At 47.5% G+C, this 523,647-nt stretch overlaps 1 protein-coding gene across 6 annotated transcripts; it reads left to right on the top strand.

Annotated features, from left to right (window-relative positions):
• The first annotated feature begins 130,560 nt into the window (after positions 1-130,560).
• GRB2 (growth factor receptor bound protein 2) lies at positions 130,561-486,940 on the top strand. 6 transcript variants are annotated; one of them, XM_085617014.1, is made up of 6 exons: positions 130,561-130,836; positions 148,370-148,667; positions 287,671-287,768; positions 354,899-355,021; positions 434,532-434,700; positions 484,150-486,940. In XM_085617014.1, the coding sequence occupies exons 2-6, from the start codon at positions 148,590-148,592 to the stop codon at positions 484,333-484,335; spliced, it is 654 nt and encodes a 217-aa protein (XP_085473140.1). In that variant the 5' UTR covers positions 130,561-130,836; positions 148,370-148,589; the 3' UTR covers positions 484,336-486,940. The 6 variants fall into 6 exon arrangements, with proteins under 6 accessions (XP_085473140.1, XP_085473143.1, XP_085473144.1 ...); XM_085617017.1 differs by having other exon boundaries at positions 130,699-130,836; positions 484,153-486,940; XM_085617018.1 differs by having other exon boundaries at positions 130,756-130,840; positions 484,153-486,940.
• Positions 486,941-523,647: the final 36,707 nt, after the last annotated feature.

Consider the following 523,647-nt stretch of genomic DNA (forward strand, 5'->3'; position numbering starts at 1 on the left):
GTCTGCACTAAGTAACTCAGTGTTGATACATCATATGTTTAAACACCCGTGAGTGGGTCCTCTTTTGTGTTGTTTCACTGCAGGGGAACGTGCATACAAGTCAGCCCAGCACCCCTGTTAAGCCAAGCTCTGCACATCTTGGGGTAGGTGTTGTCATCGGCAATACAGTGCGAGGGCAATGTGGTGGTATGCTCTTGATAATAACATGTGGTTTTGTTCATAGATGTGAGTGAAGCCTGATAAACACTGACTGCTGACAAAACAAGTAGAAGTCCTTTTTAGGTCTCGCCTTGCTATCGCGTAAGCGATCGCAAAGCGAGACTATTGTAAGGGGCTCCCAAAAATGCTCCGAAAAGCGGATTGCATGGCGAGCACGCGCACAATCACGCGCATCGTGCCGCCAGGCAATCCGTTTGGCATCGCACTTCAAAGGGTCCGCTCCCCCGCCTGGAATGCGCTCCCCCGCCCCCGCCAAGCACGCGCGCCACGCTCCGCAGGGCTTGTCTTGTTTTCTTGTTTTACTCGTGCATGGCATCTCTTCCGCCTTGTTGTGTTTGTACTTCAGGGCCACCACCGCTGCCTCAGAGCCACGCCAGCACCGCAAAAGCATGGGCATAGTATGCCATGCACACTAGACCTGCCATACTGTTTGTTGTGTTTGTATGCGCTGCTCCCCGCTCTACTTCTGGATAAGCCGCTGCAAGCTCAGAGCCCTGCCAGTACCACAGCGGCGTGGGCACAGTGTGCCATGCACACTCAACCTGATGAATCAGGGACAGACCCTGCTAACATGCTGCGCCATGACTGTGGGTGAATAAAAGCCTCTGCCGACCCTGCTAACGCGGCGCACCCCCAACTTCCTGTGCACCTCATGGGCCGCGGCGCACATAGGTTCTATTTACATAGTTGCCGCGCTTTGTTTGATCACGGCGCACGCTTGTTCTTTACTGCCTCCTAATTAATTAATGCAGGCAAGGCGTTAATTCCGGCTTCTTCTCCAGCACATGGACCAAGCACAGATTCATTGAACTTCGTTGGTGTATCTCCTCTGCATACGCTGTGTTTCAGGTACTTTTTTTTTGTTTAACCATGTTCCTTCTTTCACCTCCCTCTCACTACTTCCCCGTGCTACTGACAACCCTTTCCCCACTTTCCCCGTCATCCGCGCTTGTTTACCATCGTTTTGCAGTGTTTACAACGTCTATCTCCGTGGCAGGGAGACAAATGCAAGTCCCTTCACTGTACACCTTCTGTAAATGTACTGTACTTTTCAACCATAATTTTCCTTCTATGGCTGGCTCCTTCATGTTTCTTCTCAGTTTATTTGCTTGACGTTTTATAAGCCTTGGAACCACATCCCCCCCAGTATTTCTTATCACACTCCAAGCTCATCTCTCAACTCCGTCCGAAAATAAACAATCTCGCCCCCAAATACACATGAACCATCTCTTTTCCGTCACGATGCGCAATCTGTGCAGTTTTTGTTTTCCATAATACTGCAAACATCATGTTTTGTCAAAATAACGTGGCTTGTGAGCATCTACCCCAGGTTTTATCTGTTGGTGCGTTCTGTTTACTTTGGTCTTTTCCTCCCTTTCACTATTCCTATCCCACACCTCTTCCTCTACCTCTCCCTATATTCTTCTTCCATTCTCTCCCATCATCTTGCTCCCTCCCTTTTTATCTGTCCATTCTATAAATAGGAAATTAACATTCCGGTTAAAAACAAGCATTTGCAATGCAATAGGTCTCGCATTACTGAAAATTAGAGCTGTTGGTGTTGCATTATTATTTGCTACGCCAAAAGCTCAAACTTTTTCTAATGCGAGACCTATTGCATTGCAAATGCTTGTTTTCTTTTGCAGGTACATTTACAGAGTACAAGGGGTCTGTTGTATATATATTTTTGTTACCTCTGTCTAAGTGCGTTCACTGTAACTTATTTGGTGTTATCCTTTACAGGTCTCCTTCCCCGCTGTTCCCATCCTTCCCTTCCCCCGCTTGATCCCTCCATTGAGTCTGTAAATCCAACCAGACCGTGGTGGTATCGAGAGGTGGACCATAAAGAGCAACTTACGACCCTGAGGATCCGAGGCCGCGACAAACATATTGCATTATGATGAACTAAGTAAACTTTATCTTTATTTAGATGTTCTAAAATATCAACCGAACATAACAAAAGCTGTCACCCTCGTCTGGTTTTATAGTAAAATAAAAACGTAAATAATAAAAGCTGTCATTGTTGTCTTTTTGTTTGATTCCAAGTTGAGTGAAAATGTATTGTGAAGCAGGTTGCTGTGCTTATAACTTATCACAGAAAGAGATACAGGAGCTAATGAGAATAGAGAAGCTTTGACCTACAGAAATGAATGATAGAAAGTCCATTCATTAGTTTTTGCTCTTCACTCGGGAATGGATGGGTTGACAAATGCAATGAGTTTTGATTATCTTCCTTTACACTTTTTCTTCTTTCCATGTTTTATGAAAAAGGTTTGATTGACTAAGTAATCCAGATGTTAGAAAACATGTTTAGATAATCTCCATACAGAAATGTGCAGTCACTGTAATGCCACGTGTGTGTGAAATCAGTGTAACACATGCAATTCCACATTAGGTGTCATGCATGCAGGGGCCTTCCATGTGTTAATTCTAATCAGATCCTTGTAAAGAAGCATGCCTGCATTTTAAACACATGCTTCTGCATGTTTAAGTTTCCAAGGATTTCAAGCTTGCTCTGAGACATGTGCTACAGTGTGTTCCTGTTTTTTTGTATTTTTTTATTGAGAGGTACATGTCAGTATATAAACAATATGTCAAAAAAGAGAATTAAACACTAAATCAAATTATGGCCACACAGTAAAATACTATGAAATGTTGACTTCTCAGATTTGTTAAACACAAAAAACATAATAGATACAATATTAGAGAGAGTCATAATGCATTTGGCTGTGAATTCGATCTTAGAAAGAAGACCAGATTAGAAACCTAGAAAGAAAGAAATAGGGAAGGTGGACGAAGGAGGAGATGATGTAGATATTATGTAATATGTTTTAAACCATATATTATGAGTAGTTAGAAGATTGTAGAACAGTGGTGGCTCGCCAAAGGAGTGCTGCGGGCAGTGCGGCGGGGGAGGGGCAGGGTGGGGGGGTTGTAGAGTCTGACATACGACGGACAGGAGTAAAGTAAGTACTTAAATAAATAAAACAATTTACCTTGCGCGTGCTGCATCGCCAACTCAGCGATGCAGCACGCGCAAGGTAAATTGTTTTATTTATTTAATTACTTACCCTATTCCTGTCTGTTGTATGTTGGACTCTACTACCCACCACCCTGCCCTTCCTCCACCCCGCCCCACCGCCCCGCACCACTCCCTCGGCGAGGTGCATCTGTAGTAGAGATAATATCACACAAATCCACAAGTATAACATTTAAAAAGGAGATATTCCTGCTAATTCAACAATGTCCAATAGGTGAACAGTAAGTCCTAATTAAAATAACAGTATTAATGGCTAAAGTATCAAGAGTCCAAGTAATAGCATAAATATAAATAATGATGATAATGAGTTAATAAGGCGAGAAGGAGACGAAAAAGGAAGGGACTCCCTTATTGTACCGCCGTGCTGCCCAAACAAGACCGTCCAAGTGAGCGGCTGAGACCTGATGTGAATGTGTGTTCTGCTGGGGAGCTGCAGGAGACGACATGCAAACCATCAAGGGTGTAATAAAGGAACCACAAGAAGCTGCCTAAGGTACCGCTCCCATCGGCGCGAAGCACAGCACGCTCGCGGCAGTTGGAATCCTCCAGGCGTTTTGGGGCGGTCTCACCTCTTTGTAGCAGCTTGATCTATGCTGCTCCCTCGGCTTGCCCCCTTGGTGGTCTGTGCCGTGGGACGCACCTGAGGCGCAACACGCACACCCTCGCAATCTGCAGTGGCCCACTTGTGTGTGTTGCGTTTCTAATGCTCTAATCTGCATGCTTGCGCGGTCGCGCTAAAGGATTACAGGAGCCGGTAGTTTATACTTTACACGCGGCTCCCGACTGCCGCGCCGAGGCGACGCCTCTTTATTTATACAGGCTAGCGTCTGACGTCACGTGTCAGCGCTAGCGCACCCCGGCAGCGCGGAAGGCTAGAACGCCTCGCGCGCGCCGGACATTACACTCCTTCCAACCCTTATAAAACATTAAATCAAAACACAAAATCAAAACCAATGATGAGTCTGTTACCAGTCTGCCAGTCTTTTCAGGTTACACCATATAGTCCGCCAACTGGGACGACGGTGCCAGGTTCTTCCGCAGGCTGTAGCGGGATTGGCCGCCTCTGGGTAGGGCCACCTCGGGGGTTCTGCGCCTTGGGGTGTTATGCTCCTCCCGGGACGGGGAGCAGCCGGGCAGGTTACCCCCAGGTGTGGCTGGTATAGACTGGGAGTCACAATCTTCACCCAGACCGTCCTCCCCCTCCTGGTCTCCGCTCAGCTGGTCGGGGCCAGGTCCCTCTGGTTCGGCCCCGGGACGTGAAGGTGTCCCTGGATGGACTTTTTTGAAGAAGGACACATCTCGGGTGACCGTTTCAGCTCCTCTTTGGGCGGTCACCATCGTGCCTGTCCGGCGGGTAACGATCCACGGTTGTGGTTCGAAAGGAAGTCTGAACTTGCTGCCCGGGTAGCGGTCCTTCACATACACTTGATCCTGCCATTGTATCGTGGACTCCTTAGCTCCCCTTTGTCGGCTGGCTTGGTCATTCGAGCGCGTCCGATTGGCTAGAGTCTTTTCATTAGTGGCTTGTGCCGGAATCCAAGTCGGGTGGTGAGGGATCGTGTCACTCACTATTCTTCCCATAGTGGCTGTTCCTGGCACTGCCTCTGTTGTGACATGGGGGGTCATTCGGTATTCCCTCAGGAAACTGTAGATCGCCCTCTCCAGTGGAGATCCGTCAGCCATGGCTATGCGTATGGTTTTGTTGAGTGTCCTCATAAACCACTCCACCTCTCCATTGGCTTGGGGCCATCGTGGTGTCACCTTGCGATGATGGATACCCCAGCTCTTGAGATATTCTGCCCCTGGAAGGGGGGTCCATTGTCAGTCTTGACCACCCCGAATATGCCATGAGTGGCGATGGTTTTCTCAAACTTCGCTATTACTTCGGTGGCTGTCTGGCTCCCCGCGATTTCGACCTCTGGGTATTTGATGAAGTCATCGATGATGACTAACGCGTACCGTCCATCCGGGAGGTGTCCGAAGTCGGCGCTCACGCACTCCCACGGCCTCAGGGGGTTTTCTTCGGTCGCCACCGGGTGAGGGCGATCCGGCTGTCCTGCCGCTTGGCACCACGTGCAGGTTCTCGCCGCCTGTTCAACCATCGCATCCATGCCAGGGAACAACACTTTGGCTCGGAGCCTGCCCTTCGTTTTCACCATTCCTTGATGCCCCCTGTGGGGGAGGTTTTCCGCCTGTTGGGCAAGGCTGGTCGGCATGACCAGTCTCGGGCCACGTAGAAGACATCCTTGGGCGTCAACGGACAGTTCACCCTTCACTCTCAAAATGGATTCCAGTGTCAGCTTGGCTTGGGGAGTCCTCCGACTTAGCGACTCTTGGATTATTCTCCAATCTCCCGACCTGATGGCCTCCGCCGCTGCTCTCAAGCATTCATTGCCTCTCGACGCTTCTATGATTGCAGCTAGGCTCATCGGGAGGGGTCGTGACCGCTCTGTCACATACCGGACGTACTCCTCTGTGTCCTCTGCCTCTTCCTTTTCTTCCGTTGTGGCTTTCCGCGGGTGCCTTGACAGATAATCCGCTGGGTTTGTGGCCCCCGGTTTGTACTCCACCCTGTAGTCGTACCCTTGTAGTTGGAGTATCCACTTTTCGATACGGGGTGGCGGCTTCGAGGCTGACCCTTGGAAGAGAGGTACGAGGGGCTTGTGATCGGTTGCCACCGTGAAGTGGTGGCCGTACACATATACATGAAAGTGCCTGCAGGCCCAGTGGATGGCAATGGCTTCTCGCTCGATTTGCGAGTAGCGCTGCTCTGTCTCGGTCAGAGACCTGCTTGCGTAGGCGATGGGGGCCCACTCTCCGTTGCTCTGGAGTTGAGTCAACACCGCTCCCAGACCAAAAGGGCTTGCGTCCCCCGCCACATTGGTGGGCTTCGCAGGGTCGAAGTACGAGAGGGTAGTGTCCGCTGAGAGGGCTGCCTTCGTTGCTTGGAACGCTTGCTCTTGTTCCGGGCCCCACTGCCACGTGGTCGACGACTTGGTCAACTCCCTGAGGGGTTTGGTGAGGTTGGAGAGATCCGGAATGAAGCGGCCGCAGAAGTTGACCATGCCCAGGAAACTCCTGGCCTCCAAGATGTTTGTCGGGGCTGGGGCTTCTTGGACATCCTTCACCTTGTCCGGGTCTGGGGCCACTCCTTGATCCGAGAAGGTGTATCCGAAAAAGCTAATCTTGTTCTGTAGGAATTGACACTTCTCTCGGTGCAGGGTCAGGCCTGACTCCTGAATCCTTTTGAGGACCCCTCTCAACCGCGGGTGGTGTTCCTCTATGGTTGACGCGTATATCAGCAGGTCGTCGCTCACATTGAGCACGCCGGGGAGCCCGCTGAGGACTTCTCTGATGGTATTTTGGAATACCTCGGCGGCACTCGAGATGCCGAAGTTGAGACGCCGATACCGTCTGAGGCCCACATGTGTGGAGAACGTGGTTATGTACCTCGAGTCCGGATGAAGTGGCAGCTGGTGATAGCCTGATCATAGGTCCATCTTCGAAAACCACCTGGCCCCGTTTAGATCTCCCAAGATGTCATCAATGGTGGGCGTCAGGTGTCGTTCCCTCTTTACTGCGGAATTGGGGAGGCGCATGTCCACACAGATGCGGACTTGTCCTGGCTGTTTCGGATTCCTGGCGATGACGATCGGGGATACCCAGGGGGTTGGCCCGCTGACCTTTTCAATGATGCCTTGACTCTCCAGGGTCTCCAGCTCCTCCTCGACCTTTTGCCTCAGATGGAACGCGATTCGCCTGTGCCTCAGCGCCACTGGTTGGACCGACGGATCGATGTGTAAGGACATTTCCTTCCCTTTCAGGCATCCGATGCCTTTGAAAACTTATCCGAACTCTTCCATGATGGTATCCAGTTCTTCCTCTAGGACTGCCATGGCAAAAGAGATCAGTCTCAGTTCTTCGGCCGATTGCCCGCTCAGCAGCATCCCACTGCCCTCTTCTGTGACATTGATTGGGGTGCTGATCCTCCTCTCTCCATGTTGCAGCTCTGTCTTGAAGCACCCGATGAGAGGGATGGGTATCTTCTGGCCGTACGCAAACACTCGGATCTTCGCCTCTCGCAGCGGAGGCTTGGTGCGCAGTTGGTGGTAGACATTGGCGGCTATCAGCTCAATGGATGCCCCTGTATCAATTGTCGCCTTTACCTCCTGTTGTTGGACCAAGATGGGACATTTTGGAAGTCTGCGCTACTTCTTTTGTGGCTGGTTGATCGCAAACACATAATGGACTGGGTACTCTTCGGTGTCATCGTCCATGTCTTCGCTATCCGCCCCTTCCTGCACCGCATGGGCCGCCTCTTTCTTGACTCTGGTGGACCGGCACACCGCCGCAAAGTGGTTCATCCACCCGCAGGCGCTGCACTTTTTCCCTCTGGCGGGACAGTCTTGCATGCGGTGGGGCTGGCCGCCACAATATCCGCATTCTTTCTTCTTCGTCTCCGGTTGTCTTTTCCCTCCGGCCGGTCTCCCTTTGGGCCGTACCACGTTCACCGCTTCCGCCACCTGCACTTGTTCCGTCTTCACGGGGCGATGTAGGGCTGCTTCCATGTGCGAGGCCCTCGCCTGCGAGAGCTCCTTCGACCGTCCGAGGGTGAGGATGTCCGCGAGGGGCTTTCCTTCTTCCTGGAGGACCGTGACCCGGAGCTTGGACGAGTAGCACCCTTGTATGATCTGCCCTCGGAACTCCTCTTGCTCATCGCGGAACCCACACGTGCTGGCTAACTCCTTCAGTCTGCCGTGGAACGCATCAAGGGACTCTTCTGCCTCCTGTTTGGCTTGACGAAAGATGAATCTTTCATAGTCTCTATTCGCCAAGGGTTCGAAATGGGCGTTGAGAGCGTTCAGCAGCGTGTGGTAAGTCTTCGGCGTTGCCTCCACCAGGGTTTTGTAGATGCGGTGGATGTCTTTGCCTCCTAGGTGGAGTAGCAGTGCTCTGCGCCTTTCCCTCGAGATGCCTGCCCCTTCGAAATAAATTTGTAGGCGGTCTGTCCAATCCCTTCAGCGCAGGGCGAGGGACGACGGGGCACCGTCAACGACAAACGGCTCAATGGCGGGAATCAACGCCATCTTAGCACGTGCGCAGCACGCGGTGGAAGAAGGCTACCTCTCCTCTTCGACGAAACCGACAGGTGGGCACCCCCTTGTGGGCGTCGCGCATGGTCCCCCACCGTGCCTCTACACCATCCAGCGGGCGCGCATACCTCCAGGAGTCATCATCGGGACCCTCAGGGTGTTCAGGGGCTTGGGCGATTCCACCAGGCTTGGGCCTGCTCTGGGGTAGGGTGCGGCCGTCGTCGGGCTCCTCGTGGCATCAGGCCAGGCTAGACATACCCCTCACAGGCTGCAGGATGGGGCTCCAAGGCTCTCTCAGTGTCTCCACAGGCTGCAGGATGGGCCTCCAGGGCTCTCTCAGTGTCTCCCACAGGACCCACCAGCATGCTCAGCCGGGTTACCACTAGGATGGGACACCCACGACAGGCCCAGGATACATGTGTGGCCGATGTACCACACAGTGGGGCATATAGACATCAATGCAGGGCTCAATACACCCCTCGTTGCCAGTGTAGCGTTTCTAATGCTCTAATCTGCATGCTTACGCGGTCGCGCTAAAGGATTACAGGAGCCGGTAGTTTATACTTTACACGCGGCTCCCGACTGCCGCGCCGCGGCCACGCCTCTTTATTTATACAGGCTAGCGTCTGACGTCACGCGTCAGCGCTAGCGCACCCCGGCAGCGCGGAAGGCTAGAACGCCTCGCGCGCGCCGGACAATACAGTGTGGTACAGGTGGGGCTTAATAGCGTATCACACCCGGCTGGGGAGCTCCGGGATGACGTCCTCCCTGTGGCGTGGTGCCTCGGACCTGCTCAGGGGAATCTCCACGATCCATAATAGCATGGATGTTAAACTACAGGGACCAAGAACGCTGCCCTAGAAAGGCGCGAGAATTAGGGACGCTACGACATGGAGGCGCAGACATATACCTATTTCCGGACTTCACTTTGTAGGTCCAAGAGGCAAGACGTCTTTTCATACCTGCCAAGATACGACTTAGAGAAATTAACCTGGAGTACAGCATGCAATACCCAGCTAAGTTGAAAGTTACAACGGATGGTAAGGTGCATTTCTTTACTGACCCTAAAGCAGTCATGTGCTTCCTGAAAGAAAAGGAACAAGCTTCAAGGCAGCGGGGGTCATCAAGCAGCCCTCGTCCAAATACAGATGCCACGCAGGACCCAGATGACAAGCGAAGAGAGTGAGAGGAGCTGCTGGCGGATCTGAACGCAGGCGTGTTCCATCTTGATGGGACGGGGTGGCCCTTACAGGGAAAGGAACTCTAGTCTCGCAGGAACTGTCAAACAATGCCGCAACACTGATAAGTAGTATACCCCTTATTTGTTAGTTGGCTGAAAAGTATTGTAATGGACTCATGTGGAATGCTGCCTGGGGAAAAAGCATTGCAGATACCAGCTCCCCAGTGTATGCCTTTAATTTATCAGCTAGGGGAAAACAGTAGTGAGGGGGAGGGGTGCAGTTACTTGGAACTAAGTCTTTGTGTGAATATTAGTGCACCACAGTAAAGGTAAGCGACAAAAGGGTGGCGTTAAGACCTAGGAGTGATGGTAACGTCTGCCCCAAGTGTATTACACTGTCTAGCATGTTTTGTTATGGGTTATTAAGAAAGGAAGTAATGAAGGGAGGGGGGGGATATTTGCAGCTATGGAAGTTGAGGGTACCCATAGCCTGGGCGGGATGTTTTTGGAGGTATGCACTGTTTTGTTCAGATTAGGGGGAAAGATGCATCATAACCACACCAGGCTTTCCATACATGTAGTGATACGATCTCTTCCATTGATATGCAAATCTAATGGCACATGATGGCTCCAAGGCGCAATCCTTGCAACTTATGACCTGGAATGCTCAGGGACTGAATGACAGCAGTTTTTGTAATGTATCTAATGACTGCACTTTTTTATTTTCAAAACCTTTATTGACTTATTAAGCATTTTCACAATACACTGTTGCGTCAAATCAGAGCATCTTACACATCAGGCAATCCTCAAAATACATTAGACATATGAAAAGTCTAACCCCACAGTTGCATTGTCCTGTACAGCATGACAGAGGCACCATAAATAACAGAAAGCCAGAAGAGATGATATTGACCCTTCACGGGGAGAGACAGGCCCGGCCAGGGGGGGAACATGATCCAGGAGGTAGGCAACTACTGTCCTACACCGGCGGCCGCCGCTGGCAGAGTGCCGGTGGGGAGCGCGGGAGAGGCAGTTCTGCTCGAGTGTGAACGTGAATGGAGATATGTTACTAGGGGGCCCCATATGTCATGTGGGTGTGACCTCGCAGGCAACAGGTCCCAGAACTCAGATAATAGGGATTGGCATCTCAAAGTGTCTTCAAGCCAGTGGGCGAACCTGGGCGCCGGTCTACGACCCCAACACATGGCCACCCTACGCCTCGCGAGGATGAGCAGCATTGCCGTCAATCGGAGAGTGGCGTCCGGACAGAACTTGACAAAGCCCAGCAGGCACAGCGGTGGGTCGGGGATTAACCCGGGTGGAGGTAATTTCAAAGATGGCGGCACAGACCTCCAGCCAGAAATCCAACACCCTGGGGCACAACCAAGCAAGATGAGTGAAGTCCGCAGCAGGGGAAGAGCAGCGCATACAATTATCGTTAGGTATGAGTCCCAGTTTGGGTAGCTGAACGGGTGTGCGATATAGCCTGTGCAGATATTTAAAATGTATGAGACAAAGGCGATAGTTGGGAGACAGTTTCTTGGTCTGGTTACAGCAATAGAGCCAATCAGCTTGGGAAATGTCCACACCTAACTCCGCGCCCCATGCGGGCGCCCGTGCACGCTCGGTGGAGATGGAGGTGGTCGACAGCCTGAGGGCATATAATTTTGTTACCAGCTTACTGGGAGTGGGGGAGGTGTATATAAATCAAGAGCAAGCATCGAGGGTGGAGGTTGAGGAAACGTTGGGTGAAGCTCCCTACAAATAGCCCGAAGCTGATAAAAAAGCAGAGTGTCCATCGGACCAGAAGAAGCTGGAAGAGAATAAAACGTGTTCCCGGGGTAGAGATCCGCCAATGTCGTCAGCCCCAGGTGGGTGGCATGTTTAGACATGCCAGTTGGTTGCAGAGGAGTGAAGGCAGGATGATGTACAATCGGCATGCTATTAGCTGAAAGTGTCGGAGTGTTGGAGAAATGGCACAGTCCCAACCAAGCCCAGTGCAGGGTCTCGACCGTGTCGACCTCTTCCGTGGGCAGCTACCCGGCGCAAACAAGGCAGTATTAAGCGGCCAGGGGGTCGCAAGATCGGTTTCAACCGCGACGTGCGGCGGATAAGGGGTGGGGTGAACCCAGAAGTGTAGAAAACTGGCCTGGGCGCTCAAGGCATAAAGTTTGAAATTAGGAGCGACCATGTCTCCAACAGACATGGGAGGGTGAGGATATCATTTGCAATCCTAGGCTGCTTGCCGGCCCAAACGAGTGAAATGATCAAAGAGCGAATTTTACTAAATAAATGAGCAGTCAGAGGTATGGGAATATTCAAGAACAGATAAAGGAATTTCGGGAGAACCACCATTTTGGCGATGGCTATGCGGCCCGACAGAGACAAGGGGAGCCGGTTCCAGTGGGGTATTTTGGATTCGAGCCAGTCTACCGCACTTCCGAAATTGAACCTCCAAAGGTCATCTAAGTCCCTGCTATGCCAAATTCCTAGGTAACGAGTGGGTCCGGAGGCCCATGCAAAGGGGAAATCAGGTACGAATGGCTTGGTGGCATCTGTGAGAGGGAACGCACTGAAATTTACTGCACAAATATTGATGCACTTTAACAGACATTGTGTATTTTAACCACAGTCAGGTACATTCTGTACAGCATTTTAGTATGTAAATTATAGGTTTTACTGGGGTACAACAACAGTTTTATTGGCTATTTTAAAATGTTGCAATGGTTTTCAGTAACTATGCAAATAAGAAATAAACTTGAAACTTAAATGACAGCAGGAAAGTTGGGAAGGTAGTGGCATATTTAAAGAGAAACTCGATAGATGTCGCAGTCTCACAGGACACACATCTTAAGACAGACAGCAGCGGAGCTGCACAACGCAAAATGCAGTCCCAGTGCTACACAGCCGACTACACCTCTCATGCAAGAGGGGTACTGTTATGGGCAGACATGAGGGCTGGGGTAAACATACCGGTACCGGGACTTCTCAGGGACCCAAATGGCAGATTTGCGGCAGCACTCAGCAGCAAGGGAGACCTCAAATTCATATTGGTGGGTGTACACGGACCGATCCATGATGATCCTCATTTCTATAACTCGCTAGAAGCGAAACTGGCTCAATGGACTGGGATCCCACATATATGGGGGGGCTTCAATTGCATCCTTAATCCGGACATATATAGATCCAAGGGTCAGGCCAGGTGCCCAGCTGCAGAGGCATTAGCCATAATAGACATAATGCGCGGGGGCCTACTAGACATATGGAGACACAGATCCCCTAACGAGGGTGGCTACACACACTACTCCTCAACCTATGACACGCACACTCCCATTGACTACTGGTTACTGTCTAGGGGCATGAGCACGAGGGTGGTAGCTTGCACCCACCTCCCCAGAACATACTCCGACCACTCCTGGGTCCAGCTAACACTTGAATACAGATTGCCCAGGGTCCACGCATTCATCTGGCGATTTCCGCCATATTAATTACTATATGCTGTCTTCAAAGCAGAACTGACGAGAGCGATAGAAGAGTTTTTTACGAATAACTTAGGCTCAGTCAAAACATTCGCCACGGTGTGGGAAGCCTTCAAGGTGTACAGTAGGGGGGTAGTTATTTCCTTACATACAGGAGTCCTCCGTTCGATACAAAACAGGATAGTGACCCTAGAAAAGGAAATTGGCAGTATAGAAAGGGCACTATCGGAAGGCGAGGGACTCCGCACCGCTGTGGAACTTAAGCAAAAATTAGCAGAATTTCAAGAAACAGCCAATGAACAAATTAAGCACATGGGAAAGTATGCTACCACATGCTTTTATGGGGAGCGGAAGAGACCAGGAGCTACACTAGCGGGGATCCTGAGATCTCAGAGGGATTTAGACAAAATGACAGAAATGATAGATGACGAAGGGCACATCTTACATGCTCCAGAAGAAATCGCAGAACACTTCAGATCCTATTACTAGATGCTGTACACCTCACAAATACCGACTGATAACGAAACACTCGCTAAAATACCTGTCACATATCAAAATGCCGTGGTTAGTGACGGAACATAGGGAACATTTGATGGCTCCTCTGAAATTGGCAGAAATCAGGGATGCGTTGCGAAGCATGGCTGCCGGAAAATCTTCAGGAGCAGACGGATTGACGTGGCTTTTTACAAAGAATTACAGTAGCTGCTGATCCCACACCTCAAACCGCTATACGAGGAAATGGCGCAGGCAGGGGTAATGCCCCCCTCCCTACGGGAGGCAGAGATCATAACATTGTTGAAGGCGGCAAGCAACCCACTCATTGCTCCTCGTATAGGCCATTGTCCTTGCTCAATGTAAATGCTAAAATCTACACGAAAATCTTGGCAAACAGGCTTGCGCCACTGTTGCCGGGCATTATTCTGCCAGAACAAGCGGTATTCGTCCCTGGCCGGAATCTAACACAAAACCTGAGAACACTATTCGCCGTAGTACAGAGATTGAATCCAGAGGTCAGGGCTGCTACGGTATTCCTCGATGCCTAGAAGGCTTTTGACTCTGTGGAGTGGGGGTTCATGTTAGCAGTCCTACACAAGAAAGGGGTGGGAGAGGTATTCCTATGCTTGATCTCGGTTTTATACACATCACTTACCGCCAGGGTAAGAATCAGGAACGCAGTCTCTAATACCTTTAATATTACTTGAGGCACAAGACAGGGATGCCCTCTGTCTCCCCTACTGTACGCGCTTGTAGCTGAACCGTTAGCACGCGCAATTCGCAAATGTGATGGTCACAGGGGGCTGGGGTTACCAGGGTATACTCTGAAAATGTCTGCGTACGCCGACGATACCCTGCTATATGTTCGCAATCCAGATGAAAACCTCTCCCCTATATTGCAAGAGGTGGTCCAATTTGGTGGGCACTCAGGGCTAAGCATTAATTGGGACAAGTCTATCATATTCCCTCTCACCTCTGTCACCGTGAAGCCGGCCCTGGAGTTCCCTTTGCGCTGGACCACAGCCTCAGTGAGATACTTGGGCATTAGAGTCCACACAGACCCAGCCTTAGTAATGCACGAAAATTACGGAACGGCTGCGCAGAAATTGACAGAGGATGTGGACAGGTGTATCAGGCTCCCACTTTCGTTGATGGTACGAGTGGCCCTAACGGAAATGGTGGTTCTGCCAAGGTTTATATTTTTATTCCAAAACATACCAATTTCATTGCCGCACACGTTATTCAAGCAGCAACGCACACAGCTAATCAGGTTAGCATGGGCAGGGAAGCAGCCCCACATATGGTGGGACTCACTTACCTTACCTTACGAATTGGGCGGGTTGAGACCCTAGACTTAGAGAAATACTATAGAGCAGCGCATAGTACGTTTGCACATCATTGGGTGCATGGCCCACATGACACTCCCTACCTATTTTTAGAGAGAAATGCCGCCGACCCGGTCACAATGGCCTAGAATTATTCCAACCACCATCTAGACGATAACAAATATTTGACTCGTTAGCCACTACGACACAGGCGTGGCAGGTGTTACATATGCAGGCGGGGGCACTGATGTACTCACCAGAGATCCCTTTACGCTGGTGTTTTTGGTTACCTCTGGGACAGGACGGAGGGGCGAGGCAGGCCCTATGCATGGTGGGTATCCAAAAGATGGGGGACTTCTTTAAAGACGGGTAGGCATGTAGCTGGAAAACACTGCAGAGGCAGGAGTCACAGCCGTCAGGAACAGCAGTGTTCCACTTCATCAGGGCTCGACATACCTGGCAAGTCCTTTTGGGGGACGACATGATAGAACCGCAGGTCATATATGCCCTACCCACACTCCTCAAAGCGAGCGCGCCCTCCAAGTTGATCTTTAGGTTTTGTTCCAGTATGCAAGAAACCCGTTGGGGGAAGTACTGAAAGTTAGACGGGAGTGGCAACAAGACTTAGGTACTCCACTGAACGACAAAGAATGGCAATACTGTTGTGCTGGCACTAAAACTGTCTCTCTGGATGGGAGACATAGGCTTATCCATTACAAATTTCTACACAGAACCTACTACACTCAGAAAAGACTGTAGGGATATGGGTTGACAGAGAATTCCAAGTGCAAGAGATGCGGGAGGGAAGAAGCAGGCTTTTGGCATCAGGCTTGGCATTCTGGTGTACAGTATTTCAGGAGCCAGACCCTAAAATGGCATTGTTGGAATGGGATCTTAGTGTGGAAAAAGCTGCGTGCCCTTTAATAGCCAGTGGCCTCCTCTTGGCCAAGCGACGAGTGGCCAATAAAAGAGTGGCATAAAGTCATGCTTTATTGCAATACACAAACAGATGCCTATAATGAATTACTCCCCCCCACCAGTAGATCCAAGAGCTGTTGGGTTCCCTATCAAACATACCTTCTCAGTAAAGACACACGTATAGGATCCGACTGTGCTGAATGTAATGCCATTGATGGGGTGAAGGGGACGAGTGGTATGGATTGATTTACAGCATGAGAGATGAGGGAGTACCGAGGAAATAGGTATTGAGCATGTTGATGCGGGAATACGAAAAGCCAAAATGGAACTGTTGTCATCCAAAAGTCGATTCTTAGACATCATGATGGAAATGCATATGTTCCAGGAGGGAATCAATTATCTGTGTTGCCTTGCCAACCAGTAGATTGAAAGATGTCTCATGTATTGTCATGCCTGGTCACGATGTATCTGTCTTTATTTATTTTTTTTAATCAAATTTTATTTGTCAAGTTGCACATGTATTGCAGAGCTCTGCACCCCAGAGGCAACTGCACATTCAAACCATACAAATATAATGACTTTGACTTTTTCCAATGGAATCCAAACATATATAAGCAACAAAGAGAAGAATACCCCAACTCCCTCGCCGGTCTTGAAAGGATTTGAGCGTCCGGCCCCTCATGACATCGCCCAGAACTGAAATGCCTATGTTGTCCCACCCCCGGAACCCCTGCAAAGCCGTAAGCTGAGGTAAGCGCTCATTATCCCAGAGGGGGGTTTCCCGAGTCAGAGTGTTCCACCACCCCATTCATCGCAACGCCTGTCTCCAAATCAGAAACACCACCCGTGTGACCGACGGCAGTGAACCCGCAAAGGCGCTGAATAAAGAATTGTATGTAGTGAGTGGTGCCCCATGAGATGCCACTCGACAGCATACGTCGGGTCTCCCCTATCGACGTTCCACCACTCGTTAAGAACCAGCAGATGTGAGGCTTGGTAGTACGAGAGAACATCGGAGGACGCTAGCCCCCCACAGTAGGTGGACAAGAAGCATGTGCGTAGAGCTACACGCACCTTTCCCCCCTCCCACAGAAACTGCCCAAGTGTTGCATTCACCTATCGGAACCATCGGGGCGGGATCTGATATGGGTGATTTTGTAGCTGATAGAGGAGCCGTGGAAGTGCCACCTTCTTGAATATCGCCGATCTGCCATATAATGACAGAGGCATACGGGACCAGGACTTGCGGTCTTCACGGATCCGTTCCCACACTGGAACTAAGTTACGCTCCCAAGAGACTGCAGGTACATCTGACAAAAACACGACTAGGTATTTCAGTCCCCCCACCGCCAACTGAACCGAGGAAATCAACGCGCCCATTTCCGTCTGATCCCCCAGAGTCCATAATGTTGACTTACGGGGATTCATATAGAGTTCCGAAGTCTCCCCAAAAATTTGCATAATGCGCAGTAGCCACGGCCCCGTCCTGTCTACAGCTGTAAGAAAGAAGAGGACATCGTCCGCATATAATGCGATCCTATCGGACAGACCCAGAGCCCACTCAAATCCCCGGACCTGCGCATCAATGCGCACCCATGCAGCCAAAGGCTCCATAGCTAGCGCAAATAAATACGGGGACAGGGGGACATCCCTGCCGCATGCCCCGCCTGATAGAAAAAGTGGATGAGATCGCCCCAGCCACCTGCACCGATGCCGTCAGATCTGTGTATAAGAGTGTTAAATAGGAGAGAAAGCGCGGTCCAAAATTAAGTCTTCGCAACAAAGCAAATAGGTACACCCAACTCAGGGAGTCAAACGCCCTGTCCATATCGGCCAAGAAGAGCACCGCTGGTTCCCCCAACTGCCGGACAGCCACCATTGCTACGTGCGCACGCCTAATGTTGTGCCTGGTCGCCCTCTGGGGCATGAACCCAGCCTGGTCAGGGTGTACTAGGGTGGAGATGTGAGGCAAAAGGCGATTGGCCAAGGCCACATTTAAGAGGGAAATGGGACGATACGAAGCATGTTGCTCCGGGGGCCTGCCCAGCTTATGGAGCACCACCACTTCCGCATGCCACCAGTCCAGGGGAAGTGATCCCCGTTCCTGAGCCTCCTCCACCACAGGTCGAAAGTGAGGGGCCACCTGCACAAAATTCACTGGGGAACCCCTTGAGTCCCGGCGCCTTCCCGGGGTTGAGATCTCCCAAGACCGTGCCCAATTCTTCGTCTGTCAGTGGTAGCTCCAACTGCTCCCGCACCTCATCTGATACGGTTTTGGGTGGTAGGTCGGTTATGAATTTATCTATGACGGCGGCCGATAAGCATTCTTTGGGAAGCGTATTGGTCTGCGTAATAGGCGGCGAAGCTTTCCGTAATGGCCGGGGGTTCCGTAATTGGTTCTCCCACCGGGCCCAAGACGCCTGGCAGGGCCTGAGAATGGAAGGTACCCTGACAGAGTCGATGCAGCATCTTGCTGGACTTGTCTCCCCATTGATACACTGTGCTACGCGTCGCCAGCCAGGCTTGACGGGCCTTGTCCATCAGAATGGCCACATAGTTCTGTTGAGCCATCAGTAATTGCCTCCTAAACTGGCCTCCCCCTGCCTCCCGGCTCCTACATTCAAGTGCTTCCATTCCTGCTTCCGCTCGCAGCAGCTCCTCCCTATGCTCCCTACTCGCTGCCACGCACCAGGAAATGTCAACCCCCCTCAATGTGGGTTTCAGTGCCTCCCACAACATCTTGGCGCTAGAGACAGACCCCACATTAGCTGTCAGATAGTGATCAATGGCTTCGCTCATATGTTCTTTGTAATCGACGTTCTGTAGATGCCATACAGAGAGGCGCCACCTGAACGGTTGTTGCCCTCAACCTATCTGGAGCATGAGAGCCACCAGGGAATGATCCGAAAGGCCCCGGGGCAGAATCTCCACCGACACCACACTGCCTACCACCACCCTGGGAACAAAGAGATAGTCAATTCTGGAGTATGAACCATGGACCAGAGATAGGTATGTGAATTTCTGGCTATCGCCGTGAAGGCGCCGACATACATCAACCCAATCGAGTCCCATCAATAAGGAGTGCAATCTCGTGGGGCGACCACTCTCTGGACCACCCCAGCCCACCATCGATCCCTGGCCAGCTCCATGACGTCGTTCCAGTCCCCACCAACCACAGATAGCGCATCTGGCATGTCCGCCCATAGGGTCATAAGCCGCTCCACCAGATTCCAGTGCAAGGGAGGGGGAGCATAGACACTACCACTGGGATCCTCCCCAATCTTGCCCCGTAGAAACAAATAGCACCCGGTGTGTCTGTCCACTGTTTATCATGAGTATAAGGGACCCTGCGGTGTATCAGGAACGCTCTTCCCCGTGAACCCCTCGTAAAGCTGGAGTGGAAGTCCTGCTGAAACCCATATCACGGAAAGCAGAGGGACCTCGTACCCATCAGGTGTGTTTCCTGTAACATAAGTATATCGGCCCCGGCCCGTTTGACCTGGTGAAGTATGGCCCGCGTTTGATTTTGTCCAGGGCACCGCAAACATTCTAGCTAATGATGCAGAGGGTACCTGGGGTCACCTGCCCCCTACTGGGTGTGCTGGCCATCTCGGCGGGTATCTACCAATATAGCAGGCATGGGGACTTTTCGGTACATATGTGAAGAGCAGCGGACCATCAGCGAAAGTGCGATCAGTGAACGTAAACAACCCCCACCCAACAAACCCCCCACCCTATACCTCAAAAACACTGAAGCATCTGTTGCAGCGAGGCTAGCCCCGATCCCCAATGGGGGGACGGGAGCTGCCCCGACCAATGGATCCCCATCTTACAGCCCATGTCCCCTGGGCATGTCCCCCGCCAGCAAGGGCCTGGCAGAGAAACTGGCCCATGCCAGAGTCTCTCCGATTAACATTAAACTGTCTAGGACTCTGCAGTTCCTCGCAGACCCAAAAATCAGTCTGCCAATATCTGCCACCCAGAGGTGGAACCTCCCCGAGAGGAAGCGCCACAGGACTGGGAGCAACGCAGAGATCGTGATCATCTCTTACCCTTCAGCTGACCCCAGGGACCTCTCCGGGCCAACTCGCTCGATGAGGAGTCGGATTTTCTTCCAGGTGGCGTGTGCACTCTCACCCACACCATCTCATCCGTCCATTTGAAGACCTCTTCCGGAGTGTCAAAAAAGTGCGTGTGGGAGCGGTACACAACCCAAAGGCAGGCAGGAAACAGGAGAGCATAGGGAAGCTTGAGGTCTCTCAGGTGAGCCTTCGCTGCCATGAACGACTGTCGCTGTTGCTACACCAGTCGCGTATAGTCAGGAAAGATAAGGATGCGTGCATTGCCATAGAGCAGGGGCTCTTTGACCCGAGCCTGCTTCAATATGGCGTCACAATCAAGGTAGTTCAAAAGTTTTGCTATAACTGGCCGTGGGCGAGCCCCCGGTGGGGGCTTCTGCATGAGCGCCCTGTGGGTCCGCTCCACAACAAAGCAACGGGGGGAGCCAGCTATCCAGACACTGCATGAGGAAGCGTTCCATGTTGCCCTCCTTGCAGTCCTCTGGAAACCCAACGAAGCAGAGGTTATTGCATTGGGCCCGTCCCTCAGCATCCTCCACTCGCAATGCATTCCCCTTCTGAGCGTTCTCCATGGCAGGTAGGCCCAGGGACCCTCCAGTGATCACCGTAGCCTTCCACCACCAGGTCGGCTACCCCTCCCGCGGCTCGACAACGCCGCCGAGCTCCCACTGTAGTGCAGACCAAGGGGGGAGGGGTCCAGGAAAGCAGGCCCCACTACAGCAGTCCCGCAGGCCGCACGCACCTCGGGCCCCCACCACAGCCGAGGGGGTCCCCGAAGAGGTCACACAGGGCGTGAGCGCCACCAAGGGCCAGGAGATCACCAGCCCACACACAGTGACCCCCGCTCCCCGGTGCCGCACCTTACCTCCGCGGCCTGATCCAGCCGCCGAGCCGCTCAGCCAATCTTTGCCTCAGGCTGCGCCACGGAGTGGTGGTTGATTCTCCGCCTGCTGCCTCTGCCCGTCAGCCGATCTCGGGGGCACACCTCTCCGCTCCCTTGCAGAAATACGGCGCTCACTCCCCAGCTACGGATTCCGGCTATCTTCAGCGCGGTGCCCCAATCAGTTAGGCCTCGCCCCCATACGGCCCCGTCCCGGCCGAGGCTCTATCACGCCACCACGGGCCCCCGCAGGTGTCCCAAAACTACTCAGGGCGATGCTGCAGATGCCACGGGACTACAGAGTCGTTGTTGCGGTCAGTGAAGCATCGGAGGATCAGGATAGTTAAAGGATTTATGGCTGGCTGGACGGAGCTCGCTCAGCACACGTCCACCATGCTGGCTTGCCAAGCCACGCCCCGTATCTGTCTTTATGTTATTTGTTCAATAAGCTTTAATAAAATAAAAAAAGTCAAGCAGGATGAACCACCTCAATATCGACCCCAGTTTCAGAAGAAAAAAGTTGCCGCTTTGACTGCAAAGTATGCCTCAGACAGTGAGAACCCTGCTCCTCGACAGGAGTTGGGCGGTAACCCTCCTTGACAACGCAAAGGAGGTTACCATAGTGCGACAGACACTCCACCAGCGTCTGGAGGCGAAAGGAACTGACACTATTATTACAGTAGAGACAGCTGATACTCGAGTTGCCCCTCCTGATAGGCTTTATGAAGTAATCCTCCAAATGTAAGGTGCTATTAAACGCCTGATTAAAGGAGTCTTTTTGGAAAATCTCACTTCTTCCTATGATATTTTGTTGGCGGAGGTTGATTGCCCCACCCCCCCTTTTGTCCTAGCTTCCTTTAGAGGGGAAGATGTTATTCTACCCATCTTTTTACAATATGTTCCTGATGACGATAAAATGGCTTATGCCTCCAAGTGTGCTTTCTCCTTTGCCGGGGCATTATACCATAGTCAGGCAGGTTGGGAGGAGGGTTCCCTGGTTCATGTGATTCCTTTGCGTTCTACACCTCAACCCCAACCACAGTATCCAATCAAACGAGATGCTAAAGCGTCTGTAAGTGACGTCTTGACTCAATTCAAATATCAGGGTGTGATTGAACCCTGTGTTTCATCCATGTATAGTCCTCTTTTTCCGATATTGGAACCCGGACAGTTCATATCATATCATTTTGGATTACAGAGGTTTGAACAGTCATGTTTGTACCTTTGCGGTTCAGAACACACATAGCTCTGTGTTAGTGAACAACGTAGTTTAACAAAAGTAAAAAACCACTTTGGATATTTCCAACGTTTTTTCCAGTCACTCTCCTGAGAGCCGCTATTTGACAGCATTCAGTGTGTTGGGAAATCAGAGCCGATATGTGCGATTGCCTATGGGGTAAAGAATAGCCCTGGTGTGTTTGCGGCACGCATAGTGTCCCTTTTGCAGGAGAGTGACCCTGATGCCTTCTCTTACGTTGATGGCATATACTTGATGGACTACAGCCGTGCTTAAAAAGTTGCAATCTTTTCTGGGTTTTTTAAATTTCTGGAGTACATACATTCCATTATGCCAGCATATCAAACCTCTGTACTCATTAAAACAACCTTCTTTTTCGTCCAATTGGCTTCCGGAACATCCCGCAATTCTTTGGTCTCTGCAGTCTGAACTGCTTGCGACCAAATTCTTCTTAACACAAGACAATTCTACAAATTTGGTCATAAGGATAGTACCAGGCACGTTAGGGTTTACTTATTTGACGTTCAATGAAGGGGACACGGTCTCCATTGCTTAAAAATTGCATCTGTATACTCCGGCTGAGATGCGTTTTTCTTCCACAGAAAAGATTTTGACAGCTTTGCAGCTGGTGATTCTGAAGGAACAATCTCTGACTCAGAGAAAACACATTTTCATGGTTTCGCCAGTACCTGCTTTAGAAGCAGTTACAAAGGCTAGTGTCCTGAATGCCGAAGCCTTGCATCCACGTTGGATACAATGGGCTAGTTCTTTGATGTCGGCTGATGTCAACTTTGTCTTTGACCCTTCTTTGCAAACAAAGGAGTTTTTACAATATGAACATATTAATCCTCCTCCTTTATCGTTACTCCCTCTTGATCAGTACAAATCATAATTTACACTGATGGGTCTGTGCAGCGGCCATTGGTTCTAAACATGCTTATTCTGCAGCCTGCGCGTTTGTGGCAGGAAAGATTGTTGATGGAGATTTTAAATCCACCTCAGTGCACACACACTCTCTTGGAGATTGCACGGCTCAGTTGGCGGAGCTACGTGTTCTGGTTTTGGCTCTTGAATTTGCTGATCCCAACCCTTATAGTGTGCAATTCCTTTTACTGTATACAATCCTTCAAAGGCAATTTATTCTTATGGACACTAAATGATTTTTGTGATTCTAACGGTATCGCAATTAAGCATTAAACACTTTGGTTCCGAGTGGCCATAAACGTGTGGGAGCACACACTGTTGGTAATTCTCTAGCTGATGAGGCAGCCAAATCTGCAGTAGCCACTTCTTCAGTAGCAGCATTCACTTGGTCTATGACTAAAATTGATGATGATATTCTGGTGGCTATAGCTCCGACGAAGGAGGGAACAGAGTTTCCCCAAGGTTTCCCTTCACGTTACACATACCGCTTGTCGTCTGATCAGATTCCATTTGTTACTTTTCCATTGGGGATCGGCTGATTCCCAACGAGGACCACAGACTTTCTTTGATTATTGCCACTCATGAAGGCGGGGCTTCTACCCATGCTGGAGTAACTGCGACAATTTCACTTTTGGAGCAACGTTTTTGGTGGCATGGTTTATACCAGCAGGCACGTAAATATGTTTTTTCCTGAGACATTTTTCAACAGATTAAGCCTTCAACTGTTTCACTCCACCCCACACTCAACTGTACATTTCAAATCAACCGTTTGGCTGTATTTATTTTGATCCCTGTGGTCTGTTGACATCTGATAATGCTTTTAAGTATATAATGGTTGCAGTGGATTTGTGCACTAGATTCCTTTGGGTTTGGCCGCAAAATAGTGCTGACGCTCGAACTGTTGTAAAAGATTTGCATGTCTTTGTCCGGACATTTGCCTGGGACACCTTTCATTCTGACCAAGTTCCTGCGTTTGCCTCTAAGGGTTACTGGGATGGGATGAAGCCTCTGAGGGTTCAGGTGCAATCCTCGTCTCCATATCGGCCTGAGGGCAATTCTGTTGTGGAGTGGAGTGGATGAACAGTGACTTAAAGCAATCTTTAACAGCAAGGGTTTTAGGTACTGGCAGGGGATGACTGACTCATCTTTATGGAGTACAGCGTGAACTTAATAATCTCCCAAAAAGATCTCTGGGTGGACGGACCCCATACGAAATGCTCTTTGACATTAAAATATTTGTCCCAGACCTTGATGGTCTAGACGTTGTGGCGGCTGCCACAACTTTTGATGTAGAGAATCATTGTGCTATGTCACAGGATCTACAAAAAGCTTGTGAATCACCAGCGAAAGCCCATTTGCCCTCTTCAACGGATGCAGCGGTGCTGATTACGGGTTCTGGCTGGCTTCCTAAAGTTGGAGATCTGGTTCAAGAGAAGGTGGAGAACAAAAAAGAATTTGGTCCATCATACTGTGCACAGGTCATAGTCCTTGGCTTAAAGGGTACCCGTACTGTGATCCTGCCTCCACCACCTGGGCGCAAGGAGAATCGTTACATTTCAATCGAGCATGTCAAGCTACACCATATGGCCGATACTGAATAGTATGCCTCCAAGCAGTCCAAGCCGGGACCTCTCACTGAAACCGATGACTCCTGTTTCTTCAAATAATCCCCAACAAATGGAGGGGGAGATGGAGTCTTCAATTGATTTGTTGACTGTTTTACCTTCTACTGTGGATAATTGTCGCGATTTCTGCAGTGGAAGGCCAGGGCGAGGCGCGCACCATGCATCTTACCCCCGGCGCTTCTAGATTACGACGCGCGGTCCGATATGCAGGGCGCGTAAGGGGAGGCAGTAGTATGTACAAGCACCGGGCACTACAACTCTCAGCATGCCCACAGACGACGAACCGGAAGTAGTTCCCGGCGGTACTGCCGGAATACGATAAAGCCCATCCCTCTTCCCGGGAACAGTGCTTGCCAATGCTTTTTCCGGACACACTTGTAGCGGATGGTATTCCCCGCTGGATACTTCCAACCAACTAAACCTAGCGCCGGATGACCTGCAGCGGCTCGACCCGCAAAAGAGACCTCGCCATTGTGACAGATACATCACAGTTTCGAGACCAGGGAGCCATCAACCGCCGATGAGTCCAAGTCGAGACTTCCCGTCTGATGCAGTTCTGTGAGTAGCGCACTACCAAGTAACATCTTGATTCCCCCTGTGTGCTTGGCCATGTGTAGAACTCTGGTTGTTGCCCTGTTGCTAGCTGCCTTGCTACACCCCGTTCATTTCTCTCCTTCAAGTCTACCTGCATGTGAAACACTCACCTATGGAGAAGTGTGGCTCACTGGTTAGAGTAGGCAGACCTGGAAGCAGAGGTCAGCCCGGGACCAGGGTTCAATTCCTGGCTCGGCTGGGTATTGAGTCCATAAATTGTCCATGGACTCGATAATTCTCGCTCCAGTGCATACTTGATTCAGGGGTTCACACTCTGCGACTCTGGGCAATAGCTTGCTTAATCTCCACAATGGCCCCTCGCGGCGGGATGCCTGGCTTTCACCTTGTGGATGCCCTGCTGGGTTATCTCACAGGGGAATACCAGGACGGGTTCCCTAAGCAAGCGCTTAGAGACCGGTTGGTGATTTGCGCTATATAAATATCTGCACATTTACATTGACATTTACCTATACCTAGAAGCCTGCTGGCCCAGGGATTACCCAGTTTTTGTAACCGTGAACAGTTAAGTGAACTCTGAAGCGATTATTCAAACCCCAAACTGTGACGTAACAGTGTGGGGGAGATTGACTGTATCTACTACTGCCAAGTTCTGAGATTCATGCTCGCGCTCAACCCTTGCGCAATCATTGAAGTAACCTGTTGTTGACTTTACGGAAGTGCTGTACAGTTGCTGTTACTGTCTCTAGTAAGTCTCGCTTGCTGTTGGGGTAACTTAGAGAACTTGAGGAGGCAGGGGGTGGGAAGCGCGTATTTACCTTTCTGTCGCTTGTCTTCCCTCTGTAGTTATTTCCTGGGAGGTTCCTCTGCTGAGTCACAGATCCCCTCGTAGACGCAGGATCACAGAGACCTCACCGCCCGCAGCATTTTCTTATTTTATCCACTTCCCTTTTCCCCGGGGGGCTTTCCCGCGCAGCAGTGTGGTTATTGCTCTGTGAGGGTCTGCGCCTCAGGGTCGAGGGGGGATAAACCACGCTCCATCGCTCCCGAAGGCTTCATTCCGAGGTTAGTGGCAATTTTGTGTTCTTTAACCACTGACTCCACGACAGATTGGCAAGCCCAAGGAACGAGCCTGCCTGAGCGATGGACACTGCAACGGTCATGGCCTCACTGTTGGAAAGCATAAATGCTCTCCAGCAAGAAGTACAGACCTCCCGTAGAGAGACTCAAGAGCTTAGGAATGAAATGGGAACCCTACGTAGAGAAGTAGCAGGGCTCTCCAGAACCAGTACCCCCGTAACCACAGGGAGAGGCTCCTATATTAGAGACTGGACATTACCACCACCCATTTCCTCCCAAGGTGAAGGGCCCAAAGGAACAGGTATATTTTCAACACCAGCAGCCTCTTCGTCGAGTACCAGCCCCATCCCAACAGTCCATGTGATACAGAACCCCAGAATTCCCCTAGCCGCCCCAGAACGTTTCTATGGGGATCCAAAAAAGTTTGAAACCTTCTTACACCAATGTAGTCTCCATTTTCTGTGTAAACCAGTGGTGTTCCAAGAGGACGCATCCAAAACGTCGTTTATGATATCCTATATGGGAGGTAACGCATCAAACTGGACAATACCCTTAATGGAACGAAACGACCCTGTGCTTCACAATTTCCAAGACTTCTGTGGGGAACTGAGAAAACTTTTCGATAGAAAAACCCATATGCTTTCCTTGGATCAAGAACTTATGACACTACGACAAGGGTCACAGGACCTCCTTACATATATAACGGCCTTTAACCAGCTCCTGGTGGAAACAACTTGGCCCCAAGAAAAGCGTACCTCGTTATTCTATCAGGGACTTCGGGGAGAATTAAAGGACGTCCTGTCTCAAGTGGTCCAGCTGACGCCAACTTGTGAAGAACTAATCGAGCTGACAGTCCAACTGGACCATAGGTTACAAGAGAGAAAAGGGGATAAAGGTAGAGGAGAACCTTGTTTAGTTTTACCTCGACTCCGCCCGTCTGTTGACAAACGCCCCAAGGGAACAGACGGGTCAGAACCCATGCAAATCGGAGGACTCCGAGGTCCGTTGACCCCAGAAGAAAGAGAAAAACGGAGACAACAGAATCTATGCTTATACTGTGGAAAAGGAGGACACTTTATAAGACAGTGTCGGGCCAGAACCAAAGGTTCAGAGAGGGGGTCCATTTTCAAGTCACAAGCAGCCACTCACCAGGATGCGGAAAACTCCTAAACCCTAGTCAGGACGGGATCTCCGTCTTGGGTTCTGAAGAGCTTACGATCCCTTTTTTCTTGGCTAACACCATCCAGCCCTCTGTTGCCCACCTGAACGTGGACGTCACGCTGTGGGTAACATCAGACTCGCCCATAAGAGTACCCGCTCTGCTCGATTCAGGAGCCACGGGAAATTTCATGGATCAGCAATACGCAAAGAATATAGGAGTCCCCTATGTCCAGAAAACGACTCCTACCCTGGTAAGGGCGGTAGATGGGAAAGCGTTGACTTCGGGGCCCGTCCGATACCAGACCATTCCCTTGGAGATGAAGATTACCGAAGAGCATTACGAAACCATAAGCTTCGATCTCATTGACGCCCCTCATTTTCGTCTGATCTTGGGAATGCCATGGCTGACGCTGCACGATCCAGTTATACGATGGGCTCATCGTACTATTTCCTTGTCCTCTGAGTTCTGTAGAGCTCATTGCACGAAACATACCACGTCCCACGAGACTACTCTCCATACTCAAGCCGAGTACCTAGCGTCTGGGGTGGAAGCCATTGCTCTTTGTTGCTCTACACAACTTCCAGAGGAATACCTGTCGTTTCAGACAGTCTTTGATAAACAAAAGGCCACCCAACTGCCACCCCATCGGCCGTACGATTGCCGCATAGATTTATTACCAGGAGCAGACATCCCCTGTAGCCGTGTCTATGCCCTTACCGAACCCGAAAACCTGTATCTCAAAACTTACCTGGACGAAAACCTAGCGTCAGGATTCATACGACACTCGTCATCCCCCGCCTCGTCCCCACTCTTTTTTATAACTAAAAAGGATTGCGACGAGTTGAGAACGTGTATCGATTATAGAGCCCTCAACAAAATCACCGTAAAAAACAGGTATCCGTTACCTTTGATACCAGTGTTACTTGATCAATTGAAGGGGGCTCAAGTCTACACCAAACTGGACCTCCGAGGGGCATATCACTTGGTACGAGTCAGAACAGGAGATGAATGGAAAACCGCTTTTCGAACGAAGTACGAGTTGTTCGAGTACCAAGTGATGCCCTTCGGACTGTGCAATGCACCAGCAGCGTTCCAGTTCTTTATGGACGAGGTATTGCGTGGATTACTGGACTCCATATGCATCGTCTATATCGATGATATTCTCATCTATTCCTCAAACCTCTCGGAGCACATCATTCATGTGAGAACCGTGCTGGCACACCTTCAACAACACTCTCTCTACGCCAAGCTGGAGAAATGTCTTTTTCATGTGCAAGAAGTCGCCTTCTTGGGATACGTCATTAACGCCCGAGGCTTCCAGATGGATATGGCAAAGGTCTCAGCAATAACCCAATGGAAGGCACCTCTCAATGTGAAATCAGTGCAGAGTTTCCTTGGTTTTGCCAACTATTATAGAAGGTTCATTAAAGATTTCTCCAAAGTTATCCACCACATAACCCGTCTTTTACGAAAGAATACTCCCTTCTTCTGGAACGAAGAAGCAGACCAAGCATTTGAGGAATTGAAGCAGAGGTTCACCCATGCTCCCATCCTGCGTCATCCAGATTCCCGATTGCCCTTCATCCTGGAAACAGACGCCTCACAACATGCCTTGGGAGGGGTACTGTCGCAACGGCATCCTACTACAGGACAAATCCACCCAGTCGCTTTCTATTCTAAGAAACTCACCCCCAGTGAGGTAAACTACTCGATCTCGGAAATGGAACTCCTAGCCATCAAAAGGGCCTGCGAGGAGTGGAGGCATTATCTCCTGGGAGCTCACCACACCGTAGAAATCTATACGTTTCACAGAAACCTGTTATTCCTCAAAACAGCCAAAGCCTTGACGCCACAACAACTCCGATGGTCTCTTTTCTTTTCAGACTATGACTTTGTTATAAAATTCAAGCCCGGTCTTCAGAACGGTAAGGCGGACGCCTTGTCACGACAAGACGAAACCGCGGAAGGGCAGGCAGAAGAAACGACGGAACCCCCTTCCATATTACCCAGCCAGGCCTTCTCAGAGACACTCGGTGCCACCCTCATGTCTCAGACCTTTCTTGAGGAAGTCAAGACAGCCCTGACCGACGTGAATATCCAACAGTGGATCGACGAAGACCCCGAAAATCGGCTAACCCACGAACATCTAGCATATCACAAACATGCCTTGTATGTCCCCTTGGTCGCCCTCCAAAAACAAGCGCTGGCTTGGGTTCATGATTCCACCCTCGGAGGTCACCTGGGAGAACAGAAAACGGTGGCAGCATTAGAAAGATCCTTTTGGTGGCCCTCACTGCGTAAAGACACGCAAGACTACCTACGTACTTGTTCAGTGTGTGCTCAAAGCAAGGCATGTCATTCTAAACCCGCGGGCCTCTTACGACCCATTCCCATTCCTCCTCTACCTTGGCATACAGTCTCTATGGATTTTATTGTGGAAATGCCTCTCTGCGAAGGTTATACCACCATCCTTGTAATCATAGACCACCTGACAAAAATGGGCCACTTCATTCCATTGAAGAGACTTCCAACGTCCTCTGAACTAGCTGTCACATTCCTGCAACATGTTGTTCGAGCCCATGGAATTCCCAGAGTTATCATCACTGACCGGGGTACTCAGTTCACTTCGCGTTTCTGGAAGGCGCTTTGCTCCACCATGAAGGTAGATGCCCGTTTATCCACCAGTTACCACCCTCAAACGGATGGCAAAACGGAACGATTAAACCAATCCTTGGAGCAATACCTTCGGTGTTTTACCCTGCAAAACTCATCCGACTGGTACCCTCTAATTTGGACAGCGGAATTCACATACAACAACGCTGAACACGCCACTTTGGGTTGTTCACCTTTCTTCTGTCTTTCAGGGTTTCATCCAAACATGCTTCCATTCGACTGGCCTGTGGTTTCCAAACATCCCACGATTCAAGAACATCATGCTCATCTTCGAATCGTGCTGAAAGAAGCAAAGAAACAACTACAGAAAGCTCAAGACGCCCACAAGCGCTTCGCAGACAAGAAAAGAAGTCCTGAACCACTTTATCAAGTAGGAGACTGGGTATGGCTGTCCACAAAAAACCTACATCTGAAGGGAGGGGGAAAGCTGTCACCCAAATACATAGGGCCGTATAAAGTGAATGAAGTCATTAACCCAGTCGCTCTAAAACTGGTACTTCCCCAAACCTGGCATATACACCCTGTATTTCATGTCTCCTTACTTAAAATGTGTCCTAGTTCTATGAGACTTCCCTCAAGACCTGCCCCTATTGAAATAGACGGACAGGAAGAATACGAAGTGAGAGCCATACTGGACTCCCGCTTAGTCAGAGGACGAGTGCAATACCTGGTAAATTGGGTAGGATACGGGGTGGAAGACCGAACCTGGGAACCCCCTAGTAACCTACACTGCCCTCTTTTAGTTACACGATTTAATGCTCAAAATCCTGGGAAGCCAGGTCGACCGCCGAGACGGCAGTCCTTAAGAGGGGGCTCTGTCGCGATTTCTGCAGTGGAAGGCCAGGGCGAGGCGCGCACCATGCATCTTACCCCCGGCGCTTCTAGATTACAGCGTGCGGTCCGATATGCAGGGCGCGTAAGGGGAGGCAGTGGTATGTGCAAGCACCGGGCACTACAACTCTCAGCATGCCCACAGACGACGAACCGGAAGTAGTTCCCGGCGGTACTGCCGGAATACGATAAAGCCCTTCCCTCTTCCCGGGAACAGTGCTTGCCAATGCTTTTTCCGGACACACTTGTAGCGGATGGTATTCCCCGCTGGATACTTCCAACCAACTAAACCTAGCGCCGGATGACCTGCAGCGGCTCGACCCGCAAAAGAGACCGCGCCATTGTGACAGAGACATCACCGTTTCGAGACCAGGGAGCCATCAACCGCCGATGAGTCCAAGTCGAGACTTCCAGTCTGATGCAGTTCTGTGAGTAGCGCACTACCAAGTAACATCTTGATTCCCCCTGTGTGCTTGGCCATGCGTAGAACTCTGGTTGTTGCCCTGTTGCTAGCTGCCTTGCTACACCCCGTTCGTTTCTCTCCTTCAAGTCTACCTGCACGTGAAACACTCACCTATACCTAGAAGCCTGCTGGCCCAGGGATTACCCAGTTTTTGTAACCGTGAACAGTTAAGTGAACTCTGAAGCGATTATTCAAACCCCAAACTGTGACGTAACAGTGTGGGGGAGATTGACTGTATCTACTACTGCCAAGTTCTGAGATGCATGCTCGCGCTCAACCCTTGCGCAATCATTGAAGTAACCTGTTGTTGACTTTACTGAAGTGCTGTACAGTTGCTGCTACTGTCTCTAGTAAGTCTCGCTTGCTGTTGGGGTAACTTAGAGAACTTGAGGAGGCAGGGGGTGGGAAGCGCGTATTTACCTTTCTGTCGCTTGTCTTCCCTCTGTAGTTATTTCCTGGGAGGTTCCTCTGCTGAGTCACAGATCCCCTCGTAGACGCAGGATCACAGAGACCTCACCGCCCGCAGCATTTTCTTATTTTATCCACTTCCCTTTTCCCCGGGGGGCTTTCCCGCGCAGCAGTGTGGTTATTGCTCTGTGAGGGTCTGCGCCTCAGGGTCGAGGGGGGATAAACCACGCTCCATCGCTCCCGAAGGCTTCCTTCCGAGGTTAGTGGCAATTTTGTGTTCTTTAACCACTGACTCCACGTCAATAATGAGTATGCTTCTCCTCCAGTTGAAGTTATAATTGACATTCCAAAAAATACAATTCGTTCACCTTCAAATGAAGAACAGCTCCCGATGGAAGCTGCGGTGCACCTGTGACAAATTGACCAAGCTAATTTCGTAAAAGTTCTTGCAGTTGTCGATAACAGCATTAATACACTGTCTTCCCGTATATACACTTTAGATAAAGTTGAATCATCAGGCATTGACATTATTCAAAATGAAGTGTCTGTTTTGTACCATGGTCAAAATAAGTTACGTTCTGTAATGCAATTTGCTTGGACCTTGCAAAGTGGAAAAGTACCCTGAGATTATCAGAATGCTTGAGCACTGTTTTTGCCCTTTAATTTGACTGATAAACAGAAATTAATGTCAATGAAAGACGCTACATACAAATTGTTACATATTGAACAATTAGAACAGTTACCATTTTCTGTGGCAGGGACTGATTCAGCTGTGTGCTTAATACATGGGGTTATTTCACTGCCTATCTCACTCTTTCAGTTTATGGCCTGCATGAAACACTATCCCGTGGGCAGATATGAGCCCCTGGGCAGTAGCTATATTCATGAATTATGGTCGTTGCCTTTCACATTTAGATGTCAACGAGCAAATGTTTGCAATTCCACTGTAGGACATTCCCTAGTCTGTAAACAAGTTAAACTCCACTGCGCCCGTAACGTTTCGGCCCCTAATCTGGCCTGTTTTTTAAAAGGTACCCCTGTCCCAAGTATTATTTCCGCATTAACGTTGCTTTCTAATGGCAGTTAACTAATTATGAACAACCAAAACTCCTGTGGTTTGCGGGCAGGCATCCCGTATATAGTAACAGTTTCCCGACGTGATACATGTGGGAGCAATGTCCACTTTTAACCCCGCATGGGATTGTAGATAGTTCGCTGTGGCCTTCCATTCCAACTTTGAAAACAGATTTCAATAAGCTAAGCAGACTCAAAGAGCTATTGTTTCAACAAGAAGTGGCTCTCACGTCAGCTCAAGAGACCTTCGAATTGCAGGTGGCGAGAACCGCAAGTGAGATTCACTCATTGCTAAACACAAATCTCCCACTCCATTGTGAAGAATTAATACACCAAATATTTAATGCGTCTGATACAGACGTCTTGCCCACTTTTTTTAACTTGTAGGTTCCGGCCTTGTCACCACCTTTCCGACTATTTTTGGAGTCATTCCAGAATTTATCCATTCTTTTTTTCCGGCGTCTTCGGAGGGTTTCCCTCGCTGCTTCGGCTAATTTGTGGCGTGCTTGTATTGCTATTGCTACTCTGCAATGGCTGCTCGATTTGTGAAGCTGCAAAACCGGTCCAGTTGTAGCTGTACCATGACATCGACTACTGGCTGACCTTCCGTTATGCCTACTTCACCTGCGTGCAACCTGTGTTCCACTGCCTCCTGGGCCCTTTTCAATGGGCCCTGGATGTCTGCCTCTCCAATACAACCCACGCTGCCCTGGATTATGAACTGTTAATGGGTCTGTTAAAGGCCCATGACCAGGAATGTTCCATGGGTAGGAGCCTGGTGTGTGACCAACGGCAGACCTGAGTACCTGTGCCATACTCGAGTTTATGGAATTCCGCTTTTCCCGCAACATTTCAGAATCTGAATATTACCTATGAATGAATATGTTTTTAGGTACCCTATTGACTATGTTTAAATCTTGCAACAAAATTATTATTATTTTATTGTGTGCACACAAATTTCCTAATTGGAATGAAACTGGGACGCTTTGCCTCTGCTTACCTCTGATTTTTGTTTTGGCATAGTGCTATCGACCTGGCCAAGGGGAGGGTGTCACGTGGCCCATAGGGATATTGTCGTTTTCACTAAGCATAAGCATGCTGCAGCTTGCCTAGTGCTTTGCACACGTTACTACATGTCTTTACGCGTCTTTATTTTTGCAATAATTTCTATGGCTGCTTTTAAATGAGAACTCATCGCTGTGTTCATTCTCTGCAAGTTACTGGGATTTTGACTGAACATTGTGAACAAGGTCGAACAACAATGCCCCTTGTTATTTTGTTTTGGCCAGGCCTTAGCCCTTAGACAAAACATACTGATGCAGCTGTTGGTTGGACAAATGCACTTTGGTCTTATTAAAATGCACTAATAGGTAGCACACACTTGGAGAGGGACCTTTCCATGGAGAAGAGCGAGACATCACCTATGATGTAGATCTACCATTTACAGGCTAAGGTATGGTGTCTGCTGACAAAGCCCAGAGATCTTCTAATATATAATAATATTGCTACTTAGCAAGGGGAGAGAGGTTAGGCTATATTGTCTTTTCATTATGACATCCACCTTCATGATATATGGACTAGCTGCTATGCTGACTGTATTTGTACTATGCATTCTCTGCTTGTTGTGGCACGTATACTGCATGTTAGAGTACGTTAGTTGAAATAAATATTTTAAACTATTTGGTGTCTCTGTCAGATCTTATTGTGGACAAATACAAGGGTACGAGCGAAAGGGTGTGTCTGGTTACCACAATTCCTGAGAGATCTGGGAGTGTTGCGTTCTGGGGTGTCTAATCATTTGTTTCTCTGTGAGGGAGTAGGAGAGCAAGTGATATACTGTAGCTAGTCGATCCTGGGCTCATGGGTATAAAGGTGGTAGGATGACTCAGTCCCTATACACCAAGGTACTATAATGCTGCACATAGTTCTGTGTTTGTGCAGAATCTCTGCACAAGGCTATATGTTACTTTGGGTGTAATGGTTAAAAAGAACCCTAAAACGGGGGTGCCGGTAGTGCCCAAGGAAGATGGCGGTGGTTTCGCGATTCTCTCAGAGGCGGCACGGAGACGGAGGGACATTGCAGCACTCTTCTTGCATACAAGGCGCTGAAAATGGATGTACGGCCGTCGGTGGAGGACAGGAATTTAAGTTTCCTGATGTGCGGAGCTATTTTCAGCTCATGCTTCTTTATCGCTGATACGAGCGGCTCCGTCAATATGACACCCGCCATCTTAATTACATATGCGCTTTAGGAAGAGCTGTTCTCCCACGCTCTTTTTCCTCACGGACCTTCATATCCTGTAATGTGGGTACAGGCTGTTTGACTTGGAATATTGTGCTCTTTGGTCATTTCATTGTTCTTGAAATGTAAAATATTTACTTCAGTGCTCCTTATCACCTGAAGCCTCTCAAGACTCTGCTGTTTGGGTAACAGAGGCCTGTTCTCTATACAATTCTACATGAACTTTGCCTGAGCCTTCTACCTTTTATACTATACTGGAGTGTGTTTTGTCATTTCAATGATTTTGAATGTAAAATATTTACCTCAGTGCTCCTCATCGCCTGAAGCTGCTCATTTAGGTAACAGTAGCCTGCTCTCTATATTAATCTGTTTGAACTTTGCCTGAGCTCTCTACCTTTTGCATTATATTGGAGTATGTAATATACTATATAGTGCTTTCTTTCCTGCACATTCTTAAATGAAATTAAGAAGCTGCGCAATAACCAGTCTTCACAGGACTGGTCACTCGTTGTTTGCTTTTAAGAGTCTCAAGGACCTCCCCTGCTTTACCTTCCAGTGTCCTACGCTAGGCTGCATCTCGTATGGGCAGACTGAAAAGGACGAAATCTCTGTTGGCACCTACAACTCGGAAATGTATAGTTCGTTCGAATTCCAGCGTTCTTCGTGCCTCAATGGAGGGCTCTTTAAACTCGCCACTCAAAGATGCTTCTTTATCCAGCCTCCACGTTCCTTCTACAGTAAACAAAGCGGCAACCAAAGCGGTTGAAAAAAGACCCTCCCTCTCCACCAAAGCAGACTCCGACTGTATCTATGGACCTTCTCTTAGAAGAGATTTGCGCGCTTCGTCCTTTGGTAGAAGAGACAAATTCCAAACTACAAGTCCTAACAGATGGTTGGACAAAGATGGAGGAAAGAATCACCAAGGTTTAACACAGCGTGGAATCTCTAAATTCATCCTGCTTTGCAGTGGAAGCTCTTCAAACCCAGGTAATGTCTTTACAGAATCAGATTTCAAATCTTGAAAACAAGAGCAGGCGAAATAATCTTCGAATTTTGTAGTTTACCTGAAGGATCAGAAGGTTCTGATCCTATCAATTTCTTCAAATCATTTCTGTCGACAATTTTGAATCTACTAGAGTTCACTATCCTAAACATTCAGCGCGCTCATAGAGTGGGCCCTACACATGCAGCGTTTCCCAGCAGAGAAAAATGAGAGGAGTTATTCTGTGTGCTCTTGAATATACTGATCTACTTAAGGTATTGAAAGCAGTTAAATCCGCAAAACAAATTTCATCTTCCGGAAACCATCTCTTCTTTTCACTAGACTATGCAAAATCCACAGCGGACAGACGCAGAGAGTTTCTCGCTATGAGACCGGCTCTTCGCTCTATTGGAGCATGTTTTGGAATTTTTCAACCCTGCTTATTCAAAGTAACTTTTAATAACAATACTACTACATATGAGGGATGTATGACGTTACAACGCATACATTTACATCGCGGTACACTACATCGCGGTTTTGACAACGCAAGTCGTTACAACGACTTGCGCTAGATGGCGATCTAGGACAAGGAATAGGATTTAGGAGTAGTATAATTTACTATTCCAACTCCAGTCTACGTTCAGTAAGGAAGGTGTTGGATAGTAAATGATACTATTCCTTGTCCTAGAGCGCCATCTAGCGCCAGTCGTTGTAACGACTTGCGTTGTAAAAACCGCGATGTAATGGCATCGCGATGTAATCTCTGCGTTGTAAACGATGTTTCCCCATATGAGGATCCAGCCAGACTTAAAAGTTTCCTTAATTCATGCAGTCCAGAAACTATGGATACTTCAAGTCCACGTTCTAAATAATATGTATTGTCATTTTTGAGTCTTCAATTTCTCCACTGTATATGGCGACTTTTAGTTGAAATAATAGAAAGTGTTCTAACTTAGCAAAAACACTTAGATGGCTCTAACCAATTGTTCTCTTTTCAGGTTCCATCTCCGTATTGTCTGATATTTTCATCTTGCATGTCATCTGTCCTGAAGTTTTCCCTGCCTCACCTTTTGGAGTCTGGATGTGTCATCGTTCCATGTGGCCTCCCACCCACCCTTTATATGTTTTGGACGTTATGTAGGTACAGTCTCTTTTCTTCTAGTGTCTCTAATAGCAAGCCTTCTCTTTTATGTTCCTATCTTGTTTTTTGTCCTTAAAATAATTACCTATAATAGTTATTTTTATCAATTTTCCTCCTCTTGATCTTTTTTCTCTTCTTCTTTGTATCTATTGGTTTTCATTTATATCACTTTTGTACTTATCGCAAGGTTTATATTTGACATTATGCATGTTATTGCTGGTTCAGTTAACTATTCACTTTGTATGATTAGTATATGTTTTATTAACATTCTTACATGGAATGTCAGAGGCTTAAATTCCCCCATTAATCCCTTCGCTGCTAGGCCTTTTTTTGGCTATTTGGGGTAGTGTGCGCTCAGGCCCCTGTAACTTTTTGACCACATAAGGTATCCACATCAAATTTGTGTCCTTTTCTTCCAACATCATGGCGATTCTAAAGGTACCTGGGATTTGTGGATTCCCCTTGAGGGGTCCCAGAAATTTGCCAAAATACAGCTACATTTTGTTTTTGGGGGGAAAAATGAGAAAAAAGGCTGCAAATGAAAGCGTCTGGGTTTTTCCCTGCAAATGGTATTAAAAAAGGGTGTGTGGGGCCAAAATCACCATTTTCCCAGCTTTTAGGGAATGACAGACGTTTGTCAGAAAACCAACAGTTTTCACACAATTTTGGCATTTTTCTGGGACATAGCCTATTTTTGCTATTGTTTGTGCTTTCAACCTCCTTCCAGTTAATGGTAGAAATGGGTATGAAAGCAATAATGGATCCTAGAAAGCTATACATTTTAGAACAGTAGACCAAATTCTGAATTCAGCAAGGGGTCAATTGTGTAGATCCATCAAGGTTTCTTTATAGGACGTAACAGTTAAATATAGGAAAAATTGAAAATTAGCTGGAAAAAACAGCCTTTTGTGACAACGTTTTCACCTGTAACTTCTTCTAATTATAACAGCTCTTTGAAAGCAATATACCGTTACATCCGCTGGACCTTACTGGTTGTGGGGATATATAGGACTATATATAGGACTTGTAGGTTCACCAAGAGCCCGATGAACCCTGAGTCAAAAACTGAGCAGCAATTTGCAATGGCTTTTTATTATGTACCGGGTATATAGCAATTATTGTGGGAAAATGTATACATGGAAAAATCGGTATAAAAGACACCTATGTATTTATGAAATGGGAACAAAATATAGAGTTTAGAAACAGTAGATATTTGCACAATTCCGAAAATGGGAATACTCATACTGGCATGAGAATTATCGGTCATTTATTTAAATGACTTCTTTTTTACACAATGTCTTTCATTTGGAAGGCAGAAATGCATTGAAAGTCAATAGGTAATAACAGTTGCTTTACAAATCTGAATTACCCTAAGTCTCCAGATAAAAATGGTACCTCACTTGTGTGGGTAGGCATAGTGCCCGCGACAGGAAATGGCTCAAAACCCAACGTGAACACACCACATTTTCACAATGAAAAATTACCCTTTTTTTGCAACGTGCCTAGCTGTAGTTTTTTAACCCTAGCTCTGCCGGCAACTAGGGAAACCTAGCAATCCTATGCATTTTTGAAAACTAGACACCCAGGGAAATCCAGGATGGGGTGACTTCACTGCCTCTCACCAGGTTATGTTACCCAGAATCCCTTGCAAACCTAACTTTTTGTCAAACAAACCACATTTTCCTCATATTTCTGTGGTGTAAAGTCCTGGAATTTGCGTGTACCCACAAATTTCCACCCACCCTGCGTCCCCCAAAGTCTTCCGAGAAAAATGGTACCTCACTTGCATGGGTAGGACTAGTGCCAGCGACAGGAAACGGCCCAAAACGCAACGTGGACACACCTCAATTTCACAGTGAAAAATGACCCTTTTTTGGCAAAGTGCCTAGCTGTAGTTTTTTAACCATAGCTCTGCCGGCACCTAGGGAAACCTAGCACACCTATACATTTTTTTAAACTAGACACACAGGGGAATGCTGGATGGGGTGACTTGACTGCCTCCCACCAGGTTCTGTTACCCAGAATCCCTTGCAAACCTACAATTTTGTCAAAAGAAACACATTTTCCTCACATTTCTGTTGTGTAAAGTTTTGGAATTTGGGTGGATCCACAAATTTCCACCAACCCTGCGTTCCCCAATGTCTTCCAAGAAAAATGGTACCTCACTTGTGTGGGTAGGCCTAGGGCCCGCGACAGGAAACGGCCCAAAACGCAACATGGACACACCACAATTTCACAGTGAAAAATGACTCTTTTTTGGCAAAGTGCCTAGCTGTAGTTTTTGAACCATAGCTCTGCCGGCACCTAGGAAAACATAGCAAATCTATACATTTTTTAAAACTAGACACCCAGGGGAATACAGGATGGGGTGACTTGACTTCCTCCCACCAGTTTCTGTTACCGAGAATCCCTTGCAAACCTAAATAATTGTTACAAAAAAACAAATTTCCCCCACATTTCTGTAGTGGAAAGTTCTGGACCAGCGTGGATCCACAAATTTCCACCCACCCCGCATTCCTCAAAGTCCTCCGGGAAAAATGGTACCTCACTTGTGTGGATCGGCCTAGTGCCCGCGACAGGAAACGGCACAAAACGCAACGTGGACACACCTCAATTTTGCAGTGAAAAATGAACCTTTTTTGGCAAAGTGCCTAGCTGTAGTTTTTGAACCATAGCTCTGCCAGCACCTAGGGAAAACTAGCGAACATATACATTTTTTAAATCTAGACACCCAGGGGAATCCAGGATGGGGTGACTTGACTGCCTCTCACCAGGTTATGTTACCCAGAATCCCTTGCAACCCGAAAAAATTGGCAAAAAAAACACATTTTCCCCACATTTCTGTGGTGGAAAGTTCTGGAATCTGTGTGGATCCACAAATTTCCACCCACCCCGCGTTCCTCAAAGTCCTCCGAGAAAAATGGTACCTCACTTGTGTGGATCGGCCTAGTTCCCGCAACAGGAAACGGCGCAAAATGCAACGTGGACACACCTCAATTTTGCAGTAAAAAAATAACCCTTTTTGGCAAAGTTTCTAGCTGTAGTTTTTCAACCATAGCTCTGCCAGCACCTAGGGAAACCTAGCAAACCTATACATTTTTAAAATCTAGACACCCAGGGGAATACAGGATGGGGTGACTTGACTGCCTCCCACCAGGTTCTGTTACCCAGAATCCCTTGCAAACCTAAAACATTGACAAACAAAACACATTTACCCCACGTTTCTGTGGTGGAAAGTTCTGGAATCTGCGTGGATCCACAAATGTACACCCACCCCGCGTTCCCCAAAGTCTTCCAAGAAAAATGGTACCTCATTTGTGTGGGTCGGCCAAATGCCTGCGAGAGGAAACGGCGCAAAATGCAACGTGGACACACCTCAATTTTGCTGTGAAAAATTACCCTTTTTTGGCAAAGTGCCTAGCTGTAGTTTTTGAACCATAGCTCTGCCGGCACCTAGGGAAACCTAGCAAACCCATACATCTTTTAACACTAGACACCCAGGGGAATCCAGGATAGGGTGACTTGACTGCCTCTCACCAGGTTCTGTTACCCAGAATCCCTTGCAAACCTAAACAATTTGCAAAACAAACACATTTTCCCCACATTTCTGTGGTGGAAAGTTCTGGAATCTGAGTGGATCCACAAATTTCCACCCACCACGCGTTCCCTAAACTCTTCCGAGGAAAATGGTACCTCACTTGTGTGGGTCGGCCTAGTGCCCGCGACAGGAAACGGCGCAAAACGCAACGTGGACACACCTCAATTTTGCAGTGAATAATGAACCTTTTTTGGCAAAGTGCCTAGCTGTAGTTTTTGAACCATAGCTCTGCCGGCACCTAGGGAAACCTAGCAAACCCATACATCTTTTAACACTAGACACCCTGGGGAATCCAGGATAGGGTGACTTGACTGCCTCTCACCAGGTTCTGTTACCCAGAATCCCTTGCAAACCTAAACAATTTGCAAAACAAACACATTTTCCCCACATTTCTGTGGTGGAAAGTTCTGGAATCTGAGTGGATCCACAAATTTCCACCCACCACACGTTCCCTAAAGTCTTCTGAGGAAAATGGTACCTCACTTGTGTGGGTCGGCCCAGTGCCCGCGACAGGAAACGGCACAAAACGCAACGTGGACACACCTCAATTTTGCAGTGAATAATGACCATTTTTTGGTAAAGTGCCTAGCTGTAGTTTGTGAACCATAGCAATGCCGGCACCTAGGGAAACCTACCCAACCCACACATTTCTGAAAACTAGACACCCGTGGGCTTCCAGGGAGGTATGGCTTGCGTGGATCCCCCAACGTTTCCTTACCCAGAATCCCCTGCAAACCGCAATTTTAGCTGAAAAGATCACTTTTTTCACACATTTTTGTGTTGGAAAGTTGTGGCATCACCGGGCCTCACACAAATTTCACACCACCCAGCATTCCGCCAGGTCTCCCGATAAAAATGTGCCTCACTTGTGTGGGAGGCCCAAGTACCTGTGACAGGCAAGGGCCCAAAACGTAGTGAGGCGACATCAAAATTGCCTATCTCAAAACCTCCTGGTTTTGCAAGGGGGACACCTGGGTTTTTGGCCTCGTGCTCGGCGGCCATCTAGGGAAACCTACCAAACCCGCACATTTCTGAAAGCTAGACGCCCGTGGGCTTCCAGGGAGGTATGGCTTGCGTGGATCCCCCAACGTTTCCTTACCCAGAATCCCCTGCAAACCGCAATTTTAGCCGAAAAAAATCGCTTTTTTCACACATTTTTATGGCTTGCGTGGATCCCCCAACGTTTCCTTACCCAGAATCCCCTGCAAACCGCAATTTTAGACGAAAAAATCACTTTTTTCACACATATTTTAGTGTGGGAAAGTTGTGGCAACACCGGTCTCACACAAATTTCGCACCATCCAGCGTTCCCCCAGGTCTCCCGATAAAAATGGTGCCTCACTTGTGTGGGAGGCCCAAGTAGCCATGACAGACAAGCACCAACCTCTTTACAGGCCATTCACACACCTTTCAAATGTGATACACACAAGACCATTCACACCACCAGGCACGAAACCAACACATCACAACATTCACAACAAGCATTTGCAATGCAATAGGTCTCGCATTTATAAGAGTTTGAAGTATTGGTATTGTAAAATTACAATGCCTTTTATTTATGTTTTGGTTTTAAAACAAATAAAAGGCATTGTCATTTACAATGTCAGTAGCATAAACTCGCATAAAAGCAGTGTGTGGAGTGCAGCAGTGTGCCGCGTGCAGCAGTGTGCGGCGTGCAGCAGTGTGAGGCGTGCAGCAGTGTGCGGCATGCAGCACTGTGCGGCGTACAGCAGTGTGCGGCGTGCAGCAGTGTTTCGTGTAGCAGTGTGAGGCATGCAGCACTGTGACTTAGGCCCAGATCTCTGTACTGGGGTGAATGTATGACATTGTTCTGCATTCTGTCCATCAATTGTTGTTTTTGCATTTGTCAACCCGAGTGGGAAGGGTATGCTCAGACGTGAGTCCCTTGCTCTCCATGCCACTGGAATCAAGCTATCCTGGCTGACGAGGGCTGAAAGCCCGAAACCGGTCCTAGGATGCTTGTTTCCAGTCCAGGGAGTACCTGGCTTGGCAGTTCAGGCTGGACTGTTCCCATGGGGCACAGGGTCAAGACTGATTTGCATATGGCTGGGTTCAAACTGGAATGGCATGGTGAGCAAAAAAACGATGGATTTAGGCCCAGATCTCTGTACTGGGGTGAATGTATGACATTGTTCTGCATTCTGTCCATCAATTGTTGTTTTTGCATTTGTCACCCCGAGTGGGAAGGGTATGCTCAGACGTGAGTCCCTTGCTCTCCATGCCACTGGAATCAAGCTATCCTGGCTGACGAGGGCTGAAAGCCCGAAACTGGTCCTAGGATGCTTGTTTCCAGTCCAGGGAGGACCTGGCTTGGCAGTTCGGGCTGGACTGTTCCCATGGGGCACAGGGTCAAGACTGATTTGCATATGGCTGGGTTTAAACTGGAATGGCATGGTGAGCAAAAAAACGATGGATTTAGGCCCAGATCTCTGTACTGGGGTAAATGTATGACATTGTTCTGCATTCTGTCCATCAATTGTTGTTTTTGCACTGTGACATGCAGCGGCGTGCAGCAGTGTGCGGCGTGCAGCAGTGTGCTGCGTGCAGCAGTGTGCGGCAGGCAGCAGTGTTTCGTGTAGCAGTGTGAGGCATGCAGCACTGTGGTGTGCAGCGGCGTGCAGCAGTGTGCGGCGTGCAGCAGTGTGCTGCGTGCAGCAGTGTGCTGCATGCAGCAGTGTCGTGCAGCATGCAGCAGTGAGTAATGCAGCAGTGTGTGGCATGCAGCAGTGTGCCGGTTGCATCAGTGTGTGCCGTGCAGCAGTGAGTGGCGTGCAGCAATGTTTCGTGTAGCAGTGTGTGGCGTGCAGCAGTGTGTGGCGTGCAGCAGTGTGCGGCATGCAGCAGTGTGCGGCGTGCAGTGGTGTGAGGTGTGCAGCAGTGTGTGGCGTGCAGCGGCATGCAGCAGAGTGAGGCGTGCAGCAGTGTGAGGCGTGCAGCAGTGTGAGGCGTGCAGCAGTGTGAGGCGTGCAGCAGTGTGAGGCGTGCAGCAGTGTGTGGCGTGCAGCAGTGTGAGGCGTGCAGCAGAGACACGTGGAGGGTGAGGACAGACACGTGGAGGGTGGGGAGAGACACGTGGAGGGTGAGGAGAGACACGTGTAGGGTGAGGAGAGACACGTGTGGAGGGTGAGGAGAGACACGTGTGGAGGGTGAGGAGAGACACATGTGGAGCGTGAGGAGGAGACACCTGTGGAGGGTGAGGAGGAGACACATGTGGAGGGTGAGGAGGAGACACATGTGGAGGGTGAGGAGGAGACATGTGGAGGGTGAGGAGACACGTGTGGAGGGTGCGGAGAGACACGTGTGAAGGGAGAGGAGAGACACGTGTGGAGGGTGAGGAGAGACGTGGAAGGTGAGGAGAGACACGTGTGGAGGGTGAGGAGAGACATGTGTGGAGGGTGAGGAGAGACACGTGTGGAGGGTGAGGAGAGATGTGTGGAGGGTGAGGAGAGGCACGTGGAGGGTGAGGAGAGACACGTGGAGGGTGAGGAGAGACATGGAGGGGGAGGAGAGACATGGAGGGTGAGGAGAGACACGTGGAGGGTGAGGATAGACACGTGGAGGGTGAGGAGAGACGTGAAGGGTGAGGAGAGACGTGGAGGGTGAGGAGAGACCCGGAGGGTGAGGAGAGACACGTGTGGAGGGTGAGGTGGAGGGTGAGGAGAGAGACGTGTGGAGGGTGAGGAGAGACGTGTGGAGGGTGAGGAGAGACGTGTGGAGGGTGAGGAGAGACGTGTGGAGGGTGAGGAGAGACGTGTGGAGGGTGAGCAGAGACACGTGTGGAGGGTGAGCAGAGACATGTGTGTAGGGTGAGGAGAGACACGTGTGGAGGGTGAGGAGAGACACATGTGGAGGGTGAGCAGAGACACGTGTGTAGGGTGAGGAGAGACACGTGTGGAGGGTGAGGAGAGACACGTGTGGAGGGTGAGGAGAGACACGTGTGGAGGGTGAGGAGAGGATGTGTGGAGGGTGAGGAGAGACACGTGGAGGGTGAGGAGAGACATGGAGGGTGAGGAGAGACATGGAGGGTGAGGAGAGACACGTGGAGGGTGAGGATAGACACGTGGAGGGTGAGGAGAGACGTGAAGGGTGAGGAGAGATGTGGAGGGTGAGGAGAGACCCGGAGGTTGAGGAGAGATACGTGTGGAGGGTGAGGTGGAGGGTGAGGAGAGAGACGTGTGGAGGGTGAGGAGAGACGTGTGGAGGGTGAGGAGAGACGTGTGGAGGGTGAGGAGAGACGTGTGGAGGGTGAGCAGAGACACGTGTGGAGGGTGAGCAGAGACACATGTGTAGGGTGAGGAGAGACACATGTGGAGGCTGAGGAGAGACACATGTGGAGGGTGAGCAGAGACACGTGTGTAGGGTGAGGAGAGACACGTGTGGAGGGTGAGGAGAGACACGTGTGTAGGGTGAGGAGAGACACGTGTGGAGGGTGAGGAGGGGACGTGTGGAGGGTGAGGAGAGACACGTGGAGGGTGAGGAGAGACACGTGTGGAGGGTGAGGAGAGACACGTGGAGGGTGAGGAGAGACGTGGAGAGTGAGGAGAGTCACGTGGAGGGTGAGGAGGGTGAGGTGGAGGGTGAGGGGAGTCACGTGGAGGGTGAGGTGGAGGGTGAGGAGAAACAGAGTTGGAGGGTGAGGAGAGATGGAGGTGGAGGGTGAGGAGAGACGGAGGTGGAGGGTGAGGAGAGACCGAGGTGGAGGGTGAGGAGAGACGGAGGTGGAGGGTGAGGAGAGACCAAGGTGGAGAGTGAGGTGAGACCGAGGTGGAGGGTGAGGAGAGACCGAGGTGGAGGGTAAGGAGAGACCGAGGTGGAGGGTAAGGAGAGACCGAGATGGAGGGTAAGGAGAGACCGAGTTGGAAGGGAATCAGAAGTGGAGGAGAGAGAGAGGTGGAGGGTTAGGAGAGACAGTGGTGGAGTGGGGGGGAGGGGAGGATATCACTTTTACTTCCTCTCCTAGTGTAAGGTAACGCCCCCACCCCACAGGCCCTGTTGGGGCCGAGAGCAGATCACTGTTCGCATCAGCCGTCACCCGAGACCGCTCCGTACTTGTTGGTAAATAGAGGTTCACTATCTGTTGATAATGGGATTCACTTGGGGGGCTGACTTACCTCCTCCACCCCCAGGGCCAACACGGAGTAGGCATCAGAGACCTGGTGCTGCCTATGCTGCAGTACCGCGAGAGAGAGGGATGGGGGGGCGGGCAGAGGAAGAGGAGTGGGGTTAGAGAAGGGACAGGTGGGGAGAGAAAGAGGAGAGAAGGGACAGAGACAGAAAAGGAGCAAAAAAAGAATTATAGAGAGTAAAGAGGAGAGTTGGGGAAAATGAAAACATTATGAGAGAACATGTAGCAAAGAGGTGGAGAGAGAAGATGGGAGAGAGTAAGGACGCAGCCAATAGATAGGGCAGAGACAAAAAGAATCGAAACAATACAAAAGTATTTTCCAAACTCGTAAATAACCATGGGCCAAACAACTGATCTGCAATGAAGCATCCGAGTCCGGTATATCATGACGTTAACCATGCAATAAAAACATAAATGAAAAAAAAAAAAAGACACCCAAAAACACGTATACACCATGTTGACCCTTTTCCATGCAACGTATTCTAAAACGCCATTCTCATTCATACATTCACAGCAAACCTGTTCACAAGAGTGACAGAAAATGTGGTATTAGTGTTACATTTTTGTTTACATCCATACCCGCTCACTTATGCAATTAAAGGATTCATGACCACACGGTTAAACAAAACGTACTGATTGGCCTTGCCGTGAAGGAGAAACACGTGTTGACACACACTCCCGATCTGTGAAACGTTCACCCCACTTTCTCGAAATTGAAACCAGTGCATGTGTCCGACGAACTTCTTGCCGCTTATCTGAATGCACCAGTGGCAGAAGATAGTCCCCATCTTGCAACAACACAATTAAAGGGAGGCGTGTCTGTCTCTCCCCACCGCCACATGTCTCTGAGTCTTACTGTCTCATGCGAGATCTTCCTCTAGGAGACAGCTGACACCGACTCTTCCCCTGAGACAGTACGGGAGATGCGTGTGTGTGCATAGTGTGTGTGTCTATATGTATATATCTGTGTGTGTATGCATGTGTGTGTGTGTTTGTATGTGTATATGTTTGTGTATGCATGTGTGTGTTGGTGTGCAAGTATGGGTGTGTCTTCATGGATGTGTACACATATGTTTGTGTGTATACCTATGTCTGTGTATGCATGTTTGTGTGTATGTATATGTGTTTGAGTATGTTGGTGTGCGTGCTTGTTTATATGTGTATGTGGGGTTGGTGTGTTGGTGTGCATGTATATGCATATGTTTATGCATGTCTGTGTGTGTTTGTATCTGTTCATATGTGTGTGTAAATGCATGTGTGTGTTTGTATGTGTGCATAGTTGTGTATGCATGTGATCAGAGGGAAGAGTGCACTTGAGGGCAAAGAGGAAAACATACAGGGAAGAGTATGTGAGGGCAGAGAGAAAAATACAGAGGGAAAAGCACGTGAGGGCAGAGAGAAAAATACAGAGGGAAGAGTCCATGTGAGGGAGGAGAGAAAAATAGAGAGGGAAGAGCTCATGTGAGAGCAAAGTGAAAAAAATACAGAGGGTAGGGCGCATGTTAGACCGGAGATAAAAACATAGAGGCAAGAGAGCATGTGAGAGCAGAGAGAAAAATATAGAGAGAAGAACACATGCGAGGGCAGAGAAAAAAATACAGAGCGAAGAGCACATGTGAGAGCATAGAGGAAAAATGCAGAGGGAAGAGTACATGTGAGGGAAGAGAGACAAATACAGAGGGAATAGCATGTGTGAGGAAAGAGAGAAAAATAGAGAGGGAAAAGCACATGTGAGGGCAGAGTGAAAATACAGAGGGAATAGCACATGTGAGACCAGAGAGAAAAACATAGAGGGAAGAGCATATGTGAGGTCTAGACGCCTTACACAATTGGCGCCCTGAGCAGCATTTCCTTTTCATGCCCTGGCACAATCAATCTTACATTCTATGTCACGTCACTCAGGAGTACAACCTCGAATGCTAAACACTGACCAATGAAATTACGTGGCGAAACACCAGCCTATTCAGTGTCATGGACCCCAGGGCAAGTAAGTAAATGACCCCCAAACCTCCTCAATATGCTACAGTTATATTAAATACACGAATTATCAGCGTTCGTGGGCCCTGGTGCCACTGCACCTGCTGCACCAATTGAAGAAATGCCCCTGGGCAAAGGTACACAAACAAGGAATCAATGACTGCCGACCTACCGGAACCACTGCAAAATGATAAAATAAAAATACTTTCCACAGAACATTTACCATGGAATGCATAGAAGCGCTGCCATTATAGCATTATTAAAAGAAGATCGTTGCTACACGTTTGTTTTTGAAGTGTCGAATTCTAACCTGGAGAGTGAGGATGGTATATTTTAGGAGGGCTGAAGAGGCGCGTGGCGTGGGATCGCGCTAGCATGCATCACAGCTCACAAACCTCGGACACATTAGGGGCAGCGGAATGTACAACATACAGAAAGTATGTGCATCACCACGTCGTTACAAAATTGCACAAACCTGATGCTTTGGTTAAAACATGGCTACAATGTTATCAACTACTGCAGAAGAAAAGATGGCCGAATGGGAAACGTGTGCAAGGAGAGGAGTTTTCTTGTTTGAGAACAAGGCTGTAAGATTACGACGACATTTAAAAGTCAATTGCTTCACTTAAGGCGAGAGTTTATTATTAAAGTAAATTAAAGGGAGTGGACAAAAATAACCGGTTCCTAGTCGGGAAAGATGGGTCTAATGAAGCAAAGGTGACCCAAACAAGATGGACTTACAAAGGGATTTAAGGACAGTGAAAAGGAATCGAGCAGAGCATCAAAGGGCTGGGTGAGAAGGGAGGGGGGAATGCAAGGGTCAAAGCGGCGAAAGTGAAAGTAATCGAGCAGAGCATCAAAGGGCTGGGTGAGAAGGGAGGGGGGAATGCAAGGTTCAAAGCGGCGAAAGTGAAAGTAATCGAGCAGAGCATCAAAGGGCTGGGTGAGAAGGGAGGGGGGAATGCAAGGAGCAGCTGTGCACGTGCACGCCATCGTGCACTCAAGCCCTTGGCCAGCAAAACCATGTGGGTAGCTCTTTTGAAAGCCCACTTACAAAATGTCTCAAAGAGACAGCTTTCGCTGTCTCAGCGAGACCTAAAAAGGGACAAGGTACACCCTGCTTCAGAAAGACAAAAAAGGCAAATATTACTGCACAGCCATCTAATCCTCAAGCACACACACATTCTGGTTGGATTTGGCACGAGGGTGAGTGATAGTTCAGTATATACAATTGTATTAACAAGTGATTTCACAAAAATGAAATGCACTGTTAATAATTGAAAGGACGAGAAACTGAACCATTGACTCAAAGCTCGTGAGCTGTAAAGCCACGACAAGGCACCAACCTCTTTACAGGCCATTTATACACCTTTCATACGTGTGACACATACAAAACCATTCACACCGCCAGCCGCGGGCCCATCACATTACATCACTCACACCAGCAGACAGCGCCATTCAAGGGCCCATCACTTTCACACGCCCACATTCCTGACACAGCAACCACACAAGCTGATGGATTGCGTGGAGTGGCGCTCAGCTAGCAGTGTGTGTAGTGACCAGCAGCAAGTCACTACTCACACACCGCCAGCCGAGCACCAGTCCATGCACACTGCCAGCCAAGCACCAGTCCACGCACACCACCAGCCAAGCGCCAGTCCACGCACACCGTCAGCCAAGCGCCAGTCCATGCACACCACCAATCAAGCGCCAGTCCACGCCCACCACCAGTCAAACGTCAGTCCACGCACAACTCCAGTCAAGCGCCAATCCACGCACACCGCCAGACAAGCACCAAGCCACGCCCACCGCCATCACATTTAGGATTTTTTTATACAAAAAAAGAAAACATAAACAAATTGCAAATAGATAAAAATCTACTAACACAAAATCTGAAACTAAATACATTGCACTAATGCCAACCTTGAAACAGAATACATGTTTTTAAACAATACAGACCAGGCAGTTCACTTTACCACTCATGGATGCTCCCAAAAATTATTTTGCGTGTGGTATGCTCCAAAACAAGCAGGCACACACAGCCCAGAGTTATAAGGACACTCTGGACAGAAAAGACCAGTCTCCTTCGCAAACCTCTTCGCCAACAGACTCCACATCTCCTAGTGGGAAAGTCTTTTGAAGATGTGGGAGGAATGTAATCAGGAAAGTGGTGATCTTTCAATCGAGCCACATCCTCCACCACTCCAACTCTAGGAACACTTGCCAGTTCCACATCAACAAGGCTGCCTATTACAGAGTGCTGAAACTGAACAAATGTCAACTTTGACGCAGGAGAACACTCCTTGAACACAACAAAAGCATTGAAAGTTGCTAAGTTGCTAAGTTGAAGAGATGGATGGCCAACTTCTTATACCAAATGTAAGCCTTACGAATAGCAGTGTAAGGTTCCAACCTCTGATCTACACTGTCAACATCACCCATGTGCTTATTGTAGTCTAAAATGTACAGAGGTTTGCGCACGTCAGCAATCTGACCCCAAAGAGGCACAGTTGAAGTACCTTCATCATGGATGGTAGTCAGCTTGTACACATCCCTCCTGCCCACAAATTTCACAGCAGGGAAACCTAGCGAACCTATACATTTTTTAAATCTAGACACCCAGGGGAATCCAGGATGGGGTGACTTGACTGCCTCTCACCAGGTTCTGTTACCCAGAATCCCTTGCAACCCGAAAAAATTGGCAAAAAAAACACATTTTCTTCACATTTCTGTGGTGGAAAGTTCTGGAATCTGTGTGGATCCACAAATTTCCACCCACCCCGCGTTCCTCAAAGTCCTCCGAGAAAAATGGTACCTCACTTGTGTGGATCGGCCTAGTTCCCGCAACAGGAAACGGCGCAAAATGCAACGTGGACACACCTCAATTTTGCAGTAAAAAAATGACCCTTTTTGGCAAAGTTTCTAGCTATAGTTTTTGAACCATAGCTCTGCCAGCACCTAGGGAAACCTAGCAAACCTATACATTTTTTAAATCTAGACACCCAGGGGAATACAGGATGGGGTGACTTGACTGCCTCCCACCAGGTTCTGTTACCCAGAATCCCTTGCAAACGTAAAACATTGACAAACAAAACACATTTTCCCCACGTTTCTGTGGTGGAAAGTTCTGGAATCTGCGTGGATCCACAAATGTACACCCACCCCGAGTTCCCCAAAGTCTTCCAAGAAAAATGGTACCTCATTTGTGTGGGTCGGCCTAATGCCTGCGAGAGGAAACGGCGCAAAATGCAACGTGGACACACCTCAATTTCGCTGTGAAAAATTACCCTTTTTTGGCAAAGTGCCTAGCTGTAGTTTTTGAACCATAGCTCTGCCGGCACCTGGGAAACCTAGCAAACCTATACATTTTTTAACACTAGACACCCAGGGGAATCCAGGATGGGGTGACTTGACTGCCTCTCACCAGGTTCTGTTACCCAGAATCCCTTGCAAACCTAAACAATTTGCAAAACAAACACATTTTCCCCACATTTCTGTGGTGGAAAGTTCTGGAATCCGAGTGGATCCGCAAAACGCAACGTGGACACACCTCAATTTTGCAGTGAATAATGACCATTTTTTGGTAAAGTGCCTAGCTGTAGTTTGTGAACCATAGCAATGCCGGCACCTAGGGAAACCTACCCAACCCACACATTTCTGAAAAATAGACACCCGTGGGCTTCCAGGGAGGTATAGCTTGCGTGGATCCCCCAACGTTTCCTTACCCAGAATCCCCTGCAAACCGCAATTTTAGCTGAAAAGATCACTTTTTTCACACATTTTTGTGTGGGAAAGTTGTGGCATCACCAGGCCTCACACAAATTTCACACCACCCAGCATTCCGCCAGGTCTCCCGATAAAAATGTGCCTCACTTGTGTGGGAGGCCCAAGTACCTGTGACAGGCAAGGGCCCAAAACGTAGTGAGGCGACATCAAAATTGCCTATCTCAAAACCACCTGGTTTTGCAAGGGGGGTCACCTGGGTTTTTGGCCTCGTGCTCGGCGGCCATCTAGGGAAACCTACCAAACCCACACATTTCTGAAAACTAGACACCCGTGGGCTTCCAGGGAGGTATGGCTTGCGTGGATCCCCCAACGTTTCCTTACCCAGAATCCCCTGCAAACCACAATTTTAGACGAAAAAATCACTTTTTTCACACATATTTTAGTGTGGGAAAGTTGTGGCAACACCGGTCTCACACAAATTTCGCACCATCCAGCGTTCCCCCAGGTCTCCCGATAAAAATGGTGCCTCACTTGTGTGGGAGGCCCAAGTTACCATTACAGACAAGCACCAACCTCTTTACAGGCCATTCACACACCTTTCAAACGTGATACACACAAGACCATTCACACCACCAGGCACGAAACCAACACATCACAACATTCACAAAAAGGGACAAGGTACACCCTGCTTCAGAAAGACAAAAAAGGCAAATATTACTGCTCAGCCATCTAATCCTCAAGCACACACACATTCTGGTTGGATTTGGCACGAGGGTGAGTGATAGTTCAGTATATACAATTGTATTAACAAGTGATTTCACAAAAATGAAATGCACTGTTAATAATTGAAAGGACGAGAAACTAAACCATTGACTCAAAGCTCGTGAGCTGTAAAGCCACGACAAAGCACCAACCTCTTTACAGGCCATTTATACACCTTTCATACGTGTGACACATACAAAACCATTCACACCGCCAGCCGCGGGCCCATCACATTACATCACTCACACCAGCAGACAGCGCCATTCAAGGGCCCATCACTTTCACACGCCCACATTCCTGACACAGCAACCACACAAGCTGATGGATTGCGTGGAGTGGCGCTCAGCTAGCAGTGTGTGTAGTGACCAGCAGCAAGTCACTACTCACACACTGCCAGCCGAGCACCAGTCCACGCACACTGCCAGCCAAGCACCAGTCCACGCACAACGCCAGTCAAGCGCCAATCCACGCACACCGCCAGCCAAGCACCAAGCCACGCCCACCGCCAGCCAAGCACCAGTCCACGCACACCGCCAGCCAAGCGCCAGTACACGCACACCGCCAGCCAAGCGCCAGCCTCCACACACCGCCATCACATTTAGGATTTTTTTATACAAAAAAAGAAAACATAAACAAATTGCAAATAGATAAAAATCTACTAACACAAAATCTGAAACTAAATACATTGCACTAATGCCAACCTTGAAACAGAATACATGTTTTTAAACAATACAGACCAGGCAGTTCGCTTTACCACTCATGGATGCTCCCAAAAATTATTTTGCGTGTGGTATGCTCTAAAACAAGCAGGCACACACAGCCCAGAGTTATAAGGACACTCTGGACAGAAAAGACGAGTCTCCTTCCGCAAACCTCTTCGCCAACAGACTTCACATCTCCTAGTGGGAAAGTCTTTTGAAGATGTGGGAGGAATGTAATCAGGAAAGTGGTGATCTTTCAATCGAGCCACATCCTCCACCACTCCAACTCTAGAAACACTTGCCAGTTCCACATCAACAAGGCTGCCTATCACAGAGTGCTGAAACTGAACAAATGTCAACTTTGACGCAGGAGAACACTCCTTGAACACAACAAAAGCATTGAAAGTTGCTAAGTTGAAGAGATGGATGGCCAACTTCTTATACCAAATGTAAGCCTTACGAATAGCAGTGTAAGGTTCCAACCTCTGATCTACACTGTCAACATCACCCATGTGCTTATTGTAGTCTAAAATGTACAGAGGTTTGCGCACGTCAGCAATCTGACCCCAAAGAGGCACAGTTGAAGTACCTTCATCATGGATGGTAGTCAGCTTGTACACATCCCTCCTGCCCACAAATTTCACAGCTAGTAGTTCATCACTACGCACTGTCCCCTCTGAAGTTTTTTGTAAACAAGCTCTTTTGGATAACCTTTACGGTTAGAGCGGATTGTGCCACATGAAAAAGTGTCCACTTTAAACAATTCCTTAAACAATTGCACAGCAGTGTAGAAGTTATCAAGGTACAAATGGTGGCCTCTGTTAAACAGTCTTCTAGCAAGATCCCACACAATTTTCTCTGAAACTCGAAAAGTGGAAGGACAACCAGGGGGGTCAATAGTGGAATCCCTACCAGTGTACACACGGAAATTAAAAACATATCCTGTCCTACTCTCAACAACATATACAGCTCAATTCCATAGCGTGCCCTCTTGCTAGGGATGTACTACATAAAAACCAAACGGCCCTTGAACAAGACCAAAGACTCATCAATAGATAATTCTTTCCCTGGAGTATAGATCTCTGAAAATCGATTTACAAAGTGATCAAGAACAGGCCGAATCTTAAAAAGACGGTCACAGTCAGGGTGAATACGTGGCAACGCCAAAGAATTATCAACAAAATGCAGCATACGTAGCAAACGTAAATACCGATCACGAGTCATAACTGCAGGAAATATGGCTGTTGCCATCAAGGGACTGGTAGACCAATATGAAGCCAGGGACGGCTTCCTTATCAAACCCATCAATAAAGTCAAACCCAAAACCTTCTTAATCTCTTCCAGATTTGTGGAAGTCCACCGGGTAGCTCTAGAGTGGGGCTTAACTGTGTCACTGTTGTCCCTCAAAAACTGTTCAGCATACAAATTAGTCTGTTCAACAATCTCACCCAAAAATACATCATCCATAAACAACCGAAAAAACTGTATAGGCAAAAAATGTTCACAATCCACTCTATACCCTGCATCACTGCTAAAGGCAGGCAACACCGGCTGCACCATGTTTAGATCAACCCAGAGTCCAGCACTTCCAGTAGGAAGCCTAGCAGCCTCAGGCTGCAATCCAGATACCTTTTGCACCATCGGCACAGCAGTATCCTCCTCTAAAACAGGCACTTCATCCGCACTGAGAGTTGCTTCATCCACACCAAGAGTAGTGTCATCTGCACTGAGAGAACCTTCATCATCCGATGATTCCATGTGGAGAGAAAACTCACTACCAGAATCTTCCCCTTCCTCCTCTCCCTCAGACGCACTGTCAGTCTCATAATCCTGCTCAGAGGAAGATTCAAGAAGCATACCAACCACCTGCTGAGCAGTCATTCCACGGTTAGCCATAATGCTTACTAATAAAGGTAACTTGTCAAACAAGTCAACAACAACAAACACTTTGTAAAATAAGTGATAAACAAAAAAAGCACCTTTATCAAAAACACATATATACTCCAAAACGATACCACTCACTTGCCAGAAGCAGCTAAACTCACCACCACCTACTCTGCACAGACACAGTATGGATCAACAATATCCCACTAAAAAAAGAACGAGAAAAGAAAATTACACATAAGACCATGCAAAACACATCGCAAAGAATTTCATGCTCGAAACACTAATTAAATATGCTCCCATTATGACACCACTTACAAAACAATTCATTCATACATTACAATATTACTCATTTGGAGTAAATACAACGAAAATATTTTTCTTACCAAAAAAATGCAACTACGCAAAACTGCAGAACAACCACTGTCAAAACCGCAAACAGGAATCAGAAGCTTTACACTAGAATAAAAAGGAGAAAAAAACAGTACAATCACATATGCAAATAATGCACCAGTACACACAATCCACCAGCCAAGCTAAGGGGTATGTGGACCTAAGAGTATAAATTAAATATTCACCCCCGTAAATGGGAGTAACCCTTCCGGCCACTCCCCAACACAAAAATGTTAAAAACCCTGGTGTCTAGTGGCTTCTGCCCCCCTTGGGGGCAGATGGGCCTAAAAACATACTGCTATTCTGCCACCCAAAGAGGGCAGAAATGGCCACAATCATTCTCCCATAAAGGGGAGCGACCCATGTCCCCAACATTGAAAAAAAAACTCTGGCGGCCTAGCGGCCCTACAAAAAAAAAATCAGCCGATCTGCCCCTCAGGGTGGCGGAAACGGGCAAATGAATGCTCCCCGAAGGGGAGCAACCCTTGCCCAAGGGGCCACTCCCTACAAACAAATCCCTGGTGGTCTAGTGGGCCCACTTTAAAAAAAACATGGCGAGATCTGCCCACCAGAAACAGCCACAAACAATGCCCCCAAAGGAGAGCGACCCTTGACCAAGGGGTCACTCTCCACAAATAAATCCCTGGTGGTCTAGTGGGCCCAATTTAAAATAATTGCGGAATCTGCCCCCCATGGGGGCAGACAGCCACAAACAATGCCCCCAAGGGGGAGCGACCCTTGCCCAAGGGGCCACTCCCCACAAACAAATCCCTGGTGGTCTAGTGGGCCTAGTTTTTTTTTAAACATGTCAATCTGGCCCCCTGGGGGCCAGAGACAGCCACAAATATTGACCCCAAAGGAGAGCGACCCTTGCCCAAGGCGTCACTCTCCACAAATAACTCCCTGGTGGCCTAGTGGGTCCAAAATTAAAAAATGGCGAAATCTGCCCCCTATGGCGGCAGACAGCCAAAAACATAGCCCCCAAAGGGGAGTGGCTCCTTGGGCAAGGGAGTGGCCCCTTTGGGTGTCCTGGTGGTCTAGTGGGCTGTTTTTAATAACATTTAGTGAAAATCTGCCCCCCCAGGGGGGCAGACAAATCCATAATTAATGTGCCCATAAGGGGAGCGACCCTTGCCTAAGAGGCAGCGCCCCCAAACAAAACTGACTGTCATTAACAAAAAAACATGGCCCCCAAAGGGGAGTGACCCTTGCCCAAGGGGCCACTCCCCACTAAATGCACCCTGGTGGTCTAGCGGGCCGTTTTTAATAACATTTATTGACAATCTGCCCCCCCAGGGGGGCAGAAAAATCTAAAATTAATGTGCCCATAAGGGGAGCGACCCTTGCCTAAGGGGCCACTCCCCCAAGCAACAAAAAACACTCGACAATTCAACACAAAAAAAAAATCCCTGGCGCTAGTGGGCATTCCTGCTGCACGATCTCACGATCGTGCAGCAGGAATGCACAAAAGAGGCATCGGGGGAAAGGAAAACCCTTTCCTTTCCCCCGATGCCTCTTTTGGTTAAATCCCCCCTCCCCAGCCCCAAAACTTACCTGTTTGTTCCCTGACGCGCTGGAAGCAAATGGCTTCCTGCGCGTCAGAGAACAAAGGGGAACCTCCAATGACGTCAGAGCACCTCACGCGCTGACGTCATTGATGATTTTTACAGGGTGGGGGGCGGGGGGAGGCAGGGGAAGGGCTTCCCCTGTCTTCCCGGTAAAAATGCCAAGATCAAAGTCCCACGGGGGGAGCGCCAGCGCTTCCCCCGTGGGTGGGTGTCATGACGAGCTGGACTCGTCATGAGCACACGCCCACTGTGTGCCATGACGAGTCCAGCTCGTCATGAGCACCCAAAGGGTTAAGAGACAGCTAGTCCTGTCATATTTATCTAAATTAGACGTTGAAATAGTCTTACTACAGGAGTCACAGCTTACGGAAATTGAATCATTAAAACTTAAAAAGAATTGGGTGGGTCAAGTATTTTTCTCACTTTTGAATATAAAAGGAATGGCGTTTAACACTATGTCAGAAGGCATTGAATGTTAAGCTTATCTCGCAAGAATCAGACAATGAAGGTAGATGGCTATTCACTAATTTAATGATAGGAAAAACTTCAGTCTCTTTGTTCAATATCTATGCCCCTACTAATGTAGATGCTCCTTTTTGGTCTCAAATCTCTCAACTGCTTGTAAAGTATCCTTTGGAGAATTTTATATTTGTAGGAGACTGTAATCAAGTGGTTGATACTTATATCGACCGGAACACTAAGACTTTTTTCACTCCAAATAAAACACATAAAGCTTTTCTACAAACTATCAAACAGAGGAACCTAATGGACGCCTGGAGAATCTGCAACCCCTCATCGCGGGACTATACCTTTTTCTCCCCACCTCACTAAAGCCAATCCAGCATTTGATCATTTCTTCATTTCACACAATGTCTCCCAATCTATACGTTCAGCTGACATAGGTCCCATACTTATCGCCGACCATGCTCCGGTTTTGGTTCAATTGAATATCTTACATCAACCTGCATTGCCTAAGAGATGGCGTTTTAATAATTCCTTACTTTTGGATCCCAACTTCAACACTTCTTTTGTTTCCTTTTTTCATGAATATTTTCGAATAAAACAAATGGATAACATTCTTTTCCACACAATTTGGGATGCTTTTAAAGCCACTGCACGCAATTTTATTATCAGATTTGTGTCCAACAAACGTGAGATTTTCCATACATTGAAAATTGAACTTCTCACTAAAATTAAAAGATAGGAACACTCATTTTACACCTCTAAATCAAGGGACTGTGTCAGGGTTCACCCCTTCCCGGCCTCCTGGAACCCTCTACAGACTCACCTCTTGAACGCTCCTCTTCTCGTTTTCAGCCTGCGGACACGGAGATCGCTGGTGACGATCCTGGAGCAGCTGACCTCCCCGGGCTCTGGCCCTTTAACATCGATGCTGCCAGCCTTCCGGAAAACTCCGCCCCCAAACACGCGGCAAGCGAGGATTCGCCCACTCTGACGGGGTGGAGTCCCGTCCAGGAAGAGAAGGCAAGCCACGACGGAAGCGGAGATAGAATCTCCAGAGGAGGGTCCGAACACGGAGAAGGACGGACGACTGGAGCAGACTCGAGCCTGATGGTGGACCAAAGACCGAGGAGCCAGGAGGCATTTCCCGCTCAGCGCCCAGCCACAGACCCGGAGGTTCGTGGCTTCAACAGGTGCGTGAGCGACTCCGGGGGTCAGGGCGATGGGTGGTTGATTCCTCCCTGGGTGGTCAGTGAAACGGGCGGGTCATTCCCGATCCCGGTGCTGGTTTCCCTCTGCCCTCACCATCTGGCCCCAAAGGTGCTCCCTCACTTTCCCCTCCCTAATAGCCTCATAAGAGTCTGAAAGTAAGGCCGTATTTTCTTTTTCCTTCCTCCACACAGCTGACTGGAGTGTCGGTGAGCGACCAGACGTACCTGAGGACACAGAGAGCAATTCCCCTGGTTGATCTGTTTCATACTCGACTTGTGTGGTGGAGTTCAATAAAACACCTGTGCAATTTGCCCTGTGGTCCGGAGTAATCACTCAACCCGCTACAGACTGTTTATCTGATCTTATAAATACTAAAATTAATTTTAATAAGGTCCCTACTGAAAATTCTTCCCTATATTTACTGAAAACCAGTGCGAAATTTTACGGAGGTCAAAATAAATCTGGCAAACTGTTAGCCAATTACCTTAAAATTAAATGAAACAGGCTTCAAATGGAATCCATTATTGATGAAAACCATATACCAAAACTCAAGGATTCGGAAATTCTTCACAGATTTGTACAGTTGTAAAAGTCTTTATACACACCAGAGAACATTCCCTCAGATGTTGATATTACCCATTATTTTTCTACGATCCACAAGCACGCTAAGTCCCCAGTGAATTTGGACCTTTTAAAAACTGATATCACGCAGACGGAGATGTCAAATGCGTTAAAGACCCTACGAAAAGACAAATCCCCTGGCCCAGATGGCTTTACAGTTAAATTTTATTTGCATTTTGCCCAAATACTTCTTTCACACTTACACACACTTATTTCCTCCTTCACAATATCACGGAAATCCTTGGGTTCCTTCTTAGAGGCCCTAATCTCTCTCACCCCAATGAAGGCAAGGATCTACGCTATTGTAAAAATAATAGACCCATAGCCCTAGTCAATGTGGATAATAACATTTTCTCGAAAACATTAACCCTTCGAATGGAATCACATCTCCCTCTGATGCTTGGTAAAGAACAATAAGGTTTTGTTAAGGGACGTAATATAACAGATAATACACGCTTGTTTTTTGATATTTTATTCAAAACATCACATTATTCAGACCACCTACCAGCGATTGCCTTGGATGCAGAAAAGGCCTTTGATAGAGTCTACTGGCCTTTTCTTTTTCATACCCTTAAATGGTTTGGATTTGGCACGAAATTCGTTTCCCTAATTGCTTTACTCTACTCTGAACCTAAAGCTGCTATTTTTGCTAAAGGTCTCATATCCCCTTATATTACTCTAAATAGAGGTGTACGTCAAAGGTGCCTATTATCTCCTTTTCTGTTTAATTTAGCACTAGAACCATTTTTTTCTAAAATCAGACAAAATCATTCCATAACAGGGTTCAGCTCTAATAGTCAACAGATCAAGCTAGCAGCATATGCAGATGATATACTATTGTTCCTCTATCAACTACAGACCTCACTCATAACATTTTTAGAAGAGGTTGGATCCTATAAGTTGGTATGGGGTTACAAATTAAATACCGAGAAATGTGAAATACTGCCCATAACCAAGTATACCTTTAAGGAAGATTTTACGACCTCTAATTTCACATGGAATTCTCAACACATCAAATACCTTGGTTTATGGTTTACCCCATCTATTAAGACATCCATTTCCCTGAATTTTGATAAATACCTAGATAAAGTAAAAGCACTAACTACGAAATGGTGATGCAGCGCGGAATGCAAAATCCCTCCCTTCGGCACAGATCATAGATCACACACAATACTACATACGCTGGTGGGGCCCATAACACCAACATACACCCATCTAATAACCTGTTTCAAAAGGTGATTGTTCCACTCGCTGTAATGGAAGAGAGTACTCACATACTCCTATTCATAAGATCCAAACTTCACCTTTAGTACTCCTCCCATATATTGGCCATGGATCTACTAGCTGCAGGTTGAAGTGATAACGAAATCTAGAATATCATTTTCATAAATACATTTCTCAAATAATAACGACCCAACACAGCTCTTGTAATGAGTATTAAATTTTATCTAAATAATTGAAATTCGATTCTCTGGGTTTTAATCAAGCAAATTAGATCATCATAATTACCTATTCTGGCTAAGAAGTCGCCCTCTAAGTCAAAATCTTGGTCATCAGTTCATACTGTCAGAGTCTTTGGAAAACAGCTGTCCTGCAGTGTCACCGTCTTCTCCGTCAGCATAACGTCAGGAAATCTGAAAGGTCTCGAACGAATCACCTACCAACCTCTCTAGTCTACCATTTTTATAGTAAATTTACATTCCAAAGTGTAACGATTGATATTTTAAACAATTTTGATTGGTCCGTTGAGAAAAGTTTGACTCCTTTCCCATACATATATTGTGTCTTTAGATATAGTTCCAATCCACGCAATAGTATCTTTTCATTGTTTCTTTCAGAGCAGCTGGCCGTAAGCCCGGGAAATAGCCTTGGTTGTCACAGTTGAGTCGGGTCATGTAAAGGCCGCGGTAGCTGATGGCGACGCATGCGCACTTCACCCAGAGATGCTCATAATGGAGTTGTTCTCGTCTAACGGGGAAGATAGCCATTTTGTGGCCACCAAATGGTCAACTTAAGCAAAGAAACACAAAAATGTAATTAATACATAGAAATGACTAATAATCTGTTATCTCCTTACTAAAACCCATATGTGTATGTATTTATCTAGCAGAAGCAACACTTAATGCAGGTTATATTCACATTAATAAAGCCCAAATCACAGATACATTACGGAAGCAACATATAATCATGCAATTTCTGATTGTCTATTATTAGTATGCATACAAAATTAGTTTACGTCATTAATTAGGCCATGCAAATGCAATTCCCACGTGTATTTCTTATATTAGTAATGTTGATTAATTCACACAGCAAACCATTAGTATAATTACTATTAATTAATTAATCTTAATAATCAAAACATGCAAAAATGGAGAGGGTATACGATTTTAAAAGAAAACCCCACTCCAGCAATCCCCCCTTTGGTGATTTTATCACCACCACAACACTTGGGTGCCGATTCTGATCCGGTAAAAAAAATTACCGTACGACTCGTATCCGTATTTTTTTACGTACGAGTCGCACAAGTACCGTACAAACTGCCAAGTACGATTGGGACGTGAAAAAGAACTACGAATAGTGTTGGGAAAAGTCTACGAGAGTGCGTCGGAAAGTGTCCACATCCGAATATCGTCGGGAAAAGTGTACGAAAGTGAGCCGGACAGTTTCACTTACAAATCGTAAAACACAAGTCCGAGCGCGTAAGTACGATCCCGACAGCCCGTCCGAATACACAATCGCACGTAAAAAGGCCCGTACGGAGCCAACGCAGTAGCACACATGTACACGGGTAAACTCATGCCCGTGTTCGAGCCGTACAGCCCCCCCACACCCAAATATGTCAGTACCGTACAACACCCTATCCGCACTGCACCCCAGGCTCGCAACTGTACGTGCCGTACCCCCCCATGTACGTGCAGCACCCCCTCATGTACGTGCCGTACCACCGCATGTACGCACCGTACCCCTGCACCGCATGTACGCACCGTACCCCTGCACTGCATGTACGCACTGTACCCCCAGCCCCACACCGCATGTACGCACCGAACCCCTGCACCGCATGTACACACTGTACCCCCAGCCCCCCCACCACATGTACGCACCGTACCCCTGCACCGCATGTACGCACTGTACCCCAGCCCCCCACCGCATGTACGCACCGTACCCCTGCACCGCATGTACGCACTGTACCCCAGCCCCCCACCGCATGTACGCACCGTACCCCTGCACCGCATGCACGCATTATACCCCCAGCCCCCCACCGCATGTACGCACCGTACCCCTGCACCGCATGTACGCGCCGCACACCAACACCGTACCCCAACCCCCTCACCCAGCATTGCGTATGTACGGATCGTACCTACGCGAAAAATACTCTTACAGAACCAGGACACAGCACAAGTAGGGTCAATCCGACTCGCACAACACCACAAAACACGTCGACATGACAAAATACATCTCAAAGACTGACCTGGCACATCCAAACAGGCAAACAGAGACCCCAAATCACAACCACTACTTATAACACACCCACCAAAATTCAAACACAGCCACACCCAAAAATGGACCAATTAAAAGGGCCCACACACACAACCCATGAGCCTTTGCAACAGACCCACTGCTGGCAAACCCCACTGACAAACAACCCCACACAACTCATACCTTCGCTACACCTTCACTCACACACCTTCACACAACCACCTCCACAAACATCCCCCTCTTCACATTCACACCCACACACCCACAACCATCCACACCCACACCCACACCCACACCCCACACCATGCCCACAGACAAGAATCCAAAGATCACCACGGCGGAGCTGGAGCCCCTTGTCAACGAAGTCATCAGAGTCGAGCCACAGCTGTTTGGAACATTGGTCAGACAGACCAGCATAGCTGCAAAATCAGCCATGTGGCAGAGGATTGTCGACAAGGTGAATGCTGTTGCGCCCGTCCGAAGGACCAGGCATGAATGCCAAGCCAGGTGGTACGATCTGCGCAGGGCGGTCAAGAGGAAAATGAATGAAGAACATGCCCAGACCAACATCACTGGAGGTGAGCCGCCCCGCAGACCCGTACACTACCATCCCTGGGAGGAGAAGGTGATGCTTATTTATACAGAGAGGGACAAGGAGCCTAGTTATTTATCAGGTCCTGCTCAGAAGGCACCAATGGAATATTAAGAACAAGAAGAGCAGTTCCTATGGGTTTACTAGTTGGGAAGTGAAAAGAAGTAGGGGAGCACAGGTCTTTTCTTCGTAATGCCCTCACACACCCCTAGGGATGTCATGCTTCATCATTTGGGCATTTGCCCCTCGTCAGGCCGGCGCTGCAATGCCTGACGGGCTCCCGAAACCGGGGCTCTTTGTCGGGGATCTTTTGAAGAAGCCGTATGGGTGCGTGTGGGTGTGAGGGCAAGGTAGTGCACGAGGAGTGAGATGTTTAAAAAAGGTATAGGGCCGTCCTACTTATTTCAGTAATTTTATTAGTGAGGTAGCTCTAGCCTTGGTAAAAAGAGGTGTAGAAGCCCTATTTAGGAGTAATGGTCCGTAAGGGCTAAATATGTGAGGGTGTGGTCAACATGTTTCGTGCCCCAGCTGCCCAAAAGGGTCAATGGCACTTCGTCAGGACCAAAAATTCGAACGTGTGAAGGTAAGTGCACTACCGTTTTAGCACTGGTTGCTAGGAACGGTAGGGGGTGATTATTAAGGAACTGGTACTGAGATGAGGATAGACCTATGCAAGGGAACAAAAAAGGGGGGGGGGGAAAGGAAACAAATCACAATAACCAGCGAGTGAAAACAGCCATTGGCAATGGTGAATACACTGGGCAAAGGTGAGCCTCGGTGAAAACAGAGTGCACAGGTCACTCTTTAGTGCACTTTAGGTGTATTTTGTATTTTTTGTGACCTGTGGGTGGTGGAAAGACGGAGAAGATCCGTCGTGGACCATCTAATGGAATGGTTTCATACGCCGTGATCGTAACGACGGTGCCGTGCTTAGCGGACGGAATAAAGAAGGTCACGGGTGGCTATATAGCATACCAGTTGGTAAAAATTACTCTGTGATTCTATAAAAATAGTCCTGTGTTGTGCGCGTGTAAATCCATCAAACCGCTGTCCTAGGGCAGACAGGAATGATTGGGAATACAGACGATAAGACTAGTGACACAATGTCAACGTGAACCGAAAGAGAGACAACAGTTATCGTTAATCGATCAGGGAAGGCTAAGGTCGTACGTGAAAAAGGATCGTATACTAGCGTGAGGGCATGCCACAAAACCCACTGATTTCAAGACATACTGTAAACGGAATTCATCCACTCACCCCTCACGACCTAGTTCCGGACAGACGGGGTTGACAACAGAGCACAAAAGTTGCTCCGAATTCTATGCAGAGGCCAAACACAGATAGGAGAAACAGGTATGAGAAACATTACGTTTACATCTTAACAAAAGCTGACGAGCAGGCTTACCAACGGGATCCAGTCATACGATCACGGTACTCACGTAGGTGGACTGGCAACTTGCTGGCGTCCTACCCTCGCTCTGGGCCCCGTGCAGGCTACTTCCCGGGTGCGTCTAAAATAGCGTAGGGAGACGTCCCTCGACGTGGTGGCCATGTTGGAATGGGATCTACTCGCGCTCATGTCATGTGACATCCGGCGCTTGTGGGAGTAAACGGCGGCCATGTCAGAACGGGACAGCTACAGTAATGGAGTTATTACTAGGTAAAGGGTGTTAAAAAGGAGGGGGGGGGGCGGAAAGGATAGGAGTGATTGCAACTACTCGCCAAATGTATTGATAGGTGTAATAATACATCCCTCGGAAATTGTCATTATCAAAAAAAACTGTATTCCTGTTCTATTGATATGATCCCTGGGGGATATAGCCAATGTAGGACACAAGGACCTTAGTGCTCAAAATCAAGATGATCAGGAGGTAGGTGGTGTAAGCGGGTAACATAATGCAGAAAAAACAACAACAACAAGGTGGCATTTGATAGGGCTATTCAGTGATTCATTTCAGCCCAAGGTATGTCATCGTTAAGGCCCCTCATGTGTGACGCAAGCTTGAACACCCAGCATTGTTCCTTTCTAAAGAGGGCTTCTTTGGTGATAACTGGGAAGGCCTCTAAGATGGTCCAATTTAGCTCATTAGGTGTATGATTATGTGCCGCATAATGAGAACACATCTTAGTATTAGTTTTTTTGCAACGTACATTGCTTCTGTGTTCGGTTAGTCTTGTCTTTACTGGGCGTGTGGTCATCCCAATATATTGTAGCGAACACGGGCATGTAATTAGATAAATGCAATTGCGTGTGTTGCAATTTGTGTGTTTCCTCTGGGTCCAAATCCAGTTGGTAGTCAATTGAACTGTTTTACTTACTCGGGTAAGCGGGCAAACCACACATTGGCCACAGGGGTAATGTCCGCTTACCGGAGGCAAGTTCCACAAGGTATTAGAAACTGTAGGGGCTGGTGGTTTGGGTCTAGTGTTAATTAGGAGATCCTTGATGTTGGCTGTGCGTTTGAATGCGAATCTCGGTTTACTGAGAGACAGATCACCTGAGTCTAGTATTCGCCAGTGTTTATTGTTCAACCACCCAAACCACCAGCCCCTACAGTTTCTAATACCTTGTGGAACTTGCCTCCGGTAAGCGGACATTACCCCTGTGGCCAATGTGTGGTTTGCCCGCTTACCCGAGTAAGTAAAACAGTTCAATTGACTACCAACTGGATTTGGACCCAGAGGAAACACACAAATTGCAACACACGCAATTGCATTTATCTAATTACATGCCCGTGTTCGCTACAATATATTGGGATGACCACACGCCCAGTAAAGACAAGACTAACCGAACACAGAAGCAATGTACGTTGCAAAAAAACTAATACTAAGATGTGTTCTCATTATGCGGCACATAATCATACACCTAATGAGCTAAATTGGACCATCTTAGAGGCCTTCCCAGTTATCACCAAAGAAGCCCTCTTTAGAAAGGAACAATGCTGGGTGTTCAAGCTTGCGTCACACATGAGGGGCCTTAACGATGACATACCTTGGGCTGAAATGAATCACTGAATAGCCCTATCAAATGCCACCTTGTTGTTGTTGTTTTTTCTGCATTATGTTACCCGCTTACACCACCTACCTCCTGATCATCTTGATTTTGAGCACTAAGGTCCTTGTGTCCTACATTGGCTATATCCCCCAGGGATCATATCAATAGAACAGGAATACAGTTTTTTTTGATAATGACAATTTCCGAGTGATGTATTATTACACCTATCAATACATTTGGCGAGTAGTTGCAATCACTCCTATTCTTCCCCCCCCCCTCCTTTTTAACACCCTTTACCTAGTAATAACTCCATTACTGTAGCTGTCCCGTTCTGACATGGCCGCCGTTTACTCCCACAAGCGCCGGATGTCACATGACATGAGCGCGAGTAGATCCCATTCCAACATGGCCACCACGTCGAGGGACGTCTCCCTACGCTATTTTAGACGCACCCGGGAAGTAGCCTGCACGGGGCCCAGAGCGAGGGTAGGACGCCAGCAAGTTGCCAGTCCACCTACGTGAGTACCGTGATCGTATGACTGGATCCCGTTGGTAAGCCTGCTCGTCAGCTTTTGTTAAGATGTAAATGTAATGTTTCTCATACCTGTTTCTCCTCTGCATAGAATTCGGAGCAACTTTTGTGCTCTGTTGTCAACCCCGTCTGTCCGGAACTAGGTCGTGAGGGGTGAGTGGATGAATTCCGTTTACAGTATGTCTTGAAATCAGTGGATTTTGTGGCATGCCCTCACGCTAGTATACGATCCTTTTTCACGTACGACCTTAGCCTTCCCTGATCGATTAACGATAACTGTTGTCTCTCTTTCGGTTCACGTTGACATTGTGTCACTAGTCTTATCGTCTGTATTCCCAATCATTCCTGTCTGCCCTAGGACAGCGGTTTGATGGATTTACACGCGCACAACACAGGACTATTTTTATAGAATCACAGAGTAATTTTTACCAACTGGTATGCTATATAGCCACCTGTGACCTTCTTTATTCCGTCCGCTAAGCACGGCACCGTCGTTACGATCACGGCGTATGAAACCATTCCATTAGATGGTCCACGACGGATCTTCTCCGTCTTTCCACCACCCACAGGTCACAAAAAATACAAAATACACCTAAAGTGCACTAAAGAGTGACCTGTGCACTCTGTTTTCACCGAGGCTCACCTTTGCCCAGTGTATTCACCATTGCCAATGGCTGTTTTCACTCGCTGGTTATTGTGATTTGTTTCCTTTTCCCCCCCCCCCCTTTTTTGTTCCCTTGCATAGGTCTATCCTCATCTCAGTACCAGTTCCTTAATAATCACCCCCTACCGTTCCTAGCAACCAGTGCTAAAACGGTAGTGCACTTACCTTCACACGTTCTAATTTTTGGTCCTGACGAAGTGCCATTGACCCTTTTGGGCAGCTGGGGCACGAAACATGTTGACCACACCCTCACATATTTAGCCCTTACGGACCATTACTCCTAAATAGGGCTTCTACACCTCTTTTTACCAAGGCTAGAGCTACCTCACTAATAAAATTACTGAAATAAGTAGGACGGCCCTATACCTTTTTTAAACATCTCACTCCTCGTGCACTACCTTGCCCTCACACCCACACGCACCCATACGGCTTCTTCAAAAGATCCCCGACAAAGAGCCCCGGTTTCGGGAGCCCGTCAGGCATTGCAGCGCCGGCCTGACGAGGGGCAAATGCCCAAATGATGAAGCATGACATCCCTAGGGGTGTGTGAGGGCATTACGAAGAAAAGACCTGTGCTCCCCTACTTCTTTTCACTTCCCAACTAGTAAACCCATAGGAACTGCTCTTCTTGTTCTTAATAAAGGAGAAGGTGATGGCCATGCTACCGCCGGTGGGACTACACTGAGTCACAGAGCCTGGTGAGTACACAAACAACTCACATAACTTGGGGGGAATGGCATCCACACCCCAACCACCAGAGGCGCAACTAGAGCCAAATTTCGGGGGGGCTAAGAAAAAATTTCAGGGGGGGGATGAATCTTTTAAGCCATAGGCAGAGTGGAGCTGCAGGGGCTCTTAAAGGGGTGAAACAACAGCGAGGCCTCATTAACATGCAAATGGTCTTTTAAAGACCTGTGAAGTGCTCGGGTGCGGCTCTGAGTGCGCCGGGAAGCTGTCTCATCCTGGGCTGCCATACACAACGGGGGGGGCTGAAGCCCTGTGAGTCCAATGGGTGTTGCGCGCCTGCCAACCACAACAAATGCACGCACCTACCCCCAAGCACTCACCGCACACAACCACACCCAAAACCCACGCCCATGCCACTAACGTCACCATTCACCCATCACAAATCAAGGCAAGGCCATGTCCAAGGCTACAACAACCACAAACAAAAGACTGGATGTCCGGGAGGGTGGGCCCCACACAACACATTGTCAAAATGAGACGCAGACAAAAATGTCCTCAGCCCATATGGCATAGGTACATACCCATGCACAATGCACAGGGACTGGCAAAGTACTGACAAGGTAGCTGACACTGGGCCCTGCTGTATGCAGCCAAGGCCCTCCTGGGACCACTGTACACCCAAACACCAACTCCACAAGCACAGGTATCTAGCACAGGAACTCACACACACTGTCATGCCAGCACACCCCCCCCGGGGCAGGCAACGGATTCACACACTCCCACAATGGACATGTGACACAACAAGACCAATCCAGAGCCAAGTAAGCATCATAGCCAACTATCTACAGGTCACACACTCAGGAGAACATCCCAATCTGTCCCCCGCAACATGCCCATCCCCAAGTGGACACTGAGAGGAATGCTAGGGACATCCAACTACCTGGGTGCACTGTGTCAACTAGAATATGAATGAAACATGGATGTGGCATGAAACAGCATTAACATTGTCTCTCTCTCACACACAGGGCAACGTCGACGATCTCCCCCCAACACTGGAGGGGAAGAATCACAGTCCCAGGCACCGCGTGAAGACGATCCCACCGGCAGCGACGACTCTCACCACTCCGTGGATGACCCCGACCAACCTGGCCCCTCTGGTGTACAAGCCCCTGCAGCACCTGCGTCAGGTACATCTGTGCCAACCCCCACCCCCAATCCTGCCACATCCCAGGAGACACCCAGGAGCCCTGCTCGCAATGAACAACACAGCCAGTCTGACCAGGAGCGACAAGGTTCTGCGGGCACCCAGGAGGAGGCAGGCAACCCTGCAAATGCCATCCCTCAGGGGTCCCGTAGACCCGATGTGCCCACAACGGCAGGCCAGGCTCGTGCGGGCAGGGGTGGTGGGAGTGGAGGCAGGCGGAGGCGCGAACCTGACCAGCCAGCTCAGGACCCCAGTATGTCACACATACGCAACATCCTGGACTCATACTGGCGTGACACCAGAGGCATGGACCAGGTCGTAAACAACCGCAATGGACCGCACTCCGCTAGCTCCTCCTCCGGATCGCCCCAAGGGAAGCTGGTACATGAAGTTCTTGAGTGGTTCACCCCAGTGGGTGCAAGTAAGTACTTGTTGAACTGATGATCTCTGATGGAGTTCTTGAGTGGTTCACCCCAGTGGGTGAAAGTAAGTACTTGTTGAACTGATGATCTCTAGACCCGATACATGTCCCGGGTTTTAAAATATCGCCCGAGACATGGCTCGGGTTTCGGGATAACTTCCCTCCTCAGTAGAGAAAATAGTTAGGGGTGGAAGAGAGGGCCGCCAAGCAACCGTCAAGGGCCTCAGTGCCCACACAGGCACGCAGGTGCGTCGTCTAGGAGCTCGTCAGCTCAAAGCTCGAGGGAGCCATTTTTGTAAAGAACCGCAATGGACCGCACTCCGCTAGCTTCTCCTCCGGGTCGCCCCAAGGGAAGCTGGTACATGAAGTTCTTGAGTGGTTCACCCCAGTGGGTGCAAGTAAGTACTTGTTGAACTGATGATCCCTGATGGAGTTCTTGAGTGGTTCACCCCAGTGGGTGCAAGTAAGTACTTGTTGAACTGATGATCTCTAGACCCGATACATGTCCCGGGTTTTAAAATATCGCCCGAGACATGGCTCGGGTTTCGGGATAACTTCCCTCCTCAGTAGAGAAAATAGTTAGGGGTGGAAGAGAGGGCCGCCAAGCAACCGTCAAGGGCCTCAGTGCCCACACAGGCACGCAGGTGCGTCGTCCAGGAGCTCGTCAGCTCAAAGCTCGAGGGAGCCATTTTTGTAAAGAACCGCAATGGACCGCACTCCGCTAGCTTCTCCTCCGGGTCGCCCCAAGGGAAGCTGGTACATGAAGTTCTTGAGTGGTTCACCCCAGTGGGTGCAAGTAAGTACTTGTTGAACTGATGATCCCTGATGGAGTTCTTGAGTGGTTCACCCCAGTGGGTGCAAGTAAGTACTTGTTGAACTGATGATCTCTAGACCCGATACATGTCCCGGGTTTTAAAATATCACCCGAGACATGGCTCGGGTTTCGGGATAACTACCCTCCTCAGTAGAGAAAATAGTTAGGGGTGGAAGAGAGGGCCGCCAAGCAACCGTCAAGGGCCTCAGTGCCCGCACAGGCACGCAGGTGCGTCGTCCAGGAGCTCGTCAGCTCAAAGCTCGAGGGAGCCATTTTTATAAACAACCGCAATGGACCGCACTCCGCTAGCTCCTCCTCCGGGTCGCCCCAAGGGAAGCTGGTACATGAAGTTCTTGAGTGGTTCACCCCAGTGGGTGCAAGTAAGTACTTGTTGAACTGATGATCTCTGATGGAGTTCTTGAGTGGTTCACCCCAGTGGGTGCAAGTGAGTACTTGTTGAACTGATGATCTCTAGACCCGATACATGTCCCGGGTTTTAAAATATCGCCCGAGACATGGCTCGGGTTTCGGGATAACTTCCCTCCTCAGTAGAGAAAATAGTTAGGGGTGGAAGAGAGGGCCACCAAGCAACCGTCAAGGGCCTCAGTGCCCGCACAGCCACGCAGGTGCGTCGTCCAGGAGCTCGTCAGCTCAAAGCTCGAGGGAGCCATTTTTATAAACAACCGCAATGGACCGCACTCCGCTAGCTCCTCCTCCGGGTCGCCCCAAGGGAAGCTGGTACATGAAGTTCTTGAGTGGTTCACCCCAGTGGGTGCAAGTAAGTACTTGTTGAACTGATGATCTCTGATGGAGTTCTTGAGTGGTTCACCCCAGTGGGTGCAAGTAAGTACTTGTTGAACTGATGATCTCTAGACCCGATACATGTCCCTGGTTTTAAAATATCGCCCGAGACATGGCTCGGGTTTCGGGATAACTTCCCTCCTCAGTAGAGAAAATAGTTAGGGGTGGAAGAGAGGGCCGCCAAGCAACCGTCAAGGGCCTCAGTGCCCGCACAGGCACGCAGGTGCGTCGTCCAGGAGCTCGTCAGCTCAAAGCTCGAGGGAGCCATTTTTATAAACAACCGCAATGGACCGCACTCCGCTAGCTCTTCCTCCGGGTAGCCCCAAGGGAAGCTGGTACATGAAGTTCTTGAGTGGTTCACCCCAGTGGCCTCTCTTCCACCCCTAACTATTTTCTCTACTGAGGAGGGAAGTTATCCCGAAACCCGAGCCATGTCTCGGGCGATATTTTAAAACCCGGGTTCAACAAGTACTTACTTGCACCCACTGGGGTGAACCACTCAAGAACTTCATGTACCAGCTTCCCTTGGGGCGACCCGGAGGAGGAGCTAGCGGAGTGCGGTCCATTGCGGTTGTTTATAAAAATGGCTCCCTCGAGCTTTGAGCTGACGAGCTCCTGGACGACGCACCTGCGTGCCTGTGCGGGCACTGAGGCCCTTGACGGTTGTTTGGCGGCCCTCTCTTCCACCCCTAACTATTTTCTCTACTGAGGAGGGTAGTTATCCCGAAACCCGAGCCATGTCTCGGGCGCTATTTTAAAACCCGGGACATGTATCGGGTCTAGAGATCATCAGTTCAACAAGTACTTACTTGCACCCACTGGGGTGAACCACTCAAGAACTCCATCAGAGATCATCAGTTCAACAAGTACTTACTTGCACCCACTGGGGTGAACCACTCAAGAACTTCATGTACCAGCTTCCCTTGGGGCGACCCGGAGGAGGAGCTAGCGGAGTGCGGTCCATTGCGGTTGTTTATAAAAAATGGCTCCCTTGAGCTTTGAGCTGACGTGCTCCTGGGCGACGCACCTGCGTGCCTGTGCGGGCACTGAGGCCCTTGACGGTTGTTTGGCGGCCCTCTCTTCCACCCCTAACTATTTTCTCTACTGAGGAGGGAAGTTATCCCGAAACCCGAGCCATGTCTCGGGCGATATTTTAAAACCCGGGACATGTATCGGGTCTAGAGATCATCAGTTCAACAAGTACTTACTTGCACCCACTGGGGTGAACCACTCAAGAACTCCATCAGAGATCATCAGTTCAACAAGTACTTACTTGCACCCACTGGGGTGAACCACTCAAGAACTTCATGTACCAGCTTCCCTTGGGGCGACCCGGAGGAGGAGCTAGCGGAGTGCGGTCCATTGCGGTTGTTTATAAAAAATGGCTCCCTCGAGCTTTGAGCTGACGTGCTCCTGGGCGACGCACCTGCGTGCCTGTGCGGGCACTGAGGCCCTTGACGGTTGTTTGGCGGCCCTCTCTTCCACCCCTAACTATTTTCTCTACTGAGGAGGGAAGTTATCCCGAAACCCGAGCCATGTCTCGGGCGATATTTTAAAACCCGGGACATGTATCGGGTCTAGAGATCATCAGTTCAACAAGTACTTACTTGCACCCACTGGGGTGAACCACTCAAGAACTCCATCAGAGATCATCAGTTCAACAAGTACTTACTTGCACCCACTGGGGTGAACCACTCAAGAACTTCATGTACCAGCTTCCCTTGGAACGACCCGGAGGAGGAGCTAGCGGAGTGCGGTCCATTGCGGTTGTTTATAAAAATGGCTCCCTCGAGCTTTGAGCTGACGAGCTCCTGGACGACTCACCTGCGTGCCTGTGCGGGCACTGAGGCCCTTGACGGTTGTTTGGCGGCCCTCTCTTCCACCCCTAACTATTTTCTCTACTGAGGAGGGTAGTTATCCCGAAACCCGAGCCATGTCTCGGGCGATATTTTAAAACCCGGGACATGTGTCGGGTCTAGAGATCATCAGTTCAACAAGTACTTACTTGCACCCACTGGGGTGAACCACTCAAGAACTCCATCAGAGATCATCAGTTCAACAAGTACTTACTTGCACCCACTGGGGTGAACCACTCAAGAACTTCATGTACCAGCTTCCCTTGGGGCGACCCGAGGAGGAGCTAGCGGAGTGCGGTCCATTGCGGTTGTTTATAAAAATGGCTCCCTCGAGCTTTGAGCTGACGAGCTCCTGGACGACGCACCTGCGTGCCTCTGCAGGCACTGAGGCCCTTGACGGTTGTTTGGCGGCCCTCTCTTCCACCCCTAACTATTTTCTCTACTGAGGAGGGAAGTTATCCCGAAACCCGAGCCATGTCTCCGGCGATATTTTAAAACCCGGGACATGTATCGGGTCTAGAGATCATCAGTTCAACAAGTACTTACTTGCACCCACTGGGGTAAACCACTCAAGAACTCCATCAAAGATCATCAGTTCAACAAGTACTTACTTGCACCCACTGGGGTGAACCACTCAAGAACTTCATGTACCAGCTTCACTTGGGGCGACCCGGAGGAGGAGCTAGCGGAGTGTGGTCCATTGCGGTTGTTTATAAAAATGGCTCCCTCGAGCTTTGAGCTGACGAGCTCCTGGACGACCCACCTGCGTGCCTGTGCGGGCACTGAGGCCCTTGACGGTTGTTTGGCGGCCCTCTCTTCCGCCCCTAACTATTTTCTCTACTGAGGAGTGAAGTTATCCCGAAACCCAAGCCATGTCTCGGGCGATATTTGAAAACCCGGGACATGTATCGGGTCTAGAGATCATCAGTTCAACAAGTACTTACTTGCACCCACTGGGGTGAACCACTCAAGAACTCCATCAGAGATCATCAGTTCAACAAGTACTTACTTGCACCCACTGGGGTGAACCACTCAAGAACTTCATGTACCAGCTTCCCTTGGGGCGACACGGAGGAGGAGCTAGCGGAGTGCGGTCCATTGCGGTTGTTTATAAAAATGGCTCCCTCGAGCTTTGAGCTGACGAGCTCCTGGACGACGCACCTGCGTGCCTGTGCGGGCACTGAGGCCCTTGACGGTTGTTTGGCGGCCCTCTCTTCCACCCCTAACTATTTTCTCTACTGAGGAGGGAAGTTATCCCGAAACCCGAGCCATGTCTCGGGCGATATTTTAAAACCCGGGACATGTATCGGGTCTAGAGATCATCAGTTCAACAAGTACTTACTTGCACCCACTGGGGTGAACCACTCAAGAACTGCATCAGAGATCATCAGTTCAACAAGTACTTACTTGCACCCACTGGGGTGAACCAATCAAGAACTTCATGTACCAGCTTCCCTTGGGGCGACCCGGAGGAGGAGCTAGCGGAGTGCGGTCCATTGCGGTTGTTTATAAAAATGGCTCCCTCGAGCTTTGAGCTGACGAGCTCCTGGACAACGCGCCTGCGTGCCAGTGCGGGCACTGAGGCCCTTGACGGTTGTTTGGCGGCCCTCTCTTCCACCCCTAACTATTTTCTCTACTGAGGAGGGAAGTTATCCCGATACCCGAGCCATGTCTCGGGCGATATTTTAAAACCCGGGACATGTATCGGGTCTAGAGATCATCAGTTCAACAAGTAATTACTTGCACCCACTGGGGTGAACCACTCAAGAACTCCATCAGAGATCATCAGTTCAACAAGTACTTACCTGCACCCACTGGGGTGAACCACTCAAGAACTTCATGTACCAGCTTCCCTTGGGGCGACCCGGAGGAGGAGCTAGCGGAGTGCGGTCCATTGCGGTTGTTTATAAAAATGGCTCCCTCGAGCTTTGAGCTGACGAGCTCCTGGACGACGCACCTGCGTGCCTGTGCGGGCACTGAGGCCCTTGACGGTTGTTTGGCGGCCCTCTCTTCCACCCCTAACTATTTTCTCTACTGAGGAGGGAAGTTATCCCGAAACCCGAGCCATGTCTCGGGCGATATTTTAAAACCCGGGACATGTATCGGGTCTAGAGATCATCAGTTCAATAAGTACTTACTTGCACCCACTGGGGTGAACCACTCAAGAACTCCATCAGAGATCATCAGTTCAACAAGTACTTACTTGCACCCACTGGGGTGAACCCCTCAAGAACTTCATGTACCAGCTTCCCTTGGGGCGACCCGGAGGAGGAGCTAGCGGAGTGCGGTCCATTGCGGTTGTTTATAAAAATGGCTCCCTCGAGCTTTGAGCTGACGAGCTCCTGGACGACGCACCTGCGTGCGTGTGCGGGCACTGAGGCCCTTGACGGTTGTTTGGCGGCCCTCTCTTCCACCCCTAACTATTTTCTCTACTGAGGAGGGTAGTTATCCCGAAACCCGAGCCATGTCTCGGGCGATATTTTAAAACCCGGGACATGTATCGGGTCTAGAGATCATCAGTTCAACAAGTACTTATTTGCACCCACTGGGGTGAACCACTCAAGAACTCCATCTGAGATCATCAGTTCAACAAGAACTTACTTGCACCCACTGGGGTGAACCACTCAAGAACTTCATGTACCAGCTTCCCTTGGGGCGACCCGGAGGAGGAGCTAGCGGAGTGCGGTCCATTGCGGTTGTTTATAAAAATGGCTCCCTCGAGCTTTGAGCTGACGAGCTCCTGGACGACGCACCTGCGTGCCTGTGCGGGCACTGAGGCCCTTGACGGTTGTTTGGCGGCCCTCTCTTCCGCCCCTAACTATTTTCTCTACTGAGGAGGGAAGTTATCCCGAAACCCGAGCCATGTCTCGGGCGATATTTGAAAACCCGGAACATGTATCGGGTCTAGAGATCATCAGTTCAACAAGTACTTACTTGCACCCACTGGGGTGAACCACTCAAGAACTCCATCAGAGATCATCAGTTCAACAAGTACTTACATGCACCCACTGGGGTGAACCACTCAAGAACTTCATGTACCAGCTTCCCTTGGGGCGACCCGGAGGAGGAGCTAGCGGAGTGCGGTCCATTGCGGTTGTTTATAAAAATGGCTCCCTCGAGCTTTGAGCTGACGAGCTCCTGGACGACACACCTGCGTGCCTGTGCGGCACTGAGGCCCTTGACGGTTGTTTGGCGACCCTCTCTTCCACCCCTAACTATTTTCTCTACTGAGGAGGGAAGTTATCCCGAAACCCGAGCCATGTCTCGGGCGATATTTTAAAACCCGGGACATGTATCGGGTCGAGAGATCATCAGTTCAACAAGTACTTACTTGCACCCACTGGGGTAACCCACTCAAGAACTCCATCAGAGATCATCAGTTCAACAAGTACTTACTTGCACCCACTGGGGTGAACCACTCAAGAACTTCATGTACCAGCTTCCCTTGGGGCGACCCGGAGGAGGAGCTAGCGGAGTGCGGTCCATTGCGGTTGTTTATAAAAATGGCTCCCTCGAGCTTTGAGCTGACGAGCTCCTGGATGACGCACCTGCGTGCCTGTGCGGGCACTGAGGCCCTTGACGGTTGTTTGGCGGCCCTCTATTCCGCCCCTAACTATTTTCTCTACTGAGGAGGGAAGTTATCCCGAAACCCGAGCCATGTCTCGGGCGATATTTTAAAACCCGGGACATGTATCGGGTCTAGAGATCATCAGTTCAACAAGTACTTACTTGCACCCACTGGGGTGAACCACTCAAGAACTCCATCAGAGATCATCAGTTCAACAAGTACTTACTTGCACCCACTGGGGTGAACCACTCAAGAACTTCATGTACCAGCTTCCCTTGGGGTGACCCGGAGGAGGAGCTAGCGGAGTGCGGTCCATTGCGGTTGTTTATAAAAATGGCTCCCTCGAGCTTTGAGCTGACGAGCTCCTGGACGACGCACCTGCGTGCCTGTGCGGGCACTGAGGCCCTTGACGGTTGTTTGGCGGCCCTCTCTTCCACCCCTAACTATTTTCTCTACTGAGGAAGGAAGTTATCCCGAAACCCGAGCCATGTCTCGGGCGATATTTTAAAACCCGGGACATGTATCGGGTCTAGAGATCATCAGTTCAACAAGTACTTACTTGCACCCACTGGGGTGAACCACTCAAGAACTCCATCAGAGATCATCAGTTCAACAAGTACTTACTTGCACCCACTGGGGTGAACCACTCAAGAACTTCATGTACCAGCTTCCCTTGGGGCGACCCGGAGGAGGAGCTAGCGGAGTGCGGTCCATTGCGGTTGTTTATAAAAATTGCTCCCTCGAGCTTTGAGCTGACGAGCTCCTGGACGACGCACCTGCGTGCCTGTGCGGGCACTGAGGCCCTTGACGGTTGTTTGGCGGCCCTCTCTTCCACCCCTAACTATTTTCTCTACTGAGGAGGGAAGTTATCCCGAAACCCGAGCCATGTCTCCGGCGATATTTTAAAACCCGGGACATGTATCGGGTCTAGAGATCATCAGTTCAACAAGTACTTACTTGCACCCACTGGGGTGAACCACTCAAGAACTCCATCAGAGATCATCAGTTCAACAAGTACTTACTTGCACCCACTGGGGTGAACCACTCAAGAACTTCATGTACCAGCTTCCCTTGGGGCGACCCGGAGGAGGAGCTAGCGGAGTGCGGTCCATTGCGGTTGTTTATAAAAATAGACCAGGTCGTGTCCAGACTTTCCGGGATGCAGGGGACCCTCGATGAGATAAAGAACCTGCAGGTCGAGCATCATGCCAGTCATCAACAACACCAAGGACGGATGGAGGCAAGACTGGCTGAGCTCCTGGCGGTGCACAGGGACGTGAGCCAATCACTCCGTCAGATCGCCCAAAGCCTGGCAAACCCTCCCTGTACCAACAGCACCAGACACAGGGAGGGACGAGGAGGAGGAGGATTTGTCTGACGGAGCATCCCTAAAATCGTCAAGGCCTGCATCTGAGGGTCCCCGGAGGAAGGTGGGTCATCCACGTAAAAGACTGTGAGAGTCAGCGGACCATCCCCATCTCCCAGGTCACCTGGCCTGGCACCTGGCCCTCTGGCGCAACAGCAGCACCTCACCCAATTACATTCTCTGCCACATGGACTTGCTGGTCACAGTCAGACCAATGATGACCAACACTGTGGTCTGGACTCTGATGACTCCAACTGACAAGGATGCCATCTCTCCCTGTGAACTTTGGATTCTATTCCCCCGGTAGAGCACCTTAGCACATCTACCAAAAGACTCACCCCACCAAAAATAAATTCATATTGTTCTGCACATGAGATGTTGCTGTCATTTTGCATTATTCAACGACATATGTGTGTGTAAATGTCTAACTATGCCAGAGTGTTGAACTAACTCCAGCCATCCATACCCTGGGATCAGAGTCTGGTACAGGACACACATGGGTCACAAGGTATCATGCAATGTAGGCATGGAGCACAACACTCACCTGTGATGGCCTCTGGCTGCTGAGGGGGGGCTTGCTAAACTGTGCGGACAGACCTATTTGGGAGATCATCATCAAGGCGTAGAGGTCATGGCCCATGTGGAGGTACCCGGGGAGGGAGTCCCAGGTATGTGTGGCCAGGTGGGAGAACAATGTCCTGTATGCTGGATGTTGGACAGGCCACACGAAGGGCTTGCTCCCTCCCCGCACGACAGGGCCCGAGCTCCGGCCCACCAGGCATAACCCACGAAAAGCACCCGTACCCCGTCTCCCGACGGATCTTCTGCCCTCGGACCTCTACTCATCACGGGGCCCAGCCCCACCGGCTTCCCCGGCCGGTTCAAGCCGCCATCTTGGGCCCTGCACCACGAGGCCGCGTGGCCTCGCCCCGACCCTAACCCCGGGCCTGACCGGCCCCGACATCCCGGCACCACCATCCACCCAGGAGGTGAGCGGACCACTTGGCAGGTCAATGGGAGGACGAAGTGTCAAGAGCTCTTCCCCCGCCAGGTGCCGATCGCCCCCAGCTCCCCCAGGCGCTGGCTCCACCCCCTGCTGGGTGTCTGGACACCTTCATCCCGGGCCCTCCGACCTCCAAGTGCGAGGGTCCGGACATCAAAGAGCGCCTGCCCTATAACTGGGGCAACTCCGGAGCAGGAAGGCAGTTGTATCCTTGAGTCGAGAGACACCGAGAGAACTCAGCCTCGACGGACTATGGCGCTGCCGTAGCCCGCTCTTGTGAACCATCGTCCTGCCTGCTGGCGCTGCCGCGGCCTTCTACAACATCCATCCTCGTCGGGACCTGCTGGCGCTGCCGCGGCCCGTTGTAACGACCATCCTCACCGGGACCTGCTGGCGCTGCCGCGGACCGTACATCGACCATCGTTCCGGGACCTGCTGGCGCTGCCGCGGCCCGTTGTAACGACCAACCTCACCGGGACCCGCTGGCGCTGCCGCGGACCGTACATCGACCATCGTTCCGGGACCTGCTGGCGCTGCCGCGGCCCGCACCAACTAAGCTCGAGGATTGTGAGCTAATCATCATCTCATCCAAACTACCTGACTGGTAGACAGACTGTCCCGCTACCCCTTACCCTGCTTTGAGAGACTTGAATCGAGGGGACCCCTGAGTCCAGACCTCCTTGTACCATTCAACCGTACCTTAAGAAGTGCTTATAAAGAACACTGAACCTTATCCGTGTGTGGTATCTGTCTGTGGGGGGGAAGTTACTTATCTGTACGATCGCTGGAGACGGCTCTCACCGGATACCTCTCCTCCTGACCCCGGCCGACCCTCCCGGTCCGTCTATCCTTTCTAACAATGGTGGCCAGCGGCGCGATCCGAATCAACGCGTAATCGTACAGAGAGTAGCTCACCCCACGACAACAACACGATGTCAGCCAAAGATAGCAACTCCACCGAGAAATTCCAAATGGAGAAATTAGAAGAATACAACCACCGCGAACTGAGACAATTCTGCATAGAACTTGGCATTGCTACCACCGGCCTGAGTACCAAAGAGGATCTAAAGCACGCCCTAGAGTCGTGGGCAGAAACTGGGGTCGCCGGACCCTCCGACCAAAGCAGCATCACACCAGAGGGGAACGCCACGGCTCCCGAGGAGCGGGGAACGGGCCTCTCGCAGGAGGAGATCCGAGAAAGAGAAAGAACCAGATTGCACGAGTTGGAAATGGCACGACTCAAGATGGATGGGGAACTCAAGTTAGCTGAACAGAAACTCAACCTCGAGCACATGCGGCTCCGAGATGAACGAGAAGAGAAGCAGAGACAGAGAGAGCTGGAGGAGAAAAAAATAACGCTCGAGCACGAGCGCAAACTGGCGGAAATAGAACTTCGGAAACAGAATAAAGAACTGGGGGTGCCTGAGCGACCACACACCCCGGGGCCAATCGAGAAAAAAGTCCACATCCCCAAGGATGTTGTCCGCGAGTATGTCCGAGAAGACGACATACAACAGAGGTTTAAAGCCTACGAGATCGCCATGACCTCCCACCGGATCGACCGGAGTGATTGGGGAGCCGGACTCTGGGGGAGGTTTATCAACGAGGGGCGCGATGCCCTACTGCAGCTCCCAGATCACCAAATGTCGTCCTACGACCACATGAAGGCTGCCCTCCTCACCCGCTACGGCCTCACACCCGAGATGTACCGCCAGAGGTTCAGAGATTGCACCCGGATCCCAGGTACAACTTGGGTAGAATACGTGAACTATTTCAGCCGTGCCTTCGAGGGTTGGATAAAGGGGAGCCAGGTCACCACCTACGAACAACTCTTTAACCTGATGGTATGGGAGCACCTGTCGAACAACTGCTTCGTCGAGCTCAGGCAGCACCTCCACGACAGTAAGCTGACTGACCCCCGGCAGCTCGCCGCCGAAGCTGACCGATGGGAAAGCACCCGAGTGGGCCGGAGGGGGCCACACGAACAGAACAGAAACAACCAAGGCCAGCACCGTCCTCGGGGAGGAGGAGGGGGCCAGGGGCGAGGGAGAGACGCCTTGCCCGCAACACCCGTGGCCAGCACCCCGGCTCCGGCCGGTCGGGGCAACCCCCCGTGGCGTCCTGGGGTCCGAGCCAACGTCACGTGCCACCGATGCCAGCGAGTCGGCCACTACGCCAATGACCCGAGCTGCCCGCAGAACCAAACACCCAAGCCCCGCCAGGTAGCTGCCGCCGCCCTGGGGGAAGAGCGATCATTGGAGGAACCAGAGGAGTATGAGCCGGCCCAGCAAGAGTGGGAACCGGCCGCCATGGTCCTGGCGTGCTTAGGGGGAAGAGACATGGTCCCGCGGGCTCCCCTACCCGCTAACACCAGGAAATACGGTCAGTGGGTGACCATTAATGGACAGCGAGCCGAGGCCTTGCGTGACACAGGCGCCAGTGTGACGGCCGTCCGCTGTCACCTGGTGAAGCCCGAGCAGATCCTGCCGAACATCCTCTGCCCCGTCCGCTCGGCAGACAACTCTGAAAGTATGTGTCAAATGGCCTGCGTTCCATTCGAATGGGGAGGGGTCTCCGGCCTGTTGAAGGTGACGGTCCGGGACGATGCCCCCGTGGACTGCCTCCTGGGAAATGACCTCGAGAGTTCCCCGTGGGCCACCGTTGAGAGAAGAGAGCACCTGGGGATGCTGGGCCTCCCGGACTGGGCCTGCATAACCACCCGGTCCATGGCCGCCCGTGCCGTCCCTCGATCAGAAGAACCAGAATGGCCAGCACCTCCGCCCCCAGTCGCCCCAGTAGAAGACAACGACGAGGCCAGCCTCCCAGACCCGACGGCCGAAGGGGACGCGCAACCCCAGGACCTTCCTGACCTGGCTCAGTGGCGTCAAGAGGGGGGGCCCACCCAAGCACAGTTCCGCCAGGAACAAAAGACCTGTCCCTCCCTCGAGGGACTCCGCCAACAAGCCAGCGCCCAGAACGCAGGGGACTCCACCGGAACTCACTGGGTCTACTGGGATAACGACCTGCTATACAGCGAGCAAAGAATCGCCGAGCTGGGGGCCGGTCGAGTACTGGTGGTACCTCTCCGCTTCAGAGACTTTCTGCTCAACCTGGCCCACGATGTCCCCCTGGCTGGACACCTGGGCCAAGATAAAACGTACAGCCGCCTAGTGACCCACTTTTTCTGGCCGAAGATGAGGAATGACGTCCTGAACCACTGCCGATCTTGCCCCACATGCCAAGCCAGCGGGAAGAGTGGTCGGAAGCTGAAAGCCCCTCTGCAACCCTTCCCTGTGGTCACCACCCCGTTCGAGAGGGTGGGGATAGACATCGTGGGGCCTCTGGACCCCCGCACGGCACAAGGACACAGGTTCATCTTAGTACTGGTGGACCATGCCACCCGCTACCCCGAGGCGGTGCCCCTACGGACCGTGACAGCTCCGGTGGTTGGCCGGGCCCTAATGGGGATCTTCTCCCGGGTAGGCTTCCCCCGAGAAGTCGTCAGCGACCGAGGCACGAACTTTATATCCAAATACATGAAGTCCCTCTGTCAACAATGCGGGGTCACCTACAGATTCACGACCCCCTATCACCCCCAAGGGAACGGACTAGTGGAGCGTTTTAACCGCACCCTCAAGGGGATGATTGGGGGATTGGAAGAGCCCCTCCGTCGCCAGTGGGATGTACTACTCCCGTGCCTCCTCTTCGCCTACCGCGAAGTTCCCCAGAAGTCCCTCGGTTTTAGCCCTTTCGAACTCCTGTACGGGCACCCTGTGCGAGGGCCCCTCAGCCTAGTAAAAGAAGGTTGGGAGATGGCCCCCCTAAAGACCCCTCCAGACGTCTTCAAATACCTCCTGGCCCTACGCAATCAGACCCGGCGCTTCAGAGAGATGGCCAAGGCGAACCTCGAGGCCAGCCAGGAGGACATGAAGAGGTGGTATGATCACAATGCCTCCTCCGTTGAGTTCGAGCCTGGACAACAAGTATGGGTGATGTCCCCCACCGAACCATGTGCCTTGCAAGATAAGTGGACGGGGCCCTTCAAAGTGGTCGAGCGCAAAAGCCCCGTCACTTACCTCATCGACCTGGGGACCTCCCGGAACCCCCTTCGGGTCCTCCACACCAACCGACTCAAACCACACTTTGTGCGCTCAGAACTCAGCCTCCTGATGGCTACGGACAGTGGGGCAGAGGAAGACTCCGAACCCCTCCCGGATCTTCTGAAGACTCAGGAGAATGACGGCTCCGTGGACGGGGTCCGGCTCTCTGACACCCTCACTTCGGAGCAACGCCAGGGCTGCCGGAACCTCCTGCTGCAGTTCGCTACCCTGTTCTCCCTCACCCCCGGGGTCACCCCTTGGTGTTTGCACGACGTGGACACCGGGGACAGTCCCCCTGTCCGACACCGGGCCTACCGCGTACCAGATCGGGTACGGGCCTGCATACAGGAGGAGGTGGCCAAGATGCTCACAATCGGGGTCATCGAGCCCTCGGACAGTCCCTGGGCCAGTCCGGTTGTATTGGTCCCCAAAGCCGCTGCCCCCGGCACCGCACCTGAACTGAGATTCTGCGTCGACTACCGGGGCTTGAACGCTGTCACCCGGACCGACGCTCATCCGATCCCCCGAGCAGACGAGCTGATCGACCGGCTGGGGGCCGCCCGCTACCTCAGTATCTTCGACCTAACAGCGGGCTACTGGCAGATCGGCCTCACACCCAGGGCTCAGGAACGGTCAGCCTTCTCTACCCCCGATGGCCACTACCAATTCAAGGTCATGCCCTTCGGCATGAAGAATGCCCCCGCCACGTTTCAACGCCTCGTGAACCAGGTCTTGGCGGGGCTCGAAGAGTTCAGCGCTGCCTACCTGGACGATTTCGCTGTATACAGCCACCACTGGCCCGACCACCTCCGTCACCTCCAAGAGGTCCTCCAGGCCCTCCAGCGGGCCGGCCTCACAATTAAGGCCGGCAAGTGCCAAATTGGCCAAGGGTCTGTGACCTACCTTGGGCACCAAGTGGGAAGCGGGCTGGTGGCCCCGCTACAACTTAAGATTGCTGCCATCCAGTCCTGGCAGCCCCCCGTCACCCAGACCGAGGTCCGAGCCTTCTTGGGGCTCACCGGCTACTACCGGCGGTTCGTGAAGGACTACGGCAGCATCGTGGGGCCCCTCACGGGTCTCACGTCCAAGAACCAGCCGAAGCGGATTAACTGGACCCCCGATTGTCAAGCGGCCTTCGAGAAGCTGAAGGCCGCTCTATGCACCGCCCCTGTGCTCCAGGCCCCCGATTACAGTCGGGAATTCATGGTACAGACCGACGCCTCCGACCACGGCATCGGAGCCGTCCTTTCTCAGTTAAACCCCGAAGGTCATGACCAGCCGGTGGCCTTCATCAGTCGACGTCTCCTGGCCCGAGAACAGCGCTGGAGCACCATCGAGAGGGAGGCCTTCGCAGTGGTGTGGGCCCTCAAAAAGCTCCGGCCCTATCTCTTCGGTACCCACTTCCGGGTACAAACCGACCATCGACCCCTGCAGTGGCTGATGCAGATGCGGGGGGAGAACCCAAAACTCTTGCGCTGGTCCATTTCCCTGCAGGGAATGGACTTCACTGTGGAGCACCGACCAGGCCAAGACCACGCCAACGCGGATGGCCTGTCCCGCTTTTTCCGCCTCGACGAAGAGAGTCCCCAAGGAGATGGGTGACTCTCCCCGTCTTCAGCTGGGGGGGACGCATGTTGGACAGGCCACACGAAGGGCTTGCTCCCTCCCCGCACGACAGGGCCCGAGCTCCGGCCCACCAGGCATAACCCACGAAAAGCACCCGTACCCCGTCTCCCGACGGATCTTCTGCCCTCGGACCTCTACTCATCACGGGGCCCAGCCCCACCGGCTTCCCCGGCCGGTTCAAGCCGCCATCTTGGGCCCTGCACCACGAGGCCGCGTGGCCTCGCCCCGACCCTAACCCCGGGCCTGACCGGCCCCGACATCCCGGCACCACCATCCACCCAGGAGGTGAGCGGACCACTTGGCAGGTCAATGGGAGGACGAAGTGTCAAGAGCTCTTCCCCCGCCAGGTGCCGATCGCCCCCAGCTCCCCCAGGCGCTGGCTCCACCCCCTGCTGGGTGTCTGGACACCTTCATCCCGGGCCCTCCGACCTCCAAGTGCGAGGGTCCGGACATCAAAGAGCGCCTGCCCTATAACTGGGGCAACTCCGGAGCAGGAAGGCAGTTGTATCCTGGAGTCGAGAGACACCGAGAGAACTCAGCCTCGACGGACTACTGGCGCTGCCGTAGCCCGCTCTTGTGAACCATCGTCCTGCCTGCTGGCGCTGCCGCGGCCTTCTACAACATCCATCCTCGTCGGGACCTGCTGGCGCTGCCGCGGCCCGTTGTAACGACCATCCTCACCGGGACCTGCTGGCGCTGTCGCGGACCGTACATCGACCATCGTTCCGGGACCTGCTGGCGCTGCCGCGGCCCGTTGTAACGACCAACCTCACCGGGACCCGCTGGCGCTGCCGCGGACCGTACATCGACCATCGTTCCGGGACCTGCTGGCGCTGCCGCGGCCCGCACCAACTAAGCTCGAGGATTGTGAGCTAATCATCATCTCATCCAAACTACCTGACAGGTAGACAGACTGTCCCGCTACCCCTTACCCTGCTTTGAGAGACTTGAATCGAGGGGACCCCTGAGTCCAGACCTCCTTGTACCATTCAACCGTACCTTAAGAAGTGCTTATAAAGAACACTGAACCTTATCCGTGTGTGGTATCTGTCTGTGGGGGGGAAGTTACTTATCTGTACGATCGCTGGAGACGGCTCTCCCCGGATACCTCTCCTCCTGACCCCGGCCGACCCTCCCGGTCCGTCTATCCTTTCTAACACTGGAGTACGGTGGATGTGAAGAACGGTGGCCAGGGCAAGGTTGGATGCACGGAGATGGCCCAACGGGATCCATGATGACAGACGTACAAGGTTGGTTTGGGGTCGGGGTTGTGGACTGCCTCCTGAGTGTGGGTGGGGAGTGTGGAGGTCATCCTGCAGCAGACAGTGATCCATTGCAGCTATCTATGGTGGACGGTGAGGTGGCTGGGGCGCAGGGTGTAGAAGCTGAGGTGTGCAGATGCCCCCTGGAAGTGGACCAGTTTCCTGGGAGTTCGGATGTACTTGCTCCGTAGAGGGCAGGGCAGTATATGAGGCGGATGTTGTCATGGACCTGGGGGATGGTCTGTCGTAACTTGGAGTGGATCCATCTGTGGATCATGTGCATAATGCAGAGGGCGTTGCAGCATGAGGTACAGATGCTGTGGACTAGCATGGCATATGTGAGCAGGCGCCATCTCCCTGAAAAATGCCCCATTTTGCACACAAATACTAGGATGTCAGAAGGACAACTGCAACAGGCGCATGTGTAAAGTAAGGAGTGTCCTGTGTCACATGGCACACCCAGAGACAATGCATGCACAATCACCAAAGAGCCATTACACCGGATCAGGAAACTGAAGGGCGACCTGCGCACAGGAGACACACCCTCAGCAGCTGGTGATGGCCCATTGTGTGGTCGACCTTGCTAAAAACATACACGACCATGTACTTCATGCCCAATAGAGAGCCTAATCCATGAGCAACTGCATGCATGTCGCTAGACTACACATGGACTCCTATGCATTATCGACAGCAAGTATGCCAGAGATGCCGCATGCCAAGTGGCAAGAGACCTGCATTGACAGAGACGAGGCACCTTGGAGTGTGACGAACACCTTTATTACTCAGCCTCACACTATTGGAATTGCATCCATTGGAACAGAATCACAGGTCATTCGGCTGACCGTGTGTGACCTACACTGGACACCCCTGCAACACACAGATGTGGTAAATCCTACTGAGCTGGCACACAAGTGAAGGGGCTGAGCCTCACACCCCTTGCTGCACACGGAGAGTGTACAATTCCCCATTGAGCCTCATATGGGGATGTCCCACACCATGTTCACCATTGGCATCCTGTATGTTCCTGAGGGACGTTATACACACATTGATGCCTTCATCAGAATCCACAATCCATGACAGATGACTGTCAGGAAGGGTGACTATCAATTCATGGGAGCCATGCAACACGTCAGGTGGCCCATGGTGAGTCGACATGTATGCACGGTAACACAACATGCACAGGAGCAGTCCCCACATATCACAAACACGTACCACCCACAAAACGCCTTGCTGCACTCCTTACCCAAAATGACTTTTCACCATGTCTGTGCATGTAACTCTGATCCAGCACACGTTGCAATACTCATGAGGAATAGCAGGAGTGCAATGATGACATGAGCAGACGACAGCCGCAGGAACCTGGGGAGGACAGACACACAACAAGTCAGCAAAGAGCTAGTAATCCGCAGACATGTACATGCACTCTACAGGATTTATGTTGTCACCATGCTAATAATGAATTTTGTGTACCCGCTAAAATGTGTGGAGTGACATCATCACTTGAATGACACATTAGAACAAACCTCCAAGTCACTTAGCACACAGTCAGCTCGACACACACATTGCAAGACATGCCACACAAGGCTCAAAGCGTGCACACTCAGACACAGGGACTCACCAGCATGAGAAGAAGTTGCGGATAAGCTGACTCCGGATGTCCTCATCCTCATCCTCATCCTCACTTGCCCTGTGCCCGAGCCCTTCATCCTCCACGGGTGGATTATCCTGCTCATCCAGATCCAGGATGAGTGGCACGGCCTACTCCACTGCCATGTTGTGCAGCATGCAGCACACAAGGAAGATTTTGCAGACCTTCACCGGGGCATATGGGAGTGCGCCGCGGGTCTTGTGGAGGCACCGGAATCTGCTCTTCAAGAGTCCAAACGTCCTCTCAATCACGCGCCTCATCTGCCCATGGGTGTCGTTGTACCGGTGTTTTGCGGCTGTTATGGGGTTGCGGCGCGGCGTCATCAGCCATGGCATGTTGGGATAGCCAGCGTCCCCTACATGGAAACATCATGGACAGAAGTGGGTCAGGAGAAGCAGTAAGATATTAAGATACCGCTAAATACAGGACTAACAGAGTATACCCACCAACAAGACATGCACGTTCGTTGCGCAGCTGCAGCATCATTTCAGGCACCCTGCTACGCCTCATGATGTAGGCATCGTGTGCTGATCCTGGAAAACGGGCACAGACATGGGATATCATCATGTTAGCAAGACATACCACAAGGGCATTGATGGAGTGGTAATGTTTGCGGTTACGAAAGGCTACCTCCTGTGCGTGTGGTGGTACCAAAGCCACATGTGTCCCATCAATGGCCCCAATGACATGGGGCATCCCTCCCGGGGCATAGAACTCACCCTTGACACCTGTCAACTGCTCACGAGTTGGGAAATGTATGAATTCATCCAGGTGTAACAACATGGCCTCTAACACATCATGCAGGACATGGCTGAACATGGTCAGGGACATGCCACCTACATCAGCTATGGTCAATTGAAACGTACCCGTGGCAAAGAAATGTAGGGCTGCCATCACCTTCATCTTGGCTGTCAGTGCAGTAGGATACCTGTGTAGCGGTTGGAGGTGTGGTTCCAGCCTTGTGGTCAAGTTGTCAATCAACGGTTGGGAGAAGCGGTAGCGGCGTATACAGTCACGTTCCCTCATGGCAGCCAAGTCTGGCATTGGTCGGGGGAGAGGCGGTGCCCTGCAGAATTTTGGAAGGAATAACGAAGATTGAGTACAGCACTACACCACTGTCAATGAACTGAGCACATGTTCAACAGCTAATACACATATGCTACATACAGAGTCTGTACTGTGCAATGCATCCAGGACACGTATGCCAGCCAGGTGACACCGCTACCAACAGTCAGCTACACACGTGGGTGCTCTAGGTCAACATGACTTGCCATGGAACTAGCTGTGGGCCAGTGTAAGTGAACAGGCAGACGCATTACAGGAGTGACAGACAACCACATATGTGCATGAGAAGGATGTTTCATCATACAGACCGGTTGCGGTACACTAGAGGCACAGGTCACATGTCCTTGAAATAGGACAGTCCACACACCTTGCCATGAAGGGGTACATGTCAGGAATGATCACACATACATTGAGAATACGCAGATATGTCCTTGTCTCGCAAATCCATGTGCGATGCATACATGCACCCGTTACGTCTGATTCCACATGTGGCCTGGTGTGCGTAATAGTGTGCCATGCCCATTGACACGCACACACATGTTGGATGCAGCAACTGCAGATGTATGTCACGGAACAACTACAGCAAGCTCATGGGAACACATGACACACACATGACATAGTCACATCGTGCAACGCCGGTAGTTACATGTCAGGTGTCATTATCCGTGTCCCTGGCATCAGGGGACAGTTGCGGGTGTAGGTGACTGTGCCATGCCAGTGATGCAGTGCTCGACTGTCCCGAGAGAGTAGCTCCTCTGTATCAATTGATATCAAGTAAATTTCTGTTGCGTCATGCTCCCCATTGTTTCCCAGTGGCATGGTGGGTAAACCAACTGTGTGGTGCAGGGCCTACATATGTTTGTAGTATTGTAGATGTCACTCATGTTGCTGTTCATGCTATGCGCTGTGTCCTATGTAGTTTGGACTCATGTGTCATATGTATACAGGTGTCTGATCATTTCCTGTCTCTTCACCTTGCCCACAGCATCGTCGGGGGAAACCGAGGGAGACACTGGCACGGACGTGGGGGAGGGATCCAGCACCGGGGCCACCAGTGCTGGGGAGTCTGGCGCAGCAAGTGGCACGGAGGCCGAGGGGAGTCAGGCGGAGGACCTGTCCAGTCCCATCACCGCCCTCCCACTTGCTCGGGTCCCTTGTGTCCGTGCTAGGCGACAACAGGTGCGTGAGAGACGGCAAGGAGGTGTATTTAAAAGGTGAAGGGTGCACTTCCACTCCGGATCATTCTGTGGTGTGTAGGCATATTCAATTGCATGGTGCTTGTCATATGCACGCTCATGATTTAGCTTGTATTCTGAAGTGGATTAGTGTGCCAGTTATGACCCCTTCTTGTACGCTGCTTGCTAACGGTAATTATGTGCTGTTCAATGATGAAGCTTGCTGTGGGATGCTTCCGGGAATTCCTCACATCGTGACTGTATCACTATGTGTTGACTGGGTGTGAGTGTTTGATTGGTTCTGATGCTCTGTCCATCACCACCCCCTTTTGTACCGCTTTGTTCGCAATAAGTTGGCAGGGTATGCTCAGACGTGAGTCTCTTGCTCACTTTGCCACTGGATTCAAGCAAGCCTGGCTGAAGACGGCTGAAATGCCAGAAACCGGTCCTAGGAAGCTTGTTTCCGGTCCAGGGAAGGCATGGCTTGGCAGTTCGGGCTGGACTGTTCCCATGAGGCACAGGGTCAGACTGATTTGCATATGGCCATGTCTGAACTGGGGTGGCAGAGTGGGCTAAAGAACGGTGATGGATCAAACCCAGATCTGTTGACTGGGTGTGAGTGTTTGATTGGTTCTGATGCTCTGTCCATCACCACCCCCTTTTGTACCGCTTTGTTCGCCATAAGTTGGCAGGGTATGCTCAGACGTGAGTCCCTTGCTCACTTTGCCACTGGATTCAAGCAAGCCTGGCTGAAGACGGCTGAAATGCCAGAAACCGGTCCTAGGAAGCTTGTTTCCGGTCCAGGGAAGACATGGCTTGGCAGTTCGGGCTTGACTGTTCCCATGAGGCACAGGGTCAGACTGATTTGCATATGGCCATGTCTGAACTGGGGTGGCAGAGTGGGCTAAAGAACGGTGATGGATCAAACCCAGATCTGTTGACTGGGTGTGAGTGTTTGATTGGTTCTGATGCTCTGTGCATCACCACCCCCTTTTGTACCGCTTTGGTCGCCATAAGTTGGCAGGGTATGCTCAGACGTGAGTCCCTTGCTCACTTTGCCACTGGATTCAAGCAAGCCTGGCTGAAGACGGCTGAAATGCCAGAAACCGGTCCTAGGAAGCTTGTTTCCGGTCCAGGGAAGGCATGTCTTGGCAGTTCGGGCTGGACTGTTCCCATGAGGCACAGGGTCAGACTGTTTTGCATATGGCCATGTCTGAACTGGGGTGGCAGAGTGGGCTAAAGAACGGTGATGGATCAAACCCAGATCTGTTGACTGGGTGTGAGTGTTTGATTGGTTCTGATGCTCTGTCCATCACCACCCCCTTTTGTACCGCTTTGTTCGCCATAAGTTGGCAGGGTATGCTCAGACGTGAGTCCCTTGCTCACTTTGCCACTGGATTCAAGCAAGCCTGGCTGAAGACGGCTGAAATGCCAGAAACCGGTCCTAGGAAGCTTGTTTCCAGTCCAGAGAAGGCATGGCTTGGCAGTTCGGGCTGGACTGTTCCCATGAGGCACAGGGTCAGACTGATTTGCATATGGCCATGTCTGAACTGGGGTGGCAGAGTGGGCTAAAGAACGGTGATGGATCAAACCCAGATCTGTTGACTGGGTGTGAGTGTTTAATTGGTTCTGATGCTCTGTCCATCACCACCCCCTTTTGTACCGCTTTGTTCGCCATAAGTTGGCAGGGTATGCTCAGACGTGAGTCCCTTGCTCACTTTGCCACTGGATTCAAGCAAGCCTGGCTGAAGACGGCTGAAATGCCAGAAACCGGTCCTAGGAAGCTTGTTTCCGGTCCAGGGAAGGCATGGCTTGGCAGTTCGGGCTGGACTGTTCCCATGAGGCACAGGGTCAGACTGATTTGCATATGGCCATGTCTGAACTGGGGTGGCAGAGTGGGTAAAGAACGGTGATGGATCAAACCCAGATCTGTTGACTGGGTGTGAGTGTTTGATTGGTTCTGATGCTCTGTCCATCACCACCCCCTTTTGTACCGCTTTGTTCGCCATAAGTTGGCAGGGTATGCTCAGACGTGAGTCCCTTGCTCACTTTGCCACTGGATTCAAGCAAGCCTGGCTGAAGACGGCTGAAATGCCAGAAACCGGTCCTAGGAAGCTTGTTTCCGGTCCAGGGAAGGCATGGCTTGGCAGTTCGGGCTGGACTGTTCCCATGAGGCACAGGGTCAGACTGATTTGCATATGGCCATGTCTGAACTGGGGTGGCAGAGTGGGCTAAAGAACGGTGATGGATCAAACCCAGATCTGTTGACTGGGTGTGAGTGTTTGATTGGTTCTGATGCTCTGTCCATCACCACCCCCTTTTGTACCGCTTTGTTCGCCATAAGTTGGCAGGGTATGCTCAGACGTGAGTCCCTTGCTCACTTTGCCACTGGATTCAAGCAAGCCTGGCTGAAGACGGCTGAAATGCCAGAAACCGGTCCTAGGAAGCTTGTTTCCGGTCCAGGGAAGGCATGGCTTGGCAGTTCGGGCTGGACTGTTCCCATGAGGCACAGGGTCAGACTGATTTGCATATGGCCATGTCTGAACTGGGGTGGCAGAGTGGGCTAAAGAACGGTGATGGATCAAACCCAGATCTGTTGACTGGGTGTGAGTGTTTGATTGGTTCTGATGCTCTGTCCATCACCACCCCCTTTTGGGACACTAAGGGCGGCTCAGGGGGCACCGGAAAGCACTGACTGGTGGACTCCCGTGTCACCGGCTTCTAACCTTTTCCCCTCTCAACAGGACGAGTGGGCATCGGATACCGAAGATCGCCTCCTGTTAGCCCCTGCGGTGCCCTTTAACTGGGAAGCTCTGCAACCACAAGGACCGCCCTTAGACGACGTCACGGAGCACGGGTCACCAAAAAGGGGAGGAACCAGAAAGTCGACGGACGGCGATTCCAGGAGGAGAAACGGAGATGAGCGGAGTGAGGAGAGAGACGAAGATTCGGACGAGACCAGAAAGCGAGAGCAGGAGGAGAAAAGAGGAAAGAGAGACAAGAGGACCATCGGCTACGGATACGGCGAAGCGCCCAGCCACGTTCCCAGGGGAGGAGTGTGGCTTGGACAGGTACGGGACCGGGTAGCGGGTTGGATAGGGAGGAGGGAGTGGCTGCGCTAAACCGACCGCTTCTTGTGTACAACCCCTTCCCGTTTTCCTTTAGTTAAACCCCTCACCTATTTCCAGACACTCGAGTAGACGTCTTTATTTTACACTAAAGGTGATTCCTCACTCCCTGGCCCTGGTGGTAGGCGCAGCGCGCCTCTATAGCAAACCTAATACCGTCCCTTATTCTTTTCTACTGGGGAATACCGGGAGACGACCTAGTGACGAGAGAGGAGGCCGATCCAGGGAACCCGACGACCCAAGAGGCCTACGGAGCTCTGAACACCACAGATCCCACCCGCTTTGCGAGGGAGAGAATAACCAGCCGGACAAAACGCAAACTTGTATCAATAAAACCCAAGATACCCAGACCTCGTGTAGCGTCCCTCCTTGATAACCCGTCACACACTACGAGTGGTTTTCTGTCATTACGTCCTTTTCCCACCCCCGCATGGCCGGCTCGATGTATCCATCTGGCCTTCCATTCCAACCTTGAAAGCAGAGTTCAACAAGATGAGCAGAATAAGGGCTCTATTGTCTCAAAAACAAGTCGTGTTGACTTCATCCCGAGAAACATTTGTCCTTCACGTAGCTCACACGCGCACAGAGGTGCAAGCGCTTTTGGACACTGATCTCCCACTACATATTTGGGACTCGGATTCAGACTATCTTTCATGCCTCGTCAACAAGTGGCCTGGATGTTTTTTTCTAAATTGTGGGATCTGGCCTCGTGACCTCCTTTCATACTCTGTTTGGTGTGATCCCCACATTTCATCATTTCGATTTTTTCTTGCATCTTCGGAGGTCTCCCTTTGCTTCTCGCACTCATGGCGGGGTGCTATTATTGATCTGCTTACTACGCCGTGGCTTCACAACTTGCGTTACAAGACAGCATGCACCGGCTGCTCCATCTTCGGAAACAGATGCTTGAATTCTACGGCACTCTGACGCTGGCGACCTTAAGCAGTGCCTATGGATTGTCCTTCCGGTTTCCCTTCTTTACCTGCGTGCAACCTGTCTTTCATTGCCTAGATTGTCCATTCGAATGGGCTCTGGATTTGTGCCTGTCTAACTCGGTGTCTCCTGCCCCGTATTATGATTGACTGATGAGCCCCTTAGTGGCTCATGAGTTGGACTGTTCTGGCGTCAGGATTATGGCCTGTGCTGCAGCACATGGAGTCCTAGGGAATTGGGACATCGGAACGGCTGCAACTGAATTCTTATCCAGAAGTTATGTTGATATCCCCACCTGTTGTCCACAAATGGTGCTGGATGCCCCGATTGTATAGGAACACGTGTGTTCTTTCCCCCTGCTGAACTGGATGGCAGATAATTTTGCGGAACGTTCTAATGATTTCCTCTTGGAAGCTGTTGCAACTTATTGTGCTTATACCTTGATGGATTGACTTTAGCCCTGCTCATTTCATGGTGCATCCATCAACGTTATGTTTTTTCCCCTTTTACATGGTTCATTTCCCTGCAACATCGTTCATAATTGACATTTCTTTTCTGTCTTTTTCGCTTCCCTTCTATGGACTTCCAGTTCATGCCCTTGGTTCCGTTCTATCAAACTTGAACTCTGCGTTCTCGATTTTGCACCCCTAGTGGCTAGTGGTACGAACAAGGGGGGGTGTAGTCATGATTCCTATCTCCCTATGTACAATGCTAAGTTGGCACCACCGCGTTAGTTGTTAGTGAGCCATCTTGCCAATTTTGCTGCTTTTGCACGCGACACTGTAGTTGCGTGTTATCAATTTTAAAATGCCTACTCGAGTTTGCTTCACATGAGGACTGTCTGTTGTTTGACATCCTTCACAGTGAGCAGCGAGCTTGTACTGTACATTGTGTACACAAACAGTCTGGGTGACTAGACGGTGCATGTTGTTGTGTGCAGGTTGATCGGCCCACTATTTAGCCATTACATGCACGCAGCTGCAGATACCTGATAGACGAATGCTTGCCATATTGCAGTGCAGCACGTTTGAGTTTCATTGTGATGGGGAACTGTCGCAGGAGAAGAGACTAGATGATCCTGTGATGTGATACCACTGAGCTGATCTGTACGGTGGGGGGTCCCCCGTTCAAGCCTAGAGACCTTCTATTAGTCGAATGATGCTACTATTGGTTTACTGGCGACAGGAAGGTTGCTGTTTCCACTGTCATTTTCTCATGATTGCTCCTTTCATTGTCTATGATATTGCAACAATGCTGATGCTTCTGAACTTAACCATTTGTCTGCTTATGTTAGCCACAGTACTGCATCTTAGGACGCGAGGTTCTTTGAATGAACTCTTTCAACTTTACCGTGTCTGTGTCTATTCTGTTGTGGACTGATCTGAGAATAATGACGAACAGGTATGTCTGATTCCCACCATTCCTGAGAATATTGTCATGCGCTTGTTCTGGGTTGTCTATACATTGGGACCGCCGAGCTCAACCTCGGCTAACGAATGGGACACTAAGCTAGTCGGATAAGGGGTTCTGGGTTCTGAGGGGAGGTTGTGGTACACCAAACATGTCTCCTTTGTGCCAGGCACCGCACCCCCTGCCCCTGTCTCCCCTGCTGCCGTCAATGCAGAGTCTGTGGACATTCAGCGCCAGTTGCAGGTTGGTCAGACATCGCTGCTGCGTGTCCTCCATGGCCACACCAGACTGCTGACACGGATGGTGTTGTACATGGAGGGCATGTCATCAGCGATGTCTGACCAACGGATGTTGCTGAGGTCCATGGACTCGTCACTGACGGCAGCAGTGGGTCTCCTGCAGCGCTCCGTCCCCCCCCTACCCCGGCACCATCCGCACTTCCCACTCCCATGCCTGTCCCATACACACCCAGACGTCCCCATGCACGCACCCCACCAGACACAGGCAGCACACCACCAGGGAAGGCCAAGCGCACACCTCCTGTCACGCACACACAGGGGGGAGAAGGCACAGGCACTGGGTCGGGGGGAAAACAGCAGCCACGCTGTCACAGTAGGAGTCCGCAGTCCTCACGACCCACTACCTCCAAAACCACTCTCCTGCCCAACAGTCGGACAGAGAGTCCTTCATGGCGAGTCCGTCCCCAGCCCCAGTGTGACACCACCCCGCAAGCGTTTGAGGGATTCCCCGGGCAGGGTAGTTGATTCCCCCCCTGTCCACACCCTCCCCCAGTTGCGCTGCGACCCATCCCTCCGATCCCCCCCCTCCTTGGGGTCTGTGGTTCCTTCGGGTGCATGGGAGACACTGGAAGAGCTTGCTGCCGTGTGCAGCGCCATATTGACCTCCTCCTTTGGCGCTGCCCCACCCCCTGTGGTGGAGTCATCCGTCCCTGCACCCACGACACCTACCCGTGCCCCTCCTTTCCCTGCGGTGCCTGGTTCTTCCCCCCCACATGATGCCCCCCACTCTGTTGATGATATGGTACTGTGCAGGCAAGCTAGGGGAGACGCGTCCCAACGTGTCCCCCCCCAGGACTTCGCATCTGGCATGGCCCATGGGCTTGGTGAATAGTGTGCTGTAGCTACTTTTCTTCGAACTGCTGAATGTGGTTTTTTGTTTTTCCTTTGCACACTATGTCTTTTCTGGTATTACTGTTGCTGCTGCTGCTCCCTGAGTTGGGGTGGTGATGATGTGTTGTGTGTCTGGGAAATGTTGTAGTGTGCTGCTCATGGGGTGGACCCTGGTATCTGCATGCCGTCACAAGGTGACTGCATGTATTCTTAGGTCATGTTAGCTCTTACTGCATGGTGACATTATCCCAAGGTGTGTTCCTTACTCTGTGGCACCTGCCATCTTCCCTGCAGGGTGTTTCCCAATTGTTGTGCTGAGCTGTGTCAACATTTCCTTTCGACTTTGGCCATGCATGCTCTGCTATGTCTCCACCTGCATCGTTTGTGGCATCCTTGCTGGACACTGTACTTGTGTATGGTGTGTATTGACATGACTTCATGTGGACATTTTCCCTTATCCGCACTATGCATGTGTGTACTCCCTGCCTCACACACATGTGTTACGTGTTCTGCAGGGTATTTGGGCACCTGACTGACAATTGTGGGCATTGTATCTGTGTGTACTCCACCCTTTTCCTTCCATGGGAGGCTACATCTTGTTGGCTGCCCCGGCACCTGTACATTCCAATCATTCCTGGAATGTGGGTGACAGTGTGTGTTCCCTTAGGCTCTCTTAGTTTAGTGGTGTTTGACATGAGGATACAGTCTTGTTGTATGATCTCAGTGTGTGTATTGTGCTGCCTCCGCCAGGGGTGGGTATGCATGTGTAATTTGTCATCACACCCACATGTGGTGTGTCATGCAGTGGGGAAGGACATCCATCCTCATGGGAGTGGGACACTGCAGTCAGTGATGTGTTGTCATGGCACTCTCAACATTGTCGCACATTGTGTATGCCTTCATGCACCCATGGAATTTTGCTCATCGTAGGGTGATGTACACACCCCCATGTCTTTGTCCACTGCTGGGGGTCCTCTACACCCACCCCTCATATGTCTGGGCACTGCTGGGAGTGATAGGCACCCACCCCTCATATGTCTGGCCACTGCTGGGAGTGATAGGCATCCACCCCTCATGTGTCTGGGCACTGCTGGGAGTGATGTGCACCCACCCCTCATATGTCTGTCCACTGCTGGGAGTGATATGCACCCACCCCTCATATGTCTGGACAATGCTGGGAGTCATGGGCACCCACCCCTCATATGTCTGGACAATGCTGGGAGTCATGGGCACCCACCCCTCATATGTCTGGCCACTGCTGGGAGTGATAGGCACCCACCCCTCATATGTCTGGCCACTGCTGGGAGTGATAGTGTTGGAAAGGCGTTCTCCGGGGGCTTCGGAATACGTTCCGGACCACCCTTTGACCCACCTCCCCCAGAGTTAGGCCGAGCAAGGGCGGGGAGGCCCTTCCTGGAAGGGTCTCGTTCCTAGGATCGCACACGCTGAGCTTGCACTCTCGGACACAGGGACACCACACAGTAGTTCTTCGTAAGACAGTACTTTATCGTTAGCTTTAAGGGACCTTTATGATCCGAAATGCAGATATCGAAGCAGCGCCACAAGCGGCGGCGATTTCGTGACGGGGGTATGGGGGTAGCGGGACAGTCTTTGAGTTCAGTGTCTCTGCGGAGTATCCTTCGCACAGCTCTCAATCCTCGAGCTGGGGGATGTTATTTCTCTCGGCAATCTCTGCTGAGTCTTCTAGAGGAGAGTGCCGCGAGTCACTCAGCAGGCACAGGTGGTTTCGGAGTCGGGGAGCCGCGACAGCGTCAGCAGGGCTCAGATGGTTCAGAGTTCGGGGAGCCGCGACAGCGTCAGCAGGGCTCAGATGGTTCAGAGTTCGGGGAGCCGCAACAGCGTCAGCAGGGCTCAGATGGTTCGGAGTTCGGGGAGCCACGACAGCGTCAGCAGGGCTCCCCGAAAACCAAAACCACTCTCCTGCCCAACAGTCGGACAGAGAGTCCTTCATGGCGAGTCCGTCCCCAGCCCCAGTGTGACACCACCCCGCAAGCGTTTGAGGGATTCCCCGGGCAGGGTAGTTGATTCCCCCCCTGTCCACACCCTCCCCCAGTTGCGCTGCGACCCATCCCTCCGATCCCCCCCCTCCTTGGGGTCTGTGGTTCCTTCGGGTGCATGGGAGACACTGGAAGAGCTTGCTGCCGTGTGCAGCGCCATATTGACCTCCTCCTTTGGCGCTGCCCCACCCCCTGTGGTGGAGTCATCCGTCCCTGCACCCACGACACCTACCCGTGCCCCTCCTTTCCCTGCGGTGCCTGGTTCTTCCCCCCCACATGATGCCCCCCACTCTGTTGATGATATGGTACTGTGCAGGTAAGCTAGGGGAGACGCGTCCCAACGTGTCCCCCCCCAGGACTTCGCATCTGGCATGGCCCATGGGCTTGGTGAATAGTGTGCTGTAGCTACTTTTCTTCGAACTGCTGAATGTGGTTTTTTGTTTTTCCTTTGCACACTATGTCTTTTCTGGTATTACTGTTGCTGCTGCTGCTCCCTGAGTTGGGGTGGTGATGATGTGTTGTGTGTCTGGGAAATGTTGTAGTGTGCTGCTCATGGGGTGGACCCTGGTATCTGCATGCCGTCACAAGGTGACTGCATGTATTCTTAGGTCATGTTAGCTCTTACTGCATGGTGACATTATCCCAAGGTGTGTTCCTTACTCTGTGGCACCTGCCATCTTCCCTGCAGGGTGTTTCCCAATTGTTGTGCTGAGCTGTGTCAACATTTCCTTTCGACTTTGGCCATGCATGCTCTGCTATGTCTCCACCTGCATCGTTTGTGGCATCCTTGCTGGACACTGTACTTGTGTATGGTGTGTATTGACATGACTTCATGTGGACATTTTCCCTTATCCGCACTATGCATGTGTGTACTCCCTGCCTCACACACATGTGTTACGTGTTCTGCAGGGTATTTGGGCACCTGACTGACAATTGTGGGCATTGTATCTGTGTGTACTCCACCCTTTTCCTTCCATGGGAGGCTACATCTTGTTGGCTGCCCCGGCACCTGTACATTCCAATCATTCCTGGAATGTGGGTGACAGTGTGTGTTCCCTTAGGCTCTCTTAGTTTAGTGGTGTTTGACATGAGGATACAGTCTTGTTGCATGATCTCAGTGTGTGTATTGTGCTGCCTCCGCCAGGGGTGGGTATGCATGTGTAATTTGTCATCACACCCACATGTGGTGTGTCATGCAGTGGGGAAGGACATCCATCCTCATGGGAGTGGGACACTGCAGTCAGTGATGTGTTGTCATGGCACTCTCAACATTGTCGCACATTGTGTATGCCTTCATGCAGCCATGGAGTTTTGCTCATCGTAGGGTGATGTACACACCCCCATGTCTTTGTCCACTGCTGGGGGTCCTCTACACCCACCCCTCATATGTCTGGGCACTGCTGGGAGTGATAGGCACCCACCCCTCATATGTCTGGCCACTGCTGGGAGTGATAGGCATCCACCCCTCATGTGTCTGGGCACTGCTGGGAGTGATGTGCACCCACCCCTCATATGTCTGTCCACTGCTGGGAGTGATATGCACCCACCCCTCATATGTCTGGACAATGCTGGGAGTCATGGGCACCCACCCCTCATATGTCTGGACAATGCTGGGAGTCATGGGCACCCACCCCTCATATGTCTGGCCACTGCTGGGAGTGATAGGCACCCACCCCTCATATGTCTGGCCACTGCTGGGAGTGATAGTGTTGGAAAGGCGTTCTCCGGGGGCTTCGGAATACGTTCCGGACCACCCTTTGACCCACCTCCCCCAGAGTTAGGCCGAGCAAGGGCGGGGAGGCCCTTCCTGGAAGGGTCTCGTTCCTAGGATCGCACACGCTGAGCTTGCACTCTCGGACACAGGGACACCACACAGTAGTTCTTCGTAAGACAGTACTTTATCGTTAGCTTTAAGGGACCTTTATGATCCGAAATGCAGATATCGAAGCAGCGCCACAAGCGGCGGCGATTTCGTGACGGGGGTATGGGGGTAGCGGGACAGTCTTTGAGTTCAGTGTCTCTGCGGAGTATCCTTCGCACAGCTCTCAATCCTCGAGCTGGGGGATGTTATTTCTCTCGGCAATCTCTGCTGAGTCTTCTAGAGGAGAGTGCCGCGAGTCACTCAGCAGGCACAGGTGGTTTCGGAGTCGGGGAGCCGCGACAGCGTCAGCAGGGCTCAGATGGTTCAGAGTTCAGGGAGCCGCGACAGCGTCAGCAGGGCTCAGATGGTTCAGAGTTCGGGGAGCCGCAACAGCGTCAGCAGGGCTCAGATGGTTCGGAGTTCGGGGAGCCACGACAGCGTCAGCAGGGCTCAGATGGTTCAGAGTTCGGGGAGCCGCGACAGCGTCAGCAGGGCTCAGATGGTTCAGAGTTCGGGGAGCCGCGACAGCGTCAGCAGGGCTCAGATGGTTCAGAGTTCGGGTAGCGTTCTTCGGTTCAGGGGTCGATGGAGCCGCGACCAGGTCAGCAGGGCTCTCGTAGGTCCAGGTCTTCTCTGCCGCCCGTCCTTTCAGCACCCCTTGTTATACTCCCCCTCCTCTTTGAAGTCCGGAGTCCTCGCTGAGAGGGGTCTTGGTGCCTAGGGCGGTGTGTCGGGATTTCCTGTCGCTCGGCCCTTTGATCTGTTCAGGTGGGTCTGGGAGGGACTCCAGACACCCAGCAGGCAAGGCGCCCGCTCACCGGGGGCCTGGTGGCCGATCGAAACCCTCCTTGGGGAGGAGACCAGAGGTGTGACAGGGACGGCACCTCCTGGTCTGGCTTGGGGGTGTCTCTCTCCCTCGGCCGGGCATGCGCGTTGGGGTCTTGGGGGTTGCTGGGGCCCGGCCGGCCATCGGGATGTTGGGCCATGGTGGCCGGAAGTCTGTGATATCGGGGATCAGGTGCGGTTGCAGGGTGGCTTGCTGGTCGGGAGGGCCCACGCCACGAGGCCGGTCTCACACGTGCCACCCCCAGATGAAAGGCGGGGAGAACTACCCATCCACTTGGGGGTTCTCCTCGCTGAAGCGGAAGAATTGGGACAGGCCGTCCGCGTTGGCGTGGTCAGTCCCGGGGCGATGCTCCACAGTGAAGTCCATCCCCTGGAGGGAGATTGACCATCGCAGCAGCTTCGGGTTTTCTCCTCTCATTTGCATCAGCCACCGCAAGGGTCGATGATCCGTTTGAACTCGGAAGTGGGTTCCGAACAAGTAGGGCCGTAGCTTTTTGAGGGCCCAGACTACTGCGAAGGTCTCTCTTTCAATGGTGCTCCACCGCTGTTCTCGAGGTAGCAACCTTCGGCTGATGAAGGCTATGGGCTGATCTATGCCATTGTCGTTGAACTGTGAGAGGACTGCCCCGATGCCGTGTTCCGAGGCGTCCGTCTGGACCACAAACTCCTGAGAGTAGCCGGGGGCTTTGAGTACCGGAGCAGTACATATCGCGGCTTTCAAGGCGTCGAACACTTTTTGGCACGGGGGAGTCCATTGTATTTTCTTCGGGTGCTTTTTGGAGGTTAGCTCTGTGAGGGGGCCTGCGATGCTGCCATAGTTCTTAATAAACCTCCGGTAGTAACCGGTGAGGCCCAGGAAGGCCCGGACTTCCGTTTGGGTCGTTGGCGGTTCCCAGGACAGGATGGCGTCGATCTTCGGCTGGAGGGGGGCGACCTGCCCGCTTCCCACCTGGTGCCCCAGATAGATCACGGAGCCTTGTCCAATTTGACATTTGCTGGCTTTGATGGTTAGGCCGGCCTGGCGCAGGGCCAGCAGTACTTGTTGGAGGTGCTGGAGGTGCTCGGTCCATTGGGAGCTGAATACTGCTATATCGTCGAGGTACGCTGCGCTGAACCCCTCTAGTCCGGACAGGACCCTGTTCACCAGTCGCTGGAAGGTGGCCGGGGCATTTTTCATTCCAAACGGCATCACCCTGAAGCGGTAGTGCCCATCTGGGGTGGAGAAGGCGGAGCGCTCCTTGGCTCCTTCAGTGAGCGCAATCTGCCAGTATCCGCAGGTTAGGTCGAAGGTGCTGAGGTAGCGAGCGGCCCCGAGGCAGTCGATGAGCTCGTCGGTGCGGGGGATAGGGTGAGCGTCCGCTCGGGTGACCGCATTGAGTTCCCGGTAGTCCACACAGAATCTCAGCTCGGGGGCGACACCAGGGGCAGCCGCTTTCGGGACCAGGACTACCGGGCTGGCCCAGGGGCTGTCGGAGGGTTCAATCACCCCGAGGGTCAACATCTTAGCTACTTCGGTCTGGATGCAGGTTCGGACCCGATCAGGGACCCGGTAGGCTCGGTGTCTCACTGGCGGGCTGTCGCCAGTGTCTACGTCGTGGACACACCAGTCGGTGACCCTAGGGGTTAGGGAGAAGAGGTCTGTGAATTGTCTTAGTAGCCGGCGACAGTCGTCGGACTGTTGGGGGGTGAGGGTGGTTGACAGTCTCACCCCCTCTACGGAGCCATCTGTTTCTTTAGCACACAGGGGTCTGGAAGGGGCTCTGTGTCTTCTTCAGTCCCATCGTCGGTGGCCAGGAGCAAACTCAACTCCGTCCTCACAAAGTGGGGTTTGAGGTGGTTCACGTGGAGGACCCGGAGGGGGTTCCGTGGGGACTGCACATCAACTAGATAGGTGACTTGGCTCTTCCGCTCGACCACCTTGAAGGGACCAGTCCATTTGTCTTGGAGGGCGCATGGTTTCACCGGGGCCATGACCCAGACCTGTTGGCCCGGCTGAAACTCGACCAGCGTGGCATTCTGGTCATACCAGCGCTTAATCTCTTCCTGGCTAGCCTCGAGGTTTGCCTCTGCGAGTTCTCAGAATTTCCGGGTCTGGTTGCGGAGCGCCAGGATATATCGGAACACATCAGGAGGGGTCCCCCGGAGAGTCGTTTCCCAGCCCTCCTTGACCAGGCTCAGGGGTCCCCGGACGGGATGTCCGTACAGTTGTTCGAACGGGCTGAACCCCAGAGATTTTTGGGGAACCTCTCGGTAGGCGAACAGGAGGCAAGGGAGGAGGACGTCCCATCTCCGGCGTAGGGGTTCTTCGAGGCCCATGATCATCCCTTTCAGGGTCCTGTTAAATCGCTCGACTAGGCCATTCCCTTGGGGGTGGTATGGGGTGGTGAACTTGTATGATGCCCCGCACTGCTGCCATAGGGACCTCGTGTATTTGGAGATAAAGTTCGTGCCACGATCACTCACGACTTCGCGAGGGAACCCCATGCGGGAGAAGATCCCCATCAAGGCCCGGCCTACCACGGGGGCCGTCACGGTGCGGAGGGGAATGGCCTCGGGGTAGCGGGTGGCATGGTCCACCAGGACGAGGATGAATCGGTGGCCCTGGGCGGTCTTGGGATCCAGGGGTCCCATGATGTCGATTCCCACCCGCTCAAAAGGGGTACTAACAACGGGGAAGGGTTGTAGCGGAGCCTTGCGCTTCCCCCCACTCTTTCCGCTGGCCTGGCACGTGAGGCATGACTTGCAGTGGGCCTCCACATCCTCTCGCATCTTGGGCCAATAGAAGTGGATAACTAGTCGCTGGTAGGTCTTATCTTGGCCTAAGTATCCTGCCAGGGGTACATCATGGGCCAGGCCCAGGAGGAGACTTCGGAAGCGCAGGGGTACCACCAGTACTCGGGCCGATCCCAGCTCGGCCGACTTCTGTTCGCTGTACAGGAGGCCGTTTTCCCAGTATATCCAGTGGGTTCTGGACTGGTCGCCTGCTGCTTGGGCTTCGGCCTGTTGTCGGGGTCCAATGAGGGAAGGGCAGGTGGCTTGTTCCTGGCAGAATTCTTCTCGGGGGGGACCTCCCTCGCAGTGCCACTGGGCCATCTCGGGCAGGTCCCCGAGCTCGGTCAGGGGTTCGGGATCTGGATGCACTGACCCGTCATCGGGAATGGTTTCTTCTTCCGGAAGAGGGTCGTCGGGCCCGGGTAGTGCGTCCCGGAGCTCGGGGACGGCGACTGTGTTCAGCGGTATGGCCTCACCTCCCTCGGAGGAAGGCAATCGGATAGTCATAGAGCGCGTGGTGGCGCATACCCATTCGGGTAGGCCCATCATCTCTAGATGGGCTCTTCGTTCCACTTGTCCCCACGGGGAACTCTCAAGGTCGTTGCCCAGGAGGCAGTCTACGGGTTGGGAGGTTCGGACTGCCACCCTTAATTTACCGGTGACTCCCCCCTATTCGAAGGGTACCAGGGCCATCCGGCATAGGCTCTCGGAATTGTCCGAAGATATGACTGGACAAAAGGCGTCGGGCAGGATCTGGTCTTCGGAGACCAGGTGGCAGTGGACCGCTGTGACACTCGCCCCGGTGTCGCGGAGGCCCTCGACGCGGTGACCGCTGACCGTCACCTGCTGTCGGTATTTCTTCGTGTTGGCGGGTAGTGGTGTTCCGGGGACCATCTCTCGGTCCCCCAGGGAGACCAGGGCCATGGCGGCTGGTTCCCACTCTTCGGAGTCTTCCATCTCTTCTCCTAGGGTTACGGAGGCCATTTGTCGAGCCGGAGGGGTTGTCGTTGCGGGTCGTTGGTACATGGGACACTGGGGGTCACTGGCATAGTGTCCGGTCTGTTGGCAGCGAAAACAGGTGATCTTGACTCGGGGTCCCGACCTCCCCGGTGGCCCGGTGCTGGCTGGAGGTGGGGCTGGGAAGTGCGGAGGTTGGCCTCTGTGCTGGGACCCCCCCGGGAATTCTCTCGGTCGGCCTTGGTTCCCTCCGCCCCTCTGGCGGGGGGGTCCCTGACTGTGGCGACCGTAGTCTCCCACGGGACCCCTGGAGGCCCTGGTGTTCACCCATCGGTCAGCTTCGACGGCCAGTTTTCGAGGGTCAGTGAGCTTGCTGTCCAGGAGGTGCTGGCGTAACTCCACAAAGCAATTGGCGGACAAGTGTTCCCACGCGATTAGGTCGAACAGCTCCTCAAAGGTGGAGACCTTGCTGCCCTTGATCCACCCGTCCAAGGCCCGGCTGTAAAAGTTCACGTACTCCACCCATGTGGTACCGGGTATCTTTTTGCAGTCTCAAAACCGTTGCCGGTACATTTCGGGGGTGAGCCCATATCTGGCTACTAGGGCCTCTTTCATGTGACTGTAGGAGTTTAGCACCGTGGAGGGCAGGTCTAGCAGGGTATCTCTCCCCTCGCTCAGGAACCGGCCCCACAAACCAGCTCCCCAGTCTTTCTGCGGAACTCGGTGGGAGGTCATGGCAACTTCGTAGGCCTTGAACCATTGCTGGATGTCGTCGTTCTTGTAATATTCTTTCACCACATCCTTGGGGATGTGGACCTTTGGTTCCACGATGGAGGAGGGTGGTTGATTTCCCGAGGGTCTAGACTCCTCACTTTTAGCCTTGAGCTCGATCTCTTTCAGGCTGCGTTCGTGTTCTAGTTGGAGTTTTCTTTCTTCGTGTTCTCTCTGTCGTTTCTTTTCCTCGAGTTCTCCTTGTAGGTGTAATTGTTCTACTGCCAACTTTTTCTCGGCCAGTTTTAGCTCTCCCTCGATTTTCAGTTTTGCTAGCTCTAGTTCGTGGCTGCGGCCCCTTTCTCAGTCCGCTAGCTCCTCCGGGGATAGGCCCCCCTCTGGGGCGCTGCTCCTCCCCGGGATGCTTCGTAGTTCGTTTGGCGGCTCTCCTTCTGTTTGGGCCCGGGAAGCTCCTGCCTCGACCCAGGTCTTCAATGCTCCCTGGAAATCCTCTTTCATGCTTAATCCGGTGGTAGCGATTCCAAGGTCTTTGCAGAATTGTTTTAATTCTCGATGCGTATAATATTCCAACTGGTCCTCTCGGAATGTCGGGCTTGTGTTGGTACCTGCGGCACCTAGGGAGGTTTCTCCTTCCATCTCTTTTCGGTAGTGTGTCAGCCGTTTACTGCGCGATCTCTAGGTGTCGGCTCGGATCCCGTCGTCTGCCACCAAATGTTGGAAAGGCGTTCTCCGGGGGCTTCGGAATACGTTCCGGACCACCCTTTGACCCACCTCTCCCAGAGTTAGGCCGAGCAAGGGCGGGGAGGCCCTTCCTGGAAGGGTCTCGTTCCTAGGATCGCACATGCTGAGCTTGCACTCTCGGACAGAGGGACACCACACAGTAGTTCTTCGTAAGACAGTACTTTATCGTTAGCTTTAAGGGACCTTTATGATCCGAAATGCAGATATTGGAGCAGCGCCACAAGCGGCGGCGATTTTGTGACGGGGGTATGGGGGTAGCGGGACAGTCTTTGAGTTCTATGTCTCTGCGGAGTATCCTTCGCACAGCTCTCAATCCTCGAGCTGGGGGATGTTATTTCTCTCGGCAATCTCTGCTGAGTCTTCTAGAGGAGAGTGCCGCGAGTCACTCAGCAGGCACAGGTGGTTTCGGAGTCGGGGAGCCGCGACAGCGTCAGCAGGGCTCAGATGGTTCAGAGTTCGGGGAGCCGCGACAGCGTCAGCAGGGCTCAGATGGTTCAGAGTTCGGGAAGCCGCGACAGCGTCAGCAGGGCTCAGATGGTTCGGAGTTCGGGGAGCCGCGACAGCGTCAGCAGGGCTCAGATGGTTCAGAGTTCGGGGAGCCGCGACAGCGTCAGCAGGGCTCAGATGGTTCAGAGTTCGGGGAGCCGCGACAGCGTCAGCAGGGCTCAGCTGGTTCAGAGTTCGGGGAGCCGCGACAGCGTCAGCAGGGCTCAGATGGTTCAGAGTTCGGGTAGCGTTCTTCGGTTCAGGGGTCGATGGAGCCGCGACCAGGTCAGCAGGGCTCTCGTAGATCCAGGTCTTCTCTGCCGCCCGTCCTTTCAGCACCCCTTGTTATACTCCCCCTCCTCTTTGAAGTCCGGAGTCCTCGCTGAGAGGGGTCTTGGTGCCTAGGGCGGTGTGTCGGGATTTCCTGTCGCTCGGCCCTTTGATTTGTTCAGGTGGGTCTGGGAGGGACTCCAGACACCCAGCAGGTGAGGCACCCGCTCACTGGGGGCCTGGTGGCCGATCGAAACCCTCCTTGGGGAGGAGACCAGAGGTGTGACAGGGACGGCGCCTCCTGGTCTGGCTTGGGGGTGTCTCTCTCCCTCGGCCAGGCATGCGCGTTGGGGTCTTGGGGGTTGCTGGTGCCCGGCCGGCCATCGGGATGTTCGGCCATGGTGGCCGGAAGTCTGTGATATCGGGGATCAGGTGCGGTTGCAGGGTGGCTTGCTGGTCGGGAGGGCCCACGCCACGAGGCCGGTCTCACAGATAGGCACCCACCCCTCATATGTCTGGGCACTGCTGGGAGTGATGGGCACCCACCCCTCATATGTCTGACCACTGCTGGGAGTGATATGCACCCACCCCTCATATGTCTGGGCACTGCTGGGAGTGATAGGCACCCACCCCTCATATGTCTGGGCACTGCTGGGAGTGATAGGCACACACCCCCATGTATGTGTCCACTGTTGTGGTACGAGCCGTACCCACGCGCTGATGGCCTGGGTAGGGCCCGTACCCCTATGGCACCCCAACTTTGGGGGTGCGGCCCGTACCCATGCCTTTGGGACGTGGGTACCAGCCGTACAGCCATTGTTGGTGTGACGTAGGGGTAGGCGTGGTATGTGCCGTACCCACGCGCTGATGGCCTGGGTACGGCCCGTACCCCTACGGCACCCCAACTTTGGGGGTGCGGCCCGTACCCATGCCTTTGGGACGTGGGTACCGGCCGTGCCGCCATTGTTGGTGTGACGTAGGGGTAGGCGTGGTATGTGTCGTACCCACGCGCTGATGGCCTGGGTACGGCCCATACCCCTACAGCACACCAACTTTGGGGGTGCGGCCCGTACCCATGCCTTTGGGACGTGGGTTCAGGCCGTACCGCCATTGTTGGTGTGACATAGGGGTAGGCGTGGTATGTGCCGTACCCACGCGCTGATGGCCTGGGTACGGCCCATACCCCTATGGCTCCCCAACTTTGGGGGTGCGGCTCGTACCCATGCCTTTGGGACGTGGGTACCGGCCGTGCCGCCATTGTTGGTGTGACGTAGGGGTAGGCGTGGTATGTGCCGTACCCACGCGCTGATGGCCTGGGTACGGCCCGTACCCCTACCGCACCCCAACTTTGGGGGTGCGGCCCGTACCCATGCCTTTGGGACGTGGGTACCGGCCGTGCCGCCATTGTTGGTGTGATGTAGGGGTAGGCGTGGTATGTGTCGTACCCATGCGCTGATGGCCTGGGTACGGCCCGTACCCCTACGGCTCCCCAACTTTGGGGGTGCGGCCCGTACCCATGCCTTTGGGACGTGGGTACCGGCCGTGCCGCCATTGTTGGTGTGACGTAGAGGTAGGCGTGGTATGTGTCGTACCCACGCGCTGATGGCCTGGGTACGGCCCGTACCCCTACGGCACCCCAACTTTGGGGGTGCGGCCCGTACCCATGCCTTTGGGACGTGGGTACAGGCCGTACCGCCATTGTTGGTGTGACATAGGGGTAGGCGTGGTACGATCCGTACCCACGCTCTGGGTAGCGTGGGTACGTCCCGTACCACCATTGTGGTGGTGACGGGCACGCGTCCACGTCCACTTCCGTTGTGGCGGGACGTAGGATTGGTGGACACGCCCCCGAAGTGAACAGACCATGGAGGTAATTAATGTGCATGATGTTTCAGTAATTTGTGGGGTGTGGGTTATGTTTCCTGCCCCTTGCACACACACCCCCCCCCTTTGCCCCTGGGGGATGTTCTGACCTTCTGCGGCGTCTGCGTCGGTTTCTGTACACGAGGTGGTAGGCTATGAGGGCCGGGATGACGCGTAGGTTGGGGTCCGTCGCGTACCGGGGCTCCTTGTTCGCGTCGTCCTCAATTTCCCGGCAGTTTTTGGCTCCCGTAAAAACTGCTGCGTGCGGAGTGACGTCGGCACGAATCGTACTTGCTGGTCCGTAGAACGCTGCCTGACTCCGTCCGGACGTCGCGTATGTGCCGTCCAGATTCAGATTTGTATGTATTTTTTTGCCGGTCGGTGTTTTTTACGACTCATACGGAAATGGTGTTTCTGTGCGAATCGTACTTGCGAGTTTGTAAGGTGCTTTTCCCGGGTACGAGTCGGACGGAAAAAAACGCTCCGTACGACCATTCGTACCCGGGTTTTACAGGATCGGAATCGACACCAAAATTGATTCACCCTTTTACGGAAAATTTGAAATGAATTCTTGCACTTAATTATTGTTTAGTTTCTTCTTCATCTCTTTTTGCCTTTTTATACCAACTTTCTTTCCACTCTTCTAAAGCTATTTCTGTTAAGTCTCCATCTGGATCCTTCTTTCTTTTTAGTTTTTCTCTTTTTATTGTATTCTTCGTTTTCTTGTTTTTACAACACATACATCCTAATCTTAATATTAATAAGACGAAAATCACACTAGTTAATGGGAATAATATTTTACCTATAACTGAACTACCTATTTTCACTAAGAAATTTTTAATAGCAGCAATTTTCTTCCCAATCTTTTCCCAAACACCTTCAACCTCCAGTGGTACAATTTTGTCATGCAATTCAGTAATATTTTTAATGTAAACCTTCAAATCTTTGCTTTCGTCTGGAATGTAAGTGCAACAGTGTTGAACTTTCAGCATTCCACAGACTCCACCCTCTTTTGCCAATAAGATATCAAGGGCAAGTCGATTTTGCATTACCATAGCACGCATGGCAACCATTTCAGTATTGACCAATAAAAATCCTCCAGCGGTGCTTGTTGAGAAGCGTTCCACTACTGTTGATAATCTTCTAATATTGTTCGCATTCAGAGATATTCCCACTGCTGGTATCAATGCTCCAAAAATATCACCTACAATTTCTGCCCAAGATTCTCTTTTACTACTTGTTAATTGATTACCTAACCTATGTACACCATCTTTATCTCTGTCCATGTGAAAGATTTTTGGAAAGACCAGGCCTACGTAACATGTGCCATACCAATGGTCTGGCAAACGATAATATGCCCTGTTCCCACAGATAAAATAAAGTCCAGGAAAGACTGGATCTCTTCCACCTTTAAATCCCCATCCACCTATTATTCGATATGTATCATGGCACTCACTATTCCCTACAAAATGATTATCATACGCCGTTTGATTTCTTCTGATACACAGTTTCCCTTTTCTGAGGCCAATCTAGAGCCAAAGTTGGATTAGACTCTCCCTTCATATGTTTTTCCATTTCTACATCCCAGACTGTTTTCTCCCCTTTTCCTTCAGATCCTTTTCTTCTCATTTTCAATCTCCTTTCCTCGACCATGTCTAGGAATGTCTTTTCTTCATTCTTCAAACTGCATGTCAAATTATTTTTAAATATATACTCTAATATTAGCTCCTTAGTTATTAAGAAAAATTCACCTAACAACTTAGCAGGTCTCACTTTGTATAGTTTGTTATTAGCAGGTACTTGCGAAAAAATGTTATCTACATCTGAAAAATAATATTCTAATTTACCTGTTTCATAAAATAAGCTTGCTATCACACTACATGCTATTCCATATGTTGCTGGAAGGTGATGATATGTCACTCCCTCTGACACAGAAGCAGGTAATTGCATACATACGTAACAATCCCTTACGTCCATGGTCTTTACATATTCATACAATAACTTTGAAAACGCATTATTTGAAAAATCATTAATAGACCTATCCTTATGTAAATAGTTATTATCTATTCTAGTCGGAACTACCTTTGGAATCTTTTTTATGTTAGTAATCTTCTCAGTGTGTCCTTCTAGTGTATCTATAGTGACCTTAAAAGAAATCAGCAGAGCAAGTATACTCCATAGAAGCATTAATAATCCTGTACAACAACAACACATTTTACACCATCTCTTCATGAATGTACATCTACTTTTGCTACTATCTATGTTAGCCACCTTGTTAATTTGGACTGTGTCTTTTGACTTAGCCTCTTTTATTTCGCAACTAGTTCTCTAATCTTAGGCCTCTAAGGCCCTACTTAGTTCTACCAATATCTATCGTTTGATTCAATTGTTATTTCTTCATCAGTAGTTTCTTAGATTTTCTCAGTTTGGCATTTCATCATTTTTCACTTCTTTCAGTGCATCCAAATACAGAATTTCATGATCTTCCGTTTCTTCTTCTCCAATGTCGGATAAGATAACTCTCAGAATTCCTGCTTCTTCCTCTTCTTCAACCACTTTCAGTACAGCCTCCTCTGGATTTCCTTGACTATCTGCCTCTTCCTCCGTTTCAGGCAGTGCCACATACGTCCATTCTGGTGACTTATACTTCTGGTTGGGTTTTCTTGTTCTTTTTCCTTCTTCTTGATTAGTCTCTTCTTGTTTTGATTTGTCTTGGCTTGTCACTTCATTCACTTGATCTTCTCTTGGTGATTTCACTCGTGTCAGCCGATATCTTAACCTCTTTATTTTATTTGGCCACACTTCGTCCTTTTTGACTCTTTTTTATTTACTTTCTTTATTGTTCTTTTCCTCTCTCCAAGCTCTTTTCCTTAGAACTCGTCCTTCTGGTATCTCATTCTCACTCTCTTCAGATTCTGTCTCAACTTGCTTTTTCTTTTCGACAACTTCTTTTTCCACCACTGTTTTCCCTACTTCTGTCCCTCCTCGGGTCTCCGACACGCAATCTTCCTGCTGGCTACTTGTCCCTTCACCTAGCTGGATGTTGCAGTTCCCTACACCTCCTCGGGGGTCTTCTGCAATCTGTCCCTCTCTCTATGTACCTGTCCCTGTTCCGCTTTGATCTACTATTTCGGGTGGAATTTCTCTTGGTCTTTCATCTGGAATTTACTTTTCTTGAATTTCTTTCACTGCTTCTTGGTTGTCTTTTCCTTTTTCCTTTCTGTGCTCTTTCCTGGGACCTTGTCTTCCCTGTTCGTCTTCAGAATCTGAACTGATATCAGAAATCTGCAATCGTCTTCTCAGTGAGATACTTCTGGGGACTAATATTTGATCAGGTTCCTTTTCCCCCCTTTCAGGATTTTCTTGGGTTTTTGGCTCTTCGTTATCTGATTCAGTACTTGACTCTGATTCGTCATAGTACTCTTTTCCTTTGCTGACAACTGGATTTGGCATCCTCAAAGTATGGCTTGCATGGATCCAATTTTTCACTCCAGCACACTTCACAGCTGTTGTTGTGGTCAGAATGACTTGTCTTGGTTTTCCCCACCTTGGAACCAAACAGTTTCTTCTTCTGTGGACTTTTATCCTTACCCAGTCTCCTGGGCTCAGATCATGGGCTGGCTTCCTTTCAAGGGTGGTGGCATCCGCTCCAACCTGATGAAACACAGAATGAACTGCGTCAGCCAGGCCTTTACAGTATTCCAACACCATGTCATCAGTTATTGTCATCAGCTTGTTGACTGGAATATAAACATGCATCATCGCTCGTCCCATGATTATTTCATGAGGACTTAACCCTGTGGTTCTGTCTGGTGTTGCTCTAATGGTCATTAAAACAAGAGGCAAGACATCAGGCCATTTCATACCAGTGGCTAAACACATTTTTCCAATTCTGTTTTTGATTGTACCATTCATCTGTTCAACCATACTGAAGCCTTTGGCCGGTAGGCACAATGTAATTTATGTTGTACATTCAATGCTTCACTAATCAATTATACAATCTTGTTATGAAAATGTCCTCCTCTGTCTGATTCAAGAGTCACTGGGAACCCAAACCTAGGGATGAATTATCTCAAAAGTAGCTTTGCCACTATCAACCCATCATTTCTTCTTGTTGGGAATGCTTCCACCCACCTGGAGAAAAGGCAAACTGCAACCAGAACATACCTCAGTCTGTTACACGGAGGCATTTCAATGAAGTCAAACTGCATTCTGGTAAAAGGTCCACCTTCCCGGCCTATGGTCCCTAGACTCACCACTGTCTTTCTCCCAGGATTGTATTGCTGACATATCAAACATCTCTGACACAGGCTTTCTGCTACAAGTCTGAATTTTGGATTGTACCAGGTCTGCTTAAAAGACCTTATAATGGCGTCTCTCCCTATGTGTCCCTGGCCATGATACATACGTGCCATTGTAGACATCATGCTATCAGGCATTACTGGTCTTCCATCTCGATAGACCCACATACGGTCTTTCTCTCTTGGTGCACACCCTGCTTTTATCCATTGTTTCATTTCCTCATCTCCTGACTCTTCCTGCAATTGTCTCACTTCTTCCCAAGTTCCTACTGTGTTAGTAAACATTACTGAGCAAGAAGACATTTCTCTCTCCTTGGCCCGATTGACTGAATTCTGGTTCCGTGCACAATACTGTGCCATATCATTAGCATACCTATTCCCAGTAGTGATGTAATCACTTCCTTGACTATGGGCAGCACATTTTACCACAGCCAATTGTTTAGGCAGCTGTATCGCATCAATCAATTTCCCAACCACTTCAGCATTCTTTATAGGGGTTCCACTTGAGGTCAGGAAACCTCTTTGCAGCCAAAGCTGGCCAAAATCATGGACGACCCCGAAGCCATACTGGCTGTCAGTTATCACAGTCACTCTCACACTTTTCCCAATTTTACATGCTTTGGTCAAAGCAACAAGTTCAGCTACTTGGGCTGACCTCACTCCTTTCAAATAAGATGCTTCCATCACTGCTGTAACCGTGCATACTGCATATGCTGCGCTTAGCACTCCTTCATCTGTTCTCAAACATGACCCATCAACAAACAACAAAACTGGCAGAGGTACATCTTTTATATCTGGTCGTGGCTTTGTACAATACTCAAGTACATCCAAACAAGCATGATCTGCTTCATCTCTCACTTCCACATTCTCAGCATCAGGTAACAACGTTGCAGGATTCACATTCACACATCTCGCAAGGCTCACATTCGTTGCACCTAATATGACCTTCTCATACTTAGTCAGCCGACTATGTGTCATATACTGAGTACGACTCCTTGTTAAAAGAATCGCCACATCATGAGGTACAAACACTTTCAACGGATACCCCATCACAATACCTTCACTCTGCTCCAAACTTCGACATGTTGCAGCCACTGCTTTCAGACACCCAGGTAAAGCTGCAGCCGCTGGGTCAAGCATTGAGGAAAAATATGCAATTGGTCTCCTCAATCTTCCATGCTTCTAGATCAACACAGAGAGTGCACATCCATTTCTCTCACTGCAGTATAACTCAAACTCTTTCTCATAGTCAGGCATGCCCAGTGCTGGTGCTTCACACAATCCCTCTTTTAATTTTTTTAATGCTGCCAATTCTTCTTTGTTTAATTCAAGGGGATCTTTTACATCACTCCTTGTTAATCGCACCAAGGGCTTTGCAATTAGGGAAAAGTTACTAATCCACTGACGGCAATACCCCACCATTCCCAGAAACATTCTCACCTCTCTTTGGGTCATGGGGGCTCTCATTCCTTTTATAATTCTGATTCAGTCTATTGTTATTTTTTTCAGTCCTTTCTCAATTTTATGTCCCAAATATTGTACTTCTTTCTTACAATACTGTAATTTTGCAGGTGACACTTTCAATCCTCCTTCTGCCAAATGATTCAGTAGTGCTATTGTGTCTACCTCGCAAGCTTCACGTGTTTTCAACGCCACCAAAAGGTCGTCGATATACTGCACTAGTACTGAACTCTCAGGCATTTGCAGACTTTCCAAAGATTTCTTCAACAATTGATTGAATATTGAGGGGCTCTCTGTATAACCCTGTGGGATTCGGCACCATGCCAAAATCCGCTCTCCAAAACGAAATGCAAAAATTGGCTGACTGTCGTGGTGCAATGGAATAGAGAAGAATGCATGACATAGATCAATTACTGTATACCATTCTGCTTCATGGGGAATCTGGTACAGTATTACTGATGGGTTTGGCACAATAGGACAGCATGATACCACAATTTTGTTTACCTTTCTCAAATCTTGCACTATCCTGAATTTCCCATAAGGCTTTTTCAATCCCATTATCGGTGAATTGCATGAACTACTCATAATCTCTCTCAAAATTCCCTGCTTGATCATTTTCTCAATTATTGGAGTAACCCCTTCGATTATCTCCGGTGTCAATCTGTACTGAGGGACATTTGGATAACTTATTCCTTCCTTCACAGTTATCCTGACTGGATCTACGTTTCTCATTAACACTACGTCTTCTCCAGTAAAATCCCACACTTCTGCCTTCACTGACTGTCTTAGTTCATTTGGTAATTCATCAGGGTTGAATATTGCATAAGTCTCAGTTACCTCATTTTCTCTGTTAGCTATAGTCATTTTATATATCACATCCTCGTCTGGTGTTTCAAATGCTATTCCATCTGGAGTACAGAATATAGTGCAATTCATCTTGCACAACAGGTCCCTACCTAATAAATTCACCGGACAGGTGTCACACACAACAAAGCGGTGCATATCTGTGAATTTCCCTATACTAACTTTCACTGGTTCTATCAAAAATGTTTTTAACTGTCTGTTGGACACACCAACCACTTGGATTGTTTCATCCGAAAGAGGAAGATTCTTAACATCAGCTGATCTAACAGTTGATCGAGTAGCACCAGTGTCCACTAGGAAAGTAATATTTTCATCATTAACCTTCCCATCTACAAATGGTCCTGTCTGGTCTACTTCTAGAGTTGCGCCAAGTACGCACTCTTCTTCCTCCTTTCGGCACCGTCAATAGCTTTCCTCTGAGTCACTCTCATCGCGTTGCAGCCAATACTGTGAAACGGCGCGAGCGCGCGGCGGTTTATTTACCTGTTCTTCATTGTAGAATCCCGATTCACTACTATACTTCTGGGTGTTTCTGCTTTGCGGAAAAGGTGGTTTTGGCACCTGATTCTGTGAAGTAACCACCTGCTTCTGTTGCTGCAGTTGACCACTCACCTCATTCTGCACCTGCGGATTCAATGATGCATTTTCATTATTAGTATTTGGAGGGTATTTACACTCGGATTTCCAATGCCCTAACCTACCGCAATTATGACATGGGAACTTCTTTTTTAGCTTCTTCTATATTACCTTTCCCCTTTCCTGGGCCAAATCTTGTTTTAGTTCCTGGGTTATTTGCTTGTTCGACCAACTGAGCTTCCTGCCTTTCAGCTACCTTTACTTGTGCCCACATTGCCTTTTCCTTCAATTTTCGCTGTTTAGCCTCAATCTCGTCACTGAAATATTTAGCATGTCTCAGTACTTCATCTATCTTCTTATTCTGCCAATCAACTGTATGCTGCTTTATCATGTCACCAATTTCTGGGCGTAAACCATATACAAATCTGTATACGAAATGACTCAAATCCTTATCACTGAGGTTCTCATCTCCACTGAACTGCTTAAAAGCTTGAATTAGTCTCTCATAGTATGCATGTACTGATTCCTTTGCTTCCTGATGCGTTTGATCAATCTTTACCCAATCTGTCTCTTTAGGGGGCACTTTGTTTTTCAAAAATACCATAACCTGTTCATACTTTTTCATTACTTCAGGGTCTGGGGCTCCTGTCTTAGGATCCCTAGGGTACTCCTGAATTGGCCAGTTGATCATCAACTTGCACTCAGACCACAAATCTGCTGGTACTATTATGTCGAACAGACTCTTCAAATCTATCCACAGTACCTTTGATAATTTTACAAATCTGTCTACCTGTCTGCACCACTCGATGGGCTTTTCGCGAAGTCGAGTGAAATCATTCGTAAATGACAAAATGTCCTGTCTTGTCCATGGGACATGTACATATCCTCCTCCTGGGATCTCTCTCATGGGGTATTCAGTCACTACCTTTTCTTTTTCTCTAACAGTGAATGCCGAAACTGTCCTGTCTGGGGCATCATTACGTTTTCTATACCATTTACTTCTCCATTTATCCACATCTCCCCATTTTCTCAAAACAATGATTATGTCCTTAATCTGACCTATGTGTCCTGTGGTGTTCAGATTTTCAATGTCTTTTTCAGTAAAATCAACTCGATAGGTTTTCTGTAAGGCTTTTACCTTATCAATATCTATTCCCATTTCATTCGCAACTTCTCCCAGTCTTTTATGCAGATTCCTCGCTCTCCATGTCACACTTTTACACAGGAATAACAGCTCCTCATCCTGATAAAACTTTAATTTTTCTACCGGAATAGTCCCTACAATCAATTCTTCCAATACCATCCGTAATTTAGCCACATCTATTGACTGGGAATCTTTATCTGGTCTCTGAAACCCTTTTAACCATTCACTCAGTTCTTCCACAAATGGTCCTACCGGGTTCTCTACACTACTCTGTTCTGGATTTCTCTGGGGTTCTAACAAAGTTTCTACTGTCATTCTACTCCTTTCAGCATAATTCTGATTTATAAAGGGATTATTTGAAACGTGTGGTTCAAACATATTTACTGTCGGTCCCCATGGATTCTCAATTTGACTCCGTTCTGAACTCTCGACCACATTATTGTTCCGGTATGGTACCGTTAAACAATGTTCGCTATCCATTTGCTTCTTGAAAATGGGCATTACTGGACCTATAGTCACTGGGACTGTTACAGCTTCTAGATTCTTAGTTAATTCTCTTATTTTCTCTGTTAATTCTAGCGTGGTTTTGGCCAATTCAGCTGAATTTTCGTTATCTATTTTAATCTCTGATCTCTTTTCTACCTCTCTGATGGAGTTTCTTTTTTCTAAATCTGGTGACATAGTCTCTGTCTTGATAATTCGTAATGTTTCTCTCATTGGGGCATTTGGTGTGAACATTTCTGGTTCTGGTCGGTACAGTGGTGGATTTTTATAAAACACATCATCCAATACATCATCATCCGAATCATTTGCTCCGTAACCTCTTGATTCCACATTATTCCTCTTTTCCACACATTTTCTACCTTCATTCTCTCCTACTGCTCTTACAGGAAACAAACCCTCAGTCATGCTTGCATTCCTCCATCTTTTCATCCGATCATCATGCGTTTCATGTCCATATGACCTGCCAAACATATATCTGTAACCTCTACCATTTCTCTGTTTTTCTCACTCATGTGCTTCGTCTTCCCACTCTGTCAATGCCTCAAACTGCGTCGGTCTAGGTCTTGGTTCTAAGTACATCATTTTTTTGCGCAAATTACTCAAAACAGCCAAATTAAAGGAACCATGTTCTGTGAATGCCAGGACTCCATCGTCCTTGGTATATTTTACCCAATTATCTACCGAAATACAAGTATGATATCCATACTTCGCAATCATTAAAGCTGCGGGGGTTTTCGGTGGAGGAATTAACTGTCCTTCTCTTGTTTTGACCTGTTTATCTTTCTTGAACCACTTTTTAACTTTACCAAACTAGGATTTCTTTTCTCTATCTGGTAATACATTTTCTTAGTTTCTGTGTATCGCTAGTCTCTTTCGACTGTACCGCTATTCTGTCCACTCACAGCGCGACTCCACGCTAACGCACCAATCAAGAGCGTCTACGTCACTTTCACAGTCCTCTAATCCCAGCGCGATTTACACTAACGCACCAATGAAGAGCGTTTACCTCACCCTGTACTTCTCCAATCCCAGCGCGGCTTTACTCCAACGCACCAATCCGGAGTGTTCTACACATCTGACCCACTGTCCAATCCCAGCGCGGTCGTTTGATGTCAGCAGCCGCTGCGGCAGCTCTGCTCCTACCTACCCCTCCTTTACAAGACCGCTCCGTGAACTCTTACTGCAACTTTTTACGATTCTGTTAGTAACAACACTAAAACATCTCCATTGTCTGCTCCGCTAACCAAAGAATAGCAATAGACCTTTCTCACTAGAATTCCGTCTTTCCCGAGAGCAGCGCTTACCCCTGTCCTACTACGGAATAGTTACTTCCGTTGATAAAGTAGCTCATCGCTCTACTTTACCCTTCTAGCAAGCATTAGCTAATTGTTTCTCTGGTATTTTAGAAATAAACCTAGAGTTTCACAATCAAAACGAATGCCTTTACATTCACACTTGTTCATACAAGAAAATGTAGTACATACGCACAGAATCCTGTCTTTCCCGAGAACAGCGAACAGTCTGTCCTACTACAGAATTATGACACACGTTAACAAAGCAGCGCTTCCCTCTACTTTGTCCTTCTAACAAGCTCAGAGAACACCTGCTACCTTTTCAGTGATAAGCGTTATCGGTATGCCAATTGGTTTCCTGGTACTTAAAGACCAAAATTTCACAGGTAACCTTCGCTTTCATACACACTTCTCTCACACCGAGAATATTTCTAATGACAACACACGACGATGCCGCCAAATCGAACCCAGACAATGCGCCGTGCAACTTCACTTGTCACACGTTTCCCCTGTGTACCTACAGGGCAACAACAATTCCGTCTTTCCCGAGAGCAGCGCTTACCTCTGCTCTGCTACGGAACTGTTACAAACTTCCGACTTCCTACATCCCAGAAGCCGTGCTAACAACATATAACTCAACGTAACACAACATATAGTGTTAGTACATAAATCAATACCAATCAATAAGCTATTTACAAGCAATGTTCATTAAACCAAAACAGTAGTAAACCATATCTCTGCTACCAAGAAAAACTGATGCAGCGCGGAATGCAAAATCCCTCCCTTCAGCACAGATCATAGATCACACACAATACTACATACGCTGGTGGGGCCCATAACACCAACTTACACCCATCTAATAACCTGTTTCAAAGAGGTGATTGTTCCACTCGCTGTAATGGAAGAGAGTACTCACATACCCCTATTCATAAGATCCAAACTTCACCTTTAGTACTCCTCCCATGTATAGGCCATGAAACTACTAGCTGCAGGTTGAAGTGATAACGAAATCTATAATATCATTTACATAAATACATTTCTCAAATAATAACGACCCAACACAGCTCTTGTAATGAGTATTAAATGTTATCTAAATAATTGAAATTCGATTCTCTGAGTTTTAATCAAGCAAATTAGATCATCATAGTTACCTATTCTGACTAAGAAGTCGCCCTCTAAGTCAAAATCTTGGTCATCAGTTCATACTGTCAGAGTCTTTGGAAAACAGCTGTCCTGCAGTGTCACCGTCCTCTCCGTCAGCATAACGTCAGGAAATCTGAAAGGTCTCGAAAGAATCACCTACCAACCTCTCTAGTCTACCATTTTTATAGTAAATTTACATTCCAAAGTGTAACGATTGATATTTTAAACAATTTTGATTGGTCCGTTGAGAAAAGTTTGACTCCTTTCCCATACATATAATGTGTCTTTAGATATAGTTCCAATCCACGCAATAGTATCTTTTCATTGTTTCTTTCAGAGCAGCTGGCCGTAAGCCCGGGAAATAGCCTTGGTTGTCACAGTTGAGTCGGGGTCATGTAAAGGCCGCGGCAGCTGATGGCGACGCATGCGCACTTCACCCAGAGATGCTCATAATGGAATTGTTCTCGTCTAACGGGGACGTCAGCCATTTTGTGGCCACCAAATGGTCAACTTAAGCAAAGAAACACAAAAATGTAATTAATACATAGAAATGACTAATAATCTGTCATCCCCTTACTAATACCCATATGTGTATGTATTTATCTAGCAGAAGCAACACTTAATGCAGGTTATATTCACATTAATAAAGCCCAAATCACAGATACATTACGGAAGCAACATATAATCATGCAATATCTGATTGTCTATTATTAGTATGCATACAAAATTAGTTTACGTCATTAATTAGGCCATGCAAATGCAATTCCCACGTGAATTTCTTATATTAGTAATGTTGATTAATTCACACAGCAAACCATTAGTATAATTACTATTAATTAATTAATCTTAATAATCAAAACATGCAAAAATGGAGAGGGTATACGATTTCAAAAGAAAACCCGACTCCAGCAATGGCACCCCCTTTACCTATCTTGGTGGGGACGCCTTGACACCATTAAAGTGATGTTTACCCCATCATACTTTATATTATTTCTAATATACCAATTTCCATACCAGGTAATATTTTTCATAAAATCAATTCTATCCTCTTAGTGTTTTTATGGAATAACAAAAAATGAAGAATGTTGTTGCAAAAATTGACACCCCCAAAAGCAGAAGGCGGTGTAAACTTCCCCGATTTCTCTAAATATCATAAAGCTTTCCAATTGAAGCAATTGTCGAAATGGGTGTCCGACCCATCAGAAAATTCTCCAATATGGGTTAATCTTGAGACCTCATTCATATCACCCTTCTCATTTCATGAATACCTTTCCTTCACTCGTAAACCACAAAATATTTCCACACCAGTGACCAAACACTCATGTAAGGTATTAGCCACTCTCCTCCATTCAGCCCCACGTGATCTTGATACTTTCCTAGCATCCACAATCTGGCATAACAAATTTATACTTGTTAACAACAAACCCATCTATTGGAAAACGTGGAGAAATAAGGGATTACTCATAGTACATCAGCTATTTGAATAGGGCTCGCGTCTCACATTTTCAAAGGTGCGCTCTCTTTTTCATTTACCCTTTGCCTTTCAACATAAATTTTCAGTTTTACAATCTGCAATAACTGATGCTTGTACTCACTTTCAATCGATAATTTCTTCTACTTCCTTAAACCCCAAAGCTTCCAGTATTTATTCTCGCCTAACACAACCTTCCATTAATAGGGATAAAACCAAAACAGAACTTTCTTGGGAAATTGATTTCAGCACAGATTGGCCCATTTCCTTATGGACAAACTATGGACCAAAATCAGGAAATCATCTAGAGCGGCCAACACTACACAAACTCTTTTTTTCATTTATAACAGACTCCTGGTTACACCTGTATACTTGCACAAAATACACAATGAAATTCCTAACACTTGTTGGACATGTTCTCAGGAATACACTGATTTAAAACACTGGTTATTTACATGTTCATACATACTTACATTTTGGAACCAGGTCTGGTCTCAAATTAATATCATATTTAATACCACAGCCCCTTTTCTCCTGTTAACATTTTTTTAGGGAGCTTGTCCCTTGATTGGAATATGAGACAATCACAAATACAAATCATAGACTTGTTGCTAGCAGTTGCCTTCCAGCAGCTAACAAAGAATTGGAAGGATACGTCTAAATTATCATACTTAACGTGGTGGCACACGGTTTGTCATAATCACAGATTAGACACAACCTTTGTATATCCTATATCTCTTGCTAAAAAACGTGTACAACTATGGTCTCCAGTCACATAATTTCTAGATAATAGTGCAAAAAAATCCATTGCTCCAATCCCCTTACTATAAGAAGTTGCCAAGCCTTCCTGACTTCCCTTATGTTACCAATGACATTATTTAGTATATATTTTTTTTGTAATTGTTAGATGATTGCGTATCTTTAGTATATTAAGCTTCTCTTCTTATTACTTATAACATTAAGACTTCCAAGAATCAGATCTTTATATTTCTTAATGGATTTTGTTTATTACTTTTAAGTACAATATGTAATAATGATATTTTTCACATATGTAATATCTAATGTTTTACTGTACGGAGTATTCATGTTCACTTCATTTTCCTCAATAAACCACTTCTTGAAACTTAAAAAAGAACCCAAAAAGCACTCCTGACTCCTTATTTAGTGGTAAAATATAGCAATAATCGGTGTTCGGTGGGTTTCCTAGAACGTTTGGCTCCTGTGCCACTGCACCTGCAGCACCATTCAAATCATGACCCTAGTGCTTGCAAGTTAATTGCACTAGTGACTGCTTATTTAGTAGTACAATATAGCAATAATCGGTGTGCAGTGGGTTTCCTAGACCTTTTGGCCCCTGTGCCACTGCACCTGCTGCACCATTAAAATCATGGCCCTAGTGACTGAAAGTTAATTGCACTTGACTGCTTATTTAGTTGCAAAATATAGCAACAATCGGTGTTCAGTGGGTTGCGTGGACCTTTTTGGCTCCTGTGCCACTGCACCTGCTGCACCATTCAAATTTTGATCCTAGTGCCTACAAGGTAACTGCATTTGTGACTGCTTGTTTAGTCATAAAATATCGCAGTAATCTGTGTTCAGTAGGTTTCCTATAGCATTTGGCCCCTGTGCCACTGCACCGGCTGCACCATTCAAATCATGTCCTTAGTGCCTGAAAGGTAATTGTGCTGGTGACTGCTTGTTTAGTAGTAACAAATAGCAATAACCAGTGTGCAGTGGCATTCATATAGCTTTTGTCCCCTCTGTCACTGTATCTGCTGCACCATTCACTCATTACTCTAGTGCCTGCAAGGTAATTGCACTTGTGATGGCTTGTTCCATAGTAACATATAGCAATAATTGGTGTTCAGTAGGTTTCCTAGACCTTTTGACCTCTGTGCCACTGCACCTGCTGTACCCTTCAAATTGTGACCCTAGTGCCTGCTAGGTAACTACACTTCTGATTGTTTGTTTAGGAGTAAAATATTGCAATTATCAGTGTTCAGTGGGTTTCCTAAATCGTTTGGTCCCTGTGCCACTGCACCCGCTGCACCATTGAAATCATGACCTTAGTGCCTACAAGGACAAATGAGGGAATCGTTTATATCCAGTAATATATGTGTTCCGAAAAAGGCACAGTTGCAGATGGAATACATAATTATTGTGTAGCTAAGCATAAACACAAAAGCTTTCACACAAAGTTCCCTTAAACTTTTCCAACTCTCCAGAACGAGTTGCTACAGATGTTATAAATAATGCATGTGCTTTTCACAACAAAGTGAATATTAAGCATTGTTAAGTTGTGTTACAATGTGGCTGGCTCTTTCCTCTGAAAGGATCGTATCCTATGCATGACAGTGAATGGGCCATAAACAGTGTAAATTGCCCAAGATCACCATATGTTAGGCTGACACTGAGACTGAAATGCAGCTTTGTATTTTGTTTTTAAAAAGGCAGTTTAATAAATGTAATGTACTCACCAAAGAAGAGGAATTTAGCAAAAAATGTGCAAGTGTTTTGTGCAGCTGAAGAATGGAACAACTTTTGAGATAACTATGTCTAAAATAAAAATACAAAAAAAGGCCACAAGCAGGCTCCAAGGAGAAAGTACGCTGCATTCCTCTTTCCTATAAATGCTCTCACTCTGAAGTGAGACGAAAGCAATATAAACCCCATGCTCCCATGAAAACACAGCTTGACATTTGATCTTGGTATTTGAATGCCCAGCAAATGTGATAAGAAAAAGATTTAAAAGCCTGCCTATTACAGAGAATGAAAAAGGCCTGACTATTACAGAAAATGAAAAAGACTCACAATTGATGGACGGAATGCAGAACCAATCAAAACATTCACCCCAGTCAAGAGATCTGGGTTAAATCCATCATTCTTTTGCTGACCATGCCACCCCAGTTTAGACCTGGCCATAAGCAAATCAGTCTTGGCCCTGTGCCTCATGGGAACAGTCCAGCCCGAACTGCCAAGCCAGGTCCTCCCTGGACCGGAAACAAGCATCCTAGGACCGGTTTCGGAGTTTCACCCCTCTTCAGCTAGTATAGCTTGAATCCAGTGGCACAGTGAGCCCGGGACCCACGTCTGGGCATACCCTGCGCACTTAGGGCAAGAAAGCAAAAGACACACAATTGATGGACGGAAGGCAGAACCAATCAAAACATTCACCCCTGTCAAGAGATCTGGGTTAAATCCATCATTCTTTTGCTCACCATGACACCCCTGTTTAGACCTGGCCATATGCAAACCAGTCTTGGCCCTGTGCCTCATAGGAACAGTCCAGCCCGAACTGCTAAGCCAGGTCCTCCCTGGACCAGAAACAAGCATCCTAGGACCGGTTTGTGGAAGAATACTGTGAAAACGGCTTTAGCATGGGGAGGTATAAATTCAAACTGCGCAATCTAAAGAAAATAAAGCAAGGAATTGGGAAGCCAGAAAATGTGAGTTGCAAACCACAAAGCCAATAGCAAGACATGAGAGGAATGCATACATTCCCAGGTCAACTTTCTGAAAGTGCCAAAGATATCTTTTGCATACCAGACTAAGCGGCGACCTAAGAAGTGCCAATTGTGGTTATCTGGTCTCACCGGCCTGGGACAAAGTCACAAGTTTAGATTAACCGAGATGGATCATGGGCTGGATACAGGGACCAGTTTAGGCCCACTGAGAAATGTACCTTATGTCCAGGATGTGGGGTGTTGTGCCCCAAAGCGACGGTTCCGAGGAGCGATAGAGGGTCCTGCTTCAAGTAGAGTCATGCTTGTTCGGTTCCGATGAGAAGCTGTTTGGTCTGCAGCGCAAAGGTCGTGTTGAGTTTTACCGCGAAATGACAGTTCCAATGGGGAGGTGCGAGGGCTTCAATGCGAGATCCTGAGTTGAGTTGTGTTGCGGTGCGCTGCCCTGCGTCAGTTTGGATGAGCAGCTACAGGGATTGCGTTGATTTGCTTTGTGCTGCATCAGTTCTGATAGGTACCACAGCTGGGCTGAAAGAGCATCTTTATTCCCCACTTATAAGGGCCCATGACTGGGGAGAACCCACTTGGGGGCTTAGGATACACAGTAGGCATGTCCAGGTGCAGGCTTCAAGGGTGTTAGAGCCCTTGGATTCCCTCGGTGGTCCTGGTGTAAAGGTGCAAGTCAGTCTTTCTTCCTTAGGCAGCAGGGCAGCAGAGCAGTCCATCTTGCCGGCAAAGCAGCAGGGCAGCAGAGCAGCTGGACAGTCCTTCTTGCAGCAGAGCAGCAGGGCAGTCCTTCATCTGAGTCATCCACAGGTCCAGAAGTGATCTGAAGAGTTGAGTCTGAGGGTTCAGTATTTATACCTGGTTCCCCCTTTGAAGTGGAAGAAGCTTTTGGAGTTTTCCCTAAAAGATGTGTCAGGGCTTTCCTTCCTCCCTGCCTTGGTCCCAGTCTGTCTGAAGCACAACATTCCAGTGTGAAGTCCTTTGTGAGTGTGCTGGGCCAGTGCCTTCGAAGTGTAAGTGTGGTAGGTCCCCTCAATAAGCCAGGATGGCCCATCCTGCCAACACCCAGACCCTCTATTGTGATACTGTGCGGGAGCAAAACACAAGGCCAACAGCTAACTACATCTAGTAATGTGGCCCAGGAACAGGCTTCAAGCACCAAATGGTTAGGACAAACAAATTATTTAATCAAAGGAGGGAGAGAGAAGCTGAGATCCATTCAGCTTCCAAGCAAGGATAGCGAATCAGAGGAGAATGGATCACCTGTCCTGTATTACAACCAGGGTCTGGTATATTGGCCATCTTAAAAAAAAAACTCAATCACGTACAGGAGTGGTGGAGCGGTATATCTTGGTTATCTGCTTCTCAGATCACGTGATAGCATCATCATTGGGTCTTTTATTAAAATATGCTTTCCTGACCCGGAGGTAGACCAACTGGCGATTACAGTAGTGAACAGTATCGTTTTTGCGGGCCTTGATGCACAGGAGTCACAAGCTGCAGCATTGTGCAGCAAGTGGAACCACCACATGCAGATGTGGTGTGCTTCTGACAATGGCATATTCTTGCTGCATCTCCAATAGAATTAAAACCTGAAATATTTAGAGGAAATATTTGAGCTAATTTGAGCTAATCGGTGTTACCAGCATACCACAAACTATTTTTTTTAAAGTGCTTCTATCTCTCACACTTCCTCATCTATCACACCGTCAAGCGCTGCATCCCATTACAGGATCACTGCACCTTGATGATCATCACATGACATGGAAACGCTTCCAGCATATTCTCGAAGCAAAAACAACACACTTTCAACCACACTCCCTCATGGTTTGGTAGGCTATCCACGTGGATAATCACCTCAGGACCCCACATAAGGGTAGTAAGCATTATACAAATGCTTCAATTGAGTACTATATATGTGTAAGCAATGGTAGTGAAAATAGGTAGGTATGCAATGTGTTCTCATTTTTAAACATACTTATATGGCATTATGACCTGCTCTCCTGTCTTTTAAATATTTTTTTTCTCTAGCATAACACTTAGCCCAATTACTGTAGCCTTCCTTGTAACTGCAACTTGACGGGTTTCCTTCTGTCAATTTTAAAAATGTAGATGAAAGATATAAACTTCATCTTCTTTGTTAGACCAGCAATTTCACAGGGCCCTAAATATCCTTCATGTCACTGCCCCTCTACAAATCATTTAATTTTTCACAACCAGCCCTCTCTAGGCATTGGCAGGGATTGACCGTAGATTCCGTGAAGCAATAAATAGGAAAGGCGCAGCCTCTATGGCAGGGGTTCCCAATGTGAATCTTGTGAGTAACGTTTCTCACTGACACTACACCAAAAATTGTTGTTCGCACGGCGATTCTTACATCTATGTGTTTTTCAGTGCCACACTGCACAGGACAAGCATTTCTTTCTTTCTTTCCAGGAGAACACCGAGAAGGTTGTTCTGTTTCATATTCCTCTCTCCGGCTACTGCCTAACACTTGTTTCCTAGGGATTCTCTGGGAGAAGCACCAAGGTTTCAGGATCTTATGGCCTGAGGCAGAAAAGCTGGATAATCTTTAGAGGTGGGTTGCTATCTCTAAAAGGGTACTGTAAGCTTTCTGCTAAGGTCCCCAATGGAGTCAAGAGCAGGGGCCATCAAATGGATGCTGATGAGCATGAGCGTTTTGGAAAACATCAGCTAGAGGAGGCAGATAAACAATTACTCTGCTCCTCCTGCCTCCTAGCTGTTGGCACTGGACCAGTCATGCTGTCTCTATCTTGCCCCTGCTGATGCCTCCCCCTCTGCAGGTAGACCAGGCAATGGAATGCATGGTTGGACGAACACAGAAATTCCTATCCTAGTGAAATGACTTCACCCAGTGATTCACTGCCGAATTAGCTAGAACAAGGACAGTGCAACATGCTAAGACGTATGTTATAATTAGGGCTCCCCGTTTTATGGTATTTATTTTTTAACATTTCCCTCTATTTATCCATATTTTTTGGGGGGCATTTTATCTGTATTTATCCATATTTATTTTGTGTTTTGCGTATAAATGTAGTTGCAAAACTGTACATTTCCATATTTATTTAAATGATAGATGCACACTTATACTTTGAAATCTGTCGTGTTTTAGCTATTTAAGTTGCCAAGTATTACATAACAGTACATCCACTGGCAAATATTAGCATTATACCACAAATGTTTGTTGACACATGCTGTTATTTAAAGAAATCTCGTCCTGTGTTTTTAATTTCCCATATAGTCCATCTGCTCAGCTGTTGGGCTATAGTTCATGACAGACAGCACGAAGAGTCACTTAAAAGAAGCACATTTTCTGTATTTATCCACTTTTTAAAATAAATGCAGTCAGAAAACACATTATTTTCTGTTTGCATTTATCTGTAAAAATCCGTAAAAATGGAAAACAGGGAGCCTTAGTTATAATGTTTGTGCCTATACTAGTAGCTTTATGGAAAAAAGCAAATTGCACTGGCTGTGCCCATATAGCAAACTTAAAAAGTGTGATAACTATATCATTATGAAATTGGCAAAAAGTGCTTACTTATAGCACTTTGAAAGATTAAAAAGTGAACTGAAAGCAGACTTGTGGAAACAATGCAAAGTGATAGCTGGGATATTTAAAAAAAATAGCCAGGTGTGCTAGCTGACATTGCCAAAAAAAAGGCAAAGTGTGCTATCAGGAGAATTTTGGAAACTAAAAGGTACGCTAATGCGAAGGAACCCGTTTACACACAGTGAGAAACTCTAAGAATAGTATATGTGTGGTTTTTTTTTTTTAGACCTCTGCAGTGGGCTGAGGCCGCTAACACATTTCTGGCACATCACTCTTCTATAATGGAGTGCCTTGGTTCTCCTGGTGCTGCTCCTACTACCGTGGGATTGGCCTGACTGCTTATTGTGTTCTCAGACAGACACTGAAAATTATTTTACATTAACATCTAACCAAATTTAAGTGAACAGTGGTAGTGCAGTCAACACTGCCTCCTGCATCTGGATCAGTTATGGGATTGCGGAACTGGATATTTTCCCTATAATTTAAAGTGATTGTCAAGCAGCTTAAAGCTTCACTAACCCCTGAGAGCTATACCAGTGTCACAGAAGAATAAATGACTGTATTTTCATTTGGAACTCATAAATAATGGATCCTGCCAGTGGTTTTCCTTACATGATCATTATGGAATTCGCAGAATCTGACTGCAGAGCAGGGTCATTTCAAAAGTTTGCTGAGGGGAGTACGCAAAATCCTCTTATATTTTGACAAATGGTACTAGACTAATTCAATAAATTAACATTGTTGTCTTCTATATTTACTAGAGAATCAGTGCCCCCCCTTCCTTGTCAAAGTGATTTTTCAATTCTATCAATTTCGACAAATGTTACTGTCATAGCATTTTTTTAATTTATCATTTATCGCAAAATGTCCAAAAGGTTCATAGTGGTAAAGTGTACCAGGGCTCTTTGTTAAATGTATTTAAATTCTAATGATGTGTTATTATATTGCTCGTGCATATTACAATGGTTATTAGTAACCTAACAATAAAGATGTAGAAAATATTGTAATTTTTGTTTTTAGCTCCCTAAATGTTTGTACCGATGTTACCGATTTATTGTGGCCTAAAACTGTTCCAATTGTTACTAATGCCTCAATAATCTATTGTGAAGTGGCAGTGACCTTACAGTGGTCTTTAAATCATTCGAATCCAGTTTTCTTTGCACAATGTTTTTTTCAAATTCAGAATGTGCCATTATTTTCCCAATATTCCTTCCTATATAATGTTGATCTCTGCCACTGGGCCATACTTTGTTTTTAAGTGCAGTGCGCCTGCAAGTGTCCCCTTAAATACTGTTGATTACTGTAATGTATGTGCTTTATTTATGCGTAATGGGTTTTTATCACAGGTATTCACTTTACAGTCCTTTTATACCTCATCATTATATGTATGTTTCGTTGCTGTTCAGATGTTGGACAGCAATTCGACCTCAATAATTGCTCATTACTCACAGTAGATTAGGCACCAATGCTCTAGAGTAGATAATAAAATATGTACTGAACATTGGTATTAGGCACGTCCTAACCACAGCCATGCTGGGATCAGGCTAAACGTCATAGTTTCTTCCCTTTCTCTGCACGAACCTCCGCCCAAAACAACTAGGATTTCCTGCCTGACCCCAATATGTCTGCAAAGACGGAGGTTTTCAGGACTACGCCCACAGTCCTCACAGAGGCTGCTCCTATTGATGTATTCTCTGTCTTGCGCAGGAGCAGGCAGCAAGGAGGGGGCGACTGCTCGTCTCCCTTTTCCTGTGGTCTCGCGCAATCTCTCCCGTTTTCCTACCAGTTCTCGCGAGAGCTGACGTCTCGAACTGTCTGAGACAGAGCGGAAGCTGCGACAAGAGGGAGCGGCGGCCGGAGAAGTGAGTCCCCCTGGGGGAGACGGTATGTGAGTGTCTATGTTTACGCAGTGCTGGTGAGGGAATTCTTATTATAGGCTAATGTGTTGATCGTAAGGGTCCGCACGACACCTCCAAAAAAGGTAGTGAGAGCAGACTGATGGATGAATAGCGCCATGGGAGGGAATCGTGAGTGAGGGGCAGCAGGGTGATCGCGAGTAGGGACCAGGAGCTCATTGGGTATTTATGAATATCTGTCAGAGGTAAACCCTTAGTGCCTATTGGTAACATGCATTGGAAGGCGGTGCGTGAATGCACCGGGTGGACGAGGAAACTGGGGGAAGGGGTGATGAGTCAGAGACAGAAAGGGTTGCTGGCTTTATGAGCCAGGGCTTCACAAGATCCTTATAAGAACCTTGCTTCCTCATGACACCCCAGCTCACACCCACTGATACACTGCCTTTACTTGCGCACGTTAGCCCTCCCACTATTTCAGGCCCGGCTTTAATGTCGAATTCAGCACCACTAAACTCAAAAGAGATTGTGTATCCCATCAATTGCCTGGGCCTTGATTAGTTGACCACCGCCAGCGTTTTCTTAGAAGTACAGATGTGTATATGCCATATCGCCCCGCTATGCTCTGTGATCTGTACACCCCTGGCTCTGTGCAGATTTCAGAATCGAACATGGGCCGCATATATGACCCACCCACCGGTTAGTGACAGCGGTAGATGTTATGAAGTAATACATGTAGGGCTACCACTTACACTGAAAATAATCTGCAACTATGATTCGTTTATTTGAGCATGATATAACAAGTAATAGTTGACAGACTCTGAAATCTAAACAGTTACATACTTGACCTACGTGCACACTTTGTTCACAAATCGAGACATGCTGGCCCGCGGACATTTGTATACATTGTCATGTAAGAAAGTTTTTATGAACGACTCCATCAAACTCTTTCAAAGTTTTTTATTTTTTTAAAACAAACTCCTAAAGTGAGGTAATGAGCTCCACACCTTGTGCGATTTCTCCCATAGTGTGGAAGGTAATGTTTCTTCAGACTCAGTTGCCGTTGCGTCAGAGTATCCTGTCAACCAAACTCTAACTTAGTCCAAGAGGCCCACCTAATGTAAATCAGTACTGACCTTGTTTTAGGACTAGCCCATCCCGAACTTTGGTCATCTCACCCATTGACCCTGCAACACACTGCTTTTTTATTTCAGAGATTTGAAATTCGCAAACCCCAAATCCTACCAAACTATGTCCACAATTTTAAACTACTGTTTAAGCTTCAACTTTTGATTTATAGAGCCTTCATTCGGATACATCAGTAGTCTCACATGTTCTTAAGTTCTGTACTCTTTATATACATTTTCTAACGGTGTCAACATAGATAAAGAGAGAAACTAAAGTAGTGTGTTAGTAGTTTAAAATGTGACATATCGGCAGACTGGAAATTAGGCGTTACAACAAACAAATGATGGACGGAAAGCTGACAATGCAGACATTCTCCCCCAGTCAAGAGATCTGGGTTAAATCCATCGTTCTTTTGCCCACTACACCACCCCAGTTTAGACATGGCCATATGCAAATCAGTCTTGACCCTGTGCCTCATGGGAACAGTCCAGCCCGAACTGCCAAGCCATGTCTTCCCTGGACCGGAATCAAGCATCCTAGGACCGGTTTCTGGCTATCAGCCGTCATCAGCCAGGATAGCTTGACTCCAGTGGCGTAGTGAGCACGGGTCCCACGTCTGGGAATACCCATCCCACTTAGGGCGAAAAGCGTTACAACAAACAAATGATGGACGGAAAGCTGACAATGCAGACATTCTCCCCCAGTCAAGAGATCTGGCGTAGTGGGCAAAAGAACGATGGATTTAACCCAGATCTCTTGACTGGGGGAGAATGTCTGCATTGTCAGCATTCCGTCCATCATTTGTTTGTTGTAACGCTTTTTGCCCTAAGTGGAAATTAGGCAGCCCTATCAGGGCATCATTGCTCTGAGGCTTGATTTGGCGCTTGAATTGTCGTCACACACATCAGTCACATTCTTTTTATTTCATCAAGATACCTTTTGAGGCCAGCATTTCCTTTTAATTTTAGAATATTTTTAGAATATTTTTTCACTCTGTCTTGAAGGTGTTTTTCTTGCAGCTTACTTCATTAGTTAATTACTTTTGAGTGTTTGTGTACACCACTAAGCTCCACCAGTTCTGTGTTATTTATTTTTATCGTGCATCACTGAATTTATTTGCAGATTTATATAAATGATACAATGCACTTTGCATAACATCAAAGGTTAAAACTGTACAAATTTACAGCTGTTGGAATAATCTGTGACTCTGCAACTAGTCATAGTGTGTCCAGTTTAATGGGTGGAGATACTCTTTATGTAGTGGTGATAGGTATAAAGAGGCGACTGCTGAAGTGAAATTATCAAGGTTAGAATAGGCACTTGAGAAGTAAGGCTCGGTTCCTCTTTTTTTGACACAAGTGTTTGGTTCTTGTAGCCTGAGTGATATAGTTCTTTATTTTAGGTGAACTCTCTGAGAAGGACTGTTACAGGGTATTTTTTTTTAAATATGAATCTTGAGATTGAGAGTCAGCGCTCCAATGGCAATTGGAACCTCTTTTTGTGAATAGTTTGTGTGCTAAGTAATGTCTTCAGGCTATGCAGAATTTATGGACAATACATACCAGCTTGAACGCACTTTTGCTCTCAACAGAAAGGCACATTAGAGCAATCAAGATAGAGAGGGCGGGGGGATGGGATCAGATATACAGGAGCCAGTGACTATGTAAGATGGAGCATTGAGGGTTGCTTTTAGTGGGCCAAGTACATTTTTGAAATGCCGGACAGTATTGAGTTGCCATTATCCACCATTATATGGATACTGTCTTAATGTTATCAGCATACATTAGAGACTTGATTCCTCTTGAGGAGTCTGATTTGGTAATGTTCTCCTTGGGCGAAGTAGTTTATGTGACTGTAGGTTCAGGTTTGTGTCCAAGATAAAGGCTTCAAGATTTAACGTTCCTTACAATGAAGGGCATAAAGTCGAGCATCTTTGAGAGATCTAGCCAGCTGGGTATTGAATGTACTGTAAGTCATAACATTGTCAATCCTGAAAGTATTGAGATTATTAAACCTGAAAGTAAAGATACCACTCTGTGAAGTTGCACACCTGGTTGTTGTAACTAAGTCCCAACTGAATACCCTTGCCACAATCTTTTACTGAATAACTGAACAAAGCGAGGAGTCAGATTTAACACAAGATTAAAACATTACAGAAAGATTTAATCAGAAGATACCTTGATGAAGTAAACAGTATTTGACTGAAAATCAGACGGGATTTGACTGAATTGTGAGTAAGACTCAAGATACCATAATGCATAGTGGTAAATAACTCCAGAAAGTAACTGCCTTTATTTGATGCGGATCCCCCTCTATACTGGCTATGAGTTGCTGTAATTGTCACTGTTTAGGAAGAGAACTAAAATTACATCAATTTGCATTGACTTTTTGTTTGCATTTCCGGTCTAAATCTACTCTGAAACATGGGTGCAGTTTCTTTGAGTGTATAACATATTAAGTCATAACTTGTAGACTACATCAATAAACTGCAGAATACGTAAAATCTCCTGAACTTACAAGTGTACCTGTGTCAGTGTGGTGTTAGGGAGACAGTAGAAGAGGGGCTTACCTCTGTCTAGATGCAAGAGGGTAATAATGCTTGTATACTTGTTCTGAAGTCAGTGTCACAGAGGATTTATTTTACTTTACTACAAGGAATGTTCATACAAGAATGTTTTTCTTGCTGACATGTTATTCAAAGGATTTGTAAATGTCAAAGGTGAATCCAAGGATTTTTGTGCTTTAGTGTCAGTTAGGAGGTGAAGCTATCAAGGTTCATTTTGGAGAGCCAGTGTATGTTTTGTTGTTGTTGCTGTTGGTGAGTACCAGGACATTCAGTTCTAAATGAAGTTGTGGCAAGTTTTGAGTTGCAGAAATTCATGAAGAGTGTATATTGGTGAGAGCCTAGAGATTCCAATCAGGATGTTAGGCAATTTATTGTAATTGGGTGGCATATTTGAGGATTGTGTTTGGAGAATAGGAGGAATTCTATCTTGGTCGTAATGAATTGATAGGCATTCAACATTAATTTCTGAATGAGATTGTGGCACGTTCTTAGTTGTTAAAATGCATACGCATTGTAGATTTGACATAAATTGGTGTTGTCTGCCTATTGGTGGATATTGATTCTATGGTCTCGGAATAGGGCTCCAGGCATTCCATGTAAAGGCAGGAGATGATGGGGACAGGATAGCCCTTGTGTTTTCTGTAGGAGGCTGGTAGTTCTGCAGATTGAGGTTTCTATTTGGATGAATTCATACTGGTTGGTGAGATCCCCTGGTATGCTACAGGACTCAATCTGGGAAACCCATTTGTGTTTGTAAAAGGATGCAGAGAAGTAGTTGATATTCATGTTGGCGATATATTATGCACAGTTGACTTTCTGAAGGGTATCGAGTTCTGAGCTGTAGAATGGTCTGATGCTGGATTCTTAATCCTGGAGGGAGTGCTTTTGCTGATCTGGTTTTGGAGTTAAATGGAGACTGCTTTCTTTTTTTCCTGATGATTTGAAGGTGGATGATTCGGTGCTAGTTAAAGAGATTGTTTGGGTTCAGAGTAGACTTCTTCGGCATGGATAGCATCTGTCCTGTTTTGAGTTTCTCTGAGAAGGTCCTTTTCATTGAGGAAGTAGTTGGCAATGTTATTTTGGGGTGTGAGGGCATTTCTATGGAAGGATTTCACAGTTGGATGAAGATAGAATGCCATATTATAGGTAGTTGGGCTTGAGGGAGTTGAGGATGTAGTTGAGATCGATGTGTGATAAGAGGTAGAATTCTGTCCATTTGGAGGTATTTTTAGGCTGGGATTGAAGGCAAACAGGATGTCTGTCTCGTGTTGTTCTGATCTTATTTATTTTCTGAGTGACAAAGTGATTGCTTTGCATATCTTTATTGATTGTGCAACTAGAGTACTACCCATCTTGGTTGTCGCCGAGGTTTTTTTCTGTGCATTAAGAGTTGGTGTTTGGTCATTATAGTCTTAATAGTTGTCTGCCATCCCATATTCTGAATTACTGTAACCAAACAGCACAGGTACCAGTGGATAGGTTTCTGTTTAGGAAGCTGAATGCTGTTCATGTGTTTAGGATGAAAGTTGATAAAGGTTATTCTGTTTTACTTTTCAGCTGTTTCCCTGCTGTCTCGTGGGGAAAGGGAGAAAACGAAGAAGAGAGAAACCAATGTGGCTGCACACAGTCATTGGGACAGCAGACCACCAGTTTTTTTTTTAAAGCACTAGTTTCTCATAGCATTTCTGATTAGTTTTGCCTGCATATTGGAGGCAGGCCCTTGACCTCAAAACCCCACAATCCCCTGATATTCCAAAGAAAAAATTCCAGGCTACTCTGTAATGATGGAAATAACGTAGCAACTTAAACTTAATTCATTTAAGGGGTGAGATGGGGGCTCATCTAAGTTGAGCAATTTGCATACTTTTAAATAATAGTAGTGTTAGATGACCTGGTCCTTAAGATCTGCAACTGGAATACTTTTGCAGATTAGCTTATTGCGTCAGCAGCAAACAGTGAAGTACATTTTATTTTACTAAGCTCAACCCTTGCTGTCAGTGGGGCCTGCTAACCCTTGAAGGTTTATATCCTTCCTTTATTCCTCCTTCAGGGTGCCTCTGCAAATTTGCTTTGTTCTTTTTGTAGTAGTGGTAACCAGAGAAGGACTGGTGAAAATACGTGGTCTGTTCTGCTGGTGGGATTCCTGGAGAGCCCATAGAAGCTTATGCTGCTTTCTGGTGCTAGAACCATGAACCATTGCAAGGTTCTAAGACCAGTACAGTAGCGGGACTGTTAACCTAACAGGGTCTGGGAGATGTTCCAGTTGAAGGTATGAGACCCCCTGTGTGTTCCCTTCTGTTGTTGAAACCGGCAACCAGTGCAAAAGCCTTGCATGTATGTCTTCCCTTTTGTTGTGTTGTGACAGGTTATCACTGCCAGACCAAGGGGAAATATTTGCCCACTTCTGTTGCATTCAGATGCTTTCAGTCCGTGGTTTCTGATGACCATGGGCTAGTTGTGGTGGTCTGTGTGTGCCATGGTCAGTGGATTCTTGAGCAGACTGGTAAGGATCCGATGTCTGTCACGATAACTAGCCTGGACATGCTCTATATTTGGTCTTGCTGATGCATTTACTGGTTATGTCCGTGTCTATGCTGTAGACGTTTGTGAGCCGGTTTGATTGTAGTGGCCCTGTGGGGGGGTATGGGTCTCACTGGGGAGATAGATAGGTTGCAGTGGTCCATGTACGCTGTGATCACTCCTGAGAATGTTGTGGTGGTGTAGGTGTGTACAGTTCTTACTGGGGAGGGTGGCACAGTTTGATAGTTCTTGCGTGTCATGGTTACTGACCCGCTTGGCCTGCATTTTATTTTCCCTGTTTTAACATTGACGTACAAGTTAGTATGCAGGGAGCTTAGTCATAATTTTAAGTGTTGGGGATCCAGAGCCAACTCTGTAAAGTGGAATTGGGCGAAGGAGAGCTTCACAGACCACGTGTATTGCAGGACGAATATGTTGAACAGTGGTGCTGCACATATGGGTGTGTGTACTGGTAGTGAGTGCAATTGAAACCAGATTGAATAAATCAAGAGGTAATCGCACAAGTACCGAGGCATAATGAGCATGTGAATGCCTGGCTTTTACTGTTTGTGTACTCGGGTGGAAGAAAAAAAACTACGGCGATCGGCCGTGCAATAGTGGTAACAATGCTCCATCATTGAAGTTGCCCACCCCCCGCCCTCCGGCAGGAAGGCAAGATTGATTGCCTGTCACACAGAGTTAATCTTCTTTCTCTGCTGCTCAGTCTATTCAGGACCTATTCTCATTGTCTCATTTGCATATCTCTAATAAGAGAAGCCTAATTTATTGCTCCGTCCGGTAGCGAAATGCTTCTCCAAGGTTCAGTAAGTGGAAGGCAACTCTCTTATTGTGTTTGTGCTCGGTGACGGGCATCTTTCGTCAGCGGGCAGCATTGTCATCTCCCGTGTAAGAGCAATGGACAGTTGTTCCTGAATCGTGACCCAGGACTACATCTACACTGCCCTCCCCGTTGCCTAACTCCGTGCATCCCAGGAACACACTCTCGTGTGGCCTCCCCTCAAAATCTTCTGTCTTTTTTCTCCTCGGCAACGCCCATACGATATATTTAGTAGAGGTCATAGGGCTACGCTAAAATCTATTTTAATTTCTGTAAGTGCTCGCAACCTCAGAGTATAGAGGTTGCTAATTCTCGTGTCATGTGGTTGTGCTGCAGCTGCGCCCCTCCTTATAGTGGGCACAGTGTATGATGGTTTTAGTGGATCGTTCTCTCGGAGGAGCCGCTCTAACAGCTGAGGCATCTCGACCTTGATGCAGAAAAGAGATGTACATCCCACTCTGGGTGTGTGGACGTTTGTGCTGCGAGCCTGAAATTCTGTATCGGGCGCAGTGCTGGGAACGCCATCCTTGCGTGTCTGGGTGTGCCCGCGCCACATGCCATGTTCTTGTTCTCCTTCCACTTGAGAGTTGTAGGCTGGTCTCTTTCCTGGCAGCTGCTTGGCTGAGGCGAGGACATCCATGTAACCTTCTTTAAAGAAGCTAATCTTTTGACTTTTTTAACTGATAATCTATGTTGCAGCTTTACTTGTCGTCCCCTTTAATCTCGTTGCACGAGCTTTGGTGTGGTTTATGTGGTGTTTAGGCCGCCCGACAGGCACATTTTACCTACATGTTGCTGAAAGACCTGTTGTGTATCAAATCAAAACTTAGAGTGGGCTCAGAGCCATCCTATTGCTTATCATTGTTTGACTTTATTGTCGCTTTCATTTGGTTGCTTCTTAATCAATGACTTGTGTTTGGCCTTCCCTGAAGTATAGCTTCTTTACCATCATTTTATTGGATGATTTTTATCCTTTTGCGCTTCCATTTAATGAAATGAGTTTTCTTTTTCTTTTAGTACTTGGAGTGCTTGTGTCCTCATCAATTCCTCGTGCCCCCACGTCTCACTCTTCTGCTCCCCCATCCTTTGTGTTGCTCGCTCACTTTGACCTGTCTCCTATCTGCTCCTTCATCCACCATCCACTCCTCTATTGCTCCTCCGTCACTTACAACGGCAACAATAAAAAACAAATATATATATATATATATATATATAATTATCTACTGGTGGTCGCCAGTAGATAGTTATAGTTAGGACCGTGTTTCCATAGGAAATCCGCAACATTCTATTTGGAATAACTTTGGCGCCGGTTGACGAATCCTCGCGAAATTTTCAAAATAGGTGGGGCGCTCCGCTCCACTCCTACCCTGAAAGTCTCGGGGGGATTCGTCCAGTGGGGGCTGAGAAAAAATGGGGGTCCCAAAACGCGTTTTCCCCATGCAATTTTCCATAGGGACCTTAAGTCCAAGGTACAGCCCGAACGGCTGAACAGAATTACTTGAAATTTGGCAGAGAGGTAGTCCTCAGCTCAGGGAAGTGCCTTTTGCAGGTCTGGTGTCAATCTGTTCTGTAGTTCCTGAGAAAATCACAAGTCAAATCATATATGTGGGCGGAGCCTAACCACACATCTCATCCTGAGATCTGATTGGCTGTCAGCACTTCATCCAAGAAGTGTTGGCAGCCATCTTGGGACCAATATACATGATAGCACCTCATTAAAAAGCATTGCAGTTAATAGAAGGTTTTAAGACTTTAGTTACATTATAAATCATTTGTTGATGGTACCATACTCATTTTAGGAATTGTGGTATGTTCTAAGGTGATTTCACCATGTGAAAAAGCCTTCTGCTGGGATATCATGATTGAGAGAAAATATTTTCTCATGCTTTTCCCACAGAGGTTTGGAAGGTGATCTATAAGCTAAACTGAGAGCTTATTTTCTGTAAATTCACATTATCTTTCTCAGTCATGTGAGAATGAAGTCTGACATTCTCAGTAAAACATGTACATCCAACAAGGGCAGAGACTGTCAGTGGATTCCTTTGTGCTCTACTGCAGCTTCCCAGAGTGTTCCAAAGAACAACTAGAGCGCTAACAGTCCTACTTATGATAAACGTATGGCACACCTGAAGCCATCGTTCTTGGATTAAAGTGGTAACTCTTAAAACATTTAATTTAAAAAGGAACAAAATGAGGGGGTTCATTTTTCCATAACAAGTATGATTAGTGCTGCAGAAAGAAAAACTAGGGCACATTTTGACTTCTGAGATCCTCTTTTATTTCATTAAAAAATTCTGACATGCAGACTGAAACATGCACTTTCAATACCAGCAGCAGTTTTCCCTGGTGAGCAGTAGCTTTACTACAGTGATCTAATGAGCAAAAAGAGTGCTAACATTCTGAATTTATGGCAAATGTGTGACACATCTGAATGCCTTCTTGATGGAATCAAAGTAAAAAACTGAAAGTATTTCCTACTGAGGAGACTGCAGTAAATGAGGAAATTAGGAAACTTCATAACAAATAAGTCTCCCAACATGGCCACCAGAGACAAGAGCCCAAATGTAGCCCAAATATCACCCAGATGTAGCCCAAGTATAGCCCAATGACAGAATGTCCCAGAGTGTTCTTAAAAACAACTAGAGCGCTTACTGTCTTCATTATGACAAAAGTATGGCACACCTGAAGCCATCTTGATTGGAATAAACTGGTAACACTTAAAACATTTCATTTAAAAAGGAACCCAATGAGGGGGTTCATTTTGCCATAGAAATTATGATTAATGCTGAAGAAAGAAAATGAGGGCACATTTTGAGTGACTTCTCAAATCCTCTTCTATTTCATAAAAAAATTCTGACATGCAGACTGAAACATGCACTTTTAATACCAGGAGCAGACTTCCATGGTGAACAGTAGTTTTACTACAGTGATCTAATGAGCAACTAGAGTGCTAACTTTCTGAATTTATGGCAAATGTGTGACATATCTGAATACCTTCATGATGGAATCAAAGTAAAAAACTGAAAGCATTTCCTACTGAGGAGACTGCAGTACATGAGGAAATTAGGAAACTTCATAACAAATAAATCTCCCAAGATGGCCACCGGAGACAAAAGAGCCCAAATGTAGCCCCAAATCACCCAGATGTAGCCCAAATATAGCCCAATGACAGAAGTGTGCAAAACACTTATTATTTTGTGTTTTTGCAGTGTTATATAGTGCAGACTTGTCAGGTATTGGAGTGCTTTACATGAGCATTGGTTACATCACACAAGAACAAATTCATTTTGGTTGTAGACATGGGGAGATTAAGTGATTTGACCAGAATCACAGAATGTCGAGCTGAAGCAGAAACTCTAACCTGGTTCCCCAGTTGCAAAGTCTGCAGTTCTGGAAGTAACACCACATCCTCTTCCCTAAGTGCAACATTTAATCAAGTGGGCAACTGGATAAAAAAACAGAAAGATAACAAATAATTTAAAAGTGCTTTGTCGCTATTTATAAACTCAGAAAATATGTCCTTATTTTAGTCTTTTAGAGCACTAACCATAATTTTGATGCCAACAAGACCCTCTCATATATGTAATTTCTAAAGGAAATGCTCTAGGTATTACAGTTTTGATTACATCAAGATGACGTCAGGCGTTCCACACTTTTGTAATAAATATAGAATGTTAGCAATCTAGTTGTTCATTAGGATACTGTTGAGAGGCAGAGGCCAGGGGCATGGACTCTGAAAATTGAAGGCAGGTAGGAGGGTGCAAAGGCAACAATTTAACCACACTGAGCAGGCAGGAAGGGCCGTGGCAGCACAACAGACTATGGAGGGCAGTGGAAAGGGGGGCAGGGGCAACAAACCAACAATACAGGACTTGCAAGAGAGGCTGTGGCAATGCAATAGACCATTGTGGGCAGAAGGAAGAGGCAATGGTAGTACAACCATACATGCCAACAGACCCGATTCAGCCAGGAAACGTCCAATGTTTTTAAGCTTAAATGGGCTTTATTTCATCTGTCTCCTGTCTACAATCTCCTCTTTTACAATGTAACTCAAAGGGGAAAATCAATACCCCAGTTTTTTTTCAAAATCTCCCTCTTACCAAGTTCAAAATGTTCCCAAGTATGGTACATTGGATCATGGAAGGAAATTGGGTAGGGACATGGACTTGGATAACAGAGGACAGGAGGGACATGGAGAGGTGCACCAAACTGACCCTGCAGGGCAGGCATCAGGGTTTGCAGCAGCACAATACACCACACAGGGTATGCGGGACGGGAGTACAGCACAACAATCCATAGAAAGCAAGAGGGAGGGGACAGGACCATGCACATGGACAACAGAGAACAGAGGGGCAAGAGGCAATGGTAGCTAGCTGACCATAATGGACAGACAGGAGAGAAAGCTGCAGCATAACAGACCATAAAGGGCAGGAGGGACGGATCAGGGGCATTACAATGGAACAGACAAGCCAGGAGGGAGGGAATAGGGGTCTGCACATGTAAACAGAGGGCTGGGTGCAAGGGGGCAGGGCAGGAGCAGCAAGATAGCCATGGAGGTCAGGCAGGATGGGCACTAGAAGCAAGACACACCATGAAGAGCAACAGTGAGACTGTGATGGCATACACACAGACCATGCATGGCAAGTGGGAGGGTTAGTGGCAGCACAATGGCTATGATGGGCAAGAAGGAGGGTGCAGGGGCATGCACAAAGGACGATGGAGGATAGAAGGGAGGGTCAGGACCTGTGCACAGACAAAGTTCAGGGGAAGGGGCCTCACAACAGACCGCACGGGGCAGGCAGGAGGAGCAGTTGCAGCGCAACAGACCAGGGAGGGCAGAAGGATGTGGCAGTACAATGGACCATGTAGGACAGAGGGAAGAGGATAGGGGCATGGCATGTGGACAGGCAGGGTGGAGGTGTCAGGGACAGGTTACAGTCATCTGACAATGCTAGGCAGGTGGGAGGGGAGTGGCAGCTCAACAGAACACTCAGAGTAGATAGGAGAGGCAGGTCCATGGAACATGGTGGGCAAAAAGGATGGAGCAGGGGCATGCACAAAGACATCGGAGGGCAGGGGGAAGGAGAATAGGGGCAGCAAGCTAAGCACAGAGTTTAAGCAGGAGGTCAATGATGGGGCATAGAATTGGGCAATGGAGGGCAGGAGGAGGGGACTGGTACATCATACTAAATTGAGGGCAGTGGCAGCACATCAGACCATGCATGGCAGGAGGGAGGAGGCTAGTCCATGGATTCACACAACAGAGGATAGGGAGGAGGGGGATGGGGCAGCAAGCTAACTGTTCAGAGAAGGCGGGTATTAGGAACTTTATTATTTTTAAAACGTGTGTCTGTGCGAACTACTTAAAATATGCAGCATAATCTCACTTTTATTCAGGAAGAAGAGGACGTTTGTGACTGTGACTCCGGGCTCACTTGGCAGAAACACCCCCTGACCCTCCACCCCCTATCGCAAAATGTAATGCCCGTGAAAAGGGTAGGTGAATACAGTGTTATATAGAACATAGTCCTGAGAGCACGATTAAAAATGAAAACTAGATATAGTGTATGGTATAAACTATGCACCAAAAAGTGTGATATAAGATGAACCGGGCGTGAAATATAATATGCAATACATTGTGCGCAATGACAGATTCATTGGAGAGCGCGTGCTATGCGATGTGCGCCTTGGAGTGTAATATGCACAGGGCAGTGTTGTGTTACCTAACTAGTCTCTAAAGTTGTAATATAAAATATGTGCTGGGGAGTGTAACGTTGCATATGCACTGTGACAAAGATATGGATCCCAGATTGTAATATGTATGGCATAGCACTGTGCGTTATAACATAGGCATCGAGGAAGGCACGTTAGATGGGGCAATATAACCCGTGCGAAGACAAGTGTGGCATGACACATTCACGGGGTGGTGTTACAGTGCACATGGGCTAGAGAGTGTCCTAGCATACGCACTAGCTGGTGGAATACAACACAGAGGTGTGTGGCACTCGGCAGGCAATGGTGGGTGTAACACAGCATTGGGCTCTGCCAGGAGCGCGCTGTGACTCTCACGTGATGTTCCTCCCCTTTCCAGAGAGTAAAATAAAAAGTATTACGCATCCGGCAGTGGATGTGTGTTTTATTAACCGTGAGGGGGGTTTCTTACATAGTTTTGGTCGAATTTTTGTCGAATCCCCTTTGAATGGCTTGGTGTGCATGTGTATTAAATGTGCCCGTCAATAGCTACCCATGTTTGTATAAATAAACGACAAGGGTGTCTGCCGGGATTAGGCACGGTAGGGCATCAGACATGTCAGAGCTTCACTAGTGGTGTAAATACATTCCACGTGGATTCATTGTATGCATAGTCGCCTTTTAATGAATATCACTCAAATCGTCATGGTGATAGGTACGTACGGTTTGTCCAGCATGTCCTAGGTGTGTCTATAAATAATAAAAAACAGAGGACGGCTCTGGAGATTGGGGTAAAAAAAAATATAATTAGGAGACAGGCCCTGGGGGATGGGGTCATCCGGGCCAATAAATTAGAATAAGAAGGGGAACCACACAGCCCCCCTTCTTAAAAAATTAAAATAAATAAGACTGGCATCGTGCCGGAGGCCACGTCCCCTCCTTGCAGCACTCTGCAAACGCGCCCCCTGGCGAGTTGTAAGTTGGGGAATTAATTCCTCTTCAATACTGTGGGTCCCTGAGGGCCAACTAGCCCAACAGGCATCTCCAGTATGTGCCAGGGAGCTGCACTGCAGACAGGTGTTCTGAGGCCAAGCCCCTTTTTACACCTCTCTGCGACGCAGCTCTGTGGCGCTTACTGGAGGTACCTAGTGGTCTAGTTTGACCCTAGGGACCCTTAGGATTCAAGGGGACTTAATCTCTCAACTTAGAACAGCCACAGGGCGCGTTTACACAGTGGTGAAGGGAGGGGACGGGGCCTGAGGTGACGTGTGCAAACACGCACTATGGCACGTTTTAAATTGGGGATATAATTTCCCTTCTATACTGAGGGCCCCTGGGGGCTAACTAGCCCACCAAGTGCTTCCAGTAAGCGCCACTGAGCTGCATTGCAGAGAGGTGGTCCAGGCTGTGCCACTTTTTACACCTCTCTGCAACGCAGCTCTGTGGCACTTACTGGAGGTACCTAGTGGGCTAGTTGGACCCTAGGGACCCTCAGGATTCAAATGAACTTAATCTCCCAACTAAAAACGGACACAGGGCGTGTTTACACAGTGGTGAAGGGAGGGGACGGAGCCTGAGTTAACGTGTGCAAAAACGGCCTGTTTTAAGAGGTAGTTTTAACCCCCCTGCCCTATTATATACTAGGGGCTTACAGAGGAGGTCATGCTAATCACAGGGGGACCCCAACGCATAATGTTCCCTAGTGTATGTAGGTGTTTTCACTGTATTCTAAGTGTCTTTTAACATAGCACTGGCTCTAGGACTGGTTAGTCAGACTCAGTTACCACCAGTATCCGTCTGAAAAAGTTGAGGGTACAGGATGATTTTGCAACAAGGATTCTTTCTGCTCTTCTTTTTGTTCTTTCTGCACGTTATCCTTCTTCCTGCACTTTTCTTCGTCTTTGAGGACTTCTGTTGCTTCTTTCTGCACTTCTTTTTTTTCTTTCTGTACATTTTTTCTTCTTTCTTCACATGTCTTATCTCTGTAGGCATTGTTAGAAATTAGCATTTAAAAAACCTTTGAAATTCACAGAAAACACCATAGGTTTCAGGCACGTTATAGTTAGGAATTAGCATTTAAAAAACCTCAGAAATTCACTGAAAAAAACCATAGGTTTCAGGGGTGTTATAGTTAGCTGGACTTTTCACTTGTACAAAACCATTGAAATTCCCCCGTTATAGTTAGTTCAGCTAACTATAACTCGCGCGCCCGCAATGCACTGCTGATGACGTCACATATTACATCACTCATGACATGGTCAGTGACATCACTCATGACATCACTGATGACATCTCAAATGACATCACTGATGACATCACTGATGATATCATCCTTGTGATAGAGGGGCAGACCTCCTCTCACCCTAATATAACCTTTGATACACACATTCAAAAATAGAGACTAAAATTTTCAAAACAATGGACATACCAATACCAGTTACAACAACCTCTTCAGTAATTCTAAGATCCACATACACATCCACTCATTCACCAACAGTCCTATACAGTCACTCATACATGTACTCACTCATCATATGTACTCATACACCTATACATCCTGTTACACAATGCCACACATCCATAGAGTTACTCACACACATAGTCACTCATGCTAATAAAGAATCAAACATACATTTACTTGCATATACAGTTATACAAACACCGCCACACTTACTTCTGCGGAAACTTACACATACTTAGTCTTTTAAACAATCACTTATAGAAACACATACTTATTCATACAGGAACTCTTTCAATCTCTCACTCTCACATATACTCATTTATATACACCAATAGTCACATATACTAGTTTAAAACATATGTAGTTACTCATAAAGACACTATTGAGACAGTCATTCACTCACTAACACACCCATACACACACTCATCCACCCATACAGTCCTGCACACATGCTGTCTTCAACACATACAAACAGTGAGTCACTCATTCATGCACCTATGCACTACGTAATACCCCCCACCGAACCATGCAGACACTCAGACTGATACTCAAAAAACCAACTAATAACCTATATAGACACCCATGTAGCTACTCACCAACCCATGCAGCCACTTATACACAAAGTGAGAGACTGATACAGATATTTACATATTTAAACATTACTCACTAAGCCATGTATTCACTATGATACACTTAATCAGTCAGTTACACAATCAATTTTTCAAAAACAAATCATCCATTTAGACACTTATATACCCATTTATTCTTCCATCGACCTTGAGATATACATATATAAAACATATTTAATTTTCAGAAAAACAGACATTCACTGGATGATGTCATCAGTGATGTCATGAGTGATGTCACTGACCATGTCATGAGTGATGTAATATGTGACGTCATCAGCAGTGCATTCCGGGCGCGCGAGTTATAGTTAGCTAAACTAACTATAACGGGGGAATTTCAATGGTTTTGTACAAGTGAAAAGTCCAGCTAATTATAACACCCCTGAAACCTATGGTTTTTTCAGTGAATTTCTGAGGTTTTTTAAATGCTAATTCCTAACTATAACGTGCCTGAAACCTATGGTTTTTTTTTTTGGACCATGAGCTGTCATTTTTCAAAACCGGGCTTTTACGCACGAAAACACGTGTCGTTCACCATCTTGGTGTTGTAAATAAAAAAAAAAAATTAAGTAAAAATGCTTCCGTGTTGTGCAGTATGTGCATGTTTAACATATGAATGCACATGCATCATCACACTTGGCCTCCCCAGTATCACGACGTTTGGGCATACACGTCCTCATTTTTAAATTCTTTTATTTGCCGATTCCATATGTGACTGGCAAAATAAAGCCAATGGGTAGAAAAGGTGTGATTTATTAGCTTTGCCAATACTTGTTCTTTTTCAGGTCAGCATTTTTAAATACTTCTGGGGAAAAGCGAATTAGAATGGGATGATCTCAGGGAACTTCTAGTGCAAAATAACAAGGTTTGGTTAATAGTACTACCAAGCAGAACAGTTGTGCTATCTGGTGGAGTTGGCAAAGAAAGCACAGTATTTTATAGCTTGCATGCGGTCAAGGTGCTGTATCTCGGAGGTGCACTTTACTGTTTCCTGTCTCATGGCTACTGTTCGGGTCTGTGACAAGGTTACTGTCTGTCTTCCCTAGTTGTGAGGTAGTTAGGATTTCTCCCAAGGGCTAGTTAAGAGGTGGTGTGTGATCTGTTGTAGGAATGGCGATTTTGTGATGTTGTAATAATAATTTTTATTTAGCACTTCGTGCAATACGTGCCATTTCTAAGCACTATAAGAACAGACGCTACAGTTACCCACTGATGAAACTAAATATGCCTACTTTTTAGAGGTTGGAAGGCAGATTGGACCTTGCCGGTATTTGAACTCGTGACCTGGTGATCACTGCCATTTTTTTCGAGCAGCGAATGTTCAATTTAGGTTGTACTATGCCCATTGAATGTTGAAATGTCATGGAACAATAACAAGGTGGTATTGGCCATTGTTTTAGTTAAAATAATTCAATCCTAAATATGCTGCTTTTGCGAGTATTTTTCAAGTGATTTTTTTTCTCCAAACTTTAGGCACTGAACCAATGAATGTTGACAGAGCTGGAGAGGTGCTATTTATCATTGACTAGTCAGTATTGCTAGCCTGGTGCATTCTTTTCTGCTTTGCTAAGTTGAGATCCGGGCTCCTGATTGGGGTGAGCAGAACACAGTGGAGAAGGGCAGTGTGGCCATGTACATAAGAGCACTGATCCTAGAAGAGGACCCCCAAAAATGAAATTAATTTCTCAGGCTCAAGCCCACCACCTCTTACCAGCGACTCTTCTCTTTTTCCAGATAAAACACCACATTTTTCACTGATGTGAATCGTGCCTTGGCACAGACTACTGAGCACGAGAAGCTGGCCTAGCTGTGGACCATTCCCGAGCCAAGTTACGGAACCAAAACGGCCTTTGTCAGGAACGAGGTGCTGTTGCTGCAAGCCTGGGCTGTGGGGAGGGGCGTTGGCTCTCTCAGCCCTATCTTTGGATTTTAGGAACAGTGTAACGCTCCAAGGATGGAAGCAATTGCCAAGTACGACTTCAAAGCCACAGCCGATGATGAACTAAGCTTCAAGAGAGGTGACGTGCTGAAGGTAAGATTGTCTTGCTCAGATTGAGCCTTCGGAGCATAGATGCTAATACAAATTGTAATCTTGAGTCGACCTACTGTATTCTAAAGTGCTCTTCATCAAGTGACCTCTGGATAAACTGTTTTATTTAACTGTTCTTTTAGTCTACGAATCACGTTTGTGAATTTGCATTCTTATGCCTTTCGTTGCTTTGAATGTGATAAGTTCCGGTTTGATATCCATCCAAGTGTGCGTTTTGCCTGCTTACAGGAGTCATGCTTTGGTACGTTTTTGGGTGTGATGGGAAATATCTTGGCTGGAAAATAGTGTGCCAGCATATTTAAAATAAACACAAATGGATAATGACCACCTCAGATCAGGGTCCTTCACAAGATTTCACAGGCATAAAAGTATATGTCTTACACTGTCTGTGGTGAAGGCAGTAAACCCTTCAGGACTGTGTGAAGCGTTGTTTTAATGAGCAAGAGATGGAAGTAACCCCAGAGCATGAACATTGTATGGCTTCTTCTGCAGAGTCAGTGGGTATACTCACTCATTGACCGGGAACTCCCTGATAAATACAGGCTACGCCGTTTGTCCTTTTTCCCAGTGTTTCTTGTGGTAACTTGTTTTCATACAGCTTTTCACCCTCCTCCGTTTATAAGCACTGTAACTAACAGGTGATAATATTATTCACTTTAATGGTGCTTATTTGCGTGCTCTGTTTCAGTATTGGGCAGGCAGGAGGGAGACCGGTAATTTGCGCAATTTGGGTAGAATTGTGTCGATTATGAGTGTTGAAATGTCATGGGTTCAGTTACAAGGTGGTAATGGCCGTCCTTTTTCGTGAAAATTATTTAAACCTTAATTTGCTAGATGTGTGAGTGTTTTTGTTTTACATTTTTCAATTTAATTCTTTTGGTGCTCATTGTTTCTTTAATGGTGCAGAAAGTTTCATTACATTTTGGAATCGGTCTTTTTTTACATAGGTATTCGTCAAACCTGTCTGTCTTGGGTTGCACTTTTGCAGCTAGCTCGGTTGTAATTTCTTACGTTTCTGAGCACTACTCTCAATTAACCCTGTTGTGGTTACTCTTCATTTCTTTTCTTTGTCTGTACTATTATCTGAATCCTCTGATTTGCAGACCACCAGGCGTCCCAAGACCACAATTTAAGGCCCGCTGCTCTGAGGAAAAATCATTGTACTATGATGTGAAGTGAACTTCTTTGTACACATCTATCTTTGAACCAGAGTTCCCAACTTGTAGGTATTGGCTTACCTCTTCTACGTATGTTAGCCAGTTTGGAGACTGTCACACACCAAACAATGCAACACAGCTTTGTGTTGGTTCTCTATAGCCAGTTCTATTTACCTCCTGTATAATGAGTTGTTACCTCTGGACACTGACGCCAAAACTTCTCCAGAAAACACAGTAGAAGGCATTTTAGCTTCCAGTATTTGTGGACATAAATTGGACCTCCGCATGCCTGAGAGTATGGAGAGGTAGAAGAGCTCCCGCATTTTCAAGGAATACCGAGCAGTTGGACCAAGTGTGTGCTCCTCCCACAGCATGAATGCACACCTGGCTCCCTGCACTAGTTCATTGTATAATTTACAATTTATATAATTCCTATTGTATTGCATACATTATGCAATAATAAAGCAGAGAACCCTGGGTAGTTGTACATCTTTAAATGCACTTTGCTCCTTTAAATGGAGTGCATCTACAGCGCTACCAACACCCCAAGACTGCTGACCCAAAACATCACATTTTCTAGCAGATTGTTTACGTGTAGGATAAGCTGAATAGCACCCACTCAGCTTGAAATGTGATAATGAATATTGCCCTTGAGTTGTGAGCTATAGTTTTCATGGCAGGCGTGGTTTGTATAACGGGGATTTCAGGGGATTTTGCTTTCATTTTGAAAATATAACTGCATTTAAAATCTGTTTAAAAGTTAAGTTATGTGTCTGTATTGCACAATGGCAGTATTCACTGTGTTGTTACAGTTCGGTCAGAGTTTGCACAGGCGGAGGGAGAGTTTCTTCTGTTTTGGTAATAACTTTGGCGTCACTTGACAAAACTTCATGAAACTTTCCCAGAAAAGGTAATCCACCTCCGCTCCTTCCTGTTAAGTTTTGGGGTGATCCGTCAAGCGGGAGTCATGAAAATGGAGGGATCCCAAAACTGTGATTGCCCATGGTAATCCCGAGAGGGAATTTTGCTAAGCGAAATAGGGTGAAAAACGGCAGAATGCAGTAATATTAAATTTGGTAAGAAAGTTAAAACTTAACTCAGTCTGCTTTTTGTTATTTGATATAAATCCGTTCAGACATTTTCGAAACATTTGTTTTTAAACAGGTGCTCTGGTGAGCTTGAAGAGTTAAAAAAAGACCGTGATATCTGGACTGTTGGTGACCAGAAATGCTCTGGTTTGACACTTTAAAAGGGGCTAGTCAATCTTGATTAACTGGCCATAAACTGAAAAATATGCTGTGGCAGCCATTACGAGGCTTTGCAACATTATTCTTGTCTCAAAATTTACATAAGCAAATATACAGGTTAAGGTAACCATACCCAAGCCCCAACGGGCTTGTGGGGTTCCTTCACCTGCCACAACACATGGACAACATGTTGTCACAGCCACAACAGGACTTAGGGACATGGTCCCAATTGAAATGCATTGTAGTGGTTTTGAGGGTCACAAGAAAGAGCACATACACAATAGGTGATCACAGATTTTTTTTCCCACAGTATAAATATTTTTTGTGGTATGAGTCTCATGACAAAACTATGACATGCCTGAAACCATCTTGGTGGACTCAAAGCTAAAAAACTTTAGAGAATTTTATTTGAACAAAACAAGGCTGTTCTTTTTATCATAGGAATTAAGACCAGTGCTCTGGGAGGCTGAAATGAGCACACATTTTTCATGAATGCTCAGATATCTTCCTCATCCATTTTAGCAAAACATTCTGACATGTAGACTGAAACTTGTACTTTCAACACCAGCTGATCCCAAGTGAACAACTGCAGACACCCATAGTGTAATAATGAGCAACTTAAAAGTGTGCGCTCAAACAAATTAACAGGGCGAACTGAGCCACGGGTCGGTTCTGGCTCTTGCAGCCTGTGCACAAGCAGGGACTTTAAAATGTATGGAATGTAAATCATGCAACAAATAATGTTAGAATATGATATGGTGCATTCAGATTTCAAGTGGAAGCATCTCACCTTAGTAGTGATCAGTTTATTTGAAAAGTATTTATTAAAAGTGAGACTTTAATTTTTAAACATAAACCGAGAAATATGACTGCCACCCCACCACCCACCCTGATGATGCCTACCAGGAACTTGGAGGCATATCAGGGGTCCTGTGTAACCTATATATTGCCTCGTTTCTTATTGAAGATTAAGCAATATTACAGGTTATTACATCAAACACGAGAGTTGTTTTTGTACAGTGCACATCCTGAACCCAAGTAGTTGAAAGGGCTCTTATTTGTGATAATGAACAATAAAGAGCCTAAGTCAAATAATGTATTTGCCTAAGATCACACAATGTGGTCAAGCAGGAAAGCAGTGATTGATCCTAGATTTTTCAGATAAAGACTGTGCAATTCAGCTGCTAAATGGGTACATCTTTCTGACATCAAAGGTTAATGCTTTGTCCTTATTTCTTGATGGATGAGATTAGAGCATGGGTGACATTCAGAATTCATATTTTATTGATGGCAGTTTTACATAGCACTAACCTTGCCCAAGGAAATAAAAGAACTTCAGACCAGACAGACTAAGTTGCATTTTTTTCTCAGCACAGGCCGATTTTCCAAGTTTCACCGGATGATGAGCCGAGGTCAGAATTGAACCTGATTTTCCCTATCTTACATGGTCGGCAGCCATAGCCATGAGGTCACATCACCTACACTGAAAGCACAACTCGTTTTATGCTTGAAGTTCAGAGATGACCCCGAGCTGAACCAAACATCTTGATGCAGCCTGGTTTGAGCTTTCAGAGACTCGCCCACCTCTGGAAAAACGACAGCACTAACATTCTGTATTTATGACAAAAGTATGGCACACCTGAAGCCATCTTGATGGAACCAAAGCTTGAAAACCTAAAACATTTGTTTTAGAAATGAAAGAAATGAGAGGGTTCTTTTTGTCATAGAAATTAGGGTTGGGGCTTCCAACTATCCCAATTTGTAAAGTGGGGTTGGGTGAGGGTTTTACGTCCTGGTGCGTTTAGGTTTTAATTACTAGAGACACCTCCTGGATGAGACCCAGCCACAGAAGCTACTCCAGGTGGGCGGGTCCTCCTTGCGTGGTGTGCCTCTTGTGCAAAAGGTTGAATTTACGTTGTCTTGCGGTGTGGTCTAGGGCATGGTCTTCTTGCACTGCATGGCCTACGAGCAAGTTTGGTGCAATGATTTTTGTTGACTGGGGGACGTGTTTCCACCTGCTCATTCATACTGTAATAAAAACTCCATTTACTTTGATGGCACCTCCTGCTGGTGAGTGTCCTTGGTGGTTACGTGAAGTGCTTAATGGTTAAGGTTCGTGTCAGCTTTATTCTTCCACCCCTTAAAAAGCTGAATTAGCTGCTGCTGACATCATGGATTTTCCTGCCATGGATGCTTTTTGCACTGCTTAATTTTCTCTGCTAGTTTTACTTCTCTTTTTGGAAAGATGAAAATACAGTGTGAAACCTCCGCCTCTTGCTGTGGAAATCCCGTTTTCACTGGTGCAAACTAGGCATTTCTGCACCTTTCAGTGCCCCTGAGTAGGTTTACAGTTCTCCAGCATCAGAGTGGGTGTTGTATCTAACTGCGTTCAAAGTTGTGGGCCCATTTTAAATGTGATCGATAGGTGATGCTCATACTTTACGCCTTTCAGAGACTCTGAAGCCTGCAGTGTAACTTCTCCTTATTAGGTCTTGCTTGACAGTGCAGTTGTCGCCAGATTTTACCAGTAAAAGCTTTGCGATGCAGCACTGGGAGTGGGGGCCAAGACTATTTCACACATGTTGGTCTTCCCCTTTTCAAGATTCCGTCTGAATGGCCACAGGGTGTATGCTTCCACTGAAAAATATCTCTTGTAATGCATTCAGTACAGCAGTCTCAGTTAGATATGCTGACAAATCTATAATCAAGGCTATAGGCCTGATTGATTTATTGGTGAAAGCTGTGTCAAATGCCACTGGTCTGTTTATTATGAAAATGACAAAGGCAGTAGGCCTGAATTATTTATTGCAAAATATATATGTTAAATCTAACGGGCATTTACAGGTTGCAAAAAATAAATGTTAAAGCTAACAGGTATTTTACTGTGGATTGTTATTACAGTGTCTTAAAGCCTATAACGTGGTATTCTCTTACATGGAATCTCATAAATGATTGTAGTAGGCCTTGTCTGAAGAACCAAGGTCAGAAATCGACAAGTAATGGGATAGCCTGTGCTGTTGCATGAATATGAAAGTTGAACAGTGAAGAAACAGGTCAGGGAGAGCGCAGGTGCCATTGAATTGAGATGTTGGAGGAGAATTCTAAGAATACCATGGACATGTAGAAAAGCAAACAGATGTATTCTTGATCAAATCAAGCCAGGAATTTCCCTTGAAGTTTTCCTTTAACTTTGGACACATAATGTAGTAGTGATGCATGGACATAGAGGAAGAGGACGGCTACCAGCTTGGAGGATGGACTCAAACATGAATGTAATGAATGCACCATTCCGAACAAAGAAGTCTTATTATCTGTGGTCACCATGTGTCAATATTTACTTGATGGCATCTATAGATGGCTTGTTGAGGCCTGATGGATACTTTGAAGGAAGTGCTGTTCAACTGAATTGGTTATTGTTACAAGGCAGTGATAAAGGCTATAAGCCTGATTGGTCCACCAGGAAGAGATATGTCTGACGCCACAGGTCTGAGCTGTTTATTATGAAGTTATGACAACAAAGGCAGTAGGTCTACAGAACAAACTTCCTGCTCAACCTGTGTTGCTTCAACACAGAGAATTCATTCAATAATGATATGTGCTACGTTATTTATATTTAATTTGCACAAAATGTGTATCTTTTCAAGTATTTTCTTTACAGCTAATCGTCTACCTAGCCCCAAGATCTAATACCCAACACGTGTTTGAGGTCTGTCTGGCTGTTTTGAATGTTGGGTATTCTATCTTGGGGGCTGTGGAGATCATGAATTGTAAAGAAAATGTTTATTATTTATTATGAATTTTATACTGAAGTGTATTATGCAATGAAACGAAGATACTAATTTGTGTGATATAAACAAATAGTTTTTTTGTAAATATAAAGTAACATGTCATGGATCATTTCAAGGCTGTCTCACAATCGTTGCCAATTGGATGCACAGTACTTGTCTGAAGCTGAAGTCGGACAAGTCTGAGATTTTAGTCTTTGGTATTTTGGAGCTCTGATATTGGACATTTATGGCAAATTGGCTTAGGGGAGCCTTTAATAGCTGCTGCTGTGGCAAATCATAGATAAGGACTTTTCTTTCTTAGCGCAAGTGCGGTCTTTGACGGCTACTTTTTTTTTTTATCCTGAAATCTTTTTAAAAAATTATCCAATTTCCCCCAGCTCACACACGGAAAGACATACATTATCAATGCATTGATTATGGCTAGATTAGATTATGCCAAAGTTCTATACCTCGGGCGCCGTAGGGTCTGCCAAATAAGCTTCAACTGGTCCAGAATGCAGCAGTACGCCTTATTTTGAATACCCCCATCAGGCAATCCATCCGTGGAGTTTTGAAGGCACTGCACTAGCTCCCGATTAGGCAAAGTAAACAATTCAAAGCTCTAACAATATTGCAAGGACCCTACAGAAAAGAGGTCCTTGCTATTTACAGAAAAGAGAGCTTATGAGTTCGGTAGGGCTCATAGCTCTGCCAGTTAAAGACTTGTACAGATTCCTTTGATTCTCAAACCTAGAGCATGTGGAATATATTTTTCAGTCTGGACTACTAGACTGCAGAATTCTTTACTCGGGAGTCTACGAGAAATTGAAGCGGAAGATGTTTTTAAATCCAGTCTCATAACCTTCCTTTTATCAGAGAAGTACTCTAGTTTAAATTGTTTGGTTAGCTTAGTACCGGGGCACTTCCTTGGGAGTAGCTCTTTGTGCTCTATAAGCGACAGCTCATTCATTCATCATTATTGAAGGAGTTCTTTAAGTTGAAACAATACAGGTTGAGAAGACAGTTTCTTGTTGTGAGTCGTAATTACTCTTCTCTCAAACCTAAAAGAAATGTATTTGGGGGTTAACCTTAGTGCAGTGTTGAATGGCAGTATGTCTAACTTATTGTGAAAGCTTATGTTAAAAGGAGTAGTCCTCGAAGAGTAGATTGGCATTACACGGTGCTAAAGTATAGACAGTCAGGCAAATTACACAAAATGCAAATCCATCATTAAGCACTGAATTTTAGCATGAAATGCATATTCTGTTTAATGCAAGAACATATTGCTTGTGAAAAACTCAAGTGCCGCGATCAAAAGCCGCACTTGTTGTTTCCATGCTCCAGCATTATAATTTCGCCATGAACGGTGGTGTAATTACGCAATGTGGCGTAATGGCATAATTTATTGTATTTCATCCAACAAGCATATAGCAGAATTCCCCAAATTATGCAAAATATGCCACACAGTAATTTACATTTCAACTAGGCTTAGTATTTTTGTTACATGGGAATCTTGCAGATTAACATAGTTGACAAAGATTTTGGTGATCCAACCTAACAAACGATGGGGCTTAAATATTTGCATGATGTTAATCCCTATTGGGCTCTATTAGTAGGGCTTTCATATTGTTTTGCCAATATTAATTTTGAACACATTTGGAAATGTATGTGATGTGCAAGATGGATGCCTAGTGGGAAAGCTTATGACCAACACAGTAGGTCTGAGTTGGTTTTGGTGGCAAGGTAATGATAAAGTTTATAGGCCTGATTGTTTATAATAAAAACTTACAATAAAGGCAGTAGGCATGACATATTGATTGTGAAAGCAAATGCTAAAATCAGTAGGAATTTAAGGGTGGATTGTTATTGCTCTGCATTAAAGATAACAAATAGATATTTCATTATATGAAAAATCACACTTCCTTTTGTAGGGAAGGAATTTGTGTGCTCTCTCTTAAAACCCAGAGATCAAAGTTTTCCACTTTATTACTTCATGCCAGAATAGGAATGCCTGACACGTAGCTATATTATCTACTGGCGGTCGCCAGTAGATAGTTATAGTTAGGACCGTGTTTCCATAGGAAATCTGAAAATTCTATTTTGAATAACTTTGGCGCCAGTTGAAGAATCCTCGCGAAATTTTCAAAACTAATGGGGAGCTCCGCTCAGCTCCTACCCTGAAAGTCTCGGGGTGATAAGTCAAGCGGGGGCTGAGAAAAAAGGGGGGTCCCAAAACGCATTTTCCCCATGCATTTTTCCATAGGACCTTTAGTCGAAGGTACAGCCCGAACAGCTGAACAGAATTACTTGAAATTTGGCAAAGAGGTAGTCCTCAGGTCAGGCATGTGCCTTTTGCATATATGGTGTCAATCTGTTCAGTAGTTCATGAGAAAATTGCATTTAAATGTACATAAATATCTATAGGCGCGCACCGTGCGCGCACCCTAACGTGCGCAAGCGCAATTCTGATTGGTGGTTACATGTCAGTCAACATTCGAATCGGTCGAAATCAGGAAGTGTCGGCCGCCATTTTGTGTGTTTGGTGTGTGACAGTGAAAAAGAAAGGTGGAGAACGTGAAAAGGGGGCAGGGTAGAGAGTTCCCGACCCCCTAGCCTTTGTCAGGGGGTCCCTGAAGGACCCCGAAGGGTGAAAAAAACATTTTATTTTTTTCAAAAATTCGCAGGGTGAGCGCACCGTGCGCGCACGGTGAAAAACCTTGAAAAAAAAAAATGTTAAACGAGCCATTCCATATGACAGGATACAGTCAATCTATAACTATATACATAGGTAGTTTATTGTAAAAAAAAATATATAAAAAATATAATACATACATAACTTAGCATTTAAAAAACCTTACAAATTCACTTAAAAAACCATAGGTTTCACACATGTTGTAGTTAGCTGGACATTTCACTCGTAAAAAACCAATGAAATTCCCCCGTTATAGTTAGTTCAGATAACTATAACTCGCGCGACCGCCACTCTATCACAAGGATGATGTCATCAGTGATGTCATGAGTGATGCCACTGACTATGTCATGAGTGATGTAATATGTGACGTCATGAGCAGTGGATTGCGGGCGCGCGAGTTATAGTTATCTGAACTAACTATAACGGGGGAATTTCATTGGTTTTTTACGAGTGAAATGTCCAGCTAACTACAACATGTGTGAAACCTATGGTTTTTTTAAGTGAATATATATATATATATATATATCAACAAAACACTGTTGTCCCCTTGAAGGAAGCCACACAACAGGAAGGTAGGTTTTTGGCGTTTAATAAAGTAAGCTGCAGCCTCAAAGTTGAAATCTTCCACCTTACATCAAAGTCTCTTAGCCAACGCGTTTCGTGGGTCTCGCGCACTTCTTCATGGGCAGACTTCAGCAGAGTGTGGCGTGGTTTGTAAACAACAAGAAAAGCGGACATCAAAGGAAGGGTGGGAGGGAACGAGCATATGGGGTGTGAGTTATAACGAAAGTTAATTGTTGTAAGAGGGGATGCAGGAAGTGAGGCCGAGCGCACGCTGGCGAAAGCAGTCTGCTGCTTTCAAGTCCGATGCCAGATGCCAGCTTGGCGCTTGAATGCCTCACATGCACTAGCCATAAACCGCATTCCTAAGATCTTGTGCCCCTCACTAAATCTCTCTGAATGCGTGAGGCGGCGCACGCGCAGGAAGTAGCTGGTGGCAAATGGAATGCGCGTGGTTGTGCGCGTGACAGCCACCCGATCCGCCTGGGAAGCCTTTGGGAGCATTTTCTGAAGCCCCTACATAAGTCTCGCTGGGCGATCGCTTACGCGATAGCCAGGCGAGACCTAAAAAAAGATGCCCCCTACCCAGTAGCTCACCACTTCGAAAGCATGATCAACAGCAATCGAAACATTCTAAAGTTCTTTTGCATTGACCAGCTCCCCAAAAACAAAAGCGGTGGAGACAGTCAGGTTAATATATACACTCAATTGAGTCTAAATATATTATCGATTTACAGACCAAAGCTTCTTTGGGTTTAAACAATGATGAAGAGTTATGGGCCTACTTAGAATAAATACATCATAGATAGCCCTTTTATATCAGTTGCGTGTTTACTCCCAAAGGTTATTAAATGTATGAAACAATCATGAATTTGTAAATATGTTTATAATATAAAAATGGGGCTTCCTTTTTGCCTCCCCTCTTATTTTCCTGTTACCGCTTTAAAGGTTCCTCCATTCAGGGCTTAATTTTATGAACCTTTTGGTACTCTATGAAATTTAATTGATTGATGCTTATTTTTGCACAATGGATGATCATCAGTATTTTCTGATTATTATTAAAAATATATTTCACAAATGTATGTTCAAATCGGAAATATTGAACTATCTGCTTCTATGTCATGATCATCTTATAGCATACCATTATTGCATTCTAGATTTTCTAAATAGAGTACATAACATTGTTTGGGCATTATTTGTCAGAAACATGTTCAAAGATGGCCGCCAAAGAGAATGCACTATGTAGCATTGCTATTAGGCCGTCTTTTTTGTCAATGAATTTGTCTCACGTCATGCACTTACTCACTTTAAAAGGGTGTTTCCAAAATGTATACGCTGACATCGAAAAAGGCAGAGTGCCGAAACATGTCTCAGTGCGGTGAGGGTCTGCACATTAAAACAGCACTTTATCAAATTCCTGCCAGTGCTCTCCTTAATTACAGTTGATCTGAGACGGATTTGCTGCAGTGAAGCTCTACATCGCGGTTCACCACAGTGGAAGATTGCACCGGGGCGGCGGCGGTGACTTTCTCTCTGTTCTTGAATATATGAAAATATATAATATACATCTCTATATATATATCTCTCTCTCTCTCTCTCTCTCTCTCTCTCTCTCTCTCTCTCTCTCTCTCTCTCTCTCTCTCTCTCTCTCTCTCTCTCTCTCTCTCTCTCTCTCTCTCTCTCTCTCTCTCTCTCTCTCTCTCTCTCTCTCTCTCTCTCTCTCTCTCTCTCTCTCTCTCTCTCTACATATATATATATATAAGAGAGAGAGATATATAGGCATATATGTGTGTATAGGTAATCTCTTGATGTGTTATTTACTGCTTACTTAGGATAACGGCCTCTCGACATCCGAGGGCATTATAAAAGAGCCACACCATGTGATTCTCTGGCTCAGAATACTTTATTTCATCAAGTTGTTCCTCATGACAAGTTCGATCCTATCAGGATCTTTATCACATGGTATACAGATTGGTCACTAGCCGGTTCATTTAAAACGTAAAAAGTATATAGACCGTGAAAAAGGACTTAGAGTTGGCTCAAATCCTTACATTAATCCAAAATTATGTAAATTGCACTTAATAACATAATGCATCAACTGATCGTCCAAACCAGTGATCCATTCAGTGTTTGTAACTTAGTGATACCAACTAGTTTTCAACATTTACTAATGTCACCAATTTCACAGATCGAGTAGATTTTCAGATTAATCCATCAAAATAAACTTTTTCTGGATTCAGTGACTACAATTACCATAATCCTTTGTATGTGTAATTTTCACTGTGACCTTTGTTTACTGTATCTATAATTTTGACTTGATCTTTCATAACTCATCATGGTTGTTTGAAACCCACCTTCCGGCCTTTAGAAATTATAATGTTGTGCTCAGTGATATCGGTTTTCCACGCAACTGGTAGAAATTAACAGCAACCATATCTCATTTGTTACAAAATAGACCTATGCTGGTATTGCATACTCAAACCAGACAACGTGCTGGGGTACTCCACCCCCCCCCTGCAAACCCTGGCAATTGTACTGTCATCTGAAAATCCAACGCTCGCTTGGTGCTGCCAACCATGTGTTGGTGGCCTTGCCTTCGTTAATTGTTTCTTCACAGTGCAGTCGGCGTGCGTTCTCATACATTTTTCTCCCCAAAGCTTGTGACACCAAAGAGATCAAGACCCTGATAGGGTCGAAACACATCATGGGCAACAATTCGCTGAAAGCATTTTGTGCCAGAGGTATTGGATGGTGGGACTCGTTTTTAATGCCCTTGGTTGTTGAGAGGGCCTCCACAAGATGGCCCCCGGAAATGGGCGTTCTCTTTGAGGTAACAAGGTTTGTGAAGTTGTGTGCATATAATTTGTCAGTGACATTAATGTTTTGATTTAACAAAAAAAAAGAAATTCACCAGTTATAATTAGTTGTGCTAATTATAACTTTAGTCTCCACCATGCACGGCTTATGACCTCACATATTAAATTACTCATGACCTTTTTTGTGACGTCTTTTTTTTTTTTACAGATTTTATTGATTTTCCGTAGTACCAGATGGGCCAAGCCCGGCAAGCAACGTACATTTGAAGGGCATATTGTAAAAACTCTAGGTACTGAGAATTTTCCACCCGTGACCTAATTTTTGACATTGCTACTGACATCTCAAATAACATCACTCATGACATCAGCCAAGCTTTTCCTCCCGCATATTGCTGTATAAATTACCATGGCATTAGAGGTCTAACAGTAAGTACAAAATAGCTCAGTAGAAGATCAGGCATCATTACTACCAACACAGTAACAACTGCCTTAGGTGTTGAAAACAAGTGTTACGTCCAACATTGGCCATATAGCATATACTTTACAGGTAACAATTGCGGATTCTCCATTAGGGCTCTGGGACTGCGCCCCCCTGATTTTTTTTTCACATTCCTCTGCAAATACTAAATCGATTTATGTAGAGATGAGATTGTATCTCTAAACAAATCGATTTATTTAAGTCTTGGCTCTGTCCCAGGCTGCCTGCCCTACTCTGAAGAAGGAGATGAAAGCTAGGCAGTAAATGAACTTTCTGAACTGTGACGCACAACACAGGGCTTACTGTTCTAAAGCCCTTCATAAGGATCATTGCCATTGTATTCTTTGGCAGTATCCACTGTAGAACAGTGATGTTTTCAGTGTCCTAGTTTCAGGCATTGAAGTCTCCGTCCCTGCGTGAGAGCGGCTGTCTGTCATTCACAGGCATAGATCTCCCCTTGCCCATTCGTCACACACAGGAGTGGATGCTAAAACGTGTGATCTGTTGCCTTGTTCCCGGTAAAGGTAAGTGTTACAATGCTAATCTTGCGTTATCCATACTGTGCGGAGACCCCTCGCCATACTTATCCCCCCCACTGTGACAACAGACCCTGGCTTCACGTACCTGGCCCTGTTCGAAGTGGAGCTGCTGTATTTATTCCCCCTCAAAATTGACCCAAAAGACGAGCAGGCCAGGGTTCTTGTTTCCTTGTGAAGTTGGTGCTAATATCCCAGTCAAGCGCAAAGCAAGAGAAATGTGCCTACAGACTACAGTTATCTGCTGTATGACATTAAAACTGGTCCTGAGTACTGAGTCCTGCAGAGAAGCACATTGCTGTGCACCTTAATGTCTCTCCAGTCCAGCTGAGCTATGTTGGCTCATTTAATATAAATGCATTGCAGTTCTAATGCGGTCTGCAGGCAGAGTGTCTTTAAATCAGCTGCCACCTCACTGCAAGTACTACATCCCTGCAGGTGCATGGCCATGCTGCTTAGTCTCCAGACCGAGAGCATGCAATGCAGACTTTAACCATGACATGGTATTAATGGCACAGTTTTAAGTTTGCAAGTTTTGATTAAATAATACCCTAAAAAAAAAGCATTTTGAGTAGTTTTTTTGATTTTATTTAAAAGATAACGGTAGACATTAGCAATCATAGTAGGCTGAGCCATGGCCCTCCGGCCCGCATTTCCACAGTCTCTCACGACCGCGACATGCCGTTAACCACATTAATGCCAAAAACATGGATTGATTTACGAACAATGGTTGTTAAAAACGTTAAGGCAATACATGTCAGCTATTTAGTTCCTCTCTTATTTCAAATGTTACTTAATCTTGCTACCCTCAGTTAGCTTTTTTAATCGTGGTGTTTTTTCTGAATTTTTTTCCATGCATACTTTGAGCTGTGCAGGTGTTTGAGGGGCTCTGATTGAGAGCTCTGATGTGATGCTGAAGCCAAAGCAAAGGGCCTGTCAGTGGGTTGACCTCCCTGCAGAACACCCAGAACAATGGTCATGTATTCCAGTTGTAATTTCAATTATGTGAAAATGTGTGTGAAGGGGTGCACAGAAAACAAAATATTTCCAGGGCAAAAGTTTATAAATTGCTTAAAGGTGAGTGAATGCAGTGTATGTTTGGAAGTGGTGAAGTGAGGAAGATGCAAGAAAGTCCACTTGGGAAAGAGTGAAAAGAGGGTTCTGAAGAGGAAAGAGAGATCGTTGAAGATGTGCAGATGGACGAGATGTGCAGAGAAAAAGGACATATATATTTAACATAAAGCTCATATAACTGTAGGCCAAAACTCCTTCCACAGGCCTCAATACTATTGAAATTTCAGAATTGAAACGTTTTGAAGGTTAATTATTTACAATGAATCTTTGTTGTTATTCATTTATGTTAAACCGCTAACAACCATTGCCAAAACCAGTCATACTGACAGGTTTTAGGTGTAGGTCAGTTGTTACGTTATAAATCTGTGTGCAATTACATCTTGGGGAGAAACCAAAATACCGATCGGGTAGCACACTGGGGGAATCACAGAAATGTATTTTACGTGTTCCCTGTTAGAGAGTCAACACATTTTTCATCCCACTTAAAGACCTGTCTTCAAATATTTCTATACGACTGATTACAATAAGCAACTGTGGGTCCTTTCTGAAACCTGGTTGGAACATTTTCTTTCAAAGTTAATGCTGCATGCAGTGCAAGACACTGGGCAAACACACACTTTAAAAGGCTGAAGTTATTGCGTTGTGCAATTTGCACATTACTGTTGAACATATTAATGCAGTAGGATATAGGGAAGATTTTATGTGTTTAATATTTCAAAACTGTACGTTCCCACTGCTTTATAAGCCTTGCTTTATCACTAAATTAATTTGCTTTAAAATGCACCATTTGCCAATGTTTAAAAAAAAATCTCTGGTGAAGGATCCCAAGTTAGATCTTTAAGCTTGCCCGCGTCGCTCACTAAATAAGTCCTACCAAACTTGTAAGCCATACCACTTTAAATGTCACCAGCCGCCACTGACAGGTAGTATAGTTCACATTAATAGTCAGTCACCGATATATAGGAAACCTTCATTGAGTACGCAGCTCAATCTGTATATAACTTTTCACAGAAACTCAAAATAGTCATTGCTAATTCGAAAACAAATGCCCTACCACTTTTTTCTGTATGAAATCTCTGACACACACCGAACCTACACTAAGAAATGAACAAAACTGAGTACTGTAAACAGTGTTTACTCTATGGATAGAGTTAATTGTATACCCCACTGTTCGCAAACACTGAAACTCATGAGAAATACACCACTGAGTATTCAAAAGAATCTAATAAGAACGATATACATTCTATGCAGCGGTTGTCACAAAAGACAGTATTTGCTAAAAAAATAACCACGATCTGAAGGTGGTAAAGATTATACTACCTACATACTGTGGAAAACTTTACAGGTAGCCCATCTTCTGAAGCAAAACAAGCACCCGTTCATAGGTTAGTACTGGGTGTGCACACACTTTCATGTTAAGTATAAATTATCACGCTGACACGATTATCTCCAATAACTCCAAGCTTCTTACTAAAATTAGTATCTAATATTTAGAATCTTTCTCCTTTTTGGAAAAAAATTAATTCTGTAGAACCAAAAGGTTGTGTGAATCATGATGAATGCAACTCAACTGTCACTTGAACACAGAGTTCCTCCTGAAGGCAAACATTTATAACGTGTTCAATATCTCTACACAGCTACATTGCATTACGAGCATATGCGTTTTGTAAACAGCCCATTAGCTGGATATAGGCTGTACAAAATTAGGTTGCGAAATACTATTGTAGTTATCTGCTACTATGTAAACTATGGAACAAACGAACGCACTGCTTGGATGATGTTATCAATGATGTCATTTGAGATGGCATAAAGGATGCTATAGAAGATGTCCTGTGCGATGCCATATGTCGGTTATAAGTGCTACGCAAACAAATGATGGATGGAATGCTGAATAAATCATACATTCACCCCCAGTCAAGAGATCTGGGTTAAATCCATCTTTCTTTTGCTCACCATGCCATCCCAGTTCAGACCCAACCATAAGCAAATCAGTCTTGACCCTGTGCCTCATAGGAACAGTCCAGATCGAACTGCCAAGCCAGGTCCTCCCTGGACTGGAAACAAGCATCCTGGGACTGGTTTCTGGGTATTCCCTTCATCAGCCAGGCTAGCTTGATTCCAGTGGCACAGTGAGCAAGGGACCCACGTCTGGGCATACCCATCCCATTTAGGGTGAAAAGTGCTACGCAAACAAATGACGGACGGAATGCTGAATAAATCACACATTCAGCCCCAGTCAAGAGATCTGGGTTAAATCCATTGTTCTTTTTTTTTTATGTTTGAAATGCTTTATTTGAAGAAAAAGCATAGCGAGCAACAAATACAAGTCATATAAAGAACATTGTCATACAAAATCAAAAAGAGAAAAATAATAAAGGGTCATCATGCGCTAAACATAAGGAACCTGAGGAAAAATTCAAAAAGCATTTTGTAAAATTTTAAAGGGAACCAGAAGGAAAAGGGGGAAAAGGAGAAAAAAAAAGGGGGAGGAGAAAGGAAAGAAGGGAGAAAAGAAAGAGAAAAGGAAATATGAGGCGTTAGGAGAAGAATAAATGATGTAGTCAGAGAGAAAATAGGTAGAATAGAAAGAGCAAATAAGCCAAGGGTAGGGAATAGTTGAAAGGCAGGAAATGAAAATGCAAATGTAAAAAAGATAAAAGGAATAGAGAGGAAGAAAGGAAGAGGAGGGGCAGAGCAGAAGTCACTCATGGGGGTTTGAAATTCTCAGAGGATAAAGGAGAGATAGATTTCGATTTCAGAGCCATGCGGTCAAGATAAGCTGTGAGAGGCAACCAGAATAGATCTCTATTGAGGGTAGGAGTGGAGGCAGCAGCGAAACGAACATCAAGTCTGTGATAGTGACAGAGGGAATTCCACCAGCATTGTATAGAGAGTTTAGAAAGATCCTTCCAGTTAGAAGAAATGTGTTGGAAAGCCAGAGCCAACATAAGATCTAATAGACCAGAGGAGCGAGAAGGAATATCAAGAGTGTCAGAGATACTGCCTAAAAAAAGAAGAGGGATAGAGTATGGAATAGAGATAGAAAATAGGCGAGAGATATGAGACCACACCTGATCCCAAAGTGCTAGAACAGAAGGACACAGAAAAAGTAAATGATACAGATCAGCATTAGGGGCAGAGCAGGTCCAACAGGTAGAGTCCTTATCAGGAGAAAAGCGAGAAATAGAAACGGGAGAGAGATAAAGTCTATGATATAGAAAGAACATAGATTGAGTTAGTGAGGCGGAACGGGAGATTTTTAAGGACCTGGCCCAGACTTTGTCCCAAACAACTATAGACCATTCACAGCCCAAATCAAGCTCCCAAGCAAGTTCCAATTTAGATTTCGGACGGGTCGGATTGGGGGAGGAGAAAAATTTATAAATAAGAGAGGCTTTGGGGAGAGTAGACAGGATCTGAAGAAGCGAGGACTGGGAAACAGAAGAGGATGACAAGGGGAGAGAATAGTAGACCTCAAGTATAATGGCCATTAGGACAGTGAATCTATGGAAAAAAGACTGGGGACAGTGAAACAGAAGTCGGAATCGAGGAAAAGAACATGGGAGAAAACCATCGAAAAGTTGGTTAACCCACATCAGCCCCTTTGATCTCCACGCAGTCCAGCAAATAGGACGATTATGGAGGAGAATAAGTGAATTGTACCAAATAGGGGAGGCCAAAAAGGATTCACGGGAGATCGGGTCAGGACAGACCAGAGCATGTAGAAGAGAAGAAGTATGCTTAAACAGGGGTAGAGGGGTGGTTAAATTCTTAGCAGTGAAATGTACAATTTCAGATAGGGAAAAAGGGGAGAGGAGTGAGCGTTCAATAGAGAGCCAAAGAGGAGCAAGAGGAGAAGGTGTAAGAACAAGCCAATTAGAAGCCTGACGAAGAGAAAAAGACTTATGATAAAGGCGGAAATCCGGAAAGTTGACTCCGCCATTGGACTTCGGTTTACGAAGGGCAACGAGCGCAACTCTCGATTTTTTATTATTCCAAAGAAACTTAGAGAGACAGGAATCAATGCGCTTGAAATAGATATCAGGGATATGAATGGGGAGCATGGAAAAGATGTATATAAGAATGGGAGATATCATCATTTTGATCGAGTCCAGCCGACCCCACCATGAGAGAAAGAGAGGATTCCAAGAAGAGAACAACTTATCCATGCGGGATAGTACAGCGGACATGTTCAACCGAATAGATGAAGAAATGGAGTTAGAGAACCAAATTCCAAGGTACTTAATTTTAGAGGAATTCCATGCAAAGCCAGTGGTCGAAAACTGATGAGGGAGACAAAATTTAGTAAGAGGAAGGATCTCAGTTTTATCAGAGTTAATCTTGTAACCAGAAACTTGGGAAAAGGAGTTAAACTCAAGTAGTAAGGCCGGAATGGATTGGTCAGGATCAGAAATAAACAAAAGAATGTCATCTGCATACGCAGAGAGTTTCAAATGAGTCTTGTCATAAGGGAAGCCAGAAATAGAAATGTTGTTTCTAATGGACGTAAGAAATGGCTCTAAAGCTAGGACAAAAAGTAAAGGGGACAGAGGACAGCCCTGACGGACGCCACGCTGCAAAGGAAAGTAAGGGGATAGCCGGCCATTAACTAACACAGACGCTTTAGGGGAGGAATAAAGTAAAGAAACAAGAGAAATAAAATTAGGACCAAAACCGTGCCAACGGAGGGAGGCAAAAAGAAAGAACCAATCTACTCTATCAAAAGCCTTCTCGGCATCAACTGATATAGCAGCTAGAGAGAAGTTGAGAGAAGGTACCTTATTGAGAACATTGAGAAAAAGACGGGAATTATCTGAGGTGAGTCTGCCCTTTACGAAACCGCATTGTTCCTTACCAATAAGGTGTGGGAGGAAAGGGTCTAAGCGCCGGGCAAGAAGTTTAGCAAATAATTTATAGTCTACATTGACAAGGGATATTGGGCGATAATTTTTACAAAATTGCGGGTCGCGACCCTCTTTGGGTATTAGGCAAATCGTAGCCTCGTGAAAGGTACCAGCAGCTGTGCCGGAAGTGAAGAAGGATTGAAAGAGGGAGAGAAGTTTAGGAAGCAAAAGATCTGAAAAATGTAGATAAAATTCCACAGAGAAACCGTCCGGCCCCGGAGATTTACCCTTGGTTAGAGATGTTAAGGCGCTATCCAGTTCAGTGATAGAGAGGTCAAGTTCAAGATCAGGGAAATTAAGATGAGAAGTGGAGGGGGCAGGAATTTTGGCCAAGTAGGATTGAATAAGAGCAGCCGAAGGGGGGGATTCAGGAGTATAAAGAGATTGATAGAATTGTTGAAATTGGGCGAGTATATCCTGCTCCTTATGCAGGAGAAGATTATCGGTGGAATATATTGAATCAATCAGGTTACGCTCCTTGCGGGACTTAAGATAGTTGGCCAAAAGTTTACCTGACTTGTTGCGACCTCCGTAGTAGCGGGCGCTGCTGCGGAGTAGTGATGAGGATGCATTGTCAGTAGAAATTTTGTTAAACTCGAGTTTGGCGCGTATAAGGTCTGGTACAACCATTGTAGTAGAAGAGGTGTAGAATTTATGCTCCAGGGATTTAATATGGGAGAGAAGATCTTTCTGTTTCTTAAGATAAGATTTCTTTTTCTTTGAGACAAAGTCAATCACAAAACCGCGAGCCGTAGCCTTAAAAGAGTCCCAAATAACATGAGGGGGTAAAGAAGGATCAGAATTGAGTAGGAAAAATTCCGTAGCGAAGGAAAGAAAAGAAGAAGAAAAGAGGGGATCCAGGAGGAGAGAATTATTAAAGCGCCAGCGGGAGGATTTGGGATGAGGAGGAAGAAGGTCAAGAACGGTGACAATGGGAGCATGGTCTGAGATAACTATCGGCTCTATAGATGAGGAAAGAAGATTTTGAGAGAGAGACTGAGAAAGGAATATGTAGTCAATCCGGGAGAAAGAGGCATGAGGAGGTGAAAAGAAAGAATAGTCCAAAGAGTCAGGATGGGACAGTCTCCATGAGTCGAGAAGGTGAGATTTGGAGATAGTGTCAAGGAATTGTAAATGTGATTTGTGGGGGGTGAAACGGGCAGAGGATTTGCGATCAAGAAACGGGTCAACAATTTGATTACAATCCCCACCCAGAATGAACAGGGAATCACTGTATTTAAAACACTTAGAAGTTATTAGAGGCCAAAAGTTACAATCAGGATGAGTGGGGCCATATACATTAAAAACAGTCAAGGATACAGAATTGATTAACAGCTTAACTAAGACCCAACGACCCTCAGTATCATTTTCTTGAGAAAGAACTTTACATTTTAGCTTCTTGTGACACAAAATGGCCACACCATTCTTTTTGTTAGAAGTAGGAGAAAATAAAACCGTTCCCACCCAGCCTCTTTTTAACTTAAGAGACTCCGCCTCAGAGAGATGAGTCTCTTGTAAAAGAACTAAGTCAGGAGTGTAAGAGGCTAGATGGGAAAGCACTCTCTGCCGTTTAATAGGGCTAACAAAACCTTTCACATTCCATGAAATAACTTTGAATTAAATCACAATAAAATGTGCTAGGAACAGAGAAAAGAGATGAAACCAAAAACGCCACAAAGGAGAATAACGAGCGAGTGAAAGACAAGAGCAGGACAAAAGAAAGTCGAAAGACATAGTAAAAAAAGAACAAGGAAAAAGGAAAGGAAGGAAAGGGGAGGAAGAGAGGAGAAGAAGAAGAGACAGTACATATCCAAAACGGACGACTGAGGAAAACATACCTGAAGGGGGAAGGGAGATAACAAGATGACGGCGATGGGGTGTGGGAGGATTCGACAAGAACAGCCCCCCGAGCCGGAGAGCAACAACCCACCGCACCAGGACGGAATATGAGGAAGACGAATCATATGATACGAAGAGGACTACAAGAGGGTTGATCGAACAGAAAATCTAAGGGAGGGAAAGAGAAACATATTATGCAGAAGTCATGGGGAGGTAAACAGTACACAAACAAACAATTGTATGCAAAAACAGAAAACCCAAACGACAACCATTATACAATCATATCAGGCAGAAGGAGAATCAACCAAGGAGGGAAAAAATTCCAGCAAGAACCTGTAAGGAGAAAAAACCAAACAAGTAAATAGTCAACCAGTAGGAGGATTAGACGTGTCCATGCCAGCATTAGTCTGAGTGTGAATGAAATTCTTAAGTTCAGCCGGGTCTTGGAAAGTCCAAGTGTTGTTTTGATGAGTTACCTTGAAGGTACAAGGGTGAAAAAGGCCATATCTAGCTCCCATAGAACGCAGAGGAGCACGAAGAGATAGAAATTCTTTTCTTCTGGCAGCAGTGACATTAGAGACATCCTGAGAGAGAAAAACTCTCTGACCCATCCAGGACACTTGGCGTTTCGCTCGAGCTGTGGAGAGGATCAGAAGGAGATCCGTAAATTTGAGGAAGAGGATGATGACCCCTCGTGGTTTGGTAGAGGAGGAGGAGCGAGGACCAAGTCTATGGGCTCGTTGGATACTAAGAGGTGGTAGCAGGAAGGTCCAACAATTTCAGGAGGAAAGAAAAGAAAAATGTGACAGGATCATCACCCTCCAAGGATTCCGGCAGGCCATAAACGCGTAGGTTATTCCTCCTGTTCCTGTTTTCCAAGTCCTCAGTGTGTTGTTGAAGGGCGAGAAGAGACTTCTCCAGAGAGGAAATGCGATGGGAATTTGACTGAATTTCTGGAACCTGCTGCTCCACAGAAGAAACACGGGCCTCCATAGTTGACCATTTGGCCTCAAAAAGCTGCATCTTAGTATTAGTCTCCTCCACGAACGGGCGTAAAGCGCGAATCTCCTCAAGTATCAACTCCATAGAGATAGGGGGTGGAGATGACTCAGGTGGAGGAGGAGAGGAGTCCGGCTTCAAGCGCTTAGGTAAGGAGGCAGGAGGAGAAGACTTACTGGAGGAAGGTTGTGATGGAGAAGAGCGGGTGGAAGCTGTTGTCGCCATTTGATCCGTGGAAGGAGGATGAGGAGAATGGCCTGTTGGTGAGGAGGAGGCAGAGGAAGGTGGAGCCTTCGAGGGCACAAAGACAAACTTTGGGTTGAGTAGCTTGCCCATAGAAGCCTAAAACGTGCCAGTGATAGTAAACAGAAGGCAAATAAGCAAACCAACACAACAATCTGGGCTCAGAAGCAGAGAATGTCAATATGTCAACATGTCCAGTCTAAATAGCCCAGCGGTCATCAGGGGTAGTAGAGGACACTTGGAGAAATCGTGAAGAAACCCCGGACCTGGAGGTAATGCCAGCAGATGTTAGGAGATGTTTTCCATACAGAGTTGGTGTTTAAATAACGTTGCCCAATAGTAGGCTTAGCGCCACATAAGATTTAGCTGATGTATCATTAAGAGTGTATAAATGTCACAGAAAGAGAGCCTCTGGTACAAAATCTATCTCCATGCGCCTCCATAATGTAGAAAACAAATTAAATCATCTCTCTGAAGCATTAAAGCAGGTGTGGCATCTTCAGGGCGCAGCAGAAAACCACAGAGGCATTCACCTACCAGGGAAGTTGTAACAAATCATTCATGCAGCTATCCCTCCGAAAAGCGCTTGTCAACCAAAAAATATTTCACATTTGCTTGAAAAGCGGAGCGCGTCCGAGAGCATGAAGAGAACTTACTGCTCCAAGTGCGCGCGCCGGTTCCAGACGAGCAGCGCTGAGGCAGCAAAATGGCGGGCGTTCTGAGGCGCACATTCAGCGCGGTGAAAACAGCGCATTCCAGGCGCGAAAGAGTTCACCTTGGGCTCACCAGGCGCATAACACGTTCCGCTAGCTGGAACATCCCAAAAAGCTCGAAGAAGGAACGTGAACACTGCCGTAAGTGATACGGGTCCGTCCCGGTGCGGCGGAGCTCCGGATCTAAGCGGCCATCTTGGTCAGCGTCCAAGCCACGCCCCCAAATCCATTGTTCTTTTGCTCACCATGTCACCCCAGTTCAGATGTAGAACCCTTGCAGCATTTTACTCACTCAGAGTGCTAGCTCTCGCAGGAGACTGACAAGCGCAGGAGTGAGATAGATGGCCCAGGGGAAATAAAGCTCCATGGGCCAATCAGAACACTCTGTTTTTAAATGCGCGCTCTCGCAAGAGCTTCTGAGACTTTCACAAGCCCAACTACCAAATAACTCTTAATATCTCAAGAATTACTGAACGGATTTACACCAAATCACAAAAAGTACAATCTACGAACTAACATCTGGCTTTCTGCACCTTCGCTCCCCCAACCCTCACCATGTCTCTCTCCCCCTCCTCCTTTGGGTCAGCCTTCTTCTGCCTTTGGTCTGCACGAGTCTCATTTTTAGGTCTCGCCTGGCGAAAGCAGCGGATGCGCTGCTCTCGCTATGGAGAGGACCTTTTGGAATCAATTCAGCCAAATGGACAAAGATGACTGCTCTCGCCATCACAAAGCTAAACATGCGCGCGTAGGGACAAAAAAATGCACGCGCATGTCGACAGCCCGACGCCATCTTTGTGCACAGGCTGAAGGGCCTGGCGGCAGTGCCGAGGAATCTGCCGCGGCGCGCGCAGCCACCGCTGAATCCTAGGAACTGGCGCGAGGCTTCCCCCAGCATTGCTTGTTCTATATGTGATGCACCGTAAACCTGATTGCAATAAAGCAATCAACAGGCTAACAACTGCTCTAATTATAAACACTAGACCGCGTGTGTTGGCTAACAGCGGCCTCATGTGTAGGTAAGCCATTTACTGTGTGTTTCTTTGGTGGCTCCACTAGGAGGAGCACTGCCACTTCTGCGATAGGCATAGATTCCCGCACGCAGTATTTGGTTTGTAACTTCCGCATGTCGTTCTCACTCCCTTGAAACTACCTCCACCCTCACGCTGGTGATCTACACCCCAACGCTCCCTTTTGAAGGCAACAAAATTGGAACGCCTTGGTTGGTCACCAACATCACAAGGCCATGTCAGAAGTTACCGTGGGGAGTGGTGTTCCCATAGACTTGAGGTTCTCTGGAAATATGATGTGCTTTACTTGAAAGTGCTTGTTATAACAACAAAAATTAGCTTCACCTTCCGAACCGGCTATTAATACGTTGCACTTTGCCATATTCCTCTACTTGCCTTTATTTTATTTTTTTATGTTTCAATTCTTTATTGTATTTTTCAGAAAGTTATACATGTAGCATATACAGAAAGTGTTCTTAAAATAGTTCAGCGATCTCTATGCCACTTGCCGTTGGTCGACAACCTGCCTTTTGTTTCAGATTCGTTTTCTTTGTGAGCAGTTGAAACTTAATTTCAACAAGCATTTGCAATGCAATAGGTCTCGCAGTTACGAGAGTTTCAGCTATTGGCATTGTAAATAACATTGCCTTTTATTTGGTTTTTTTAAAAAGGCATTATTATTTGCAATGTCAATAGCTCAAACTCGCGTAAAAGCGAGACCTATTGCATTGCAAATGCTTGTTACTAGGATTTCATCCATGAAAGTGTATTGCCTGGGTAATGTTTCAAACAAAGTTCTTCATTGCCCTGTTTGCCATTTGAATGATGGCAGGTTCTCGTCACATATTCAAATCCACCTGAAAATGAATGCACCTCAGTGTTGAGGCTAGTTGGCCAGTCCCATCAGTTTTTAGTTTTTTTCTTTTATAGCTCCTCTTTTATTTCATTGCTTCTCCTGCTCTCTAACAGGTCACTTGATCGCTACTTATTTAATCTGCAGTGCACGGCATCCCTTGTGGCCAACAGGGTTAGACTGGCCGAAAGGGCAATTGGGCAGTGCCCAAAGGGCTGGTGTGACAGGTCAGTATGTGTGCTTTAGCTCAGAAGAAAATGTATCTTTTGATTCACAACACCAAGTCAACCATCTGGGATTCCTAAATTAAAAAAATAAACTTGTGACAGTATCATTTATGCACACACGTTGTGACGTATGCTTGTCTACTAAATGACATGTCTGCAGTATCATTGTGCTTTTCTGTGCAGCATCTGCAAAAATAATTTTGCGCTTTACTGATGCTGTACAGCCTTGCCAAAAAGGATCGACAAAGCAAGTAGATGCAAAAGGTGCCACAAACCTGCTTTGCCAATGCTCATTTTCTTTTTTTTTTTTTGGTTTAAATTTCTATATTTTTTTTTTTTTTTTTTTTGAAAGACCTTTATTCAGAGATTCACGGTACACAGCAGAGAGCCTACAACCCTTATGGGCCGGCCGCGGAGAATATACTTGCATATGTCTCGGATCACACAGCCCTGTGCCGTCAACCCGGAGGTACGGCGGCATTGAAGGATGCAGGTGTACCAAGGTGTAACCAGAATGTTGCAGGTCTAGTGTCCCTCAGAACATCCACAAAAGTATGGGCATAGTGCCCCAATAGGCATTAAGGTGCCAAACAATCAAACTCCCCCCCCCCCTCCCACCCCTTAACTACCGGTCAACACTACGCTCGTCTTACGTGTCCATGGCTCGGGGCTGCAGCCTCCGCCCCCCTCCCCAGCACCCCAAGCCGCAGCAGCAGGATACTAGACATCTCCGGGTTCTTCCTGCGTGATGGCAGGAGGCTCACAAATGCCCCCCCTAAAATCGTTCCACTTGGCCCATACCTCAACCCACTTACGAGGGCACCCTCTCGCCACATACACAGTTCTTTCCTGCTGCATGCACCAATCCATATCGTTGTTCCAATCTGATAGTTTTGGTGGAACAGCGCTTCCCCAGAGCCTGGCTATGAAAAATTTCTATAATTTTATAAATTGTCATGTATTACAACAATCAAGCCAATGCTCATTTTCTTTTGGCGAATAAAGGCAATTAACTAATCACCCTTGCAATTTCATTTACTTTACTTTGCTGTCCTGATAACATGTTGCATTTACAACTTTTTAGTTTACATGATAAAGACGTGCATGTACATTGACTTTCTTATAAATGCATCAAAATATTGGCCAATATTCATACTAAGCAATATTTTGCTGTTTATGCCTTTTAAGTTCACTTACAATACAAACTTCACTTGACTCCTCTTTGAGGATACATCTTAACTCTGCTAATGCAGACTGTTAGACAAGGGGCCGTAATTCTATCTTCCATTTTGTTTTAGCCCAATAGGTAACTGTTATGGTATTTTCTTTCTAGAAATCTGGCAGTAACGCTTGCACAGTGGCCCAATAATTACTAAACTCTTCCCTAACAAAAAGCCAGAACTTTTAGCTTTGCTTTTCATTTTTTTTTTAAAATAGATTTTATTGTCATTTTCATTTTTCACCATTGGTCCATATGCACAACCATCAATTGAATAAAACCATAGTGATTCCATAACATGTTCATTACTAATGTTACAGTGGTTCAGGTTGCCGTTATCCGCCGCTTTAGCTTTGCTTTTCATGTTTAAGGAAAGTGAAATGTATTGGCTTTGCAAGTGATTTTATTTTGGTGCTGTTTGATTCTTCTGCTCTTTGTTGCATGGAGTCACCGGTTCTTTCTTCAGCTGCCATTTTTTGCCAAAGGCATAGATCTCGTGACTGCAAATAAAAATCATGTAGGAGTAATTTAATGTGTGATGATTAAGTGTATTTTTTAGGTGCAGAAAAGCTCAGCCTTTCATTTTTCTGAGGTTGGTAAAATTAGTACCATTTAATTGGCTTACAATAATCATCTGTTATGACGATGCCAAGCAACTATTCTGGGTGAACGTGCACTTTACAAAAGAATGTTACGGTATAGATTAGCCCATCGCGCATATATGCAACGTAAACCCTCCATAGGAGGTGAAATGATGCAGCAAACAGCCAGTAGCATCAGATGAATAGGGTAATAGTCCTCTGTGCTAAACTAATACTCAATCTATATTTTAAAGAATTGATTACTGTAGGTCTGGCTCGACAGGTGGGCTGCACTGTCTAGCCAGACCTGAGCAGACTTCTGTCAAGACCCATCCACCTTGTAGCTGTAGCTGACGGACATAACACAATAACTTTGAATATTTCTCATTTTTCGACCATGCCTCTCTTCCATAACCCCAGACCCCTCCTCCTACAGTCTCTCTACCGACAGTACCAGCCTCAATGAAACTATCGCATGGAATCCATTGACGATGTGCTCTGAGCAAAATGGTCTGATAATAGCTGTGCCAATTATTGGTTTCGCAACCTCTTGTCAAAGTGATGCTTGAGTGTGCTGGTGTGAAATTGTTGCACCCTCACGTTGGGTACAGTGTTATGCAGTATGCAGGTTCCAAAATCAATCCGCCGTCATGTGGTAGCAGCGTAAGCATTCTACGGTGGAGGTTTGGAGACAGACTTCCCTATTAATACAAACTCCCTGAAACTGTGTGTTTCAGACAACCACGTAATTGACCCTTTTGCAGCCGTGCTGCGAGTGCATTTTTTTTATCCTACCCTATCATTAGCGGGCTGCAAACATCTTTTCTGAGGCCCGTTTGTTTTTGAGCGGGCGTTTTGTCAGTTTGATCCAAGACCTGTAGTGTTGTCTTATCTCTTCGCACGCAGTACTATTGCAGTGACGCCTCTCCACACGCAAGCGCTACTCAAAAGAACAGTTCCGGGAAATCTCTATTCAAGAGTTCAGCTGCTCCGAGGCTTCCTGTTGAGAACCTATGTTGTAGAGGTGGTCGAGCAAACAAATGAACGGAGAGCAGAGCTAGGGGTCTGGGTGGAATGTTAGAGCCCGGCGTACCAGCCGATGCCAATATGTGTAATGTAAAATATGATATTGTCTTCAGATTTTAACTAAGTGTATTTAACATATGCATGCTTTGACATCAAAAGGGCAAAGTTATAGCACTGCACTGAGAAGTACTTATTAAAAGTGATACTTTTGCACAACTGTTAGTCTGAACTCGCATAAATATTTGCCTCAGACCACACAATTTAAGCAGGGAAATACAATGTATCCAGTTTTTCTAGTTTCAGTCTGTATAAATTGGTATCTAATTGTCTTTCCTTATGGTAAGGCTTTGTTTTTACCTCTCAGTGCATATTTCTGTAGGTTTTGGAATATAGCGCAACCTTGATCCAAAGGTGTTGGTGCGCTTTACAGGCGCACCAGTTACATTACTCAAGGTCATGCATTGTTTATAGTGAGATTAAGTGATTTGCCCAGAATCACATAATGTTGAACCAACGCCCACAGTCGGCTGCTCCTGCTATAACATCACATCTCGGGTAGAGGGAGGTGGAAGCCACATGAAAGCTCGGCTTGTTGTGAGTTAGAGGTTCCAACAGGACCTCAAGCTGAGCCAGAGCCAACTTCAGCCTGGAGCCTGGCTCTAGCATTCAGTGGCTCGCCCACCTCTACTATGTTGCGACACACAGTTGAAATTTCCCATGGCACCTTGGTTCTGTGCTGAATAACATTTTTCCGTGAGATAAAAAAGACCGCACATGTTTTTCATTACAGCTAATTTGTTGCCTATTTATTAAACACAGAAATAGGTTAATTTGTTGGCGCTGAGAGAAAACCCGGCGGCGAGAATGACCTAAGCTGACTGACCCTATGATTTTCTACCAACCACCCAGAATATTTATCTTTTTTTTGTTGTCTTTTAGGTGTACTTACCTCCCCACCTTTGACCACCTTAGCCAGGGATGACATTGCCCCTCAGCAGGGCGGTGCTATAGAGAACTGACCCACAGAAAAAAGGCAACAAAGCAGGTGAACCCCTGTTGCCCACCTTTTAAGTTCCCAAGGGACCAGCCCGAGGATTTCTTGACCTAGGGCCTCCGCTGGGATGTTCCCGCTCTCAGCAGTGGCAGGAGGGACACTTTACTTGGGCTTTGGGGAAACAAGACCAAGTTTTTAGATGTAAAGTCTTGCATCGCTCTGCTTCATTGTTGCTACATCGCAATACTACAACTACTTTAAAGGTGATCTAAACCAATGCAGACCACCGTGTAGGCAGTCCTATTTTAGACTAGTGCAGGTTACATATTATCACAAAATCCCTCAAATGCGTTTCTCCTAAGATAGAGAACCAATTCAATTTGGCTCATGAGCGCAAAACCGCCAATGTTTCTTTTTATCAGCATTGCTGATTATTGAGTTTTTTTTCTTCCCGTGTAAAACTGAGCTTGTTCTTATTTAAGCCAGATTCCTGGGTCTATTTCATGGAGATCTCGGATTTTCTTTTTTACTTTTTATATAGCGCCAGTCTGAGCGATAGAAACCTTTACAGCAGGACCAGTTTACATCGCACGTTTTTTTGGCATAGGGAGATTGAAGTGATTTCCCAGAATTACAGGATGTTGAGCCGAAGCTGGGATTCAAACCTGGTTCCCCATTATCTAAAGCTGGAAGTTCTAGCCATTAGGCTGTTGAATAACTTATTGACTGCCTCCTTCCATCTGAATGCATTTGAAAGTAGACTGTCATTCTGATTCGGCTGATTCATTTAGTCAGATGGTCTGAGTCTTGGCATGCTCCAGTTGCCAACACAGCTGATAACATCCAGTTTTTTTGTGACTATTGTTCTGAGCAAAGCTGTGGCTCTTTTTCTAAAATGTTATCAATTTATCATGACATAAACAAAACCAACAGTAACGCCAAAGTATGGGGAGCATTATAGTGTGTACATTAGAGCAACGTATCCAAGAGGACACAGGTTACGGCTGGTAGTGCTGTACTAACAGCAAATCCGTGTATATGGGAAGGTAGTTCAGGCAGTAGGAAACCCAATGAAGTCGGAGAGCAGGCTACATCTGATGTTTACATTTGCTACTCTATAAGGTCTAACCAAGACCGATATAGACATCACCCGTAGTCAAGAGTTAAGTTCCGTAGACTCCGATGCCTGCAGGTAGGCCCAAAGGGTTGCCCAATGTCCTTTGGTATTGAAGTCGGGGGCTGAAGTGTGGCATACAGTACTGGTAGTATCGCAGTGCACTAGGGTGTTCAGTCAGACTTTGGCAGTGGACGAGTGTCTGCTCCTCCAGTGCAGAGCAATTTCGCACTTAGCTAATAGCAGTGTAATTGCAGTAAATTGTTGGATGCTCTTTGCTATATCCTGAACATAGCCTAGTAAACTGGCAGCGTATCCGGTGCAAGTTCCATGTCAAACATCAGAGCTAGTTGTGTTCAAATGTTGTGCCATAAAGATTTGATATGACTGCACATCCATGTCATATGCACAAAACCAGCCCCAGCAGCGTGGCACTTAAGGCAGCTAGAGGATCTCATCTGGTGTAGTTGTGGCAGGGTGCTAGGTGTGACATTGGCTGTGCGTAAGAATATGTAATGTATAGGCTTGGGTGAAATGAGGTGTGCTTGGGTGCAGCAAACAAACCAAACTTTGTCGGTAAGGAGGTGCCCCAAGTCTGCTTCCTAAGTGTCCCATTGCGTGACGGCAGGAAAGCCACACAAGCACGGTACAGTCTTGGAGACCAGCCCACCCCCATCACTGTCAGTAATCATTCGCGTCACGGAGGCGAATTATTCGGGGCCTACCGATAGGATGGTAGCAGGGCCCATAATGCGCTGTGGGGACGTCGTAAAATGAAGTGATCCATAAGGGTGGCAAAGCTGTGGCTGTCTTGAGTTTTATTACACTAGATTGCTTTTCAGTTCATGCCCACGAGACCGCTTTCTCTGTTTGGTTGCAAAATAACTCTTGTGGGCTATCCCAAAAACGTACACTGGGCTTAGACCCTGCCCATTGTTTCCATTCGTTGACTTTATTGTGCTACCTTTTTTTTTTTCCTTCTTGAATGGCTTTCTTTATTCTTCTTGTGTTCATCCCTGCCCTGGAGCATGGGCTCTATACCATGCTTTTGATTGACCGGCATGTGCCCTTCCACTGCTTCCTTTTAGATTACTACGTTTTACTTTTTCATTGAGTACTCCGCTAGAGTGCATATGTTTAAGAAAAAAAAAAAACTTTCTTTATAAGTATTTCAACAAGTACAATCTTGTAGATACAGCACGTCAGCCATCGTAAAAAAGCTAGCTTTAAACTGTATAAATGTTGTTTATTTTCCTACCCACCAACTTTCATCTGCTCCATGCCCTCTGCCCTCCCAGATCCCTCCTCAGAGGCAGGAAGGTAGGGATGTATGGAACAAATCATTTGCAAGTCGCAGTAGGGGTTTTCCCAATGTTTTTCAGTGAATTCCCTCCATCCATCCGCTCCAAATGGTGTTGTCAGGGCAATCTAGCCCCAAAATAAATCTGAAACGTTTGCATCCCCTGTATCTGATAGATTTAGTAACACATAGAATTTTAGAGGGTCACAAATATCTCTCTGTCTGGAGAATGATGGCATCAGTTCAGAGTATATAGATTGCTGTTCCTGGCAAAGCAACAAATCCTTGATCCAGACTTAGGAGCCCTCCCACGCCCCCATCTGCACGCCACCCTTCGTTTGGCCATGAGCAAACCAAGTGAAGTGTACCGTCTGACTGTAATATCCATCTTTTTAGTGTACCCTAGCAATATCCAAGGGGAGTAAACTGTAGTTGCGTGCTTATCATCTAGGATAGGGCGTCCTCTATTTTCATCCAATATCTATGAACCTCAGGACATACCCAGGCTAAATGTAATAAGTCTGATCCTCCGCACCACACCTGAGAGTGCATATGTTTCAGCTCTCTCCCTCTTGTGGTTCCCCTGCTAAATACCTGAATACTGGCCTCTGCGCTCTGTTACTGTCTCCCTCGTGTGTTGATCGCTTTGGTGTTTCTCCCTCCTGCCAGTTTCTCGCCACCCGTGCTCAGTGTTGTTTTCCGCCTCGTGTGAGCGTTGTCCCTGTTTGCTGGGTGATGCTGCATGTAGCAGAGCAGTCCCCTTTTTAGGTCACGCCTAGCAGCTTGCATGCGTAGCTCTAGGAGGGCCTTTAGCCATCGGTCTTCACTTTTCAAGCACTGCACTCGTGCTTGTGGCGGCATCCACCTTGCGGAAGCAAGCAGCGGCGCGCCACAAGCACGAGTGCAGTGCTTGAAAAGTGAAGTCCACGCACGCACGTCTCCCTTCTAGTTTTATGCGCCCTCTCACTGTCACTCGCAGCTTCATGACCAGGCTTGCTCATGCTGTTTACCTCCCCCTCCCTCTTTTCCTCTGATTTCTTTCTCCCTCTGCTGTGCTCTCCTCAGTGCTAGGTGCCTTCCCAACCCTCAGTTCTGTCTCCTTTCCACCTGGCTTCTCTCTCTACTCTCCCTCCTTGAGTGTCTTCCTCCCAGCTCCCCTCAGCCCACCTCCTGCTTCTTCGCTCCTTCGGCCTACCTCCCGTCTCTCCCCGCGCCCTTTGTGTGTCTCTGATTTACATGGGATATGCTCAGTGTTTTCAAGAAGTCGCAGGCCCCACCCCCTGCTGTAAATGACAGATAAATGCTTAATCCATATGCTTTGTAAATTGAGACTAATTCAACATTTTATTTTACAATAATAACCTCTTTAACTAAAACATTAATCAAGATTGCCTAATAATGTTGAGTTGTACGTTTGCGTCACATAACTAGAATAACAACATATGCATCTGAGGAATGTTTACAATCAACTACTGGTTTTTTTGCTCTTCTGAACTAGGTTGCTGAGGATGATTTTGCCACCATGTGTACAGTGGTCCCCAGATAGGCGGAAGCTTCCTCTCAGGCGGCGTTTCTGAGGGGGATGCTTTAGCACGGTGCAAGTGTCAGCATGCGTAGCTGTGGATGATATTTTGTGTGTTCAAGTCAGGGTCATTGACTGTGTGCAGGATGGCCGGCGGAGGCTTAGCTTTTCGTCTTGTATAGCGAAGTGAGTTGTTGTTAAGAAGGACATGTAGGCGAGTGGGTTCTTGGGACCTTTCGCGGGCTCTGCTGCTTCTAGGGTCTGTTTTGTTGTTTGCTTTGGCTGCCCAGAGCAAAAGCATGCAGATTCAGAATTCAAACAACTTATTAGATTGCAGGCTCCTTCCTAACCAGCAGATGCTGATAGCTGTTATGCAGCAAGTGTTATTGATGTAGAATTGCTGCATTTTAAACGGAAATGTTAAAATAACTGGCTTTATACCGTTTTGAAGATTACGTCTGCATTTTACAGTGCTATTTCCTTGTGGTTTCCAATACGGAGCGCAACATATTTGCCAAATCTAATCTGTTACTGCGAACATGTTTTTAACAAGAAGTGTCCCAATTGGATATTAGCACCCGAGGCATGTTTTACGAAATGTATTTTAAAAGTATGCTGTTTTTCTCATACACGAGCGCAGCAGATTTACCACTAATCCTTGATTTATATCCTGTTTTATGACAAGGAGTGCCCCATTTGCGCACCTTCTTTGAAAGAAATATATCTTTAAAAAGTTATTTCTGGTCGCTTTATACTTCCCAGACTTTGATCTGTTTTTTTGTGTCCGATGTTAGTGCTTAGAAGCAGGCACTCTCAGTTGTGCATTATCCATGTTGCTCAGTCTTTCCACGAGGGAGGTCGAATGCTTCTTTCACACTCAGCAAGCCCCTTACCACCTCTTTGCTTCCTTAGTTCCCTTCCATTTCTGGTGCTTTGTAGCAGTTTAAAAAATCTTCACAAAGTTTCTCATTGCTGTAATTGGTTTAATATGTTTCACTTGTCCTAATTGCTTAATTTTTCTCACATGAAAGTGTCTCTCTTAGTTGCTAAAATGTCACTCAGAATTCAGCGTAAATAATGAAAATGTCACACATGGCAATCTGAAACCTGGGCAGTTATGTTGTCTGTGTCTGCAGATCTGCAAGTCACAGACACCACTTGGTCGAGAAACCATGCCTTCGGCCCGTTGGGGGAGCACATTGCAGCCTTACCGCTCTCTTGTGAACGATCTGCCGGGCTTTTTATTTCATTCTTGAACACACATTTCTTTAAACGTCCGCGGACTATAAAGTTGGAGTTGTCGTCATATTAAGTATTTTCAACCTCTAATCCCCGTGATTATTTTCAATGTAACAATTGCCCGCTGCCTCCTCTTCACAACAAGTGCCCTTCCATTTCTGTGTCGCACTGCCCCCCTTTACTCTGACATACTACTACATTTCTGTCCACTAGCTACACATATACTGCCCTGTCCTCTGTTCACTCCAGCGCTACCACCCTTTCTTTGTTTTCTTTCCACATTCTCCTCTATTTACAACCATCCTCTTCTCTCCTCTTCACCTACACACTGACCAGCTGTTCTGCTGGTCTTACCCCATCTTCACCTCAGGGCTGACTTCCTTTTCTCTATTCTCACCCCTGCCTCCTCTTCACCCTGGAACTGACTTCCTAAACACTTACAAGGTCCCAAAGGCGAGAGCTATTGGCTATGCCAATGCTTGTTAAACATTGACAGCTGGCTGCAAGTACTTGATAAAAAAAATAGATTATTTGTTATGCATATTGCATTACAGAATGGTCGCCATCTACGGCACATAACACTTGGGAACATTTGCTGGTTGAATGATTTCCTGTAATAAAAAGAGCTCTCATTCAAAAACAGAATAAAGGTGATTTTGCACATGTTTCAAATTTGGCAACAAGTGTAGCAATGACCCTGTATAGGTACATGGTACCTCTATTATATATTTCTAAGATTTGACTTTCTCCTACGTATGTAAACCATATTGTGTGACTATCTAGGGACCATAAGCAAGCAGATGGAATGCCGGTGACTGGATTGAAGTTGGATTGAAGTCTTATCTGTAGTTATACTGAGGGTTCATATCATTGTATTATGAGCTGGGCTATTATTCCATCTCTTCATGGCTCTTAAAGTTGGTAACTACTTCTTTATAAAGATCCCAATTCATTTTTGTCTCTTACAAGGTAAGACCTTAGTGGGTCCCAATTGTCTTTGGGTCTGGAGGTGATGGGTGGCAGAGAAGGCTATATCTAAGCTTTTTGATTGCAGGTGGACATGGTTCTGTGGTGGAGTTGCCCTCTATATCATAATTTGGCGAGCCTGCTGTACTTGGCTAGTAGGAGAGCCAGCGCATCAGAATGGCTAACTTTGCAAGGGATTAGCTTCAAATACCCAAGAAGTGCAGCAGGTGGTAGTACCTCTGATTAAAGTTCCAATATTTTGGGAAAGCTTTATATTACCTGCTGCCAATATTCTTATATCTCGGGACTCAGCTCTCCTGGGGTGGACATGGCTAATCGAAAGGTTGACTTTATGTAGTCTGTGTTTAATATGCTTAATACAAACATTTCAAATGCCTGCTTCTCTAACCCGAGGAGTATAAGAGAGGGAGGGCTACATAACCCAGATTTGAATCGATTTTTGTCAGCTGTAGTGGTGACTACTGGGATGGAGGCTTCCAAGATGGGGTTGCCGGGTAGGTAATCTATTTAATCATATGTTATCAAGTTGCTATCTTTCATCCTATTGTGGGAATCAACACCATACTATGAGGGTGAATGCATAGTACGTCACTTTCTGATGAGCACTCCCATCATACACAAGATAGCCACATAAGCTAATCGATATGCATTATGGAATAAAGCTGATGTAGATGTTTGCTGTTACCCGTATACATTTTGTTTTCAAATGAGTCAGTGTTATAATAATGTGATTTGTCTGGTGTAAGATAGCCACTATTTGTGCAGTACAAGCATTGAGAATGAGATATTGATGAATCTGTGGCCCAGGGAAAGCTGTGAAAATTTCCTTCTGGACTGTGTTGACACCTCAGGGTATCAGACCGAGGAGAAGTCTTATTTCCTCCTTCTGCACAATTGGCAGGTCGATTTGCTTTTAACTGGCACTGCATTTGGCTGTCTAAAACCTACTTCCTCTATTTCACAGAAAGTGTTCATGCCAGCCATCGGCGATGCTTAGAGCCACTGCTTATACAATGCAACACCTGGCCCAACGTCAAACGCTTTCTTCTCTTACCGTATAGACCTCACACAGTGCACACTATTCTATTGGAGCAAATGTGCCTTTTTTATACAGTATAATTCTTTTGATAGCCTGCGGTATGCATAGAATGGCTTGCAAGAGGTATTCTCCCCTTCTCTGTTCATTTTTTTGCTAACCTGCTCTGTTTTTCCCCACTGAGCGTTACAGTCTCTCAAGTACACTAGAGGTGCTCCACGTTCTATTTAGATTTTAATTTGTAGTGTTTAGCCTGTACTGGTTAGTGAATGCACCATTAGTGTAACCTCTGCATATAGCAGAGGGTGGCATCAGTCCCTTAAACCAAGTTGTGGGGTGAATGGTGGTTGGTGGCAGCTAAATACTAGTTTACTAGTGCAGGCCTATCAACTGCACTCTAGGTGGGACAGCGGTGTACTTACTGTCTTCTAGGATATGGGTCTTTGATTTCCTCTGGTGTTCAATTTGTTGCTTTGTATGTCCTGGTGTGTATGGGACCAGGAATCAGATAGTTTGCAAGTTGAATGGGGGAACAAGGTGGAGATGTGCTGCAAGTGGTGGTACTCCCTCAAGCTGCCTTTGCCTCCTCATGGCTTGATAGCCTACATGCCTAGTTCTTTCACTGGGTTCCTGCTCCAACACTGTAGATGACTAGTGAGCTTGGGTAAAGGCACCTGATCTATTTCCATATCAGTTCTCCTTTCACCCTACTTCAAACGTCATCTGCTCTGTTTTGTTCTGCTTTGTGTTGCCTAGCAGTTTGTGAATTTTGCCTGATGCTTTCTGAGGCCAATCTGTATTTTTTTGTAGTTTCAAATAGCACTAACTTGACCTGAAGGTACTCATTACACGAGCACCTGTAATATTGCACTAGGTCAGATTCATTTTTTAGGCAAGGGGAGATTAAGTGATTTACCTAGAATCATCGGCTGTTGAGCCAAATCAGAGACTGCAGCCTGTCTGCCAGGTTCCAAAGTTTGCTGCTTTGACCTTAACGCCACAGCTGTGAAGCACATCACGGATGCTAGAGGGTGCTGCACCAAGATAGCCGCCTTATACGAAGGCTCAGCGCCATGGCCAAGAAATCTGCCACAACCCTGAATAATCCTATTCTTAAAAGTTGATGAAAAACTCATTGAACTGATGTGCACTAGACTCCTGCATCTGGAATGGGACTGTGCTCTTCCTGAGAGCACCTTGATTGAGTGCCTTTCCGGATGCTGAACTTGCTTATTGATTAGGCCCTGACCCCACCTCCTTGGGAATATAAGAGTAAGGAGTGCTCCTATTGGTGGTCGTGCAACACTAAGGAGGCCATCTTGTGGGAGAGTGCTGTCTGCTTGGGTGGCAGACTGTAATTGGAGGTGTAGGTTGGGGTATATATTCCATACTGCAAAGAAGAGGAGTAGCTACACTTCATTGATCTCCCCCCTTAAAGAGACTGAGCTAAACCAAAGCTCCGACTAACTGTGTCTGCTAAACTACATATCAGACGCATCCCTTAGCAATCGATTTAGAAATATCAAATTTAGCAGAATAATAAAGTATGTATACTTCATAAAGAAAAATGAAAATTTTAAAACGATCGTTGAGGTGGTCGAACAGATACAACTATAGTTTTTAAAAAACTGTGACAGTAGAATAACATACCACGGTAGTGGAGGAATTTAAGTTGTACATAATGGGAGCTTATGTGTCATCAAAGAGACTGGAGTTCTCAGTAATAGCAGAGGTTGGCTGTTCACACTGGAGACTACCTTGAAGAAGTTGAAGTCTATTTAAGGGGTCTTGGAAACAGACTGGGTGACTGAGGGGGATTGTAGGAGTTAAAGGAAAACGCTAAATGTGAGGCAGAATACCTGGGCCATCAGGGAGCAGTAAAAATAAAAAATGGTATTGGGATGTAGAAAGACCAGCCTGCATATTGGCGTAGTTGAAACGGCAATCACTTACTCCGCTATCCTCAGTATTAGAGGAAAGGTTAGTAGCACAGAGGTCACCCAAGATTATGCATACCTTCCCAAGATACCATCAGGCACTTCACTCTGCCTATGGGGGTAGCAGGGGTTCTTCCATTGCTCGAGGCAGTCCATGAAACACCTTGACAGGTTAGAAGCCACCCTTTTTGAACCTGCTAACTCACAAGTCCAGGCAAGAAATGGGAAAGCCCATTTATTTATTTGTTTGCAGTTTTATATAGCGCACACGTGGAACAAGGGCATTAGAGTGCTTTACATGAGCACTAGATTACATTACACAAAGTCAGATTTGCATTTGTCATCCGTCTCCAAGCATCCCCGATTCTGCTTTCAGGGCGCGGAACACCACCCAGCCTCTCAGCCTAGCCATTCTATATCATCACTTCGGAGGGAGGAGCCAAGATGGCCGACGGGACGGACGCTTGAGCTCCCGGCTCCGTGGACCGTCCGGCTTCCTTTGATAATCCTGATCAATTCTCCTGACCTGCGCCGCTCTACCGCCGCGGATTACCGGCACTGAAGTGACTGGCGTTCTCCTGACACCTTTGTCGGCGGGTTTGGTAGCAGACTCGGTGTTTGCTTCGACCTCCGGCGCTCCCCCTGGTCCCTGCGTGTATGGCCGCCGCTGGACGCCGAGGGATGTGGACGGGGTGCTGAGCTGGATTACTGCGGGTGGTCGCGGGGGTGACAACGCTGGCCGTGCGACTGGAGTCGGACCCTTGCGTCCGGGTCGGACTCCCCCCCCCCCCGCGCTGGCAGTGGTGTGGACGACGTTGGAGCCCCCTAATACTAGCTCTCCTCAGCCACCCTGAAGAACAGCGAGCGGACTCCATTTTGAAGTGTCTTCCTGCGGCGAACGGCCGGTCCTCACGGCAACCGAGGGGCGCTCTCGCCCTGTGCAGTTCCCGAGTGGAGCACGAAGTTTTTCCGGTGTCTACATCCTCGGATCTCCGGTATGCATGGTCACTTTTGTCCCGCTACTAAGTGCCTGCAGTGGAGATGACGATGGCGCCTGTTCTTCTTGCTGAGACGCTGGCTGACCCTGGACTCGCAGGGTCTGCGCGCCCATGTGCCCCGGAGCTGATTGCCGCATCGGAGGAGCAGCGGGATAGGGCGGACCGATGCATGGTACAGAGAGACCCGACCTGTGGGGATGTATTGGCCGCCCTCGTGGGGTTAAAAGTGGCGATGCGGAGTACTTGCTGGGCGCTGACCCGGAGAATCGATGAGGCACTGTTCGCAACGGGACGTTCCCGGCTGGAGGATCCCCCGCCGCCCATGTTTTCTCCTGGAGGTGAAACAATGTTGCAGAGCGGAGGGGCGGTGGCGCGGAGTCCTCCTGGCTACAATGTAACGCGTCAACCCATCGACACGGATACAGTTGCAGGGACACCCTCCATTTTGAACGCTGTGACTCTGCCTACGAACTACCTGTTGAGACCTAGCCTTTCACTTCCCTTGCCAGATGTTACCCTGAAGGCACCTATCGCTGGAGCTTCTGTGGCATGTTACTGCTGCGTTTGGGACCCTGAGGTACGATACGGCTTTATTGTCCCCTTTCCTCGAGAGCGGCCATCTTGTCTCTTTGTCCTGGCTGAAGGTGACTCGCAGCAATGGACGGGCCTGAACTACATCTGCCGGTCCGGACAGGGGTGATGGCAGGCTCGTTGTCGCTTTGGTTGGATCGGCGGACGGAGACCTGGACTGATACACGTTTTGCTATATTGGCTGAGTAGTTTTTAATGACCTGTTTTTTGCTACATGTCGCTGTGATTTCGCCCCCTGTTTCCTTCTTCTGCCGGGGGGCAGACTTGTGACGTACTGAAGTGCTGGGGGGTATTGATTCGAGACCACCGGGTTTACGTGGGTCTTTTGATACTGTGCTGTACATGGCGCAGGAGGTATGGGCGGCGCGGGAGTCCGGGAGTTCGGCAGTGGGGTGGGCTCCTCCCCGCTCTCCTTTTCCTGGGAGTAATAGGGTAGTGCACTCTTCCTTTTCTATGGTTCTTTTTCCTTTCTTCTTTTCTTAATTCTACATTTCGGGTTCCTATGGGGCGACAGACACGTAGCTAGGGGGGGGGTAGGCCATAGCCTCGGCATGCGTGTAGGGTGGGGGGTCTTCTTCGGCACATTTTTTTTTTTTATTTCTATGGGCCTTCTTTTTCCTTTTTCCGTCCTTTTCTTACGTCTTTTTCTAGGGTCAGTGGGGGGGACTGCTGTTAGGAGGGTAGCGGCTGGGAGGCACACCTCGCTGCGTATCTATATCCTGGTATTATAGTTTCGTGCCCCCATTTTAGATGTGTTCCCTGTTAGTTGACTCTCCTGTTGGCTGTTACCCATTTATCATATGATCGTCTGTTCTGTACACTGATCCGTTCTAGTTTCTGTATCTCCTTACATAAAATTTTTTAAAATTAACCTTGCTGTCTCCTGCCACTCGGTGCACGTGGATTTATTGTAACTTAGGTCGTATGCTTTTATGTGCTGCCGTGCCACCGAGTGGACATATACTTTGCTATCAAGCTTCAGAAGTGTCGAGGCCGGCCGGATGGTTGTAGGCCCGTATTTGTCTTGTACACAGTGCTAAATAAAGGTTTAAAAAAAAAAAAAAAAAAAAAATCACTTCGCTAATGCTGCAGCGAGATTGGGTAATACTGGGCGTCTTAGGGTAAAAAAACACCTAATATTGAACAGACCATACTAAGTGGTGCTCTGGAAGGGCAACGACTCGCAATAGCTTGCATGTTGTTTGGCACAAAGTTGTTGTTTACTATATTTACAGTTGTTTAATTTAAGATTCTCCCACCTGTCATCTAACACTATGCTTAAATAGTGCCCTCGCTAAGGTCAATAGCTTGTATTCATCTGTCCATCAACAAGAAAACCCTGCTAGTATCAGAGCAGAGGCTCTTGACTAGGGATAGGAATGCTTCCTGCGGTCTTCCTCAAGGGCTTGGAGCAACCCATGGAGCTTGGAAGAAGTCATTCTGCTGCTCTGTTTTTAAAAGGAGAGGAGGATAAACTGCCCACTGAGGATGGGAACAGCACCTAACTCGGAGGGCGAAGATCAAATACCACCTTATTGGAGTGTGCATGGGAGACATCTCGAGGTAGAGAGCCACCCAAGAGTCACAGAGACCTTGCTGCCGAGCTGTTAGAAAATTATCTGAGATGCAACACCTATGTGGAAGGTTGAGGACCTGTGCAGACATTCCAGGACTACGAGTGTGGAGAGCCTAAATCATCCCTGACCTGCTAGAGGCCAGCACCAATCCCGGAGAAGCCCTTCTCTGTCAATATCAAGCCGCAGAGGGGCTAAGAGCTCCTCTGTTTTCATCCTAGATCATGGGATATTGTCCTATTACTACTGATTGCCCTGTGTCTGAGGCACTTTGACCTGTCCATCAAACCCTTACATTAACGTTGCAAGCAAACTACTCTTTAGAACAGAGGCAGAGGCTATATACTGCTGCACTGATATTATGACCGAGAAGGGATTGAACAGACCTGCGGGATTAGAGCCTTCTCTAGCCTGCTATTTGTCTCTGATCTCGTATAGAGATTATCCTGATCCCTACGTACTTGCTGCCCTGGTGAGATGCTGTTTGGAAAGATCCACTTCACATTCCATTACTGCAAAATGATCTCTTTAAAATACACTTCTTTAACCGTTCTGTCAGCGCTGTGTCCGTAAATAGTGCTATCCTATTCGTTGAAAACGAGACCCAGCTAATCTCAGCCCTCTTTGTGAGACAAGCAGTCCTCACACTGCGGTAAACACTTAGAATAATGGGGGCGGGGCCATCTTCAGAGATGAATCGAAGTCCCTTGTGGGGTTCCCTTCAATTTTCTGGTATGTGGCCAATATGCATTTTAAGTGCACTGGGCAGTAAGAGTGGACTTTGCATAACACGAGTGGGGGGGGGGGGTTTCCCTCAAGGCATTTTAGAAGGATGAATAACAAATGGTGCTTTGATGTATAACGTATAATGCCATTAGACTTGGTTGTGGAATTTCAGGTTCTAGTTTCGGGTCAAACAGCAGCTAATGATGCATTCTGTCGTACACTTTTGCAAAAAAACAATGCTTGCAAAATATTTGGGGGCGCCACCACCAAATTAAGTTTTGCAAAACGGTTACTGGTTAAGCACAATTTTGTACTTATCATGATGTTCATACTATATTTACCAGCACACACTACCAGCACATTTGCAGGACAGATGTTAGCACATTAATTGTCTTGCAGTCGGGGGAAAGAATGCCTCCTGTCTTGGCTCATTAGTACATGGAATGTTGAATCTGTATTTCCATGGTTCCAAATGTTACTTCTGAGTTTTAGGTGCCGTCAAAAATTCTTTGCTATGATATGCATAGATGGGATGAAATGGACCTCACGTTTGGAAAGATGTTGACTGTACGAACACCGAAACCGAAACCAGAAACTGATCATTACGTATGATGATCAAAAGTGCCACCAGAACACAGAATAAATGACAGAACTTACACATACTCATAAGCACTGGTAGCTGTAGAATATCAAATAGTAATACAATTGAAGAAACTATTGGGGCAGCATCGCTTGAACTCCTCTTCACTCTGTAGAATGTTTGCAGTTTATATAATGCATGTATGCAGCAAGAGTGATAGGGCAACATCAGTGGAATTGAAAAAGGTTCTAGACCATCAGGTGTATTTAGTGTTAGGAAAAGAGTAGGCTGCAGAACTACTTTCGTCTACTTTGTTGCAGCAGACAGAAAAGTGGTAAAATCTAGAGGACCAGTAATCCCACTTCCAACTTCATTTATTTTTCAGAGGTAGAGCACTGGCACTTTTGAGCAGGCAACCAGTATTTCAAGACAGTATATTCCTGTACTTAGCATCTACCCTTTTAAGATCTGCCCTTTTTTCTCTCAACTCACAGTTATCTCTAATCCTGTTATTTATTTTCAGCATCACCATTCCATGTCACTGGCTTGCCTCTAGTTTTCTTTCTCACCTCCTTGTTACTTCCCCTCGCTGATTTTGTCTTCTGTTTTCATGTGTATCCCTTATTTTAGGTCATCCTATATTTATTCTCTGATGCCCTCCCTCTCATCAATTTACTAATTCTCTTTGTCTTTCTCTGCCTCACTCTGTATAGCTCCCTTCTATTATTTGTTTTACCTTTCCAATCATTTGCTTCTATATCTGGCTAAACCAACATCACTTTTTCCGCCCTCTTCCTATTGTTATCTACCTCATGTCTTTTCTTAGACTATTCCGAGGCTTTAGTATGCTTTGACAACATGATCTGCCAAATGCCTACAACAGGTACAGTGCAGTCTGAACGTCATGCAGTTTTATCCAATTCAAACAGCTGCAAAATCAGAACACCCGTTCTTGCAGTCTAATGTAATTGCCCAATCCTGGGCTATCAAATTTGGCAGAGCCAACAATTACCAGAGGTAGTGCTTTTGCTTGCATGTTATACCCTAAGCACATGAGCAGTGAATTTGAGAGTGCTTTGAAATGATTGTTAATCATAACTGTCGAAAAACAGGGTTAAAAGTTTTGATCATAAAGCGAACATTTAAAAATCAGACAGGAATGGTGTCATAAAATTAATTATTTATTCTTCATGATTCATGGCTATAGTGTGGTGAATGTTAGCCAGTAAGAAGTCTAAAGGTTTGGATGGTATATTACAACATACAATACTATCCAGGGCGTATCCTTCGTGTTGGTGTGTGACAAAAGAACAAAGTTGTATTGAATGAGCATCTGTAATATGTGAGGTGTGCTATGAGAAGTGGTGATTGTTGAAGTTTGACAGTTCATAAAGGAGGCTCCTTTCGTAGGTAAGTGTTCGTGGCACTCTTGCTTAAACAAATCACTCAAACAAGCTTTTCTGACAAATCCAACATTGATCCATCGCAGTTGAATTTCAGTTCAATATTGACGGGGTTAAATGAAAACGTTCTTCAATATTTCAGTATAATTCAGTTTAACTTGATACGACTGTGTATACTAAGCTGCATCATCCTTACCTCTGGGGCTCCAAAAGCACAACTGCACAGCGTACACTAAACGTATGAATTTCACTGAGAAACACCATTCTCACTTACGTTTCTCTAGCATGATTACCTAGTGCTGTGGATCCAAGCTTGGACCATGGTAAACTGATGTCTCTCACAATCGGAGCATATTTCCAACAAAACCATTAAAAACCAATTTCTCAAAATCTAAGCATGACTCTCGTGTGGTTTGGCATTCTGGGCGAAAACCCCACCCCTGCATTTGTTTACTTGTAGGTTCTTTTTACCGTGGATGAAGTGGAGCTGTCAAGACCTATCCACATACCATAAAATATGCTCAAGTAAGTAACTTGACAAAGGCAACCATCGGGCTCCTTCATACCCCACCTTCAGCAAAAACACCTGAGTGTGTTAGTGTATTTGTATCCAAATTGCTATATTTGCAGCCCTATGTATTTGTAGTTGCCAGTCACTGCCGGATTTTCACTGTGGTGGAGGCTGCCCACCGGACCGGGTGCATGGACTCCGATGTGGCAGCATTAGTGAAGACAGCGCTGGAAACAGGGGCTAGAAGTTCAAATTAGTACATCTCTGCAACCATGTAACTGGTTGAAACCCGGTTTGCAGTTATGCCCTAATTGTTTCTTCACCTAATTACCTTTCAGACTTCTTCAGATAAGTAGATGGAACCAAGAGGGGCGCCAACCCTCCTTGAGGCAAAGAGGGCCATGCACTGGTTTCCCTGCAATGCTAGATGGGTCTGATCATGATGACAGTCCTGTTTGGCCTGGAGTGATGCAGACAGATGGAAGTGTTTTCACTGCACAGCACCTCTGTAGCGGCATGGAGTTAGCAACATCTCCAGCAGGGCCTCGCGCAGAGCTTTTAAGCCCCTTCTCTCCTAAAAATTGAAGCTTCTGCAGAAGGAGGAAGAGATGATGGGAGTGCCCTATGAGGGGTCTCCAGGCATCTTCCAATGCTGGCCACTAATATCCTTCACCCAATGCAAGCCTGTACCAGTGTTGGACTGGTCTACCAGATGGTCCAGGTTCGATGGACCAGTGTGAGTGTTATTTTTCTGACATGGGCTGGAAGAACCAAAAAAAAAAAAACACACACTGGCCCCTTCAAGCTGGCACATATGGCAGTGCCAGATTGCCTAGCACTGCACTGTGCTCTGCTTCTGGGGAAGTGAATTAAACAACTATCCTCCTTTCAGGTTGTCTCACTCACATGGGAGCAAAAAAAACGGATGCCCTTATACATTCTACCACATGCCCTAACTGGCTTCAAACACAACACATGACATACAAAGTGGAAATACTCTACATCACGTTTTCTAATCATATGGAAACTCATATTAAGGGAGAATTGCAGTACCTTTCATATGGGCCGACCATTAGTCCCCCACACTGAAGAATACATAAAAATACAAGTGCCTTCATTAGGACTCATGATACCACCAGTTTCACAATGCCCCTAAGAGAGGACAATAGTCACGTTCATATGTACGGTGTACTTTATCTGCCTCTTCAAACTTCAAAGCAATGCTTTGGGGTTTAGGACCATGTGTAAAAAAAAAAGAAAAAAAAAAAAAAAGTGACAGGGCAGCATACTCTTCAGGGCCATGCAAGAGACTTTCTCGCACAAGACTGACTTTCCCTTCTTGGTGACTTTAATTAAGCATATTAATTAAAGTTGTTCTCAACGAAAGACTTGTATGTATCCTCATCTGTTTCATGTGACAACCAGATTTTACTTCTGGGTGGTCTGCATATACCCTGGTACATGTAGTGACTCTTGATTCTCTTGAGTCATGGCATCTTGCACTCCACGTTGGACCCAACGGGCACCTGATTCTTATGTGGCACCCTCACTTCATGGTGGGCCACATACGCTCATGTAAGAAGTCTCTTGACTGGTTCATGCCTTCTCCAACCCCCGGGGTGGATCCCACAAACTCATGTATGAATGATCGTCCTGGTTCAGAGCATCTCTGCTCTTCGGTGCACCATGTAACATTGCTGTCTGTTGAGGTTCCTTGAGTCGCACCCTTCCTTTGCCTAGACTCCAAACCCATGACTACTCACCAAGCACAGCAGAGATAGGTAACTCAAACACCAATATAAGTAATGATGGGTAGTATGGTAGGGGAAATGTACGCAAATGCAGCTTTACTTTCCAACATTTTTTCTACTTTGTACCTTGGTTAAGAACAATAAAATATTGCCACAAGTTTGTAACATACCACTGGACTTCACACACAACACCAAAATACTTTCAATCTAGACTACAATATTAAACATACAGCCTACCAGCAAAGCATAAGAAGCTGACTATATGCCATAACAAGCTGAGTATATGCGTACTCAACCGCTCAAACACTTTCAGGCATTATTAGGGATATAAAATTGCTATACAAATGCGACTATAAAATACAGCAATTCACAAAGTCCTTACCAAAGTCGGTTTGGTAGGTTTGGTTGTATACAAAGAACATGAAATGGGCGTTACATATAGGAACTGGCAGGAAATTCACTTCATTAGCTATCTCGCACATAGGAATGGAGTCAAATCAAACATACATTTATTATGAGTTTGCAGTCACACAAACAAAGGTAAAATCATTCAAACCAGTATACATTTAAACAAAGATAGTACATTTGACTCTATTAATGTTTACCTGCTCCAAAGAATTCAGATCAATGAATATACATTCACAGACACAAATGTACATTAAAATAGTAAAGGTGGGGGTGTGAGCATATGTTTCTCTTTTCAGCCAATGGGATAATTCCTCTTTTTGTAACACAAGACCATAATCGTGAACAATTTGAATAGAAGAAGTAATTGTATTGGCATCAGCCACTTTGTCACTTCATTGTGCAAGAAATTCACTTTTTTAGAGAAAAGGAACAGCCGACACGTGTTTCGCACTTTGTGACAATTTAAGCCGGGGCATTCTCAAGGCTGTAAAATAATTTCAATAAGTACCAGATGTAACAAAACAGTAGGAAGAAGAACCCAGAGAGGTACCACCAAAAGCTAAAGTTTAGGTGCCATGATGGAATAGGTTCAAGTATTACAAGGAAGCGACCTTGGCAAGTAAGTCTCTATCGAGGCCAACGATGTTGGTGTGACGACGGTGCTGCATAATAACATAAGTGGCATGTGTACAACCCGTGTGGGTGCATGCCACTGGCTATATAAGTGACTACTATTGCGCGTTAAACAGAAAGCGTATTGGTGCCATAGAAGGAACACGAGTGGAGAGCATTAACCCCTTCAGCGCGGCGCGGATTTCCGCGCCGCGCTGAAGATTCCGTGCGCGGGCGGGGCCATGACGGAGCGGTTCCGTCATGCGCACAGCGCAACCGACGCCCGTGACGGAACCGCTCCGTCACAAGCGTCGAACGGGTTAATAAAGAGGAGGAAAAAAGTATCTCAGGGCAATGTCAATTGTTTAGTGGCTGAAGGCAGATACAATAATGATAAAGAAAAAACCAGAGAAGCAAGTGAAGTAATTTACAGCGTTTTAGGCAAACAGTAAACCTAATATTCGCAAAATGTAGTTTTCAGAGTTTTCGGCAAAAAAGAGGGTATGCCAGGAAACTGTAGCACATAGATTTATTAAAACGAAAGCGAAAATAAGCAAATTACATGATTTACAGGGTCTTGAAGTGGTCGCTACGTAAATCAAAAAAGAGTCCAGCATATAGATATAAATGATGAAGCCAATATCTTAAAGCAAAAAGTAAGAAAAAAGGGAAATACATCCTTTATGCGACGGCTTATAAGGTACTCAAAGGAGCCCTGATTATAGGTGAAAGAACAAACCGTGATTGACACTAGAGTCATGAGCATCAGGAAAGATAAGTGGGAATGTAGAAAGAGAATACAGGAAATCTGAAGGAGGAGAACAATAGCAATAATAACCCCCAACAGCGTCTTTTGCTGGTGGACAGAGATAAGGGTACCAGAGCATGTCCTTTTTCGGAAACAGGGTTTGAGGGCTATGTTAACATACTATCCTTTAAAGCCAGTGGTGCCACTCATTTTTTTTTTAGTCCTTTTTCCACAGTTTCCAGCCCAATGATCAAGGCACTTCCTTCCTTACGGAGCTGTGATTCCAGGTTTCAAAAACAACAGTTGATGGACAGAATGCAAAACAATGTCATACATTCACCCCAGTACAGAGATCTGGGCCTAACTCCATTGTTGTTTTGCTCACCATACCGTTCCAGTTTGAACCCAGCCATATGCAAATCGGTCATGACCCTGTGCCTCATGGGTACAGTCCAGCCCGAACTGCCAAGCCAGGTCCTCCCTGGACTGGAAACAAGCATCCTAGGACCAGTTTCAGGGTTTCACCTCTCTTCAGCCAGGATAGCTTGATTCCTGTGGCATGGAGAGCAGGTTTCCGCCTCGTTTGTGCTGTTTCAGTTTTTTGAGGCCGATAAAGGAGAAGGTGCGTTGATGCAGATGGTGTGTTACAAAATGTCCCACTAGTGGTTGCCTGATGTCTGTTTTATGTACATTGCGATAGTGTTCTTGGATACGTACTTTGAGTGATCGCGTTGTACTTCCAATATAATGTTGTTCACAGGGGCAGGAAATAAGATAGATCACATTGGTACTTTCACCATTGATAAAATCATTTTTTTTGTATGAATGGCCATTGACTCTGACATCCTTACTTCTAGATTTTCCCAGTTTGCATATTGAACAATTCGAGCAAGTGAAAAAACCTTTAGGTTGTTGCAGAAAGGTTCTTGTTTAATATCCAGGAAAGAAGGGCGAAGCATGTCCCTAAGATTTTTGCTTCTGAGAAGCTGAATTGTGGTGTATCAGGAAGAGCATTAGAGACCGTAGGATTTAGTTGCAAGAGATGCCAATGTTTATTGAAGGTTCTCCGGATGTGTTGTTGTCCATTGTTGTATTGCGTATAAGATAGCTCTACAAGCATTTTGTTTAGTGTACACTTTATTTGTACATTATAGTTTCCTTGTCACGTTTTAGAATGCCTTTAAATCTTGCTACCTCACATGGAATATGGATGCAAACATAAAATTACACATACAATGATTGAACGTTTAGGCATTAATACGTCCGCTTGTCTTTGTATTTAGTTATATTTGTATTTTTTGCTGCACCCACACTCCTCCCTGATTGCTCTTCTATCCGCTTTATTCCTTTTTTTTTTTAGACCTTTGATGTTGACATTAGTCTTTTGAAGCAAATATGAATGCATATATGCACCTTCTGACCTTATGACTGCTGAATACAATAATTAGGTACTGTGATTCGTCATTACTTAAGGATAAAATTTTCTTTCATGCTTCACGACATTACCCTGCATGTATTTTTAACATTACATTTGAATCACACCCGTATAAAACAACTTTTTTACGTGACTAACAGCATGAGTCCTCAATTAACTTTATAATACGTCTGTCTAGATACTTGGGTCGCCCGCATGCTTCTGTAGTATATTAGATCAATCTTGATTTAAGATCAGCCTTTGCCAGCACCACACCTCTTTATTTTCTGCCTCTTCTTGTCTTTTTTCAGTCTTTTTTTTAGGTCTCGCCTAGGCAGCGCGCATGCGCTGCTCTAGGAAGGCCTTTTAGCCATCGGTCTTCACTTTTCAATCACTGCACTCGTGCTTGTGGCGGCATTCACCTTGCGGGAGCGAGCAGCGGCGCGCCACAAGCACAGAGCCCAGTGCTTGAAAAGTGAAGACTGATTGTTAAGTCTCGGCCTGGTGAAAACAGCGCATGCGCTGCTCTGCCATGAGAGGCCTTTTGGAATCGATACGATTCCAGCGTGCACGCAGGGAGACAAACGAGACAGAAGATGTGCACGCGGGTATTGGCCCCTTTACTGGCGGCGTGATACTCTGTGGACTTTTTTTCGCCGCCAGTTAAGCCAGTCCTCGCGTGCACATCTTCTGTCCTCCCTGTAGAGAGATGTGCATGGGCGTGCGCATGCCGGCATGCTTTCACTTTCACGCTGTGGCTATATCTGAGGGGCTGTCACTCGCCCAGAAATTTATTGCATATTCTGTCCCTGGCTTGCACCGCAGCTGCCTTTCTTTAGAAATACGTTTGCCAAGAAAGACGTCATCATTCTTTGTTACTGTTGTATTACCTTTGTATGAAGGCAAACAATATGTTCTATGATCCTAAACAAACAGGGCGCTGACGTCTGTCGCATCGCTGACATATTTCCCCACCTTCTTTTGTTCTCTTGATAAAAACTAGACGGTTGTAGCTTGATTTCAAATAAATATCACAGTCCTCCTGCTGTTAATTCGCCCATAAGGGATCTCTGTGTGGCGCATAAGCAAAGACAGGCGCATTAGTGGCTGAATGTTTGCCAGCACAGAGAAAGTTAATATAAATGAATTAATAAAAATGAATAAACACCAGACAGGTTTCCCAGTGCACAAATATTGCTGGTCTAAAAGAGTATTATAGTAAAGCACAATTATTTCTTTTTTTTTTTTTTTTTTTTTTTGAAACCGTTTATTGCAATCTCAAATATATACAGGTATGGGCCTACAACCTTCCGGCCGGCCGCTAAAGTGACAGAAGCAAATGACATATATACAATAAGGCACCTGACTTTGCAGAGACGATAAAACAGGAGGTATCAACAACGTGGGCCACAGGACTCTGAGCCCACAATACGGTTTCGTTTTATACAACACAACAACATAAAACCACACCCGCAAGGCAACCCGCGATCGAAAATGACAACACGTGCTCCTCCAGTGGGGGACCCCAACCATCCAAAGAAATCCAGAGAGGGGAAGGGAAACAGATCCGGGACTGGGAGAACAATGTGTCTGGGGCTGAGGGAGGGGGTCAACTAGGGGGATGGAGCTGGTGAAGTGGGAGGCAACAACGGCGGCTCGCAAATATCCCCGCGGTAGGCGTTCCAGGGGCCCCATATCTTCACCCATGCCCCAGGCTTACCCCGCGCCACATACACCACCTTTTCTCGGAACATGCACCAATCCATGTGTTCTTTCCAGGCCGACACCGCCGGGGGTCTCTGGGATCCCCACAGTTGAGCAATGTCACGTTTAGCTATCATATATCCCAGAGTCACCCATCGCGTCTGCGGAACCGAGTAATCGGTCGGTTCCCACACATTCCGCAAGCATCTCCTCGCTTCAGGCAACAGCGCGACATGCGTAACCGCTCGCAGGACCTCATGCACACCACGCCAGAATCGCTCCACCCTCGGACATTCCCACAGAATGTGCAAAAAAGTCGCCAAAGCACCACACCCACGCTTACACAATCCATCCTCGGCATAGCCCATACGCAGAAGCCTTGGCCCCGTCATATACACCCGGTGGAGTATCTTAAGCTGGACGAAGCGAAGGCGAGCCGGGATGGCCACCTCCTTCGGAGAGGCCACCGCGGAGGTCCAGTCCTCGTCGTCCAACTCCAGCCCATCGGCAACCCAAGCCTCGCGGAGGCCAGTCAGTAAGCCCGAGCGGTCATTTATCAATTTCTTGTAAATGAGGGAGATCGTGCTGTCCGGAACGTGGCCATCTAGCACTCTATCCTCCAGGGGGGAGGACTCCGGGATGGAGGCCACGTCTGGGAAGACGGAACCCAGTGCGTGACGGACCTGCAGGTAGCGAAAGTATTCACTGCCCTGCAGCTGAAACTCCGCCTGCAGCGTCTCGAATGTTTTGAATCCTCCCCTCGTCCAGAGATCTCCCACTGTACTGATGCCTATCATGTCCCACCTCTCGAAGCCCTTCGAGGTCCACAAAGAGCCCAGCCTCTCCGACGCATACAACGGTGACGCTCGGGTCAAACGGTCCTTCCATCCCATAGCTGCATTAGCCGCGTGCCATACTCGCACCATGACACGCGTGGGTCCCGTCAAGCGGGAATCGGGCACGCTAGTGTAGAGCGCTCGATTGTAGTCGCCACCGGGCAGGAGCATTTTGTCCATTTCAAATGCCGGGTTTAGGGCGGGCCCATAGAAACCGTGATTAATTGCAGCTAACTGGGAGGCCCAGTAATACCGCTTAATATCCGGGAGGGCAATCCCTCCGTCGTACCACGGGAGTGTCAATTTTGCCAGAGCTATACGCGGCCTCCCGTCCCAAAACAGACGGCGCTGTAAGCTTTCCACCTCACGGAAATAGCGCGCCGGGACCAAGTCCATAGTGTTCTGGAGAGCGTACAGAAAGCGCGGCAATGACATCATCTTGAACAACGCCGCCCGACCGAGCGGCGAAAGCGGCAAGCGCCGCCAGCGCGCGACGTCCTCCTTCAAGCGCTGGAGGGGGGGAAGCAAATTTCGCTCGTAGCGGGCCACCGGGTCCAGCGTAATATAGACCCCCAGGTATCGAAATCCCTGCGAGGCAATCTGGATCGGACAGCCCCGAGGGAGGACAGGAGCCTCCCCGGAAAGCACATAGACACAGGATTTAGCCCAGTTGATGACAAGGCCTGAATTACGGCCAAAGGAGCGCAAAACATCGACCAGGACAATCAGTGACTTGCGCGGGGAGGCTAAGTACAAAAGGATATCGTCAGCGTAGAGGGACACGCGGTCCTCATACTCGGGGGTCCAACGGAGACCACGGATAGAAGGGTGCCACCGCAGCCACTCCGCCAGGGGTTCCAAGGCCAGTGCAAAAAGGAGCGGCGACAGGGGACAACCCTGTCGCGTGCCCCGTCCCAGCACGAATGGGGCCGAGACTCGACCATTCACCACCACCTGTGCCAATGGGTCCGAGTACAACAATTTAACCCAACTGATGAATCCCGGGCCAAATCCAAATTTCGCCAGCATCGCCCAGATGTAGGGCCATTCGAGCGTGTCGAACGCCATGGTGGCGTCCAAGGACGCCAAGATGGCCGGCTCCCGCACGAACGGAACACGCGCGAGCACCCCGTGCAAGCGCCGCAGATTAAGGGCCGTATTGCGATGGGGAATAAAGCCGGACTGGTCTTGGTGGACCAAATCGCCCACCACGCCGACCAGCCGGTTGGCGAGCACCTTGGCGAGGATTTTAGGCTCCGCGTTCAAGAGCGAGATAGGCCGGTAGGATGTGACCCGGTCTCGCGGTCTCCCCTACTTGTGGATAACCACGATGGTAGCCAGACGCTGGTCCGGCGGGAGGGAGCCCCGCGAGTGGGCCGCAAGGAACATTGCGCGGAGGTGGGGTGCCAGTACATCCGGTCGCAGTTTATACAACTCGATAGGAATGCCGTTCGGGCCCATGGCCTTGCCAGAAGCGACCGAGCGGATGGCGAGGGCAATTTCGTCCGAGGTGGGGGCGGCATCCATCAACTCCCTGTCCTCCATTGAGAGGGAGGGCAGCGCGATGTCACGCAGCAGGGCATGGGAATCCTCCTCCGGGCAGGGAGAAACCGGGGAATATACCTCACGGAAATAATCTGCAAAGCAAGAGACAATGCCTTCCGGCTCAGTAACACGTACACCATCCATTCTCTCAATCAGCGGGACCACACGACTAGCTCTCTCCTTCTTATCCAACCACGCAATCAACTTGCCAGCCTTATCACCCACATCATACAATCGCCCCTGTTGCTCTCTGCTGAGGCCCCTGGCCGCCTCCGTGACGAGGGACCTATAGGCCGCCTGCTTAAGGTGTAGAACGTGCAGCGCAGCGTCAGTCACCCCACTCCCCAGATCACCCTCCAGTTCAGTAATTTCGGCCTCCACCCGGGTCACCTCCTCCTGGGCGCGCCTCCGGGCATGGGAAATAAAGGAGAGGGCCTCCCCTCTAAGCACTGTCTTGAAAGCCTCCCACAGGGAGATGGCCGACGGGACAGACCCCACATTCTCCTCAAAATACCGTTGCAAGGATTTAATCAAGTCAGCACGAATCGTGGGGTCGCGCAGGTTCCAGGCATTGATTGGAGCTACCCTGCCCTCCCCCCTCGGGAAGACATCAAAGTGCAACAGGAGTGGGGAATGATCTGAAATACCCCGTGCCAGATGGCGCACCTCCCCCACTCTCCCGGCATAGGCCGCAGGGACAAGGACATGATCAAGCCGCGAAAGGCTACCATGGGCCCCCGAATGGAAGGTGTATTGCAGCTGAGTGGGATGCTTTAGACGCCAACAGTCCACCAATCCCAGTGTGTCCAAAAGGCCAGACAGCCACGCTTGTGCCCGGGGGAGGTCCCTAGGGGGATAGCGATCCATAGTCCCAGAGGCCACCGCATTGAAGTCCCCCCCAACCACCAGAAGCCCCCCCGGAAGGTCAAGCAGGAGGCGTCCCAGGTCCGCAAAGGTGGTGGACTGTAACCCCGGTGGGACGTACACTGAGACAAAGACGACTACTTTGCCCTCCATTCTCCCCACCAAGACAGTGTAGCGTCCCCTCTCATCATGGCGCACCTCGTCTATTTCTAGCGGGAGCGAGGTCTTGACCATAATGCCCACCCCTCGTGAGCCTGATGTAAAGCCCGAGTGGGCCACCAAACGATAGCCACGCCGATTCATGGCACAAAAGGAGTTACCAATGAGGTGTGTCTCCTGCAAAAAGACCACATCAGGCGAAATCCGTTTCAGATATTGCAGGACCACACCCCGCTTAATCCTATCACCCAGTCCGTTAACGTTCCAGGACAACAAAGTCAGGTCCCTACCCCCCATCACATACAGAAGCCATCATTTGTCCCCCCGAGAGCATCTCAAAAACACCAATACAATGAAGGGTTTGCCTTGCGGTAGAAACGAACCACACCCCACCCCAACCCACCCATCCCAACAGAACTCCCCCCACCCTGCACCCCTGCATGAGCCCAAACAGCCCCCCCAAAGTGCAGTGTGCCTGTCGCCCCATAGAAAGAAAACTAACTAGTCCCCCAGAGGAGGAGGGAGATCCCCCAAGAGACCCCACACGACCTCCACAGGAGGGGAACTTACCCTAACAGTCAATGGTGACAATAACACAGTCCAGAGCAAGGCCTACCATTAGACCCTCAGTCCTGATCCGGCGGGCCCTCCCCACCAACCGCTCCCCCCCCACCCCCCCCGGCCCCGATCTCCGGGCAAAGTGTCCAGCCAGTCCCCGGCCGCTTCGGGACGATCAAAAAAGTGCGTGCGGCCATCCACCTCCACCCTCAGCTTAGCCGGAAAAAGCATCGCATATTTGAGATTCAGGTCCCGTAGGCGACGTTTGACACCGAGAAAGCTCAGTCTCTGCTTTTGGACCGCCGGAGTAAAGTCAGGATAGAAATTTATATCCATATTATCGAGTCTGACCGGCCCTTGTAGCCTGGAAGTCTGCAGGATAGCGTCCCTGTCCCGAAAATTGAAAATCCGGGCGATGAGAGGCCTCGGAGGGGCTCCGGTCTTAGGCCTACCCCCGGGGACCCTGTGAGCACGTTCCACTGCAAAGAATTTACTCAGCCCCCGAGGCTGGAGATGGGTGAGGACCAAGTCCTCCACAAACAGGTCCGCTGCCTCTGCCTCGCGTCCTTCCGGCACCCCGATAATGCGGACGTTGTTTCTCCGGGCCCGACCCTCGGAATCCTCCAGTCGACGATGCATCAGGGCGCTCGCCTGGCCAAGCCTGCGCACCTCCTGTTGGAGGGCCGCCACGTCAGATGTAAGGCCCGAGGTAGAGTGGGCCAAAGAATCGACCCGGTCATTTGTTTTTGACAGATCGGCTCTCACGAGGCCCACGTCCACGAGGACCGAGTCGATCTTCTGCGCCAGGGTGTCAAAGCGCTGGTCGGGCGCAAAAGCGAAAGTGAAAGTGCGGGGTGCGCGAGTCGTCCAGCCTTGCCCGCCGCTGTTATTCACTTTGTCGCCGGATCGCCCCACAACTCCAGTACGGGGGGCCGGTGTGGAGAAGGCCGCAAACCTTAATCGGTGCTCCCGCCGGTGTCCGAAGTCCGAATTGAAAACGGAAAACGGGCGTCACCTCAGTTCGGGTTCACAAACACAGTCCCCTCATCTAGGACAGGATTCGGTCAGGATTTATGCAGGAGGTCGCGGAGGTCCTCGGGAGCCTCGCACCTACGCGGCCATCTTGGGTGCGCGCTAGGCTCCTCTGGAGTGTGTCCCACAATTATTTCTTAACCGTGCCGAGAACTTGCACACTGAAAATATTTTCTATAAATAGTGAATGTGCACAACGCTGCCACCTAGTGTCTCATATTTAAAATGTTAGTCATCGTAGAGCCGATTCACAAACAAATAAAGGAAAGGTTGTGTGTTTGGTGTTTGCATAGTTCATCATTATGCGCATGAGAGGATGCACAAGGGTAGACAGAGCAAAGGAGGAGCACGCAACTACGCACGTGCACACACAGGCACATGCGGCACACGCACAACACACATGGCATCCATGCTAATAATACATTACTGCCCCCCACAACACAGGTACAGGCACCGACTTAATACTACGTATTTACACAAACACGCACAGACCTGCATAGCTGGCAAGGCTCAAGTGTGACACTTTCACAACATTCCATATACTGGGATTTTTTAAGCCAATCCTAGTAGTGATAGAATCAAAACTGTTAACCCCAAGCCAAAAGGGCCAGATTGGCAAATGAGTTCTTGGATAAATTAGCACATCTATGGATGAATGAAAAAGTAAAAATCATACAGTTTGTGTTAGACGTGCTTCGATTTGTGATGCCTTTAACTCACTCACGCCATTTATAACAAGCATTGAAAATGCAATAGGTCTCGCCTTTGATTAATATAAAGCCATTTGCTTTGCTAATGGTATTGTATACCAAAGCAAATGGCCTTAACTTAATGAAAGACGAGACCTATTGCATTTTTAATGCTTGTGGTGGATTTCCCTTTGACTCACTGCCTTCTAGTGATCACTGCCATGAACAATAGTTGGATAAGATGGAAAATAAATGGAAATCAAAAGAACGTGTGTCCGTTTCTTTAGTCTATTAATTAACAGTCCTATTTGCTCACCCATGCACCTCTTTGACCCCCTCCCCCGCCCACTCATACTTCTTCACGGCCGCTCAGGATCCTGAAGCGGCCGTCTGAAGTCTGGCCATCCTGATCAGAAAGTAATTCTTAAGTTCAGCATCTGACATTTTAATTAGGGCAGGTTCTGCAAATGAAAGAGTTAAATATTAAATATTGCCATACTGCTTTTTCAGCGTGATTCCTGTTCTTTTGTCTGCGCCAGGCGAATGCCGAAATTAGACAAAATGCACTGCATTTTCCTTTCGCTGCTTTTTACGGTTTCTTCAGTGTGAAGACCACAGTTTCAGCTTCACGGAGGCTCACAGTTGCGGCATTGGTGTGTTAACTCTCCCAGCAAGAACCAGGGTGCGCGTGGCCTTAATGCTGAAGGGGTTGATGACTTTTGCTCGCTGTGAAATCCGTTACGCCACTGATCTTATCTGCTTTCGCTTTTTATCAGCCTCAGCGGTCGTGTTTTGGAGAGAAGAACAGGATTTAAATTTCAACCAGCCAACACGGCCACAGTCATGTGACTTCCAACATTGTTCACGTTTTGATTTGAACTTCGTCTTGCCCGAATGAGGAAGCAACGGAAACTGAGTTGTTTGAGCTATATAAAACTGCACAAAAAGGGCAACTGGGTAATAATGCCTCGCGATGTGTTCTCCGGCAACACCTATCCGATAAGCAGATTCTAAATATATATAAAGTTTTATTCTTTTCAAGGAAGGTGGGGTTTATGGGCACCCATTACATAAATTTTGTAGAGAAAGGTGGTTGTTCCCATGATTTTTAACACTGCAATGCCCACAACACTTGTTTTTTTAACATTAACAATGCCTACATTGATACACAACATATTAGCAAGGGGATCGGCTACACTATGTATTCAAGACATCAATACGTTGGCCATCAGCTTTATGAATGAGAGCCCTGGTCTCCTAAAGTTAATGCATTCAGTGAACTTCTTCCTGCATGTGAGATAGAAACAAACATGGGGATAGGATGTGCTCTTCATGGCTAGACTGCTGACTTTCTTGCTGGGAAACCAAGGTTCGAGCCTCGGGGGAGACTCCACATCCTGTGATTTTGGGCAAATCACGTAATCTCCCCGTGCCAACCAAAACGAGCATTTGCAATGCAATAGGTCTCGCAGTTACGCAAGTTTGAGCTATTGGCACTGTAAATGGCTGCCTTTTATTTTGGTTTTGGTTTTTAAAACCTAAATAAAAGACATTGTCATTTGCAATGGCAATAGCTTAAACTCGTGTAAATGCGAGACCTATTGCATTGCAAATGCTTGTTCTGTCTTTTCTTCGGTCTCTCTGCCTTTATCTCATCTTTCTTATTCTTTTCTTACCTAACCTATTGTCTATGAAATTCTCTCTGGTTGACTGGACTATCCTGCTCATCACCCACCACGGATGCATCACTGTAGCATTTTTAGCTTTTTAACCAAATAATACAATTTAAAGCAATTAAAAAATAATAATAAATTCTCTCACTTGGCGCATATTTTTGGTGGTACTTCTCTGGGTTTTTTTCTACTGTATTTTGTTACATTATTACTTATTGAAATTCTTCTTTTACAGCCTTGAGAAAGCCCTGGCTTAAATTGTCACGAAGGGGGAAACACGTGTCGGCGGTTCCTTTTCTCTAAAAAAGTCAATTTCTCTAAAAAAGTCAATTTCTTGCACATTGAAGTGACAAAGTGGCAGATTCCTATAAAATTACTTCTTCTATTCAAATTGTTCATGATTATTGTCTTGTATTACAAAAAAAGGAATTATCCTATTGGGTGAACCTGATTACGTGAAAAAGAGAAACATATGCTCACACCCCCACCTTTGATTAACAATATGAGGCTGGAAAGGTCCAGAGCCTTGAGCACAGTTTCTCCATTATAATAGGAATCAAAGTTCCAGGACCTCTGGACCTTCCTCTTTTGCTTTGAAATGTACATTAAAATAGTATCTGCACAGCACCGCATTAACAGGAGTCAACTAAACGCTTACTAACTGACCTGACCATCAAACTATCCATGCTCATTCAAGAAAAACGTTAAATAATATGCATGCCTGTCTGTCAAAACGATGGTCTGTCAGCTCTATTTAGAGTCAGGCAGGCTGAATGTTTCCGATGATGGTACCATCTCTTGCACCGACTCTGCCAGTGGAAACCTTCCACTGACAGCCTGACAAACAGGGGGCCTTCAGTGTAAGTACATCAGACCATCCGTCATATTTAGAGTGGAGTCTGATTTACTTTTTACTCGTAGTCTGAAAGAGTAAAAAAAAAGTTACCCTCTCACCCTGGGAGAAAATTCTCATTTATTAAAAATATTTTGGTCTCGGCTAGCGTGGCTGCGCACATGCGCAGCTCGCTCTGCGAGATTTAACGTTTTGAGTAGCTTCAGTAAAGGGCTTTAAGCCCCGCCCCTCTTTTCCATTGGCTGATGTCACCGTTCATGCTAAACGGTGGCCAGCCATTGGAAAAGAGCTTCCCATGTTGCCTCCCTTTGTCTTTTTCGGATGGCCCACTTGGACGGGCTCGCCTGCTTTCCTTCTGAAGTAAAAGGTTTCTTATCTTTATGTTTAAACACATGGCCCCATAAAGACGAGAGATCCTCTTTTACTTTCGGGACCGCGCCGCGCTTGTTGTAGTAGCAGCGTTTTCCTTAACTCGTTTTCAATATTTATATTTGCCTTGTATTCAATGTTTTTTATTTCTCTCTTTCGACTCTCCTCACTCTTCTCCAACAGGAGAGAGCAAAACTTTATTTTCTTAACATTTACTTCACAGAACATTTAATTTGCTGCTAATGTGCCTCAGAGTCAGATCACAGGGCGCGTCATGGGGCATGCCGCTGATGTGCCACAGAGTAAGATCACAGGGCACGTCATGGGACACTTCCAGGTACGGATATTTTTCAGAACGTGGGGACCAAGGAGAAGTGCAGGTTTGTCTGTATTTAAATCTTCACTCGATGTTTAACCGTACGTAAATCCGTGATGGGAGGGGAAGAGAGGGCTCTCTGGGGCAGAGTCACTATATGTTTTTAAACACTCAGGCGCCTTTATCTGCGGGAAATAAATTATTGCAGGTAATTCATGCCAACTGCTGCGCCGCCTTTATCCGAAAGGACATTATTGCATCTTTGATCCCCGGCTGCTGTCCCGCTCAGGGCTGTAAACCGTTTTTGTTTTTAATTGCACGTTGCTGATCTGGGAAATTAATAACTCTGGACGTGTTTGTTTAATACCAGTATCTCTTGTCATGAAGGGTCTTCTTTAGAGGACGGATTTCTGATAAGGGCATTAAACTTTATTTTCTTAACATTTAATTTGCAGCTAATGTGCCTCAGTCACATCACAGGGCGTGTCATGGGGCATGCCGCTGATGTGCCTCAGAGTCAGATTACTGGGCGCGACGTTAAACACCCACTCTGCACGTGTCTCCTGTACATCTGAGGGGACTAGATTCCAAGCGCCCTCTTTACCACACGCTGTCCCTGTGTAAGGGAGCGCTGCACACCTCTCCGCGCTGCACCCCCTCTGTGGTGATGAGACCGCACCCCACTCTCAGGTACTATACCACCTCCGTGGTCTGAAGAGAGCTCCGCGGGAGATCGGAAGACCCCGGCAGTCGTTATCTGCCGCCACATCCGATGCTCCCAGTACCTCCAGGCCGCCAGCCTCCCACGAGATTGGCGTTTCCCACTCAAAATAATTAATAAAAGAGCCAAGAGACGCGCGTGCTTTAACACGGCGCCCTCACATTAAGCGCTCCTTTCGGTGCAGAGTTTACAGCTCTTCGGCCCTCGGGGCCCAGCGCCGCCTTCCAAGGCTGTCTGATCGCTCCTAGGATGAATTAATTATTAGTGCAGATTCCGCAGCAGGCCATGCCGTCTGTTTACAGAGCGAGCCTAAAAAAATACTAACCACTGAAAAGGGAGAGCGGAACCATTTGTACCGGCTAAAGCTATCTGTTGCCTGGGAGCAAAATTGGTCAGGAGGAGGGTGGAGGGGGGATGTTTGGGGCAGGAGGGAGTTCGGGGGGCAGTCACGCTTGTGAGCTGGCAGCTTAGTGGTAACGTTAATATAAATGCCCTAGGCAGGACCATCTAAGAATGTGTAACAAGACTGGGTGAATTGTTCTGGCAGCGGATGAAAGGCGGAGCCGCGAGTCTAGAGATTATAAGGGGAGAGCAGACCGCTTCAGTGGCCAAACAGATAGACCTAAGAATGGCGGGGAGTGTTGACGACACCCCGTGGTTTCAGTGCAGCTTATATGCAGAGGCAGGGCACCCTTCAGAGATATGTGAACATTTCAGCATCGGTGCAGGAGCCAAGGAATGTGTGGAAGAAGTGCAGAACATGTGGTATTTCCGAGTTGAATGCCAAAATACTTTAAAAACAATTCCTTGGACTGATCTTCCTGTATTTATGATAAGGCCGCAGGAATTATACGGCAGGGGAGGACAAAATTATATGGCAGTGTTTGCTAAATTATGCTTCAAGAAAGAACTCTACTACTCACTCTCTACTCACTCTCTACTACTCTACTCACTCTACTACTCTACTACTCACTCTCTACACTCTCTACTACTCACTACTACTCTCTTCTACTCTACTCACTCTACTACTCACTCTACTACTCACTCGCTACTAACTCTCTACTACTCACTCTCTACTACTTTCTACTACTCACTCTCTACTACTACTACTCACTCTACTACTCACTCTCTACTACTACTACTCACTCTCTACTGCTCACTTTCTACTACTCTACTACTCAATTTCTACTACTCTACTACTCACTTTCTACTACTCTCTAGTCACTCTACTACTCACTCTCAACTACTCTCTTCTACTCGACTCACACTGTACTACTCACTTTCTACTACGCTCTCTGCTACTCGCTTTCTACTAATTTCTACTACTCACTCTCTACTATTCGCTCTACTGCTCACTTTCTACTCTCTACTACTCTCTCTACTACACTCTCCTACTCTCAACTCTGTACTACTCACTCTACTATCTCTCTACTACTCTCTACTACTCACTCTACTCTACTACTTACTCTCTACTCTACTACTTACTCTCTACTACTCTACTACTCTCTACTACTCACTCTCTACCTCTACACCTCTCTACCTGCCTCTACCCCTCTACCTATACACCTCTCTACCTCTCTCTACCCGCACACATATGCACATATACATATGTGTGTATATATATATATATATATATATATATATATATATGCATACAAATATATATATATATATATAAAACATATATACATCTGCATATCTATATAAATACAAATATAAATGCATGCATACATATACCCATACATATACATGTTATGTATATGAAAGTTTGAAAAACACTAATAAAACCAAAGCTAAAAAGCCACCTAATTACAAACAAAATTGCTTTAACTTTTGCAAAGCCTAGACCTGTTGCATTTTTTAATGCTTGTTCGAGTACCGGTAGGAAGATTGTTTCTGAAAAACAAAAAATGTTTGTAGAGTTCCTGCGTGAAATGTAATGACGGCTTAGATAATTTTCAGTCCCTTCAGAGGAGTTACAGTGGCAGGCCAGCGGTGATCTTTAAGTATGGAGGCCGGTAATCTGTAGGCAAGCAAATGTTAGTACCCCTGGTGGATGTTGGGCCACCCACCAAACTCTAAATCAGGATGGATGTTACTGTTGTTAACTTAAAAACACATTTCTGATAAGAGACCGGAATGGTTCAAGGGTTATTTGTATCACAGGTATTTTGGCTCTGGACTCTGCAAAAGAACCTTATTTGTAGCTATCTGCTGTGATACGGCATTCTTCGATGCTGCCCTGCTTTCCGTGGTGCAATAGGGCCACAGCACATCACTTAAGATGATTTTAAATAATCCTGTGACAGTTGCACAGAAAACTCTTAAATAATTCTGAGGAATCGCCAATATTGACAGACCATGACTTGACTTCAAGCATTATTTAGGAAAAGTTATAATTTCGATGGTGGTGATGCATTACTGAAATGTAAATTCAATGTTTCAGTACTTTTTACTCTTATCTTTTTTTTTTTGTATTTTAGCCTGTACTCATTGTATCCCTCTGCAACACTTTGTAACACCTTATTTCTATGGCGAGGCGTTCGAGGTGTTGGAGCGCTTTAGTCGAGTAGAAACAAAGGCTAATGTTTAGTTGAGTGGAATATTGGTTATTAGATTAATGCTTCTGAATTCAGAGAACCAATTCAGTGTATTTACTTTTGTTTCTTTGTCCTAAATTAAATTAAAGTAAATGATTACATTAAAGCCCTCTCAGCCCAATGGGTGTTGCGCGCCTGGTCACTATTGTAGCAACCCAGTGGGAAACTACCAGTAGCCCCATATCTTTGAACAAGATGGCGCCTCTGCTTTAGTAAATACTAATGTGTCCACAAGCACTAGGAAAGGTGTTTCTGAACTAATTGTACATCGTGTGCTCCAATGTACGCAGTACGCATCACGCTCCTACTCTGTATGATCAACCGGTCCATTTTTCTGTCGCCACGTTTAGTCTGCGTTTGTAACAACCTCTTGGGCTGAGCACTTCTCAGCCTATAGATAACAGTTTGGACCGTAGCCATATAATGGAACATGCAGCAACGTAATGTAACTTAGACTGCAGCTAAATCTTATACAACATAATATAGAAAGCAACTACATAACAGCTGCATATTACATATCTTAACATGACACACAGGAGCTTCATACCATATTCAGCATAGACCGCACCTAAGGCAATCCCGTACGTGCCTAGCTCTATACCCTTGACTTCTGGGTGGTGCAACAAACACTGCCACTGCACTGACCCATGACCCTCGTTAAGACCTTTCACCTGCGCCCGCTGCCACTTCACCTGCCACAACACAGATACACCAGCCTACCACGAACACACCGCAGACACCATCTGAACAAAAACACCAAGTCACATGCACCTTTCTCAACACACTCTCACTATGCAAACACACTACTGATGTTTGGCACTTATCTCCACACTCACGCCAGACGTCCTCTTTCACTGAGACCTGGCTCAGTCCCACTTGTGTGCCTGACTTCGCCATTCCCGAAGAGTGCAATATCACCCACCACAGCTGCATTAACAAGCCTGGCAGAGGGGTTGCCGTCATACACAAGCAATCCATCCAATGCACCACCATAAATGACATTATCCCAGCCAGGGAACACGTAAACTTCAGACTCCATCATGGGCATCCTCTCTAGGACCACGTCCAGCCTTCTGCAACAATATCGCCCCTCTCACCATAGCTCCAACAACTACATTTTCCTCTACGACCTCAACGTCCATCTGGAACAACCACAATGACTTCAACACTAGCAACCTCCTTGACAGCATGAACATCGGACTGACCCAAGTCGTCCACAACTCCACACACACCGCAGGCCACGCTCTTAACCCCATCTTCACCTCCAGCGACCGCATCAGGTACACGCACACCACAAAACTAAGATTAGTGCAAGAACTTATAGGCCCAACCTTCTCCCTTCTTACCCACAATTCCTTAGAATATTTGTATCCACTTTTGAGTTTGGAAAACTCCTTGACACTCTTTAGGGTTTGGGCCAATTCCACCTCATATGTAAATCTGAATCGTGATGAGGGTGATGTTTTCCTTTTTATTTTCTCTGAATCTTAATGATCACTGTTAGGCATCCACAATGAAGACAAGTTCACTTGCTTGCAAGTAATTGTATATTGTATCCTGTTACTATGTCCATAGTGTGTGCAGATTGACCGCATTTTATTAATACTTGGTTTAATCAGCCAACACGTGTTTCACCCCTTTCAGAACCTGTATGCCTGGGACTTTCTCAAGGCTAACAGTTAAGCAAAAGAAAACATTACTTTAGAGCATATTTTTTTGTATTTGTTTGTGTACATTTCACCCTTGTGGACTGTGATTTAAAGGTAAGTGTTCAGGTTCTGAGTGGAAAGTTTACTTTGCTTAGTGTTCAAAGTTGAAAAGGTAAGAACGAGAAAGTGGGTAGATGGGGATCTCCGTAGTGCCCGTTTCTCAGTTAGTTTACACTTAGGAGTTGGGGGTAGGAGACGACCTCCGGAAAAACGCAGTGTAAAGAAGAATTTAGTTGAAGTAAAAAGAACTAAAAAGGTTTACACCATATATACAGTTAGCCAGGCTGTTAGTCGTGTGCTGATTACGCATTGTAACATTCGTTCACTGGCATTCAAGAGGGATTCCTTTTTTAAACAATTCAGCGAAGTGTGGCCCTAAGTATATCTTGCTTAAAGTACAGACTGATATCCTGGATTAATCATGTTTGAATTGTTGTCACTACAAGGGAATCCTAAACGGGGATGCACCTTAAAGGTTTTTACGGGAACAGGAAGTATAGTTGCACTAGCGTGAGGCTGCGTGTCACATTCATGGGTGAATAAAACGAAGGAAACCGAAAATTATATCACATTTCAGTGCTTCTCTTACTTGGTTGTGGCCTTTTGCTGGCCCATAAGAATTAGACCCAAAAATGGTGACCCTTAAGCATGTCGCGGACAATATAAAAGGGCAATGCATAGGATGACCAAAAGGTGCCCATGTCAACTTTACTACCCATGGGCATTTTAGTGGCCCAGCTGCTGTTAGTAGAAAGTAAATGACAATGAATACTTCAAGGGATTAAAGAAAGCCATATTTAACTGGGTTCAGGCCGTCTGCAGCCACTGCATACTAAAGTATGCTGTCAGCTTACATTGATCATGGCAAATCTATAGAGGCATCTGGAGAAAGTCCTTTCTCCATTTTACTATCTGGGAACATCGGTCTTGTTCCTGATAGTGTTCAGACCTGCGCCATCTTGGAGTGTTGTATTGTTAGGTATAGCGCCCATATGAAACCATTTCTTTGGGGATTTTTGAGCATAATATTGAAAAGTGAGAACATGCAGACTTCATTTCCCCTTACGCTGAGTTATGCCTATATTTTGGTGAATTATCTGTCATCTGGAATTTTTTGCCAAAATCCTTGTCAGTCAGCATCATCTAGAGAATGGTGTGTTGTGTTTATAAATAGGTACCACGATGTTAGTAACGTTGAGGAAGGGATCCACACTCATAGTTTTGCCATGTGATAGTTTTACTGTGAGTATCAAGTTACATTCGGGGGTTAACATTTCAATTGGTGAATCAGGAAGGTCACCATTTTGGGATTATTTTTCTGTTTTGGGTGTGGCGCCTATTAAGAGCCCCTTACTTTTGAAGTGAAGAGCTTGTTATAAGAAAATGGCAGAATCCATTACCATGTGAGAGGTTAGGCCAAATCATCTATATTTGGTATCATTAGTTATGACTTTTGGTCAACCAATATTTTCTTTAAAACAAAATGGATTTATAATGTATAGGACAAATCCTGTTGCAAACGATAGCTAGGCAGCCCCCACGGGTTATTGTTACCTGGTGGTTACATTACTTTGAGTCAAACGTTTTATGATGGGAGGATATATACACCACAGAACTAACCTGGACCGACCACTCCATTTTCCACTTCAACATCACCAGCTCACTGACCTCTGCCCTCAGCCTGCCAAACGCACCCACTGCATCTGGAGCAAAGTCTCAAAGGAAACATGGATCAATGCCCTCAGCCCCACCCAACCCATCTCCTCGAGCAAAGTAGACCAAAATGTCAGAAACTTCAACAATTGGATCACCCACTGCGCCAACAGCGTCGCTTCTTTTGGCGACAATACCCACAGAAGGTCCACTAAGCAGGCTAGCTGGTACTCTGAAGACTGCAGAACCGCTAAACACTGTACACAACTGGAAAGGAGATATGGGGCACCAGCAAGGCCTTCAAGACAGCCCTCAACCTCTGCCACTGACAGTTGAAGGAATCGAAGAAGGCCTTAGCCTTGCGCATCAAATGAAGCTCCAATAACAGCAAATAACTCTTAAACATAGTGAAAGAATTCTCCAACCCCTCAGCTACAAACAACGTTACCCCCTCACAGGAACTCTGCGACAACCTTGCAAATTTTTCCCATGACAAGATTGCCAACATCTACAGAAACTCCAAAACCCAGCCACAGACCACCGACTTATTCAAGAAACATAATGACCCCGCTACAACTGCAGACATCCGGATAACTAAATGGAGCCAGCTCGCCCCACAGGACATAACGTCCATCATTAACTCTATCCACTCAGTGGCCTCAACCGACCCATGCCCTTAACGTATATTAAACCTAGGTGAATCCAGCCACGTACCCACCACCTGGTTCAAACACAAGTACAAACCTCTATTCTGACATATATTGCTTTATAACAGACCTATACAGGTTCTATCCTGCCATCATCCCTCCCATTGATCACTAGCACATCTAAATTTAACAACATACAGTTTGTTCATTTTTTTATTTTCTTTGAAGGTTTGAAAGAGACATTTTTATCAATAGAGGTTTGTACTTGTGTTTTTTCCTCCTTCTCCCTCCTCTTGGACCTAAAAGTATTTAGGGGGGGCCTTTTTTCTTTATAGTCTCACCACTTGGTTCAACACATCAGTTACCACAGCCGCCTTTCCTGAGGACTGGAAACATGTTGAATTCGATGCCCTACTAAAGAAACCATTGGTAGACCCCAGCGATCTCCACAACTACCAACCGATCTCCCTGCTACCCTTCTCTGTCTATGCTTTAGGAAAAGCTACCAACCAGCAACACTACTCACATCTGCAAGGGAACCTCCTACTAGACTCCTTCCAATCCGGGTTTCGCAGTAACCACAGCACTGAGACATTCCCTCATAGTGGTTACCGATGATATCTGAGACCTACTGGACCAAGGAGACTGTGTCTCTGAGTGTCCTAGACCTCCTATCAACCTTCAATATGGTCTCCCACCACACACTTATCACAAGACTGCACACCATAGGCATCTAAGGAGCTGCTGTCAGATGGATTGCCTCTTTCCTCACCCGAAGAAATCAAAAAGTCTGCCTTCTTCCTTCACCTGTTGAACCATAGGAAATCATCTGTGGAGTACCCTTAGGATCATCGCTCAGCCCCACCCTCTTCAACACAGATGACGCCGCTAGTCAGCATCGTTAATTCCCAGGGACTCCACATCATATCCAAAGCCGACGACACACAACTCGTCCTCTCCGAAGACACCACCAAGACCATCTTCCACAACTGCATGGCAGACCACCAACTGGATGAAGGACAACTGCCTGAAGCTCAACAGGAACAAGACAGAGGTACTGATCTTCAGAAACAAAGGCTCCCCATGGAACGCAATCTGGGGGCCCTGAGAACTCGGACCTAATCCTACCGTCTCTGACCAATCTGGAAACCTAGGCATCATTGTGGACACCAAGCTAACCGTGACGACTTCAGTCAATTGTCTCCTCCTCCTGCTTCTTCATCCTCTGCATGCTTCTTAAGATATTCAAATGACTACCCCAAAGCTCAAGACATACCATCACCCAGGCCCTCACATCTCCAGCCGACTGGACTTGAGCAATGCTCTCTATGCAGGGATCGCAGCGATCCACAGACCATACAGAAAGCCACAGCCAGACTCATCCTTTATCTCCCTAGACAAACTCACATCACCTCAGGGAAGTCCACTGGCTCCCTGTACAGAAAAGTTGTCGGTTCAAGCTCCTTACCCACACATACAAGACCCTACACAATTGCGGACCTGCCTACTTGAACCACCATCTGAACTTCCATCATCCCACCAGACACCTCGGCTTCCCTTTCACTAACCCTCACCCCACATCTGACGTAACAGATGTGGAGATCGCTCCTTCTCATACCTAGCAGCGAAGATGTGATATGAGCTACCCTCTCATCTCCGGACTTCCCTATCTCTTCCAGAGTTCCGAAAGTCCCTGAAGACCTGGCTAATAAACTGTACCCTGGATACCCTCACATGTGACAAGCGCTCCACAAATCTACTCTTAAGATAAAACACAACATAGCAATCTACAAATCTAATCCTAAAATAAAATAAACATAGACAGCGGGTAGGAGGGCATTTAGGTCTACTAAACTTATTGGTGTGTGATGCTTTAGATTTCTCCAGGGATGGAGGAATCAGTGGTGCAGGTGCACCAGGGTCAAGGTTTTGGTTTTAGGAGGCTGTCTTCTCCACAATTTTGGATGCTTTTACTTCTCAGCGAGGTATTAGAAGGGCCCATTTTGCATGCTGACAGTGGTGCCCATGGCACTCTTTCTCTGTAACTGCTGGTCTACTAGCATTGTAATATAATAAGTAGACCGAGGTGAAGTCTTCAACTCCTGTTTAACCCAGTTCTTTAGCCCATCTTCATTCGCACTTGCCTACCCAAGATGGACCATCAGGCGATTACATGCAAAAAGCCAGCAGCAGTGAATGTACTGGTGACGTGGAGGGATGGATCAGCAACTGCTGGGGTGTACTGGAGGGGTCATCCTTAATGCGAAAAATCCCTGCGTTCTCCAAATCACTGAAAGAGAAAACGTTTTCAAGCATTCATCTTCTCCTTTCATTGTGTACCCAGCCTGTTTATTGTTTTTACTGTCATAAGAGTAAACAATAAATGTTCAGTTCCGGTTGAAAGACTTGTATACTTTACCGGCCTACATGTATCAAACAGAACTCAGCCTAACAAAATTACAACCCGTTAGAGTACAAAACAGTGAAAAATGATTTTAGTGGATGGCTAAATAATCGTTAACTGTGGACTGGTGTGTGATGCCAAAGGACTTGACATAGCCCAAGAAATCAACAATAAATACATCAAGCCTTCTGCCATTCCCAGTCTTTGCGCACATACAAATCTGGCAGCCAAAACTGTTGACAGTTTCAGGAAAATGTACAACTCAGTGCAATTTTATCCTCCAGTCAAAGTAGCATTGCGTTAAACAAAAAGCCGTATGCAGAAGCGGTACCCACTACCATGGTTTCACTTTTGCACTTGACATGCTTCTGAGGATGCGTTTGCATTTTTTTCCCCCCCTCCAAATCTGAAGAACACTAGGTACAGCAAGGGAAAGCCGGAGACCAAACACAACCTAAAACCCAGGAAGAGACATGAAGTGCAAAGATGAGATGAGCTTTGTCAGGGACAGGCCAGGCTCGGCTCGAGTGTCCAAAGCACCTTGTGCTGAGCTGGAGCCAGGCAGCAGCTCGAGCCAGACTCAAGCTTTCAGTGGCTCGTGCACCTCTATTAAAAACTAACTCTTTCCATAAATATGCTTCAATGTGGTGTTATAATCTGATGTACTGAGGTGAAATGTTTCTGCCTGTTAATCAAATACACGTTTTTGAACTTAGAAGAGACTTTATACTATTTATATATGTTTGTTGCATGATTTGCTTGCCAAACGTTTCTGGGGTTTGGCTGGTACATGGGTTCTTTGAGCCAAACCAGACCCTTGTCCTCTTTTCCATTGGCCGGTGTCACCGTTTATGCTAAACGGTGCCAAGCCATTGGAAAAGAGGTGTCGGTGACGTCTTTGCTCCGCTTTCTGAGCTGTCCCATTTGGACGGGCTCGTCTGCCTTCCGTGCGTCGTGAAAGCTTTCTTATCTTTATGGGGCCATGTGTTTCAAATAGATGGCCCCATAAAGACAAGAAAGCTTTCACGAGGGACGAAAGTGAAAGCCGACCGTGCTTGTTAGGTCTCGCCTGACCCAGCGCATGCGCTGGTCTGGCGAGACTTATTGAGAGGGCTCCAAAAAGTGCTACCAGGCCAGCCCAGAGATACAGTGCATGTGCGCGGGCGCGCGCGCCACTTTTACGGAGATTACTTTCACTTTAGCGGTCACACGGCCGCTTTGATGTGTGATCGTGATCACTTTCGCGGCCGCAGGGCCGCTTTGCATAGCCAATAGGTCTCGCTTTTGGGACCTTATAAGTATTTAGTTATGCAACTGTTGCATAGCTAAACACTTATAAGGTCCCAAAGGCGAGACCTATTGGCTATGCCAATGCTTGTTTTTTTGTAACATTTGAGGTCGCAGCGGCACTGCAGCTGGATGGAGGGAGCCGGTCTTCGGCTGCCTCTCGAAGTCTGCTCGCTTCCAGCCTTTGAAGAGCTTTACTATGAGGGTCACGCAGGCAATGTTCGATACGATCAGAGCGCCTTCCTCCTGGGCAGCCCTCTCCTGGGCGCCCTGTGCCTTCCTCCTGGGCAGCCCTCCCCTGGCCGCCCTGTGCCTTCCTCCTGGGCAGCCCTCCTCCGGCCGCCCTGCACAGCCTGGCCGAGATGAAGACCCCGCTCTACCCGGCCTACCCGATGCCTTGGCAGCCAGTCGTCGTCCTTGTCGCCTGCCTCCAGTACCGCCTCCCCCTCGCTGCCTGGGGCCCCTCAAGCACGGGTCCCCGCACCACCCACCACAGCAACTGGCAGTCAAGCCGTTCTTTAACCCCTTCCCCGCTCATGACGGAACCGTTCCGTCATGAGCCACGGTTGCCGTGTGCTCATGACGGAACGGTTCCGTCATGCCGCGACCGTTGGCGGCCGCTCCGCCCACGCGGCGCTGTTTCCCCGTCTGTGCGGGGGGACAACGCAACTGGGCGGAGTCATGACGGAACCGTTCCGTCATGAGCACAGCTCAACCGTGGCTCATGACGGAGCGGCTCCGTCATGAGCACAGCGCCACCGCGCTGCCCCCCCGCACCCCCCAGCGCCGCGGCGGAATTCCCGCCGCGGCGAAGGGGTTAAACGACATCCTGAGCCGCCCTGTGCTCTCCTGTCTGTCCGCCTTGAGCCCCGGGGGTGTCGGCCCCCAGGGGGCTGCTGGCCGACCTGCCCCGCATCGCCAGCCTCAGCCCCCCGCCGCCACCCTCCGGCCTCTATTTCAGTCCCGGTGGCGCTGTGGTGGTGGCCCGCTATCCCAAGCCCCTTGCTGAGCTGCCGGGAAGGACGCCCATCTACTGGCCCGGGGTGGTGCAGGGCCCGCCCTGGAGAGACGGCAGACTCGCCTGCGCCCCCCGTGAGTACCTTCTGCTATACAAGGCCTGGAACCTAGGTACAGTGTGTGTCTGCGTGATGTGGCTGTCTGTGTGTGCTTGCTTCTGTGTTTGTTTGTGGACCTGCAGCAATGTGTGTGTGGTATAGTTATCCGGTGTGTGTGGTTTTTGTGCTTTGTAGGACTGTTTATTTTCCTATGTGTGATGTGTATATACGTGTGCCGGCGCCCTCCTGCGTGGGAGGGTGTGCGTGCCCCGCTTCGCCAGCCTCAGCCCCCCCCGCAGCAGCCCTCCGGCCTCTACTTCAGTCCCGGTGGCGCTGTGGCCCGCTATCCCAAGCCCCTGGCTGAGCTGCCGGGAAGGACGCCCATCTACTGGCCCGGGGTGGTACAACGCCTGGAACCTAGGTACAGTGTGTGTCTGAGTGATGTGGCTATCCGTGTGTGCTTGTTTGTGGACCTGCAGAGTGTGTGTGTGGTATAGTTATGCGGTGTGTGTCGTTCTTGTGCTTTGTAGGACTGTTTATTTTCCTATGTGTGATGTGTATATATGTGTGCCGGCACCCTTCGCGTGACCTTGACTAATGCTACTGCTGTTTAAATAATCAATAAAACCGTGTCCTAAAGAATAAATACATGCTAAAACGAAATGCCTGTCTGCTGTTGGCAGCGCGCAGCTCTTTACATTGCCTTTAATTTAATGGGTAATTCCACAGTGTAAATGTTGCTGTGTTGATTGGGCGCTGTAATTACACCACCCTTTCAATGTGGCATTACTAAAGATTCAGAGCCCGACTCAAATCATTTATAAGAACAAGGAGCAGTGCTACAAGAGGACGCCCTTGCATACTATCACGGGCCTCTGAACTGACCACACGAAATGTCCACGCTGGGTATCAATAAAAGAGCAAGATGCACAGTGTTTAGAATTCTACTAAATGTATCTTTATATTCCCATGTTATTGCCATTTTCGATGTTTAACATTCCGTCTATAATACTACTTTGTAGACATTTTAATGTTTTGGGCCAATTCGCAAAGGCGTGTAAAAGTACAAAAAATACATATTACTCGAATAACACTTTACATACTCTAAAAGCCTTCTGTAAATAAGTGCTTTTAGACTACTCATTTGTAAGGGTCGCCCCAATGGTTTTATTTCCCTGGGAAACCTGGTTTCCAGTCCTCCCCTTTCAAACAAAACAAACATTGGCAAAGCCAATAGGTTTCACCTTTAAATACGAAAGCCAAGCTGTTAGTTTTGCCGATGTTTGTCTGTAAAGTATCGTGAGTGCACGGTGTGGTGCATGTGAGTTTTTGTGCGTGCTGAGTTTTGTATGCACGGTTTAGGTGTTTTCTTTTAGCACTCCTGGTGGTGTGTTGAGTGTGCACGCTGTACACTGTCATGCATAATTGGAGTTGTGTTTCTGTGTTATGTATGTATAGGAATTTGTATTATAGTGTGTGTGCCTGCCTCTACTATGTGTGCTAGCAGGACGGGGCTGTGAGGGGTAATATAAACTTTCATAATCATTATACACAACAGGGAGCGCGGCCCGCTCCAGACACAGTGGTATGAACTCTTCCATTGTGTGAAGGTTCAGCGCCGTTTACTCAGGGCTGCAGTCAGACATCCTCTCGGGAATCTTTTTTTTTTTTTTTTTAAACCGAACAAACAACTTTCGGTGCGGACAAAAAGCAGCGGAGTTTGCTGATATTTTCTCGGAAACGAAAATACTGGAATGTTAAAAGTTGAACGTCTATGTGACTTGCAGTTATATAGAACACGCCGCACTTACAGAACACATAGGTAAGGATGAACAAGACAAGGCCCTGGTGCTAAGTGCCCTCAAAACAAAGGGTGTTGCCAAACAGGTAGAGCGGTCCACCTCGAAGCTGGGGAACCGCGTTGAGTCTGGCAGCGACGCTCACCATCCTGTGATTCAGGGCAAATCGCTAAACAAACCAGCATATGCAATGTAATGGGTCTCGCCTTTGTAAGAGTTTGAGCTATTGTCATTGTAAATGACAATGCCTTTCATTTATGTGTTTTGAAAACCTGTAAGCGGTCCGTAAACACGCAGTTTGTTTTGTACTAATAGCTGGCAGTTACTGCTGGCGCCGTTACTGCCAGCCTTGTAAGCAACGACTATAAGTACAAAGTGTGTGTTTACGCACCGCTTGCAGGTTTTCAAAACACATAAATAAAAGGCATTGTCATTTAGAATGCCAATAGCTCAAACTCTCAAAGGCGAGACCTATTGCATTGCAAATGCTTGTTAATTTGTTGACTCGTCCAACTCAAATCAAAATATAAAGGCTAAAACCGGAGAAAGTGTGCCGAGAACTCCCACCTCACATTAGGGCCGGAGTATTGTGGCATTTTCCCCCCCAAATTGCTTGCCACTTTTTTAGTGCCTTGTCCTGTGATATTTTTTTACTGCAACCGCCTGTGTTTTTACCCCTGTCTCATGAGACCGTGGTAGCTAACCTGGTGATCTCTGGCAGAAACAGTAATGGTCTGGTCTCTGGATCATTGGTTGAGCATAGGAAAAATGGGGTTCATGCCTTTGTATAAGGCAAAAACGGGTTTCATACCTTTGTATAAGGCCAGCAATGCTGCAAATAGAAAATGTCCCTTAGTTGACGTTGGGCAAGATGTAGAATGTTTGAAAGAGTGAGTGATAGCAGTTGATATACATATTGGTGCTTTTGTGCCAGGGAGCAAAAGAGGAGATTGATGTATTAGATTTCTCTTCTGCCTGGCCCTCAAACATGACTAAAAAGTTTTTTTAAACCAATATCTGCAGCCCTTCAGCAGGTGGGTGAGAATTTTTCTCAAACGCACCCATCCAACTTTAATCACAAAACTCCATCACCCATTTTTGACTAAAAAGGGCTTTGGGGGAAAGTAATAGACATTTGACATAATGCCTTTTTCATAATGGAGCAGCCAGTCTTCCACAGTGCTAATTAATTTTTGTCTTAGTCCAGTTCTCTGCAGATATTGGTTGGAAACGTTGTTATCTATCTTTTTATTTATTTTCTCCATTGACAGTGTCATTTTCTTAGTCCAAGTAAATCTCCTCTTCAGGAACCCCAACTTCAGAGAAATCTTCCCCACCCAAACATTTATGCTTTCATTTACATTCTGAGATAGTGATCCAGCCATGCAGCCCATATTCTATGATATTGTTTTAAGGCATCCACGCGCTTCATAAACAGTTTTTTCAGTTACAGTACAGAAGTTCTTGCCTTAGAGCCGTTCTTTCACGGAGAGGACCACAGCGTCCATCCAGTGCCCAGCGATATCTTGCTAGCTACCAAGTTCCGAATCCCAGGGGAATTCACTCATTCACTCCCTCCCTCTCAATGCCCAGGATTGCATGTTTGTTGTCCGGTTTCAATTTAATGGCGGTGGTTTCCCTTAATGATTTACGTATATTAGGACAGTAATGACTAATCGCAAGACAAGACCATCTGTGTTGTAGCTTGAGTATCTTGGGCTTTGCCTTCTCCTCGTGTTCGTGTTTGGAAGGATCAAAATATTTTCTGTGGAAGTATTTGAACTGTATTGGTCTCAATTTCGCAGAGATGGCAAGGCATCTTTATTGGTATTTTGGCCTTGGATCACTCTTCATCCTTAAGGACACCCTCATCCCCGGGCCACTTACACTTCAGGAGTATCGGGGAATACGGGGAGTTAACTACCAGAGAGATCTGTATGTGCAAGAGAACCTTTTTGTTAGGACTCGCCTATGCAGCGCGCAAGCTTTTTTTTGGAGTGACCTTTTGAAATCGCTCCAGGCTTTTCTTCAAACTCCTGCATGTTTTGCATTGTTCCCTATTGGTACTCGTGCATGTTTGGCGTTTCCCTTGCGGGAGCAAGCAGCGGCACCATCCGTTAGCAATTATCGCGCTCTCTCCCGCATGGTAAATGCTGTACATGCCCTCAGCGTCTACAGGCATTGTTTTTTTTCTCTCGTAAACAGATTAACTTTCGCGGCCGCGGGGCCGCGCTTGTCTTTCAGCGCTTGCAAATAGTAACTTACACAGTGAGGTCTATTAGTGTGACGGTTCACAGCGCATATTTGTTTTGTTTTACTAGGATTACATTTAATTTGGTAAAACGCGTCACTGAGCGAATGCTGTCACTGTCCAAAAGAACACCCGCCAGGCCTGGGCTGCGCATCCCAGCTGGGGCCTCCGATCACATAATTGGGGGAAAAGAATGCAGGTGACTTCTCTTCCCCTCCCTTCAAGCACAGGGCAGCTCGTCTGCTGACTTTCCGAGTGAGCTAGAATAAGCCGTTTGCCTGCACGAGGACGAGCACAACGTCATAGCTCAGCTGAAATAACCAGCATTTCCACTATGGAGTCAGTCCGGTTTCTTAACACCCCAGTCATAGGTCCGGGGGAAACTGCGGGGTGATGTTACTTGCGGGGATCTCACTCACTAACTAACTCACTCTCTCAACCTCTCTCTCTCTCTCTCTCTCTCTCTCTCTCTCTCTCTCTCTCTCTCTCTCTCTCTCTCTCTCTCTCTCTCTCTCTCTCTCTGTCTCTCTGTCTCTCTGTCTCTCTGTCTCTCTGTCTCTCTGTCTCTGTCTCTGTCTCTGTCTCTGTCTCTGTCTCTGTCTCTGTCTCTGTCTCTGTCTCTGTCTCTGTCTCTGTCTCTGTCTCGCTCTCTCGCTCTCTCGCTCTCTCGCTCTCGCTCCTGTTATTTATGCCCCTCATAACAAAAAAATACAATAACAAGCAAGCATTGGCACAAGCAAAAAAAGAATTGCAAACATTCATAGGACAAAATTCCATAAAAACATTATTCGTGTGCTGATGTGTCCAAGATGAGTACAAGAATGGCGGAGGTGGAAACTGCCACAGCAGCGCTCTCCACAGACACGGCGGTCCTACAAAAACAAGTCCGAGCACTGGAACTGGCACACAAACAAATGGCTGACAAGCTTGACGATCAGGAAGGCCGCTCATGATGGAATAACGTGCGCCTGGTCGGGGTACCGGAGTCTGTACGGGGGGCCGGCCTTGGATCTCTTTGTGGAAGATCTCATCAAGTCTCAACTACAGCCGCGCGGGCAGTCTAGCCTCTTCTCGGTGGAACGAGCCCACTGGGTCCCTGTGAGACGAACTCGACCGGGGGCCCCACCTAGGCCCATATTGGCTCGCATCTTTAATTTCTGAGACGGAGATGCAATTCTACAGGCGGCACACGTCCCCCCCCCCCCCCCCCCCCCCCCCCAATACATATTGACAATTGGACTGTGACCCTCTATCCGGACTATATGGCAGCGGTGACCAAGCAACGCCGAACTTTTTTGGAGGTCAAGAAAGAACTGCGCAAGCGCCAACTCAAGTACGCAATGCTCTTTCCTGCAAAGGTGAGGGTAGAAGCTGAAGGGAAAACCTGGTTCTTCGCCATGCCCAGGGAGGCTCAAGACTGGCTGGAGGGATGGCTCCCGGCCGTAGGGCCCAGAAGACCGGGACAAAGACAAGAGATCTCTGGACGGAACGAAGGCGACATTGGGACAAAAGGCATCGGAGGCTACAGTAGAGACACAACAGACTGAGGACGACAACTCAGACTGAGATAGGATTTCCGGGTCTTGGGGATTTAGTGATGACAACCTCCAGTGAAGTGGACACATGGTCCGCTGAACGCCAAACTTCAGCGTGAGAGGCCCAGTGTCCAGGTCTCACTGAACACTGCATTGCTGTTAATGAAGATAGTCGTACCTGCAGCCGTGTCATGGTATTGTGGGTACGAGGCCCTTATAATGCACATGACTTAGGAAGAGCCTGAGAAGGTGGCTACGTGGCTCTCCCCCCTCACACAAGTACAAAGTTCGGGGAATCAAGCGCTCTGCTATGTTGGTGTGGCGGGTAATTCCAAATCCGCCTTGCAGAGAGGCAGGGAGGTGGGAGGGGGGTAAGGAACAGTTACGGGGTTTGTTTGGTTTATTATCGAGACACAGACCTATAATGGATGGCATACATGGTGGCAACACGTACTGCTTCATGCGGAGCCCTCTACATCCTTACATAGAAGATATTACATATGACGCACACAACCGCACTCACTGATGTTCCACCCACCCACCCACGAACGATAAAGGGACGCCGCCGCCTTTTACGGTACTGTCCTGGAATGTAAATAGATTGGGCGACAAGATCAAGAGGGGACTGGTCCTCCAATATATTAAGCGCAAGGGTCCGGCTGTGGCACTGCTACAAGAATCGCACTTGACAGGCTTGGCCTGCAAGGCCCTGGATAGATGGTCCTATAAAATGGCAGTGCACTCCGAGTTTACCTCTGGTTCTCGGGGGTGGGGATACTGGTTAAATGCTTCCCACTGATACTCACTGGTTCCTGGACACATGATCAATTTGCAGCACTGTCTTGTCAATGGGAGGGGCGATCGTATAATCTAGTGTCAGTCTATATCCCACCGACGCTCCATCAAGCCGCCTTCGGGGAAATTTTTACTGTCACTCCTGCCGGGTGAGCTCATTGTGGGAGGGGATTTTAATGCTACAATAGACTCATCCCTGGACAGACAACCCCCCCCAGAGGCCCAAGTAGTGCAAATCTCAAATTAGTGTACTTTATCGAAGCTATTGGTCTCATTGATGTCTGTAGAGCCAAGCACCCTCAAGACCGACAGTATACATTTCACTCGGGAGTCCACAACAGTCTTTCCTGACTGGACTGAGATTACACACTTACCCAGGGGCATTTCTGATCACTCACCAGTGCACCTCATGTACTCATCTTACACCACGATAAGACGCCGTCTGTTCCCGCTGCACCCCGGCTATCTTAAGAATCGACAGATTGGGAAGGGTCTGATGGTGTCCACAAAGCTATATTTTGCAGAGAACGAACATTCGATATCCTCTCCGACGCTGTGGGAGGCCTATAAGACTGTATTACGTGGCAAGGCAATCTCACTAGTTGCAAGACACAAAAAACTGAAGAGACAACAGATTGAGCGTCTAGAACTAGGTGTCGCACAGGCAGAAGCAAACCACACCAGAGATACTGACGATGACACGGCGCACAGATTACATCTGGCACAACAGGATTACAAGGCCTTTGCATGGGAGGAAGCGAAATCCAACTTCGTCAACACGCAACATACTATTTATGAACTCGGGGATAAAGCAGGCAAGCTCCTAGCCTGGCTAGACAGGAAGGAAAGGCCTAGCCGCTGGATAGCCCAACTCAAATTAGAGAATGGGACTCTGACCTCTGATCCTCAGCAAATAGCCACACATACAGTAGAGGACAATTTAGCCTTCCTAAAAGATATTCACATGCCTACACTATCTAGAGACACTACTCAAGCGCTGGAAGCAGACCCGACCATGGATGAGCTCACCTTAGCAATAGGGGGCACTGCATATGAGAAAGGCCCTAGGGCCTAATGGCATCCTAGTTGAACTCTACAAAAAAGCAGCAGCCCTGCTCACACCACATCTACTTAACATGTACAAGGACAGTCTGCAAATGGGGGAGCAGCCTAGAGATCAGTGCCTAGCAACAATAGTTGCAATCCATACGCTGGGCAAACCACTGGAAGAATGCATGTCCTACAGGCCGATCTCCTTAATAAATGCAGAAGCAAAAATACTCACTAAAACACTAGCCATGAGACTGCAGCCATACCTTACAACAGTTATCCACCCAGACCAGTCCGGTTTTATGCCAAACCGTAATACAGCACTGAATCTCAGGAGACTCCATGGTGTTATGGCGTGTAGGTGTACTATAGAAGAAGACGCGGTCATACTTTCCCTAGACGCGCTTATGGCATTCAATATGGTCGAATGGCCCTTTCTCTTCGCAGTCCTCAGCCATATGGGCTTTGGTCCAAAATTCTGCAATTGGGTGCACTTGTTATACAAAAATAACCCTGGCGCAGGTTGTGGCTAACGGCCACATCTCAGGGGATTTCCCTCTGGGCAAAGGGACGAGACAGGGCTGCCCGCTCTCACCACTCCTATTTGCTGTCGTGCTGGAACCATTGGCGGCATGGATAAGGCAGGACCCGGTAGTCCTTGGGCTAAAATGATGGACAATGGGCTGGGAAGACCGCATCTCGCTATATGCAGATGACTTGCTACTTTATCTGGCATCCCCTTCACTCTCCATTAACTGCCTTCTGGATATTTGTGCCGCCTATGGACGGGCCTCGGGGGTATACTATAAACTGGGTGAAATCACTTTTCTATATACTTCATGGTCCCCCCCCCGCCACGGCTTCCACGTAACTGTGACATCCAGATTGCTGACAAAGGATTTAAATACCCAGACATATATGTCACACACCAGGCCTCGTACTTCATCGAAGAAAATCTTGAAGCACCTAGCACGGTTCCGCTGAGATGTCAAACACTGGCGATCATTGCCGCTTACGCTGCTGGGCAGAACAGCCTTATTTAAGATGACGGCACTGCCCAGATTCCTATGCAACTTACAAAACACCCCCCGCATACTTTACAGTGATAAATACCGAGGTAACCGGTTTGTGATGGGATAGGAGGGCTGCCTATATAGCCATGCAGAAACTAGTAAAGAGCTGGTATGGCGGCGGTATAGTCTTTCCCAATATAAAAACGTACTACTGGGCATCACCGCTCATAGTGATCAATCAATGGCTTCATGCACCACAGGAAGATCCAGCCTTCCGCATGAAAAGGCACTTCCTGGAAGCAGAGGGGATTATTGGGGCACTATATAATAGATCCAGAAAAACGACCCTCACAGGTCCAACGGCACACACGGTCCATGTCTGGCACGCGGCACAGCGAGCACAGGGTTGGGAGGGAACATTAACACAAGCTACACCATTATAGGACACCCGAAAACTGGGGAAACTGCGAAACACCAAAGGGGTTCAGACAATGGGATTTGATAGGTATTTCAACGGTGGTAGATCTGTGGAAAAAAGGTGAGGTGGTCCCGTTTGCACAGCTAGAAGCCACCTAGGGTTTGGCACCTTCGGAAACCTACAGATATATGCAGATCAGACATGCTCTCATGGCAGTAATCCCACCAGACACACAATTGCCAGAGGCATCACCATTAGAAGACAGACTTCTAACGGACCGACTACACAAAAACGCCATCTCTCAAACATACCGCAAAATAGTCAATAATCAGCTGGACCCTACGACAACCCTTAAGGAACGATGGGAGGTAGACGTAGGACAATTGGATGACGATGACTGGCAGGAGGCACTGGCATCCCCAAGAGACGTGGCAATACCCTCTAGACTAAAACTAGTTCAATTGAAAATACTACATCGCACTTACTACACGCGGCCGCTCCTACACATTGATTATGTAGGTCAGACACCACCCTGTGCCTAAGACAGTGTGGTGCACCAGGCACTTTTAGGCACACAATTTGGGAATTCCCGGTAATCACTCTTCTGGGAGACTATTATGCACACAATCTCTCGGGTTACAGGAATCACGGTCCCACCGGAACCGAAGAGATATTTGCTCAACATCTGGGAACCTACAGACCTCAGCCATGCGGCTCAAGACTGGGTAGCATTGGGCATGACATTGGAGAATCGCAACATAGCGCAGAAATGTGGCTCAAGAATGACTCCTAAGTATCTACAATGGTGTCGTGATATGGACGGTGCAATGATTACTGAGAAATCAGTTTTTATCCGCCGGGGATGCCCCAAAAAATGGACCCGGTGTGGGGGAGGTGGATCACATTCAGAGGCAGTATTTGCAAACCCCCTCAGGAAGAATCTACATCGGAAGATGGTGACTGAATTGCTGGGACAGGGACACTGTGGGGGGTGGTGGGATTCTCTGCTGATGCGTAGTTAATTATTAAAAGATGATACTTACTGTTGAATGTAAAATATGCATGACAAATGTTTACCAGGAAATGCCATACCATGTATATGTTACCAAATGTCTTCCTGATATGTCAGTTGTTCTTCATTGTGAAATGCCTATAAAATGTTTCCAAAAAACAAAAATGATTGATAAGTAATACTTTTTAAGTATGGTCCTTCACTTGGACGTAATGCTTTCTTGGTCATATATAAAATAACAAAAGTACTATCAAAACTTATTTATTATAACTTTTCAGCATTGTACAAACTAATTTACAGCACAGCTTAAAAACATAAGCAAAGTCAATATCTCTAGCTAAACACTTATAAGGTCCCAAAGGCGAGACCTATTGGCTATGCCAATGCTTGTTGTTAGTGTTTTCAATCGGGATCTTAGGTTCCAGAGCATTAAACTCTTAGCCATACATAAATTATTGTGTGGTTCTTTTTAAAGGGAGGGGAGATCTTCTTCCAAGCAGAACACGTTGCTCCATGTTTTCAGTTTAATGGACGGATTTTCTGAGACAAAACGGTACATTCCATTTATTTTCTCTTTTGATTGTGAACATCTTAATAGCAGCAACATACAAGGAAGCAAGATGGCTGCTTTTAGATGTTTTTTTAAACGGTCCCTGCCTCTTTGACAACCACCTAGAATTCAGGAAGGCTGTGAAGCCTTGGCCATTCCCAAGACGATGCCCATCGTGACTAGACCCAAAATATCTCTCAAAACGAGGAGGAAAGAACCATGAAGCCATTTACTGTTTCTGGGTGGACTCAACTGGACATAAACTATGGCAGCACTACATGTAACACCTGAGAGCCACAGCTGCGTTTGATTTGGTTGTCCGTACATTGAGGTCAGTACACAAGGTTCTGGCTGCCGGCTTTATGCCCTTTCGAACAACTCCTTCCATTGCTTCTCCTCTGTTTCGCAAACAAGTCTATCCACTGAAATGTATTGTCATTGTATTTAGATAGTACTTGCTACCTTTGAGGCTTTGAAGTGCTTTATGGCGAGTAGAATGCTACTGGGCAACCAAGGGTTAGTGATTAATTCCATGGTGATTGATTATTGTGATAAGTCATGTGCTTTCAAGGAATCCATTCCATGCATTTGTTCCAGTTTCTTTGTGGTAGATTAGGTTAATTGGATTTAGGAGTGATCATTAATGGAGGCTATGTAAGTTCATGTGAACAGTTGGTGAAATGAGTAGTTAGGCTTGAGGATACCAAGTATTGTTATATTGGAGGCTATGTTTTCGAAGAAGGCGGGGTTGTGATTTATGAAATGAGTTGTGGTAAATATGTAGAAATACAGTAATGGAGAGTAAGGCAGACGGGCATGCGACTCAGAGTAGGTTATACTCAGACTGCAAAGCAATGGCAAATGATAAGATTGACAGCAACATTTAATCTGTTTAAGGCTTACTTGATTTGAAAGTTTCTCGATCTGTCTGTTTTGTTTTAACAGGAACTCGGGCACAGAGTAGAATCACTGTTCTACACGTGTTATAGTATTTAATCTGTTAATGCCCACCTGAATTGAAATGGATTCCTGATCGGCCCATCATCTCTTGTGTCAACATTATCACCTGTATAATGTATAACTTGCTGCACTACAATTAACGTATTATTTAATTTGTTTACTGCTCGCCTGAAATAAACAATCATGTTTTTTGTGTGAATATCCTAGTAGTTGGAATTTGCAGTGTTGCACGGATTACCAGGTCCTGTATTGGCTGTGTGACTTTTGTCAGCAACTCCACTGGTGTGAAATAACACTTGCTGTACGAACATGTCCTCTATCGGCACCTACAGATAAGGCTTCATTTGCCTGCCTCGCTCCTTCCAACTCCTATTTTAGAGAGCTTCATTTGGCAACGTACACTTCCCTCATAAAATACTATAATGCGCTGTTGAATGCCTATTACTCTGGTTCAATATGTGCCACAATTATACTGGGACTAGCCTACAATGACTCTTTTTTTTTCTCTCCCCAAAAGATTTCGAAGTACGATGGTTGGGTATAGAATGCATTCTCTCTTGTATTTGGGAGACTTCAAAGCAAACACTAGACTTTATCCAAACTGCTTCTCCACAGATATTAAAACACCTTTGGGCACCTTCGTAGGTGCCGTAGTCTTAGGTCATAAATTAAGAGGCAGATCGATCCACAGATGGTAGGTATCTGCAAACATGACCACATCGCTCCTCACATTCACGCCTACATGTATATTGTAGGTGCAGCTACATGCTTGTGGCGAAAGGGTCTGAGCAGAGCAGTATTTACCTCGCTTGTGTGATAGCAAAACACTTCGCATACAGAGCACAATGTGGTCAGACTTTTCTCGCTTTCAACATTTCACTGTTTAAAGCCTAAGTATCCCATCCTGCTCTACTGTTCTCTTCAAATTCATGCACTCTGGGTGTCATGCACAATTATCTGCTTTCCTTATAGGCCACATAAGAGACACGCTTTCATCAGTAGCACTCCTATTTACCTATCCGCAAATGGATTTTGTACCTGATCAAGGGCATTAATGCAATTAATGTCCTTGAGCTATTTCTCTTGAAATACACACAACTTGCATATAACTACTCTACAGCTATATTTTGGGGTTTTGTTTTCCCTAAAAAATGGCTTGACCAAGTTCCTACAAAATTGGAAAAAACAGTTTGACTCCAAGCCCTTTAGCTTTCGAATTTGATGGATTGTCATTCAGCCTTTTTAGCTGTGGATTTTGACAGCACAGATGTCAAATATACCAGTTGATTACAAAATATAGTGACGTTTGGGTCTGCCCTTTTAAACTACTGTCTTTCTCCCATCATCCTTTTTTAGGTCTCGCCTGAGCCAGCGCTTTAGCGCTGTTCTCGCGAGAGCTTTTGTAAAAGGGGGATTTGAAAGTGCAAACCAGTGCTTTCAGGCCGCCAACTACAGTGCATGTGCGCCGGGCGCGCGCACCATTTGGCAGCCTGCGTGATCATTTCGCGGCCGCTTTGATGTTCTCAGTGAGCCGCGCGGCCACTGAGAACATCAAAGCGGCCGCAAAATGATTACTTTCACGTTAGCGGCCGCATGGCTGCTTTGATGTTTGATTGCGATCGCGATCACTTTCTCGGCCGCACGGCCGCTTTGCATAGCCAATAGGTCTCGCTTATAAGGTCCCAAAGGTGAGACCTATTGGCTATGCCAATGCTTGTCATTTTTTGCCTTGCTTGTCAGTCACGTTTTATCTCTGCTCTGAAGTATTTAGCCATCACTTAGTTCCATTGGTTGCTTGTGTGTGTGTTCTTCCACCTTCACTCTACTGCTTGCATTCAACTGCGTAAGGGACTACCTCTATTTTTGTAATAGAGATAAATACAGGACAGTTTTGAAGACGAGCAGGCCTTTAATACAGTTCTCACAATACAATCTATTTGATAAAACAGAAACGGTCATACATAGAGACTCATGGACACTTAGTACAGGAGATCCCACCTCTATGTGCTCGCCCAGTACAGTATGTTCGGATGTAAAGCAATATAATCATTTTCAGCGTCAATAACTTTACCTAGTATGGCAAATCCCATAGTTCCCTAGCCCACCCACAATCCTTTATCAAGAACAATCCTCAGTTGCGCCTGTTCTCCACCCACTGTCCCCAGACCTTTTCCCATTTTCGTGGGCAACCCCCTGCTCTGGAATACCACCTTTTCGGCAGCTGCACAGCACAAGTTAAGATCAATTTTCCAATCCCGTGTGGGTCGGTCACTCCCCAGGCCCTTGCTGTATTTCTTTTCGCTACGACAGCCGCAACCATCAGCCATATCTTAACATATTTTGGCCACGTTTCTTTCCCAGCCATGCACAGTTTGTGCCATCTTGCTTCCAGTGGGATAGTCTGGCCTATTACCTCAGACATAACCTGTGTTATCTATCCCCAGTATTGCTGGATTTTTGGACTAGCCAAAAGAATGTGAAAGAAGGAGCCCACTTCCTAACAGCCCCTAGCACAGTGATCAGTGTTACAGCGGCCCAGCCGATGCATGAGGACCCTGGAGAAGTAGGATCTTTGAAGGATGCAGAGCTGTATAAGGCGGAAAAGTGCCTTTATAGCAACCTCCCCGGGATTCTCTATTGCCTCCACCCAATCGTCATCCTCCAACATTCCCACATCTGCTTCCCATGACTCCCACAAGGTGCCTAGTGGGTCTCGTTTGATGTTCATAATCTTTCTACATATTAAGGAGGTGGCTTTATCTGGCATTGGGTCTAGCAAAAGCTTATCTTCCAGGAGTGTGTACACCGGCAATTATTCTCCCTCAAGGATGTGAACCCGCAGCGCGTGTCCCAACTGCAAATAGTGAAACTTTCCTGAGTCATATATTTGGTATTCCGCTTGTAAATCCTCAAAAGAGGTTATGACGTGTCCCCTCCAGACGTCCCCAAGGTGGTCTATCCCAAGTAGACCCCATTTATGGAATCCATTTAGGTTCCCTGCTTCCTGTAGTAGATCACTGTCCTATAGTGGAGTCCTCTCCGTCAGCTTGTCTCCCCACCCGACAAATTTAGAAGCCTCCTGCCATGTGTGGACGACTGCTTGTGTGTGTGGCAGCAGCAACTGTTCCAACTTTTTGCGATACAGCATCGCAGGGTATCCTCTATGTCCTATCAAGTGGTGATCAACACTATAGGCAGGTTCTTCCCGTCCCGCAAACCCCTTATGATTAATTGTAACCAGTTGGGCAGCCTAATAATACTTTCTAATATCTGGGATCGCCAGACCCTGTTGAATTCTCCTCTCGGTAGTTTGATGGACTATCCTGGAACTACCTCCATCCTAATAAAGGTTTCGTAATTCACTATCCACTTTGTGGAAAAGGTTAACCGGTATTCTGTAGGGAGTGTTCTAGAAGACATGCAACAGACATGGCAGTGTCACCATTTTAAACTGAACTGCCCTTCCCATCAAGGACACGGGCAGTTGTCTCCAATGTGCCACATCCCTTTGCAACCTGGCCAACTGGATTATCTGCCAGGACCTCTCACAATTCCTAGATATTAGTATGTCAAGGTATTTAAACATATCTTTTATTAATAGGGATTGTCCGCTAGTCGGTAGGGATGGAATGGTTCCCGCTAGAAGGAATAGGAGGGATTTATCCTAGTTAATTTGGTACCCAGAGTAGCTGCCAAACAATTGGAATATGTGTAGTAACCTGCCAACAGTAAAGCGGGGACGTGTGGCGTATAGCAATATACCGGCAGCATACGAGATTCACTTTTCCCATCTACCCTCCCCCATGATTCCCGCCATCAACGGGTCATTCCAGCCTTATGCGGTTAGAGGCGCCAACTCGAAGAGCATAAATGATAGCCGGGATCCCTGTCTCATGCCCTCATGTAGGGCAAAAGGGCGTGAGATCGTCCCATTTACCAGCACCCTCGCCAAAGGGTCCATATACAGGAGCTTTATCCAGGCACAGAACCGTGGGGCAAAAACCAAGCCTTTCTAATACAGAGAATAGGTATTGCCATTCAATACTGTTGAATGCAATTTGTGCGTCCAGTGACCGCTGCACGGCGTCCTCCTCCCGCCTGTTCGCAGTTATATGCAAGACTTCATATAAATGTTTCAAATTCAGCCTGGTGGTTCTATGGGGCATAAGACCAGATGGATCGGGGTATATTATTGAGGTTATCACTCCATGAAGCCTGGCTGCAATGACCTTCGACAGCACCGTAGCCTCCATATTCAATAGCGAGATTGGCCAGTATGAGTTACAGTCCTCAAAGGGCTTGCCTTTCTTAGGGATGACCACTATTGTGGCCAGCCATTGGTCCTCTCGAAGGCTACCAATTATCTTTGCCTCTTGGAACATGCTGAGCATATGTGATGCCACTGTGGCAGCTAAACCCTTGTATAATTTGTCCGGCAGGCTGTTAGGCCCAGCAGCCTTGCCAAATTGCCGTTCTCGGATAGCACCTTCAATCTCTTCAACAGTTAGTTCCTGCTCCAGTTCATTGCGATCGTCAATAGACATCGTGGGGAGGCTTATGTCTCTAAGGAGTTCAGTACAATCAGCCCCTGTTCTAATAGAGGTGGATGTGTATAGCGCTTCGTGGTGGTCAGCAAATGCAGCTGCAATTTCTTTCCCTGTTCTATGAACCGTTCCCTTGGGTGCACAAATCTCCAGGACCCAGCTCCTTTCTCTGTCCCTTTTCTCCAACCAGGCTATCATTTTATTGGCGTTGATGCCTACATCATAAAGTTGTCTCTCATTTATTGTTGCTTGAGCATGATTTGATGGTTAATGAGTGGTCTGGGATATTTCTACCCAATGCCAGTGCTTTGAGCCTAACGATCTCATTTTCCAGGGGCTCAAATTTTAATCTCTCTTCCTTCCTGCCCATCCCTCCCCCCACCATGGCTTGTGCATATCCCCTTATCACGGTCTTAAACAACTCCCATATAGTGCATGCCGAATCAACCATCGCCACATTTTCTTGATAGTATTGTTCCGTATGCTCTCTTATCTTTAAATTGTTTATCCTTAAAGAGCCAAGGGTCTAATCTGAGCGGCAATGTATTGTCTGACTGGTCCCTGCAGCCGCGCCTCCACAAGTGAATGATCTGAAATACCACGCGCCTTGTGAACTGCATTCTGGAATAAACCCGCACTAATGGTTTGTGTCAGGAGATGGTCCAGGCAGGAGTATCTGCCATGAACGTAAATTGCTTTGTCCCAGGATTATGTTCACACCGTATTTCTACCAGCCCCATTGCATCTACAAAGGCTTGCATGGGCTCCGTACCTATTCCCCTGTCCAATGTCGATACTCTATCCCGTCCCGGGTTCATGGTAGAATTCCCCCCCCCACCCCCCCCCCCCCCCCCCCCCCCAGCCCCAATAGTACGGGGCCTGATGGCAGTTCAAATAATAATGCACTCAGTTCAGGTAGGGTGTCAGCATGGAGTTTTGGTGGTATGTATACCGAGCATACACAGAGGACCGTGCCCTCACAAGTACCGTTCAGTGCGACAAATCTGCCTGACTGATAGTTCTACCCAGGACAAATTGAAGAGAAGATCTGACCAGTATTCCCACCCTTCTGGAGCCCTGTGTGAATCCCACATGTGTGAGCAGTGTGTAGCCATATCTATCAAGGGCTTTATAATGATTACCTTTTAAGTGTGTCTCCTGTAATAACACTATATCCGGCGCATGTCTGTGTAGATACTGGAGAACCACAGTGCATTTGCATTTTACCTTGTTAATAAGACCATGAACTTTCCACTTCATGACTGTCAGGGTGTCGACATGGGATCTTTTATTGTATCTTCCAAATGGGCCTTCCCTGTCATATAGATAGATGGTTCATGAGGTCTACTGTGGTAAGACCTTAATTTCTGCCTACTTGTACTATGGGTGGAGTGTAATTTCCCCACCCACCTCCAGTGTCCTTTCCTGTATAGCTATGGTTGCAGAGCAGAACAAGAAAGTGTGAAAAATAACTAATCCAAAACTTGAAACAAGAACCCAAATTATAGAGCCCCTCCCCCCTCCCTGCTACACTGCTCTGTGGGTTCAAAACCTACCACCACCCAAACTTGTAGAGAGTGCCTTTCGCCCCAAAAACATAGGGTGTGCCAGCGCCATTGAGTAGGCCTCACAGACACCCACCCCCCAATCGGGTGGGAAGTCTGGGACCAGCAGTAATAATTACATGAAACAACATTTCAAACCAAAGTAGAGCCAGTTCTTTCTTTAATTTATTTTCTGACTTTAATGTTTTTATGCTGAATGCGTTAGCACATTAACCCCAGACTCATTGGTCAGTGTTTGGTTGAGGTTTTCCTAAAGAAAATTCCTTGAAAGGAGAAGTTCCCATGCAAAACTATACTTCTAATATGACTCTCTTAATTGGCCAGTTATGCAGAACATTTGTCATAATCCAAGTGATTGTACTGTACTTTTCTAGGTAAACTTTAGTGTACATTGGTCCGGGATGCTTTGGGGAGCAACGTTTGTTTGTGCTCTTCAAACATCTGGGGGCCTTAAGCTAGTCTCTCTGCTGTTCTTCAAGACTTCCTACGCAACACTTTAAAAAAGGTCTGTACATTTTCTAATTGTCCCAAAGGGAAATGTACAAAACCCCAGGGACAGTTGCACTTTCCGATATAGCTCTCTGATGAGTAGATGAGCGACTGGGTGGAGCCCCTAACGAGGGCAGCATGTGACTCCCCTGCTGAGGTCTCATTTCCCCTGGCATTTGAATTCCATGGAAACGGTGTGAAGTGCACTGAAACCGCAGACCTTCCTGTTCCTCCCCCAGAAATACGTTTATGCATAAAGAAATAAAGTCGTTTATTCTTCCTTTCTGCTAGCCCTACCACGTACCAACGACTTGAGTGGATGTGCAGAATCTTATCTATGGCAGAACGAAGTGTGGTATTGTTGAAAAGAGGAAGTTGCAGAGAAAAGTAGCAAGACATGACTTTGCCACGGAGTTCTCCATTTTAAGTTTTAAGCTAACACAGTCCCAGCATAACCATTGAAGCTTTAGCTGAGACTCTGTTGCATGTTTTACTTGGTATTTGCTCTTGAGAAGAACATTTGAAAAACTGTAGTGACCATCCCAACCATTATTTTCTGAGTATTCTTTCTGCAAGATATGAACACGTCCTCCAGATGAACCACTAAACCTATCCTGTGTACCCTCAACAGAGTCCCTACCAGCTTGAGCTTTCTTGTAATACATTGTATAAACAAGCATTTACAATGCAATGGTCTCGGCATTGGTAAAGTTAGAGCTATTGGCATTGCTCATGACATTATTTTTGTTTATGTTTGTGTTTTTAAAACATTTAAAGAAACGGCATTGTCATGAGCAATGCCAATAGCTCTAACTTTACCAATGCCGAGACCATTGCATTGTAAATGCTTGTTTACATTTATATGCATGTAGCATTATTTTTTTAATTTGCTAATTTATAGCAAAAAGTGGGGAAAAAAATCTAATAGAGGTACTTTTGCAACACTTCCATATCAGACCACCATATTCCATTTATTTCATTGGTACATTTTGTTTGCCTCAATCCATTTTGAGTAAGATAACTCTTCATCAGGAGTCTCTCTCAGTGAGTTGCTATGATCTTATATATACATGTCTAGGGTTGTTCGACGGTACAACGCATGCAATTACTTTGCATGCCTTTGACACGCATTTTTTTGAGCGCATGTTTTTACCGCGAATATGTATTTAAAACGCATGCCAATACCACACATTGTTTTTAGATTTAAAAACGATGTATTTGTGGGGGGGGGAGACCCCCCACTCTTCCATCTTACCTTAAATGCGTGGTATTGGCATGCTTTTTAAAAACATATTTGCGGTAAAAACATGTGCGCAAAAAAATGCATGGTAAAGGCACAACGAGGTGAAAACATCGTAGTGAAGGCTGTTTCCCCATGTCTAGAGGCCAGTGGTAAACAGGCTTAAGGCATACAAACTGTACCAATCGTCTAAGCAGAATATGATAGTCTTATATAGAACTGTTGCAATTTTCTGAACAAGGAACTCTTTTAGATAATTTCTACACACTGTGAAAGTTGGCATTTTTTGGTACAAATTTACAGATAAGAAAATGCTTAACGCTCACAGTTCCGCACAGGGTAACACCACGTGCAAGATCGCACTGTACATGGAATGGCTTTTGGCTTTCCCGGCACTGCTCGTGTTCCAAAACAGAGCTCAACTAAGCGGGGGTCGTTGAGTGGGGAGAGAATCCTTGCTTCCCAAGTATACCAACGCTTGCACGAGTTTACCTCACAATTGGTGTTTAAATATGGCAGATGCCTGCCTCGGAAGATACGGGCCATGGCTGGCTGCTTTTTTCCTGCGTGCGAGTCTGAAACGTTTGATTCTGTTGAATACATCTTCCAGCAAATCAACCAACTGAGGGAATTTGAAACAAAAAAGTACTTTTACTGCAGATTTCCGCCGGTTTGTTGAGAAAAGGGAATTTAGCGTAATCGCTCCCTTGGAACTGTCTAACAAAAGCGGCTTTACTCGAGGTTTAATCAGGGCTGAAAGAAACAGGTCGTATTTTTCTTGAGTAATGGCAGGCTGCTATTGTCTGGAAACTCGTAGGAGCGCCCTTCGCTCGGGTAAAAAGCGCACTGGGGATATTGTGATGAAAACGCAGAGACGATGCAGAAAGCCAAATCTGGGTTATCTGCAAAGCGGGCCCAACCGTCCGTGCTCATTCGAAGGTGTGGATTGAAGCGTGAGCGTCTGCGCAGGCTAGAATGTGAGGGCGGCACCGAAGATTACAGAAGCTGCGCTGCGTAACGATTGGAAAATGGTGTACGCAGAACAGCCGTTTGCTAAAACTTGGAATAACCGTCCCGTTGCCAGTGGCTAATGTAACAAGAAGACCCTTGGAGAGGTGAGGAGACCAGAGCAGCAACCGGACGAAGGGGGAGCGGACGAGCACACGACTGCCTTTCTCCGAGGCACAGCAGGAAATGCCTCGGAGAAAGGGAGCGTCCTTTTCGGATTTGGGGGCGTGTTTTGCTGTTGTCTCCTCCCTGAGACTTCGCGCAAAAAACACGCCCCCCGATCCAAAAAGGACGGGGCATAATCGGAGTGACTGGACCTCTTCTCCAGTGGCTGGCCAGCATTTAAGAGGCCAGCCAATGGAGAACAGGAGAGAAGAGGGGCGGGTGCAAGCCCCTCTTCTTAAAGTCATTAAATCTCGCGAGCGAGACTGCGCAAGCGCAGCCATCGCTAGCAGAGACCTATAAACAGTGGTCCACTAGGAATGAATTCAGTTCGAACATTTAACATGCTGGAAATGTGGTTGCCAATGCAACAAATGCCAAAGAATTAGCTTGCCAGCGCAAGAATATTTATTTACAGGTTCTTACTAGATTTAGTGGGTTGCCCTTGTTTACTTGACAGAGCTTTCTTGTAAATAATCAGGGGATTAATTAAAGACCGAAAGGAAGAGAAACTGGAAAATCTTGTGCCCCACTGAAACTGCGGGTACTGTGAATGAGGAAGCAATCTGCACTATGAAATTGACATATTTTAAATCTAATGTCGCTATCCTTTTGTCTTCTTGAAGGGAAATCAGTTAATTGATTTATTTGTATTAAACTAATACTCTTGGCATCTTACAAGTAGCAATGCAAATATAGTAGTACACAGTTCACCTGCGCCACAGGATACCCTTCTTCTGACAGTTCTCTAGTCATGAAACCACAATTTGTGTAGTACTTCGTCTTTGTTATTGCCCTCCGCAGTCCTCCCGTTATTATTAGCCTTCACTGGGACATGAGCTCTAGATTACTGCATTGCCTTGCCTGCCTCCTGTTAGAGGTCAGGAACTGCCCCGCTCCCCCACACAGACGTTTCTCACACAGCAAGTAGTACATCAGTTAATTGATGCCATCCATGTTGAAATTTCTGTAAGGAACAGGACCATTCAATACCGCCTTCTTTCCCCCTAAAAACAAAACCAAATCAGCGGACAAAATTGAAATGTTATCTAGCGCTTGGTCTCAATTAGAAGTATCAGATAACTTGGGAAGAATACGCCAAGGGCAGTCAGATTGTAATTTATTTCTATTGGACTTGTCATAGTGGTGAAAATCCGGTGCCCAACAAACTTTACAGTTGAATGAGACGGTGCCCATTCCCCTGTCCCCAGCTAGTTAATTATATTAGGATCAATGGATTCCAGAGCATCCGAAATCAAAATTACATTTAGGATCTGCAACCACATTTAGAGTATTCAGCCCTGATGGGGTCATTGTCATCCCCTTGGATAGGGAACACACTCTAACATCTACAAAGGGAACACCATAGGAAAATGTCCTTTTTGAAGTACATTCCTCCCCTCCACTACCCCACCCCATTTCTCACCCCCCCCCCTTCCGGATTTCGGGTATATGAGTGGAGCTTTGTGTAGTGTGTAGCTTTTCATTTGGATGTAGATCTCGCAGGGTTTCACAACCCTCCAGAATGCCACTGGTCGACGGATATTGTTGGCGCAATATGTGCTAAAGGGTGGAGTGTTCACAGACGCATGTCCTGTGCATAAGGAGCACAATGTGGCACCTGTCAGACTACTCTCTGCCAAGTACGACACACATGCCCGACCAAGTATGAGACCGAGCTTGGAACTCAAGCACCCAACATCAGTAGCTCTGGTAGGGGGAACTCTCCACAGGTACCCTCTAACAACCTTTTGTCCCAATTGTCCCCCCTCATCGAACCAGTGAACTACATGCTGCAGTTGGGCAGCCAGATGGCAGTTTCAGTCCCTCCTGCTAACAGATACGCTTGAGCATAACCAGACCAATCCTGTTTCTCCCTATGGCCTAAAGCAGTTTCATAATCTATCCAGGTCAGCAAAATATTTTTTAGGGATATCATACATAGGACCCTGGAAAATATATATATGCCCCTTCTTTCTAATTAGGCACTATTGTTTTGACTTAGAGGCTAGTTACGGAGACACACAACCTATTTGGGTTTGAATTTCTCATTAGCGGCATTCGCCTATGAGACAATCTTTGGCCGGTATCACCGCCCCAGCGATATTTAAAATCAAATTTTCTTTTCGAAATTTCACTGGTACCATAACTTTCATTACTCACGGTACCCCCGTTTGTACTCACTTACCGTCACACTGGTAAAGGGCAAAGCAGATGAGACATACCGAGGCGGTTGGATCAGGTTTCCTCCGTAGCAGTGTTCGCAGCCTTTCCAAAACAATATGTTTATTTTCCTTTGTTATTTATGTTATTCCTTATTTTGAGTGAATATGTAACTCAATTTCCGTTTTGGAATGCATGTATGTCATTATGCTGATTATTATAATTTCTCTATTTCATGTATATATATTTTTTACATACATATGCATTTCTGCAGAGTCAGGATATAAAACTTCTATGTCTATGACACTTTGTGGTTGCCATGACAACTGTGGATAAATGGCTGTAGTATATGTATGGTTGACACTGACAGAACAAGTCATGCAGTGAGCAAGGCGGTTTTGCCGCCGAAACGCGTCTGTCCTGTGTTTGAAATAAATCGCATTCTGTGCCAAAATATTTCACGGAGTTGGTGCCTGCTTGTGGAAAGACGATCAGGTTGTAATTATATATATATATATATATATATATTTAGGCAGCGCGGTAAAATAATCATCTTTACCAATGTTAGCTTGCCCATCAAGGAGAAGCGGAGAGTGTTCCAGAATCTCGGAGGGTTGTAGGCATTCCAGCACCCTGCCAATATTGAGGGAATCAAACATCTCGGCTTCTCTCACTATCCAAATCCTAAAATACCTAACACTAGAGACCTCCCAAAGGAAGCTCCCCTTCGAGAGTCCCCGTTTAGGAACCTCCCCCTGCGCACTCAATGGAAACAGCTTAGACCTAACTTGGTCCACATTGAGCCCAGAGATATCCCATACTACGACAGGGTAACCAACATAATAGGAACAGAGTATTCTGGTTGATGCATATGCACCAGAAGGTTCTCCACTAACAGGGAGGTCACATCACAATAGTGATGCCCCAGCCCCGAAACACTGACCGTAACCTACACACCAACGGCTCCATCGCCTATGGGAAAAGCAGTGGCGACAGTTGGCAGCCCTGCTGGTCCTCCTGAACAGGGAGAAGCGTTGCAACACCGCTCTGCCTATCAACCCAGTTGCCCCTGGGCCATTGTATAGCAGCCTCACCCATTGGATAAAAGATTCCAGAGGAACTCCCAGGCAATGAAAGCAAAAGCCTGCTCTATGTCGAGCAGCGACATGGCGTACTAATCATCCTCCAGGATTGGGGCATGCATGGGTAGAGAAAGGTTCCTCAAGTTAGTGTTTTGGTGTGGTATGAAGCCACACTGATTGTCATGAATCAGTGTCAGCAGATATTCCAGCAACCTTAATGCCAGAACCTTGCTAAGGACTTTTACATCCATGTTCAGCATCGAGAGCGGGCAATAGGATGAAACCTCCTTAACGTCCTTATCCAGTTAAGGCATAATTAACTTCAAGAGCGGGACCCTGGGGGCTCTCATACCCACACTATAAGTGATCAACAAGGGAGAATGATCTGAAAAAGTGTGTGCCAAATATTGACCACATTCTGGCCCATACTACCGGACACCAAACAGTAATCTAAGCGACTATGGGTCCCCGTTGCCGAAGTGTAACACAAATAAGTATGTCACACACTCCACACATCCTGCAACCCTAGTCTACCCATGACATCCTGGAGGGCACCAGTCATCGCTGGCTTTGAGCTCATCTTAGGTGGGGATCGATCTACTGCACCATCCAAAACACAGTTCAGATCCCCCGTTACCATCACCTGGGAACCTAGATATTCGACAGTTGCTCTTAACACTGTCCCGTAAAAGTCGGCATCAACCACGTTGGGTGCATAAATGTTTACAAATCATATGTCCCTGGCACCCAGAGTTCAAGATACAATCACATACCTTCGATCAGCGTCCACTTCACCCTGGCACCACCTAAATTAAGGTCTCTTGAGCGAAACTAGAACAAGAGATAACTCCCCTCTCCATCTATGTCTCAACCGTCCAACACACTCCCCCCAATACATGCATCTCTGGCCCTTAATCACTGGGCCAACTCACAACAAACCATCCCCAGGGGGACCGCAGACGGGTATAGTGCAAATAAGCAACATAATTGCCCCCTCCACACACAGTTCAGCAACAATATATACATTTGGCAATCCTCCCCAATTGTGCACAAATCCTTAAAGTCCCCAAAATTACTGATATGCATCCTGTTAGTTAACAAATTATCATTGAACCAGCATTCCCACCGCCACCTCTTGCTGTAATTCCTTAACATCCCTTTCTGCATCTGTGACCAGTTTTGTAATTTTTCGAAGATCTGCTTGTAGAAAGTTCCCTTCAGTGTCTATTGTATTAATTTTGACCAACATAGTCTCCCGAGATCTCTAAATCACCGCCAGGAGGTCTGCCAATGTTGGGGCCACCACTGTCTCCTCTGGCGCCTGCTGTGTCCCCTCCCCAACAGTGCTGCCAGCCTGCACAAGGAAGGTGTAGCTTTTTTCCGACTATGCTGTCTTGGCGAGCCTGTCCTTGCCCATCTCTTAGGGCAGTGAGACCTACCTCAGGAGAGGCCAAGCGCTATCTACTGCTCTCCAAAGTTAGTCACAAGCCAAAGGGCAAGCTGCCTTCACAGCTCTGCAACCACGTCACTGGTATTGGGTGTCCTAGAATACCGCGCCAACACAGGCCCCCCTGGGCCAGAAATAAAGCTACTGTTACCAGGTCTCCACTGCAAGAACTGACCAGTATCAAATCCACAGTCTCATCACAGCCCGATTATGTGTCATGGTCCCAGGATATTGGAGGGTTTTGATTCAGCTAGCAAGAGCCGTCCAGGAGATCGTCTAGTCAGCCATCTTGTGTGACCACGCCCCCAACGCCACCCACAAGTGGCGTATAGCTGGGCAAGGGCAGCTATAATGGCATGGCTTCTGATAGTTGTGATCTTTTTTCATGAGAAGGGAGATCTTTTTTGGTATCTGAGTGACTGCACCGTTCCTGCCTATTTCTCCCATGTGTACCCTCATGAAAATGCTATAGTTGTTCCTTCCTGATTATCTGAGGAAAATAGGTTGATGTTGATTGCTTATTCCTGTTCCTAGTTTAGGCTTAACTTCACCCATTATCACCTGTAAATAAGCCCATAAGTTTGCTTCTTATAACCGTATTCTGGAATTGACCATTTTCTAAACCTACAGCTTTCGTTTCACCTTTGCAACCTTCATTGTGTTGGAAAACTTCAAAACTTTCTACCCATGTATGCAAGCGTTTCTCATTTGTTCAGTGTCGCCATCATGCCAATTTATACATGATTACACCAAACCTTCGTCAACACATGTACATTCATCCTCTTCATCCACAATGGAACTACCTTCCTACCAATATACCTATCTTTGGGGTCCTTAAAGAGAGCAATTCCTGTGACTGAATAGGTATTAGTTTGTTTAATCCAGATCATTACTTGCAGAGCACTTCACCTAGGTATACCATTACCCTTTAGAAGTTTTAGACCCTGTATTTTATTCACACTCTCGACCAACCAGTCATACTTAAGGTAATACAGTTTTGTCTTACATGATGTGGCCACTGTCATCACCTTTGAGTAATTTCTCATGTTGTCAGGTGTTAATTGTACTCCATTATTTTCAGTCCCATAAATTACTGGTTTGCCTTAATCCATGAAAATTTCTCTGAAGAAATTGATACCATTAGTGGTGATATTACATACAAATTTCACCTCCAATCAGTATGTTTGATAATCAGCTAAAAACAATGACAAACAGCCCCTCTAATCCATTAATATTCAGGAGACCAATGATATCCAGGTGTCACAGCTTCTGGAGATGACTTTTAGGAGGGGAGTCTTTGGTGAATCTTTGGTGAGTGGCAGAGAGGCTCCTTACCTGTACACCGTTGGGGAGCTCGTGGGAGCAGACGCTTTCCTCTCCGTGTTGGGCCGGACGCTTTTTCCTTTTCCCGCCGCCGCTGCTGCTGCTGGTTTGGCCGCCACACGTTGGGAGTACAGGACTACGCCTCCCAGGATTCCAGCCGACACCGCCCCCACCCGTCAGCACTTCCGCGCCCGGAGGCGCTAAATTCAAACGGCTCCCTCCGCGTCGCGGGACGCGCGCGGGCGGCACCGGGCTAAGCCCGGGCAAAGGGCGGGCCGTCTGTGGCCGTCCGGGGCAGGAGGTGGCAGGGCCACACCACTTGGTCGGACCTTTGAAACCGTGTGTCTACCTGTGATTATTAAGTGACTCTGAGGGCTTGGTCTATTCCTATGCTACTGCTTCTGTCCTGTTCTTAACGTTTCCATTGTTGTCACAAAACATGGGCAAGCCCAAGTCTGCCCTTGCACATAATGTTCTGCAATCCAATAGTACTATTCATACCCCCATTCCTAGTTTGACAGCTATCGACCGGATGCTGCAAAAAACTATTGGGGTGGTTTCCTCAGCCATTGAAAGTACTGAGAGGCGCCTCTCGCTTCCTGCAGGTACGCTCCCCCTTCTTTCTGCTAATAACGTCTCGCTGTTAACATCTAATCTACAGGAGTCGTTATTAATTCCATCTTTTATTGGGCTCCCCGAAGTTCGCTCTCTGCAAATATCAGGGGACAATTCAAAATCCCTTCCGCTGGCACAACCAGAGCTCATTCCCGCGGAATCCAGGTTATCTTTGTCCCCTGCTATTTTTCCTAGCGATCAACTCTCTGACCATTCTTTTGAGAACTCTATGGCTGATGTGGGAGTAGTACCACCTATAAACCCTATTGTAATCTCTGGATGTGAACAGATTATTAATAATGACTCGTCACGTATGACAACTAGGGGGTTAAAAGCGAAACGGAAGCAAAATCACTGCACCTAGGAAGGGAAATCTCTGATTAACACAAAGGGAAAGGGTCCCCTCAAACCACGTAACACTACTAGCAAATCTACAGAAAAAGTGAAAAAGGTCACTAACAACACATTAGTTATCCCCCATACTACTAATACCAGTGACCCGCTAACGGGGGAGGGTTTCTGGGCGAAAATGGAGAATTTGATAATGTCTTTTGTGGAACACATTATGGTGAAATTGTCAAATATTGAAGCTAGGATTACACATATGGAGGGATTAACTAAGGCAGAATTACCTCCGAAGCGGCCAAATGATCTTGTATCTCCCGATCAGCTGCCCGTGGTGAAAGGCAACCCTTCTATTATTCCACAGCCGGACGAAATTTGTGTACAGCAGGCTCCTGCCAGATTGGAAGATTCTAATACGACGGGACTACAGGTATTGGGACCTTTTCTACCTGCGCAAAACAATTTTCCATCTGTCTTGGGGGCAGCTGTTGATGCCAGGGAGGCCATTTCTATTCCGACACCTAGGCTCCCTACCATAAATTTGCCTCCAGAAGCTCTACCATACACTGTGGTGTTAGTTAATGTCCCTCCCCTTCCCCTTAATGTTCAAGAGCCTTGGTCAACCTTGAGAAATAAATCCCTATATTTCTTATTAGTTAAATTTGGGTCAAACGGTGCATTGTTCTCCAATTTTAAGATGGCCAGAAGAGTTGGATGGATTGGTTCATTTACCAAAACATTCAGAGGGGACTGTGTGATACTTTCATTCCGGTCACCCCCTCTGGTTAATGATATCTTGGGGAGGTGTTATTCTGGCCAACTTCTTACTGATCACGTAAATATTGTCCCACTTGCTTATTTTTACTCTTCTCCATGGCAGGAAAGGACGCGAGGTTTTCGTCCCTTATTTTCTAACCAGGGGCACCTTGAGGAAGGGAGATTTGCTGTCCCAATTTCTAACCGATATGATATTCTCAGTGGTCTGGATAATAATGATTGACAGCAAACTAGTGTTCCACCTAGTACTCGGATATCTGCATCGACCATTATCCTGCTTCCTGATCCCCTGGTTACTTTTAATGGTGAAACCAGTATAGTTAGCTCGTGCTCTGGAACCGATGGTATACTGAGTGGGGATGAAATGCCGGCTGATTATACTGAAGACACGAGAGGGAATGGTTCAACTCCTTTGAGTGTTATAATAAAAGTGAGAGAGACCCCTTTGACCAACCAGGGGAATAGGGTACTACTGTCTGGTAGAAATGAAATTCCCGTGGTACAACTTAATCTAACAATTAATATTGTTGGGAAACCAGATTATTATATCCAAATACACAGTATTAAGCCCATGTGCTAGGATATGACTAATTCATGCAAATCATGCCATTATACAATTCAGTAAAAACAAAATATTTTATTAAAACCCAGTTAAAAACAGACAAAAACAAATTATGATCCTGTCACAAATGTATCTAAGACATACACATGTCATATATACAAAAACAAGTTCCTCTAAATTCAGGGGCACAACTATTACCCCTTATTCAAGTGCAGTTTTTGGACCCTACAGAACACAATCGCTACGTCTACCAATTAACAATCCCACAGATTTATAACAGAGAGACAGAAACAGACAGACATTGTCTCTCTTATTGTAGGCACTGGTTGGTTGGCAACCAACCAGTGCCTACAATAAGAGAGACGATGAAATATATTTTGTCTTGAAAAAGATGGATAATTAATTCAAACCATCGAAACGCGTCGACGCAGCACTACAACACAATCTGTGGGAACAGCTTTTCTTGTAAACACTATATTTTCAGATTGTGTGTATGGAAAGCCTTTTGAAATTTATTAACGGATGTGTTACCCCAATGACAAATTATACTGTCTGTTTCTGTCTCTCTGTTATAAATCTGTGGGATTGTTAATTGGTAGACGTAGCGATTGTGTTCTGTAGGGTCCAAAAACTGCACTTGAATAAGGGGTAATAGTTGTGCCCCTGAATTTAGAGGAACTTGTTTTTAGTATATATGACATGTGTATGTCTTAGATACATTTGTGACAGGATCATACATTGTTTTTGTCTGTTTTTAACTGGGTTTTAATAAAATATTTTGTTTTTACTGAATTGTATAATGGCATGATTTGCATGAATTAGTCATATCCTAGCACATGGGCTTAATACTGTGTATTTGGATATAATAATCTGGTTTCCCAACAATATTAATTGTTAGATTAAGTTGTACCACGGGATACTCAACTCCTTTGAGGACAGATCCCACTTTGGATCCTACCCTGGACCTCACTATTTGTCCTGCGAGTAACACCTTGTTTTGTAATATATGTTCTTGGAATATTGCTGGAATTAAATCTAAAATTGGTAACCCTTTATTGCAACATTTTATATACCAGCAAGAATTTATCTGTTTCCAAGAAACATGGTCAGAGGACCCAGTTCATATCAACGGGTTCATAACACTCCATACCCCAGCAGTGAACTCTGCACATGGCAGAGCTAAAGGAGGCTTGACAACCTATGTATCCAATAACCTGCTTTTATCAAAGATATTGGAGCCAGTTAAAGATCCCTATTTCCAACTCTTGATCTTGGTTTTCACCACAGCTACCCCGATTGTTCTTATCAATTTCTATAATAATTTTCCCTTGGAGGACGCCTCTACTATACTTAATAAATTGGCTATATTAGTGTCCCAACAAGAAAAATCCTTTGGACACAATATGATGATCCTCCTGCTGGGTGACTTTAACTGTACCCTGTGTTCTATGGCGATTGATAAGAGATGTATCGTGGGGCGTGAAGATGGAGTGAGTTCTTTACATTTTAATCACTCCCACTTAGGAGATCTTTATAATGAATTCCTGGGTCAATTTGATTTGGGTTTCTTAAATGAAACTTCTATTAACCCCTTCCCTCTCCCACCAACTTTCAATGGCCGTGGTTGTTCCTCGACCATTGACTTTGCACTTTCCACCATCCGGCATGCTGAAAGGATCGCTAAATTTAGCGTCTCTGATATGGCGTTAAGCGATCATTTTCCTTTATGCCTAACTATGTCCATCCCCAAGAGGACGATTTCAAAAGATAGTGACAGGGACATATTGTGGGAGAATTTGACCATTGGTTGTATCAACGGTTATTCCCTTAAATGGGAGAATGTTGATCAACCTAAAGTATTAACTTCCGTTATAAATAAATGTACGCCTGAGTTGTTGACTTGTTTATCGGAGGATGCTACCCCTGATAAAATCCTTGCTTCTTTCTCCATAATCTGCGATCAAATTAAATCTTCCTTGACGAGGAAATGTAAAAGTAACAGAGCACCGAGGGATGGTTGGTTTAACTCTAGTTGTACTAGAGCATATTCACATTTAAATAAAACGCTTGCTAGCCGCCCCAGGTGTATAGAGGATATACGCAGAGCAAGGTCAACCTATAAATCAGCCCTAAAAGAGAGGAAAGATGAGCTAAGGAAAGAATCTTGGGAAGCGTTGCACCAGGCTTCGGTTGGCAATGACTGTGCAAGGTTCTGGAAAATTATTAGAAATCCCTTTCTTAGTGAAGAGGTCTGCCCCTCTATTGAGATGGCCATACCAGAGGACAAATGGATTGATCACTTTTCCAAAGTCTATGAGGGAGAGGCTATGTCCTATTCCCCATGTAAACCTACGGACCACCCTCTCTTGGGCAACATGCAGTTCTCCTTAAAGGAGGTTGAAAAAGCCATATCTATGAGCAAGGGAGGTAAGGCTCCTGGTCCCGACGGCGTACCTATAGATGTGTTCAAGACTCGACCGTCTTTGTGGGCCCCCCTCCTGGTCCAGGTGCTAAACGCCAGTTGCAGGACGGACTTACTGCCCTCTTGGGTGGAGTCGATAATAGTCCCAATTTATAAAAAGGGGGACAGACATGACCCGGGTTGTTACAGACCCATTTCCCTTTTAGACTCTTATACTAAAATAGTTGGCCGTGTAATCCTGGATCGCTTACTTTCATGGGTTGAGGATAATTCTGTCCTATCCGACCTACAATACGGATTTCGTTCTGGTTTAGGTACAGTGGAACAGGGTCTTAATTTTTTGATGCTGACTGGGAAGTATACCAGGGCTAAGAGGGAGAATCTGTTTGTGGCCTTTGTTGACCTCTCAGCCGCCTTTGATTGTGTGGTTCACTCTAAATTATGGACACTTTTGGATCAAATTGGGGTTGAAGAAAATATAGTTTATTTTCTTAAATGTTTTTATAGCGACGCATTTGCCCGCGTTCGCTATGGGCGAAAGGGAGAACGCACGGGAAAAATCATAACCAGGAGCGGTGTCAGGCAGGGTTGTGTATTGGCACCACTCCTTTTTAATCTATATATTAATGGATTAGAGAAGGCCCTGTGCAATTCAAGTTTTGACCCCCCATACGCAGCTGGTCGTCCAATACCGCTATTAATGTATGCGGATGACGCTGTTTTAATGTCTCGTACTCAAGTGGGTTTACAGCGAGTGGTGGAGAGTTTCGCCCTCTTCATGAAAGATCTGGGCTTACGAGTTAACATAGCCAAAACCTTCATCATGCGCTGTGGCAGACGCCCCAAAATTAAAAAGCCTATATCCATTGAGGGTCAGCAAATATTGTGCACAAAGCAATTCTCTTACCTGGGTATTTTATTTACTGAGAAGGATGACTGGGGTGAGGCTATATTAGCCAAAAAACTGTCAATGAATCGTGTAATTGCCGCCCTTAGATCCTTCACGAGGAAATTAGGCACCAGACTTCCTACTGAATTAATTAAGATCTATAAAGCTAAATGCGTTTCTGGCGCAATGTATGGTAGCGGGATCTGGGGCTTTGCTGATAACTCTCAGCTCCAGGTACTTGAAAATTGTTTCCTAAAATTTATACTTGCAGTTCCAAGGAGTTCCTCAAACCATATTTGCCACTCGGAATTGGGACTCCATTTTATTTCCGATCTTATTAAGTTGGAACCGGTATTACTCTGGCATAGGGTATGGACAAATGAAGAATCCAAACTCAACAGAGACATACTGGCTGACGCTCTTAAACTAGATGGACACTTAAGGATACCGTGGCTGAATTATGTACGTAAATTCCTAAGTGATATTGGCAAATTGGAGGGGAGGAGCCTAGCGCGCAACCAAGATGGCCGCGTAGGTGCGAAGCTCCCGAGGACCTCCGCGACCTCCTGAATTAATCCTGATTATATCCTGTCTTTGATGAGGGGACTGTGTCTGTGTACCCGAGCTGAGGCGGCACCCGTTTTCCGTTTTCGAATCGGACCCCGGATACTGGTGGGAGCACCGATCGAAGATTGCGGCCTTCTCCGCGCCGGCCCCCCGGATTGGAGTTGTGGGGCGATCCGGGGACAAAGCGAACAACAGCGGCGGGCAGGGCTGGGCGACTCGCGTACCCCGCGCTTTTACTTTCGCTTTTGCGCCCTCCTTGCCCTCAAGCGAGGTAGGGTTGCGGAGCGGGGTGCGGTGGTGTGGCCTTGTCCCGGTGCCTGGCTGACCCGCCGGCTGTGAGTTGTCCTGCGGTCCAGTGGTCACCCCCCCCCGGAACCCGTGAACTGGTTTATCGGCCCTTTCGAGGAGATTGGCACGACTTTGGGAGTGCGACATGTCCACAAAGCAATATGGCGACCGGGCAAAGGTGAAATCGACCCGCCGCGGCCCGGCACATCAGTCAAACAGTATGGACCGCTACACCCTCCAGAAGGGATCCCCAGAGGCACAGCGTACATCCCCCGCGGGCCCGGCTGAGGCGTCTGCTCAGCCCGCGGATCTGACCCTCCGGGACGTCATGGGCGCCATTGCCGAGATGAAGGCCTCGGTGGACCAGCGCTTTGATACTCTTGCGCAGAAGATAGACTCGGCCCTGGTGGATGTGGGCCTGGTGAGAGCCGACTTGTCTAAAACAAATGACCGGGTCGATTCCCTGGCCCACACCACCTCGAGTCTCACTACAGACGTGGCGGCCCTTCAAAAGGAGGTGAACCGGCTTGGCCAGGCGAGCGCCATGATGGACCGTCGATTGGAGGACGCCGAGGGTCGGGCCCGGAGGAACAACGTTCGTATTGTCGGGGTGCCGGAGGGACGGGAGGAGGAGGCGGCGGATTTGTTTGTGGAAGACCTGATCCTCACCCATCTCCAGCCCCGGGGGCTGAGTAAACTTTTTGCGGTGGAATGGGCTCACAGGGTCCCCGGAGGAAGACCTAAGGTCGGAGCCCCGCCGCGGCCTCTCATTGCCCGGATTTTTAACTTTCGGGACAGAGACGCTATCCTGCAGACTTCCAGGCTACAGGGACCGGTCAAGCTCGATAATATGGACGTGAATTTCTACCCTGACTTTACTCCGACGGTCCAAAAGCAGAGATTGAGTTTTCTCGGAGTTAAACGTCGCCTACGGGACCTGAACCTTAAGTACTCAATGCTTTTTCCAGCTAAGCTGAGGGTGGAGGTGGATGGTCGCACGCACTTTTTTGACCGTCCCGAGGCGGCTGGGGACTGGTTGGATACTCTGCCTGGGGATCGGGGCCGGAGGGGTGGGGGGGGTGCGGTTGGCGGGGAGGGCTCGCCGGATCAGAACTGAGGGGTGAATAGTAGGCCTTGCTCTGGACAACATTTTGGTTACCATTCACTGATCGTGTATGTTCCCCTCCTATGGAGGTCGTACGGGGTCCATTGGGGGTTTTCCCTCCTCCTCTGGGGGACTAGTTAGTTTTTTATCTATGGGGCGACAGGCACACTGCACTTTGGGGGGGCTGTCTGGGCTCATGCAGGGGTGCAGGGAGGGGGGAGTTCTGTTGGGATGGGTGGGTGGGGGTGGAGTGTTGTTTGTTTGCACCGCAAGGCGAACCCTTTACTGTATTGTTGTTTTTGAGATGCTCTTTGGGGGACGATTGATGGCTTCCATGTATGATGGGGGGTAGGGATCTGACTGTGTTATCATGGAACGTTAACGGACTGGGGGATAGGATTAAGCGTGGTGTGGTCCTGCAGTATCTGAAACGAATTTCACCAGATGTGATCTTCCTGCAGGAGACACACCTTATAGGTAATTCCTTTCATGCCATGAATCGGAGAGGCTATCGCTTGGTGGCCCATTCGGGCTTCACCTCGGGCTCGCGGGGGGTGGGCATCATGATTAAGAACTCGCTCCCATTGGAGATTGATGAGGTGCGCCATGATGAGAGGGGACGTTACACTGTCTTGGTGGGTAGAATGGAGGGCAGAGTGGTCGTTTTTGTATCAGTGTACGTTCCGCCGGGGTTGCAATCTACCACGTTTGCGGACCTGGGGCGCCTCCTCCTTGACCTCCCGGGTGGGCTTCTGGTAGTTGGGGGGGACTTCAACGCGGTGGCCTCTGGGTCTATGGATCGTCATCCCCCTAGGGACCTCCCCCGGGCACAGGCGTGGCTGTCCGGCCTTTTAGATACACTAGGATTGGTGGATTGCTGGCGACTAAAGCATCCCGCGCAGCTGCAATACACCTTCCACTCGGGTGCCCATGGTAGCCTCTCGCGGCTTGATTATATCCTTGTTCCTGCGGCCTATGCTGGGAGAGTGGGAGAGGTGCGCCATTTGGCGCGGGGTATTTCAGATCACTCCCCACTACTGCTGCACTTTGATGTCTTCCCGAGGGGGGAGGGCAGGGTAGCCCCAATCAATGCCTGGTACCTGCGCGACCCCACTATTCGAGCCGAATTGATCAAATCCTTGCAGCGGTACTTTGAGGAGAATGTGGGGTCTGTCCCTTCGGCTATCTCCCTTTGGGAGGCTTTTAAGGTAGTTCTCAGGGGGGAGGCCCTCTCCTTTATCTCCCATGCCCGGAGGCGCGAGCGGGAGGAGGTAACCCGGGTGGAGGCCGAAATTACTGAACTAGAGGGTGACCTGGGGAGCGGGGTGACGGATGCCACATTGCATGTCCTACACCTCAAGCAGGCGGCCTATAGGGCCCTCGTCACGGAGGCGGCCAGGGGCCTCAGTAGAGAGCAGCAGGGGCGACTGTATGATGTGGGTGATAAGGCTGGTAAATTGATAGCGTGGTTGGATAAAAAGGAGAGAGCGAGTCGTGTGGTTCCGTTGATCGAGAGGATGGATGGTGTATGTGTCACCGAGCCGGACGCCATTGTCTCCTGCTTCGCGGATTATTTCCGCGAGGTGTATTCCCCGGTTTCTCCCTGCTCGGAGGAGGATTCCCATGCCCTGCTTCGGGACATCGCGCTGCCCTCCCTTTCGGTGGAGGACAGGGATTCGCTGGACGCTCCTCCCACCTCGGACGAAATTGCTCTTGCTATCCGCTCGGTCGCATCTGGCAAGGCCATGGGCCCCAATGGCATTCCTATCGAGCTGTACAAGCTGCGACCGGATGTGCTGGCGCCCCACCTGCGCGCGATGTTCCTGGCGGCCCGCTCGCGGGGTTCCCTTCCGCCGGACCAGCGTCTGGCCACGATCGTGGTGATCCACAAGGGGGGGGAGACCCCGTGAGCGGGTCACATCCTATAGGCCTATCTCGCTCTTGAACGCGGAGCCCAAACTCCTCGCCAAGGTGCTGGCCAACCGGCTGGTCGGCGTGGTGGGCGACTTGGTCCACCAAGACCAGTCCGGCTTCATACCCCATCGTAACACGGCCCTTAATCTGCGACGCTTGCACGGGGTGCTCGCGCGTGTCCCGTTCGTGCGGGAACCGGCCATCTTGGCGTCCTTGGACGCCACCATGGCGTTTGATACGCTTGAGTGGCCATACATTTGGGCGATGCTGGCGAAGTTTGGCTTCGGACCAGGCTTCATCGGCTGGGTCAAGTTGTTGTATTCCGGCCCATTGGCGCAGGTGGTGGTGAATGGACGAGTTTCGGCCCCATTCGCACTGGGACGGGGCACGCGACAGGGTTGCCCCCTGTCGCCTCTCCTGTTTGCACTGGCCCTGGAGCCCCTGGCGGAGTGGCTGCGGTGGCACCCTTCCATCCGTGGTCTCCGCTGGACCCCCGAGCATGAGGACCGTGTGTCCCTCTACGCTGATGATATCCTTCTATATCTCGCCTCCCCGCGTAAATCACTGATCGTCCTAGTTGATGTTTTGCGCTCATTCGGTCGCAACTCGGGCCTCGTCATCAACTGGGCGAAATCCTGTGTATATGTGCTTGCCGGGGGGGCTCCGGTCCTACCACGGGACTGTCCGATCCAGATTGCCTCCCAGGGGTTTCGGTACCTGGGCATATATATTACTCTGGACCCGGAGGCCCGCTACGAGCGGAATTTGCTGCCCCCCCTCCAGCGCTTGAAGGAGGACGTGGTGCGTTGGCGACGTCTGCCGCTTTCGCCGCTCGGCCGTGCGGCCTTGTTTAAGATGATGTCGTTGCCGCGCTTTCTGTACGCTCTCCAGAACACTATGGATTTGGTTCCGGCGCGCTACTTCCGAGAGGTGAAGAGTTTGCAGCGTCGCCTGTTCTGGGACGGGAGGCCACGTATTGCCTTGGCTAAATTGACGCTCCCGTGGTACGATGGGGGGGTTGCCCTCCCGGATATTAAACGGTATTACTGGGCCTCCCAACTAGCTGCGATTAATCATGGCCTTTACGGGCCCGCCCTGAACCCGGCATTTGAAATGGACAAGATGCTCCTGCCCGGTGGCGACTACAATCGAGCGCTCTACTCTGGCGCGCCGGACCCTCGCCTGACGGGACCGACGCGTGTCATGGTGCGTGTATGGCACGCGGCTAACGCAGCTATGGGGTGGAAGGACCGTTTGACCCGGGCGTCACCGCTATATGCGTCGGCGAGGTTGGGCTCCCTGTGGACCTCGAAGGGCTTCGAGAAATGGGACACGATCGGCATCAGCACAGTGGGAGATCTCTGGACGAGGGGGGGATTCAAAACTTTCGAGACGCTGCAGACGGAGTTTCAGTTGCAAGGCAGTGAGTACTTCCGGTACTTACAAGTCCGCCACGCGCTGGGCTCCGTCTTCCCGGATGTCGCGTCCATTCCGGAGTCTTCCCCCCTGGAGGACAGAGTGCTGGATGGCCATGTCCCAGACAGCACGATCTCCCTTATATATAAAAAACTGATCAACGACCGATCGGGCCTGCTGACTGGCCTCCGCGAGGCCTGGGTTGCCGATGGGCTGGAGTTGGACGACGAGGACTGGATGTCCGCGGTGGCCTCTCCGAAGGAGGTGGCCATCCCGGCTCGCCTTCGCTTCGTTCAGCTTAAGATCCTCCACCGGGTTTACGTGACGGGGCCAAGGCTTCTACGTATGGGCTCTGCTGAGGATGGACTGTGTAAGCGTGGCTGTGGTGCTTTGGCAACTTTCTTGCATATTCTGTGGGAATGCCCAAAGGTGGAGCGATTCTGGCGTGGTGTGCACGAGGTCCTGCGAGTGGTTACGCGTGTCGTGCTGTTGCCTGAAGCGAGGAGATGCTTGCTGAATGTGTGGGAGCCAACTGACTACTCGGTTCCGCAGACGCGGTGGGTGACTCTGGGATACATGGTAGCTAAGCGTGATATTGCTCAATTGTGGGGATCCCAGAGGCCTCCGGCGGTGTCGGCCTGGAAAGAACACATGGATTGGTGTATGTTTCGTGAAAAGGTGGTGTATGTTGCGAGGGGTAAGCCTGGGGCGTGGGTGAAAATCTGGGGCCCCTGGAACGCCTATCGCGGGGGTATTTGCGAGCCGCCGCTGCTGCCGGCTGCCTCACCAGCTCCGTCCCCCTAGCCGACCCCCTCCCCCAGCCATGGGCACGTGGTTCCCCAGTCCTTGATCTGTTCTCATTCCCCTCTTCAGAGTTTGGCGATTGGTTGGGGTCCCCCACTTAAGGAGCGCGTGCTGTCACTTGGGATTGCGGGTTGCCTTGCGGGTGTGGTTGTTTTTGTGTTGTTGTGTTTTGACAAAAGGAAACCGTATTGTGGGTTTGGAGTTATGTGGCCTGCACTACTGATATCTCCTGATTTACCCTTTTTGCACCGCCAAGAGATTTTTCTGTATGTATGTCATATGCTTCTGCCACTCTAGCGGCCGGCCAGACGGTTGTAGGCCCATACTTGTAACTATTTGAGATTGCAATAAACGGTTTCAAAAAAAAAAAAAAAGAAAAAGATATTGGCAAATTGGATTATTTTTTAAAACCCCAAACTATGCTTGCTATTTCCCGAAAAGAGTTCAAAAAAGAGGGTTTACTATTTCTAGAATACTTAAGAATTACTACAGAGATTATAAAACCCACTGTTTTAAACCATCAAATAATTTTAACATCTTTTAATATTCAACCCTATTTGACCCATGTCCCGGGTAACTATGATAGATTTTTATTAACCCGTTTAAGGTTGGGACTGTTCCATAGACTGGTTAGCTTCCCATCCGTTAACAACTGGTCTCATGTATTACCTCCCTGTCCCTGTGATGGAAGTTCTCCCCAAAGCACAATGCATGTTGTTCTATTCTGTACATTTTATCATCAAATGAGGTCTGTGCAATTACCTTTTTTAAGAGAGCTCGGGCATCGGCAATGCCGCCCGGCTATGTACGATATCCAACGTTTGGACAATCACCTCTGCGTTGCAATAATTACACTGTACTTAAAGAAAGTTTTCTCTATTAGGAAATGAATAACTGTATAAATGGCAGTCTCCTCTATTTCATTCCGATCATGTGCTTCTCAAAGTACAACAGGGATGCGCTTAGTCCAGGAGCCAATTTCGGATCTTTGCTTTTGGCCAATTGATTGCTTTTCTCCACCGTTCGTCTGGGCATTGATGCGGTTGCTAGCGGCGTGCAGCTCGAATGAGTTCACGAGGGATGGTGCAGTTTTTGGATGCGGCCTGCCCCTGGCCATATGGATTTAGCTGCGAGTGATGAAAGACAGCTCTGCTCTGGCGCAGATGCAGGAGCTAAACGCATCCGACAGTGCAGGTTTAAGCAGGGCCCTTCCTCCTCGCCGCTGTATTTCAGCCTCCGAGCCAGGGCTGACCGTTCTGCTGAGCTGCTGTTCCAACATTGGGAAATGTCCTAATTGACTAAGGAAGGATAGGCGCTGGAGTTGCTGCACTTGTAGATCAGCCTGGTGGCTGAAGCTAGCATTTTAATTAGATAATTACCCGCTGATGCTGCGGGGAGGCTTTTCTGGACCATCCCAGTCACATTAAGTGAGTGGCGTGAAGGCGGAACCTCCATGTATGCACCGTCCTTGGTGCTCTCTCGTGTGAGTCTGTCGCACAGTGTGCAAGTGGGGAGGGCTGGGGGGCGTGCGTTTCCTCTCTGCTCCGCCCAATGTGCTTTACTGCACAGACTGACACACACTGACTCGCCCTTCACGTATTAAGTTGTCACACCGACAAGTATTTGAATGCCCACGTCATGCCAGCGGCTCTCTGTTGGTCATAGGCTGTGATGATAAATGGTAGAAAACGCCCAGAAAGCACTGCTTTCCTCTCAGAAGAATTCACTTGCCGAAGTCGGGCCCCGCTTATGATGCGCATGTTTTATTTTTCTTCTTGCAGGGAGCAAGGGATTCGGTTGCATATACGAGATGCCAAAAAGTCGATAGGACAAATCCTAATGGGTTTGACTTCTAATGTAAGGAGTCTGTGCAGCATAATGGGACGCGGGTGGGCGGCGAGCGAGGGAAGCAGCTGAAATCTGAAGTTCCTGCTGTCACTTAGAAGCTGCCGGTTCGGCCACATCTGTTAGCATGTCTGCGCAAATTGAGGATGAGAGGTCTGGCAATGAGACTGGCTCAGCTGCTCGTGGGTGATCTTACACCCCTCCTGCAAGTGGAACTTAGCGGTGATCAATCTTCATTCGAGCCAGGCCCACTGCCTGTTTGTCTTTATTTGGAGGCGTGTGACGTTGCTGCCTCGCGTGCACCCAAATGTTTGCGGCAACACCTGGCAAGAGAAGAAATACCAAACGCTGAACATACGCATTTAAAAAAGAAACAGGAGGCAGCATGCACTAAACCACCACTCAAAGCATCGTCTCAGCTCTAGCAGCATGCACTAAAGGTAAAGGAACAGTGTTTACATTATAGAGGGGAGAGAGGAGGTACCAGGTCCGAGTCTCGTCTTCAGTTCAACATCCTGTGATTCTGGTCAATCACTTAATCCCCCTTACCTGCCAAAAATGTGCTATGTATATGTAACTGGTGCTCATGTAAAGCGTTCCAATAACTCCTGGTCCAGCTCGCGCTGTATAAACTACAAAAATAATAGAGGAGGTGGTGACAGGGGAGGGTATGTATCGGATGCTTGTCTTTGTGATCGTTGTACGAGCCAAATCCTAGGCATTTTAGTTTAGTGAAGCATCCCTTGCAAGCTCCTCATTACGTTTAAAACAACTTGAAACTTAATCATGTACGTGATGCCTCTCAACGCCACTCTTCTTTTCATCTATTTGTTGTTTTCGTTTTAAGAAGAAAACAAACATGAAATGAATATCCGGGAAGTAAAAATCTATGCACACAGCGAAAATATGTGAGCCATTTCAGACAGGACAGACATTCGCATAGTCTAATAAATGCAATTGCTACATCGTAATATATCCACCAGAGGGCGCCAATGCTCTGCCTGCGTGTGCTAACATGTTGTTTGTTGACTTAATGATTTAGACGAAGCCCTGGGTGTGTAATATCAGCCGGGGCACACAGCTCCACAAGGCCCCCCTGAGCTCTCGCGCCACTTTCTTGGAGTGCCTCGCTAAGACCTCTGCAGACAGCCTGTTGGATCCCCGACTAAACTGTGACAGAGGACCTGATAACTGCCTTTTCCACTTCAAAGTCTGACAAGGGCATCATGGGAGTGACCTCTCCTCCAATCGCCACATCAGAGCATCCCCGCTACTTAAAAGAAGCATCTGCAATGCAATAGGTCTCACATTTACACGAGTTTTAGCCATTGGCATTGTAAATGACAATGCCTTTTATTTGTTTAAAAAAAAAAAAAATATATATAAATAAAATGCATTGTCATTTATAATGCAAATAGCTCAAACTTGTTCCTTTTCCCTTCCACCCTCTCTCGTTCCTTTTTCTCCTCCCCCCTCACCTTCTCGCCCCTGTTTCCTCTCCCCCTCATCATTGTTCATTCTCCCTGTCTGTTTCTTCCTTCCCGTTCCCATTCGCCACTCCTACCTGATTGCCAAAGTGAATTGGCTATGCCAATGCTTGTTCTAGAAACCCCGCTGCCCACCATCTTCAAACCGGATGAGGGAGGACCACCTTTCCCTGCTCCATGAGAAAGTACAGGCTCTTTTGGCCAAAGGAGCCTTCAAGAGGGTGTCAATATCAGAAATAGTTCGTGGTTGCTTTTCATGCTACTTTTTGGTGGCCAAGAAAGACTGAGGCCTCTGCTTTATTTTGGACCTTTGCCCTCTCTATTTCTTCCTGGAAAAGAGGAAATACACGATGCTCACATTAGCGCAAGTTCTGTCTTCCCTAGATCCTGAAGACTGGATGGTTGCGCTGAACTTGCAGGATGCCTACTTCGTATTCCTGTCTTGGCTACCCATAGTTTCTTCAAGCGGTTTTCGGTGGCCCACGAGTAGGTCAGGTTGTTGTGCTCGCTTTTGGCTTTGCCAGCACCCCTCAGGTGTTAACAAGTGGATGGCGGGTGTTGCAGCACACTTGCGGAGAGCTTGGGGTTCCAGTCTTCTCTTACCTTGACGTCTGGCTGTTGAAGGAGGGCTTTCCCCAGGCATTCATCTCCCAAAACCAGACTACAGCGGACCTCCTGCATTCGCTGGGGCTCGCTATAACTATGTCGAAGTCAATCCTGACTCCTTCTCAGATGCTCCCCTTCATCAGAGCTGTTCTGCATACAGTGCATTTTTGGGCCTATTCTCTGGAACAAAAAGCCCAAAATATTCTGACTACTATTCCGATGTTTTAGACTTTATCCTGGAAATTGGTGAGAATTACTCTGAGGCTGCTGGGCTTCATAGCCTCCTGCTGGTAACACTTGCCTGCTGGCATACGCAGGCTCTGCAGTGAGACCCGAAGTCCCAGTAGGCGCAACATTAGGGGAATCTCCCCAACCTGGCCCAGAGTTCTGAGGGAAATGCATAAGCCCAACAGTGGTTTTTGACGAACTGTGAATGGGCCAGCGGCAGACTCCTCTCCCTTCATCAACCAGAGCTGACTGTAGTGACAGATGAGTCCCTTCTGGGCTGGGGCGCCCTTCTGGGCAAGGTGAGAATCAGAGGACTCTGTTGTCCGGCTGAGTCTGAGCTCCACATCAACTTGCTGGAGTTGAGAGCGATCCAACTGGCATTGGAGGCCTTTCTTCATTCCATCAAGGGGAGACTTATTTCAGGTGTTCAGAAAAAACCACCACGTGATATTGCAACAAACTGGGCAGGTGGGATAATGGACTCTCTGTCAAAAGGCTCCGCGCCTCTGGGTATGGCTGGAACTTGAGGGCATTTGCCTTATGGTTCAATATCTGGCGGGCTTCCTGAACGGCAGAGTAGACCAACTAAGCCGTCGATGCGTAGGGTTACACGAATGGCATCTTCAGCTGGAGGTAGAGCAAGGTCTCTTCAGAGATTGAGGACAACCTTGGTTGGATCTATTCGCCACCGCAGAGAACGCGCATTGTCAGCACTTCTGCATGGTGGACTTTCCAAGGCAACTCTCCCTCTGACATGCTTTTTGTTTCGAGTGAAGCTCTGGCCTCCTGCGTGCCTTGTGGTCATTACCACTCCTGGCCAGAGCCCTCAAGAAGATCAGGAACCATCAGGCCCAAGTTATTCTTGTGGATACGGATTGGGCACGGAGAGTACGTTATGGAGAACTCCTGAGCTTGAGGATTGGTCCTCCAGTCAGACTGTTCCTTCAGGATCATCTACTGTCGCAGCAACAGAGTAGGGTCCTGCACCTGATCCTGCTCAAGCTCCAACTTCATATGTGGAGAATGAGCGGCAACATTTTTTTGCCTCCCTTCTGAAGTCTATGATGTCATTTGGCAGACCGGAGTCCCTCAACCAAGACAGTATATGCCTACCGTTGCGACACACTTTTGGCTTGATGTGCATCTAAATAGGTTGATCCTCTTTTCTACACCCTTATCTGAAGTTGTGTTGTTTGCCTTTCAATTGGCCTAGCAAGAATTTGCTCTGGTAAAGGGTACCTTTAAGCCATATCTGCGTTCTTGTGTTGTATGATCAGCCGTCCCTGTTTACGTTAGCCATTGTGACTTGTTTTCTCAAGGGACTACAGCATAAGTTCCATCCAAAACCCTTCATCTTGCCCCAGTGGGACCTGAAACTAGTTTTAACCTTCCTTATATGTGCGCCCTTCGTGCTCTTGCTCAATAGCCATTTTATTAACCTTAAAAACAACCTTTCAAGTGGCCATTACATCTGCAGGAGGATTTGTGAGCTGCAAAAACTTTCTGTGCACCTTCCTTTCACATCATACTTCCGAGAACAACTGGTTCTGAGAACACATACCTGTTTCCTCTCGAAAGTGGCGACGCATTTTGTTGTGGGCTAGACCACCATCTTGCCTACCTTCTTTGCACCGCCTCACCTTTCCAAACAAAAGGAGACACAACTTCATCGGGAATCAAAAGAGCATTGATCGTACCAGAGAGTTCTGGGAAGGATGATCAACTTATCATTTGGTTTGTTTGAGCTGAGAAAGGGAAGGCCATGCAGACACTGACCATCTTATAATGTATAGTGCTCTACATTAAGATCTGCTACTCATTTGCCAAGAACCAAGCCCCTGAGGGCTTGCGTGCGGATTCCACCAGAGCCATGGTTGCAATAACCTTGCTGGTGATTAGTTGCGCTCTACAAAGCCCTGTTGATGGATTGTCCACCACATCAGCTTGCGGAGTCCCGATCCTGGACATCCGTCGGGCTGCAACGTGGACCTATTTGCACACGTTTACCAAACACTATTGCCTGCACAATGAGGTCCGTCCTTATGGCCACTTTGTCCGTTCAGTCCTCCTGGACTTCCTAGTTTAAATCCGTTTGCAGGCCCTCCTCCAGAGAGGTATTGCTTGGGTATCTATTGTAAGGTAAGGAATCTGCGGCTAGAAGTCTATCAGACAAATAGGTTACTTGTCTTTTTTAACGCCTTATCAGTTGCAGACTCTATCTAGCCACAGATTCCTTACCGACCCTCCCATACTCCCCGCTCTGTGAACTGATTTCTCCATATAGAGTGACCCTCATAACCACCTTCATAGCTGTGTGCTTCTGGTGTAAATGGTCACAAAAAGTAACTCCTGTAAGTGCGCTGGGGTGGCAACTGTATAGGCATCGCACACATCACAGCCCTGACAATGCTGATGTGAAGCTGAATGATGCCACCTAACCACACGTAGAGGTACTGCTCAAAGTTTCAGGATCCAGTCTGCTGTCAGGGGATTATTCTAAGGTAAGAGAATCTGCAGCTAGATAGAGCCTTTACCAGATAAGATGTTACTGAAGGTAGTTAGCCTATTCATAACAGTGAGGGACTGTTTTATGCTTGTTAACATGAATACTAACTTGGCCAGGCATGCTTTTTAGTTTATAATTTTAGCTAACCTTAGTGTCTTCATTTTCTACACTTATTGAACTAAAATCTGGCTATATCACCTCATTCTGTGTTTTTCGTTATCCAGCTGAAAAGGCTGTACAGCACATATTGGCATGCCAGGAACATACAGGGTCTTGAAACCCACCCATTCCGCATCATAAGTTTTTCCTGTTGCTCTCATTTGCCTGCTTTTTTAAAAATCATTCTTGCTTTTGTTCCTGCCATGAAGCATACCCTTTCTGCCTGAGGGAAAGCGAAAGTCCACTAGACACTAGGGAGTATTTACTTTTTATATAATGAAAAGGGGTGGGCCAGCCAGGCAACCGGCCAAACTACCACCCTAATATGGCAACAGTTTCTTTTGTCCCCAAGGAGATTTTTAATTATTTTTATTATTACTGCCAGGGTGGGATGGGGCCTGCCCAGACATCGGGCTGAGCCCCGACCCTTAAAATGACTGTGTCCGTCTTTCTAATAATCCCACCCCACCCCCTCCCCCCGGGGTCAGCAGGAGGTCTCGTCCAAACTGCCCCCTGGAGGGGAGGGGGGCAGAAAGGCACACATCAAACCAGGGTCAATGAGTCACCCTGTGGGGTTGTATGATGAAGTCACGCATGCGATTACCACACATGCCTTTACTACAGGGTTGTTACAACGTGGTTGCGTTGCCTTTACCACGCATATGCCTTTACCAAGCATGCCTATACAACGGATTTCATATGGGTGGTAAAAGTTGCATGTGGTCACGGGACAAGCTTTGTAACCGATGGCACCAGCCACGGCCCCTCCCATGCCAGAGTCCTATGCAACACTTCTCCACTCTCACCAAGCACTGTAAACCCTACCGCACCTAGCCCTGAAACCTAAAGCCAACCTCCAAGCCCTAAAAACACCCCATCCCCCCCGCCCTGAGACCTATAATCCGGCCCCTAGCCCTGTAAACTACCCCGCCCTGAGCCCTACAACTGGCTTCCCAGCCCTAAAAAACACCCCATTATCCCACACTGAGCCCTACAACTACTCATCAAGCTGCAGCCCTACACAGGAAGCCTGCAGGCAAAAAAAGCTTCAAAGCATCCCATCGGGTACAGAACAGGCAAGAAGCAGGAAGTTCCTCGAAGCATCTCCAAGACTTCCCACCCCCGCCCATTCGCTCAAAGTCTAGAGCGCTGACTACCTTACCATACATATGCCTTTACCGCCTTTAGAACGATTTTTGTTGTAATGGCATGCGTGGTATGGCATACTCGTTGTTAAATCATGTGTGGTTAAGGTAGACTCGTTGTAGGGCGCGCGTTTTTAAGGTAACGCGTGGGAGCAGCCACGTGGTAATGACTGTTCCCCACCCCGAGGTAGTCCCATTGACCTTGGTTTGGTGTGTCTGCTGAAGGCACTAGGCACAGCCACACAAGTGGGCGGGCATTTTTATCAGGACTAGTGGGGGGAATGGTGGGTGGAAGGAATTCTATTGATTGCTGTGGATTTGGAAGTTTTATGTCGCAGAATGGCAAAGAAAATGTGTGATTTTCCTCCAAGTTTGAGACTTGCAGGGCATTGTGGATATAAAACACAAAAAAGCACAAGCATTGGCATAGCCAATAGGTCTCGCTTTTGGGACCTTATAAGTGTTTAGTTATCCAGCACAGTATCCTTGGTGCAACAACATCAACTGCATGGTTAAACACCTATAAGGACCCAAAGGTGAGACCTATTGGCTATGCCAATGCTTGTTCTTATTTTTGCACCAGCAGGGACATTAAAATACCAATCATGTCGGTAATAAACGGCCAGCCTCCCCACAAGGCTTGCCACATGGATCTGGTGGCAGGATGCCCCGAGCCCTCTTTCCCATCCTCTGAATGTTTTATCGAGTTCCGGTTACCACCTGTCAATGTTCTGCCACAGGAAATCTGCTGGATGGGAGAATAATACAGCTCTATTTGAAAAGCTTAATTTCCAAAAGCCTGCCGGCTACGTCACCCGGATACTCACAGGTCAAATGGAACACAATGGTTGCCCAAGGAATCATGTCAACGCTGTTTTTCATGAAGAGCTGGTCAGTGACGCGACAGGCGCTTTGCACGTACAAAGTATGAATGGGTGTAGGCCGTCCAGATCACGCATGCTCGCGCACGCACATATCCATGCACTCAATTCTAACCACACTCCGTGGATATGTAATACCTCCCGGAGAAATGTCAATAGGCTAATAATCATTACTCACTCTGACTGACTAAGTGATGTAGATAGATGTCAGAAGTTAGATGACCACATCCGAACCTTCAAAACAAAACTACTCTCCAGAATACCGAACCAATTATTCACGGCAGCCTTGGAAGCCATCGCTCAGTGACATCGTTAACGGGGCAGAACTATGTCGGTGGCACATGCTGAAGTTGTAGCTAAGTGTGGATTCTTAGCCAACTCTGCCTTTGGCACGCACAAAACGTGAAGTGTCATGGGGCCAACCAGGGCACCAGTCCTAAACATGCCCCCCGTGACGCTGGGCCATGAAGAGCCGAAAAACCCCACCGCTTTATTACAAGCGTGCTGAGCTACAAATCCGAGCTGCCAAGGGAGGGGGTGGCAAATGGTGATCACTTTCGCGGTAGCTTGGATGTTCTCAGTGGCCGCGCGGCTCACTGAGAACATCAAAGCGGCTGCGAAGGTGATCAGGCAGGCTGAAAAATGGTGCGCGCGCCCGGCGCACATGCACTGTATTTGGAGGCCTGAAAAGCACTAGTTTACACTTCCAAATCCCCCGTTTACTAAAGCTCTCGCCAGAAAAGGGGGGGGGGGGGGTCATGTGGGTTCCTGGTGACTCGGGAAGTTTACTTCACAAAAACACAAGGAGAATGCACAATTTTATGAATAGTTTTAGCTATGCAGGGCATTTTGGGTGAGAAACCTTAGTGAGATCCATGCGATGTAGGCCATCCTAGACTCCCCTGGCTGTCTAAGAAATGTCTGGGTTTGGTAGGTATCCTTGGGTGGCCACTGAGCCCTTCACCCAAAAATTGCATCTACTGTCATTGCCAAGTCAGCTCATTTTGTGACGGGTGACAGGTGATGTTGATGTCTTCACATTGTGTTTTGGGTCCTTTCCTGTACCCAGACAAATGAGGTCGCATTTTTTTCAGGAGACTTTGGGAAATGCTAGATGGTAGGAAATGTATGGCTCGCTACAGGTTCCAAAACTGTCCATCACAAAAATGTGAGGAAAGTGTTTTTTAGTCAGTGTTTGAGGTTTGCAAGGGCTTCTGGCTTGGAAAACCTTGTGCAAGCCACACAAGTCACCCACCCTTGATTCCCACGGGTGTCTAGTTTTCAGAAAGGTGCAGGTTTCTTAGTTTTCCCTGAGTGCCGGCTGAGTTAGGGTCTAACCTACACAGCTACCCACATGTTTAAAAGAAAACAACAAAAAGCGTCTATCATTGGATTGGAAAAATATGTGTCCAAATTGCGTTTTGGGGCCTTTCTGGTCACGTACACTAGGCCTGCCCACACAAGTGACATACCATTTTTATTGAAAGACTTAGGGGAATGCTAAGTGGTAGAAAATGTGTGGGTTCCCACAGATTCCAGACGTTTTCCCCACAAAATGTGTTTTTTAGTCAAAGTTTGAGGTTTGCAAGTGCTTCTGGGTAAACAGAATCTGTTGGGAGCTGCACACATCACCATGGATTCCACTAGGTGTCTAGTTGTCAAAAATCTACAGATTTGCTAGGTTCCTTAGGTGCCGGCTGATCTAGGGCCCAAAATCCACAGCTACCCACATTGCAAAAAAAGGGGCAGATTTCAGTGGAAAAATGTGATTTTGGTTTATCAATGTTGCATTTTGGGCCCTTTCTTGTCGCGATCAGTAGGCTTACCCACCCAAGTTTGTTGCGGTTTTTATCAGGAGGCTTAGTGGAACTCAGAATATTAGATCATGTGTATTTATCAGTTGTATTTCTCTGTATTTGTGCCTTCCGAAAGTCAGTGTATAAGAAAGAAGACATTTTGAGAAATGTTCTCTGAAACGCACACTAGTATGGGTGCCCACAAATGCAAAGATTTGCTAATAACCATGGCTTCTAAACTCCATATCTTGTGGTCATTTCAGGAATACATAGATGTCCATGATACCCATCTTTCACCCTTTATATTTCACCATACAAGTTGATCTATATCCGGTACTAAATGAAAAACCATTGTAATGTGCAGCTCAGTTATTGGCTCTAGTTGTCTCTGGTTCTTGGAAAACCTTCAACCCTATATATCCCCGCAACCAGTAGGGTTTAGCGGACGTAAGGGTATATTGTTATTGTAAATTGCTGATTGTGACAAGAAGTTACAAATGAATACGTTGTCATGAATAGCTATTTTTCTTTCCTACTCATTTTCAGTTTTTGTTTTATTTCAACAGTCAGTTTCTTTGGGAAAATTCAAAGAATCTACACATATGACCCCTTGCTGAATCCAGAATTTTGTCTACTTTTCAGACATCTATAGCTTTCCGGGATCACACATGTGTTTCCCAGTGGTTTCCACTACAAACTGGAAGGAAGTAGGTTGAAACTATAAAAATTAACTAATTTGAAAAATGCAGAATCTGTGGCAGAAAAAGTATTTTTTTTTTATTCAGGTCTCCATGCTCCTGAAGGCTGGGAAGTTGATGGCTTTAGCACAGCAAACCTTTCACTGATGCCATTATTAGAAGGATAAAAGCAGGTACTTTTTTGCAAAGCCCTTTTCTCCTATTTTTCCCCAACTCCCAAATGTTGTCATATTTTGGCTGTTATCTCAGTACCCTCCAGGGGAATCCACAAACCCTGGGTACCTTAGAATCCCCAGGATGTTGGGAAAAAAGGATGCAAATTTGGCATTCTTGCCTTATGTGGGAAAAAAGTTATTGAAGGTTTAAGCGTGAAATACCCCAAATGGCCAAAAAAGAGCTTAGCATCCTCTGTGGAAAAGGCCTAGCAGCTAAACGGTCAAGCTAACCACTTTGAAGCCTGAGAAGCAAGCAAGAAATGGGGTGTGCATGTGGGAAAGTCACATAAAACCTGTTTGTAAGCCAAGGAACGCCAAAAAGAACTGAGGAAAGAAAGTCATGGGGGAAGGGATGCAAAAGCAGTAGTGAAGGGCTAGCATTCACGTAAACCAGACGAAAACCAAAGCAGTATCTGGAAGAGTAGGTGGAGTCACACACAAGCTGTCTAGGTGAGAAGGAATAAGAAAAGGTACACTGGGGCGAAAAAGTGAAAGCCAGCTAGGGCTTGAGGGCGTGCCAGGCAAAGCAGGAAGGTAAAGGACACACAAGAGATGGATACAAAAACAGACCGTGAGGCAAGCGCCTTAAAGCCAGAATTGAGGAATGGACACTGGGAGAGTCTCACACAGGCTGTTTAGTTGAGAGGGGATGATTGAAGGAATAGTGGCTCGGAAATACAAACTGGTCATAGGAATAGCCCCAAAAGCAACTACCCTGAACCCTGAAAAGCATGCATCTCGTCGGGAAGAGGGACGTCTCAAAAGGTTGTTTGGATGAGGAATAATCAGAAAAGGAATTGAGGGGTAACTTTTAAGGCAACCACCATAAACTCTGGAAAGCAAATGATGAGTGGAAGGGTGGGGAAGGTAAAATAGGTTGTGTAGGTGAGAGAGACTCGGAGAAGGAAATAAAGAGCATGGAGGAGAGCAACAAGCAAACCTTGTGGCAGGAGCGTCCAACACGTGTCCAGGGTCAGATCAAGGCTAGATTTTCAGTATAACCACAAACAATTTGAAAGAGGCATTTTTACATTCACGCATTAAACTTCTCTTATGTGAACATGCTGAAAATCTTGCTTAAATCTGTCACTCCGAGACTTATGTTAAACGCCTGCCTGTGCTGTAATAGTGGATGAAAGGAACTACACGGGATTCTATAAAAAACATAAAATGCAAAAGCCCCGGAGCAGAGGATGAGAGGGAATCACACAGACGCTGTGTAGTAGAGTAGGAACGAGGGACGGAATAGGGGAGCGGGGAGCTCTGGGGAGAATAGGAAACAATATCCAACAACCAGGAATTTGGAGCAACATTGTGTCAAACTGTGTTTTGGTGACCTCAAATAAGGAAAGGAGCGGTTTAGTGGGGACAGCAGCATACCTTGGTGGTCTTATAACAGCAATTGTAAAGGTCTGGAATGCAAGCTAAATTATCCGAATACCAAAGCTGGGAAAAGAGAGTCGGCCAGGCTGTTTTAATCTGTGTGAGAAATATTTCGTAGGAGCTTGGAGCAGGAAACAAACCACCTTAGAGCTAAATATAAAACGCAATATGAAAGTGCACATCATGGCAGCGGCCACCAATGACAGCTTGTTTAAAAAAAATAGTGTTAAGAGTTTTTACTAATAAAACAAAATATCTCTTGCACACATTCAGTTTACTTGAAAGTAAAAGTATCTCAAAAGCACACACGTTCATCAACAAACAGTCTTAAGTACTGAGAAGGACCAGAAAGTCGCAGAAAAGCATCAGAGCATAAGAGATGGGGTAACACACAGACTGTGTGTGAGGGAACGAGGAATCAAATTGACAGAGAGCACAATTAAAGTAAAAGTGCGCATATGAAAGCGCAGATATTTTCACATGAAGACTGTGGTAATGCATAACTAAACACTTATAAGGTCCCAAAAGCGAGACCTATTGGCTATGCCAATGCTTGTTTTAACTGCTGCAATCTATTGAAGCCTATCGGAGAACATCAAAGCTGCCATGCGGCCGCGAAAGTGAAAGTAATCGCGGTAAAGCGCGACGCCCGCGCACATGCACTGTAGGTCTAGGCTGGCCTGGTAGCACTTTTTGGAGCCCTCACAAAATGTCTCGCCAGACCAGCGCATGCGCTGGGTCAGGCGAGACCTAAAAATAGAGGGAGCTAGAAAACACATGCATTCTCATTGAGTTCTGAAATAAAAAGAAAAACAGTAGTTCACTGAATGTGAGCGGTGAAAGAGTACAAGCCATCCAATCAAAAGGATGGTAAAGAGGATATGTTCCAAGGGAGGCACAAACACGAGACGTGGAAGAAAAGCTATTGAATAAGAAGAAAGCAAATTAGAGTGACAGCATATCAAAACTATGATAAGAAATGGTTGGACTGCTAGCTCCTACACGTTCTTTATAATAACCATCCTGATATGTGGGGATACTGGTGGATCTAAGCTGACGATTGGTAGAGGAGCAGTTGCCCTAAGATATGTCATTTTACCCGCATCCAGTGTGCAACTGAACAAATGAGAGGTCAGAGGTCTTTAGCCTTCAGAAGAGTTTTTTTTTCTCAAACATATATTTATTGGCATCTAATTTATCTTCGATCAGGAGTTCTGATGGATATATTACACAATTCAACACTATCATGTACGGGTTAATGCATTCTTTCATCCTATGACAGTACTCCATTCTAATTTCTAGTAATCGTTGTAACAGCATAAATCCAGGGTCACAAATGTATGCCATAATTCATGGCGGTGTAGCAGTTGGGCATTGTATTTTGTGCAAAATTGAAGTGTAGTTTTCCGTGATATACTACAATGTATATAAAGGGGGCCTGAAGAGGAAAATCGCTCAGATTTTGTAAAACGGTAAAAACAAAAGCATTTATTAACCAACCAACTGTGCAGGGAAGGTCCAATCCACTCAGTAGCACTATATAAGCATACATACGGGGCTGGAAAGTGTGTGGTTGCACACGGAGAGGAGGGGGCGAGCTGCAGGCCTCTACTGCTGGTTCATTTGGCTACTGGCAAATATTGTAGCTATCCTGTACCGCAGGCAAACTGGGGCGGATGGTCCACCAAGGGAGGTCACTTGTCCGCTGACTAGCTGCTCGTGTGGTTTCACGATATTCACCAATCCATTCCTCATTCCTTAGCTATGGCATTTATCCTATCAGATACTTCAGCTGATAGGTTACGTTCTCCATCAGATTGGGTGCTCTTACCACTCCTTACTCCTTCACCCCTGTTGCATTCTGGGTTTTCCCAGGCATCCAGGACCTCCCCCCAGAGCTCTGCAATTGGGCGTTGCCTCAGCCCCCTCATTTCTTCCCTTCCGGGACCCTAACCTCTGCTCCAGCCAAATGTATTACATCTTGCTTCCATGCCTCAACCATAGAGGTCCAGTTAGGGTTTTCCAGGCCATTGCATCTTCCTCTTAGCTAGGACCAGGGCAAGATCCAAAAATCTGTTCCTCTGATCCATCAGTCACCATCATCAAAGTGACCTCTGGTCTCTCTTGGTGGGGTTTGAGGCGGTTGACATGGAGCACTCGATGGGGCTGCCTGGGGGTCTTAAGGTCCACCACATATGTGACCTTACCTTTCTTCTCAACCACCTCAAAGGGGCCTGACCAGCGATCCTGGAGGGCGCTAAGCTCTCCAAGCTCCATAACCCACACCTTCTGGCCAGGCTCCAGCTCCACCGGATGAGCATTTCGGTCATACCATTCCTTCATGACCGTCTGGCTGGCTTCTAGATTTTCGGAAGCCTGCTTCCACAACCGAGCCATTTGGCTACGAAAGGCCAGCATATAGCTCACCACATCCGGGGGAAGTTTTCTGGGAGTTCTTTCCCATCCATCCTTCACCAGGCTGAGGGGTCCACGCACAGGGTGTCCGTACAACAGCTCGAAGGGGCTGAAGCCCACTCCCTTCTGTGGTACCTCCCTGTAGGAAAACAACAAACAAGGTAGGAGGACGTCCCATTTCCTCCGCAGGCTCTCGGGCAGACTCCTGATCATGCCCTTTAAGGTTTTGTTAAACCTTTCCACCAGACCATTGGTCTGGGGGTGATAAGGGGTGGAGAACCGGTAAGTGACTCCACACTCTTTCCACATAGCCCGCATATATGCCGACATGAAGTTGGTACCTCTGTCCGACACAACTTCCTTGGGGAACCCCATCAGGGTGAAAATCCCCATCAGAGCCCGCGCCACCGCAGGTGCAGTAATGGTCCTCAGAGGGATAGTCTCTGGGTACCGGGTGGCATGATCCACCAGAACCAGGATAAACTTGTGACCGGCAGACGTTGGTGGATCCAATGGCCCAACAATGTCGATGCCCACCCTTTCAAAGGGGATGCCAACGACAGGCAGTGGTTCCAGGGGAGCCTTCAGCTTCACCCCTGTTTTCCCACTAGCTTGGCAGGTTACACACGTCCTACAAAAAGTGTCGGACGTAATCCTCATCTGAGGCCAGTAGAAATGAGGGACAAGCCGAGCAAAAGTCTTGTCCTGTCCCAAGTGTCCTGCCAAGGGTATTTCGTGAGCCAATCCCAACAGGAAGGCTCGGTAACGCTGGGGAACTACCAAGGCCCGGGATGACCCATGCACCGGAGCCTTGGGTTCGCTATACAGGAGACCATCTTCCCAATATATGTGGAAGTTCCCCGAATCGTTACCCGCTGCCTGGGCTTCGGCCTGTCGCCGCAAACCCTCAAGGGTAGGGCACTCCTTCTGGGCCCGACAAAGCTCCTCCCTAGTAGGTCCTCCCTCCACCTGCCATTCTGCAGGGGTAGGTAAGCCCTCCAGGGAAGTCACATCCCCTTCTGTGGACTCCGGGACCACTTCAGTCGCCCCATCCACCTTCTGAGGTGCAGATGCCGGGGCAGGCTTCCCCTGTCCCCGTATACCCCTTTTGGCAGCTGGTTGGGCCTTTGTCCCAGGCTCCAACCTCTGTGAACTCCCTCTTCGGGCAGTCACGGACCGGGTGTTGGCACAAGTCCACTTAGGTGTCCCCAACATCTCCATGTGGGCCTTGAACTCGACCTCCTTCCATGCCGTATGTTCAAGGTCGTTTCCCAACAGGCAGTCGACCGGCATGGCAGGGCTTATTGCAACTCGTAGAGGACCCGCAACCCCTCCCCACTCAAAGGGAATCTGGGCCACCGGATAGTGACTCTCTCGGTTGTCAGCCATCACAACCGGGTGGACTACGTTGGGAACCACCTGCTCTGGGGACACCAGCTGACTCCTTACCATAGTCATGCTGGCTCCTGTGTCCCTCAGAGCCTCCACCCTCTGGGCATTGATGGTGACCTATTGCCTGTACTTAGTAGTATTCGAGGCCACCTGGGTCTTAGGAACCATCTCACAATCCCCTAGGGACACTAATGTTAGCCCTGCCCACTCACCTCCCCTATCTAGGGGCAACTCCTCCCCGAGCACTACACTCGCCACCCCAGGGGTCTTTCCTCCAATGGGAGGGTGTGGTCTCTTGGGACACTTGGCATCCCCCTTGTAGTGCCCAATCTCGCCACACTCATAACAACGGACAACCCTAGGCTGCTGACCACGGTCAGGATAAGGGGGTTTGTGGGGGCCAACCTTAGAAGGGAATCCTAATCCCTTTCCTTGCAAACTCTTTTGGGGGCCTTTAGAGAACTCCTTCTTTTTGTCTCCCCCCTCTTTCTTCTGGGGGGCGCCCTGACCAGCCCCTTGGAAATTCCCTCCAGTCCCTTTTGAGGATACCCGGGTACTTGCCTAGATATCCGCCTCCTCTGCAAGCTTCCTAGGATTAGTTAGCTTGCTGTCCACCAGGTGTTGACGCAGCTCTGGAAAACTTTTCTCGAGGAGGTGCTCCCTCAAAATCAGGTTATACAACCCCTCGTAGTCTTTCACCTCACTGCCCTGTACCCAGCCCTCCAAGGCCTTCTTGGCGTAGTCCAGGAAGTTCACCCAATTTTGGGTGGCCAGCTTTTGTCTACCCCGAAATCTCTGCCTGTATTTCTCAGGGGTCAGCCCAAACTTTCTAATTAGGGCGACCTTCATGGTGGGGTAATCGGTCTGTTCTCGCTGCTCCAGAGCTAACAGGGCATCCCTCCCCATCGGAGGCATATACCTATATAGACCACCCCCCCACTGAGCTTCGGGGATCCCATGGGCTCGTAAGGAGACCTCATAGGCGGCCAACCATTTAGCAATGTCATCCCCGACACCATAGCTGGCGACTACGTCCTTTGGCAGATAGGGTCTGGGCTCCCTGGTGATCTCTCTATGTACGCTGCCACCAACAGGACTGCTGGGGGTTCCAAACTGTAGGGCCTTGAGATCCAATTCCTTTAAATGGAGCTCATGGAGGAACCTCCTCTCCTCCCTTTCTTTCTCTAAGCGGGCTAGATCCATTTTGAACTGCCTCGCCTCCCTCCTGTCAACTAAGTCAGCTGAAGACAGGCTCCCCCCCGAAGCGCTACTACCCGCTCTTGAAGGGGCACTAGGTCCTATGTCCATGTTGCCGCTCTCAGGGGGGAAAAGTAATTTGGTCCCTTCCGTAATGTCCGGTCCTGGCCCCTCCTCCACCCGTTTTCCGCTAGGGTGGGCCATAACCCAGGCACAAGCTAGTTTGGAGTTCTATTTTCTTCGCCCCCTGCTTGAAAAATACCTCCCTCTCCTGGCAGAATTCCTTTAGTTGGGTTACGGTATACTCTTCCAGCCTACCCAACTCAAACTCCATCCTACCAGGTGGGACCCAACACTGCAGAAAAGAACTTCACGAAAGGAGACCCTTCCTTTAAGAGGAAGTACACCACAGGACAGGACAATTTCGAAAAATTCCAATCAGGGAGACAACCTGGAGAAAACTCCAATGAAAACAATCAGGTGTAGGGTGTGGCGCGCGCTAATCTGCTAATGAGTGGATGCAAGCACAGACTCAGAATCCCACCGCTGAACACCAACTTGTTGGACCTAACGTCCTTGAGGTAGCTTGGCTCAGGCCAAAGGGCTTTTATTCCAGTATGGCATATCGTGCTTGCATCACACCCAACTCACACCTTAACGCAACACCACATAAAAATGACGCTACACCGACTAATTATAAAGTTTGGAAGAAATCTTTATCTTTCCTTCTTCAATGTGGCTAATCAGTTTCTTGTCATCCAGCACATTTCAGGATAAAACATTTCATTACATTTCACTTGACAGTAACAGTTCCTTTGGTATTAACTCTAGCACAGCAAATATTTAAACACTCTCTGAGGTTTCCACCTGCGCCTTGACTCTGGAGGGAGAATTAAAATCCTCACAGACCACGCTCTGAAGAACACTCACATATTACACAGTTCAGATGTTCATTTCAAACTATATGGCGCTCTCCTGATAGACGGTTTCCCTGTCTGCTGTACTTTCTGAATCTTACACTGTCATTATTAATCATCCCTTCCCATCTTGGGGTTCTGAATTAGAGATTAACAATGCTGCTGGCAGTCAGTTAGTCAAATCTAAGCAATTTACTTGCAGGATACCTTCTCACCAATATGGATCCATTACAGTTCGGCAGTACATATAGTTTTTCTGTGGCTAAACCTCCAACGGCTACCTCTTGCGCTATGCTGGAAATCGTCAAAGGATTAACTTTAGTCACACGGGGGAACCTTGCCAACGTGCCGGTATTAATACTCTGAACCGGTATCTCTCCAATCCCTTCCCCCTCTTAACATGCCCAGCTTACTGTTTACACCTGGGATCCTCCTCACGAAGCTGGGTTCTCTTGTAGCCCAACGAGAGATTTCTTTAAGGGGATTAAGGACAGTGCGCACTTCCCGACCACCTCCCCCAAGGACTTTCCCGAACTGGGGATTTCTCAGTTGGCGGGGTCCTTGCTCGTCCACTAACTCTCACACGCTGCCGCTTCACTCTGTACGGACTCCCAGGCCCGGCGCAGGCTCGATTCCGCTCCGCTTCCTCAGTTCAGCGCTCCCGCAGCCGCCAGTAGCAGTGCGGCTTGCGGGGGCGCGGCCTCCTCTCTCAGCTGACAACAGCGGGACGGCGCTTCGGCGTCTGCCCCGCTCACGTGACTCTAGGACGGCGGCTTCAATACCGGATCCGCCCGCACTTCCTGGATGCAAGTCTCTCCTCAGCCGACAGACGCGATGCCTGCTGGCTTACACCAAGGAGTCCCGACACCTCTCCAGTCCTCCCGGCGATCTCAGGCCTCTCCCTGGGGTTACAGGCAACCTCACGAACCTGATGTGGCGGCGGTGAGCGTTCCAGGTAGGGCTCAGGCAGTGGGGTGGGGGGGGAGCAGAAATTAAGGGTGCTGGGCTCACATCAAGCAGATGAGTAGGCCTACGAGTCTCTGCACTATTGGGCACGATCACCCCCACTACAGCCAGGGACGGTGGCCAGTCGCTAGGGCCAATTGGGTTCAGAATCCCAGACAACACCAGGAATAGGGCCAAGGTAGTCCCGGACGGCGATTCTTCCCCTGGTCCTCCTTCAGGATTTCTGTCCACGCTGAGGGCCCCGAGATATTGATGACCCCCAGAGTCATTGGCGGTGTTCAGGGAACGGTCGGAAGGTTGAGGGTGGTGTCAGCTGATGAGGGAAGTCGCGCAGACCCTAAGACCTCTCAATTCCCTATCTAGCGCAGCCACCTCTCCTCTCAGGTGCCTTACTCCTCAACAGCTCAACTAACTCCTAAAATGGCCGCCCCGCCCTCACCTCTATTTATCACCTGGGGCCTGACTGGCCAGAGTGGCCCAGAAGGTTCCGGAACCTCTCATGCAAGTCTATGGCCCAGGTTCTGAGGCGACAGTTGGAACAACCATTTTATGAGACTAACCTCCCTCATCCTGTTTCTTCAGTGAAGCACCTTGCGCCTCTCCCTCAGATAGTGAGAATGGGGCGCCCAGAGCCTCTACATCAATACCAAAAAAAAGTTAATGGACAGGAATAAAAAATGAGAGGGTAAAGGGAAAAAAATATAAATGAGGAGGGAACAGCCAAAGGGCTGACAGGTCTAACACCCACCTTACCTTTTGGTGGTCGGGGGAAGAGTCCCATCAAGCAGACCTCGATCATGGGTTCTAATGCACGCCCCACCGACACCCTATCAATTCCAGTACCCTTTTCCCAGAACCCTCGCAGCATTGGACAACCCCAGGTTATATGTAGACACTGCCCAATATTACCTCGCGTCTGAACAGTTTACCCTGCAGTAGTACATATCTACCCTCTTTATAAGTGTGTGTAGGGTTTCGAAGGGTACTCCGTCTCGTACCCAAATTAACACTCCCCTAGCATATGCAATGTATGAGGTTGCAAATATTCGCCCTCTCCATCTTGTGCGCAGTTTCCCCACTTCACTGATAGGTGTGTTTCCTGCAGCATGGCCATCTGAACTCCCCTCCTCCGTAAGTATCTATGTAGATTATGCCGTCTTGCGGCAGAGCCTATCAGCTATGGTCTGACGAGCTCCTTCTGGGTTTCCGAGCAGTGGGTAATTATCCTCCGGGCTGTCCCTCGGGTGGTGTCGTCCACCCTGTTTTCAAGTTAGAATTTGGGCCGGTGCGGGATGACTAGCTCACACGTCATACATTGGTGGCTTCCAAGCCACTCCCCAAGAGTGGGTTCTTCACATCAACTTGATTTAACTCTGGGATACTGCCTGTCCCTGAAAGCCTTTCTGACATCCCGTAAGTGGCCAGTCTGTCCAAATGCTGATGGGCAATACATCTGCAATGTTGTATGTTAACAAGCAGGGAGGATTGGGGTCTTACCATCTTTGTTGGGAAGTGCTTACGCTCACCTCGGCGACACACCCCTAAGGACTCACTGTGTAATTATATCATCACTACAATGCTGTCAGTAAATCTCCTAATACAGGTCTATCCTTGTTCTTGTTTTTATCCCCCCCTCTTTTTCAGGTCTCAGATCACTAGGCCAAAATTGGACCTGGTTCTCAACTGCAGGCTTGGTTACTATCACAACACGCAAATCTAAGAACCAGTATTGCGGTAGTGCTAGACTAAAGAATACATTTCCCAAACACGGTCCTGATGAATTGCCACTAGACCCACTAGGGCCTACCTTTGGCATGAAACATGTCGACCACATGCACCACACAGGTCCTGTAAGATCATTACACCCAGCTGGGACTATTTTCTTTTAGTTAGGCTAGTGCCCCTTAGGAATAAAATTATTAGGAAGGGTTGCCCTAGACCTATTTTAAATCTGTTTGCACACTCACCGCACCACCCAGCCCACACACCCTCACACACCATACGGCTTCATCAACAAAAGATCTCCGCTAAAGAGCCCCTAAGCGGGTGCCTGTCAGGCATTGCAGCGCCGGCCGGACGAGGAGCACGCCCTATGATGAAGCATGACATCCTCTGGGGTGTGTGAGGGCACTTCTTAAAAGACCTGAATTCTCCCCAACTGCCTACCCCCTTTTTAGGTCGAGGACCGTCCGGTCTGCCGAAGGCAGAACCGGAAGTCGGAGTTTTAATGTTTCTGAGAGTGGCTCCTTAGCCCGCCTCTCTTTTTGCCTCTCCTCCATTTGCTGGCTTCCTAAACGGAGGCCAGCCATTGGAGGAGAGAGCCGTCCCTCCAAATAGTCTCCGTCTTTTTCAGATTCGGGGGCGTGTTTCTTGCTGTTCTTTCCACTTTTTAGCAACGCCCTTTTTTAGGCGTGTTTTTCTCTCCTCCTGCCAATGGCAAGAGGAGAGAAAAAGAAACACGCCCCCGAATCTGAAACCGCCGCTGCGTTTCTCCGAGGCATTTCTTCTTCGCCTCGGAGAAAGGCGGCGGTGTTCATGACGTCCTCTCCCCCTGCTCTTGGCTCCCTGATATCTGCTATGGTTACTTAAAACTGTTTATATTGTCCGGATGCAGTCCGTAACCAGCACGGAGTGAATGACTCTCCAATCGTGTCTCAGAGGATCTAGGTCCTACTCCTATGCATTATTGATATCCGAGACTCATTACCTCAAGCTAGACTTTCACTCCTATATGTCGTTTCTCGTAACAGATGCACCCCACAGAACTGAGCAGTCGTATTTAGGGAGTGCCGTGGGACTAGTTTCATTTGGGTATGTTTCAGCGTTTTTTATATCCGGTTGATGTTCCCCTTCCTAGAGGCCCCACTGCCTCTATTCTTACACTACTGTTGGGCTTTGATCCATCTCTGTGTGACCAATTTTGCTGCTTCTACGTTCAGGCTGAGGGAGCAGGGCTATCCCACCCGCTTCGTTTCTGCGTCGCACTGCGCCACCCCAGCCCATCACCGTTTTCGGCCAAAATCATTCCGGCGGTCATGCAGGTCTTCTGGGGGCCTGTATATCTTCCACTGCCCCTCGGATGCCTGCTAGGTGTAGCTGAGATCTTCTGTTATTTGAACCCAGGTTAAGCACACAGCTCCCATGGGGATCTCTCGCTCTATCTGCTGCATCACTGTCTCACGCGGACCGATTTTGTGCCCCCGGGGACTCCGGTGTAACTGCCGGGCTCACCTCTTGCCAGCATCTGCTACTTCGTCAGCTCCTGGGTCTCGTTGCACGTTGCAGCCGTAGCACTGCTCACCCCACAGGGGTCCGTCTACCAGTCGGACCATCTCCTTTTACATCAGTCCGCTCACCATTGGGTCACCGCGCAGCGGCCGCCACCTCCTTCGTCCTCGGAGCAGCCTCTGGATCTCTTCAGGCAGTGCTCTGCCGCTTGTACGATCTTCTAGTGGGCATTGGCTGCCATCAATGGTCGTTCAGCCCACGGTCATTTTGCAGCTCTTGCTACCCCTCTCTAGGCCCCGGTTTCAGGATCTGAGTTGCAGTCAATAGCGCTCCCCACTGCTTTCAGGGATAGTGGCGGCCGCCCCCACTGAGTCAGGTCATCACCCCCGGCTGACAGCCGACTTTTCCGCTATAATGCACCCGTACATTCAGGGTATTTCAAGATTATAAGGCCTGGGCTGGTACGGAGCTCTTTCCTGAGCCAGCGAGGTTTCAAAGAAATGTGCAGAGTAGGTTTAAGAGAACAGCGTATATGCATTGACCGAAAATTAATAAGATGCAGAGTTCAGAATTAGAAGCTCACAACCTCACAACTTCACTCTCACTCATTCACTACCTCAATCACTCTCTATCTCACTACCTCACTCTTTCTATCTCACTAACTCACTTTCACTCTCTCTTTCACTACCTCTCTATCTCACTACATCACAACATCACTCTATGCTTATATATCACTACCTCACAACATCCCTCTCCCTCACTACCTCACTCTTTCACTCTCTCTATCTCACTACCTCACTCTCCATCTACCTCTCTCTCTCACTACCTCACTCTCTCTCTGCTAATGCAATAGGTATCACATATGCAAAAAAAAAGCTAACGCCAATAGAAATGACAATGCCATTTATTTAGGGATACAAAAATGATAAAAAAATAATGAGCAATACCAATAGCTCTACCTATAATATTGCAGAGACCATTGCATTGTAAATGCTTGTTTCACATATAGGACTTAGGAGTACGTATGCAGGACCTGTTTAAAAAACTTCTGGTTCGCTTGTTTAAAAAAAGCCTAACCTTGGGCATGCCATCACAGACTCTAGCTGGTCTTTGGCCATTTCGCAGGTTCTCTTAAACACCAGGCCTGAGTCGGCATCATCTTGCAGACCACGAGTGGCATCTCCATCCAGAAATAGTCCAGCTGGTCTTTATCCTATCCCTCGTAAGAATTATTTTCACTACTTTTAGGAACGTGCAGTGCCCACAGTTCTATGCCCTTCGGTATCCATTGCCACTTTGGGTAGTATATTTCAGTTGAGGTGGAGTTTTCCACTTCACTACGCGTTCACTCCGTTACCCTGGATTCCTTCAATCAATCGGGGGTTTATAAAGTACGCTACTCACCCGTGAGGGTCTCAAGGTGCTGGGAGGGGGGGCGGGGTGCAGCTCCTGATCAGTCGAAAAGCCAGGTCTTGAGGTTCTTCCTGAAGGTGTGCAGAGTGGGGGAGTGTCTGATGTTGACTGAGAGCTTGTTCCAGGTCTTTGTTGCGATGTAGGAGAAGGCTTTTCCGCCTGCTCTGGTTCTGCTGAAGCATGGGGTCTCTGCCAGGGCGAGGTCGACGAAGCGGAGGTTCCTTTTGGGTATGTGGAAGGAGACTTTCGTTGAGGTATTTGGGTCCGATGTTGTGGAGGGATTTGTAGGTGTGGGTGAGTAGCTTAAAGGTTACTCTCTGCTCGATGGGGAGCCAGTGGCGGTCTCGTAGGTGCAGGGTCATGTGCTTGTGTCGTGGGGTTCCGAGGACGAGTCTGGCTGCGGTGTTCTGGATGGTTTGGAGCTTGAGTAGCAGGGCTTTGCTGATTCCGGCGCAGAGGGCGTTACCGTTGTCCAGTCTGCAAGTTACGAAAGCGTGGGTTATGGTCTTTCTAAATTCGTGGGGGATCCACTTGAAGGTCTTGCAGAGGGAGTTGAAATAGGTCGAAGGAAGGTTTGCCATGACTTTAGTCCAAGCCACAGTGAGCTTCTGATCTTACTAAGAGTGTGTGGTATGCGAACCGTCTGTAACACTCTGTGTGCCCCTCTCTGACTACCTCTCAGGGCAAACCTCCTCTCCCTGTTGGCGAGGCCGGTTCTGAACCCCAACCTCCAGAGCCTCCACCTGTCTGGAGACTGAACTGGGACACTTGAGCTCCTTGCAGCTGCCAATGGGGGTGGTTGACTTCATACTGTAAGTGTGTTGCTTGTCCATAAAATCGGTTTACTCTGTAAGGTACAGTTATTTCATCGCATGGTGTGCATCCTCTGAGGGGCGTCTTTTGGAGATTCACTATGTTTTGCTTTGTCACTGGCCTACCAGGTTTGTGTAGTGGTCACTGTCAGACTACATTGTGACCCTGCCAGCAGAGAAACGGGTTCAGAGGATTAAAGCAACTATCCTGTCTACTATGGTGACCCACTCCAATCTGGAACATTCTATTTCCCTTCCCACCTGTTTCCCCTCCACCTCATCCCACCGAGGAGGAGGAGAAATTGCGTTGGCTGAACCCTCATAGGCCGGTTAGTTATAACATTGAGCTGGTGAAGTAGATCTGGTCTGATGAGCAGCTCTTCATTATGCAGGCGGCGTAAAAAGCAAGCTGGTGTACAAGTGGACCGTTTCACCCTGGATCATTTTTTATATCAGTGTGTTCTATTCTTTCCCAGAAGGAACCACTTAAGGCAGTCTGCGCTCATTCTACCAGAGGCAGATTTTCAACCTCCACACTTGCCATGGATGTCCCTGTGGCTGTGATTTGTAGTACGCAAAACGGGCATCTCTCTGTACTTTAATCAAGCATTATTGCTTGGATTCAGAAGTAAAGAGGGATAGCCATTTTGCAATTACTCTGCTTTTAGGATTTCCTTGTCTGAACTCTCCTTCAGAAACAACAACTGGTAGGAAATACTGCTTTGGTATCTATTCAAGAGATGATTAATTGGCAGATCAAAACATCCATTAGAAGGAGAATTTCCTTTTTCTTTTAGTAATGGTCTTTATTGTGGATACTCTGTCTTCATGCTTATTCTTCATATCTACTTGAAGATTCTTAACCGATACCCGGACACCTTCCCATTCTGAAGGCGGGTCTAAGGCCTTTCAATATAATAAAGTATCAAGTTAGTCTGTTGTACTTCACTGCCACTGGTAAAATGGCATTGTCCTTATCTCTGCCTCTAAGAAAAGAAATGGATAGGTGGACATTGGGGCACCTTGATAGAACCAACGTCACCTACTGGCGTAGGAGAGCTATGAAAAGTTTGTGAATCCAGTTTGGGAATATTCAAGTGGTGAGGAATGTGCTGGGTAGATCGAGTATTCATCAGAGAGATTGTTACCGAAGGTAAGCAACTTTTTCTTTTTTCATATTTACTTTGATTACAATCGAAACATGTTTCTCGAACATTATGTTTATCAAAAGTTATTTTAGGTTCTTGAACACAGCTTGATATACATTTCTTCCATCCTCCACTGGCTTTAATATGCGCTTCTGGACTTTCCTGTCGTCTATACTCCGATTATGCATCAAAACCTGTTTACATAAATAAGTAAACTTTTCTGCTCCACTTACAATAATGCACTAACAATTTGTCCCTTTCTTTCTGTTGAAGAATTGATTACCAGAATCATAAAAAAAATGCATTTATCAATAAGTGCCTAAACAAAAATTAAAAAAGTAGTTCCATATAAGAAAGCAGAGGAAGCATAGAAGCCAGTCAGTCAGATGGTGAAGAGGCTATGCTTCGTGGGAAGGAAAAATGCAAGATGGACAGGCTAAAATAAGGAGAGCCACCCAATAGAAAGTAAGCACATAAAAGTGGCAGTAAAGCCATCTAGTGGTAAGCAACTGGTGGGCTGCAAGTCCCTGTATGTTATCAGTAAGTCCACAATATGTCTTTCGCAACCAGACAGCTTGTGCTTTGTGGTCGGTTCGACCTAAAGACACAAACTTTTCGAAAACGTTGTAAATGAAGGATTTATTTTACAAGTTAGTGTACGAAACCAAAATAAAGAAACATTTTTGTGGGTGTAGCAATGAGTTCGCAGAAACTCTTCTATTCCTTTAGATTGGCAAATGAGTCACAAGTTAACGTGGGAGGATGAAGATTTGGATAGTTACTCTTGTATGAAGCAGAGGAAAGTCCAGTTTTATCAATTTCTCACTTAAAATGCTGATTTAGTTCCTAAAGCCTTGTAATCTCTGGTTTTATCTTAATGGAGAAATGCAGTACTCTGCTTCTTTCTGCCTGCAACAAACTTTGAAAATGTTGACTGGAATTAAAGTAGAATTGTACTGGGAAGGGATGTTTGCTGTCCTGTCCTGTGTGGACTCGGGTGATGTTAGTTGATAGTCTAGTGTTGGTGTTTTGACATCAATGAACTAACCATTGTTTGTTGCTTGATATTGTGTTGGGAATTTAGATTGCAGACCACAGGTACACTTGGTTGACTGACATACATAGCGAGTGGTGTATCCAGGGCTCTGCAGTCAGCGGGAATCCCCGTTAATGTGAGGATCAAACAGTGGCGAGTTTGTTGGACAGGAGTTCAGTACACTTAGTTCTGGAAGGTTCGTCTGTTTCGTAAGCAGTGGATGCTCTCCAGTAAATGTTGTCAGTACATTTAGTGAGCAGTAACTGCTCAATGTGGTGAATGAGTTGCTGCCTTGATTAAACTGTTAGGTGCAATTACTAGTCGGCAAATGGGACAAGAAAAGGGTAATGGATGTATGGATGGGTCAGTAGGTTGATCAAATAGCTATTCTCAGGTGGATGGAAAGCTATGTTTTATAGAAAAACGGTAATTAACTTTAACTTTCAGTACATTGGATTTACAGTGTGGTGGTTGCAAAGGGCAACGTTTAGGTTAGAGTGTTGTAAAGGCTCTGTTGGATGAGCTTTGAAATGCATCAAACTGTTGATGTTTTGGATCAGCAGGTGATTCTAGATCAATACTTGAGATGAGTAGTGCTGGGCTTGCTGATGAGGCAGTGCTGTAACGAGCATGAGATGAGATTAATATATGGGTTTTAAGTGGTGTTGATGGTGCACAGTTATTAGTATTACAAATGTACTAGTAGACTTTATGTGGGGCACACAGCATGTGCACAGCTAGAACTTGAGATGTGCATTACTTAACCCAGTGGCCGGTATAATGCATCTTGCTGAGAGCAGTACATAGAATGTGTAGCACACATATGAAACATTTAATGGATGCATTGGCATGCAATATCTGCAATGTGCAGGCAACAGTATGCAGATGGTGCAGTGCATTGGTGGAAAATGCATGAAAATGCATGAAAAGTGCTTGGGCAGGATAATATTATAACATATGTGAAACAGTATGTGGATGTGCAGTGAACTGTTTAGGCAGTATGATGAATGCATTCTGCACTAGCAGTCACTGTGCTGACCTAGCAATGCACATCAGTCAGTACACCATGGCACAGTGCGCTAATGGCAATATGTGGAATCTCATTGTAAGTTAATGGCATGACAGTACATTGTATGCCCAATGCACGTATACAGTCCACTGGTGGAGGTTATGCCAGTAAAAACAATTGAAAGGTGTATCCTTATGCCGTTTGTTGAGTACGATACCGGTGCAGTACATTGGATGTACAGTGCACTCCCACAAACATCATGTTGGATAGGTAGTGCACAAAGTACCTGCCGTCACTGTAGAGTTGATGCTCATTATTCCTTTATTTTCCTGCAGGTTCTTAATGAGGAGTGTGACCAGAACTGGTTTAAAGCGGAGCTCAGTGGCAAAGACGGTTTTATCCCCAAGAACTACATAGAAATGAAACCACATCCGTGAGTATTAAAGGAAGATGTGACCCTCACAGGGAGCGCATGTACACTTACATTCTCACAGAAAAATCCAGGTGTTAGTGACTTGTATTCATTTTTATTACAATTCTGTTACCCTAGACATTGGGTGCAATTCTCTGACATTTTTGTTTGACAAAACACCCTAGAACCCGCTTAAAATATTTTTCATTAAAGGCTGTCATGTCTTCTTGTGTTTCTACTAAACACAGCGGGGACAGTTAGGCATGGGTTTCTGGGTCTTATCTAGTACACATGATTTAGGTCAGCTCAGTCAACCCACCACATCTTTGTGGCGTTTTCTCTGGGAATTAAAACAATGTGTTTACTAGTCACTATCACAGTGCATCTCCTTGGTATTGTTAATTACCACTGATACCCCAGGGTCAAATGGCTGGAATCCAATTGGATCATTGTATTACTTCCTTTGTGCCCTTAACTCAGGAGGCATAGAGCTGGCAGTCAGAGCTTTCTCCATGAGGGGTAGAACGTTAGGAACTCTGTACCATCTGATACAAGTAATTGCACTTAATAAGCTCAGTGTCCTCTCTGTCTTATTAGAACAAAAATACTGGTATTTTATTTGCAATTGGGAGTGTAGGCCCAATGTACAAACCCATTTTGCAATTGTAAACCCTGCAATTAGCAAAATCAGAGGGCTTGACAGCAAAATTACTTTTTCCAATTTGCTAAACCCGTTTTGTAAGACAGAACGGCCTTTCCAAATCCCAAAATGGATTTTGCAATCCTTTCTGAATCTCAATTAAGGAGGTATGGAGGGGTAGTCCCCTTCTAATGGTGAGTTGTAATGGTATTCGCTATCAGTCAATCGATTGATCTATCCGTCTAATTGTATAGTGCGACTAATCACCTTAGAGGGTATCTAGGCGGTTGAGGGTCATTATGGTTGATTAAGTTAGTTGAACAACCAGGTCTTGAGTGCCTTCTAGAATTCCAGAAGAGAGATGGAGGTTATTAGCTGCAGGGAGAGGTTGTTTCAATGTGTTGCTACAAGGTAGAGTGTCCTCCGCTGTTGCTTGGGTGGATTTGGGTGGTGTGGACGAGTGAGAGGGATGCAGAGCATAGTTGTCTGGTAGGTTGGTAGAAGTTCAGGTGGTGGTTGATGTAGGCTGGTCCTTGGTTGTGCAGTGTTTGTAGGCGTGGATCATCAGTTTGTATTGGCACCTCTTCTGTATAGGGAGTCAGAGGAGTTTGAGGTGAGGGGTAATGTGGGTCTGTTTGGGGAGTTCCAGGATGATTCTAGCATCTGTGTTCTGTAGATCTAGAGTCTCGGCAGAAATTTTGTGGTGATCCTTGCTTAGAGTGTGTTGCCTAAGTCTAGTCGACTGGTGACGAGGCCCTGAGTGACAGTATGTCTGGTGTTCAAGAAGAGCCATTTGAAGATTTGTTTTATAAAATGTGAAGTGTGAGAAAGCAGGCAGAGGAGACTTCATTGATCTGGGACTTCTTGGTTAATTTGCTATCCAGGATTATGCAGAGGTTTCTGGTGTGGTGGATTGGTTTGGGTGATGGTCCTAGTTCCGAGGACCAACAGCAGTTGTTCCAAGGGGTGGTGGTGTTGCCGAAGATCAGCATTTTAGTTTTGTCCGTGTTGAGCTTCAGGCAGTTGTCCTTTATCCAGTCAGCGATGCTCTCCATGCACTTGTGGAAGTTGGTTCTTGTGGTGGCAGGGTCTTCTGAAATGAGAGGATGAGCTGGGTGTTGTCCACATGGCATATGATATTTAGTCTGTGGTATATGACTATGCTGGCCACAGGGTCATGTATGTGTTGAAGAGGGTGGGGCTGAGGGAAGACCCTTGAGGAGCACCACTGATGAGGTCTGTGGGTTCAGAGTTGATCAGTGGTAGGCGGACCTTCTGTGTTCTTCCAATGTGGAAGGAGGTTATCCACTTGAGAACGTCTTCTTGGATACCATTGTGATGCAGCCTTTTGGTCAGGCTGTGGTAGGATACAGTGATGAAGGCTGTGGAAAGGTCGAGTAGAATCCGAGCCGTTATTACTCTCTTTGGGGGTGGGCTACAATGTAATCTGTGGCTGCTATCAAGGTGGTCTCGGTGCTGTGGTTGGTGTGGAATTGAGATTGGGAGGTGTCTAGGAGAAGGTTCTGCCCCAGATGTTTTTTGAGTGTTTGGATGACTGGTATTTCCAGGACTTTGGCGCGGAAAGGGAGATGGGGCAGTAGTTTTTGAGTTCATTAGGGTTGGCAGATGGTTTCTTGAGTAGTGGTTTGACTTCTGCATGTTTCCAGTCTTCAGGAAAGGAGGCCATGGTTTGTGAGGAGTTGAAGAGGGTGATGAGCCCGCTGCAGATCCTAGCTTTTCGGAGGTTGAAAAAAGTGGCGCGGGCAGGGATCTGTGGGGTCTCCTGAGTGAACGGATGGTGGAGGTGTCCTGTCGAGCGAGCTAGTCCCTTGTGGTATGTCGGTGGTTGGTATTTGTGAATGAGTGTAAATAGTCTTCAATTCTGTCACATCGTTCTTCAGAGGGGGGTGATGCTGTTTTCTGTGGATGTGGGGTTGGAGAATTCTCTAACAGTGCTGAAGAGCTCTTTGCTGTGGTTGGAGCTGGACTCGATGTGGTTGGCTAGGGCTTCCTCTTTGTCTCTCTCAGTAATCGATGGTAGTGGTTGAGGGAGGCCTTGAAGGTGGTCCTGTCTGAGGTATCCTTACTTCTGCGTCATCTTCTTTTCAGTAGCTCGCAGTCGTGTTTTGCTGTTATGTTATTTGGTGTACCATCCCCACACCATCTCCTCCAAACACTTTCTGTTGTTAGGGGATTTTAATATTCATAATGAAGATAGTGCGGATGTCGATGTAGCTAATTTTCTTGAAGGTATGGCCTCCCGAGGTCTAGTGAAGATTAATGTAGGCCCTACCCACTCTGCTGGAGACACCCTGGATATCATTCTTACCAACTCGCCCAGCTTATCTGCAGAACCTGCTTGCCCAGTGACCTGATTGGATCACTCTCTGATCTATTTTCAGATTAGTGGCCGCCAGCCTATTTGTCCCCCCTCACTCTCCATTTAATTTTAGAAGACAATGGCACAAGATCACTCCTGATTCCTTTGGGAAAGATTTTGTATCCCCCTTATTTGAAGAACCCTTGGACATGGAAAAAACACTGTTTTCTATGAGATTATTACTTCAGTCACAGATACTCTTGCACCGTTCAAGCAGCAACGTGCTAATACTAAGAAGAAACACTCGGCCTGGTACACCTCTGAACTACGTAGGGAAAAGTTGAGCTGTAAAAAATGTGAAAAAATGTCGCAAAACTCAAATGGGGAATGAGAAATCTTCCTATAAAGCCGTCCTTGCAAGCTACCACGAGAACATTAAAAAGGCAAGAAAAGCCCATATCATCTTGAGCCGAAATCAGGCTGGCAACTCTACTAAGGAGCTTTACAAAGTTCTCGATTCATTCTCTAATCCCAGTTGTTCCCAGCAGCCCCCATCCCAGGTGCTTTTTGACAACATAGCCAATTATTTCAAAGAAAAAAGTAACTCAATATATTTTCAATTTCCCAATGATCCTAATCCCCTGTTTAACGCTAACCTACCGCCATCATCCCTGAGACCTGAGGATGTCTGCCTTGAGCTCTTGAGGTTTTGCAGACACCTCAAGTTGAAGCAATGCTGAAAACAGCTAAATCTGGTTAACCCCATGATATCATGCCAGCCTATCTGTTTGCTTCACTTTCAGCGCTACTAGCCGATCCATCTGCAATGCCTTCATGGGTGAAGGGGCTCTCCCACTTGAATGGAAGGCAGCACAAGTGCTACCGATTCGGGGGGGAAAAAAGCACAGATACCTGCTGAAAGGTTGGCTAATTACCTCCCTATTTCTCTCCTCCCACTCATGAGTAAACTGCTAGAAGGGTATATCAACACTAAGCTTATGGGATATCTTGAATCTCAAGGCTACCTCGATCTCTCTCAATCGAGTTTCAGACCTAACCATTCTATTGAAACGACCCTTATAGGTGTCCCAGACTACATCAAATCTTCCCTGGATAACAACAAGGCAGTGCTGCTTGTTTTGTTGGATTTGACTGTGGCATTCGATACGGTCTCATCAGGTGTTAATTCACAGACTATACGAGACTCGTATACAAGGACTGGTCGCTCAAGTGGCTTGCAAACTTTGTGGACCAGCGCACTCAAACTGTTAACCTGGTCCCTTTCATTCTTGCACCATGAAGCTCACCAAAGGGGTATCCCAGGGCTCCTGCCCTAGCCCCACCTTGTTTAATGACTATATGGCCCCTCTTGTAAAGATCATCAGAGAACATGGGTTTACCCCCTATGCCTATGCAGAAGACACTCAACTGCTCTTATCTTTCGATAATGATATTGACTCTACCATACGTCTCTTCACTAAGGGCATGCTAGCAATAGCTGGCTGAATGACCGATAATTTCCTCCAGCTGAATAATACCAAAGCCGATATTCTGCTATTTGGCACTGCTCAGAAAAACTGGTTCCCAGACTGGTGGCCCGCCTTGTTGGCCACTGCTCCTATTCTGACACTTATGGCTAAAAACCTGGTTGTCCGATTGGATCACTCTCTATCTATGAGAGACCAAGTCATGACCACTTCAGGCACCCGCTACCACACGCTGAGTCTTCTCCGTAGAGTGTTCCAGATGCTTACTTTATCAATCCGCAGAACCCTGATTTAGGCCTTGGTTATAAGCCATCTCAATTACTGCAATGCTCTTCTTGCTTCGGCCAATGAGTCCCTTCTGAATAGAATGTAGGTGATTCAGACTACAGTAGCTCGCCTCGCTCTCAGTATGCCTTCTAGGCCATTGCTGAAGCAGCTTCACTGGCTTCCCATCCGCCAGAGAATGAAGTTAAAATTTGCTGCTTAGCCCACAAGGCACTCCATGGCAGAAGCCCTAGTTATCTGGTGGAAAAACTTAAGCTCTACCTTCCAGGCAGATTTCTGTGTCTGAAGGTATAGGGCTGCTTATTGTCCCCTGCATTAGAAAAATTCGAACGGGTGGCAAAACTTTTGCTTACTTGGCTCCGAAATATTGGAACTCTTTGCCCGTTGAGCTACGTAAGTCCACCAATCTCCTTTTCTTTAGGAAACTAAAGACAGAACTGTTCTGTTATTAAGTGCTCTGACCTGACATGCTCTTCTTCTACAGCACGGAGATACCTTTTCGGGGGCTATTCTAGCGCTTTACAAGCCCCATACATACATACCATCTGGTCTGCTTGGTAGGTCTCCTGGGTTGCTGGTCTTGATGGGGTGTGATGTCGGTGCAGTTGGTGATCCAGGAATTGACGTTTTTGACAGCCTGGTCCAAGTTTGATGCGGTGTCCGAGTAGGATGTCTTGAGGGTGTTGGCCCATTAGCTTTTTGATACTTTGCTCCAGCCACAGTGTGGGGGGTGGGGAGGGTTGGGTGCTGGTTGGTTCGGAGGTGGTGGTACAGGGGCTAGAGATGTTGAATGTTGACAATGGGGTGGTCGGTCCAGGTAAGTTTTGTGACGACATTGTACTCGACCCTGTTGCTGGAGATGAAGATGGGGCCCAGCGCGTGTCCTGCTAGTGGATAAAGTCAATGCCTAGTTGGATGAGTGTTCATGCTGTTGAGGAGGCTTGCAGTGTTTTTGTTATTGAGGTGATTGAGGTGGAAGTTAAGGTCGCAGAGGAAGATGCAGTCTTCGGAATCTATGGCGTTTGGGGCAATGAAGTTGGGGATGACGTTGCAGAGCTTGGGCGCGGTCCAGGTGGTCTGTAGGCATGGATACCTCTGTTGGTGGATTTTCCATATGTTAGAAGTTTCAAGTTCAGGTCTTCCATGGTTGGGATGGTGTAGTCTGTCGCTATGGTGCAGTGAATGTTTTCTTTTTGGATGATGCGATCCCTCCTCCAGGTTTGTTGATGCTGTCTTAGTGTGTAATCTTGTATCCTTCGAGTGTTGCTGTGGTAAAGTCCGGGGCAGATATGGGGTGATCCAGGTCTCGGTAACGAAGACGACATCGGGGATGAGGGTGTTGATGAGGTCTCAGATGACTGTGGCGTGTTTGCAGAGTGAGCGTGTGTTGAGGAGGAGGCAACAGGCAAGTTGTTGCAAAGTGGGTGTGTTTTGTTGTTTGGCTTGCACAGTGGTGGGTGATCTGTTGTTGCAGGAAAAGGAACAGTGGATGCAGGAGAAAGGTCCTCCCGTGGATCATGGAGAGGTGCGGCAGCAGCAGTTATTGTGGCGTCCGGGGTCCAGAGCTCTGAGTTCGGTAGTGGTGTAGCTGCGGGCTGGTGGAGATCCAGGGTTCCCGGCGCTAGGCATGGCTGCCATTAACGTGAAATAAACTCTTAGTCAAGGTCTGTGTGTTGTTGGGCGAAGCGAGACCCAGTATAACTCAAAGGTGTGAATTGGAGCTCAGGCCCTGTAGCAAGTGCAAGTGTTCTTGCAGGGAAGCAGATGCATATTTCCCCAACCTATTGAATATCTATCGAGTCAGAAGCATGCAGGATGTTGTCATGTGGACATGGCATAAGGGAGACAACCTTAATGGAAATCGCTGGTTTGTGTTGGCATTCCCTGTGGTTTCCACTGTTCACCATGTAGTTTGCACAAATTTCCCATTTCATGTTCAGCCTGCTACACTGTGCACTTTAACATACACAACGTAACGCACGCAGCTCTAGTGGTGGCAGAAAGTAGCGTGTTATGGGAAAGCCCCTGGATTTTCCAGCGATGGGCGCAGTAGTCTTCCTCTCCTTCAGCACTAGAGCTGTTAAACTCCATGTCCCGATGTAAGAGGGCAGTAGCCATTGTTTTTTTTTTTTTTTTTTTAGAAACCGTTTATTACAAAACTCAAAAAATATACAAAGATGGGCCTACAACCTTCCGGCCGGCCGCTAGTAGACAAAAGGAGCATTTGATACACATTGTAGAGCGTGTGTTGCGGCTGAGGAAGATGCACAGGAGTTAGCAGCGTTGATAGCCACACCATCCGGACCCCACTGTACGGTTTCATTTTAAACTGAAAGAACAACCAGAAAAACAAACCCACAAGGCAATCCACAATCAGAAATAGCAACATGTGCTCCCCTGAGAGGGGGACTCTACCAGTCCATAGTAGTATCAAGAAGGGGAAGAGATCAGGACTAGGGCTAGGTAAACTCAATGCCCGGAACAAGGAAGATGGGTCGGCTAAGGGGATGGGGCAGGCGACGGATCGGGCAATAACGGCGGAGCACAGATTCCCCCGCGGTAGGCGTTCCAGGGGCCCCATACTTTCACCCATGTCCCAGGCTTACCTCTAGCCACATACACCACCTTTTCCCGAAACATGCACCAATCCATATGTTCCTTCCAGGCCGAGACAGTCGGGGACCTCTGGGATCCCCACAGTTGAGCAATATCACGCTTGGCCACCATATATCCCAGAGTCACCCACCACGTCTGTGGCGCCGAGTAGTCGGTAGGTTCCCACACATTCAACAGGCATCTCCTCGCTTCGGGTAGCAGCACCACATGCGTAACCACACGCAGGACCTCATGTACACCACGCCAGAATCGCTCCACCTCCGGGCATTCCCACAGTATATGCAGAAAGGTCCCCAAAGCGCCACACCCACGCTTACACAACCCGTCCACAGCATAGCCCATACGCAGGAGCCTTGGCCCCGTCATGTAGACTCTGTGGAGTATCTTGAGCTGGACGAAGCGAAGGCGGGCCGGTATGGCCACCTCTTTCGGGGAGGCCACCGCAGAGGTCCAGTCCTCGTCGTCCAGCTCCAGTCCATCGGCAACCCAAGCCTCACGAAGGGCAGTCAGCAATCCCGAGCGGTCGATCAGTTTTTTGTAGATCAGGGAGATCGTGCTGTCCGGAACGTGTCCATCCAGCACTCTATCCTCCAGGGGGGAATACTCCGGAATGGATGCAACATCCGGGAAGACTGAGCCCAGTGCATGACGGATCTGCAAGTACCGAAAGTACTCCCTGTCATGCAACTGGAATTCCGTCTGCAGCATCTCAAACGTTTTAAATCCTCCCCTCGTCCAGAGATCCCCCACTTTGCTGATGCCTATCATGTCCCACTTCTCGAAGCCCTTCGAGGTCCACAGGGAGCCCAACTGCTCGGACGCGTATAGTGGTGATGCCCGGGTCAGACGGTCCTTCCACCCCATCGCCACATTGGCCGCGTGCCACACTCGCACCATGACACGCGTGGGGCCGGTCAGCCGAGCGTCGGGCGCGCTGGAGTAGAGCGCTCGATTATAGTCCCCACCCGGGAGTAGCATCTTATCCATTTCGAATGCCGGGTTTAAGGCGGGCCCGTACAGGCCGTGATTAATCGCAGCCAGCTGGGAGGCCCAATAGTACCGTTTGATATCCGGGAGGGCGATCCCTCCGTCGTACCATGGGAGCGTCAGCTTCGCCAGGGCGATACGCGGCCTCCCGTCCCAGAACAGGCGGCGCTGCAAACTCTCCACCTCACGGAAGTAGCGCGCTGGGACGAGGTCCATAGTATTCTGCAAAGCGTACAGGAAACGCGGCAGAGACATCATCTTAAACAATGCCGCCCGGCCGAGCGGCGATAGCGGCAAGCGCCGCCAGCGCGTGACATCTTCCTTCAGGCGCTGGAGGGGGGGAAGCAAGTTCCGATCATACCGGGCCTCCGGGTCCAGAGTAATGAAGACACCCAGGTACCGAAATCCCTGCGGGGCGATCTGGATCGGACAGCCCCGCGGGAGAATAGGAGCCTCCCCAGAGAGAACATACACGCACGATTTAGCCCAGTTGATGACAAGGCCGGAGTTGCGACCAAATGAATGCAGAACATCAACCAGTACTATCAGTGATTTACGTGGGGAAGCTAGGTACAAGAGGATGTCATCAGCGTATAGGGATACGCGGTCCTCCTACTCGGGGGTCCAACGGAGACCACGGATGGAAGGCTCCCACCGCAGCCACTCCGCCAGGGGCTCCAAGGCAAGCGCAAAAAGGAGCGGCGATAAGGGGCAGCCCTGCCGCGTGCCCCGGCCCAGCTCGAACGGAGCCGATACTCTACCGTTCACCACCACCTGCGCCAAGGGGCTCCAATACAGCAATTTGACCCAACTGATGAAACCTGCGCCAAAGCCAAACTTCGCAAGCATCGCCCAGATGTATGGCCATTCAAGCGTGTCAAACGGCATAGTGGCGTCCAAGGACGCCAAAATGGCCGGCTCCCGTATGTACTGAACACGTGCGAGCACCCCATGCAAACGCCGCAAGTTAAGGGCCGTGTTACGATGGGGAATAAAGCCGGACTGATCCTGGTGAACCAGTTCGCCCACCACGCCGACCAGCCGATTAGCCAGAACCTTGGCAAGAATTTTGGGCTCCGCGTTCAGTAGAGAAATGGGCCGATAGGATGTAACCCGGTCCCGAGGTCTCCCCTCCTTGTGGATAACCACGATTGTGGCCAGACGCTGGTCCAGCGGGAGGGAGCCCACCGAATGAGCCTCCAGGAACATCGATCGGAGATGTGGTGCCAGCGTATCCGGTCGCAACTTGTACAACTCGATGGGGAGACCATTAGGACCCATGGCCTTGCCGGAAGCGACCGAACGTATGGCGAGGGCGATTTCGTCGGAGGTTGGAGCGGCGTCCAAAGACACTCTGTCCTCCTCCGAGAGGGAAGGCAGCGCGATATCCCTGAGCAGGGCACGGGAATCCTCTTCAGAGCGGGGAGACACCGGGGAATACACCCCACGGAAATAATCCGCGAAGCAGGAGACAATTTCTTCCGGCTCAGTAACACACACACCGTCCGTTTTCTCAATCAGCGGAACTACACGACTCGCTCTCTCCTTTTTGTCCAGCCACGCAATCAATTTACCAGCCTTATCACCCACATCATACAGTCTGCCCTGTTGCTCTCTACTGAGGCACCTGGCCGCCTCCGTGACGAGGGCCCTATAGGCCGATTGCTTGAGTTGGAGGACATGTATTACGGCATCCGTCACCCCACATTCTAGATTACCCTCCAACTCGGCTATCTCAGCTTCCACCCGGGTCACCTCCTCCCGCTCGCGCCTCCGGGTGTGGGAAATGAGGGACAGGGCCTCTCCTCGTAGTACTGTCTTGAATGCCTCCCACAGTGAGACAGCCGAAGGCACGGACCCCACATTCTCGTCAAAATAGCGCTGGAGGGATTTAATCAATTCAGCGCGAATGGTGGGGTCGCGCAGGTACCAGGGATTGATCGGGACCACCCTACCCTCACCCCTCGGAAAAAGATCCAGGTGTAACAGGAGCGGGGAATGGTCCGAGATACCCCGTGCCAAATGGCGCACCTCTCCCACCCTCCCAACATAGGCCGCTGGGACCAGGACATAATCTAGTCGTGAGAGACTACCATGGGCCCCCCGAATGGAAGGTATACTGTAACTGCGTGGGATGTTTTAAACGTCAGCAATCCACCAATCCCAAAGTGTCCAATAGACCAGATAGCCACGCTTGGGCCCGGGGGAGGTCCCTAGGGGGGTGACGATCCACAGTCCCGGAAACCACCGCATTGAAATCCCCCCCCCACCACCAGAATCCCCCCCGGAAGGCCAAGGAGGAGGCGCCCCAGGTCCGCAAAGGTAGTCGACTGCAGCCCCGGCGGGACGTATACTGACACAAAGACGACCACTTTGCCCTCCATCCTTCCCACCAAGACCGCGTAACGTCCCCTGTCGTCATGGAGCACCTCCTCAATCTCCAACGGGAGCGAGTTCTTAACCATGATGCCCACACCCTGTGAGCCAGACGTGAAGCCCGAATGGGCCACTAGGCGATAGCCACGCCGATTCATGGCGCAGAAGGAGTTGCCCATGAGGTGCGTCTCCTGCAGAAAAACTACATCAGGCGAGATTCGCTTCAAGAACTGCAGGACCACACCTCGTTTTATCCTGTCCCCCCAATCCATTCACGTTCCAGGACAACAGAGTTAGTTCCCTACCCCCCATCATAGACAGAAGCCACCATTTGTCTCCCCGAGAGCACTATAGAGCTAGCACAGTGATACGTTTGCCTTGTGGTAAAAACGAACAACACCCCCCCACTCCTGCCCACCCGCCCCAACAAAACTCCCCCCTCCCTGCACCCCTGCATGAGCCCGAACAGCCCCCCCAACGTGCAGTGTGCCTGTCGCCCCATATAAATAGTGAAAACTAGCTAAACCCCCTAGAGGAGGAAGGAGAACCCCCAGTAGACCCCACACAACCTCCATAGGAGGGGAAATTATACAGACAAACGCTTAATCGAGAGTGGCACCATTTTTGTCCAGAGTGAAGCCCAATATTACCCCCTCAGTCCCGATCCAGTGTGCCGTCTCCCCCCGCCGCCCCCCCTCCGCCCCCCAGATCACGATCCCCAGACAGAGTGTCCAGCCAGTCTCCGGCCGCTTCGGGACGGTCAAAAAAGTGCGTGCGACCCTCTACCTCCACTCGCAGCTTGGCTGGGAAGAGCATAGCGTATTTAAGGTTCAGGTCCCGAAGACGGCGCTTGACGCCTTGGAAGCTCAGTCTCTGCTTCTGGACCGCTGGGGTGAACTCAGGGTAAAAGTTCACCTCCATATTGTCAAGCTTAACCGGCCCATGCAGTCTGGAAGCTTGCAGGATAGCGTCTCTGTCCCGAAAGTTGAAAATCCGGGCAATGAGAGGCCGCGGAGGGGCTCCGACCTTCGGCCTTCCCCCGGGAACCCTGTGGGCCCGCTCCACAGCGAAGAATTTACTCAGCCCCCGTGGCTGGAGATGGGTAGCGATCAGGTCCTCCACAAATAGGTCCGCCGCCGCTTCCTCCCGTCCCTCGGGCACCCCGATGATGCGGATGTTGTTCCTCCGGGCCCGACTCTCGGAGTCCTCCAGGCGCCGATCCATAAGCGCGCTCGCCTGACTAAGCCGGCGCACCTCTGTTTGTAGTGCCGCCACCTCAGTAGTAAGGCCCGATGCGGTGTGGGCCAAAGAATCAACTCGGTCGTTGGTCTTGGAAAGATCGGCCCTCACCAGGCCAACATCCACGAGGACCGAGTCGATCTTCTGTGCCAGTGTGTCGAACCGCTGGCCCACCGAGGCCTTCATCTCGGCAATGGCGCCCATGACATCCCGCAGAGTCAGATCCGTGGGCAGGTCCGGGGTATCAGGAGGGCCCTCAGGGGATTTGTGCGGTCCGCCGGTAGATCCCTTCTCGAGGGTATAGCGGTCCATACTGTTGGCCTGAGGGGGTGGTGCCACGCCGGGTCGATTTGGTCTTTGCCCGGTCTCCATCTTGTTTCGTGGCCATGGCCACCAGTCCCCCGGTCGCACCAGCCACGTTGTGAAGGGCAGGCAATCAGGGCCACAAGCTCCGGGGGGGGGGCCACCCCAGATCGACTGGGTGGGTCACAACCGGCGGGCAGGCCGAGTCTCCCAGCGAGACCACACCAACACAAAGAGCCCCGCGACCCAACCCTGCAGAGACGGCAAGGGGGTGCGAAAGCGCGGGGTACGCGACTCGCCAGGCCCGGCCCGCCGCTGTTGTTCACTTTGTCACTGGGTCACCCCTCAGCGCAAATCCGGGGTCTGGCGAGGAGAAGGCCGCAGACTTCAATTGGTGCTCACTCCGGTGTCCGAGGTCCGATTTGACAACGGGAAACGGGTGCCACCTCAGCTCAGGCTCACCAACACATTCCCCTCATCCGAGACAGGATAAATTCAGGATAGTTGTAGGAGGTTGCGGAGGTCCTCGGGAGCCTCGCGCCTACGCGGCCATCTTGGTTGCGCGCTAGGCTCCTCCGCAGTAGCCATTGTTGACTTTGTGTGTGTACACTTTGGTTGACGCTCTAACCAGTCAAACTTCAACAAAAATCATAGACCTTCTTGAATCTACTTGTGGATAAATGGATAGCTTATGATTGCACACATGATGCGACATATTCCATCAAAAATTGCCTTAATGACATCGCTTGTGACATCATAATCTTACCTGTGACGTTATGAATAACATCACTATGGTTAGAGTATCATTCCCTTTTTGTGTTATTTAATGATGAGTTATTGGAGCTGATATATAGTGTGTGAGGGCATGAGCAGTATATTGCGGCTAAGAGTCACTATTTTCATTGTGGCTGTGTGATTTATGGTTTGTGTATGTAGACTTAACTGGCCAATTTTAAGGGAACTTTTGTTTTGTAACCTTATTTTGTTTTCGACTGCACTTTTTGAGGTACCTTTAATGCACATTTGAACATCTTATGAGCAGGAGAAATCATACCTTATTGGTAAGTGGTTTTTTTTTTCTTTTTTTTTTTTAAGGGTTTTTACATACATTATGTACACCTTCATAGTTTTTTTGTGCTAGGCCCTGCATTGCAACCTCTTTTGCACCCAACCTCTGCTGGGGTTCAACCCAATAAACTAACTGTCCATCTCCCACACTCACCGGGGTGTGTAGCAGGCTCTTGGTGCAGGACTAGGCCACCTGCCTCTGTGCAAGCATACTAGCTGTTTATGATCTTTGGCACTGTCATTTCAACTCCGAGTCCTGTGCTTGGCCCCCAGCCAGGACCTGTGCAGGCCCTGGTGTCAGAACCAGCTGCACAAATCCATTGTTTATGTACAATGACCTCTAGATAGTTACTATCCCCCAGTTCACTGTGGTGACTGCGCACAGTTTTTGCCATGTATAGTACACTGAGAAATATATCCGTTTTAATTTGTTTTCACTTATTTACAAAAAAGATGTATTGTACTTTTTGGGGCAGTGCCTGGCCCTCGAGGACCCGCCTTGCCCATCCTGGAGTTACGGGATGCACACCCAAACACCATAAAACCTATGTCACTTTTTTCTAGGATGCGGGCATCGGTTCCTGTTATCCTGCAGTGGCTGCTTCCACAAAAAATGTCAGTTTCTGCTAGCCCGTCAGATTGCTGAGATCCTCTGAAGGTCTGCAGACCCTATCTTGGACAAAATAAAAAAAAATGCATCTTCCTGAATAATAAACTTGTGTATTTTTATTCTTTCCTTTATCCTGGAAATCCTCACACAGCATCATCCCGATTCTCGTTTGATTCCAGGGCAGGCACCTTGTAATTCAACTCCAAACCAAAATGTCCTTTCTCTCAAGGGAAAAGCAGAAGGCACACAATGTGATTCCAGCATAGTCAAAGTCGATCTTTATTCCATAAACACGCAAAAAGTAGGGATTTTTTAACTTTTTAATTGAAGCTGTCCGCTAGCTACTTGTTTCTTGAGCGAGGAGGAAACAACATAATCTTTATTCTTATCTTTTTTATTTTTTATAAAACACCTTTTTAATTCATGAATATTTATACATTTTGAACTTGATTTTCATAACTTTATAAAAAAAAAAAATCTTGGCAAACAGGTAAAACGTGTTTTGCGACAGCAGTAGACTGTTCAGGGCTAATGAATCAATCGCCCCGTTCATGTACAAATGTTAAGAAGAAAACATCTGTCAACGTTAGTCATCTAAAGTAGTATATTATGTTGCTAGTAGGAATCACTAGATATATTTTAGAGTTGAATTGTGCAGAATGTCCATCCCCAAAAGAAGAGGTATCCAAAAGAATAAAATGTAATGTCTGTAAGGTTAACATGAAGATTTCTCGTATTCAGTTCTATTCAATTTGAGGATTAAATAGAATTCAGTATTCATCCCCAAGATGAGGGTAGCCAGAAGAATAAAATATATTGTCTGTAGAGATAACATTGATAATTTCTCGAATTGTATTTAATCAGAAGATTAAATAGAATTCAATTTGGGAAATAATCAATGATATCTCTACCGATGATTTTGTCTAAAAAGGTATTAAGGTTGTGTCACTACGGTGGAGTTGTGACGCAGAGTGAAGAACTGGTGAATTTCATGACTAGTTTTTACTGCGAAGTCACTATTAACATATTAGTCCACCTTAACTCCATCACAACTGTTCTTTTTTAGAGAGTTTAATTTTTTTAATCTTTTATGTTGACATATGATGTTGGTTGTGATGTCGTATGATAGTTGGTGTACGGGCATTTGTTGGTTGTTTACATGTATAATTGTAGGTGTGAAGAGGGGTGTGTTGGGGGGTTAGAAGTGTATGATGGGGTGTTTTGGCATATGATGTGTGTGTGGTTGTATGGATGTCGGATAATGGTTGTGTTGGATTATAAAGGTGTTTATGTTGGTATATAAAGGGTGTATTTCCCTTCTGTCCATTTGTATCATGCCACTACTACCCCTCTGTCTGCTTCCACCCCCGTTTTTTATGTGCAGCACCTGCAGCCCCTCTCTGTGCCAGTTAGCTTCACCTGTGCAGCCTCTCTTGTGTCCTGCCCTTGTCGTGCTGTAGCCCCTCCGTTTCCTCTGGACCCCTTATTTATTCCTTGCCCACCAGAATTCTCCCTGTCTGCACTGAGCCTCACCCATGTAGCTGTTGTGTTCCCCTGCCCTCCCTGTAAGTACCCCTGGCCACCTTGCCTGATGCTCTCCCTGCAGCTCTGGTATGTGCCACCCTACCCTGCCTTGTTGCATATGAACAATGGGACCCAATTGAATTGGTCAGGGACCTTAGGTGCAAGTATATCATATGGACAGTGGTCCCTCACAAGAAGGATAAGAATGAAAGACTGAATATAGAAATACAATGAGATCCTAATTGTATTGTCCCTCGGGACAAAAATATTTTAATCTTTTATCAATTTCAAGAAAACAAACCAATTAACTGGAAATACAAACCCTGCAACAATTAAAACAAGAAGAGAGGCTCAGGCCTTTCTTGGCGCTTGAAAAAAGGATCAGTAAATTATCAAGCACATACGAAGAAAGACACCATAGCACAATTCAATAATACATATTATAATGTCAAGGAGTCGACGACGTTTCGATCTCATACATGGGGTGCCGAGATTATTATCCGGACATAGATATATATGCCTGAGATTGATACCGCTTGCAGAAAAAGAGGTAAAGCCCCACAGGGGACTAAGAAGGATTAGCGCGGCAAGTGTGTGCCTGCTAGAAAACCAAGCATGCGGTTCAACTACTTAAATAAATAGGGCCAATTGATCGGGATAATACCAATAGGAGAATTTGGAAGAGTGCCAGGGGACGTGTGAACCACATTGGCAAAAACCCGCTAGAACTGGTGCGGGAGACCGCGGATGGACTTGAACAGCATATAAAATACTCTGCCTTAGCAGCCTGCTTTGTGTGCTCCCACACCCACCCCTCTGACCTGCAACATTGACAAGGCCACAATAGTTTTAGCTTATAACTTAAAAAATGCACGCCAGACCTATTGACTTTGTGAATATTAGAAAAGAAATAAAAATATCAACATTAGTAAATTTCAGAGTTTAAAAAAAAAAAAGATTTTATAGTCTGTGGATCGACAAGGTAGTTGTTTCATACCATCAATCCCAGGACTCAGGTTTGAAAAATATATTGTCCCGATGTCCCTTGACATCAGAAGATGTCATGCATTGTTTTTTAAAGGCTCAATTTTTGGGCCCATTAGAGGCGTTGCCTAGGAGTGGGGAGGGGGCGAGTGGTTGTGTAATTAGAAGTTCGTATCACGTGTGGCTGTAGATAAACATCCTCTGCAAACAACTGTTGCTTGGATGTTTGCAACTGGTGTTTGCTGAAAGAAGTCTTTCGAGTCATAGAGTATGATGTGACTCATTACTTAGTTGGTAATGCGCATGGCTACCTACTCCATTGTTGCATTGTTTTTCTCCTCCCGCAAGCTTGGTCGTGTATTGGTGGTATTCCTGGACTTGACTTCTTCGACATTCTCTACTTTGGGCTCATGTGATTGAATCCTCCACTCCTTTTGCTGAGAAGACTTCCCTCTTCTGCAGCTTTTCCTTTTCTGCTCCTTCAACGCTCTTTTGGAGACCATTACCACCGAAGATAGTGTCTCTGACTCTTGGAGTACCCTGCATCTTCCTTCATCGACTCCGGAGACTTGGGCGGTGGCAGAGGATGATGGAATAGACTACCTTCAGGAAATGACTTTGGTGCCATGCCAAATACCCCTGGGCTGACTTCCTCAAGATCTGTAATCTGTCTCTCCCTGGACCACAACAATACCAGGTGCGCATTCTACTTGGCCTTTAGGTGCAAAATCTAATTGCTGGGAGCACATCAGGATGCGATGGACCTCGGAGAACACACATGACATCTTTGGTGAAGCCAATCCCACTTGGATCCGAAGAAGAGGATGCCAAGTAATCGGTGCCCAGGCCCATCAGACCAACCGGAGGTCATCATTTCCACTTCTTCCGAACTGGAGGAAGATTGGGACAAAGGCTCTCCCTCCACTATGGTTGAAATCGGCCCTCGCATAAAGTCTACCCGAGAGCTGTGAGTGTGGTCAAAGCTGAAGCTCAAAATGCATGGTGAGGCAAAGCACTGTCCCCAAGGCGGTCAGGCACAAGTCACTGTAGTCTGCAGGTCGTCTGCTCCCTTTGGGCTTTAGTTGGCACAGAGGCAAGGCATCGGAGCTGAGATGGGATCCGGCCAAGCGCTCCAAACCCCTGCTGGCCTTTGAGTCCAAAGATGCCTGTTGGATGTTGAAAAATCCTTCCAAGCAGAGGGCCCTGTTGGCGCCACAGTCTTGTTCAACACCAAAACTACCGTCTCCAGTGAAACCACCTTCCCTAGCTGACTGAGGACTCTGACAGAATCATCCTTCAAAAGCTCCAAGAGGAGCTTAGTGTGAGACTGAGACAGATCATCATCCATCCCAACTCTTTCAGGCACCGCAGAGTCCTTGCTAAAAAAGAGAAGGGTCGCCTTCGAGGACATACTCTTTCAAGCCTGCACTACCAAAGATGCCCAGAGACGAGCCTACCAGCCCTCCCACGCCTCCCAGCATTTCATGTTCCACCAGGCAGCCATATAGCATAAGGCAGATATGCACACCACGCTTGAGGACGATGACTTTCCTGTAGAGATGCTCTTTAGGATAGAACGTTTTGCTCAGTTCCTCCCTATGTTGAAGGGCATGCTCAATTCTGCCCATGACTCCTTTAAGAAGCTTGTCAACTTACAGGTCGTTATGCCAAGAGTGAAGAAATGCTAACCTTACTCTGACCCCACATACATAAGGGGACATGTCCCGCCAGACTCCCTAGTGTATACTTCCAGCTGCTCAAACTACAGGTGTCACTCTCCCTCCTGATCGGGAGAGAAAGTGACTCGATGCAGTTGGCAAAAGGGTAGGAGCGAGGGCTGTTACCCACTCATGCTTTGGCATATAGTTGCATTTCGACCAGGCTCAATGATAGGAAATGGAGAGCTTACTGCAACACCACCTTGAGGGGTTCAAGATAAGGGGCAGGAGATCGCATCGCAGGGCATCTACAGCACCACAATATAAAGCACCCTCAATGCAGCAGACAGCCACTAGAGGAGCAAGCTCCTCCATCATACCCTGCAGGCATTCCTTGCTCCGTGTATCCGGCTTGAAGCTGGAAGTTCAACAGCATTTCTCATACGTGAGGGTCAAGGCAAGGCCCCTAGGCAAAAACATGTCAACCATCTGACTGTCAGAGTACTGACTCTCCTTAGACCCCAGTAAACATGTTATTAACCATCTCCCTGGTACCAAAATAAATAAAAATGTGGATTTGGGATAACCGGGTGATTTTTAATTTTTGCTTGTGGGATTCCTTTGACTCTTAATTTTGAGTTCTTGTCAATTCTTGCCTAACTTGGAGAAGCCCATTTATCAGTGTAACCCTGATAAGCAAGGAAACCTGATAATGGACGACACCTGGGTAGGTGTATGAGGGTTTACCCTTAAAAAGTTTGTATTATTTTGTATTTTTGTGTTATCTAACATGACTGATATACTTGACTTTTTATTCTTGAACCCATCCCAGGGATAAAAAATCCAGGGCTTAGTTGACTATGGACTAGTTGGGTTCGGCTTTTGGTTTATACACACATTCCCCACTCAGCAGTGTGGGTCATGCTCTTCACTTCTGTCTTCACTTCGCCTGCACTTTTTTTCTCCCTATTCAACTGGATCCACTGTTGTCACCTGCTCAGTGTCCCTCTCCGGTTGGACCTGCCTTACTGGTGCAGCAGAGAGAATTTCAGACTGACGGATGAATCTACTCTGCAGATGGTTCCAGCAGCTAGCTGGGCAACTAAGTGACAAGATGGCATCAGCTTGCTCTGAGAGCGAAGCTTAGGAAGAGGTAACGGTCTTCACCACTGCCTCACAGTTATGGGATAGTTCTGCACCATCATAGGGTGGGCACTCTGTTCCACTGGTATGCTCTCTGATTTCACATTGGTAGAGGTTCCTATCTGGTGCCTTCAACCTTTATTGGTCAGGCTGGAGTAAAGTTACAAAGGAATGCTATTACTCCATGCTTTACCACTCCATGCACTCAGATTTTACCATATTACCACAGAAATGCAAATAGAATGGGGGAGGGGTCAAAAGTACAGATGGTCCATAATTGCTGCATATGTACACAGTGCCTGCTTTAATTTGGTACTGTATGTTTGTTTGGTATGTATTGGTCCAGCTATATTTTTAGAAAAAAAGAAAAGTTTAGGTTTATACCGCTTAACTATATTTCGTTTTTTTTAAGTTGGGAAAATAAAAAAAAATATGCTATACTATTGCTTGAATTTCCGTCTATTTGGGAATCAAACAAAAAGAATGCCTGGCCAGGTCACAAGCTCTGTGTAACTGTATGCCATTTTCAGGTAGTCCTTGTCAAGGGCAGACTGCATTCCTCTGCTGTTTGCAAAATGAACTCGGACCACATTGGGAACTACGAAAGGTCATGCCTAGTAGGCTGTATGGGTAGGAGCATTTCGAGCATAGTGCACAACAAAATGGCATCTAGAAAACATGCCTTTTCACTGCAGAGCAAAAGACAGGCCTTGAATCTAGACAATGAATAGTCTTACCAAAGGGGTAGCACACTGGAGGTTGGGCCCTGGGCTTAGATGTAGACCAAGTGTAGCGCCCAGCCATGGCTGTAAACAGCCGGTTAAGTACAATGTGTCTGGGTGAAGGCCATTGGAACGCTCGCTGAGATGGATGAGCTTCGGCTTACACACAAGGGTTGGGCGAAGCATAGGGGCATGAAGTAGACCACTCAAAAATTCACCTTCACTAGTCTTAACTGTGTGCTTAACAAAAAGGTATTTTTAGATCTTGCCTACCAGTCTGTTTGTGAAAAAACCTATTGTCATCTTACAGTGGGCTTATAGTCTACCCATGCTTACCACTGGTTTGCTTTGTCACTCATTTGCTTGCTTTTTATGTGTTGCCTTGTGTGGGCTTTCCATCCTCTTATGTTTATCCGTCCCCTGAAGCATGACCTTATTACTTGTGTTCTTCCAAGAATTACATTTCTGCCACTAGTTATTTCTTTTTGCTTAAGAGCTCCATAAGAGTTCATGTGTATTTCAGCTGTCTCCCTCTTGCACTTCACTTTCCCCTCTTTTGCATTGTGTTGCTCTCTTGAGCTAGTGTGCTTTTGATAGAGACTTCTAGCTCTAGATTCCTCACATTTTGAATATTCCTCAGGCGTCACGCTAGATCTAGAAACATTTCAGTAGTACCTCTGCACAGCAGTAGGTGGCTCCATGTGGCTCTGCACTGGCACGCGTCTTCTCTGCAGATGACGGGCAGAGCCTATATATGTGCCAATCCTGCGCCCTGACGTTGGTTTATTTATTTCTCCAGTATTTAATCTTTCTTGGATTCACATGCTTGAATCTTCCCCGTCGTCCTGGTTAGAGCCCCACTGTTTTTCGAAATAAGCAGTACTATTTAAGTACATTAAAAGACATGGCGAAAGCAAGTGACCTTGTTAACCAATTCACATTGTTTTAATGAACCCAAACTTCAGCCAATTAGAGGTAAGACCCTGAACCACTTCTTCCCTGCAGAACCTCCTCCTTACCAGCTGTACATGTACCAGCCACATGCACAGCAAGGATATCAACCCCTAGTACACCGACAACCAACAGCATTATAAAGCCTCCAACACGACATGCTCTATACAGCCAGCTCAACGGCGGCCTCTGGTGGGGGAAAAGCCAAAGATTCTTCAAGATGACAGTGATGTTTCTCCAGCACTAGTCACCTTGCACCACCACAGACAACATGGGAACCATGACCTCTCACTTTTTACAACCAATGGGAGAGCATCACTACAGACAAATGGGCGTTGGACATCACACATCAGGGTCTCACTCTGATATATGTTCAAAAGCCCCCGTATCATCCTCTCCCAAAAGAGCACATGAGCACCTCACTCTCCTAAAGCAAGAAGTTCTCTTCCAGGGGATCCTCATCAATAGTCATAAGCATTAGAATGTTCCCGCCCACTCGCGGGACCCCGGAAACACTATATTATATGTGCCCCACATATATATATATATATCCATATATCCATATCTATATATATATATATATATATATATATATATATATATATATATATATATATATATATATATATATATATATATATATATATATATATATTTTCACATTCACTAAAAAAAACTATAGGTTTCACACACGTTATAGTTAGGAATTAGCATTTAATAAACGTTGCAAATTCACTGAAAAAACCATAGGTTTCACACATGTTATAGTTAGCTGGACATTTCACTCGTAAAAAAACCATTGAAATTCCCCCGTTATAGTTAGTTCAGCTAACTATAACTCGCGCGACCGCAATCCACTGCTGATGACGTCACATATTACATCACTGTATTCACTAAGATACTGTTAATAAGTCAGTTATACAATTAATTTTACCAAAAAAAAACCCATCCATTTAGACACTTATTTACCCATTTATTCTTCCATTAACCTTTAGATATACATATATAAAAAAATATTTATTTTTCAGAAAGACACATATTCACTGGATGATGTCATCAGTGATGTCATTTGAGATGTCATCAGTGATGTCACTGACCATGTCATGAGTGATGTAATATGTGACGTCATCAGCAGTGGATTGCGGTCGCGCGAGTTATAGTTAGCTGAACTAACTATAACGGGGGAATTTCAATTGTTTTTTACGAGTGAAATGTCCAGCTAACTATAACATGTGTGAAACCTATGGTTTTTTCAGTGAATTTGCAAGGTTTTTTAAATGCTAATTCCTAACTATAACGTGTATGAAACCTATGTTTTTTTTAGTGAATTTGTAAGGTTTTTTAAATGCTAAGTTATGTATGTATTATTATATTTTTTATATATTTATTTTACAATAAACTACCTATGTATATAGTTATAGATTGACTGTATCCTTTAATATGGAATGGCTCAGCTCTTTTATTTTGAATTTGGATAAAGTTGAACAGCATAGTTAATATCTTCTATAAACTTATAAACAGTTTAAAATGTTTTTTTTTTTTTTAAGCTTTTTTTCACGGTGCGCGCACCCCGCGATTTTTTGAAAAAAAAATAAAATGTTTTTTTCACCCTTCGGGGTCCTTCAGGGACCCCCTGACAAAGGCTAGGGGGCCAGGAACTCTCTACCCTGCCCCCTTTTCACGTTCTCCACCTTTCTTTTTCTCTGTCACACACAAAATGGCGTCCGACACTTCCTGATTTCGACCGATTCGAATGTTGACTGACATCTAACCACCAATCAGAATTACGCTTGCGCACATTTGGTGCGCTCACCGTGCGCGCATATAGATATTTATGTACTTTTAACTGCAATTTTCTCAGGAATTACTGAACAGATTGACACCATATATGCAAAAGGCACATGCCTGATCTGAGGACTACCTCTTTGCCAAATTTCAAGTAATTCTGCACCTTCGACTAAAGGTCCTATGGCAAAATGCATGGGGAAAACGCATTTTGGGACCCCCCTTTTTTCTCAGCCCCCGCTTGACGAATCACCCCGAGACTTTCAGGGTAGGAGCTGAGCGGGGCGCTCCATTAGTGTTGAAAATTTCACGAAGATAAGTCAACAGGCGCCAAAGTTATTCAAAATAGAATTTTCAGATTTCCTATGGGAACTGGGTCCTAACTATAACTATCCACTGGCGACCGCCAGCAGATTATTTATATATATATATATATATATATATTTTTTTTTTTAAGCAATTGCAGCCCAATAAACATCAGAGCTGAATCAAGCCGCAAGGAATTTCTACCATACATGAAAAACATGCATTAGAAACCGGAGAAACAATAACAAAATTTGTTTAGAAACTGTTTTAATTCTCAGCAAACAGTAGAAATTCTCATAAATCACTGAAAGCATAGGAAGCTCCCAGGCTGCATTGCAAATACCCGGTCTGAAAAGCTAACCTGTAGCTGCATAGCAATAAACGGACACCGTGCCTTTTAAGGCACACCTTACCCTCAGCTTCCCATCATGCCTCAGGAGTGACAGGTCAGTTCTTTCCGACTCCTTCAGGAAGGATCCTGGCAACACAGCTCCACTCTTTTCTGATATTTGTCAGAAAATCTTTTCACTTTTTACAACTTTTATTCCTTACTTCGACATCTTTCATCTTTTGAAGTAAGAAGCTGTCTTTTCTGACAGGTTTGGGCATTTTTTAATATCTTAAAATGCCATCTCTTTTTGACCCTTGCCCTTCTTGTGGTAAAAAGAAGGCCAAGACTGATTTTCATAGTGTCTGTATTCTTTGTCTACCGGAGGATCATGATCCTAAGACCTGCCCTCACTGCCAGAACCTGTCCAGAAGAACTTTGAAGGACAGGGAAAGAATTCGCCTGTATGGCCTGGCAGATAAATCATCTAGAGGAAGATCTCCGGTAAGGAAGGGCTCCAAAAGGTCTAGAACGCCTTCTAGAAGCAAGTCCTCGCGTCCTCCTACTTCAGCGTCGGGCTCGGCGCTGAAAAAAGATCTTCAGGTGTATCATATTTCTAAGAAAAGACCTTCGACAGCGGGCTCGCCGTCGAGAAAAGGTACGTCGTCGACGTCGAAGACTCGAGATCCTCCGCCGTCGTTAACCCGGCGACGATCGGCATCGAGAGACAAGACTCCGCCGCCGCCGTCAACCCGGCGTCGAGGAGCAGAGACCCTCCGCTGTCGTCAACTCTGCGGCGTCGAGGAGTGTCACCCCTCCGCCGTCGAGGGCAGGCTCACTTCTGTCATCGCAGTTCCGTCAGCGATCGACGTTGAGAGCAAAGACTCCGCCGTCGTCAACCAGGCGTCGATCGGCATTGAGGATGAGGTCTCCGTCGTCTTCTCGACGCCGTTCGGCTTCGAGGGTGAAAAATACCCCTCAGCCGTCGTCGGGCAGACCGTCGATGTCGAGATTGGACACAGCTCCGCCGTCTTCTAGACGACGTTTGGCGTCAAGAGAGAGAGTCCCTCCGTCGTCGGCTTCACATCGCCGTTCGACGTCGAGGCAGCATTCTTCGCCTGCTTCTCATCGGCACCGGTCGCCGTCGAAACTGCGTTCGACGTCGAGCAGACGGGAGGCCCATCAAGCGGGAAGGCAGGAGCCAAGAGCCAAGATCGACGTCTGGAATGCGTGCAGGTTCAACGTCGAGAGCACGCTCGACGTCGAGACAGGCCTCAGTGAGGTCTGGGGATGGATCGGTGGTCCTAGTGACGAAGTCAGCTTCGCGCCATTCGTCCTCTCACTCATCCAAGGGGGCTTCTCCAAGGTCAGCTACTCCGCAAGGTCTCTCACATAGAGAAGCTGCTAGCCATGTCTGCAGGTCTCCTTCAAGACAACACGAGACCCCTTCTGCGGTTCAATTGTCGCCGAGATGGCTGCTGCCCGTACCTCACTGGCAGGACTCAGGGGAGACAAGGAGGATGCAAGAGTATGCCAGTCTGGTGCATAGATCTCCTCTTCAAAGATTGGTAGACGAAGTGGACAGAGTGAGTCCTCCCAGGCAAGCACACGAGAAGCCACCTGAGGCAGCGCCCTAGCTCGCGCTCCCCCAGGCGAGAAGATCGTGCAGTCAGATCACGAGAAAGACCCCGTGATCATCGAAGTAGAAGAACACCATCTACTTCGACTTCCTTCACCCGGTCCTCAAAGAGGGATTACGCCCCCACACTATCGGACAGCCCGGTCTCCAGGGTCTCACCCATATACGACATCAACACATACCATGAGGTTCTACAGAGGGGTGCTCAGAAACTCAACATTGAGATGTCTGTCCCGCAAGTCACGGCGACTGTTATTTTCGAGACTCTTCATCAGAAGACTGCATCTCGACCATTACTTCCATTGGTTCCTGGGATCCTGGACCCTGTCATGGACACCTTCTTAACTCCAGCAACCATCAAGGCGGTGCCGGCTCGCATCCTAAAGAAATATAAGCCGGCTACCTCTGATCCGGTCTTTAAGATGGACCCTCCTGCAGACTCGGTCATCGTAGCGGCAGCAAGAAAGACTCATGCTGTATCGGCTTCTTCTTCTGTTCCGCCAGATAAAGAGAGCAGATCTCTGGACTCGTGGGGTCGCAAAGCCTGCACGTCTGCGGCTGCATCCCTTAAGGTCTCCAGCGCGGCTGCGTTACTAGGCCGTTATGACAGAGCTCTCTGGGACTCTCTGGAGCGGTTCAAATCCAAGCTCCCAAAGGAGGAGCAAAAGGATTTTGAGGAGATAGTCACTGAGGGATCCTTGGTGGCAAATCAAATGATTAGCACAGCGGCAGATGGAGCGGTGCTATCAGCGCACTCTTACGTGCATGGAGTATGCGCCGGGAGATCGTCCTGGTTAAGACTGACAGGACTAAAGCCAGATGCTCAGCAGAGAATCTTGAACCTTCCATTCTCTGGCTCTTCTCTCTTCGGCACGCACGCAGATGAAGAGATGAGTAGGATGAAGACCGAGTTGGACACCCTCAAGGCGGTTGGGTTGGAGAAAAAGAAGGAATTCAGATGCCGCTACAGACCCAACCAGCGCAAGGGGCCTCAACAGAGGGTTCAAACCCCTCAGTGGTCCCAGAATAAGACCCGGGGAAAGTGACAGTTTCGGGGAGGGAAGTCCAACAGAGGTAGAGGGGGCCACCAACAGCAGTCCTCTACCACGGTGAGAGCAGGATGGAAGTCATGAGCAGTGGCTTCCTCTGCCGCCGTTGCCCACACCAGTGGGAGGAAGTGCTTCACAACATCTGGCAGAGTGGGACAGCATCACAAAAGATCGCTGGGTGCTGAATATACTGCGCAATGGATATGCGCTACGTTTCCGTGCGCTTCCAAAGGACATACCACCAAAAAAGTCTCGTCCTCACCAGTTAAAGCTGCTTCGAAAGAAGGTGAGGGCTCTTCTTCAAAAGCAGGCTATAGAAGAGGTTCCACCTTCTCAAATAGGAAAAGGAGTGTACTCCAGGTACTTTCTGGTCCCCAAGAAAGATCAGGAGCACAAATTTCGACCGATCCTGGACCTTCGAATTCTGAACAAGGTCATAGTCACGGAGAAGTTTCGCATGTTGGCCCTTCATCAAATATGTCCACATCGGCAAGTAGGGGATTGGATGTGTTCGGTGGACCTCCAAGATGCGTACTTCCACATTTCCTTTGCAAAACGTCATCGCAAGTACCTACGGATTGTGGTCGCCCACAAACATTATCAATACAAAGTCCTGCCCTTTGGGCTCAAGTCGGCCCCGCGAGTCTTTACCAAATGCATGGCAGTGGTGGCGGCTTTTCTTCACAGACAAGGTCTCTTCGTCTATCCATACTTAGACGACTGGCTGCTGAAAAGTCCATCCCGCGGCAGGTGAGGCACGACTTCCAGATCTGTCTACAACAGTTACACGATCTCGGCCTTCATGTCAACATGGAGAAGTCAGTGCAGCAGCCCACCCAAACCATCCACTACCTTGACTCCGTTCTGGACACAAGCGTGGGAAGAACTTATCCTTCGGAGGAGAGACTGTCTTCAATGAAACAGAAGTGCAGGCTTCTGCTCCAGGTGCAGAACCCGTCAGTCCGGCAGATGGCATCCCTGCTAGGATCCATGGCGTCCTGCATCTTTTTCATTCTCAACGCCAGGCTGAGGATGCGGCCTTTGCAACAGACTCGGGAGGACCAGTGGGATCAGTCAACAGGTCTCTGGGAAGATCAGATATGTCTCTCCCAGGCGGCGAAATCCTCCCTCACATGGTGGACTCAGCAGCGCAATCTGATGGTGGGAGTCCCTTTTCACCAGCCACTTCCAGTGCAATCGGTGGTGACAGACATGTCTTTGCAAGGCTGGGGGGCACACATGGGGTGCCTTCAGATACAAGGACGGTGGTCGGCGAAGGAACAGACCTACCACATCAATATGCTGGAGCTACGAGCAGTCCACCTTGCTCTGAGAGCTTTCCTACCGGCAATCAAGTCCGATTCGGTCCTGGTCCAGACCGACAACACGACGACCATGTTCTACCTAAACAAACAGGGTGGAACTCTGTCGCGTCCTCTTTCCCTGGAGTAACAGGCGATCTGGCACTGGCTTCTCGCCCGGAACCTCTCGGTGGTGGCAGTACACCTTCTAGGAGAACTAAATATCAAGGCAGACGCACCCAGCAGGCACTTCGAAGATCAGCCAGACTGGGTGCTACACGACGAGGTGGTGGCGGACCTTTTCCATCGTTGGGGTCGTCCGGAAATAGATCTATTCGCAGACAACGAAAACACAAAATGCCACGCCTTCGCGTCCAGATTCCACCGTCCAGGGACAAGGGGGAATGCGCTTTTGATGGACTGGTCCGGGACATTTGCCTATGCCTTTCCTCCTCTGCCCTTGATCCCGAAGGTGGTGTCCAAGCTACTCAGATCCAGCATGACGATGATTCTGATAGCTTCAGACTGGCCACGGCAGTGGTGGTACCCGGACCTTCTTCATCTGTCGGTACTTCCACTCAGGAGACTACCTTGCAGGCCGGACCTGCTGACCAAGATGGGCGGGAGGATTCTTCATCCCAACCTTCCCTCAGTGAACTTGACAGGATGGCTCCTGAGGTCCTGCAATACGGACATTTGAAACTGCATCCTGATTGCATGCATATTTTGAAAGAAGCGAAAAGACCCTCCACAAGTGCGTCGTATGCGTTTAAGTGGAAGAGGTTATTTCTTTGGTGTAGAGAACATCACCTTAATCCTATGAAGGGGCAGGAGGATGTCATTCTCCCATACTTTCTATACTTAGCAAGATCGGGTTTAAAGTATGCTTCTGTCAGGGTCCATTTATATGCCATTACGGCGTGCAGGAGATCTCCTAGTCAGCCCTCCTTTTTCCAAATGCAGGTGGTCAAGGACTTCTTACAGGGATTGAAGAAAGTGTATCCCCCCTATTCGAAACCCTTCTCCTGAACCTGGTATTATCTAAATTGATGGGCCCACCCTTTGAGCCAATCCACAGAGCTTCCTTACAGCTTTTGTCTTGGAAGGCCGCTTTTCTGGTAGCCATTACATCAGCGCGCAGAGTAAGCGAGATCCATGCGCTGTGTACCAATGAGCCTTACACGGTTTTCCACCATAACAGAGTAGTCTTAAGGGCGCATCCATCCTTTCTCCCTAAGGTGGTGTCTGATTTTCAGATCAATCAGTCCATTTCCCTTCCATCTTTTTTCCCAAATCCAGCGACCCTGGCCGAGCGGTCGCTTCATTCCTTGGACCTCAAGAGGGTGCTTAAGTTCTACTTAAAAAGTACCAAGGGCATAAGGAAGACAGATCAGTTATTTGTCAATTATGGCGCCATGAGAACAGGCTTCCCAGACGCTAAGAGATCCATTTCAAGATGGATTGTATCCTGCATTACCTTAGCTTACCAGCTGGCGAAAAAAACCCTTACCGTTGCCTCCTAAGGCGCATTCCACTAGGGGGAAAGCGGCCACAGTTGCTTTCTTACATGACGTCCCAATGTCAGAGATCTGCAAGGCTGCAACCTGGAAATCGGTTCATACCTTTACGAGGCACTACTGCCTAGAATCTGATTCCAGGGCTGATGCTCCAGTAGGCCAAGCCTCCTTGAGGAATCTGTTTGGGTAGCTTAGTTTTTTCTAAGCCTACTGATCACTTTTCTGTTTTCTCCTTTGCCCGCAGGGAGATGAGGTGAGGCTCGCTATTCTATTCTAATGCTTATGACTATTGATGAGGATCCCCTGGAAGAGAAGGATTAGTTACTTACCTGTAATCCTAGTTCTCTTCCAGGGGTATTCTCATCAAAGTCATAAGCAACCCTCCCGCCTCCCTGGGCAAAGGATTGTTATATTTTGAAAATGTTGTTAACTCTTTGTACCATGGCTTTTTCAGTCTCCGCAAAGAACAACTGACCTAACTGTCACCCCTGAGGCATGATGGGAAGCTGGGGGTCAGGTGTGCCTTAAAGGCACGGTGTCAGTTTATTGCTATGCAGCTACAGGTTAGCTTTTCAGTCTTTTTAGACTGGGTATTTGCAATGCAGCCTGGGAGCTTCCTATGGTTTCAGTCATTTATGAGAATTTCTACTGTTTGCTGAGCATTAAAACCGTTTCTAAACAAATTTTGTTATGGTTTCTCCTGTTTCTAATGCATGTTTTTCATGTATGGTAGAAATTCCTTACGGCATGATTCAGCTCTGATGTTTATTGGGCTGCAATTGTATATATATATATGTATATATATATATATATATATATATATATATATCACATATAATATAGTGTTTCCGGGGTCCCGCGCATGGGCGGGAATATTCTAATGCTTATGACTTTGATGAGGATACCCCTGGAAGAGAACTAGGATTACAGGTAAGTAACTAATCCATTCCATGCCTCTCTTGAAGGGATAGCGTGGCAAAGGTTCTATACCAACTTCTTCCACATAAAGAAAAAGTTTGGGAAATGGAGACAAGCCATGCATCTCAGGCAGCTGAACATATACATAAAGGAATTAGTTCTTTGCTATAGATACTGCTAATGGTCAGCAGAGGGGATTTCATGATGTCTCTCGATCTCTTAGACTCATATTTTAACATTCCCATCCATCTAAAACATCGTAGGTTCTAGGATGGCAGGTTGCTACTATCAAACTAAGGTTCTCCCTTTGGTTTCACGAAATGCATGGTACCAGTAGCTGCTTTCTGGAGAAGATATGGTCACCAGGTATTACCCTACCTGGACGACTCTTTAGTCAAGGAATCCACATTACGCTCTATGAAATAATCTACCATGGCTTGTTGGCAGTTAGTCAAGTCCCTGGACCTCCAGCTAAAGTAATCTCTCATTCCAACCCAATTGTTGGTGTTTCTGGGGGCCATTCTGGACACCATGGCCGCCAAAGCGTACTAGACAGCAGAGAGAGTGCAAAGAATAATACGGACGGCTGCTTCCCTTCAAAGAAAGTCCACATCAGTGAGTATGTACAAATCAATATTAGGGACTCTATCCTTGTGCATTCCCATTAATTCCAAACTGTCGCCTACATATGAGAAACACAACAGGAACAGCTGGATGTCCAGTGGATTCGGATTCATGGCTTGTTAGAGGATATCGACATCACCCTTACGATGAAGAAAGCTTTGTCATGGTGGGTTAAGGAGGGCAGTATATCTCCACGTCTGTCTTTGATCAGCAGCGCCACAAAGTTTCATAATGACAACAGATGCTTCCATGGACGGTTGGGGAGCGCATCTCCACAAGCTAGAAATCCACAGAAAATGGTCTGTCCAAGAAGCACAGATGCACATCAACATTCTAGAACTGAAGGCTGTATTCCTAGGGCTCCAGTTTCTGCCCACAATTTGGCAGATCCTCTGTCCTGGTGCGATTGGACACCACCACCACTGTGTTTTATCTCACCAAGCTTTTTGCCACAACAGAGCTGGAAGACCACTGTCCAACAAAGTTGCTGCACACTCGCCCAAAAAGATTGCTAGATCCACATCCTTGTTTGCTGGAGTATTGCTTCCAGACATCGCAGGACAGCAGCATGGTCAATTGTCCATACTTTCACCAAACACTACTGTTTAGATTCAGCATGGAAGGCTGATGCTGCTGTTGGGAAGGCAGTCTTAAGTCACCTTTTTCACTAAGGTACTGTTCATGTTTTGGTTTGTTTCATTGTGATATGTTATAATAATATATTATGCTGATTGATTGCTTGTGTTCCAGCTGGTTTTCTGTCTGATGGCTCTGTCACAATACTTCATATCTTACGTCAGGTATAGCTCTTTGAGAGTGGTTCTGCTTAACATGTCCTATTTTCTCTTTTACTCTGATTCAAGCGTGTGAATCTATGATGGATTCAATACACATGCCTTGCATACTCCTGCCATCTAGTGTTGGGTCCGGATGTTTACAAGTTGATATCCTCGAAGAACTCTTTCTAGTCACGAGGTAACGTGACCCCTCCTTTCGGTGATAGTGTGCATGGGTATTGACTCACTTGTTAGATTGTTTTTTTCTGCCATTGGGTTCTGTCGTGTATTGCTGTCCTCCAATTCCAAACTGTTCTTCAGGTTCCCCTCGGTGCGCAATCCACTCAAACCTCAACGGTATTGTTCTCGTACTCATTTCCCTGTTTTCCGGTCATCTAATCGATCGGGAGTCACTTTATCTTTGGTCGGAAACCTCGGGGCGACCCTCTGGCCTAGCCGCGTCGGTCCACCTTTCTGCCGATGGAACAAACTCCATTTCCAATTCTGTCCTCGGTGCAGTGCCAAGTACCCTCGCACCGACCTACATCAAGTTTTTAACTTGTTGCTCTCACTGGAGCACAAGGAGGAAGACTACGACGCCTGTAAGTCGTTTTGGTCGAAGAAAACTCAGAGCATGAAGAGGTTGAAGCATCGGCGGCTGAAGAAGAAGAGGCCTTCTCTATCCCAGAGTTGGATTCTGAACTTTAGATCGATTTGGAGTCTGAAGACGTGCCTCCGCGACAGGGTGCCGTGTGTAACGAAGACCCCTTGCCACCTAAAACCTTTTCCAAAAAACATAAGTCTATGGCACCACCTCTGCCTTCTGGCCAAGATCGGCACCAAAACAAGGTTTCCGACGCCATCCCTTCTGGCTCAGCACCGAAACAAATCATCATGCCTTCCGGCTGGGGATCATGTCGGCCGAAATCATCTTTGTATCCGAAACCCTCCGGTTCCTAGGACAAATCTGATTTTGAGCTGAAACCCTCCGCTCCAAAACAAAACAAAAACCGTCCACTCCCAACAGCAAATCTATTTCGGTGCTGAAATCAAAGGACAGCCTCTCCGAGCCTCCTGAGTCTGAAACAGAATAAGATTTATATCCATCCTGATACAGGAAATATTTCTGCCAAAACATCAAATGTAAACTTCCTTCAGAGGACCCTGCAGATAAAATCCCTCTGAAGAAGATAAAGGACATGGCTACTATCCCTTCTTATCCTGCCCTTCAATCCCCTCCACCATCTTCTCCAGATTTACCATCTCAAGATCCCTTACACATAAAACCTCGGAGATCTCCACATCTGAAGGGAATGATATTGATGAAGAAGACACTCATTTTCTTGTAGACTCATGGAATGATTACACCATTGATCCTCCAGTGGATGCCGACCCAGACCTTTACCCCGCAAGCCATCACCACCATATGATAATGTGGCTTATCAAGAACTTATTGTTAGAGCAACAGAGTTACATGGGGTGGCTTTACATAAAAGGTCCTTAGAAGAATACTTTTTTATTTGAAACACTTGGGTCCACACACAGATAAAGTCAAACACCCCCTGTGATAAAGGGCATGATGAGGCATGCAAATGAACTTTATAAAGACCCTTTGTGAGCACGTATTTTAACTCCCAGATTCAATAGAAAATATAAACCTTCTCCATGTGATCCTGTGTCTATCAAAGGACAATTGCCTCTTGATTCCCTAGTAGTGTCCAATGCTCGCAAAAGAGCTAATTAACAAACCTCTGGTGATGCACCACCCCCAGACCAGGAATCTAAACTTATAGTCGCCAACCACTGGTGCATCGCAAACACACAGGGCCTACTAGCTAGGTACGACTGGGCACACTGGGATGAGATGGAGCAATTGCTCTAATATCTCCCAGACTAAATCAAAAGCAAAGCACAAGAGTTAGTTCAGGAGGGCAAACTCATGTCTAACTCTTCTATCAGATGTGCTCTAGATGCCGCTGACACCGCGGCTAGGGAGATGAATACCAGCATTCTTCTCAGCAGGCATGCGTGGCTTAGGATTTCAGGTTTTGAACCTGAGGTTCAGCAGTCCATTTTAAACACCCCTTTTGATAAGCAACACCTGTTTGGTCCTGAAGTTGATCAGGCTTTGGAAAAAATGAAAAAGGAAACACAAGTGGCAGAGTCCATGGGAGCGCTCCAATCCCCATCAAATAGAGACTCCTTTCTCTGCTCCTTTTACAGAGGAGGGTCCAATACCACATCCTCAGACCTGAATGCTTCCTCTTATACAGGCAACAACCAATCCTCTCCCTCTAGAGGTTTTTACAGAGGAGGGTATAGAGGAAACAATTCCAAAGGTAGGGTTAGAGGGGCCACTGCGCGTAACTCCCCTTCTCCCAACAAACAGTGACTTGCCCACATCTACCCCGAATATTTAACACCTGTTGGGGGAAGATTTAAACAATTTCTCCCCATTTGGCGATCCATAACATCCGATAAATGGGTGATCTTATCCGACATGGTTATTGCCTGGAGCTTACCACCAATCCTCCGAATATTCCACCTCACACTCACAAACTGTCGTCAGACCACTTACAGTTACTCGAACAAGAGACATGGAACCAGTTCCATTACAGTACCAAGGTTCAGGGGTTTACTCCCTCTACTTTCTAACCCCCAAAAAGGATGGCTCCTTGAGTCTAATTTTGGATCTCAGACAGTTAAACCATTACATACTGTCAGAACATTTCCATACGGGAACGCTTTAAGGGGTGCTTCCGCTTCAACAGCAAGACGATTTTATGTCCACACTAGACTTAAAAGACGCATACTTTCACATTTCAATCCCTCCAGCTCATTGGAAATATCTCAGATTTCTGATAGCAGGCAAACACTACCAGGTCAAAGTACTCCCATTCGGAGTAACTACTGCTCCCAGAGTGTTTACCAAATGTCTAGCAGTAGTGGCAGCTCATCTCAGAAGACAACAAGTTCACGTCTTCCCGCACTTGGCTCACTGGCTCATCACACCTAGCACACACCAAAAGTGTTTAAAACACACTCAGACCCTGCTAAACATACTGCACCAATTGGGCTTCACCGTCAACATGCAAAAGTCTCATCTACATCTATTCTCAACACGCACACAGGTCTAGCCTCTGCCAGTGCAGCCAGAATTTGCAATATTCAAACTCTGTTATTAGAGTTTCAAGCCAATCAAACTTTTCCAGCCAAAACCTTTATGCAGCTGCTAGGAATGATGGCCTCATGCATTGCAATAGTGCCTCATACAAGACTACACATGCGTCCTCTACAAGAATGCTTAGCATGTTTGTGGCATCAGTCATAGGGGCAATTAATATATCTAGTGTTGGTAGACAGCCGCACCTATCGCTCTCTACAGTGGTAGAACCCACAAAACTTATCAAAAGGGTTGCCTTTCATCGAGCCTGTTCCACAGATCGTGCTTACAGCAGACGTATCTCTCACAGGTTTGGGTGCCCATCTCCACAATTTGACAGTTCAGGTTCTCTGGGACAACCAGCATAAACGTCTCAACATCAACTATCTAGGGCTTCTAGCAGTATTTCTAGCACTCAAAGCTTTTCAGTCTCATCTCATTGGCAAAGTTGTCCTAGTCCGCACGGACAACATGACAGCCATGTACTACATACATAAACAACGGGGAACACACACGCTCCAGCTGTCACACCTCTCACAATCTGGAATTGGGCAATTCATCACAAAAATTCATCTTCTGGCAGAGTCCGCAATCAAATTGCCGATCTCAGCATACGGAGACCGCAAAATTGGGGATCCCCACAAATAGATCTGTATGCCACAGTAGACGATGCAAAATCATAAGATTTCGCCTCCAGGTTCCTACACCGTAGCTCCAAAGGCAATGCCTAATGGATCAATAGGGCAAAGATGTTTGCCTACGCTTTTCCGCCTCTCCCATTCCTTCTGTTTCTAGTTCGAAAGCTCAGACAAACATTGCTCACATTGATTTTGGTAGCTCCTACATGGGCCCGTCAAACATGGTACACCACACTTCTGAAATTCTCAGTAGTTCCACATCAAAAGCTACACCTCCGTTTTAGCCTTCTCACTCAGAACTGTGGAGAATTCAGACACCCAAACCCCAAGGAGCTCAACTTAGCGATTTGGCTCCTGAAGTCATTGAGTTTGAATACTTAAATTTGCCACCAATTGTATGACTATTCTAAAAGAAGTAAGAAAGCCCACTACGAAGTTTGTTATGCAGCAGAATGGAAACTATTTGTTATTTATTGTAATAACAACAAGATCAATCCTCCAGATGCTCCTGTTTAAAACATCGATTGTTACCTCCTGCACCTACAGCAATCTAATTTAGCTTACACATCTATTTGATTGCACCTTGCAGCAGTGGCTGCATATCTACAAAACAGACAGCCTTTACCTTTGTTCAAAGTCCCTGTGATTAAAACCTTTATGGAAGGCTTAAAAAGAGTAATACCTTCCCAGAATTTCTCCGGCACCAGTATGTAATCTCAACATTGTACTTAGAAGCCTCATGGGTCCACCCTTTGAACCATTACACAATTGTCCTTTTTCAGTTCCTTTCATGGAAAGTTGCCTTCCTCATTGCAATCACTTCATTAAGGAGAGTTGGTGAGCTTCACGCTTTAACCTTAGAAGAACCCTTCTTTCAGCTTCGTAAAGATAAGGGTACTTCTTCACAACAACCCAAAATTCATCCCTAAAGTAGTTTCTGCTTTTCACATTTATCAATCAGTTGAGTTACCAGTGTTCTTCCTTCAACCTCATACGAATCAGGATGAGCTGTTCACACTGTCAGAAGAGCGTTCTTTTATTATATCGAAAGGTCAAAAGATTTTCATAAAACAAAGCAACTGTTTGTCGCATTTGCACCACCTCACAAGGGCAATCCTATCTCTAAATCTGACATTTCAAGATGGCTTGTTAAATGCATTCAAACTTGCTATACTAAAGCTAAAATAACTTTTTCTATACTCCGTAGAGCGCATTCAACTTGCAAAATAGGGGCATCTGTCCTTTTTAGGTAACATTCCTATAGCTGAGATATGTAAGGCAGCAACACGGTCTAACCCACACACGTTTACCAAACACTATTGTGTGGATGTATTAGCACGCCAACAAGCCAATGTAGGGCAAGCAGTTCTTAGGACACTTTTTCAGACAACTGCAACATCTACTGGTTAGTAATCGGTTTGGGAGAATACTGCCATATAGTCTATGCAAAGCATGTGTATCTACAGCACACATGCCTCGACCGGATTGCTACTTACCTAGTAAGCATCTGTTCTTGGCATGTAGAGCTGTAGATTCACATTTGCCCTCCCACCTCCCTGGTCACCTGTAGTTGTTGCAGTTCTCCTTATTGACATTATATACACATGGACATCTCTTTACTACACTCAATTAATCCATTCTCACCCTCTTGCGGGAAAACAATCTAAATGGAGGCGATGCCCATGCACACTATCACCGAAAGGAGGATTCACCTTACCTTGTGACTAGAATGATTTCTTCAAAGAAAAACAACTTGCAAACATTCAGACCCAACACTATATAGCAGGCGTATACAAAGCATGTGAATCTACAGCTCTGCATGCCTAGAACAGATGCCTACTGGGTAAGTAACATAATTCTACTTACCCGTACACTGTGGTTCTCCAGTATTGATATCTTTCATAGATTCCTATGCAATCCACCCACCTCCCTGTTTAGGCTCACTACTGTTATACCTCTTAGATTTTGCACAAATGTGTGAATATATATATAAATATTTGCAGCGTGAATCTTTCTGGATTCACTATGCTGTGCATTATTCCGCGATCTTGTGGTTGGGTCCGGATTCGTAGTCTTTTCTTTGTTTTTTTTTTTTGTTTTTTTGTAGCCCAGGTGGGCGTCGACGTCCACCATTTGGTGCACCTCCCGTGACGTCGTCGTGCTTCCTGCGGAAGTCCCACCTTTGGGGCGCCATCTTCAGATTCTTTTTTCCGCCGTTGGGTCTGGATCGTCATCGGGAAGCTCCAGAATTACACTCGAAGGAAGAAGGAAGAAAAGCGAGTTTCGTCGATAGAATCACTAGAAGATATCAGGAAAGGAAGAGATTTCATCAGGAGCGCGAAGAAAGGAGGACCAGCGCCCCTTTTCTTCGACGGCCTTGGAGAATGCACGCTCAGAGACCCTGAGCGCAATGGACAAGACGCCATTCAAGTTCTGCCCAAACTGCCACCACAAGTTCGCGCAGAAAGACCAGCATCCGGTCTGCAACCTCTGCCTACCGGTCGATCACCAGAGTATCGACTGCAACGCCTGCTCAGCCTTCGCGCCGAAGACACTCAGGGTGAGAGAGCGGCAGAGAAGAGCCAACGCCAACATGGATGGCAAGGGGAAGCCCCCGACGCTCTACGATCTGGGCCTCTCCACGGACGACGAGGACAACGTCGCCGAGACAGCCGAAAACTTCACGGTCGTAGAGACCGACAAGAAAAAAGAAGACGAGGTAAGAGAATCGTCGAGCACAAAACAGAAAGTACCTCGACAACACGAGGGTGACTCGAGAAAATCTGAGTCAAAGTCCACGAAGGGAGCCCCGGCGCCGAAAACTTCGACGTCCAAAGGGGGAACCACGGACAAGAGGCCGAGCGGATCCTTAGAAAAGGACTCCCTGGTGCCGAAAGACGCCGAAAGGCAAGGGTCGTCGAAAGCATCCCATGAAACGGGCCGATCGACGCAGAAAGAACGTTCGACGTCGACGCAAGTTTCATCGAAAAGACCCGCGGTCGACGCCGAAAGCATCTCCGAGATGGAGAAAAAGAAGAGGCGGCTCGAGGCCGAAATGGAGAACATCCTTCAAAGGAAGAAGGAGTTCGACGCCAGGATGAAGGAGTTCAAGATTCCAACGGTTTCATCGGCAGACGTCGGTGAGGTCGAAGACGAGTTCGACACCGAAGGGCTGACAAGGGATCTCGAAGAGGAAGAAGAGTCCTATTATGAGGGAGAAGCCGAGGAAGAAGACCAACGGTCGTTCTACGAATCGGCGGCATCTACCAGCAACGACGTCGAATGGCACGATCTCGACACCGAAAACCCGGAGGAGCCCGTGGACACGTACCCTTCGAGGCCTTCGCCACCCGACGACATCGGGGTCTACAATATGGTGGTCAGGAGTGCAGCAATGGCCTTCGGCGTCAAACTCGACGAGGAGAAACCGAAAGCCGATTTTCTCGTCGAGACACTGCTCCCCATCCAGACAAGGAGCCAGTTCCTCCCCATGCTACAAAGCGTGATGAATCAGGGGAGAGAAGCCTTCAAGGAACCTGCGACCTGCCGGTCGATCACGCCCAGGACAGAGAAGAAATATAAGCACTCCTCCCTGGACCCCCCTTACATCAAGGGTAGCGTGACCGCGGACTCCATCATAGCCTCCACGGCCAGGAGAAGGGCCAACGTACCAGCAACTTCGGGCCCACCTCCGGATAAGGAGAGCAGGAGGATTGACCTCACAGGAAGAAAGGTCGAGAGGAACGCCGCAATGCACTGGCGCATGGCGAATTCAAATGCACTCCTCAATAGACACCAATACCAGCACTGGGATGAGATGGGGGAGCTAGTAAAGCACCTCCCCGAAGAATACCGCCAGAGAGCCTCTCACCTGATAGACGAAGGCAAGAACATCGCCAACTCCTGTATAAAGACGGCGTTGGATGGGGCAGAGACTTCAGCAAGACTCATGGCCATAGGGGTCACAGAGAGGAGGCATGCATGGCTAAGAATCTCGGGATTCAAACCGGAAGTGCAGAACAACATCCTTGGCACCCCCTTCAACGGAGAGACACTGTTCGGAGCAACAGTGGACGACAAGCTCACCCAGCTGAAAAAAGAAAACGAGACGGCGAGGTCCATGGGGGCCCTACAGCTGAGGGGAATGAGGCGAGGAAATCCCTCGAGGAGACCCTACGGTAGGGGAGGAAGCCAGCAGGGGACGTCGCACCAGGCGTTCCAACAAAGTCAGCAGGGTGAAGGTCACGGACAAGGTCAGCAGAAGCAAAACTGGCAATATCAACCTCGGGGCCAGTCCTTTCGCGGGAGAGGGAACGGACGTGGCCAAAGGAGGAGAGGGGGCGAACAGCCCTCGACGAAGTGACTCAGCACGCAAGAGGACGCCTACCCTCGTCAGGACCCCAAGGGTGAGGCGCAAAAAAGTGTCATCAGGGGGAAGAGAAGATTCAAGAGCCTACGAGCATACGACACCAGTAGGCGGAAGACTGAGGTTCTACCTTCAGGAGTGGCGGCGTATAACCACAGACAAGTGGATACGGAACGTTGTGCAGTACGGATACTGCGTAGATTTGGAGAAAAGACCTCCAAACAGGAAACCAAAGGGAAGACTGAGATCGGCCCAAGAACTGGCAATACTCAGAGGAGAAACGCGGAAACTCCTGCAAAAGGGAGCCATAGAGACAGTGCCGTTCAGAGAACGCAACAAAGGGGTCTACTCAAACTACTTCGTGGTTCCGAAGGTAGACGGAGACCTCAGACCCATACTAGACCTCCGTTACCTAAACAAGTTCATCAGAACGCAAAGGTTCAAAATGACTTCACTGCAGGAGGTTCTGCCACAGATAAGAGAAGGGGACTTCATGGTCACCGTGGACCTCAAGGATGCCTACCTTCACATCCCAATAAACAGAAGGCACAAGGGCCTTCTAAGATTCAACATCGAACAAGAACACTACCAGTTCACGACCCTGGCCTTCGGATTAAAATCAGCACCAAGGGTCTTTACAAAATGCCTGTCGGCGGTAGCGGCGCACCTACGAAGGCAGGGAATACATGTCTACCCCTACTTGGACGACTGGCTGGTCAAGGCAAACTCACGCGGAAAGTGCGAGAGGCACGCAAAACGCGTAACAGACACCCTTACGAATCTGGGATTCTCGATCCACTGGGGAAAATCATCGATGGAACCGGAGCAGGTGAAGATTTTCCTGGGGGCAAAGATCAACTCCCGCAACAGTACAGTAGTGCCCAGCGACAGGAGGACAGAGGCTCTACTGAAGGAGGCGAAGCTCTACCAGAAGGGGCGAGCTCTGACAGTGAGGGCTGTGAGCAAGATGATGGGGATGATGGCGTCCTGTATCCAGCTGGTGCCGAATGTACGCCTGCACATGAGACCATTCCAGGAATGGCTACAACAACAATGGTCACAAGCAAACGGAAGTTGGGAGGATCTAGTGGTTGTTACGCACGCAGTGCAGGAGGAGATAACTTGGTGGAACAGAGACAACATAACAGCAGGGAGAAGCCTGACACCACCAATCCCAACAGTGACCATTACCACGGACGCATCGCAGAAGGGATGGGGAGCGCACATGGACAACCTCAGAGTGAGGGGTCTATGGGCCCCAGCAGATGCGGTCCGCCATATCAACTACCTCGAGTTGAAAACAATCCTGCTAGCCCTGAAGGCATTCCAGAGGCACCTGTTCAACAAGAGGGTGTTGGTCCAAACAGACAACACCACGGCGATGTTCTACATCAACAAACAAGGGGGGACACAGTCGTTCCCGCTCTCATCCCTAGCTCAGGAGATTTGGAGATGGGCCATACCTCTCAGGATAGATCTACTGGCAATTCACCTACCGGGGAAGGACAATGTGGAGGCAGACTGGCTAAGCAGGCAGACCTCTGCATCACACGAGTGGGAGCTCAATGGCCAGGAAACGGAGAAACTCTTCCGGAGATGGGGGACTCCCACAATAGACCTTTTTGCAACACGCCACAATGCAAAATGCCAAAGCTTCGCGTCCAGGCAACCAGATCAGCAATCCAAGGGAAATGCCCTATGGATAAGCTGGTCGAGGACATTTGCCTACGCCTTTCCACCGATACCCCTGTTGCACAGAGTGCTCGACAAGTGCAGAACCAGCAACATGACCCTGATCCTGGTGGCTCCGCAGTGGGCGAGGCAGACATGGTTCTCACAAATTCAAGAAATGGCACAAGGCGACCCATACAGGTTCAAGAGGAGGAAGGACCTGCTCTCAATGCAAAACAGAGAGGTCCTGCACCCAGAGCCAGAGACCCTCAACCTGGCGGCATGGCTCCTGAAGACCTAGAGTTCGCACACCTAAGATTGCCGCCGAGCACGATGCGAGTGCTACGGGAGGCGAGGAAACCAACTACACGTAAATGCTACAGCGCAAAATGGAAGAGGTTCACTGTGTGGTGCCGGAAAAAGGGCCTGCAAAACAGAATGACAAGAGACTCAACAGTACTGAGGTACCTCACACACCTTCTAAAGAGTAACCTCTGCTTGAGCTCACTAAGGGTACACCTAGCGGCCATCGTGGCCTACACCAGAGGTGAAAAAGGTGGAAGTTTCTTCAGCTCGCAGGTGGTGAGGAGATTCATGGAAGGAGCCAAAAGGATGGGCCCCCCGAAAAGGTTGCCGCCGCCGGCATGGAATCTGAATGTGGTCCTGACGGAGCTCATGAAGGCACCGTTTGAACCCATTCACAAGGCCACACTGCAGATGTTGACTATGAAAACAGCCTTTCTGGTGGCCATAACCTCACTACGCAGGGTGAGCGAGCTTCAAGCACTAACGCTGCAGGAACCCTACATTCAGATTCACAAAGATAGAATAGTCCTGAGAACGGACCCACACTTCATGCCCAAGGTAGTGTCGGCGTTCCACATGAATCAGAGTATCCAGATACCAAGTTTCTTCCAAAACCCGACTACAAACGCAGAAAAGGCACTGCACACCCTCGATGCCAGAAGAGCGGTGATGCACTACATTGAGAGAACCAAGGAACTCAGGAAGTCGAAACAGCTGTTTGTGTCCTTTGCTACTAGCTTAATGGGTAGGCCAGTGACTAAGGGCACCATCGCAAGGTGGATTGCCCTCACTATTCAATTCTGCCACAAACAGGCTGGACAGGAGCTAGCGGAGGGGCCGCAGGCTCACTCCACAAGGAAGAAAGGGGCCACCGTGGCCTTCCTGGCGAACACGCCCATCCAGGACATATGCCTCGCGGCAACTTGGGCATCTGTGCACACGTTCACGAAACACTACTGCGTGGACATTCAGATGAACAAGGAAGCACAGGTTGGACAGAAGGTGCTTCAGCACATTTTCAACGACCAACGCTCATCTACCACCCAGCCGCCACAGAATTAGGAAAACCGCTACAAAGTCTATGCACAGCATAGTGAATCCAGAAAGATTCACGCTGCAAAACGAATAGTTTCTTACCTGTCGGTGTAGTTTTGCAGCTTGAAGATCTTTCTGGATTCACTAGCGAACCCACCCACCTCCGCCAGGAAGATGAGGCTGGAGGAAGAGGGGGTAAAATGGAAAAGATCAAAGAAATGAAAACATACAGATAAAGGGACAAGAAGGATTAATCAATCGCCTAGGGTTAAAAAAAAAAAGAGGAAGGGAAAAAAGAACCCGAAGATGGCGCCCCAAAGGTGGGACTTCCGCAGGAAGCACGACGACGTCACGGGAGGTGCACCAAATGGTGGACGTCGACGCCCACCTGGGCTACAAAAAAAAAAAAAAAAAAAAAAACAAAGAAAAGACTACGAATCCGGACCCAACCACAAGATCGCGGAATAATGCACAGCATAGTGAATCCAGAAAGATCTTCAAGCTGCAAAACTACACCGACAGGTAAGAAACTATTCGTTCCGAGGTATAGTTTCTCTTCAGGCAAGAAGTGGTTCAGGAGCTTGGTTCAAGAGCTTGCCTCTGATTAGCTGAACTTTGTGTTGATTAAAGCAATGTGAATTGTTTAAAGGTCACTTGCTTTCTCTGTCTTTTAATGTACTTAAATAGTACTGCTCATTTTAAATACAGTGGGGCTCCCACCATGATCAAGGGAAATATTCAAGCATGTGAAGCTATGAAAGATATCAGTGCTGGAGACTCACAGTGTACAGGTAAGTAAATTGTTTTGTCTGTGCCACCAAACGCAGATCCGGAGCTACCTGTCCTCCCTTTAAGATCCTTAGCATGATCAAAAAATTGCTGGCCGTGTAAGGATTGTCGCAAACAAATGTATGTGACAGATCCTCATCAGATTTACCTGTGGTTCTTGGGCTCGAGTCACGACTCCAAAGCCTGCAATGACTGTGCATCAAAGAACCCAAAGGCAATGCGAGACTGCTTGGTGAAACTCTACATCGCCAAGCACTGGAATACTTTGTGACAAGACCAGTCCAAGTCGAAAGTTTGGTTGTGTTTGAGATCCAGAAATCACAGGAGTTGTTCCTGAAATCAGACTTCATCTCAAATAAGTTAAAGATAAAACACAAGTGGGACTCAGCTCCTTTCCGCCACTCCCACGAGAAGGCGAGGGAACAACACTATAGATCTCTATCTCGACCCTGAAGTCTGTCAACTTTGGAACCAATCCCACACCTTGTGCCAGTACAGCTATCGTTTCCGTAGCTGCTCACTACTAAACAGATCAAAGAGTTCCATTAGGCCAGGCTCTGACTCTGGATCATTGCTGACTCTCTCTGGTGCTCCTGTGGGCCCCATTGTGCCAAGAGGTTGTCCACTTGGATTACTGGCCCTCTGCACCAGCGGAACCCTCCCAGCCCCCTGTGGAGCCACCTCTGACTCTAGCCTCTACTCCGCTTCCATTGCCATGGTCGACTCCAGTTTCTGGTACCTTGATGCCAACTCTGTTGGCGCCGGAAGATGAAGCCCCAATTGTTCTCTGGTGCCGAATCGACCTCGACCCAATGACTCGACCAGGTTTGCCCTTAACTGCCCTTCCTTCTCTAGGTGTGCCTCCACCAAGACAAACGCACACTCTGCATTGCGTGTCCAGCACTGGTTTGGACAATGATTATGATGAGGAAGATGAAACTGGCCAACTTTATCATGAGGAGCATTGGAGGAGGCTAGTGACCGTTATACCTCCCCTGAGTTGGGGATTCTCTCACCCCCTGGTCCTGTCTCTAAGGAGAGTGCTTCTTACGTCATGGTAATGCATAAGGTGGCCAAAGTCCTGGACCTCCAGCTCCACACCTTGGAGGTCAAGATTAGTGTTCTTACAGATATCCTTCAGCAAATATCCACTGAGCTCTAATTGCCTTTTAACGAGGGCCCGACGGATACTTTTTTGGTGGCATCTGCTAAACCTTGCTCATGCTCCCCAGTCAACTGCCGGATTGCACAGCGCCACAGCCAAGCCCCAGGCGACCTTTCATTTATATCTCAGCACCCCTCTCCTGAAAGCTTGGTGGCGCAGGCCTCTGCAAGTAAGACTAACCCCAACGGTCTGATTTGACTTGGAAACTGCGAAGTCGTGTCGAATCTCTTCCCTCATTGCATTGATAGAGCTGACTAGGGCCTCAAGAGTGTTGCCCACCCCCGGAGCTTCCTGACCCCGATCTACTACCTCCTCAACCTCCTCTAACGTCACTTTTTCTGGCACAGTTGGATTTAATATCCCTCCATTTAGCAACTTGACTTGTTGATTAGACGATTCATTTGGGATAGCAGTTTCTGCAGTCTCTGCGGCCGTAACCGCAACCAAGTCTGGCGAAGTAATCTCTGAGGAGCCCTCAGACATCGCCACGTTAGTAGAGAGTCTGGAAGAGGAGATTAAGCTTGGGGTGGCATTTGGTGTAAACTGTTGTTTCCTAATTTGAGAAATTTCTCCCCTAGATGCGGCCATATCCTGCGTAATCTTCAATACCTGGGGTAGAGCTTTAAAATATGAGCGCAGTGAGGGAGCTATATCCCCTGGAGCATTCAAATTCCTGTTTTTTGCCTTTTTTTGTCTAGTATGTTTATTAACTTCTTTGGCAGGGCCCCCCTTAGTCTCGGCCAAACTTTTTTTATGTTCCAGCCTTGACTTTGAGGCCCCCCCCCCCAAGATGCACTCTGGGAGTTGTGGTTTACTGTCATCCAGCCTAAGCTCCTTATCCCGACTCTTAGTCTTGCTTCTTGTAGCACCTAGACAAGAGTTAGAGGTATTACTATTGCTTTTATTAATGCCTATCTCATTCTCCCCCCTGGTTAGATCAGACACCTTACTTTCACCTGGAGCAGAAACGTCCCAGTCCAGAGACGCCTCCAAGTCTGCCGCCACTTGATCTGTCTCCAGTTCCAATGTATTGTCGACAAGACGAAACCTTCGCAGCACTGTGTCCCTCGGCGTCGGGATCTCAGCAACTTGTGAGCTATTAGGTCAAAAGGTGGAATTGTTATGTGAAAGAACTGGTATATTGGAAAGCTCTGTAGGTCTTTTAACAACTGATCTGGAGGCTGCTAGGTCTAAAATACATACCCTTCAAAGAGATGGGGAGTACATGAGAGAGAGGGTCGAGGTTTTGGAAAACTATTCCAGGCGTAATAATATTCGACTTCTTAAAATTCCTGAAGGTAAAGAAGGTGCGGACCTTAAAAGCTTTATAATTCGGTCTTTGAAGGAATCCCTAAATCTTGTCGAAACAACCGAGGAATTAGACAAGGATATCCAGCGAGCACATAGAGATCCATTCCGTCTGAATCCAGCAAGATCTAAACCCAGGAAGGTTTTAGTCAACTTTTTGACTTACGCACTCAAGGAAAAGATCCTAAACCTTGCTCTGAAAACCAGATCGTTGAAGTGTGCAGATTTTTCCTTTGAGATACGTTCGGACCTCTCCAAAACAACATTAGACAGACAGTGGGAGCTGGGGCAACGAGTGGACAAATTCAGGTCCTTAGGAGCCACTGTGCAGATGAGGTTTCCAGCATTCTTACGGATTATGTACAATAACAAGATGCACAATATTCGCTCTATTCAAGATGCTGACGACCTACTTGATTCCATTCGGAAACAGGACCAGACTACAAAATAATTGAATCGATTGCGATCAACTCCGCATGGTCTTTCTGAGTTCTCATGCGCAATGGGTAGTTGTTTTGCCCTTGAACTTTGGCCTCTCTTCTTTGTGGAGCCTAGATTAGGTTAAGTTTACACGAGGATGACCCTGTTAACATATTGTCATTAAATTCTTGACACGCAGGAATCGTAAGTTGATTAGGAGAAAAAAAAAGTGTTTTTTTCTTTCTCACTCTTCTTTTTTCCTTTTTACGGGTCATCCTTTTTGCACCTAGAACAGTAGGCAACAGTAGTATATTTCCTCATATTATAGCAGCGGGGGGGATTGACAGGTAAGGCTGTTGGTGGGCGTAAATCTGGCCAGACATCTGGCCAGACATCAGGCTAGTATAGGTAGGGGAGGGTTTTCCAGCGGGGTGGCGGGAGGGTGGTGGTGGGGGGGGTAAGCTATTGCATCAAAAAAACCTCATTTGTCTACCTTTTCTACTTTCTCAGGCTAATTTTTTCATAACCAAGATTCTCCAACGCGTTGAAATTAAAATGTTATTATATGGGGGACCAAATAAGGAGAGAGTCGTGATAGTATATACAGCATGACATTAACACACTATATCTCCTGGAACGTTAATGGTCTGCGTGTGAGAGGTAGACGAGACTGTATTTTACAGTATTTGAGAGACTCAGGCGCAGGTCATAGTTCTTCAGGAGACCCATCTTCTTAAAACAGAGGTCACTGCCCTGTTAAAAAAACATAAGTGGATCGACAAATTCTGCTCAACTGACCACAATGCCAATATTAGGGGGGTTATATTCATTTTTTAAAAATCTGCTAACGCTCAAATTTTGGAATATAAAGAGCATCATTCGGGGAGATGGTTATTAGTGAGAGTCTCATTGGATGCCCAGATTTATACCTTAGTTGGCTACTATGGCCCTAACTCCGATGATCCCTCACATCTGGACGCGATTAGGAACCATCTAGTTCTAGTTCAGGATCCAGTGATCTGGATGGGGGACTTTAACATCGTTCTTAACCCCAGACTGGATAAATCCGTTAAATCTAGACTCTGTAGTTCCGTCAAATCTAAGCATACCCTTATAACTATTATGACACAACTTGGTTTGGCGGACGTATGGAGAGATAGAGCGGGTAATAAGTTACGTGTTTCTTTTCGGAACAGTCGCTTTAAACATAAGTCTAGAATTGACTATGCGCTTTTTAGCTATTGTTTAAGGGATTCTTTACACATGATAGACTATCTACCCTCGCACTTGTCAGACCATTCTGCTCTAGAATTTTCTTTTAAACTTGAAAATACCACCAATCACCCATCCTGGTCCTTTGATCGGACCCTCCTGCTTGAAGACGATGAGGTGAAGTTCTTGGCAACAGAGTCCTCAATATTTTTTGACATCAACAGAGATTCTGCAGGCTTGGCAGTGGTCTGGGAGACCTTTAAGGCTTTTTTAAGAGGTCAGATTACCAACAGAGCCTCTTTTAGGCGAAAGATATATAGAGAGAGGGTGGCTAGCCTTGAGCAAGACATGAAACTCCTTGAGTTAAAGATTGACTCACCTTCAGGAACACCACAGGTACAGGATAAATTGGTCGAACTGAAGTTACAACTGAATAATATCCTACAGGAGAGAGTAAACAAAAGATGGGAAGCTTTTAAGACTTCCCAATTTGAATTTGGTGAAGCGGCAGGGAAACTGCTAGCCTGGAAAATAAAATCCGACCAAGCTCTCAAATTCATTAAGGAAATTAGGATAGAAGGTGAGGCAGCGACAAGATCTATCAAACTAGACATAGGTAGAGCCTTCTTTGACTTTTTTGAAGATGTATATAGGGAGGTTCTCCCTAATGACCAGCAGGCAAGAGACAGTTGGCTGGAAACCATCACGCTCCCAACCCTGTTGATAACACAAAGTAAGGCCTTGGAGTCTGAGATCACAGAGGCTGAGGTGATCAAAGCTATCAGACAACAAAAAAAAGGGAAGGCGGCTGGGCTTGATGGTCTCCCGGGGGAGATTTATAGATCTTTGGAAAATGTCATAGCCCCTTTGCTGACGACCCTATTTAATGCCATCTTAATAGAGGGTGAGTTGCCGCCTAAATCTTGGGGGGAGGCTACAATCGTGCTTATTCCAAAGCCTGGAAAATCTCCCTTTGACTGCGGGTCATACAGACCAATATCATTATTAAATAATGACTATAAAATCTTTGCAACAATTATGTCGGCTAGATTGGCCAGTGTTATGGGTGCTATAATTCATCAGGATCAAAAAGGTTTTATCAGCGGCCGACAACTATCCGATTTAAGACACCAACTGATAGGAGCCATAGACATCGCTTCTGCTTTCTCTCTACCTTTGGCCACTCTAACTTTAGACGCAACTAAGGCTTTTGATAGTCAACTGGCTCTATCTTTCTGACGTACTTAAAAAATTCAATTGTGGGATTGGCTTTTGTAGAATGATAAAGCAGCTTTATGCTGCCCCTTCGGCCAGACTGCTGATTAATGGGGTTTGACAGAAGCCTTTGATATAACCAGAGGTACGAGGCAGGGCTGCCCGCTTTCCCCCCTCCTTTTCAACTTGTATATAGAACCATTTGCCCAGCTTTTGCGGGAGGAGGCTAATATTCCATCTTTTAGCTTTGGAGAATGGGAAAGGCGGGTAGCACTCTATGCGGACGATATTTTGATTCTTACTTCTGACCCAGTTGAGGCATTTCCCGTGGTTATCAAAAGGGCAGAAGAGTTCGGTCTTATCTCTGGGTATGATATTAATTCGAGTAAGAGCGGAATTGTGAAACCATCATGGCTAAAACGAAATCACCTATTCTCAGCACACCGTGCATATATAACACCGCTGAGACTCTCCAAATTTCTCCCAGATAAAAAGTGCAACAAATGTAACTGCATTGAAGCTTGTGACGTTCATATGTTTTTGGAATGTCCAGTCATCGCTGGTTTCTGGGAAGAAGTGAAGAATACCTTGAACTCCATCTTAAATGTATCCTTGTCAATAACTCTACCACTTGTCATCTTTGGTTTGGAGGATAACATCATTGGCAAAGCGAGGTCCTTCCTCTTCTATGCAATTCTACTGGCTAGAAGGCAAATCTGTATTCATTGGACAGAGAAAACAGCCCCATTACATTCTGGGTGGCGTTCGTCTTTATATGAAACATCTAAAGCGGACCTAAATAGATCATGTAGCAAACACAATTTGGCTTTTTGGAATCTGCTGATCAAATGGCGATAGAGTCCGGGTTTTTTTTTTGGTTATTTTTCCCCCCGGGTCCTATGATTATGCCTTCGAATACTCCCTGGACCGGGTTCTTGTCTAGGTCTACGAATGGTCCTGCAGGTTGTAATATACCTAGATGGAGTTGGCAAAGTCCCTCTGGAGTTGGGTTATATATGCTACCATCAAAACATACCGTGCCCCTGCGTGGTGTAGGGTGGTCGGCTTTTCCAAGATTGAGGGTAAGGCAAATGAGGACAAAAAAAAAGACTAACCCCAACGCATTCCCTGCTACTTACCCTCTGATGGGAAGTCAAAACTGGTGGAGGTGTTCAGGAAAAGAGTGTTAGAGGCATATGAGCTGCAGAATTCACACTCTGTGCATCGATTGCCATCTGGTGTTGAGCTCGGATGCTTGCACCTTTTTGTCTTGGAAGAAGTCTTTTGTAGTCACAAGATAGGTGACTCCTCCCTTGGACGATAGTGCGCATGGGCATCGACTCCATCCTCCGATTGTTTTTTTTCTGCCATCGGGTTCGGATGTAACTTCACTTTCCGGTTCGGTACCGTGTTATCCAAACCTTTTCAACGCGCAAACCATCGCTAACTCGACGGTATTGTTTTCGCTCGCATGCCTTTCGACGCGCTAAATTAAATTATCTATTCCAGTTGTCGACGCGGGCCGCTGGGCCTATCGACGCCTTTCGGACCTACGGTTAATGGAAAGGACTCTATTAAAAAAATGCCCCCTGTGTGGAGCTAAATTCCTACACAGTGTCAGAACTCCAAAGGATCAGAATCATTCAGTCTGTTTAACAAATCAAGAACAGACGATTTCAAGCACACAGAAGGTAAAGGCCATTACCTGGAAGGAAGCATGGAGATTGAATAACTCCAAGATGGCCGACGAAATGCTGAAGTTGTTGCTCTAGTCTTTCTTCACTTACGGAGCTCTACTTGTGGCGCTCACGATAGAACGTTGATGCACTTCACCGAGATTCTTGACAGAAGTGCATGCATTCTCCATATCTCCTAGTCAGTTAGTTAGTTAGTTAAGGTTTCGTCGATAACCGTCGGTTATCTATTCTCGCTGTTGAAGGACTAGTTCCTGAGAGTATTGCCGAGTCCGCGATACTCCGGTTCCTTCCCTCGTCATTGAATCTTCGTTGGAACTCTTGCGCAGGTTTCCTGAAGAGACACTATTCTGTGAGACTTGCGCACAGAATCCGGAGACACTTCCTCACCTTGGGAGCAGCGTCCTCTGTCAGAATCCAGCGCTTACTACTTAACAAATCCTGCGCATTGAATTTGGGACTTCTTCTCAGAAGCTGTATTTCGTGGCTGAGGGCTGCTCTGAACTAAGACGCTAACTCGTCGAGTTAACGGCGAATTCACATACAGAGCTAAGTACCCAAGAGTAATTAATTGTATATGACTGTACATAATTGTTAACTCGATCTCCTGGTTGCTCAGAGGAGGCGACAGTTGGGAGGTTATCCAGCTATCCTGACATGGCAATAACTCACCACATTTTTACCAGAAAGAACTAGGAAAGAAATATAAATTTAATGTGAAAAAAGAACTTGGGTATGTACAATGTTAAGTTATGGCAATAAGATAAATAGGAAGGAATAACTGTTTAATTACTGAATCACATATTAATTATCTCATCTTGCTAGACAGAACAAGTCTAATCATTACATGACAGGAAGATTATGAAGACTCACTGAGGAGAGGCAAAGGTCAAGGTTATTCTGGTATGTAAGTTAGATAAAAGAGATAAGAGAATAATTTAGGAGCATTATTAATAACAGAACTAAGTATTAATGTGTTTAGTTTCTAGAATCAACTGCCAGGAAAAGACAACAAGTGTGGAGAAGAAGCAGAAGGTTGGAAGCAGATAACCGCAGGCAGTCTCCTTGTCTTCTTTATTATTTTATCCACTCCCCTTTCCCCCCCTGGGAGATTACACTGGGTGCTAGCAATATTGGTGCCAGAGGGTCTCCTGTACGGGGCATTGGGAACGGGCATCTCTGCTCCTGCACAAGTATTGGAATCCAAGATTTGACACACAGCGACCAACACAAGGTCTGCAACCTCTGTCTCTCGGCCGAGCACGAGGAGAAAACTTGCCAAGCCTGCGCCTCCTTCTGGTCCAAGAAGACTATCTGTGATCGCCGGGCTCGACGACACGTTATGGCGCAACAGGCTTCATCGGTGCCAGAAGACCTCTTCGATGAAGGCCCCGATGTTCCGGAGGCTGAGGATTCCGAGGATCTGGACATCGTTTCCGAGGCAGACAACTCCGACTCCGACGACCACATCACTCCAGGTCAACGAATGAGTACAATTGCCCCGACCCCACCCGAAAAAAGAAGGCTCCAGTCAAGACTTCGCCTGCAGGCCCCAGTCGCGACCGAAAGAAAGCTTTTAGAAGCCCTGCCCCCCGGGCCCGGCTCTGCAGACAAAGGAAAGCCTTCCTGCGGCTCGGGACCGAGCAAGCCGCATTTCAGTGACCCACAGACACTATTGGCACCGAAGTTGGGAGCACATCCTACTCCCGCAGTCTCCAAAAAGGCCTCGGCACCGAAAGAACAAAAAGCATTGGATCCGAAACCAAGACACACGGAACCGAAAAAGATTTCCGACTCGACGACGAAGGATCCAAAAAACCCTTCAAAGGCTCCAGAGCAGAAATCTAAATCCCACTCGGAACTGAAAAAATAGGCACTGAAAGAGACTATTAAAGAGGAAGAACTTTTTCTGTCGGATCCCATTGATCCAAAACAAAAAACTCTCCAAGTGGACCCTAAGACAGGCCATATTGTCAGCATTCCACACATGAAGAGAAAATTGGACACGACCCACATCCCTGAGGTGCCTGTTAAGAAAAGAGACTTTGTAGGTAAAGAACTATAACAAGTAGGTAAATATCCAAAGTGATATATATCCGATATAGATCATGCAATGTAACCACTTAAGTGCTAGTCATATAGAAAAAAAACCTTGATTAGAAAAATACTTTTATTTCTTCATTTGATATTCTTTTTTGTATATTATTCAATCTGGGTTTGATATAGCGTATAGCACCAAAATATATAACAGTATGTACAAATCAGCACACAAATTACAATAAAGTTAATTCAGAAAAAGAAAAATAAAGGAAAATACACACACTATGTATAATACTTGATATCAGACTTCAAAAAACAGCAAAACTAAATAGACATGTAAATAATAATAAACACAATGCGGTAGATGGGGACTACGCGCGTTTCGGCATAACAGCCTTCATCAGGAAAACAGTCTATTGCGCTGACACTGAAACAGAATATATATATAAAAACAACATATAAGAAAGTGGTTACATTCCAATTGCTAATATACATATGTACCATATTTTTAAACAATTTATATCCAGTATTCACAGAAACGACAAAAACTATTTAGTTTGAAACCGGACAGAACAAATATAAAAAATCACTTATACAATATTCAAATGGACACTTTAGTTTGATGATGTCTTATCTGATAAGTGAAAAAAGACAAAAGAAAAAAGGGAAGAGATTTACACGGTACACAAGGGATACAGTGTATCTAAGCTAAAAAACATTCCATTGATTATATACATATATACAATCTCCTTATCCTTCTTGAATAACTATTTACATATACTATAATACAGAAGTCCTATCTATACATGGCTAGTTATTTACCAAGATGGAGAGTACATAAACAATTGAAAGAAGAAAAGATAAAGAAGATTTATAGTGAAAAAACAGTAAGAATAATAAAGAATAAATGTTCAGCAACAAAGGTCAAAACAGATAAAGATCATGAACTTATATCGTTCACGGGTCCAACAAAAACAGTCACAAATTACTTATGAATTCAAGCGGTGAAAGAGGGTAGATTCACTTACTAAGTAGCACGGTGTAAGAAGCTGGATAATTATTGGCTTTGGTGTAGACGTCAGTTAAATGACTACAGACAGAAGTGGCGTAGTAAAAAACGATACATTTCAGAGGTTCTCGCTAATTAGAGAAGACCTAGAATACATGTAATAGGGTAGTTGGATATATACTATTGTGTTAATTTGGTCAAGCCCAAGTATACATGTGCCTAGAACAACCTCCTACTATACTCACTTAGATAAAATACAAATACGATGATAAGAAAAGAGACTGTGCAACTTCACCTTAAAGACCCTCTTCTCCTGTTCTTCTTACTAAGCCTTCCTCTCCTCCAAAGTCTCCCATACTTCCCCCATATTCACCACCACCACAGGATGATGCTAATTTAGGGGGTGAGGGAGGCAACAATGACCCTTTTACTGACCCTGATGATGACACAGACATACCACAGGACACATGGGATGACTATGATGACCCAGTAGAACCTCCAGACCTTCCTGATCCGGATGCATACCCAACAAAGCCATTTCCCCCAGATGACAATATTGGCTTTAGTCCGCTCATTGATAGGGCTGCCCAGTACCATGGTGTTCAAATGCTTTCGGACCCCACAGAGGAAGACTTCCTAATAGACACTTTAGCACAGTCACAAAAGACCGTACAAACCATGTTAAAAGGCGTTACTAAACATGCCCCAGAGATATTCAAAGACCCTGTAAGGCCTAGAATTCTCAATCCTCGGATTGATAAAAAATATAAACCCGCCCCTAATGATCCCACCTACATTAAGGGCCAACTTCCCTTAGACTCTCTGGTAGTGACCAATGCTAGAAAGCGTGCCAACTCTCAGACCTCCGGTGATGCTCCACCTCCAGACAAAGAGTCTAAATCACTAGACGCTTCGGGCAAACTAGTTGCTGCCCAGGCAGCTAATCGCTGGAGGATAGCTAATGCTAGGTACGATGGGGCTCATTACAACAAGCTTGAAACCCTAATGCAGCATTTGCCTGACCAATATAAAGCCAATGATTTGATTCAGGAGGGCAAGTTAATAACAAATGCATCAATTAAGTGTGCCCTCGATGCAGCAGACACTGCATCTAGATCCATCAACACTAGTGTGTTACTAAGAAGACATGCCTGACTGCGCATTTCTGGGTTCAAACAAGAAGTGCAGACTACTATCCTCAATCAGTTGTTCAATCACGAACAACTTTTTGGCCCAGCTGTGGATAGAGCTTTTGAAAAAATAAAAGACATGGAGACTGCTAAATCCATGGGAGCATTACAGTCTCCATCTACACGAGGCTCCTTTTATAGAGGAGCATCCAAAAATATCAGTAAAGACACTGCTTCTTCCTCCTATAAAAAACCCCACTCAAACATCCCCCAACAAGGGATATTTTAGAGGTGGGTACAGGGGAAATAACAACAAAGGTAGAGGACGAGGTAACAACAACACTCGAGCCTCTCCTACTAATAAACCGTGACTTCCCTCCACTTCCCCCAGACCATTCTACTCCGGTCGGAGGGAGACTCACAGTTCCTACCTGTCTGGAATTCCATCTCTACAGACAAGTGGGTAAGTCAAATTATCCAGTATGGTTACTGCCTGGAACTTACTTCAACTCCCCACAACATACCGCCCAAACAACGTCCGATGTCCACGGAACATCTGATGCTCCTGAAACAGGAAGTTCTCTCACTGCTTCAAAAGCATGCAATAGAACTAGTTCCCTTACAGCATCAAGGAACTGGAGTTTACTCCCTGTATTTCCTCATCCCCAAAAAAGACGGTACTCTAAGACCAATACTGGACCTCAGACCTCTCAATCTTAACATACAGTCAGATTATTTTCACATGATCACTCTTCAACAAGTCCGTCCACTGCTTCAACAAGGTGACTTCCTTGCCACAATAGACCTCAAGAACGCCTACTTCCATATTCCCATACACCCTGCTCACAGGAAATATCTCAGGTTCACAGTGGACAGCCAACACTATCAGTTCAAAGTTCTGCCATTCGGTGTGACTACAGCACCCAGAGTATTCAAAAAGTACCTGGCGGTAGTAGCAGCGCACTTGCGAAGGCAGCAAATCCATGTATTTCCATACCTCGATGACTGGCTGATAAAAGCCAAGTCATACAACCAGTGTGCTCACCACACTTCTCAAACTATTCAGCTGCTACACAGCTTGGGGTTCACAGTGAACTACACCAAGTCACTCCTTCAACCCTCCTACCTACATCAGTACACAGGAGCCACAATAGACACTTCCTAAGCTTTAGCATGCCCCAGTCCAGCCAGGATAGCCAGTATGCAGTATGCAAACCCTCATCACCAAATTTCAGCCCCAACACTCTCTTCCAGCCCGAGTGTTTATGCAACTCATAGGAATGATGGCCTTTTGCATTTTCATTGTACCTCAAGCAAGACTTCAAATGCACCCTTTACAGGAATGCTTAGCACGTCAAGTGGAACCAGGCTCAAGGTCCACTTACATATCTGGTGTTGGTGGAACGCTGCACACATCGCTCTCTGCAGTGGTAGAACACACAAAACCTTTCCAGAGGGGGGCCGTTCCAGGAGCCATATCCGCAAATAGTGCTAACAGCGGACGCATCGCTCACAGGCTGGGGAGCCCATCTCCTAAACCACACAATTCAAGGCAAGTGGACCACTCCACAAAAGCTGCTCCACATCAATCACCTAGAATTACTGGCAATATTTCTAGTGTTAGTCATTCCAAGTACATCTTCTTCACTAAACTGTCCTAGTCCGCACCGACAATATGAGAGCAATGTATTACATACAAAAACAAGGAGGAACACACTTGTTGCAGCTGCCTCAACTGGCGCAAAGCATATGGAGATGGGCCATTCCACAAAACATATATCTTCTGGCACAACATCTTCCAGGAGTGAACAATCAGATTTTTCCATATGTGGGGCCACCCAGACATAGATCTGTTTGCCACACACGCAAAATGCCCAACCTTCGCCGCAGGTACCCACACCCGTTGTCAAAGGGCAATGCGATATGGTTGAACTGGTCAGGCAGATTTGCTTACGCTTTTCCGCCACTCCTACTCATTCCGCTAGTATTAAGCAAGCTCAAACAGCAGTCTCTCAAGATGATCCTGGTTGCTCCCACATGGGCACGGCAACCATGGTTCACAACACTACTCGAACTCTCAGTAGTAGCACACCAAAAACTACGTCTCTCCCCAAGGCTGCTCATGCAGAACCATGGGGAGATAAGGCACCCAGATCCCAGCACAACTGAATCTAGCAATCTGGCTCCTGAAATCCTAGAGTTCGGTTACCTCAACCTTCCACCGACTGTATGAACATTATTAGAGAAGCCAGACGACCCACTACAATAGCTTACTATGCAGCTAAATGTAAAAGACTTGTAATTTACTGCAATAACAACAAAATTGACCCGGTAGATGCTTCAATTCAAAACATCATTTGCTATTTGCTGTATCTACAAAGATGCAATCTGGCATGCTCATCCATAAGACTACAGCTGGCTGCCCTTGCCGCCTATCTACAAAACAGACAACATTTGTTATTGTTTAGAGTATCTGCTATCAAAGCCTTTATGAAACACCTTAAAAGGATAATTCCACCCACTCTGCTACCCTCTCCAGTGTGGAACCTAAACATTGTTCTTACTAGACTCATCGGTCCCCCGTTTGAGCCATTACACAAATGCGCATTACAATTGCTTACATGTAAAGTAGCTTTCCTTGTTGCAATCACCTCTCTCAGGAGAGTAAGTGAGATCCAGGATTTAACCATACAAGAGCCATTCTTACAAATGCATCGTAACAAGGTGGTTCTTTGGACAATTCCAAAATTCCTTCCCAAAGTAATCTCTGCTTTCCATCTTAATCAATCAGTAGAGTTACCAGTATGTTTCCAAAACCCTGATTCAGTAGCGGAAAGAGCTCTTCACACGCTTGACATCAAAAGAGCTTTGCTTTATTACATAGACAGGACTAAAGCCTTCAGAAAGACGAAACAACTGTTTGTAGCTTTCTCTCCACCTCATAAGGGCAACCCCATCTCCAAAGCTGGAATTGCAAGGTGGATAGTCTGCATTCAAATATGCTACCAAAAAGCAAAACGTACATTAACAATCCCCCCTAGGGCACATTCAACTCGCAAACTAGGGGCTTCCATGGCATTCTTAGGAAACATTCCCCTAGAAGACATTTGTAAGGCAACAACATGGTCTACTACACACACCTTCACCAAACACTATTGTGTAGATGTGCAGGCGAAGCAACAAGCTTCTGTAGGCCAGGCTGTTCATTAGACACTGCACACTACGTGGTCTTGTGTGCCTGACATCAATGACATCAGCCCTACTGCTTTTTTCGTAGCTTCAGGAGAGGTGCTGCATACAGCCAACAAATCCAACCTCCACAAGGTGCACAGCAGTTTTGTGGTCGAGGCCATAGTGCTCATCGGTCAAGGTCAACAGGCCACCCAGTCAACTAACCCCTCCCTGCAGCTCTTTCCAGTACCACCTGCCAGACCCCTTTGGCATGTCCTTAGTAGGACACATCCATATAGTGCAGGCAGGATCCAATGATTCTTGGGCGGTTGGGAGTACATAACATCTGACGGGTGGGTCTTGCAAATTGTTCGAAAGGGCTATACCTTACCCTTCATTTCCATGCCGCCTCACTTTACACAGTTTCCCTACACCCAAGCAACTGACCAATGACCACCTCTCTGTTTTGCTGCAAGAAGTGCAAGCTCCTTTAGTTAAAGTTGGTATCGAGAGGGTGCCAGAAGTAGAGCATGGGTATTATTCCTGCTACTTTCTGGACGGATGCCTTAATTCTGTTTTAGACCCTGTGCTCTCTCAATGTCTTCCTCTGGAAGGAGAAATTCAGGATGCTCTCTCTGGTCCAGGTCTTGTCTGCCCTCGACCCTAGAGACTGGATGGTTGTGTTAGACCTGCAGGATACCTATTTCAATACTTCCATCAATCAATCAGTTAATCATTTATAGGGATCATAGTAAATCTCCTTTGAGGGTCTCTGGGCGCTGGAGCTATTGGTTTCTGCATGGAGATTTGATCATTCAAACATTGATGTCTTTAGATCTCTTCTGAATTGCTGGAGCGATGGTGCAGGGGGAGGTTGTTCTAAGCCTTGGCTGCCAGGTATGAGAAGGAGCATCCTCTGCTGTTGGCTCGGCGGGTTCGTGGGTGTCTGTGAGGGTGCAGGAAGCTGATCAAAGGTGTCGGGTCTGTTTGTGGAAGGTCAGGCCTTTGTTGATGTATGCTGGTCCTTCGTTGTGCAGGGTCATGTAGATGTGGGTCAGCATCTTGAACTGGCATCTATTCTGAATCGGGAGCCAGTGTGGCTTCTTGAGATAGGGTGTGATGTGGGTCCCTCTGGGGTCATGTAGGCCCATTGGCACTACCTGCGGTTTCTGGTTGGACAGGAGCATTTTCAGCACACTGTGCTCTACTTTGGTCTCATCACTGCCCCTTGGATGTTAAAAACAATGATGGTGGTGGTAGCACAACACCTTTGAATGTCCGGGTGCCATGCCAGTCTTCCCCCCCCCCCCACCCCCCTCCCTCCATCTCAATGGCCAGCTGTTGAAGGTGGGGTCGACCTAGGCAGTCAACCATCTTCAGACTATGGCGAACCTCCTGTCATCTTTGGGATGCACTATCAACATGCCGAAGTCATACCGGACTACTTCTCAGACTTCCCCCTTCATCAGAGCCATTTTGGAAACAGTTCAGATCTGTTCCTTTTCCCCGGGGAAGAGAGTCCAGGTCATTCAGGCTATTGTCCTGATATTTCAGCCTTGGTCCTAGATGTCAGTGCGGTCCACTTTGAGGCTGTTGAGACTGGATAGCCTCATGCATTCTGCTTGTTGAGCACCCCTGGTTGAATATGCGGGCTTGGCCGTGGTATCTGAAGTCTCAATGGGACCAATCTCAAGAGGACCTCCCCAACCATCTTCAGATTATAGAGGAGACTGCAAAAGATCTACAGTGGTGGTTACTAGACTCTGATTAGATCAGTGGCAGACCTGTCTCCCTCCTCCACCAGAAACTAAAAGTAGTGACCAGAATATGTGAAGATCCTGCCAACGGCCTTTGGTCTCCGGTAGAGTACCGGCTTCATATCAGCCTTCTGGAGCTGAGGGTCATCCAATTGGCGTTCAAAGCCTTCCTTCCATTCATCAATGGGAGGCTGGTACAGATGCTCACGGACTACACGATTGCCATATGGTATTTCAACAAGCAGGGCAGGATGTGGTCACAGACCCTTTGTCAGGATGCCCTGAGTGCCTGGAAATGGCTGGGCCACCAAGGAAAATTCCTGGTGGTGAACCACCTGGCAAGATCATTGAATGCTATGGCAGACAGCTCGGCCGTTGGCGCCTCGTGGAACACTAATGAAAGTTATAACTGAAGGTAATACAATGTCTGTTCTGCAGGCGTGGACAGCCTTTGCTTGATCTGTTCGCCCCCACAGAGCGTGTGAAATGTCTGCACTTTTGTTCATTGCTGTTTCCAAGGCGTCTCTCGCTCAGAGACTCATTCTGTCTCAAGTGGAAGTTGGGACTCTTGAATGCCTTTCTGCTGATAACACTCCTGCCCTGAGTTCTCAAGAAGATCAGGACTGACTCGTCCTAAAAAATAGGAGTGGCTCTGGATTGGGCACAGAGAGTATGGTGTTTGGAACTCCTGAGCTTGAGCATCTGTCCTCTGATCAGGCTGCCCCTCCAGACGTACCTGCTGTCACAGCAACAGAACAGACTTCCACAGCAACTAACTATTTGTCAATCAAAGACACAAAGCCCCACAAGTCCCGACACAAGGATAGCAGTGGAGGTCATCCGCATTAGAAGTGCTTGAAGCCAAAGGAAGAGTGAGAGGGGGCAAAGGAACAGATACACATCATTGCCCAGGCTCCAAAGAAAAGACCGTAGACTGCGATGGTGACTGACGAGAAGGTGCTTGATGTCAAGAAGATGAACAGACAACTCTAAGCCAACATGGAGGCAATTCTCCATAATTAAATAATTTTAGGAATCCCTTCAGGAATTTTGAATCCCCTCAGGAATTTTGAATCGCTGTGAAGCCCTTCGAAGAAATGAGCTGGGAGGTACCGGAGGAGGTAGAGCTACAAAAAGAACAGGGAATATTCTTCGAGGACAAAGAGCTCAATGATGACCAGATGCTCTTTCCAGACATCGAAAGTGTTGACGAGTGGCAAGATATCAAAGCGAACTTGCTGAGGAAGGAATCAACTCGTATCCTTCGAGACCTTGTCCTCCAGACAATATCGCCACGTACAACTCTGTGGTGGAGGGCAGCAGACAGGTATGGAGTCCAACTCAGGCAGGGCACAAATGTGCCTCCTCCTTAAATCTCTTGTGCCTGCACAGATCAGGAGCCAATATCTTCCGATGTTCCCCAGCATCCCGTACAAAGGAAGGGAGGCATTCAAGTACCAGCAGCCTGCAATGCCGAGATACCCAGGGTAGAGAATTTTTTTTAAAGAAATCTTCCAGAGACCCACTATATATTAGAAGGAATGATATGGCAGACTTAGTAATCATGGCCACTGTAAGGAAGAGAGCCTCATCCCTACTTCCACCTGCACTCCATCCGAGAAAGAGATCAAGAGGCTGGTCATGGGTCAGATCCGTGCCTTTCCCTTTGGGAAGGGAGTCCAGGTCATTCATGCTATGATTCTGATATTACAGCCTTAATCCTGGATTTCAGTGAGGTTGCAAAATGAAGAGAGGAGCAAGAACACAATGCAAGGTTGCAACCTCCAATGCCCTCCTAAATTGGTTTTCCCATCACTGGGAAGAAATGGGAGAGCTAATGAAGCACTTCCCAGAGCAGTTCCCAAAACAGACAGCTGCACTAGGCAAAGAAGGCAAGACTATTGCCAACACGTGCGTAAAATTGGTCCTCAACACCACAAAGTCAGTAGACAGATGGTCATGGGTTCAACTCTGAGTAGGAATGCCTGGGTACAGGTGTCCGGGTTCAAAAGAGAGGTGCAGGCAAGCATAATAAACACTCCCTTCACTGGAGAACACCTATTCGGCACGGCAATGGATGAGACACAGCAGCAGTTAAAGAAGGATAGCGACACAGCCAAGAACTTAGGAGCGTTCCAATTTCAAGGCAACCTACGCAGAGGGGCATCCCCCATGAGAAGACCAGCCGAAGAGGAAACTTCCAGGGCCTCGCCACAGACATACACAGACTACCCCACAAGCCAACAAAAACCGATGGTGCAAAAGTAGATGCTGCAGGCAACACACCGCTAGCCCTTTTTGAGGCAGAGGAAGAGGACAGATCTCCAGGGGAGCCAGCTCCTCTGCCAAGTGCCTCCACTTGCCAGCCGCTACGCCAAATAACACCAGTAGGGCGAAGAATAAAGGCCTTCCCTCAGGAGTGGAGGAGGGTCACATCAGATAAATGGATCCACAGCATATTCCAGTATGAATACTGCATATAACTCATAAAGACACCGCCTGGAGTCAAACCAAGAAAGAGAGTGTACTCGAGTGAAGAGAGGTGCCCCATAGACTACAGTGTGCTGGAACGCTTAGAAAAAGGGCCAATAGAAAGAGAGTGCCAAGAAAAGAAAATCAAATACGGAAACTACTCCGCATAATTCCTCGTCCCAGAACCAGATGAGTCGCTAAGACGAATTCTGAGCAATTGCTTCTCAAACAAATTCATAAAATACAAGAATTGAAAATGTGCACACTAAAGTTCCTCCCACTGCTGCAGGAAAAGGACTGCATGACTACCATAGACTTAAATGACGCCTACTTACCCATACTCGTAAACCACAAGCATTAGAAATACTTACGATTTGTCGTCAACCTAGACCACTACCAATTCTAATTGTTCCTCTTTTGAATCAGGTCAGCAGCGTGCTGGCCTACCTAAGAAGGAAGGGGATCCACATATATCTATATCAGGATGACCGGCTTGTAAAAGCAAACCCCTTCCACCAATGCAAGAACATCAGAACTCTCATGGACACCCTTCCCAGGCTAGGTTTACAATCCACCTGAAGAAGTCATCCAAGAAGCCAGATGGGCAAAATACCTTTCTAGGTGAAAGGATCGACACGGTGGAGGCAAAATCATTCACTATCCTCAAGAGGGTTCAAGAAATCGCAGAGCAATCTTGCTACTAAAGCAAGGGTCAGTTCCTGACATTGAGGACTGTGGGGAAAATGATGGGCATGGTGACCTCCTGCATTCTCCTTCTACCACACACAAGATTACACATGAGACACCTCTAAGTGTGGATCCAGAACCAATGGTCACAGACCACAGGGAGTTGGAAAGCTCTAGTGGTTGTACCACAGAAGGTGCAAGAACAGATGAAATGGTTAAACACAAACAACATAACGGTGGGCAGACCCTTCACACAGCTAACTTCAAATGTGACCATCACCATGAACGTATCTGCCCTTTCAGATACAAGTGAAGGTGAAGACACCAAATAAAACACACTGCACAATGTTCTATCTGAACAAGCATGACGGAACAAAGTCACACAGGCTGTAGAAAGTGGCCACAGAAATATGGGCATGGGCCATTCAGAGAAGAATAACCTGAATAACAGTACGCCTGCCAGGAGTGCAAAATGAAGAGACATACTGGCTATGAATACAAGCATCCATATCACACAAATGGAAACTAAGTTGTCAGCTGCTCGAAAAGCTCTTCACGCACTAGGGGACCCCAGAGATCAACCTGTTGGCAACACCAAAAAACGCAAATGCCAAGACTTTGTGTTCAGGCACCCACACCACCACTCCAAATGGAATACCCTGTCGATAGACTTGTCAGGGAGGTCTGCCCATGCTTTTCCACCAATTCCACTCATAAGCAATTGCAAACAGTCTCACATGACCATGGTCTTGATCGCCACACAGTGGACAAAATAGACCTGGTTCTCTGACCTGGTGGAGATGGCACAGGGGAATGCTGGAAAGTTGCCGACAAGAAACAATGACTTTGCCATGCAAGGGGGAAGAGCCCGGCACCCAGAATTAAGCACCTTAAGCCTGGCGCCTGAATGCAGAGTTTGGCCAATTGAACCTCACAAGGTGGTCAATGGACAAACTGAAAGAGGCAAGAACAAGTTACCTACCATCATTAATGCTCTTTCTGGTAGAGACTGCCTTGCCACAGAGAATTCACTGAACACTCTGTGTTTGGACGCTTTTCTGTAATAAGGTCCCAAGTCTAGGAATCTGCCCACTGGTCACACCTATTTGCTCTTGAGGCTCTGCCTCTGGGGACGTAAACACTCGAAAGCAGCTGAGGTCAGCTTGCAGGAGTTGTGCCTCTATAGACTCCGCACACCATTTCAGGAACAAACAAGCATTAGCATAGCCAATAGGTCTCGCCTTTGGGACCTTATAAGTGTTTAGTTAGTGGGGAATCGAGAGCTTGTATACCTGGAAGCGCTCCCCCACTTCACTCTCACTGGGCACACAAGAGGGGGAGACCCCCGAAATGGGACCCCGCTCTGCCCAGCACTGCTGCTCTGCTTCTGGGCGCTACAGGCGGAGCTACAGCAACACCCGGGAGTGGCCCCCCTGACTTCACTCTCATCCGAGCACCCAAGGAGGGAGACCCCCCACAGGCCCCCGACATGGGTCTGCGCACTGCCTGACGCTGCCTGCAGCTACTGCTCTGCATTAGCATAATGCAACAGAAGCCCCGCCTTTTTATTTTTCATGAAAGAAAATGCTCTTGTTTTCAGTGGAGGGTTTCCTAAAATGAAACGCTCAATTTTCCTTAACTAGCAACCTGTGAAGCTTTGATTGAATTTATGATATGGAAGAGGTGGAGGTTATTGCTCACTGTAAATCAGCACATGCCTAGAGCTGTGCCTTCGCGTTAGCGCACTCTGGCTGCTGGTTAAGAGTAGAATCAGCTTTGGTTACAGTAATCCGAACATCTGCTATTGATGATCAAATTGAATAGATGCATGAGAAGATGGACTGCTTTCTAACAGGCTGACCGAAATAATTTATTGAAATCGATAGACAAAAATCTTCAGTTTTTATATGCATACAGGAGGTTTTTTTTTTTTTTTTTTTTTTTAGACCGTGTTCAGTGAAGTACTTTGTCGGGAGTTGGCACACGGCATTAGACAAGCTGCTGAGGCATTTCAGAATTTCTTTTAGATGTCTGTGTGCCTTTGAAGTTTTTAATGTTTTTAGTTGGCTATAAAATAACGTGCACGTTATCGCAGCACCTTTCCACTCATGACTCTCACCGTCACAAAACACTCGTGACCTTGAGGGCGTATATGGAGGTTGTGACCAGCTTGGCCCTGCAGTCCCAACCCTGTCTTCTCAGGTAGTCATGACGGTGTTTCCTTGCTGGGCATGTTGGGTTGAGGCAACGCAATGCATCTATCTGTGCAACCTAGCTTGTTCATTTCACTCTCCTGCGCACCCGAACCTGTGTGTCAATCATGATTGCAGCTTCTCCCCCCGCCACCCTCGTCCCAACGCTCTCCCTCACTCTCATGGAAATACTAAACTGCTGCTTCATCATTTAATGTGGAGAACGACAGTTCCGGGGGCAGCAAAACAAACACAGGGGCAACGTCCGCATTCCGAGATGAAGCCGCCGCCTCTGTTTTAACGACTTTTATTTAAATTCTACGTAAAATGTTTAAAAATGCATCAATTTGCACTCTCTATTTGTGTAAGAGTCTAGGGGAGGGTTGCCCGTAGATCCGGAAGTTGCTGCTTTATAGAATCCCGCCCTAGAGGTACCCGCCCGGTGCCCCGTCCGTTATCATAAGAAACAAGAGAAGGCTCTTTCACCATGTGGCAGTCACAAAGCAGGGCGCTGTGCTTGGTGCACACTGTTAGAGAACACGTCTCGATCTCTCAATCTAACAATGAGAAGTCACTGTGTAGGCAATATTGAGGCACTGACCTGGCAGCTCCGATTAGTACCAAACCCGGGTCAGAGCCAATGGCGGCTGCCAGACAACACCGCAGAGGGCCAGGAAACAATTTCATAAAAAGCCCGCGAGTTGTGCGCGCTCGCTTGGGAGAGCGAACAGCCCATCTGTTTTCAATTATCATGCCCGCGTCTGGGCACGATAATTCAGAACAGATGGCGCCACTGCGGGTAACCGCAAGCATTTGGCCGTGGGTGGAGCAAAGGCGGGACATGCACCCGCCTTTGCCCAATTGCGTGCTGTGTTTGTTAGACAGACGCACGCAAAGGCCAATAGCCGTGACAAAAACAAAAGCACACGCAGGAGCGTGTGGTCAGATTTTTGAAGCCCTTACATAAAGTCGCGCAGGGCACCGCATGTGCGCTACGCTAGGACCGACCTAGAAAGTAAAGCTGCATGGTGCCACCTGTGGAGTAGAGAGGTACTGCTGAAAAGTTTCTGGATTCAGTCCGACACCTGAAGAAAATTCAAAAGGTAAGAAATCTGCATCTAGATAATCTCCTCCAAAAAGATCATTACCAAAGGTAAGTAACTTGTTCTTCTCCCCTGCTGTTTTGCGCTCTTCCTTACTTCTCTCCACTGTTGGTTTCTCGCCCGTGTGCTACTAGCCCCCTTCCCCACACTCCACGTTGCTCTCTGTTGTATACTTCTTCCCTCACCTTCTGTTTGCTTAACTCCACTTGCCCCATCCATGTTGCTTCAACCACTTTCTACACTCAGTGTTGCTTAGCCCAACTGCACTCTCTATTGCTTCCCCCATTCACACCCTCTTGTCACTTTGCCTTCCCCTGGCTTTGTGAATAAAAAAAAAACACTTATGTGCTACTTTTTATTATCTGCCGATCTGATTCGTATCTGTAAACAAAAAGACAAAAAAGATTGTGTAATTTTGTAGGCGTGCAACAACTCGCATCTGTAAACAAAAATGTGTAATTTTGTAGGCGTGCAATCGTTCACGGTGCACACATCGACAGAATGACGTGGCTACAGTGTCATAGTGCCTATATCTTTGTTTTTTCAGGGGGGCAGTGGGTCCCCTTTTCCACCCTGCACAGCATCGGGGTGCTGTAGAGCTTCCCTAAAACCATATGCAAAGAAAATAGGTCCCACAGGCGAGACCTATGCTTGTTTCAAATAGGGAAACTAGAATTAATGTTTACTTTGCTGTCACTACTTTGGATTCACGTGGCTCAAGATGTATCTGTTATGGCCTACAAACAAATCAAACCAATCACTCTTGAAAATCACGAAATTGACTTAAAACAAGCCCTCGAGCATAACTTTAGCCATAGAGACAATATTGTTTTTGTGAAAAAAGGGCGCGAAACAAATGTTTGATAGTAACCCGGCCTCAGAAGTTACTTGTACTAGCTTTTGATTTTCATTTTTGTTTTAACTGTTATATTGGATGTAATTTAACTCTCCGGATAATTAAAGTCTTTTGTTCTTTTTCATAAAGTAAAGCCATAAGTGGACATGCATGTTATTGAGTGCTATATATATTCTTACCAAATATGAATTTCTAATCCCCTCCTCCTTCTCAAGAAAGCCTTTTCTGCTCAATTTAGCTACTGTGTGAGACCCTAGTGTAACTTGGCTAGACACTTCACTGTTCTGGTCCTGTGACACCATTTGTAAGCAATCCACAGATGATACATCCCAGTACCCTTAGAAAATTACTTGTGTCAATCATTTGGGATGCTGAAAAAAGTCAACATTTTAGACCACGTATTTTAATGACAGATCTATAAAAGATTTTCGATTGCTTGCAAGTAAAATCTTTTCCTCATAATGTCTTGTATTTTGGCTTGTGTTATTCTTATTCACTGACTAGAACTATTTGACAAGGTTTGTAAGATACGAATGGTGTTCAGAGAAAATGGGGACATGAAGCATCATTTCATTCGTTTGTTTTTTGTCCTTTAGGTGGTTTTTTGGTAAAATTCCACGAGCGAAGGCCGAAGAAATGCTTGGCAAACAGAGGCACGATGGGGCTTTTCTCATCCGAGAGAGTGAGAGCGCTCCTGGAGATTTCTCCCTCTCTGTCAAGTAAGTCAACTGTGAATGCATTCCTCTACACAAGTCATATTGGATACACTGTCGTTTCTATGGTTTGATCAGGCACCTTGTCATGCACGATACTGAAGCTACCGCATATCGTTCAATGTGCTGTAGTGGATAATCGGATGTACAAGACACATACAAGGCCATTCTGTCCAGTCACTAACTCCCCACCCATCACCCCGTGCAGTCCACAGCAGCATGCACAAGCTGAGGGATTTATAACTAATTGAAGAGCGCACGTAGGCACAGAAATAAAGGAGGCTTATTACTTTTTTGTGTACTAGTTGGACTGAAAGTTATGCATTGTTTTTTATTGTAATAGCAATTTAGAATATTATAACTTGGCCGGCAGTTTTGATCACATCTCCAACATCGAATCTTTCATCAATTTGACCTTCTGTTTTTCTGGTGTCCTCCGCATTAAACTAGGGTGTTCCAGACATTTTATATTTTTCTTTTCGAGGCAGAGCAAGGGGTGGAGGACAAACCCCAAAGAGCAGAAGGCCCGAAAACAAAATTACTTTGGCAGCTCTAAGCCTTTAACAGAAAACACCTGTGGGGGGCTTAATAAGGGGATTCGTCTAAGAGAGGAGGAAACTCACTTCTGGCAAGTGGATTTTGAACATTATACACAATACGAGTATTGCATAGAACGTTTACAAAAATAAATCTCTGACAGTTCCACCAAAATCAAGAGACCACACCAAAACCGAGCTAACTCTCTTGAGGCAAGAATTGGAGAGACTTCTATTAAAATAAGCAGTAGAAAAGGTGCCAAACTGGGAAATCGAGCAAGGGGTATACTCTGTCTACTGACTGTTACCAAACCCAAAGCAAGACTGTAAGACCTGGTCTGGACTTCAGACTGTTGAACAAATTAATTAAAACCCATAAATTCAAAATAACTATACATACCTCTCCTGAAAGAGAGTCATTAAAGTTGTGACCTCAAAGACAACTACCTGCATGTGCTGGTGAGCAGCAAACACAGGAGGTCTTAGGTTCATTGTGGACAAGGTACAACATCTGTTCAAAACATTTTCCTTTGGAATAAAATTGACACCATGCTTTTCACAAAATGTCTAGCTGTGGTGGCAGCACATTTGAGAAGGCAGGGGAAACATGTAAAACTCTACCAGGACGATTGGTTGGTAAAGGTGAGTTAGTGAACACAATGCCAGGCGAGTACAATGCTTCACAAGCTGAGTTTCACACTTAATCTACAAATGTCAAATCCAGAGAAGGAAAGGTGTTCTGAGAGAGGCAGAAGCACTCCCCATCCCGAAGTGAATCCTGGCACGAACTGAGCAAATGTGCCTTTACAAGATGGGTCAATCTCTGAAAGTGAGGATAGCGTTGAGGTTAATGGGCATAATGGCACCTTGGATACCACTTATTCTCAATTCCAGGCTACATATGAAGCATATCCAGGAATGGCTCAAGAACCAGTGGTCATAGGTAACCGGGAGCTGGTAGGATCTTGTTGTCACAGAGCAAGTACATAAAAAGATTCTATGGTGGAACACGGAGAACATTGCAATAGGCAGGCCTTTTAGACAACCACCTCCCTTGGTGAACATCACCACAGACTCCTCCCACACTCAATGTGGAGCACACATGGGGAAACACACCAGAAGCCGTTGGAGTTCAGAGGAACCACATAAATGTGTTGGAACTGAAGGCAGGTTTCTCAACCCTAAACATTTTTCAACTCAAAGTACAGGGGAAAGTGGAACTAATTCTTACAGATAATTCAACTATGACATTCTATCTCTACAAACCGGGTAGAACAAGGTTGCATGCTGTAACCAAACTAGCCCAAGATATTTGCAGATCCAGAGGGCAATATCCCTAGTTGTGATACATATGGCATGAGTTCAAAACTTAGAAGCAGACAGGCTAAGCAGATGCATCACACTAGTGGGAACTAAAGCAAGACATAGCGTAAAAGGTCCTCAGGGAGTGGGGCATGTCAAATTTTGCCCTTTTTGCTACACTGGAAAATGCAAAACGCCAAAACTTTGCAACCAGGCACCAAGTGAATGCCCCGTTGGTAAACTGGTTAGGAATATTTGCTTAAACGTTTCCCCCCAGTCCCAGTAATTCTGTTAGTTCTAGAAAAATGCAAATAGACACCCATTATATTAATGTCAACACAGTGGATTAAACTGAACTGGTGGAGATGTCTGAGCCCATCATGACATGCTAAGAATACAGAAAGGTCCGATATACCACCCGGAACGAGCTACCCTTAGTCTGGCAACATGGCTCCTAAAGACCTAGACTTCAAACAACTAGGAGTTTTCAAGTGATTCATACAAATTTTAAGCTAAGCAAACATACCTACCTCACGAAAATGGTACACCGCCAAGTAAGACTGGTTTATCCTATGGTGTAACATAGAGGCATTCATTGGCAATAGGATTAATGATGTCACTGTTGTTAAATACCTCCTCCACTTCTTAGATGAAAAACTTTCCTTTACTAAATTTACATTTGTCAGCTATAGTGGCGTACATAAGGGGTACTATAGGAAGAAGCTTTTTTATTAACAGATTCTTAGAAGGAGTATAGAGTGTAGCACCACCAAGCACGCCAGTCACTCCGATGTGGAATATGATCTTAGTGTTTGCACAGCTGAAGAAGTTACTTATTGTACCTATGCACAAAGCAACAGTAAAACACCTAACCTTTAAATCTGCCTTGCTAGTTGCTGCATCGTCATTATGTAAAATGTGTGAACTGCAAGTGCCCACCACAAAGGCTCTCTACTTACAAATTCACAAAGACAATGTGGTGATGAGGGCAAGCCCACAGTTTCTACCCAAACTGGTTTCACACTTCCACATCAACCAGACTATACATTTACCAACCTTTTTTCCAACAGCCAAATTCAAAGAAAGAATGGGAACGCCACACATTAGATGTCAGAAGAGCAGTTATATACCTGCAGGAAACAAAACCAATCAGAAAGGGAAGCAAATTGTTCATCTCCTTTGAGCCTGCAACTAAGGGCTAATTAGTCAAGGAAAGGGCTGATGGATGTTCCAAAAAATCCAAGCATTCCACAGGACAGCAAGGTAGTGCTGGATGAAAAACACAAACGCCCAATTCACAAGAAAATGTGAGCTACACTGGCATTTCTTGTCAGTGTCTTCATTACGGATATCTGTACAGCAGCCACATGGTCCTCCATGCATACCTTCACAAAACAAGGTAACAGAGAAGTGCAGGTAAGACAGAAGTTGATAACTTTTTGTGAATGCACACTCCTCTGAACCCAACTTCCCAGCAAAAGAAGAATACTGCTAAGAAATCTATGATATGAACAGCATTTGAATACAGAAAAGACCAATGCTGCAGAGAAAATGATTACTTAGCTGTACGAGTACTTTTGCAGCTTGAAGAATTTTATGGATTTGCATGCGACCCTCCTACCTCCCCTTGAGATGAGTGGAGTCTTAAATGAGATCATAGAATAGACTAAACACAAAGATAAATAACTTGAGCGTCACCAAAGGAGGAAATAAAAATCTGAAGAAAATGACCATGCAGATGGGCTCTTAGGGTATATTTCAGACCTCATTGGGGGGGGGGGGGGGGGTCAGGGCATTTCAACAAATGATCAGTGACCCGTAGAGGGAAAAAGACAAAGAAACAATTCGGACCCAACCACTAGATGGCATAGTAAAGTACAGAATGTGAATTCAGAAAATTATCCGAACAGAAATTATTTCTACAGGTAAGTGACCATTTCATTTCTTGATTCAGATTCCAGTGCGAAGCCCAACCTTCCTCAAAGAATCTTTTTAGTTAGGTTGGTTATTCTCCCTCTTTACACCTTTATAGGGATGTTCTTGCTACCTCTGTTCCGACTGTTAATGAAGCTGCTCTGGAAGGAATGTAATAGTTACCTACCTGTAATCCTTGTTCGCCTCCTGGAAATTTCCATTACAGTCCTAATCAACTCACATTTCTCCCTGGGCAAGAGATGGGGCAAATAAATTTATAATCTTGGAGGCCTTGTTTATTGCGGTACAGAATTAAACTGATCTAACTGTCAGTATCAGGTCCTGTTAGGAGTTGGGTAGCATGCCATTTATTTAAGAAGTACTTTCTTTTGTCCAGCCTCTTTGATCTCCAGGCTCTCTAAACTCCACCCTCTGTAACTCACTGTCTTTCTTTTCTTTCAGTTTTGCTTTAAAAATGCTTGTGAAAGAGTTTTTCTTGCAACACTTTCAATTAGAAACTTTTTCTCTTTTTTTATTATAGAAAATAGATTTCAGCTAATATTATTTGCAAAAGGTTATGAATCTTTTTTTTTTGTCTTTACAAATTGACTTTCTAAAAGAAAATGTTATCTATTTATACCTTTGCTCTGGGTGGGACAATTACTTTTTTATGACTTTAATGAAGATTCCCTTTGAAAAGAATTGGGATTACAGGTAAGTAGCTATTATTTCTTTATGGGACTGTCTCCTACACTTGTGGGCTTTACACTATGTGCTAAATGTTGGCGACAGATGTCTGTAATTGACCAACATTCTGATTATTCGTGGAGCCTTCAACAGTGTTCACAGTTGCATCCTAATGCCATTCTCTGAAAAAAGGCCGGATTTCTGTAGTTTGTGTAGGACACCATGTCCAGTTGAGAACCCTATTCAGATGCCAGTCTTATGATTGAAAATCAACATTATAAAAGCATACGAAAACGTTCTCTTCCTCATCACATGCACAAAGAAAAACAAAGTAATTGGTTTGGGGACCAGTCCAGTTCCTTGTCTGGACATATTTGGATCTTACTGAAATGAAAGCATGAACAGAAACTTTGTTCTTCTGGCACCTTGGATAGAGAGGTTCAGGCCCCCTGTTGAGCAAAGTGGCCAACCCGGGGTGCTTTGCAAATGTCTTTGGCCTCTGGAGCCACTGTACCATTCTTGGTGTCTTTATTTTCACCAAACCTTGTCTTGTCAGTTTGAGTCTCAAATAAAGTTAATCTGCCTTGGAGTCTCAAACCTCCTGCATCCAAGACCTTAGGGCAGGGCACCCAGCAGCACCAAAAGGCAATTCTTTTTTAAAACGGTGATGATTCTGACACTGCTTGTGGGACCAGTGACTTCAGTACAGAGCAGCACAGAGTTAACTGAGTTAATACCAAAGTCAGCAAAGAAACCTATTGGAAGTTTGAGTATTATAATTCAAAAGACAACATGAGTGAAATTAAAAAGATCACTAAACCGGATACCTTAGCCAGATTCTACAATCCAGAGAAGTCAGATTCCACAATTCAGATTCCACCGCCTCTTTATCTTGATTTCATATCTCCCCTTTGGTTCTTTGAGCAATACCCAAACGGAAATTGGGCTGTGAAGGTGTTGCCTGTGAGCATTTGGATGCAGTTAGACCTGAACCTGTTAAATACTACTATCCTGGATACAGTATCAGTGGCAGAAACAGGATTTTCTATGGTAATTAAGAAAGCATCTGTGATATCTGCTTTACTTCTTCATACTGGTCAGGCAAAAAAAAATCCTCTTTAAAAACCTGTAAGTGGCTTATTTTCTCATACCCATCTTAATTGGCTGTCTTTTTGTTTTTACTCTACTTGCATTTACAGAAAAGCTTTTGACAGAGAGGGTTCTGCTAACATCTTTTAAAGAGGCCATAATAGTGGTGTTGCCTAAACGCAGATGGGGCCACCTTGATGTGAGATCCTGTAGACTGCTCTCCATGCTTAAATCGGAGTATAAAATACTATGAAAGGTCGTAGTTAATAGATTAATGCACCTAATGCAGACACTTATTCACCTCGATCTAACCCGGGCTGCAAACCCCATACCAACATACAGCGTCTTTTTGGTGTTTTAAGACCCCACAGGACTGCATATATGTTGTAGTTGCCTCTCGATATTGAGAAGGCATTCAATACCTTTCTATGCAGTATTTGTTTTAAGATCCAGCACAGAGGTGAAATTGACCCTATTGTTCGTAGATGGAACAAGCTAGTGTATGCCTTACCCTCAAGTCAGAGTCAGAACTAGGAATGTAACTTATGTTAGTTGCCTGGACTATGTAGCCTCCTGCATGTATAGTGCTATTTAGAGCGATATAGCACAAGAAAACACAGGAATGGGGCAAGTGACACTTGCGCATGGTATGCCCACTAAACCGAATACGTGAATTCATAAGTGTGCTGGACAAATCTGGCAGCATTTCAGGATTAAAAATTAATTGAAGTAAATCCTAACTCTTCCCCCATTCTCCCACGAGAGGTTCACCCAATTGAATCGTACTCAGATGCCTAACTTAGAAGGGTATTACCTGGTGGCTCAGGTGCTCTGGCCGTTGCGCTGGGTAATGAAAGAGCAGGATCAGGAATTAAAGCCAGTTTGGGTGTGGTCCGCGTTCAGGGAGCATTACTCAGACTTGAAATGAAATACTTCCTACCCTAGAGCATTCCAGATGATGTGCTAGTTACTGCCTCACCAGGTACCAGCATAGACTAGATCCCTTTACACTAAATGCCAAGAAATACCACTTTGGTGCCTCCTCATGACAAAAGCACAGAATAAAGCAGCATGGTTATAAGCAGGCATAGATGCAATTGGCAATCTGTACACCGGAGGAACCCTAGGCATGTAAGACTCCCTTAGAGAGCAATATGAGCTGTTAATAGGACAGTTTCCGTTGTATAATGTTCAGGTGAGACCTGCCAGAATCGTGAATGGTGGATCGCGCTGATTTGGTAGTTTATTAGGAAATTAGGAAAAATTGGTCTCTAGGATGCTCTTTTTGTATAATTTCCTAGCTATTTTTAGACTGTTAAGATTTGAGAGATTTTTTTGCCATTTCCTTTGCAGCCCTCTACCAATGTCCTTTAGTTATTTACATGCTTAGAGAACCAAAGCGTTGATTTTTTTTTTTCCCTCCGTTTTCATTACTGTTGGGACTAGTTACTTCTGAGACAAAGCTACTGAAATATTGTAATTGTTCCTTTTTTTATGTCTATAATAAAGAGATTGAATGTTTGAGAAATACATTTAGCTGCTGTTACTTACAGGAGATTTCTCATCAGTATTTTTCAGGTTTCTGAATTTAGTTTGCAGGTCCTTTGAGTGTCCCCTTGATACTGTTTTGGTAATCGATATCTCGAATTGATTGATTGTCAAACCTGTCAACACTTAGTGGATCCTTAACCGTTATTTGGCTCTCATGGACTATTACGAGGTCTAAGGGCTTTCCTCTGATATGGATGGGAATGGGAATTATTGTATCAGGTTGTTGCTCCGCAGCAATGGTGGCATTGTTTTTGCCGCTATTAGAAGGTAGAGCACACTTACCAAATGATGACACACTTTTCTAGGACTACACATTTATTAGACGGAGCATGTTGTCGATTGTTAGTTTAAATATCTTTCTGCGTCTCCCTGGTACCTCAGCCAGGAATAAAACCATTACAATTGCTTTTACTTCTTTAGTGAAACAATTTTAGGGTCCTCTTTGATAGGTCACCAAATCTCAAGGCAAATTACAGTTGTGTGGTTCACCTCAAACATGTTCAAGATCATATTGGATTGAGATTAGCATGTATAAGCATGGATCTTTCTTAGGTTCTGGGGATTGCTTGGGGCACAACTTCATTAAAGGATTGCTGTCTCTTCAAGAAGTAAACTGGCAAATAAACCTTCTTATCCGGAGAACTCTGTGAATAACTCATATGGCCTCTCTCTCCCTTATATCAACAAGAAAGGAGAAGTAGGTTCAATAGCCTGCGGTGAGTCATCAATGCACATGTTATGGGCCACACTAAATAAAAAAAGTGGTAAATCTGCAGCTTAACTAATGGTGACTGAATTTAAGAGCATAGTAGTTGAGCAAACTGTGAATAGGATCTGCTCCAAGAGATAGCAGATGTCATGTTGCAAAACATCTTCAAGAGATATTTGTTTGTTTTCAGCCCCTACCAACCGATATTAAAGCTCTAATAATTCAGTGAAGGTTACCACAAGGAAATTGGTGGGCAACATACTTTATCTGGAGCGGTCCTTCAACCTTGACTAGGTTTTTACTCAAGTTCGCTAATTAAGAAAGTTACCCAGCAAATCCGTCAACACAGCGTCTGTGTAAACATCGTTGCCCCATGCACCATCATGGTCTGTGTCCACTAGAGACCTGTCTGTATCTCTAGTGCCATGCCATTTTACTCCCCAGCCTGCAGATACTCAGTGTGCTTGCCTGGAACTTGAAAGGTTATCCATGTTGCAGTATTTCACATGAGATATTAACTTTCTAGCGTCTCCGATCTATCTCAATTGCCTTAATGAAAGTGAATATACTCAAGTAGGAGAAGTTTATTTTCCAGATGGTGACTGAATTTTTGAAAAGTGCTATTGGTCTTCTGTTGGTTAGAAACTTCACATTTTTGCTCAGAAGGATTTAAATACAGGAGTAGTAATATTTCTAATGGATACTTCTAACTGCAGATTCCTCACCTTGTGAAGGCCATCAGGTGCCAGACTGGATCCAGAGAATTGTCTCAGCAATTCCCTGGCGTGTCAGTGGGTGCCGTCGTGTGGCACAGGGTCCGCTTTCCCCAGTGAATTCAGGGTGCCTACAAAGCTATCTCCAAGCAAGCTGACATTAGTTCCTTTCTTTCTGAACCTTCCGACATCGATTCCTCAAATTCTGTGAGGCTGACACTTTTTCAAAAACCTTCCACAACCCCCCCCCCCCCATTTTCTCTTCCTGTCACTGGGATGCAAACATGATTCGAAGTCTTGCAACAAAAGAGCAAAAATGAACCTGAAGGGCATTTGGTACTGTGAAGCAAAACTCTACATCATGGAACGCTATCCAGAGATGAGGGAGGCCCGTCGAGAGTGTGGACGCGCTCTCGGGCCGATATCAAGTCCGGTTCGTCAGGTAGTCCAAGATGTCGAAGCATGGCTTCTCTTTATCACGCCGTTTCCACCTTGAGGAGTCACTCAATGCCCTGGGTTACTTCCTGGCTGCAAGTATGGTCTCCTTAGACATTGCCACATCTATATGAGGAACCTGATGACTACAAGGAAAGTCAAATCTATGACAAAGAAAATCTCTTTTTTGACTTACAGAAAATCAGATTAGAGACATCCCCTGACACTGACCTCCATTCACTTACCACAGCAACAACTACAGAGGAATGTGCCTCCTTTACCACTGTTATATGGAGAGTAGAGGAGTCTTGGACCTTACATTACCCACTTCTGAAGTAAAAACTAATATGGAGGTTCTTCATCCTAAACAGACATCTCTAGAACCTCTCCTACCATTGAATTAGGCCCTTATGATATTCCTCAGAGCAACTTGGCAAAGCCCGGATTTTACCCCCAGTCAACAGGCAGATTGCAAGGCTACATAGGCCTGTTCCGGGGAATCCTGGTTTCCTCCTTCAGCCTCCACTTCAGGGAGCCTAGTAGTGCAGGCCTCCACAAGTTGACTAAACCCAAATACATTTCAGACCACACCACCAGACAAGTAAAAGAGCAGAGAGGTATTTGCTAAAAGAATGTTCTCCTCAGTCAGCCTTGTACTCAGATCAGCAAACACTAGTTGCCTCTAGGAAAGCTACTCACAAGTTGTATGGGACAGGGTAGCGGTTGTTTTCCAGCTGTCCAAGATGACATCTGTCCCAACCTTCAACGCCTTATCCAAGATGGCAAGAGTGCAGCTAAGTACTCTATACGCTCGGGTCTTGAAACCAAAGACTGCTTGAGTAGTAACCAGCGTGGTGCATCTGCGCTACACTTGAATAATTTGCACCAGCTTTCCAGCAGTCTCCAACAGTTTCTATGGACATGCCAATCTATGGCATGTGTCTCTTCACAGACAAGGCAGACTCAGCCCTGGAGCACTGTAAAGAAAGCCAGGCGAAAGCACGCTCCCTTGAGTTGGCTTTGCCAATATGGCATTTTCCCCAACAGTTTCACCAATTTCAAGCATCAAAGGGGTATTCCAACAGTGGCAGTGGCAGACCTTGACGCTGCAACACCTGACCTAACAAGCCTTTCGAGGCAGAGGCTGGGAATCTGACCCTCCAGTGTCCAGGCCCTCAGGAGCAACGAGCTTCCATACTCCTGGCCCATGCCCTCTAGCTGATGCAAAACTGCTTACATTTATCCTCGGTGGGGCACATTCACCCAGTAGGAGGTCATATTACCTTTTACCTCCCCAAGTGTAATAGCATCACATCCTACCAGTGAGTGATCCAAATTGTCCAGAACGGTTATTTCTTTCCCTTTCTCATCACCCAGACATGCCTCCTACATTGCAACGCCCCTCGGAGGACCACTTGTCCATAATACAAGGCGAGGTTCAAGCTCCCTTGGTCAAATGAGCTATTGAGGGGGTTCCGGCATCAGAGATAGGGACTCGTTGCTATTCCTGTTACTTCTTGGTGCTGAAGGAGGACAGAGGCCTTTGCCCTATTGTAGATCTTCGCTGTCTGAACTTTAAGAGGTACAAGATGCTCACCCTGGCCCAAGCTATGTTTGCCCTGGATCCAGTAGACTGGATGGTGGTGTTGGACCTGCGGGACGCCTACTTACACATTCCTGTCCTGCAGTGCCACAGACACTACCTGTGGTTTCAGGTAGGACACAAGCAGTTTCAGTTCTCAATGCACCACTTCGGTCTTACCAATGCACCTCAGATGCTCACAAAAGTGATGGTAGTGGTCAATGCCCATCTGTCGAGGTGGTAAAGACCAGTCATCCTGTACCGCAATGACTGGTTGCTGAAGGCTGTCTCGCCTCAGGCAGTCTTAAAACACCTCCAGACAATGGCCAACCTGTTGTCACCATTGGGTCTTTTGATCAACATGCCATATTCATACTGGACTCCCTCATAGAGGCTTCCTTACGTGGGAGCCATTCTAGACATGGTGTTTCTCCAATAGATTCCTCCGCCTCCACGAGTTGAGGACATTCAGGCTATAATCCTGATGCTTCAGCCTTGGCCCTGGGTCTCTGAGTTCAGCTCTGAGGCTTCTTGACCTCTTGGCCTTCTATATCATGCTTGTGGACCACACCAGGTGGCACATACGGGCTCTGCAGTGGGATTTAAAGTCTCAATGGGCTCCGCGCCAATGGGCCCTGTTGGATCACATCGAGGTGTTGGAGGAGATGGGAAAAGACCTGCAGTGGTGGCTGCTAGACTGCATTCAAATCGGTGGCAGACTCCTCTCCCTCCCCCACCCAGAACTAATGGTTGTGACCAATGCATCATTGCATTCTTTGGTGGTTGGGTCATCTGAAAGAGGTAGATATCGGAGGACTCTGGTCTCCCGTGGAAACTCATCTCCACATCAACTTGTTGTAGCTGTGGGCGATATGCTTGGCACAGAAACCATTTCTCCCATCCATGAAGGAGGAACGGGTGCATGTTTTCACAGACAACACTACTGCCAAGTGGTCCTACATCAAACAGGGCGGAGGGGTATTGTGGTTCCTGTGCCAGGAAGCTTTGCACTTGGAAGTGGCTAAATCATTAGGGCATCTCCCATGCAACACATGGCAGAATCTTTGAATGCCAGGGTGGATGAACTCCCCAGACGTTGACTAGCAGATTGCAAATGCTGGCTTAATTCGTAAGAGGTACAGGGCATCTTCCAGCAACAAGGAGGACTCCAGGCTCAATCTTTACAACACTGTAGAGAATGCACTATGTCCAAGCTTCTATGTGTTGGAGTTCCCAAGGCAGCTGTCCCTCTGAGACACCTTTCGTTTGGTTTGGACATTGGGACTATTGAACATCTTGCCCTCTGTACCTCTCCTACCCAGAGTTCCAAAGATGATCTGGAAAGATCGGACCCAAGTCATCCTAGTAGCTCCGGAATGGGCGAGGAGAGAGTGGAATGCGGTACTTCTGACCATGAGCTCCGACTGCCCCTTTGGGAGGACCTCTTGTCAAAGTAACAGGGCAGGTCTTTGCAACCTGCACCTCCATGTGTGGAGATTGAAAGACTACACTTGATGGTCTTCGATCATCCTTCAAAAAGGAATTGATGTCATACTTGCTTCCAGGTGTTCCTCCAACAAAACTGTATGCAGGATGCTGGGAGAAGATCATTCTCTGGTTTTCCTCCCCCAACATTCAGCACTCATCCTCTGTAAGCACAGTTAGCGGATGTTTCTTTAGCCCAGCAAGGCTGTGCTTTGGCAATAATTAAAGGTTACTCATTGGCCCTCTTGGTATTTTTATGTCTTACTGATCACCCATGAATGAATACAATTCATAAAGTGTAACAGCTGCTAGGTAATAGTAAGATGCAGAAAGAGACTTAAGAATACGAGGACTGGCTCAATTTAGGTCTCTAAAAGAGGCGGGTCTTCAGAAGGATCTTGAAGGAATCCTCTGAAATTGATCTAACATGCTGAGGGAAGAAGTTCCGAAGTTTTGGGGCTAAATAAGAAAAGTAGCAACCACCTGCTCTTGCTTTGTCGATCTTAGGAATGCAAAGCAACTTATGATTGACTGAGCGAAGTATTCTGCAGCATAGTATCTTTTAATTTTATCACAGATGTACGTCAAGCCTTTAATTTGAGTGGCCCTAAACATTATCCCAAAGCTTTGAATTTTATCCTTTGGTTAATAGGAAGCCAATACTGGATTTTCAAGCCATTTTGTATTGATTGCCGTTTAGGAATATTCAAAACCAATCTGACTGCTGCTTTCTGAGCCTGATGTGGTCTATTTGTCAGTGCTTGAGGAGATCTAAGAAGCAGCGCGTTGGCATAATCGAGGCTTGATGTAGTCAACACATGTGATGATTTTTCTGGTATGCTCCAACAAAAATGTAATTCTCTTTTTGAAGTTTCAGCAGAGAAAAGCAGACTTCTATGATAGCATTAACATGTGACCTAAAGGATCGTGCATTGTCTAGTTTTACCTCCAGAATTTTGCCAGTAGTTGAAGGAGCCGGAGGTTGGCAAGTTCTGTAGGCCAGAGGAGACCGATCCAATATTAGAGACTCAGATTATTCTGAATTTAAGTACAGACGTGTATGCATTAACTTGCCACTACTGATAGGCAACTCTGAAAATCAGCTGTGACGGAGACATCCAGGTGTTTGAAGGCAAACATCAACTGGGTGACACCTGCATAGGACACCACATTGAAGCCCCATGCTTATACAATGGCAGTAAGAGGGGCCATATAGATATTAAAGAGACTTGGTCTTAGGGCTGAGCCTTGTGGTGCTCCACAATTTACCTCTCATTTACCCAAGTTACTGCTTGCTTTCACTTGGAGAGGAAGAATTTGATCCATTTCCAGATGGTACAGACCATTTCTGCATTCTCCAACCGTTGCAATAGAATGTCATGCGACACTGTGTCAAAAGCAGTAGATAAGTCAAGCAGAACCACAATGATGTTTGTGCCCAGGTCGAGTCAGATTTTAATAAAATCTCCTGCTTCTAAGATTGCCGACTCTATACTGAAGCCCGCCCAGAAGCCAGATTGCAAAGGATGTAAGACGTTTGTCTCCTCAATGAAACCGGTAATCTGACAACTAACCAGGGACTCCTGCATCTTTCCACAGTTTGGGAAAAGAGAAATGAGTCTATCGATGACTGGACATGCAACCTATAGGTGCTGGAAACTCATAGTGGTTGCAGGTGCAAGAGATGACAGCAGCCCCTCTGAAAATATGCAATTTTAAGGAAATGGCTAAAATGAATTTTTGGGCGTATTTTGAATCTTAGGCTTTATTTATCATTGGCACGTTCTTCTCTTTTAATTTCGTCAGTAGCCACAGGTTCGGTGTGATGCATAAGTGAGGTGAGGCTAGCTTCCCCCTCAGCCCTGATGAAGTTGCCGCAAACAAATTGGCAACAAAACATGTTGGCCTTTTGTCTTTGAAAATGGCCAAATACATGCCATTCTTTTAATCTGAGGACACTCACTGCACCAAATAAAATTATGTTTACGCAAGTGAGTCTTACCTCATTTTAACTTGGAGAATTTAATTTATCTTTTTTTACAATGGGGGCCAGTGGGTACTGAATGACATAATCAATTTTAGTGCATTTGTACACGTTCTTACTGTCTTTCTTTCTTTGGTTTTTTCACCTCTGAGAAATTTGGAGACACATTTTTTCCTTTATGGTCATGAAAGTTACCGATAATGATAACGTGGGCAAACTGGTGAGTACCAACCAGCAGCTCCGCTGGTGACGCTTGCGTCAGGTACTTTCTGACCTCTCACACATTTGTTTTCACAAGTCTTTCATGTTTACAATTTTGACACTAGAAATGCAATGTGGTAGATTGACGAAATGTTGAAATTAAACAGTTGGACTAATAGGTGAATGGCAATAAGTCTGTTCCGTGAGGGAAGTTTTCGGTTTTTTTTCCAAACTCCCTCTGTGTGCCTAAAAAGAAAACTGTTCCTAACTAATCAGGTCTTTGTGTTTATAAGTGACTGAGTGGGGGGGCGACCTGATTATTAACCCCTTGTGTATGATCAGATTCACAAGGCACCAGTGACATGTTATTACATCAAATAGGATGCAGTGTGCTGTCTAGGATTGGTTTGCATATAAAATCTGCAGGAGACTGCCTACGTAGGAGAATGAACATTACTGAAAGTAAGTAACTTATTCATATCCAGTCACCTTGCAGTACAGCTATAGGTAGTCTCTGCAAAAGAAGCGAAAAGGAGGTATATTTAAGCAGCACCTACCATCATGGACATTTGTGACAGGTACTTTCCTGATAGGGTGGGAAGCACTATTGGGGCCACTTTCTCTCGATGACACTGATCTTCAAAATAAACCATATATTATGTTGACCTTTTGAAGATCAGATTGTGCTCTGAAGACCTTCTGACCTAATAATTCATGGCCATTTCTATACTTGCCTAGCCTGACAACATCACAACAAAGAAAAGGAATCAAGATGGAATAATTCAAAGTACAGTCATCAGGCATTGCTGATAGCTCAAAGTCTACCAGTTACTGTAGGTTGCCTTTAAAAAGTACTAAATGTCAATACAGACACAGTAAGCCATATCTTTCAGTCATGAATATCGTCTAAGCAAAATATGGCTAATCATAAATAAACATTTGGAAACCTGACTAAAACAAACAATGCAGCAACTTTGCACGCAGATACCTTGAACCGAGTATGAAGGTCAATTCTCTTTTGACCAACTAGTCACAGAAATGTCTTGATGCTTTGCCTTTGTAGCACTGGTTTGTTTCAGCAGTCCACAATCTCAGGCGATCCCTAGCTAGAAGAATTGTACAGGCTCCAGTGCAAAATACTACTGTCCTTGAGTTTGGCACTTGGGTGTCTTCTATTACGCACATTGGAGCTTGCTGCAAGACAGCATGGAGATGCTGAGAAAGGTGAAACATTCCTCCACCAGTTCCTCATATACTATCAAGCAAAATAGTGTCTACATCCGGTATTTAAAGAAATCATTCTGTGCAGACTAGGGGATAATGAGGAAAAGTCCTGTTGAAGGATATCGAAGGGTTCCTTGTCCTGGCTGTCACTAGGAGTCTGTGACAATGTGTGGCATGATTGTGAGTGACGTTATGTGGTGATAGTGTCTCATGTCGGAGGGGGTTTCAACACTTGGGCGTCTTTTACTGTTGCACAACCTTAGTCACAACCAAGTTGCTGCATCTTTTTTGGTTGCACTTGAGGTTTGGGGGCTTCATGTCTTGGAGGGTAACCAAGTTTTCCTTGGCCCATCACAGATTTACCATGACTGTCATTGGTTGTCTTTGTGTGTCTGCATGGTGGTTGGAGAGTGTACCATGTTGATAGTTGGGTGAATCTGTCACTTCGATATGCTGGTAATTTAGAGATTTTGGATTATTGTCCCATAACTGTATGCATACGGGAATAACTGATCTTTGTTTTGTTGTTTCTAAGTGTGTGTAGTATCCTGTGTTTACATTCCTTGTATGTCTAAGCTGGTGTCTGGTATGCTGAGAGTGAATGGTGATGTAATGGAACGTTGCTGTTTTATGTGGAAACCTGTGGATTTACAGTTGATAAAAGAATCAAGTTGTGACTTGAGATGTGCACCAGGCGCTGCACCGAAGAGACTGACTTAGAAATAAAGATCCCCTCCTAGTTGTGACTTGAGATGTGCACCAGGCGCTGCACCGAAGAGACTGACTTAGAAATAAAGATCCCCTCCTAGTTGTGACTTGAGATGTGCACCAGGTGCTGCACCGAAGAGACTGACTTAGAAATAAAGATCCCCTCCTAGTTGTGACTTGAGATGTGCACCAGGCGCTGCACCGAAGAGACTGACTTAGAAATAAAGATCCCCTCCTCTGTGTGTTTGACTCCTCACTGATCTTTGAAGTGCCTTACTTGAGACTTAACCAAATTAAGTTGACTTGGCCAGTTAGTCCTGGTCAAACTCAAACATGTGCTGCGACTTGGAAAATATAAAAAAATAATACTCTCCATTATGGAGATTAGGCCGACAACAAGGGAACTCAAACAAACTTGTATTTTCCCTGCGACACCCCAGTACCTTTAATTCCAGTTGGCCAGTCACTTCTGGGGGAGTGACCGAAATGCAGCAAAAAAAAATCTTACATTTCGAGCTCCTCCCTGTGGTGGATCTTTCCTCTAATTCAGGAACTACAGTCCTTCTACAATGCTCAATTAAAGAAGCTAATTCACAGTAACAGCTACCACTGTTCTGTTCAATATTCAGCAAACCTATGTCCTTTGCCCTGCAGCTGCCACTTTTCTTAGCAGATCCTCTGGTGCAGATCTGTAAAACTTCCTGCACAGTGCCAAACTCTAGTAAGTTACTGCAACTATTTCCATCCCCTGCCCACCCTCCTCACTTTGCTGCTCCTTTTCAGCAGTGCACACTGACTCCACTTCCTGGCGTATTTGAGGGTGGGTGGCCACAAATGAAATCTTAGCTAGTTTTGGAGCTTTCCTCCGGTTGAAAGGAATTATTTTCCTCTCCCAGGAACTGCTTCATCGCTCCTATAGAGCTTTCCTCCATCTTCATGCAGGTTTTTCTGTAAACTCGTTGCCAGGTTGCTCAGTCTTAAGGAAACTTCTTCAAAAAAAGAGGCAGAAGTTAGTCTTTTTTTTTTTTTTTTGCAGAGTTTTTTTTTGTTGCAGAGTTTTATATAGCGCGAACTTGACCCGAATTGGGTATCAGAGCGCTTTCCATAGCACCAGTTACGTTACATGAGGACACACATTCATTTTTGGTAGGCACGGGGAGATTAAATGATTTGCCCAGAATCACAGGATGTTCAGCATCATTGCCGAGACTCAAACCCAGTTCCCCAGGTTCGAGGTCGAACGCCCTAGCCGTTAGGCCAACTTCATTCACATGCTAGGCCCTTCGGTACAGTGTTAGGCACACACAACTCTTTTAAGTACTTCATCCTCGCACCAGGTGCAACTGTCTACAGGCTTCCACTAAACACACACATACCAACATTTTATTACATTCTTATTTAGTCTCTGCTTTCCATACAACAGCTCAGACTTGCAGGGAATGGAGACACACAGGATACAACAGACCTCCATCTGAAAAACTGCAGAGAGAAAACTACTACAGGTGGTACAGTGAATGTCATCCTGAAGTCGACATAATGGATAGAGAAGGTCCCGTGGGCAGTCCTTAAGAAGAAGATAGTGCAGCTGGAAAAATCCAGGCTACTGATATTTCCTTGTTCATGAAAGGAGGGCTATTGGGATTTAAGAAGTAAATGACAGTGAAAGCTCTCACGTTATCAGTGGAATTCCCAGTGAGACTCAGCGGGGAACACAGAGGAAAATACAGTATTTTTCTCATCTGCAGTCAGCCAGGGCCTGTATGAACAATCTCACTGAAAAATAAAATGTTCGAGGCATATGAGCTGCAGATTGTACACTTTGCATAGATCGCCATCTGGTGTTGGGCTCGGATGTTTGCATGTTGTTTTTGTTTTCGAAGAAGTCCTTGTAGTCACGAGGTTGGTGACTCCTCCTTCAGTCGACAATGCTCATGGGCATTGGCTCCATATTGTTTTTCCGCCATCAGGTACGGATGTGACTTGCTGCGCTCCTGGTCGGTGTCGTTATCGAATCCCCTTTCGTCCCGCAATCACAGCTAACCGACGGTATTGTTTCGATCGCGTACCTTTCGACGCGCACCCTCGACGACAACTTACGAAAACTTCAACGCTTGCGAACTTCGACGCGGGCCGCTGGGCCTACCAGTGCCGGTATCGACTGACGTCCATGGAACGGACTCCCTTTAAAAAATGTCCCCCGTGTGGCGCTAAATTCCCACACTCGGACCTCCATCCTGTTTGTAATCTGTGCCTCTCTCCAGAACATAGAGAGGACGACTGCGAGTCTTGTCTATCCTTCAAGTCCAAGAAGACCATCCGGGATAGTCGGGCTCGACGCCACAAGATGTCCCGAGGCACAGGTTCCATTCCGGACATCTTCTATCCAGGTCACGATAGCCTTCCGGAACCAGAACAGGAAGAAAAGGTCCCGGACTCCGAAGCAGACGACTCTGACGCCGAAGATATCATCACTCCGGCTCAACGCGACGTGAGTACCGAGACCCCTGCCCCACCCATGCCCATACCAAAGGCTCCGGTGACCCCTTCGCCTCCGGGCTCAGGTCCACACCACACAAAGACTTCGAGCGCCCCGCCTCCGGGCTTGGCTCCGAAGTCAAAACAAAAGCCTTCCGACTCCAGCCAGCCAGCCACCTGGTCCCGAAAAACCATCTTCGGCACCGAAAGCTAAGTCTCCCGAGATGCCACACCCCCCGCCGTCGGCACCGAAACCACCAAAAGACCCCACGGCACCGAAGCAGCCGGGTAAGACCTCGGCACCAAAGCAGCCGGGTAAGACCTCGGCACCAAAGCAGCCGGGTAAGACCTCGGCACCAAAGCAGCCGGGTAAGACCTCGGCACCAAAGCAGCCGGGTAAGACCTCGGCACCAAAGCAGCCGGGTAAGACCTCGGCACCAAAGCAGCCGGGTAATACCTCGGCACCAAAGCAGCCGGGTAAGACCTCGGCGCCAAAGCAGCTGGGTAAGACCTCGGCACCGAAGCAGCCAGATACCACCTCGGCACCGAAGACCTCGGAGCCGAAAACATCTAAAGAGAAGCCTTCCATACCTAAGCCTCCCAAATAAAACCTCAGGAGCTGAAACTATCCGCACCGAAGGTCTCGGAGCCAGGGAAAGCTTCTATATCTTGACACTGTTGCTAAACAAGCAAAACCAGATTTCAAAGATAAATATTCCACACTGAAGAAAACTATCGAACTTTTTCTCCCGGATCCGAAGCAAACCACCATTTTAATTCATCCAAAGACTAGTCATATGGTTACTTCGCTACCTACAAAGAAGAAACCAGAACATTTGCCACATGCACTGGTTCCTCTAAAGGAAATACACATGGCCACTAATACTTCACCACCACCTTCCCCTGCCCGACCAATTAACCCTAATCTACTGATTTCTCCAGCACATTCTCCACAACCAGAGGATTGTGACGATGCACATGGGGATGTGCAAGAAGATGATAATATAATAGTAAGTAAGTAAGTAATAGCTTTATTCGATTTATCTAAAAATCATAAAAGCATACAGATACAATTTATGCAGACAGTTAAAAAAACATTTTCCATATAAACAAATTACCAAAATGGATAAAAAACATTTCTCGCAAGAGTTAAAAAAAAAATAAAAAAGTACAACAGTCATTTGAATTAATCAGTCAAGGTTGACATGTGTTAGTTAACTCATAGAGTTTCTAAATTTCATCACAGACATTAAAAAGCGAGAAACAACCCAAATAACATCCACATCTTCTAAAAGCAAAATTTTTAGGTATGCCGATTTACATGTTCTTATCCCCCAGCGTTTGAGAAGGGGTAAGAGGAATAATTTCCTCGGACTGGTATACAAATTACAAAAGAACATGATGTGAATGTTACTTTGTGTGGAATGGTCATCGCATGGACATATTAATTTCAATGAGGCCCAGTCATTCTGTTTCGGGAAAGCAACCAAGCGGAAGAAATTCCCTAGGCGCAGCCTAGTTAGGAGCTTGCGAGCATAGGGTGCCTTTTCAGTTCCAAGATAAAATTGTAGGCCTTCAGTAGGGGTAATTTGCTGATAGTTCAGGGTTGTGCCTTTGAGTTTCTCGGTATCCCATCTAGCGCTCTCTAGGTGTGTAGATAATAGCTTTTTGAGGGCCGGTCTAGTCAAGGTTTGTAGGGTCTCTGGCTCGTTGTAAAATTCAGGGTGTCCAATGTTAGTAAACATCGCTTGTACGTGTCGCAGCCACTTAATTTTTGCAACACCGTCCAAACCCATGCAGTCTTCTATGAGATTTCTATTCAAATAGCACTCCTCTGTGGTCCAGATCTTATACCAAAGCAGACAAGGTGATATTTTTATGATGTCGCTGAGGTATTTGACGCCGGTCTCAATGTGAGTCATAAAAGTCGACGTGGTTTTGGGCACACCTAGTAAGTAACAAATGAAGATGTTCTCACAGGTTTGTAATGCGGACACATTCTCAAAACCCCAGAGACCTGCGCCATATGTGGCCGTTGCTATACACTTTGCGCGGTAGACCTGTAGCATTTCTTGAATGGGTTTACCCCCAATTTTAGCTGCAAAGGTTCTTAAAGCACCTATGGCACGGCTAAAGGCGAGTTTCCTAGCTGACACTGCATGTTTCCACCTTCCCCACCTGTCAAACACAATGCCCAAATAGCAAAAGGTGTCTGTAATAGCAATCTTTTGCTGATCTAAGTATATTGAGCATGATGGTCTATTGTTCTTTTGAGAGCAGGGCATGGAGAAAGTTTTGGAAATATTCACCTTTAAATTTCTTTTATGCATGTAGGATGAAAATTCATTTACTGCTCTCTGCAAACCTATTTTTGTCCTAGACATGATTGCCGCATCGTCAGCATATAAAAGAATAGGTACAGGGCTACCCTTAACAGCCGGATAATCGCTTGCCAATGTTATTAAGCTTTCAGCGATAGAATTTATGTAAAATGAGAAGAGCAAGGGTGCAAGTATGCATCCTTGCCTCACCCCTCTGTTTATAGCAAATTTTTGTGAGCATTGCCCCTGGGTCCCGAATCTTACTCTGGCCCCCGCTTCTCTATATAATGCTTTAAAAAATATAAGGATAGCTGTGTCCACCCCGATGTCTTCCAGTGTCGACCAGAGCATCGCATGATCCAGACAATCAAATGCGGAGCTGAGGTCGACAAAGGTGACAAATAGATCCCCTTTTTTGGCCTGTGTATATTTGGAGACTAATAGGGACAAATTTAAAGATTGCTCCAATGTCCCTAGTCTCTTTCGAAACCCATATTGGAACTCCGAGATAACCTTCTTCTCTTTTTCCCAGTATTGTATCCTCTTGAGGACGATCCTGCCAGCGACTTTCATGAGACCGTCCAATAACGATATAGGACGGTAACAAGCAGGGTCGTCCCTATTTCCTTTTTTAAAAATGGGGACTACAATTGCATCTGACCAGGTGGTGATAAAACCGCATTTATTTCCCATGTTAAGTACGTTGGTTAACAAGGGAACCCAGAAGTCCGGTTCTGATTTATAGAGATCCACTGGGGTGTGGTCAGGGCCGGGAGCTTTGCCTAAGGGACTTTCTCTAAGGGCATCTTCCACTTCTAGTGTGGTGAATACCAGTTCAATAGGGTAGGGAGGTGCTGGGGAAACAGTAAGATTGCTATCCTGAGTAATGCCATCTGGTGGTAAATTCACATTGCCTGGGTTCGAGGCATTACCCTGTATGTTGCTGGAGTAGAGGTTACCAAAATGTTCTGCCCAGAGTTCAGCCGTTATGGCCACTTCTACAGAGTTATCTCTGTCTTTTAAGTTATAAACAGACCTTATAACTTTCCAAAAGGCATTACTGTCCTTATTCCCAGCAGCTTCCCCCAGGGCTTCCCAGGCCTCTTGCTTCAATTTCGCCCTCCGCTGTTTAATTGCCAGCTTATAATCATATCTCGCTCGACGAATTTGAACTCTATCTTTGGGGTCGGCAGACAAAGCTTTCTTTAAGGTTTTCAATGTTGATGTACATCTAGAGTCAAACCAGCCCCGAGTATGCCTCCCCTGGTCTTTGGAATTCCTAGTCAGTGCATTTTTTATGTGGCACTGAATATTGGAAAAAGCTGCCATGATGCTCTTTGGATCAGTATCTTCCTCTAAGCAGGCAAGTATATCCGTGGAGCAGGAGGATAAAAAGTTTTGAAAAAAAGATGTTGAATTTATTTTCTCCCATTTAATTACATACCCGTTGGTCTTAGATAGGGTAACCTCAAATGGATATAAAGCCCTACTAGGTTCCTTTACTTTGCCCTCCATGAGATTTACCCCGAAGGTAATAGGATAATGATCGCTCGTGGGGTCATCACCCGTTTCCCAGAATGTTATAAAATCAGGATAGGTGGGTGATATCAAGGCGAAATCAATTGTAGATTTACAACCTCTTCCATGGTACGTTGGGGCAAAGGGAACCGGGGGCGAGCATACCTGGTTAATGAAGGTGAGGTCAAAGGTAAATATAACATTGTTAAGGAGAGACCCCATATTGGTGTGGGAAAAGTGCAGGGGCCCGTCCTCCCCGGGATCTGCAAGGCCGCACAAACCTAACTCAGAAGACGGACAGACGGGGCAATTGAAGTCACCCACCCACAGCACTATGAGATCCCCCGAGGCTTGATCTCTCAACTTGTGAATGTGATGGATCATAACGTTCAAAGTTGGTTCCACCTCACCAATTAGTAAATTATTATAAAAATTCACAAGAATCACCTTTTGCGATGTGCCCCATTTAAATGATATAATTTGGAAGTACTGATTAGATTGAAAGTCGTAAACTTTTACGTCCCCTACATTGGATATATATGTACACAAACCCCCCTTGTTGCGACCCTTGGCTGATGGCGCCGCTGGGGTATGCAAGGTTCGATAGCCCAACATATGCATTTCCTCTATAAGCCAAGTTTCTTGTAGGCATAGGATGCCATACTTCTGCACAATCTCCAACCAAGGCTTGTGGGTGATCTTACTATCGAGGCCTGCGACATTCCAAGAAAGGAGAGAATGCATTGAATTACTGATTTCCTGTGGATAACGGCCCGCGTTCCCAGTAATGCCTATCCGAGCTTGCAGATGTACAGAGTCTGCCGGTAGTTTGCCCTGTGGTACAAGAGGGCGCTGTACAGGGGGGTTTAGATCTATCCCAATATGAGTTGGGACTAGGGGTATGGGCATTGATTTTTCTCTCGGAACGGTTTCCGTTAGGGGATTTTTAGGGTTGGTAGGGATTATAGCAGCACTAATTCCTAGTCAATCCACCTGATCCAGACATTCGAACCTGTTCATGGTGGATGCTCCTTCCCACCAGTTATTAAAAGGTTGCCAACCATCCCCATGTCCTTTCCGTCTGCGATTATGGACTATTGACCAGGCCCCAGGTAACTCAACCGTCTGTTTTGGGGGATAGAAAAAGGTAAGGGGTCTGGTGACAATAGATTGGTCAGTGTCCTGTAAATCCCAGGTAGTGATATACTGGGCTGTATAAGGGTCTGCAAATGAGACCACTATGCAGTCACCTGGGATAGATTTATGGGTACGACCCACCCAAGGCACTCTCCTGACCATTAGAACCCTCGTCCTGACGGTATTGGGGAGCTGCCTATTGGTATTAAGCCAGTGGATCACCTTGTTCTTTAGGGACCACTGGGTCTCCCTAGAAGGTGGGTCAAGTGGTGGTACACCAGCCAGTATAACGACGTAAGGCCCGGCATCAGGAGGAAGATCAATGTAACCCCCACGAAAATTCTGGCGGCCATGGTACTGGTTAGTTATGCACGCAGTAGGGGGAACATTAGTCTTGTTGGACTTATATATGGCCTTAGGGATAGGGTTGGATAAGGGCTGGTTCTCGGAGCCTGTTACCACTGATATTGGGGTTTTTGGTAATGGGGGAAAGGGGACAGTTGGCTTAAAACAGGGTTTGGATATTGTGATTGGCTTTGGTAGGGGTGGGGACAAGGCCGAAGCTGGAATTTCAGGAGCAAGGGAACTAGCATTAGCATTAGTTTCTGGTACCGGGTGAATGGCATCGTCATTCTCCTGAGAAGTACTCTCAGCAATATGAGGATAAATTGCTTCCAGTTGTTTTAGGCTAAGAGTGGCCAGGGAGACTAAGGTCTTGTCCATCTCGAGGAGATTGTTCTCTATACGAGAAAGCCTAAGTTCCAGAGGTGACAGTAGTTGTTTTAATGTACCCCAGACTATCTTAAGAAAGTCTTCGTCGTCACCCCCCTTGTCTCTGTCCCTCCCTAACTCACTTTGCCCTCCCTGAATAGGATTCTCACCATATGTGGGGAAAGGCCCTTGGATAGGGTCAAGGACTGCGTTAAGGTTGCTATGTTCGCTATCGACCCCTGTTAATTGATTAACCAAATTTGGGGCTTGTGTGATCCCCCCAGTGGTGGGTAGTGTACGCCTATTATTAAAAAACTGTGACCTTGCAATTTTTTGTTTTTTGCGGGCATAGGCAGATCTTGCATTATTTTTCTTTTTAAGAGTTGAACCAACTTTGTTTTTGTTTTGTGCTGCTGGGGGAGAGGGGTCAGGGTGGTCAGGACTATCCGCCAAAACGATGACGGTTCCAGGTCCAATGGAAGTGACTCCCTCGAGAGTTTTTGGGAGGCCAGTTGTTGATGTTGTAGATATTGCGTCCAATGAAAGGGAAGATGGTGGGGAAGCATGATGAACATCTGCCAAAATTATCAATGGGGAAGGACAAGAAGCATGTTGTGGAGATGCAGCAAACGCTATTTTCCCTAGGGAAGATTTTTTAGAGTTAGCAAAAGTCTGGGAAAGCCTACGTGCCGCATCAAGCTCGTCTGACACCCTCTTTTGCATTTTGGTGATTTCAGCATCAATTGCTAAGTTAGTCTTAACAAGGAAATCATCTAGTGTCCCGGTGGGCTTGCTCAGCCCCATTGCAGTTTTACTGCGACTGCCCCGTGTGCTCATAATATATCAATTACAGTGCCCACAATGTACTTACTGATGGAGAAGGGACGAAACAAATAACAGGAACCAAAAGGGGGGTGGGCCAGGCCAGTCCTCTATGTCCTCGAACGGCCTCAAACGGCCCGCTCTTTGTCCGGTCTTCGTCCCGGACTGCGCCCCGCACGCGTCCCGCGATACGCGTTACAGGGATTGCCTTTATGCTGTGGTTTGTAAATAGGGGCGTGGCACTGGGAGGGGGCGCGGCTCGCACAGGAAGAGGACCAGCTGGAGCTGTTGTGTGCTGGTCCTCGCAGTCCCGGGGCCAGCGCCTCTCCCTCCTCTGCGGCTGCGGGATGTGCTGGGGCTTCCTAGCCGGGCAGCGGTGCTAATTAGCCTTGAGAGGCTGCTCCTGTAATTGAAGACTGCTCCGGTCGTGCTCGGAATGAGCTCAGGCTCTTGGCGAGTGGCACCCGCGAAGCGGGTGCCGCGAGGAGTTATCGCGCTCAGGTGGGGGCGTGGCTCTGGGAGGGGGCGCGGCTCGCACGGGAAGAGGACCAGCTGGAGCTGTTGTGTGCTGGTCCTCGCAGTCCCGGGGCCAGCGCCTCTCTCTCCTCTGCGGCTGCGGGATGTGCTGGGGCTTCCTAGCCGGGCAGCGGTGCTAATTAGCCTTGAGAGGCTGCTCCTGTAATTGAAGACTGCTCCGGTCGTGCTCGGAATGAGCTCAGGCTCTTGGCGAGTGGCACCCGCGAAGCGGGTGCCGCGAGGAGTTATCGCGCTCAGGTGGGGGCGTGGCTCTGGGAGGGGGCGCGGCTCGCACGGGAAGAGGACCAGCTGGAGCTGTTGTGTGCTGGTCCTCGCAGTCCCGGGGCCAGCGCCTCTCTCTCCTCTGCGGCTGCGGGATGTGCTGGGGCTTCCTAGCCGGGCAGCGGTGCTAATTAGCCTTGAGAGGCTGCTCCTGTAATTGAAGACTGCTCCGGTCGTGCTCGGAATGAGCTCAGACTCTTGGCGAGTGGCGCTTTTCTGGATCTTCCAAATGAAACTGTGACAAAACAATAACTCCGTTTTCCCACGTGCATAAAACAAACGTCTCATACTACCATTAGACACTTAGGATCCTGATGAGCCACCACAAGATCCAGACCCATGGCATGACTATAAACCCGATCCAGATTTACATAATGAGCCGGATTTCTAACCCTCAAAACCTTCTCCACCAGATGACAAAGTGGGTTTTTCCCAACTAATAAATAGGGCCGCACCATACCATGGAGTCAAGTTACACTCAGACCCTGTAGAAGAGGATTTCTTTCTAGAAACCTTTGACCAGCCACAAAAATCATCCCATGTCTTGCCAATGCTTCTTAGACACGCTCCTGAAGTGTTCAAAGACCCGGTTAGAGCTAGAGTGCTTTACCCCCGAGTTGATAAAAAATACAAGGCAGCTTCCACTGACCCCACATACATTAAGGGTCAACTTCCTTTAGACTCCTTGGTCGTACCCAATGCATGCAAAAGGGCAAATTCTCAGGGGTCAGGTGACACTCCACCTCCTGGCAAAGTATCTAAGTTATTAGACGCATCAGGCAAACGTATGGCTTCTCAAGCTGCCAACTACTGGAAAATAGCCAACACTACAGCCCTCTTAGCAAGGTATGACAGGGCTCACTATGTTGAGCTGGAAAAGCTCATTCAACACTTACCTCAACAATATAAAGATAAAGCCAATGGCCTTATACAGGAAGGCAAACTGATCACTAACACATCCATCAAATGCGCGCTCGACGCTGCAAACACTAAAAATAAAAAAGGACACAGACTGCCCAGTCCATGGGAGCCCTGCAATCAACCTCTACTAGAGGCTCCTTTCAACACTCCTTTTATAGAGCAGGCTCGAAAACAAATACACCAGAACACCCGTCCTCATCCTATAAAAGTCCCAAGCAGGGCTCTTTTTCCAAGAGGTTACTCTAGAGGAGGTTACAGGGGTAACAACAACAAGGGCAGAGGCAGGGGTAATAACACCCGCAGCTCCCTTAACACCAAACAGTGACTTCCCTGCACTTCCCCCCCCCGATCATCCCACTCCTGTCGGGGGACGCCTCTCACAGTTCCTGACTGTCTGGAATTCCATTACAACAGACAGGTGGGGAAGACAAATTATCCAGTATGGTTATTGCCTGGAACTCACTTCTACCCCTCCCAACATTCCTCCCAGTGTCATCAGAACACCTGATGCTTCTCAAACAAGAGGTTCTTGCACTATTACAAAAACATGCAATAGATCCAGTTCCCTTGCCTCATCAAGGTATAGGGATCTATTCACTCAATTTTCTAATTAAAAAAAGGACGGCTCTCTCAGGCCACTACTAGACCTCAGGCCACTCAACTTCTACATCCAATCGGACCACTTCCACAAAGTCACTTTACAACAAGTGCTTCCACTACTTCAACAAGGCGACTTTCTCTCTCCCCCTAGATCTAAAGGACGCCTACTTCCACATTCCCATTCATCCCGCTCACAGAAAATCTCAGGTTTGTGGTAGATGGTCAACACTACCAATTCAAAGTTCTACCATTCGGGGTCACCACGGCACCCAGAGTTTTCAGCAAGTGCCTCGCAGTGGTTGCAGCCCATTTAAGAAGACAGCACATTCATGTCTTCCCTTATCTGGACGACTGTCTCAAAAAAGCAAAATCCCACAACAGCTGTGTTCAACACACGCTCAGCACAATATAACTGCTTCACAGTCTGGGATTCACCATAAATCTGGACAAATCCCACCTCCAACCGTCCACAATACAACAATACCTAGGAGCTACAATAAACACTTCCACAGCCCTAGCCTATCCCAACCCAGTCAGAATAAGTGCTATACAAGCGCTGGTCCAAACATTTCAGCCACAACACTCACTACCAGCACGAGTGTTCATGCAATTAATAGGGATGATGACCTCTTTCATTTTCATTTTTCTTGTTCCTCATGCAAGACTACAAATGCATCCATTACAAGAGTGTTTGGCACGTTAGTGGAACCCGGCTCAAGGTCAGCTAACAGATCTGGTGTTTGTGGACGACCGCACACATTGCTCCCTACAATGATGGAACACATAGAACCTTTCCAAAGGGCGGTCATTCCTCGAGCCAGTTCCACAGACAGTGCTAACAGACGCATCGCTCATCGCTCACTGGCTGGGGAGCACATCTTCAAACACATACCATTAAGGGTATCTGGACTCCCCAATAAAAACAATTTCACATCAACTACCTGGGATTGTTAGCAATCTTCCTCTGTAGTTGAAATCCTTTCAACTACAGCTTCTAAGCAAAACTGTCCTGATTCGTACAGAGAACATGACAGCAATGTATTACATACAGAAGCAAGGGGGCACACACTCCCTGCAGCTCTCACACCTAGCTCAGAGCATATGGAGATTGGCCATTCCGCAAAAGATATACCTCCTTGCAGAACATCTCCCAGGCATACACAATCCGATTGCAGATCTGCTCAGCCATCAAGCACAGCTGATACACAAATGGGAACTTCATCAATCAATCAATCAATCAATCAGGCATTTGTAGAGCGCACTACTTACCCGTGAGGGTCTCAAGGCACCAAGGGGTGGGGGAATGCTGCTACTGTTCAAAGAGCCAGGTTTTGAGGAGTCTTCTGAAGGTCAGTAGGTCTTGGGTCTGCCGTAGGTCGGATGGGGAGGGTGTTCCATGTCATGGCGGCGGCAAGGTGGGAGAATGATCTGCCGCCGGTGGTCACTCTTCAGAGGCGAGGGCGTGGTCGGCGGAGCGAAGCTGGCGGGTGGGGGTGTAGAAGCTGAGTCGGCTGTTGAGGTACGCTGGTCCGGTGTTGTGGAGTGCTTTGTGTGCGTGGGTGAGGAGCTTGAAGGTTATCCTCTTGTTGACGGGGAGCCAGTGCAGGTCTCTCAGGTGGGGTGTGATGTGGCTGCGGCGAGGGAAGTCGAGGATCAGGCGTGCGGAGGCGTTCTGGATGTGTTGGAGCCGTTTCAGGAGTTTGGCCGAGGCTCCTGCGGAGAGGGCGTTTCCATAGTCCAGTCTGCTGCTGACGAGGGCCTGGGTGACCGTACTTCTCGTTTCGGTGGGGATCCACTTGTAGATCCTGCGGAGCATGCAGAGGGTGTTGAAGCAGGAGGAAGAGACGGCGTTGACCTGCTTCGTCATGGAGAGGGTAGAGTCGAGGATGACCCCTAGGTTGCGTGCGTGGTCGGTGGGTGTAGGAGCTGTTACTAGTGCGGTCGGCCACCAGGAGTCATCCCAGGCCGAGGGGGTGGATCCGAGGAAGAGGACCCCAGTCTTTTCCGAGTTCAGCTTCAGTCGGCTGTTTCTCATCCAGTCGGCGACGGCCTTCATTGGTTTTGGCGGTGTGGGGGTCTTTGGTGAGGGAGAGGATCAGCTGGGTGTCATCGGCGTAACACATGATGTTGAGGTCGTGCAGTCGGGCGACGTGGGCGACCAGTGCCATGTAGATGTTTAACAGCGTTGGGCTGAAGGATGAGCCCTGGGGTACGCCGCAGATGATCTCAGTGGCTTCGGAGCGGAATGGGGGAGGCGGACGCTCTGTGTTCTGCCGGAGAGGAAGGAGGTGGTCCAGTCCAGGGCCTTCTCTTGGATCCCGGTGTCATGGAGGAGTGTTCGTAGTGTGCGGTGGCAGACAGTGTCAAAGGCGGCTGACAGGTCCAGGAGGATGAGGGCCGCGGTTTCTCCGTTGTCTAGCAGGGTCCTAAAGTCGTCGGTGGCAGCGATGAGGGCAGTTTCGGTGCTGTGGTTGCTGCGGAACCCGGACTGGGACGGGTCCAGGATGCTGTTCTCCTCGAGGAATCTGGTCACTTGTTTGTTGATGGCCTTCTCGATGACTTTCGCAGGGAGATGGGTCAGAAGTTCTTGAGGTCCTTGGGGTCCGCCTTGAGTTTTTTGAGTAAGGCGTTGATCTAGGCGTGCTTCCAGCTCTCCGGGAAGGCTGCTGTCTCGAAGGAGATGTTAATGGCTTTCCGGAGATGAGGTGCGATGGTGGTGCTGGCTTTGTTGAAGATGTGGTGTTGGCATGGGTCTGAAGGGGATCCGGAGTGGACGGAGTTCATGATCTTGATGGTGTCATTGTCGTTGATGTTGGTTCAGGAGATCAGGCGGTTGGTGTGGGTGGTGGTCGTGGGGGTGGAGGTCTCGGTGGTTGCCGGGGGCGGTCGTGGTGTTGAAGTTGTCGTGGATGTCTGTGATCTTGCGGTGGAAGAAGGTGGCTAGCGAGTCGCACAGGTCTTGCGAGGGTGGGATGTCGTTGGTGTTGGAGCTCGGGTTGGAGAGTTACTTCACGATGTTGAAGAGCTCTTTGCTGTTGTGTGCGTTGTTGTCTAGGCGGTCTTTGAAGGAGATCCTTTTGGCAGATCTGATGCGGTGGTGGTGTCTACGTGTGGCGTTCTTGTGGGCTGCGTAGCTTTTTGGTGTTCGTTCACGGATCCAGTTCTTCTCTAGCTTACGGCAGGTTTGCTTGGAGACCTGGAGCTCTTTGGAGAACCAGCTCCCTTTCTTTCTGGTGTGGCTGTTGGAGGGTTTCTTGAGCGGGGCAAGGGTGTTGGCGCAGTCGTCGATCCACTGTCTGAGGCTGCGGCATCGGGGTCGGTCGGATCTGCTAGTGGGCTTCGGGCGAGGGTGGCTTTGCTCCAGCGGCGGCGAGGCATCTGCTGGGTGCGGTGGTGTGTGGTGGGTTTCCGGAAGGTGAAGTGGATGCAGCGGTGGTCGGTCCAGTGGGGTTCAGTGGTGTGGTTGAAGACGTGGGAGCTTGCTGAGAAGATGGGGTCCAGCGTGTGGCCAGCGGAGTGGGTGGGTGTTGTGACAAGTTGTCTGAGTCCGAGGTTGGCGATCAGGGTGGAAGAATTGGGGTCGTTGTTGTTCTCGAGGTGAAAGTTCAAGTCTCCGAGGAGGATGTAGTCCGTGGAGGCGAGGACGTGTGTGCTGACGAAGTCGGCGATGGAGTCGCTGAACTGTGGTGGGCGTCTGTAGACGAGGGTTCCTCTGAGGGTGGTGTTGGGGTCTGTGTTGATATGGAAGTGCATGTGTTCGGCGGTGCTGAGGGTGTCGTCAGTGTTGGTCGAGATTCTGAGAGTGGACAATGGCAATTCCTCCTCCTACTCCGTTGGTGCAGTCCTTGTGGGTGATTTTGTAGCCTTCCGGGATGGCTATGGCGATGTTGGGTGCAGAGGAGGGGTTCAGCCAGGTCTCCGTCAGGAAGGTGACGTCTGGGGAGGTTGAGTCGAGTAGGTCCCAGAGTTCAACGGCGTGCTTGCGGGCGGAGCGGGTGTTGAGAAGGATGCATCTGATGTGGTTTGGTTTTTTGGTAGGTGGGTTGGCGGGCCGGGTGCTGGTGAAGCTACACTTCTGGCAGGAGAAGGGTCCTTGGGTGTGCTTCAGGGCGGCCAGGCAGCAGGTGCGAGATCGTCCGGCGTTGAGTGCATGGAGGGTGCTGGAGTCGTAGCGGAGACGGGCGTCGTGGTGTTCGTGCAGGTCAGGGCTTCTGGCGCTGGGCGCGGTCCAGGCGCGGATGGGCTTGCCTTCGGTGCGCCTTCGGCGAGCCAGCTGCACACCCGCTGCACGCATCCACTGCGCGGCCTCCATATGAGGGGAGGTGGGAGGGTGGAGCAGCTGGGAGGCGGGAGCGGGGTGGCGAATAGGAGAGCAGGGGGTGGGGACGCAGCGGCGGGAAAGAGCGGGCGAACGGCAGGGGGAACAAAAAACAGGGCACAACAAGAGTGGCAGGGGGGGAAATAACGAAATAAGGCAGGAGGGAGAAAAAGGATTAATGGGCAGTGTGAGAACACAACAGATTACAGTAAAGGAAATACAGCGAGGGAAAAAACTAGCAGAGGCAGAAGCAATCCAGTAACAGCAAAGGGAATACAGCGAAATACGGCGAGGGGAAAAACAAGTAGAAGCAATCCAGTAACAGGTGCAAGAGACAGTGCTAACCTAGCAGTGCAGCAGCGTGGGGAGCGACCTGCCTGCGAGCAGGGTCAAACTTCATCCTCAAGTTCTTCTTCCATTCTTTCGCATGTGGGGACAGTCAAATAGATTTGTTCGCCACACATCAAAACGCAAAATGCCCAAACTTCGCATCCAGGTACCCACACCCATTCAAAAACCAAAGGAAATGATGGACGGAGTGTTGAACATTGCAAGCACTCACCCCCAGTCAACTGATCTGCGTTTAATCCATCACCGTTCTTTAGCCCACTCTGCCACCCCAGTTCAGACATGGCCATATGCAAATTAGTCTGACCCTGTGCCTCATGGGAACAGTCCAGCCCGAACTGCCAAGCCATGTCTTCCCTGGACCGGAAACAAGCTTCCTAGGACCGGTTTCTGGCATTTCAGCCGTCTTCAGCCAGGCTTGCTTGAATCCAGTGGCAAAGTGAGCAAAGTGAGCAAGGGACTCACGTCTGAGCACACCTTGCAAGGTGGATTGTAAAATGCATACAAATATGCTACATCAAAGCCAAACGCACATTAACCATTCCCCCTAGAGCTCACTCTACAGGCATACTAGGGGCTTCTATGGCATTCTTAGGGAACATTCCTCTAGATGACATATGCAAAGCAGCAACTTGGGCTACTCCACACACCTTCACAAAACACCATTGTGTAGATGTGCAAGCAAAACAACAAGTTAGTGTGGGCCAGGCTGTAATAAAAACACTATTTCAAACTACTGCAACAGATACGGGTAGCCACCGCTAAGAGGTAACTGCTCTATTGTCTATGCAAAGTGTACAATCTGCAGCTTATATGCCTCGAATGGAAAATGCTACTTACCGGTATGCATCTGTTCTTGGCATGTAGAGCTGCAGAGTTGTACACGCCCACCCGCCTCCCCAGATACCTCTATCTGTTCCAGTATTATCTTACTTAGATACATTACGCATGGACATCTTTCTATTTCTCACTACTCCATCTAACCCCACGTGGCAAAAACAATCCAACGTTGGAGCCGATGCCCATGCGCATTGTCGACCGAACGAGGAGTCACCAACCTTGTGACTACAGGGACTTCTTCGAAGACAAAAACAACATGCAAACATTCGAGCCCAACACCAGTTGGCGATCTATGCCAAGTGTTCAACTCTGCAGAATATTGAAGTCCATGCATAAGTCCTGTCCTTACTAGCATTCTAATGCCACCACAGGTTGTTCAGTAGCACCTTACATTAGCTGTCATCTTTTTGGCTAGGTTAACGCAGTTTTTATTTTGCTATGGTTTTTAGGAAACTTTGATTAAAGACCAGCAGCCTGCCCAATAATCTATAAAACAATTTGACTAAAATAAAATATTTGTGGGTCTCAGGAAGCATGGATTGAGTGGGTGTGCTCCTCATGAAAGAGCAGAATGTTGTCACTCACAGTGAAGTTAGCCAGTGGCTGCAGTAGGCTGACCTACTGGCCCATGCTGTAGTGGGCAGAAGAAAAATGTAAATGACAAACCAGTGAGTGAATAGGGTAGGCTGAAAGCCCCTGTTTAAGTATATTATAGATATGGTTTAAGTAAAATCAAAGGGTCTTGGATAAAGGTAGACCTAATAAAAATAAACATCTTTAATGGGATGGTGTTTTCCTAGTAGAAGTCACTTCAAATAGTATAGGGAGGAAAAGTCAGTCCTTATGTTTTCGGGGTCGAAATATGCAAAGTTGCAGCCATGGATTTTTGTGTATAATTAGGGATATGCCACAGTTGCTACATAATCAATCATCTGCTCCTTAATCTGCAGATTTCAACTGAAAAAATTGTTTATCGTTTTACCAGTTCAAAAGTTACTAAAAACTTGATGCCACGTGTTACCGCGCAGAAAAAGGGTTTTGCAAAGATTGACTGCTCACCTTTCTGTTGCTTATTTCTTTTTTTCGGTATCAAAGTGGTACTTATAAGGTGAAACCTTTACCCAGATATTGTGAACATGTGTACAAATAAGGAGGTAATACTAACACAAATTGTGGCATAATTACTCATAATTTGCATTTTCTTCCTGCATATTCTAACCACCTCTGTCACCTAATTTGGTCCCCCTGTCGCATAATTCCAGCGACCCTGCCTATATTCTTTCAAACCTTTTACAATATTTCACAAGATTAGGATGGGTATAAGGACGTGGTCGTAGTTTCTGCTGAACATTATGCTCAATTTCCGATTAAATCTGACATATCTGCCTATACTGTGGCATGAAGATCACACACCTGCTGTGAAAAGCCTCCCAAGTGTCACTTTCCTCTGGTGACTTCAGACAGTCCCAGCCTCATTCTTACTCCTCCGCTTGTGGTTGACCCCACCTCTGTGCAGGTGGTAATTGAGGGATGTTATTACCTGGTTGCAGAGCACAGAGACTTGTGACGAGAAAAATCAAAGGGGGACTGCCTCACCTGCTGTATGGATTCTACCTGTCTTCCCTGAGCATAGGAGGCAGAAAACATGGAGGGATCACTTTTTGTTTTAATCTGTTACTCAGGCATGCAATGAAGAGGTATTGTTAGGAGGGTGTCACTGACATCTGAGGGTGTACTGTAGCCTAAGGTTTGTGACCCCTCCCCCACTATTGTCACTGCTGATTTTGAAGGAGCCAGAATTGGCCCTAGCCTCTCCAGTGCACCCACTGTGCTCATAGTAGTCGATCGTTATCAACCATCTGTCTCCTCAGGGCTCAGTCGCTTCAACTTTCTATGCTGATTGTCGCCCCTCAGGGTAGGTGAACCCCATGTTGGACCTCTGCCTCATCAGACCTGGAGTAGTTGGCTCAGGAGATGTGTACTACTATTTTCAGTTCCTTTGGATCAGAGCGCAATAATGTAATCCATATTTTATTCCATCTGTTTTCCTTCTTGCATGCGTTAAGTTCGAGGATGGCCCATGCCATCTTGTTGACCTTCGTGGAACAGAGCTTCGTTGACCATAGATGTAACATGATACTTATCTCTCTTATGGATTAAAACAATTAAGATATTTTAGAGAGAAAAGAAGCGGACTGCCAGAGACATTGCTTTGGTCTTTCTGCCTCTATTGGTTGTGGTGTTTGTCAACTCACTGCTGCATCCGCGGGCTTCAGTGTAAACCCTCCCAACAGTTGCAACTTTCTGGACATGAAGACCAACACAGTCTCTTTTGTCTCTGTCTTTAGCAGCACAACTGGTTTCAGTTGCCAGCCTGTCTACATCAGCTGGCGCCTGCTTAAGCTGCACCATTGGGACACCTATTCCCTTCCATTTCACCCCCTCAAGCGGTCACACTTTGGAATCTGAATCCTGGCCCCTAGAATGGTACGGGAGACCACAGCCCTTCCAGATTATCGCCAAAGCATTGGGTGTGTTGTCTAAGTAATAGAAGCTGTTCTCTGAGTGAGCAACCTCAGCCTGCAAGTTATAAATATTGGCCCCAAACATAAGATGTTTGTCTTTGAGAGTTAGCGCAGTCTGTAAGTGATATCCATGTGCATGCAGGGTGGGCCCCTGTCCTCCCACATGTACGAGTCTGTCAAGGGTCTTCAGATGTAAGGGAAGAAAATGTATCTATTGGCTGATCTCTCTTTCTCGAACAAGTTACTGCCACCAATGGGTTGCTCGCTCCTTTGATTCAAGTTTAACTGGAACACCACTTTGACAGCACCCAGGAGGAATGTACATTTTTGCTTTACCTGTGTTCGGAGTTTGCAGAGCCGAAACTACTTATGTATTCGAATGACATTGATGTTCTGCCATGATCGTGTCTTCTTTTGTTTATTCCTTGGCTAACATTACCTTTATTTTTGTATCTTAAGCCAGAGACCCCGGAAATAGTCCTCATACTTCCTTTTGATGGTGTAAACGTCTTAAGATCTTGCATCAGTACAAGGTGGGCACAGTCCAGGCTTAAACTCAAAGTGCTATCCAAATAGCAACTCGGAGACCATTCCCTTACACTCTCTTGCAATTTGCAAGGTCTTTTACTAGAAGGCCTTGCAAATTTCTAGAGCTAGGGCATCCTTCGAGTGCAACCCCTTTGCAGGAGGTGCCTTCTCCTTCGATACGGTGACCAGTTCAAAGGGAGACAATAGAGGGCCAGCAAGTGAGTTATCCCAGCATCAGCAGTTGCCTAGAAAGTGCCACTGACCTCCATGGTCATCTGCTGCCCTTGGTGGCACCATACTGGGAGCCGGACCTAACTTAAGGGTGGAATGGGAATTTTTTTCTCCACTGCCATCACTGGACCTAGATTACCACCAAAGTGTGAGTTATTTTGTCGGGGGAGTGGGTACGCTCATAAATCTACAGCTCTCTTATCCACACATCGCCAAGCGCTTATGCGGTTGGTTTGAAAGGCTCTTGCTTTTAGGAGCAAAATCGCAACAGGTAAACACTTTTTACTGCTTTTTTGTAAGGAAAAAAGGACAGCATGCTTCACCCTATTCTGGATTTGTATGATGTGATTGTAGAAGTTCAAATTATTCTGTAAAGTATTTAGGGAACCCACTATTAATGCATCAGTCGAGCCTCTTGGGCAAAATGGAGGTGTATATCGAGACCATGCTAAAAGACATGCTGGGGGCAGAAGAAGTTTTCGTCCATGTTCGTCGTGGAGCATGCACACAGATCCCTGGCGCCCAAGTATGTACCTGGTGCTCCGCCGTGCCCTATCATCGCCAGACTACTAAATTACCGTGATCGTGACACTGTGCTCCGACTGGCCAGGGAAAAAAGCAATACAACGTATCAAGGCATGGCGGTTGCGCTGTTCCCTGACTTTACAGCAGGTGTACAACAAGCGCGGGCTGAATTTCATCCAGTAAAGAAAAAGATGCAAACATTGAAAATTCAATATGCACTGCTGTACCCGGCACGGCTCCGGATACAACATAAGATTTTTACAGCACCAAAAGAAGCCATGCAGTTTGTGCGCCAGATTGAGCGCCAAGAAACGTCAAGAGCAGCCGGCGAAGATGCAGACAATGAGGACTTGGCACATGCGCTGCGCAGAGCAGTGAGACTGGTAACAATAGCAAGAATGAGCACTGCTGTACATATGAGGCTAACTGGTGAGCACTATTGTTTCTATACAATGTGGATAATGCTCTTGTTACACTAATGAAGATATGAAAATAAGCTATGTAACATGTATACTGAACCTGTGGTAACGATTTTTGTGATATTGCTGCATACACTCTGGTGTTCCATTTGTGTCTTCAAATGTGCGTAGACTCCATGATTACTTGCACTCTGGTACATTAAAGTTCAGCTGGATGGGGGGGCTCACATAATTACCCCGACCACCCCTTGTTACAACGTGGGGGTCTGACGACTACTTTGGTTAACGGCTATATTTGGACACCGGATGAGGTGTTATCATTTGATAAGAAACATGCGGTTGCATTACTGTGTTCTTTTGTTTCAAACGGGGATCCTTAGCATAATTGTGATGCTGAAGTGGGTGGGTGGGATGGTTGGGGAACTATGTAAGTGCAAAAGCATGATGGGCAAAGTACAATTGTTGATAATGGCACATACACAATCAGACGGCACAGATAAACGGCCTAGCGCTATAGATAGTGGCAGAAATGGCAGGTATTAATGGTAATATACTATCATAGATGACATGGAATGTCCGAGTTCTCAATAACCCTAAGAAAACCCGAGAGGTGTTGGCTTATTTAGACCGACATAATGTTCAGGTGGCTTCGCTGCAAGAAACTCACCTCACTAAGCACACAGCGAAAGAAGTGGCAACTAAATGGGCTGGAGTGCGTTTAGCGTCTTCTTACTTCTCCTATGCGATGGGTGTAATGGTATTAAGTTAAAAAAAAATGTACCCTTTGAAATTATGCATGTAGAAGACGAACTAGGGCGATATATATTAGCACAGGGTAAGTTAAGTGCCACACTGGTGACTATTGTAAACGTCTATGGGCCTAATAAAGATTACCATGTTTTTTATGAGACACTATGGAGTAAGATACATAAACTGACTAAGTCAGCGAATATTTGTGGGGGTGACTTTAATGTTGTGCTGGTACCTGAAGAAGATCGCATGACCTCTGCAGAGTTCACACTAAAGAAGGCAGCACTTTCTGTTAATAATGGTATGAGAGACCTGGGTCTACTGGATATCTGGAGATTGAGGCACCCTGGGGTGAAAGTGGGTACGTGCCATTCTTATGTACATCAGTCGTGGTCGACCTTGACTGGAAGAGTACAGCGCTGATCACCTGGACTGCGCTATGGAGGCTTACTAAGATGCCTTAATCCACAAGTGTTAGGATTCAATCGACACTGCGGTCCTGAAAACGGCTCATTGTATTTTAATACCTATTTTTATTCACCGCTACAATTATGCAGACCGCCACCTGAGGGGCTGTGACCCTGACTTCGCCTTGATACAGGTTGTTCCCCCTCCGCCCCCCTCGCCCTCCCTGTCCTGTTGAAGACCCGCCTGTAGAGGATACAAACCACCCTCTAAGCGCCAGGGTCGAAACGTCGACCCTTTCCCCTAGTGGCCCTGTACCCTACTTCACCCCATCCCTACCTCTTTACAGAAGATTATACTCTGTACAACTTCAAGAACCAGAAAAGTACTTTCGAATCCATGAGACAGGCCCGTTGTAAAACTGGTGCTACTGTAACCCACGACCAGTTTACTAAGGACATTACTATGTATAATTGATTGTTTTAACTACTCTGATTTCCCTCCCTATACATCTGTTCTATCCTCACGAGCACAATCCTTTTTCCACACTCCCCCTGGAGTAACCCTCTTTTCTGTTTTGAAACGTTACCTACAGTGATCGGTTATAATAACTGTGAGATTAAACAGTCACTATTGAAGCTATTTATGGTGCTTGTATGTCTTTTTGAGTATATACCTAATTGAATTGAGAAACTACTGGTGTACACTTATAATGTAAATTGAGTTCTATTTGTATCATGTTCAAAGATTTTGACTTAATGAATACCTTCCTGAGGCAATTAGTCTAGGACCATTGTTTTCTATATCGACATGTGGCTAGCCACGAGTGATGTGAATACATGGACTACTAAAGTCCAACATTTACAGAAAACACGGCAGACCACTCCCCAGTTCTTAAACCTGATCATACCCACATACACACCTCCGCAGTTTCAGTGGTGTTTACAATCATCCTCGTCGCTGGATCAAGTCTTCCGTGAAGGGGTGAGGAAAGCAATCACAGACTACTTCATACACAATATGGGGTCAGTACAAAGTGTGGGAACAATATGGGAGGCGTTCAAGGTGACAATACGCGGAGTCTGTATAGGACTACAAGCAGGGATTCTCAAGTCGCTACGAGGTACCATGAAGCAGCTTGAAGAGGAATTAGGGTGCCTTGAACGAGAGTATAAAATAACGGCAGACAAAGCAACGCTTGCAAACATTAGAATAAAGGTCACAGAGTATTACGAGACAGCGGACCAAGAAGTGCGCCACATGTCGCGAAGGTGGAAAGCCAGGTACTATGGGGAAGGAGGTATGCGCCTGGGAAGGCATTAGCCGATAGAATTGCAGAACCATGGGCCAAAACTCATATAGTGAAAGCAATTGCAGATGATAACACTACATATTATGATACGCGGGGATACTCAGCACATTTGTGCAGTATTACCAGACTATGTACGAGAGTAGTCTCTAATAGGAAGAAGATAAAGTAGCACAATACCTGGACGATATAGCGCCTGTATGGCTTTCACGTGGGCAACAAGATTTTTTTTAATGCATCAAATAACGATAGATGAAATCTGAGAGGCCATCACCGCTTTACCTAATGGGAAGGCTACAGAAACAGATGGCTTACCAGCAGAGTTTTATAAGGAATATATTGACTTGTTGGCCCCCTATCTCCATGAGATGTATATGATGGTTGCGATTCATACAGACCCCTATCGCTGATTAATACTGATGTTAAAATCTTGGCAAAAGTGCTAGCTACCAGACTACGTTTATTGCTCCCCACAATGGTGCTCCCTGACCAGTCATGGTTTGTGCCCACTCGATCCACGTCACATAACCTGCGAACGTTATTTACAGTACTGCTTGTGTTGGAGCCAACGTTGCCTTTGGTGGCGGTCCCACTAGACGCCACTAAGGCTTTTGATTCTATCTCATGGAAATATGTTTGCAGTCCTACATCGCATGGGGGTGCCCTTAGTTTACACAAACTGGATCAAACTTCTACACTGACCCTGTAGCGCGAGGGCATCAATGGGCAGACATCTGGTGCATTTGGGATACAGCGTGGTACAAGGCAGGGATGCTCGTTGTCGCCACTATTATTTGCAGTGGTACTGGAGCCATTAGCATGCATCTTAAGACAAAGATATGCAAAGGCGGCATTGCGCTTTTACCAGCGGCCACTTGCAGTATCCATGTATGCAGATGATATGGTCCTATACGTTCATGAACCTGAAGCATATTTAGAACAACTTATCCGGGAATATGTACGGTTTGAGCGGTACTCAGGGCTAGGTATTAACTGGGCTAAATCGATCGTTCTTCCATTGATTATGAGCACGCCACAAATAGAGCTTGGTTATCCACTGGAATGGAGCACAGACCCGGTAAAGTACTTGGGAATATGGATTCATAAAGATTTGCAGGTGGTTATACAAACCAATTATGGGAGTGCTATAACACGACTTGATGAGCAAGTGGCTAGATGGATAAAACTACAGTTGTCACTAGCAGACAGGATGGCGCTGATCAAGATGATTGTATTCCCAACTCCCAAGGTTTTTATATTTATTCATGAATATTCCCATTCGCTTAACACATTTCTTCATTACGCTTCGCACACTACTCATCATGCTTGCATGGGGAGGCAAAAAGCCAAGAGGGAAGTGGGAATTATTAACACTTCCATATGACATGGGTGTGTTCACGGCACCAGATTTACAACTATACTATCTGTGCTCAGGCACATTACGCCTACTATTGGCAACAAGTTCCTGCTTTCATCCCGCATGTTGCAGTAGAAGCTGGCACAGTCCATCCGATACCGCTCAAACCCATGATTGTGAATACTAGTACTTTATTTGAAAAGGGGGAAATAGACACGGTGCAGTGTAGGTCAGCGTGTGGCAGGAGCTTGGAAGGCGGGCGCATAAGCTACCACTATACGCTCCAGCTATGCCACTCTTGAACCATACCAGAATCTCAGTGACCGGCTAGACTGGCGTGCTTAAGTTCTACATGAGGCAGGGATGCACACAATGGGGGATATGTTTCAAGAGGGGAAATTCATAGACGTCTCAACTCTCATGGAGGAAAGGAAAAGCGCTGCAATGAGGGGGTTCTTATACAGCAGATTGCGTGCAGCTTCACGTACGTTATACCCACATTTTCCTGAAGAGCCACAAGCCGTAGGGGCATTACAGTTAATCTACACGACTCAAACAAGATACAAACTTATCACACGTTTATAGCACGTTTCACAGATAGATGCGATGGCCATGTGGGTAGAACCGCTGGACAAGTAGAATGCTGTTCTCTCTGAGCCACTGACTGTAGATGATTGGAAGACATGTTGCAAATTGACAGGGCAGCTGACTGCAAATGGGAATCTTAGAGTTATTCACTTTAAATAGTGACATCAAATGTATTATACATCTGTACAGCTTCATAAATATGGTCTAAGAGAATCTGCATGCTGTGTGAGATGTGGAGCGCCAAGTGCGGATTTTCAACATTTAGCGCAGGCCTGTCCGAAGGTCAATGAGTTCTGGGTGCAAGTCACGCACACTCTGACAAAAATGGTGGGGGAACACATAGAATGCACTCCACAAATGTGTTTATTGGGGAATGTTACAAATGTACAAATCATGAATCGGAAATTAGTGGCTATAGCGCTGCTGTTGGCATAGCGTACATTCTCCATTCAGTGGAGCGTAAGACCCACACCAACACAAACATTGGATGCAGGACATGGTGTATTGTCGAGATCAACTTACCTGCTATGCAGAGGAATTGCCAAGTGCATCTAGAACACGTGAAATATGGGGCCTGTTAACTTCCTATTTACGAAATACGCTTGATGACTGATGCCTTTCCCTGCATTGTAAGAGATAGATTTGTGCTGTCAAAATTACTATCTGTAATCGGATAACTGTCATTAAATGATTACTGTGATGTGCTGATCCGCCCACCTGTGCTTTGTAAGACTGTGCAAATGCAGATAAACCTTTCGATTGTTTGTTATGAAAACTTAATAAATTAAATAAAAAGTTTAAAAAATTACTGAAGTGGCAACATGTGAAAACAAGCATTATGGAACTAGAAAAATGCAGGATTCCATTGTCCCAAGAACGCAATAAACTTGAGATGTCAAAGGGGGCATGCTTTTAGAAAAGCGCAGCATGATTTTTAGAAATACCCTTAATCTGTCTTCAAGGCATATACTTGATACATTTTTGCCCTTCATGTGTCTGATACAGCTCCCAGATAGTTTGATTGTACTGGTCTGGACGCAAATTTGGCTTGACCTACTTTCACATCGAGTAAATTCTTTTAATGTGATAGCTCCTCCCATCCTTTGTTCCCACCTGGCTTTCAGAGCAGCAGTGGAGACCCGAAACACCGAGAACAGCGTCCTGTCTATGCAGGTTACCACCTTCCTATTCACCCTGTTTGTCAATATCGCATAGAGGTGCTACTGCTCTGTCGAGTTTCTATGTTCCCATCCCCCATGTATCATGAAGTGCTGGTTTAATGCTCCATACATTAGGAACTGGCTCTCGTGTATTCCATATTCTTCTTTTAGGGTGTTGAAAGTCGAGAGCTCCCCTCAGTTGTAGAAGTCTTCCATAGTAGTGATCCCCGCCCGGGTCCAGTTTCTTGAAGCATGTCTGTCTGCTGCTTGAGCCGGGGCCGGCACCACCCATAGCGGGAGTTCAGGGGAGTATGGTTCTCTCTTACCTAATTTCTTGCAGTAAGTATCCCAGCATGCTTCTATCATTTGCATGCTCTGGGGTAGGGGGGGGGAGTCTCGACTTGGTACAATGGTACTGGACTACCAGGAAGTCCCCACCGACTAACATCCCTGCGAGATCCTGCCTCTCAGGTCAGTGTCCGCTGCTAGCCAGCGTGCCAGCCATACCAGTTGAGTTGCTATATAATATATTTCTTGTTTGGGGGGCACCCATGCTACCCATATCCAGAGGGTACATTGCTTTTTCAATGGAGTTACATCGTCTCTGGGCCCCCATATCTAAACCAGTGAATAGGGATCACAGTTCCCTGAACAACGTTCCTGGTAAGGCAAGAGGAAGAGCCATGAAATAACAAAGCAGCCAAGGGAGCACAATAATTTTCAGTATTTCCACCCTCTCAAGGGGGATAAGGGGTGCCAAATCCAGAAGGGCCTCATATCCCATATACGAGAGACACATTAGTCCAAGTAGCTTTCCTTGAGGGCTCAGTCCGAGTGATAAAACTGCACTTCCAATTATTTGAAGGTATTGGGATCCCAAGCAGAGGGCCCTCCAGAAGTGGAGGATGTTCCAGTAATCGCGTGGGGCATAGTGGGAACATGGCCACCTGCAGATCCCCCCCGCCACCTGCAGATCCCCCCCGCCACCTGCAGCCCCCCCTCCCCCCGCCATCTGCAGATCCCCCCCGCCACCTGCAGCCCCCCCGCCATCTGCAGATCCCCCCCCCCCCCCCCGCCACCTGCAGATCCCCCCGCTGGTACACCACCTCACAACCCTGTTGTCTATGGAAGTTGCCACCCTGCACTTCTGGCGATATGAGGCGTGTCCTTCCTGCGCTGCGTGCCACCACAGATGCCCCTTCCCAGGTGTTTGGCAGCGCAAACTCTGGTGCAGCAGTCGAGTCCAAGACTTTTGTTCCCTTCAATATCGATATCTAAGAAGAGAAATGAAAAGGAGGATATCAATGTTGAACAAAGATTTCTTGAAGTCCCAAGAAAAAGAGCCACCTCAAGGCAGACCTGGAAGACCTCATTCATAAAAAGAAAGAGTTTGACAACTTCCTGAAGTAGATAATATCTTTCAGGCACCAAACAGAGACACTGAGTGAGCAAACAACCAGAGAAACTGAAACCTCCACTGACCCCCAGAGCCACAAGAAGAGGTGGAGCACCTTAGGCCCACTTCCAAGGGTCCAGGACTTCAGGACACCACTTGACAGGGTTGACGTACAGATGGCAGATGCTGGAGTTGAGGTTGTTTAAGCCTTCTGTACCTGAGGCTCAAGGAGGCCAGACAAACTAGCCCTTGGAGTCACTCTGGTGTCCAGGGTTCAACAGATGCAGGTCCAGCCATTTTCACCCAGGCAGGAGGGCAGCAGGTCAGCATAACAGGGCAGAAGTCCTTCAGAGCAGCAGTCCAGCAGATTGGCAGTCCTTTCAACAGCACAGAATTTCTTCTTTCTAGCAGAGTATCCACAGGTCCAGATGTGTAATTAAGAATTGGTGTCTGAGGCCCAGTATCAGATCCAGTTGTGCCTTTGAAGCGAGGAGAAGCTTCTAGAGGCAGGCCTTTGAAGTGCACAGATGCACAGCGTTCCTGACCCTGGCTCCAGAGCTCCAAACTAACTACAGTGGGTATGCAGCCCTTTATGTGGAGGCATTACTGTTAAAAAAGGGATTTCTGGCTGGCTAAGGCGTGCGCCAAAGCCAGGCAGAAACCACCACTCTAGTCAGGGCAAGGAAGTTACACGCCAAAGATAACCCCTGCTCACCCCCTTGGTAGCTTGGCACGAGCAGTCAGGCTTATCCCGGAGGCAATGTGTAAAGCATTTGCGCAAGCACACAGCAACAACATCCCAGGCCCACCACAAAAGAAACTCCACACAAGGTTATATATAAAAATAGCCTTTGTATTATCATAACACATTAGAATAGTAAGCACATATTATACAGGGTGCCACCTGGCACTAGGTCATATTTACAAGGGATTATTTACACCTGACAGGGACCACTGTCAGTACCATCACAAAGTGAACTTAGTAAATGTAGAATTTATCATAAACATAGAACACTCCCAGTGACTACTGGTAATCACTGTACTTAGCATCGGCCTGTAACATAAACTACATTATGCACAGCATCACACCAGGTGCACATTACATTGTGCGCCAATCTCACCATCATAAACACATGAGGCAATCATCTCACCAGTCTAAACGCATTGGACCCTAACCTCCTAAGTATAACTACATTAGGGAATAACTCTCACTAGCATAAACCATAATATGCGACCCAACCTCATAATCATAAAACACATTTAGAGGCATCAACACAGGTGCGTAAATCATTCTACAGAAATCACATTTCCTAGCACCCAAATTCACAGTAGAGCCTGGCGCCCTATAAATCTAACAATCCCAACAGCCCCCTGGCCATCGCAAAGAAGGGGCTCAAAATGCCCTGTGTCCCGAAAGTCAGGGCGCGCTGCCATTGCAGCGAAAGTCAAGGGTGCGCACCTTGCGCAGACCTAAATGTAGCAGCTGGCACTAATTGCTGTGCAGCTGTGAGTGTCAGGCGTAAAGGAGTGCATCCTAACTCAGGGATGTCCCCCAAAGAAACAAATGGCCTAAACGTTGCAGCTGGCACTAATTGCTGCGCAGCTGTAAATAATCAAATTAGTCAGGGGCTCTCACTGGCCCTGGAACTAACTGTGCCCCAAGTTGGAGTCATCTGGGCTCTAAAACAAATCTGCGTTGTGGGGGGAGCCATCTGGCTCTAAAACAAATACTGTGGAGTGTTGGAGCCATCTAGCTCTGAAAATAAATCTACCCCCGTGGAGCACTCTGGCTCCTGAAATAATCCTGCTACAATAAAGGGTAAGAACTTGCCCCCTCGGTGGAGCCATCTGGCTCTGAGATACAGAGACCAATCGTTGGAGCCACCTAGGCTAGAAAAATAAACATGCCCACAAGCGTTGGGGCCATCTGGGCCCTGGAAATGACTATGCCCCAAGCCCCTCACTGGCACCACATGGGATTTCTAAAGAAGCTATGCCCATCGTTGGAGCGCCCTGGTGCTCAAAACAAATATGCCCCCCAAGAGGAACTGGCACCCAGCGTTGGAGCAGCCCTCTGGTAGGTGGGGCCGCTCAAGAAGATGATGCCGGCACTGGATCCCGCCCAGCCCTCACTTACCGGGGCTGATGGGGCCCTCCTCCGCACTTCACCCGGGCCCCCTCCTGGGACCCGGGACTTCTCTTTTCCGGCAACCGCCACTGCGAGGCTCTCTCTCGCGGCGCTGGACTCTTCTCTCGCGGGGCTTCCCTTCCGTCCCGGAAGCCCCGTCCACGACGTCGCAGCCTTGCCTACCTTCCAGGTCGTGCTGGGCAGCGGCCCGGAAGGGATGCGATGTGCGGCTCGGGCCGCGGCAGTGATTTCTCTCGGAAGCGAGGTAGGCACCCGCGAAAGCGCAACACCACCAATTAAAATAAAGATAAAGTGGGGTGGGCTCCCGCTAGAAAACACAAAATTAGGCGGCCAGGTGGGGTGGGCACCCACTATTAAAGGCACAATGGGGGAATCCCTACGCTGGCGATGTGCGGCACCGGGGCAGCGAAGCTCCAGCGCCCCAGGGGGAATCCAAGTAGAGCGCTCCCAGTGCGCAGAACGAACCAGGTGCTCGCAAGAACACAGCAAAGCACTCACAAGGTGCTGGGGCAGCCCCCAAAGTCTTTTTAGGGTCCTGGAGAGGCTCAAGCAAAGCAGGGGGGTCCCAAGAAGTCCTCCAGGCATCGTGGGGCAGGGCAGGGCCCAGGGAGGCAAGCCTTCCCCTGAGCCCCAGCAGCAGCACGCCCCTGGTAGATTCAAGTCCAGAACAAGAACATCTTCATGAGGTCACAGCCCCTCTATTTATATCAGCAAATCCTTTGTTTTACAACTGTAGGGCAAGGGGAGAACCAGATATAACTGGTTCAGGAGCACTTTGTTTTGCTCAGCTCCCCTCTCTATTCACAGGACAGGCCAGGGACATCAGACACACCACAAGAGGTGGAGCCTGCATTGTGAAGGGAAGGCCCAGCCCCATTCAGGTCCCAGGTGTAACTCCTCCCTCCCATCTACATGCAGATCTCTCCATTCACCACCTGGCAGACTCACCCTGGCTCCCGGAATTCCCCAGCCCTCTCAGCTCCTGTCATTCACAAGCCAGACAGGCAATTCACATCACACAGACATGCACTTCTAGAAGTGGCACTTCTCCACCAGTCACAATAAATCGGCGCACACCATTGCGCAGCATTTCTTCTCACGAGTTCGCACATACCAAACTCGCCCCTGCACTCCTCTCAGATCAGGAACTACCATGGACACACATATCCCCCATGCATTCCTATGGGAAGGCAGGCCAGTCTCACTAAATGTAACACAGAGCGCACGCACTTTACACTGGGACACAGTGCTAAAGTGCCTATGGCCTAAAACTACTAACACTACATAGGGACAAAGGCCAGGATAAATTCAAAAAGTTTAGGGGTGAACCTGCCAAAAGGCCAGGTCCAACAATTACATAGCCCACTCAAGTGTAAGTGGGGTTCTGCCCAGCTTCTCCCTCCCATCTTGCCATTGATTACCCATACAGGCACACCTAAGTTCCTTATTGTGTGTGGCTATCTATGATGAATACACAAAACCTAACTCTCAACTACACCCAGTCATGTGACCCAGAGACCAGTTGAAGGCACCAAATGGCTAAGGCAGGAAAATGCCAACCTTCTAAAAAATAAATCGTGAAAGTACAGGATCCTGAAGGTGCTACTTATATGTACTCTGAATTTGTATAGAAATCCAACCTCTATTGAATTAAAAACATAAGACACTTATAATAAGATGTAACAAATATAAATTATAGAAAAGTTTTCTTTTTTTATATAAATAAGACATCAGCAACAAATATCAAACATTATGCATAGTCTATTACAACAATGTTCAATCAGGGTCCAAAATAAAACATTGTAAAGAGCACGACCGACCCACATTAATCAGAAAAATCACTTTGTAGTGTATGTAGTAATGCTCAATGAAGATTTGTATATCCACCCAACGCACCACAGACTAGTGTCTACCATTGGCCTTAAACACTGTGGGCTACTCCATATCGAATTCCCTAGACACAGCGACCATGCCTCTCTGACACTGCCGATAAGTGTTAAAATAATTCGGCCTGAGGACAAACTACTGTTACCAAATATAACAGCAGGGAAAAACAGTATCTGCATTAAATGGACCGTGATAAATGAAGACATCATGCTACAAAAGTTGGTTAAAGATAATAGACAAAGTTTTGCCACCTGCACTGACATTGATTCCTTCCCTGACAATGTTGTTGCCGCATTTGATAAAATTACTACGGGAATAGCCTCTAACTTAAGAAAAGAAAGTTCTATGAATAAGAGACAGACAAAAAGATGGTTTAATCATGACTGCACCTGGGCAAAACAAGAATTACACATAATACCTAGAGATAGGATAGAAATCAAGTGTCACAGACTAATATATAAACAGGCTTTAAAATTAAGGAAGTAAGAGGTACAGGAGGAGGATTGGTCGAAACGGAATCAGGCCACGGATACAAGGGATTCCACTCTATTTTGGAAGATGGTAAATTCACCGATGTGGAAAGATTAACAAGACCCTAAAATTAAATAAGTTATTGCCCCAAATGATTGGCTTACACATTTTTGTGAAGTCATTAACAAATCCTCTAATAATATAGGAGAGTTGGTCTCCTTAGCTCCCATACCCTTACAACAGATCGGGCTATAGGAGGTAATTTTGGCAATTAATAAAATGAAACCTGGTAAGGTCCCAGGACCCGATGCGGTGCGGCCGATGCATACAAAAAATATATAAAGTTATGGGCACCCATTTTAACTCCGGTCTACAACACAGCCGCCAAAGGCTGCATACCTTCTACATGGACCGATAGTATAGTTGCCCCCATTTTTAATCAAGCATTGGCATAGCCAATAGGTCTCGCCTTTGGGACCTTATAAGTGATTTGCCAGATGTTTTGGTTTGGCCTTTGTTTTGAGCTATGTTGTAGAGCAGTGTGGATGCTGTGCAGCTGTGTTTCTTTGTAATGTTGAGCTGGCTTTGTGTTGATGTTTTAGTTTATGCTGATGTAGTGCATCACTTATGTTGAAGTTTTGCTTTGTTGGTGCTGAATTGCTGCTGTGGTATGGCTGTGCTGGTGTGGGGCTGCACTGCTGATGTTGTAGTGATGCTGATGTGGAGCAACGCTGATGCTGAGGTGGTGCTGCACTGTTGCTGCACTGTTGCTGAAGTGGTGTTGTGTTGGTCCTGATTTGCTTTTGAATTTTGGCTGTGTTGGTGCATTGATGCTGGGTGGAGCTGCGCTGATGCTGAGATAGTGCTGTGTTGATGTTGAGGTGTTGGTGCACTGGAGCTGAGGTGGCGCTGTGCTTTTACTGTTTTGTTGCTGCACTGTTAGTGGTGCATTGATGATGTTGTGCTGTGTTGGTGCTTATGTGGTACTGTGGTGGTGTTCATTTGCTGCTGTGCTGGTGCCGATGTGTTGCAGAGTGATGCTGAGGTGGTGTTTAGTGATGTTGAGGTGTTGCTGAGTGATGCTGTGGTATGGTTTATTGATACTGATGTGTGAGAGTGATGTTGATGTTGTTCTGTGTGATACTTTGGTGTTGTGCTGGTGTTTAGGTGGTTTTGAGTGGTACAGAATCACACGACTTTGAGCAGAAGCCAGGATGTTGTCTCGGTTCAAAGTGAGTAGCGCTTTCCACTATGCTACATCCCTTTTGCAGTGACAGCATGCTGACTGATACACAAAACGAACATGTGGCATGCAAAACGTGGGTATTTCGCGTGTGCAGTCTACCAAGATTACTGCATAGTGACTGGTACAAGGGGCCGTGTGAAGAGCAAAATGGCACGCCTAGTTACTGCAGGTCAAGTAGTACACCCAACATCACAGACGTACATTGCAGACGTTTGTGCCTAGGCATTGTTCTGTTATTACTGCATGCTGATTGGGGGAGAAAAATTAAAACTTGAAGCACAGAAACTGTTCACATGTTTGCTTTACTTTTGTTACAGCATTCGGTCTGGCACACTGCATTTTGTTTCGAAGGGTAGAGCGCTGTGAATTGTAAGTTTTTTCCGTATGCCCAGTGACACAAAAGCGAATCTATAAAGCTGCCACCTGATAAGATTCCCGGAACATTATTCGTTACAAATTCAACACTAAAAGCTCATAAGTCACCAAAACGAAGGAGCTGCCTCGATTTGCAATACCTGGGGCCTATTTCCCTTAATCTGTTTGTGGAGAGCACGTGGGAGCATAACGCTAATCAGTACTAAAATCATCGCAACACAAATGCAAACATTAAAACTGACTGGTCACCCCCCAAAGAAATTCCATGCACAAGCAAATTAGGAAAGACACTAACACCAAAACCGAAAAAAAATTAAAAGCCAAATACTTCACAACACTAGTGGTACGAATAAAACAAATTGTGCTCCCTAAAGCTGACGCTTAATAAAATTCACGGAACATTTTTTTTCTTACAAATTCAACACTAAAAGCTCACAGATCACCAACACGAAGGAGCTGCCTCGCCACTCCAGTGCAGCATGATCGCTAGCAAAGCCTCCTCTCCTGGTGACAACTCGTACCTGAACGGAAGGGATTTGTGGTACCGGGGGCCTGTTTCCCTTAAACTGATTATAATTATGCCCCCGCATGCTGTCCATAATCAGTACTAAAATCATCGCAACACAAATGCAAACATTAAAACTCACCATGCAAACCCCAAACCCCCCCCCCCCCCCAAAACAACACCATGCACGAACAAATTAAGAAACGAAAAATAGTTCCAAGACAAATACTTCAGCACCTTAGAGGCCGGGTAACAGCAGTTAGGAAGTGCTGCTTAGGCGTTCCCAAATAAATAAAGGAGGAACTAAAAGACAGAATAACCGGTCAAAAGCAAAACATTTAAGCTGACTAGCGACCAAGCTAATAACAAGCATTGGCATAGCCAATAGGTCTCGCTTTTGGGACCTTATAAGTGTTTAGCCATGCAACAGTTGCATAACTAAATACTTATAAGGTCCCAAAAGCGAGACCTATTGGCTATGCCAAGCGGCCGCAAAAGTGATCGCAATCGCGATCAAACATCAAAACGGCCCTGCGGCCGCGAAAGTGAAAGTAATCGCGGTCAAGCGCGGCGCCTGCGCACTGTAGCTCTAGGCTGGCTTGGTAGCACTTTTTGGAGCCCTCTCAAAAAGTCTCACCAGACCAGCGCATGCGCTGGGTCAGACGAGACCTAAAAAGGCAATAGGTGGAGTTGTTGTACTATATGAAAACCATGTTCGCTGCACCATTCTTGGTGGGACCCAATCACACAAGTGAGAACATCTTTTAGCGACACCTGTCTTGCACTTAGTCATGTTTAAAGTGGTTGTGTCTACCACACATCTGAGCTTTGGTTAAAGAGTTTTTAAGCTAAAATATGAACAATCCTAATAAAATCTACATTCCCCGTGGGTTTGATAAGCTTATGAAATATCTATGAGAAGGTGGGTTGAGGACAGTATGGGCTATATCTTTTCATAAGTACACTAAATGACCGAAACACTAACGGTAAGTGATCCTTAATTTAAGACTTTCAAGTAGGCAGTAATAGTTGGGCTACTCCTACCGCAGCTTAGCTTTACGGTTTTAATTAGCAGCACATTGTCTGGTGACTACTCTCATTCTGTGTCTGATAGTTGACCCCAACACTGGAGAAATTTAGAGGCGGGAGAGCCAACAAATTAACGTGGACAGCCAAGCCAGAGCCGAGCCAAGGGTCTGGATCCGATGGCTCAGACCTTCAAGCCCATGCAGGAGCAGAGCCCTGAAAAAGTTTTTGATGTAAATCATAAAAGAAACATCATGGAAAATAAGAGAAAGTCTCTTTAAAAAAAATGCATTTCTTTAAAATGTAGAAGCTTTGACATTAGTATGTCACATTATACCAATGCACTGGGAAGTACTTATTGATCTGACGGTTTTCAAACTTGAACCATTAGTGAAATAAGAAACAAGACAGCTGTCATATAAACCTGAACGTGGCCCACAGTATTCTAGAAGAGGAACATTGCAGCGTATTGCATCATGCTCAATAGGTTTTTGTAGGATCGCATTCTGAACTGACATATTTGAGAGTACTTTTATACCCGATAATCAAGGAAAATTAGGTTTGATGAAATAAAATATTTACTTAAAATCAGACGATTTACGAGGGGAAGCCGTGATTTATCCACGTGTTCTAGTTTCGCTTTGTACCAAATTGCCCGCAAATTGTCATCTGTTTGTCTTCCCTTAGGCTAAGGCTTTGTTTTTTCCTGTGTGCATTTTTCTGCAGTTTCTAATTAGTGAGAACTCTACCCACAGGTATTGGAGGATTTTCATTAGCAACACTTGTAATAGCACAGGGCCGCTATTAATATGGGAATGGGAGGGGTGTAATTGATTTGCCCAGAATCACACGATGTTGAGCAGACGCCGAGACTCAAACACGAGTCCGCAGCTCTGGCCGTATGCAACACCCAGGCACACAGAAGGAGGAAGGCACAAGGTACATGAAAGCTTGACTCGTCATGGACTCGAGGTTCCAACAGGACCTCGAACTGAGCCAGAGCCAGGCTTCAGACTCTAGCCTGGCTCGACCTTTCAGTGGCTCGCACACCTCTAAAGAAATTACCATAATTTAAATTAAATGTTTTTCAAAGACGCTTCAGTGCAGGACAAAGAAAAACAACTGGAAGCTAAAATCTAGTAAAAAATATAGGAGTCAGGCGGTAATGCAATTAAATTCAAAAACAGGTCAAATGCAAGGCACGGTGATTTCCGATGCTTGTGGTGTCACATGAAAGGGAAGGCCGTATCTCTTTTGCAAGTACACGCATTTAAAGGCACAACACGCCTACTGGTTATAAGGTACACGCACATTCTGTAGAAATCAATTTGAGTTACACTTTCAAGATGTACCACACTAAAGATAAATTAAAAGAACAAACCGTGCATCTATGCCGTTTCCACAATCCGCGCACGTCACGGTTGCCCACGCATTGACATTGATAATTCAGGAACGGGTTATGCTTGGTGAAGACCAATCAATAAAACGCTTTACGACAGGCACACAAAACAAAAACAAGCATTGGCGCGCGAAGTTCTACATTGCTGTGTCAAATGAACAGTCACAACTAAACTTACATGAAACAAGACGCCCGGCCGCGAGACATGCTCTGCGGTGGGGGAGGGGCGAGCAAGACTGAGAGGCACGCGACGATCGGGTGCTGAAAGCTGGCGGCTGCGCGCGTGCACACTCGCGTGAACGCAAGCGCTAGGCCAGCAAAAGCTGCGGCAGCACTTTTGAAAGACCTGTTTACTAAATCTCTCGCAGAGCAGCGCATGCGCTGGCTCAGCGAGACCTTAAAAGGCAACAGGGGAGATGCAAAATGCTACCGGCTCATATCCCTTCTAGATTCATCAGTAAAGATCATGGGGAGGATAGTCCTTGAAAGATTGGAGACATGGGCCTATGATTGTAACATCCTGACAGAATCCCAATATGGCTTTAGGGGGGAGATGGGGACAGTAGAGCAGTGCATAAATCTGAATTTAATCATTGGTAAATATTACACTGGCCAAGGAAGAATGCATCCATTTATGCTTCGAAGACCTTCGTTCAGCTATTGATTGTGTAAATCACGCTAAATTGTGGGAACAATGATTGATTTGGGCCCCCCAGATGACATTGTCATTTTTATCACAACTGTATGCAAGACTGACATCTAGAGTAAGGTATGGGAGGGAAGGAAAGTGCACCCCAAGTTTTAAGGTGTGCAGAAGAATCAATCAGAGCTGTTATTGCACCCCTCCTCTTCACTTTATACATTAATGGGATTGACAAAACCCTCCAATAATTGAACACGGATGCCCCGAAAATAGGCTCTTGACCAACTCCGCTGCTCCTGTATGCAGACGTTGCACTCTCAATATCTAAAACTGCAAACGGACTATAACATCTGGTCGAAGCTTTCGTCTCATACATGGAGCAAAAAGCTCTAAAATGCACTCTTACTAAAATGTTTGTGATGGCGTGGCCAAGATGGCGGTACGAGCGGATGCGTAGAGTCGGAGCTCCCGCCGACGGACTGTGGCAGCACCGGCCTTTTGGCCGTCATAGCACCAGCCGACCCTCGCGGTGGGGCCGGGTGAGATCCGGCATCGCAGAGCTGCCGATTTGGACCACCGGTGGTGAGCGGGCGCGCTCAGTGTCAGCAGCGCCGGTGGTGGAGCGCGGCGAGGCTTGCGGTGGAGGTCGAGCGCCGTTCGGCCTACGCGATGTACGGCCTGCCTGGTTGCCGGCCGGGGCGGCGTTCGCCCGCCGAGTTGGTGGCTTTGCTGGAGTGGTTTGGCAGCGGCGGAGCAGAGGCGCCGTACCAGGCGGGAGAAAGACGGGCCCGGTGTGACCCAGATGACCGGGAGCCGGACTGCCAGCGGCGAAGCGGACTCTGCTGGGGCCTGATGTAGCAGAACTGGCCCGGCGTTGGATGGCCCCGCAGGAGACGCGGCTGCCTGCGGAGCGAGCTGAGGCTGGAGAGCGTGGATGGCTGTCCTGTGGGCCCGGTAAGCGGAGTGGCTGGTGCACGGGCCCCCTGGATTCAGCAGACCTGCAGTGGCGGTTGCCCGACGGGACGGTGGGGGGCCTGGGTTATTGGCAGAAAGAGGAGTCCCCACAGCGGCTGCCAGCAGGCAGGACTGAGAGGCTGTTGTGGCCTGAATGTGTGGGACACAGAGGGCTCCTTCTGGGAAAGCGAGGGAGGCAATGCTGGAGGCTTGAGGCGGCTCCCGAGTGGGCCGCCATTTTAGAGACCGCGAGGGAAATGGTGGCCTAAAAGTCTTCCTGCGGACTGGCTGTTGTACCTGGAGGTCGAGCCCGCAGTTACTGCAGCGCTGACGTGTATCTCGGGGAGCCTTCAGCACTGCTTGGAGGGGGGCCTCCAGGAGTGAACGGCGGAGAGGACTGGACCCAGGCGTCCTTGTCTTGCAGGATGCCCAGCTCCCTTGGCGACAGTGGAGGACTGAGCGACTCTACCACTGGCGCGCTACCCATGCCGCGGGTGGGGGGCTTGGTGCGGAGACTGGTCCGAGAGCGGAGGAAGTGTGTGCCCGCCTGATCAGTGGAACCCTGCGGCCACTTGCCGGGGGGGGGGTGCCCAGCACATAATCTGTGGAGACCCCTATGGGCTGGAGCTACGAAGGTGCTGAGTGGGGTGCACACACCCTATGGTATAACACAAGGAATAGCCGCCGCCCTGCTGGTCGTGTGCGTACATCCCGGTGTGGACTTGAGGCTGTGTTCCACCGGGGACAAGTGGCTCCCGGATACGTGGTGGAAGCGGGAGGCGCCCTTTGACAGCAGCTGGTAACCCTGTGAGGGAGTTGAGGAGACGGTCCGCGCACCGCAGTTGGGAGGGATTGGCGGAGTGCAGGGGTGCGCGGAGAGGCCTGCCACGGGTGATGTGAGCCTGGTGCTTCTGTGGCTACTGGCCAAGGAGACACAGGCATACATCACGCCTGACTGAGACGGGGGACGGCGTAGCGAGGAGGGAGATCCTGACGCCTGGGGGCCCTCTCGGCTTGGAGTGCGGCACGCTATGGTCCCTCTTAAGGGGCGTAAAGACAAAACTTTGAAGGACCTGTTTGCGAAGGTGCCGGTGTCAGGCTCTGTAGTATAGAGTGCCACTAACCTGGAAGCCGGGTACAGCGGGAACGATGAGATGCGTAGTAACCTTTTCCCCTAAGAGGTAACACCAGTGCGTGGTTAGTATCTCACGACACAGGTGGCACCCTTATCGGGGAAAGGGAAAAAAGGGACAAAGGAAACAAAAAGTAGTGTCGTCTCCCGACGTGGTAAAATAATGTAGATTACAGTGATGACCCCTCTCTCCTGCACTCCACCCCAGTACCCTGAAAGAAAACACAAGAGACATACGTCAGTGCTTAACTAAGACACATTCAAACCCTTCCTCCCCCCGTTCTCTGAATGCGTCGTTCACTTACGTGTGTACGTGTACTACTGACGTGTAGGGTAACAGGGTAGGTCATCAACTAACGGGAGTAGGTTAAGCAATAAACAATATCGATAGTACACAGTCTTGCACTTAGTAACATAAAGTGATACTTATCAATCAGCCAAGATGCAATTGTTGTCTCTCTCTCTGAAAGCGCAAGTGTTAATCCTTTGACTGTTGCAGGGGAATCCCCTTACTTCCACGGTCCAGGTTTCTGTCGTCTTGGTCAACCCAAAACGTGTGGTAACAAAAGCGCTGGTTCCTGTCCAGCTGACAACAAAAGAAAAGAAGTCTGACGATCCTTCCTGGAAATCCAGGCGATAATGTTCTTCTTGAAGCTTCTCGCCTCACTGGAAATGCAAGAACGCTGAAATGTCTCAGCGTGAAGTCTCCGCTGGTTGAGAGCTGTGACTGCGGAATCAAGGTTGTGGGTTATGTCCGTACCCACCCGGTACCTAGGTTTCTGTGGGGTAAGATTCCCGCGAGCCGACTACCAGGTATGGTCGCGCTCGGGAATCGGGTTAGCGTTGCTTCTTCTCCGCCTTGCAGCCTCAATGGCTGCCGTGTAATCAGGATCCTGTGGTTGCGCGCGCAGCGCGCCAGATTCAAATAACCCGCAGAACGGGTTGCGGAATTGCGGAACTGACGGGTGTCGTCGTAGATCTCCTCGGTTCGTTATTTCTCCCAACTGGGAAGATGGGTGAAGCTTTGGGACGGGCTCGTTCCTCCGTAGTGCTGGTGAAATCTCAAGTGACAAGCACCGGTGATTATGGGGGCGAGGCTTATATAGCAAGGTGAATTCTTCCCCGTGCATTATGGGAGATGTAGTGTTACTTGTCCCATTCATACCGCTCAACATGTACCTGCTCTCTGGCGCCCCCTCCTGTGGGTCATGACAGTACCCCCTCTCAACGTCCGTCGTCTCGGCGGACCTCCTGGTTTGGAAGGGTGTTGTGCATGGAAACGTCTAACGAGGCCAGGACAATGTAAGTGGCTCTTTGGTTCCCATGACCTATCTTCCGGCCCATACCCTTTCCAGTCTACTAGGTAGTGTACTTGGCCTCTGTATATCTTAGAATCCAAAATGGCATGTACCTCGTATTCTTCCTCCCCTTCTACCTCTATCGCTGGGGGTCTAACGGGTAGGCGTGTGTTTGCTTTGCAGGGTTTCAGGAGCGACACATGAAACACAGGATGTATGTGCCAGGCAGAGGGTAGTGTGAGTTTCATAGCAACGGGATTTATGATTTTGTTGATAGGATAGGGACCTATGTATTTGGGCTGCAGTCTACTGTTTCCTAGATTTTTGTGCTCAGCCAAACTTTATCCCCTATCTTGTATGCGGGCTCAGGGGACCTTTTCCTATCTGCCTGTTTCTTGTCTCTTGCTCTCGCCTCTTCGAGGTGTATTTTAGCTGTGTCTAGAACGGATTTTATATGAGCATGGTGTTCCTGAATTGAAGGGAGCCTAGATGTAACGGGATACTCAAAGGGCAGCATGTTTGGGTGGAACCCAAAAAGACAGTAAAAGGGAGAGCACCCCAAGGTCGAATGAGTGGCGTTGTTGTATGAAAACTCAGTGGTCCATAGTAGCGTACTCCATTCATTGGTGTGCATCAATGTGAAACATCTGAGATATTGCTCTAAGGTTTGATTGAGCCTTTCTGTTTTACCATCGGTTTGAGGGTGATAGCTGGTGGATAACCGTGCATCCACCTTCATTATCCCACATAGCTCCTTCCAAAATCTTGAGGTGAATTGGGTCCCTCGGTCTGTGATAACGACGGCCGGTACTCCATGCAACCGTATTACGTGTTGTAAGAGTATAGTAGCGACTTCCGCAGCCGTGGGTAATTTAGGGAGAGCAAGGAAGTGGCCCATTTTAGTCAGTTGATCTATGATTACTAGAATGGTATTATTCCCACAACTGGGAGGCATTTCCGCTATAAAGTCCATGGAAATGGTATGCCAGGGAGAAGGAGGTATAGGAATAGGTCTAAGGCCACCGCTTGGTCTCTGGTGTGTTGCCTTTGATTGTGTACAGATGGCACAATTTGACACGTAGGTGGCGGTGTCTTGTCGGAGGTTTTCCCACCAGAAATAACGTAACACTGCTTGTTCTGTTTTCCGACTCCCTACATGACCGGCTAAGGCAGTGTCGTGGGTCCAGTGTAACGCCTGTTGTTGCAAGGATACGCTAGGTAGGTAGATTTTATTGTCGTGAAACAACAATCCATCTTTAAGGGTTCTCTGCTGGGGTTTTTCCTGAGACCATGCGAGTGTATCTATGGTGGTTGTATGTCGTTTCACCTCGGTGAGGAAGAGGTTGGTGGAAACCACTGCCGTTGTTTGCGTAGGGAAGGTTGCCTTCTGTAAGATTATAGGCGATTCTTCGTCTTTCTCCTTATCGTGTGTGCCCACAGGTAAGGGTCTGGAAAGCGCATCCGCCTTTCCATTTTGTGGTCCTGGTCTGTATTTGATGATAAAATCAAAATCAGAGAAGAACAGCGACCATCGCAGTTGTCTGGGTGTTAAAGCTCGAGCGCTCTTTAGGAATAGGAGGTTCCGATGGTCCGTATATATTTCCACGGTGTGTCTAGCCCCTAGCAGATGGTGTCTCCATTCCTCACAGGCTCGCTTAATGGCCAACAATTCCTTGTCTGTCGTGCTGTAGTTTACCTCGCAACTTGTTAGTTTCTTCGAGAAGAAGGCGACAGGGTGGAGCTGCCCTGTGTCTGGATGCCGTTGAGATAGAATACCTCCTAAAGCGTAATAGGAGGCGTCCGTTTCAAGCATGAAGGGCAGGGATGCATCTGGATGTCTTAGGATTGGGGCTCTCGTAAAACACTGTTTGAGGTAGCGAAAGGCCTCTTCTGCTTCTGTAGTCCAAGTGAAAGTTGCTCCTTTTTTAAGAAGATACGTCAAGGGATGAATAAGGGTAGAAAAGTTTTTTATGAACCTTCTATAGAAATTTGCAAATCCCAAGAAGCTTTGTAAGGCTTTTACACTAGAAGGCGACTTCCACTCTTGAATGGCTTGCGTTTTCTTGGTATCCATACACACCCCTTCTGGGCCAATGACATACCCTAGGAACTCAACCTCAGGAGTATGAAAAAAGCATTTTTCAAGTTTCGCATAAAGTGAATAGCGCTGGAGCCGCTCCAATACTGCTGTTACGTGGTGTATGTGTTCTCCCAGGGATGAAGAGTAAACCAATATGTCATCGATGTATACGATGCAGGACACGTCCAGCAGTCCTCTTAATACCTCATCCATGAAGTATTGGAAGGCGGCGGGGGCATTACAAAGACCAAAAGGCATGACTTGATATTCGTATAAGCCAAACTTGGTTCTAAACGCCGTCTTCCACTCATCCCCCCGCCGCACTCGGACCAGATGATATGCTCCACGGAGATCCAATTTCGTGAAGACTTTGGCTCCTTTTAGTTGATCTAAGAGTACAGGAATGAGGGGGAGTGGATATCTGTTCTTTTTTGTGACACGATTCAGGGCTCTGTAGTCAATGCATGCCCTCAAGCCTCCCTCACGTTTCGGAATAAAAAAAAGAGGAGATGAGGCAGGAGAAGAGGAATGCCGAATAAAGCCATTGTCTAACAGGGAACTGAGGTATTGTTGTAGATAGGTTGTTTCTGCTTCCGTAAGGGCATAGATACGGCTGCATGGAATACTGGCTCCCGGTTCTAGGTCTATCACACAATCATATGCCCTTTGAGGCGGTAATTTATTGGCTTCCTGCTCATTAAATACATCGCGATACCTCTGATATTCGGGAGGTAACGTTGAAGTACATCCCACGTTCGTGTGACCCCCACCGCTAGCCAGAAACATCGCCGGGCTTTCATTCTTGTCTTGTTCTTTCATTTTGTCATGAGTACAGTGTTCCAAACAATAAGGAGAGTTTAAAGAGAGTGTTCGCGCTGCCCATTGGATAAGGGGATCATGGAGAGTCAGCCAGGGCATTCCTAATATTAAAGTGAATTGTGGGGCATCTATCAGATCGAACTGAATGGATTCACAGTGCTCCTTCCCTGTAGTCATGTGGAGTATGGGTGTATGGTATTCTACCGGCCCGGACGTTAGATCTGTGCCGTCCACTGCCTTAACCATCTCAGGAATTTTCTTTTTAACATATCGTATGCCCACTTCTTTGGCGTATGATTGATCCATGAAGTTGCCGGTAGCCCCGGAATCCAACAAGGCATGCACTAACACTAACCCAGCATCGGGTATGGTCAGCGTGACGCATACGTTCATGTGTGCGACAGCGCGTTGAATTGTATTGACTATAGCCGGGCAGACCTCTTCCTCAGGTGGCCACAAACAAGGGGTCTGACTCTTGTCTGGGCGTTCTAGTTTTCCGAGGCCTCTGACATGTACTCTGTAGCGTTCACCTTCTGTGTCTCCTTCATGTCTCTATACGGTGTCTTGGTCCTGGCCTTGCACTCTTTTATGAAATGACCTGATTTTCCACAGTACATACACAGGCGTTGCTTTCTTCTTCTTTCTCGCTCATCCTGAGTCAACGGTCCCCGTATGCCACTGATTTGCATAGGTTCTACCCCTTCTCCTCCGGGTGATGGACCATTGCTTGGGGGTCGAGAACGCGGGGCAACGTATCTAGTTTCCATTCGAGTTTTATCGCCTCTCCTTTCTTGTAGGCGGTGATCTAATTGGACTGTGAGGTCAATGAGTTCATCGCAAGAGGTCGGGAGGTGTACCACCTGCGCAAGGACATCTTTCAACTCTCCCTTCAATCCTTGGTAATATAATGAAGTACGTTTTTCTACGGGCCAATCTGTTTCGGAGACCAATCTGTTGAATGTGGTGATGTACGATATTAAGTCCTGAGACCCTTGCTTAAGGGTGATTAGATCTCGGTCTAAGGAGAGGGAGTGAGCTTTTCTGTCGAACAACTTGCGCATTTCCTCGCAAAATGTGTCGAAATTGCGCAAGGCCGGGTCGTCTCTTTCTATAAGGGGGAAAGACCAGCTAGCTGCATTACCACTTAAATAGGACATCACAAAAGCGGTTTTGGTCTTGTCATCGGGGAATACTGCTGGTTTGCACATGAAGTGCAGTTTTTTTTGATAAACAAGTTTTATTGTTTTAAACAACACAATAACAGAAACAGTCTGGTATTCCGAATCAGTACTACATAGCAATACATTAGGAAGCACCCCCCGCCCCCAGAATCCCCCCCCCAGCCCCCGAACCGCCCCATTAAGGTATGTTGCCTAGCCATTTCCCCCAAACCTTTCGGTATTTCTTGGGGCATCCTCGTGCCCGATAGAGAGTCCGCTCCTGCGCCGCGCACCAGTCCACCCCAGCGCCCCACTTGGCCACACTTGGCGGCAGCGGCTGCTTCCATGCCGCAGCAATGTCGCGCTTGGCCACCATCAAGGCCGTCATGAGAAACAGCTGCTCTGAGCGCGTGCCATCTAAGCCATCTGTGATGCCCAGCAGCGAGTGTCGTGGATCATGCGGCACCTCCCACCCCAGGACCTCCGTAAGTTCGGTCTCAATGCCTCTCCAGAACCCCTCCAGGGCCGGGCAGGACCACACCATATGCAGGAAGTCTGCCGGGTCGGAACCACATCGGGGGCAGGCCGCATCCCCGGAGAGGCCCGCACGGTGAAGGCGAGCCGGTGTGAGGTATGCCGCGTGGAGATAATAGATTTGGATGAGTCGCAGCTTAGCAGAGGCCGTCACCAAGCGGGGGGCCATAAGGGCGTCCCGCCAGTCGGCCTCGTCCAGGGGACCCACCCATCCCTCCCAGCGCTCCTTAAGACCCGCAAGGGATGTAGGGGTGCAGTTAATGAGGGAGCGGTAGATCCTGGAAATGCCCCCCTCCCCAGGTTGCCCAGCAGGACCTGAGCCTCCGGAGGGCTGTGATCTGGCAGCCGGACGTCCAGTGGTGTGTAGGTGCGCATGGCGTGGCGCAGCTGGAGGTACCGGTAAAATTGAGAGGAGTGAAGGGAAAAATGCGCTTGCAGCTCTGAAAAGGAACACATCCGCCCTCCCCGCCAGACGTCCCCCAGCTGGGAAATGCCGATAAGATCCCATGATTTGAAGCCTTCCAGCTTTGTGACCTCCCGCAACCACGTCCCGTGCCACAGGGGAGTGACCCGGGTCAACCGTCCCGTCCATCGGGTGAGGCGGAGCGCCGCTCTCCAGGACAGGAACACAGCCCTGGTGATGTCCGGGCAAGAAGCAGGGATGGGGGCGCCGTACAGGCGGTCTTGGATGTCGGAGAAGCCCAAGCCGTTAAGTTCCACCCTGTAGGCCGGGTCGGACCAACCCCCTCCAAACCAGTCGTGAATGACCAGGAGGCGGGTGGCCATGTAGTAGAGGTAGAGATCAGACATGCCCAGGCCCCCGTCAAAGGTGGGAATGCGGCACGTCGACAGAGCCAGCCGTCGCCTCCCCTCGCCCCAGAGAAATCTCGTCGCCATCCCGTCGAGCTCGCGGAACCACGGGCGCGGAAAGGAGAGGGGGGTGTTTTGCAAAACGTACAGAAACCGGGGAAGGATCATCATTTTGTAGAGGGCGACCCTTCCTAGCGGGTTGAGGGGCAGCTGCTGCCACCGCGCCAGATCGACCTTGGCTCTCTTGACCAGGGGGGAGACGTTGAGCGCCCAACTTAGCTCCGGGAGGAGGGAGACCCAGATGCCCAGGTACTGAAATGATAAGCGACGCAGAGGGATGGTCTCCTGCCAGTCAAAGCAGTCCCTGGAGGGGTGCAACGGTACCAGGACCGACTTCCGTGGGTTGAGGGAGAGACCCGACGCCCGGCCGAAGCGGCTCAGAATGGATAGTGCGCACGGTCCGGAGCGCGCTGGGTCCCCCAGGTAGAGTAGGACATCGTCCGCATAGAGGGCGATTTTGTCGGCTTCCAGGCCGGGCCATTCCCACCCCCGAAGGAGGGGGTCAGATCTAATCAGGGCGGCCAGAGGTTCCATCGCCAGAGCGAAGAGAAGGGGCGACAATGGGCAACCCTGCCTCGTCCCCCGGCCGATCCGGAAGGGCCTTGACAACGCACCATTAACCAGCACTCTGGCACGGGGCCGGGCATAGAGGACTCGCACCATCCCCACGAACCGGGGGCCAAAGCCCATGCGGGACAGGACGTCGAAGAGGTAGGCCCACCCCACCGAATCGAAAGCCTTTTCGAAGTCAACGAGGAGTAGAGCGAGGTACGGGGTCAGTCGATGGCGATGGGCCAAGGCCACATGGAGACGGCGCAGACAGTGGCGCGTGCCCCGAGCGGGCATGAAGCCACATTGATCCGGGTGGACCAAGGTCGACAACATGGGCTTAAGTCGTTGGGCCAGGACCGCCGCATAGAGTTTCACATCAGTGTTGATGAGCGAAATTGGGCGGTAGGCCGCTCTATCAGTGGGCGGCGGCGTGGATTTGGGCAAAACCACAATCGTGGCCAGGTCGGATTCCAGGGGGAAGGAACCCCTCTCAAGCGCCTCCGCATAGTGGGCTCTCAGCCGCGGGACCAGGGTGTCCTTATAGGCCGCAAAGAATTCCGGAGGAAAACCATCCGGTCCCGGTGTCTTCCCCGTTGACGTACGCCCGATTGCCTCCCCGATCTCCTCGACGGAGATGGGCGCCTCCAGGCTCTCCATTTCGTCCGGCCGAAGCCGGGCCAGGCAGATGCTCCCGGACGCGAGCAGGGCGTCCAGAGAAAGGTCCGGCGCACGCGCTCGGTAGAGCTGGGAATAGAACTGGGCAAATGCCTCTGCCATCGCCACGGAGGAGGACTGGAGCACCCCAGAAGAGTCGGCAATCGCCGGAATGATGCGCGACGCCCTGGGGTAAGTGGCCAGGCGGTGCAACAGTGCGCCGTTCTTGTCACCCCAGCCATACACCCTCGCTACCGAGGACTGCCAAAGAAGCTTGGCCGCCTCGAGGGACCGCTGACAAATCTCCTGACGAAGGAGCCGCAATTGTCGGTCCACCGCCGGGTCGTCATGCTCGGAGAGCGACTGCTCCAGCCGCAACGCCCGGGCCTCGCAAGCAGTGAGCTGCTGCAGCTGTGTCTGGCGGTGCCGCACCACCTGTGCCTTGGCCGCCCCCCTGATGGTTGCCTTGCAAGCCTCCCAGAGGGTGCCTGCCGACGAGACAGAGCCCTCATTGGCACCATAGTAATGAGCGAGCTCAGTGCCAACCGCCTCGCGCACTGTCTTATCCTGGAGGAACCAGGCGTTGAACCTCCACACCGGCCTGGCCGCGTGAGGCGGGGGGCCCAGACCCAGGAGGACTGGTGAGTGGTCCGAGATGCCCCTGGGAAGGATGCGGACATCCTGGACGCTCCCGCACTCGGTGGGAGGGACAAAAATCACATCAATACGAGCGTGAGAGTGGTGAGCGGCTGAAGTGTGGGTGTATTGACGGTCGTGAGGATGCCAAAGCCTCCAGGCGTCGCAGAGGCCCTGGGCCTCCGCCCAACCCGCCAGCTGTCTCGCTCGCGCGGCGCGGGAATCCGAAATCGGTCCCGACGAATCCAGCTATGGGGCCAGGACCGCATTAAAGTCGCCCCCAAGCACGATAGTGCCCACGGGGAGAGATTCCAACAACGAGGCGGCGTGGGATAAAGCCTGCGACAGTCCCGAGGGAGGCACATAGAGTGAAAGGAAGCTGACCGGGCGACCCTCCAGCGTACCACAAATGGCAATCCCGATTCCCAGGGGCGCGCGGGCCACCCTCTGAAGGACGAAGGGGAAGGAACGACGCAGCAGGACCGCCACCCCGCGGGAGCCACGGGAGAACCCCGAGTGCCACACCCGGTCGTAGCCATAGCGCGCCAAGAAAGGGCATTTTTCCCCAAGGAGATGGGTCTCCTGAAGGAGGAGGACGTCGGCCCCAACGCGCTGAGCATACTTGAGGACCGCCGTGCGCTTAAGCCTATCCAGCAGGCCGTTCACATTCCAGGACAGGATGTGCAGCTGTGCCCTGGGGGTTACATCAGCCATGGATACAACGGGTGCATCGGGACACTGCAGGGTCGGAGCCACCCCAGGGGTGTCGGGAGGACATCATGTCGCACTGGCGCGCAGGGAGGAAAGGAGGATCGCCCAGGACCCGTGGGGAAGGCAGGGGGCAGGCAACAGGGGACCAGGGGGGCCCGGCCGGGAGCGAGCGGCAGTAGACCGTGTGCAGGAGCCAGCGCGGAGCGCTGCAATGACGCCCGTGGGAGGAAGCCAAGGGGCGCCGGGACGGGAGCGGGCAGCAGCAGGCCGTGTGTGTGGGCAAGCGCGGGGCTTTGCAGTAACGCTTGCGGGAAGCTGCGATGCGGCGCACCCAGGGAAGACCAGACATGAACGAAAAGGACCACCCCCCCTAGGAGGAATATCCAACAAAACATCCAACAAAACCCACACCATAACCCCCAACCCCCCACCCTACACTTCGAGAACTGAAGCATCTGTCGCCCTAACTTCAACAACTATTACAAAAGCCCCAAGCGAAACGCTCGGGTGTCAAGAGCGTGGTGGACCCCTCCAGAAGTACGGATGCAAGCGTTCCGGCCTAGACTACTACTCATGAGCGGAGATCCGCTGAGTCCAGGACCATGACGGCGGCCCCAGCCGCGGGACCGGGCCACCAGAGCTGCTGCCAAGACAGAAGGCCACCCCAAGTCAAATGACCGGGCTGCGGGAGAGATCAGAAAGGTCCACAGGCGCGATGAGGGGGGTCAGGGACGGGTCCGGCGGGCGCGGCGACCGGCTCCGGAGGCCCCCAGCCGCCTGAGAAGATGTCCCGGATGAGGCAGACGAGTCCCTCGGCATCCTGCCCGACATGCTCGTGGACCGAGGCCCAGCTGTCAACCCCCCCCGGGGCCGCCGGGACTGTGTGCGTCTTCTACGGCGTGGGCGAGGAGGCCTGGTTGTATCCAGGTCCGTAGGCCTCCGGGCCGGGGACGCTCGCCCAGATTGGCGCAGGGGTCGCTCCTCAGTGAGCCAAGTCCAGGCCGCCCGAGGAGTGTCGAAAAACAAGGTCTTATCCTGGAAGACCACACGGAGGCGGGCCGGGAATTGAAGTTGGTATCGAAGACCCAAGGAGCGCATCTTATGTTTCACCTCCAGGTATGATCGGCGTTGCTCTTGAACCTCCCGGGTGTAGTCGGGGAAAACCATGATGGTGTGGTTATTGAAGGACAAAGGAGACTGCGCCCGCGCCTCCTTCAGAATAGCATCCCTGTCTCTGAAGTTGAGGATCCGCAGGATGAAGGGGCGCGGTGGGGCCCCCACCGGAGGTTTGGCGGCCAACGACCGGTGCGCTCTTTCCACCACGAACCAGGTGGACCGGCTGGCCGCCGGCATCCAGGACTTAAACCACTTCTCAAGAAAGTCATCGGTGCGGCCAGATTCCACCCCCTCCGGAAAGCCCACCAGGCGGAGGTTGTTGCGGCGGGCCCGGTTTTCGGCATCCTCTGCCCGCCGATGCAGTTCCTTGGAGTGGGTCGTGAGCTCCCGGACCTGATCTTGGAGCTGCCGGATGTCGTCCTCCGCGGTCGAAATGCGGGACTCCGTCTCGGTGATGCGGGCCGTGGCATTGCGAAGATCTTGTCGGAGGAGCGCCACGTCCACCTTCACCTCCCCGACCATCCCCTCCAAGGACGTGCGGGAGGCGGTGATGGCCTGCAGAATGGCGGCAAGGTCCGTGCCGGGAGTCGGCGCCGCCTCCCCCCCAGCCCCCGGGGGCTCAGAGGTCGTGAAACGGTCAATCTTGGTCTGGTGGGGTGCAGCCGCCGACTTGGCACCCCGTTCCTTGCCCATGACTGCCCTCGGGGCGCGCGCGCCGGTGCTCAGGCGCCGCGTGGCTCGCCGTCCCAGTGTCCCAACTGCCAGCCGGCGCGGATTCGGGGGGCAGGGGTGGTGCCCTCACCCCGCTATGACGGGCCACCGGGGGTGCCGCAGCCCCGCGTAAAGGCGATCCAGTGTGGCAGAGTCCCACCGTTGCTCCAGGCACAGGGCCCGTGACCAATCAGGCCCCCACAGCGGCCTCTCGGGCTTACTCCGGCGGCGCTCCCCGCCGCGATCGGCAATGGAGCCCCTCCCTGAGGAGGGGGGAGGAAATAGGGGGCCCTCTCCGTCCAGGCGGCGACGGGGGAAGGGAGCGCACGGACCCCCGTGTGGCGATGGGCCCCCGCCGCCGACGCCGGCACCTGCTGTGGGCACTTCCACGTTGTTCGCACCAGTTCTCGGCCACCACCAGGAAGGTGTCCAGGCCCTCGCGCAGGTGCGCGTCTCTCACCTCTGATCGGCGCTGTCTCGGGGTCCCTGCAGGTCCCAGGCGTCCCGTGGGTAGAGCGTGCACCTCTCCACACCGGGAGCGGGGCTCAGCAGCTCCGGGCGGGAACGGGACCCCCCTCCTCGGGTCTCGCGCAGTTGGACCAGCCGCCGTCAGCCACACGGCCCGTGCCCCCCTCGGGCGCCGCGGTCTCGCGTAGCCCCGGGCGCCGACCTCAGATCCGGCCAGCCGCGTCTCCTGCGGCCGCGGAAGCGAAAGGCGGCAGAACTCGGGCCAGGCGGCAGGCAGACGGCCAGGATTGTCACAGATGGAGGAGCCCCGGTCCCGCAGCAGATAGGGACCTCCGGGGCGCCGCTAGGTCGACGGAACACGGAGTAAGTTCGGATGCGAGGGGTCTAGCATCGGGAGCCTCACATCAGTGCGGCCATGTTGCAGTGCGCCACCTAGCGCTCCATGAAGTGCAGTTTACACTGCCCTAGAAAGATGCCAAACTTTTTTGGATCCCCAAAAAAGCGCTCCGGGGGGGCTAAAGGTAAGTGTGCCGGTTGGATAACCTGTATTGTAGAGGATCCAGTACTACCTCCTCCCGCTTGTGTAGTATGCCCTGTACTCGCGCCACTAGGGTTTGGTGGGGGTAGTGTCCATTGTCTGATATAGTGCGCCCCTCTCTGATCGCTAGGACCCGGGCGAGATAGCCCAGCTACCTCTCTTCTCATAGTGCTCATCTCATTACGCAGTTCCAGGTTTTCACCCCGAAAAGCGTCTACTTCCATTCGTAGTGCAGTCAGTGTTTCCAATACTGAAGTAAGCACTACACTAGTGTCCATCGTTCAGGCTGTATAAAACCGTGGGCTTGTCACTCTGTCAGGCTCTGTAGTATAGAGTGCCACTAACCTGGAAGCCGGGTACAGCGGGAACGATGAGATGTGTAGTAACCTTTTCCCCTAAGAGGTAACACCAGTGCGTGGTTAGTATCTCACGACACAGGTGGCACCCTTATCGGGGAAAGGGAAAAAAGGGACAAAGGAAACAAAAAGTAGTGTCGTCTCCCGACGTGGTAAAATAATGTAGATTACAGTGATGACCCCTCTCTCCTGCACTCCACCCCAGTACCCTGAAAGAAAACACAAGAGACATACGTCAGTGCTTAACTAAGACACATTCAAACCCTTCCTCCCCCCGTTCTCTGAATGCGTCGTTCACTTACGTGTGTACGTGTACTACTGACGTGTAGGGTAACAGGGTAGGTCATCAACTAACGGGAGTAGGTTAAGCAATAAACAATATCGATAGTACACAGTCTTGCACTTAGTAACATAAAGTGATACTTATCAATCAGCCAAGATGCAATTGTTGTCTCTCTCTCTGAAAGCGCAAGTGTTAATCCTTTGACTGTTGCAGGGGAATCCCCTTACTTCCACGGTCCAGGTTTCTGTCGTCTTGGTCAACCCAAAACGTGTGGTAACAAAAGCGCTGGTTCCTGTCCAGCTGACAACAAAAGAAAAGAAGTCTGACGATCCTTCCTGGAAATCCAGGCGATAATGTTCTTCTTGAAGCTTCTCGCCTCACTGGAAATGCAAGAACGCTGAAATGTCTCAGCGTGAAGTCTCCGCTGGTTGAGAGCTGTGACTGCGGAATCAAGGTTGTGGGTTATGTCCGTACCCACCCGGTACCTAGGTTTCTGTGGGGTAAGATTCCCGCGAGCCGACTACCAGGTATAGTCGCGCTCGGGAATCGGTTAGCGTTGCTTCTTCTCCGCCTTGCAGCCTCAATGGCTGCCGTGTAATCAGGATCCTGTGGTTGCGCGCGCAGCGCGCCAGATTCAAATACCCCGCAGAACGGGTTGCGGAATTGCGGAACTGACGGGTGTCGTCGTAGATCTCCTCGGTTCGTTATTTCTCCCAACTGGGAAGATGGGTGAAGCTTTGGGACGGGCTCGTTCCTCCGTAGTGCTGGTGAAATCTCAAGTGACAAGCACCGGTGATTATGGGGGCGAGGCTTATATAGCAAGGTGAATTCTTCCCCGTGCATTATGGGAGATGTAGTGTTACTTGTCCCACAAGTGAGTGGAAGGTTACCCCTGGATACTTTTAGGTCTAAGAGGAGGGGAAAACGACAAATGAAGAAAAGAAGACCTCTTATCTGACCTGTCTTATTCCTATGGAATTAATCTCTTATATACTACACAAACCCCCACATGTGCACAGTTACTCAAAAAACATTTTAATTTCTTTATATGTAATTTTATTTACTTTTTTTTAAAAATAGAGACAAAGATATACATAACAATATATTCATAATTATCAAGTGGACATCTGATTCACATATAAAACATACACTTTGTTTCCTCAAAAGTTAAACAACGTATTTGTATAGAAACAACATTTTGTTTAGAGACCCCAAAAGGAAAATTTTTTTTTAGAAAAACCGTCACATCCACATTCTCACTTCTCATTCACTCCTACATACTAACAAACATTCTCCACAAATCACTTTTCATTAAAAACCAACACACCATCTCTAGAACGAGATCCTACTTCAATAGTACTGCAGGCAAAATTAATATCTATCCATAAGATTTTAACACTTATTGATATGCCCTAGAATTCTGAGGTCATGAAGTTTTTAAATCAGATTCTTCTGAGGATCTCTTCAGAGTGTGGTTGTTGTTTCTGGTCGACGTACGTTTCGGAGACTGACTATAAGTACCGTGTCTCCTTCTTCAGGACCAAAGTGTTCTTCCAGAACTCACAGAAAATCTGAGCGGTGAAAGATAGGGGTTCTCTGTGTATCGTTCGGATTTGCCTCTGTTATCCCGACACCTATTCCGGGCTTCTACTGTTCTGACGGGTACTGGGTTATTCCCAAGGTCCTTAATGGCTATATTGCGTCTGTCTTGGTACGTGGGGCCACTGCTCATTCATGCATGCCGCATGTTCGAGAATGCAACAAGAAAGATTCGTTCCACCGCGTCTGGTGGTTTGTTGCAGTTTCATCCAAATTTATTACGATGCAGTAGACCTAATGTGCTGTATGTCAAACCGGTCTCCATGCACAGTTTTGCTCGTAATTTTCCGTTATTCAATCTCCTAGCTAGCGTCGCTTGTCGTGTTCTTCGGTGATGAAGAACACGACAAGCGACGCTAGCTAGGAGATTGAATAACGGAAAATTACGAGCAAAACTGTGCATGGAGACAGGTTTGACATACAGCACATTAGGTCTACTGCATCGTAATAAATTTGGATGAAACTGCAACAAACCACCAGACGCGGTGGAACGAATCTTTCTTGTTGCATTCTCGAACATGCGGCATGCATGAATGAGCAGTGGCCCCACGTACCAAGACAGACGCAATATAGCCATTAAGGACCTTGGGAATAACCCAGTACCCGTCAGAACAGTAGAAGCCCGGAATAGGTGTCGGGATAACAGAGGCAAATCCGAACAATACACAGAGAACCCCTATCTTTCACCGCTCAGATTTTCTGTGAGTTCTGGAAGAACACTTTGGTCCTGAAGAAGGAGACACGGTACTTATAGTCAGTCTCCGAAACGTACGTCGACCACAAACAACAACCACACTCTGAAGAGATCCTCAGAAGAATCTGATTTAAAAACTTCATGACCTCAGAATTCTAGGGCATATCAATAAGTGTTAAAATCTTATGGATAGATATTAATTTTGCCTGCAGTACTATTGAAGTAGGATCTCGTTCTAGAGATGGTGTGTTGGTTTTTAATGAAAAGTGATTTGTGGAAAATGTTTGTTAGTATGTAGGTGTTACTTGTCCCATTCATACCGCTCAACATGTACCTGCTCTCTGGCGCCCCCTATTGTGGGTCATGACAGCCGGCGAATCAGTGCTCAGACGATATGGCGACTGGCGGGGCTCGCCCAGCTGCAGAGAAGGGTGAGGGTACAGAACCAATCACCAAGGCCTTCCTGGAGTCCATGTTCACTGCTTTGAGGGCCGATATTCACACTCTGAAACAGGAGTTCACGGCGGAACTCAGAGAGGTTCGCCGAGATGTGGACAGCTTGGGAGAGAGGGTGGCGGAGCTGGAGGGCAAAAGCGACGGCCGGGATACGGAGCTGGCGGCACTGCAACAGATGTCCTCAGGATCCAGGATCAGCAGATAAACCTACAAACACATGTGGAAGACTTGGAGAACCGGTCCCGGCGCCACAATATTCGGATCCGTGGAGTGAAGATGGATGATGACTCAAAGGACCTCTTCGGATACGCCAGAGAGCTCTTTAATCATATTCTGGGCAGGCCACTTGAGACGGAGCTGCGGATTGACCGTGCCCACAGGGTGGGACCCCAGCAGGTGCCACCCTCTCCCCACCCGGACATACTAGTGTGTCCCCAAGACTATCGCACCAAAGAGGATATAATGAGAATGGCCCATCAGATGCATCCGGTGACGTTTCGCGACCAACGATCGGTTTTGTTCCAGGACCTCTCTGCCCTTACCCTTCACAAACGTAAGACCTTTAAACCCATTACCATGCATCTTCAGCAACGTAAGATTCCATACAGTTGGGGCCACCCTTTCCGCTCCCTGGCCGATTGCTGGGAGTGGAATTAGCAGCGGCTGATAGCGACGATAACAATCGCCCACCGGAGGTCAATGATTCGAAGCCCCGATGGCGTCAGCAGGGCCGTCGACGGCGGCCTAGGAAACCCACAATAGCGGAAATACTCAAAGGCCAGCAGGCGGCTCTCGAGTCGGTGTCTGCGGATCTGACTGGCTCTCAGCATGGCTGTCCCCGGCAGCAGCGAGGGTCTGGCTAAGTGACTGTCAGGTACACGGGTCGCTGGTGGGAGGGGGGCGTCTCACCGTGAGCCACTTTCTCCATGCTATCAACCTTCCGTTCACCGCGAGGTGGAGGACAATGGGAACTGCTATACCCTTTTTCTTGGTTGGGTTTGTTTCTGTATGTTGGGACTTGGTTGGGGGGGGATTCAAGGTTCCATGTCCACCTCAGGGGGTGGGGGGCGACACAGGGGCTTCCACAGCTGACAATAAGCACGCGACCTTCACCTCCCTCACTTCTCCTAGGAGAGCTTAAGGGCCCCGCTTGGGCTGCCTGGTTCCGTGAGACACCATGAATGCCGGCTTCCACACTTAAAATACTAACTCTCAATGTGCTGGGTCTCAATAACCCCGTTAAACGGAGGGCAGTTTTATTGTATCTGGAAAACTACCAGGCCGATCTCTGCCTGTTGCAGGAAACGCATCTACTAGCTAGGGATTGTTACTGGCTCCGGTCACGGAAATTCCCGACACAATTCTTTTCCTCCGGCCCGACTAAGTCTGCGGGGGTGGCGATATTAGTGGCGCAGCGATTTAAGGGGGAGGTTCTGCAGAAGGCGGCAGAAATAAGGGGTCGGCTGCTAGTCTATAGGTTTGCCTTGGGCACCGCAATCTTCACCTTGGGCTCCATCTACGCCCCCAATGAGGGCCAGGAACAGTTCCTCCACTCGGCTTTGACTGACATCACGGCAACGGCTGACCGCCACATTATTATTGGGGGGGATTTGAATTTGGTTTTTGATAACACACTGGACAGATCTTGTCAGCGGACCCATCAAGCCGGAGCGCTCTCGTCACTGGGGATGGAACGACTGCGAGACCTAGGGCTTTGCGATTTATGGCGCAGTTTCCATCCGCAGAGCCGAGAGTACTCTGATTACTCTCATGCTCATAAGACCTATGCCAGATTAAATTATTTTCTGGGATGAGCGACCGCGTCAGGGGTGCAGATAGGGGTCGCCTCACTCTCAGATCATGCGCCAGTGACTGCTACTTTCACCTTTCCACCCTTGTCACGGCCTGCTAGGGTGTGGCGCCTTAGAGATACTCTCCTTCACCAAGAGGACGTGGCCACGCATATACAAAGCACTATTTCTGACTTTGTCGCACAATGCCAACTCGGACACCACATTGGCAACACAGTGGGCGGCGCTGAAGGCGGTCCTCCGGGGGGAATTTATTGTTATATCGGCGGCGGATAACGTAGAGCGACGGCGTAAACGGGATGACCTCACGCAACGGACAAGGGAACTAGAACAGATCCAGCAAAGAACGTGTGCCCCCCGAGTGTGGCGTCAGCTAAAAGTGGCGCGTCAGCAACTCGCAGCCCTGGATCAGGACAGGGCGGAGTTTGCAGCCCTACGGTTGAAGCATGCTTACTACACGGGGGAGATAGGTGTGGGCGCCTTCTTGCTCATAAGTTACATGAAGTCCGGCAATCACAGGGGGTGCGCGAGGTCTGTAGAGGTGACGGCACGCGTGTTTCGGAGGATGGGGACATCGCTGAAATGTTCCGCGATTTTTATGCCGCACTTTACACGGCCTCCCCGTTGTTGGAGGCGGAGGGAGTCGACTTCCTGGATTCAGTTCAACTCCCGGCTCTGACTTAGGCTGACAGGCTGGATCAGGACATAGGAATTGAGGAGGTAATCGCGGCCATATCTCGGCTAAACCCTGCTAAGGCGCCCGGCCCGGATGGCTTCCCCGCCATCTTTTATAAAAGTTTTGTGCCCGCCTCGCTCCTCTCCTCACCCAACTTTTCAACTCCTTTTCCGAGCTAGGGGCGATACCTCCGGACCTCCTAGAGGCCTCATTAGCAGTTATCCCCAAACCAGGGATGGACAGGACTCAATGCGGTGCGTACCGCCCCATTTCCCTCTTGAACGTAGATCTTAAACTCTATACAGGGATCTTGGCCACCAGTCTTGCACCCCACATGCCCGGCCTTATTGATCCGGACCAAGCGGGTTTTATCCCGGAGCGTTAAACATCGGACAACACGAAACACGCTCTACATCTGATTGAGAAGGCTTCTCGCACGGAGGGCGAGTACATGTTGCTCGCAATCGATGCGGAGAAAGCATTCGACCACGTTCATTGGCCGTATCTGGAGCGGGTTTTGCAACGGATGGGCCTGGGGGAGAAATTCCGCACCCGCATCTTTAATTGTTATAAGTTCCCGTCTGCTTCTGTCCTGGTGAACGGCTATACGTCCACTAGATTCCCGATAGAGAGAGGCACCAGACAGGGGTGCCCTCTGTCGCCCCTCCTTTTCGCCGCCTACATGGAGCCGCTGGCTCAACGGATTAGGCAACATCCAGCGATCTCCGGGATCCGGTTCGGGGGCTATGTCCACACCATCAGTCTGTATGCGGACGATGTTTTGCTCTCACTAGCCAGCCTGCGCACGGCGTTGCCGGCGTGCCTTGCGTTCTGGACACTTTTGCGCAGGCTGCGGGGTTTAAGGTCAATACCGACAAATCATTGGCTCTTGATCTCTCCCTGCACCGATCCACTCGGGAATATCTACAGGGTCTGCTACCTATTCAGTGGGCTCAGGAAACTATTCCCTATTTGGGGATTCAGTTGGCGTCCACTCTTCCGCAAGTTGTTGCCATCAATTATGCCTCCCTGCGCCGGAAGATCCGCCGGGAACTCAGCCGCTGGAAACACAGTCCCCTTTCGTGGCTAGGCAGAATTGCAGCGGTCAAGATGACCATTTTGCCTCAAATCCTCTATCTCTTTTGTACTATTTCCCTACATCCGCCCGTGGGCTGGCTGCAGCAGACCCGATCTGAACTCGCCCAGTTCATATGGCAGGGTAGGAAGCCGCGCATGAAACGGGCCCTGTCTACTCTGCCCCCGGAGGGAGGTGGCTTGGGAATTCCCGATTTACAGCTTTACTATCAGGCTGCCCAGCTGCGACATTTGGTCGAATGGAGTCGTTGGGAATCAGAGAAACATTGGTTGTTTCAAGACCAAGCGATAGCAGCACTACCTTTACAGGAGATCCCGTTTCTCCGCAAGCACCATAGGCCCCTAAACCTGTACGCCTCGTTTATCACCCGTGTTCCTCTCGAAGTGTGGGACCGCACTAACATTAAGCATGATTGCACTACCTTTCCCTCCCCGCTAACTCCTTTGCTGGACAATCCAGACTTTGCTCCCGGAATGGACCAGATGGCCTTTGCAGCATGGAAACCTTCGGAATGCCGCTTTCTGTACCATCTATATAGAGCGGATGGCGTCATCCCCTTTGAGCACTTTAAACAGGAATACGGGCTGCCGGAATCGGAGAGGCTCCGGTACTTACAGGCTCGGCATTGGGCACTGGATGAGCGAGTCCGTCCGGAGGCTGATAGGCGTTTTTCCCCTTACGAGGGCTTGGCTTCTCACGCGCACGTCGGACAAACACATACTATCGGATTTATACAAGATGCTTCAGACTAGACTTGCATATATTTATAACCCTGGCAGGGTGCGTTGGGAGAAGGAGCTTGGCAGAACACTTAGCAACAAGGAGTGGGAGGGTATCTATTATAGAGCCCGGCATTCAGCCTATCACATGGGGCTTACAGAGACCCTCACGAATGTGGTAACATACTGGTATTACACCCCAGAGCGTCAACACTTAATGGACCACACGAGGGAGGCGCGGTGCTGGAGGGGGTGCGACCAGATAGGCACATTGGTGCACTTGTTGTGGGAGTGTGAGCTTATTCAGACCTATTGGTCGCGGGTGCTTGATGAGGTGGATAAACATTTCAATACAGAGGTACCCCATTTCCCGGTGTACATCTTGCTTGGGCTATCAAACTTATTGACTTACCCGCTTCGAGCACGCAGGGGACGGCAAATAGCAATAGCACTGGGGTCTGCGATACAGAACATACTTTCTCATTGGCGCACCCCTACCGTTTCGACTTTCACTGGATGGTTGCACTGCTTGTGGTATGTCCCTGGGATGGAGAAACTTACACTGACAATGGCGGGTGAGGGTTCCAAGTATAGAGAGTTGTGGCAGCCTTTTCTAGCATTGTTGGCAACTGAATTCCGAGAAGTCACTTGCCCACGCTATCTATGATTACTAAGCCTAGCGAACACACTGGGGACGGAGGGGTGAAGGAGTCCTGTTAGTGGGCCTGGAGAGCTATAGGGTGGACATGGAACGGGGGGCATTATAGGGGGCATTGGGGAAGGGGGGGGGGAGAGTTATTTGTGCTTTTTTTCCCCTTTCCTTGTTAGGGTGTATTAGTCCCTGTTCGACCTAGGGTGGTTGATTTTCGCAGGAGTAGGCCAGTGATCGGACCCATGCTTCCAAGCTGGCTTGTCCAGTTGAGGGCCTTATGTCAGCGGGGTATGGATAGCTCCCGGGCCCGCATGGCCTGGCGTATGCTTTGCCTTATTTGCCTTTTTTGAATATCCAAGAAAGATCTATATCTCACAATGGAGTGTCCTTCAGAGCCGCTGGATTTTAGCGGGCCATTTTTCTGGGTCCAGGGATGCACTGCATCCTGAACGTTCGGCACACCTGTTTAGGCTAACACTTGTTACTATGACTCCCTGCCTATATTTCTCAGACGCGGCCCGCTCAGAAGGGTTGTAGGCGACATGCTGTGTTTAAATTGGAAATGTTCGAACTGATGTTGTTTGCTTTGCCTTGCTGATACGCTAAAGCTGTGGCAAGCCGGCCCGTTGGATTGTAGGCGCTGAGCTCTTGTATCACTGCTGATGTTCTTTCTTTCAATAAAACAGATTTAAAACTAAAACGTTTGTGATGGTCTGCGGACGGGGTAAGGCTAAGAAAAAGACTCCCTGTGTGAGGGAACATAATCTCACAGAAGTCCAAAGTTTCTCCTATTTAGGCATTTTATACTCCTTTAGAAGTCATTAGGGCCCCCATATAGACCAGTTAAAACTTAAACTTATCAGAACTTTGGATGCTATTTTCAGATTTTGTAACAAGATGGGCAGCAGACCAATTTGCGATGTGCTCAAACTATATGACAGTAAATACCCATCAGTAGCAACCTATGGCTCTGTAGTATGGGGTAAGGCCAGTGCAAATTTATTACAATCCTGTGAATTATATTTTCTTCTGCTGTTTGCTGGCTGTACCAAGGTCTACATCCATATATCTCCCCTACATAAAGTACTGGATGCATCGTATGTTGCCGACCTAATACAAGAAAGAGCTTTATGCTCTTGGCATAACATCTGGTGCAAGGAAGGACCAAAGTTCACCAGGGACATAATTAGGGATTGCTTAACACTGGAACATTTCAATAAAATCCCATGGCTTGCACATATGGATAAGCTGCTGAAGGAAATCGAGAAATAACTATCAGTAATACTTCCCGCATGTATTCTGCAATACGGCAAAAATGAAATTAAACAGATTTACATGGAGAAACAAAGCCAAGAAAGGGCTAGCAGAGAAGAGAAAAAACCAAGCGTATCAAGATATATGGCTAGTATAACGCGGCTTGGTCTACCCGAATTTCTAGTTAAAGTTACAAATACTCAGGACAGATTTTACCTGACAGTTACATTTGGGCACTGTCCATGAACTGGTAGCTTTGCCAAAGCATGAAATATGGCAGAAATAGTTTACAGATGCCCATGTGATGGGAAAACTACCCAGTCCACAATGCACTCTATGCTGTTCTGCAATTTTATCGAGATATAAGGAGAACATTTTTACGGCCAGTCTTTATGGTACAGAAACTTTTCTTTAATAAGGATGCCATGAATTTTATTTATACCCTCAATAATGAATTAGTATGCCAAGCTGTTGCTCGATATATAAGCCTGGCTAGAAAAAGAAGGAAATCGCTTGCATTTTTAGATAACCTATTCTATGAAGCTGATTGAAAGATGATTTTGGACTGATAATAATTTTTAAAATTTAAGTAAACAAGATGATTTTTATTAATGAAGTTCTAACTACTAATTGAATGAGTTTTAATTTTATACAAGATGTATTCTTTATTTTATGCACGTTTTGGATCCATTGATAGAAGTTTTTTAACTTTTATATATATTTTCTCTTCGTATTTTATGCACTTTTATGGATCGGGAAAAGTATTTTGAATAAAGTTATTATGATGAAACTTGAATCTTGCTTCTAGTTCTTCTGGAACCAGCCTCTCCCCTCTGTATTGACCACACAATATAGTACTACACCTCTCTTCCCATTCAGAAGTCTTGAAAACTAGTAGTCACTTTGAAGTCAACATATTTATATAATTGCATCGTACCACCATTTCTGAGCTCCAGGATCCTACTGATATTGTTTCGGACAGACTTAATTTTCCTGGTTCATGCAGTTGTTCTTTCCATCTCAAGTATTTGCCTGCTGTTTCCTCCCAAGTCGCAACTGAAATTGCAAGAGAACTTAGAACTTTACAGCCCACCTTGTTTTGCACAATAAGGCCACCTGACAACTTGCCATGAAGGTTCAACACTGGCTAGAAAGCAAGGTGTTGCTTTATATAGGCCACTGCTGATATGCCATTAATAATTCTGGCATTTCCAATCTTCGTCCAAAAATATAAGTTCTATACATGTAACACATTTTCTTTGGTGGCAGAGCCTTCCAGTGACTACCCCTTGAAACAGGTTGGTGTAAATGCTAGAAAGGAATGATGCAATACCTGTTTTCCCCTATTTATGGATCATAATCCTTGAGATTGTAGACTGCTGAACCTTAAAAAATGTAGTACTATAGCACAGGCCACTGCTGATATCCTACCGGTATTCCGGACTGCAGTCCTTCCCTAAACAAAGGTCTTCACTTGTAACAAATTCTCCTTCTCCAGACAATTGGCAAGGAGATCAGTATTAAGACATCATTCCTGGTGGAGTATCTGAATTGTGCCCAGAGATGCAAACCTAATGATATCTCAAAATTCTCCTAACTTCAGTGTCCAATCGTTTCAGTTGATCCAGGCCAGTGTAGATACTTGGAATGACAACACCCATACTCTTTTCCTCTATTTATGGACCATAGTACTTGAGTTCATGTACCACGGAACCTTAAACACTTTCTAGACTATGGTTCATGAAAGCCTGTGAATTCTGTTTTTTAGCAAGAATGTTAAGTACTCCTAGGGGGTTGGCATGACATATTGGAATAAAACTGTCAATTTCTATAAAAACAAAAACAATTTATGTTTTTCTTGTAGATTTGGAAACGATGTCCAGCACTTTAAAGTGCTGAGGGATGGTGCTGGGAAGTATTTCCTTTGGGTAGTGAAGTTCAATTCTCTGAATGAGCTGGTTGATTACCACAGGTCCACATCTGTCTCCAGGAACCAACAGATCTTCCTTCGGGATATTGAGCAAGTGCCACAGGTAAATACTTTAACAAGCGGCAGCTAAGGAACTGCACTGCTGATAGATGTCTATTGCATGTGGATGATGTGATGTGGTGCAGAGGTAGGATGATAGAGATGTTGAATCTGGGAAGTGTTCAGTTTTGCTAACATGTAATATAGAAGTGTATGTCCCCTCAAGGACTGGATGTGTGTGCAAGTGGACACTATCTAGTCACTGGCAAATAGCAATAAATTAACTTTTCATTAAAAAAGTCAGTTTTATTAAAATGAAATAAATGATTGATAGTTTATGTAAAATATTTCATTACATTTCAACATGGATTGTTTTTGCACACTTTCTGCTTTAACACCGGATGATCGGTTGATCGAAGAGTGGTCATCTGTTGGGCTTGCTGACAAATCTGTGTTGAAATGTAGTTTAAGAAACTGGGATTGATTTTCTAATTAATACATGCCAACAACTACTGATGTCTGACAGCTTCTTTCGCTCCTTTGAGCAAACAAAGGCCATATATCAAAAACAGTGAACATTCATCCTGTCAGTCATGAATTACGAAGTTTAAGCTTGTTAGACTTCTCTGTCAGAGGCTGTTCTGAAACAGAGTGGATTACTATCACTAACGTAAAAAAAAGATCTCTTTACTAAGGACCGACAGTGGGACAACACGTGCAACGAAAAATAGGGTGATCCTCAAGAGGACACCACAAAGGTAGACTATACTGACTGCATTACCAACTCAGCTGCACTGCTTACAAGGTATCCTCAGATAATGGGTTCCACTTCATGACATTCACTAATAGGGTTGTTATGGCCAACATAAAGGCAGGAGTGGAACCGGTAGAGGGATCTAGACAATGGGCAAGGAGATCAGTATTAAGACATAATTCCTGGTGGAGTATCTGAATTGTGCCCAGAGATGCAAACCTAATGATATCTTAAAAGGTACTTTACGGTTTGCCTATGACATGCTGGAAATGCTTTTTCCATATGTAGACATTTCTATTGCAGAAGGTGTGACAAGCAAAGTAGTCTATATATAATGAATGACTTATAGGAATAAGTTTCAAGGACAGAGATTGGCATTATACATGGGTTGGAAAAAACAATTCACCTCCAGGGTAATCTTAATTATAATCATAGGCGCTGAATTGTCCTGCCCACACGTGTAGTCCTGGCGCACCTTTTAGAAGAACATATACCACATACTTTTCTTTTTGAAAGCCATTTAGTAAACAATGATTCTGCATCATAGGAATCCTCACTGCAGTCATAAATGTAGAATATTCCCGTCAGCTTGCAGGAAGCCCGGAACACTTCTCATTATTTAACTGATATAACTTTCATTGGCAGTCGACACTTCCAAAATTCCAACTGTGTGCCACCTACTTAGTATAGAGCAGGTTAGAATTTGCTGACATTTTCTCTCAGCAGTTCCTAATTTAAACAGAAGGAAAAGCCTGCATTGCAACACCTATCTGAAATGTTTTAAATTAAACCTCTTAGCATAGTTGCCTTTGAACTTGTGTATTACAGTACTGGAAAAATTTACGAAAGGGCGCTTGCTAAGCTAAGAGTGCATTTGGTTAAAAATGTCTGCTCCTCCTTTAAAGAGTCAGCAGCTTCCTTCTTCTAGCGTGTACTGTACTGGCATTTTGCCTGACCGATTCAGTTGTGTTTGGCGGCTCATGCTGACTAGATCGTTTAATGCTTATGGGGATTTTCTGCCTATTTTTTGAAGTTTTAACCCTCAGCTAATATTTTTTATTTAATTTGACAATTTAAATGCATTTTCTCCTTCATCAACCATTTTCCCACATTTGTTAGATATTTTCACTCTTGATGCCTTCGCTATGGTGTAGTGACCCTCCTGTGTGAGGGAGAAGGCTGTGATCAGACTTTCACTATCTTTGTGTGGTCTGTGTACCATCTACCCACTCTGTTTCAAGCTGTAAAATCTGTCAGAAAATGACGAGAACAGCATTCCAGAACAGGGGGATCTGCCGTAGGGAATACTTGGGTTACCTTAGGGCTGAAAAGGAGAGAAGAAAAAAAGAAAGCTGCACTCAGAGAGACAGCCGCCTAAGGGATCCTTTCCTTCCAGAAGAGCGAGCCATGAAGTTTCATGGAGAAAAAGAGTCCCACATAATCACCAATACTTGAGGGGAAAAGGTCATGTCACGGAGTACTCCCTTGAACCTAATATATTTCCACGGATACTCCTGGCCAAACTGTGCTTAAACAGTGTGCGTGTTCTATGATCAATCTATGATCAATAATAACGTTTATTTGAAACACCACCACATAATTTTGTTCTGGTGAGGTTCTGCTTGATTTCGCATGCGTGAGTACAAATGATTGCCTCAGCTCCATACCAGACCTGGAGATACAGTGTCTCCCCAACTTGAAAGCCTTTTGCTGCCTGTGATGGGTGAGGAGACACAGACGCCATGCTCACCATTCTAGACACTATGGTCACAGGAGCACCAGCTGGTGTTAAGACAAGCCTGTACATTGACATGTTTGCCGTCAAGGGACAGTTTGATGGCATGTATGGTGTCGCAGAAACTTTACCAGTGGCAGAGTGATTTGCCGATGTTTAAAACATTGGCAGTGAAGCTGTCTTCGATGTCTGAGCGATCACCGTCAAGATATTAATTGTCAAAATGTTCAAGATTTACTTCCAATAGAAGTCAACATCGGAATACACGCAGTCAAAAAAATAGACTATGAGGTTCTGTTCCATGAGCCCCTACGCAGGATCTCCTTCTAGACGCTTTTTCAGACCGCTTATGCCATTATCAAATAAAGTGCTTAGAATGACTATTCCAGTTATTGATCCACACCATGTATCTCTACCCAGTGTCTCCAGTACATAAGATGCCAGTACCTACTTCACCATTTTTTCCAGCCCATAGGCCTATCTCACGAGCATCCTCAAAGAGACAATAAAAAAGTTGCCCACCTACTGGTTCTCCATCATGTTCAAGACATTCCAGAATGATTACTTCTCAACATATATTCCCATGTCACCAGCTCCTTCACCACTATACATATGGTGGATGAGATTACCACTTTTCAGGAAGTTCCTATTCGAGTATCTTCTATAAAAATCCTAAAATAACTGTCTTCCTAATTATGGAGGTGCTCCAGCTGAGAAAAGCTCTGAGACGGTTACCTTTTGGTTCTGGATTTTTCTGAACTAGTACACTCTACAACAATCATTAAGATCACTACACCTAGGCTACTCAAAATTGAAAAGGTCTTAGAACAGGATTCTTCAAATATTGATGCTAGGATCCAAAACCACAATCGGTCATCATGTTGGCTGTAAAGGAAAAGAATGCACCAGAAACGTCATCACCTTCACACTTTCCGAGCAAAATGATTCATTCTGCAGAACACAAAGCCTGTGTTATCTGTTGCTGCAGCTCCCTTAAAACGTGATTCAGCTCTGTCAAGGGGATAGTATGATCAGTGTAGGAAACACTATCTTCCTTTGTAGACAATTTGCCATGGAACCGCTGGTTTTAAAGTATATGTATGTGACCAGTGCAGCTATTGATTCCAAAGATTTGTCTACCACCCACTGCCAGTGTCACTTCAACATGGATATGGATCGGGAGCCCACTGCCTCAACTTTCTTATTCTTTCAACAAATTTTCTCAAATCTTTCCTTCAGTGCTCAAGGAAAAGTATACCCTCCATATACAATCTGGTTTAAACCTTGTAGGGACTGTCACAAGCAGATGTCTGTGACCGATCTTCACCAGGTATGTCTCTACCTCCGGTTGAATCCCAAGGTGATTCAGGACAGCGAGGCTCTGTTTCACTGAATTCCATCAAAAGGTGAATAATGGGCGTGCTTTCGAGCCCCAGGAATCCAAAAAGGTCTCCAGGTGGACTACACTCAGAAGGTCTGTCTTTGAAGTATTCTGTGCCTCTTGATTCCACTGCGGGACCCTCCCCATAAACCTCTTCCCCACCCCCAACGCCAGGGCCAAAACTTAACCCGCCGTTGAATCTGGTGCCACGTTCTACGCTTGTCCCTGCCACTTCAATGCCAGAAGAAGAACGCATTGTCTTATCGGGCTCTGAAGAAGAAAACCCAGCACATCGACCAAAGTCACGCCCTCTACAACATTTGATACAGCCAGTCCAACCTCAATCTGATTCAGACAGAATACTGCAACTGCCTAGGATGCTTCATATTCCTTTAATCTTAGAACACAGTCAACACTAGGATACTGGAGATGATGGGGATAATGTATCCTTATGGGGACCTTCAAGAAGCCAGTGAGCTAGACAACTCTCCGCATATTCGGTTGAGCTCTCCCTCTGGCCCTTCCACTGAAAAATCAGTTTTGCTGTGGTGCTCAGATGGATTGTTGAAGTTTTAGCCCTGTAACTCTTATCTGTTTAAGTTAAAATTAATGTCCTGACAGAGGTCCAACAGCCTGGGAAAAATTCAACTGTAGCACTTCTATCTTTAAATGAAGCCTTGATGGACACACTATTGGGCCAGTGGGCCAAAAGTTCCTGTTTCCTACCAGTAAATTGACAAGTTGCCAAAAGACGTAGATGTACCCCTGGTGGTCCTCCTTTCCTCATGCAGCACCCTAAGCCTGAATGTTAGGTGTTCCAAGCCTCCACAAATAGGCTATACCCTCACTCATTCACTACTACACCGCCTGATGGGAATCAGAAGGCATTAATGAAGGGGATGTTTTCCTCACCCTCCCTCACTGTTTGATCTGTATATGTTAGCTGCCTCCTGGGAGGATATTTACATGAGTTGTGGGATATGGTCCACAACATCTTAATGACAGTCCTTGATGAATATGGTGCAAGCCTAGCGCAGATCATTAAACATAGGACATAGTGAAGTGCATCATCCGCTTTGAGCTGGACGCCACTAACTGCTTGAGCAGGGCGGTCGGTACTAGCATGGTGCTTTGGCTCCATGCATGGATAAAATCCATAGGCCTCTCGGGTGGTAATCAGAACTCAAGTCAGCTCCATGAAGCTTTTCAATGTGCAGGGCCTTAATCACTGGACATCTCAAGAAGATAAAGATTTTTGTGAATCCTCACTTGGACAACTGGCTTCTAAAAGCAGCACTTTACAGTTAACTCTGTGTCACTTCAGTGTAGCAGTTTTTGTTTTTCATTGTTTGCTTCTCAGAGTACACCAATCCAAGTCCACTTTACGTCAAGTGAGGTCCAGTCTACGGATATAGTGAAACAAGGTGACAGATACTTAGCAGGGTATCTAACGAGGGGCACAGTGATGCCCCGGGGAATTCCCTAAATTGCCAGCATACCGATCTAAAACAAGGATATTGAACGTAATATGGAAACACCACTTACTGACAGATGATGAAGCCCTGATGAAGTTCCTACTGATTATGGAATGAAATGCGTTGGCTGGACTGTATATGTAAATAAAGAAAAATCGATGGAATAGAAAAAGAAAATAAAGGTTTTGATACAATAAGTTTGATTGGTCTTCTCTACTTGTGCACCTCCATTTGCTTTATTGACCAAGGATCTGGTACACAGAGGCGCTGAACAAAGGCAGGTGCCGGAGTAAGTGTGCATAGAACTTTGCGGAACCAAGTGTGAGGCGCAGACTGGATGGTCCGCCGTTGGGTTCTTTTCATTTGAGGTCCAGTCTAGTTAATCCATAACCTGGGAACCTTTCCACAAGGACATTCTGTTCCAAATCAAAATGAAGGTAATGAATACTTCCCTGCTAGGTTGGGGAGCATGCATGGACCGTCTGTAAGCTCAAGGAACATGGTTGGAGAATGAGAAGACCAATCATTTCAGCCTGCAAGAGTTAAGATTAGACCTACTTGCTTCAAATTTGTTTGTTCAAACATCACAGCGATATCCCTCTGCTAGTATGGAGGTAATACGTGTGTGTGTGTGTGTGTGTGTGTATATATATATATATATATATATATATATATATATATATTTATTCATATAAAAAACTTTATTTCAGTTCTTTTACAAACCATAAAAGTGCATATACAATTTAAAATACATGTCACAAGAAAAAAGTAAACACATTTCAGGTAAAGTGCCAAAAGTGAATAACTATACTTTCTTCCACAAAATAGAGTCAATACTAAAGATGAGGACATAGATAGTGCAAAATACACAGTGAATCATTACTGGTCCAGACTGTTTCTCAATTTATCAGTTAATTTTAAAAATTCCTTCATTTGTAGGATACTGTCACTATGCAGAAGTTGTAAGTACATTAGTGCCGGTCTGATTTGTGTAAAATCAAGTTTTTTTTAAAAGAGTTACCAAATAGCGCTTGCGTGGGAATTCATAAAACTTACATAAAAATATAAAATGCAGCATATCCTGCGGAGACTTTCCGTCGCAGCCGCAGGGTGCTGCCGCTTTATTAAAAATGTCTGTTTTTGGTCTGATCAACAGATGATGGAATAGATTTAACCTGAACCTCGTCAGCAGGAATTTTTCATGGGAGGTCAGTGAGCCGGTCAGGTACAGTTCTATAGTTTCACAGGTTTTCAGCATGGCAAATTTCCTCATACTTTGTTTCTGGAGCTCCACACCTTCCCTCCGGTTCCTCCTATCCAAAAGGAAGGCCGGTTAATGAGCTCCAGATCCCCTTTTACAATTTTACTCGGGTATTCAAACAGTTCTGGACGGCCAAGCCTGGCAAAGTTGGATTTCAGATATTTTATCCAAGGGGTACGCGTTACCTTATCCTGACCCAGAAAATCCCTCACAATCAAATGCGTTAGTGGTATATCCTGATTCAACCATAATTTAAGCCAACAGGTCAAGGGACGTAAAGAGAACATGTCACTTAAATACTGCGTCCCTAGCTCTTCATGTACGTCAAGGTTAGACGTGCCTGCAGGGACACATAGAAGACGCTTCAAAAAAGAGTTATCGGCAATCTGCAGTTGCTCACCACCAACATACGCCCAAATTTCACTGCCATAGATTGCAGTTGCCACTGACTTTGCATTATACAGTTTTAACATGGCACAAATGGGTTTTTTCCCCAATTTGGCAGCAAAATTAAAAATAGAAGCATTAACCCTCACAAATTCTCCTTTCTTTTTTGCAAGGTGAGGGGCCCAATTAAGTTTGGTATCAAAGAGGACCCCAAGGTAAGAGAACGTTTTTGTTAAGGGGATTATAGCTTCATCGATTTTAAATGTGAAAGTCCTCCTTGGTTGCTGACCTACTTGCATGACAAATGATTTGGAATTGTTAACCAAAAGATCTCTATCTGTCATGAACAGTTTAAAAGCATCTAGAAGAGATTGAAGTCCCTTCTCAGTTCTCGAAATTAAAACCGCATCCTCAGCGTACAGAAGTATAGGAATTCCCCGCCTACCGACTCTAGGACAGTCAGCCGGGACATTCTGTAGCACGCTATCTAGCTCATTAATATAAAAATTAAAAAGGAAGGGGGCCAAGATACATCCCTGACGAACGCCCTTTCTAATACTCAAGTTATTCATTACACTCAGATCTTGGGAGTATCTCACGTTAGCTCTGGTGTAATGTAGATCAGCCAGAAAATCAAGCACACCACTGTCTACCCCCTTCTCCCTCATGGACTGCCACAGCTTTCCCCTGTTTACACAGTCGAAAGCGGAGGACAAATCCATGAAGGCGAGATGGATGGTGCTCCTTTGAACTACAGTGTACTTACTTAATATTCAAAAGAGGTTAAGGCATTGAGTTATTGTAGAGCGACCTCTACAAAATCCATACTGAGAAATGGACATGTTTTTTTCCTCAGCCCAGTCAGAGAGTCGCTGCAATAGAATTCTTCCTACAATTTTAACCATGGAGTCTATTAGTGAAATGGGTCTGTAACAATGTGGACTACCTTTGTCCCCCTTCTTAAAAACCGGGACAATTGTAGAAACACCCCATGATTGCGGGCACCCCTCTTTCACAGCAGCATTAAAAACAGACTCTAGTATGGGTGCCCAAAAGTTAGGCTCGGACTTGTACAAGTCCGGAGGGATCCCATCAGGCCCTGGTGCTTTACCAGCTGTTAGACCCACAATACCCTCAATAACTTCACCTCTATTGAAGCTAATTGTTTCACCACTGACAGAGAAGGCAGAGCTAAGGGACTCATCCATCAAGCAACAGTACAATTTCTTATAGTGTGCTTCCCAGTCCTCCTTAGGAATATGGCATTCTAAGCCGTCACCCGGCTCCTGGACCAAAAAAAGTTTCCTCATCACTGCCCAGAATCTAGTGCTACACTGCAGAATAGAGGGATCAAGAATCTCACTCCATGCCTCTTCCCTAAGGAATTCCTTGTGTCGGGCGATAGAAGTTTTATATATCTTGCGACATAGCTGAACTTCTGCCTTTATCCTTGGTTTGGCTGCCAGTACTATTCTTAAATTTCTAGCAGCTTTTGAGCATTCATGATTAAACCATTTGGGTCCCTTGATCTCCAACCTCTTTGCTGGAGTTGACTGCAGCTTTGAAACCGTATCCGCTAAACTTTGGAAAGCATTAAGGACATTCTGTGGCTGTGCACCTTCTTGCGTACAAACCGTAATCTCATCTGCACAGGCGACTTTAATCTCTTTGTGCAGCAAATCTGGGGTGATCTTGGACCATCTTAAACGACGTCTCCCATCTGTCGTACTCCCCCTACCTGAAGAGAGATTTATTCCTTCTTTGACTAACCACGGGCCCCTCAAGTGTACAGTGAGTGGGTTGTGATCACTGAACTCACTGACTTCAATAGTAAAGGAACCCACAAAGGACTGCATTGATGATGTTAATAGTACATAATCAATGAAGGTTCCCCTCCCGTGACCCTTAAGAGTCGGTATCTCCACACGCATAGTAGGGTCAGTCAATGCCATTGTCGCCGTTAAGTCCAGATCATTAAGCATATCATTTAAGTGTTCCCCCTCAGTTATATGTTCAAAATGAAAATCCGCAGATCGTGGACAGTTCAGATCTGTGATACTTTTAAAGAGAGGGTCCCCGCAAGGATGAACATTAAAATCCCCCATAATTAGAAGATTATGGGCACAGTCCTTCATAGAACTACTGATGAAAACATTCAATTCTGCTATCTGGCTAGGAGCTGAGCAAAAATTAATAGCATTATAAAAATTAACCACATCAGCCATACAGTTTTCCCCCGTTAAAACTAGACCAATAATTCCAGTATTGCTTGTTGAGACTCTACGTACTTTACAGGATAATGCAACCGAGATGAATGTAACCAATCCCCCTTTGGGCCTGCCCCTAATAGTTGCTATTGCAGGGACATAATAAGCCTTGTACCCTTCGAGAAAATGGTTACAGTCAGTAGACCAAGTCTCCTGCAAGCAGATGATTTGGTACTGCTTAATGTACCTAATCCAATTGCAATCCTCCATGTTAGTGCCCAGACCCGTAATATTCCATGAGATTACATTATTCTGACTCATTTTTGCCTAGATTGTCTCTGCGCATCCCACTTCCTCCAATCTCCCATTTTCCTGACCCACAAATTCCTCACGTCAATCGCATGACTCTAGACCTGAGAGAGTATCAAATCTATTCTGCGTTGCAATATTGAGCCCTTTCCCACACTGATTACCAACAATGTACAAATATGCTCCGTTAGGGGTCGGTGGCTGAATAGGAGTGAATGGTCGAAATGACCCAAAATTCAGTGGGTCTTTAATCAGATGGGTATAGAAGTAACCAAGTGGGCGTACACATATACTATTCACATTATAGACTAAGGATGCCGCTCTTAATAAAACTGTGGCAACATGTTGGGGATGCTTAAAATTAACAATAATACAGTCTCCATTTGTTGATTTTCTGGATGTTCCAATCCAGTTCACCCTCCTTGTTAACAATATTTGGTCAGCAAATGTGACTGGAAACCCACAGTTTTTATTCAACCATGATACTGTTCTATTTTTTAATGAATCATGGGATTCCTCATAGGCCTGATGAGGAAGACACTCAATGGGGGGGACATTTGTAAGAACAACCACATAAGGTGCGCAATCAGGAGGGAGGTTAGCATAGCGGTTTTTCTTTGCATACCTGGGAGCTGGCGTTCCCTCAAGATCTACTGTGGCCTTTTTATTCTGAGTGGTTGGAGGGATAGACTCAAGTGGGGCTGGCTCAGTTACAGATGTTGGTTGGATGGTTTGCTGTAAGTTTGCTCTACCAGCTCCCTGCCCCTCAGCAACTGATCTCTTGTCCACCACCTTAGATCTTCCTGCCGCTGCTGAGGCCAGGTGTGTTGCTAGCAGCCCACCCAATCTCTCGACTTCTAGTGCCACTGTATCTATTTTAGATATCAGGGGTTTCATCAGCTCTATGATTTTTGCCTCTATCTTTGCTTCTATGGAATAAGTTAAAAGGGCAAGTTGCTCCGTATTTATGTTTAGATTTGTGCCAACCAGACTTATACCTTCCTGTCGATCAGTTATAGCCACAGCGCTATTCGGGACAGAATGGCCTTTTTCAACTCTTTTTTTGCTATTCTTCCCCCCACGTTTAGTTTCTGCCTTTCTGCATAGTCTCACTGGCCTAGAGGAGGGTGGTAGCTCTTCTTCTGCTGATTCGTTAATTATTTCAGGTAGGACATCATTTAAATCAGCATGGACCTGTGCTTCAGCCGTAATGGTGCCCCTATTGCCCCCCTCTAGGATATCAATTACAGCCTGGGCCATCGGTGGGAAAGGCACCTCTTCGTGTGAAACAGGGTGATCGCCTCAACCTAGTGAGGCCCTACGCTCATTATTAATTTGGTTCACCTTTTTAACCAGGTAGTTGTCCATGGTTCCTAGCCCAAATACAGTTTTGTCAGTCTTAGACTTAGACATGGTCCAACTTGCCTATATGCCATAATGCAACGCGAATAACCAAGGTAGGTAAACACAGGCACTTTACTCTAGTGACAAAATATAAGAGACTCACTTAGTTTATGAATTCTTAGAGACGGAGCCAAGGTCCATGGCCCAGCCCAGCCTCCTCTGGCCTCTGAGGGCCACAGAGGGCCCGCCCTTTGCCCGGGCTTCGACCGGCGTCCCGCGAAGCGGGGGCCGCGCTGTTTAAATGCGCCTCCTGGCGCTCTTCTGGTGTCACAGGGGCGCGCCGCCGCTTAGCCTACCAGTAAGTGTAGTCCCGGGGCGGCGGCGCGAGTAGTTCGAGCACTGGTGACTCTTGGCGATGTCGGCCTTCACTTGTGCTGCCCCCAAGATACTGCCGCTGACCCGGACTCTCCCGCGTCCTGCAATGTCCAGGTGAAAGGCCCCCCCGCTCCTGCCGGGGGCCGTGCTGTTTAAATGGAGGTACTACATAATAACGATGCATTGTCTCAACAAGCATGGAGGAGCGAGAGCGGTCTTAAGAAGTGTGTGCAATCTTTGCAACTTGTACATCACGGCTAATCTGTACAGTGCTTATGACTATAAATTAAGAACCCCTGGAGGAGAAGGAATAGTTACCTTTAATCATAGTTCTTCTCCAAGAACATTTTAGTTACAGTCATAAGCAACCCTTGCCTCTCCAGGGAGTAGAGACAAAGAAATGAACTACCATTCTACTGTGAACTTTGAGCCCCGTTAAGATAACTGGCTCAACTGCCACTGATCGGGCATGATGGGATACTATTGGTATGCTATTCCTGAAATGACTAATGACAAGATTTCTCAGCCTTGAGGCTGCAGGATATGAGGCTACACTGTCCTTGTTTCCCCTCATCCTTCCTTTAGGAATAGTTGGTGAAAAGGTTTTTTTTTGGGTGGGGGAGGCTCTGCCCAAGATGGCACTGGACGCTTAACCCAAGAGCGCTCGCCCAGGACGAGACTTCCCCCCGGGCCCCTGCTGATCGAAGCCTGTAGTGAGGCGCCTGTGGCAGTTATCACGTGGTCCGGGGCTCCTTCAGGCATCTGAATAACAGGGCGGAAGATGGGGTCCAGGACCGTGGCAGCTGTCACCAGATGGCAGCAGCCTGACGGTTGCTGGCGTGCGCGGCCCCCGGTTCAGCAAGAGAGGGGCTGACAAGTGTAAAGGTTTCTGAGGAGGTGGCATGGGGCACTGCATGAGCTCAGTGGTGCCTCGCCTTGCTGGGACATATTGAACAATATGGGCTCTTGTTTTGGAGCCTTCATGTGGCACCTTCGGCCTCGGAACGGTCTCTCTTCCCTACCTTAAGGGCCTTCTGTGGAGCAGACCATGCCAAAGAGCGAGAGGACAGAGATGAGCCCCTGCAACTGAGGTGCGCTTGGGGACATGTACAGGGACCTATCTTTCAGAGATTTACAGGTTGCCCAGGGCTTCTGTGGTAGGAGACACTGTTATGGTTAGATCCATCCCATGCATGGTGAGTTTCCTGCGGAGGGATTTGTCTGCTGCTGGGGAGGGGGTTATGGACGGGATTGGGTTATTCCATGTCCAGTGAAGACAGAAGAGCACAAATGTATGCCCCCCCCCCCCATTGACGATGTGGTGCTGGCTACTGGGGTATTGCCATGACATGTACTGCTGTGATCGTGAGTGGTGACTTTGTAGACTGTTGCCGAGCTTCATTACGTCAAGGCGTTGCCCTCATACTCTAGTGACGCAGGCACATCCATCACCAAGAGGGTCGAACGTGACGCCCCATTTCGGACAGCCCCTTGGTTTATGACCGTCCCTGACTGGTGTGTGGGACTAGAAGCTCCTGGCTATAAGCGTGACCATCGACATGGCCACTAATAGGGGAACAGTCGGACCACCGCGGTCTAAGCCACGAGTGTTCCGACTCCGCAAGCCCTACCATGCATGCCTTAACCATGGGCTTGCGGGCAGACAGAAGCAGGGAGAGATCTGCGGTGAGGTAAGTGGGGCTCAGGAGTTGGTCGGGTTACTTTTGTGGGCTTGGGGGGGGGTGGGGTTGGGTCGGGTTGTTTTGTTGGCTATGGGGTGGGTTGGGGTTATTTTAAGTGGGGCTGGGGGGAGGGTTGGGGTACTTTTGTTGGCTGGGAGTTGGTATTTTGTGGGCTAGGTCGGGGGTAGGTTTGGTGTTTTGTGGGCTGGGGGGTGGGTCGGGTAGGTTTGTGGGTCGAGGGTAGTCTACCTTCGGATGGAAGCAGGGAGAGATTTGCCGAGAGGCAAGTGGGGCTGGGAGGTGGGTTGTTGTACTTTTGTGGACTTGGGAGGGGGCGGGGATCAGGGTTGTTTTGTGGACTTGGGGTGGATCAGGTTGTTTTAAGTGGGGCTGGGTGTGGGTCAGGGTAGTTTTCTTGACTGGGGGCTGGGTCAGGGTAGTTTTTTGGGCTGGGGGCTGGGTCGAGGTAGTTTTCTAGGCTGGGGGTTGGGTCTGGGTAGTTTTCTAGGCTGGGGGTTGGGTCAGGGTAGTTTTCTGGGCTGGGGGGTGGTTGTGGGTAGTTTGGGCTGGGGGGTTGGTCGAGGGTAGTTTGTGGGCCGGGGCTGAGTCGGGGTAGTTTGGTTGGCCGTGGGTAGTTTTGTGTCCTGGGGGTTGGTCAGGGGTAGTATTGTGAACTGGGGGGGTCGGGTCGTTTTCTGGGCTGGGTTAGGTCGGGGGTAGTTTTCTGGGCTGGGTGTTGGTCAGGGGTAGTTTTCAGAGGTAGTTTTCTGGGCTGGGGTGGTCGGGGTAGTTTTCTGGGCTGGGGTGGTCGGGGTAGTTTTCTGGGCTGGGGATGGTCGTGGTAGTTTTCTGGGCTGGAGATGGTCAGGGTAGTTTTCTGGGCTGGAGGAGGGTCGGGGTAGATTTTTGGGCTGGGGTTGGGTGGGGGTAGTTTTTTGGGCTGGGGTTGGGTCGGGGGTAGTTTTCTGGGCTGGGGCTGGGTCAGGGGTAGTTTTCTGGGCTGGAAGATTGTGGCTACTGTACAGGGGTGGGGGGCATGGCTGAATCCGAGTCAGCCCCCCCCCCCCCCCCCAACCCCACCAAGATGTAATTACCTGCCTCTTTGCAGAGATTGACTGAAATGGTCGTAGTCCGGGCAGTCCTCAAACAGAATTTATCAAAGCTACTGAAAGACCTACAAGAACTAGGGTCCAGTCCAACTAGAAACAACCCAAGATGATCTTATCGTGGATCTTGAGTATAATCTCTCCCGTTTGGTCACTATGATTGACCAATTGATCACACCTCAAGAGAAGCAGAAAGATCTCTAAAAATCGGTCTCGCTGATGTAAGCTTCGGATTCCGAGAGTGTTCCTGGCAAAGAGGGCAAGGACATAAAAGCTTTTATTCAAGGCCTGGCGGACTTCCTCCTCAATGACCGTGGGCCAGTCTCCCTGCGCATTGATAGGGCGCACTTGGCGGACCTAGGAATGGGGCCTCGAAACGCACTCCTGACATTCTCATGTGTTTTCACTACTTTGAAGATCAAGAGGCGATCTTGGAAGCTGCAAGGCGCAGTGGTCCGATAAGATATGATGGCGACAATCTTCAAATCTTTCAGAACCTATCTCCGACCACACTGATCAAGAAAGGATCGTTTTTCCCACTTACCAAGTTTCTGCACAACAAGGTTGGGTAAATATCATTGGGGATAGCCCTTTCGTATGCTGTCTGAATGGCAGGGTAAGCGTCCCTCGAGTTTCTGAAAGAAGCGTGCCTACTATTAAATATCCACTCCCCAGAGCCCGAGACAGATCCCCCAGAGAGCGGATCCAACGGAAGAGCCCGTAATGGACACAAGTACAGAAGGGACGCAAAAGGGGCCATCCCCAAACAGGAAGAAATCCTTCCAAAACAGCAATCCGGCTTTGACCACATGCAAAGAATTAGTGGTAAATCCATGCCGAGCCCGCAGTCCTCGTTGACCTCTATTTTAGACCATGAGTTGGCCCCTAATTGATCCTGGCGTTGGATGCCTAAGGTGTTAGAGTTGACATGCAGGCTGCTCTCGAGGCCCACAGCAGTCCTAGTAATGTTGCTCTGTGCCCTCAGGTGTTGCTGCCCCAGGTAGGCGACGTCCTGGACTGGTGTTGACAGAGGCCTTATTCCCTTTCAGGTTTGATCCTTTCTTCCAAATTGGACTGCAGATCTCGCTCAGGAGCCACATGGAGAGTGTTCCAGTTTCAGCTCTACATGCTCCGGCTGCATTGATGTTCTTTGTTTATTTTGTGTTCTATTTTTACGGTTGTTTGGAGGAAATTGGGGTTTTGGGAGGGAACTGCTGTCTGTCATCCTAGTTCACTATATTTATACTGTAAGTAACAACACCTAAAAGTGTATGATTATATAAAAACACATACTGAAACCAGTAAATACTTTATTCATAGTCGTCTCGTTGATACTGTTAATAGTAATGGCATATGTAATCCGACCCGTAAGCTCTTTTGTGAAATTTTTAATTGCATCCGTCACATCAAGGTGGAGTTCAAGACCTTTGCATTTTGTGTATTATGGCTTGCATGGCTTTTGTGCAAGTTATGGACTGTGAAGTTAAGCATAGCTGGTTAATTTCATTGGTTTTTAGGCTTTGTACCCACAACTCCACTTTTTCTGTAGTCTTGCAGTGAACAATTCTCTCTCAACCTCTCTATGCATCCCTATCTCTTAAAGAGAGAGAGAGAGAGAGAGAGAGAGAGAGAGAGAGAGAGAGAGAGAGAGAAAAAGGTAGCTAGACAGTCTTCCTTATTCTGTTGTTTTTCCAAGAAAGTCTTCCCACCCATCACTTACAAACTTTCACTCAAACATCTTTTGGCATTAGCATTGCTTACTTTCCCTACCCATACAGAAAGCTTATCCTTGTCACAGAAATTCCATCTCTGCTTTGTTAAATATCCTTCCTGTGTTAGAAAGCACAGACTTACCCACTCAATATCTATCTAGTTTGACACCCTGATTTTCATGTTCCGAAGAAATGTCCCCTCTGCCAGAAAAAGTCATGAAGGATAGGGAGAATATTCACCTGTATAGGCTCCAGGAAGACCAATGCAGATGTAAGGAGTCTACATCAAAGAGGTTAAAGGGGCGAAGACATGGGTCCTCTTATCACTGCTTGTTCCAGCTTGTCCATTTGGAGATCTAAAGCGAAATCAAGACTTGGAAAAAGGTTGTCCTACCTTGTCCAGTGAACGTTAAAAGATGTGTGAACATAAAGGCATTCAATGAAACGCGCGTTTTCTCAGAACCTGTCAGCAGACTGGATCAGGAAATTAGAGGGATTCCTTATACTTCAAATTCAGAATATACCTGAGCATATTCTGTTTTGTGAGTAACGTCTCAAGTGAAACATTTTTAATTTACTTCTCTTCCAAAATACTTGTTCCCAGGTGCCCATCACCATCTGCTTTTATGCATCAGGCAGAGTGCCTGTGTCGCCCCAACTGCTGGTGGCGCATTTTGTGAAACTTTCGCTTTTAGTCGTACAAGGGTACCCTGATATGCCCAGTGACCTTTTTGGCAACTTTTATTAGCTGTGATTCACAGAGAACGGATTTAAGTGCAACTCCCGAAGTTGGAATCGATACCACCGTATGAGACATTTATTTGAAAACAGTTAAACTTGCACCACTGATTTAGCACTCAAAAGCCGGTTAAACAGTAATATAACTGGAAAACAAGTGTAGGATGCAGATTTACAAAACAGAATGAGCAATAAGAACAAGCTACAGTGATGAGCTGGATGAGAAAATTGTTGATTCTAACTAGTAGCAAGATAACTGTAGCTAATGGCAAATTTGCCTATTTACGTTGACAGCATTTCGGCCATGAATGTTAATAAAACTTCATCAGGACAAAAGGTTAGTCCAGGAGTAGTGTAAGTAAAGGATGCAAATTATCCTGAATTGTGCTAGGAATTGAACAAGAAGCATTAAAAAATGTTTTTAAATGGAGTAACATGGCCAACAGTGAAAACACGTACCACACGTCGCAGTGTGAAAGTATTTAATTATTTAATAAAATGCATGGTACCCCGATTTTGAAACAAATAGTGCATCCGCTCAGAAGGAGCTTTTATAAACTTCAACGGTAATATGGTGTACAAGTGAGCTAAAAATGCATGTGTGATGCAAATAACAAGTCATAGTTGCATATGGAATTTACATTACATTTTCATGTAATACTGAAAATGTAGCATAAAGATGTTCATACCAATCCTTACAGAAAAATATGATAAATGTCCGCCGCAATGGAGATCTGCAGTGACTTACTAAAGTACCTAATAAATTATGGTTCAAGGTGCAGCAGGCAGAGCAACCATCACAAACTAACTGAAGGATTCAGCCCACAAACAGTTATGTAACTTAATAAAGATAGAGGTGATAATGGAAGTCAATTACACTTTCACAGAATGATGTGCAGAACATGTTGCGTGTGCTTGAAAAAATTCAAAATAGAGAAGCAGAAATGAGGAGAAAACGAAGTACACCAAGCACCCACAACAGACCTATTTCAAGTGACCAAGGACCATAAGCATGGTACCTCTCATGTGGATGGGATGGGACGTTATCAAAATGACAGCCTCAATGTGCTGTACCTGCTCATTAAGCCAGGTCTTCTGAAACCAATTCCAACAGAATAAAAGTGATAGGTTTTATGTTTAAAACGTTTTTATTGAGACAAAAACAAACCATGGGGGAGGGGGATAGGAGGTCAGGATACATGGAATACAGTCAAAGAAAAAGGGTGCAACTCCAGAGGGTTGGCAATAGGTAGCGCAGTAAGTCAGGGGGAAAAACACAGTAAATGAAGGCTAGAAATGCAAGCTATGGAATCCCCACCCGCGTATCCAACACCCCAAATCTAAGCAATAAAAGCCATCAGCAACTCAACAGAACACAATCCCCCATCCCCCATCCTCCCCGTAACGAAACCACCCCCCCCCCCCCGTCCTATGGTCCCGCACCAGAGTAATCCTCACCAGGAAGCCCCGCACCTCCCCCCCCCTCCCTGGGAGGTCCCCGCCTCACATGTAAACTAGTCCGCCGGGGTCACCGGCGGCGTCAGCCTGAGAAGCCTAAGATACCTCGGGCAGGTGAGCTCCCGGAATTCAGTGGACAGCAGCGCTAGAAAGGGTTGCCACAGCTCTTCAAATTGGTCTATCTCCCCCGCAACCGTAAGCGACAGCTTCTCCATCCCCAGCACATGCCAAAGCCTATGCAACCAACCGGTGATGGAGGGGACGGTGGCTGTGCGCCAGTGGATTAGAATGTTCTGAACCGCAGACCCCAGCGCAATTGCGATCTGCCTACCCCTACGGGACTTCAGTGGGTACATTAGGTCATTGGGGAGGCCCAACAGGACATACGCCGGGAGTCGCGGCAGCTCTATCCCAAAGTGCTTATCCACCTCGTCCAGAACTTCCTTCCAGTAGGCGGTCAGCACTGGGCAATCCCAAAGAATGTGTGAAAGGGTACCTTCGTGCCCGCAGCTCCGCCAGCACCCCCTGTCAGTGTGTTTATGCATTTCGTACAGTCTCTCCGGGGTGTAGTACCAGTATGTGGACACCTTAGTAAAGGTCTCCGTAAGGCCCGTGTGATATGCAGAGTGCCGCGCCCGATACGCAATTTTGTCCCATTCCTTGTGGCTGAGTGTCCTACCCAATTCCCTGTGCCAGCGCTCCCTCCCCGGGTTGTAATAGTGAAACGGCGGGGGTTGTAGGTATTTGTATAGATCGGTAATTAGCTTAGCGTCGGAGGTCCGAGTAGCCAACCACCTCTCATACGGTGTAATGGGACGGGCGGCGGTGGCACGCACCTGGGGCTGGAGGGCCCAATGCCGAACCTGCATGTAGCGCAATCTGTCCAGCTCCGTCAGGCCGAACTCCTGGCGGAGTTGCTGAAAAGGAACCACTCCTTCCGGGCCATAGATCTGGAAGAGTGCCCTGCAGCCCGCCTGCACCCAGTGGGAGAAAACCCCCGGCTCCATCCCTGGGGAGAAGTCCGGGTTGCCCACAATGGGCGTGAGCGGCGAAGGGAAGGTGGTAAGGCCCCGGGCCTCACAGACCGCGTCCCACACACGCAGGGGGACCTGCGTAACAAAGGAAGCGTAAAGATTAGGGGGGCGATGCGCACGGCGCAGGAATGGAACCTCTTGTAAGGTGCGGCCCGCCACTGCCTGGTCTTGGAAGAGCCAATGTTTGTCGGACTCCCACCTGCTCCACTCCACCAGATAGCGTAGCTGTGCCGCCTGAAAGTACTTACGGAGGTCTGGAATGCCGAGACCCCCCGCCTCCGGAGCAAGCGTGGAGAGGACCCTCTTCATGCGTGGCCTGCGGCCCTGCCAGACAAATCGGGAGATGTCAGCCTGCATTTGTCGTATCCAGCCCACCGGGGGTTGGAGCGGGAGGGCCCGGAAAAGATATAGTATCTGGGGCAACACCGTCATCTTGACCGCCGCGATTCGCCCCAGCCAGGACAGCAGGCCTTTGTTCCAGCGGCCAAGCTCATCCTTGATCTTCCTGCTGAGGGAGGCATAATTGGCCGTAACCATCTCCGGTAATGTAGGCGCCAGTAGGATCCCCAGGTACGGCACCGTGGACGAGGACCACTGCATGGGGAAGAGCCGCTGAAGATCCCTCCTGGTATCCGCAGCCAGGGACACGTCTAACGCCATCGACTTGCTCATATTCATTTTGAAGCCGGCCACCCCCGCAAAGGCGTCCAGTTCCCGGAGGCAAGCAGGCAGCGACCTCCTAGAGTCGTCCAAGGTCAACAGGACATCATCCGCGTAGAGACTGACGGTGTGGACGTACTGGCCCATCCGGACCCCGACAGCATCCGGATTATTACGAATCCTCTGAGCAAACGGCTCCATGTAGAGGGCAAACAAGAGCGGCGAAAGAGGCCAGCCCTGCCGCGTGCCGCGCTCGATAGCAAAGCCACCGGAGCTACACCCGTTGACCCGCACCGACGCTGAAGGATGCTTATAGCAGTTAAATACCATGGTGCGGAACTTATCGCCGATTCCCAATTTCTTGAGGACCAGCTCAAGATACGGCCAGTGGACTCTGTCGAAGGCCTTCTCCGCATCGACGGACAGCAACATCCGCTCCCCCGAGATCCTTGAGGCCTTCTCCAGAACATGCGTCACCCGCTTGGTGTTGTCAACCGTCTGTCTGCCGGGCACAAAACCAGCCTGGTCCGCCTCCACCAGACCGGGGAGGTGTGGACTCAACCTGGACGCGAGAATCCCCGTGTACAACTTGAGGTCGACATTTAAAAGCGAGATGGGTCGGTACGAGCCGCAGAGGGCCCGGTCCTTCCCAGGTTTCGGGATTACCGCGACCGTCGCCATCAGGAGATCCGGAGGGATGGCTCCCGGTTCGGAGAAAGAGTTAAATAGCCGAGTAAGGACAGGGGCCACAACCGTGCAAAAAGTCTTGTAAAATAGCGACGTGTACCCGTCCGGGCCCGGGGCCTTGCCATGTTTCAGCCGCGCGATAGCTGAAATCACTTCCTCAACATGGATGTCCCGCTCCAGGTGGTCCGCCTGAGCCGGACCCAGTACCGGGAGGGTCACCGACTCTAAATAGCCGTCGGCATCCCGTGGCGAGGAGGGCTCCTCAGCATACAGCGCCTCGTAGAAGCCGCGGAAAGATTCCGCTACCTCCGCGTCCCCGGAGACAACCCCCCCGTCCGTGCCCACCAATTCTTTCACAACGCTACGCTGTTGCGCGACCCGGAGCCGGTGTGCTAGGAGCTTGCCACATCTGTGTCCCCCAGTGTAGTAGGCATGTTTCAGGCGTAGGGCGGCATACTCCGCCCTGTCAAGATCCAGAGCCGACAGGAGCTTCCTCACTGCCTCCACACCCTCGGCGCCCCCGTGCGGCGGTGGACCTGCTCAAGCTCCCGGACCTGAGCTGTCAGCTCATCCCTCTTCAGTTGCCGCTCCTTATTTTCAGCTGCAGAGATAGAGATAAATTCCCCCCGGAGGACTGCCTTCAATGCCGCCCACTGTGTCGCCTGTGAGGTGTCAGTGTTGCTATTGTGGGTGAGATAGTCCCGAATGACCTCCCCGATGCGTTGCACCACCGACTTCTTGTGTAGAAGGGTATCCCGGAGGCGCCACACCCCCCGAGAGGGGGAGGCCGCCGGCCACCAGAAAACGCCGGTGACTGGGGAGTGGTCAGACAGGGTCAGGACCCCGATGTCCGCCGCCGTGGCAGCGGCACGCATCGGTCCACTCACCAGGAGGTAGTCCAGCCGTGAGTAGGTTCGGTGTGCGTGCGAGAAATAAGAGTAGTCCCTATCCGTGGGGTGCATGGAGCGCCAGAGGTCGTGCAAGTCCATTTCCGCAATCCGGGCCCTCCCAGCCTGGGACAGTTCCCCCGTCTGCGGGAAGCGCTGCGCCGATCTGTCCATCACAGAATCGAAGACAATGTTAAGGTCCCCCCCCCAAGATAATGTGGCGGTCGGGGGAAGCAGTGACATCCACCAGCGCGGAGTCTAGGAAGCGCTCTTGGTGATCATTTGGGCTATAAACGGAGCCGACCGTAAATGCTATGCCTCCCAGGCGCATGCGATACACAAGGAGCCTCCCCTTCTGTTCAGCACACTTATGCAAAACCTCCCCCCGAAAGGAGCTCGCTAGGAGAATGGCTACCCCCGCCGTCTTGTTCGCTGCCGAGGAAAAGAACTGGGTGGGGAACTTGGCAGAACGCATCCTATGGCAATCTCGGGGCAATAAGTGTGTCTCCTGCAAAAGACAAATGTCCGCCTGCGTCCCCTCCAGCAACGATAGGATCGCTCTGCGCTTCACCGGGTTATTCAGACCCTGAACATTAAGGGTCACTACCTTTAGGCCCGGCATTCCTCGCGGGGATCGGGAGCGCCATGCAATGGGCAGGGAATCAGCGGGTGGGGCGCGCGGGGCCGCCGCGCAGGACAAGCCAAAACAAAGCGGGCATAGACAACATCGGACGGGACCTTCCCAACCCCAAAACAACCCCCTCCCCCACCCCCAACACAACCCTGGCAACTAGCCACCCACAAACTCAAACACCCCATTGTCTCAGTCAAGCCCCAAGACGGGCAAGTCCGTAGAAAGGAACGAAGTGGACGTCCAGCCACTCACCTCCATCCGCTCCCCCCCAACCCCCCCGCCCCGTGCCAAGCATGTAAAGAAGCTAAAGACATCTCCCCCCGGAGTGTGTGTTAGGCCGTCAAGGCCACGCCAGAGGAGCCGGTCGAGTCCCCGGCCGCCGCCCTCAGAGCGTCGGCCATGTCCGCCCTGATGGTAGGGGAGTCCGGACGCCCCACGCTGGCCGCTGAGCGCCGCCTCGTTGACCTCCGCCGGTTCCGTCTCTCCGAGGACCTCCACGACGGCGTAGCTCCTTCTTCCTCCGCCGCCGTGAGCCCCAGGACACCACAAATGTCTTGCAAAGAGCGTAGCTGGTGTAACACCCCATTCCACCGAAAAATCAGGCGGAAGGGGTGACCCCAAGAGTACGGTGTCTCGTGTTCGCGCAGAAAGTCAGTGGCAATCCTAAAGGACCTGCGTTTCTGCAGCGTGATGGCGGAGAGGTCCTGGTAAAGCGCCACCGGCCGATCCCGGAAAGTCAGGGGCTGTTTCCTGCGGGCCTCAGCCATGATGCGTTCCTTCAGTGGAAAGTCGGGCAGGAAGGCCAGAATGTCCGGTGGAGGTGCCGATGACTGGCGCTGCCGGCCGACCCTATGCGCCCTATCAATGCTGATGGGAAAGTCCGCAGCTTCCCCCAGGATCTCTCGGAACAGGGCCTGCAGGTAGCCCCTCAGATCGGACCCCTCATCCGCAGTCGGCACACCACGCACTCGGATGTTGTTCCTCCGAGATCTGTTCTCAAGGTCCTCAGAGTGGGCCTGGAGCTCCACACACTGCTCCCGGAGGCGGAGAACGTCCTGCTGTAGGTGGACTATCTCCTCCGCTCGATGTTGGCCCTCCGTCTCCACCGCTTCAACACGTTCGCCAAGGCCCTCCACCTCCCTGCGCACTTCTCGGACCTCGCTGGCCACCTCCCGCTTCAGTGTCTGGAAGTCCTCCCTGAGGGAGCTAAACAGTTCCTCCATAAAGGCCCTCGTGACGGGTGGCTCCCCCCCAGTCACATCCGCCGGAGCCCGGGAGGACCCCGGCGAGGGCTGCGTCCTGTCCCGCAATTGCTGGGCCCTGCCAAGCATGTCCGGCAGGGTACGGTCCCCTTTCTTCGGGCCGCCTCTTCCAGACATCGCTAGCTCCGCAGTCGAGCACAGATCCAGGCGCCCCAGGGGTGCTCAGCCGCCGGCAAGCACTCGACGTGGGTATCCCCCACGAGCGAAGTCGCTGCGTCACAGGTGACAAAATGGCGGCCCAGTCCGGTCACCGTCAGCCGCGGGAGCCCGTGCGAGACAACCAAGGGGGCCGCAGTGGGGGATTCTCATCAGCACATCCCTCCGAGAGTCAGCCCAGCAGCAGCGGGGGCACCTGCATCCAGCTGCCAGGACTCCGGCGAAGGCTGCCACCACTGCTCCTTCGGGGACAAAATGGCGGCAGGGCGGAGCAGGCCAACATGACCAGGCCCGACGACACCACCGGGGCCCCTGAGGCACCCCACAGTCAAATAAGTTCCACCACCGGCCCCAGTCCGTCACGCACAGGGCCCAGACGGTCCAACCCCGTCAGGGAGTCCGCTGTACCTCGGCTAGGGGTTAGGGGCCCCCGCAGTACGAGGTGTCGTCGTCACAAGTCTGAGTGCCGGGGCGCCCGTCTCAAGCCTTCCGCACCGTCGGGTCCTCTCCCGCAAGGCTCCTGCAATCTCCGTCGAGCGGCGGGCCAGATCCCCTCCAAATCGCAACTTTCAGCACCAGGCCCAACCGAGGTGTCCGGACAGCACTCCAATGCGCTCCGCCCCTCGGGCTCGCCGTCGTCCCTTGAACTCGATCGAACTTTTTTGGGGGGGGTTCCCCCGAGGCGATCCGAACCAAAACAGCACCAATATGCACCCCTGATGCTCCGTCACTCTCCTCTCCCGCGCTGAGCCTCAGCAGGGGGAGAAAAGCGTAAGAAAAGGGCTCAAGCTTGGCCGGGCCGGAGGAGCTACGGGAGGAAGCGTCCGCTCACCCCGCCATCTTGGCCACGCCCCCCAAAGTGATAGGTTTTTAAGAATTTTCTTCAATTTTGTAAAACAATTTTTGAGTTTTCTGTTTTACATGCTTATGCAAATATGTAGTGTGCCAAAATCATAAAAAATAGTGAGACTTATCCATGTGCACAATGATTAGAAAAACTGTGACATTACTTGGTGGATATTGTATAACATTTGCATTGTGATGCATGCAGGTATGTGGGGATGCATTTAGTCTATAAGTACTAGAACTAGAGAAATAAAGAAAAGTAGACACCAGAACATGCAAGTCAAACCATGGCAGGCCTGGTCCTATTGTATAAAGAATGCGAGTGAGGACAAGTCATGGGGTGCAGTTAGTAAAATGGCATAGCATGAGTTGCTTGACTCGTGATCTATAAGTGTGTCCAATGCAAAGGCAGGAGCGTTGGACCTGCAGACTCATCTGGTTGTCACTGCAATATTGTTGGGGGGCTAATATGACTTGATATGGATGGGAGTATCTATGGTGGCCTGGATAGAATTTCTTACAGTCTTTTAAAAACATTATTCAAAAATATATCAAATGCACCTGAGCCTAGAAGGGAGTAAATCTAGGTGCCATAAATGCAAATAGGAGAGGCCCTTACCATCATGTCGGCCACACTTGGAGGGGTTAGTAGGTCATATAAACAAGACCTTTGGCTACAAATATTCAAGAGAAAAATATATTTTTGGTTGGAAGAAACACTAGGGGAGAAAAAAGAGGGATTTGGTGAAAGCCCATAAAAAGCAATTATATTATAATGGAAAAAATAAAATTAATTGAAAGGTACAAACAATGTTCAGTAATTGAAATACATCATAAAAAGTATTACAGTTCATACGAACACTGCATTTGTAACCAGATGACATGACCTGCCATTCAACATCATTCTCAGTATGAGAAGTTCTCATTTATTACATAATATGCTACCAAGGAAGCATGGGAAGTCATGCACTTGATCCTCCTCCTTTGTTTGCGTCTTGACCTTTTGAGATGTTTGTCCTATATAGGGACAGACACATGGGCATTCAGTAAATAATACAGCTGGTGTTGCGTTTTGAAAAATCTTGTAGATTGATCATAATGTTGCAATGTGAAAAGGTTTTAGTGTTTAAGGTAAAGATATATGCAACACCTCCACCTCGTTTATGATTTCATACCAGTGCTTGTAGGTCTTGGCATGTTTTGCTGTTGTGTTTTTTGATGATGGTGTGAAAGCATGTACCACGTGTCTGTTGCTCTTGTGCGAAAAGAGGGGTAGGTCGAGTGCAAGACCGGCTGATGTGTGTATGTGACAATGCTTTCTAATGGCTTTATCATGCTTTTTCAAATGTGGACCAAAGGTAGTGACACAAGTGATCATCTATCCTTTCCTCTCTTTAACCAATAATAATTTCTCCCTGAAGTAATACCAGGTTCTCCTAATAGATTGGTTTACAAGTCTCTTAAGCCCTGTTAATAACTTGTAATGAAGGCCCTGGGCTTCAAAGAATAAGTCAGCCTTGAGCATCCAGTTTGTGTATTCTAAGGAAGTGACCAAATGGAAAACTGTCCCTGTGGCCACGTGGATAGTGACTCTCATATTTGATCAATGTATCTGATAGAGATATCTAGCTGCAGATTCCTTACCTTTGAATTTTCCAGGCGTCAGACTGGAACTGAAAAAACGTTCGAGCAATACCCCTGCGCACTGGTCGACTCCGCGCGACGCCGTCTGCACTGTGGTGATTTCCGCATCACCTAAATAGGCGCCACCTCGTCATGCTGGTCATTTTGTTTCTTCCGTGTCAGTCAGGCACTGATCCATGAAGAGAGCTTCCCTCTCTCACTTTTTGACAGGCTTTTTTCAACGTGTTTGTCGACCCCTTTTATGGCGTGTAGGCTATTTTTCCATCATGTCTAGGAAGACGTCTGGATCGAAACAGTGTGGCGCCTGTCACCTCGCCATGTCGGTGACGGATCCACACCTGGCTTGTCTCTGGTGCCTCGAGCGAGACCACGACACGAAGCTGCGCTCGGGCTTCCTGGCCATGGCTCCTAAATCTTTGAGGGATTGGTCCCTAAAGTTTCTTGCTGCCCAGCACTCGGTACTGCGTCACATGACTCCTACGAGGTCTCTGTCGTGGTCGGGAGGAAGTTCTTGACACCGCTCTTGGAGTCCCAAATCCTCTTCCTTCCACTCAGTCGCCGAATCGGTCAGGTAAGAGGCATAAGAAACACAAGAAGTCGCAGCGTGCATCGACTTTTCCCTGCATGTCGGCCGATGCGAAGGAGGAGCCTCTGCATTCTAGGCCTTGTTCTTTTGCGCCTGGGTTTGCTCCGCTCTTACCTGCCTTTCGGGGGCCATAGCGACACCCGCCCAACGTAAATAATTTTATGATGCCATGTGCTTCATATTTGGGAAGCCTGACTCTACCGGTGTGCCTTTTGGCCCTGCGAGGTCAAATGGGGCTTCTTGGGGTTCCGGTCAGGCGGCTCTGGTGCTGATGGCCCCCACCCATGGATCCAGCAGTAGATCTGAACCAATGCTGGTCATGCCATTGCGTCCTTCCCCGGTGTCCCCCTGCAGTGCCAGCCCCGAGTGTCCCAAGGCTACCGGCGCCCTCTAGCAGCGCCAGCCCCATTCAAATTCCTGACAAGCCTGATCGGCTCCCCACAAATGCTAGGTCATTTCCTCACCCTTATTGTGAAATGCTAGGAATGGAAAAAGATTGGAAGGGGTTGCTGGACCCTTTGATACGGTCTAGTATGAGGAATTGGGTGAGACTAGCAGATTTGATACCTCAACAGATTATGGCCTGCTTTCTCCCCCTATCGTGGCTATGGAGAAAGGAGCTTCTTGTGCTATGGCGGTGCGAAGCACGGCTGGTGTTCTGGACCTCAAGTTCCCTTCAGTGGCAGTCAAGACTAATACCTTGACAGAGGTTCTACAGCCAGGTGTCTCCTCTTCAGAACCCTTGCTGCCCTTTAACGCAGCCCTGACAGATGTCCTACTGGGAAACTGGTCCATAGCCCAGCACAGGGGCTCCTGTGAATAGTACAATTACCTGCCATCACCCTGCTCTGGGCAAAGCAAACTTTCTCACTACCCACCCTACCCTGGAGAGCTTCGTAGTCCACGCCTCTACCTCCCATGGCACGTTCCCTTCCTTTCCCCAGGACAGGGAATCAAAGAAGCTGGGCCGTTTAGAATAAGAAACATTTTTCTTCCTCTAGCCTTGAATTGTGGTCGGTGAATACCATGTGCTTATTAGGCTGTTATTCCCACACCCTGTGGGAAACTGTTGTGCATGTGCTGCCACAGGTCTGAGCAGCCTCTCCCAAGTAGTATCAGACAGGAGAGTCAAAGCAAAGTTCGCCATCCGTTGTGGTCTCGACACAACTGACTCACTGGGCAGAACGATTTCATTGATGGTGGCTGTTAAGTGTCATGCCTGGTTTAGGACTTCTTGCTTTTCGGGAATGTTCAGGCTTCGCTCATGGACATACTCTTTTATGGCACTCGTCTCTTTGGAAACAAGGCAGATATGGAGCCAGAGCGCTTTAAGGACCCACTTAGTGGCCACTCGTCCCAAGTTTGCCTTTAGCCCCTCTTGTGGCTAAGGAAGAGGCTTTCAGCCGCGACAGCCCTATCCCAGCAACAAGACCGTGTACGTTCAGCAACCTCAGCGCGGCCGAGGGCACAGCTTGTTTTGAACCAGTAGATCAGACCCCCCTCCACCCCATCACCACTTCGTCAAAAAGGAAAAATTCAAGATGCTCACATTGGTGCTGGTCCTGTCTGCCCTGGACCTGGTAGACTGGATGGTAGTTTTGGACTTGCCAGATGCCTATTTCCATATTCCTTTTCTGCCTGCTCATTGGCGCTTCCTGTGGTTTACGGTAGGCCACAAGCATTTTCAGTTTACCGTGCTCCCCTTAGGCGTTACCAGCACCCCTCGGGTGTTCACCAAGGTGATGGCGGTGGTCCGAGCTCATCTGCGCTGATTAGGGGTGTCAGTCTTTCCCTATCTCGACAACTGGCTGTTGAAGGTGGGCTCGCCCCAGGCTGTCGTCTTCCACCCCCAGACTACGGCAGACCTCATGCATTCCCTGGGATTTACTGTCGAGGTGCCAAAGTCATACTTGACTCCCTCTCAGACACTTCCTTTCATCAGTGCTGTTGTGGACACAGTGTAGTTTCTGGCCCATATTGCCGAGCGGCGAGTCCAGGACATTCAGGCTATGATACCGAAGTTTCAGCATCTATCCTGGATTTTGATGAGAATTACTCTGAGGCTGCTGGGCCTCATGGCCTCTTGCATCCTGCTAGTAACACATGCCAAATGGCATATGCGGGCTCTGCAGTGAGACCTGAAGTTTCAGTGTGTGCGGCATCAGGGGAACCTCTCTGGCATGGTCTGAATCTCAGAGGGAACTGCACTGGATTTGGAGGGGTGGCTGATAAACTCCGATTGGGTCACAGGCAGAACCCTCTCTCCTTCCCAACCAGATGCTTCACCCCTGGGATGGGGCGGCAACCTGTGAGAGGTGGAGATCAGAGGATTATGGTCTCTGGTGGAATCTGGACTCCACATGGACCTACGGGAGCTCTGAGCAATTCATTTGGCATTGAAAGCCTGTCTTCCTTCCACCAATGGGAGGCTAGTACAAGAGTTCATAGACAACACCACCACCATGTGGAACAGCAACAAACAGAGCGAGTGGTGTCGTGGAACCTTTGTCAAGAGGCTCTGCATCTCTGGACTTGGCTGGGACACCAGGGCATAACCCCGGTGGTTCAGTACCTGGCAGGTTCGTTGAACGTCAGAGCGGACAAACTCAGCCATCGATGCCTAGCAGATCACGAATGGCGTCTCCATCTGGAGGTGGCACAACGTCTCATTCAACAGTGGGGAGAGCCTTGGTTAGATCTGTTCACCTCTGTCAAGAACATGCAATGTCAGCGGTTTTGCATGCTGGAATTTCCAAGGCGGGTCCTGCTCCTAGACCCTTTTCATCTCGAGTGGAGCTCAGGCATCCTGTACGCCTTTCTGCCCATATCACTCCTGCCCACAGTTTTCAAGAAGGTCTGGAATGGATGGTCCCAAGTCATCCTTGTGGCCCCGGACTTGGCATGGAGAGTCTGGTATCCAGAGCTTCTCCCACTGAGTCTCAGTCCTCAGATCAATCTGCCCCTTTGGGAAGATCTTCTGTCGCTGCAGCAGGGGAGCGTTTTCCACCCGCACCTGTCAACTCTACGCCTTCTTGCATGGAGATTGAGCGGCGGCAGTTGACAGCATTTGACCTTCCTCCTGAAGTCTGTGATATTATTTTGCCAGCCAGGCATCCCTCTACCAAGTTGGTGTACACCTGCAAGTGGAACAAGTTTGTAATGTGCTGTACAGAGAAGTCTATTGACCCTCTTTCTACTTCCCTATCTGATATTTTACTATTTATTTTAACCCTTGCCCTGCAGGGCTCTGCTCTAGGCGCTCTAAAAGGGTACCTTTAAACCCGTTGTGTGGCTGCTAGACCAACCCTCTTTAATTAAATCTCTCACTGTAAATAGATTTCTCAAAGGGCTTATACATATGTTCCCATCTTCCCCTTTCATCATGCCTCAGTGGGACCTTCATTTGGTTCTCACCTTCCTAAGGTGCGCTCTGTTTGACCCTCTGCACAACTACCCCGGCTGCTTACCATCAAGACAGCCTTTTTAGTGGCAGGGTGAGCAAATTGTAGGCTTTGTCATCAAGCCTCCTTACCTGACATTATTCCCTGATAAATGGGTGTTTCACTTTAGGACCTCTTTCCTGTCGAACGTGGTAACACCCTTTTATGTGGGGCAATCTGTCACCATGCCCACTTTCTCCCCTCCTTCGCATCCCTCTAAGGAACGGGAGTGATTCCACCGTCTGGATCCAAAAAGAGTGTTGTCCTTCTACCTTGATAGCGTTAAAGAATTCCAGGTGGATGGCCGACTCTTTTTGGGGTATGTGGGCGTTAGAAAGATTGTGCGGTGCAGAAGAGGACACTCCCATGATGGGCTGTCCTGCATCAAAATGTGCTTAGCTCTGGCAAAAAAGCAGCCTCCTGAAGGCTTAATAGCTCATTCCACCAGAGTTGAGGCTTCTGCCACAGCTTTACAATGTAGAGTTCTAGTGCTTGACATTTGTCAGCTTGGACAGTCCAGTCTGCAGGGACAGCCTTTTTTGGCCCCTCTGTTCTGCAGGACTTCTAGTCTTAAACTGGTCCGCAGTCTCTCCTCCAGGGAGGGTATTTCTCGGGTATCTATTCAAAGGTAAGGAATCTGCGGCTAGATTTCTCTATGAGATGGACAAGTTGCCTACCTTTGGTAATGCCTTATGTGGTAGAGACATGATCTAGCTGCAGATTCCATACTGACCCAACCATCCTCCCTGCACTGCAGACAGGTTTGATCCTTTTCAGGGCCCTAGTTGTTCACAGCACCCCAGTGTCTATGCATTTCATGGTTCCACACTTCTGGCATGGAAAGTCGTGAAAAGTAACTGATGTCAGAGCGCCAAGGTGGAGCCTATATAGATGATGCAGAAGTCACTATGGCTCAGATGACTCCAACGACGTCCTGCGGAGCCGAGCGACACCACTTACCGGCGTGCAGGGGTATTGCCTGAAGAAAAATCTTCCAGATCCAGTCTGGAAACTATAATTGACGCTGGTACTGCATGTAAGGAGGCCTGGTGTGTAAGACTTGTTCTTTAACCTTAAAACACTCAGCTTGTGGTATGCTGGTGTACAATTATTCAATGTCCATAGTTACCAGAAATTGTTGAAGTAGCAATTGTGTTGTGTAGCCAATTAGAAAATCATCTGTGATATTGATGAAATGTGATGTGTCCCTTATATATACTTCACAACTGAAAGGTATTGCTCTACCTGGTCTATTTTGTACATTCTTGGGTCCCTTCAGTAGGATGTATAGAACTATGGATTCGTGTCACTCAGAAAGCCTTCCTCTCTGCTAGCCATTGTGACTATATGTATTGTTTTCTGAATTTCTGGTAAAGGATTGTGATTGTTTGGTGTAGTGTGTAGGATTACTAGGTTGGATATAGATCCTTGCCTTACTCTGGTACATTCTGAATAACAATGCCACTGCCTTTGTCAGGTGGCTTGATGATGGTCTTTGTAATCGTTTATGGCCAGTCTCTCTTCATAACTTCTATTGCTTCCAACATTCTTTCAAAATCAATATTCTCTAGCTGAAAAGTCTTTACCCACTCCTGGGAAGGGCTCTCGAATTCTGTTTCCGTAAGGCTAAAAACATTTGCAGATCTAAATCTGTAAACTTTGGGCCTGTTTGTATAGGTTTAGTCGCCTCAGAACAGTTCATATCCAGGTGGATTGGCTGTTACATAGTATTTAATCAAAAGCAAATACATTCTTATTTGGTAGAGCCAGAAAACTTTCTGCTAGGGTTAAGACTGCAACTACCACTATGTTGAGAAATATTCCGATAGTGGGAATCTGTAAGACCGGTAAATGGTGATCAAGCCACACATTCACAGGACACAATGGTCTTGATTTGAATTCCACAGCGGACGCCCATGTTTGCAAAACTAGTTTGGTTACATCTTTGACATTTCTTTTTTCTTCCACCCCCTGTTCTTTGGGATGAGCTTCCTACTCTATATATTGCTCATGATTGTCAGTAGAGAACCCCCGATGCAGAAGGACAAGTTGCTTCTAAACATGCACAACATGCACTTGGGATGCTAGTACTTTATTTCTCATCACCAATCTGCACAAGAAATGACATAATTGGTTTCCCGCCAACACATTTGTAAAAGAAGCAATGCATGAGGACTTCATTGCCTTTCACCCAGCTCTACAGGCAATAACTTCACTTTCCCCCTTCTCCCTACTTCAATCGACTCCTCAAGGCATCCCTAGCAAATGGCTGACACTTAGAAGGGCTTTGCTTGTTTGGGCCTGTTAGGACCAGGTAGGGCCTTGAGCCAGAACCTACCTTTCCACTGAAACTTACAAGGTAAGATATAATCATGTGCCTTATCCAGCAATCCCAATAATCACACCAAGACTATGCAAGCTCGCATAGCATCTTCACAATACATGCACACTACATCATACATAGCCCACTATCATACATCCCTCAACCCCACCCTGGTTCCTCAAATGGGATTCTGTGGCAATGTCAATCACTGGCTCTCCTTTTACCTTTCCAATCAACACCAGCTTGTTCACATGGACACCTTTAGGTCTCAAAAGGTTCCTATCATCTGTGGAGACTCCCAGGATTCCATAGTGTCTCCTGTCATCCTCAACCTTTATATTGCGCCCCTCGGGACTCTACTCACAGCTAACAGTATCAAGAGTCCCCAATATGCCGCAGATATATAACTCTGCCTTAAAGTCTCCTTTGTTCCATAGATCAACACTTCAAATCCTGCCTGCATCTCATCAGGACCTGGATGTTCAGTGTCTAATCAAGGCAAAATTCCTTTTATTTGCCAACAACAAGGAAGAAAAAGTAAAAACATGCCTCAAATACATGAACATTGATAGCTTTAAACCCCAACTTTCACTGAATGCCAAGTCTCTTGGATTCACCTTAGACACCTACCTCATCGTCACAAAACACTTTGCCAGATAATCAGACTGCCTGGTACCAGCGCTTAGTCTTAAAGGAAGTGGAACAGTTCCTTCCAGAACGTGACTTCAGACTGCTATTCATGCCCTCATACTCATGTATCTTGATGTTGGTAGCATCTGCTCCATGGTCTTCCACACTGACAGCCCTTAAGTGTATCCTCCACACTGCAGCGCATTTCATCCAGGACTGGAAGAAATATGATCACATCAACATATGATCAGAATGGCGAGGTCAACATGTTCGAGGCATGTGAACTGTAGATCACATGCTTTGGATACTTGTGCCATCGAGTGTTGGTCCGAATGTTTGCAAGTTGTTTTTCTTCAAAGAAGTCTTTCCGGTCACGAGGTAGATGACTCCTCCTTTTGGTGATAGTGCACATGGGCATAGAATCCATTGTTGGATTGTTTTTTCCACCATCTGGTTCGGACGTGTATTGCTGCGCTCCGGGTGGAAGCCGTTCTTCGGGCCCCTCCGTGTGCAATGCACTGTACCCACGTCCGTATTGTTTCAAACGCATATCCCACCTCTACGCGTATCTTATCCGTCGAGGAAAACCTCGATTTTCATGGAAGATCTTGGTAAGGCCGTCTAGCTGAACTGCGTCAGTCCACTTTGCAGTCGATGAAATGGACTACATTCAAATCCTGCTCACGGTGCCGCGCCAAGTATAAGCGCACCGACTTGCACGAAGTGTGCAACTTGTGCTTGTCTCCGGAGCACAACGAACAGGACTGCCAAACGTGCAAATCGTTGCGATCAAAGAAAACGCTCTGTTATCGTCGGGCTTGACGTTGCGAGACGCAGAGTCGAAACGACAAATACACGCCAGACATCTTCATCGAAGGATCCAAACACGAATTTGACGCACAAGGGGCCGAGGAAGAACAAGAGGAACTTAAGCCATTCCAGAAGACTTGCCACAAGGTTAACGTACCATGTGTACCGAATGCCCCTTAACCCAAACTCCAACTCAGCCGTAACAAAAGGCTTCGGTCCCACCCCCGGGCCACGGTCAGCAACGACAAGATGTTTCCGACACCCCACCCTCCGGCTCAGCACCGAAACACGTCTCTAAGCATTCTGGCTCGGGATCGAGTCAGCCAAAATAGGGCACCGAGCCAAAACCTTCAGGCTGTAAGACGAAAACCGCTTCTGAGCCGAAATCGTTGACACTAAAAACAAAGCCTCCATCGGCACCGAAACCTTCAGCGCCGAAACGTGATTCTACCTTAGCACCGAAATCCTTGGCGCTGAAACCTAAAACTGTTCCTCAGAAGCTGCAGGATCTGATTTTCGACGCCCCAACACCCAAATCAGACCCAAAACAAAAGGAACTTTATATAAATCCAGATACAGGATGTGTTCTTACTAAGTCACCTCAGAAATGCAAACCTGAGTTAAATGCACTTTTCTTTATTCATTTTAAGAGGAAATATGTGGGTACTAACCCTTCCCCGCCTCATCTTTTACCACGTTCCCCTACACCAACCTCTCCACATTTGCGTCATTTACTGATTACACCAACTAACTCTCCACCACAAACTGACGATGATGATTGAGGGGGGGGGGGGGGGGGGGATATTTTACCTATAGACCCCTGGAGGGATTAGCGTACAGATTCACCTACAGATAACGACCCAGATCTTTACCCTGCAAAGCCTTCCCCTCCAGACAATAATGTAGGATATCTAGAATTATGTGCTAGAGATGAAGAATATCATGGGGTACAGTTACACAAGGAATCTTTAGAGGAAGATCGCCTATTTGAAACACTCAGTGCCACACAAAGGGCTAGTCACACTCTACCTATGCTTAAAGGCATGATGAGATATGCCGATGACATCTTTAAAGCTCCAATGTGAGCTCTCATTCTCACCCCTGGAATTGATAAAAAATATAAATCTGCTCCCTCAGATCCAGTCTTTATTAAAGGACAGTTACCACTAGACTCTTTGGTGGTCTATAATGCCCGTAAACGGGCCAATTTACAGACTACAGGTGATGCTCCCCCTCCAGACAAGGAGTCAAAACTATTCGATGCCTCTGGTAAACGAGTAGCTGCCCAAGCAGCAAATCATTGGCGCATTGCCAACACCCAGGTCCTGCTAGCCAGATAAGATAGGGCACACTGGGATCAAATGGAGCAGTTGCTACAACTCCCCCCAGATGAGCATAAAGCAAAAGAGCAGGATTTAGTCCAGGAAGGGAAGCTTGTATTCAATTCCTCAATAAGATGTGCTTTAGATGCTGCAGACACCGAAGCTAGAGAGATCAACACTAGTGTGTTACTAAGAAAACCTGCATGGTTGAGGATTTCTTGTTTCAAACCAAAAGTACAACAGTCTATTTTAAATACTCCTTTTGACAAGGAACATTTCTTCGGACCCAAAATAGATAAATCTTTAAAAAAAAATGAAAAAAGACACAGAGGTAGCCAAGTCTATGGGATCTCTGCAGTCTCTCTCTTATCGGGGCTCCTTTCATCGCTTCTTCTACTATGGAGGGTCGAAAACCATGTCCTCAGACAATACTGTCACATCTTACAAAGAAAATAGTCAATCTTCCTCTACAAGGGGTTTCTTTAGAGGAGAATATAGAGGTAACAACAGCAAGGTCTAGGCAAGGGATTCACACCACGTAATTCCCCCTCCCCCAACAAGCAGTGACTTGCATACACTTCCCTCCGATCATGTAACACCTGTCAGGGGACGTCTTTTACAGTTCCTCCCCATTTGGCAATCTATCACCACAGGCAAATGGGTGTTGGGAATTATCCAACATGGTTATTGCTTGGAGCTTACCAACAATCCTCCAAACATACCGCTATGTTCTCACAAAATGTAACCAGAACATTTACATCTACTTCAGCAAGTAGTCCAGTCTCTCCTCTCCAAAGGAGCCAAAGAACCTGTGCCGTTACATCATCAAGGGACTCCCTGTATTTTCTCATCACCAAAAAGGACAGCTCCTTGAGACCTGGTCTAGATCTCCGAGAACTAAACCTCTACATACTGTCAGAGTATTTCCACATGGTAACACTTCAAAAAGTGCTCCCGCTTCTACAGCAGGACGATTTTATGTCTACTCTAGACTTGAAAGACTCATATTTCCACATTCCAATTCATCCGGTTCATCACAAATACCTCATTCATCATAGCATGTCATCATTACCAATTCAAAGTACTAATGTTTGGAGTCACCACTGCTCCCAGGGTATTTACCTAATGTCTGGCAGTAGTCGCAGAACATTTAAGGAGACAAAAAAATCCATGTCTTCCCATACCAGGACAACTGGCTCATCAAAGCCAGTACTTACCAGATGTGTCTCCATCACACTCAAACCACTATTCACCTACTTCACCAACTAGGGTTTACAGTGAATGCGTTGAAGTCTCAGCTACAACCTTTCAACACGCAAACTTATCTGGGAGCCACGATAGATGCTCAGAAAGCTCTAGCCACTCCCAATACATCTAGGATTCACATTATTGAGTCCCTTCTCACTTAATTTCAGACCAACCAATCATTGCCAGCAAGAGTCATAATGAAACTGCTAGGCATGATGGCATCTTACATTATAATTGTTCCCCATGCAAGACTTCACATGGGTCCCCTTCAAGAATGCTTAGCAAGTCAGTGGAACCAGTCGCAGGGTCAGTTAACCGATCTAGTGTTGGTGGATGGCCGCACCCATCGCTCTCTGCAGTGGTGAAACCCACAAAATGTATCCAAAGGGCGGCCCTTTCTCGACCCTGCTCCACGGACCGTGCTAACAGCAGACGCATCGATCACTGGTTGGGGTGCTCACCCACAGACTCGCACAATCCAAGGATTATGGACTTTAAAGTACAGGAGCCTACATATCAATCACCTAGAACTACTACCAGTGTTTCTAGCTCTCAAAGCCTTTCAAACTCACCTTATAGGCAAAACTGTCTTAGTCCGCACAGACAACATGACAGCTATGTACTACATACAAAAATGGGGGACACACACTCTCTCCAACTGTCACACCTAGCACAAGCCATTTGGAAATGGGCCATACATCACAAAATGTATCTCCTAGCCGAACACCTTCAAGGAGTAAACAATCAAATTGCATACCTTCAAAGCAGACCGAGACAGCAAATCAACAGGTGGGAACTTCATCCCCAAATTCTTCTTCCCTACTTTCAGTAATGGGGATTTCCTCACATAGACATGTTTGCCACAGCTCAAAATGTGCAAGCTTTGCCTCCAGGTTCCCACACCTGCTCTCCAAAGGCAATGCCCTATGGATGAACTGGTCAGGGATATTTGCCTATGCTTTTCCGCCTCTACCACTCATTCCGCTGGTAGTTTGGAAGCTCAGACAAACATCCCTAACACTTATTCTTATAGCTCCCACATGGGCACGTCAACCCTGGTTCACCACCCTGCTAGAGTTGTCAGTAGTTCCACACCAAAAGCTTCATCTCAACTCCAGTCTCCTCACTCAGAGCCATGGAGAAATCAAGCATCCAAGTCCCAAGGAACTCAACCTGGCTATGTGGCTCCTGAAGTAATAGAGTTTGGTTATTTACAAATACCACCAGACTGTATGAATATCCTAAAGAAGGCTAGGAGACCTACTACTAGGGCATGTTATGCAGCAAAGTGGAAACATTTTGTTATATATTGTAACAACAAGATCAATCCCCTTGATGCTTTAGTACAAAACATCATCAGTTATCCATTACATTTACAGCAATCTGGATTAGTTTATATATCCATTCAATTGCATTTAGTAGCAGTAGGTGCATATTTACAAAACAGACAAGACTTATCTCAATTCAGAGTACTAGTGATTAAAGTCTTTATGGAAGGACGAAAGAAAGTAATGCCACTAAGCGTTCCACCTGCTCCAGAACTTGAACATAGTCCTTACAAGGCTAATGGGACCGCCTTTTGAACCAATGCACAAGTGTCAACTACAATTTCTCTCAAGGAAGTTTGCTTTTCTTATTGCAATCACTTCCTTAAGGAGAGTTGGTGAACTCCAGCCACTAACTATACAAGAGCTTTTCTTTCAACTTCACAAAGACAAGGTGGTTCTTCAAACCAATCCCAAATTTTTTCCAAACGTGGTTTCTGCTTTTCACATCAATCAATCAGTTGTTACCTCTGTTCTTTCCTCAACCTGATTCTGTAGCAGAACGAGCTCTACACACACTTGATGTTAGAAAAGCTCTACTATATTGTGTAGAAAGAACAAAAGATTTTCGTAAAACAAAGCAGCTATTTGTTGCTTTTTCTTCACCACACAAAGGCGATCTTATTTCTAAATCAGGTATAGCAAGATGGATTGTTAAATATATACAAACATGTTATACAAAAGCAAAAGGAACATTGCCAGTTCCTCCTAGAGCGCATTCCACCCACAAAGTAGGGGCTTTATGGCCTGCTTAGGGAATATTCCCTTAGCTGACATCTGTAAGGCAGCAACATGGTCTACACCGCACGCATTCACCAAACACTATTGTGTAGATGTGTTCGCAAGGCGACAAGATAATGTAGGCCAGGCAGTACTTAAAACACTTTTTCAAGCAACAGCTACAGGTTAGCCACCGCTTTGGGAAAATACTGCTGTATAGTGTATGCAAAGCATGTGATCTACAGCTCACATGCCTTGAACGGATAATGTTACTTGCCCAGTAAGCATCTGTTCTTGGCATGTAGAGCTGTAGATTCACATGCGCCAACCAGCCTCCCGTTGTACCTATACCTGTTGCAGTTATTTATTATTTTACATTCATACGCATGAACATCTCTATTCTTCCTTTACTAACTCATTTCTCACCCTCTGCGGGAAAACAATCTAATAATGGAGTTGATGCCCATGCGCACTATCACCAAAAGGAGGAGTCACCTACCCTGTGACTGAAAAGACTTCTTCCAAGAAAAACAACTTGTAAACATACGGACCCAACACTAGATGGCAGGAGTATGCAAAGCATGTGAATCTACAGCTCTACATGCCATGAATAGATGCTTATTGGGTAAGTAACATTTTCCTTCTCACCCCAGTTTTGATGGAACTCCATCCCTTGATGGCCGGCACCATACTCAAAACCAGCTTCATCATTTGCGAAGCCGTTCTGAACGGCACCCCCGCTCATCTGCAGCCAGTCCACCATCAGACTGGGTACTAAGAAGTGTAAAATTTAAAAAAAAACAAGGAAGCAGGCCTTTTCCAATCTATTCACCGGGATCTGGAACAAACTCCTTGTATCCATAAAGACCGTCCAAACGCTGCTTCAGTTCAGGAATGCACTGAAGACACACCTCTATAGTGACATTCCAGTAGTCAGGTGCCTTCATCACGCATTGACTTCATGCTTGCCTTTGACCTGGTGCAGCGTTCCTCTGAATTATTGGCTAGGTTTACAATATCCAAATACCACATACATACATGAATATGACTGCAATGCGCATGACATCACTGTTGATGTGAGCGGTGCTTAATTTGTAAACAAAAAAATAAGTTCCAGGACCCTCGTAGGGAGGCCACTACTGCTGCACCCGCCCTTTTCCCTGCCAGCGTTGACAATGACCATACCAACATAGCCAATAACCCTCAGAGTCCTACAAGTTTGACAATTTAGACTATTCCAGGCCCCTACAGCTTAAGAACAGTTTGGCCAGCAGGTTATTACTCATTTTTCATATATATTGAATTAATAAACGACAGTTGTTGTGCTCCACTCTAAATGTCACAAACCGCGCCACCATATGGCTGTTATACATGCCGGTGTTGACAATTAAGTGCCAGTGCCGAGTCCTGAAAACCACAGGCTCAAATAAAGCACTGGATATGAGAGACCTAATTATAAATGTTATAAGTGATCTTGTATGTCGGATTACATATCACTATACCATTAAGACTATCAACGTGACAAATGTATTATTTCATTTATTGTTTAGTTTTAGTGTGTGTTTTATGTATTGATGTTTTGCTCTTAGGTGCTACTTATAATATTGTGAGGTCATAAGCATTACATTCAGTGTGTGAGTTATGGTTGCATGGCTGTTGCGTGAGATAGCGATTGCTGAGCTAACTAGAACTCTCAAATGTGAGTGGATTTTAGATGTTTTTTGTTACAATCACTTTAACTGTGTTTTTTCAGTGAATTCAGTTAATTCATGATGCGTTTTTAACATACATCAAGGTGCTGTAACCAATCCTAACAATAGTTTCACTTTAACTGTAGTTTTATAGTCAATTGCTTTTTTAAAAATTATATACATCATCCAACTTCTATAAAATTATGTCCTTCCCTTCTGCACACAGCTATTGGCTGTGCCCTGTGCCTAACACACCTCAGGGGGGCAAACCCGACTGTGCAGAGCCTTTACAAATGAAAGGGGTCATATGTCATCAAACACTGATAGCGCTCAGCATTGGGCCACCGCTTCTGCAAGCAGGCCCCCTGAGGACTGATAATCTGTCTTTCACCTCTCCACTCATGGGACTAGCGGGAGGACGAAGCAGAGGGTGTTTCCCAATTTCACCGGGACCGATGCCTTTGATTGAACCATGATGATGCCCTATGGGCGAACACCAAATCTGTTTGTACTTATGTAGTGATGGCACTTCACACTTCCTTCCTCCTAGTCTCCTGCCTAGCCTGTAGAATGTTGACATCATGATGATGTATTAGAATGCTGCAGTGCTCTTGGTTGTCAGTTGAGAGTTTTTTTTTTTGTTTTTTTTTTTGTTTTTTTGTTTTCCAAAACCTTTATTGTTCCATCGAAGAGTACACTGCTATTCAGCCAACAACCCGGAGGCAGGCAGCTAGTTTGCGAGGCGGAACTCCGCCCAAGCATTTGAGGTCGTACATTCGAACAGCAATACAACATTTTGTAATGAACCAAACAAAACAAAACTAACAGAGAGCCCGAGTCGAAAGGAAGCAAACAATGAATAATCGAAATGTCATAATCACCTTCACGCTGCGCCCACAGCCCACCCAGACAACGCAATCGACTGACAACCCCCCACAGAATGCGAGCCCCAAACCCCAGATCACTTATGTCAGGCGGATCACCACGTACAGCGCACCACAGTCAAACTCCAACCTCGCCACGTCACCAAAGCCACAATCAGACCGCCTAGTCATCTTCCAACGCTGTCGTTCTAGCCAACCAATCCACCAGTGGCTGCCATATATCTACAGGTCGCGAGCGCTGTGGCAGCTGGTCCCAGTATGAGGTCAGCTGCTCCCTACAGTACACCGCCGATCTTATCCAGGCCGCCACTTTCGGCGGCATCGACTTCTTCCAGTGTAGCGCTACTTGACGCTTAGCTAGTAATAGTAAAAGGGCCACAAGCCTACGTGAGGCCTTAGGCACATTTCTAACGAATCCCAAGAGGGCCACAAGTGGGTCCGGCTCCAGTTCCACCTCCGCAATTTGCCCCACGGTATTGAAGACTGCAGTCCAGAAGTCGCGTATGGGACCACACACCCATACAAGGTGATAGAACGCGGCCTCCTTCTCACCGCATCTCCAACAGTTCGCATCAGACCGCAGTCCCATCCTACACAGTTGCATGGGCGTACGGTAAGTCCGGTGCAGATAGTTGAAGTGTACCAACCGCAGCCTATAATTAGGGGATAGGTTTTCAAGTTGGGAGCAACAGTACTCCCACTGTTTCTCGGTAATAGATATACCCGCTTCATGTTCCCACGAGGATCTAGAGTCAGTGTGCACAACCGGAGCTGTGTGTTGAGTAGCTCTATAGATACGTGTGATCAGTTTGCGCGCGGAGGAATTCGAGAGTACGTCCTCCAGGGCCGCAAGCGTCGGCGGAGCATCTGGAAACATAGGGTACCTGCCCTTGCATGCGGACCGCAGTTGATAGTAGAGAAGAAGCTCCGAGGCCGTCGGTTCCGGCGCTGCCGCCATATCCCGCAATGCAAGGAAGGTATTGTCCGGGTACAAGTCTCCCGCCACCGTCAGGCCGCAGGCCTGCGCCCGCCGCACCACCGCCGTGTCCGTCAAGGGCCCCAATAGTGGATTATCCGCAAGGGGCATGCTCGGCGCATATAAATCATCAACGCCCGCACGTTTGGCAATGCTTGACCAGGCCCAGCGGACCATTTCAACAGTGTCAATGTCATCCCGGGAGCTTCTGTATCTCTGATACACCGCTGCACGAAGGGGGCAGGGGGCCGCAACGTCCATCTCGATAGCCACGTGCGGCTGGTAAGGGATCGGGTGCTGCCAGAAGTGCAGGTATTGGGCCTGAGCACTGTACGCATATAGCTCCATGTCCGGGGCCGCGAGGCCTCCCTGCCAGAAGGGAAGTGTGAGGAGGTTCCAGGCCACTCTGGGCTGCTTACCCGCCCAGACCAGTTCAAGCAAGGCGGAGCGAAGCCGACGGAAGAACGACCTAGTGAGTGGCAGGGGGATGTTAACGAATAAGTAAAGAAACTTAGGAACGACCACCATTTTAGCAATTGCTATGCGGCCCATCAGTGATAGCGGCAGCGCCTTCCAGCGCCTCACCTTACACTCCAGCCACTCCACGGCCACACCAAAATATGCCAGCCATATGTCCTGCACCGATCGGCTAAAGCGTACGCCCAGGTATTTAATCTCATCAGTGACCCAGTCAATCGGGAATTCTGTATGGCATTGACTCGTACTGTCCGTCAGCGGGAACATCGCCGACTTCGACCAGTTGATATCGATACCTGTGAGGCCACTGTATCTTGTCACCTCGCGCATCAGTGGGTCAAAGTTGTCCGATGGATTCATCATATATATGGTTATGTCGTCGGCGTACATAGACACCAACAGGCCACGCGATGTGAAGCCAATACTGCGATGAGTGTGATGTTGGCGCAAACGAGCCGCCAGCGGCTCCGTCGCAATGGCGAACAGCAATGGCGACAAGGGGCAGCCCTGCCGAGTCCCTCTGGTTATGGGGATCGGGGCAGACGTCTGACCATTAACCCGCACCCTAGCCGTCGGGTGATTATAGAGTATTCCAATACGCCTGGCAAAGGAGGGGCTGAAACCCATGCGAGTGAATAACGCCCGTAGAAATTTCCACTCTAATGAGTCGAACGCCTTAGTGGCGTCAAGCAATGCGGCCGCGGCTTGTTCCTTGGGATCCAAATAATGCAGGAGCCCAAACAGCACTCTGAGATTGTGGGAAGTGGACCTCCCCATTACAAAGCCCGACTGATCGGACAACGCTATCTGTGGCAGCATAAATTTCAGACGGTCAGCGAGTAATTTCGCGTAAATTTTGGCGTCAAGATTAGTTAGCGAGAGTGGGCGATATGAGTCCGGGGTAACAGGATTTTTGCCAGGTTTAAGCAGCGTAATGATAAGGGCCTCTCGCATCGAGGAAGGGAGGATGCCCATCTCCATCGCTTCCTCAAAAACACTGTGCAATCGCGGGACCAGTAGGTCTGCATATTCCTTGTAGAAGGCCGCCGTGAGCCCGTCGGGGCCTGGTGCCTTGCTGAGTGGCATAGCAGCAATCACCGCTCGAATGTCCTCCTGCGTGAAGGGTAGGTCCATATATTGTCGGGCATTATTACTGAACCACTCAAGTGCTATGGTGTCCAGGTAGTCACTAATAATAGTGTCATCAGGTGTAACCTTAGAGGTATACAAGTCCTTATAGTAATCTGTCATCACTGTCAGTATAGCCGGAGGATCTCGAATCACTTCACCCCCTGACCCTTGTAGCTCGAGAATATGCTCCGACCCACGTGGCGGGCGCACCATGCTTGCTAGTGTTCGTCCAGCTCGATCACCCTCTCCGTAACGTCTGGCCTGAGAATCTTTGGACAAGAACACGACCTCCCTCTCCGCCTCCTCTTGATACTTGGTCAGCTTCGTCCTGAAGGCTGCACTCGCACCACCAGAAGGGGCCGCCATCATCGCAGCTTCAAGCTGGGCTAGTTCAGATTCCAACTTGCTCAGGGTATCTCTAATGGAGCGCAGAACCCCAGTTTTGAGCGCCATGCAATGACCCCTGGTTACTGCCTTACAGGCCTCCCGGAGCACGCCAGGTGAATCTACTGAGCCCTCGTTGAGTGCGAAGTATTCCTCCAATCTTTCCCGCAAAGAATGCTGGAAGACCTGGTCGCGCAGCGCACGGGAGGGGAACCTCCAACTAAACGGCTGAATGTACTGCGGCGGCGTGGATAGCGTCAAGCAAACCGGGGCATGATCAGAAAGAGACCGCGGCAAGTGAGTCACCTCTAACACCGATGACTGCAAATCTCTGGACAGCAGCCAGAAGTCCAATCTGGACCAGGCCGCACGATGAGCTGTGATACACGTACCGGCGCGGGCCTCAGGGTGCAGTGTCCTCCAGGAGTCCACCAGCCCTGCCTCTTGCATAATATGGCCAAGCGCCTCCGACGCCCTGGGGTGATGTTCCCGAGTTGTGCCCTGCCTATCTTTAGTATCTGACAGTACCACATTATAGTCACCTCCCCACAATATCGCCGCAGGTCCACAGGTCCGCACCCTATGCCACAATTCCTCGTAGAACTCTGGATTATCGTCATTCGGGCCATACACATTCACCAGAATCACTCTCGCGCCGCACAGCGAACCGACCAACAGAACATACCTGCCCCCTGCGTCCCTGATTTCCTCATGCGTCCTCCAGTGAAGCCCCTTTCTGATAAGTATCGCCACCCCTCTAGAGTAGTTAGAATAGTGAGCGTGGACTACCTCACCCCATCGATTGTGCCTGAGCAGCTGCGCAGCATTGGCCGTCAGGTGCGTCTCTTGCAGAAGGCAAATGTCCGCACCTTTTCTAATTAGGAAGGCCTGTATCAGTCTCACTTTCCGTCTATCATTCATGCCCCGTACATTCCAGGTAATACACTTTATGCTATTCACAGCACCAGGCGTGTTAACAAAGTTCGGGCAAGCATCAGACATACACCAACCCCCCAGTCACCCGGCCAATGCCTGCCAAGTCTCGAAGCAAGCATTTCCAACCCAGCGGGTCTCAACAGAGGGGGGCGGCCATGCCTCAGCAATCTGTAAGCCCGCCGACAAGGTAGGGAACCTCCACACAGCAACAAGCATTGGAATAAAACTCGATCAGGCCACGGACCTGTTCCTCGTTGCGTCACTTCCTGCAACCCTTCTCTGACAGACAGCACACATCCCACCCGGCCATCCGGGCAGCCTGCCCGGCAAATGCCAGAACACCTCTTGCTAGGTGACTGTCGACATGGCAGCGTGCAGTGCACAATGTGCGATTCAATAGCAGTTTTCGCCTCCTCCGACCCAGCTCTAAAACTTAAATAGAACTTAACAAAAACCCCCAACCACGACCAAACCCCTACCCCACCCGCTCCAACCCCCCAATCAGGTTGTGCAATGACCTCCCAGGTCCCCCTCCCAACTACGACAACTGTAACTACAGTCCCTAGATGTGAACAATGAATGGGAATCATCCCTTGAGGTACGCAGGTTGGCCACCCACAAACCCCGTACTCATGACAGGGCGATCGAGCGCGGGCCCAGTGTACCAGCTCGAGGACCCTCCCCCCCCAATCCCGCAGTCCTGCTCAGCTCCCTTCCAGCATCTGAAATTGGTACTCCAGGGAATTAAACATTCTCTATGGCCCAGCACAGCGCGGACAGGCAATACCCAGCGACTTAACAAGAAGCATACAGGAGCAGTCATTCAACATCACTTAGCCTGTCCCTCTGGTCCGGGTCATCTGCAGGTGCCTGAGACTTTTGGTCCTTTAACAGTTGTTTGGCATATTTTAGAGCCGCCTTCGCATCAACAAAGAAGGACGGTTTAACGGGACCTTGGACCCGGAGTTTAGCAGGGTAGATGAGGGAGTATTTGGTGCCCGCCTGTTGAAAAAGTTTCTTCGCCGGCAAAAATTCCCTTCGAGCGGCCTGAACCTGCATCGTATAGTCCGGATATAGTGCAATGTGGTTGCCCTTGTATTGCACGTCTGACATGTCTCTTGCCATTCGTAAGATCACGTCCCGGTCCCTATAATTTAAGATTCGTGCAATAATAGGCCGGGGCGGTGCGCCTGGTTTAGGCCTGGGCCCCAGTGATCTGTGAGCCCTCTCGACCAGGAACATCGAAGACAAACCCGACCCAAACAGATCCTTACACATTTGTTCAACAAAGAGCTCCATGTTGGTTATGTCCGTCGTTTCCGCCACACCCGTGATGCGGACGTTGTTGCGCCTCGAGCGCGCTTCCAAATCCTCATTTTTCTGTTGTATGAGTGTCAGGATCTTATCCATGCCCCGCAGTTGGCCGGCAAGGCCGGTCTGATTTTCCTCCGTGTCGGCCACACGTGTTTCGAGCGATTCCACTCTCCCCTCTTGCTTGTCCATGCGAGACGTGATACCGTCCATGCGGGCCGCCAGCGCATCCATTTTGCCATCAATGCCATGTAAACTTGTTTTCAGTTCCTGAAACATGGCTTTAATGTCCACATCCTGAGCACCACTCCGGTCTGCTCGAGAAGACTCAGCCTCACGGAGGTCTGGGTCTGGGTCCGGCGGCTTCTGCTTGGACTTGTCGAAGGTGATTTTCGGCTGCCGCGTGTCCGGTTTGCCCATTGCCGCTCACCGGACGCTACCCGGCGCCCGTAGTATGTGTGGGCGGCCGAGCCGCGAACTCCTCACACTGCACCAGTCAATCGCCAACCACCAGCGTCTCGTCAAGGGCAGCAGGGCGGTTAGGCCTCGTTGGTAGGCAAGAGGGCTGGGTCCCCAGTGGCGGGACACGCACCGGGCACAGAGAAAGCGGGGTGAGTCACAGCGTAGGCCGTCGGAGCAGGCCAACACTAGTACAGCCGTTCACTGTCCGCATCCCAGGTCAACGCCCCAACATCCCTGCAGTATGGTCGGGCATGTACGGCAGCCGACCACGACTCTCCAATCGTCGCCCTGGAACCTTCGACCATAGAACTACGGCTTCAGGGAAAATGGCCGCCACTGCAATCATCCGATCGGGCCCGTCACTGTTCACCGGCATGCAATCCAGGGGCAGGCGAGGGAAAGGAACAGATCAGAGTCTGACCATGAGGTTCGGCAACACGTGCTCCCAGAGCAGGGCCCAGCAGCGCCCGCCGATCGCACGCATCAAGACCTTTTCGCGCCGTCCCCGGTAGCCAGCGAGCTCCCAGAGCGCCGCAGTGCGTTCGGGCCTCTCCCCTAGACGCACCTCCAGTCCACGTTCGGTGTCCCTCCACACCAGCCGCCGCTGTCTCAGCCTCACTGTTTCAGCCGAAGGGGGTGAACATCCGGCGGGGCGCGCGTCTCCTGGGGCGATCGAACAGCCTCTGCCGCACCCCTCGAACAGGTTTCGGGCCCTCCACACGCAAGGCCCCGGCTCTCGCGATTGTTGTAGGCCTCCGCGTCTCCGTGCTTCCCGCGGGCCGCTCTCCGCCCACGCGTCTCCGACGGGGTCAGAACAGCCAAAGCACAGGGCGGGCACCCTGGACTACCGTCTCGGGCGGGGAGGTCCGAGCTCGCACCCCAGTTCAGCAAATAATTGAAGGATTTCTGTGCTCGATCGGCGGAGCTGCGGTTTCAGGCAGCCATTCCGCTCGGCAGCCAAGCCACGCCCGGTTGTCAGTTGAGAGTTAGGGCTGAGCTGGTACCATCCTGCTCCTGGTGGGGTTTTTATTATTTCCTTTACTTTAACTTAATTTATGTACTCTTATCCTGTACCATCTACTTAAAATATACTTGATCAATTACCTGGATTCAATGATCATCCTTCACTACACTTATTTTGGCGACGATTTGGTCTGATCATCCTTCACTACAACTTACCGCTGAACCAGAGTACCATTGGCCATTAACCAGTGGAGCTGTCCTATGCACCTATTGAGGAGTCTGGCTATGGTTCACCCCCTCGGCCGTCACCTACCCAGGCGGACATCGGTCATTGTTTTTAATGATGCCTCACGGTCTTGTCTATCTTTCACTTTGACTGCTTGTTTCCCCTGAAGTCCCCTCCTCCCTCTGGTCTGCCTGACACTATCTGCATTCCTTTTCCCCTACTTACCTTTCCCCCTCTACATTCCATCCCACATAAGACGTTTTGTCTTTGCTACGTAACGCGAATATAACTTGTTATCGTGTAATCTCATGTTTTTCTACTGTCTGTGCTCACCACGGAGTCCGAACAACCTTGGCCGATGCCCAGTGGAGCTGTCCTATGCAGCTATAGAGGAGTTTGGCCCTGGTTCACCCCCAAAGGCCGTCACCTACCCAGCCGGACATCTGACATTGTTTTCCTCGCTTCCCTGTTATGTTTCCTTCCCTCTTTCTTTCTCCTATGTCTATACTTGGAATCTGTAACTGAAGTAATCCTGTAATCTGTAACTTGCTGATCATCATGTAAAGCGCTTTGATACCTCCGGGTCTAGCCAGTGCTATAGAAAACTTTGCAAATAAATAAAATGAAAAATATATATATATATAAAAGGGGCCTGTGTCTGTATGAGTTTGGGAACTCAAGAGGAGTTTGCAGACCTCACTATTTAAAGAATGTTTTATATTTTTTGAGTGGATGTGCCTCAGGAATCCTACCCTATGGTTTGTGGTCAGGGAGTACCCACTCTGCCCCTTTATCTGGCATCGTTCTGTGGCGGCCACAAGAGAACATATTGTCTAGCTGCTGGCAAGTTAGCCCTTGGGTGTGCACACCGAGCTTTGGGTTTGCAGATCCAAAGTGGACAAAGGGGTAAAAAAAATTCCATTGAATCAATATTATTTTTTAAATTTCGGTTTGCGAACTGTCCAGATGATTAAGGGTCTCCATATCTTTAACTTAACTCTTGCATGCCTGTTGATCCATTACTGTAACATTAAGTTCCAAAACAACTGAACTGAACAAGCAGACGCCTCTTTGATGTTTTATTCTTATACCAAGTTTGGTGTAATTCTGTTGAGCAGTATTTATGGGTATCAGAGAACATGGGACTTAAAATGGCAAAAGTCAGTTTTGACCCTTTAATGCCCTCCGATTCCTCCATCCAAAAAGCTCTCTAACCCCTGCCATCTCCGTCTTATATCTGCGCTAAAATTGCCATGCTGAGCTCAGCAGGATTTACTTTTTGTTTTTAGAAAATATTGTGCAGAATTGTCAAATGACATCAATGTTATTTATAAAACCAAAAACATATATTCATGGGAAACGCTGACCTAACAGTAACTACACATTTGGTACAGCTGACAGTGTAATATAGGGGGAATGTGTGTGTGTTTTTTTTTATTTTTTTTTAAGTACCCTGGGATCCGGCATGTAGACATGACTGTTAAGTGCTTATAACTTTTATGAATATTTTCCTGAAAGAGAACCAGGATTACAAAGAACTAACTTTTCCTTATGCGGTATACACATATTAGCTGAATGGAATGTTCTCCCACACAAGCATCCCTCCTTGAAGAGTCATCCTTTAATGTTTGACCTCGCTTCTCCCTGAAAGTGAAAGTTTTAAAACTCAGCATTTCAGTGAGTTTATTGTATTATATGGCTCCTGTGTTGCTGATGACTGTGTCAATACTTGACCCAAGAATAGCCTAGTTTCCATTATGTCCCATAGTATCGAGAGAAGTGGCCTGACAGGGCAAAAGGGTTCAAAGCATGAGTTGAAAAAACAGAAAGTTACACAAAACGTATGTATTCCTAACTCTTAATATACGTGCTTAAATGTCTGGACCTCTGTGCAACAATTGGGCAATAACTTCTTTTCTGTCCTTACTTTACAGCAGCCAACACACGTCCAGGCCCTTTTCGACTTTGATCCACAGGAAGAAGGGGAACTGGGCTTTCGCCGCGGGGACTTCATCCAGGTCATTGACAACTCCGACCCCAACTGGTGGAAGGGCGCTTGTCACGGGCTTACGGGCATGTTCCCACGCAATTACGTCACCCCTGTGAACCGCAACGTTTAATAAGTGGATCAGAGTATTTAATACATAACAGAGGAGGGAGGACCCCTGCAAAAGAAAAACCACGTACTGTCCAAAGGATGGAGAAGCCTTCAAGTGGTGGGATCCTCCCATCTTCTCCCTCTGGAAAGAGCAAAGGCCTCTTCTATGAAACTTTTGGAGATTCCCTTTGGAGGGGACGTTTGGTTTTGAATGCCAAAACTTACCTTTAAATTAAGAGAGATTTTTTTTATACATAGATTTCAACAGCCGCTCCTGTGGCCTGTTCCTTCTGCACATCCCTGCTCTCCCACTTCCTGTGTCTGTCTCGTTGCATGCAGTTAAATGCCATAAAAAGCGCTCACCTCCTGATCAATGATAAACTGCTGGTATTTTATCTCTATGCAAAGGGGATCATGGTTTGTCTGATTAGAGTCGAGAAGAGAAAGATGCTTCTCGTGTCTTGCCTCAGCACTCCCGGTGTTCTACCTTCTTCAATGAATGTTGATCTATGAGTTTCCTGCAGCAGCGTTTGGGTCTTGTGTGCAGCGTGTTCCCAACCACCACCTCCCAACCCTTAAGCAGCCGCCATATTAGGCCTGGATTGAGTTTCAAGCTCAGGCATATTTCAAGTGACCTCGCTGCATTTTTTCCTCTCTTGTATTCAAAAGATGTCCAAGCACTTTTTCATTTATTTTTCCATAGTGCCTTCTTCCTGGATTTTCTTTCCATTTGTTTGTTGTTGTTTTTTTTTTTTTTTTTTTTTTATAAAGGTGTAACCACAGTCCTTAAAGTTTCAGGTTAGCTTTCTCGACTAACGTTGCAAGTTAACTTTGTTTGTTTGATGTACATGTCTTCACAAGGGGAGCATGTGGGAGTGGATAGTATTGTCGTAAAGATTCGAATACCTCCTGATGCTAATGTTAATCTAATACTTTACAGCACCTTCCCATTTTCTATGCATGGCAGGCACATGTGAATCACCGTTAGCCCCAAGCCTTTGCTGCTTTTTATTCCAAGAGAGGTAGTTTACACATTGGAAAGATGTTCATGCACAACCTGCATTTGAATTGCAGAGGCAAACTTAAACAATAAGGACCTGGTATTAAAATGTAGTTAGCGGTAATGCCACACATACCTTGCAGAGTTATTATTCAAGGCAAAAATAACAGCTTTACATATTGATAGCTGAACACTAGATGTGTCTGCTTCTTGATCCCAAGGCCTCTATTTGAAGTTTGAGGTGTGGTTTAGGTGAATTGTTCCTTCAGCCTTGTACCACAGACTTCACAATATTTGGAGCTTGAGGGGTGGGAGGAGGGTGTCCTCCACGTTCTACAGACTCTTCAGTTTCTGTTGTGTTAAGGGCTTGTACACACCGGCAGTGGGTTTAATGGTGCTAAGAAGATGAGAAACCAGTAGTGATCTCAATAGGAGGACACAGCCAGGTTTTAAACAATGTTCTGAAGTTTTGAAAGTCTGGAATTTTGCACAGGAACGGAGTTTGAAACAGTGGGGGCCCCAGACATGAGATGGCTCTCGGTGTCTTTCTCACGCAGTGTCAGAAGTTTAAGGCATCTGGCCTGGATCTGCAGGCACTTCAAAGTCTTGATCGTGCAGTATTATTTATAAAAGAACCGCAGTAGCTGGAAGCTCGTGCGGAATTCAGATATTTGTTGCCAATGTTTTACCTTAATTATTGCCTTTAATTCCTAAAGACGTCATAATGTCCCGACATGTTGAGTTCTAGAAATCTCATACTTCCTGTTTTCTTTTATTTGCCTTACAGTCTGGAAGTTAGATTGGCCTCTCCACGTAATTGGGATAGAGGAAAACTAGAAAACATAAGCTGGAGAAAATATGTTTTTGTAAATCACTGGGGATGAAACATATATTTTTAATGACTTGGTTGAGAGAAAGCTGTTCATGGTCTGCAATTACCAATCTGTCTGTTGTTTTGGGAACACTGCAGTGAGACTCTTGGGTTAGATTTGCTTCTCATGGGTGAATTGGAGACTTTCTTAATTGTCTTTAAATTTTGTCATTTAAAAGAGGTATGAAGACTTGATATTCTTGGCAATTTTGTATATCAGCAGAGTTGTAGATGCATTCATTGGACATAGCTTGCACCAGTGAATGTGTTTGCAAAGGTGCAGTGATAGCTGCTGTTAGTGTGTTTTTTCCATTGGATATAGATGGGATCAAAGAGTTGTCTGGTGAACATGGGTTCAGCTTTTCATTTAGAGCTGGTTGGTTGCCGTAGTCTAAGAAATTGCCAAACTGTTACGAAACTCCGTGCATTTCCATTTGGGGTCCCATTGAAGGTTGAAGCTGGCTGTACTTGTTTTACTTTCCCTCTCCTTACTTTTCATTGCTTTTCTTTTTTATATAGCTTCTTTTCCCAAATTGCCTGAAAGCAGTCTCTGGGATTTTTCCCTGGACATCTGATTGTTTCTTTCGGGATCGGTGTTTGTCGAACATCTGTCTTGTGTGTACATATATATAAAACAAAATCAGTGTTTAAATAAACAAAATGGCTTCTGTACGTAATCTAACTGATGCAGCATTTCCTAGATAGCAACTAATAAACTGTGAATAATAAAGCTTTCGTGCTGTGTTCAGTCATCTAGCATGTTGTATTTGTCATTTATCCGATTATTGCATTACCTCGCAGAGTAAGCAAAGCGTGGGCGATTAAAGATGGAGTGAAAGTGTAAAATTTCGGTTTTTGTATAAAAGAAACCTACAGTGAAACTCATTTTGTTAGCATTAATTCCTGCTTTTATTTAAAGAGTTCCATTCACCCCATCTATGTATGTATGTATGTATATGGTATCTATATAGAGCAAACGTAGCCAGAGGAAGTGGACTGTTGGAAGAGAGGGAAATGGGGAAACTGAGCGAAAATAGTTCCTCCATGCCACTGCACACCAGAGTCTTGACATTTACAGTGGAAGGATACATCATCCAATCGGAGTAATACGAGACAATGGAAGGATACATCATCCAGTCAGAGCACTACGAGACCTAAATGCTCCTGGGTGAGAGAAAAAACACAAAAATAAGGACGGAAACTATTTAATCAGGAGCAGGGGGCATGGAAAGACAACAAAGCCATCCAATCATGAGCGAGAAGGTCACTCAAAGCCCACTCTTAAGGATGTTATGTATTTGAAATAGTAGGTCTTGCCAACAATCCAGGAAACAACAATCATTGAACAATGTATGGGAGAAGGGAAAGGGGGCTCCTAAGTTCTGGTCCAAGAGGGGACTTTTACACCATCGAGATGTAGTGTTCCTTAACAAGCCTGTCTTCAACTGTTTTTCCTCAGTACTTTTTGTGGAGCTTTTCTCATTGCATGTATTATTATTTTGTTTTACCTGAGTATCCCAAGCTTGCTGTGTCTTAGTCTCCAGTGTACCACATCAGTATTTTCTGCAGAATAAACTCCTGAAGTAAAGGGGAAAATGGCCCACATATAAGTGCATGATCCAAACCGTGACTTAATGAAGCGCTCTGAGCTCCACCCCGCACATAGGCTCCTCTGGCTCAGATTGTCTATTACATGTCAAGTAACTTTGGAATACCCCAGTTCTGTCATGGGATTCACTTTGATATCCATAAGCAGTAGAATATCTTGGTGCACACACCGAATCCTCACAATGCTCTTTAAACAACATAAAAAGAAAACCTTCCTACAAAATACAACTTTGTCTATTTTTTTTTATTGAGAGGCTTCGAAGATGCATTCAGTCTGTTATAAAACATTAATTCCATCCTGTTTTAAAGTAAAAAAAAAAAAACTTTATAGGAAAGGTTAATTCTCGTAGTTTGTTTAGATTGACACCATAATGATTTCCAGAAGCTGCAGCCGTTCCATTATGCCGTAATATGTATGAATAAATGCATAAAAGCATGATATTTAAAAATCTCTTTGAGAATGTGTGTTTTGATGAAAAGAAAACCAGCCCATATAATTGGTTTCTAATCAATATGGCTGGGTGCAAAAATATGAGAAAGGTACAAACTGTCCATTTTGCTACATCTTGCCATTTTGTCTTGGAAAAGCTGCAAGTTATTTTGACTGGCAAAAAGATTGGTTAGGTTGGTCACTTTTTTTTATCAATTAGTGCTGGTGTCATGCTATCACCATAGTATCTGGAGGTTTGTGCTGCAGCACTTGGAGTGTTTGCATACCAGTGTTCATATGAAAGTGATTTTTATTATCTTTTGATCTGGCATCACCTGCTGGTAAAAAAGAGGAACATAAGCATTCAAAAAGATCATGGATATCCAGAGCACCCAGGGATGGTGACATTGCTTGTGCCTTGATTTCGGTTGGATCTGTTTTCTCTAGCATAAAGGTGGTTGACGCTGAATTGATTTGATTTTGTATAGCTCTCGAATGCCCAGGGGCGTCTTGGCGCTGGTGCAGACTGGTGCGGTGCTACATGGAAAGTTTGTTGATACTAATTAACGGTGTGTAAACAGCCACGTTTTGACTTGCTTCCGAAAACTCAGGAAGTCGGTACAATTCTTAATAGGCAGGGGTAGGGCGTTCTAGAGCGAAGCTGTCTTTAGCAAAAGAAAATGCCTGTACAGAAAAGGAAACTGGCACCTCGCCTTTAAGGCCTCAGAGACCCTGAGCACTTTGCCTTTAAGGCCAACAGGAGACCCTGCTCCCATCATGCACCACAGGTGACAGTTAGGTCAGTTCTTTTGTACAGTATAACAAACCTGTAGGAACCTGCATCAAAGATGCAAGAAGAACAAGTAAACGGTTAATGCTCGTCCGGGGAGGCGGGAGGGTTGCTTATGACTTTGATGTGTATACCCCTGGAAGAGAACTAGGATTACAGGTAAGTAACTTATCCTTCTCTTCCAGGGGATACTCATCAATAGTCATAAGCACTGAATAGAGTAGCAAGCCCATACCCATTTCCGAGCGGACGAGCAAAAAACAGCGAACTAAATAGACGTACACTTGTTAAACAGTATTAGCAAACAAGTTTCTCAGTGAGGCTTGCCCAACCTGAGCATCTGCCTGCGTGTCAGCATCTAAACAGTGGTGGCGAGTAAAGGTAAGAACTGATCGCCATGTAGCTGCTTTACAAATTTCTGCCATGGGGACATTCCTCAGGAGAGCCGTGGTAAAGCTTTTCCCCTAGTGGAATGGGCCTTAGGCTTCCCCGGAAGGGATTTGTTGGCCAATTGGTATGACCGAAGAATACAAGAAACTATCCATCTAGAAATGGATCTTTTGGAAGCTGCAGAACCTGTGTTAACAGGACTATAGTTAATAAACAAACGTTCTGATTTCCTCAGTGTCTTTGTTCTGTCCAAATAAAACTTAAGAACCCTCTTGAGATCTAGGGAATGGAGAGATCTTTCTGGAGGATTCGGAAAAAAGGTAGGTAAAGTGATAGTCTGGTTAATGTGAAAGTCCAAGACTACTTTAGGCAAAAAGCTAGGATGTGTTCTGAGAACTACTCTCTTAGCGTGGAACACAGAATAAGGTCCCTTACAGCAAAGAGCCTGGCTCTCACTCACCCTGCGAGCAGATTTAATGGCTACCAGGAACGCGACTTCCATGTTAGATGCTGTAAGGAAGCTTTATGAATAGGCTCGAAAGGAGCCCCCATTAACTTATGTCAACACAATGTTGATGACCCATTTGTCTTTTGTTATACGTTTCCACTCCTCCAGTTGTAAAGAAACGCTTCCTCCCACTGGAGTGGACAACAGCTTTGGAGGAAGACACACCTCATTGCTTCTGTGGCTGCTTTGGTGCTGCTGACTGCTGTTTGTTACCGCCTTTGCCACGTCCCGGTCTACGTTGTTGGAACTGGGACCTTTGTTGCGTTTGACCCTGGTTCTGCGATGACCAGTTAGAGGATTGACCTCGCTGTTGAAAAGAGCGTTTGTCATAGGGACGAGAGCGACGACGAAATTCCTTCTTCTTTTCAAGGCCTACAGCCTTGAGAGTATCCAACTCAGTTTTCATTTTTGCTATTTCGTCGTCCACATGTGACCCAAAAAACGATGATCCATTAAAGGGCAGATTAACGATCTTTCTTTGAGTATTGGATTTTAGACCCGTGAGACGAAGCCATGCTGATCTTCGTGAACAAATGCCATGTGCATATCCATGAGCTGCCAAATCTTCTGAATCGGCCGCTGTACTAATGATCTGGTTAGCAACCAGGCCACCTTCTTGCACAATCTCTAGGAAATCCTTTTGATCTTCCTTGGGTAATTTTTCTGTGAATCTTGTTAAAGAGTCCCATAAAGATCGGTCATATCGCCGCAGTAGAGCAGCTGCACTAGCCACTCTCATCACAGATCCTGACATACTGCACATTCTCCGTCCCAAAGAATCCATGTTTTTGCTGTCCTTCTCCGGAGGAGCAGATGACATAGAAGTATTGGAATGCGCTTTCCTGGCAGCGGCGACTATAAGGGAATCTGGTGGAGGGTCAGACCGCAGAAACAAGGTATCTTGGTCTGGGGCTTTGTATTTTTTTTAAATTCTTGAGGGACGCAAGCCCACTGTGGCAAGTGTCAAACAAGTCTTCATCCCAGGCTCTAACAATCCTGGCACCAATGGCAGCAGAGGCTTTGCCGAAGCCCGATGATGTAAAGTTTCAAATGTAATGGATGTAGTAACCTGAGGTACAGGCATGGCTATGTTGAACTTGTTGGTACCTCTACAGAGCACCTCGTTGAATGTCCCAATATCATCAACCGGGGAAACCCTAGATGGTGGAGTTGAAGATATAGTAGGAGAATAGTCTCTATACGATGACCTTGTTGATGCGGTCGTTGTAGGAGACCTCTGTCTTCTCCTTGGCGTATGTGAACGGCGGGATCTTGAGCGCTCTTTTGAGCGTGAGCGCCGTCTTAATGGAGATCTGGAACGCCTCGGGGACCTACTAGCAGGAGGTTTTGAGCATCCCATGGTAAGAGGTCTCTCGTTAGCTTTGTGTTGGATCTTCCAGTGTCTAATGTCCTCCAACCATCTGGGTGACATGTTGATAGGTGATTTTCTCACCGGAGAGCCCTCCGGTGTAACTTGAATGATAGTTATACCTGGCGAAGAAGTCTCCCTCGACGTCAAGAGCTGTGATCTAGACGTTGGTCTTCCTACGTTTTCCGCAGGGATAACTTGCCTGTCCCTCGACGTCGAACCAGAATGAGCCACCATCGACGACGACCGTGGAGGTGACACTGGACGGCGGAGATCTATGGAGCGATGTTCTCGAAGTCGGTCCCTTCGATGTCGACCACTGGTGATCATGCGGTATCCTCGACGTAGGGGTAGAGCGTGCCAGAGCGAAGCTGCCTTTAGCAAAAGAAAATCCTCCCTCCTCCCATTCAGAGCCGAGATAGAGTGCCATGGTTTCACATCATTTTCTTTCCGTTGGATAACCAAACTTCATATTGTTAGCTGGACTGGTTTATTTGTTTAGTAGAAGGAGAATCAGAATGCCACATCGAATGATGAGAAGGATCGCAGGCAATCCGCCAAATACATTGGAGAATAGAGAATGGAAAAATAAAGGAGTCAGTCCGAAAACAGTCTTAAAACCAGTAAATATGCCAGATCCTCATGTTTTGAAGTGGTGCACTATGCTATTGGTATTGGATGATAGTGTGCACAGACTGCGAAATGGTTATCAAATGGAGTCTGTGCAAGTTTCTAAATCTCTGCCGCAGAATGGACTGTTTGTAAGTAAAATGTTTCTGACTCTGAGGTCTAAGGAACCTCTTTTAGTATCAGAACTGTGATTCGTCTATTCAATGTTACGTTATATTATGTTATGAGGAACTTATAAAGTGCACATTCACCATAGGCCTCTTGACACTGAATTACGGACTTATCAGAGGGTCATGGGTCAGGTCAGTTAGATCTCATACGTTTGGGGTGGAGGAGCGTTGCCCTTACCTGCTGCCAGCGCTGCAAAGAAGAATAAAATGGTAATAAATTTCATTTATTACAATTTCATTTTTCCCTTTCCCCTACCAGCGCCGTTTTTGGGGGCGGGGCCACTGCTGCAGACTGGCAGCAGGGGAGGGGTGCTCCCTCCACCAGTTTACAGTGCACATGCCACTTTGGCCAGCTGTCCTACGATGGCCAGCTTGACATTTTCACTTCAAACCCATCCACCCCGCAGTCATAGACTGCAGGGCGGAGAGCAAGCACAGGCGCCTCGGTGAGCGTGGACCCAGTCCGCTCATCCAATCCTGGTGCTTCAGTCATGCGCAGCGTCTTGATTGGAAGAAGGAAGTTGGCTGAGGCTCTGGGAGCCTATGCAGTTGGAGCCACAGACAACAAGACTGAGAGGAGGGCAGAGGCAGAAGATAAGTAAATCCTTTAGTTATTTTTTTAATTCACTTTAATTTGCTGACAGATACTGTGGAAAACTCGCAGTAGCTTCAGCCTCAACTCCAGAGCTCTAAATCGTAGTCTATTATAAACATTGCTTAAATATTACCATGATTGAGAGCTTTAGCGTTAAGCCTAAGGGCACTGCTGGGTTTTTTCAGCGCCTGTCAGTGCCTCAAATGTTCGTCTCACCAGTTGTGTTGGTCAGCAGCCGCCACTGGGAAACCGTATCCGTTGCTTGGCAGATTGTCATCAGCAGGAGATTCCAACTAGTAGGAGCTAGAATAGAGAAGATTTGGCCGCCTGATCTGCTCTTCTGGTATTTTGGAACACTTAATAAGTTGGTGTGTGTTGATCTCCGGTTGCATAGAGGGACACATTTTTGGATTTTATCTGAAATGAATTTCAGGGCTAAGTTGTTTATACTCCTAAAGACAGTTAACAGAGTTAGTTTGATTTGTATTGGTTGTTTACCTGGGAGCCAATGCAGCTTTTTAAAGAGAGGCAACGTGTGAACCAGGGGACACCGAAAATCAGCTTCATTCTGTATCACCTGAAGTTCATGCAAATCAGTGTCCGGTAGGCGAGCATAAATTAAATTTGTGTAGTGCAGCCTGGATAGAATGCATGCTGTATCAATCATCGTTCGAGGCATGTGGGCTGCTGAATTCATATCTGTGCATAGATCGCCGCCTAGTGTTGGGTCCGGATGATTGCACATTGTTGTCCTGGAAGAGTCTTCGAAGTATCACGAGATAGGTGGCTCCTCCCCTGGACTACAGTGCGCATGGGCATCCCCTCTCCATCCTCAGATTGTTTTTTTCCGCCATTGGGTTCGGATGTGCTTATCATAGCTCAAGTTAGGAAAACTTTATTTAAGGCCAAAAGCCTTTAAGTATCGTCGGTATTGTTTGCGTTCGGTATCGACAAACTATTATACTTGTTCTCGGATTTATTCACACTTCTCGGACCTAGTTTCGGTCCGAACATCGATCGACGTTCGAGGATGGAATCGAGGACTCCCTTCAAGAGATGTCCTTTATGTCATGCGAAATATCCACACATCGATGTCCATCCGATGTGTAACAAATGTTTATCACCGGATCATGATGAGTCAAGGTGTATGGCCTGCGCCCGGTTCCGGTCAAAGAAGACACTTCGGAATCGACGGGCGGCTAGATTGGAGGCCAAACAATCGGCGCCTAACCCGGTTAACATATTCAGCACCGAGGATGAAGAAGTCGAGAGCGTTGAAGAGATAGACTCGAGCCATGCTTCGGAGCATGAATCCCAATCTGACGACGATGATGAGGTGATCTTCGAGGACGAAGACGTCGTCGACTAGGTAGGAGACGACGGTGAGGCCCTTGGGGCCGAGGAAGATAGCTTGGGCGAGGAGCTAGGCCAATCCGTAGATGCGGAAGCTGAAGGAGACCGACTTGATAAGGCTCAGGTCGAGGGATCGCCTGCGGGCCTTACCCAAGATCAGTCGGATCGTTCTACAGCCCCGCCTGAAGGCCCGGCTTCGAACATTTCAAAAGAGCCGACAATATCAAAAAAGACTGGATTCGATTCAGTGAAAGCGAAACCAAACACAGCACCGGTCAAATCGAAACCGAAAGTGCAACTGGTTCAGGTCGGATCGAAGGCATCGAAGCCCTCCAATCCGTCGACACAGAAAAAGGACATCGGAGCCGACCAAAGAAAGAAGGACTTCGGTACCGAGAAACCAAAAAAGGGCTTTGGCACCGAGACACAGAAGAAGGCCCTCGGTCCCGAGAAGACGCAACGGCCTATGGCACCAAAGGTTGGAGCACCGACCACCAAGGTCACGGTGGTTGATCCGACTACGTCAACACCGAAGAGTGCGGCGACTGCCAAAATATCGGATCAACAGGGCGTCGATCCCAAACTTCGGATCGAAAACCCGAAAGCTGGGAAGAAACCGGAGTCCGCGTCGAGGCCTGTCTCCAAAGAGCCTATCGGTTCCAAAGCACCGTCTGCATTCACGTTGCAACAGGTGTCGGAGTCCCTAAAGCGCATCAGGGAACGGGCAACCCTCGAACCAAAAATGGGTCCCGAACCACACAAGGTCGCCAAAGCTCACTCGGCACCGGCACCGATCAAGTTTGGATTGCCGCCACCAGGGGCACCGAAGATGTTCGAACTTAGGAGGAGTGTCGAACAACCACGAACAGTGTCCACGGAAAGAACCGATGTCGAGGACTCGCAGGACCAGTTTATCAACGCCGACACTGGTAGGCTGTTGTTCCGCAAGCGGAGAATTGTTCCAGAGAAGGCTTTGGACTCATACAAGATTCCACTAAAAAGGAAACTGGCATCAGGTTCGACGCCAGTGCTTGTAGAAACCTTCCACACCTATCATCAGGAACCAACATCCTTTTCTCCTACACACTCGGAACAGGATGCAGGAGAGGGCTATATTGGGGATGATACCACTTATCCTGTGGATAATGACCCTGATGACCAACAGCAAGACCAAGATCAAGCATGGGGAGACCCTACTGACCAAGGTGACCCACAAGATGCTCCTGACACTCATCTTTATAATATCAAACCATCTCCCACTGAAGATACTGCTGCTTTTAACGCCCTCATTGAAAGGGCAGCTGCCAATCACGGAGTGGAACTCCATTCTGACTCTGTGGAGGACGATTTCTTGGTGGACACGTTCTCCACGTCCGAAAGAACGGTCAAGACTCTACCAATGTTAAAAGGGGTTCTTAAACATGCTAAGAACATCTTTAAGGAAACGACCAGGGCACGGGTATTGAACCCGAGAATAGAGAAGAAATACAAACCAGCACCCGGAGACCCAATGTACATTAAGGGTCAATTGCCGTTGGACTCCATGGTAGTTTCTAATGCTCGCAAGAGAGCTAACTCGCAGACTACAGGTGATGCTCCTCCTCCAGACAAAGAGTCCAAAGTGCTAGAAACATCAGGCAAAAGGGTAGCAGCACAAGCAGCAAACATCTGGCGCATTGCCAACACTCAGGCACTCCTGGCCCGATACGACAGGTCACACTACGATACACTAGAAACACTGCTAGAACACCTACCAGATGAATACAAAGATGGAGCGGAGCGGATCATCAGAGAGGGACAACTCATTACAAATGCGTCCATCAAATGCGCACTGGATGCAGCTGACACTGCAGCAAGGGCAATCAACACTAGTGTGATGTTGAGGAGGCACGCATGGCTGAGAATATCAGGCTTCAAACCTGAGATTCAAAATAATATCTTAAATCAACCAGTCAACCCAGACTTTTTATTTGACCCCGAGGTTGACACTACACTGGAAAAGATTAAAAAGGACACTGAAACTGCAAAATCTATGGGGGCTCTACAGTCGCAGCAGTTTCGGAGTGGCTCCTTTCGTCGCCCCGGGAATAGAGGAGCAGTTAGAGGTCAGGGGTCCCAGCAGCAGTACAGTAAAGGAGGTACCCAGAGTACCTATAATAAAAACAATAGGGGTGGATATCGTGGATCCAGCACCAAAGACAGAGGACGAGGACACAACAACACCAGGTCCTCCGCCAATAACAAACCGTGACGTCTTGTCGCTGCCCCCCGCCCACATAACACCGGTCGGGGGGAGACTCCAACAGTTCCTGCCAGTCTGGAGATCCATCACCACAGACAGGTGGATCAGAGAAATTGTCCAGTACGGTTATTTTCTGGAATTAACATCCAATCCACCCAACATACCACCAAGACACCGTCCTATGTCCGCAGAGCGCTTGACATTATTGCGGCAAGAAGTACTAAGTATGCTGCAAAAAGGAGCCATAGAGCTCGTGCCTATGGAACAGCGGGGGTCAGGGGTGTACTCTCTGTACTTCTTAATCCCAAAAAAGGACGGGTCTCTACGACCTATACTAGACCTCCGCCCTCTCAACCAATACATTCTGTCAGAGCATTTTCATATGCTCACCCTCCAGCAGGTTCTGCCGTTACTCAGTCAGGGAGACTTCCTAGCAACACTAGATTTAAAGGATGCGTATTTCCACATACCCATACACCATCACACAAAAAATATCTCAGGTTCACTCTTCAGGATCAGCATTATCAGTTCAAAGTACTCCCTTTCGGAGTAACAACAGCGCCCAGAGTCTTTACCAAGTGTCCAGCGACAGTGGCCGCACACTTAAGGAGACAGCACATTCACGTCTTCCCTTACCTGGACGACTGGCTTGTTCAGGCAAAGTCAGCCCAGCAGTGTGCCAGCCACATATCCCACACCATTCACCTTCTTCACAGTCTGGGATTCTCACTGAATTATCCAAAGTCACATCTCCAACCTGCCCACGTACGGCAGTACCTGGGCGCGACTATAGACACTCTGGCTGCCACAGCTCAGCCAAATTTAGCGAGAATCAACAGCATGCAACTGCTGATAAAAAAGTTCAGACCACAACACTCCCTTCCAGCGCGAGTGTTCATGTAGTTGTTAGGCATGATGGCCTCCTGCATCTTCATAGTCCCGCACGCGAGACTACATATGCGCCTGCTTCAGGAGTGCTTGGCACGTCAATGGAATCAGACTCAAGGACAGTTGAAAGACCTAGTGTTGGTGAGCGGTCGGGCATACAACTCTCTGCATTGGTGGAATCCACACAACCTTTGCAAGGGCCGACCGTTCCAAGAGCCTGTTCCACAAATAATACTGACGGCAGACGCGTCTCTCCAGGGATGGGGAGCTCATGTACTCAATTACACAGTGCAGGGACTATGGACGACACAGCAACAGAAGATGCACATCAACCTTCTGGAACTGATGGCTATCTTCCTGGCCATGAAGGCATTCAAAGTACACTTGTGCAACAAAGTCGTGTTGATCCGGACGGACAACATGACTGCCATGTACTACATACAGAAGCAGGGAGGAACACACTCTCCACAGTTGTCTCATCTGGCTCAGAGCATGTGGAAGTGGGCCATTCAGAGGAACATGTTCCTCATGGCGGAACACCTCCCGGGCAAGGACAACCAGATGGCGGATCTGCTCAGCAGACACAGCCACCAAATGCACGAGTGGGAGCTACATCCATCAGTACTCCAACCGTACTTCCAGCAGTGGGGTCATCCAGAGATAGACCTGTTCGCCACAAGGGAAAACGCAAAATGCCAAAGCTTTGCCGCCAGGTTTCCGCATCCACAGTCGCAGGGCAATGCGATATGGATGAACTGGTCAGGCAGATTTGCGTACGCTTTTCCCCCAGCGCCATTAATACCGCTAGTGGCACGCAAACTACGGCAACACTCAATGACAATCATCCTGGTTGCTCCAATGTGGGCACGCCAGCCATGGTACACCACGTTACTAGAACTGTCCGTGGTGCCGCCTCAAAGACTGCGGCTAACACCCAAACTTTTAACACAGAACCATGGCGAAATTCAGCACCCAGATCCGCAACAGCTGAACCTGGCGATCTGGCTCCTGAAGTCTTAGAGTTTGGCTACCTGAACCTGCCTCCAGAATGTATGAATATCATCAAGGAGGCCAGGAGACCCACGACCAGAGCTTTCTATGCGGCTAAATGGAAAAGGTTTGTCATTTACTGTAAAAACAATGACATTAATCCGCTGGATGCATCCATTCAGAACATCATCTGTTACCTGTTACACTTATACCGATACAATCTGGCATACAACTCCATCCGTATACATCTAACCACAATAGCGGCCTATCTTCAGAACAGGCAGCACCTCTCTTTATTCAAGGTGCCTGCCATCAAAGCCTTCTTAGAGGGACTCAAAAGAGTGATTCCTCCAACTCACCCACCGGCACCGGTGTGGAACCTGAATGTGGTCCTCACCAGATTAATGGGTCCACCTTTTGAACCTCTACATTTATGTGAGATTCAATTCCTCACCTGGAAAGTAGCCTTCTTAGTGGCAATCACTTCGTTGAGAACAGTTAGTGAACTCCAGGCACTAACCATTCAAGAGCCATTCATACAGGTTCACACAAACTGAGTTGTACTACGTACTAACCCCACTTTCATGCCTAAAGTGATATCGCAGTTCCACATGAATCAAACTATTAAACTGCCTGTTTTCTTCCCAAATCCAGAAAATGTCGCGGAGAGAATGCTCCATACACTAGATGTAAAGAGGGCCCTCATGTACTATATAGACAGAACAAAGGATTTTAGGAAAACAAAACAACTGTTCGTTGCCTTTTCTCCACAACACAAGGGCAACGCCATTTCCAAAGCAGGGATAGCCAGATGGATCGTTAAATGTATTCAAATTTGCTATGAAAAACTAAACGCACATTAACGATTCCTCCCAGAGCCCACTCAACACAAAAGTTAGGGGCGTCCATGGCTTTCCTAGGGAATATTCCTTTAGAGGAAATATGTAGAGCAGCCACATGGTCCACTATACATACATTTACAAAACACTACTGTGTAGATGTACATTCAAAACAGCAGGCAGCTGTAGGACAGGCTGTTCTCAAGACCCTTTTTCAGACTGCTGCAGCTGGCACGGGCAGCCGCCGCTAATAGAGGGACTGCTATATAATCTATGCACAGATATGAATTCAGCAGCCCACATGCCTCGAACTGAATATGCTACTTACCAGTATGCATCTGTTCTTGGCATGTAGGGCTGCTGACATTCATATAGCCCACCCTCCTCCCCGGCGCCTGTAGCGGCTGCAGCACTCAGAATTACTGTATAGCATGGTCATCACTTACGGTATCTACTCCATCACTGCCACAATGGCGAAAAACAATCTGAGGATGGAGAGGATGCCCATGCGCACTGTAGTCCAGGGGAGGAGCCACCTATCTCGTGATACTTCGAAGACTCTTCCAGGACAACAATGTGCAATCATCCGGACCCAACACTAGGCGGCGATCTATGCACAGATATGAATGTCAGCAGCCCTACATGCCAAGAACAGATGCATACTGGTAAGTAGCATATTCAATACTCTCTTCAATAGTCATGAATGGAGCAAGTTTTCTCAACATTTTTAGCCACAATTAACATTTGAATATCACAGAGTTCACTTGGATTTGCATTGAAAGATTCCCATCTATCATTACTCCCAGGCTCTTGGCCGCCATCGAGGGGAATTGGAGCTGCCTTAATTCACTAGGTCAATAGTGAAAATTCCAAGCAAAAGATTTGTTGTTAAGTAAGACTACTTCCGTCTTGTCAGAGGTTAATATTAACTGGTTTAGTTCCATCCAACGAGCCATAAATCTCATGGTGTCCTGAAAGTTTGTTTGTTCCAAATGAGTGCCATCCAGATGAAATATTAGCCAGGAATCATCAGCATATTTGTATATATTGCAGCCTCTGTCACCAATTGCTTACCCAAGGAGGGTTTATATAAAAGTTAAACAGATGAGGAGACAGAGGGGGGGAACCCCTTAGTCCAGTTTTTTAGCCCGAGAGGTAAAGGATCCCAGTCTGATCTATGTCCAATTCACGAAAAATAATTCAAGCCAATGCCGTGCCCTGCCTTGTATCCCTGATTCCTTCACACAGCTGATCAATATTTAACAATCAATTGTGTCAAAGGCCGCAGAAAGATTGATCAGGACCAGCACAGCATTTTTCCCTTGGTCGAGATTCCATCTAGATCGCCTAATATCGATAGTATGACATATTCTGTGTTGTTTGTACGGGACGGAAGCCTGCTTGGTTGGAGTGTAAGAACTCCGTATCTCATAAATGTTTTCACAGCTCATAGGCAACACAGGCCTCTAGAGGTTTTGCTGGAAACTGAAGCAAGTTTATAGGCCTATCATTTTTAAGATTGTAACGATTTGTATTGTTTTTTTTAAGAACAAAGAAAACCATACAACATTCTTTGCCTAGATCCATAGGCCGGCGAAGCAGCAACAGGCTGAAGAATAAAGGAAAAGGGAAGGAGAGATGGGGGGAGGAGTAGTAGGTAAAGCAATTAAGTAAAACAACCAATACATGCACATGACAATTAACAAAAGGCATCACTCTGTGCTTGGGCCTATCATTTTTTAGGTCTTTCAGATCTAATCCTTGCTTTTTCAGCAGGGGAAGAACTTCTTCATGTATAAGTAATTGAGACTATCCCCTGAATGAGTGATTAGTTGAGAAGATTTAACAAGGGAAGATAAATTATATGCTTGAAATCCTTTAGCACTTCTGGAGCGGCAAGGGTCCCTGGGGGAGCCCGTAATGATTTTCACAAATGAGGAGTCCAAGCTATCCTTAACAATTCCTGCAATGTTTATTATGGTTTCCTTGACATTTCCTCTGTAGGGGTCAACAGTTGTTGACGAGCACCTACGAATGCTTTCTTGTTCTGTATTTTGTTGATGAAGTAGACATTCAATTCTTCACAAAGTTCCTGAGAAGCAGTCACTTTAGCCTTTGCTGTATCAGGGGCAGTGAGTTCCATGAGTTTTTTTAACGTGTCATTTTAGTTATTTTTGCTTCCAAAATCCTGTGAAAATAGTACTTAAATTTAGTAGAGGTTAGCAATGTTTTATACTTGGCTTATTTCTCCTTATCTCGTACCTTGCTTTCTTCCTGATATTTTCAGCTCCAATGTTCCTCGAATTGCCTTAGCTTAAATTTGGCTTCTTTTAATTCTTTTGTAAACGAGGGAGCCAGTCTAGTCCTGGTAGGTGCAGATTATCTGTATATTGGTGCGTGAATATCAGCAGTGGCTGTCGGGCAACAGGTAAAGTTACGTTAAGCGTCTAGGGTGGATTCGCGTTCATCAGGTTTTAAAGCATAAGGCCCTTGGTGTGCGTGGCTTCCGAGATATGATGTTGAAAATTCAGACTTACCAGAAAATCCAAAATCCTTTGCCCTTTATTTGCTTCCAAGTAGGATCCCGAATTCAAATCACCTAGGATTAGTAATTGGAAATATTGCAAAACAAAGAGACCAATTGGCTCAAACATCTGCACATTAAAGTGAGCTATGTAGTAAGGGGATGATAAACCAGCAGGCATATCACTGAACTTCTAATGAAGTCTATTTTAAATAAGAGGTCCACTGACTCTATACAATTACATTGAAGTTGAGCTGCCTGTAGTTGTTTGCTTATGGTGGCTGCTACACCGCTGCCCCTCTTGTTTCCCCTTCTGTTAACATGGAGGAGAGAGAAACCCTCAGGGAATGCCTATGCTATTTCTGGATAGCAGTCATCGGTCAGCCACGACTCTGTTAATAATAAATCTGCAAGGGGTCCCACAGAAATGTGAGTATATAAGGGTGCCTTGGACTGATATGGACGCAAGCTGTGTACAAAAAACTCTGGAACAGGCAGCCCATGTGGCCGAATTATTGTTCTGTGTTGATCTGTCAATCTTGTAAAACCAATAAAATGTTTTATGAAAAAAAAAACAGAATTACCAGATTGCCTATATCGTTGGTCAGACCTGCAGGACAGCTCAACAGTACTACTGTCTTTAATTTAGATTTCGGCTCAGGAGAGTTTTGCAGTCCTACCTGGTTTAACTTGTATAACTCGGGTGAAGAGTAGGTCCTGATTTGGGAATAGTGACTGGCCCCTGGCTTGTCTTTGGTGCACCAGATACACGGACGTGCTGGCCCTCTCATTTTATAGCTGACAGAAGCAGGACAATCAAGGGTGGCAGAAACCTCGAGTACTAATCTCCACTCTAGTTAAAAAATGGTGAGGGGAACCGGCAAACAAACCTCGAAGTGTAAGTGACGGGAAGGGTGGGGCCAAGCATTGAGGGCAGTGTATCCCTCCCAAACAGTACAAGACCCAGTTTAAAACTACTAATTTATGCATTTTATCAGTATCCAAGGCCATGAAATGTTTTCAAATACCCTTCAAAGAGGGGAATACATGGATAGTACAGAACATTTCACTATCTCGGATAAACTTACCAAATATGGTTGGCCTTCTAGCCATTCCGTAACAACTTTCATTATTTAATATTAAATCTGAGCCATTGTTTGAAAGTGTGTGTTTGGAGGAATTAAACAAGTGCAACTGATAGTGTACAGCTCAGATCTGGCTTCGAAGGGTTACAAACCCTGTGTAAAGTGATGGAATTGCACAGGAGTGAGTGACCGACCTAGATGGTTTGAACATCCAGATGTGCTTATGGATGCAGCATTGTCGTGAGTTAGGCACACAAATTCAAACTGTAACTTCAACACGTATTGACAGTAAGAATTATGCATTTTTTCATACCATCCCCAATACTTGTATATCTGGCTGTTAAAGTGAAATAATGGGAAAAGATATTACACCATGCAGGAGCCATGTGAGAGGTGGGTTTTGATACTTTTCAAGACCATAATGTCTGTAATGCCCAATTTAGCTGTGTAAATGCTCACAACTGAGCCTGTGCATGTTGCAGGTGATTCAGGTCCTCTTTTTGAATAGCGAGGGCTGAAGACAATAGGAATTAAGGAATACACTTTTTTGGAGAGCGTTTGTATATCTTTATGCATAACTTCAAATGCATGCATAGATCTGTCTGCCGCATTCGACACGGTCAATCATAGGGTCCTCCTGGAGCGGCTGAATGAAGCGGGGGTGACCGGTCTGGCTTTGAAATGGTTCCAGTCATATCTTTTGGATAGAAGCCAGGCCGTAGCTCTCCCCCCCCCCCCCCCCCTTTCAGTCCAAATTCACCAAAAGTCAGCATGGTGTACCGCAGGGGTCTGCAATAAGCCCCATCCTGTTCAATGTTTACATGCGTTCCCTGGTGGATATTATAAAATCCTATGGCATAGGTTTAGTAAACTATGCAGACGACACCCAGTTGATTTTATCACTGGAGGGTGAGCAGTCGTCCTCCCTGGAGAATTTTCACGCATGTATGCAGAATGTGGCTTGTTGGTTAAGATCTAACTCACTGCAATTCAATGCAGACAAAACTGAAATTCTCTGCACCCTGGGTGGGAAAGTCTCTCCTTCCCTCCCGGTCAACTTCTGGCCTCTTCCCGCAGATCCTCCACTACAACCTGTTGGGGCAATCCGTAACTTGGGAGTCATATTTAATGACAAGCTGTCCTTGGAGTCACATGTCAACAAGACTCTGGGGACCTGAGAGGAGCCAAGATGGCGACCGGAGCAGTCGCTTGAGCGCCCGGCTCCGTCGGCCCTTGGCCTCGGACTATCATCCTGATTCCTATCCTTGCCGATTTTCGAGGTGCAACGCGTGCGACGACGCGCTGACTGCGCCGCCGCTTTCCCGAAGTCTTAGCCCGCCCGGATGCCGGAGTTCTTGGTGCCTTTGTTCCCCGCACTGGACCCCTGCTCTACTGTGGCCTCGGCCGGCCCCCTGGAAGCGTCGCAGTCACCGGACCCGCTGGTGCAAATCTGAGCCCCGAGGTCCCGATCCCGCCTCACGCCACGGACGGTCGCCGGGGGAGAGACGCCCGGACACCTCCTGCACCCTGCACCTGACGGGCTGGAGCTAGAGGGTAAGCCCCGGCGTGACGGGTCTCCTACCCCGCTCTGTGGACCACGCTGTGGAAGGCTGCAGACCCCCTTCTATGGTCTAGTCGGCTGCAAGAGAGCCCGAGGGAGGGGAAGCGACTGTTGGCTTTCACCTGTTGCGGCGCAGACCTGTTGGGAATTGCCTCCTTGTCACGATCCCCCCCCTGGCCACGGTACCGTTCAGCGGTAAAACATGGCGCTGATTGCCTGCTCGCTGCTGGGGGGTGATGCTCCGGTCTCGCCCGCTGCCCGCTTCGCCCTCCCTCTACCAGACTCCAGCTCCCCAGTGCCGTCCCGGATTGCTGCCGCTGTGGGGGCGCAGCTTCCGCTGACATACGGCTCCGTTCTGGCTGCCCTGCGGGACTTTCGTCTGCAATTGTGTGTCGGCTTGCAAACGCTGAGTGAGCGGTTCGACTCTACACTGTCTGCTGCGGGTCGTGAGCGCCCCGTTTGTGATCAACAAGACGTGAGTCTGCCAGTGCTGTGGTCCTCCTGCGGGGAAGTAACGACTGGGTGTAGCGGTGCTCCACTGGTGTCTGCGTTTGGCTTTCCCGGCGCTCAGAATCAATCGCTCTCCTGCTCAATGGCGGATACTTTGTTTCCCCGGTCATTGCTGCCTGCTTTGTTGTTGCCTGCCTCACCGTGCCCGCAGGACCTTCCAGCTGAACTACACCTGACGACCTCGAGGAACCGTTCACGGTGGCCTACGGCTCCTTTTATGTGGAACTCATGTACTTTACAAGCCAGGTCTGGATTTTATATGGTGTGCAAGGGGACCTCAATAGATGATCGGCGGCCATTTTGTGACTCTACTTCTCCATCTTCTTCCAAGCGGCCATATTGTCTTTGTCTGTTCGGGATGCGGGGCATTCACGAGGGGGCGGGTCTAATCGTAAGCCCGCGATCGGGCCAGGGCTAGATTACTTTCTATCATCATAGTTTCACGGACGGGCTGGACTGGGACTGGAATTGTTTGCATATGTTGTGCGCACTCGTCGCGATCTGTCTGCCTTCATTTCCTTGTTGTTACATGCTATCTTCACACGACCGCCTTTGGGTGTAGTGGGGTTTCAGTGTGTGGAGGCTTGGTTGGCCGGTGGTGTCGGGCGCTCCGAGGATACGTGGGCTCCTCCCCGCCTCCTTTCTTCTTTCTTCTCTTAGTTTCTTTACTCTATTCCTACTTTCTCTCTCGTCTATATTTCGGGTTCATTGGGCGACAGGCACTATGCTGGGGGGGGGGCAGGCCATAGCCTCCGCATTGGTGTAGGGTGGGGGGGTAATTTACTGTTTCTTTTTAGTTCTATGGGCCTCTTTCTTTCATGTCTCTGCGCTATACTTGTTTCGATTCGGGGTCCGGGTGTGGGGTGGATTGAGTGGGGGCGGCTTTTAGGGGGTGCGTATTTACTACTGTGATGATCCTGTTATCTAACTGCATCGCCTTACTGTATGAGATTTTCTATGGCTGTTTTAATGATGCTGCTGCTCTCCAGTGTATGAAGCCGACTCGCGGACTCGAATCTCCTTGTTTCTATCCTTTACTGATTTCTTTCTCGATAAAAATTTTTTTGAAAACCTTAAAATTAACCTTCACTTCTCCTTCCCCTGGTGTCAAGGATCCCTCCAGTGTATGAATCCTGAATCATTGCTAATCTTGACCTTGACGCACAGGGGATGTACTGTTTGTCTCTGTGCTCAACCGTATTGTGGCCGGCCTGATGGTTGTAGGCCCGTATTTGTTATTTTACTATGCACAAATAAAGGTTTTAAAAAAAAAAAAAAAAAAAAAAAGACTCTGGGGACCTGTTTCTCTCTTGCAAGAACCTTGAGGAAGATTCTCCCTCTGCTACCGGCTCATGTGCGTCCCCTGATAGTTAGGAGTGTGATCCTGAGCAGATTGGGCTATTGTAACTCACTGCTGCTGGAATCCCCTCGATTTCTGATTGGGAAATTGCAGCGAGTTGAGAATATGGCAGCTAAGCTGGCACTGATGCGCCCTCGTCACTCTTCCTCCACTCAGGCCCTTGCGGAGCTACATTGGCTCCCCATAACACAGAGGATTTATTTTAAGTCCCTCTGTGTTGTGTTTAAGGCACTGCATGGCATGGGTCCCCTACCTTTGCAGACTAAATTTCGCTGGTACATACCCTCTCGTTGCCTTCGTTCCTCCACGGCCTGCCGGGTGGGAGTACCTTGATTTAGAAGAACTAGGTTTGGGGGACAAGCTTTTAGTGTCGCAGCTGCGAGACTATGGAGTGCTCTGCCCCTGGAGTTGTGCCAGATTAAAGACCTTATGGTCTTTCGTAAACAACTCAAAACCTGGCTTTTTCCAAAAATGTAATACTCCTCCATCTGAGTTATTCATTTTTCCCCCTGAGGTTGCACCAGCTGAGTGACCTCAGGGCCTCTCGTTTACTTTTAACTTGGCTCCTTCCTAATAATTTAATACCTCTATATATGTCCCTAATTCCCGGCTATTCCCTCTTTCAGCGCCAGAATGCTCGTTAAGTTGCAGTGCGCTTTATACGTTTCTATTACATTACATTACATTACATTACAAATGTAAAACTATCTCTATTAGCTTGTCTAAGCCGCTAGCATGATGGGGATCATAGTAATGAAAAAAAACGATCTAGCTTTGCTCATTGCCTGAGAAGATGCCAAGCCTACACTGTGCATATCACATTATCCATTTCAATACTGGGGTGTTTCTTGGGCAGGCACACCACCATGTTCAATTGGCAGGGCGTGGCATGATTGTTTCTCTGGTGACACGTGACTGGAATGGTGTGAGGGGGTTCTAGTAGTGGGCGAACTTGGCTTGGCCGCAGAAATACTATAGCTCCAAATCTGTTGCGTGCAGCTCATTTAGCTCAAACAGAAGTGTGAGCTGTAGGCGGCCTATCTGCCCAGGATAAGCTGATTAAACTGGACCTAATGCGATTTGAAAAATGGCTGGTGAGTGAGATGGGGGTAATTTATTCCATATCACCACTCTCTCTTCCAACCTCCTTAGTGTCCTCCCATAATTCTGACACCATATGTTTATCTAGGTCCCTGCTTAAGCACATACCCAAATATTTGACCCTAGTGAATGACCAGCCCTGTGGGAACTCAGGGGTGATCCTGCTTGTAGTCTGCGTGAGAGGGAACATGACCGACTTGGCCCAGTTTATAATGATCCCCATGATACAGCCAAAGTGAATTAATTTCCTTACTATTGGTGAGATGTTGGTCTTGAAGTCCCTTACATACAGCATGATATTGTCTGAGTAAAAGGATATTATTAACTGTCTAGTAGTTAAATCAAGTCAGCAGTGTGAGTGATGATGGCGCAGTCCGGCCGCCAGGGGTTCCGTAGCTATTTCAAATAATAATGGCAACAGAGGGCAACCCTGTCTAGTACTTCTGGTGATAGTGAATGAAGGAGTTACTGCTTCGTTTACACAGAAACATGTGGTAGGCTCCTCATATACCAGACAGATCCATTTTATGAAATGGCAACTAATGCCGATTGGCCCCAGAAGCCTGAAGTGGTAGTTCCATTCAAGTGAATCAAATGCGTTAGTGGCTTCAAAAAAGATTGTGACAGCCTGCAGCTGCAGGTCCAAGGTCTGTAACAGTTTTGTGGTGCTCAAATTATTGGCCGTATAGCATCCCGGAACAAACCCCAAATGATCAGGTCGGACAATATCCAGTAACAGAGAAGTCAGCCTATTGACTATGAATTTAACAAGAATCTTAGTGTTGATATTATTATGGATAGCGGTCTCTAGAATTCGCATCTCTCAGGAGCTTTGTTAGGCTTCCGTATAGTAGTAATTATAGCCTCTTGAATAGAGGGTGGCAGTCTTCTGAGTCGTAGGGCTTCGTTGTACACTGGCAACAAATTGGGCACCAGCATATTCACACAGTCCCTGTAAAATGAGGATGACGGGCTCTTTGTTCTCCACTGTGAAGGGGACATCCAGGTATTGTCTGTGTGCTTCATCTAACCAAAGCAGTTGTATGGAATCGAAGTAGCTATGAATATTGTTGTAATATGTTATTATAACCTCCCCTCCTCCTTTTCCTTCCTTCCTTGTCCACCTCTCCCTTTTCTACCCAGTTGGTACCTACCATTCTATAGAACTCTCATGTGAAGCTCACCCTAGAATGTTGAGAAAATCCTGTTGGTGAGTTGGTGTTTGAGGATCACTGGGAATAAACGCGTTCTACACTTCTCCAGTGTCGTCTCTTCTTAACATTTTGGCGACTATCTAAGCTGTGCGGGGGGCAGTCCTTGATCCTCTGCCCTATTTCTGCGCCACCACCCAGTGGCCTACTCTACAATACTGTTGTATCACCCACACAAGTATAAGAAGATACTGACCTTACCAGTCATCTTGTGGTGAGTCCTCTTCAATTGTGTTGGCTGCCAGCAACAGTATACGCTGACTGGCACAGCTGATCCACACTGCAGCGACTTTTTTTACCTGCGTGTCAATCCTCACCACAGCCTTGTGACATGCCTACTTGCCTACCGTGAATTTCTTTCTCCGTGTGAGGGCGGATATAAGCATTCCTTCATCGGACCTATGAACCCGCAAGCCCTGTCAGTATCTCACCCTGTGAGTTTGCTTTCCGGCTTTCGAAGTCTCTCCTGTGGTTTCTGATGGCCGTTTAGCCTTTTTACAGCTGCCATCATCGCTGAGAGGCTCAGCTGTTGCCATCATTACCGCGCACAAGCAAACTTCCCAGCTCCGTCTCTCCTCACCAGGTTTCCACTCAGCTGCCTTTCTTTGTTTCGAACGCTGTGGTGTCTCGTCTTCCTGCTTTCCTCCTTCGAGTGCTGAGGACAGTAATTCGCTCCTTGAGACGATTTTTACGTCTCGCCTAGCTATCGCGTAAGCGATCGCTATGCGAGACTCTAGTAAAGGGGCTCCCAAAAGTGCTCCCAAAAGCGGTTTGCATGGCGAGCACGCGCACAATCACGTGCATCGTGCCGCAATGCAATCCGTTTGGCATCGTACTTCAAAGGGTCCGCACCCCCGCCTGGAATGCGCTCCCCCGCCAAGCGCATGCGCGCCACGCTCCGCCGGGCTTGTCTTGTTTCCACTGCAGTGTGCTCAGTCCTGACGCTCTTCACTAAAGCCTGTTTTATGCTGCAGCGTGCTCTGTGCTTAATGTCAAAACGCTGTACAATCTTCTTGAAGTACCTTACTCCAGTGGAGGTTGTGTCTGTTGTACTTTATGACAGTGTGTCGTTCTCTTTTTTCCACTACAGTGTGCTCAGACCTAATGCTCTTCACTGCAGTGTGTTTTGTGCTTCAGCGTCCTCTTTGCCTAAAGTCCTTCACTGTGCGAGGCGCTTGATGTACCTCAGTCCAATGGACGTTGTGTCCGATGTGTTTCAGGGCAGTGCCATCCTCTTTGTCTCCACTGGGGTGTGTTCTGTGCATGTTGTGGATCACTGGAGTATGCTTAGTGCCGGATGCACAACACTGCAGATGTACTTCACTGCGCCGTGCTTCACTATGAAGTGTTTGCGTATAGATTTACACAACTGCACTGTGCCTCTACGTGCAGTGCCGGGTGTGCCTCATGCAGTGCGTGCAGTGCCCAAAATACTTCCCTAGCTTTTGCTTGGTGCCTGATACCCTCTGCAGTGCCTCATGGTCACAAATGGCATGTGGTCAGTATGTGATGGATTTCACTGCAGTGCTTTCAGTAACCTCGATTGTGTTTGGGGCTTTATTGGGTACATAGTGTATTTCAGTGGGTTGTGTTCAGTCCCCTTTGTACTGCAGTGTGTCAGTTGCCACAGCGTGTCCAGTACAGGGTGCAGTTCACTGGAGTGAGTCATATTGCCTGGGATTCTTCTTTGGACCTCGTTTTCTGAATACAGCAGGCACTGAACACCAGTTCTGGCTGGAGTGTGTTTAGTACCTGGTATGTTTGGCTGAATTGTGTTGAGTGTCTGGTGCGCATCTATTAACTGTGTTGTTTTTAATCATGCTGGCTTCTCTGGATTGCATTGAGTGCCTCGTGCACTTGTGTGAATTGTGTTCAGTTCCCCTTGCACTTCTCAGGCCCTAATGTTTATCTTCTGGTTGTGATGACCGCCGATTGACGTGGTTGGTTGTTCTCAGCGCCTATGTACTTGTCCGCGGTGTTTTGACTGTGTGTCTTCTTCTTTTTGTTCGGTGCCCGGCGTCTCTCTGGATGGAGTCCTGCCTGCCGGGCCTTGCACATCTCGTATTGGCATCGACAAAGATAGGTTTGCCTGCAGCATGTACTATTTTTTTTTTTATTAAACCTCCAACAACTATGTGCTCCTTAATCCCCAGGGAATATAAACGGAAGTACATTTTTGGCACTTCGCTGAAGTTATCCCTGAGGTCACAAATGTTCTGGGGTCACAAATCTGACCCCATTTCTATGCCTTTCTCAATTATGAGAAATTGTTTGCAGAGTCCACCCTCAGACCAGCAAGCAATCACCCGCCGTTTACCTGGCATGAGATCGATGTAGCTCTACCTACATATTTGTGCTGTTTTGTAGGCTACTGCTGAGACCTGACAACTTGATTGGTTGGGATCCCCCCATGCGGTGTATGAGCTGTAAATACATTGGTGTTCTCACTTCTTCATCTTGGATAACACTGGCAAGGTTCAGAAGTTGCCCAAAACATGTTTTCTTAATCAACAGCTAAAATCTTAGCATAACTGGTAACATATCGGCACTATGACAGAAATAACAGCCATTCCAGTCTGTATTGGGTGATGTCACTTTTTATTTTCAGCATAGGATATCTGACAAAAATAGCAAACCATTTTGATAAAATAATCATTTGAGCAATAAACAAGCTTTTCCAAAATATTGCTTTACCCAGAGGCTACTGTAGATCTTAGAAAGCGTGGGCATAATGCTTGCCCCAAATGAAACTGACTAAGTCCGATTTCTTCCAGAAATATTTTAGGAGTCTTCTTGGCACACGAGAAAAAATTGAATGAAAATTCATGTAAACCAATGCATTTTCACATACATTTTTTTAAAGCAATTGACCTGTCAATCAAATGAAGCCTCATACTCTCGAGGAGTTGACCGTTTTTCAAAATGTGTAATTGTATTTCCTGTGTGTCGGAAATTACATCCACTGTGCCATGGCCAGCATTTTGTCACAGATGCCCTCCAAATACCCTCTTATGCCACGAATTACATACAATATGCAAATGCAAGAATTTTCCCCTTTATGGCATCCGTGTACTGTGGATGGCCCATATGCTAAAAATTCCCTCTAGTATTTTAAACCAGCATTTTATCATTTTTTAAATGTTGCAACGAGACCCATTCACCAAAGTACACCCACCAGCCTTGCGAAGATTTGGTGTGCTACGTTGCTCCTCGGGGTAATGTTTAGAGATGGGGTGTTTCTCTCTGAAGTCTTGTTTTAATAGATAAAGAATTGTGCTCATTTTATCGACCTCGGAAGGATAAACATCCTAGTGCTGCTAGCTTGCGCATGGCCTCGAGGCTTCAGTGAACAGTAAGGTGAGCCTCACCCTTTGTAAGGAAGCGCACAAGCAGCAGGGGTGTCATTTGTATGCAGCACACAGACCCCTGGAGAGCAGGCCCGGCGCCTCGAGGCGCTAATAAAAGGAGCGCTCACGCGGTGTTTACTCGGAGAGCACGGGGCCGATGCATTGTTGAAAGGAAGAAAGCACACTCCCAGCACAAGGCCATTTGTGTACTACACTGTGCAGAGAAAAAACTGTGTCAGCACATGATGCACGGTATGTATGGGCAAACCCTCGTGTGCGCCAGTGAGGAACGTGCAGGACCCGCGTGTGGACACCAGCAGCTGCTCCCCAAAAGGTACTGGTGCGTGTGTGCCTGTCTGCGTGCCTTTGTCAGTGTGTATGCATGTGTGTGTGCATGTGTCAGTGTGTATCCATGTGTGTGCGCTCGAGTGTGTGTGTCTTTATACTTATTACAGCGCGGACCAGGGCTAGCCTAAAACGCAAGCATAAGTGCGCACTCGTGAAGTTATTGCGACTGAAAACTGTCCTGCTTTTAAGAAACTACTGCAGATCCCGTGTGGGCGACTCTGAATACGTGTGTTTGTCTACACACATGTAAGTCACATAAATTGCATGTAGTTTTAAAGCGCACCTTCACGTAAAGTAGCTGTTTTTTTTATAGATGAAGAATTGTGCTCATTTTATCGACCTCGGAAGGATGAACATCTTAGTGCTGCTACTTAATTTTAGCGCTCTGTCAAATAAACAGCAGCCCAGTGCTGCTGTTCAAAGTGGGCTCGCATATTAACGTCAGTAGGGCTAAAAGTGACCCCCAGACCATACTTTGAGAATCCAAGTTATATAACACGCATTCTCAAACAAGCATTTGCAATGCAATAGGTCTCGCATTATTAAAGTTTGAGCTATTGGTGTTGCATTATTTAGCAATGCCAATAGCTCAAACTTTAATAATGCGAGACCTATTGCATTGCAAATGGTTGGTTTTTTTTTGCATCTTCCCAATTATCGTCTCTCTCTCTCTCTCCCGGGTTGAGGAATGAAGCGCAGCTGCCTGGTGTCAGGTTTCCTCTATCAGCTGATCAACGTTTAGTTTGCTTCGTTCCAGTCAGCTACTCTGTGCGAGGGTCCTGAAGAGTTCATTCCCCTCACGTTCTGGGTGCTTCCCTTCGCTGATAGGCACAGTATTAAGTTACATTACACCGTTTGAAGCCTTTTTCCTGCTTTTAGGCGTCTGCGCAGTAAGTTGAGCTGCCGTTTCTCCTCCTTGCTGCCCGTCATCAATAATTTCTTCCACACACAGCTTCCCCACACAGCTTCTGTTCATCGACTCAAGAAGAAATAATTAACCTTTTGGTTGCCTGCCTATCGCTGATAGGCACAGCGTCTTTCACCAGTAAATATTGATTTTGACTACTTTACTCGTACTTTAACTTTATTTTTTCAAGTACATAACCTTTGCCTTCCTCTTGCTATTGATTGCATAAAGTTCTACCTCCTTTGACTTTTATTTATTTTGCCTGTCAAACGCTGATAGGCACAGCTACTACCATCTATGTGGAGGCTTAGTCATTTACTCGGAGTATATTTTTTGATTCATTTTCCATTTAATGCGATTATTTGTACATGCCTTTGTAGTATATTACATGGAAGTACTTTTATTAACATTCTCTTTAGTTATAGTACTATAGCGTTCTTCTTCTTACTCAGTGTCCACTTTACTATTCTTTTCTCCATTTCCTTTTCTTCCTTTCTCTTCTGCATCTTTTCTTAATATTCTTCAGTTTTCTCATCAATGGCTTCCTTTGCTATGTCTCAAACTCCTTCTTTCTTGAATGATGAGGGTGAGCCACTTATTCCTTGGAAAAAAATGGGTTAAAGTTTTCGAATCCTATCTAATAGCAATAGGAGGTGACAGATTTTCCAATGTGCAGAAACAACATATTCTTTGACATAATCTGGATAAACATGCCAGAGAAATGTATGATGATCTTCCCAATCTTGTGGAGGAAAATGAAAGTATCAATGAGGATGCCGTGGGTGATACTCAACTTGATGTTTTTCACAATACCCTTAAATAGGAAATTCAGTTTGGAGAAAAATTGAATGTTGTTTTAGAACGCCATAAATTGTTTTCTAAATCCCAAGGAAAAAATGAGAAAGTGATTAACTATATAGCAGTCTTGAGAGGGTTAGCTGCAACATGCAATATTTGGTACGTTACCAGAATTTTTAATTAGGGATCAGCTGGTGAGGTGTACCAGCGATAAAAAAAAATCCAAGAAAAGTTATTGGCTGATGAACCTGAACTTAAACAAGCTATAGACATCGCAAAAAGCATAGAACATACCGCTTTTTGTATGAGTGAAATGAGAGACACTGTAGATGACAAGCAAGTCATTGATAAAAGCGTGTATAAAGTATCAGGGAGAGATGACAAAAACAAACCTATTACTACTGAGAATCTTAAACAAAAAAGATGAAACTACAAAAAGTAAATGTTATAGGTGTGGCAACTCAAACCATTTAGCCAATAATATCAGGTGTCCTGCCAGAGGAATAATATGCAGGAAGTGCAATAAACGTGGGAATTTTGCCAAAGTTTGCAGAGACATGAAAAATAACGTCACACACTTGGTCAATTGTGAGGAGGTTCATAGAGAAGATATCATTTTTCAAATTGCAGATAATCTATGAGTCTACATCACAATTATCCTTCATGGAATATACAATTAGATGAAGTTCCTTTTACAGTTTTTGCAGCTTCTTGCTCCCTGTATACTCTGATTAACGAATCGTATTTTATGGAGTATTCTAAGAACAAGAGCTACACTTTTTTGCCTCCGGACATCAATCCTGGTGGTTATAATAATGATCCCATACCATTGGTTGGAATGCTTGTTATGCAATCAATCATAGCATTTATAAAGCGCACTACTTATCCGTGGGGGTCTCAAGGCGCTGGGGGGTGGGGAATGCTGCTACTGCTCGGAAAGCCAGGTCTTGAGGAGTCTTCTGAAGGTCAGCAGGTCTTGGGTCTGCCGTATGTGGGTGGGGAGGGTGTTCCAGGTCTTGGCGGAAAGGTGGGAGAATGATCTACCGCCGGAGGTCGCTCTTCGGATGTGGGGGACTGTGGTGAGGGCGAGGTCGGCAGAGCGGAGCTGGCAGGTGGGGGTGTAGAAGCTGTGTCGTCTGTTTAGCTACGCTGGTCCGGTGTTGTGCCTTGTGTGCATGGGTAAGGAGCTTGAAGGTTATCCTCTTGACGGGGAGCCAGTGCAGGTCTCTCAGGTGGGGTGTGACGTGGCTGCGGCGAGGGATGTCGAGGATCAGGCGTGCAGAGGCGTTCTTGATGCGTTGGAAGCCGTTTCAGGTGTTTGGCCGAGGCTCCTGCGTAGAGGGAGTTTCCGTAGTCCAACCTGCTGCTGATGAGGGCCTGGGTGACCGTTCTTCTCATTTCGGTGGGGATCCACTTGTAGATCTTGCTTAGCATGCGGAGGGTGTTGAAGCAGGAGGAAGAGAAGGCGTTGATCTGCTTAGTCATGGAGAGGGTGGAGTCGAGGATGACCCCTAGGTTGCGTACATGGTCGGTGGGTGTTGGAGCTGTTCCCAGTGCGGTCGGCCACCAGGAGTCGTCCCAGGCCAAGGGGGTGGATCTGAGACGCTCTGTTCTGCCGGAGAGGAAGGAGGTGGTCCAGTCCAGGGCCTTCTCTTGGATCCCGGCGTCGTGGAGGCGTGTGTGTAGTGTGCGGTGGCAGACCGCGTCGAAGGCGGCTGACAGGTCCAGGAGGATGAGGGCCGCGGTTTCTCCGTTGTCTAGCAGGGTCCTGATGTCATCCGTGGCGGCGATGAGGGCGGTTTCGGTGCTGTGGTTGCTGCGGAGCCGGACTGGGACGGGTCCAGGATGCTGTTTTCCTCGAGGTAGCAGGTCAGTTGTTTGTTGACGGTCTTCTCGATGACCTTCACCGGGAGCCGGGCCGGATGTTCTTGATCATTGGGGTCCGCCTTTGGTTTCTTGAGTAGGGCGTTGATCTCGGCGTGCTTCCAGCTCTCTCGAAGGAAATGTTGATGGCCTTCAAGAGATGGGGTGCGATGGCGGTGCTGGCTTTGTTGAAGATGTTGAAGAGCTCTTTGCTGTTGTGTGCGTTGTTGTCTAGGGGCGGTCTTTGAAGGAAGACCTTTTCAAGGGCAGATTAGTTTCAAGAACAGATCCACCATTGGGAAAGTGTATATAACAAAAATGGTTCTAATCTGCTAGGGTGGAAACACCAACATGATTTGGGGATTAAGCTAGAACCCAATGCTCCAGAACCAGTCTATCTTGTAGGCAAATCAGTGACTGGGAATGATATATGCGAGAGATTTCCTGAAGTTAGGCTTACGCAAAGGTCACCTACATAAGATTAAGCTAAAAGATCAGTACAAGCCTGTAATACATAAAGCCAGGTCTGTTCCTCTGCTGGTACGGGATCCTTTGGAAAATGAATTGAACAAGTTGGTGACCAATGGAATAATTGAGAAGATTTAGCGCTCCGAGTGGCTCCCTTTGTTATAGCATCCAAGGAAGGGAGTAGGAGTATCAGATTGTGTCGATCTGAGAGATCTAAATGTTCATATTTGGGTGGACAGACATCCTCTCCCTAATATCAATGAAATGCTCAGCGTTATACAGGGAGCGAAGTACTTAAGTGTTCTGGATTTCTCGTCGGCATACCACCAGGTAGCTTTTCATCCTGATTACAGAGCTCTCACGTCTTTCATAACGCCATTTGGAGCCTACCAATTTTGTAGAATACTGTTTGGATTGGCATCCACCGTGGCAGTGTTCCAGCGGATCATGCAACACATATTGCAGGGATCTTATAAGGTATTATGTTTTCAGGACGACATCCTTATGTATGGTGAGTCAAAGGTGGAACACAATAGGGTCCTTGAAGAGGTTCTGAGAAAACTCAGCAGAACCGGGTTTACCACACAGAAAAACAAATGCAAAATTGGGGTGGAATCTGTAGTGTATCTTGGTCACACTATTTCTAGCGAAGGAATAAGACCCAAATCTAGTCTTGTGGATGCAGTTAAATTAGCATCAGCACCTTCCAACAAAGAAGAACTTAAGTAATTCCTAGGCTTAATTGAGTACATGTCTAAAAATGTAGAAAAACGTTGCTGACTGTGTTCATTCCCTCAGGTCCTTGTTAAAGAAGGGTACCCCTTTTGAATGGAGTGCTGATTGTCACAATGAGTTTTCACACATTAAGCAAGCCATCATGTTTATTCCCAATGCTAAGACCACCTTAACCACAGCTGTAAGCATGAGGGGATTAGATGCATCACTCACACAAAGTGTTGAAGGGAAAGAGAAAGTAATAGCCTTTGCATCTAGAACACTTAATAATCACGAGCGCAACTACTCCACCATAGAGGAGGCCCTTGATTGTTTTTGGGCGATACATCATTTAAAAAAAATTCTATGGGGTATCCCATTCACCATAAGAACTGATCATAGACCTCTATTGCCATTGTTCTCCACCAAATGCATCGAGAAGGCCACCCCTGCGCATCGCTAAATGGGTGTTAGGTCTACAAGGTTTTAATTACAATATGATATTTGTACCAGGTGAGAAGAACCAGGTTGCAGACTGTTTGTCTAGACTACCTATTGACGTCGAAGATTCCTACACTAAACCCTCTGATTACGCTATTCTTTCCATTGACATTCCAGCCATCAGTAAAGAGGAGTGGGAGAAATGTTCTAAGACGACAACACACTATCGTCTCTTAAAGTGTCAATTAGTAAAGGGTGGCCAAAGAACATCAAAGAAGTTCCTGAGAATCTCAGACCTTTTTGGATTGTAAAGGACGAATTGTCTATCATTGGTAACCACATACACAGGTGCAGTAAGATCATACCACCCAAACGCATGTATGAACGCATCATTGAAATTGTTCATGAGGGTCGTCCCGGTAGGAGTTTGATAAAGAGTAAGATAAGAAATGATTACTGGTCTCCCAATATGGACTCTATAACAGAGAAAGTAGTCAAGGATTGTTTGGCTTGTGGTTCCAGTGATAAAACAAAAATCACTCGCAAGGCCTCCCCCCCCCCCCCCTCCCCCCCTCCTTCCAGTTCCCTCTAAACCATGGGACAAGTCTGGACTTGACATCATTGCCCCCCTCAATTTCCTTAATTTCTCTCAGAGATTCAGGTTTGTGTTAATAGATTATCACTGGATTTGCACCAATGTGTCACTACCATCACCACTTCAGCACTGCTTGAGTTACTTAAAGAAACATTTTCCAAAGAAGGTATTCCTAACACGTTAGTTACTGACAATGGAGTTCAATCTACTTCTGAACCTCTTTTTTGAAAAACCATGACATTATTGCTTTGCAAGAAACTTGGTCCTTGCAACCGATCGCCTGGGAGGACTATACTGAATCTTGTGCAATAGCATCTCAAGTAGGCGGCCATGCGTCAGGAGGATTATTAATCGCTCAGAAGAACAACCTGGCCCTAAAGGTCTCCCCACTCTGTAAAGGGCAAGGCGATTATATTTTTATCAATATCCAGACACAGCCTCTGGGGAAAAATAATTCGAAACAACAAACTTATCATTTATTTATGACATTTATAAAGCGCTCTATCACCTAGCAGGCATCCTCGGCTGTATCTATCTACATCCCTCCAAAATCAAGCGAGAGTCAACCTTGAATAAAATTCTTCCTATCATGAGAGATCTTCTCGTACACTTCCCAAACGACATGTGGTTAGTAATGGGAGACTTTAATGCTAACCTAATGGAGACAGTCTTGGATTCTTCTCTCCTGTCCTCATTGGACAATCAAATGGCGGCCATCCCGGACATAAGGTACCAGTACCAATGGAAGGATAATCAAGGGACAAAGGTGGTAGTGTGCTTAAACCAACTAGGGCTCCACATTTTAAACGGAAGACTCGATTCAGACTCGCCCGCTGCTTATACCCATGTATCCCCGTTCAGAATGGCTACCTTGGATTACATATGGATCTCGGTCGCTCACTTTCATCTTGCTTAGGAATTTGTAGTAACCCCCTCATTAGAAAGTGATCATGTCATCCTAACGTGCAAAGTTGAATCCTGGCAGAGCTACCACCCAAAAAATTATTTGATTGGGAAAGAATCTATATTGGAGCCTCTTAGAAAACTATGGTGGACCGTGGACCCTGGACCAACAAGAAACAATTGAAGAGAAGGTGGACGACTTCTTGGCAAACCTGAACCATGAGTCTAGCGACCAGCTGATGGCACTATCGTGGGAACAGGTAGTGGAGGGCCTAAAAAAAAATCTATCTAAAAAGATATTTAAAAGTTCAAATAATTCCCCCTCAACCATACCCCACTCCAGTGAGCACAAGCAAACTATGTTGAGTATTAAACACAAATTAAAGAACTTATTGTGCAAATGCGCCTACAACAACACAGATCACAAATCCTTACGAGAGAAGTTATTGACTACTCGTAAAGAGTATAGGAAGGCAAGGTTCATCTCTCAAAGGATTAAAGAACAGCAGCATTGGACATTGAGCCCGACAGAAACAACTGGCCTAATTATTACAGCTCTACTCTCCTTAATCCCCACATTCGAACGCCACCCACTATTAAGATCGCCCCCAAACAAGTTGCACTTATTATAAAGCAAATACGCCCAGTAGGGACACCGGGCCCAAATGGTTTACCAAAAAAGATTTATAAAGTGTCTACTCATAAGTGGGCAGCGCTCTTGGCCCCCCTATTTGAGGCATGCTGAATGGGCGGGCCTATTCCTGATTTTTGGCGAGGCTCTCTCCTCGTCCCAATCTACAAAAAAGGCCAGCGGTCTAATCCCGAAAACCATCGGATGATCGTCGTCCTTGATGTCGACGGGAAGGCCTATGCAAGCGTCTTATTACAAGAATTGACCAGTTGGGTGGAAGACCGTAAATTAATACCTTTTACGCAAACCAGTTTCCAAAAGGGCTGCCACATCGAGGACAATCTGATCTGCTTAGCCCACATGATTGAGGGTACTCTTGCAACAAAGGGAAAATCGCTATTCTTGGGATTTATTGATTTTCGGAAGGCATTTGATAGCGTTGTACGCCCCAGGCTTGGGAAAAACTGATCAAATGGGGTATTCCGCAGTCTCTATTGAATGCCCTTATCGCTCTCTATACCGATACCTGGGTAAAAATAAAAGTTTCCTCTGGTTGGTCTACAACAGGGGTCTCCAACCTTTTCTGTAGTGAGAGCTACTTCTGCTCAAAGAAAAGCATTCCTGATCTACTAGCAAATTTTATACCTGTAAAATCGTGACTACACTATGACCACCCAAAGCAAGATGTTCAGTAGTTACCACCCAAGTATACCAAGTGCGGTTACCAGCAGAAATGCTGGGAAAAAGTTCTTCAATATTGAATGCCTCCCCTTGACTTATGAAGTAACATTAAAATCTTGACATGCCCAGTGGCACAAAGGACATAGCTCAGCCTGAATTATCATTCACCAGTTTCTGAAAATGCACATTTTTCTATCTAATACTACTTTCCACTGTGGGCAAACAAACTCAATTTTCCACCCCATTTTTGGAAACTAAAACTGCCTTTAAAATATCCGTTTTTGAGAAATGCACAGTCTCAAAACATCAGCTTGTCATTATCATCATGTACTCCCATGTTCAAATGCCTCATATGGACAGACTACTTTGAATTCACAGGTATTGCAGTCATATGCCATGGATGCTTACCATTGGTATAGGAAACAATGGTCCTAGACTTCTTTATAGCTATAATTCAGTTATGAAAAACATTCATTAGACAAAGGGCCTCTGGTACATATAGAATTAGCATTGTATCATTAATTTACCACCATTTTCTTTACAATGCACACAAGTATATCCACAAAAGACACAAAGGCACAAAATATCGCTCCAATAGTGACTGTTTATTATTTAGTTACTTTTATAACAGATCATCATATTCAATGCTCCAAATAGAGAAAGAGGTTGCTCCAAGGGGAGTGTGAAAAAGGAAAGGGCTCGTGAGGTAGAACAGATATAAAGGAGGGGAATCCAAAAGGCAAATTCAATAACCAATCAATTACACATTCTGGTATCCTTAGGAAAACTGGTTGTGGTTCATAGTGGCACCAGTTTTACAGATAGGCCTGTCCCTTATGGATTTACAAATATTCATTTAATGATTTTCTGATGACGCACAGAGAACATTAATCTGTGAAAAGGCAGGGCTGGGATGATATCAGGTACAGGCCCACTGGGGGAAGAGTGTTGACGTTTCGACCCAAGTGCAATGAGGGTAATTTATATCCTCTGCAGGCGGGTCTTCCTCAGGACGGGGGAGGGGAGGCAACCTAGGGTGAGAAACAGTCAGGATACAGCCCCTGAGGAAGACCCGCCTGCAGAGGATATAAATTACCCTCATTGCACCAGGGTCGAAACGTCGATACTCTCCCCCAGTGGGCCTGTACCTGATATCATCCCAGCCATCCTTTTCACAGATGAATGTTCTTTGTACATTATCAGAAAATCATTAAATGAATATTTGTAAATCCATAAGGGACAAGCCTATCTGTAAAACTATGAACCACAACCAGTTTTACTAAGGATACCAGAATGTGTAATTGATTGGTTATTGAATTTGCCTTTTGGATTCCCCTCCTTTATATACGTCCTACCTCACGAGCACTTTCCTTTTTCACACTCCCCTTGGAGCAACCTCTTTCTCTATTTGGAGCATTGAATATGGTGATCTGTTATAAAAGTAACTAAATAATAAACAGTCACTATTGGAGTGATATTTTGTGCCTCTGTGTCTTTTGAGAATATACTTGTTTGCATTGTAAAGAAAATGGTGGTACATTAATGATACAATGCTAATTCTATATGTACCGGATGCCCTTTGACTAATGAATGTTTTTCATAACTGAATTGTAGCTTTAAAGAAGTCTAGAACCGTTGTTTCCTATACCAATCGTTACCCAGGTCCGTGAACAATTGTGGGTTACCCCATTATATCATAATGGATGCTCACCATAGCACCACGGATGCCTGGATTATGTCAGTGATACTCACCATTATACTATGGCCACAGTTGTGCCAAGGCTGGAAACCAGAAAGATCAGGGATAAGACCACATATCAGTCATGACCATTAATATGCCAGGAATAGGTACATATAGGCCAGTCATACTCAGAGTATCTATGATGGCTGCCAGCATACCACACCTAGAGGATGACCATTATTATGCCACTGGCACTATTATGTCAGTAATTGATACAATTATGCCAAATATAACACTCTTATGATGAGGCTAGCATATATATTTGGCGGTTCTTGGCACCAGGCATAGTTTCAGGAAGCAATAGTGTTTATTATGGACACACACATAAATGTTGATGAATCTCTTAATTTTCTCTGGTCTGGATCATACCCTGTTCTCCTCAGGTCTTGAGCTGATCATGCATCTAACTGCAGTGACGGCCCGTGTAGGGCGTTTTACCGGGGCGGTGACGTGGCGCAGAGGAGGGGCAGGGTGGGGGGTTGCAAAATGCGGCTAACTGCCGATTTCAGGTAAGTTCCGAAAAAAATTAATAAAATCGAATTTCGTTGCGCACGCTGCATCGCATTTGGCGATGCAGCGCGCGCAACGAAATTCGTTTTATTAATTTCTTTTCGTACCTTACCTGAACTCGGCCGTATGCCGCATTTTGCAACCCCCCACCCTGCCCCTCCTCTGCGCCACGTCACTGCCCCGGTAAAATGCCCTACACGGGCCGTCACTGTCTAACGGACATTTTCACTCTGACTCCTGCAGTCCCGCACTTTGGTGGGTCAGCACTGATTACAGCTCAGGCTACTGCTGCCATACTTTTTTCATGGTGCACTGTTCACACAAATGTTGTGACTGATAAAGGAGGGACTACAACATGGTCAATCTCCTTGTGGCTTAATTATATTGAGATTGGATACAGACTGTCATGTAGCAGGTTCTATAAGCCGGCACAGTGTGTGTGTGTGTGAATGTTAGTATGAGTTACTGTGATAAGTTTGGCTGGCTGTCACTTTTAGTGTCTTGAGATGATCAGTGCTGCCTTCTTTAATAGGCACCTATTCTCTGAAATTGATACTGGGCTTGACTTCATCTCAGAGAGCTACTTTGAAGGTACTGGTGAGCTACCAGTAGCTCCTGAGCTACTCGTTGGAGACCCCTGGTCTACAACCAACAAAATCATGACCAACAGAGGCCTAAGCAGGGATGCATTTTGGCTCCTCTACTTTTTAATTTGTAACTTGCAGACTTGCCTGAGTGGCTGGCCCGTTCTCGAGCTTTCCCACCAAGAATTGAATCTGTTAAAATCCAGACAATGCAATATGCAGATGACACGATTCTCCTTGATCAAACCCAGGTGGGCCTTCAACAACTTTTTGATTCCCTGGCATCATACTGTGAAACAAATGCTTTCTAGATTAATATTTCTAAAACTAAGGTGATGATAGTCTTGAGGCGTCAAGCAAGACCGCGCCCCTGGTACATCACTGGGAAACCTAGAGGTAGTTACCATATACAAATATCTTGTAGTCTGGATAGACCACAGAGGGAGCCCAGGTCCGTAAATCGCTGCAATGCAAGGTATGGCTCGCAGACTGGCGGGGGCCTTCTTAAGAACTAAGAAAGCTCTCCATTCTCCAGACTTCACTCCGTTAATCAGAGTGATAGGTGCCAAATTACTACCTACTATAGCTTTTGGCGCCATTACTTTTAAAGATAAAATGTTCACCTGGTTGGATAGAGTGCAATCAGCTTGTTTTCGCAGAGTGTTTCATTTACCCAACTCGACCTCTCATGCCCAAATCCGTATGGAGTTCTGCCTGTCTTCCCAACATTAGATTATGAAAGCAAGATTCATTGCCTATTGTGTAAAAACTAAAATGG

This window comes from Triturus cristatus, chromosome 7, assembly GCF_964204655.1.
Source record: "Triturus cristatus chromosome 7, aTriCri1.1, whole genome shotgun sequence".
Taxonomy (NCBI): domain Eukaryota; kingdom Metazoa; phylum Chordata; class Amphibia; order Caudata; family Salamandridae; genus Triturus; species Triturus cristatus.

Excerpts from the sequence above, each read along its gene's own strand:
- GRB2 (XM_085617014.1), top strand. The coding sequence starts at position 148,590 with ATGGAAGCAATTGCCAAGTACGACTTCAAAGCCACAGCCGATGATGAA. Across the intron at positions 287,769-354,898 it reads ATAGAAATGAAACCACATCC|GTGGTTTTTTGGTAAAATTC; the intron begins GTGAGTATTAAA and ends TTTGTCCTTTAG. Across the intron at positions 434,701-484,149 it reads ATATTGAGCAAGTGCCACAG|CAGCCAACACACGTCCAGGC; the intron begins GTAAATACTTTA and ends CTTACTTTACAG.